This window comes from Antedon mediterranea, chromosome 6 (assembly GCF_964355755.1).
Source record: "Antedon mediterranea chromosome 6, ecAntMedi1.1, whole genome shotgun sequence".
Classification (NCBI taxonomy): Eukaryota; Metazoa; Echinodermata; class Crinoidea; order Comatulida; family Antedonidae; genus Antedon; species Antedon mediterranea.
The window spans coordinates 28,640,353-29,046,456 of NC_092675.1; the positions used below are offsets into that span (position 1 = coordinate 28,640,353).

The 406,104-nt window shown below is 32.2% G+C and overlaps 15 protein-coding genes, 1 long non-coding RNA gene and 1 other non-coding gene across 31 annotated transcripts; 9 read left to right on the forward strand and 8 right to left on the reverse strand.

The window, feature by feature from the left end:
* Positions 1–31,117: 31,117 nt before the first annotated feature.
* On the reverse strand, positions 31,118–32,224 carry LOC140051178 (uncharacterized). Its single transcript, XR_011845485.1, has 2 exons — positions 31,739–32,224; positions 31,118–31,363 (listed from the first exon to the last, which is right to left on the reverse strand). It is a non-coding gene; the product is annotated as an uncharacterized lncRNA (long non-coding RNA).
* A 6,877-nt stretch (positions 32,225–39,101) lies between these two features.
* LOC140052561 (G-protein coupled receptor GRL101-like) lies at positions 39,102–39,856 on the forward strand. Its single transcript, XM_072098171.1, has one exon. It carries the CDS (start codon positions 39,102–39,104, stop codon positions 39,846–39,848), a length of 747 nt encoding a protein of 248 aa, XP_071954272.1. The 3' UTR covers positions 39,849–39,856.
* A 4,779-nt stretch (positions 39,857–44,635) lies between these two features.
* On the reverse strand, positions 44,636–57,888 carry LOC140051689 (FAS-associated factor 1-like). The gene is made up of 15 exons (XM_072096982.1): positions 57,827–57,888; positions 56,524–56,681; positions 56,232–56,386; positions 54,275–54,372; positions 53,109–53,209; positions 51,317–51,506; positions 49,468–49,551; positions 48,649–48,784; positions 48,010–48,155; positions 47,356–47,510; positions 46,620–46,756; positions 46,070–46,158; positions 45,631–45,801; positions 45,179–45,394; positions 44,636–44,771 (listed from the first exon to the last, which is right to left on the reverse strand). Exons 1-15 carry the CDS (start codon positions 57,863–57,865, stop codon positions 44,679–44,681), a joined length of 1,968 nt encoding a protein of 655 aa, XP_071953083.1. The 5' UTR covers positions 57,866–57,888; the 3' UTR covers positions 44,636–44,678.
* Trnad-auc (transfer RNA aspartic acid (anticodon AUC)) lies at positions 51,052–51,124 on the forward strand. The gene has a single exon. It is a non-coding gene; the product is annotated as a tRNA-Asp (tRNA).
* Positions 57,889–58,040: 152 nt separating the features above from the next.
* LOC140051690 (cyclin-dependent kinase 4 inhibitor D-like) lies at positions 58,041–61,386 on the forward strand. Its single transcript, XM_072096983.1, has 4 exons — positions 58,041–58,335; positions 59,340–59,538; positions 59,860–60,087; positions 60,777–61,386. Exons 2-4 carry the CDS (start codon positions 59,389–59,391, stop codon positions 60,945–60,947), a joined length of 549 nt encoding a protein of 182 aa, XP_071953084.1. The 5' UTR covers positions 58,041–58,335; positions 59,340–59,388; the 3' UTR covers positions 60,948–61,386.
* Positions 61,387–62,488: 1,102 nt separating this feature from the next.
* Positions 62,489–81,943, reverse strand: LOC140051375 (guanine nucleotide exchange factor subunit RIC1-like). Its single transcript, XM_072096566.1, has 31 exons — positions 81,766–81,943; positions 81,141–81,248; positions 80,972–81,045; positions 80,444–80,548; positions 80,037–80,179; positions 79,762–79,895; positions 79,335–79,426; positions 79,063–79,151; positions 78,425–78,569; positions 78,144–78,192; positions 77,475–77,627; positions 76,774–76,912; positions 76,413–76,510; positions 74,863–75,063; positions 74,251–74,416; positions 73,396–73,503; positions 72,819–72,946; positions 72,542–72,670; positions 71,965–72,061; positions 71,492–71,616; positions 70,950–70,996; positions 70,686–70,810; positions 70,441–70,583; positions 70,068–70,154; positions 69,596–69,885; positions 68,853–69,026; positions 68,269–68,390; positions 67,577–67,798; positions 67,045–67,216; positions 66,523–66,711; positions 62,489–65,664 (listed from the first exon to the last, which is right to left on the reverse strand). The coding sequence occupies exons 1-31, from the start codon at positions 81,904–81,906 to the stop codon at positions 65,409–65,411; spliced, it is 4,251 nt and encodes a 1,416-aa protein (XP_071952667.1). The 5' UTR covers positions 81,907–81,943; the 3' UTR covers positions 62,489–65,408.
* A 354-nt stretch (positions 81,944–82,297) lies between these two features.
* LOC140051255 (dynein light chain Tctex-type 5-B-like) lies at positions 82,298–90,151 on the forward strand. 2 transcript variants are annotated; one of them, XM_072096402.1, is made up of 4 exons: positions 82,298–82,380; positions 84,803–84,928; positions 85,362–85,575; positions 87,710–90,151. In XM_072096402.1, exons 2-4 carry the CDS (start codon positions 84,807–84,809, stop codon positions 87,911–87,913), a joined length of 540 nt encoding a protein of 179 aa, XP_071952503.1. In that variant the 5' UTR covers positions 82,298–82,380; positions 84,803–84,806; the 3' UTR covers positions 87,914–90,151. The 2 variants fall into 2 exon arrangements, with proteins under 2 accessions (XP_071952503.1, XP_071952504.1); XM_072096403.1 differs by lacking the exon at positions 82,298–82,380 and adding an exon at positions 83,255–83,426.
* Positions 90,152–90,289: 138 nt separating this feature from the next.
* On the reverse strand, positions 90,290–94,121 carry LOC140051477 (syntrophin-1-like). Its single transcript, XM_072096699.1, has 3 exons — positions 93,660–94,121; positions 92,081–92,340; positions 90,290–91,730 (listed from the first exon to the last, which is right to left on the reverse strand). The coding sequence occupies exons 1-3, from the start codon at positions 93,817–93,819 to the stop codon at positions 91,581–91,583; spliced, it is 570 nt and encodes a 189-aa protein (XP_071952800.1). The 5' UTR covers positions 93,820–94,121; the 3' UTR covers positions 90,290–91,580.
* Positions 94,122–95,130: 1,009 nt separating this feature from the next.
* LOC140052048 (protein zyg-11 homolog) lies at positions 95,131–105,419 on the reverse strand. Its single transcript, XM_072097427.1, has 13 exons — positions 105,380–105,419; positions 103,604–104,618; positions 102,983–103,123; positions 102,655–102,713; positions 102,058–102,175; positions 101,419–101,472; positions 100,772–100,930; positions 99,930–100,091; positions 99,311–99,358; positions 99,033–99,100; positions 98,432–98,561; positions 97,690–97,840; positions 95,131–97,139 (listed from the first exon to the last, which is right to left on the reverse strand). Exons 1-13 carry the CDS (start codon positions 105,391–105,393, stop codon positions 96,970–96,972), a joined length of 2,289 nt encoding a protein of 762 aa, XP_071953528.1. The 5' UTR covers positions 105,394–105,419; the 3' UTR covers positions 95,131–96,969.
* Positions 105,420–107,213: 1,794 nt separating this feature from the next.
* On the forward strand, positions 107,214–123,799 carry LOC140052354 (lysine-specific demethylase 4A-like). The gene is made up of 18 exons (XM_072097890.1): positions 107,214–107,303; positions 108,442–108,594; positions 108,764–108,936; positions 109,261–109,439; positions 110,201–110,330; positions 110,784–110,833; positions 111,373–111,476; positions 112,102–112,245; positions 113,283–113,449; positions 113,965–115,172; positions 115,830–115,978; positions 117,103–117,316; positions 117,621–117,700; positions 117,916–118,083; positions 118,923–119,114; positions 119,907–120,077; positions 120,653–120,865; positions 121,203–123,799. The coding sequence occupies exons 2-18, from the start codon at positions 108,475–108,477 to the stop codon at positions 121,401–121,403; spliced, it is 3,663 nt and encodes a 1,220-aa protein (XP_071953991.1). The 5' UTR covers positions 107,214–107,303; positions 108,442–108,474; the 3' UTR covers positions 121,404–123,799.
* A 173-nt stretch (positions 123,800–123,972) lies between these two features.
* LOC140052352 (receptor-type tyrosine-protein phosphatase delta-like) lies at positions 123,973–225,679 on the reverse strand. 9 transcript variants are annotated; one of them, XM_072097879.1, is made up of 33 exons: positions 225,302–225,679; positions 201,650–201,804; positions 190,791–191,066; positions 170,209–170,388; positions 166,763–166,825; positions 163,815–163,925; positions 161,489–161,755; positions 160,433–160,720; positions 159,188–159,484; positions 158,373–158,663; positions 155,012–155,317; positions 153,257–153,450; positions 150,459–150,509; positions 146,907–146,924; positions 145,010–145,127; positions 140,278–140,304; positions 139,967–140,152; positions 139,571–139,663; positions 138,079–138,369; positions 136,627–136,929; positions 136,214–136,314; positions 135,872–136,049; positions 132,171–132,261; positions 131,726–132,002; positions 131,307–131,479; positions 130,512–130,716; positions 129,675–130,100; positions 128,977–129,417; positions 128,324–128,494; positions 127,600–127,860; positions 127,113–127,267; positions 126,803–126,938; positions 123,973–126,442 (listed from the first exon to the last, which is right to left on the reverse strand). In XM_072097879.1, exons 2-33 carry the CDS (start codon positions 201,720–201,722, stop codon positions 126,374–126,376), a joined length of 6,117 nt encoding a protein of 2,038 aa, XP_071953980.1. In that variant the 5' UTR covers positions 201,723–201,804; positions 225,302–225,679; the 3' UTR covers positions 123,973–126,373. The 9 variants fall into 9 exon arrangements, with proteins under 9 accessions (XP_071953980.1, XP_071953982.1, XP_071953984.1 ...); XM_072097881.1 differs by lacking the exon at positions 166,763–166,825 and adding an exon at positions 168,662–168,676; XM_072097883.1 differs by lacking the exon at positions 166,763–166,825.
* On the forward strand, positions 140,389–144,662 carry LOC140052355 (uncharacterized). The gene has a single exon (XM_072097891.1). It carries the CDS (start codon positions 141,195–141,197, stop codon positions 143,769–143,771), a length of 2,577 nt encoding a protein of 858 aa, XP_071953992.1. The 5' UTR covers positions 140,389–141,194; the 3' UTR covers positions 143,772–144,662.
* A 4,496-nt stretch (positions 225,680–230,175) lies between the features above and the next one.
* On the forward strand, positions 230,176–242,171 carry LOC140052334 (SCO-spondin-like). 2 transcript variants are annotated; one of them, XM_072097855.1, is made up of 19 exons: positions 230,176–230,419; positions 230,897–231,061; positions 231,273–231,437; positions 232,449–232,619; positions 233,114–233,284; positions 233,574–233,747; positions 235,011–235,184; positions 235,467–235,637; positions 235,989–236,165; positions 236,797–236,964; positions 237,260–237,478; positions 237,693–237,866; positions 238,397–238,567; positions 239,280–239,450; positions 239,897–240,067; positions 240,282–240,455; positions 240,797–240,915; positions 241,311–241,515; positions 241,909–242,171. In XM_072097855.1, the coding sequence occupies exons 1-19, from the start codon at positions 230,371–230,373 to the stop codon at positions 242,007–242,009; spliced, it is 3,090 nt and encodes a 1,029-aa protein (XP_071953956.1). In that variant the 5' UTR covers positions 230,176–230,370; the 3' UTR covers positions 242,010–242,171. The 2 variants fall into 2 exon arrangements, with proteins under 2 accessions (XP_071953956.1, XP_071953955.1); XM_072097854.1 differs by having other exon boundaries at positions 230,177–230,419; positions 236,797–236,967; positions 237,263–237,478.
* A 3,866-nt stretch (positions 242,172–246,037) lies between these two features.
* Positions 246,038–336,627, reverse strand: LOC140052335 (FGGY carbohydrate kinase domain-containing protein-like). 2 transcript variants are annotated; one of them, XM_072097857.1, is made up of 13 exons: positions 336,367–336,627; positions 335,821–335,932; positions 335,308–335,459; positions 334,783–334,868; positions 333,898–334,025; positions 333,129–333,257; positions 332,612–332,694; positions 250,026–250,195; positions 249,472–249,628; positions 248,930–249,004; positions 248,317–248,437; positions 247,433–247,482; positions 246,038–246,244 (listed from the first exon to the last, which is right to left on the reverse strand). In XM_072097857.1, the coding sequence occupies exons 1-13, from the start codon at positions 336,553–336,555 to the stop codon at positions 246,095–246,097; spliced, it is 1,602 nt and encodes a 533-aa protein (XP_071953958.1). In that variant the 5' UTR covers positions 336,556–336,627; the 3' UTR covers positions 246,038–246,094. The 2 variants fall into 2 exon arrangements, with proteins under 2 accessions (XP_071953958.1, XP_071953957.1); XM_072097856.1 differs by having other exon boundaries at positions 247,433–247,527.
* Positions 336,628–336,768: 141 nt separating this feature from the next.
* LOC140051052 (uroporphyrinogen decarboxylase-like) lies at positions 336,769–343,193 on the forward strand. The gene is made up of 9 exons (XM_072096128.1): positions 336,769–336,810; positions 337,351–337,453; positions 337,561–337,640; positions 338,386–338,484; positions 338,884–339,045; positions 339,233–339,394; positions 341,156–341,293; positions 341,656–341,756; positions 342,868–343,193. The coding sequence occupies exons 1-9, from the start codon at positions 336,781–336,783 to the stop codon at positions 343,088–343,090; spliced, it is 1,098 nt and encodes a 365-aa protein (XP_071952229.1). The 5' UTR covers positions 336,769–336,780; the 3' UTR covers positions 343,091–343,193.
* Positions 343,194–345,120: 1,927 nt separating this feature from the next.
* On the reverse strand, positions 345,121–351,096 carry LOC140052262 (exosome complex component RRP40-like). Its single transcript, XM_072097736.1, has 4 exons — positions 350,860–351,096; positions 349,761–349,910; positions 348,215–348,372; positions 345,121–346,603 (listed from the first exon to the last, which is right to left on the reverse strand). The coding sequence occupies exons 1-4, from the start codon at positions 351,079–351,081 to the stop codon at positions 346,390–346,392; spliced, it is 744 nt and encodes a 247-aa protein (XP_071953837.1). The 5' UTR covers positions 351,082–351,096; the 3' UTR covers positions 345,121–346,389.
* A 60-nt stretch (positions 351,097–351,156) lies between these two features.
* On the forward strand, positions 351,157–402,711 carry LOC140052261 (F-BAR domain only protein 2-like). 4 transcript variants are annotated; one of them, XM_072097731.1, is made up of 25 exons: positions 351,157–351,239; positions 355,013–355,104; positions 369,871–369,945; positions 371,582–371,723; positions 378,023–378,094; positions 378,550–378,655; positions 380,425–380,504; positions 381,182–381,280; positions 381,960–382,056; positions 384,149–384,281; positions 384,709–384,724; positions 385,936–386,010; positions 388,572–388,626; positions 389,193–389,386; positions 389,826–389,844; positions 390,185–390,224; positions 390,376–390,503; positions 391,788–391,889; positions 394,597–394,751; positions 395,577–395,791; positions 396,213–396,368; positions 397,034–397,166; positions 397,309–397,514; positions 397,620–397,849; positions 398,536–402,711. In XM_072097731.1, the coding sequence occupies exons 1-25, from the start codon at positions 351,213–351,215 to the stop codon at positions 398,556–398,558; spliced, it is 2,670 nt and encodes an 889-aa protein (XP_071953832.1). In that variant the 5' UTR covers positions 351,157–351,212; the 3' UTR covers positions 398,559–402,711. The 4 variants fall into 4 exon arrangements, with proteins under 4 accessions (XP_071953832.1, XP_071953834.1, XP_071953836.1 ...); XM_072097732.1 differs by lacking the exon at positions 351,157–351,239 and adding an exon at positions 353,595–354,701; XM_072097733.1 differs by lacking the exon at positions 385,936–386,010 and having other exon boundaries at positions 351,158–351,239.
* Positions 402,712–406,104: the final 3,393 nt, after the last annotated feature.

Here is a 406,104-nt window from a genome sequence, read left to right on the forward strand (position 1 = left end):
AAGCTATTTCCAAATTTATTTCTAAACCATTATCTTATATTTTCAACTTGTGCTTTTCTGAAGGAATTTTTCCTGACTTACTTAAAATTGCCAAGGTGGTTCCTATCTTTAAAAAAGATGATTTTCATTCATTTAGTAACTACAGACCCATCTCTTTACTACCTTGTTTTTCAAAAATCCTTGAACAGCTAACCTATGATAGATTATTTAATTTTCTCACTAAACACAGCATTCTTCACGATCGTCAATATGGGTTTAGAAAGGGATACTCAACTGATCTTGTGCCTATGAATATATCGATAGTCTTAACAACAAATATTCAACACAAGATTATTCATTTAGTATCTTTCACTTAAACGCACGCAGCCTTGTTAAACATTTTAACGATATCAATGTATGCGTAGGTGCTATTAACCATGAATTCTCAGCACTATGCTTCACCGAAACTTTTTTTAATCATAATACGCCCTTTTCCTTTTATAGTATTCCCAATTATAACCTTTTGCATGTTCCACGAGCTGATAGACCAGGAGGAGGCGTTGCCATTTACCTACACCAGAGATTTAAATATATTCTTCGCCTTGATTTATCATTTATCATTACTAATGGTTCGGAATCTCTTTTCATTGAAATCGATGCACAACCCAAAAACATAATCCTTGGAGTAGTATATCGTTTGCCTGAATTATCCATCAACACATTTAATAAAGATATCTCTAATTTAATTGACACCATTAATAATGAGAAAAAAACAGCATATATTTCAGGAGACTTTAATATTAACTTGTTAAATTCTAAAACACACAAAGGAACTTCTGATTTTGTTAATACTTTATTTCAATCAAATTATTATCCTCTTATTACTAGGCCAACTAGAATTACGCGTAATTCTGCAACTTTAATTGACAATATTTTTTGTAATAATCTATACGATAACATTTCTTCCGGAATTCTATATTCGGACATCTCGGATCACTTTCCTGTTTTCTTGTTAATACATAAATCAGAACCTCTCCAACACCTGAAACCAAATTCAAAATATATATACATAAAAAAGTCAATGATATTTCAATTTCTGCCTTAAGTAATGATTTGTCAAATGTGGACTGGACTAGTATTTATAACTCCAATGAACCCAATGAGGCATACGCATTATTCAACGACATATTTAGTACATTATATAATAACAACATTAAAACCACTCGTTCCAGACGCAATATTCGGAAAGAAAAAAAACCTTGGATAACTAAAGGCTTAATTAAATCTATCGACAAAAACACAAATTATATAAAACATTTCTTATATCTAAAAAGCAAAAGGACAAAGATAAATATGTTAAATATCGAAATGTATTTACCAAAATCCTTCGTACTGCCCAAAAGAATTACTTCAGTGACAAATTTGAATTCCATAAAAATAACATCCAAAAAACTGGCAAACAATAAATGGAGTCCTTGGCAAGAAATCTCGTAAACCGTTTCCTTCTCACTTTATTAACAATGACATTGAATTAAATAATCCTCAACAAATTGCAACTGAATTCAATAATTATTTTACTAATATAGGGCCAAATTTAGTTAACAAAATACATGTGTCGGATAATGATAATTATACTTCTACCCTACCTCGTCCATGTGTGCACTCTCTCTTTCTTAGTCCAGTAACCGAACATGAAGTTGTCAGTATAATACTTTCCCTCAAAGATAATAAATCTACTGGGTTTGATGGGTTTTCCAATAAAATTATTAAACGTGTTTCTAATTTTATATGCAAACCCTTAACTCATATTTTTAATACTTCTTTTCAAACCGGTATTTTTCCAGATTCTTTTAAAATAGCTAAAGTCATCCCTATCTACAAGAAAGAAGATCCTCATCATTTCAATAACTACAGACCAATCTCCCTACTTCCTTGTTTCTCAAAATTAATTGAAAAAATAATGCATAATCGCATTTCTTCCTTTTTAACTAAACATAACATTTTATTTAAAGGCCAATATGGTTTCAGGAAAAAGTATTCAACAGATCTTGCTTTATTAAATATTTTTGACAAAATTACAATTGCCCTGAGTAAAAATGAGTTTTCTGTTGGCATTTTCCTTGATTTATCTAAGGCCTTCGATACTATTAACCACGATATTTTAATTCATAAACCTTCAAATTACGGTATCAGAGACCTTCCTTTAAAACTAATTAAAAGCTACCTTTTCAATCGTGTTCAGTTTACTTCCTTAAATAATTTTAACTCTTCCTATTCCCGTTTAACCTGTGGTGTTCCCCAATGATCGATTCTTGGACCACTCTTATTCTTGATTTTTGTTAACGATATACCAAACAGCTCTAAATTACTAAATTTTATCTTATTTGCTGACGACACAAATATTTTTTTCTCTCATCCTAAATTAAATACCTTGTTTAAAATTGTCAATGATGAGTTACTTAAAGTTTCAAATTGGCTCAAACACAATAAATTAACTCTTAATACATTCAAAACGAACTATATAATATTTTCTAAACGTAACATTTCAAATTCTTTAAATGAACAAATATACATTGATAATAAAATGATCAAACGAGTTAATGAAACACAATTTTTAGGAGTAACCATAGATGCCTCTCTGACTTGGAAACTACATATAAATAAAATCAGTAATCTAGTTTCTAGAAATGTTGGAATATTGAACAAATTAAAACATATCTTCCCTTACCTTTCTTATGCCAATTTATGTTGGGCAATTATTCTAGATAAATTTAATACGTTATGCCCCTGGACAAGTCAAGAGAAAACCCAAATAGACCGCCTTTTTAAACTACAAAAACGTGCACTTCGGATTTGCGCGGGAGAATCATTTAGAGCCCATACAAAATTACTTTTTAAAAGATTTAACGTTTTAAACATTTATGATTTAAATAAATTACAAGTTGCCTCATTTATGTACCGTTTATCTAACAATTTACTGCCTTCACATTTTAGTGCTTTATTTAGAAGAATTGACGAACGCCATTCCTATAAAACCCGATCCTCTGTTAACAATTATATCCTTGATAATTTAAATGTTAAGGCTTGACGATTTTCTATTTATTATTTTGGTCCCAAACTTTGGACTTCACACTCAAATGAACTTAAACAGAAATCTTCTTTTTCTAGTTTTAAATCTAATTTCAAACACAAAATGGTGTCAGAATATGCTACATAATTTTTCGCCGATCTTTTATCCTTATTTATTTGGTGGTGATACATGGCATTAAATCCTTCACCCTGGTATTCAATAATCTCCGCTACATTGTATCGTTATACTTGTTATTATACCATATTTAATTATATTTCATATTGTACTATTGTTATCATTATCCCTTTTATCATTATATTATATAATTGCCTGGTTTATCTTAACTTCTATAATTTAAATTTTTTTATTTTTGATTTTATGTACTTTCACTATTATATATTTATATTTTAGTCTACTCTGTAGCAATGTTAGTATACTTACAGGCATACGGGGTCACGACTTAAAGTTCAGTGAACTTACTGTGACCTCCATCCACCGAGCGGGGTTGGTGAAATCTGTCCATAATAGGTTACTTTTCTGTCCATAATAGGTTACTTTCTGTCCATAATAGGGACTAGAGGGCGCTGTTGTTTGTCCATAATAGGTGACTTTCATAATTGGCTGTCCAAAATAGGTGACTTTTTGTCCACAATAGGCAAGTTTATTGGAGTAGTGCGCCATCCATTGTGTTGTCCATAATAGGTGATTTTTTTTTTGCGTACTCGTACGTAGTAACGTACGTAGTTTATTTCGCGAGTAGAAGTAATAAATACTAATAGGAGGCCTAATTAGTATAAACATTTAAGTCTTTCTAGCCTAGGCCTAGGCTAGTCCTGTTAGTTAGGCTACCTCTATAGATAGGCATACTAGTACTACTAGCCCAGGCCTAGTCCATTTGTTATTGTCCACTAATAATAATGAAAATTTATTCAGCAACAAATAATTTAATTTGAACCTCATTTTAGGTTTGATAGTACAGACAGACATTACGCAACTTACCATACTATTGCAAGTTTAAATAAATCACCAAACCCACACATTCTTTTACAAAAATAAAAAATACCCCATAATACTCTAATACCGTAATAATATTGATAAAGTTTTATTTTTATAAATGCATTGGTGTTTCAATGTAATTGTTGTATTTTTTTTTTCTTTGGACTTATTTTGTTTTGTTAACAGTAATAATAAAAATCAACTTTATCAATTTAATATTGAAAAAGACATCACAGTTCAGCACTTCATTTGTCATTTTAGGTCCTCCCCTATTTCAAAATTCTGGATCCACATAGCTCAATGACAAAGTCTAAAGTGGATTAACAGCAGCACATCTCATCCATTTATTATATTGTTTAATTTAATGAATCAATTTTAATGTTTAATAATAAGAAATACGACAATAAATCAAGTTTACATACACGCAGTGTACAATCAACACCTTTGTTCTGTATTCAGAACAGTTTATTCAAAATCTAAATCACATTTAAAAAATACTGAATTATATTATTTTTATAAGTGTAAAAACATGGTTAAACTACAATTTAAAAAATAGCAAGGATAAATAAAATACACCATAATTATTACGTTTATTACTATAATTATTGATCGATGATTATGATCAAAAATAATATGTTGAAGTGATGTACTTTTTCATTTCAGCAGCATACTGTATATGAGCAGAATATCAAACATCTGTATGCCTATAATAAAAAAAAGAAGCATTTAAATACTATAATAATGTTTAAGTATTGTAACTAACTTCAATCTTAGTAATGATGAGACAAATTTTCATGTTGTATGGTGGGACACAGTTATGTTTAAATATTTTATTGCATTTAAAAAAAGATATGTATGATTGTTTTACTAAATTTAAGTTTATACCAGTTGTCAGAGTCAATTATTACCATACTCACTATATGAAAACTGATATTAAATGTTTTAAAGACAAAGGCTTTATTGAATGAATGCTTTAATAATATAACATTCAATTAAATTTTGAAATAGTTTCTGCATGAATTTTTTAGTGGATTATTTATTCTTTGTACTGTGATTGTAATGTTTATAATGAATGGAAATAAAAAGAAAATATCTACTTTTAATTTCTTAGCAATTCAAATGAATAGTATTCAAATGAATAGAACATTTCAAATCAGAATGTTAAAAATTAATTTTCATGTATTGTCAGTTTTTCTACTACGGTACTGATAAAATTTAGTCTGTCTCTCTGAAAATGTTTGACTAAATTGTATCCTTCTTTTCCGAAGATTACTTTTGCAAACAAATACTTTTTCTAAATAGGCTTCTTCTTGGGATTTTACAGTATCTCATATTGAAAAATGTCCTAAAAGATGTAGGTCTAGTGGGTTATATGTAAAGTATTTTTCTTCAATTGTAGGTTGGGCCTATCTGTTACTTACCCTAGTTAATAGAAATGTCCATGCTACTGTACTATAACATTGATCAGAAGATACACTGTACTCAATCTTTAATACATGCAAAAAATATGGGAAAAATTGAAATTTAAATAGATGACATAATTAATAACAGTAACAATAGCTCTGGCTCTACTATACTGCCAACCTATTAACTGTCCGAACTGTCTGGATAAGACTCATTCATTCACAAAATAATAAAAAAAAAAAAAACATTTTAATAATAGGTCAATCTAGCAATCTAGATGTCTGTGATTTGAAGACAAACTACCAATAGGTCTAGTAGACTAGGCTAGTAGTACTAGTAGTAGCCGATTTCGGTCTTCAAAGTATAGTAGTAGTGGGCGGTGGTGGCAGTGGTATTAGTAAAAGACTGTATAGTGACTAGTCCGCCAGAGCTGACCTGCAGTTAGGCAGTATAGTTACGAGTAGTCTGTAAAATATTCATATTAAAATAATAAAAAAACAGATAATGAGGATAGGCCTAGTTGTTTGTAGACCTAATATGAGCCCATGGGCCATGTCATTTGTATTCCTAGTGTAGCAGGGAGGTATCCCCTGCTGTAAGCTAGGCCTAGAAAAAAAAGCTCATATTTCATCACAAATAATTATACTAATTAGGCCTCCTACTAGCTAGGCCTAGGCCTAGGTAGCCTCGAAGTCTGAAGAGAAAGCAAATTAGTATTAACTAATATAATAATAATACTATTACTTCTACTCGCGAAAACGTACGTACGAGTACGCCAACAAAATCACCTATATTATGGACAACACAATGGATGGCGCACTACTCCAATAAACTCGCCTATTGTGGACAAAAAGTCGCCTATTTTGGACAGCCAATTATGAAAGTTACCTATTATGGACAAACAACAGCGCCCTCTAGTCCCTATTATGGACAGAAAGTCCCCTATTATGGACAGAAAAGTTACCTATTATGGACAGATTTCACCAACCCTATTGCATCCACCCACATTTAATATATGTTATGTAAATGTAAATTATATATTTGATCTCTGGTGCGCGTGCGTACAACTGAGGACTAGTTGTGTTCCAGCCGTACCACGCCGAGAATGTTAAAGGGTCGTTATCCGATCGAGTTAAAGAACAATACCATGAAAGCCCCAGTGGTCTAATGGTTAGGGCAACTGCATATCAAGCAGACGGTCCGAGTTCGAGTCTCGGTTGGGGCGACTTTTTCTCGTTCTCCCAGATATCCTCATCTTTATCGTTTCAAAAATTAATTAAATAATTTTCAGTGTATCACCGGGCGGTTTGGAATTTATTTCTATGCCTGTTGTGTGTTTATATATATATATATATATATATATATATATATATATATATATATATATATATATATATATATATATATATATATATATATATATATATATATATACATATATATACATATAAGTGAGTGGAAAAAATAAATAAACGAAACGAAACGAAACTACCTTGGCAACCGTAAACAATTTGTCTCAGTTAAATCCTACTCTTCTTCTCATTCTAAAATTACATTACATACACAAGGATCTATACTTGGACCTTTACTATTTTTAATTTATGTTAATGACTTACCTAATTCCTCTTCCCTCTTAAATTTTGTTCTTTTTGCTGATGACACTAACATTTTTTTTTCACACAAAAATATTACTGAACTTGTGCAAACTACAAATAATGAATTAGTTAAGATTTCCAATTGGCTCAATTTAAATAAATTATCTTTGAATATTAATAAAACTAATTATATTTTTTTAAATTATAAAATAAAAAATATAGACTCTGTTGTTATTATAATTAATGATAGTGTAATCAAACAAGTTAATGAAACAAAATTTCTCGGTGTTATCCTAGACTCAAAGTTATCCTGGCAGTCCCATCGTAATATTATTTCAAATATCATTTCTAGAAACATTGGAATAATGAATAAACTAAAGCACTATCTCCCACAGCACATTCTTTTATCTTTATATAACACCTTAGTTTTACCCTATATTAATTATTGTAACATATCTTGGGCTACCACAATTGATAAATTTCTTTACTTGTGTCCCTGGACGAGTCCTGAAGCAACCAATATTGACAACATCTTTAAACTACAAAAACGTGCTATCAGGATTTGTGCAGGGTCAACCAGAATAGCTCACACCAAAAACTTATTTAATAAATTTAATATACTTAATGTATTTGATTTACACAAATTACAAACTTATATTTTTATGTATCGTCTAAAAAATCACTCTTTACCAAATCATATTATTTCTTTATTTCCTAAACAACAACCTGATATTCACAATTACAATACAAGATTTGCTAAAACAAATATTTTATCTGAAAAGCATACATTTCATTTAAGAAGAAAATCGATTTTTTATAATGGTCCAAAACTATGGAATTTATTAAGTATTTCATTAAAATCTCTTCCTAATCTACCTTTGTTCAAATCTAACCTAAAAAAGTCTTTGGTCGCAGCATATGGCAGCTAAATCCCCTGTTCTTGTTCTTCTTGTTTCCTTTCTTCTTCGCTTAATTGAATTGAATACCTTATCATATTGTTCATCTTGTAATTGTACTATTGTCTTAGCAATTTAAGCTTCTGTATTTTTAATGTAAGCCGGACTGCTATTGTATACCTTCATTATTTTTTTTAATTTATTTTTTTTTAAATTTTTAACCCTTTTTAACTGGTGGTCACGACTTAAAGTTGTCCGCAACTTATTTTGACCTCCATCCGCACATTTTTGATGTTTTTTTTGTTTATTGTAATTTTCTTATTTGCAATTTGTAATTTTTATCTTTTAATTTAAAATGTGTGGAGAAACTAATAAAACAAACAAAATAAACAACTCTTAGGCGACAGGCCACTCGAATCTTCAATTATGAAAAAACTATTCTTAAGTCGCCTCCCAACTAATGTACAGCTTATCCTAGCTTCAACCAAGGATGAGTTGGACCTGGGAAGCTTGACATCATTGGCTGACAAAATTATTGAAGTATCTGTAACTGCAACTGCGCCAACATGTGTATCGGCAGTACACACGGACAATACACCCTCCTTGTCTGCGACCCTTGAAAACCTGCAAAAACAGATTCAACTAAAGGGTACTCCGAGAGTACAAACCTCCGCCTACTGTAAAATTCCCCTACATAAAATGGCCCCTGAATATTTTATTTTTTTATTTTTTTTTTATTAGTTCTACCTAAGTGTATGTTAACTGCACACTACATAGTTGTGGATGACAGTGTGGTGTAATGGTTATGTATCCAGCCTGTCACAGTGGAGATCACTGGTTCAAGTCCCATTTTTTTTTTTTTTTTTTATTATTTTTTTATTTTTTTTTTTTTTTGTGGACCTTGATCTTTGACCCTGACCCTTCAAAATTTAACCACAATTATATGATGTGTCATTGATCATTGTGGCTAAGTTTGGTGAGAATCGGATAAAAACTATGGTCTCTAGGCAGTAAAATAGTTTTTTGTTAGTTGTGACCTTGACCTATGACCTTTTCCCCTCAAATTCGAACTCGTCCGAGCTTTTGGGGCATAGATCATTGTTGCCAAATTTGGTGAGAATCGGATAAAAACTGTGGCCTCCAGGCTGTTCACAGACACACACACAAACACACACACACACACACGCACCCCAACATACAGGGGTGAAAACATAACCTCCTTGGCGGAGGTAACAACTGTCAACACAAGTTAATTCCTTGCAATCTGACCGACGGCACAACAGATATCAAAGTCGCAGCACAAGTCGACATCGAAATCGATCGAGTGGTAGGCATTCATCTCCTGCTCAACCTGACAGGGTGTCACGAAAGCTCAGACCACGAAAGCTCAGACCCCCCTAAGACCTAAGATCACGAAAGCTAAGACCCAACACCTAAGATTACAAATATTTATCTTTCGCACCTGCCTTGTATTTTAACTTCCAACATTTATTCTGAATACCACACCTTAGAATTGGCACTTTCATGAAAAAGAATCACATAAAAAGTAACAAATACATTTTTAAATTGATGATTTTACAGACGTTTTTCTCACACACAAAATGACTAGCCTACAGTACAGTAGGCCTACCCCATGGGCCATGTTCAATGTTTTTGTTTCTATGGAACGTCAAAAGAGCAAAAATTATATAGAGGGCTGAAAACTCTGTGGAGTCCATCTACAGTGTGAATGGAACAATGTAAAATTAAAATTGTAATGATAATAGTATAATCATGCAAGTACGAAGAAATAAATACTGGCAAATAAATTTTAATTTAAAAATCATGATACGTTTTTTTGTTTCGTTTTCTTTCTGTTTTTATACTTGTACTATTATTGTTGCTCTTTTGGCGCTCCATAGAAACAAGAACATTGAGTATGGGGAGCTCGAGGAGTTACATTGTCATTACAGTATACAAAGAAACACATCTGTAAAATCATCAATTTAAAGGATTTATTTATTTGTTATTATGTGTTTCTTCTTCTGAAAGTACTTATAAGTCCTAATTTTAAAGTGTGGTGTTCAGGATAAAGTTAGTCAACAAATTTGGAGTCAAAATACAAGAAAGGCAGGTGCGTAAGAAAAACATCCTCTGAACCAACACAATGGAGTAAATATATACCAACAAACAACCCGTCAAGTTTGTTTGTTGTAAAGAAAAAATATACATTTACTCAACGGGCGAAAATAATGTGAGTTTATCTATGTTTTGCGGTAGTATTAAATTATATTTATGGTAATAAATGAAACCTACTGTGTTTAAAATTATGTATGGATAAACAAGTATTGTTTTTAAGCTGTAGTATATCTTAGTATTTGTAATCTTAGGTGTTGGGTCTTAGCTTTCGTGATCTTAGGTCTTAGGGGGTCTGAGCTTTCGTGGTCTGAGCTTTCGTGACACCCCAACCTGACAGTACCAATCGCTCACCTCAACATTCAAACAACACTCGTCAACTCTGTTGGTACCATGACAAATTTGGAGTAGGCCTAAATGCTCGAAAATGCAATCCGCCGTGTTCGGAAAGTATATTTTATCTATTTATTGAGAATCCTCACTTGATTCACTTGGAATAAATTGCATAGTTTACTGTATACATTTAGTAGTTGTTTTATTTTGACGTTGCGCCGACAATTACTAAAATATCATTAATTACTTTATATCCAGAATGTAACCATGTTTCAAAATATATTGATTTTCCATTAGTTGTAATATACCTATTTTCCCACAATTGTTGTGTTTTAATTTCTTCTACATTTATTGGATGTCGACCTAAATATTGTTGATGTGTACCACATCTTTTAACGTTTCTACATAGAAGTCTGGGGCGGATCCAGACATTTTTGAGAGGGGGGGCCCGTCGATAAAAAGGGCACATCAGATATTGAGTATTTGAGCCACAGCCCCCCCATGGTGGGGGTTGTGGCGAAGCGAATTTTGTTACAGGACACACTTCGATGGCCGGAAATGGCAGCCTCGCACGCAAAATCCATGATAAATGGCACCTTTCTAGTTCGCCGGAAATGACACTTTATTAGCAGGGATAACGAGGCAAAATTAAAAGTTGTTATTTTTCAACCAATTTAAACATTATCTGTTGGTATTTTGTTTCAATATTCCAATAAAGAAAGAATTACGAAAATCTGACTTGTAGTTTTCGAAATATAGGGTCTAAAACATTGCCGAAAATGATCGTTTTTAGCCACGAACGTTGTAAACAAATTGCGCCATTTTTCGCTAAAATAATTACATATAATTACGTTTTATAGTAATTTCTTTTATATATCAACATTGGAAATATCAATAAAATATGTTATTAAATGTTTATAAAATATATAGAGTTGTTTATTTAACGGAATTCGTACAAATCCATTTCTCTAAATTTGTGTAGTACCGTTCAGTACAGAGAGATCACGTGACTTCTTGGTACACGCGAGAGAAAACATTCCGCTGTGGGTAATTCGCGTCCACCAATCAAATAGCCAGAATCCAAAATCATTCAATCGTGAGCTCTGCCGATCGCGGGAAAGCTCAGCTTTGATTGGCTTACGATGACATCAAATCACAAAATGGTGGTTTTGTAGTTGAGCCTCACGTAATTTTCACAAATATTGTTTCAAAAATGAAATAAATGAACCTTCTTTATGGTATGTGTGATTTTTCTTTAAAAGATTTGAATAATAAAGGCTTCATATCGAGAAAAAAACATTTTTTTGCACTTATAATAAATATTTCTCAGAGAAAAAAGCACATGGCTTGTAGAACTATATTATCTTGGCGTAGGAAGACAAACAAATCCCAGGTCATGAGAGGCTCAACTACAAGACCAAGGTTGAATAGTTTATTTATTTATTTGGAATTACACCTTTAGGTCGGTGGAACACTTAGCACAAAGGTGCATCCTTCACAATATAAAATATAACAATTAACAGAAAAGTAAAAAAAAGGCAAAAGCAACTATCAACCCCTATCCTACCCCCCTCCCCCCCCCCCCAATTTACATCGATACATACAGTAGATCATTACTTTACACAATGAATACAAAACAAGATATAGTAAAAGTGTATAAAATAAAATAAAATCAGCTGATAAACACAGCTTATTACAAAAAACCCCCAACTCCTCTCACCCCCCCCCCCCCCACTTTTTTTCAATTTACTTAATGTAGCAATGTAGATAACATAGTTATTGAGTCATGGAATTCAGTGAATCATTTCGAAATTGCCATGCTTGTTTTAGGTATCTTTTACAAAAACTATCCAAAATATTTTCACACTCTTCATCAATTAAATTATCTGAGTATCCCAAAATATATTTAAGTTTGTCATTTTCAGGAGAAGTATAAAAAGTATCAAACATATCTTTGCTGCCATTTCTATACATATCCACATATAAATTAAATAATTCCCGATTACGTATATTATTTACAAAGCTGGACAATTAAGGATGAAATGATGGATGTCTTCGTCCGAATTTGTACCGCACAATTTACATTTTTTATTATTATCAATATTCCAATTTGCAGTTCTATCATTCAAAGGTAGAGTATTTGAACGAGCTTTAAATTTTAATGCAGCACCTTCAAAATTAGTTTTATCAATTAAGTAATTTTCAAGTCCAGGTTTTGATTTTAATGTTTCATAGATGTGGAGACTTGATTTATTTTGTAATTCAATTCTCCATTCATCTATCATTATATAGTTAAGTTTTCTTAAGATTTCAGAAATTGGAAAGTAGACTTCTTTATAATTTGAGAGAGTGGTGAAAATATTTTTGGATTCACAATTACACTTCAAGAGAATATCGTTTATACAAGATAAGATAGTGTATCGATGATTTTTGAGTAAACAATCTACCGCGTATGGTCGTACGCGCTAGATAGTACGATATTTTAACTACATTTTTTACATGTTTGGTTGGATGTAATGGAAATAAAAAATAGTTGATCTGATGGAATGATATGTAAATAAACAAATACTCAAAGGAATTATGTTTACAGTTCAATTAGTTTCAGAATAATAATACATAAAAATGTGTTTACCAATGGACAAATAATCGCGTCAATGACATAGCGCGCATGGTAACGTACGCGGAGTTGAATCGTAAAAAGTTTACATGCGCCCTCTGTAGTATGTGAAACGATCTATTTTTAGAAGTTTAAGTAGAGATCATCTCGCGTCACCACCTCTCACGATGCTCTTTGATCGGCCGCCGTAACTTAACATCGCGCTCATTGTGATAAATTTCTGTTTTTATTTTTGGGGTTAGTGTAGCCTACTCTGTGCATACTAATATACACACAAATATGTCACACGAATAAAATATTGAACCTCTAAAAAAAGGGCACCCTTAAAATTTAGGGGGAGGGGTCCGGACCCCGTGGACCCCCCCTCTGGATCCGCCCCAGGAAGTCTGATAAACCTCTTAATATGTGTTCTTCTAAATTGAGTAGGCTTGCATTTACAGTATATTCAATGGGATACATATAATAGAGTGGTATGCACTTCCATTTACCGGAGTCTGGACTTAGAAGCCTTTTGACCCAATTTAAGATTTTACCATTGACTTAACATTAATCATATTAAGACCACCTTCACACACTTGCTTTATGAGTGTTGTTCTTTTAATTTTTTCTTTTTTCTTTCCCCAAAGAAAACTATATATTATTTTTTCTACTTTGGGATAGATGTAGTGTGGAACATTTATTATACTCTTGCATTATATACAATTTTTGAAATGGCAAGTGTCTTAATGATTGTAATTTTACCAAAGAATGTGAGGTTTCTTTTCTCCAACAACTTTAATACATTTTCTAAGTTAACAATCTTATTGTCCCAGTTCATTACATTTATCTTTATTGTAGCCTACATAAATTCCCAAAAATGTTACTGGTTCAATTGTCCATGTTATGTTACATGGTTTTAAACAACTATTTTTATTTGATCCAATCTGTAGTGTTTACGTAGTTATTTATGTAAATAGCCTACTTGGTCTGCGAGTTGTTTTATTTGCATATTGGTCTACAGCTGGCCAGTTCTTTATAATAACGGGGTATACAATGACACGGGGACAATAGCGTTGGTTATAAGATGCGAGACATGCTAGTTAGCCGCCTACTGCACACGTTTGTTATATTATATGAATGTGGATACAAATAAAAGCACTTGACTTGAATACTGTTTTTATTCGGGGTACCCGAGTCTAGGACTTACTCATTTTCTCCTCTTCCTCCATCTGGACACTATTGAGTAAAAAGTTCGATTTTTAAAGTACTACTCCTCCCTTATTTGTTGTAGTATTGAGCTGGGATTTCGCATGAATATACTAAAGGCACATGTCCTCAAAGCTATAGCGCCGGATTTTTTATTTTCACACCGGATGCAGCCATATGACGTCTCAAAGATGGTACCATATAGCCGTATTTGGTAGGTTATTGATGTGTATGTGACGTCACATCCTGTCTTATGACGTCATTACAGCTTCATTTGCTGTACACCGAGTATTGCACATTCGTGCTTATTTGTTAATAATTAATTTGTTTAATTAAGAAGCCACAATGTGTGATACACACCACACGCAGAAGGTCCCGGTTCGAGACCGGGCGAAACCTTTTTGTTTAAACTTTATGGTAAAAAGTACTGTATACGCAATATGATATACAGTATCTTTTTTAAATACTTATTTTGTGTAATCGGTAATTATCACTTTTACACATGTTTATTTTGCTTTGTGCTTATTACTCTATTTATTTGTAATTTAAATGGATTAAAAAACTGTGTGTAACCCACATTTTTGGTGTAAGCCCTGGCGAAACCTATTTTTCTTAAACTTTATGGTGAAATATACTGTATACGTAATATGATATCAGCTCCCAAGAATATTTTATATATCTTACTCCGAAAATTGAATTTCAAAATTTGCTGAACGTCGCCTGCTGTTATCACATACTTACACACATTCTGCCAGCTGCTTCCTGCTGTTATCACATACTTACACACATTCTGCCAGCTGCTTCCTGCTGTTATCACATACTTACACACATTCTGCCAGCTACTTTAGTTGAAAACTTTATCAAGACTAAAACAGACATAGAATATAACAAAGCGTAATATCACACTATGCCTCGTTCAAAAGCGCAAAGCTCATTTGAAAGAGGCGAGATCATCAAAGTATGGACAACGGGAAACTCACGAAACCTCTCAATGCTCTACCGACTGCAGTAAGAAGAATACTGACTTAGTTGATGCAAATGTCACGGATATAGAAAGTCGATACATTTTCTCACCTCCTACTTTTAATTGGCAGGAAAGACAATGTCGTAGTCTGAATTTAGAGGTTGCTGTGCATCTAGTCCATTATGACGGTATAGAACGGACCTTGACAAGTTCATTCAAGAAAAGAAACATATATCCAGATGGAAATTGGTTTTTTTAGCTTTGTCTTATGTAATTTTCGGAAATGAGTATATGCACGGGTTCCTCCGAGCTGCAGTGATTACTCACTTACACCAAACACAGAAACGACGCATCTGAAAAATTCGAGTTCAATGGTAATATAGATTCGCGTGAAAAGGCATTTCGTGAACATCTGGACAATTCCTCGCAATAACTGGTGCCGATAGTGTCCACTAGGCTACGATGCTAGAGGTAATTGCAGCTGCATCATTATTGGAAACGGATATTTACGTCTATCAAAATCTCAATGCAAACACTACCGAACTAACCTGGGGCTGGCAGAGATATGCTGCTACTGCACTCTATGATTTTGGGTTGGAACAAGAACGAGAGAATTGTTCCATATATTTAGTAAATTCAAGCAATGTGCATTTTGATGTAGTCGTTGAATTTGAAACTGAGGAACCCGAACAGTCAACTTGCGAACAACCGGCTACTGATCAACCATCTCCAGATACATCAGTTCCCGAACAACCAGCTCCTGATCAACCATCTACAGACACAAAGGTTCCATCAGAGTCCATATGTAAGGGTTGTGGCAAGTCTTTCAAGCGTCTTAAAGGTCACTTGGCAAAGAAAATGACGTGTAGAAAAATGTATCCAGATGATTACACTTCTAATAATAGACGCGGATATAAACAGAAGCATGAAACAGAGCGACTTATGAATGAAAGCGATGAAAATCGTTCTAAGAGGCTAGGAGATTCAAAAGTTATTACGAATCTCATCGAGATGATATCAGCGTTAAGAAGAAAAGTTATCACGAATCTCATCGAGATGATATCAGCGCTAAGAAGAAAAGTTATCACAAAACTCATTGAGATGATATCAACGCTAAGAAGAAAGGTCATTACGAATCTCATCGTGATGGAAAAAAAAAGAGAAGTGTGTGAAACGATACACAAATAAAAAACATAGTAACACCGAGAACGATCGATTGAGCAAATTTCTAGAACATGTACGTTATGGTCCAATATACCCATGCATAGTTTGTCATCGGATGTTGTATAAATATGGTGTAACGGAAATTACCGAAAAGTTACGAACGAAAATGAACACGAACAACGCATATGAACTATACGTCATCAAAGCAGAATTGCTAACTACCGATAAAACAAAATACGTTTGTCATACATGTAAAGGTTACTTGGTGAAAGGTAAAATGTCACCTATGTGTGTGAGAAACGGCTTGAATCTTGATCCTATTCCACCAGATCTAGAGCTGTCTGAACTTGGTAGAGTACTCTTAGCTAGATCTATTTTATTCCTAAAATTACGTGTTCTACCGTCTAGTGGATGGTCAGCAATGAAAGACCGGGTCATTTATGTACCTATAACTGATGATGATATATTGAATACTATGTCACAATTAACGAGTTTACCACGACTGCCAGATGATGCTGGTTTGATTCCAGTGTAACTCAAGCGACAGATAGAGAAACAGCCTTATGTGTTAAATGCATATATTGATCCGAAGAAGCTAATACCGTACAAGCTATAATGATACTTAAAGAGCTGGGACATCCTGGGTACACTGATGTCAGATCAACGAATTCTATCACGCACAAATCAAACAGGAGGTGGCTAATGATCCAGACGAAGAAGAAGATTCTCCCATAGATGAAATAGTCAACGATGATGATGTAAATATCAAAACTAATGAGAATAATGATAGTAATGATAGAAGTGATACTAAAGAAACCAATGAAAATGAAGAAGACGGAAGAACTCGTTATCAAAGCTGTAATAATCTTTCCACGGTGATGTCAGACGATCATGCAGAAATACATCTAGTTTGTCCGGAGAGAGAAAAGAATCGGTCTGATACAGATAGCCTTTCTGTCGCACCTGGACAAGGTAAAACACCAACTAATTTCATGAGAGATGACAGTTGCGATATAAATTCATTTTCAACATTGTATCCCACTGGTCGGTATGGTTTACTTACTTGCGTGCTATCAAATTGGCTCCTTGGAAGTTTTTCTGTCAAAGACTTTATAATGTAGACAGACGATTCATTTCTAGTGATGCATTCACTTTCGCTTCCTTATATTATCTCGAACGACACTCTATTGAAAATCAAATCAGTGTCAGTTACTTGAAGGGAAATGTCAATTCATCGCGGGAATTGCAAAATGTGGAGGACGCGTATACTGTTCTTGACCAACGTTTCTTTTCTTTTTCACACTGTCCTGTGCTGATACACGATGGCCAGAAAACATCACGTCTATCCTTTTACGGAACCATGACATCAGTTACCAAATGGAAGATGGGATCGAAACTATATATGTTGATGGTGAACCACTAGAGTATACGGAAGAAGGAAGAATAAAAATAGACAACTTGCGCAAGTTACTTCAAGAAAACACGGATATAGTGGCACGTAATTTCAACCAAAGAGTGAAGGCATTTATCAAAAACATAATGATGGGTACAAACAGTCCTATGCATATTGAATCCTATAACTACAGGGTAGAGTTTCAAAAACGGGGTGCTGGACACATTCATGGAGTCTGTTGGCCAACTTTTGAGAAACTAGAAGAAGATTTTCCAGGAATTACATCATCATTGATTCCCTGCGGCAGAACAAGCATCTCTCTGATACTCAAAAAGATGTGACAGTAAAGTTGGTAGATAATTTCATCACCTGTGATACAAAACCGGAAAACGATCTATATTATATTGCCAAACAACTGCAAACTCACAGTCACACTAAATCCTGTCGCAAGTATGGAACAGATTGCAGATTCGGATTCCCACGTTTTCCTAGTGAAAGAACGATCATCGCACAGCCCTTGAACAAATCACAACTGACTGAAGATGAATACAAACAGATACTGGGCAATCATCATACTACACTGGAAGCAGTGAGGAAAACCTTGCTAGATCTGCAGAAAAAGAATAAATTAGACGAAACATCAGTAGATCAACTACTGCGATTAGCGGATGTTTCACACGAAGACTATTACAGAGCGCTCGAAGTTAGCGAGAAAGGCACAGTAATTGTACTGAAACGAGTGGTGAATGAAATAATGGTCAACAATTACAACAAAGAATGGATACGAGCGTTGAATGGTAATATGGATCTACAGGTCTGTTTGGACTATTATGCAGTGATCACTTATATTACCGACTATTACATGAAGGATGATACCGGAACGATGAAATATCTCATAGATGCTGCCAAAGAAATTCGTGGGAGCGATAAAAGTAACCAAGAGAAAATGAGATACCTAGCAAGAGTATTCTTGACATACAGAGAGAAATGTAAATTCGAGGCCATTTACCTTATGGATCCTAGCCTTCATCTGACAAATTCCAACATAAAGCCTGTTTGGGTTGACACTAATCTTCCGGAAAAACGGAGGAAATTCCTCATGCAAATAGATGATGGTGATTACAGTGATGATACAGATCCCGCAATGTCTGAGCCTGACGATGACGATGACGAGAATAATCGTACAATGAAAAAATCTAACAGAGCAAATAGTAATTTCATTACTATACCTGCCAAAAAAGGTAAATACGTTCAGCGAAACCTCTCGATACATGAGAAATTCGAGAAACGACCTGGTCCCATACGTATTATGACCCTTGCTCAGTTCAGCACCATGTATGATACTTGTCCATTCAGTCAAACGAAAGGAAAAGTCTTTACAGACCGAGTATATGGTGTGAGTGATAAACCTATTGTTACTGCGGATGTGAGACCCACCAAATTCCTACCAGCATTGATCAAACTCACTGATACATTGTATATGGAACTACGTCAACGACCAGCTATATTACGTCAACATAAATGCAATCAGATAAAAGAACCACATCAGTTTGCCTACTCGGAGCTCTTACTTTACTGGCCGTGGCTGAAAGAAAGTGATTGCATAAGCGATGACTTCCAAAAGTGCTTAGACTTGTATGAGAGCAAACTAAACAAGATAAACATAGTGGAAAATATGCTATTCCCTCATCGTAACAATGTAGAAGCGGATCGAAACTTCATCGAATCGCAGGATAATGGTCATCGTGCTAACCATATTGGTGATATGCTGGATCCATCACTGGAACAGGAGAATGATGAACAGCGTGAGATTGGTACAAATGTCAACGTTCAGAACCTAGCAACTGAACCAGAGGGTATCGTCGATACAAATGACGAAGTAACCAGTGATCTTGGATCGATATTCAGGCAAATTGACATATCTGATAAAGAACAAATGTGTCAGTCAGTGACAAAACTTGATGAGGATCAACGACAAGCTTTCAATTGGGTACTGAAATACTTGAGAGATATACGAAAATCTACTCAACTCGGGACCAGGGTAAAAGATCCACCACTTTTGGTAGTTCATGGAGGTGCAGGTTCGGGAGAATCAGAGTTGATACGTGTAATAGCACAGTGGGCAGAAGCCACACTGAGAACAGACGATGACAGAAATCCCGATCAACCACTTGTGATCCTTGCTGCTCCAAACAGGAACTGCAGCCAGTAACATCAAAGGTCTGACTATGCATACAGCGTTCAATCTGCCCTTTGGAAACAAATTTATCAGTTTGAATGATAAAAAGCGAGATGCAATGAGATCGTTGTTACAAGGATTGAAGTTAGTCGTGATAGATGAAATGTCAATGATAAAAGCAGACCAGTTGTATCAGTTGAATCTACGACTTCAAGAGATATTGGGAAATCAGCGAGACTTTGCTGGAATTTCTATTGTCCTGTTCGGTGATCTACTTCAGCTCCGACCCGTATCAGCAAGATATACATTCGATGAGCCATCAAACGAGAATTTCGCTCTTTCTTTCACACTCCGTTCCTTATGGGATCTCTTTACTATGATAGAGGTACGTTATAACCATCGTCAAGGCGATCATCGCGAATACGCAGCAGTTCTAGGACGTATCCGATATGGCCTGAAAGAACAGCCTGATATCGATCTCCTGAAAAAGAGAGTTACTAAAGATATCCCCATAGATGGGATACATTTGTTTGGAACTGACGCAGAAGTGAACCATTTCAATGGTGAGAGACTGAGCGATCTAGAAGGTACTGAATATACGATACATGCGGTAAATATACACCCTACACAGAAAACCTACAAGCCTAAGATCGGTAGAGATGGTTGCGTGAATAATACACCATTTCAAAGTACACTCAAACTGAAGGAAGGCGCATGCATAATGCTCACATATAACATCCAAATACAGGATCGTTTAGTGAATGGTAATATGGGTACAGTCAGTATTGTGAACACTAAACCAGACAGTAATAACCAGGCAGTTGTTACTGAAGTAATGATCAAGTTTGATGATGAGGAAGTTGGTGAGATGTTGAGAAAATCTACTAAAAGAACTGATGGATTGACCGTAATCAAACCAATATCGTATGAGTACTCAATCGGAAGCAAAGAGAAAGAAAACACTACTAGCGTGAAACTCATTCAGATCCCACTACGACTTGCTACGACTTGCTTGGGGCTGTACCGTGCATAAATTTCAAGGACAGACTATAATAGCGCCAACTATAATAGTCGGTCACATGGAGAAGATTTTTCACCCATCACAAGCTTATGTGCTCTTCGGTCGTATTCAGACACAAGATCAGTTGTTCCTAACATGTTTTGATGCGGAGAAAATGATAAACGTGAATACAGGCGCACTGCTAACAGCCCAGTTGATAAAAAATTCAGCTATCAACCCTCGATACCGAGAGTGGACTGACGTCAAATCAACCAAAACTAAACTAGTGCAGCTGAATATTCGATCATTGCGTAAACATCTAGCTGATATTAGTTCTGATTTCGAACTTATGAATGCAGAGTGCATCTGCCTTACAGAAACATGGTTATTGAAGAATGTCCAAATTGACATTATACCGCTACCAAGATACAAACTGTTCACATGTAGTGAAGGTCGTGGTAAAGGAGTAGCAATATACGTGTATCACCTCTTCATTCAGAGGCTAAGAAGAACTATCAAATACTAAAAATCGGCTTGTCAAATTTTGAACTCATCTGTGTTTATAGGTCTCCAAATAGTTCGATCACAGAATTTACAGAGGCACTTTTACGTTGTATATCAAACAACAAGAAAACCGTAATCTGCGGCGATATAAACACCGATCCTACAGGAAACAAATTATTTGAAAGTTTGACAAATCTTGGCTTCACGCAAATAATCAACGAATCAACGCACATAGAAGGTAAAATACTGGATCACGTGTACCACAACATGGAAAATAACGTTGATCATTTCCTCTATCCAGTATACTATTCTGATCATGATGCAACTTGTTTTAGCTTCCTTGAATGAATATTATTGATTATGTTTATGAATTGATTAAATGATGTTTTTATGAAATCTTATATTATAGTTTATTTCTGCATTGCTTTCATGAATATAATTTATTACCTATCTATGCTATCTATGTCATAATTTATCTAAATCAATGAAAACAAATGTAGGGTAACCCCAGATATATGAATAGGTTTACAAAATAAAAATAATGAACCCACCCTACAAAATCCTCATCAAATCCGTATCGTCTATAAACCCATCCTGATGAAATCCAATTTATGGAATGAACTCACCCTGACAAAATCGTTATCGTCTAAATCTACCCTAAAAATCCGTAGCATGCAATGAACTCAACCCTGGAAAATAAGCCGTGTTTCGTATCACTTAAAAAGGATATTTCTTCTTTTCTTCTTTTTTTAAAGGAAATTACTTGGAGATTCATAATTTTTACAATAATGTCATTTCCGGTTATGTGACGTCACTTCCAGTTTACGAAAATCTTCGGATTATAGACGTGTTTAGTATCTTTGAAAAGAAAATCACTTTGAGATTTCATAATTTACTGTAATTATGCCATTTCCGGTTATGTGACGTAACTTTTCGGAATATAGCCGTATTTGGTAGCGAGGTTATTTTTTTTATTATAGCGAGTGTATGTGACGTTACATCCCGTCTTATTTATAACGTCATTACAGCTTCTTTTGCTGTACCCCGAGTATCGCACATTCGTGCTTGTTTATTTGGTATATCACACAATCCACACACCTTTTGTTTTATATTTGTTTAAAGTCAAACCAGACGACTTACAGAAAATATCAACTTCGTTAAAAAAGTATTTCAGACTATTTCCATCTTGTGTAAAAATTACCGTGTCATCAGCTAGTTGGGCAATCTTAATTATATTATTGTCATTCTTCTCTATGCTCTTTAGTGCAATACTTGTGCATTGAGGGTTATCTCTTACATTTACTGCCATTAATTCTACTTATATACTAGTATGAATAATAAAGCAGAAAAAAGACATCCTTGGCGTACGCCACATTTCATGTTAAAACTTTCAGATACATATCCGTTATTTGTTATTACGCATTCGGTATCTGTGTATATTGTTTTTATCCAATTAATTAAAGAATTTCCAAAACCAAAGTGAACCAGCACTTTAAGTATTACATTTCTATGTAAAGAATCAAAAGCTTTAGCAAAATCTAAAAATAAAATTTCTCCAGGTTTGTTTTTGTTACTTGAGTAATTTAGTATGTCTTCAACTAATCTTACGTTTTCACCTCCAAACCTGCCAAATATATATCCTTTTTGGTCATGATTAATTATAGATCCTATTATTTTTTGTAATCTATTACATAGAACATGTGTCATTATCTTATAGCCAACGTTTAATAGAGTTTATGGGTCTCTAATTATCAAGACTCTCTCTTTGCCTTTTTTTAAATATTAAGTTTATTATTCCTCTCCTTTGAGTGTTAGATAATCTTTAGAGGGATCGAGTATGAATAATTCAGTGCATTACATACAATCACTTTAATATAAACCCAAAACTTAAGGTAAAACTCAACACTTAAGCCGTCTGTTCCAGGGCTTTTATTAATTTTTATTTTAAAGACTGCTTTTGTACATTCTTCCTTCTTCGGTTAACAGTCTTTCACATTTAGAATTTTCTTCTTTTGATAACTTTTTAACCTTAGAATTTTGATAAGTATGTATTTATTCTTTCGACTGGAATATGTTTATTTTTATATAATTTTTTGTAGTATTTAAGTTTAACCTGTTCTTCTAAAATTTCATCTATTTCTGTTGTTATTTTACCATTATTCTTCAACAAAGACGTAATATGTTTTCTTTTAGCATTATTCTTTCTAATCCTAAGAAAAAATTATTGTTTTCTCTTCTCGAACCATTCGATTCTTGATCTTATCTTAGCTCCGTCTGCTTCTATGGAGTATACATCACTTAACTCTTTTCTTTTTTTATCAATTTTTTTTCTCAATTTTCTCGTCATACAGTATATTTAACGTAGTGGTAAGCTCCTTAACCTCTTTAATTAATTTGTACTTATTCGAATTTCTTTCTTTTTTCTTTCTTTCACAATATTTACAAAAAAATTCTTTTATTTTAACTTTTAGATGCTCCCATTGCAAATCTGGGGTTAAATTGTGTTTATTTTGTTGTGTATCTTTAATCATAGAGATTATACGTTCAACATACACATCATCTTTTAAAATATTGTTATTTAGTTTCCAGATACCTGGTCCTTTTTTTAAGTGGTTGGTGACAATTTTAAGAGAAATTGCCTGGTGATGGGATAGAATTGATGGTCTGATATCTGTAGTACAAATTTTTAAAACCGTTTTTATAAAGGGAGTTGGATACACACCTTATATCTAGTCTTCCAAAAGTATCTTTTTTTCCTCCAATTGAACTGGGTTTCATTCTTGTGGCATTCCCTCCATATGTCTATTATTTTTTTTTTATAATACATTTTTTTTAAACAGTTGGAGACTTGTCATATTTAGGCGTAGGTAGACTATTTCTCTGATCTAGATTATGTTGCAAAATGCAATTAACATCTCCTCCCATTACAACGTATTCATCTTTTATGTTACATAAGTTATCAATTTTTCTTTTCGAAAAAAGGAGGTTCTTTCTTTATAGTTGTTTGGAGCATATATATTTATAAAGTTATACATTTTTTTATTGTGTTCTAAATTTAAGATCAGAATTCTGCCTTCTTCATCTATATATTTACAAACTATTGTATTTAATAAACATATTTAAAGTGTTTTGTAAAATTTGAATCTGTTTAATCATGCAATTTTACAAGACAATAAATCATACATACATTTTTATAAATGTAGGACTTAAAAATTATGTTAAAACTTTTAAATGTGATTCATTCGTGTTTCTTTTTTCAGATATTTGACAACCTACTTTTGTGTTATTATATTCTTTTTTCATTAATAATTGTTGATGATAATAATTGTAATTTATTGTAAAATAATTATAAAATAACTAATGTGAGTCATTCCTTTTTTTTTTGCAGAGTATTGTTTAGCAACCAATTTAGTAATTTACCAGCTGATATATTTCAGGGTTTGAACAATTTGCAACTGTTGTAAGTATGTTTGTACTTTTTGTGTTATTATATTTTTGTTTCATTAATAATTGACGATAAAAAAAAATTTTATATTATATTATTATTTTATAAATTAAATAACTCAGGAGTAAGTGGATCATATTTTGAAAATTCTTTTAATATAGATAAAAAATACTTTTAATTTAATGGACATATTTAAAATGTTGTTATTTGTAAAATATGAATCTGTTTAAACTTGCAATTTTACAAGATACTAAATCATACATAAATTGTCATAAATGTTTGGCTTTAAAATTAACTAAAGAAAACACATTGAATATGTTCATTAAATACATGAAATAACTAATGTGATTCTTTCTTTCTTTTTGCAGATATTTGATAAACAACCAACTTAGTAATTTACCATCTGATCTATTTAATGGATTGGGTAATTTGCAATACTTGTAAGTATGTTTGTACACATTGTGTTATTATTATTCTGTAATTTATTGTAAACTAATTATGAAATACCGAATTTAAGTGAGTCATATTTAGAACATTCTTTTAGTATAAATCAAAAATATTTAAGATGTTTGTTCTAACAAATTATTGTATTTAATGTTTTTTGTAATATGAATCTGTTTAAACTTGCAGTTTTACAAGATACTAGATCATACGTAAATGTTTGGCTTAAAAATTAAGTTAAAACACTAAAGAAAACAGGAAACAAAGTATAGTGAAATCATGGTAACGTCAAATGTAGATAAATTTCACTTTTAAATGTGATTCATTCGTGTTTCTTTTTTCAGATATTTGACTTACAACCAATTTAGTAATTTACCCGCTAAAATATTTCAGGGTTTGAACAAATTGCAACGGTTGTAAGTATGTTTGTATATTCTTGTTTCATTCATAATTGGCGATAATAATAATTGTAATTATTATTATAATTATAATTAAATTTATTATAAAATAATTATGAAATAACTAATGTGATTCTTTTTTTTCTTTTTGCAGATGTATGCATAACAACCAAATTAGTAATTTACCAGCTGATATATTTCAGGGTCTGAACAATTTGCAATGGTTGTAAGTATGTTTTGATGTACATTGTGTTATTATAATCTTATTTTATTACTAATTTTTGCCTAATAATAATAATCGTTATCAGACTACTTACGTCTGTATTAATGGTCACGCATGCCTTGATACTTCAAATCGTTCTTTATTTTATTTTTTTCATTTTTTATATGTTTTTATTCTGTATTTCGAATTGTTTATTATCATTTTATAAAAATGTTCACAATCTTTAAAATATTGTTTGTCTACCAGATGTCTATTTTTCCCCATTAAAAAAATGATATCTTACTGGAATTCATTACATATTTACAAGCACAACAAACATGTAAATTATATTTTGTGGAGTTTTAACGATATATTAGCCTACATATGATATTATATGAAGGAGAGCTTGTTCACGTCCGTCTCTCATGACATCCAATGACTTATTGGGTTTTTTTTGTCTTGTGTGGGTTCGTCCCACTTTTATTATAGTTCTCTGTTATAAATATGATAATTTATATATATGCACATTTATGTATTTCTCTTATTTATAAGGTACATTGCTAAAAAAATACACATTTTTTGAACAGTATATACATAGGCTAAGATTATTTTGATGTTAAAAAGAAACCACATTTACATACATATACATTTTTTTAAATACAATTAGTTAAAATATGTCGATGGCAATAAAATGACGATAAAAATTGATTTAAAAAAAACGTACTTATGAAAAAGTGATTATTGTTGTTTTATTCTGTTCGTGTTCGTGTCTGGGTAGAGAGGCTATAAACTCAGGGGAAGAATATAAAGTATCTTCCCTTTTCACCAAGAAAAAATGGATGAGATGAAAACGAAGAATGCAAAACCTTGAAAAAAGGGTGTTTAGAATGGATAGGATGGAATGATATATATAATGAAAACCGTAAGGGAGAGTCCATACAAAGTGCAAGTCCAAGGTAATATTTTGGCTCTGTGTGTATGCGAGACGCTTCATACCCGGATGACATAAAAGTAATATAGTTACTAGGCCTATAGACAATATATTTAAGAGATACAAATACAAAGCATTTTTTTATTTCATTAATTTAAGGAGATTTTGCTTTATATCTCCCCATTTACATTGAGCTTTAAAGTAGTAGCACTTATACTCATTTTCAATTAAATGCTTTACTTCTGTAATAAAAAGATTCCAGATCTTTTTTTCATAGTTGTTTCCTTTTTTTTCAGGTTTTGTTAATATATGCAACTTATATATAGAGAATACAAATAATGAAATCAATGCATTATATTTGGTCTTCGTTTGAAAAGCTCTTAGCTATGACATTTTTAAATTTGAGCCATATCCATTGAATTACACTGCATTTATATAACATGTGTTTGTCAGTTTCAACCTTGTTTATACATTTATCACATAAATCATTACCTGCTAAGTTCCAGATTTTCAATCGTTTTTTACATGGTAGTATTCTATGCAGAAGTTTAAAATTAAATTGAGCAACTTTGGGTATATGTTTTAGTCTATAAACTTTATAGTACCAAACATTACTCCAATCAATGTCTACCTTACCCAGTTCTATTTCCCATTTTATTTATGAATTTGGTATTTTATCTATTAATAAAATGATTATAGAAGACGGTTCCTTTATTTTTAGTCGCGTGGAAGCGACTCTATAGTTCACTATGTCGGTCGGTCGGTCGGTCTGTCGGTCTGTCGGTCCGGTATCGCTATGCGTTTTATCGCTTTCTGACCTTATCTTGATATCAGTTTAATCTAGCTAGGTCAATTTTTCACAGTATATTCCTTATGGCCAGGAATCGATGTGGTTATGTTTTCACGGTGCGCAATAAAAAATTACGCGGTCTACGCATGATTTAACGAAATCACGTTTGTAATCATATCTTCACAACCATGAATCACAATTAAATAAAATTTGGTATTTGGTAAATTTCAGGGCATAAATCATCATATGGCAATACAATTACGTGCGTAGCGCATGTAACGCATGCGTACGCGCGCTTAAAATTTTCAAAATTTATTTTCGATGAAATAAGAGTACGTTTCAGGCAATTTTAAGCGTTTACAAAATTGCCATGAGTGCGCATATTTTTGCGTGCGCACTGCGCGTTAAATGTTATTGCGCACTCTTTTTGCCCGATTTCTGTTTTCTTGACTTACTTTTCATCTCGAAATTACGTTATACGAGCACGTCAAAAGTGACGGGCTACGCACGTGTAAATTTAAAAAAATATAAATGTTTTTAAACATTTCAACATTTTTAAACATGTTCAGTAATTTCGGTCAGTATAGTTCACTATGTCGGTCGGTCGGTCGGTCTGTCTGTCGGTCTGTCGGTCTGTCTGTCGGTCCGGTATCACTATGCATTGTAGCACGCGACTTAATGGCTGTTGGCCTTGTTCATATAAAGTCGTAGACTAGGAATACTATTGTCTTCCTTTTTTGTATTATCTTTTTCAATAATTTCTTTCCACTCTTTTGGTATGGCTTTTAACAATTGCATATATTCAATTAAGGCGTTATGCCTTTTATACAGTTTAGGAAATATTTCACAAGGTGAAAGTACTCTATCATTCATGTAAATATCTCCGATTGTTTTAAACCCAGAAGATAACCATACTTTAAAATACATAGATTTGTTGTTCAATATGATATGTCTGTTTTCCCATAATTGTTGGCTTTTTATTTTCATAGTAGTTTTGGTTTTACATGTATGATATTGTTTAATTTTACAACAGACTTCGTCATATTTCTATAAAATAAAGGCATACTGCCTAAGTTAGCATGCTCTTCTAAATTCAACTGCGTTATATTAACTGTATATTCAATAGGTTGGTAAAACTTTGGAATGCATTTCCATTTACCTGGATCTGGGCTTAAGAGTCTCTTAACCCAGGTTAGTTTGAAAGATTCTATCACCGAAGTAAGATCTGGCATATTCAAACCACCTTCTTCCACATTTCTAATTAATGTTGTTTGTTTAATTTTTTCTTTTTTATTTCCCCAAAGGAAGTCATATAACAGTGTTTCTATTTTTGCAATTATTTCCTTAGGCACCTCAATCCTTGATATTGCTAGTGTTTTTATAATAGTAATTTTACCAAAAAAACTTAGGTTAAGTCTTTTCCATAATTTTAATACATTTTCTAAGTTAGTAATTTTTTTCTCCCTATTTCTGTATTCACATAATTGTTTATCATAACCTACATGTATTCCTAGAAATTGTACTGGTTCACTGGACCATACAATATTGAATGGTTTTGACATATCATTTTTGTTTGAACCAATCCACATACCATTTGTCTTATTTTTATTTAGTTTTAATCCTGACACTCTACAGAATAGATCAATTTCATCAAAAAAATATTGACTTATTGTTTGTTTAAACTTTAGTACTAATTTTTTCAATTCAATTCAATAGACATTTATTTACAAAATCTGAATACATACAGAAGGAAAACAAGAAACAGGATTGTACAGAATTATAAAAGTATATCAGAAAATGAAGGCAAGAGCCCTAAAAGATGTTTGTAACATATCATAATTCTTTATTCACCAAAAGGCAAAACGGTATAAACAAATAGCTTTCGCTAGTCAATGTTTTACACCTGATTAACAAATATTATACTGTTCAGTGCAAACGATTTTGATAATATAATTATACAATAATGTGAAAAAAAACCACAATAATGACAAAAAGAAAGAGGTGGGCCAGCATTAATCAGTATCTCGATAATAGTAGTTCAGTTATATTTTTTACGAAATTAATTTTTCATGTATTATTTTTTATGTCGAGTGATAAATTATCCCAAAATTTTGTGCCAGTAAACGAAATTCTAAATTGACCTGCCATAGTACGGGCTTTTGGGATAGATAGGTTTTTACCTTGTTTAAATCAGGGAGTTGTTGTTGTTATTAGATGGAGTAACAACAAATTTATCAACTGATCTACAGCCAATAAGCGACGAGCGGTATACAGGAACCTCAAAGGATTATGCAGTCAACTGGCACTAATTTCCTGCCTTTTGTTTGGAGTCTACTTTGCCGACGATGCCAGGCCCTCTATCGCCGGGATTCGTCCATTTTGAGTAAAGACTTTCGATGCATTCCTGACAAACAAACATTGTAGGCATGCGCAGATGATTCCTTCTTCGTCTGTAGCTTTACAATTTGTTTACGTCATTAGAGAATTCTGCAATATATATTTTACAAAAAACCGCTTTAAATTCCGACCTTTCGTTAAAAAGTTACGATAATTCAAAATGTACGTTCATCTGTTTGTTTGTAGACCTTCTTTCGTGATTTTCAGAGACTTTTGGTAAGTTTTAAAGTTAATATTTGATATTTTCCGCACGTTTCTCCATTTTAACACCAGCGCTAATATTTAAAAGAGTATGTCTTCTATCATTCTCTTGATATCTTATTTTCTTACAGTTTCTTACATAATCGTAATTTTGGTTAAAATACAACATGTTTTTATAGGTGTGGGCATGTTGTCAGTAGTGATAAACGCCAGCGTGTAATCTGGGTAATTAACACCCTCCGATCGTATGTTTGTTGGCGGCTGGAATCGCCGATTCTGGTGATGCACTAGGTACACCACCAGGGCCTAGGCCTAGCCAGGGAGATGGTCTAATAACAAATCCCTGGCCTAGCCCTCTCCCATAAATAGGCCTAGGCCCCTGCACGTATGCTAGGCGGGGAATTACCTATATAACTAAGCATAGCCTATAGAATAGGCCTATATAATTATAGGATGTCCACTATAAATAATAATTAATATTAATACAACTCTATGACTATGTATGAATGTACTGACTGTAATTTATTTTGTTGTCTTCCTGTTATTCATTATAGGAATTTGTACTGTAATAATGGAAATACAGGCTATTTGTCGTTTATGTGGGCGAGAGACTGCTGCATCTGACTCAAGACGTCTAATTTTGAAATCTGATTATTCAGATTTAATCCAGCGTGCACTACAAGTAGATGTGAACACGGATATTCTCCCACCATACAGTTGTAACAACTGTAGAGTAAAACTTGACACATGGAAGAAGAATATGCGCTCTAAAAAGAAGGATGTAAAAATTGGAATAAACCTTGCTGATTTTGATTCCAGTGAAAAACAGACAGAAGAATCTTTTTTCTGTGAGGCAGCAGTAGTTGCATTGCATCTCAAATGGGATGCATTCTTTGGAAAGGAGAAGACAAACACATGTTTACAAACATTGTTATTTGTACATGATTGTACATGTATTTATTTTTAAATATGTATTTAATACAAAGAATTAAAAAATGACTCAGTATATCGATTATTTTTATTTACAGTATATCATTCATTAAAAGCCTTGGTTACATTTAGATATACAGTACTGTACAGTACTTGATTTTTTCTTCTGCACTGTAGCCTCTTTCTTCTTTGTCTGTGCAGGGAGTTCCCTGGTCTGTGCAGGAACATCTTTGTCTAGAATTGAAAAAAAAAACAATTAACATAACTCCCTGGTCATACATTTAATCAGGCGTTGTCAATTTAACTCCCGGCATTTGTTAACAAATGAAAAATACATAAATCTTCCCAATTGTCAGTAGTGACAGCCCAGGTCATAATTAATAAATGGAAATAATACTGCATCATCAGAAAGTTGTTTTTATTGGGGTAGGCCTAGCCCCTAGTTGACCGTCCCTCCCTTCCTTCCTGATGAAATATTAAAGTTCAATGAATAAATACCTGTAAAAAAAAGGCAACGTAAAAGGCCTCCTTTCTTTCCTAGAGATTCTAGCTAGGAACGGTAGGCTGCAGTAGTATCAAATATTGAATAGGCTACACCAGTATACTAACCTGTTTTTTGAGTAGTAGTACTACTACTAGGTCGCTTAACACTAGGCCTACTTGAGCCAGGCCTATGCCCAATATTATTAACGTCGTGTTGTGTTGACAGCATTGCTCACAAACCCATTTGCCAGCTGGAACTTCAGAAGATGTGAGCAGTGAGCTTCACACATTCAAAATGGAACCATTCATTAGGACATGCTTTTCCTTCACAAGCGATCATTTGATCGTCAGAACTTTCCCCACATGGGCAATACATTGGCACATTTTCATTTAGATCAACATCTTCTAAATCGCTATCATCTAAATCGGAAAAGTCTACGTACATCGGTATAGAAGTCGTCAGTTGTCATTGTGTGTCGCGATTGTATCATCTGGCTTTCTGAAACACCATGACGATGTGTGACGTAGGCCAGAGTTATTCAAGCGAAGCGAAGCAACTATGACTTTTCTGCGCATGCGCGTGTCATTGATTACGTCAGGGAAAATTGTTTATTTGATGAGCAACTGTTTATCGGGGATTAAGTCTTATCTATTTTACTTCCTGTCGGAAAAGTAGACTGATCAAAAGAACATACTATGATGTTACTCCATCTAATAACAACTCCCTGTTTAAATCTAGTAGTTCGTAAATGATCAACTGTACTAAAATAATAACTGATTTGATGTGCAGAGTTTCTATTATATAAATCAAAAACAAATTAAGTACACATAATTCGTATAGTTTATGAACATCTAGAATATTAAGTTGCTTAAATATCGGAGATGACGAAAAATCAGAAAAAGTTATACACCGCATACACATTTTTTGAATGACACAAATAGGTTGTAAATATGTTTTATACGTGCTACCCCAAACTTCTATGCCATAAGTGATACTTGGTTGTATAATCATTTTATATAATAAGATTAATATATCTGTGGGTACAACATATCTTAGCTTAAATAAAATGCCTGCCTTCTTTCTAATATTGTTTTTAACATCGTTAATATGACTATTCCAAATTAAATGTTTATCAATCTTAACACCAACAAACTTTACTTCTTCTGCTTCATTAAGTTGTTTATGTTTTACGTATATATTACCGTTAGTAGAAACATTTTTATTCCTGTTACAGAATACAATATAATTTGTTTTACCAACGTTAATAGTTAATTTGTTTGCATTGCACCATTCAATGACATGTTGAAAATTATAATTAATTATAGAGAGATCAATATTATTGCCAGAGAAATCATGAAATAAATTAGTATCATCTGCAAACAGCCTAAATTCAAAACAATTAGTAGAATGAGAAATATCATTTATGTAGATCAGAAACAGGGTTGGACCCAATACTGATCCTTGTGGGACTCCACATGAGATTGGGAGTTTATCAGAACTAATTTGGTCAGCAGCCACATATTGAAATCTTCCTTTTAAATAGTCGGTTAACCAATATAATGGTTGATGACCTCTTATTCCATAGTGTTGTAGTTTAGATATTAATATTTCATGATTAATCGTGTCGAATGCTTTCATAAAGTCTATAAATATGCCAATAGAATTATTTCCATCATCGAATTGTTGTAGAAGATGGTTAACTAAATTTATAAGTGACAATTTTGTGCTGTATTTTTCTCTAAACCCGTATTGATGCTGATGAAATATATTAAACTTTTCAAAGAAATATATAAGTCTATTATTTACAATTTTTTCGAGAATTTTGCTAAGAATTGGTAAAATTGATATGGGTCGATAATGTCCAGGATTATCCTTGGAACCTTTCTTAAATAAGGGAATGACTCTGGCTGTTTTAAATGAATCTGGGAATTTACCTTGAGAAAACGATAAATTAACAAGGCCAACAGCCATTAAGTCGCGTGCTACAATGCATAGTGATACCGGACCGACAGACAGACCCACAGACAGACCGACAGACAGACAGACAGAGAGACCGACCGACCGACATAGTGAACTATACTGACCGAAATTACTGAACATGTTTAAAAATGTTGAAATGTTTAAAAACATTTATTTTTTTTAATTTACACGTGCGTAGCCTGTCACTTTCGACGTGCTCGTATAACGTAATTTCGAGTTGAAAAGTAAGTCAAGAAAACAGAAATCGGGCAAAAAGAGTGCGCAATAACATTTAACGCGCAGTGCGCGCGCAAAAATATGCGCACTCATGGCAATTTTGTAAACGCTTAAAATTGCCTGAAATGTACTCTTATTTCATCGAAAATAAATTTTGAAAATGTTAAGCGCGCGTACGCATGCGTTACATGCGCTACGCACGTAATTGTATTGCCATATGATGATATTTTATGCCCTGAAATTTATGAGTACCAAATTTTATTTAATTGTGATTCATGGTTGTGAAGATATGATTACAAACGTGATTTCGTTAAATCGTGCGTAGACCGCGTAATTTTTTATTGCGCACCGTGAAAACATAACCACATTGATTCCTGGCCATAAGGAATATACTGTGAAAAATTGACCTAGCTAGATTAAACTGATATCAAGATAAGGTCAGAAAGCGATAAAACGCATAGTGATACCGGACCGACAGACAGACAGACAGACAGACAGACAGACAGACCGACAGACAGACCGACAGACAGACCGACAGACAGACCGACAGACCGACCGACTGACATAGTGAACTATAGAGTCGCTTCCACGCGACTAAAAATGTAAGCTAATGGTATGGCAATGTACAAACGCGTTACGTCGTGCACTGTGTATCGAAGTACGCTATACAGCAAAAGGGTACGAATAATGTTGGCGATCTATTGTTTGTATGGGGTGTCTAGAAAACTGAGATCTAGAAAACTCAGATCTCAGATATATCTGAGTTTTCTAGATCTAGAAAACTCAGATATCTGAGTTTTCTAGATCTAGAAAACTCGGATATCAATATCTGACTTTTCTAGTTCCAGAATGGAACTAGAAAACTCAGATCATCATTTGATTGGTTGGTAGGTCATTTGGATCGTTCCATTATTAATCAGCAGGTAGGTCATTTGAAATACTAGAGTATTGTTAAAACTGATTATTGTATACTAATATTGTAACATGTAGAAGCGGCCTACGGCTTAAATCATAAAGAAAATACAGTGCACGTTACCGTTAAAATGTAGGCTTAAAAATTAGGTATGTACGAGTTGGTGTGGGTACGAGTTGGTTGAGGTACGAGTTAGCCAAGTTGGGAATAGGGTACGAGTTATTTTGGGTACGAGTTGACCACTTCTAGCCTAGTAGGGCCAGGCCTACTCTTTGCAATACATCGCATTTTAAAATGTGTATACTGTTACAATAATTATTATTATTAATAAGAAAACGTATAATACTGTAGTATTTCAAACAAGCTTCCCTCTATTAATAATGGATCGACCCATTTGATGATCTGAGTTTTGGTTCCATTTTGGAACTAGAAAACTCAGATCTTGATATCTGAGTTTCCTAGATCTAGAAAAGTCAGATCTGAGTTTTCTAGAGCTAGAAAACTCAGATATATCTGAGATCTGAGTTTTCTAGATCTGAATTTTCTAGACAGCCGTTTGTATGTTCGATTTTTTAATTTACGATTAACCCTCTGTACCGTCGGGTGCCTAAAATGTACGTTTCACTGTAGGCTCGCCTACTGTAGCCCACATTATTAAACAAAAATGTGCCATTTTCGTTTAGCCAACATCTTATTATAGCTAAATTATTACATTTCCAATGTCCTGTATATCATGAACTGCTCATTGTAAATCGAAAGTCCAGATGGTACGCACGAATATTATACATCTGGGAAATATTCCCCGACGGAAAATGGTCTACGCTTGCGGACACATTCCCCTCCAAATAAAATAACCACTTTTTTTAGGCCTCTAGGCTTAATATTTTTATAAGTATAAGTGTAATTTTTGAAGACCTGCAGCTCCAGTTTTCAAAATTTTCTTAGCTCAGCCCCAAATATAGAGCTGGTCATTCATATTTCAAAGTACAATACAGTCAGTGCACTGTCTGGGGACCTAGAGCTCTTTTTTTTTCAATTTTGTTTTTATATCTCAGTCCCAACCATGGTACGGCTGGTTCTGGAGACTTACCGGTATATTTTGTATAATAAGTCCAATTTCCGGAACCTACCAACTCTAGCTCCACCCCAACCATGGTGGACTGGTCCTGTAGACCTATAATTTAGTTTCATATTTCAATGTTTGGCAGGGACCTAGCAGCTCTATTTTTCACAATTTCCTTAGCTCCACAATCCATGGCGGGCTAGTCCTGTATAGACTTATAATTTCGTTTCATTTATCAATAGGGCCTCTTTCCAGGGACCTGGCAGTTCTATTTTTCACAATTTTCTTAGCAGCTCAACCCTAATGGTAGGGCTGGTCCTTACTTATATATTTTGTTTCCTTTTTCGAAATACTATCCAATTTCTAGATTCCTAACAATTCTATTTTTCTAAATGTTCTTAGCTCCATCCCAACCTCGGTTGGCTGGTTCTCTGTAGACTTGTAATTTCGTTTCATATATCAATGTATAATTGCAATTTCCGGGGACTTAGCAACTCTATTTTTCAAAATGTTCTTACCGATCAGCCCATGGGTGGTAGTCTCGCGCATTTGCAATTTTCGCACCTCTAGACAGTAAACAGTCCCTGCGATTAACAATATACTTCTTGGCCCATGGGTAGATTTTACGTTCGTGTATATTTTCTATTATAGGCATATTGAACTTTAAAAACTTCATTTTTAAAATTGAAAGAATGTATTTACACAGTCATCGCAACGGACTTTTTCACACAGTATTTTATTTATGTACCATAAAAAATGGAAAAGGTTGGATACCCTAAATCTTATTAAAACGGCCTCAAATTAGCTATAACGCGTTGCCTGGACTCTCACCCCTTGGCGTCCCCCAGGCCCCCAGCCTAGTGATGCTTGCTTCACTTACATAGCCCCCCCCCCCCCCCTCCCCCCACCATGGGGTAACATAAACATGTAAATTATATTTTGTGGAGATACATGGTTTTAACAACATTAGCCTACATATGATATTATATGAGTGTCACGAACTCCTCTTACGTATGTTTCCGAGCGGTTGAAAATATTAGGAACTCCCTTGTGACATAAAAGTATACACACAAAATCCACAAAGATGTAAAATAACTCAAAAGCTTTAATTTCAATCAACTTCAGCTTTCAACAATCCAGTAAGCACTTTAAACAACAGCTTCACAATAACTTTTACAATCGAATATCCAACAACCTTACAATAGTTTTACATCCCTTTATATACAAGATGTTCCTATCCTTCTAGATCATTCTTTATACTTCTTATTCTATTGGATTACAGTTTCTATTAATAGCATACTGGAATGTTCCTGATTGTTCTTATAATAATTATACATGGTTTCTTAAATCAAAACATCTTATTCTAGAATGTTCTTGTAGATACTAAGTAACTGTATCTGTTATGAATGGTAATTTATTACAATGAGAGAGAACTTGTTCACGTCCGTCTCTCATGACATCCAATGACTTATTGTTTGTTTAAACTTTAGTGCTAATTTTTTAAACAGTGAACAAGTATTATGTCCCCTTAAATACATGGCTTCACTAACGACAAAGTCACTACAATTTGATCATCTCCAGTTTTAGACAATGACTAAATTTGGCATAATCCAGTGAAGAGAAAATTCCAGTTGAAAAATTATAGTTTAAAAAATCCAGTTGGAATTAACCGGTTCGAATTTAAATTGGTTACTTGTTTACCGGTACAAAACTGATTTTAATTGATATTTTAAAATTACCATTTGATTTTCATTGGCGTCAACAATCAGTTAAAACCAGTTTACCTTTAATTTTGTATTTAGGCCTACAGGTGTCCGAAGGGAATTGATTTGATTTTTACTTTTACTTTGTTAACAGATATTTGGATAGCAACAAAATTAGTAATTTATCAGCTGATATATTTCATGGATTGGAAAATTTGCAAAAGTTGTAAGTTTGTTGATGATCATCATAGTTGATAGTACTAAATTATTGTAATAATTGTGAAATTTCTAATGTAAGTTCAAATTAAAACAAATATTTTTCTCCTGGGAATGATTTTTGTTCTTAATTGTTAACAGATATTTAGAAAACAACTCTATAACTACCATAGAGTATGGTGCATTTACTCCATTTGCTTCATCACTTTTATTTCTGTAAGTACATCATTTTTATGTTATTATATAGATATATTATTATAGATAAAAATACATACGTTTTTTTTCAATTACCACGTTGTCATGATTAATCAACTAATATTTAGTTTCACTCAAAGGAAATATTGCAGTCATTCACCAGTATTTATAAGCAGTGAGTGCAACTATTGTGAATATTATTGATAACGTAGCTGGCATGAACAATACTATTTTCACATTTGCATACATAACTGTGAACTCATCATAGTACTTAAAAAGTAGGAAAATAAACTACAGTAATAAAAACATCAGTAAATCATTTACTTTACTTTAGACCCAGGATAATTTAAAATTGTCAAATGAACACATTTATTATTAATATCATCAAACAGGAACCTGACATACAACAACTTGAAAGATTATGAAGACAAGACTTTTAAAGAGTTGGTAAATTTAACACATTTGTGAGTATTTCTAATTTAGGCCTATTTGACGTTCAAGTGTTCATACAACATAAAAAGAAAAAAATATATACGCAATATGCATTATCCTTTGAAAGATAAAGATTGTCTTCGATGAAGTTCGGTATAAGTTCTTTATGTGATAAAAGAAATGCTAAATTTTGAGGAAAGTATAGACGATTTTCGTGCTACGGAAGCCATCTTGCAACCAAGCGTAAAAAAAAATAACATAGCATTGGATTTCAGGATACAATTTAATTTAAAAATCGTAAGAAAAGAACTGTAAAACTGTAAAAGATTTGCCTATGTCACTGTATGATGGAAAACAATTAGACAATTATGTTTTCATCGCTTAAAATCCATCGAAAAAACACCACAGTGTAAGCATAGGCGTTGCAATCGTCTATATTGGAATTCATTTATACATATAAATATTTAAATAGAATGCGATACACAATGAAACAAATATATACTATAATATACTATATCCTTTTTTACAGCTATTCAGATTTTTTCCATCTTTGCTGTGTTGTTGGCAACATTGATGTCTGTGAGCCAACTGATGCTTTTGCGTCATGTCAAGATCTACTGAAAAGAAAATCGCTTCGGGCGTTGATGCTGGTCATTGGCATATCCTCCATTATTGGCAATGCACTTGTTCTCATATCAAGGTGTTGCTGCAATAAAGAGAAAACCGTTGATTCCATGCTGATCACCAGTCTTGCCATCTCTGATCTATTTATGGCAGTGTATCTGCTAATTATTGCAGGGGCTGATATTCACTATAGAGATAGATACTCAGAAGTTCTAGAATATTGGAAAAGTAGTTTCACTTGCAGTTTTGCAGGTGCTATTTCTACTCTTTCCAGCGAATGTTCCGTGTTTACATTGATGGTTATGAGCGTTGACCGCGCTGTAAACATTGTCACTCCTTTCAGCACTAGACGTCTCAGTCGTAAGACCTGTAAAATAGTCATCGTCATTGCTTGGGTTGTTATTGCTGCTATCAGTTTCCTTCCGGTAGCTGCAAATAAACTCAGCTTTATAAACCTGCCTTACTTCGGAGAGAACTATTACGGTAAACAGAGTGTCTGCCTTCCGTTACCGCTAACTCGAAGCCACTTACCAGGCTGGGAGTACGCCACTGCTATCTTCATTGCATTTAACGGTTTCGGTTTCTTGGTCATGGTCATCAGTTATCTCACAATATTTTTTTCTGTTAAACGGTCAGCAGTGACTGTTAACAGAAGGAGAAGACTTGCAGAACAGTTGCGAATTGCACGGAAACTAGTGTTTATAATTGGTACAGATTTTTGTTGCTGGTTTCCCATCATTTTGATGGGAATTTGCTCGGAAACTAAACATTGGGATATCCCGGCAGAAATGTATGTTTGGACAGCCACCTTCATTTTACCGATTAACTCGGCAGTTAATCCGTATCTGTACACAATCGTCTATACATGTTCAAGCGACAAAACTAAACGCTAAAGCTTGGTCAGTGGAGGTTATATTATTATTATTATATTTTTAATTCACATTTTTATTATATACTTATATCTGCTTGAATATTTTATTCTAGTTCTTACTTTTTTAAATGTTATTTCAAAATTAATACAGTATTTCATCAAATAGATTATAAAAATGTACAGTAAATTTTTCAATGTTATTTCAAAATAATACAGTATTTCATCAAATAGGTTATATAAAATGTACAGTAAATTTTTATACCCTTAAATAATATTGATTAGAATCTGCTTTAAGCCTAATTAAATATCATCAGTGGCGTATCACAGAGGTATGAGGCACTTCTAAGTGGCCTCGGGCGTTTTTAGCCCTTTCGGCATATTTTAATACCTGTTTTTTTGTTTGTCTGGGTACTGTCCATGGGCCCCATAAGCTCCGGGGGCTCACATCCGTTACGCCACTGAATATCATCAAGGCTAGAATGAACAAATTTAAAGAGGAAGGTCGAAATGGTTCCAATCGTTATGTAACGAATAAACAAAGATTAGTGAAATTATTTTCACTTTTCACTATTTTTTTTCTTTTAAATTGATCAACCCCACCCACGATATTACAGTTGTACAGTATTCGATTTTGTTTTAATTCTATTGAATACGTGTGATCATTGTATGTAACATAAGACATGCATATTTACACTGATATTTTTCAAGATTCACACTTCAACAGAAATACAAACTATAATTGATAACACATCTGACGTGTGTGTGAATTCAGACCAAGGCATCTTGAATGAATAAAAGTCTATGCGGAAAAAAATTGATATAAATTAATTTGCATAATATAAAATTAATTTGTATGCATTGTATCTTTAAAATTATGCTGATTAGTGATCGTAAACGATAAGCACTAAATAGTCACGCTCTTCGTATGAAATACTATAGAATTATAAAGATTGAAAATTATCGATGGCCAAAAATTATGTTTATCGGAATGCTAAAACTTAATTGTGAATTTAAAGAATTAAAGTGTAAGTTTCTATCTTGATAGGCCTAAACGATATTCTCTTGAAGTGTAATTGTGAATTCAAAAATATTTTCACCACTCTTTCAAATTACAAAGAAGTCTAATTTCCAATTTCTGAAATGTTAAGAAAACTTAACTCTATAATGATAGATGAATGGAAAATTGAATTACAACAAAAATCAAGTCTCCACATCTATAAAACATTAATATCAAAACCTGAACTTGAAAACTAATTAATTTATAAAACTAATTTTGAAGGTGCTGCATTAAAATTTAAAGTTCGTTCAAATACTCTACCTTTAAATGATAGAACTGCAAATTGGAATATTGATAATTATAAAAAATGTAAATTATGCGGTACAAATTCGGACGAATACATCCATCATTTCATCCTTAATTGTCCAGCTTTAAATAATATACATAATCAGGAATTATTTAATTTATATGTGGATATGTATAGAAATGGCAGCAAAGATATGTTTGATACATTTTATACTTCTCATGAAAATTACAAATTTAAATATATTTTGGGATACTCAGATAATTTAGTTGATGAAAAGTGTGAAAATATTTTGGATAGTTTTTGTAAAAGATACCTAAGTAGAGCATAGTTATTTTTGCCGTTATACTTTTCTCTATGTAATTTATTAAATGTTATATTGTTATTGTGAAGGATGCACCTTTGTACTAAGTGTGCCACCGATCTAAAGGTGTGATTCCGAATAAATAAATAAATCACGTTTTTAAATATTATTATTTAGTGCTTAAAAGTACGTACATTTGTGTATTGTATTGTAGGCCTATTCAGTAGGCCTATTCTTTATTTTTCCCACAAAATTCATAACAATTTAGTTGGTGATAAGCTTTGATTACCTTAATCTATACCTCATCACCATTTGTCAATCATATGTTTGTTTTTCTTTGACATTAAACGGATTATTATGTAAATAAAAAAGAATTTTTGAATACTTGAATTATAATATTGCACTTTAAAAAACCAATATTTGTTATAGTTGTTTAAAATATTGTATTTAGGTAGGCCTATTTATTTTAGAAATTGTCTTTTTAAACTATTTTATAGCCACTGTTTAAGTAACTATCCGTGCTTATGTCAATTACAAATTTGTTTATTTATTAGGCCTAAATTTGTTGTATTTTCACTCCTTTTATCGTACAATGTACATATATCTTTTTGTCTTTGTATTGTTATTTTACTGTTTTAGTAAGCTTAAAAAAGTTTTTATACATGTTTTTTACCTTGTATTTTCTATAAAAAAAACAGGACCATATATAAAACAGGTGCTACATCTAAACCTGATGTTTTTATCCTGTATAAATACATTTTAAACACAAAAAAAAAATGTGACTTATGATTCATAATATTACAATTGTTATATTAATTATGAATGGATAATGGATTGTTTACAAAGGTTTTGGCATTTCTGGTGTGAACATCTATATCTGTTAAATGCAATGTTTGTGATATCTTATTGCTAAATGTATGTGTTATGTTGTTATTTATTGTATTTTACATCACTTACACTTAGGCCTAAAGATGTATTCAATTGTCCTCAAAAAACATAGAACATCAAGCTTTATTCATTTTCGTTGAAAAAAAATGAATTGAAAAAAATAAAACGGTTAGTGTTAACAAAAAAACATTTTCTGGAAGAGTTTTACTTTAAATTTGTAGTTTTTCATGTCTATTATTTGGCGTTTAAAATGGCGTATTCAACAAAATATTTTTTTTTAGGGGAACAATATATCTTTAAGCAGGTGTACACTTTTATCTTGTCATTTTTATGCGACTTCATAGATAAATAGGCCTATATATATTGTTACATTATACCTATTTGTGGATATTGGTATTGTACACTAAAACATACTCAGATTCCAGTGTTTTAATGATGTATACATTTACACATATAGGCCTACTATATTTTATCTAGATTTATCTTACCGTAAATTATTAAATATCCATGTGGCACGTGCAAATTATTTGGTTGAGCTTTTTTTTAATTAGCATTCTCTAATTGAATATTTGAGGAAATTCAGCATTTAAAAAAAAATTCAGGATCAACAGGAGGCGTGTCTAGATATGCGCGTAGTCTGGATTCCAGACGGAGTTTTGAATAACAAAAGGAACGTACAACATCAATCAATAGATTTAATATTAATTTCAAATTTAAATAACATTTCAACTTTAAATATAGTTTTCAAACAAAAATATCATAAAAAGTGACAGTCGTGTGAATAAAACTCGCTTTTAATTTGCAAAATGTTGTTGGCACGATTAAACTTAGTTGTCACTAGAACGCAATGAAGTAGACGTAAAGCCTGTGATTGGTCAAATCACTTGCGTCTTAGTGGGACGTATTTAATATTTGCGATGTTATGGCCCAGCAATTAGAACACTAAATCAAAGGGAGATTGAGTTTATTGTATATGTTTGGATCAGACAATTAGTGACAATTTAAAATATAACTTCTTAATACAGTAGAACCCCTTTTGGACACGCCTATTCAGGAGACACCACCCTTGATTGGGACACGCCTATTCAGGGACACCACCCTTGATTGGGACACCACCCTTGATTGGGACACGCCAATCAGGGGACACCACCCTTACTTGGGACACGCCTATTCAGGGGACACCACTCTCTAGTTGGACACGCCTATTCAGGGGACACCACTCTCTAGTTGGACACGCCTATTCAGGCTTCACCCTCCCATGAAACAAATGAGGAAAAATATGTTTTAACACTATAGTCAACCCACCTTCAGTAGACAACTCTATTAAAGTGACACTTTGTTGTGTCTCAAACGAGTCCCCTACTTTTACCACTGTAGTAAGATTTTCAGATTTGTAACTACACCAAATGATGTTACAATTGTTTTGTTACACACTATGCATTCGAGTAGTGTTATAAAAGTTTGTTATTTAGCAGCAATCTGTTCACTTTAGTTGTTATATTCATACTAAAAAAAAAATTAATGGTATAATTATGCCTACATTCCCTTCTCAACAATGACAATAAGGAGAAAAAAGTCATGGTTCTGATGTAAAATATTATATAGAAAGTAAATACAACAAAACCGGAATAATATAATAAATATAAACAAATAAATATATTGAAATTGTAGGTCATCATCCCTGATACTAGATAGCGTATGTATTCAATTGTAAACATAAAATCTAAGCCTTTTGATACAGATGCATTTAGTCTTTAATAAAGATGTCCTATAATGCCTTTTATATATTCACAATCTATGTATTAAACAAACATCATTATTGAGCACCTTTAAGTCACTACTCAAAAATCAAATTATCTGATATTTTTGGCAGGGCCATGTTGGAATGGCGCTATATTAAACGATTGATTGATTGATGCTCAGGTTATTGTTATTATTGGTATAATATTGTAAACAGTCTTGAGAGCATACAATATCGCCACATTATTGGTATTGATAGCAATAGCAATTATTATTAGTCGGGCACTTTCATTTTATATAAATTAATGTGACATTGGATTATTTTCAAACACACAACATGTACCGTGGTTATCGCTGCGACATCACACCAAATATGGGAAGAAACTTGCCATCTTCTTACAAATATTTTACTGTTAAAAATTTGGTATCAATGGCGGACTAGTAACAGGCTTACAGATTTTGTGCACACATATTGCTAACTCCAGCGTCCCCCGAAACCCACCTAACCACACCCTGCAAACCCACCCCACCAGCACAACCCACCCCACCCCCGCAAGACAACCCCACCCCCGCAACCCACCCACTTCCCATCCTAACAATTCTTAGGTATATACAAGGGTCATTCTGCATCGTGTCGTTCCTCAACAAACAATGTCTCTTGTGGATATAACCCACATTCTTCAAAAGTCTTAGCACCATCTAATGAAGTAACCTGGAAGAAAAAAAAAACAAACATCTTAGTTTTGCTTAATTATGATACAGTACATACATAAATACTGTTTTTTTCTTTACATATACAAAATATCACCAGAATAATATTATCTCATTGGTAAAAATGATCGTTAATGTGTTTTGCTGTTAATGATTTGTTTTGGGTATCGTGTATAGTAAACAATGAATATGCTATGTGCTTTCTAGACGTGGCAAAATGAGGAAAACCACATTTTTTATCTTTAGGCTCTGTCTACACTATCAAACTTTATGTGACAAAAGAAAATGTGATTTGCCCATATATGGACATTATGACATCATATCACTACCATATTTAAGCATATCACTACCATATTTGGGCACATCACAAACTAGTTTGATAGGTTTAGGTGTAAGAGGGGAACTTACATCTCTTTTTGGCCATGTAGTTAGTAGTTTATATTCTTCTGTACGATAACCTTTTGAACCAATGAAGTAAAACAAAGTCTCTAGCGCATGATTGCCATAAAATCTACGGATTAGGGTCTCTCCATTAGGTAGCCTCATTCTGAGCGTGCTCACACCATCTTTAATATCGGCGGGTGGTTCTTCCGATACTTGTTGTTCTAGGGATAATCTCATTGCCTAAGAAAAAATTGGATTATTTTTTAATTGACAACCAGATAATGCAGACAATATCGAACTCAAAAGACAATTTATCCTAATGAAATAACGATAAATATATTATAAGGACTGGATGATTAACTCACCATGGAAAGAGATCACATGATATGACTGAAGCAGTCAGCCAATTAGCAAAACACCAATTACACACATTTTTCAATATTTAAAATATATTTTTATGAATGTCAACTACTTACCTCTTCATTTTGTTCACGTTCTTTTCGTTCTCTATCCTCTCGTTGTTGTTTCTCTCGTTCTTCTCTTTCTGTCCTTTCTTTTTCTTCTGCCTTTGCTCGATCGGCTATAAGCGATTCTTGATAGGCTGCATCTTGTTCTTGTCTAAGTCGTTCAGCTTCGAAACGCTCAGACTGTAAAGTGAAAATTAAAAGAAACTTTGCTTTGCAGACCCTGCTAGTTTTAAAAGATTGGAGACAATTTCAAAAGCCGGCGAGCAGTCTTAAAGTAACAAGTAAACTGAAATTGCATTTTCTCAACAAATACTTGTCCAAAAAACTTTCATTTTTATACAAGAGACAAGACTTATAAGTTGTGATTTGTAATTTTAAAACATAATTGTTATGCATGAAATTGCTGACATTTTAAAATTGTACACATGCATGATTATGTATAACTTACATCTTCTGCCATAGATACAGATCTTTGATGATTGAATACATCAACAGAATGTATCAACGCTGTCATCATTTCATCTAACGATGTGTTTCCTGAAATATTAAAAATAGTTAATATCAATTTATTTATTTATGCTAATGAGGTGCCTTTTGCCAAACATTGACGCAATATTAATTTTTTTTATTATTATTATTACAAATTCTGCGGTTTGTTTTTAAAAGTACCCTCTATAGTTTTGTGTGTTTTTTCGATTTGTATAGTGTCCTCTATAGTTGTGCAATTTTCGATTTGTATACTGCCCCCTAAATTTTTATGTTATTCAGTTTTCAGGAACAAAAACATATAAAACAGAACAGTGGTGCAGTACCCTCAGGATTGCCATGAGTGTAAAGCACTATCAAATTGGCTCTCCATATAAAAAATGTCGTGTATTTTTTCCAATTTGCATGTTTTGCTTTCCTCATTGCTCCTAATATTTCAAGTTTCCAAGTTAGGACTTCTGAATTTTTTTTTTTATATAATGAAAATATGAAATATCTGCCCTGCTCCTCACCCTGTGATATTGAAAATACTTCTGCATTTGACCTAGACTTCATAACAATGAGAATGATAGGGAACTGGTCGTCTTGTATATTGCGTACTGTTGATGCTGCCATGCTGCCAAAGTGTTCTGTACACATATTTAATAACCTGCACATAATAAAGAACATTACTAATAAATCATTGTAAAAATGTTAAAGTGTAAATCAGCACATATTACAAACACTTTTGATAACAAAGTTTTAAGCTACAGTAAAGATATCATAAGAACTAGACTTGTATGAAGGCAGCTGTATTAAAGAAATTGGTTAAAAACATTTTTTTTATATTTTATGTGGCCAAGGATTATCAGTAATAAATTAATCACTGTTCTATCAGATAGGTGGGGATATTTTATGAAGTGACCAGTTCACCGGGGTAACCCCTTACTCGTCTTGAATGATGAACTGGGCTCTTCAACTGTGTACACTGGACCTACGGTTTATAGTTCGTATCCAAGATATCTAATAACATGCACATGATAAAGAACACAAACCAATAAATAAGGAAGCAGTTAGCCTCGAACCCATGCCAATATTGTTGGCTCTTTAGGTACGGTAAACGGCGCCCCTGCCTTAACCGCGCTGCCATTTCGACTCGCTCCTCATGTATTAAAAACAATGTTGAGACGTATAATGAACAATCCTTCATGGTAATACCAAAGGATAGAATATTCAATAATAAACATGCACTTTATAATAAGCACTGACCTTGCTTTGTTTATGTCCAGCGTTAAATCCCATGCCCAGGTCACAAAATGATGGCTAAGATAAGACACGATGCTTTCTGAACATAACAATTGACTACAAAATACATTAACCTGTACACTACGATCATGATGCAGGTATATTGCTAAAGGTTTCCTCTGTAAAATAGATAAAAAATAAAAGAAATGTCAGCGACCTGTCAACCGAGCAAGTATACTTCAAGAAAAAAAAATGTGTGAGAAATTGATTTTGAGAATAGGTTGAGAAATCATCTTGTATCATCGAGGCATTTGCTGGCATTGACTACTTTTAAAGATGTATTGTTTCCAAAAAAACATGAAAAAAGAAGATCAATAAAAAAGAATTTGAATAGGCCATTTCGCAATTTTAATCAAGTTAATCACTTCTGTAGAATAAAAACTACAAAAGATTTCAGTTATAAAAACACAAAATAAACATTAATTAAACCAAAACCAATTTTTTTAATTACAGTTTTTTTCAGGTGCATAATTTTTTTCCGATCCAATTTTTTTTTTTTTCAAAGTTAATAACTATTATGTGACATTAAAATGGCATGTTGAACAAAAACATTTAAACAAATTATTTTTTCAGAGGTGTTTGACAAGAATATATTAACCAAACTTTAACTTTACTCACATCAACTAATTGTGGTTTAAAAGCTTCCTTTGTGGCATCATCTAATGAACCTAAAAAGAAGAATGGATGGGTTTGCCCGTAACGTTCCTCAAATTCTTGTGTAAAAAAAGTTAGTGCTTCAGTGGGATCATCAATTCCTGATGGTACTGAAAATCAAAACAAATAAATAAAATCAACAATAGTCAATAATTATATAACAATAATATATTAACATTAATTTATAAACAATAATCAATAAACATTGTTGTAAATCACAATCATCTAAAATTTAACGTAAAGCTTTAGTTTTTATCAAAATGTAATCATTTAATAATGAGAGAGTGATAAATATGAAGAACTCATGCTCATGCAACCAAACCATTTAAAAAAAATGCAAAAGCTATCATAATATTGATGTGCAGATAAATGTTAATTAGTTTGTCATTTTTGGTGCATCTCTCCATCTCTGCTACCAGCAACAAAATAATAATAATAAAAATTACCGTAATAATAACAGAAATTTATATAGCGCAAATTAAAAAATGAAATCAAAGGCGCTGTGTGCAAATAAAGCAAGGTCAATACAAACTCTGAAAAAGGTGTGTTGATTAACATTTGCCAGAAATCACTTAAATTATAGGACAAATTAGCATTACTTACATAAAGGTTTAAATTTATGAGATTGGCCATTATTGTCATCACCAAAAAACTGTGCATCATCGTCTAAATCAAGAGTATCTGTTGCATCTTCAAACTCATCACTATCTGTGACAACATCTTCATCATCTTCTGATTTCTTTAAAAAAAAAAAGATTATAATATTTACAATTAACAGCTGATTCTATTTTTTAGTCATAAAAAAGCATTAAAAGCTCTGTCTACACTATCAAAACTTATGGACAACAAAATGCCCATATATGGACATGATGATGTCATATCACTACCATATTTGTCACAGTAGTTTGATAGTGCAGACAGAGCTTAAAACATTACAATAAAACAACTTTAAAGCTAGTACACAATGCAAGAATGCGACGTATCCATGCAAAGTGTCGTAAGAACATGACACATCTTACCAGTAGGGACCGGACACCGTTTTCTGCTTTGCATATGTTGCAAGAGGGGGGTGGGAAATTGATAGTATTTTCTTAAGCTCTGTCTACACTATCAAACTTTATGTGATGCGCCCATATATGGACATGGTAATGTCATATCATATAAGCATATCGCTACCATATTTGGGCACATCACTTTTTTGTAAAACTAGTTTGATAGTGTAGACAAAGTTTTACGTTTTGTTTTGTATTATTTATTTATACTGGGAGACCGCTTCAGTCAAAGACTGGTGTTCCAGAGAGCCCAGATTATGATCAGTGGCTGTGATGTACTAGTACACCAGGGTAACCCACTACTTGTCACGAAAGATGTATTTTACACTGGACCTACGGTTTATAGATATTATATAATTATAATACTTACATGTGGTTTTGTATGGTTTTCCTGTTTTCGACAAAATGTTAACCTATGATTTGGAAAGTTAAAATTGCAGTCAGCTAATGTCAACTGAAAAAAAAAGAAAATAAAAATAAATTTTATATAGTTTGAATTGAATAAAAATGTACTTGGTAAAAGTAACCCTGGACACGCATTCCTTTCTGAGTATGCCACAAATTATATTTTCTGAATAAATCATTTTTATTGGTTATCCGCACTTGGCGGATAACCCCTTGTTATTGTCAGGATCTTTTTTTTTTTTTTTTTTTTCTATGTTCTTCTTTCTTTCCCAGAATTTTGTTGCTAGTGTATCTCTAAATCTTCTCAACATAACATTGTATAACTTTATCAGAAGATTGACCTCTATCTGAAGATGTCGTAATAAGGTTTTCGGTCTCGTCCGAGTTGCGCAGCATAAGTTACGCGCGATTTTATGAATTTCAATGATTGATCATAGATTAAAAACCAAAAGTCATTTTGTATTGACACTTGGTGAAAATTTAAGTCATATGAAGGGAAACTTTCTATGGATTAAAAATGGCATGTTTCACAGAAAGTTACGCGCGCACGCTCGTTTAAAATTTCAAAATGCGAAAAATCAACTTCTAATCAACTTTCTACACGTTTCATGTCATTTTGAGCGTTTCAAAAATTCCCACGGCCGCGCATTTTTTTTACGCGTGCGTGCGCATGTAGCGCAAAAAACATCTATTTTTGCCTGATTTTTGTTTTTTCAGCCTTTTTTAGTAATTTTACCAACTTTCAAACAATTTTCACTTAAAATCACGTCATACGAGCACATAGAATTGGACAATTTGCGTGCGTTTTTTATGAAAAAGTTAAAAAATTTGTGAAAATTATGCCTTTCTTAAAACAGTCATAGATTGTAAACTACGTGGTGAACTTTTTTAAAATTACATATTCTGGAAGTTGATGAGTTGTAGATATCGAATCATGCATCGATATGGCTAACCGGACATTGTGACATCATCGTATGGCCACTCGAATATGAAATATAGGATTTTTGTCTCTTTCGTCATAGCTCGTCACATTGAATAGAGCGCATCTCCTTTATTCGTATTCCAATTCCCTCAATTTTTTTATTATTGTCTAGGTCAATCGATTATCTTTTGCATGATTCACCATTTTTAAAATTGTGATGACGTCATCATGTTCAAAAGCGTTAATAACTTTGGTCACTTATTTTCACCTATTCTGCACTGTATGTAGTACGTATACAGGATATAGTGTATACTGTATATACTTAGACGGGACACAAAATAGAGAGCACACTGAAATTGTTTCAATGGCATAATCGTTTTTCTTTGCGCAATATTCTAACGTATGATGTGCCGTGGCCTTTGCGCTGCGGATAACCTAACTCGTCCGAAGTGACGAGTTCAAATCTAGTTTGGATTTCATTTTGTTTTTTTTTGTTTTTTCGTTCTACTGAAACTTGAAAGTTTATCAATTTGATCTCTAGTGTGTACAGTTAAGGACTGGTGCCGTTCCACTGTACCACGCTGAGAAAGAGTTATTAATCAATCGCATTTGAACAATGCCATGGAAGCCCCAGTGGTCTAATGGTTAGGACATCTGCATATCAAGCAGAAGGTTCCGGGTTCGAATCTCGGTTGGGGCAGCTTTTCTCATTCTCACACATTTCCTTATATTTATCATTGCTAAATGATCAACTAATATTCAGTATATCAACAGACGGTTTAAAATCTGTTCTATAATAATATATATTTACAAATCGATGAATAAAGTTTGTCAGTCAGTGAGTGTTTCAATTTTCTGACAATGTAATGTGTATAAAAAGTCACTAAAATACCGTGTCATCTCCATTGGCTTGTGGCCAATCTAACCAATTTTGATGTCGAACTGCTACAGATGTTAATGTGTGAACATCTATTTTAACTTCTCTTATAGTCTTGTTAGCTGGATAAGAAACTTGCCGTTCTTCTCCTGTGTCTTTGTCTACAATCACTAATTCAAATCTCTGTAGAACTTCAATTTGTTCCCTGAAAGCAAAATTGTATCTCTCAGTAAGCATGAAAAAGTGTATAAATAATAAAGTTATACATTGTTTACCCGGAGAATAAACATTAATAGAGTAGGTCTGCGGTACACCACACATTTCTATAACTTACACAGTACACGGTAGATTTCGTAGTATAAAATCATGGGCCTATAAAAATGTATAGGTCTATGATAAAATTATAAATCTCTTATCTAATTTGTAAACTTGTTACCTGTCTCTACAGCAAAACATTACATAAAAATAAACAACATTATGGACAGTGTATCACAGAGAATAGTAATAAATATACTTTCTTCAAAACAATTTTAAAATATTTTTAAATTCTGAAAAGAAATACAAATTTTAATTTTATTATTGAAGAATTATAAAGTAAATTCATATTTACTGTACGTGATTTGATTCCTCTTTAGCCAATAAAAAGTACATGGCAACAACTTATTTTAAATTTATGACATATGGAAAAGCTATCAGATTACTATCCAATAAGCATAAAGAAAGGTGACATAATATTCTATTTATCCAATAAAGAGATTCAAAATTCTATGACATAATCATAAGTTATAAAACAACCAATCAAACTGCTTACAATTGTATGACATAATGGGACAATTATAAATCAACAAATCACTGAGCAATCGATATATGCAAATTTCTATACAGTATTCGTTTGTTGCAAATTTATTTATCATAAAAACTACAGGTCCATAAAACAACAAAACAATATCAAAATATCTCAATTTATCTCTATAATCAAAAGCCTCAAATAGAGATAACAAACACACCACAAACCCAGTTAAAGTTATAGCCAATCAGCAATCAAATGAACCCAACAACTAAAGGTGTATAGCCAATCAAATGCATGCATGATTACATCATTATTATTTAAATAGAATCAAACAATCCAACTTGGCAGTTACAGTTAAATTAATAACAATACATTCTTAATTGATCCAAGCACTCAAAATGTAATCTTTTTTTGTAAATACCAAACCTGGTTTAGATTTAAATCTTTTGTTAATGTGTTTTTGATAATCTCATAAAGGAATATAATAGTTACTGCAGAAAAATGCAACCAGCATTATTTGTGTCAGATATATATCTGTACCTATGATGTCATACACTATTTATAGACAACACTCAACTAACACACCCACATAAACCTGCCATTGATTAAGCTTTCAGTAAAATAATATAAAGCATTACAGAAAATAATTGTTGTAGTTACAAAGTTAATGAAAAAGCCTACACTAGATTTGTGATGTACAGTAACACAATAGAGTGGGTATAATGCACCTATCAGTATCACATAGAATGCCTAGGTTTTATTTAATAAAGTGCATTATGAACTAGAGAATAAAAGCTATCTAGCCATTATTTGGTGACCTTGGAATATTAAGTTAGTTTTACTATTTTTAGTTGGGTAACAAAACATTATTATGTTCACCCTCACAAAACATTGGATTTTTAGAATCTTAGGATTCCTATTTTAAAGCAATACTTTGCTATGGAATAAAATACTTAAATATTTGGTATAGATAATTAAAAAGTTAAATTTCTGAATACATTACAGTAATAAACTTACTCGTCATTTTGGTTTTCTTCTATAGAGTCAGTTTCTGGTATATCTGGTGTTAGCAAGTATAATTTGTTATACAGTGGTAAGTGAAGACTTGATAAAAGATCCTATTAAAAATAAAAATATGTATTATAAATGACATTGACAGGTCATAGGTCAATTGATTATACCTTGTTTAGTGCTATAGGATAATGATGTTTTGTTATCATTCCTTTTGTCATTTATATTTGTCTATTATTATTAACCAGAAGATGAATAGATAAAGTTATATGAGTGTGTCACCAAATACTAGGTCAAGGAATACAAAAGGACAATAGAACCTTTGTTTTACGTTCCCTGAATTTACGTACGCTTAATAAAATGACCGCTCATTTTTATTAATTTATTACATAAATAGTGTATTATTATACAGCCATGACTATTTATACATTCCCTTTACAGAGCAGCGACTGTTTTTATTGATTAAAAATACAAGAACATTTATTTTTTATTTATAACATTTTATTTAAACATCACACAGCCGGCATACAATTTCCTAGTTAGGCTTCACAACTAGGCTTCACATCTAGCTAGGCCTAGCCTGGCCTATATTAGTCTAGTCCTAGCTAGTAAACACTGCATGCTTAAAAAGAGTTGGCGACCATGGCAGCCTTTTTAGCTACAATTTAAGTATTTGGGGTCAAATTATGGTCAACCTGGATTTTATAAATCCCATATTTTACGTACGTATTTCGGTACGTATAATGAAGGTTTTACTGTAGATTTGAGCGGCATTTACAAAACTGAGTAAAATTTTGATTAGAATTGTTTGTGTTGAAGAGAATAATATAAGTGTTTTATTCTTCAAGTACATACAGTCAACATTTCCATTTCCTGAACATAAATCATAAAAAATTCAAAATCTAACTTCATCAGTTCCTTTTCCCATAAACCACATGATATTGATAATTGTTTACTGAGAAGTTTCCCTCAAATTACTGCAACAAACTCCCATAGGAAAAACCATTTTTAAGAAGTACAGTTAAAAAAAAGATGTTTTTGGTTTGGTAGAATTTCCATAATTAAATTACAAAATGAGGAAGTCAGTATATTTCCAACTTTGTAGCAGAATTAAGTGAAGAAATGTTACAGTGTAATATAAACATTAAAACAGTATTAGACAATATACTCACGTTATCTTTTGCTATAATTCTACCCGCTCCCCAGCCTCGTACATCCATCAGTAATATTGGTATATTTAGTTCTTCATTCAACAGTTTTTTAATTGTTGCTGTAATGACAAAAACAAACATTTAGTTATTTTCAACAAGATTGTGGTTGTTGACAAATCAAATACTGTTATGAATGTTATTGTTATTAATATCAACTTCTTAATATTATTTTTTTTTGCTAGTATCATATTTATTTATTTGTTCTCATATTTTTTATTTTCTTTTTCAATTGTATGTGGAAGGGGAAAAAGCAGTTAGCTTTCCCAATTTATATTGTAACAATTATATATTATTATGTATCTTCTTTAGCAAAATTAAATGTGAATAAATGAATGAATGAAAATAGTAAAACACTGAATTCTCTTTATGTATGTGTTTTTTTCTCTTTATGTGAAGTTACACTTGTTTTATTTTATCTGAATGAAAGTGATATAATATTAAGTTCATTATTAGTATTCAACAGTTATTTAACTGCTGCTGAAATAACAGAAAGTTATTTTGAACAACTTCAGGAGTGGTTGACAGAATCTTGACAGATCAAATAGATTAAATGTATTTAATATGTGTACTGTCTCTTTGGAGTTACCCTTGTTTTATTTTAGCTGATTGTGGTATTTGTTTAGTTATTTAACTGTTGCTATAATAATAAAAATGTTTTTAACAACTGTGGTTATCTTTTAAACAAATATAGTTTATATTATAAAATATTTCAATCACTTTTATTTTATTAGAGTTCTTAATTTTAAAAATGTTAATTTTTAAAAGCAAACTACAGGTTGTCAAAAGCATTATACCTTGAACACAAAGTACAATGGAATACAGTTATTAATAAGCAGAATTGAGTTGACCTTCACTACTAACAAACTGTAGATAACATACAAGAAGCATAATGCATTGTAATGCAATATCCTTCCTGTCTGTGTGTGATATATAAAAGCCTTGTTTTGTTTTTACTAACAACAGCAGTAACAAATTCTGAATTTTCTGAATGAATAACTATAAATCAACGTTCTGCAAACCATAGTGGGGCTGAGGTGAGGACTATTTTGGTGGTTTGGCCACGGCTAGGTACTGGATTAAACCCGGATTTTAGGCCGCATAATATAAAAGTTATGCATTTATATAACTAACTCTGGGATAAAATCCACCTTCAAATCTGAAGTAATGTAAATTATGCCATAATTTATTATCTAAGGTTTTAAATAAGTACTGGTATTTGGTATTTTAATATTATTATTTAATTTATTGGGTTTTTATTTATTGTTTCGCTGTAAGAAAACAATAACAAATATAAAAATGAAAAAGAAATATACGTTTTGAACTCAAGCAATCACAATCCTAAAAGTTCACAACAAAAACAGTGCCATCCGAGTATAATAAAATAATATCATATATTTACATACAGTACTGTACAGACACAAGAAATTAACCCCGTTTTCATTAGAATTCCATTTTAAAATTTGAAGCAATCAAAGAAAAATTATTATTTGATTTATTTATGCTAAGAAATATTTTGAAAACTAATAAAAAGCCTTGTACACTTACAATACTACAGTACTGGTCAGAGTACTTTCAACATTCCCACTCGTTTTTTCCTGCTGTTTTTCTGGAGTGTTTGTGGACCCATCGCTGAATTGTTGATTGACATTTACTATTTCTAAAATAAATTACTAGTTTTTCACGCTAATAACGTGATACACGAACGACAAGACTTCAGGATAAACTGCTAGCCGAAAAGCCGTTTATGCATGGATTGTGACCTTAATGTATTACTCGAGGATATCGACGCTCGGTCAATACGAGAGTAATGTTGAAAGTCCTCTGACCAGTACTGTATATAATATTTGATAAGATTTACTTTCAAAGAGTTGTGTAGTAGCAATAGTTTTAAACACCATAAGATGTGTGAATAACTTACAAACTGCCATGGAGTCTTCAACTCTTAAATGAATTCTTCTGTCTCTGTACTCCACATCAAATTGAAGTCGTCTGATCCTAGTAGAGGGCGGTGAATCAAAAGCTGCTGATGTACATGCGCCGTTGTTGGGTGGCGAGAAACTTGTTGTAGGAACCCTAAAATAATATTTACATTTAGTCTTTTTAAAACCTATTTATTCATTTAAACTTTTCAAAACACTGAACTGAATTTCCATAAAATTAACTTTCCAAAAGCTGTACAAACCCTGACAAATTTATTTTACAAAACTTACTTGACTACTGATGGAGTCAGGTCTATCATTTCAGTGTCCGGGACATCTTGACCATGACCGTCGGGCACCAGTACACTATTAACGGCTTGTTGTAGGTTCCAGTCCGACTGTTCTAAGTGTGCTAAAGATTCTTCAAAATCGCTTATTCCAGTACAAGCCTAGATATTATATAACAACACAAATACTGAAATGTGCAAGCAATCATGTAATTAATACCAGGGTTGGCATTTATCAATATTTGCTTATATTTTTGCTTAAGCTGAAATATTTAAGAAGTGCTTAAGCAATAACTTAAGCAATATTTATCAAACCATCTTAGCAGAAAAATTGTCTTAGGTAAATTTTACTATGCTCAGCAACCCTTGGCAGCCGATACAGTTTTCTAAAATTAACTGCTGGTTAGTAAAATTGGTCGTACATGTCCCGAAATATAGTTTGGTTTTGAGTTTCCAAAGATTTTGGTACTGTATTGGGACAGTATTACTATTTTTATATTGTATTATTATTAAAAATTATAAATAGTAATACAGTCAACTCTCCCAATACCGGACACCTTTGGGCCGGCCAAATAAGTCTGGTTTTCCGGAAAGTCTGGTATTCGGAATGTGTTTTTAATGGTAAATATAAATTTGGGACCTTTTGGTCCTCAAAAAAAGTCTGGTATTGGGAGAGTTTCTGGTTTTCAGAGAGTCCGGTATTGGGAGAGTTGACTGTATAATAATAATTTGTTATTCTGCAAAATGAGTATGGTACGCTGATGAAATGAATGACATTTTCTAGGTTGATATTATCACTATTCTTTCAAAACCTTGTATCTCTATTTTTCTGACATTGTTGGTTGGGTTATTATTGTACCCTACCCCTAGGCCTATAGGGCCTAGCTAGGTGTTATTTTTTTATTTTTAGTAGGGTATTTACTATTATTAGTACCGTTAGTAGTTTAGCCTAGGCCTAACTAGTTAGGCCAAGCTAGTTACCTTAGTACTGAACACAATTGTATTTGACACATCCTAAATATAGTGAATTTATATACAGTTTATACCACCACAAGACCACCAACTAGGCCTAGGCCTAGTCTAGTCTAGCCCCCACGGATAAATCGGTAAGGGCAGTTCAGGACGTTATGTCTGTTTTTGTTTGTCATCATGATACCAGTCAATTTACCTGGCAATATATTTACATATACACCAACAAAACTTTATAATAAAACGTTAAACGATTATTCATATGTTACTTTATTGATCTATCTGCTTTATATTTATGTATAAATGGATAATTCCCAATTTACACTGCTTCTTTTTACCTGAAAATCAGCTAGAATTTCATCCCTGTTCGTCGCCATTTTGTGATATGCGCATGCGTATACAGAATTATGACAGCAGTTATTAAATCCATTGTGTTTTTTGTGTGGGTACAAAATGTGATGACGTAACCTTCTAAAAAATTATATTCGTCATAATCTGGCCCTCTGTTGTTTATTTCATTTTGGCCTGTTCAGACTTGAAGATAATGAACTGCTATTTTCGGAAGTACAGTTTAGAACTTAACAATAGCAAGAAATCAAACATATATAAATGGAACTAACGTCGTTCTGGTATCTGATTCAGTGTAGTTTTGAGCTGTCAACACAAAACATTATTTTTGTCTGCTGTCAATAGTACATTTGAATTTAGTGGATTGAATTTATTCAGAGCAGCCTGATTTCTAGTCTGTACCCTATTACTATTATAAGCCTAGCCTATACTATTTTATATCTCAATTTACGCAGATTATGGAATTAGAATGAGATCGCTTCAAATCGGCTACCGTGAGGTAAGTCTTATAATATTGTTAAATCTAGACAATTGTTGTTAATATACAATCATAAATAAATCAATAAATAACATGGGCTATGGGCCAAAGCCCGCTGTCATAATACTTGTAGGCCTACTGGTGGTATGATACTTCCGCGTGATTTTAATTACGGGAAAATACCACCACATGAAACAAGTCTGCGCTTGCGTGATCCTTCCTTCATTCGCGAACGCACGTACGTACCTCCTCCTTTACGTTGCTCGTGTCTTCTGAATAACGTGAATTCGTTCAGCAATTGATAAAATCTTACGGCGTCTGACGATAATTATGGCAGTTGATGACAGATCCAGGCTGTGTAGGGAGGGGGTGGTGGGTACGAGGGTCAAGAATACGAGAGGAGGACACGCCAAGTCTTTTTTTCCCCAATGTTTACTTCAAAACAATTGCGGCACATTTAGAAAGACCGCGCACACAGGAAAAACATAGGCCTAATCTAATAATAATGGAAATTTGTAAGGCGCAAGCATCCGTCTAAAAAAAAGACGCCCACTGCGCTAACTTTTTAATCATATTTGTTTAGTCTAATGCTTACGTAAAACGGTAAACGGAAAAATTGACCAGATATGATGCCTCCACTGAGCATAGCTCACAGCGCCCGACCGGAACTGATGTTTTACTCCAATTGCCTCGTCCTTCGGATGGAATGTGAAGCCATCGGTCACGTGTACACATAGTGCACGTTAAAGAACTTGGTTGGCCTACACTATTCGAAATAAAAACAAGGCCATATACATGGCTGAAGTCGCGTGCTCAAGTTAGTGTTTACCGACCAACCGACCGACCGAAATCGGGCTGTAGAGTCGCGTTGCACGCGACTAAAAAATGCAAGGGATCGTCTCCAGTGTGGTAGGCGCTGCACTGCTGGCTGTCATGGGTCCGTGGAGGGCCAGTTAAGTTTCCAGTTAAGCTTGAGGAGTCAGACCAAAAATAAATACATTTTATTTCTTTATTTTTTATTGGAGGCTTTTGATGCTCCTTGTTGTTAAGGAAACGCTACTTTACTGAGTTCGGATGATTGGCAGCACCATGGAAAATCCACAGGAAAACCCCAATCCATTAACAATTGCTGTGGTTTCTGGAGATTTAAATGAAGTAAGATCTCTATTGCAAGCGGGATTTCCAGTGAATTCAAAGAATAAGTACCGACACACGGCTTTACAGGTAGTTTGTATTGTAGAATTACGCCGTCATAACAATTTCAAGAAACTTGCGTTTAATGTATTTTATGGTTATTGGAGAAATTCTTCAAGTCAAACCAATGCTTAGCCCCTCTCTCTCAGCGCTTCAGATTATTAATTTTATCTGTAAATTTTGGATCAAATAGGCTACATACCATAAACGTTGTACGAGTCCCAGTTATTTCTGCGACCAGAAGAAGTCCGGCGGCCAACATGCGCGCGCCCTTTCTGTGTGTTTTTAAATGAGGATAAAGGTCTGTACTAATTCAATCAATCTAACATTTATTTTTTAACATTCACCTAGGCCGTGTCGATTTCTAATTTTAAAATGGTGCAACTTCTACTTGAACACGGAGCAAATCCGAACCTTCGTGAACCAGTTACGGGATGCATTCCGCTTCACGATGCCGCGAGATCAGGTGCTACGACTACATTGGAATTGCTGCTGGAATACGGAGCAGATGCGAACAAACAAGACGAAGCCGGAAGAGATACTCCTGCACACATAGCAGCAAGGAAAGGACATTTAGAGGTGAGCTAAATTAGCCGATTATTATCATCACTTGATCTATATATGAAAATCAAGATTGACAAAAACGATAGGGTAAATAAATCGAACCGGTAACAGTACAAATCATGTTGTTTATGCACCACCTGCAAACAATATTATTTGAGCAGACTGGTGGTGAACCATCAGTGTGCACACTTTGAATGTTGGTGTGGGTGGGTGGGTTAATCGCGATTGGGCCCCACAGATCTTTCCCATCAGGGAATTTGTTCTCATTTGGAGAGAGACATTTTTGCGGCTACAAAGTAGCTGTCGGTCGATATGCATAGTCGTTCTTCCGGCCTATCAAGATCTGCTCTCTCCCGATTTTTTGGTAAAGACGTAGCAAATCTAAGCAATCCGCGTGAAAGCTTGAAAGTTGACCATAGCAACTGTGGCGAATTCACTGATTAAAGTCGCAACGCAAGGGTGTTGACCAATGACAAGCGAGAGTTCAAATAATCCATCGCTAGTGATTGGTCTCTCACTTACGTTGCGTTACGTCTTGCGTTGCGTCTCTAGTGGGAACCAAGCATTATAAGCTGACGCTTTAGATTGCGCGAACAAGTGGAAAATCGGCTTTAGGTTTGCAGCTGTCTTTACCATGGTTGTCAAGTGCGCTTCAACAGTGTCTGACTGCCAATTTGGCTATAAAATTATTCATCTATTTTCAGGCATTCAAGATGTTATGTCACCGAACTGATATGACCATCAGAAACCATAATGGTCAAACACCATTGTCAATTGCTGACCAACACAACGAGTTAAGAAACTGGATAAAAGAAAACACTGATCTCGGACATGTGTCATTGAAATTAAACAAAATAGACCTAAATATGACGTAAGGACTAGAACTGTAGAATTAGTATAGGCATCAATATGATTCAGGCAATAACTGTATATATTTACGAAGTTTACCCGAATACTTCTTGTCCTCTCCCGGAATTTATTTAGAGAACGTGATTTTAATATTTTTGTTGATTCTATTTTATATTTTAATCTAATAATGAATTATTCAATAAAATAACATATATTTAAGATATTTTTTTTCTACTTTATAAAATAGAATAGTAATATTATTCGCAAATTTAACTTCTTTCTTTACTCGTCCATTGCTTTAAATAAGTAACTGTGTTTGTCTGGGAATCTTTTATATTCTTTTGAAGATGTTTTATTATATAGTATGTTTTAAATTTATATAAAAATGAAATGCATTTATTCGACTGTTTTCACTCATAATAATAGATATAAGTATTAATAATAGAGCACTAATTGTATTTATAATAGAACATCATAAATCATGTATCACAATTATTATATTACTGCAGTAGGCCTATTAAGTACTGCAACATGTTTAATAAAAGCCTATATGTACAGCTTAAGATTTTGCTTTAATAATTTCATTATTTTCCGCCAGGCCTATATCTATAACCCGGAAAGGTTGTAAAATGTATTATTTTCTGGTAAGTTTTCTAAAATCACAAAATGAACAGTTAGTGTATACAAAGTTGGGATTCCCAACATTTTTCACTGCTTTGATTGTTGTTCGATTACCGGTTCTACATTCAGTATAAATCCTTTTAGAATTTTACCAAAGCGGTTAAGTCATGCAGAAACCTTTATAATCATAATAATAACTTCTGATTCTGATTATAACATATCTAGAAGCAAGTAGTATTCAAACATTGTAAAACGCATAAAGCCAAAAACCATAAAAAATGTTTAGATAATCCTGACGAAGTGTCCCAGCAAGGGTTTTTAAAGATCGTTTAAGATCGCATTCAAATTACCGGTTTATGCCGAGAAGGATTTACAGTTACTAAAGCGTGGTTCCCACTAGCGACGCAACACAAGGACGTAACGCAAAGCAAGTGAATCACAGTGATGGCTTATTCGCTTGTGATTGCTAACTGTCTATAACTTCGCTTGTCATTGGTCAAAACGCTTGCGTTGCGTTTACGTCCTTGCGTTACGTTCTAGTGGGAACCAAGCTTGATCACAAGGACGTACGCGCACCGCAAGGAATTTGACCAATCACAACGCATGAATCGCAAAGTGTCGCTAATGATTGGTCAACTCACTTTCATTGCGCCTCCTCTACGTCATTTCATTTCGTGTGGAAGTGGGAACCAAGCTTTAAGCTCTGTCTACACTATCAAACTTTATGTGTCAAAAAATGTGACATGCCCATGTATGGACATGATGTCACATGTCATATCACTACCATATTTAAGCATAGCACTACTATATATGGGCACATCACATTTTTTTGACACATAAAGTTTGATAATGTAGACAAGGCTTTACTCTGATCGGGTTTGACGTAGGTCTAACCACCAACAGTAAGAATACGTAAATATAGACACAAATTCAACGTAGAATGATCTAAAATATCAAAGATTTATTCACTATCAATAATAATAGGATAAATATTCATACATTAAAATTTACATTGTGGACATTTTGGTCTATTTGCGAATAATATACGGTATATATACGTACTAAATAAAACGTATAGGCCTATAGGAAGACATTATATTTTATATAAAAAAAATCGGTCACCACAGATTTTGGTTCTATGCTGACACCTTTTTGTACAGTAATCACAAAAACAATTGAAGATTGACTTATAAATAATATTAGCTGATTGTTATCAAAGTAAACTGATATTACTACTTGTCCTATCAAACACAATTTTACTGTTTGTGCGTATAAGTATGGCTATGTTTGGAATAGCACACTGGCGTTAATCTTATTCTTCTGACTAGAGACGCAACACAAAGACACATAAACGCAACGTAAGTGAGTTGACCAATCACAAGCGATGGATTAGTGGAGCTGTCGCTTGTCATTGGTCAACTCGCGTAAACGCAACGCAAGCGTGCTGACCACTCACAAGCGACAGTTCGAATAATCTATCGCTTGCAATTGGTCAACTCACTTACGTTGCGTAACATCCTTGTGTTGCCTCTCTTGTGGGAACCAAGCATTACGTTGCGTTTACGTCCTTGTGTTACGTCCTAGTTGGAAACAAGCTTTAGAATACCTTCATGCCACAAGGCGAATTTATTCGCGCAAATCGAAATAATTGACTTATTCATACATAATGTATGACGTAATGACAATACACATTCGTTTTTCCGATGCGGAAAACAAATTCGCAACCAATCGAGAAGTCGAAGATTCACGAAAATAGACTCGTCTGGTGGAAAATTGCACTTCTTAAAACATAGTCAAAAGAATTACATTACTTTTAAATTTCTGTTTTAATTTTATCAGGGAAGTTAATTAACGATCAACAATTTAGATTTGTTTTCAATCGTCACCTAAAATAGGGAATTGGCAGAAAACTAAATCCCAGTGAGACATTTAATTAGAAAACATTGCATAAATGTAAATTAAAATTAATAGGAAACCTCTATAATATTAATAGGATACATTTACGATTTGTAGAAAAAATTAATCATGTTTCAAAATAGATTTCAAAGAATATTAGCTAAGTAAATTTATCAAGAGCAAAGTTTTATCATTTTATGGACATGGGAAAAAGTGTGATAAAAACATTAAGCCTACTTATGTGAGTGCCATGTTAGGATATCAAAACAAAATGGGTACTCCTTTCCTTTACAAAGATTTTAACAACATCGCACACAAAATATCATTGTCGAGTTGCACTTAAGTTAAACTTAATCGAATCATAACGTAATTTGGTGATTATAATTTTTAATTTACCCTATCCGCATACCCAATGGTATCCTATACAAACTCCTTCATAGTGTTCAATTAGAAGATAAAAGATACATTTACAATAACTTGTAAAAATAGCACCAATATAAAATATGTACAATGTATTCATACAAAAATGTGCACTGAACAACATTACCCTCTCTCTCCCACACACACTATCTTAATATACATGATTTATATACATTATTCAGTGGTTCCTTTCAGCATAATTTGCATAATTTGATCCACCAGGTGGTTATATTGAGGGGGTTTACTTGCATAATCAAATAGGCATCGAATAAGCCTAACACATTAAGTATAATACTAAAACTTATTATTTGGTAAATAATATAAGGAATGAGATACCTAACTTCATGCAGATTAGTCATAATTAATTGCTATATGTTAAGAACTAATTTTCAACAAGTTAGGGAGTGAGTTAGTGACATGCTAACACAGGGGTAGCACCATGTCATCCAAGTGTAAACCAGTTCACTACATGTAAATATGTAAAATTATTTAAAAAAAATAACCATCTAAATTTTCCAATTATGTAGTAATCTGCAATTTATTTTGAATATTGCTATTAATTCATTTGGAAGTAAACATTTTATTACATAATTATTTAATTGTATAGAAATATTGATTCGTATTTCATACATGGTGCCTCAGACATTTACAGTAGGGACTTTTACCATGTGGAATAGCACCACATCAACTAAGGTCACAACGTTATACATTGACAACATGAATGTCCACTTAATGGAAAGTTTGAAATATCCATGGACATGTACCAGTTGAATACGACCCGTAGTACACGTTCACACAAATTCTAAATGTCCAACAGCACAGACATAATCTTCAAAGTTTCAGCACCATAATTTTTACAAAACCAATTCCAACGTTGTGAGTACAATACTCCTCCTATATTGGTGTTTTACACCTGGCAAGATATTAAACCAGCAAAACTGGTTTTTAATTATCTTAATAAATTAAAATCCATAGAATATATTAATTTTTGTAATTATCCAAAACTGGACATCTTTGGACCGGTCCCTAATACCAGACAACTTTGGGCTGGTCCAACAACATTAGACACATTTATGCCGGTCCAACAATGACAGACAAAGTTGGTGTGGTCCAACAATGACAGACAAAGTTGGGCTGGTCCAACAACATCAGACAAATTTAGGCTGGTCCAACAATACCAGACAATGTTGGACTGGTCCAACAATACCAGACAAATTTGGGCTGGTCCAACAATACCAGTTAACATTGGGCCACAACAATAGACAACTTAAGACAAGTCCAACAATCCAGTGGTCCCTCATAGCAGAAATCTTTAGGCTGGTCCAACAATACCAGTTAACGTTGTTCTGGTTCTATAACAACAGACAACTTAAGACCGGTCCCACAATCCAGACATCTTTGGGCTGGTCCTACAATTTACCAAAAGTTAATTGACAGGATTAGATTCTGCAGTAGAAAAAAAAAACATCCGATATAGCATGATTTTGTTTTCTTGGCATCTGAATATTTTACTGTATAATTCTTTTCAATAAGAATGAAAATACAGATGGCTATGAAATGGCACAAGAACCGGCTTCTGTCTCTGTTGGCAGATCTTCTCTTGTTGGTGTCTTCACTGCCTCATCTTCAGACTCACTGAGGTTAACACTCTGACGCTTGATTTCCATAGGAGATAGTGAGGTTTCTGACGACGTAGATGCTCTTGTGGATGCTGGAGTGTTAGGAGGGCTTGGTTGCTGTTCAATTATCATTGACAGAGCTTGAGCCTGGGGCTGAATGGCTTCAAGGACTGGCTTATAGGAAGGGCTGTCAACAACAAAAAAAGAATATTGTTCTATTATAAAAAACCATACTAATTACTTTATCATCATATTATTTATTTCACCTTAAAAAACTGAATGCAAAGTAAACATTTCTATTTCTGACAGAACACAGCTCCGGTAATAAGGTACTCCTAATAGTATGGTTTCCTATCTGAAAGGGTTGTGCGGTAATAATAATATTACAAGAAATATTCACTGCAACGCAAGACCGGCATTCCATGATCATAATTATATTTCTTCGTCTTTCTGTGTGAGAGCATGACATTTTGCGATTAATTGCAATGTTGTGCAGTCAAGTGTATCAATTAAACAGTATATCATACAGGATTTTATATTGTTTCATCAGACCCTTTTATACATGCAGGTTATATTCTGGTGAAGACAGTTTAATGTGACACGATTCCTGTATGTATACAGCTGGTACACTAGTGAGAAAGGGCTTAAGTTTTAAACATTCAACAATTATCATCAGCCTAACCTGATTAAAATAATAATAATATCCTGGATTTATATAGCGCCTAATATTGTTAAACCTCTAAGCGCTGATTGAACATTATTACCCCAGTCATTTTTTAGATCAACCACGTATGGAAACATATTCCCATAATGCAGCTAGTAATCAGCGCAAAGTTATGTCTTGATCTAACCGGGTACCCATTTATACACCTGGGTGGAGAGAGGCAAACGAAAGTAAAGTATCTTGCCTAAGGATACAATTAATTTGGCAGAGTTGGATTCGAACAGTGATCTCACGATCAGTAGTCCAACGTCCAACACACTGCGCCACACACCCTTAAATTAAAATGAAGCACTTTCTGCAAATAATTGTTCACATATTTACCATTCAGTAGTAGCCCAGAGTTCTAGAAAAGAGAAGCCCTCCCTCATCCTGCCAAGAACATCCAGGGGAGAGTCAAGAAGACTTGCAGAGTTGATAACTTGTGAGACAGCTGATAGGTCACGTAGGATGATACCAATAACAAATGCCCATTCCAAACAGTTGGCATCCAAGAAAATACTAAATAGATGTCTGCAATATAGTGGAGAAGAATAAACAAAAATACAGTATAATAAAAATGTTAGCCCTACAAGAGAAAAAAAGTGTCATCGTAAATTGTCATCGTTAATTATGTGACAAAATGAAACCTAAGAAAGGATTGTAAAACACCAAAGCATTAACCCAACTTTCCACTAGGAGAATTTGTTAGCGCAAATCGAAAGCATCAGCTTTTACGCATGCTTAGAGAGGTACTTGGAAGATGGAAACATGAATACGCACGCTTATTAACTGATGCTTTTGATTAGCGAGAACAAATTGTCTAGTGGAAAATCGGCTTTAAGAATGTCCGGTTTAATAGCTTACCTGAGTTCCTTAAGTGATTGTGGTGGTCCAAGAGTGACCATTTCAAGTGATAACTTCTCAATCTCCTGAAGATTATGGTTGCTACTCCACATGGTGTCATCAAGGTTGTCGCAATCACCAAAGGTCGACGCACTCTCTTCACCAGTTCCAAGTGTACTTGTGTCATCTGACCCTACAAACAAACATTGTATTATTTCCATATTTATATCAGTCATATTTCTATTGAGCCTCTAAAGGCCAATTTACAGAGACAAGCAGTAATGGTAATAAAAATATAGAATGTCTACAGTATGTTATGATCATTTACACACAATGCTGAGCGGACGGGCGGTTTCCGCTCAGGATAGATACAGAAACCAGATGTGGGACATGTGATATATATGTGTATATACAATCAACTCTCCTAATACCAAACTCTCTGAAAACCAGAAACTTCTCAAAATAACAGACTTTTCTTGCGCAGTGCAAAAAGTTGTCAAAAATTTGTTTTGCCAAAGAGTATATTAAAAAACTTAAAATATAATGGTGTTACCTCGATAAGACATATGCTGCAGAATAGCTTCCTCTGTCTTTGCATCACTAATAACGCTGTCCGACAGACTTTGAGGGCGTGTCAGTTTACTTTTGGTTATTCCACTTGATGATGGGGAGGGAATGCTAGATTTGGCCAGGGGTGAAGTATCATTTGATAATCCGTTTGTGATTAACGACGAACTTTGGGAAGATGACCTAGAAAAAGACCTTGATATAGAACCTGCAATAAAGATTTTTTTAAATACAATACAGTACTGCAGTTATAAATATACCTTTTTTTTTTTTTTAAGTCATGTGCATCATTAGACAGAATTGAACCTCTTGAGGTCAATCTGTTTAATGACATATGTGTCATTTTTTCTGAAGAAGTTGTCCGAGCAGGACAGCAAAACTGTCAAGCAGGTTAGTTTCATTAATTTTTTTTTTTTCGAAAAGAATTACTATTTCGTGAATATCTAAAACAAGAGGTTTAATCACATACAATATGAATTCTACAATTTAAACCAATAAAGGTATTATGTAGCATTAAAAAAAATAAAACTAAGCATTCCCCGAGTACCAAGGGAAGTGTTCTACTGTATAAGAAAACAAAAAAACATTTTCCCCCAAGATTTGTGTTTAAATTGGGGTTAGGACGGGTGCAATTCAACATGGTTGATCCGATAGGTAAGATATTTAAATTTAACTTACCAGATTTAAATGAGTTTGAAACAGGAGATACTGTGAAAGATGAAGTTGGCATAGGCCATTTGAAATCACGATGAAGACATTGCAAGGCATGGACCATATCATCAATCTTAGCGGCTCGCATCCTTTCAAGAAACAAGACCATGTTAATTTAAATAAATGCAGGTGCAAGATATACCAGTCATAAAATAAATTCTTATTTGGTGGTTGGTTCACATAGTAAGTCATGGTATTGATTCAGAACCAAAAAGGTCTAATATTGTTAACACGACAAATAAAATATTTTAACATTCTGTAATTTTAACAAACTTATGAATCACATTTGCATGCCTGAAAATATATTCTAAAAAACAATCATCATGACATTTAAAAAAAAAACCAATTTTTTTGGAAATGAAAAAAAAAAAACATTTTTCAAACATGAACCAGGTTTATGGACAGGCTGATTTAAATATCTTCTACAAAACAGTCATAACATTTTTCAAATATAAACCAGGTGTATGGACAGGCTACATTTTCATTCACTTTTAATTCAGGCAAATTAAAAGCATCGGTAAAAAAACATCAAAATATACTTAGTTTGTTACCTTTCTTTGGCGAGCCATTTCCCTAACTTAAAATCCAGGTAAGCACAAAACATTCCCAGGTCTCTTATTCGACATCCTGTAAGTAGTTTGCGAGCATGTCTGCATAGAATTAGATCTATGTAGTAATCCTCTGCTGAACTTTCATTACTGTTTAGTCTTTTTGAGACACTGGATCTAAACAAATAATTATAAATGGTCAATAACATAATAATACATTACAATTGTTTGTAACTACTGTGGAGTAGCTTTGTATCAGGGTGTTGAGTAATTGGTCAGATGTTTTGCCTTACTCTGACGTAATTTGTACTTTAGTATGTTGAGCAAGTAATTCTCAGGTTGGAATACATAATTATACATAACTTGTATTAAGGTCTGTCTACACTATCAAACTAGTTTGACAAAAAAAAGTGCGATGTGCCCAAATATGGTAGTGAGATGACATCATCATGTCCATATATATATTATATATATATTATGTTGCCATGAGAAAAACCAATTTTAAATCTTTCGTTGACGAACTATTTGACAATAAAGTTATCTTGTATCTTGTATGGGCACATCGCATCACAATATACATTTTTTGTCATATAAAGTTTGATCCTGTAGACAAGCTTTAAACTTGATGCATTGGCTATTGAAATCAATAAATCCTGATTTGAAAGAAGAGACCTTCCCTTCAAATGAATTCTAATGATCGAGTATAGTCAAACTATTTAAATTTATTATACAAGTATGATACTAACTTTTTATCAGCTGCAGCATCTGGTGTTTTATCCAATGTTTTCGGTCCACCACCACTAACGCTCCGCGTCCTAGGTAACGTCTTGTGGAATTTAAAACCAGGCATAGCTGGATCTTTTGGCGTTAATGGAGGATTGGTAAGTGGGTATACATTTGGGTTAGATAATGGAAGTGGAGATCGTAGCTCATCTTCTTCATCCCCAGGTCCAATTGTTCGTAAGAAACGTTGTAAGTCACGACAAAGTCCCCATTCTCTTTGTTCTAATGAAACATCAAATAACTGTGTTGCATACTACATAAGGAAAAAATACATAAAGGAGTCATGTTAAAATTGTATGTGAAAAATGTTTTATTTACCATAAAATATAATAACCTTTGTTATCAATTTTTTTTCTTTTGATAAAAAAGAATGTATGTAATAATTTTAAGCGTTCAATCTTAATTGCATATATATATATCATTAAAACAACTTACTTGTCGACTTATTTTGATTGTTTCTAAATTCTGTAAAATGATGAGGTAGGAAGCAGCTGTCTGCAACAACCCTGAAGTAAGGCACTCCTGTTCAATATAAAAAAGTTAATAACAGGAAAATTGTGTGTAAATAAAATAGATTCAAGAATGTTCTTCTACTTTGCAAATAGACAATCCAGCTATAAAGTCTAAAAATCATTCTATGAATATGTTTTGAGCATTACTAAAGCTCTGTTTACACTATCAAACTTTATGTGACCAAAAAATGTGGTGTGCCCATATATTTTTGTCAAAGTAGTTTGTTAGTGTAGACAGAACTTAACATCGGAAAAGGATAATGATGATCTAAATTATAGTGATAATAATACTGTACCTGGAACAAATCCCTGGGATTTCCCACAGTGTTAAATAAATACGGCCATAAAGCAATCTCTGTCTTTCTTGAACAATGTACAACAGTCTGTAGATATTCAGGAAATTCCTGTATAAAGGCCACGACCCTTGGTAACATAGCATCTGAGGAAATGAATATACATTTTATATATACTGTACACTGCATTTCTCGTTAACATTTTGCACCATGTAATGGTCAATTATTATAAATACAGCTTAACGTACCTGGTATAGGTTCCGATGCTGTAGCCTCTTCTTCCAGCACCTCATGAAGCATAAGTTCCAATACATGTGGGAAGTATGGTAACGATGTACAACTCCTGGCGATATCAAGTGCATGGATTCCAAGGCTAATTTAACACAAACCAAAATGAAAATCATTAAAGCGAAATTTTATATCTATTCCTATAATAATAATAAATATACGTTATTAATGTTTTATAAATACAATACAAGACCACATTTTGAAACAAACAAAAATGTACTTACTTTCTTCTAAGTAATTGCCGTAGTATGAAGTGAAGATAAATCTGAGTCTAAATATAAAAAAATATAATCATTATTAACAATAACAAAAATAAATATTTATACCTAAACCACAATAAGTAAATCTGAAAAAAGTTTGTACATATTTCAGAATTACAACATAATGAAACTGGTATACAAAACTACTGCTATATATAACCCTGTAAATTTCCATGCTCGAATGTAATCCCACCCCTAATTTAGGCTAAATCCATTAGACAGCATACTTAACATACTGCCAATCCATTATTAATGAATTTAGAGTATACAGTAATCCCAACCACTCATTTGCATCACATTTTGTATCATCATAAATATAACTTATCAACAACAAACTCTAAAGCTCTGTCTACACTATCAAACTTTAAGTGACAAAAAATGTGATGTGCCCATATAACATGATAATGTCATATAACTATTATATTTGGGAATATCAATACCATATTAGGGCCATCCCACTTTGTTTATCAAACTAGTTTGTTAGTGTAGACAGAGCTACCACATACTGTGCGTTCTAATGTAGAGAATGGTATACTTGATGGCTGGAAGGACTTCAAGTGATTGCTAAGCGTGTCAAAGTTCAAGGTGTCATTAGCTGCTCCCAGCACAACAGCATCTTCAAAAAGAATGGCTAGCAACAAAATAATATTAAATGTTATTGAATTATTAAACTGAAAACTTTTAAAGTTGGAAATAGTTTCAGCACAAGTATTGTACAAGTAAAATTGAATAGATGTTGAATAAAGGAAACATTTAAATATTATGATAATAATAATTATCTTTCATCCCATTAGGACATAGGGCCTACTCTTACTGAAAGATACTCTAGATTTATTTAAGTGCATACAAGCCAGATCTATACAATGGACTCCCAATTTTAAGTCCTTTTTTTATGACTGTCTTAACTGCTCGGCCATTCTCTACCATATTACAGAATAATGCACTGTATTATAAAATAAATGTATTGCATTAAGCTTACCAAGAGGATATATTTTCAAATGGAATGAGAGCATGATGCGTTTAGAAAGAAAGCCATGGCGTTTCTCATCACCCTCAGGATACAATGGAAGCCACACCTGATGATGACAAAAGAAATATCATAATTAAATCAATAACATAGTGGAGCTGTAGCTTGGTGCTTGCCTTCTAATCCCAAGATCCAGGGTTCAATCCTGACTAAGTGCCAGGGTTGTAAACTGAGACGACTCTTTCAAATCCACTCCCTAAGTCTCAGACTTAGATTATAAACACGATTAATTATAAAATAGTTTATCCATCCTGTAATTTGAGAGTTGAGAGTTTGTGCGTGTTAGATGCGTATGAAATACAAAAAAACATATTTCAAGGAGAGTGTTACACACTCACTTATTTTGATGATTACACTCTTTGTATGTTTTTTATACTATATTAAAAAAATACCTATTACATATTTTTATGTGACAAAAAAATGTGATATGCCCATATATGGACATGATAATGCCATATCACTACCATATTTTGGAATATCACTACCATATTAGGGCACATAATTAGCTCAATTAATCAACGATATGTACCTTCATTCCTGTCGCACCACATCCAAGCCAAAGAGATTCTGTCAAATGAGGCTTTTTATGGCAAACGCCTGAAACAGCCCACAAGTTCTCCACATTAGAGGCAAGTACAATTGGAGCACAAAATGGCATCTGAAAAAAGTACATAAAAATGATTAAAGTCAAAGCATAGTGAACAATATGTCAATATACAGTCGAACCCTCTTAAGGGGACACCTTCAGTTTTAGTGGAGTTCTTTGGATACATTTTTGGGTGATGTATGTTTTTCAACATATTTACCTCGTTCCGTTTCTTAACTGTTGAGTCGCTGGTAATCACTTTACCACGATCTCTATGCAGCATTAGCACACGGCCAGCAACATTGATAATTAAACTTTCTGCTTCTCTCGCATGATTATTACTTTTTTCTACAAAAAAAGATTTTAAATTCATTTACGACTTTTTAAAATATTTCATTATAGAAAAACAAACAGCTGAAATTTCAGGCAATGAAGGACGTTTTAGGTGGTTAAGCTCTGTCTACACTATCAAACTTTATGTGTCAAAAAATGTGATGATGTTATATCACTACCATATTTGGGCATATGTAGTTTGATAGTGTAGACATACCTTTAGTTTCTTGCTTGGTTACGGTAAGACTAATTAAATTATTCACCAATGAAGTTTGCTTTTGTTTATTAAATCCTCTCATGTGTTTTTTTATGATTATTTTTATTCATTGCATTATTTTTAAAGGACGAAATAAATGAAACAATCACTTCAGAAGATATTAATGATAAGAAAAAACCATGTACTGTGTAATCTATTCAATTACATGTCTTCATAACTTTTTCCTATTTCTTAAAGGTTTACTTACGTATTTCTGACCTGAGAGAAGTTAATGTTATACAAGTAAGAGACGTTGGATGAGGAACAAAGTTGGCCAATGACAGGTCTTGTATACGAGTGATAGACGCAGTAGGATCTAAAAATGACATTCAAATTAACTTGTCAGTAATGGACATTTATGCTTAAGTCAAGACAGTGCTTAAATGAAAAACTCAAGCTTGTTTATCAGACCAGTTCTTTTTATCTTAAGGAATGGACCTTGTCCTTTTCATCCAAGAGATAAGTTTTAAAAATAGGTTATTTTGAAAATTGACTAAAAGCTCTTTCTACACCATCAAACTTTGTGTGACACAATGATGTCATATTACTAACATAATTGGGCACATCACACTTTTTTGATAGTGTAGACAAAGATTTACGGCCTCTACAATTAGAAGGGAAATAGGTATTATATATCACAACATTCAAATAAATAGTGCCCTAATGGGTTCCAAAACATTTCTTATAATTCTAATGAAAATATTTTTTTAAATGTGTATCTGTTTCATACTTGGAGTATTGAAAAATAAATACCGTCCCGGGTATAATTCCACTTTGGGTTTAATCCCACCCCCTACCTTATGTCTTATTTCACAAACAGGCATATCTCCGGGTATAATCCCAGTATTGACATGACCTAGATGTAGGCCTCTCTCTAACCAGTTCAGATGAGCTTTTACAAGAAATGCTTACCAATAATTTTTTTCCTTAACCAGGGTTTCCCCGGGTATAGTTCCACCCCCCCACCCCCAAAGTCGGCTCAATTTTGTGTTGTAGGTAGGTGTGATTATACTAACGGTATTTTTAAGAGATAGTTGAGAGCGAAATGCGTAAAACCTCTTACTTGGTTGTGTGCCTTGCCGGTCAATTTGGTACAATGATATATGGTAATCAGCACAGAAGATTACTAGTAAGTCTTTAAATACATTTAACAGCAATACTTGAGATGGTACTTTAATGGATGTTGCAAATGCATTGTCTAGATTACAAACTCTTGGGTACATACGAATCTGTCAAAATAAACTTGCTTTATTAAACTTTAAATTTAGTACAGTATTTATATAACACGTAAATAGATTCTCGCCATTTGATTGGGCTGATAAAAAGTGCCTGATCAATCGCTTGGTGTATTATTTTTACCAGCTAAAGCCTGATTAACAACAGCGAGAGCGCGGTGAATAGCTATCTGAATGAAATGACAAATCTACTTAGATGCTATATAAAACAAATAATGAATGTTTTTATATTTGTGCTATGGTGCAAATAATTTCATTGGTTATCTTTCAACTCTTGAAATTGTATAAATATTATCACTATAATATTAATAACAACTTGCTGTGTATATTGAAGACATCTTTTGCTTAGCTTGGCCATATTGAATTTTTTTAATTCAACATTTTTGACATTTGGTCCAAATCCTGAGCTTTTTTTAGCAATTATTTTATTAATAATTTACCTCGTCTCTTTCATCATAATGATTGAAACACGCCAAGACGATGAAATCACGCCACCAGGTTAGACCACCCGTTACAGTCATGTCGTTCTCTTGTGAGACATTGCCAAACAGCTTCCATCGTTTTGTAAAAAGAGCACAGTGAGCTAACCCATTCTTGCCAGCAACGGTCACACAGTGACCCGACCTGTCCACCGCAGCAAACTACAATAAAATGTTGTGGAGTAAATGTAAACAAAATTAAATGTCAACAAGATTGAAACAATTGAAGTAAATGTCAAAATATTAAAATGATTGAATTAAATGTCAACAAGATTGAAGTAAATGTCAACAAGATTGAAGTAAATGTCAACAAGATTGAATTAAATGTCAACAAGATTGAAGTAAATGTTAACAAGATTGAAGTAAATGTCAAGATTGAAGTAAATGTCAACAAGATTAAAGTAAATGTCAACAAGATTAAAGTAAATGTCAACAAGATTGAAGTAAATGTCAAAAGATTAAAGTAAATGTCAACAAGATTAAAGTAAATGGCAACAAGATTGAAGTAAATGCCAACAAGATTGAAGTAAATGTCAACAAGATTAAAGTAAATGTCAAAAGATTGAAGTAAATGTCAAAAGATTAAACCGATTAAAGTAAATGTCAACAAGATTGAAGTAAATGTCAACAAGATTGAAGTAAATGTCAACAAGATTGAAGTAAATGTCAACAAGATTGAAGTAAATGTCAACAAGATTGAAGTAAATGTCAACAAGATTGAAGTAAATGTCAACAAGATTGAAGTAAATGTCAACAAGATTGAAGTAAATGTCAACAAGATTGAAGTAAATGTCAACAAGATTGAAGTAAATGTATTATTATTTATTGAAGGTCCCAAATGATCAGCAATTGCTGGATGGATCACCCTCATTAAATATGGTTAAAATAAATAAAAATTTTTTAAAATGTCAACAAGATTGAAGTATATGTCAAAAGATTGAAGGAAATGTCAACACGATTGAAGTAAATGTCAAAAGATTGAAGTAAATGTCAACACGATTGAAGTAAATGTCAACACGATTGAAGTAAATGTCAACAAGATTGAAGTAAATGTCAACACGATTGAAGTAAATGTCAACACGATTGAAGTAAATGTCAACACGATTGAAGTAAATGTCAACACGATTGAACTAAATGTCAACAAGATTGAAGTAAATGTCAAGATTGAAGTAAATGTCAACAAGATTAAAGTAAATGTCAACAAGATTAAAGTAAATGTCAACAAGATTGAAGTAAATGTCAACAAGATTGAAGTGAATATCAAAAGTTTTAAGTAAATATCAAAAGTTTTAAGTAAATGTCAACAAGATTAAAGTAAATGTCAACAAGACTAAAGTAAATGTCAACAAGATTGAAGTGAATGCCAAAAGATTGAAGTAAATGTCAACAAGATTGAAGTAAATGTCAACAAGATTGAAATGATTGAAGTAAATGTCAACAAGATTAAAATGATTGAAAAAAAAATTTAACAATTGTAAATGTTAACAGAATTGAAGTAAATGTCAACATACCTTTAATGGTGAATTACTTGTTAAGTAACTGTAAGGTACCGGTACCACTTGCCACTGTTTATTGCCTATTAATTTGTTTGGTCCTTCAGTTTGGGAAGCTAAAATTGAAAGTATAGTACATTTATTATCTTTTCTTATTTTATAGTAACTTATTATTTTATTATTGTACATACACTTTATTTTAATTCATTAATTTCCAATATATCACTGTAAAGTTTGAAGATTCTTTCATGCCAGTCAATTATATTATATTGATTTAGTTTATACGATTAAAAGACAACAATCTTAGAAACGTAGACACATTTGTCAGAACTTTGCTTTGTTGTGCCTGAACACGCGGTATTTTCTCCTACAGCCTTACCTAAGGATCTAATCTGAGCATCATGCCTGACAGGACTCCTGCCAGCGGCTGTGTCGGTATTGCTTGTCTTCAGTATTGTATCACCCGTATTTAAATAAAGTTTATCTTCTCCTTGCAGAAACAGATGTTCGTGGTTTGACTGAAAACAAAATATCAAGTGGAATATTGTATTGAAAAATATGTACACAACTTTAACGCATAGGTTAGGCCACACTCTTTGTCATTTTAGAAGTCATATGCACTATAAAAAATAACAAACTTCCATAGTTGATGTAAAACCTATTTAACATATTATAGTGAACTCCCCAAAAATGGAGCCTAAGAAAATTGAAAACTATGCCGAAACAACAATTTTTATAAGGCCTAAAAATATCCCAAATTTATTTATAATATTGAAAATGCATTTAGCCAGCTTACAGACCAATTTACACAGATCTGCGGTAACGGTAATAAAATTATAGAATCTATGTTGTTCCTTGTGACCATTTACACGGCACGGAGCAGACGGGCGTTTTCCTCTCAGGATAGATACAAATTCTATGGGGGACAAGCTATGCGGTTTTCCGCTTACCGTTACCACTCGTCTGTATAAATTTGGGCAACTTAAGGAGTATCAACTGTAAAAGCAAACATATACCGTAAAAGCAAACATATACATTGAGAGTATCTTTTACATAGAGATTTTAGTATGACTTACATACCATACATGGATTTGTAGTGAGGGCGCTTTTAACAAATAATAGTTGAATAAGATGAGTGGTTGGTTTGGGACAATCCTGGTTATTATCCATAGACATTGTGTGTCTTGGAACACCGTTTACCATCCATAACCTATAGCCCTCCATACTCCAATCCTGATATACAAAAGAAAGAATAGTATAGTTGTATAAAGTGTACATTAATCTTTCTTTGTGAATAAATGAATGTGTGAATGGATGGAATGACACAAGAGTTGAACTAGCGTATTTATTTGAAACGACCAACTTTGAATGAACGCCTCCCTCGAATAAACAGTGCACCCCGCCACATGCATATAATATACATATTGATAATATTGTATTACAACACATTTCTATTTGTAGTAGAATTTATTGACATGATCTACAATTTACCAAGCATTTTGATACAATTTTTTTACTGTATTTTATCAGTTCTCAATGTTAATTGTGTTGTATTTGTTCATATCCAGGGGGTATTTATTTGATTATACAAGTTACCATATAAGTTACCATATTACACCCAAATAAATGCCCCTTAAAAACCCTCCTAAACAATAAACACCCCCCACCCACAAAAACCCTCCTGAACAATAATGCACTGGGCGTTTATTCAAATAAATACGGTAATTAATTGATTGTAATCTAACTTACCATAGCTTTTACTTGAAAAGGATTTTTTTTACAACACTGTGGTGACATTCTAGAAAAAGCAATTAGTTGGTTTTTATGACTAGGAATATCCACCATTAAGCGTTCTGTGGCAATGATATCATAGAGCCAGCCAGTAAACAGTGTCTAGTATTTTTTCAACTCAGATATGAAACTCAACAGAATATTTTATTTCCTATTTTAGTAAATACAGTATGTTAATGTTAAATTTTCTTGACATTTGATTGACCTAACCAAAGCAATAAGAAATGTTCAATAAATACCCATATTCTCCTCCAACTGTGCACAGTAGTTTAGCTCCAAAGGTACTCCACATGGATAGGCCACCTTGTTTCCATGACAATGCAAGGGCACATCCATCAGGAGTCCACCTCATCATGGACACAGGACCGAGAGCTTGACATCCTTCTGTAAAAACAATGTAAATCAGATTGTAATATTAAAAGTAATTCATAAACAATAACCAAAAGACCAAAAGAGAGAAAACAGCATGGATGGCAAACATCAAAAAAGAAACAGAAACTTTTCAAACGGACAGAACTATACACATGCTTGCTCAAAAATGTGACGAACACAAGTGAGACGCACAATTTCTAACGAGATGATGATGATAACAAATTAGGCGAGTAAGAGACCAAGCGGTTAAGACAGTGAAACATCAGTAGTATATCTTTTGAGATAAGGAGTGGGTGCTAGTTCACATACATTCACTCATCACAACTGGGTCCTTTGGGAGAACAGTCTTCGACTGAAGAGGTCAATCGGTATAATAAGAATTTCTTTGAAAAGAATAGCTGATTTCATGTAAAAGGATAGTTGATTTCAACAATAATATTAGTTATTATTTAAAGCACAGGTTGTTACTGGTTTTAAACAAGTTTAATAAAATAATCATAATTACCTGGATAATCATTTGTTGACAATATAATATGATGTGATAATAGCATTCCTCCTGTTATTTCATCTACTGTATAAACTATACCTTGTCCACTAAAAGATGATTAAATGATTAAGCATAGCCATATACAGTAAGCAACAAATTTAAATACTGCTGAACGTGTTTACTGCTTTCTGTTTGATTTTAAATAGGAAATCATTATTCTATTATATTATATATTCTAACAACATTTTTTAATGAAAATAAATTTATAATATAGAACTATTAGAACTCACTTTTTACGTCCAAATGCTAGTAACTTGTACCTATGATTAATTGCAACAGATGTGATATCCTTCATTTCAGGTGCCCACACTGCGTGCACATGCTGATAATAAAGAAACAAGGTATATTAAAACATTGTAATACATTAGAGCCTCTTCTTTGGGACACCTCTCTGTTTAGAAGACACCTCATATCTCCCAAAGACTTGTAATAAGACTTTGTAGAGCATCTTGTGTATATGTTTGTCTTGTGAACCTCTGAGGGTCCCTAATGATCAGAAATTGCTGGATGGATCACCCTCATTAAATATGGTCAACAACAAAAAATGTAAACATTAAAATAGTTATTTAATACCAGTCATTGTTACCTTAAGTTGCACTATAATAATTTAATTTTAAAACATAGAAAACTTTCAAACTGGTAAACACTTATACTTACATTTGGTTCATAACGTTGAGAGTCTGATGAAATAAAAGCTGCTCTTCCATCTGACAAAACAACAGCTAGGCCGCCCAGCAGATTACTGAATTCCATGTGGGTGAAATGAAGGCCTGGTATCTCAAGCACGATTTCTAAAGGAAGTGATCATTCACAAATTTAATGTTTACTATAAAAGTAGGTCTAAACATTTTACTTTATTAATATAATGGGTTTTGGTGTGGAATAACTTGCAAGTACTGTACTGCTAATAAACAACATAAAATAATTCATACCTCTTGATTGTTGTAGGTCTACTGAGAAAGGTATACCATGTATTGATATATCACTGCGTTCATTTGCATGCCCCTCCCACCTGAAACGTTTCAATAGACCACCCCCAGTTGCCACCAATAACTCATCTCTTAAGCAACATAATCTAAGAATGAAAAAGAATATCTTGTAACTTAATCACTTATACAAAAACAACATTTTTGAAGGAATTTAAAAGTATGTAAAACTATTATGGAACATCATATGAAGTTTTATAGTAAGGAAAGATAAAAGTACAAAAATAAAAGTACATTTATGTATTTATTTATGTACAAACATTCAATAAAAAATCAATGAAATTGACAGTACTATGAATATAAACAATCGTTTTTAAAAGGAAATATTTTGTAACAACCTTTGACTCCCCTACCTGGTTATATCTCCTGGTATATGTACTGTGTAGTTGTATGACAGACTGAGAGATGGTACAGGCACAGTATCTGCAGCTGTTGTCTCTACTCTGTAATGACTTGTACTAGAGTGAATAAAAAAAATATTATTTTTCAATAACAAATCCACCCTGTGTTAATGGTTTACTCCATAAATTTGATTATTTAGATTCCAAAACACACACACACACACAATAAACGGACCGATAACACCATTCACAATAACAATGATAACATTGGAAATTTATGAATTTTAAACATTTATAATTAGTAGATATTCCATGTTTGTATTTTATATAATCTATATTTTGTGGGTGATATCTTAAAGTGTCACAGATAAGATTTATATCATTACCTTAAGCTTGGGGAAACACAAAAGAATTGTCGCATGAATTATTTTATTTTATTTATCATGATACAGAATGTAAATTGTGACCTGGGCTAACTCTCTTAATGATTGTATGCAAACCTTTTGTATCAACATATTGTAATTTAAAGCATAAACTTACTTCTTATGTTTACTGCTATATAAATATGTATCATCAACGTTTACTTTAAAAAACATAAGATGGCCACCAGTGGTCTAAAAAAAAAGATATCAAAATATTGATTGTTGTTATTGTTGTTTACAAAAAGAATGTTTATTTTCTGCCCTGTTTATAGTGGTTTTATACTTACGGAAATTGTTAAGTAACTTGAATCTGGTCGCCATAATGCAGATTTATTTGTACCTAGCACAACCACGGCGTCATCTGCCCTTCTGTAGCTTGTAATTAAAACACAAGGCTGCAAATTAAATCAATCACATTTTATAATGTACAATATCTGGAATATAAAATCTTTAATCTTTTTTTTTAACTTGATTGAAAAGAGAACAACGTTATGAAAAATAACTAAAACGCAAAATAATAGCGGACTCAAAAAAAAGAATCCAGTTTTCTGAGGCTTGATCTTAAAAGGATCTGCTGGTATGAAAATGGAAAGTAATAATATAATACTAAATAGGATTACCTCATCCATTCATTTAAAAAAAAGATCAATTCAGTCATAAAAAATAATATATTCATTCAAAATGAGGACAAAATAAAGTAATCATTATTATATCATGTATGTATGTCTAGCTAGCTAGTTTATTATTAGTTCTACATGGATCCAGGTCAACTACCCTAGCTAGGCCTAGGACCCATGTACAACATAGCCTACAGTAATTAAACAAGGGCGGGCGAGAAGAAGTTTTATCCCTCGCGAGAGTTGATTGATTGGTGGGTACCTTCCACGTAGGCTGTGTGTGTATCACACTTACATTACAATGCCAAATGTAGACGGTTTGTGTGGTGACAACGGCAAATAATTGCCTTTCTCTGTTGCTACAAACTTCAACTAGTTTTTCATCCCCTCCCGTTGGAACATCTAGATACTTCGGCCAACCAACAGGAAAATACATCTTGAAAGAATTTACCAACTTCGGAAACTACTGTCAAATCGCCATCGTAGACGAAAAGGTCAACTTTTATTTTGGGAAAAGGTCAAAAGAAATCACTCCGTTAAAAACACATAAATATTTGCCAAAAAAAATATAAAATTCAATTTTGAATTTATTATAAATTGAAATTATCATTCATTAAATATTGTATACATTATATTTAATTTTACAAATATTGATTACAAATTTATATATGTTTAGCATACTTCTTTTCGTATTTTATTATAACCATAATGACTACGGCAAGTTTTGTGTGATTGGTGAAAAGGGTAGAATTGATCTATAAGGGGCTATACCTACCCAATCAGATTGTGTTTTACAAAAATGGATCATCCCATTTTATAGATAGTGATTTTTACTGTTGCCATTGAGATGATGCCAACTGATTAACAAACCATCTAAAAAAGTGTATAACAATCACTTAAAACGAGAAAAGTGAGTTTATTTAATAGTAATCATATTAATTATCGTTATATAAAAGAAAAAGCAAATAATTCAGCTATAAGATCCAAAAATATAGCCTAATTTTAATAATTAATAGGCTAGGCCTAGCCTACTATCTATATAGGCCCTCTCTAGGCCTAACTAGGCCTACTCTAGCCTGACTAGCTAGTAGGCCTACCCAGCATGCACCAGCAGATTGAGTCTGGTGGGGAGAGAGAAAGGCCTCCTAACGGCGCTAGTTCCGTTTCGCACCTGTTTTTATTTCGACTTCCTTTTGACTCCAAATTGTTAAGCAACTTATTGTGAATACCACACCTTAAAATTGGGCCACATAAGTACTTTTATTAAGAATAATCACATAAAAAGTAACAAATAAATCCTTAAATTGACGATTTTACAGACATGTTTCTCGCATACCGTTCGCGAATTTAGCATACTCGAAGTTCAATATTTTCGTTTCTATGGCGCGCCAAAAGAGCAACAACAATAGATGGTTAAAAACTCAGTGGAATGCGTCTTCTTTTATTGCATTTATTATTGAAATACACGTTTAATTTTAATATATTTTGTCAATAAAAATGCTGTAACATTTTACTGCTAATAATTTGCTGTTTTCAAATAGCAACCAACCCTAGGCCTACGCCTTCCTAAGAGAAAGACTAAGAGGAATATTATTAATACACTACAGTACATGTATGATGATGAATTTGTCGATTTTCATTCCTAAAAGTTCCTGCAAAAACCATGTACAGTATCAACAGTAATATTTTTGTTGCATTGACATTGACAAAATATAAAATTGAACGTAATTTTCATCAATAAATGCATTAAATATACGTAATTTACTGAGTATTTAGCCCTCTATTATGATTGCTCTTTTGGCGCTCCATAGAAACAACAACATTGAACATGGAGTATGCGAAATTCACGAACCGATGTGCGAGAAACACGTCTGTAAATTCATCAATTTAAAGGATTTATTTTTTACTTTTTGTGTGATCTCCTTCGTAATAGTATTTTTGAGGCCTAATTCTAAGGTGTGGTACTCACGATAAAGTTACTTAACCAATTTTGAGTCGAAATAAACGACAGGTGCGAAACGGAACTAGCGCCCTACTAACTAGTTAGGAGGAATGTCACACCAAAATCAGTCCGGGCCAAAATCGGTCCGGCGGACCAGTTTTGGCTGCCAAAATCAGTCCAGGGGACCATTTATGGCTGCCAAAACCTGTCCGGCCGGACCTGGATAAAATCGGTCCGGGCAGTAGGACTGTTTTTGGCCGCCAAATATGGTCCGGTCTTACAAATATATGGTGTGCAAAATGAGTCATAATCATTAAAAAAAGGCCATGATTAGTCATTATATTGAAAACTATGGGGTTTTATTTGTTATTTTAATATTATAAATTAAGCCTGTTTTTTTTATTATCATTATTAGTAGTAACTCATCAATAATTAGTACTAATTGTTAGGCTTTTTGTATACAATATGTATCTCTGCCTGTTTTTAATCCATTAATCCATCCGTTTCCCCATGATGTTAAAAACAATTTAATTTATTAATTATTTATGGTTAATCAATCAATATATCAATTCAATACAATTATTATAAAACAATTATCCAATATTGATTAGGCTGAGGAAGGAAAAAGGCCTCAATCATAAATAAAATCTAGCTGGTAATATCAGCGCCTCATACCCGTTCATGCGAGTGTGTGGCAGGCCGAAATATGAGTGAACACCTAAGTCATGTTTTTAGATAATAAAATACATTTATTTATAGTATTTATCCGACAAGATAACTTACTAATATATATCATGGAATATTTTTCTAGCCATAAACAACTTAAAACAGCATCATAGGCCTAGTAATTCAATTAAAATCGACAGAAGAAAAGATCGGACCGATTTTGGCAGTGGCGGACTGCTTTTGGCCACAATTTTAGAGCCAAAACTGGTCCGGCCGGACTGATTTTGGCCCCGGGCCATATTTATCGTGACAGGACCATCATAAGCTAGGCTAACATTGCAGGTAGGATAGGCCTATGATAACCTAGCTTAGGCCTAGATTATGCAGGTTTCATAGTAGGACTTGGTTGAGTCGGGGGATGTATGAAAATGTGTTTTTATTATAGCGATTGGATTTCGTGGTCGTGTTTTATAATTATTTATTTACAGTTCCATCAGTAAAGTGTATCAGATCCAACACACTAGTGCGTTCCCTATACGCTGAGCAGATCTACCTCTCTGGCCCTCAAAACCTAAAAAATCCTTCCCTCTAGATAAAATGAATATGGTAAGGTAAGACGATATTGTGATTATTATTATTAAAGAAAAAATCATCTGGAAATCGGGCCTACAAAATTTTTGTAAAGTTTATAAGACAAATAATGAATGTACTTTTCCTTTTATAGAAAGATGTCTGAGAAACATTCTTCCGATTTGGCTCGAGACAAAGCAGCTCGTCTTTTGAAGAAAAGAGGAAGCGCATCATCACTCATGAGCAGTAGTGAGTACGGTGGAAGATATCGGCCAGCAGGGTGAGATAAGCACATACTTTATTTTAATAAATAATACACTAATATATAATATTTTATCATCAAATGTCATAACTTTATCCTACTATTAGTCTATGATCTACAGAAAAGTACTTTTATCTGTTGTTTCATTTTAACCATAAAATGTTGACAGCAATTCAGAATGTCAATACTGCCCTCTATAATGTCTAATCTAAGGCTCTATCTACACTATTAAACAAGTTTGACAAAAATAGTTCTGTCTACACTATCAAACTTTAACGTGATGTCCCCATGTCAATGAAATTAATAATTTTGTGTTAAATTTAAAATGTTTTCATAATGAGGGTCATTGGTGGATCACTTTTTGAACCTTGTTTTTTAGTTGACTACTGTATTTGTATTATCATGGATTTCATGAATAAACATGTATTTTATTAATTCTTCTTAATAATAGGTCTATGAGCACTGTATCCTTTATGGACGACCCTAACGAAATCACTCGTGTGGGACATAACATGAAACTTGAGCCGACCTATCAGTTAAATCCCACCATAAAATTCCCAGTGAAACAGATAAAAGACATTCTACAAGATGCTCTTGAAGGCTACCTGGGTGAGGAGAAGTATGAGCCTGAGTTGTGTAAACAGATGACCAAGACCATATCAGAGGTACTGTATGCTGTTGTTTTTAAAACCTTCCTAACAGCTAACCTTTGACCTGGTTCAAGCAAGCTATCAATAAAAAAATAACTTAATATTCAATTGATAATGATAGATATTATAAATAGATATATATTTATTTGTCCAATAAATGTTGGAAATTTGCTTTCCAATGAAATACAGAGCTCATAAAAACAGATACATAAATAAAACAGTAATAATAAATTAAATACAAATGAGTTAAGTGACAAAATTACCGCCATACAACCTGATTAAAAATGAATTTGGATAAAAAGAATTCCTATATCTTGTCATACGAATACACGGTACACATAATCTTATGCCAGATCTTGATATCATGGATTAAGAGAATGTGTTTTGTCGTAAATAATCTTAATAACTTTCTTTTGAATTCAGCTGGTATAAATTGTTATATAATTATTATATAATATTAAATTATATTAATAAATATAATTACAATTAAAATAGTACTATAGGTTCACTATAGTAAATAATATAAGGTCATTATCAATTATGATATAATTTGTGAAACCTTCGAACTTGTTGCTTCACGCCATATTAGTCATCAATTATTCAAAATCACATCGCATTACAATAAAAACAACCAATAGAGTGAATGAGTGTTTAATTTAGCGTGATGACACAAATGGCCCTTTTGCGATTTATAACTCATAATCAATGGCGGTGACACTTTAATCCCGATAGAAGATTTAGGGGTTTTCTTTCTTTTTTATTAATGTTATACCTGAGGATGGACTTATACCTGAGGATGGGCTTAAAAGATTCTATAAAATTCTATAATACTTGTTCCTTGTTAATGATGAGTTACAAATTGATTTCACTATTTTAAATGAAAAAGAGAAATACAATAGAACATGTTGAACAAGATTGCAAGCTTTTCCCAGCTTCCAAATCTCTGGTATAACTATGTAATGTTATGCATTTTATGTTATGTCTCTGGTATAACTACACTATGTAATGTTATGCATTTTATGTTATGTCTCTGGTATAACTATGTAATGTTATGCATTTTATGTTATGTCTCTGGTATAACTACACTATGTAATGTTATGCATTTTATGTTATGTCTCTGGTATAACTACAGTATGTAATGTTATGCATTTTATGTTATGTCTCTGGTATAACTACACTATGTAATGTTATGCATTTTATGTTATGTCTCTGGTATAACTACACTATGTAATGTTATGCATTTTATGTTATGTCTCTGGTATAACTACACTATGTAATGTTATGCATTTTATGTTATGTCTCTGGTATAACTACAATATGTAATGTTATGCATTTTATGTTATGTCTCTGGTATAACTACACTATGTAATGTTATGCATTTTATGTTATGTCTCTGGTATAACTACACTATGTAATGTTATGCATTTTATGTTATGTCTCTGGTATAACTACAATATGTAATGTTATGCATTTTATGTTATGTCTCTGGTATAACTATGTAATGTTATGCATTTTATGTTATGTCTCTGGTATAACTACACTATGTAATGTTATGCATTTTATGTTATGTCTCTGGTATAACTATGTAATGTTATGCATTTTATGTTATGTCTCTGGTATAACTACACTATGTAATGTTATGCATTTTATGTTATGTCTCTGGTATAACTATGTAATGTTATGCATTTTATGTTATGTCTCTGGTATAACTATGTAATGTTATGCATTTTATGTTATGTCTCTGGTATAACTACACTATGTAATGTTATGCATTTTATGTTATGTCTCTGGTATAACTATGTAATGTTATGCATTTTATGTTATGTCTCTGGTATAACTACACTATGTAATGTTATGCATTTTATGTTATGTCTCTGGTATAACTACACTATGTAATGTTATGCATTTTATGTTATGTCTCTGGTATAACTACACTATGTAATGTATGCATTTTATGTTATGTCTCTGGTATAACTACCGTAATGTTATGCATTTTATGTTATGTTATGCATTTTAAACCAATCGCTAGATGGTACATAATTATTATTTGTGAAATAAATATTACAGTATAATAAAAACAAATACTGTATAAATATAAGTAAACATAATATTTATGGTTGTATAATTGTTCTTATGTTGGTACTTGCAGGTAGTAAAAGCAAGAGTGAAGGACCTACGATTGAAGCGTTATAAGATTATTGTTGTGATTCACATAGGACAGCTCAATGACCAAGGTATGCGAGTGTCAAGCCGCTGTTTGTGGGACGACTCCAATGATAACTTCTCTTCGCATCAATTCGCAAACAACTCACTTTTTGCTGTAGCGATGGTCTATGGTGTCTACTATGAATAGTAAGATGGTGTCAGTTTCAAAAGCAGTTAAAAGACATTTGAATTTATCTTATTTATTGGAAGAGAAATTACTATTACCCACTTACACTAGTTGACAAACAATCAAGTATGTTTTGTGAGGAGGACCAGGAACCTAACCAAAAAAAATTTAGCGTCATGGGTTGATCCAAGGTAGTGCTTGGGGCGCGTGCTCCCCCTTTTGACAGCTGAAATAAATATTCATGTTTGCCCTTCCCTGTTTAAAAATTCCTGGAGCCGCCCCAAAATGTGAAATAATTTTGTATGAAAATACTCAAAGGATTGTTTGTATTCTCCCAAAACCAGATTTTTCTTAAGGAACAAAAAGCCCCAAATTCCTTTTTACCATTAAAAACACATTCCAAATACTTTTCTTAATACTAGACATATTAGGCCAGCCTAAATTGTCCGGAGAGAGAGAGTTGACTGTATGAATTAATTTTAATTTGCTTCAGCTTCTGCTTTTAGCCATCACTAAACCTTCATTTTACATGTCCACCAACTTCTGACTTTTTTTTATGATCTTTTAACAAAACATATTATATTTTAACTTAAAAAAATGTTGTTACAAACATCTCCGTTTTACTTTTTATTTTGTTTTATTTGTCTTACCATAATTATTTGTCCTGAGGTATCATATAAGTGTGTGTTGTAAATAAGTAAACAAATATTTACAGTATAAAAAAAACAAAATCAAAAATTGTTTTTGCATGTTAGTTAGAAAATCTGTATTTATCGGGTTTTATTTCAACTCAACTCCTCTTTACATTCTTTTTATAAACCAACTGTAATTTTTTCATTGCTACAGGTTTGTTTTTATAGTTTTAGTAAAGTACAGTAGAACACCCCCCCCCCCCCCCATTAAGAGGGTCGGGACGCAACAAAGTATTGTAAAGGGTTTGCTGAGTGTAGCGGTGTCCCCAGAATAGAAGTGTCAATTGAATAGGGATGTCTCAAATGTGGTGTTTTACTGTTTAATTGTTTTGGAATAATTATATAAAAACCATTTTTAGCAAAAGAAATAAGACATTTTTAAAGTATCTAATCTTCATGCAAATTTAATGCATGATAATGATATCAATATTTAGTATATTTTGAGGCCAAATATTGTGGTCATTATATTTTCACTGAAATTACCACATTTTTTTATCTGCTTAATTAATACCTGTCGTTACCATCTGTTTAATTGACATGTTTTTACATTGTAAACGAAGCCAGCTTATAAATTATTGATTTTTATCTTTGTCCGATCTAATCCGTAACTTTATCATGCACGCTTATAAAAATTATTTAAATTGTAAATTTTTCAGCAATCCGAAATGGGTAAACAGGTTGTATGTATTCTGAATCATGATAAGTATACATAAGTCTGCATATATGTTGAATTAATTTATTGTTATAAATATATTTTTAATACCAGTATATTTTACTTTCCAATCATGTATTTTAGTAATTTTTTAACAATTGAATATCAACCAAATGAACAATTCATATATAAAATAAAAATACAATTCAAGAATTTAATAAAAATAATAATAAATTATGTTTGTGTATATTAAGTTATGTTTGTGTATATACAGGAAGATTTGATTGTTTTAAAAAATGTAAAAATAATGTGTCACCTTTGACCTGGTTTTCCCACAATTGATCATAAATTAGGTGTTATGAATTTTTCAGGTTTGTGTCTCTGACATGTGCACGAACGATTCCGATTTTTTACCACTCTGCCATATTCATTACTTGGATCAGTTATTTTGTTAACAATTATTAAATTGTTCGTTTAAAAAAAAATAATGTTATGTATGGTTGTATTGTTACCAGAAGGCTACTTGAATAGTATAAGGCAGATAAGCATGACTTCAATTTTCTTTTGTCATTGTTCATTTTTAAATAAAAAGGACTGTTCTTGATTATTATATTGAATTATTATAAATTATTTATTGAACATTAAAGTATTATTTTTAGTATTATGGAATAAAAACAATATCATATACCCAGTTCGCAATCTATTTTTTTGGTCCTTTAATTATGTATACATTCGTAATCCGTCCAGAAATGTTTTTTATTTGTAAATTATGGTATGATCATAATATTTTTATAAGCATAATTGTTCAATGTAAATCATTTAGTAATCAATTTATAATAATGTATGAACCTAGTAAATTATTCATAAAATAATATATTATGATATATTTATAATGTTTCTGTATTAAACATAAATTGTATATTTGGTTGAATTCAGAAATTTAGCTAATATGAAAATAAACAAATCTGTTTCAACTTTTGTGTACATTTCATTCATTTTATTTAACGTACAAAAACAATTATAATATTTTAAAATAATCTATTATTTACTCCTCTTCTATATTTTATATTGCAAACCAAAATAAAATTATTTACTATCCTCACAGAACAAACATACATAAGGGATTCCAAATAAATCTGAAGTCTGGGTTTTTGGTCAAGAGAAAACAAAATCCTGATATTTGATGGGATTTTTTAACCAATGACCCTGAGAGAATGGTAGCCGAGCATATTAACCACCAAGCTAGAATTCCACTTCTAAAGCTCTGTCTATACTATCAAACTTTATGTGACAAAAAATGTGATGTGCCCATATATGGACATGATGATGTCATATCACTACCATATATTTGGGAATATCGCTACCATATTTGGGCACATCACACTTTTTTTGTCAAACTAGTTTGATAGTATTAATAGTGCTTAAAAATACACATTACCTACCCAAATAAAATCAGTATTTATATAGCCTTTAACAAATCGAACAGAATTGAGCACATTTTACAACAGGTTCGTCAGCAACTGGAAGAGAAACAACGTGTGTTCCTCAATGACAAGATGCCAAGTGAGTCGTAAACATAATTTTAATGGTAAAAAATATTGAAATAAATTAAGCTAAAATTAACCAAAACCTGACATCAACTTTCCATAGTCACCGTAACAAACCAATTTATATATTGAAACAACATTTGAGTTAATGTGTTCAAGGTGTGTTTAAATCGATAATTGTGTATGAATCGATACACTAACTATAGATTATTATAATGTTCTTTGATACGGTTGATTGATTAATACAACAATATTGCCATTTGTGTACGTTTGCATTCGATTTATTATTTTTAGTCAATTCCTTCTGGTCCACGTCTTTTTGTTTGTTAACAATAAATCTCCAGTTTGATTGTCAATATTTGTAATATCGTTAGGCTTAAATAATAATTCATGTGTGTTCTTTATTTCAAAACGCTGGCCAACAAATCATACTCTAGGAAAATTATTTAATTTTGACGTCTGCGTCTCATCCAACTTTTTTTATTTCGTGAAAGATGTAAATTAACTGTATACCCTGCGATAGAGGCATCCCATATACGGAATAGAACCATACACATTTGATGAATTCCAATAATCATAAAGCTCTGTCTACACTATCAAACTTTATGTGACAACAAAACGTGACGTGCCCATATATGGACATGATGATGTCATATTCCTACCATATTTGGGCATATTATCACCATATTTGGGTACATCACACTTTTTTGTCAAACTAGTTAGATTAGTGTAGCGAGAGCTTTATATGAACCTTAGAATGTATTATATAGGCATTCCGTCAACAAAAATAAATATGTTTATTCAAATTCTAAATATTGCATTATATTTTCAGGACCTTGCGTAAGTTCTAACGTTACGTTCACAGATTTCTTGATTGTCTTCACCACATCACTGTGTGATTTACCCTCCATTGATTCTCCATTTACGCTTATTATTCTATCGCCCACCTACAAAATATAAATATTGTGTTGATTAGTCGGCATCATAAAAGCTTGAAATTGTCCTGCTCGTCGTGGAGGCTATTAGATGTTAATGAACGATCGCTCTTCGATAATCAGATGTTTATTTTCCATCGCGTGTGACGTTTATATTCTGTTTTTCATCATAGTTTACCTCCATGGTTGAACACAAGATAAATTTCAATATTTAAAACTTATCTTAGTTTCAATATAATTTTAATGTACTTTAGCATATAATAAATACAATAATTTGTTTTAATCTACGGTAATCCGTGTCTCCTTTGTTCAATTTAAACAATGAACAGTGTCACTTATGTGCCGCAATATTTGCAACTTACCATAACTTGTGATGTCTTATATGCCTGACCCCCTTCCATTACACTTGATATAAACACGGGTACAAGCCCCAATGGGCTATTTACCCCACCAGCTATAGTAATGCCAAGTCCAGGGCCACCGGTTTTTAGATGGACTGTCCGGAGTTCGTCTTGTTGTTCCGACGTCCCTGACCATCCAGAACACGACGGCGTTCCATATTCGCTTCCACCGTACAAGGAATCGTCTTCTTCTTCGTCATCATAACTTGTGCTATCGTTTTCTGGAGAGAATAAAGATGAATAGGCCTATACCGCGGGTATCTTTTCGTTTATAGGCTATTGTAGAACAAAATGATGAGAAAACTATGTATTTGATTTTTATGTAAATTTGATATAGTGTTCATTCTAATAATCATTGTCGTTGCCGTTATAAATGACATGAAGTGACCATAGACTAAACCAGGAGGAAGGAGTGAAATGACATTATTAAATTCACTCCCTCCTGGACTAAACTACTATTTAGTCCATGATGCGTCCAAGTCAATCATTGATGTAACATGTAGACCATATAAAATCTTCTGTCGTTATTTGTTAAGCAATTAAAATTAGGTGTTATGTTTAAATACAGTAGAACCATTGGGACCAACAACGTTTGCGTCGGGGACCTTGGGGGTGTTCACTTAACTTTTTGGGTTGACCGTGTGAATACGATCTCTCGTTTCACGGGAAGGTGTAAGGGGGAGGCGAGTTCTACTGTAGGGCCTAATTGTTCTGATTTTTTTTCTTCAAAATATTCCTAATAATGCCAGCCATGACGTTGTTACTGTTATAATAATATAAGGCCATGATAGGCCCTACCTGGTTTTCCTTAATTAGGCTGTCAACCGGCCCATCAAGCAATTCAACATTATGGTAGTACGTTACTCGCAAAATTAGATAATTGTTATGATCAATAATCATGTATTAAAAACGTGCTTTTCCTCTATCACAGTGGGGCGGATTCGGTGTCTTTTGTGATGGGATGAAAACAGAACGATAAAATATTGATTATGTATATGCGCTTTAGAGTTAATATATAGGCTTATAGTGTGAGTGTATACTATCTTTTTCTTCATATAATTGTAATATTTAAAAACGTTATTATAGGCCTACCGGTATGTATTGTGTGAATTGTGGGATAAAGAAATAATTATCTCTAAAAAAATTACACAAAATCTTTAATCTTAATTTAATATGGTTTATTGATAATAAATTAGCTCTGTTATTGATACAATTTTAATTTGTTACATTTAATGAAGTCTTTTTAGGTGATCGTACTTTAAAAAATAAATTAGTTTTTCCTCCTTGATTATTCGAAGTCGGCCTTATACTAAACTTTTTGTAAGTACGGATATTGCATTCCCTTTCTCATCTCTTTTAAAATATATTGAACCTATATTTTAAGTAGCCTACAGCTTTCATTATTATGTGATAAGGACAAGATATTAGATTTAGAAACGATGTTTACATTAACAATTGTTAAACGATATTGAATTATGACACGATGGTGAAGTTCATCGGCCTATCATTCTATCAAATTCTAATACAAACAGCTACTTACCTACAATACTACTGCTGGAGCTAACCCAGTCCTCCATTTCAATAAACTGTGACATTTTATTTGTCTTAAGATCCACAAGTAAGTCCACAGAAAACGGTTGCTTTGTGACAGTATTTACATACGATAATAAACTCTCAGCATATTGTCTGCTAACTGTCATAAAAGTTCACAATATGAATTGATAGAGATTTGTTATGGTTCAATAGAATTGCTGTTCAAATCACGGTTGTTTACACGCAAACACAACCTACATTACTATGTGCATTGTGTCACTGTCCATTGGTGTCTAAGATGATATTCAATCTATTATTGCGTGATGAATTAGGTTTACAAAACGAGGTTATAAGTTTTCTCATCAGAATACGCGCTTTATTGGTAGGTCTATTGGCTGGTCTATTTCAATATAAAGTAGATCGCTACTATACGAACGAGTGTTAATAACTCGTATAGATCCACCCTGACTGCATGATGACAATGGAATCGTAATAAAATTCCCTTTTGTTAAAGTAGTTGTTTGCTGCTAAATGTATTGATTATTGACGCAATGTGAAACCTAGTTATAAAAAGTAATTGAATGCCCTGAGGCTGCCTATGCTGCGTCTTTTACAATTCTTATTATGTTGTTAAAATACTCATGGGATTTTAATGATATCGTGTTCTCATGGTTATGTAGGCTCGTTGTTATTTAGTTGGTCTATGTAGGCGGTGTAAGGGGTTGGGGGGCGTTGGTTTAACAAATTGAAAGAAACGTAGCAAACGATGTGTACCCTTACTTATGCTTGGTTCACACTAGCGCAACACAAGGACGTAACGCAGCGCAAGTAATTGACCAATCGCAAGCGATGGATTATCCGAACTGTCGCTTGTCATTGGTCAACACGCTTGCGTTGCCTTTACGTCCTTACGTTACGTCGTAGTGGGAACCAAGATTTACTAAAGCGTGGTTCCCACTAGCGACGCACCACAAGGACGTAACGCAACGCAAGTGAATTGACCAATCACAAGCGATGGCTTATTCGCTTGTGATTGCTAACTGTCTATAACTTCGCTTGTCATTGGTTAAAACGCTTGCGTTGCGTTTACGTCCTTGCGCTACGTTCTAGTAGGAACCAAGCTTAATGTAAGGCCAATGTAAAGTAAGAGCCATGTGTGTTTAGTGGTACTCAGTGCTGGTGGTGGTACTGGACAGCTTCCACTTCCTTATACACATAGTCAAGCATTGTGCTGTATTTTTTAATGCTTTTTATGCATACATAGGCTGGGTTGTACGTGTTAAATGTATTCTCCTTGTCAAGATATAGTAATCACCAATTTTTCGCGCAAACAATGTAGAAAACCGTACATCTCTTAACGAAGAAAATAAATATTTATCTATCTCTTCACTTTCGGGTGCGTGATAAATAATATAAAGATAAAACAGGGAAATGGACAAAAAATGGAAAAAAAAGCCAGACACAAACGCATTGCCACTATACAACAAACTGGTTTATTTAGTTATTATTATTATTTATATTTATTATTTAATAACCCGTAAATATGTAAATTTCGGTAAATTAGTTTGTTGCTACTTGTTAGCAAATTAACAAACGATTAATTTAAACACCTGCTTAAGATATAACATAAGACACTTTATTTGGCTCCAATTAGTAGTAGCCTATTATACTTTTTAAAATTGCAAAAAAAAAAGCAAAATTAATATAATTTTTGGTTATTTTTAACGCTTTGTATATATATCATAGATAATAATACTTTATAAAAAAAAATCGCTAAATCTATTGTATAATATCTTATATAATATTATATCTATTATAGTAAAATAGTTTAATTTCAATAATTGCACTAAATTTTATTTCTATACACTTTGTTTATTCTTTCCTTCCTTGCTAACTTCACTATTATAGCTCTCATTTTAAAATAAGAGTAACAGTTCATCCTAAAATAAGAACATTCATATTTGTACAGAATGAATGGTTCCCATTTGGACGCACTGCAAGTGAATTGATCAATCACAAGTGACGTATGGTTCACGTGTAATGTCAAATTATGATGCGCTTACGAGTGGGAACCAAGGCTCTGTCTACACTATCAAACTAGTTTGACAACAAAAAAAGTGTGATGCGCCCAAATACTGTATGGTAGTGATATGACATCATCATGTCCACATATAAGCACATCACATTTGTTGTAACATAGTTTGATAGTGTAGACTTTAAGGCTTCAATGTTTTCAAATGTCATGTCAATTCACTACATCTTAAAACAACCCAAAAATTCACATAAAACTAATAACTGTAAAGCCCAAAATGTTCGCACCGCGAAAATTGGAACATGCATGGCACATTCATTCATCCCTTTATAAGCTCTGTCTACACCATCAAACTTTATGTGACAAAAAAAGGTGATGTGCCCATATATGGACATGATGATGTCATATCACTACGATGTCATCGTGTCCATATATGGGCACATAACATTTTTGTTGTCAGTTTGATAGTGCAGACAGAGCTAAAATTTCCTATGCCCCTTTAGCTTCCCATCCTCCTAATTTTACCCATGACTTGTCATAATTTAAGGGTTAAAAAACTAAAACAAAAACACTACTTCAGTTCTCCAGCTGCAAACCTCCGAAATAAATATCTAATATTAAATGGAAAAATGAAATTAACAATATTATCATTAACATATTGAATTTCATTATTCAGTTTCTTGAGTAAATGGTATCTGAGCAATCCAACTATATTAGGATAATATATGGTTATCATAAACCATGTTTTAAAATATTAACATTCATACATTTCAGTTAATCCTATTTCTACACATCAATACTTTTACTTTCTATTTGTGCAGAATATAGTACATTGAGTGAGTGTGCTAAGTTAATTACATCTAAAAATTCATTGTTATTTTAATCAAAATTGGTACAACAATCAGTATTTAAATTTATTGATTGAAATAAGTGCAGTTTTATTAATTGAGGAATCCATAGTCAATACAAAATGTTCTATGGTATATAAGTTATGCAAATCTAAAATGTTTAAATCCCATTTAAAATTATGTTGTTTGTTTGATGTGGGTGTTTGTACTGAAAAGCTATATTCCTGAATTCACTGACGAACAGGCTAATAAATAAATGGGACAAAAGCATGAGATGGACACACTTAGGAACTGACTGGACTCGCATATTAGTTCAACTCACTGTTGGGTTGTACTTGTTGATGAGCTGGACTCACTGATGAGCTGGACTTACTGCTAAGTTGTACTCGCAGATGAGCTGGACTCACTGATAAATTGTACTTGCAGATGAGCTGGACTCACTGATGAGCAGGAGTCTTAAAACCTGGTAAAGGTTTAGTCCTTAGCAGTATTTGTAGAACTTCATGGGCCATAGCTCGGACATCAGAATGAACCCTAGCAGAACTAACTAAACGTTGAAGTATATCAACTCCACCCTCCTCCAGTAGCATAGAGCAGTACCGTGATGCTAAACAAAAACCAAGAAAATAAATCATTTTACACACCATCAATACTATGATTTCGCATGATTATAATCAATGAAAAAAAGACTTCTAAAATTCAAAGTTGATGATCAGTTAGTATTAAGCTCTGTCATCTAAACTTGATGTGATGTTCCCATATATGGACACAATAATGACAATATATCATACCATATTTGGGCACATTTTTGTCAAACTTGTTTGATAGTGCAGACAGGAGTTTTACTGTATACACAATCAACTCTCCCAATACTGGACACCTTTTGGCTGGTTTTCTGGAAAGTCTGATACTTGGAATGTGTTAAGAGTGTTTTTAATGGTAAAACTGAATTTGGGACTGTTTGGACTTCAAGAAAAGTCTGGTACTTGGAATGTGTTGGAGTGTTTTTAATGGTAAAACTGAATTTGGGACTGTTTGAACTTCAAGTAAAGTCTGGTATTGGGAGAGTTTCTGGTTTTTAGAAAGTCCAGTATTGGGAGAGTTGACTGTATAATATTATATAATTTGTATATCCACTCACTATTGTTGTTACTTACCATTTTTAGTGCATACATGATGCATAGCCCACACTGACCATAGCTGTACCTCTGGTGTATCATATCGTTCAAGCAATGGGAAAAATGGGCTAAATGATCTGTAGGCTACCATCTCACTCTCTGGATTCTCCCAAGAAAGTATCTTAGAATGCTATAGAAAGTAATTAATAGATTAAATTAATAAGTAATTAATCAATAAGAAATTAATCAATAATTTTAATGTAATTATTTATTTTTCATTTTTTGTCATGCCTTTGAAACTTTTTTTTACAATTCAGTTTTTTTAATTTTGTTGGTTATTGATGTGCATGATTGTATTTTAGGAAATTCAATATCTTAATATATTGATAATTAGTAATTAATCAATGATATTTCCGATAATTGAAAGATGACGCTTAAAAAAAAACAATTTTATTATATTGATCGATTGAAGTTTGGTTTCAATTATCTGCAAAGTTTATAGTAGATAATTATCGTCAGTTTGTATACCACAAACATGATGAAACAACTATGTATGTATGTATGACATTATAATACATAGTATCATCACACTATACTAATGAACAAAATAGAAGTGTCTACAGTCAGTATGATTTAGAAATCTTTCCGGAATACGGGATAATTCACAGTTTCGTTTCGTTTATTTATTTTTTTCCACTCACTTATATATATATATATATATATATCATTTACATTTACATAACATATATTAAATGTAAACTAAATAGAAGGGAGCTCTTACCAAGGCACTTAGGATGTCTAGACGTTGTCTGAAGCAAGAACCCCAATCTTCAATGCTTTCATGAGCTAAATGAGCTATAATCCCTGCTGCAAAGTAACTCACTTCAAGATGTCCACTCCCTAGTAACCTCCTACAAAAATAGTTATTTAATAATTATAATTGAGTGATTTAAATGATTGTATTGATATTGCTGAGCGGTTAAGGCAGGAGCGCCGCAAATAGACATAAAATCACTACAGGTTCAATGCAGTCCTTGCACGTTGTTCTGGTGGTAGAACAAGTCTTGTCGGAGAAGTATTTCAAATTCCAGCGTACACATTTGGCAATTTGAAGCTAGACTTAAAGGCTCCCTTAGGGGATATAAAAGTTGTTGCTACAACACCTTGTCAACCTTGTACTAAATAAAGCGCATTACAAATACTTATATCAGTTGGTATCATACATACATTCACATTCATGATGCCTCAACTTTTAGAATGCTTCCATTTAGAATACACAGGTGTATTATATAATTCTTTCTTCAAAGAATTTTTATTAGAATTAGAGGTTTTAGAAATAAAAATCATTGAAGCATGAACTGCGAAAACAGCGAGAAACAAACCTGCAATGTTCAATAAAGTCTTGACGTAGCAGGAAGTGTCGTAGATGCTTCACTTCAGCAATGTTGTTCTAAGAAAAAAAAAAGTTTTTTTTATATCTCAAATAAAACACATCATATTAAAATAAAGCACATGTTAATAATTATATTTGTATAAACTGGGATCTCAAATTATTATGGAAAAAATGAAACCACAATTCTTCATTTTATAAAAAAAGATGGAGAGAAGCAATGCTATTGTTGAATGGTCCTAATATTTCATATATAATGTTAATACTTACAACAAGACCTAGGACTTTGGTTTGAAGTGAAGCTTCATTGGGAAATGACTGAAATAAAATTTTAATTGATATGATGATAAAACTGTATAATTATTCAAACTCAAATAAGCAAAATACATTCATTCCTGAACTTCAAATTAGCTATGTTACAAAACACAAGGGGGAGAGTTAAGGCCAACTCAGACGGGAGAAATTTGATTAAGCTTAAAGTTCCTGCGACGACCTAAAAACTATGCCTGACGTTATCTCAAGACGACTCTTGACGAGTCAAGATGTTTTGTCGGGCTTCGGCGTACATTGACCTATACTTATGCTATACAACTCTCATGAGAGGTACATCATCGGTGCTTCAATGACAAATTATTGATGACACAGGCATGCGTAAAAAATCTAAATGGTACGTCACTTTAAATGGTACGTCACTTTAAATGGTACGTCACTTTAAATGGTCACAAATTTTAAAATGTGTGCCTCTTTGTCACGTAAAGGTAAGTCACTTTGTTTACGCAGGGGTGCATCATGGTATACATAAGGTATGACGCACATCGGACCAATGACGCACTTCTCCTCTACTAAACCACACCTGGTTGTATTTTCTTGATATTTTTTTTGTACAAACCTGCAATATTTTAATAAACAGTTCCAGTCCACCTTCATTGACAAATATTGCGCATGTTGATGGTGACTCATCAGTCAAGTTCCAGAGGGCGCTAAGTGTAAACTTCAGAATGATGTCCGCAGTCTCATTATCTGCTTTCTGCTTTACAATCTGAAGTAATTTCTTTGGAGAAAAAAATGTTTGTATATTTAAGATTTAGCATATTATTAAGAATAAGACTAAAATTGAGAGGACCCAAGGAAGCTTAAATGATAAAATATCTAATATCAAGTGAAGTACAGTTAAACCACTCTTTTGGACACCTCTATTACAGAGACTCTTTCAAAAACTAGGAAAATATATGTGCTAACACTACGACGAACCCTTTTCCTGGGTCCAGAAGGTTAAATAGGTCTTTGAATTCAGGAATTGGAGAAGAATAGAGAAACTAACAAGTAGAAGTTCAACATTGTTTTTGTTTGTCTTGTGGGGATTCGTTCCACCTTTTATTATCATACTATTTTTTAAGCAAATTTTTTCCTCTCATTTATGTGTTACAACGTTAAAAGTAGTTGTAATAAAAACATCTGCTGTATATACATAAAATGATTGATTTTGATGTTTTTAAAACAACCTTTGCATTTGTTATTTTACATTTAAAAAAAAAAAAAAAATATATAACATAAGTAACAAAATGGAAATAAAAGGACGATAAAAATTAGTTAAAAACATTGTTTATCCAATTATGGAGGCTCAGATAAACACATGGTGCAGAGTGTAAACACATGTGTGCAGAGTGTAAACACATGTGTACATGTGTGCAGAGTGTAAAACAAGACAAGAGTCCTTGTAAGTATTAATACCTGCATATTTCTTTTTGTACCAAGCTCAGCTGTTTGTTTAGTTGAGATCTTAGCAGCTAGGATGGAGCAGATTGCAACTGCCATTCTAATCATTGACTGATCATCAAATGCAAACAGGCAGTCCATCACCATGCGCGACGCATGGAAGCGATCAAAGTCCTACAGTACAAAACAAACGGGGTGGAAGTTACTGTTCATATCGTTTTATCAACAAAATCAACACTATCGGAAAATACATTCTGGCCTGAGAGTTTAAAAAATTTAACTAAAAAAAGATTTTGGAATAACAATTTTTTTTTAATCGTGGTGAGAGACAATCTTTACTTCATTGTGTAAAGGGTCGTTCACACCTGTTCTGGTACAGCGCTGGCAAATCATATTGAATGTTTTCATGACACTCCACATGGATGTGTGCCAATCGATATGCACATAGCCAAAACATTGATGTTTGATGTGATTTGCCGGTGTCGGAACCATGCCAGAACAGGTGTGAAAGACCCTTAATACAGGTATATGATCTCCCAGAGTTACTGTATTGTAAAAGGCAGTATGATTGATAAAAGTAGTGATATCATAACAATTTTTACTAATTTCATAAGAGGAGCATGAATAGGAAGGATAGCACGTATAGGCTATAATAGTCTTACCACATCCTGTAAAATTCTGTCACTACACATTGTTAGAAGTGCATTCTTCTGAAGCTAAAAAAACAATCAAGGTTTAACATTAGTAGAAAGCATGTATTTACATAGAAACGCTGTCCAGTATAATAGTATTAAAAGTAAACTTGTAAGCCATAATAGTAAATACTGTATGTCATATAGTTACCTCATGATATACAGTGTACGCTTAAACACAAACATGGGGGAAGGGGGGGGGGGTGTGAAATAAACACCAAAGTGTATTGAGACATCCTACATGCTCTGTCTACACTATCAAACTAGTTTGACAAAAAAAAGTGTGATGTGCCCAAATATGGTAGTGATATGACATCCTTAAAGCCCATATATGAGCACATCAAATTTTTTTTGTCACATAAAGTTTGATAGAGTTGATACAGCTTTATACACACATAAATCTCTTTGCATGAAATACTACTATATACTATAAATGTGTTGATGGCTGATGATAACCCAGGTTAATTCTAATCATTACTCCATCAATGGCCCAATTAAAATTAACATTCAAATCTTAATAATAATATTCAGTTCATGGTAAAAATAAATGTATATTGTGTCATGTAGATTTTTTAGATCAAATTTTGTGGTACAAAATGGCTTATTTACCTGTTGCTGTGCTGGGAAGTTTCTCATGGCTCTCAATGTAAGTTCAATCATCGATTTCAAAATGGATGGATGAACTTCTTCTCCTAGTTGCAGTTTAGTTAGATTGTAAAGACAAGCACTGAAAACAATGATGTACAAAAAAGATTGTTAACAAAAAATATTCCCGAGAAATGAAATTTATATCTGTATTAAATACAGCTGTAGTACATAACAAGTACAATGAAGTCTACACTATCAAACTTTATGTGACAACAAAATATGATGTGCCCATTATATGGACCATATTTTGGTACATCACATTTTCTTTTGTCAAACTCGTTTGATAGTGTAGACAGAGCTTTAGTTGTGAGATGTTTCTTAAAAACATGCGAACTACGAACCTGGCAATTTTCCAAGGGGATGCTATTCCATAGTTTAGGACCATAGATAGAAAACGCACTGTCTCCAAAAACATTTTTAGTGACCGGGACAGAAAGACCTAGATTGTTCAATATAAGATTTTTTTTTCTGTCCTTTCTTGTTTTTCAGGACACACCGTTTAATATTAAAGGGACACATTTTCCCCAAAAATGTCCCTTTAAATAGATAAAAACCCACCTTGCTGCCATCTGGACTCCAAGGTGCATGCTATGAGCTCTCATACCAGGCAACACAAGCTGAAAGATAAACAGTCATATTTCCTATTCAAGAAATTACTAATAATTTAGTCTTCAAAATTCAAAGTAATTACTGAAAAAAAAAAATTTTTTGGTAACAGTGGCAAAGATACAAATTATTTAAAATCAATAAATAATCAAAAAAAGTAAAACGAGAGACAAATTAGGCTAACTGTGAATACTTTAAACAGTATATATTACCATAATATTTAGCCAATTTATATCAGAGAATTATGTTGTTGTGTTTACAGTAATACAATAGTACTCACTTCTACAATATCTGGTCTTGGCTCACTTAAATATTGCGTCAGGTTGAACAAACCGCACAGTAATTTATGCACATAATGTGCCCTTGCTGTGTAGCGTCTTAAACCTTCTAGTACCTGCTTTTCTGTCACATGACCAGAAACCTATTTAATAAACACAATTTTATGATTACATAATGGAACAATAGTCTTGGAAATGCTGTACCTTTCATTTTAAAAACATCGGTTTCGATTCATACAGATTTAAAAACTGAATAAATTAGTGTCCATATGTGGGGGCTCCAGTATTTTTAAGAATAAAATTAATAAATTACTTGGGTTTATTAATTATATTACTATTCACAGTTGTGCTTAATTTAATATTATTTTAGTATAAAATATGTATAATATTACAGTACAATTAATTTAGTTTTAATACCTAATAACCATACGATTGTTTACATTGCAAACTAACATGTTTTTCTGTGAAAATAAATTGTTAATGACTGCCAACACATTAAAATTAACATTAAAACAAAACTACTTTTGGTGCTAATATACTTTAGTACTATTGGAAATTAGGGTAGTGTTAGGAATACTGCATTAGGTCCTAAATTTTGATTAAGATTAATTGATTTGCATCACCTTTAAATCTTTCTTATGAAAGGGATGCAATTCATCAGTGAGAAAATCCACTCCACAAAGTTCATAGGTCGTTGAATTATCCCGCATAAGTGATTGAGTTACAGTCAAGCCAAGAAACTTCAAATTTGGATGATGATCAATAAACTCGACAAGGGCGCTTTCTCGTACATTGTCCCGGCCTGAGATGTCAAGTGCAGTGATATTTGGAAGACTACTACTTGAATATAGCAGCATGGAGATGCTGGGTCGCTTACTCATGTCAATCATAGGGTGGGCTTCTTCAGAGATGTCCAGATACCGTAATTCATTCATCTCCATCAACACCGGTATAAGATCCTTTTCCGGAACCCGCGTTTTGAACATTATCAACGATCGTAATGTATGCTTTAGATTTATCAACGGCTGAATGTTGTAAACAAACGTACCAGATATATCTAAGCTTACGAGATTAGTCAACTTTTCTGCAACCATTTCTAAACCGAGATTATTATTGAATTCGGTATAACTAACGTTGAGGTGTATAAGAGATTTCAACTGTGATAGAGGTATAACAATACAGAAATTGGTATTATTTGTGTTAAAGGTACAACCGCTGACGTTTAGCGATCTCATATTCTTTCTTGTCCATTGCCCTTGCGCAACAATAATATCCGTAAAATTAACATTCATCAAACGCGAGGCATCTAAATCAGTGATACGATGAGGAGAAAGAGCTTTAAGACCAGCGAGCGTGGCAGAACTTTCAGATATATTAACTCGGTTTAGTTGAGTTGTAGAAGGGTTCGCAAACAGACTTAGAACACGGTCGTTTAATTTATGTTTTCTGGCCAAGATTGATAAAAGACATTCAGCTAAGGAGGTATGTAAAAAGACATCGTGATGTTTGAACATTAGTTGTGTATTTAATCCATCATAGTCAGTGTGTGTTATCTCTTTACAGTGTTTGTCTAGATTCTCACTTATATGCTCCAAGCATAATAATAAGAGAGATGGTGGTGAAAGTACACTTCTTTTCCTATAAAACAAAAAGAAAATGTCAAATTAAACATAGTCACTGCTATGTAGCATAGGAATTGTATTTAGTAATAACCTAATATACTGTAAATAGTTAGTGGTACAGTAATACTATTTTTTATTTATAACAGATGGTTTAGCCATCCAGTATTTTATATTCAATATTATTAGTCGCCCTAAGCCTACTTAATTAAGGTTTACCTAATTTAATAATAAAAATTGTTAATATATACATACATTTTTGTATATTAATATTTAATTAAGTTATTTTATAAGTAATATTAATTTATAATACTACTAAATTGTATTCATATAGGCCTAGGGCCTAGTAGTAGAAGGAGGAAATGCTAGGCTTTAATTTTAAATAAAAAATGGGGAATGAATTCATTCATGTATGGATGTATGGATGGTACTTGTTTTAGTCTACATTTTTATTATTCATTGTGTCAATTACGCCCTTGGTTTAGACCCTAGGCCTAGTATTTTATTAGAAAAAGGCCACTGCACTGCTACAGTATGCTGTCTGCTAACACTGAAAAGAACCCTACGTTTACTACATAAATAGAGGGGGCTACTGCTAAGCCCAGCTAGCGTAGGCCGAGTTATCGCTCATAAACATCCTCACTTTAACATGATAATTTGGAGCTACATCAGCATTGTCAAATTATATTTTTATTGAAAATTAAGAAAACAAATATCTAAACAATATAAAGTCTCGATACATTTTGAAAAAACGTTATAACATATGGGGAAATACTGTACCGTTTTTCATCCATTTTGTGGCACACAGTTGACGAGTATGTTTTGCTTTTACATACGTTTTGTGTCAGAATCAACTTGACCTGAAAAGATCAGGTCAAAAATCATGGGTCACATGTTTCCTGTTGTTGTCATGATCTCTGTTTGTCCAATCACAAGCAACAGCTACTATACGTTTTTATTATCCATAAATTAAAAGTTTATAAAAATGAATTATATATTTATTAAAGATGTATTTTGAATAGGCCATTTTGTAGTTGTTAATAACGTTAATCACTTACTCCGAAAATAACGTAAAAGAATAATTGTTTCACTTATAAAAAGACAAAACAAACGGTTAAATTCAACCAAAACCCCATTCACTGGCAGCCAATTTTACAGTTTTTTCATGTCAATAAATTTTGTTTCGATCTCATTTTTTTCGTCAAAGTGAATAACTATGATTTGATTCAACAAAAACATTTTACAAAATTATTGTTTTCCGACAATATTAAACTTTCCAGCTTAATTTACTTGAAATCATTATGATTTGTGAAACCCGAATGTTACACGCTATTTTTACTATATTGCAAACAGCATGATAAGTCTACAATACGCATTATAAAATAATAAGGCCCATAATAAAGTTGTAATTGTACATTTCTAGGCACGTGTCGCACATGTTAATGCAATGATTCCAAATAAAATACTTCATGAGTCCAGATTAGAAAAAAATCACTTTATTCTTCATCAAATAGAATAAACACGTAAATAGAGTATTGTTCTCTTTTTTTTTCTCTATTTCGTGTTTTGTTTATATACTTGATTAATTTAATTTTTTATTTTGATTTTAATATTTTCATTTACCCGTACATATGGTATGGCTGTATTATTGTTTATTGCTGCTTTCACTATTAGGCCTATTTTCCTTTGTTTTATGAGATCATCTACCAGCGGCGGCCGGTACTTAACTTTGTCTTGGCTTGAACATTTGACTCCTGCTAGCTCGAGATAAACTTAGACTAGAGGGAAAAATAAATAACAAATCACATAAAGAAAAACTAAATCCAACGATCTGAATTACTCCTCACATCAAGATAGGGAACATTTTTTTTGACACGAAAATAAATCATACGAAAAGTTTGGGTTTGACCAAATTTACGAAAATAAAACCTAAATGTGTGTACGCATTATATTATCCATGTCTTTTAACTTTTAAAAATAAAATCATGACTTTTTAAATTTTTCTGCAACCTGACGGATCGTTTTTATCATTTAATGAGTTAGTACCCCCCCCCCCCACCCCTCCCCTAATCTATAATGCTGGATCCGCCCCTGAAGCCCGATATACTTGGGCATAAAATAAACGGCAAAAAATGGACAATTAGGCCTAAATATAGTAAAAAAATTAATAACAGTAAAAATTAAACTTACTGGTTCAGCATGCCTTACTTTTCCCTTGTATTTCAGAGACAAATAAAAAATCATGGGGTCATCTTTGCGTTTAAAAAGAGAGATAGTTTATTTTATTTTATGTCTTTATTTTTTTTTTAGGCAATGTGGCCAAGGATTACCAATAGTGAATTAATCACTGTCCTATCAGATAGGTGGTAATCCCCCTAATAATTATAATCGATATTTTTTTTTCTACAACTTTTCGCTTTAAAATGCTAGATTTTTTTCTATCGCCTTACCAAAAATTAAAAATTCGGCATTATTCTATTTATAAGTCTATTTAAATAGGCGCGCGGCCTACGTGACTTTAGAGACCTATTTTGTATGATTGTAATGTGCGGATGGATACATTCCGAGCGTGTGCGTGTGTTGTTCGTTTCACTGCTAGCTAGCTGTGTGATGATCAACCGTTTTCTGGTCGACGTGATCAGGATCAATCATCAAAATCTTGTATTTAATTTAAAATAAGAGATCTAAAAGATCATTTATAGAGGTATGTAAATAAACTAAAGCATATTGTATGTTTTTGCAATTGTGATTGTAAGCCTAACTAATTGGGAATTGGTTTATTATTAGCTGAAATTTCCCTACAGTAATAAAGTAGGCCTAGGCTAGCCGCCCGTAGCCCGACGATTTTGATGATCGCCTTGGTTTAGACGTTCATAGTTTTGCTTTGCAATGTACGTAACAATTAAACAATACATAGAATATTTAATTACAACAAACATTCAACTCTTCTTTGTAAATTTTTGATTGAGATAATTTTTCTAGTAAATAGTCTTTAATTAGCAAGAATGTTGATGTAAATTATTGTAAGATACGATTCTCTCAAGCCATTCCAAAATTTCCTCTGCTGAGACACGGTTAAAATCGATTTCGTCCAGGTACCGTTAGTTTACAAAGCCAATATTTTGCTCGATGTTATACAGCCTAGCCGGATGGCATTTAACACGTGTAATAATTTATCTCGACCGGTTTTAAGTTTCATAATGGATTCTGTTATTCAGTAATATATTTTACCGTATAGTTATTTTAAAATTAATTGTTGTTTCTTAAATTTAAAGCCATGTTATTGTTATATATTATGTGAATTTAACCTTTTGTAAACATTTTGATTCAACAACAAAATTGAAAAGTACAACAATGGAATATTAGATTCTAAAAATATAATTGAACATACAACAAGTATCGTAATGTTAACACGTAACTACTAATATAGATATTTGAGGTTTTAAACAATGGCATCTTTTTTATTTTTGAAATTGCTTAAAAAGGTGAAATTTTATTGCCAATTTGAAATTACAGTCTTGGCCTAGATTTGGCGGAGTGATATACAATACTGTTTTCATAACAGGTCAAAGGCCATGTAATGTTTGTATTTATATTACAGAACAGGGTTTCCTTTTTTATTTTCATTACATTTTGTCAGTCAAGTACTTATTATTTGTAATTAATTGCAACTTTCATATAATATTGATTTAAGGTTCTGCATTTTTAACTTTTTTATGGTACGTAATTGTATAAAGTTAATAATAATAATTTCTATTATTAGAAATTCTAAAGGCCTACTACCGTCAGTAGCTTAGTAAAATAGTACATGTTTACATTCTGAATAATTTTTTTTTTTTCAGTTAAAAAAGCGTAGTAAGAATACGACAGCCAATATGGCTGCCGGTGCACCAGAAATCATGGTGTTCCATCCAACATTGGAAGAGATGAAGGATTTTCCAAAATTTATATCCTATATGGAATCAAAAGGAGCACACAAGGCAGGGGTAGCGAAGGTTTGTTAATATATGTTTATTTTTGACATTTATTTTTTCTTACTGTAAATATTTTGTTAACCTTGATGTTTATTTTTATTAATGTAGTTCTAATTTTTTTTTTTCTTTTTATTATTTTTGAAATCACTTATAATTACTCTTTGAAACTGAAATTTGTTTTCCTCTAAAGATAATTCCACCACCTGAGTTTGTTGCTAGGAGTAACTACGATGACCTTGATTTAGTTATACCTGCTCCAATTCAACAAGAGGTCACCGGTCAACAAGGGTTATATACACAGTACAACATTCAGAAGAAACCGATTCATCTTCGTGATTATAAAAGAATGGCAGAAAGTAGAAAGTAGGAATTAAATACTTTGTTTAAAAAAAATAGAAAGTATATTTTGAAATCTGTGGTAGTAGGAGATGATTTAATATATAGCTGCTTAATCGGTTTGCTGCAAACTCTTTTGGTAGTAGAACAATTCTTGGATGATAAGGGTATCTATTAAACTGCCTGTGTACACTTTTGAAAACGTAGTTAACCCCTTAGTCATCCACTAATGTTACCCCTTGGGAAGAGCATGTTATAAGCTTAACATTGAATCTTCCAAATGCTCTGATCTTTCCGAAATATTGCTATTTTGAAATATTTGTATGACTACAAATTGGTTTTTTATTGCAGGTATACTACACCAATTCACGAAGACTATGAGGATCTAGAACGAAAGTATTGGAAGAACGTCAGCTTCAATCCACCAATATACGGTGCGGACATCTCTGGAAGTATATATGATCCAGAAAGGAAAATCTGGAACATTAACAGTTTGAACACGGTGTTGGATATAATAGAAGATTCACAAGGTACAGTAATTATAAGTAGCACATTTCTATAGCACCCTTTACATGAATAATCATGCTCAAAGGCGCTTTACATAGCACATTATTAACCCGGTCATTTTTTGGATCAACCACGTATGGAAACATACTCCCATAATGCAGCCAGTAATCAGCGTAAAGGTGTGTCTTAATCTAACCGGGTACCCGTTTTGTACACGGGGATGGAGAGAGGCAAACGTAAGTATAAAGAAGTGTCTTGCCTAAGGATACAAGCAATGCAGTGCGAGTTGGATTTGAACCACGATCTCGCCATCAGTAATCCAACATCCAACACACTGCACCACATGCCCTCATAGTTATGTATTTTTAATGTTAATATGATTGGGAAATTACCAATGATTTTATTTATTTATTTCTGTCTTTAATGTAATAGTACTTTCAGTGTGACAGTAGTGTTGATAACACATACATACTGTGGATAACACAGCAGGTACAAGTACATTTAAAATACAAAACTATTGAATAGTCGTATTAAGTTTAATTACTATCCTTCTTAAAGGTGGCAACCTTGTTTACAAGACAAACAAAGTCTCGAATCCTATTATATTTTAAATTAGAAATAGAGGCAAAAACAGGATACAAATTCATCTATAAAAAAAAAAAAAAAAAAAATATGGTAGTGATATGACATCATTATGTCCATATATAGGCACATCACATTTTGATAGTGTAGACAGAGCTTTACAATTCACCACTTTATGTATCTTTTTATTTTCATTTTAAAGGTGTAAAGATAGAAGGTGTAAACACGGCTTACCTCTACTTTGGTATGTGGAAGACCACATTTGCCTGGCACACTGAAGATATGGATCTATACAGTATAAATTATCTTCACTTTGGAGCACCTAAATCATGGTAAACACAAATTGATTAGACTTACTTTGTTACTCCAAGAATGGTTACAGTATTATGTTATTATTTATACTGGGTAACCTCTTCAGTCAAAGATTGGTCTCCCAGAGGGCCCAGTTATGATCAGTGGCTGTTATGTACTAGTACACCTGGGTAACCCCCTGCTCATCTCGAAAGATGTACTAGGTTCTTTAAAGTGCACATGAGTTAGATGTGTACACTGAACCAACGGTTTATAGTCTTTATAAATTCGAGAAGACTTGTTCTACCACCAGAACCATGGAGCGAATGAGCCTCAAACCCTTGCCGATGTTATGGCTACATAATTACCTCACTTGTAGGTAATTAACAAAAGCAGAAAGATGTTAAACTGAAGCTAATTACATTTTTAACGGTGATAATTTTGGTGAATTTTTTAGTTGTTGAAATGAAGTTCTTCTTATCTTATTACAACAGGTATGCGATCCCACCAGAACATGGCAAACGCCTGGAAAGATTAGCTGCTGGTAAGTTGTTGACCCCAAAAGGTCATAAATCAATATTACAAAAATAAAATATTGTTTTGTCTTTGAAACAATACGGACGTCATATAACATGTTTTTACATAATGAAAATGTTTAGTAAAATATGTGAAAGCACTTCTTAGATTTTAAACATGTAAAAATAATAGCTTTAATAGACCCTTTGCAACGGCCAGTGAAAGTTAAATGATTTGAACATGTTTAATGCAGAAATGGTGAATTGTATTAAGCTCTGTCTAAAAAAAACGTGATGATGTCATATCACTACCATATGTAGGCATATCACTACCATTTAGGTACATCACACTTTTTGTCAAAGTGTAGACAGAGCTTTAAGTGTATAAAAAGTAAATAGGTTGATGAACTACACTGTTAACGCAGAATATAGTTAAGCCTGGACGTTTTGATATTTATAAATTGCTTCATTTAATCTGTACATTACATGGGTTTATTTTTAGGTTGGCATATAAAGAGTCATACAATCTGAAATAAGAATTTACTATGAATTTTATTGACAATTTCAGGTTTTTATCCAAGTAGTTTCAAGATTTGTCCAAACTTTCTGAGACATAAAATGACCCTGATATCGCCTAGCCTTCTAAGACAGTACTCAATACCAGTGAATAAGGTAATTTTACCACTACAAAGGGGTGTTATTTCACCGTTTGTATATTAGTTTCAAACAAATACCTCATATTTCTTTCTTGCTATTCATAATTGTGTATATAAATCTTGTCTGATGCGTGCTTTGATTTTTGTATGAATATTCATAAGGTCATTTGAAAAAAAACTGAAGCTCAGTCTAAACTTTATATGGAAAAAAAAGTGATGTGCCCAAATATGGACATGATTGTGTCATAGCACTATCATAAATGGGCACATCATAGTTTGATATTGTAGACAGAGCTTTAGATTGACTGATCTTGTTTATTTTTTTATTTTTATTTTATACTCATCCAACAGCGAGTAACCCGCCAATTACAGGATGGATAAACTATTTAATAATTTCACAAGACTTATTATTAAGTCTTTGGGAGTGGAGTTGTAAATTGTCATGAGAAAAAAACCCTGACATATGACAGGACTTGAACCCAGGACCCTTAGATTGGTAGCCAAGCATCATAACCACCAAGCCACAGCTCCACTCTACTTTAATTAGTAGAACAATTGTGACCAAATAAATATGCTCATAGATTTAAATAATGTTTTCTATGAAACTAAATTAATACATTATTATTAAATTGTCAATATAGATAACACAAGAACGTGGTCAGTTTATGATCACTTTCCCATATGGTTACCATGCTGGTTTTAACCATGGCTTCAACTGTGCCGAATCAACAAACTTTGCCTCAAAGCGTTGGATTGACTATGGCAAGCGGGCCAGCCATACTTGTGTGAGTATTAGGTCACCTTACATTTGTCATTGATTGACTATGGCAAGCGGGCCAGCCATACTTGTGTGAGTATTAGGTCACCTTACATTTGTCATTGATTGACTATGGCAAGCGGGCCAGCCATACTTATGCGAGTATTAGGTCACCTTACATTTGTCATTGATTGACTATGGCAAGCGGGCCAGCCATACTTGTGTGAGTATTAGGTCACCTTACATTTGTCATTGATTGACTATGGCAAGCGGGCCAGCCATACTTGTGTGAGTATTAGGTCACCTTACATTTGTCATTGATTGACTATGGCAAGCGGGCCAGCCATACTTATGCGAGTATTAGGTCACCTTACATTTGTCATTGATTGACTATGGCAAGCGGGCCAGCCATACTTGTGTGAGTATTAGGTCACCTTACATTTGTCATTGATTGACTATGGCAAGCGGGCCAGCCATACTTGTGTGAGTATTAGGTCACCTTACATTTGTCATTGATTGACTATGGCAAGCGGGCCAGCCATACTTGTGTGAGTATTAGGTCACCTTACATTTGTCATTGATTGACTATGGCAAGCGGGCCAGCCATACTTGTGTGAGTATTAGGTCACCTTACATTTGTCATTGATTGACTATGGCAAGCGGGCCAGCCATACTTATGCGAGTATTATGTCTAGTTTGATAGTGTAAACAGAGCTGTAAGCATTACACAAGATCCATGTTCTATATATATTACTTCCATATACTGCTGTCAATCCTATGGGCAGCTGACAAACGTATCAATAATATAAATGCTTTCAAAACAGACAACACATAATAATGGAGCATCCTCAATACAAAACATGATTGTTTATACTTTATCATTTTGAATGTAATTTTTCTATAAAATATGGCATGTTTACAGTAGCATTTTATGAATATCTTTCTCTTTTCCATATTACTATTCTCATGTTTATAAATATATATTTTGGTTATCCATTTATTTTCTTCAGTTTTTGTATTTTGTAATTTAACCTAATTTGGAAAATATAACCTTTTTACCCATAGTGCAATTGTCAACGAGATTCAGTGAAAATTAGTATGGATCCGTTTGTAAAGAAATTCCAACCAGAACGTTATGAGTTGTGGCTTGCAGGCAAAGACAACATCCATATTCAGGAGGTGGACGGGGTCAAGTCACAGGCACAGCTCCAGAGCCAAGATGGAAGCAAAAGGTTGGTGATTGTTATTCTGGTCTGAGTGGCCTGTGTATTTATGGTGACTGGTGCAGAAAGACTTGGACTCGTATTGTCACTTATGATCTGATATTTACTGTGTCTCATTTTCAAACTAATAGTACCTTTATTAGATTAAAATGTACAACAAACATAAATTCATATGTGCACCACTCTTTGAATGTACTTAGTTTTTGTGTGTTTACATCTACAATGTCTAAAGCTCTGTCTACATTATCAAACTAATTTGACAAAAAAGGTGTGATGTGCCCAAATATGGTAGTGATACAGTATGCTTAAATATGGTAGTGATATGCTTAAATATGGTAGTGATATGCTTAAATATGGTAGTGCTATTACATCATCATGGCACATCACATTTTGTTGTCACTTAAAGTTTGATAGTGTAGACAGAGCTTACGATATAAAATAAATTCTACAACCAAAGTTGAAATTTAGAATGTGCTTGCATAAAACACATAAGTTAAGAATTATTCTTGTTTTTTTTTTTACAGTAAACTGTCCAAAGATAAAAAGCATTCTGGTCAAAAGAGTAAAGGAAGTAGGAGGCAGCCGCTGGTAAACAAGAAAGACTCACCAGGGCCTAAAACAGCAGCATCACCGCGTAGGGCTAAGAAAAAGAAAGACAAGAAATCAAATCTTGCAGATGAACAAGAAACATCAACTAATTACGAGGAATCGGATCGTGAAAAAGTTGTAGTAAAAGCTGGAAGAGGAAGGCCTAAGAAAATAAAGGAAGAAGCGGTGAGAGGAATAGAGGGCGATAGTGCGATAAATGCGACACGAATGCTTCACAACGTACGTAGGGAAATAAATATGGAGTCGAAATTGTTAGAATCAAGTGTACAGTTAGTGGATGTTGGCGGAAGTTTACCTATTCACAATGTAAATAACTCTGAAATAACAATGGATAATAGGGAGTCAGTTGGTAAAACAGAGCATGTTAAGGAGTCAGTCTGTAACACTGAGCATGTTAGGGAGTCAATCTGTAAAACAGAGCATGCTATGAAGTCAGTCTGTAAAACAGAGCATGTTAGGGAGTCAGTCTGTAAAACAGAGCATGTTAGTCAAACGGAGCCACTCTTGGAAACAGAACCTGTTGGTGAAACACAACCAGTCTCTATTAACACTGAGTCAGTTTGTCAAAAGGAGCCATCCTGTGAAAAAGAGGCAGTATTTATTAAATCGGAACCAGTTTGTCAAACGAAGCCTTGGACTAGTGAAACCTCAACAAAGGATGATAAAAACTTAACCGTCATACCTACAGCATACACAGCTGCTCACCCCACACATCCAGAACAATTGCCCAAATGGCAACAAAACTTTCACAGTTACGCTACAAATATAAAATCAGAACAAGTTTTGAAAAAACATAAATCTAGCTGTATGAATACAAATAGCAAAAGTAACTCATCAAATTGTAGTGCAAGCACTGCAGCAAATTGTAGCTACGTTCAACCGGCTGTCAGCCAACCCGTTTTCTCAGGAATTGATGCTTTAGGAGAGATTGCGCATCAATTAATAACAGGCTCATTAACAATGCCCGATGGTCCTCCTTCAGAACTAGCTCCTTTAAAGCCTACTAGTTCACGTCAGCGGACACCTAGCGGTTTGGAGTCGGATTCGTTCTCTGATGCGTTATCGGACGCTTCAAGTACCGAAAAGGGAGAACACGGAGCTAAAAGAAAACGAGATTCAGAAGGTTAGTTTGTATAGGGAATAAAGTAACGTTTTTGGTACGCCATAGAGATGTTGTAGTTCACTATACTATCTCTATGAGTACACTACTGTATGTATTTTCAAAAAGGAGATAAAGTGACGTCTCAGCATACCAGTCTTTATGCTACAGTTCAAGCTATGTAGCCCACAAGACTGCAAGTTTTTTTCTCCACAGTATCTTGTGCCTGACTACAGGCTTGTCTTCTTTCTAGATCTCCATCCCAAAATCATTTCCTCCCTTACAATTGTCCACCTCCATGTTGTTTATGATGTCCAATTTTCTGTAGTAATAACAGAAACGTTCATATTCTCAACCATACTATCTTTCCGTTTTGTTTGAAAATTTACCACAAACCTCTGGTAAATTTAGTTTATTCTTGATTGATAATTGATATACAACTAATATATTAATCAATATGTTAGTTATTATAACGTAATATTTAGGGTTGTTATTCTGTAACTATGTAAAATAGAATTTCAAAATATTACATTTTTTTATCATTTTGATTTGAACTGTATTTGCTTTAAATTTATAATGTTTTATAATGTATAATTTTAGTAGTACAGGATTAATTGATGTACATGAATGGATAATTGTAATAAGTCAAACATTTTTGATATTATATTGTCTCTCTGTCAGATCCAGGAGTGATGGAAGAATGGTCTAAAATGTTGAATGGTCTTTGGGTAACACAGCCATTTCACTTTGAGATGGAGCAGTCTGCCAACAGTACCACTGCGGATAATCCACCAGGTTGTAGCGTCTGTCAGCTCTTCTATAATGAAAAGGTATGTTGTATTTCTACCAAGAACCATTCAATTACATATTGTATTTTTAAACTTATATTTAAATTATATCAAATGATATCACTAGCGGCACTGTCTTCTTATTTCAAACACAATATTCATCCAGTGTTGTTGAGTTAACAGCATAATGGTATTTTATCCTTCAGGGCTTAGCCTACACTTCCAACAGTCTTCTGGTAGGCCTAAACAAACGAGAAAATCCCAAGGCATGTATAGCATCAGTTTGTGCCTTGAGCATGTCACCAATTTGCATGGTGTCGTCCACACGTGCCTGTCAGTCTGTCTGTCTGTGCTTAATTCATACTCCCTTGCTTATTTTTTGTTTATAATTCCAAAGCATGTTTGATGTGTCATAAAAGATAAATTTTTTATTTGATTAGTGGATTTTTTATTTAAAAAACTGCCAACATGGCTTTATTAAAAAGTGTTGATGCCTCATTTTGGTTGTAAAGTTTTTATATAACTATATCAATTATCATTTGCCTCTTTCATAGTACTGTATCATGGAATAGAGAGTTTGCACTGTATCCTAGTGAATTATAAAGTGCTTTTAATCTTATCTACAATCCACCATTCACAAATAGTTTTAGTGGCTCAAGTAATTTTTCTATCAATGCTGAATGATAAACGTAATTTTTCGAAATCATTCATAGTATAGTAATTTCAATTGATAAATGATTTTTAATAAATCATGGTCATGCTTAGACTAGTTTTTTAAAAAGCTTAAATTTTAAACCTGCAGTGAAATACAAGACTGTATTTATGCATTTAGAATAAAATTCATATTGAATTTCGTATTTTTTTTGTAATATTATAATTTTGTATTTAGTTGCTATCGTGTAGAAATATTTGAGAAAAAGATAAAATCATTTCCAGGTGTATCAACATTTTTTATTTAGAATGACATTTTCTTGTTTTTTTTTTAAATTTCTTTAATTTATTTAGGTCATTAGAAATGTATATCTTTTGAATGTTGTTGCTTGGTTTGCTTCAATTTATAATAAGCATGTCCTTATTTGGTATTCGAAAAAATTTATCTAATAAAAATCTATTAACCTTGTTTTAATTGTATAATTAACGAACAATATTTTTTGATCTGTTTTTAGCTTCAGAGCCTGTCAAATTTTCACAAGATATTTCAAATTGAGGACGAACAAGAGGACAGCAGTGTGTTAAGGCGGACTACAGTACTAACACCTGAAAGCTGTTTTGCTTTCAGTGCTCACAATAAAGAAGAAACTGACGAAAGCCCGTACATCGGAGAGGATGGAAAGAGCGCCCTCTTGCAGTGTAGCCTGTGTAAGGTACAAGTCCATGCCAGTAAGTGTAATTAGCGTGTTCAACTATTAAATTCCAAACAAAAATATTAATTTATTAATAAATCTCATTGTTTTCTTATTGTTTATGTTGTTTAATCTTATGCTAGAAATGTTGTCACTAACAAAAACACATTTTGCATTAGTTACAAATAATCTAGAATTTTATAGCCATATACTTGACATATAATTGACACTCATCCAAAAGCCTGTTTGATATTCCTATTTCTATTCAGTGAATTTTGTACCATTCATTTCTGATAATGTTTTTTAAAATGTTGCTATTGAAACTGCTTTATTTTGCATAGGTTGTTATGGTGAATTGGGTCCCGCAACAAGTAACGATTCGTGGCAGTGTCAACGCTGTTCGTCCGAATTCTGGAATGCAGTAAGTGGCTCAGACTATATAATTAATATAATAAAAAGAGACACAAAAATACTATGAAACTACTCATTTTATATGTGTAGCTGTATTAAAAAATGTTGATGTGCACCTTAATTATGTTGTCACAGAGAACTGAAATTTTACATTAAATACACCGTTAGACTGTGCCAATAGAATAAAATATTAAATTTTAAACAATATCTATGTTTACATTATAGGAATGCTGCCTGTGCAATCTCCGTGGTGGAGCCCTTAAGTTGACTACTAAAGAAGGAACGTGGGCTCACATTGTGTGTGCTATGGCTATCCCTGACGTCACATTTGTTGATATTCACAAACGACAACCTATCAATATTAATAGTATATCACCTGCAAGGTTTAAATTAGTAAGTTTTTCATCAATTTACAAATAATTAATGTTTTTTAATGAATAAAAATATTCTCTCATTCAACGAATACAAAACAGTATTTGTGTCATAACATACAAACTGTTCTGAAGTAAATGTTTATTCAATGAATGTGTTTCTTGAAACATTGTTAGGCTGAGTTGGGCAGCAACCCCTGAATGTGTTTCTTGAAACATTGTTAGGCTGAGTTGGGCAGCAACCCCTAAATGTGGTTCTTGAAACATTGTTAGGCTGAGTTGGGCAGCAACCCCTGAATGTGGTTCTTGAAACATTGTTAGGCTGAGTTGGGCAGCAACCCCTGAATGTTGTTCTTGAAACATTGTTAGGCTGAGTTGGGCAGCAACCCCTGAATGTTGTTCTTGAAACATTGTTAGGCTGAGTTGGGCAGCAACCCCATTTTTAAAAAGCAGTGCTCAGATTTTTACCGCAGAGTATTCTATTCTATTCAGGTTTTTATATGGCGCTCTGCAAAGAACAGAGCGCCTAACAATACTAAGTAATTAATTAAAAAGAAAAGTTTTAAATTGACGTTTAAGAGTAGAGTAGACCAGTTATAGAGGGCGCACTACATATGTTTTTAAACGTGTCACTAGCCTCATGTTGCACAAAATTCTTAATTTAAAAAAAAAAATGAACTTTTAATAGCACCATTTTATAGAACTTTACTGTACAGGATGTGTAATACTGAAATGTATATGATCGAAATTAACCAATCAGATCGTCTGAATACATTAAAAAAAAACTAATAATATAATAATAATTTATTTTCTATTTATTTAATTACATAAATATTTCATTTATATGTTTTTTTTTTATAGAAATGTCAATATTGTCGCTCATTTATCAAGTACAGTCCACGCTTTGGTGCGTGTATCCAGTGCTCAGTGGGCAAGTGCGTTGTGTCTTTTCATGTGACATGTGCTTACGCTGCAGGAGTCATCATGGAGCCTAGTGATTGGCCGTATCCAGTATATTCAACATGTCTTCGGCATATGGGTCATAAAGATGTTGTAAGTTATTATTATTCTTTTTAGTGGCCTTACTGCGATTCTAACTAAAGTAACATTCATTTAGTTTCCAGGGAAAACATCATTTGCATTTATTTATATCATTTACATTAAAATATACAAATAAAATTTATAAATATAAACACAAGAAACAAATACAAATTACAATATTTCTATAAAATAGAAAAATCACATATTTTCATTCAAAAACATTCAAAAACCTAATTAGTAGTAGCAGGATAGAAACTCTAGATGATGGACTGGTAACATCTACAGCGACAGAACCTTAAAAACATAATGTACAGTAGCATATGGGTTGAGTCTTGTAAAATATTATTATATTGGTCATACAGAATAAATTATTTTTAATTTATGTGTAGTTGCTATTCTATGCTTAGTCTGAAACAAAGGGGTCCCACTGTCAGGGGAATTTAGCTGTTGATATTTCCACATTTGAATTTGACATATCTTTATTATTACAATAGGGTTCAAAGTGTTTAACTGGACATTTCTCTTTCATTTTTATTTGATATATCAAATTCAACAAATATTTATTTCATTTAATAAAATGCCATACAAATAATACACAGAGCATAATGAGTACCAGCCTAGAAGTTGTCTCAGTTGTCCCTTTAACATGGTTACAAAAAATGATAAGAACAAGTAAGAATATGAAGCATCAGTAATATTATATGATAAAAATGAAATATTTGTTTAATATTCATTATTATAATAGGGTTTCCACTATTAAGAGAGATTAACTGTTGATATTTCCACATTTTTATTATTATAAAGGTACGACAGCTTCCTCTTTCACCTTTACAAATTGGACAGCGAGTGATTGCCAAGTATCGTAATGCACGTTATTACTACGCTGATGTTGTACACACTAAAGATCAAATGTTTTATCATGTTAATTTTGAAGATGGCTCCTACAGCGATAATCTCTTCCCTGAAGACATACAGGTATATTGATGCATTTTTAGAAAATTACTTGTAGTAATATAACTATTTATTTTTAAATCATACTGTCAAATAAAATAAACAGTGCTCATATTCAGAACATGATATTATAATTGCGTCGAGCATAGCTTATTGGTGAAAGTTCCATATTTTTTAATTGTATGAAAAAATATATCTGGCAGAGATTCGAACCTGCGACCTATTGCTTACAGAGCAAGTATCATACCACTAGACCACATAGCCATATATGGTGTTATGTTTATTTTGAATCTATCTATGTATATTTTAATTGTATAATTTCTTTATTCAATGCAAAGGTGATAAAATACATCAAAGTTATAATATGACTGTACTGTACAGTAGCACTATGTAATACTACAAAGTGGGGCAGTACTGGTATTCGTTCAATATGAAAGGAGGGTCAGCTTAAAATTTTTATAAAGCATACGGAATATCTGTTTTTGTTATTGTATTCGTCAGATTAACAGTCTTAAGTATTTCTCGGAATTGTGCGTAATTGCAAGGTAAATTGTTTCTTTTTTACTAAATTTAAATATTCATTTCAATATATTTTTTAGAGTCATGACTGCTTAAGAAATGGTCCGCCAGCAGAGGGTGAACCAGTGCAAGTTATGTGGACAGACAATCAAGTGTACAGTGGATGGTACGTGGCATCCACCAAGGTACAGATGGTAGACATTGAATTTGAAGATGGCGTGGTAATGGCAATAAAGAGAGAAGATGTGTACTCTTGTGACGAACCTCTTCCAAAGAAAGTCAAATCAAGATTGGTATGTTTTTCATACTTTTCACATATAATTGAATCTTCATTATCTGAATCAAAAAGACATTGAGAAATACTCGCATACATTTAAAATTTTTAATTATTACCCCATTTGGTTGAACATTAAATTTGGCGAGCAACAAGCCAAAAATGAATAAACGCATCTAAACTGTTTTCCCTAAAACGTGTCACCACAATGTTTGTCGTAATAAAATAGCAAACGTTTACGAACATGATCTTGTCGTTTGAAATAATTTTCCAATGGCGCCTTATAGTAAAGAAATACTTGCATACATTACAATTTTAACGTTTTTAATTACGCCATTTTGTTTCTTTTTAACCAGTCTACTGCTTCTGATCGTCAGTATGAAGATTTCTACGGTTGCATAACCATAAAAGGAAAACACCGGCATGTACACAGTCGATACGCATCACCAGGAGAGGGCATGTCAGATGGTGTAGACATGATGATGTCGACGTCATCAGAAACAGCACACTCAACAAAAGGACAACCATCTGAGGGCCATCATCTGGACATGTGTTAACTTTACTTTTTGAATGTGACTTTGCAAAAATATTAAATTAGGAGTTATGGAGATTCGTTCCTAGATGGAAGACTAAGCAACTGTGTTGCTTTGAAAGAGGTATACAAGAACATTTCCAAAGGTCATGTCAGGTCAGGTCATGTCATCTATTGATTGTAAATGATATTGAGTATTTAAAAGAATTTTGGATTACAAACCATTTTGTGTAATGGCACTGTAGATTGGTGACTGCCTTTCAATACCAGAGTCATGTGTTCGATTCTGTCTTTTGTTTGAGAGCATCATCCTTGACTTTGCTTCAATAAAAAAAAAGGATAAAAACAAGATCTTGAACGGGTTCAAGATGTTCTACAAATTTGTTTATCATTCAGTTCAAACAAGGTTTTTATATTGTTACCATTTGATGGTACAACTCCAGTAGTAATACCATATAATGTGTATGTTCTATCGAAAGTTGGAATGAACTCTGTGATATTAGGGAACTTTCATTTTCACAAGTCACTTGTCTATGCACCTGTCAAGTCAAAAAGTCTGGAAACGCTCGGAAACATTTAAACTTGTGCGTAATTACTTTTGAACTTGTCGGCCAAGTCGAATGACATTTCGTGAAAATGAAAGCTCTATTTTCTCTATGCTTTTGAGTTAAATTTACTAAAATATACCTGAACATATTGAGTTGGTTATTAAATCTTGGTTCCCACTAGAGACACAATGCAAGGACGTAGACGCAACACAAGTGATTTGACCAATCACGAGCAATGGCTCAATCGCTTGGTTTGTGTTTATGTCCTTGCATTGAATCTTTACTGGGAACCAAGCTTAAAGCGTCTTCCACACCTGCTACGATACAGTTCTGGTCCTGCTTCGGCAAATCAAATTGAGCGTAAAAGTTTCGTTTTCACACGGATATAGCATGGAACAGGTGTGAAAGACCCTTAAGTCAGTAAATGTGTAAATAAAGTGTTTATTAGAGCGTTTACAATAAAATGGTTATAATGGGATCTTTTTGATACATTAAAGTGTGTTTATAGTTTTGTATGCTGGATTTTGATTTTATAGAATATGCATGATTTATTATTTATTACTACTACAAATCTAGTAGTTTAAAGATGTTAATTTTAGAGATTTGTTTAAGCAAGTATTTATTATTGTAAATAAAATGCATAATCTACATTTTCTTGTTAATTATAATTATGTTTGTATAAAATGAAAATGAGATGTAAATTAATTGTTTGATTTGTCAGTTTTCCATATTGTAGGTATTTTAATGGTTTATTACATGGACACTATGCAGTGCAAGATTTTGTTATTATTAAAAAATTAGATTTTTATTTGGGTTTTTCAATGACATTGCCTTTGAAGGGATACCAGTGTGTGTATAGTATAGAAGATGTTTGTGTAGGATTACCTTGTAGTATGTACTTGCTTGGTACTGTGTTAAAACTGTACCTAGTTAGGTATTGGCCATCAACCACGACTATTCCACACACATTTACCTGCTTCGTGCCACAGAAACTGCAGTCACATGTTTTGAAAGAACATACTAATATAGTACAGCTCTGAGTATACTCACTGGTACTCCACACCTTTAGTGGGCTAATGCTTTACTGGTGAATATTGGTACTTCTACATGTTAAACTGGTATTTAATACTTGCCTGTAACCATGCTATTCTAAACTTATACATTGAGGTACATGAGCTTGTGAATGTTAAAACTAAACACTATTTAACCAGTGTGTCTGTGTGCAGTAGGCCAGTACTGTTGTACTAGTATACCACGTTGAGTGGTCTAATAGTAGGGCACCTGCATATCATACCAGATTACCTAAGTTCAAGCATTGGTTGAGTCCACCTTCTTGTCTACTATTTCACATTATTTAGTAATACACAGATTTCACAATTTTTATTCAATAATTTGTAATAAATATTGATAGATCTTCAATGTTGTTTCATAATCAGCTTCTGTATAATTAGTATATTTTAGGTCTTTTGTACAACAAAGAATTCTCATTAATATATTGTAATTGTAGTCTATCAGGAGCAGTACTCTATCTGCTATTGACTTATTACTACAGTATTAATAGACTATTAAAAAAAGGTTACAAATTGATGTACAGTATAAATAAAGTCTATTTGAACTTCAATTTTATGTATATTTTTTTATGTGATTTAATAATTAGGGGAAAGAAAGTTATTGTATGTGTTGTCATCCACACATGTGTGCAATTCAGCCCAGTTAGGCTGCAAGTCATAGGTAATAACCCATATATATATATAGCACATATAACTCATTTCCCATTTTTCAACAAAATCTATGTACAGGGATTTTCGAAAAATGGGCAAATTTTGACCCTTTTATTTTTGGACAAAACTTGATTCGACACCATAATATGATCATTAACTCAATAACGTGCACATATAGTATTATTAGCTCATTTTGCAATGTTCATATTTTTTCAATTTTTCGACAAATGGGTTTTTTGATATATTTGATATCTTTTTGCATTATGATTATTTTTCTATAAAATCTATAGAAGTTAAATGTAATTGATTGATATAAAATTGAAATAATCAGAAGCAGTAAATAAATAGAAAACAAAAGGTTTTGTGGCGCAACAATTTTTATTTATGAAATACTTGGTAGCCGCAGTCAAAATCACTAAAGGGATTGAAATCAGTTGGAAACAATTACAACAGAAAATTACCCTTAACTAGTAAAAATAACTTCTTAGCTATATCAATAATCACATTTTTTATTTGCATTTTAGTTAGTATCAACAACAAAACAATTTGAAATTAACACAGAAAAATAATGTACAATATTAAAATCCCTTTTATCTATAACAGCTTAATTGTGTACTTCATAAAAAGTAAAAGAAACGCAAATATTAAAACCAAGAACTTACAAAACTAATGAATACATTTGCAGTAATATAGCTATCAACTCGAAAATAAAGTAAATATTTTATTCCAAATTACCTTAAGAAATTTAACAAATTCATAATTTCTTTAAAATACTGTGAATGCATAATTTAGGATAGATTGATGATCAATTGACACTATCAGGGTAACTAACTTCATATTAGTGACAAGCAGTAAGGACCGCAATCAATCATTTTAAGCCACTGTTTACACTGGTACAAAAGCAGAACATGCTTTACATATCTATGAACGTCAAAGCAGTGTGAACCATCCCTTATATCCCCCCATCCCATGTCCAAGCAAAGCAAATGAACAAATTGTCCAAACAAGATTGGTATTACTTAAAACATTAACCAAAATATAAATCAATGTCAATTAAATATTTCATAATATACACAATTGGGTTAAAATTGGAGGGATAAATAAAAGTGTTGATAAAATGAGTGAGATTTCTGCGGAACATTTTGTCAATTGTTGATGCTAGCGATTTAATAATGTTTAGATGATTACATAATGTAGGCTTAACTATAGGTGGGAGAAGGATAGTAAACTTAACCTCAAGGTGAAGAAATCTTACAAAATTAAAAAGCAGCAGATTGACCCCAAACTTAAACTAGGTCAATCTTTAAAATACCTGTTTTTCTTGCAATGAAAAGCTACGAAACCACTGGAACACGTTAATTGTTTTTGGTATCATACCAGGCAATGAATACTTATACTAATATTATATTTCAAATGGGTATGTATATGAAACTATTGTAATTCCCAACTAGAACCAGTAATTACACAATAAATGGATTACTCTCTACAAAATTAGGATGATTTTCATTCCTTTTAAAGCAGTTACTCCTTGTCACCTCCTCATATTTATATACATATACATATATCTTTCATATATTTATATGTATATACATACACACATCTCTAATGCTTAAAATTCCAGTACTGAAACCATTTAAAATATTATTTGTTTTATGTAATTATTATTATTTATTCATTTATTATTATATATTTGGTAAAAAAGTTGGCAATCCGATTAGTTGCCTATTATGGTCATAAATGGTTTCACTCTATGATTACTAATTTCAAATTATAATATTGATTCTATACTTCTTAGGATGATGTTGTTGAACACTCCAGCATAAATACACAAACATTCAGAACATATCATATTAAAAACAATATTAACTTTTCTTTTCTTTTTGTCTAGATATTTAATATTCTCTATTTTAAGGCAGTAAACACAAATTAACCTTTACATCTTCCACAATTATATTTACAAAAGTGTGTAGCAAAAAAAAATACAAAGATGATTTAAAAAAAAGCATTTCTTACACAAGTTCTCTATTGGTTCTAAATTTCCATTTATAAAAAACAAAATAAAACTTGTTATACATAATGCTACAATTTTACTTCTTATTAACAGAATATGAAAGAACACTTTGACATTACCAACTGGTGAGTGGCCAGTAAAAGGAATGGTCATATCTTATCATAATTAATATACTTCTTACAGGTACCTTATATATTTACTTCAAAACATCTCCTGGGACAAACTAACTTATATATAAAAGAAACGTTGTTATCATTATGTTTTTCTTAATATTTTATCCTGCTTTCAAATTTCCTCATAATCAGCATTTGTAAGCTTTGTTCTATTTATCATCTTTCATCATAATCCATTTCAAATTGCTTCTGTTTACTTCTTTCATTTAAGTTTCTCCGTCAAATTAATAAACCAGTCAAATACCGAACATTTTCTTCTCTGTCATCATCATCATCTTTACATTGTTGTATGCAGCAAATTTAACGTATCTTCTTTATTTTGTTATTATTAAAGTACTCAGCCATATCTGTCCTACTGAGTTGAATCAACTAATTTCTCATTCTTTACTTCTTTACAAATTATATATTCCATGCAACGCTTGTGGGTCCTTATATATCAAGTAAAATCTCTTTCTTATGCAAAAATAGTCTTTTCCAATTTTTGGGTAAAGCTTTTCCCTACTGGGTTTGGCTTTGTAGTCGAGTTGTGAGATAAGCAAATGCTAATTTGCATAATGGTCAAAGGAACCCAAATACTCTAAAGCTGCTCGGTAGCAAAATTGATACTGGTCCTGCAAAAACAAAATAAAAAACGATTTAATAATAGCATTAGTTTAAATTTAAAACATGTTTTAAGTTTGAGAAAAAAAAGTAATCCTCCAGCCACACGACATTTATAGTAGAGAAGATTATTTGTCATTTGATTGGACGATTGTGGATCACATGATATAAAATAAATATGATGTGGCACACTCAAATATGCTTCCTTGTTATATTCATTGTCTATTCATTTTTTATACACAGTGAGTGAGCAACCACACGCGCAAAAAGAGGATAGGCTGTTATTGACTGATCGTGTTCGATCCTCATGAAATTATTTGTACTATTTCACTCAATAATTCATTATTTTTATAATAATATGACTAACTAACCTCTGTTTGTACCATAGCTGGCCTTTGTGTTCTCAACATCTTGACCGTTTGGAACATGTCTACGACTCCTTCATATCGCATTCTTTCTAAGATTATACTCAATGTTACAAAGACACCTGTCCGACCAACACCGGCACTGTGAAAACAAAAAGTAGAATTTTAACTTGTTTTTTTTTGTTTATTTATTTTCTATACAAACAAATAGAATAAAGATTCATGTTATGTAATTAAAAAATGTAAAAACAATGCAATTTAAAAAGTATAATGTGAAAATATTCAACAGTAATGTTATGGTCAGCATTAAAAGTACCTGCAATGAATACTGATAGGGCCATCTTGACCAAACTGTTCTTTGGTCTTGTGAACCTGACCAATAAAGTCAATAAATCCTTCCCCATTCTTGGGCACGCCTTGCTCGGGCCAGTCCACAAACTGAAACTGACGAATCGTTCTTGATTGGCCATCCTACAAAAAAAAGTTGGATACATTCATTTGACATTTATTTTAAAATACAGTAAAGCTCTGTTAACACTATCAAATTTTAGTGACAAACAAATGTGATGTGTCCATATATGGACATGATGATGTCATATCACTACCATATTTGGGCATATCGATACAATATTTGGGCACATCACACTTTTTTTGTCAAACTAGTTTGATAAATAGTGTAGAAACAGCTTTATATTTTTAGGATTCATATAGACAGCCTCATAGGATATCATTATTATTATTAATATTCAGCAATTAAAAAAGCCTAAAATCTGACTATATAAAATGCATATAAACAAACATACTCTGGCATCAGTGACTTTGAATTCTCGCAGGATATATTGCGGCATATTATATTCTGACATTGGGTCAACCACAAAGTATTGATAACGTGCAGACCGCTCGGCCGGCCAATACTGATGGCATTTCTCGCGTCCCATTTCCTTCAACTTTGTTAACATCACGATAATCGTGGAGTTGTGCTCCCACAGCATCCTCCAGAAGTCTTCGGTTGTCTCAGCTAATGGGCCTTGAGTCGCAATGTACGCATTCTTAGCTCGGTAACCCTGAAAATAAAAATAATCTTAGTTTGATCTTGAACTTATTAATTGATCTTGTTCATAACAGGTACTTATAGAATTAGTAAATGAAAGGTAAAACTATAAATGGAATAATGGACTACATTAAAAAATGTCAATGGATAAGCAGGTCAAAATATATACAGGGTAGGTTGTTGATAAAACAGCAATGAATGAAACAGAAAACCCATACATACTGAGAATACAATGCCAATTGAAAATGTAAGAGCACAATTTTCATCACTGGTAAAACTGTACAAGTAACATGAAAAAAGCACTTTAAAAAAAAATAAATTTTTCTTAATCTCTGTCTACACTATCACACTTTATATGATGTACCCATATGGACATGATGTCATATCGCTACCATATTTGGGCACAAACATTTTTTGTCAAACTAGTTTGATAGTGTAGACAAGAGCTTTAGTGTATAAAACACAAATAAACTTACATCAATATAACTTGCGTTTATGTAATCAGATCCTTCAACACCTCTGATTGGTTGTAAGCAGACTCTGGTGTTCTCGTATGGAAGTATATTCACCAATCGGTTCTTGAACTTATTTGCTGGTAAGTTGGCACTTATGAACTTTGATGGTAATGCTTTCTGATTGGCTAATCTCTGCAGTAAGAATATTTCAATTGTTATTAAACTTATTTTAGGTTTAACATACACATGGTCCCATATGAAAATTATTTAAAAAAAAAACAATAACGAAATGTGTATGAGTGGCTTGATTAAACATAACAGTAAAACCTTTAAAAATAACATTTTAAATTGAAGGCTTGTAACACAACAAGGCCGTAAAATGAATGCAAATAGCTAAATCAAAACGAATGGATACACATATAAATAAAAATAAAAATTCAATCTTATTTGACAAATACTTCCAACAGTTTTATTTTACTCTTTTCACCTCAAAGCTCTGTCTACACTTTCAAACTTTATGTGACAAAAAATTGTGATGTGCCCAAATATGGTGACGATATGCCCAAATATGGTAGTGATATTACATCATCATGTCTATATATGGGCACATCACATGATTTGTCACATAAAGTTTGATAGTGTAGACAGAGCTTAACACAAACAAGAAAACAAACCTTGAATTCAAGTTCCATTCCAGTTACAGTTTCACCAGCCTCGGGTTGTGTCATCTTCTGAAGATGCATGTACAAGTTACGCGCTGGTATCTCCGTGTTGCCACTGGTTACCGCCTCTAAGAGTGCATCGTGGATAAATATATACTGTTCTTCCGTCTGGACCATGTAGTTTCTTTGAGCTCTAAGGCACGTCACATGACCGTAAATATCCACAGATTTTTCGTGTTTTATCCTTTCAAGCATGGAGTCGATTACAATGAATGCTCCGGTCCTTCCAACGCCTGCGCTGCAATGAACCGCGATCGGACCTGCATCAGCTGGATTACTGTTCTTTACTCGGTTTACAAATTGGAGAACTCCTGTCGCATGTTCTGGAACGCCATGATCGGGCCAGGCGGTAAATTGAAACTGTCGTATTTCTCGTTTTTCTGAAGAACGGTTCTAAAAAAAAGAAACAGAATTGAAAACAATGTGTGTAAAAACTTACTACCAACACAGTTATTTCGGAAAATATTTTTCATTTTTACATACTTTTACATGTTAATTATTACTGTATTCAGTGTGTATATGCAGAGAGAATAACGCCCTTCCCTGGGAATGTATAATAAAATATGTTTACTAATTTGTAGATGCTACCTATACACGTTATTAACGTACAATACATCTTTCTTTCAATCAAAGCATCACTGGTCACATACCTTTACATTAATGATGCTGAATGTGCGAATAATGTAATGAGCCAGTTCTGAGGAATCTAACATTGTTACTTGAACACCTCCATACGTTTCTGAGCCTCTCATTGGCCAGTACTGGTCGCACTTGACACGGCTTCGCTCCTCCAAGCGGGTCATCATAACGATAGTACTTGTACGCTGTTCCCAGATCATACGCCAGAAGTCTGGGATTGTCTCTGGCAGCGGTCCCTGAGTTGAGACGTAAGCGTTGCTTTTACAATAACCGTCACAGAAATTAGCGTTGATGTAGTCACTGCCTGGGTAACCATCTACCGAATTGAGCGAGACACGTGAATGGTCGTAAGCTATAACGTTTGCGTATCGGTTCTTTTGTTTGTTGTATTCCATGTTTGAATGATCCCAAGTGAAAGACTGACCAGGTTCAATTGACTGTACCAAAAAAGAAGTGAAAAATCATTTACATTATTTATTTGACTTTATTTACACCTGGATAGGCATAAAGCCTAAAGCTCTGTCTGCACTTTCGACTAGTTTGACAAAAAAAAGTGATGTGCCCAAATATGGTAGTGATATGACCAAATATAGTAATGATATGACATCATATGTCCATATATGGGCACATCAAATTTGTTTGCCACATAAAGTTTGATAGTGTAGACAGAGCTTTACAGATCTTTTAGAGTTTTAGATTAATTAACTTATAAATAAACATTTAAACATTCAATGCTTTTCCTGTTTATTTCCATTGCTGTTTGATATTAAGGAGAAAGGGTTACAGTTACAATCCAGCAAACCAATTTCTTTACAATTACTGCCTAAAGGCCACACTTTATATCCTACCTCATATTCCTGGGAGAATTTCAAGTTATCATTAAGTTTCAGCACATCAATGTGTCCTGCTAGATCTCCGATAGGAATTGGTGGATGGGACATCATGCCTGGTGTCTGGAAATTAAGACGTCGCATCTCCACAGGATCGCGTGGATAGAGGGCGGTCTCTTCTTTGCGTTTACAAGGCTTTGGATCATTAAGTTCAGGAGGACTCCTGTTAGTAGGTAAAGTATCATGTTAACATTCCATCCAATAAAAAAGTTTTTAAGGCATGGTTTAGCAGATAAATGTTTAATCTAGTTCAAGTTCAAGTTCAAAAAAACATTTATTTATTCAACAATAGCATTATACAGTATAATATAATTATAGGTGTGTACATAAATGAAAATATAGTAATAAGCCATCATTTGGGGTCTTCTCTAGAAGAAAACAAGTTTCTTGTCTCGAGAAAGACCCCAGAAACAATACACATACATTTAAACTAATACAATTTACTACATAAAATAATAAATAAAAACAAAAACGATGAAATAAAAATAGATACTTTCAGTAGTAGTAGTAGTAGTAGTAGTAGTAATCTAGTAGGTTGTGAGAGATTTTTTGTGTGTACATTAGGGGAGTGAATTTATTTTTATATCTACTATAACAGCATTTACAATATTTCTTGATTATCAAAAGACCATTAAAAAATACCTAATGATTGAATTATATTTCTACAACAATGTATAACAATTTCTTTCTAATAATAATATTTTAAAACTTTACAAACAACAGAACATAATACTTTAAACAAAAAGCACAAACCTTTTCCTGCAGACAAACACCAGAATGGTGATGATGACAATGAGGCACAAGAGACCAGCAGCTCCGCCAATGATGACCATCATTGGTGGGCTAGTTTCCTCTGGCACTGAACTGGGTTGGCCTGTAAACCCTACTTTTACTGGTGCAGAGTAAGTACTGTATGTGGATACACCCTAAACACAACAACAAAGTTATTATTCAATAATAACACTATGTATTGCAGTATTAGAGCATATATAAGATGTTCCTGTTATAATACCACCCCCCTCTGTGGTCTAATGGTCCTGTTATACTACCCCCCCCTCTGTGGTACTAAAATTACAATATAAACAAATTATAATTTCATGACATTTGCAATTGCGATAATTGTTTGTTTTATAAAGAAAAAATTGTATTTTTGATATACTTCATGTACTTACTTGATAATTAACATATTGTACAAAGAATGTATAGTAACGATCCATTTCTAGCGGTTTGTTGATGTATGAATAAAATTGACTGTTATCACCAATAACAAATTTCTTGCCCAATTGACTTGGATTTAATTTAGCTGTGATGTAATGGCTTTCTGCCTGTCTTCTCAAACGCTGATAAACAGAGCGACCGACGCGGCTAGTGTAACTCAAAGCGAGGCTCGAGGGCTCAGAACTTGGTTCATTCGCAGAATTCAATGGAACAACAATAATGAATATATACCTATTCAAATAAAAATAACATTTCTTGACTATATATAAGATCTTATAATAAACTTAAGACTTAAGAGACATTCCAAACACATTTGACCAAAGACATCTCCTTCTTATATAATTTATATTATATATAATCCAATATTTTATCTTAAATTTATTAAATGAAACAACTTACTGAATATCAACAGTTCTATCAAGAGGAAATGGAATGGTGAATGTTACAACCGGTTTATTTGGTGTCACTTCAACAACTGGCTTCTGTGGAGCTATTAAAATAAGATAAACATCGTAAAAATGAAATCCTCCTCTCAATATAACTGTTATACTTGCAGATTTTAAACCTTTAAGCATAGTACTAAACATACATCCATTTCACACTGCACCCCCTTATTAGTGTATCTCACTTAGCTTAGTATTAACTTAGTCACATTGTACCTCTAAAGCTCTGTCTACACTACCAAACTGGTTTGACAAAAAAGTGTGACCAAATATGGTAGTGATATGCCCCTATATGGTAGTGATATGACATCATCATGTTCATATAATTATGTGCACAACACATTTTGTTGTCACATAAAGTTTGATAGTGTGGACAGAGCTTTATTGTTGTAGCTCTTTTAACACGGCACCTCTTAGTATCATATATTTTTCATATTAAACCTCTTACTGGTGTATCTTCTTACATCTTTTCAATCTGCACTTATGTCCTACTAAAATTAGTACCTTTCCATCCAAGTAAAGCAAATTTGAATGGTGTGATGGTTATGGTGTGATGGTATGGTGTGATGGGTTTATGATGATTTTATACATTGTTAAATAAGCTAAGCTTCAATCATATCCAAGCTTCAATAACTATATTACACAACTTCCTATTTAATCCAAGACACTGTCAATACATTCTTTATTCTACATTTCAAATTGTCTTTGTAGTTTTGGGGCGCTTTTATACATTGTATACATTTCTAAGCTCAACAATAGCGAGTGAGTGAGTGGCCGAGCGGTTAAGACAGTGGAACTGTAATTACGTAGTCATAACATCGGCAAGGGTTCGAGGCTCACTCGCTCCATGGTTCTGGTGGTAGAACGAGTCTTCTCGGATAAGGACTATAAACCGTAGGTCCAGTGTACACATAGCTCATGCGCACTTTAAAGAACCTAGTACATCTTTCGAGACGAGTAGGGGGTTACCCTGGTGTACTAGTCCACACAAACACAGCCACTGTCACACACAGCCACTGTGCAAATTGGGACTGGACCGTTTTAGAGGTGTTTACCACCTGTTGGTCCAGATCCTTCACTAACTTCACTGAGTTAGTGAGAAGTCGAATAAAAAAAAAAAAAAAAAAAAAAGAAAAATAACCATATCACACAACTCCCTATTCAACACAAGACCACTGCAAATAAATTCTTAACTCAAATTGTCTTTCTTGTTTCCAGATGCCCAGAAAAATTGAATCAATCGAAAAGCATACAATATATACTATAGAATTGATTTCACCTAGAAGAGTATCTACAAAGAGAGCGAACCAAGTATCGCATTTCATGCACGAGCAATGACCATTCATCCATTAAATAATTGAAAGCGTTTTGCTTTAAAGAGCAAGGCTCATGTGCAGTAGTTCCGTTTAAAATGCAAGATGCTATATTCAGGAAGGAGAAAAAAGCGCAAAAAAAACGAACAAACTCAACAATAGATGATCTTTAAATCTGAAATTTTGAACTTAATTTTGCACTTTTGTTTCTCAATATCTAAAATATTAACGCAGAAAAATTAAATTAATTTTCATTTTATGATGTATATAAACTGTATTCAATACAACCTTCTGAATTCTTAATTGTAAATTTATCAAGATAGGACTACCTTCAATTGTTTTAACAATTGTAACAATGTCAGTAGTAGCTGCTGCTGTTGCAGTCGTATTCTGCTCGGTCTCGTTCGCAGCTGTTGAAGATAGAGTCAAGATTCAAATTTGTTTTTTGTTTTAAAAAACACCAAAGAGATGACCACAATTGAAAGCAGGACATTCAAAAACTACAGCGGCCATACTCATTTCAAAAGCGCGGGTCACACACATCCAAATAATGTAGTTGGTTTTTACCATAAAGCGGTTTCACTGTACAGCATACTATCAACAGCATTACAAATTATCTATATTAATATGTCCTAATTAACCACAGAGCCAAGCACGAACCAACAACAAAAGGAAACATGGGATTATTTCATTCTAGCATAAAAATATAAAATGATTGAGATAAAACTTTGAATACAACATTTTGACTCTCACAATTTGACAACAAAGGAAGTTCATTACAGCAGTAAAATAATCACAAACAATATGTTAGGTTAACAGTAAGTAAACACAATTCTACCATCATAAATAACATAAACTATACTAAATTTTAATTGAATATGGCTGAATATAAAATCATTACTGACAAAATATACACAAATATAGTAAAAATCTAAAAATAGCGAAGTGTTATTAATTTGAAAATATCAATAATGACAACTAACTGTGGTCCTGATATATAAATAAAATAGACATGTTTGTGCTGAGCGCAGCATGTTTCTAAACACAGTTCAATTTAAACAAAGCTAATTACACCTTTATATTCCCTTTGAATGTAGAGAGTCAAGTTTTGGGTCAAGTTTTGGGCAAGTCTGTGTCAAGTTTTGGGAAAGTCTGTGTCAAGTTTTGGGTCAAGTTTTGAGCAAGTCTGTGTCAAGTTTTGGGCAAGTCTGTGTCAAGTTTTGAGCAAGTCTGTGTCAAGTTTTGGGTCAAGTTTTGAGCAAGTCTGTGTCAAGTTTTGGGTCAAGTTTTGGTCAAGTTTTGAGCAAGTCTGTGTCAAGTTTTGGGCAAGTCTGTGTCACGTTTTAGGCAAGTCTGTGTCATGTTTTGGGCAAGTCTGTGTCAAGTCTGGGTCAAGATTTGAGCAAGACTTTTGAGCAAGTCTGGGTCAAGATTTGGGCAAGTCTGGGTCAAGTTTTAGGCAAGTCTGGGTCAAGATTTGGGTAAGTCTGGGTCAAGTTTGGGTAGTGAGCCTGTAGCGTTCCATAGTAGGGGTAAGCACATACTCGTATTAAAATGGTAGTTTTGTAAAAGGTACGCAAATATTTAAATTCACTTCTTACAACTAAACACAAACTAATACCACATTGAAGACAACCAGAAGATAAGTTAGCATAATATCACCATAGAATATAACAATGTTACAAAACAGGTTATAATTGTTAGTTGATGATGTGACAATATCATAAATTGATTGTGATATTAAAAACAATTACAACTAATTACACCCTTATATTCCCTTTGAATGTGGAGTCAAGTTTTGGGTCAAGTTTGGGTCAAGTCTGGGTCAAGTCTGTTTCAAGTTTTGGGCAAGTCTGTGTCAAGTTTGGGGCAAGTCTGTGTCAAGTTTTGGTCAAGTCTGTGTCAAGTTTTGGGCAAGTCTGTGTCAAGTTTTGGGCAAGTCTGGGTCAAGTTTTGGGCAAGTCTGTGTCAAGTTTGGGGAAAGTCTGTGTAAAGTTTTGGTCAAGTCTGTGTCAAGCCTGGGTCAAAGTTTACTTGTCTTATTGGCTGTTTCATTGATTATGTTTACAACATGAACACACACAAATATCGTGATTTAATTATCATTAATTCTTATTTTATATCCCTCATCATCATAAAATAATAAATTCTATTGTTATTTTATGATGATGAGATGGACAAATAAAACATTTCAGTATTTAGTAGATCAGATCATGTTAGGGTGATTAGGCTGATCATGTTATTTGATAAAACAAGCTTGATCATGATCAGTAAGCATGATCAACTGTAAATGTGAACCTACATATTCAAATACAAATTATCTATGTATGTGTGTTTTATTTACCTTTATGTGTTCTTGTGTAGGTACTAACAGTGGAGCCAATATCATTCAAATAATATACAGCAGTAAGATTAAAGGTGTAGTCCACATCTGGATAAAGAGCCGTAACTAGAAAAACCGTCGCCTGTCCAGATAATTCGATAATCTTACCAGGATCATGTTTGAGGTTGTAGAACGAAAGCTAAATAAGGAACAAACATGACCTTTTATATTAACCCTGTTGACATATTCTTATCATTACCTTAAATTTTACAAGGACCGACTTATAAAGAACATGTATAAATAATATTTCGTTTTATTCTTTTTTTCCAATGCAAAATTGTGTAATTTATAAGTATATCTTACCTTATAATTCTTTGGTTGCCCTTGTACTGGACTACCCCATTCAAGTTGGGCTAAATTTGGTCCTACTCGTGTCACTCTGAAGCTTTGAGGCGCTTTAGGATCTACAAAACAAATTCATTTAGATATCATTAATATTAGATAGAAAAATGTATTTCAGTACCAAAAATAGTATTAATAGTAATATATTATTACAAAATTGTATCTATAATTCAGGGCATGCCATATCTTTTTTGTTAGCTATTGGTGAATATCAGCTAAGATTTGTGCATTCCTTCAAAATAAAAATCTGTATGTATTTAAGACTCGTAAATCAATGGCATATAGTCATTAAGAAGCATCATATATTATTCAATTTAAAAAAACACTTCTTGATTAAAAGTAAAAAAAACAAAAAATTTATTTTAAAAACATACCAATTGACTTAGTCCGAATGCTAACTCTATCCGATGGCGGAGAATTACCAAATCGACTCTTTGCCACAACTACGACACAATAACTGTCTCTTTCAGCCAATTTTGTTAAAAGTTTTCGAGTTGGCTGCGGACCAATGTCCACCCTTTGCCACTTATTCAATGGTTTGTCCACTTGTGCACCACGTACGTAGTAAACAGTATATCCTTCAATAGCAGTAACATCACCAGCTGCTGACCATTCCACTTGTATGCTGTTGCCATTTATGACTTGTAAGCTTACCGAACTAGGTGCTACTGAAAGCCCTAAAGATTAAGAAAAACATAATTAACTCTATGAATCATGTCATTTAATATCATTAAGTAATTTATTATTATTATTAAGTTATTTAATATTATTATTATTAAGTTATTTAATATTATTATTATTAAGTAATTTCATATTCTCATTTGGTCATTAAATATAATACTAAAATACCCTTTAACTAGATTTGTTTTAAATTAATGAATTCTGTCAAACTCCAATTTAAATTATTTCTTTATGGATTATCAAATAATTAATGGATGGGTACATTTTACTAAACCCATGGATGGAATGGACTTCGGTGTCTTTCACGATTCTTGTGGTTTTTTTCCATGACTTTATATATTTGTGCTCGTGTGTAGACTATTTTTTAATGCACTTTTTTGGCATTCATATGCACTTCAGCCCTGTATGTTTTTTGTGTGTAATTTTTTAATGAAAATATACAGAGATCATATTGTCAACAGCAATACAATATTTGAAAAGCTGCATGAACAAAGCTTATCTTATAATTATATTATTTGAAAATTTGCATGGCGAAAATTAATTTAATAACATAAAGTAAAAAACTGCCTGAGAGACTTAACAGCTCTTTTCAGAATGCCATACATGGTGTACTGCACTATATATCATCATATCTAGATTGAACCGTTTAACAATCATAGCTTCCAGCACTATAATCACCATGTTAAACTTAATTTACTGCATTTAGTAATAATTTAAACTACACAAAACTATGAATGGGTCTGTTACACAAAAAATACACATGGTCACTATAGAATGGTCAGTTTAGAATGGTCACTATAGATAATGGTCACTTTACTTAAGTGCTCAGTACATAATGAGAATGTGCTCTTAAAATCACAAATATGATTACAACATTTAATAGATACTAAACATTAATTTATTTAGATGATTTTGGATCGACATTGGGCATTAAAATATTAAAAAATATTTAATACAAACATAATTTTGTTAAAAAAAAATAATACTATGATACAACAAAGCAAAGCACCACACCCATGCAACAAATATTCATGCAATAAATATGGAAGAAAAATACTATACTACATAAAGATTAGTAGAAATTAAAAACCGGGAAAGTACTGTTGGAGGAAACGGTTGGGGGCAAATATCACCCACATACGAACCTGGAGGATCTGTTTGCCTCGTGAAGTCTTGACTATACGGCCCACTACCCGCCTTGGTGTGAGCGCGTACTTGAAAAGCGTACATTGTTGAAGGTTGGAGATTCGTAAAGAGCATGTAGTTGTTGTTGGTATCAATGGTTTCCTCCCAGATTTCACTCGCTTTACTTCGTCTAACTGTGTACAACGTGATGATTCCGTTGCGGTCTTCGATACGTGGCTGGTCCCACGTTAGTTTGATGCAAGTGCTGTTTATCACCACAGTACTGATGTTGGACGGTGAGCTATATGGGGCTAGAGAGGTACAGAAGAATAAAAAGTTTGTAGCAACATGCACCCAGTGCAACACATGCAGAAGAGAAAAATAATTTTTTTTTAAATAATAATAAATAAAAAGTAAATAACAATAAATCATAAATAAGTCATAATTGAGTATTTCATTGAAAATAAAAGTTCTAAGCATATTATTACTATTAAACATCTTTAAGAGTGGCTCCTATAAGACGAAAATCTCCAAAACAAGTAAATATATCATATGGATAAATTATAATGTATTGTTCTTAGGTCTCTAAGTCTCATTTGAGGCTTGGGGAGTAGAACGAGTTGTGATTGGAAGGCAAGTTAAATTAACCATTTTATAAATTAAACAGCATATATGTATGCCTATGTTTGTTGAATATATATTTATATAGTTCTTCAAATTTTCATATCCTGTGTTTCTTAATTAATAGTTATCAAAGTATACTTTTAAAAGATAAAAAGACAACAAAAATGTGGTTTATAATAAATAATATAATAATTTTATTAATAATTTAAAATGAAAAGACAAATTAAAAGTTTTAATTGTAATCTATATATTTATATATATTTATTTATAGTGTGATATTGTTATTAGTTGCTAATTTGTGCTAAAAATGTCATAATACGAAGAACATATACAATAGACAGTTCAACATGGAAAAGCATTCTAGCAGCTCTATGTAAAATATTTCATTATCAGGGTATCGGCCAATTGCATTTTCAAGGTAAGAAAAAAGCATCAAACTACATCTACTCGAGAAAAAGGTTAAAACTGTTAAAGCCGTGTGCAGAAAAACTATTGTTTAATTTACCATGCAATAGACTAAGACTAATAGAAATAGAAAATCGCTTTTATCATTAAATTCACAAAGAATGTAGACAAATTTGCAGAAATTTGAATTTTTTTTCCCTTTCCAAAAGCAAGACCAACAATAAATGCACAGGAAACCAATTTCCAATAAACAATGTTAAAATATTTTTATAACAAAACCCAAAACAACACAAAACACATAAAACAATTTTTAATTATTGAAAATTAATCAAATTAAATGTTCATCTTTGTTTACTGATAATTTAGTTCGGAATAAATAATTAATTTCCAGCTGTTATTATTAAATATATAAAATTATATAATTTGGATATGTCGATTCTGGCACCTGTATTTTAATTAAGTTGATACATTGCTTAAACTCACCATCTTCTGGTAGGCTATACTCAATAGTTGCAATTTCTCCTGGACCGGCAGAGTTACTAGCTTGTAAAGTTATTGTATATGTTCTACCACTTACTGTAAATCAAAAGCAAAAGTTGTTGTTAAAATCTATAAAGAGTATGCAAAAAGGAACAAATCCACCTGGTACATCGCAAAAACCAATCCATATAAGGGCAGTTAAAAATAATACAGTATCTATCCGCTGTTTTACCTTTATAAAAGATAGTTAACTAACTTAACAGCCAAAATCAACTCGGTATCAATATATCGGTATATATCTTTATTCATCCCTCATGGGGCAATTAACAAAAGGAGATGGATTACATCATTTGACATTAAAAACTCATAAAAATTAGCTGATTAACGTGAGATACTTACACAAATTACGAAACTCATGGCTATTCTGGGAGGATGGTATACTGAGGATGAATGGACGGCCACCATTTGGCGTGTACTGTAAAGTATAACCTTCTATTGCTCCATGCGTTGTCATCGGTGGATCCCACGTAACGACGTAGCGGTCGTTAGAAGGATTCATTACAAAATTCAGGGGTTGACTGGGAACTGTGATAAAACAAAAAGACAGAATTATTAACATTTTTTATATTACAGTAATAAACGCTTATGAAAAATGGTTAGAGTAGCAATATGACAAAAACTACAATGAACAAAACACAACATATTTTCACCTGGAGGCGCCGTTGTAAAGATGAAAGCTTGTGGGAACAAAGCATTTTACTTTTGTTAAGTAAGAATATTTAACAAAATCAATAAAAATTAACGAACATAATTATTACTGTTAGGAGATACATTTATACTATTATATTATTATCACTTTACCATAGTATTGTACTGTATATATTATATTGGTTGTAGACTAGACCAAAGTTCAGTAACCAGGTTGTTAGTAATTGTACCTATGAGATTGCTCATAACTCAAGTTGTCAGAGACACTTGTTTGATATTCCATATAAGGAAATTGTTACAACAACTTCATACTAAGATGATGATGTCATTTGAATTTCATCTTAAAACCAATTTCATCATCTTTAAGTTATTTGATGAGATCATTATGATCACCCCACATATCCTGCATAAGAATATAAATAGTGGTACATTAACCATATTTAATCAGTCCTAATACGAATACTGACATAGCTAAACTAAATGCTGTTAAAGTCTATTGAAGTATCTAGAAGTCTGTTTGACTGTTTTGAACAACTGAAGTAAAGCTTTATATTAGCCTTGGGCTCAGCTATATTTGTAAGTCTTGAATTTCTTTATGTATTTTGATTGTGTGTTACCACCATCTTATACTTTGATAATTATTTTATATTGTTAATTAATTTTTATCTTTATAATCATTTTAATTGATTTTGTTATCTTTTGCTTTTCTGTTTGAAGAATAAAACGTAGATTAGAGTATAAAACTTATCCATTGTATTGCCTATCTTCTGTTTGTGCCTTGCATGTAACAGAAAGTGGGGGGTCATCCGGGAAGAACTTTAAATTTAACTTTAACTTAAATCGATAGGTTTATAGTTTTATACCTAGTTAAATTTGTTTTATTTTCAAACATTTGTTTGTGAAATTAGTAACTGTTACAATGGTCTTTGAACCAGAAACATTTTTTGCCGACCCTACCCAAGAGGTATTTAATAGTTTGAAAAAAGATGATTTGCTTAAACTAGCTACGCACCTAGGTCTAAAGGACGTTGAATCCTCTATGCGAAAGAATGATATTAAGAGTCGTTTATTAACTTATTTGGTTGAGGAAGACATTTTTGATAGTAGTGTTATGTCTTCCCAAGTTGATTCAAGCATTGATGCTAAATTAAGAGAAATTGAATTACAAAATATGAAAGAAATTGAAATTCGAAGAATGGAATTGGAATTCGAAAGAGAGGAAAGAGATTTTAAATTAAAATTACGCGAATTAGAGCTAGCTAGTGGGATTAGTCAACCTATTTCCAATCCAAAATTTGATGTAACTAAACATATTAGACTAGTGCCACCTTTTCAGGAGAAGGAAGTAGATAAATTCTTTTTACATTTCGAGAAAATTGCCGAAAATCTTAAATGGCCTAAAGAACACTGGACCTTGCTTTTACAAAGTGTACTAACTGGTAAAGCGAGAGAAATTTATACTGATTTATCATTTGAGCAAAGTTCATCATATGATGTAGTTAAAGAACTCATCTTAAAGGGGTATGAATTAGTCCCAGAGGCCTATAGGCAACAATTCCGAAATAAACAACGGCAAACTAACCAAACACACCTTGAATTAGCACAAACCAAAGAACGGTTATTTGATCGTTGGTGTGCATCTAAGCAAACAAATAAAGATTATGATAGGCTTAGACAACTAATTTTGATAGAAGAGTTTAAATCATGTATTACTCCTGATGTGAGGACTTATCTAGATGAGCAAAAAGCTGAGACCTTAGGTCAAGCTGCTCGACTGGCTGATGACTATGCCTTAACACATAAACAAGCATTCATTCAAAAGCCCCAGTCACAGTCAGTCATGTCTTCTGGAAACAAAGTCCAGCCTAATACTAGTTCTCAAAGTGATACTACTTCTACTCCGCCTAAACCAACCTACACTCCTAACAAATCTGACCAACAATTTCCATCTCCAAGTACTACTTGCAATTATTGCAAAAAGCCAGGGCACATTATGTCCGAATGTTTTGCCTTAAAACGGAAGGAAGGAAAAAGTAAACCTTCTGGGTTGGTCTTGGTTAAGAAACAGAAAAATGAAAATTTAAAAAATTTGGTATCGGACTCTGTTCTTGATGGGTACTCTCCTTTCATGTCCGATGGTTTTGTGTCCTTAATTGGAGATGATCTAAACCTCAAGTCAGTTAGGATCCTTAGGGATACAGGTGCTTCTCAATCCTTGCTTTTAGAAGGTATTTTGCCTTTATCTGATAGATCCTCTACTTGGGAAGATGTCTTGTTGCAAGGGATTGAATTAGGGTATTTTAACGTACCATTGCACAATATTGTTATTAAGTCCGATTTTATAAACGGACCTGTAGTAGTTGGGGTTCTAAAGGAACTTCCATTTATGGGCGTCACCTTTGTTTTAGGGAATGATTTAGCTGGGGCTATGGTTAAAGTGGACGAAACCACCCCAGATCCTAGTATGTTCCCTGTGTGTGCTATTACGCATTCTATTAGCCAGCAAATTGATGAGGTTATTTTAGGGGATACATTCCTTGCCTCTGAGTTTAATTCTCCCTCTGACGATACTTTGTTTACTGGCATTATGCCTCGTGTATCTTTGACTAAGGAGAAATTGATTGCTGAGCAGGTTGACGACTCTAATATTTATAAAAATGTCATATCAGAAGATAACTTGACTTCTGCTATATGCACTATTTCTGAAGATAACTTGACTTCTGTTTTATGCGCAAATTCTGAAGATAACTTGACTTCTGTGCTAAGCGCTACTGAACTAATTTCTATCACCCCTGCCACTAAGGTAGAGAGTGACTTAAACTTAAATGTCCAAAATAATAATGGTGGTAACTATGATCTTAATGCTGAGAGTTGTTTGAGACTTCAACATTCTGAGGTCCTTGCTAATTTGGATGCTAAGTTTGTTCATTTAACAGATGCTGAAAGGATAGAACTAACAAAATTGGTGCTTGGACATAACAGTTCATTTCCTGATGTACCTGTACAAATCAATAATGATGATGATGCTAAGCTGCTTAAAGAACATCCTTATCATCTTAAAATAATACAGCAGAACTATCTAAAACAAGAGATGTATATGCTCCAAACTGATATTATAGAACCAAGTTTTAGTCAGTGGAGTTCACCATGTGTGCTGGTTTTAAAGCCTGATGGTTCTTACCGATTATGTACAGACTTTCGAAAGGTCAATGTAGTTCCAAAGGCGGATTCATACCCATTGACACGCATTAATGATTGTCTCTACAAATTGGGCAAATTTGATCTACTCAAAGGATATTGGCAAGTTTCTCTCATCGAACGTGTGAAGGAGATATCAGCCTTTGTCACCAATGACGGACTCTACCAATACAAGCGAATGCCGTTGGGAATGCGGAATGCACCAGCCACGTTTCAACGCCTCCTGAATAGTGTGATTGCAGACATCAATGGCTGCGAGGGCTACATAGATGATGTTATTGTCTACAGTGATACTTAGCAAGATCATGTTGAGAACATTTTTCAAGGAACTTTAAAAAATAAACAATTAACAAAATGTGAATTCAGCAGAGGAAATGTGAACTTGATATTATAATGTTGTACACAAAGTGTTTTTAAAGAATAAAATATTGTTCTGTGATTTTATATACAATTATTACATTTTACTGTAATGTATATAAAAAGTTTGTATGCAAACTTTTCTTTAAGGAGGGGTGTGTTAGGAGATACATTTATACTATTATATTATTATCACTTTACCATAGTATTGTACTGTATATATTATATTGGTTGTAGACTAGACCAAAGTTCAGTAACCAGGTTGTTAGTAATTGTACCTATGAGATTGCTCATAACTCAAGTTGTCAGAGACACTTGTTTGATATTCCATATAAGGAAATTGTTACAACAACTTCATACTAAGATGATGATGTCATTTGAATTTCATCTTAAAACCAATTTCATCATCTTTAAGTTATTTGATGAGATCATTATGATCACCCCACATATCCTGCATAAGAATATAAATAGTGGTACATTAACCATATTTAATCAGTCCTAATACGAATACTGACATAGCTAAACTAAATGCTGTTAAAGTCTATTGAAGTATCTAGAAGTCTGTTTGACTGTTTTGAACAACTGAAGTAAAGCTTTATATTAGCCTTGGGCTCAGCTATATTTGTAAGTCTTGAATTTCTTTATGTATTTTGATTGTGTGTTACCACCATCTTATACTTTGATAATTATTTTATATTGTTAATTAATTTTTATCTTTATAATCATTTTAATTGATTTTGTTATCTTTTGCTTTTCTGTTTGAAGAATAAAACGTAGATTAGAGTATAAAACTTATCCATTGTATTGCCTATCTTCTGTTTGTGCCTTGCATGTAACATTACAATATAAATAATTATAATAATATTATATTCAAAATAAGTATTTTGAGAATATGAGACATTCTGATTATGAAAATGGTGAAGATAGATGATGATGATGACTGGAATGATTATGATAGAATGATAACAATAATATAATAAAAAAACTATATAAAAAAATTATAAGATAATCATATGCACCATAATCAAATCAATGAAGAAATAATATATATAAATACTGTTTACAAAAACATCAAAACAAAAATTTATTAAAAGTTTCTGGTCAGTCTCAAGTTATTGAATAAATCTTTCAATTAATATAAAATATAAGAATTTGTATTTTATTTCCTTAATTAATTACCTGCTCCAAGTGTCCTAACAGACTTTGTTTTTGTCCTTTCGCCATCACCCTTGGAGGTGTATGCTGCTATTTCAACTTCATACAATGTGTTAGGTAGCAACCCAATGATAATGACAACCTACAACAAATAAAAACAAACTTGTTTATCAAACATTAAATCTTTACTAAATACTCATTTTCAATTTACATATAAGATGGTAAAGCATTTCATCAGCGATTCTACACGCTAGGATGTTAATATTTAACGACAGATTATTAAGTCAGAATTTCAATACACGCGTCACTGATGTTAATGATATGAATCAGATCATAGCATACAGCCTGCTATGCATTAACGACAAGTCATTCATAATAAATAGGCTACAGCGAAAAAAAAAAACCTCATGTGAGTAGAATTAGAGATGCTTCAATGACAGCTATTACACAGGCAATTTGATGTTGAGCTTTGCAGTGTGATGTACTCTCTGAGGTAATTAGCTACCTGTCGTATCACCCTTCCTTATCATCCCTATCTCTGATAACTTAATTCCATTCAGAGTAATTTATGAATGACTACAATAACTTAGAATAAACTTGTGAATGAACGAAATTAAGATGTCTTAGTTCATCTCAACACATTGTACATGGTGAAGTGTTTGAATGACATTAACAAAAACAATTGTTTTTGGTTTTTTATGGATGTTTACATATTGATATTGAATTCAAAAGGGAAAGGAAAACAAAAATTTACAATAAAAAAAATGTAAATAAAATAATAAAGATTTCATTTTGTAACAGGTGGTTACGAGATTATTGTGAGATTCAAGCCTTGCGCATTTGTAGATCAGTAAGCATCCGCTTGCCGCGATCAAAGTTATTTGTTTGACAGTTTATTTTATTGTAAATAATTGTACTTGGGCCATTTTCCTATAGATAAAGGTAATGAATAATGGTTCAACCCATACAGAGGTAGATCGAATGAGTATGAAAATATTCTTTAGAACTTAAAATAGCATTTTTTGTCATCAATAGTTTTGTAAACATACTAACATAACTCGTGTTCCTGATGGATAATATTATTGCCATGACTTACTAAAGCTCTGTCTACACTATTAAACTTTATGTGACAACAAAATGTGGTGTGCCCATTGTGGACATGATGATATCACATCACTACTATATTTGGGCATCACTACCATATTTGGGCACATCCCACTTTTTTTGTCAAACTAGTTTGATAGTGTGAACAGAGCTTTAGTAAGTACTTGTGTATTCTTTCCAATAATTTAATTTGTTTTACACCCTGCAAATATTTTGATTTATTTTAATTATTTCAAAATCATGCTAAAAAAATATTATTTGTTAGTGATAACGCAATTGAAACATTTAACATATTACATACAAAACAAAATTGCAAAACAAAATGCTTATTATGTTTCATAAATAATTCCTAAATAAATACAAATATTATACATATATTATATACAAAATAAAGAATAATCTATTTTTCTATTTTATTTTTAAGTGAATGTTTAGAATTCTGCCACCAAGCAGATAGATATGAAAGAAAAATAGTTGTATTTAAGTAAGAATTAGTTTTAAGAATGAGTTTCTATCACCATTATATAAATATTATTATATTTGCTTTCAAAACTAATATTTTTAAGTAGGATTTTATATTAAGGTAATTTATATTGATTCATGTTTATTTTTGTAAGCTTTGAAAGTGTGGATTTGGCACGCCTTATGTCAACTGCGGTCCTCCGACCATCTGCCACGCCTTGGCACACTCAATATACATGTTTTTATGTTGTTAAAATGATTAAAATAACCTTATAATCCTTTTTACTTGCTGAGCAAGGTAAGTTTTAGGGAGGGTATTTTGATGAAAATAATAGCAAGGGTTTGTTACCAGTACCTGTTGAAGTTGATCCTTCTAGTGATAGTGTCAGGTCGATGATGAAGCACACAGGAAAAAGATGAGAAAAAAAAAACAACCAAGCAAGTTAGAAAAATGCATAGGGGAAGAAAATTATAGTTAAAAAAGAAACAAAAATAAATAACTAGCTAGTCATTGCAAGCACAACAATATTATCAATAAATACCAATAAATAAATAAAAAATTAGTATGTCAATCCCAAAGTAATCAAAAGTTAAATAAGAATCAAATAGCTATTGTACCAAATATTGTTATTTGTATTAATTAATAATTATATATAATAACTACACATATCATTATATATAGTATAGTATATACATTAACTACACTACTTCCTGTGTATATAAATATAACTCTCACTTAAATTACTTTAAATGAAATAAAATCATGGTCTAAAATACTAGTACAATCAAAAATAAATAATACAACAGATAATACAAATAATAAATAACTGTAGTGAGTATTTTACAGAACATTCAACAAAAAAAGTTAAAACCACCCTAAATCTAGCATTGTCATGTGACATACATCAAATAAAAAATTGAACAATACCTTAGTGTCAGATAAAAATTAAAAAGATTTAAAAAAAATTAATTTTAAATAGTTTATATTCCTTAATGAAAAACCTGAAGTGTAAAAATGTTTGTGAGTGTATTTGTGTTTGAAGTCAACGTGTCCGTACATGCAATACAACTGTGATCATAAGCTTACTAAATTCCAAGAAAAGCCGATGCTTAATTTTTAAATTTTAAAATAGAAAAATAATTTTGAATAGAAAATTCAAAGCTGCTAAAATGCAATTAGAGAAAATAGCAGATATTGACCAGAGTACCAAAAAAGATTAAACTAATTTATTAAAAAAAATATATTTTAGACGCAAGCAACCAATCAGAAATGAGTAGAATTCCCCAGTGTGTGAATTCATGAATATTCATTAGATAATTTATAATATAGAAAAGCATGCTGGGAATGCTAAAGGCCAATGTCATAATTGAGTCTAATTAATTAAGTCACTCGTCAATTATTAATTAAAACTTTCACATCACTATACAGAATTTGCCTATCAAGTATCATGTATTAAATATTATTAAATAAAAAATATCATTACCAACAAATTAAATTCTATGACAATACAAGGCAGACACATATTTTGTGATAAGTCATGGAATATCTTTAACTGTAATTGTAAACCACAAACTATAAAAGAGAGAATATCTAGGAGATATCTCAAATAAAAATAAATAAATTAGCAAAATTTGGTTTATAATGAATAATATTATCACATCTTGTAATAGAAAACAACTGTTATTACTTACTGTACTTAAACTGTACTAAAAAATGACATTCCAATAATATAAATAATTAATGTAAATCATATTTTTCATAAACGACTTTGTCACTTTCAGAATGTATGCAATTGAGTTAAATGCCAACCATGCTTGAACTAATAAACATTCTTTTTTTATCATTTTATATTATTTTAATAACTATATTCTAATGATAATAAAGCTCTGCTAATTTTTCTGGCTGTTTACTTTATCATTTTGATTTAGCTTTTCGCTTTTTATTTTTGTATCTCCATTGAGATCCAGCCACTGATACCCACAACATTGTCATTTTTTTTCAGTAATTTGCCTTTGGATTTATATTCTAATGATAATAAATATCGAAATATTTGCATGGCAAAAACAAACAAATTCAGAGTTTGCGATATAACATTAAAAAAAAAAAAAAAAAAATAACCGAAGTGTGTCGGCATTTCAGTTGTTATGCTTCTGGACTAATTTTAGAATACCTGCTGTAATACTGTATCATAGTCTGCTGCAAACCTGATTACATAACCTAATTTTTTCTGTTAACAATGTATTACTTCCATGGCTATTGATTTTGAATGTTGTGATGAATTACTAATTTAAAAAATAAATATAGTTTGCTACATGTTGCAACTAAAGTATTCTTATTCTTATAGAAAGTAATTCTTAATAAAACTATGTCTTAAATACAAAAGAATTATTGATATAATATAATCAAAAGATAATAAATATATAATGTATATATAATTAACACACATGAATATATAATGTAAATAATAATAATATATTTACACATACACAATACAAAATAACATCCATAGACAGAAAGGTGTATATAATACAGTTACATAACCACATAGAGGAAATTAAGTTTAAGGAATAGTTAAAATTATATTATATAACTAAAGCATTAGCGTCTTTATTGAATATTAATGTTAGAAGATTAGGATAAAAATATCATAATATGGGCATTAAAGCTTTAAAAAGCTAGTCAACACACATAAACACAATCACTAATTTGTGAACACTTAAAAAAAAACAAAAAGACTAATTAAGAAGTAAATTTCAATACATAACCTAAAATAATAATAATAACATACAATTTGAGGAGAACATTGACATTAAGTTTGTCACAGTCAACATAAATAATTGGACCAACTAACGTCAAACAACACGCACATAGTGTGTATAATATTGTTATCCGACGAGTTTCAACTAAAACCGTAGACGACATACACACGTTTTAAACACTTAAAAGACTGTCCTGAAAAGGCTAGGAGATTAACATTACTATACACATAATGGAAAGGTTAAAGGTTAAATGTGATAGGAAATGATGCAATTGAGATGTTAGTACTAACGTAAGCTTGGGATGAGATGATCAATATGGTTAGTTTAATTAAGCAGGGAAATAAATATCTGAACAATTTAATATAATATTACTATTTTGATTTTCTACTATAATTTCCCATTTTAATTATGTCTCAAGATGTATTTATGATAATTAGAACTCTATAATTTATGCAATCTTCCTCCATGATTTGAAAAATTCAATATCATAATTATATATAATTAATAGGACTGTAAAAGATGGAAGGTTCCACAGCTTTATATTCATTTTATTTTCTCATTTGCATAACATTATTCGAAAATTAAAAACTACTTGGTTGAATTTGTTTCAAACTATGCATTATTAATAGAGTATTTCTATTCTCTGTTACTTATAAAGTATGCACACACTTGTTTTATTAAATTGTTGTCAAATGTCAATTGTAACATTTATATCGGCTTATAAATATGGCTTCCATAATGTGTCCCTGCTCGTGTCTGACCTTTTTGTTGGGTCTCAAACTAAAAACACCTAAAACTTAAAGTAGTGAGTGCATGAAGGAACCCTTAAGAGCATTTTGGAAGCAAAGTTGCTAGCTAAAGCTAACATCCATGTGTCACGTGTTGCATGCACGATTAAAACAACTCAATTGTTCATTGTTTATTAATTATTTATCTTTTCTTTTTTAGTAAGAACAAAACATTAAAATACCAATCTAAGATCGGAGAGCAGGCATACACAGGACAAGTGGAGGAAGTTCTACCTTAGCAGTGGTGAGTATATTGTGTACAAATATATAATAGTTAAATAAAAAATTAAAAAGAAGCCATTTTGACAAAACACCGGTTGCGGATATAAAATATACTACCTGTCAACCATATTACACACCTTGAGATAGATTGGATTGTTACTTTGGATCTCATGTAGTTTGGTATTGTTCAGTTGAGGGAAAAAGTAAACGGGTAAGTACAAAGAATTCATGCAAACTTATACAATTGATCGGGAGGTGATGGAACGAGGGGTCGGTAAAAGTTATGGGAACATGAAGGTTAGGAAAACCGGGAAGGCGGTAAAGGGAAAAAAACAAAACGTATTAAAGAGGTTTAACATAAAGTGGTGGCAGGGTGGGGTCAGTAAAATTGGGATGGCAAACAGAACAGGGTGGCAGAATGTGGACAAGATTAAAGAGCAGGGCACACGTTAGGGTTTTTTTTTCCAAATTAAAAACAAAAACTGGATGAAACAAGTTATGTCAACCAAAAGCAATCACAGGTAGTTTCCACATTTGAATTTTGATATAAATTTAATTTCAGCAACATTGCAAATTTCTTGGAAAATTAATTTTAAAATTTTACGTTAAAAAAGTGAATTTGATAATAACACATGTTTTACATGCAGTCAAGAATTTTTGATACTCAAAATTTCAAATGTGAGGACTGCCTGAGTAATAACTAATGCAACATTTTATGAAATGACATGGAAGACGAGAATGCTGATTGATAAATCAGTTAACAAATGGACATGTCTCCATAATGATAGGTTAATTATAATTGAATGGGTCATGAATATGATAATCAATCATGAATATGGTAATAATCAATCATGAATATGGTAATCATATAATGAATATGGTAATAAGGCCATGAGTTATGTCATCAGACGGACATTAACAAAGTCATGAATGTTCAGAAGTCATGCAGATAATTATTTTAGGAGCAAAAGATGAATCAGCTTATGAAGATGATTGGTTAGTGTTCTATTGAATATTCATGCATCTTAGGAGTAGATTCATGAATATTCAATAAGTAGTAATTTACTAATCATGAATATTTAAGAGGTTAAATTCAACATAGATTGACATTTAATATAACATACAGACGTGGACATGAGCATTAAGTTGCTCTAACTGTTAAAATAAAAGAAGGTACATTGTATTAAAATCTTTTTTAATTATTTTTGGAAATTTACTTGAAAAATATCTTTATATTTTTAAATAGTTATTTTCAATAACTCGTTAATTTTATTGGAGTTTGGAGACAAACAATAAACATACAACAAAATATAACAATAAAAACAAGCCAACCTAATTTACTGTTTGGATCATTTCATTTTAAATTTAATAATAGAGAATTAATTATACTGTAAAAATACATTGTTTTTTTTTAAATGTTATATTGTTATTAATATTTTAGTAAGAGTGAGAACATGCATTTAATAATAATAATTATATGGTTAAACACATCATCATATTGTAACCTTTAAAAGTTGAAATTTAAAGAGTGATGTTAATGAATGTAGTGACCTATGCTTGTAGAAGATTGAATGGTCAGAATAACAGAAATGTATGAATAAGTACAAATGAATGAATATGTATTAATCCAATGTATGAATATGTATTAATCCAATGTATGAATATGTATTAATCCAATGCATGAATATGTATTAATCCAATGCATGAATATGTATTAATCCAATGTATGAATATGTATTAATCCAATGTATGAATATGCATTAATCCAATGTATGAATATGCATTAATCCAATGTATGAATATGCATTAATCCAATGTATGAATATGTATTAATCCAATGTATGAATATGTATTAATCCAATGCATGAATATGTATTAATCCAATGCATGAATATGTATTAATCCAATGCATGAATATGTATTAATCCAATGTATGAATATGTATTAATCCAATGTATGAATATGTATTAATCCAATGTATGAATATGTATTAATCCAATGCATGAATATGTATTAATCCAATGTATGAATATGTATTAATTCAATGCATGAATATGTATTAATCCAATGTATGAATATGCATTAATCCAATGTATGAATATGTATTAATCCAATGCATGAATATGTATTAATCCAATGTATGAATATGTATTAATCCAATGTATGAATATGTATTAATCCAATGTATGAATATGTATTAATCCAATGTATGAATATGCATTAATCCAATGTATGAATATGCATTAATCCAATGTATGAATATGCATTAATCCAATGTATGAATATGTATTAATCCAATGTATGAATATGTATTAATCCAATGTATGAATATGTATTAATCCAATGTATGAATATGTATTAATCCAATGCATGAATATGTATTAATCCAATGCATGAATATGTATTAATCCAATGTATGAATATGTATTAATCCAATGTATGAATATGTATTAATCCAATGTATAAATATGTATTAATCCAATGTATGAATATGTATTAATCCAATGTATAAATATGTATTAATCCAATGTATGAATATGTATTAATCCAATGTATAAATATGTATTAATCCAATGTATAAATATCTATTAATTGAATGTATGTATGAATATGCATTAGACAAATATATGAATATGTATTAATCCAATGTGTGAATATGCATTAGACTAAATGTATATAAGTATTTGTGATTTCCATGACCTCAAATAAACTCAAAAACACGATGTAGCAATTCTGGTAAAAATATTAATATTATCAATACGAAAATTTCAATTAAACATATAAACACATTTATCAACTCAACTACCAACAAAATGGTATTTAGTTGATAAATGTGAATTTAGAATTTTATCAATTTGGTAAATTTTTTTTTAAAAATAGTTTCGAGAGCTTGAAACCAATTAATTATCCTAATTGTTAAAAATCAAAAACTCACTGTCTGTTCTGGATACATAAAGTCTTTGATGATATCCTCCAGTCTGTTGTTGGTGTCATCATCAATGGGATAACAGTGAATCTGATATCCGTGGATAATTCCATGCATCTCATCCTCCCGAGGTGGTTCCCATGAAATGCGGATTGCTGTTGAGTTCACCGCTTCAACCATAACTTTTCGTGGCGCACCAGGAACTAAACGAACAAACCCCAAGATGATGAAGATTATTAAATGTAATAAAAACATAAGCACATGCTAAAAATATGATAAGATGATGTTTAGGATTGCACATTATTAACTACTGAATAATAGTAGTATTTCCTTATTTTGTTATATTTGAATGAAGTAACATATTTTAGCATTTAAAAAATATATATATATATATAAACATGTTTTGATGTAAAAATTGTAAATTAATCATGTAAAAATAATTCCTATATCAATATTCAAACATAAGTAGAATAAAAAAAATTAACCATTATTTCATAATACGATAACATCAATTTAATAATAAAAAATCGATGCCTAACATACATAAACACAATAATCATATATAAGCGATGGAATTTCAACTAAGATGAAAAGGAGAAAATGCCCTATGGGAAGATGGAGGCAAACGCTGGATCCGAGCTTCTTTGTATTGTGAAAAAAATGCATGCGGATCAAATTCACATGCATGGTGCATAATTTTTTTAAACTCTTTAATAAATTATTAAACCTGATACAAATTCTGTGCACGCATAGTTACAAGCAGACAATTGTCAATCATGCTATAAAGCCATGCCCTTTGACCTGTACGCAAGTTCAAATGCAGTGTATGATAGTGAGGGAGGAAGTAAATTATAAGGAATAGCAGATTTTAAATTTGGTGATTGGTGAAATACTTTCATTCACAATTTTTGAACTGCAAAACACAAGTTAGGAAAAGATTATAAGGAAAATAAAATCCACAGTAAGTTATCGAGTTTAAATAAGGAAAATGTTTAATTTATATGGTCTTTATCTATATTATAAGAGTGAGATTTTTTACATTTGTCTGTGTATACAAATGTTATTGCATGCATTTATACTCAAAGTGACAGGATTGTGTTTTAAACTATACCACCCAAGGAGGGGAGTGGGTGGGGATGAAGGAAACCACACTGGCTGGGTATGTATGCTTGTATTCAATATTAGGAGTTCTAAATCTTTGATGAATATATAAATAAAATCTCATTTAAATTTGCAACAAGCAAACACTTTTTGTAGGTCTATTTAATTCCCATTTTCAAGCATTTACTATAGTTTATATAAAATGTACAATTGAATATTCAAGAGTAAACTTATTACAATATTTAACTACTTATTTGTTGAAGTTAGTATTTATATTTTTTCAGTATGTGTAATAACAGGGTTTGTAATTTGATTAATTTTACAGGGGAGAAATATTACACAGGAATGCAAATTTAGAGGGTTCGTATTTGGGAAATAAGAGCATGCCAAGGGGTGCAACATTAAATACATGGATGCAATATTACTAAATATAAACAAAATATAATAAATGATTTATTATTTACAATATATAACTGATGTAATACTGTATTTGGACTGATATGCTTGCAGTAGTGTATGTTAATATGAGATTCAAATGTTATTCACAACTTACAGATACATTCTGATATAAAATAACTCACTTGTCATTGGTGAAAAGATTGAAGCATGTCACAAATAAAGGTAAAAGGTTAAAGGTCGAGTTAGACACGAGGGGTTACATACCGGCTTCCAAGGTGCGAACGCGAAGTGCCGGATTGGTTTCCGGCCCGTTGCCTACAATGGTACGAGCCGAAACTGAGATTTCGTAGAAGGTCCATTTGTCGAGACCACTCAAGCTGTGGCTACGTGACGTGTTACTCAACGTTACCATCTGAATTGACTGGTCGTCACCCTCTGCCTTGCGGTAATTCAGCGTGTAGCCTGTGATCACGCCATTTTGCGATTCGGCCGAGGGTGGATTCCACGTGACTTGGACCTCGGTTGAACTGACTGGTAATGCTTGGACGTCTCTGGGGGGTTCGCCAGGGACTACGGGTGCAAAACAACATCAACAAGAATATAAGACGACAAATTAACATGCCAAACTTGCAGGAATATACAAAGGAAAAGTTGATAAAAGACAAAATAGAAAAAATATTGAAACATGAAGGAATGGAGTTAAATAAAATCTTACAGATTTGCATTAGATCATGCTTTATACATTAAACATGAAATATATGTCAATATAATAAATACATACATAAAAATAATTTTTGTTAGTCCATCCGTCAGTGGTGTGATAGCTAATACTTATCACTATTAAAGTTGTTGTCATGTTAGTAACATCGTCAATTATCAAAATTGATCATGCAAATGTTAAAAAGAAACTCAGTTCAGTTTCTTTTTCATACACATTCAAATAGTTATGCAATTTATTTAAAAGAACAGAAAAATGCAAATTAGAACAATTGTCATTTTTAGTGATTATGGTACCAAGACGTTGTGTGTTTACCACACCCAATTATGTATCAAATTAAATGCTAATTCTGCATTTATTTGTATCAAACATTATAAGAAAAATCTAGTACCTTGAGGTATATCTAAACAGTTTAACAAATGAAACAAGTGCCTGTTCTTTTAAACCATCGTCATGTTTCAGATAAATGTGTCGTGCATGTATAGTCAGGATTGCAAGTGATGCAATGCACATGTGTGCTATCATCATTCCTTTCGGTCAAAGTTCACCAATTTTCAATCAAAAAATGTTTAGATTTAACTTTCAAAATTTATCGCCCAAGTGAAAATGACATTAGGCAACCTTTGTAGAAAATCACTTGCGTTCATAACGCAAATGTTCTGATTGGCGCTACATACGCAATTAATTATTCCACATTTATATAGCCAATGTCGAATAAAAAATAATTTATTTCAAATATTTTAAATTATAAGGTGAAGTTTGAAAGATTTTGAATAATTTATTATTTGGTAAACTATTGTTAGACTATGGTAAATGTTGTATACATACATTTATTTTCTTCTTAAAATTATTATTGTAAAAATATATTCTGTATGTAACTTGCTCATTGTGAAATCAACATCATATTGATGTATAATAATGTTTAACATTAATTAGTTTTTGATCAATATAAAAGCTCTGTCTACACTATCAAACTAGTTTGACAAAAAAAGTGTTTCCAAATATTGTGATATGCCCAAATATGGTAGTGATATGACATCACATGTCCATATATAGGCATATCACATTTTTTTGTCACATAAGGTAATACCCAAGGATGGGCTTATACCGGAAAATGGGATAATATCTGAAGATGTGGTCTTTATTTGTCCTAGAGCAAGTCAATAACAGAATTTATTTAAAAAAATTAATTTCTGAAAACCAAAGTTAAACCGTAAATTTAGTAATAATAAGGTAACATTTTGATACTGTTTTCTTTTTATCAAATATTCTATTAATTTTTTTCATCTATTAATTATTGTTTATTATATGTATGTATACAATGTAAATACCAGAGGTCTTGGATATATCCCATAATGCAGTCATACACATACACCAGTTTCTTGTTGATAATTGTTCTATCACTTCACCACCCATAAAACGTCCAAACGTTAAGAGTCCAGTAATAAAGCTCTGTTCACACTATCAAACTAGTTTGACAAAAAAGGTGGGATGTTCCCAAATATGGTAGTGATGTTACAGGTCCATATATGGGCACATTTTTTTTTGTCACATAAAGTTTGATAGTGTGGACAGAGCTTAAGACACAATGGTAAGCTGCTAAGATATGGCTGTAAATTATCAGTCATGAAAACCGATAAGATTCCAGTATTATTCTTTTTTACTGTGACTCAATTGATGAGCACCAGGACTGTAAATACAATGTCTTAAGTTCAAATTATTTATACTCTCTTCTCTTTTAATGCCAAATCCAAATAAAATGTCTAAATAACTGGCATGTGGCTGAATGCATTTTTTATTATTATTTTTTTTACTTTAAAATTTTAAAATATTTTATCAATTTTTTCAAAATATCAAGGTTGTCATATGATAATTTACCGACCAAAAAAAAGACATTTTTATACATCACATCCAATTTGTATAATAATTATATTTTGTTATTTAAAAATATGATTTAAGCTTTAAATCAGATTGCTAAAAATGAATGTTTGGAAATGATAAATACAAAATAAAACACCTCCTTGTTGATATTTTGTTTTATATCACAAAGAAATTATTATTATAGTCGGATGTGATGCCGCAAAAATTCACAACAGCTTACCATTATGTTTTAATAACCTTATAGTGTAACTGTGAAAATAAGCAATTTAGTTAATCCTACCTGTAGAAGTAGCATTGGTTAATGTATTATAACACTATCATTGCAAAACCCTAGTATACATATCGGCAATACTATTATTACATATACTAATTATTTAGAAAAATTATTCACTAAAAATAATTGTTGAACTTAAACTGTTATTAATATCCAATGAGCATTTTACAAAAAATCAAATTCATTTTATATATTTTTTAAATTGATAGAATATAATCTGTTGATCACATATAAAAACTTTTTTTAAACATTTTATAATAATTTCAGGTATTTTCTTGCAAATTTATTATGGATACTTTATAATTTATTTGAATTGAATTTATCATCATTTATAGTAGTATCATAATTATTTTGAGTTATGGAATATTTTGCTATTGAATTTATGATTTTAAAAATTTGTTATAAATGCTATAGTTTTTGTGAAGCAATGTATTAAATGTCTAGACCACTTAATATGTGTTGATCATTTAGTTATTAACAGGTGAAATTTAATACTCAGATATTTTTAACTCTCAAAGAAAGAAATAATTCAATCAAAAAACCATGTATGATTATGTTATACACACATAATAAGAATTATAATGTATGTTTTTATAAATGTCTATGATATATTTTTTGTTTCGTTTTTCTTGGCTTTTTTTCCAAGTTTTCTTTTATAATTGTGAATACGTAAAAATTCTGCATTATCATTTTAAAAATTACAATTATATTAAAATCAAAATTTATAATGTTTATATTCTTTTGTCCCTTACCTGCCTGTTGTGTCCTTACAGACACGATGCTAGTTTTTGGTCCCAGTCCGCGATCACTGCGAGCAGCCAAACAGATGTTGTACATAGTGTATGGTGTGAGGCTGTTCAAGATGTGTGTCCCCTGGCCCGGTGAGATGGTCTTGTGTTGCTCACCCTCAGTAGAAGAGTTGTAAAAGATCTCGTAGTTTGTGACAAGTTTATCTTGGTTGTAGTTGGTCGGGTCCTCCCATGTCAGTTCAATTTTATCGTGGCTAATTGGACTAGCTTGAAAATTCACTGGCTGTCCAGGAACTAATTTGACAAAAATGCGTATTTAATATAATACATAATCACGTAGGTGGATCAAGGGAGAAGCTAGACCTCCCTCACTAAATTTTGAGAATGTTAATGCACAACATCAGATTAGGTTCATTATTTTATTAAATTTTTTTATTTTTAGGCCCTAGGCCTCCGTCCCACACCCACCTCTATTTTAAAATTCTGAATCCGCCATAGAAATTATCATAATATTAATTCAGTGATGAAGCATACAGTATAGATTAGTAGTAATATTATCCTCTGACAAGGAAAATCAAAATTTGTTTATAAAATTGTTGTCCTTCGGTCAAACTTCCTGAACCTAGGGCTCTATCTACAATATCAAACTAGTTTGACAAAAAAAAGTGTGATGTGCCCAAATATGGCAGTGATATGCCCACATATGGTAGTGATATGGCCAAATATGGTAGTGATATGACATCATCATGTCCATATATGGGCACATCACATTATTTTGTCACATAAAGTTTGATAGTGTGGACAGAGTTTAGACTTACCGCCCTGTTCAACCTTGATCTTTATGATGGGTGATGCCGGCCCATAGCCAACCTCTGTTCTAGCTGCAACCCTCACAGAATACAGTTGCAACGGTTTTAACCCTTGGATACTGGTTAACTGGCTGTTAGTAGTGATAGACGTCTTCCATAGAAATAGGTCACTTGTAGGAGTGTCGGTGTAGTACACCATGTACTCAGTTATGTGTCCGTTTGGAATCTCAGGGTTTTCCCACTGGACAAGTATTGTACTGGAACTGATCAAGCTCACTTTGACATTTATTGGTGGTGAACCAGGTGCTGCAGACGAAAAGACATTTTATAATAACATTTGAAATATTATTAGAAATGATAAATCTCAATAACTTACCTACTACATTATATTTATTTAGTAAATAAATTTATTTTATTTCAACATTATTTTAGGAGGGTGGTCCTTCCAGGCGAAGCTGATTATTAGGGACCCTCACAAAAATGCAACATGACAAGACATAAACATGTAACAATAAAAATTCAATTTAAAAATAAATATTAAAATCACATATTTATGATGAGACATTATATCTCAGCGTATCTAAGATCTAATCATAAATAATGCATGTAAATTATTAAACATTCATATTTTTATTGATTTTAATATAAGTACCAAACGATAATGTCTAGTAATCTGAGGAGTGCATTATTTTCTATTTAAAATACATAGCATACTGATTATTTATGGGTGTTAATGATTTTAGCCTATAGGTTGTCCTACAGCAATCAATCATTATTTTTATTGTGCATAGAGCTAGTATTTATTAATCTTTACTGTTTACTCATCCAATGTACGTGTACCAATTTGTTACTGAATGTATGATGACCTTTCTACACCCTGATTGTGACATAGAGATTGTCCACAAATTAGCCAACGTGTCATTCGGTAGAGGGGAAGAAAAGATAACATTTTTTCGCAATAAATACCTTTCTAACATAGCCAAATGAAAATTGTTTGTAGCATATAGGAGGATATATTCAGATAAAGCAACAAATTTGAAGTTAATTGCTATTATAATACAGATTTAAATTAATTCTCTATCAATTATTAATTAAATTAAAATATTTAAAAAATTAATTGCCATAAATTATTAAGTTTATTTTACTCCATTTTTTGTAGGGTATAACAGTTTTTAAAATTGTAAACATTTTTAGTTTACACCAAAGAAGATTAAAACTACACTTGTATTGAAGTAAAAAAACATAACGACTTACCTAGCTCTCCAGTCATCACTTTAACCGGTAGACTTGGTTCACCGATGCCAATCGTGTTAACACCTATTACCTTAAACTCATAAGATGAAAACGGCAGTAGACCTTCCACTGTGTAAGTAGTGTCCGGTATATCAGTGATTTCTGTGTACATATTCTCAGATGAGGCTAGCCTATACTGAAGAATGTATGAGTTGACAGGCTCCTGGTTTGCTGGGGTCCAACTAAGAGTCACTGATTTTGCTGGGGCTGGAAGTTCCGGCACAGGGGCTGATGGAGCTTTGGGTGGTGCTAAAAAAAGTAAACACTATTTGTTGAAAACACAGTGATATCAGAAGAGAAAATTTGGACGAAATTAAACAAGAAGGGGGACAAACATTTTTGTTTTTTAATTTTGGTTGGTACTGCCATATTTGTTTGTATTTAATTTTCTTCATAATTGGATTGAATTCCGATCTAACAAAAACATAACTAGCAAGAGATAGCATATCACAATATTTCGATTCCACATTTGAATGATTAAACTATTTATCTTTTCAGGCAAAACAATACCAACATAAAATCCTGTGTAACATCCCGATAACATGTCATTACACAGATCAGTTTAAGACGGAGAAAGCCTCTGACGAGTATCAATTGCGAAGAAGAACGCGGCTATATATAAAGCTGGTGAAATCCAATACATAACCAAGATGACAGACAACTTGCCTGCCAACTGTTTGAGATTAAATGACCTTTTCCGTTTAGTTATAAGGATTTCACCGAATTACCCACTTATGAAATATAATTACGTCGGGAAGAATAACTATTAAACTTGAGCTTGTTTGTTTTGATGGGATAATTTTGCCCTAAAATTAAATTTTGGCAAGAAATTTTACTAGTCATTATGGTAAATATACTATTATTGTGTAGATGTTACATGCGCTAATTTCCACGACTCTCTTCCGGTTGTATGTGATTAACTTTTTGATCAATGTGTTCGCATATTGTCAGGTATATTATATTTTAATTGAATTTTTTTCTTTACACATTAAATTATAAAAATAAAACATGTCATACCTCTGACGGTTACTCTAGCCATAACGTACTCAACGCCTAAAGAACTTGTCGCCAGGCAAGTGTAGTTACCAGACTCTAGGACATTGGTCAATGTCAACACATTTCTTCCTTCAATTGGTTCGTTTCCCTCTACAGGGATATTGTCCTTCATCCATTTAACTTCAGGCATGGGTGCTCCCACTGCTACGCATGTCAGGGAAACGTCTTGACCCGGAGCAATTTCCTTGTCTTCGGGTTTAATGGTGAATCTTGGTGGGTTCTTCCGTTCTATTATTTGACAAAAGTTGCAATCAACGAAAAAAAGTTAGAACTAGATTTGAACTAGTCACTTTGACGAGTTCGGGTTATCCGCGCAAAGGCAACATGCACATACTTTAAACTATATGAACTTCGACAAATATTATGCCATCCTATGTCATGAATTAAACATGTTTACAGTGCTGAATGTACCTATTTTGTAGCATACAGAATATTACAGAATACACTGTTATATGTTATATACCGTGTAGTATAGACGAAATTACGAGACCATCTTTTAAATCCAATTATTAACACGATGACGTCATCCAATTGACATATAAATATAACAATTTTAGAAAATAATTATCTAAATAATTAAATTATTACAAATTTGAAGATTTCTGGGCACGTAAAAGAGAGATGCGCTCACGTTTAACGCAATGAACTTTTACGCAAGGGATGAAAATACGACTTTTGTTATTCAACTGGCCATATGATGACATCACAACATCTGATTGGCAAAATATTTAAATGAATTCGTATCTACAATCCAATTAATTTCCAGAAAACGTTTAAATCATGATTATCACTTTTTATTCTGACGAGATATAACAGATTAAAATTTACTGTAAAGATGAAAATAAGTGACCCACGTTATTTACATTTTTAGACATGATGACGTCATAAAAATTAAAATATTTTTAACTCCTGCGAAAGATAGTTGATTGACAATATTGAAATCTTGGGGGAAATGGAATACGTATAAGCGAGATGCGCTCTGTTGAATGTGATGAGCAATAACGAAAGAGACAAAAATCCTATATTTTACATTCGTGTGGCCATACGTCATAACGTCCGAGAGGTAAAGATTCTGCATGAATTCATATCTACAATTTATCTTCTTGCATAATAAGTTAAAAAAATTGGGGGTCACCTTCGATCCTGAAGAGCTACAATAGATTAAAAATAGGCATAATTTTGACAATATTTTGTAACTTTTCAACTATGACATCATTTTAATTTGAAATGATGTCAATCTTTTTTAAAATGACTTGGAAAGGCTGTAAAATCATAATTCAAGAGAAGAAAACATGATTTTCATGCTCCGTGCGCACCTTACGCGTGGGAATTTTTGACATGCTCAAAATGTCATGATCAGCGTAGAAAGTTGATTAGAAATTAATTTTGCGCATTTTGAAACTTTAAATGCGTGTGTGCAGGTAACTTCTTGTGAAACAATTTTCACCACGTATCAATAAAAAATGACTTTTGGTTTATAATCAATGATCAATCATTTAAATTCATAAAATCGCGCGTAACTCACGCTGCGCGACTCTAACGTCATATAACGAAGTTTCTTGCACATCTACAGCTACAGGTCAATCTTTTGACAAAGTTATACAAAGTTACGTTCACAAGCAATAGGGGATATGCGACACACAAAAATCCGGGAAAGAAAGAAGAATAATAACAAAGAAGATGAAAAAAAAGATATTTACAATCACATGGGTTATCCTGCAACTAAGTTGCGGATAACCAATAAAACAATGTGAATACTTAGTAGAAGTCCAATGAGGAGGACATCAACTATTGGTCAGTCTGACCACTTAACTGTACATAAAGTCAAACGATATTCTACACTTACACAAAATCACCTAAATATTGTTACATTATCGTTTTTTTTAATTTGGGAAATTGCGGGACATAAAGTTTGTATAAAGAAACCAGAAAAAGGTGATTCTGAAATGTGTGAAAGGGGTCTAAAGCTCTGTCTATACTATCAAACGTTATGTGACAAAAAATGTGATGTGATCATATAGATATGATGATGTCATATCAATACCATATTTAAGCATATCACTACCATATTTAGGCACATCACACTATTTTTGGTTTTTTTTCAAGTTCGATATTGTGGACAGAGCTTTAGAGAAGTAATGTGAAAACAACTTTAAACAAATCTAGTTTTTATGTTTTAACTTGTACTATCACTGTACTATATCAATAATATTCTGTATGTTTATAATATCTTAGTAACTGGTCATTACCACGTACAAACATCTGGACAATCTTATCATCAACTTACCCCTAATGTACAACATTGCTTTCTCTGAAAACAACGTTCCAGCAGAATTACGTGCATAACACTCGTAACTACCCGCATCATCTAAGGTTGACACGGTAATTTGCATCTGACCTAAAAGGTTAAAGGTCAAAAGTGAAATGATTAGAAAGAAAAAGTTAGAAACATAAATATACTATGTTATAAGCCTAAGTATGCTATGTATGTAGAAATCTAGTATCGGTACAAATACATAGATAAAACCAGAGTAACCATGAATTATGAGTTTGAATGCCTAATAAATTTAATATTAAATTTTGATATTGTCTACTATACTTGAATACCTAATCAGCAACTACTCAGGCTACTCTACCTAATAAACAAATTTAATTACCGTGCAATGCAACTATAAAGCCCATATCTACCTTATTACTACCTAAAATATGTAGCCTACATCAAACTGTAAAAAGAGAATTCCCAGTCTCAATGTGCCAAAATTAGTCCCCAAAAAAATTGCTCCTCATCGAAACCGCATGCTATAGATGACAAAATGTCAGCTATCACTACCAACAAATTTACCCTACTGCTAAGAAGAGATGAAGCTTCACTTAATACAACCGGCATTCAAATACAACAACATATGTAATTCCAACATCCAAAACAAACACTTATACAATAATTATAAGACAGAATAAACAGGTTACAAATGATAAATATTGTGAATGCAAATTAATATTGAAAATTGGATAACTGGCAGGAAGACATGTTAATGCATTACCGAATAAAAAAGAAAATATTCTGGTAAGACAAAAAAAGAAATAACCAAAAGAAAATAACAACCAATGTATTAACATTTAAAATGAATATAAAAATCAACAAAAACCTGTTTAAATACTGCCCTCAACTTAGGCAAAACCCAAAAATGTTTTAGTAAACACGCACGATTGAAAACATTATGTTAAATTTTGAAAGGTACAACTATAATTAAAAAGTTATTTTCTGTATCTTTATTAAATATCATTTTTTTTTTTTTTTTTTTTTTTCTAATTTTATTTGATTTAACTAATTACTTGTATTAGAAATTCTATTTGAGAATAATTAAAATAAATTTCTTGTCTTTTCTTTTAAATATTCAGACAAACTGGTAAGGATAACCAAAGCGAATTCATTCACAATCCTTGTCCACGTGACAAATATTGGACAAGATTGTACCGAAAACAATCTACAGCATTTTAAAGTAATTAATTTTCAGAATTAACATTACTTTTCCGGTTTATAGATAAAACTAGAAGTTGTCTTTATCATCAGTAATATAATATTAATTTATGGAGTGTTTAACATTCTTGCTGAACATCCTAGACTTACATAATTTATGCGATCAAATTAGACACGATGACGTCGGGTCAATAAACCATCTGAATTCATTCCTTACTTAATCACGGTTAAAAAGCTTCAGAATTTGTTACTTTTTACGTAAGATTTATTCATGGCTATTACGTATGCGAGTTCTTAGTTTAATACTTTAGAATATTTAAACGTAAGAAGTCGATTGAGAAAAAGAGATTGCTGTATAAAATTAACAAAATTACAAAATTGCTATTAATATTTAATGTAATTATCATCATATTAACTGTACCCAATTTTATATCATATGTTGAGAAACATTTTGAAAATAAAATGAAAAATGTTATAAATAAAATAAAAAAGCAAACAAATACAATTACTGAAAAATATACATTTATCTAAAAACAGATATGGAAATAACTACAACAAAATAAAAACTATAATATAGTAATCTATAACAATAACATACAGTACAAGTAGTTGCAAAGGACAGAAATGATTCGCTGTACAACATGGTTATATTTATATAAAAACACAACATAGATTTTTAACATGCATTATTCTAGTAAAGTATAGATAGTAGTAGAATAATAGATTTAGTAAAAGAAGAAAATAAATGTTATGAAGATATTAGAATATGAAAATTGCAAAGTTATTAGTTAGTTGGCGTATAGATATTGTAATAATATGGAGTTACTAAAATCTAGATGAAAAATAACTATAAAACCATAATTTATTCAAAACCAGATAAATCTATAATCGCAAATTGAATTTAAACAAATTCCTAAATTTAGTACATCCTACTACTGTACACCCGCACAAATTCGCACGTACACGTCCGTTCCCACGCTGAGTGCACAAACATGCACATGGTCCAACGTATCTTTAATCATATAGATCGACACGTGCTAACACGACAATCCTCGCATGCACATACCCACACATAATGCTTCAATCTTAAAACCATAAATTATTAATTCCAAACAAAATTTGCTTATAGATACATGATAAACTTTCACTGTATATCTACATTCAAATATTTTCTAAGCTAATAGGTCATTTTATGAATATTCAATTACCAATTGGTGGAGAGGTAAAACATAATTTTTAAAATCATTCTCCTAAGTAAACATGCTATCATCATTTTTCAAAATGCTTTTTCTTATTTCCAAAATAACTATTTCCATAACTTAATATAAGATGATCCTCATTCCAAATAAATTGTGTAAAAACCATGAACCATGAAATTTAGAATAAAAGTAACACAAAACTAAATTTTCAAAGGTGCGGTTAAAATTTGACAAAAAAATAAGCCAAAGTGCAAAGCTAAATGAAATATACTGTACATATATAAATAGTATTACGGTATACTGTATAATATAAGAGAAACTTTTCTCACTATTGATTATATAACACAAATATTAAAAGATTGAAAAGAGTGTCTTCCTCATAAAAACAACTAAAAACGAACGAATGCATTGAGAGGGGGGTTAATAAAGCATTCAGTTATGTTTGCCAAATAATGTCAGAAAGAAAGATGGTGCAGATTTAATAATACAATGAAATGCAAGTGTGTTTCACCATTTTCTCTTGTTAAATTTAAGGCCTACTCTTGTCTTACCACTCACTTGAGTCAGTTATAGATGAATTGGCAACAACGCTGCTGCCACTGACGTTAGCAGACATACTGGCTGCTCGATTTGAATAGACAATGGGTGTAAAAAAAATACATTTAAAAAATAAACTGAATCAGAAAATTGTCCTTTTTTTTAAATCGCTTCAAATAGAGTGTGGTAAGAAAAAGATAAGACTTAGAAACAAAGAATTTCAAAATAAAAAAAAAACAAAAACGGATAGAATAGGCAAACATAGTTCTACATTACACATGGACGCCATTAACGTAGACAGTACATTTCATAACATCGTACAGTCATCATAAACTAGCATCAAATTATTTCAAATGATTTGTTTCATTTGACCATTCAACATTCGCTGTTCTTATCTGGGTTAAAAAATTCACCCACTATGCTCAGAGGGGCAGTATAATCTTAATAGAAATGCATAATAAATGCAAGATAAATTAAAGGTAATATTATGAAAACAAGTTTTTTTTTCACTATTGCATGGACAGAAGCTTCTATTTAAGCTTTTTGAAAATACAATTCTGAAAAACGAAAAAAAAAAAGGGTTTGAAAAGCCGCTTCAGCTATAAAATTGTAATGGTACTACCAAAACAAGTTATTCAATTCGTTTGTACCATTCAGGTCAAGGTACTTAGGAATCTGATTTGTTGAAGAATCATCTGGTAAAATCAAAACAATTATTTGGTTATATAAAGTTTTGTAAAAACCCCATTTTTTCGTTTCGATTCACAATCAATTTAAAAGTAAAACTCACTGTCATCCAATAATTATCATAAAAAAGCAGTTTATCTTGGTTCATCCAGATGAATTTAGAAAGAAATCAGAAGGGTTTCGGTATAGGTATTCTAAATTGGTTTGGTAAAACCATGGAGCTATAAATTCCATGGTAAAACTGTGTGGCGAGTTATACATAGCCATAATTATATTGAAGGCATTGTTTTGGTAAATATACCATATATATTCATACTTATAAGATTATACTGCCTTTTCCAAACATGCTTGATTTGTTTTCATAACATGACTAACGATAAGATAGGATAGCTTGTATAAAATGAGACAAAATCCTTAAAACTAATCAAGTTTTAGGAAACAAGCATATTCCAATTGCAATCAAGCAAGATCACATGCAATTTGTATCTTCTGCATTAAACAAAGTAAGTGTACTACAGTAATCTTTATTAAAGAATTTGTTAAATTCCGTAATCCCATCTTATTAAAATATTTTAAGTAGAAAAAATGAAGTTCCAAGAATCACCGAATTGGTGGTAGATCTTTGTTCCACAGAAGATAATCATTGTTTTATAGCCAAACGAACATGAACTGAACTTTGACATCTGATCTTTTTTTATTTTTTTTTAACAAACTATTAGTATTATAATTCTGTCCCGATAAAAATGGAGATATTCCAGAATGCAGAATTGTTAAAAATATAATTCAGTTTTATCGTACAATTCATGTTCGGCAGACTATATGTTGGGAATAGCTAAAAATTAACATATTTCTTAAACCTGAACTCAACCCAGATTTTAAAAGAGGAGACGTATCGAGGAGGCAAATATTGTCAACCAGATTACATGCAACAAGGTAAGCTATAAACCTGACAACATCATGTGGATTATTAAATGAAAACAATATTTTAAATTTATACTTTCCTTTTCTCCTTTTAAATTGTGGAGAACAAATTAACTAAAATGTTTTCGGAATATATCTACGTGTTTATATTTCTATAAAATCCACAGTGATGATCATGATGTAAAGCTTCACCTTATTTTTCAAACCACAAATTGAATTTCTCATATCAACAATCAACACTAAATGCTCCACAATCTGCATCCTTTTTTAACATAATTAGGGTTGCTAGGAAACAGAAACGGGACATTTTACCTGTAAACCCAGTGTCTGGAATAATAAACAATACACAAAACAAATGAGAGATGAAGGGAAAATATGGAAAAGGTGTTAGTTGACAATTAAATTAGATGAAGTTAATAAGCTACTTAATGTTACCACTGTACATGACGGATGCCAAGATCAATGCATGTCAAAACTATTTTTCGTTTTATAACGTTTTTGTTTTGACTGTATTGACCTGGCAACATAGGCATGAGCAGTTTCAAATATTACAATTTATTTAATATAATTAATTTTATTACACTATCTACTAACTACTTTTAGGAAACAACTACAGTACAACAATAACATTACAACAAATTAACATGAACTAATGTTGTTAAAATCTATTATAATTATGAAAAAAAGAAGTTTTAGTAAACAATTAAAAAGATGAAGTTAACAAACATTTTAACCTTGTATTTTCATTTCTTTTAAAATTTAGAATTTGATATTTTCATAATAAATTTCGGCAAGCTGTGATAAAAGCTCAGTGAACGATACTAATTTCCATTGTATACAATCCATACATCTATGAAAATGTATAATTGATTATATTTATTTTATTATTTTGAGACGAACAGAGCGTAAAATCTATCTTGTTTTGATAGCAAACTACAGAATATTATTCTATTGATATAGTTAACAAAATCTGTTCTCAAATTTCATTATATAAATTTGTTAAAGTTCTTAAACTGTTTTGTACAGGCTAAATTTGTTCAAATTGCAAAATTGTTTTTATACCAAATGCCTTTTTAGAGAATTTTCATCATATTTTATATTTATAGAAATTAAAACAAATGTTTCTACAAAATTATAAGAATTTTACTTTTAGCCAAAACAAATGTAAATAAATCGATACAGGTGTTAAAGAAACAGACTTCAAACAAATTCAACGTACAAAACAAATTAACAGTGATCGTCAGAAGTTGAAAGGAAAAACATATATTTATTATTAGGTCTAGTCAATTGTTACAGAGGTATATCCATCCATCCATCCAAAATGATAGATACTTTTAGCTGGGAGTAAAATTAATAAGATTATTAATAACCAACCCGAAGCACACATGATATTAATTTATTTGAATAAAAAAACCTTTTATGCAACTTTAAATTGTTAGAAAATGAATTACCAATTTAAAAAACGTCAGACACAATACATTTTATTTCCATTTGGTTTTGGTAAATCACAGAAATTTATTGAATTACCAAAAATGTTCAAAATCATTTTACATTTTTTTAAAAAGGAAATAATGTTTAAAAAAAATATTATGGCAAAAAGCCAGGCTATGAAATATTGCAAATTTGATGATTAAAAACACATCCCACTAACCCCTATTGGATTTACTAATAAAATAGGAAAGTTTTTCATTAGGAAAAGCGGAAATTGGCATATAAAAATCTATGACAAATTTTCACATACTATAAGCATCTATGTCGCTAAATTGTTAAAAGCATCTAAAAATTTATAATATTTTAAGCTGAAGAAAAACATGTTATTAACCCAAATGAATAAAAGTATGATAATAATTTGTACGTACTATTTGTAATGCTGATTCGGGGGTCCATTATGTTCAATGGTGCATCGTCCTTCAGCCAGAAGATTTCAGGAGATGGATTACCAATTGCGGAGCAATCCATGGTTGCTTGCCGACCAAGTTCAATGACCCTCAGTTCAGGACTAACGGTAATCTCCGGGAAACCAGAAGGAAGAGCTGTGTCTGAAATAAACAATTTAAAATATATATTATATTTACAGTATCACTTAGATTAAAATGTTGAATAAGCTAATTTATAAAAAAAAACAGAGAACTTATTCAGAACGTTTTGATCTCTACCAAAGATCTTTTTTAACTAATTGATTTGTGGTGAGCAGTCTGGTCATTGAATTAGCTTTTAAATGTTTAAATGTTATCATCAATAAAACCTATATACATATAATACAATACTATTGCATAGTCATGCGAATAGTATTAACTGAATCACAATCTTTGGATGTTTTCACCCTACACAAACTATCACTCAAACTTTGACTGTATCCGTTTACATAATCCAACCTTTTAAAAGTCTGGGAAAACCCTTTTAATTTTAAGTACCGACACTTGAAAACGCAAAAAGATTTCTCTTAGAAACTTAAAGTATTTCGTCAATAATATCTAAGAACGGTCAAAGAAGAATATAAATGTTTTCATGAAGGACATAAACATATTGGTCAAACTAAAAATATTTTGGAATAAAAAACACAATAATTTGGTCAAATAAGTTTTTTTTTAAACAAAATGTTTTATAAGAAAATATAAACGATGAAGAAAAAATGTCTGACCATCAAAAACAAATGTTACTGAAAAAATAATTTGTAAAAATGTTTTTGTTTAATATGCCATTTTAATATCACACAATAATCCAACATGGGAAAATGTTTTCCCTATATTTAGGTGTAATTTTTATTTTTGTTATCAACAATCTGAATTTTATGACTGATGTGTTTTCTTCTATTTTTGTCACGTCTTCATATTTTAAGTGTTTTATATTTGTTGTCTCGTTTTGCCCTGCTTGGTCCTCCAAGCTGTCACCAGATTTTTATTTTTATTGTATTTTAATTTTATTTGATTGACTAGAAGACTATGTTTTGGTTTAATTTTACTGTTTATTGTGTCTTTTTATAAGCATAATTTGTTTTTTTTTCTATGGAAGTGATTAGCTTTATTAAAACTATGAAATGGCCTATTCAAAGTCTTTTTTTATTAATCTTCATTTTTTAGGTTTTTGGAAGATAATAAATCTTTAAATAGTACCTTTTTTTAGTGAAAAGTAAAAGAAAATAGGCCCTAATAGAAACTAAGACCCACACACGAAGAACATGTGCAGCTTAACCAGAAACAATCCCAGCAGATTTGGATACATCCCCTGGGACAATTCAAACAAAAGACACTTTTTATAAACACAGGATATTGATCATCTACCATTATAAAGAAGAACGTTTTTCTCGTCGCCAAGGGATCAGTTTCTGGAGATTTATAAAATAATGGTTTGAAAAAGTAGAAACATTTGGTACCAATCGGACGGTAAATGCAATTGTGAATACTAGATCATCAATTAGAACCTGTCAAAGACGGACACCAGTCAACATCTGGTAAGGGTACGATGAGGGTAAATGAAGTCACAGGGGAATTGTTTGGCACTGATGCTGCACATATACGGATCACTTCCTATCAATGCCAATAAATGCATTTTAAGCCAAAACATTTCTTGTGTTGCATAGTTTAACCATCCCTAAAGCTCTGTCTACACTATCAAACCTTATGTGAAAGAAAATGTGATGTGCCCATATATGGACATGATGATGTCATCTCACTACCATATTTGGGCATATCACTACCACATTTGGGCATATTACACTTATTTTTGTCAAACTAGTTTGATAGTGTAGACAGAGCTTAAATAACCTACTTAACGATAAATGTGGATTAATGTGCGGACGATCTTTAGGTTGCCATACGGTACAATGCAACATATGCAGCAAGTTTCAATGTCTCTTCATAATGACATAAGATAACTCGGGCTAAAAAGCATTATAACCTTACACAATTAATCAATGCTATCCCACGAGATTAATAATCGGTAGTAATTAATAACACAGATAAATATTGATGACAAATGATAGTAATAACATTTCCTAACACTTTCAACTTGAGCCAGTTATTTTTCATCAAAAGTTGGCATGTTTTCACTTCGATAAGGAGGTATGGCTGGGTCTTGTATAATTTCCTACAGATTTGAAGTCATGGGAAGTTATGGCAGTTATCAAATTTTCCTGTAATTGCTTATTTGCTGACATGCTCTGTTGTATCCAATCAGAACAGAGTATGCTGTATAGTATGTAATCTTTATATCTTATCCATGTGAGCTTCGTTCTATTTTTCGTGGAGTATTAGTATACCATCTTTATGACTTGAAGGTAGAGTACAAGATAAAATGTGCATATGATGTTTTGTCTTTTGTCGGCTTGTCCAATTTGTACTGATATACGCTATTATAATATACATTTATGTGCATATTATTATCTTAATATAATTTCAATTGTATTTGTTGATAAACCATATAAATTGAGGTTTACATTTACCATTTTTTTCTTTAAAGTTGTACCATATAGGATGTAAGACATTGATTAATGATATACAATAAATGAGTCGGGCAAGTTCCGACCGCTTTAGGCTCTATTTGCATGAAGACGGTTCTGGTGACAAGCGTAATGTTGTTTCTGCAAGCATGAGACTGAGAGGTTTTCACCTCTGTCGTGACAGAGAGAGACCTGGTGACAAGTTTGTAATGGTTTTATAGGATACAATGTTTTCACCTCTACTGAGGCCTGATGAAATGTTTGATGTTAACTACAGGCATACAATATTTTCACTTCTACTGAGACCTGATGAAATGTTTGATGTTGGCTACAGGCATACAATATTTTTAACTTTGCTGCTTGGAGTTTGCCATTGTCAGCACGACAAAGCTGATCTTGAACTCTAGCAACATATGCTTTGCAAAATGATTTATAATGTATGCGAAGGAGATACGACATTTGGTCTCAACAGATGCTCTTCCTCCTGTACAAGACACTAAATAAAAGTAGCGTTTTTACGTCAAGTCCATTTCCCCCTTTTTCTTGCTTTCTCTTTAAGGATGTAGATCTCATAATACTTAGCGTCACTTTTTTTCGCCTGATTCTAAAGAAGTCATTGATAGAATTTATGAGTAGACTACAATCATATCATCACTTGTGAAACATGAAGCGGAGGCAGCATAAGAAATAAATTACAAAAAAACATTAACATGGTAATGTCGATTTTGTTATTTTCATTAAAAATTATAAACGACCACATGCCATGTGTGGGTGTTGCAATTCTATCATTTATTTCCTTTCAAACATTTGTTTGCATTTTACGAGATTTTTCCCATTTTTTTTCATTATTCCATATTAAGATTATTTTCACAAGGAACGAACGTTCCACTTACTGACCTGTATTTAACGTGAATTACAGAATTTCCTTTTTCTTATACCAATCAATTAAATACTAACTTTTAATAATAAACATCTTAAAATGATGATAGTTGTGTGTTGGGACGCTCCCACTTGAGGGCAGGGTTCATGGATTATACAACTATCTGATAGGGATGTTTAATAAAATTGTATATTATTGTTGTAGCTTTTTCTCAGAGAGAATAGACCAATGTTGGTTTATCCAGGTAAGCTAGGCACAAAATAGACATTTCTTTCTCATAAGATGATTTAAAATTGTAATATTTTAAAAAAACGTTGAAAAATTCATATAACACAAATCACATCCATCACCTAAGATTATATTCATTACTACCTACAGTCTAGACTCCAAGATGCAGGTGTAATCTGACCTTTTGGGTCACAAGATTTGATAGGATATCTACAGTAATTTGTATGGGATCTTTTATTTTTTGTACTTAGTGGAAATGGGATGCTTAGATTTATAATTCAAATATAATTGTATGTTGAGATACTGGACAGGTGCAGTAATTTTTGTTTCTAGCAATAACAATTTTAAAAGACAAACTACTATTAAGCAAGTAAATCCAATTACATCATTCTCTATACAAAATTTGCCTATGACGGTGGACATTTTATACAGTACTGTATAAAATGTCCACCGTCATAGGCAAATTTTGTAATACAGTATAAAAATATATTTATATGTGGCTAAAGGAAGTTGGCTAGAAATTATACACAAATTAAGCACCATAATAATTCAAATTCTAACAAATTATTTTCCAAGATTTATTATTTGACATAGAAAAAGCACTGATGATAATTGACCTTGAATAAGAAAAACCTATTGGTATTTTCTGAAAGGTAATAGAAACCAATATATATTCAGAATTTAATATTATTCTACTTTTCAAATAAGTTTCCACTATCACATTTCCATATCTTTTCACGCTGCTGCTCTAGCCCGCTACGTCCCATTAGGACTACTCAATCAGAAGCTAAAGCAAGCAGCAGTTATAGTTCTAAGGACAGACAGTTTTGTGAAAATGGAAACTCCACTATGATTTATTGATTCCAGCTGCTACAGTAGACCCAAAAAACGGCTGGGAAAGAGTCTATTAGGACATGTCATGCTAAAATTACAAATCCCTATATTCACTGTCAGTGTCAGATATTCATTGAATTATTATTGAAACAGTCCATTAAAGTTTGTGTTTGTAATAGGATACTTCACAATTGAAATATCTAGGGTGATGAAGTGACCCCCAGATTTGACCTTAGCAATAAAATTAACTAAAGTGACAGAAATTGAGTATTCACTTCTGTAACAAAAAAGTAATATTTATTCACATATAAAAAATGAAAAGAAACCCAAAAACCATTGTCTGACAGACAATTTAAGTATTTGTTGCTTTAAATTACATTTTTTCAGGTAAAATAACTATCTATTATGTGACAATAAAATGACACATTCAAAAACATTTGAAATAAAAAATATTTTTCAATAAGCGAGCAGCGTTTTTTGTAAGAAATATTTCTTGTTTATAGTACCTTTAGCATCCAACAACATTTAGAGAAGGATATGTCCACACATTTGATATAGACACATTTCATGTTTTATTTATGCTTAATACGACTGAATTTATTACCATAAGCTACTATAATTCTAAATGACTTGCTGAATATTCAAATATCAAATGTAACATTCTCTAATCTAATATATGAATCAACCAGTCGATAATTCTATCTTCATGTTGTCTTTATAACGAATTTGACACTCAGTTTTTTTATTTAAAGTGTAAAATGCAGATAAACATAATAATTATTGAGAATTTTAATATTACTCGTGGGAGCTTAAAAAACAATATTATTAAGTAATATTAACTTTTCAAAGGCGCCTTGTTAATGAAATTATACTAATTTACATTTTCATCCCTTACTCATCCGTCTTTCCTAATTAAGTAGGTAGATTGGGCCCGAGGGACGCACGACGTAAATCTATGCAAAAACTTGCTTTACCATATTTTCATACTCCTATAACCAAAGATATCTGCATAATTGAAGATGAGCTTCATTTCCGCATGACACGCTTTGACGATCACACGATTTGATGATCACACGCATTGATGATCACACGATTTTTCCCGCGTGAATGCAATGCGGTAAATTCATAATTGATATAAATAGATTCTGTTTACTTTGTAAACAGCTGCTTAATACAGTGTTTGTTAAAATGGACAGTGATTATTCTAATAGCGATGCACTTTTGTTTATCAGGGGAGACTGAACACTAGTTTCAAACCAACTCGGGTCAATGTACCTGTAATACCTAACCAACCAAAGACAGAATGTAAAATATCAGGCTGTTGTGTTTCTTCCCTAGTGGCTGAGCCAACACAAAGTACATTCAATCATAAGGGAAAGACTGGGGCTTAAAGCACCATCAATCAAAATCATTTACCATGACAACATCCAATCAAAGACCACCAATAACATTATCTGAATAATTACCACAAATAATTGTCAACATACAATAACACAGATTTCTTATTAAAAATATATCAACTATTTTTGTTCTCTATAATATAATAATTCTATCAGAAGCAACATTAATCAAAATATGATTTATGGCTAAAACGAAATGAGACCAATATGAACAAAACAACCTGCAGTAATCAATTCAATTTTAAGGTAATATTATAAATAAACACTTTTGATTTACAAAGGAAAGAGTAAAATAAAAAGTAAGTTGTTACAGTACTTACTGACATATTTATGATTAGTGTCAACTTTCTAAGCAGCAGCAAACAAATTAAAAACTGTACCAATTTGTGAGTCTCTTTAAATTTACCTGTTAACTTTAGGAGTCATTGAAATATTATATTTCAAAACTAGAAACATGAAAGAATTATGAACATCAAAATATTTTCAGAGAAATTATCGGGTTTGTAAATAACATTTTCTCATCTCATTTGTGGGAAAAGGGCTAAAGTTAGTTTATCCAGGTAAGCTAGGCACGAAATAGAGTGTAAATAATTGAATGGTAAAATGAATAAACAATGTAAATTAGAATAAATCCTGGAGAGTTTGAAGTGACTAAAACCAAGATTGATATCCCAACACCATTAGGCCATGTTCATTTTATGATCAGATAGAAAAAAAAATTATTATAATTTCTCATTGGCAGAAAACGATATAAAAAGATAATGATCAATAACAGAATAGTAATTACCCATTGGTTTATGAACCTCACTACACACTATGACATTAATTGAGGTAAACGATGGGTAAAAAACCTATTAAAAACGACCTCTATTTTTATATCATATTCTAAAGTTTCATTTATCACGTCTAAATAGCTTTTAGAGGACAACATGTGTAGGATAATATATTTATTAATCGGTCGTCTAAAACAGAATAAATAACGCTATTATGCTTTATCAGCAAACGTGTATAAAAATGCGTGCTTCTAAATCAACAAAACGTATACAGCGGTACGACGACACCGGCTTTGTATTTAGCATTCATTATCTGGTTGCTGATGGAGAAACCATCAGCAGGAGATAAAGTATTTAACTAATTAATCTTGATAGAATAGAGCAGAATAAATATAAAATCAATTAACTAAGTTTTTTTTTATTATGGCCTATATTTTTTTTTGCTAGTTGATAATATTATTTAATACCAAACAATATTATTTCTCATAAACTATACATTTTTCCAACACATTTGGTAATTTATTTTTAAAATCCATCTAAAAATAATTTATTACTGTAGCATTCTTTTTTGTTATATTTTATGTTTTGACCTTCTAAGTTGGAAAGCTGTTAAACCTATGATTTATTCTACTGGTGTGTTTCACAATTATTCTTAACCACAACACATACAGAACATGACGAAATAATCAATGAAGATAAAATTTGAATTGAATTTGAAATGAGGAACAGGATCACTAGTGGGAAGAGGGACTAAACAAAAGGCGGAATACACAAAAAATGCATTATTTAATGGATTTTATTTTAAATAGAATTTAAGTAAAACAAGGAATGACCTGGTTTAATGTTTTTTAAGTAATATAACTTATTTTTACAAAACTTCTTATTGTAGGGAATGGGAGACGAAAGAAAGGAAGAAAGAGAAATGTAGAAGTTTGTGCATTTCTTGTGGCAGGTCTAAATACAAAGAAAAAATGTTTAAAATTAGCCTAAATAACAATTGAATAGCAAAAAACAAATGTATAAAAGATAAATCCATATGTGACTGACACAAGACTAATAAAACAAATCTGGTCAAAAGTTGAAGTATAAATTTATAACATAATGGTCTAATAGGTTAAAAAGTCACATTACCAAAGTGAATAAGTTTGAAATTTAATAGAACAAATCACACCACCTGTGCAATACTCTTAAATGTAAAGTTCAAAAGCAGTGAAGGTAACCGCAATATGTCTGAAACATTCTACGCACCCTTCAAGTGTCCTACGTGACGTCAACTGTCCTGCGCGACTAACGCACGAAACCTGGGACAACACTACAAACACGAAACTGATTTGCACAATTAAAAGTAAACCTTTGATTTTGGAGAAAACAAAATCAGAGTATGAATATGTGAATTTTCATATTTTCTTGGTAATGGTATAGTGGTATTTCTGACTTTAATTCTTGGTAACTTAGCCCAAAGGTTGAATAAATGAATAAAAAAAAATAAAATGTGATGTGCCTAACTATGGTAGCGATATGCCTAAATCATCATGTCCATATATGGACACATCACATTTTTTTGTCACAAAAAGTTTTATAGTGTAGACACAACATATACATTTACAATTTATTTAAATCTACAAATGGAACAATTTTGTAAAAACCATTCCATTACTCATGCTGGCCACATTGTCATATATTCTGGCAATCTTGTCAACAACATTCATTTTATTTCAAGATGTTTATGACGGCAGTGAAAAATGATGTTCGTGCACATTATGTTTAAACAGCCTGTTAACACAGTACTGATTGTTTATATAGATCACCATACATCACATACTCTCACACAAAAATACTTACTTAATTGACATACCTGTACGTGAAAAGAAATATCTTCTTAATGTCTTAGTTTAAAAAGAGATAAATCTAACTTGACCCACATCTACAACTACATTTTTCATCGTAATTGGGGTAATGTATGCTTTTCTTTTTAAATTTATTATATATTATACTATTTTCTATTCTATATTATTCCTATTTTCATTCAATGCAATATTAAATATTAATATTATTTCTATCATCTTTCATTATCATGCCGATACTTTAGGCTTTAGAATGGCAATTTTCACCATTCAAAATGAATTTTAAAAGCCTCATACTGTATACGGTAATTCCAGTCCTTTACAGTATGTTTCACTGTTCTTACAGGTACAGTCAACTCTCCCAATACCGGACACCCTTGGGCGGGCATATATTTTCCGGTTTTTCGAAAGTCCGGTTTCCTGAAAACATTTTTAAAGTCATCACGTTGTCACTGAAAATGCTTTGAATCACCGGTCCGAATGCTGCCCGGTACGATCTCCTAGCGTAGGGAAGGCCTAGGCTATGATTGTATCAATCTAGTTTTAATTAAATAAATACTGATAGGCCTAGGCCTACTTTATTAATATTAAGCTAATTCAATTTACCTTTTTTAAAAGTTACATTATTTACTGTACCAATAAAACATGTTTCTCAATGTGTTTTTAACGGCAAAAAGGCCTAGGCTAGGTCTACGTACGTACAGTGAACATAATTTTGGTCTGTTTATTGTTTTTCGTGAGCTAGCTAGCAGCAGCAGCAGTGTGGTGGGGGTGATAAGGGCTTTGATTGATGCGCATGTGCAGAGGTGTCATAACCAAATAAAAACGCCCACACCTAGACCACATGTTTTTTAAGCTCCTTTATTTTGACGTAATTTGATAGCAATAAACGAGCCAAGCAATAATGACACAATAATTAATTGGTAACATTTCAAAGTTTATTAACACTAGTTAAGTCAAGTTCATTCCGTTTACGTTTTGCCATAATGATTTCCAAATTTATAATGATACACATTTTTAGTGAAACATTCCTTTTTAAAGTCCTATTGCAATTGTGAATTTAACAATAATTTAAACAAAACAAAGACACAAAGTGGAATGTAAATTGAACTTTATTAAAAAACAATTCATATGCTAAAAAACAGGGAGTTGTTAACAACTCCCTGCTAAAAACAATAGATAGCGCTTCGATGTGAAAAAGCCCACCGCAGTTCGATACGCAACAAAGCAATTGCCGCCTCGTGGGTTAACAATGAACTGACCTGTCAATCACAGTGTAGTGCTCCATGGCAACATTATTTGATCGTACCGCGAAACGTCGTGCACTTCATGCATGGTGAGGGTATGGTTAAAAGCTTTTGTACATTGTGAATGTATTGAATCCGAGTCAGCGACGACGATGTTGCGTTGTTTTCGTAAATATTTGGAGTTTTTTAACTGTCAGTCCGGTTTTCAGACGCTAATTTTCGTGTTTTGTACTTCATAATTTGTCCGGATTCCGGAATTGGGTATTCCGGTTTTCATAATAAATTACAGTACATTTAGAATAGGGACAAATTGGGCCCTCCAAAAAAGTCCGGTTTTTCGTGAATTCCGGTTTTGGGAGAGTCCGGTATTGGGAGAGTTGACTGTATACAGTAATATCATCTTATTTATTATTTTGCTTGTAATACAATTACAGATCTGCTTTTTTTAAATATATAACCTTCATTATTAATATTATTAGAAAGGATTTCTTTTTTCTTAGAAATATTAACATACATAAATTTAAGTTAGTATACAAGAACTATTTACTTTCTAGATAATGATGAACGTTAAATATATATTTCATAAGTTAATATTATTTTAATATTATGTCATTGTGTATGTTATATTGTGGAAGTAAATTTAAATTGGAATTGAACACACAACAAAGATACTTGTCCGTAGGATGGGTATTACTACTATGTTTAATAAATTACCAATAATGAAATACTGTATAAGGATATACAAATATAATCATATTCAGCAGTGAATGCTTTTGTTGCAGAAACGTGTTGTGAATGAAAAATAAAATTTTGAGTAGAAAAAAAAGTCTTGCTAATAAGAATGAGGTGCTGTCTACAAATAAGTAATTACAGCGAGCAGAATACGATGACGAGCGTCCCCTGAGGGCAGTGTTTTCTTACTTGATAAATTAATTCTGATGGGTAAACAACATCTGAACCTTGATAAGTAAATAAGACGGATCGGTGTAAAAATCATCTATACCTCACAAAAATATATTAATGGCGACGATAAATATTAATAAAGATAGTATAACTAGGGTGAATTTATAAAATTGTAGAACGTCTTGATACATAGGCTATGAATATTCTTTTAATGTTGTCTCAGTTCAAACCTTAGTAATCTCAAAACAAAGGCTATGACTAGATTTTTTTCATGTTGTCTCGGCAGCTTATAACTAAAAAACCTGCCTAGACTATACATCTACTGTATCTGTATGAATTCTTCACAAACAATGTATCATCATTGAGGTTTTATACTAGCTGTATGTGGGCTACAAATTACAATTTCTATCACTCTACAAAGGCAAAATAAATAATCACAGACTTGCTACAATTAAATATGATCGAATTCCCTGACAAATTTATGGTTAAATTCATATGCAAGTCAACTTGTTCTTCTTTTGTGATACTTTATGATTCATGTACATATTATTAATCTATACATTGGAATCTGTAATGTATTCCTAGTTTAATTATTTAGTCTTTAAGCTCTGTCTATACTATCATTTATGTGATGTGCCCATATTATGGAGTCATCACCACCATATTTGGTCATATCACTGTCCTACTTTTTGTTTGATAGTGTAGACAGAGCTTGAGTGTGTGTTCACATTCAGTAAAGGAATGCAAATTAGGTTGATAAAGCCTGTTCAGACTAGAAGACCATTGATAAGTTAAAAATATGCAATTCTTTTATGATTGGTCATTATAAACGTTTAACTTACACTATTAATTTTTTTTTCTCTGTAAAGTATTCTCTTTTAAATTCCTTTCGCACATTAACAAAAACAAATGTGTGGCTAAACGACAGTTTCTTTGAAAGACGGTTTCATTACCAACCAATTAAAAGTCTTGCCAATTAAAGACAACTTTGCTTGTAACATTACCCATTGCCATCAATTATAGAGGGCATTCCAATTTTGACACAGGATCGTTTTACTTCGTTTCTTTCTTTCTGGTCGGTTTCACATCATGATTCAGGTACAGAATGAATTATACGACCTTTCCGAAGTTGATATACTATACATATTCCGATTGAAAGTAGACTGTTAAATTAGTTATTAGTTTTGCCAAAGTCTACTAAAAACCTTATAATGGTGGTATCAAATTGGAAAAAGCTTTATTACATTTCACAAAGTATAATTGTATTAAATTCTGCGACCGGTTTCTTTCTTTATTACGTATCATATTCTTGACCTGTCTTGTTCATGAAATTACAAACATAGCAAGCACATTAGAAGCAAGGACGTTAATTATAATTGAAATAAATGCTGTTACAATTTGGCACCAGCAATGTTTGGTTTAGAACTTGTTCAATTCACAATTATTAAAGAATAACATTTGGCGTATTCAAGTTCACTCAAGAGTTAATGAATTGGCCGCAATTTCTTCACAAGCAGTAAATGGGAGTTGGCACCCTGAAGTATGGTGCCTTAAACACACAGCTTAATGATGCGTGGACACAAATGAATTCTCATTTGCCAAGAAAAGGACATTATCAAATTTCTAGCTTGTTTAAAATTAATCTTGTTATAATCCAGTTGCATAACATTTTGTTGAGAATATTGTCTTTGTAAATTTACCAGATGGAATATTTAAAAATTGGAAACAAAAACAAACTTTTTATAAAAAATTATATTTACAGTAACAAAGAAAGAATACTGATAAATTGTGTAAATTATTCTGTAAGGACGCAAACCAAGAGGTCTTGAAAATACAATGTACAATAATAAAAATGGAAAAATGTTGCCCATATATGGACATGATGATGTCATATCACTACCATATTTGGGCACATCACTGCCCTATTAGGGCACATCACCCTTTTTTCTTCAAATTAGTTTGATAGTGTAGACAGAGCTAATAATGTGTTATTGCGCAAAAGACCAAAATAAATAAATAAGAAATGTGGCAGAGAACGTGACAATCAGAGTCGTCAGCGCCAACTGGTATGTGAACGATAATAATCATTAGTAATTTCAACTGAAATGCAAGTAAGCATGAAATATGACTTTATTTACTTAAATGAATGAAGGATGACAAAAGAAAGACAATGAAAAAAATAAAGCAATAGTTTAAACACTATAGATCAAAGTTTGATTATTTTCATACTACCAAGAAACAGGGTCTTGCGGTAAACAAGATCAAATTGTTGGATCAGTTCAGCAACGGTTGGTATAATTGTCATCAGCATAACAAATATTGTTGCTAAAGTACATTTTAAGAACAATGAAACTTTAATATGAAGCTAATAGAAAACTTATTCATTCAGTAACTAGGTCATCCACCTATTGAAAAAGGTTTAACTAGGTTCAAGATAGTTAATCATGCGATTTATACTTCCACGCAAGGGTTCTTATGAACTTTACGAAATTGCACAAACTGTTATGGATGATAAAGTACACAACTTGATTAGCCACAACAGAAAAATGAACAGCAACGAAACAAAATCTTGATCAAACGCCGACAAGAGGTAGACAAATTACTGTGGGTAATCATGGATGTACAAGGGACAAAATGACGATAATTTGTACCATTAGTTGAATGCCGACTTGGCTAAATGCCATTTTAAGGGCTTTATCGCGATCTTCTGGATAAGTTAAGGTAACAATGCAAGGTATATGGTAGGACAAAGGCCAGTCTACTGGTCTCTTTGAGGTACACAATGGCTGCCACAAACTAACATTGAAATATAGCAGCCTTGAATGGGGCCGCTTTAGTCAACATGTAAGGCCGCAATGACAATAGCAAACACACAACAAACCTAACGCTTGCGGCAAACTCCCTGGTCCATCACAAATTAACATTGTTATATATTTAATGGGAGAAAATTGTTCTAATCTAGGAAAAGTTTACTGTACACTTTTAAGTATCTCTATAAAATAGTTGCTTTTCAAAACAAATTTTAAGCAAATAGACCTTTGGACTGAAGACATCTTTTTGACGCCGTCCATATTTGTTCAACTTTGTACTTCTTTTAATTGTTATAATGAATTGTTTTGAATGTGGACCATAAACAGTGAATGTCAATAATTAAAAACGTCTTCTTCCAGGGCAGTTACGAAATTTAAAAAATTATAAATGAAGGGGTATAGTTATGACACCAAACCTGACCACTTGACACATACTGTAAAATCAATTATGAGTTGAATTTTAAAATCATAGATTTAGATTTAGATCAGAAAATGGGTTAATTTCATAAGTAAACAATTACCAGAACAATTGTATGTTGTTTTCAAATTCTGTTTTCCTTGACCCAAACTCCAAAGTATTATAGACACCCGTCCTTTATTGCATTGTATAGCGAGCTTTTAAACGCAACAGAGTTGATTTAGTAAAAGATAACGAAAACCGAATCTGATGGTTTATTTAAAGGATTTTGAATGATTTTATATGGGTTTAGAGAACAGGATTAGGATTAAGTAGCAACAAGGATTTTTTGGGAAGTTTTTTTTTTTTTATAAATCACTGCAAAAAAATGGAAATTATGTTTCTCCAAAATAGGTCATTGAAATGGCTTGTTTTTGTAGCTATACTTTTAAATTATTTATAACAACAAGGAACTATTTTCATAGTATTATTTTACCAAGTTCAAATGTACTAGCAAGCTACAAAAGGCAGAACCATATATCAACAAAATGTAACATAAATCTGAAACTGTAAACTTGAATAAAATTAATGTTCAGAACATCACAATCAATGACCTTTCACGACCTTTCAAAATTGTTTTCATGACCTAAATTTCACAAACAATTTATTCACATCCTCGTAAGTAATAAATTTTATTTTTCTGTTATTTATTATTTACATAAAAACATTCTGATATTAATAATACTTTTTTAAATTTCAATATTTTTAATCCCTCGGTTGTATGCATAAATCCAATTAAGTATTTTTATTGACTTTTTTTTTTAAATATTTGAACTAATATTACTATTGTAAGCACTCGCCTATAATAAATGGTCGATAATTGGAGGAGTCTTGTCATAAAATAATCATTAGTTTAACCTTTATTAGTTTAACCCTTCAATTCCAATGAACTGATTGGTTGCAGGCTTCTCACTATGTAATTAAATCTACCAATGTGATCCCTCCCCATATTAACCTAGTTTCAGTGGCTAAACCTCATTCAGTACATAACTAAAGACAGCACCTATAGCATAACTCTGTAGGTCTGAACAGGCCCTTAGACAGCACCTAATAATAAACTTGATCTTGAATAAATAAACATGTAAATGTGCCGATAGGATGTTTAGAATATGATTTATTGTTTTATTCTGCCAATCAAAATATCACTGCAGTAACATATAGCAATTACTGGTATGTTAAGATCGTATTACATCAATTCAATTTAGACTTCACAATCAATATTATGATATAATTATCAATATCCAACTGGAAGAAGAAATCAATAATTTCATTCAATAAAATTTACATAATGTAATCATGAAGCCTGATGATTGGTTAAGCAGGTAATATTTGTACATATAGAATGTACTACAGTATCTTATTAGATATTAATTACAAATAGGGGAGTGCTTATTAAATTAGATTTTAAAGCTACATTAATAATAGAGAAAGTAATATTATGGTAACCTCTAGTGTTATATTTAACAAATTTAAAAGCCAACAATTCCAAGGTCAGACAATAAATAATAAATGCATAAAATTTCTATTTGAAAATTTCAGAAATAATTAGTGTGATGGGCTTGGTTCTATTGTTATGTTTCATTGTTGTGGCCTTGAATTTGAATTTATGAACAAATTGTATTGTTAAAAGTATGGATTTTATAAGTAAAATATAGGTCAGAAATAATAAAATTGAATTTTCTTTATTATATCGCAGAATATTGAATAAATAAAATAAATAAATCAATTAATCAAAAAACTATATTCTATCAAGAATAGGCTTGAGAGAATGAGGGCTAAATTTAAGAAAATGTTATTTTGTACTATGTATCATGACTTAGTATAAGCTCAAGTACTGTATAATCCCACCCACTAACTCCAGATACAAGATGTAAAAAGATGCAATTCGAATATAATCCCACCCACTAACTCCAGATACAAGATGTAAAAAGATGCAATTCGAATATAATCCCACTGTCTAATTTTCCCTAAATGTTGTACCCATGCCCCATGTCATACAGTATATCATGTGTTATTTTATCATCAATATTAAATTGCATGTCACATGATGTACTCTCATTCTATAGTTAATAGTATTACTTCAATAAATACCAAGAGAATCTCATCTAATTTCCAATGCTTACATTTTGTTCTTCTGAAGATTAATAATAGCCTTTCTTTTGTTCTGCTCACAATGTGTATCAATAAAGCGCATCTATATCTGACTCAATATGAGGTGTTAAATTATCGATTCTAGGTTTCGTAGCGTTGCTGTCTCTCTTTTTTTTAATAATCAATTACGTTATTAGTTTCCTCATTATTTTAATGACTTTCCTTAATGTGACACGTATCCATGGTGATCGGTCTTTCTAGTTTATTGAAGATCACTAAATTTTGACTATAGAGATGAAGTACATTTTTTTTATGATGAACTATTTATTACTTTGATAAAATAATAGATAAAAAACATGTTCAGAAAATAATAAATTGAATATTGTGTACAGTTTTTTTTAGATTCAAACAAAAACTTAATTTAGAAATACTGAAAACTTAGTAAAATAAATTGTTTACCAACATTCCATTCTTAAGCTCCATCTATACAAACTTTATGTGACAAGAAAAATGTGATGTGATGTGTCAGGACTATTTTGATATTGTAGAAAGAGCTTTAGTAAAGTCTTTTATTTAATTCAAAGTTTTCAGTAGGTATTAATAACACTGGAATTTTTATATTCACATTACAATCCATCACAAATATTACAGCCATTATGTTGCATTATTAGCTGGCTATAAAAATTCAAAATGGTTTGATGCATACAATATAATACATTCTGACCAAAAGCCAAATCTCCCATTAGAGTGAGTGATTCATTGAAATGAGAAGATGTGAAAGCGGTATAAAGGAAAAGAGGTAGACGACATGGAAAGGGGAAAAAGAAAAAAAGGAAAAGAAAAAAAAAGAGGAAAACTGAAAAAGGAGGAAAAACTGAAAAAGGAGATTTGACCCTCCATTTCCGCTATGTTGTTTAACGTAATAAATAATAATAAAATTACAAAGTTACTGTAAAAACAGAAAGAAGGACTGATGAGAAAACTGTAAACTATAAGTAATGAAACTAAGACCCCATTTACACTTCAGCTTTTAGCGAGCCCGAGGCCGGCTCCGAGCCAAAAGTGCACAAGTGTAAACACTCTGGGAACAACCGAGCCGGCCTCGAGCCGGCTCAATTTTGAGCCTAGTCTAGAGTAGGCTTCGGGCCGGCAATTGCGGGCTTCGGGCCGGCACTTCGTATAGTGTAAACACTCGCGGTCATAAAATGAACGTTCTGTGTCAACTATAGCTTTAAGTTTACGAAACTTATTGCTGATGAATCGGAAATTCTTCATTGAAATTAATTTGGTGAAGATGTATACGCCTTTTTCACGATCTATGACAAACAATGCCGTGTGCAACGAAGCGTAACCAACAGAAATAACATAGCGTTTTCAGGGGATTTCAGGACACCATGCGGCGCCTATGCTTATAAACTGTGGTGTTTTTTTCGATGGACTTAAGAAGTGAAAAAAAAAATTATAATTTTTTTTAATCACACAGTTCTATAGGCTAATCTTTAAAGAACATTTTACAGTAAAAATTTTGTCCATACGACTGTCCGTTGAGAAGTTACGAATTTTTAAGTAACTTGTCCTCCGAAAATAGGCTGAAAACGCTATGTTATTTCTGTTGGTTACGCTTCGTTGAACGGCATTGTTTGTGTTGTCATCGATCATCATGGAGTAAAGAATCATCGATCGAAGATGTCTTCCGTTTCGTGAAAAAGGCGTATGATCTACTACTATTCTTTAGAAAACGAGACGCAAACATTAGTAGTACAGCAATAATGCAATTGTTTTGATCCATATTAAATACCGTTATTTGATTCTTTTTTGATAAAGTTGATAGGCCTAGGCCTAGTGTAGATCGACAACGCTTATAATATTAACTTTTTAAGACGCACATGAGCGGATATGACGTGAATGTAGCGAAATCGTATCATCGAGCACTCTTCCGCGAGAGCAAGTGTAAACGCAATAGTAAGGGCCCGAGGCCGGCTTTTTGGGTAAGTGTAAACACATTGCGGGCTAAAAAGAAAGCCGGCGTCGGGCCGACTTCGGGCCGGCTAAGAAATCGTCGATGAAGTGTAAATGGGGTCAAAGAGAAAAATATATTACATGTAAATAATGACTAACAACATGGAAGAGAAAAGGTTTGAGAAGAAAACAGGGAAGGTTATGGCGAGTTGAAAAGTGTGTATATTCAAGGTTTTTACTTATTATCTTCTGTTTCTTCTTCTATAGTACTTCTACAACATGCTAAACTGTCATACACTGAGCATGCTCAGTATGCAGAGTATAAAGATGGCACTTAGTATGCATTATATAAGATCCAGTCAAGAACCATATAAAATTGCATATCCTACCGATGAATAAAAGGTAAATTCAAGAAGCTAACGACCTCAATTACTATTCAACGATTCACATCAATCCGTTGTTTAATTACAGAATTGATTTTGGTTTTATTTATTCCGCTACGCTAAATACCAGTTGATTATAGAATAGAAACATCCTCAATTGGAATCAAGATTTGCTTCAACGTTTCCAAACGACTGAACAGCTACAGACTTACCAGGTGCGGTTCAAATTCGATATTGTCAAGTTTCCAAATTAAATATTTCCGCTAGCTTTTTTTTTTTACTTCTACATGTTGTATAATTAGTTAAATTGCTGTTGGTATCTAATTGTTGAAGTTTAATAATTTAAAGAGGCATGTGAAATATAACAGTTAAAACACTTAGATTGCCTACAGTATATAAGACACAGAGACACAGAGTCTGTGAAAAAGACTATTAAAGTATGCACTGTAAATAATATAATGGAAATCCATGTAATAATACTTGGATATGATTAAAATTGAAATTATTCTTGGAAAAATACCTGCATAAATTCATCCAAGTAGCAAATGTCATGACTTGTGCAGTGAATTGTAAAATGGGTAGAAAGAAGTTGTTAAGGAAATAAACACTAATATAATATCTAAGAATATTGACCATAAAATATAAATTTTAAACTAAAACATCAATTTTACAGTATAGCATGCATGACAAATAAATACCGTTTAATCCGCAGTTAAAAATATACATATCAATAAAAATATTGTTAATGTTTTTAAAATTCTAAAGCAAGAATTTGAGTGTTATAGATGTAAATTGTAAAATAAACAGTAAGATAATCGCAATACAAATTGACATTTTTTTGTAAATTACTAAAATATTTGACATTAAAATACTGAAATGAATAAAGCTTGTATTATTTAAAAATAATTTTTTTCTTTATTTATTCAATGTACAGGCAAAGAGATAAAAAAAAATTCTCACTAAAACAAAAAGGCTGAAAAGTAGAGTAGAGTAACCAAGTAGAGTAGAGTAACCAAGGGGACGACGAACCAATCATTCAGTGTGTTTTACCATCACCCTCTCCTTTCTTCCATTTATTCCATCATATTATTTACCGTAATAGGTTATGTCACTTTTTTTTTGGCTTTATTTATTTGTGTGTGGGGGGGGGGGGGGGGAGTTATTTTAGTGAGATTTATTTTACTCAATTTATGGCGCAACTAAAATATCGCAATAAAAAATCAACACAATGCTGGTACCCAGTATTAATGTTTAACCAAGTACTGTACGATACAAGTACAGAAAGAAGATAATTGACTAGAAGATGGATATTAAACTTGCACTAATGTGATCATTAATATAATGTAATATGAACGAATTGATTTTGCTTGTAATATACGCACCAATACCCTTGCTTATCATTGATTTGTCAACAACCCTAAGCATGCCGTTTTTTATCTTGTTATTCGCTAATTAAATTTTCTCATTAAAATCAAATTCCCTGTGTTGTTTATTAGTCTATAGTATCTATCAAGTTGTTTTTTCTATAAAAAAAATTCTTAAAATCGATTTGCTATAAATTTCATATTATATATTACGAAAAAAGAAAAAAAAAGAAATTGGTTTTGGGAAAAATCAGTTATATTTGTTCATGTATGGATCTACATTCGTATTATTATCAAATAACAGGAGAAACAAAAATTTTTAAATAACAAATTTATTTATTTAATTATGGTCTTATTAGCCCAAATTATTTTACTTGTTTTGTAATAGTTGAATTGAAGGTCATTACCCTATTTCTGTTGTGGTAGCTTTTGTTACCACTTTGTTTATGTGTGCCTACTGTATGTGATCTGTGATATACAGTTTCTTTCTGCATGTTTCAGCCACAATAACAATGCATAACTTATTAGTCAGTGATTAGGAATGTGAATTAATATTTAAACAGCTTTACAAAAAAATTCAATGCCAACTGTTTTTTTATGGTGCGATTTCAGATTTTATGCCAAAAAACAATGCTTTTGATTTTGAATTGTTCATATCATTTCTTATTCTTTTATTATCGATATTATAATTGAAATAACTTTAAAACTTTCCAAAATACTGTACTGTAGTAAACTCATAATGAAGGCCCTTGTTGAGTTTTTCTTATCAATCCGGTATACATAAAATCTACATAAAATCATATATTTCCATTGTCTAAATATAAACTTACCTGCATAAATTGTTAACGTAGCACTGGTTGTAACTGACCCTTCTTCGTTGCTAGCAGTACATTTAAACTCGGCTTGATCTCTCGGGTTACGAATTCGGTAAATTCTCAACAGAGACCCACCAGTCAACTCTTTTATTTCGTAACGGTCGTTGGTAGCTTTCTTTGAGTTCTTGGACCAAGAATACTCGGTGGCGCCAGTGGCTTCGCATATAAAAATGATAGTGGAACCTTCCATGACAGATTCATCACGTAATGCCGTTGTGATCACCGGTAATTCTGTAACGATAAAGTTATTAAAATGAAATTGAAGGTTTTGTAATATAGCCAGTAATATGCAGACTCTATCTTCTTTGTTTTGTTTGTTTTATTTGTTTTATCTTTATACTGGGTGACCTCTTCAATCAAAGACTGATCTCCCAGAGGGCCCAGTTGGTGATCAGTGGCTGTGATGTACTAATACACCGGGGTAACCCCCTACTCGTCTCGAAAGATTCTTTAAAGTGCACACGAGCAAGTTGTGTACACTGGGCCTACGGTTTATAGTCCTTATCCGAGAAGACTCGTTCTACCACCAGAACCATGGAGTGAGTGAGCCTCGAACCCCTGCCGATGTTATGGCTACGTGATTACGGTTCCACTGTCTTAACCGCTCGGCCACTCACTCACTCTGAAGAGTACAAGACTTAAGATTTCATTTTTATACGATACGCAATAATATATTCTTAAGATTTGATAATGATAGAGTAAACGAATGGATTCAGAAGTTTACTATGGACACATATGCTACCCTTTTACAAATATAATTATGATTTGTCTTTTTATTATTTTTGTTATATTATATGTTAAAAATCCTGGATCCACCCCTTTATAATACACAATCTTTGTTTTATCCTTTATTATTGTTTTTTGGGTTTTTTTTTTTACCAAAAAGTCCTTGTGTGGTCTATTTTAAATTGTGGGTGCCATTTTTCATGGCCTTTGGGTCTGTTTTCAGTTTTGCCTCATTGCATCTGCCCATAGCAATTACTCTAGCCTAGTTTCTTCAAAATTACTCGCAGAGTGTGGCCATGTACACCAGGTGGTCTATTTTTAGATCATGGCCCATGAAAATAGCAAGCAATAAGAATATGAATGTCCAACAGAGATTTATATGGCCATCCAGTTGTCAACGCATCCGGTGATTCTTTTAATCCAAGGCGAACGAAGTGACTTTAGATAAGTGGAATTTAGAGGCACAGCAGGGAAGGATGGAATCGGGTGAAATCAGGGACGGTGATGATCAAAGGCTTAGAGGCTAGCCTGCCGCTACGATTAAATTGTCTTTGTCAGGCCTTGATGAAATCATACCAGGACAAGCACAGCACCAATTGGCTCAATATCACATACAGGCAATCATCATAGTTTCTTTTAATAACTGAACCTCCTACATATTATTGTATACCTTCCAACTCTGACTTATAAAGTTCAGAAGTTGATTTTTAATAACCAATACATCTTTAAAATCAATCTAAATATACTGAATACTAAGAAAAATAAAATGACAGACCTATTAATTACAAATTATAACATTTAAATAGCTAAATCATCAACATCATTCTGTATTACAGAAAATTGAACCTACTGTAAATAAGCAGTAGCATTGCATTTTAGTATTATAGTACTTTTTTTAAATTATTTAATTATTAATAATTATTATTTTACTCTCCTATTTTCGTTAAGAACTATACAGACAGTTGGTTCATTTTTCATCAAAGAAATAAGATGAAAAAAATGTCAATATTAACCCATTACAAAACTTGCATCAATCATATCAATGAAAACCATATATTTCTAGTCTTCAAAAATCACACTACTGTACAATTTTTTAAAAAACCAATGAACTTCATTTAACATATAAGATGGTTACTTAGTAATGATAATTAAGTCTGGTATAACGATAACATTGTATGCAAAGCACTTAAACACAAAAACTGTGTACTTCTGGACCCTTATGATGTTGGCATTATGATATGAATTATGATATTGCGTATACTGTATAAGTTTTAATCTTTCATCCTGATTGTGAAATGTATGCGACTATCAGATAAACGAATGTGGGGGGTTTCTTCTGTGTTTATTCGTTGACGCAATTTTCGGTATTTAAAAATTCACAAAAACCAAGCAAGGTACCTCAACCAAGAAACTTGAATTTCCACCCTAAGCCATTCTCACACCATACAATACAAGGTACATTATCAAGTATTTTTTTCTTCAATGAATTTATCTACTTTTCTCTTCACAACATTAAACACCAAAGTATTTAGTCAACTATACAATACAAAATAAACATCACGAAACACCCATTTTGTTTTGTTGTCTACTGAATTTCAGAATGTCAACAGTTTTCAAGAAATGTGTAGGTTGAATTTTAAAAAGCGTTACGACTTAGGCTGTTTGTTTGACCGTGGTAAGCTAATATTTAACATCATGTGTAACTAGGCTTGTAGCTATGCTTTCATAATACCCTTTTTGTCATGCAACCCATCAGATTAAAAACATTGAGACATGATAGTATTCAAATCATTCACCTTGGGTATTGCAGTTGAAAGAAAATGACAAATAATGCGGCTGAAGCATACGTATGCTAAGGTGTGTTCTGTTGATGATTTGCCTTGTGTGTTCTTTTGACATTTCCTTTGTGCGATAACATTTAACAACTATCATACCACCTACTGTGCCCGACACTAATTGCAGATATGGAAAGTTGCCATATAATCATATTGATACTATAGTAAACAAATCATAGGCACCCTTTACCCTCTCAAGCACTTCTCTCAGTCCTTCCCTACACCCCAACCCCCAAACTTATGTACTGCTATTAATTCCTCATGCAATTTTGTCACCATTTCAAACGCTTTTACGGAAAATAAATTATGCTGAAAGATAGGGATGCTCAACTGTAAATGTATCCTCATTTCAGAGAGACGGGCACAAAATGGACTATTAAAACTTATTTAATGAATGTTTCTATCATTTTTTTAAATATGAAACTAAAAAATATTAATATAACCATAAAGATTAAAATTCTTCTTTATATTGATAGATATGATTTTAAAAATAAAACATATCCAGTATCCGCTTTGAGCATAATGGATATCACTTGTAATCTGATGATGCATAGTCAAGATTTGTTTATACAATCAAACATTTATTCCATTTTTTTAAACATGATCCTCTTTATAGAATGACCTAAATTTGACCTGCCATCAAAAAGCGAATTTGAGTAACAAATTGTATTTCGCGACTAAACTAATTTGACAAAAAAAGGTGTGATGTGCTCAAATATGGTAGTGATATGCCCAAACATGGTAGTGTTATGACATAATCATGTCCATACGGGCACATCACATTTTTTTGTCGCATAAAGCTTAATAATGTAGACAGAGCTTAAGGAACATGAACATCGCCATCGTACATTCACGTCTACAAACCAATCAAGTGGAGGCTTCTCATCTATGTCCCGATAGACACCAGAAAATCCACATCAACTTTTTTTCACACAATAGATAGAAATTTTAATTTGATTCTTTCAAATTTGTTGTTTAATATTTCATCTAAATGATGTAGTTTTGCATGTTGATATTTCAGTAAAGAATCTTTAATCGCATTGCCTAACTTAGATTTAAAGATAATGTACAACAAGCTATAGATATATTTGTCAGCAGGGACTTAACTTTCATATTAATATTGTCAGACACATTATAAAAGAACTTTGATATAGATGTATACATCTGATTGCATACTTGTATATTAAGAAAATTCTGCTTTCTGACATTCTTTTCTAGATATATTTTTTGCGCTGCTTCTTTGAATGACAGATAGTTTTAATGAGAAGATTGTTAATTATATTATAAATACACTCAATTTAGTCTCATTTAGTCGTTGAATTGAGTTTGGTTTCGTGCGACCTTCACTGAACAATGCCAGGAGGAATTTGATAATGGACTTTTCGTCTTTGCACATACATAATGTTCAAGCTGGTCGTCTCAGAGAGGGGTTAAGATGCTAACACCTGATATGACATTCAAATAGAATATTACAATGTTCTTATTAGGAATGCCATTCGTTGCTAGGCAAAGAATATGGAGACCACATTATGAACATATGACATTAACTAGAAGAGAGAGTTTATAAAATACAAGGTTTATGGTAAGAAATATTTATCATGTTCGTCACTGCAGGCTTCTGCAGCTCATTTTTTTAAATCATAATGGAACAATATTTATTTTCCTAATTGATTTGCCCACAAGCAAAATCTAAGCAAATATTATTTTACAATGTTTTTTGAAATATTGTTATGTTTGGGAATTAATTTTTAATGCAAAAATGAGACAAAAAGTGAGACAAACAAAGTGAAACCCCAAAATACAGTTAACAGTAAAATGGGAATATTACGCCATAATTCCACAGTAGCTTGAACACAGCCAGAGACACTAAGAAAGGTTTTGCTGTTAGTGACATATTTTATTAATTAAAAATATTGCAAATATATCTTCTTGAATATTGTAATCATATCCAGCATATAGCTCAGTAACAAAAAACAAATTCTTCTGAGATTGAAACTGAGCTCGCTATTGTACGAGCAAGTGTAAAGCTCTGTCTATACTATCAAACTAGTTTGACAAAAAAGGGTTTGATGTGCCCAAATATGGTAGTGAAATGCCCTAATATGATAGTGATATGACATCATCATGTCCATATCTGGGCACATTACATTATTTTGTCACGTAAAGTTTGAGCCTAATAATTTTAAGGTAGATATAGGGCATCAACAGTAGTTGGAGCGATCCATTAACAATGATGATGAAAAACATGAAATTAGTTGATGTACCTGCCAAGCGATTGTAACGCTCCAATTAACAGCATCATGCAATAAATACACACCTTTATTGTTGAGTAAACGAGTGGAAGAGTTTGCCTGAGCGTCAATTGATTGCCAATTTCGACTCTTTACATCGGTTAGATCTCAGATGTTGTGGCTAATGAAGCGAATATTACCCTAGTACTATTGACATGTTGCTACATTGTTATACACCTCACCGATATTTTCCATTATTTTTAGAACATTCTGCTAGGTTTTGTTATCCCGATTGATTCTCATCGAACCATGTGACGCATTAGACAAACATTTATTCTGGTTGAATGTTCAACATACATTTGTTTATTATTATCTGTTTTACTCAACAAATTTCAATCATCTCACCCAGGTCTTGACACGCCTTTGTAACATCTTCATTTATTTGTCGTCCTAAATATTCCAACTTACTTCCAGCACGATGAGCTCATTATAAAATAAGAATATGGACATGGAATATGGATAATCATAATCATTTTCCTCATCAATTTTCAAGAATTATAATGTAAATTTCAGACTATTGAGTGCAAATATAATTTTAGTATAATATTATATGTGAACATAGTATCTCTGATTAGTTTTACTGTTTAGGATTGTATTATTATGTGTGAACATGCATCTGATTAGTTTTACTGTGTAGGATTGTATTATGTGTGAACATGCATCTGTACAAGATTGGTAATACTTTACAGATGATAATGAGATGTTCTGTATAACATTTTCTTTCTGCTCATTTCATGGGTTATTCCATTTAGTTTATGGGAAATTATATTAATTATTGATAGAAAAGTTACCAATAATTCGTGTAAATTAATAGTAAGTTAGATGTAATTAATTTTGAGATAATTTTCTAACAACATTAAAAACTTCGTAATCTATTATTTTTTATCCAAGGTTGGCAATACCTTAAATTCAATCAATAAGTGAGCCATAGTATTTTATACAATGTTTTTTTTTCAGGGTGTCGAAGAGCATTGCACACAAAATAAATTAGGCTAACAATTACTTTCATGTTCATAATTCTGTTGTAAAGCAAATAAAGAATTAAGATAGCCTGGGGGAACCAGGAAAACATACAACATTGTGAAGATAAGACATCTTTTTGCTCTTGGGGTTTGTTTATGTTCAGGCACGCATGTGGAATATGCTCCCGCGAGTAGAACATGTACTCATGAGCAACTCAAGACATGTGAACATGCACCCATGAACAACCCAAGACATGTGAACATGTACTCATGAGAAACTCAATGCATGTGAACACGTACCCATGAGCATTTCAATGCATGTGAACATGTGCTCGTGAGAACTCAATGCATGTGAACAGGTACTCATAAGCAACCCAAGACCTGTGAACATGTACAGTACCTATGAACAACCCAAGACATGTGAACAGGTACTCATGAGCAACCCAAGACCTGTGAACATGTACCCATGAGCAACCCAAGACCTGTGAACATGTACAGTACCTATGAACAACCCAAGACATGTGAACAGGTACTCATGAGCAACCCAAGACCTGTGAACATGTACCCATGAACAACCCAAGACATGTGAACATGTGCTCATGAGAAACTCAATGCATGTGAACAGGTACTCATAAGCAACCAAAGACCTGTGAACACGTACCTATGAACAACCCAAGACATGTGAACATGTACTCATGAGAAACTCAATGCATGTAAACATGTACTCATGAGCAACCCAAGGCATGTGAACATGTGCTCGTGAGAACTCAATGCATGTGAACAGGTACTCATAAGCAACCAAAGACCTGTGAACACGTACCTATGAACAACCCAAGACATGTGAACATGTACTCATGAGAAACTCAATGCATGTAAACATGTACTCATGAGCAACCCAAGGCATGTGAACATGTGCTCGTGAGAACTCAATGCATGTGAACAGGTACTCATGAGCAACCCAAGACCTGTGAACACGTACCTATGAACAACCCAAGACATGTGAACATGTACTCATGAGAAACTCAATGCGTAAACATGTACTCATGAGCAACCCAAGGCATGTGAACATGTACTCATGAGCAACCCAACCCATGTGAACATGTACTGTACAGTAGTACAATGCCGAATTAATATAAGTAAATAACAACAAATGAACACATGAACTGAATTTATTTTGTCTTTGTAATGTTTTTCTGTTGCTTACTTCTTATATCCTATTATTACCAGACTTAAAGGAATGGTGCAAAAAGTTTATCAAATTATTTGTGCACTATACTCATAGTTCGACTACTGTAGCAATTCATATAAACGTCAGCATGAGAAGTTAGGCAAACTAAACTCTAATCATAATAATAATTATTGAAGTCTAAATACCAACATAAACCAATTACGTTGTAATATATTCATGATGGTATGGATTGAACGATTATATTAATTCAAGAAATTTCCTAATAGAATTTCATTTATAGGCTTCCATCTGATAAGCATATCTCCTAAAGCGTTCAATTATTCTACTAATGTTGAAGGGCATATTTTGTTTTTATTACCAATTTGTACACTGTTTCTTTAATTATATAGTTTCAATTAAATTGCAAATGTGATGATACAAGTACTGATTTTTATCAAAGGTAATTATTTATTGGTAAATTACTGGTAGGTAGTGTGAACTATTATTAAAAGAAACACTAATAGAATATTTTCCAACTGTACTGATTGTAAATATACAGTAATCATTAAATAAGCAGCTAATTCCACAATAGTTAAGTTTGGGTGTAATAAGTGAGTGGAGTTACTTGTTGCCTACCAAGTAGGTCTGCATAAAAGTTTATCAAACTCAAATTAAATCTTATTCTCAGTTTAATCTGGTACTCTTTATAATGTATTGTTATGATATTCTGTACGCAATTTGGACATTCGAAATGAAACAAGTGAAATCTATCAATTTCTTAACAAATATTCTGAATCACTCATGTAATTACCAAAGTATGATGCTACTTTAAACTACAAGACTTCTTGCATCAATCTCGGCTTCATTAGTTCGACACGCCATTATGACCTAGCTGTCAGCTAGTCTAACATCCCCAAAGGGACCATGCGGAATTAGATGACCAAATCTGGACACCTAAATGAAATAAATTTTACATGCTGACAGCAAAAAGCTGGATGTAACTGCATGACTAGACTTCAGCTGTGTAAAGCATTTTATTACCACAAAACATATTGATATATTAACAAAAATACAGTAACCATATTCAGATTTTCTAACATTTTAAATGTAATGCATAGACATAGCCGTGACTCACTCATAGTTTCAGTGTACACTAAATGCTCATGTGCTCTTTAAAGAACCTAGTACATCTTTCAAGACGAGTAGAGGGTTACCCAGGTGTACTAGTTCAAGCACAGCCACTGTCATGGACAAGCGAGTGTTAGAACTAGCCACACACTGACATGACTTTAGGGGAGAATCATTTAGTTGAAAAGTTGAATAACAGACCACAACGGCATGAGCAATGATTGTTGGAAAGGCGCTATATGCAAATTAATATTATTAAATATTATCCAATTTTACCGTCTATACCCAACTTGTCAATTTTTAATGACATCATTACAGTTCACCATTGCACTCTATTCTCCATGGAGTTCTGTTCGAATCCTATAAGGTGTCATTAAAATAAATTGGTCAACAAAAAAGAAAGCTCAAACAATTTATTATCTCTTGAATTCCGTTTCTTAGTCAAAATATTTCATAAGAATAAGCTTTTTAAAATGTCATGAGAGTATACTGTGTCTCAATGAGAAACAATGTAATTTGCTTTCTTCATCAATGACGCCTAGTGTTTGAACAAGACTTAGTGTAGCCTTGGATACTGCACATCACGTACCAACTACAGTGATCAAACAGGCTTGTCGCATAATAATGTATTTATTTATACTAATGTAAAGATTTTTAATATCTGATTATTGGGCTTACTCAGCTTTTAGGCTTGGTAAATATTAATATATTTGAATATTGTGGAGGAAATGCTGGTAAATTTTAATATCATGAATTAATCAATATTATAATGAGGCAGTGAAAATAAAAGATTCCAAAATTAATTTGTATAGAAATATATTCTCTTACAAGTATTTATCTTATATAGTATAGTGAAACCTTATGAGCATGCTCACTGCCAAATGTTGAATTTCTAGATGCAAAGGAATTACTCGTCCTCCTATGCTGATCTTTTCCCAAGAGTTCATGACAGAGTTGATATTTTTATCGCCATTTCTTGTTTTTCTTTAAGGGACTAACGTGAAAAGACGTTTTATCTTCTAGTTTTAAGTTCTTTATCGGTGTTTCTCTCTTAAGTTATGTAAATTTCTATTGTTTTACATTTGATAAAATAAATTGAACATAATACACTTTGAAACAAAGAATATACCTTAAGAAATTTGTATGTAGATTTAATACAACTATTAGCATAGTTGAGAATTCATCCACATACAAAGGTTTAAAGCTATGTCTACATGATGACATGATGATGTCATAGCAGTACTACAGTATATTTGGGCATATCACTACCATATTTGGGCACATCACATATTTTTTTGTCAAACTAGCTTGATAGTGCTGTAGACTGAGCTTAACAAAGAAATTACTGGAGAAAATGGTAAAATGTAAAGAACAGTAGCACAGATTTGCAGAGGAAAAGCTGAGGAAGTGAATAACAAAAGATTGTGGAAATAAAGTCATCTTCAATAGAAATAAAATCTTTATGATTGCCTTCATAAATTTATTCAAAATGAATTTTAAATCACGCTAATATTCACTCCTTCGAGATTTTCACTAGCATTTATATATAATTGTATTATGCATGACAGTTCTTCTCGTCAACAAATTCTTCTTTTTTTTTGGCTCAATTTCATTCTGATAGGCGTCAAAGCAAGTCGGTGTAAAATTTACCATAATTACAGTAATAATTAATGGTAATTGAACAACATCACACAGAGAAAACTTTGTATACCACTTTTTTATACTTTAACTTCATATAGCTTTATACAGTCAACTCTTTCTCTCTTTGGTCGTGTTTATACAACACCCTAAATTTGAACACGGCTTTAATTTTTAGCGTGTTGTTCGGACCGAGGTCAACCCACCTTAACGTTTGCTGTTATACTAGAAATCACGATACCGTGTTATACCGGAAGTTTCATCAACACGCAGTGCATGCTAGGATAAAAGGTCAAATTGTTGATCGCGCTTGAATTGGCTGAGTTGTCAACAATCATCGTCGCCTCCTCGCTGTCCGATGTATTCGCGCGGTTTTTACCATTTTCATTATATTGTATTCGTTCACGTTTGCATTGTTGTTTATTTTGTTCTCGGTTCATTTAAATTAATAAAAGTTATTTTAAGGGTTTCATTGTTTCATCTATACACTATGGAAGAAGATGCCATTTTTGCGATGTTATTTTTTTTATTCTGTTTGGAGTGGGAAACGATAGAGGCCTACTACCACTACGAGTTGGCCCCACTAGGCTAGGCGTAAGACGTGGTAGGAGGATGATTGCTGGCAGCGAAGCAGCAATAAATGGGCCCAATCTTGTTAGCAATGATTGATATTACGACCTGTTTTAACGAGAGGTCAAAATATACCCTGAGGACACTTCCAACACGGTAACGGCGACCGGGAATCCACCAAATTTTAGGATTCAGCCAAGTAGCCTTTTTTGCAATTAAAATCTCATTACACGGAATCTCTTTGTTGTTATACAACACACTTTTCGTAGGCGTGTAGAATATGCGTGTAATAGCGTGTTGTATAAACGCGCCCTTTCTTTGAAAACTGGAAAATATTTTTTTAGGACCATTTTACCATTAAAAACGCATTCTGAATATTTGTGTTAGAACAAGAAGGAAAATATGAGAGAAACCGGAGATGTTGATATGTTTATGTGAAAATTATTTAAATGGTTTTGTGATTTTTCATTGGTGTTCGACAATAGGGACTACTCACCTGCATTGTTAACTGCAACAAAGCAAGACAATAGAAACAGGTAGACAATGGATAATGAATAGAAATGGTCCATTGCTGCCTTAGAACAAGTTGACTATTTAAAGATCAATCTGTTCTTGTGTGAACACGGCTCTATACAACTTCTATATTGAATCCTGTAAGAAGAAAAGAATGTGTATAACACCATTAACATACACATTTATAACATTGCCAAGAACTGGACTCAAATATTCTAAAATAGTTTTAAATCACAACAACAAATCTACAAAAATTCAACGATATTTACAACACAGTCTCGTAAAACATGCATAGATAATCCAACAGAATTAACAAAAGTATTTTTATTTCGGTCGAGTATTTTACACGCATTTATGCATATTTTCAGAGTAATTTATGAGTTCCACATATTTCAACGTCCTCCGGCTATCCAAGATAAAGGCTGAGATGTTACCTTTGACCTCAGCTCCCATTTCGCGTAAACTGGTAGGAGGCTAAGTGAAACAACATGGAAATGCGAAACTAAGTAAGAATATGATGATTATAGATTTTTAGAGTCAACATTAAAAGTCAACACTGTCAGCGGCGTTAGACTAGAGCCAAGCTGATTATCAACATCCTTAACAGTAAAATGATATCTATTTTTCTACCATACAGTATAATCATTTTTCTTTCAAAATTTATATGTATTTTTACTGTATTATGATTGAATCATTTATTAAAATGCAATCTATTGAACAACAATAATTATCCATGTTTTAATTACTTTTGTAATTTTATAAACAGTTAAATACTGTAGTAGCATATTTGTTTTGTTTACTTGTTTGTACATATTAAAATTCCTAATATTTTTTATTATCAAGCTTTTTTTAAAATCAATCGGAGATTTTTTTGGAAATAAAAAAATTATTAAAAGTAGAAATAAACCGTAACAAAAACGCAGTTTCATACTTAAATTCTTTGCTTCCATTATTTCATTTTTTATTAGAATAATAAAATGTATTATAATATGTTATTTTTTAACAATATCACAGTAACAATACATATAAATATTCATATGTCTTAATATTCCTTTTCAAGACAATTTACTACAAAAACATTAAATGTTATCTAGTAGAAAGCTGTCTCCATAGATGAAGATATAACAATGATTAATGGCTTAACATAAAGGAAAAAAAGACAATGGACATCATGCACGTTCACACTGTAATTAAAGCTGTACATTGAGTATTTTAAAAGGCAATGGACATAATCTTGTTCACATTGTAATTTAAACTCACACATTTTAGTAAAGAAAATTGGACGTCATCTACAGTATGTTCACACAATAATTTAAACTCACACATTTTAGTAAAAAGACAATGGACATCACCTTGTTCACACTGTCATTTAAACTTTTACATTTTTTATTAAAAACACACATTCACACTGTAATTAAAATACAATACATTTGGAGATATAAAAGTAAAGTAAAAAGGAAAATTAAATCTATGTTCACACTGTAATTTTAAACTTGCAAAACGAATTTAAAATGAAATGTATGTTCACACTGTATAACTGGTACATTTGTTGGACGATGGGGTGGAGTGGTTTGTCTAACCATATCAAAATACTTTGTTTGCTTTTGTATCGGGGTCTACAAAAAAGATGGAATGTAAATTGTAATGAATAAACATTTTAAAGTAGATTTAGCAGGCAATAATGCTGTACAAATATTGCATTAAAGTAAATTTAATTTGGTTTATAATTTTTTGTTGTAGCCCTACTGGTACAGATACAACTAGGTAGTTTATAAATTTGCATCATGTATAGCCAATTGCTGTTTTGCTAGGGTGAATTAGGGTCAGTCCTGCTGGCACAATATTAGTGCAGTACTGCATTGTATTATCATACATGTGGTTTTTTGTTGTTGGAATAAATAGTTCTGTTGACAGGAGATTCTTTTAGTTTCATGTTATTATGCCATGGTTACTTTAGGATTTTTTGTCTAAAGCGCGTTTAAACATTAAAACCATTCCCTTAACTGAGAACCATGGTAACTACAGTAGTTTTAAAAAAATAACACTTTTAAAAAGGGCACAGTCTTCAAACAACCCATAGAGTACATAGGATTAGTAAAGTTTATAGAGCTAAAATCAAGTCTCCAACAAGTCTGTCAAGGGTAATATATTTACACAGCGTTCTATTACATTGTACATATTTCAGCAACGAAAGATCGTCTTGTCCGGCGATATTATCGACAGTGGCATGATTCATTGGCGAGTGCCTATAGGTTGATTAAGTGGGTACCTATGGCAAGACAAAGTGCCATTATCAGTTGAAGAGCTGTATAGCGATGCGTGTATGTTTTGGCAGGCTTATATCACCCTTTTGATTACATACCCTGATAGCACAATACAGTCATTTTATCATTTCAAAGTACAGTCAATTGTTTGCACAATAAAATAAGGTATATCAAATCATATTCCAACTCAATACATCAACATACTGTATTACAATGGTGTTTTATATCTTCAATAATTTAATTCAGGCCTACAATATTATACTTTTATAACATTAAAAGACTCACAATCATAAAAATCTTATCACTTTGTTTAATGATGAGTAGTAAATATTGTGCTAAGAGAGAGTACTATACTAAACTAGCGGTATAAAATATTTCACTGCAGATTTGAAGGGTTTAAACCAAGTCAAGTATTCTTTAGTTTATGATATTTAATCATATCATTTCAATCTAAGTTCCATCGCTGTACTAAAGTTCTGTGTACACTATCAAACTAGTTTGACAAAATACACAAACCAAAAGTGGTGTTACTGTTAGTAGTCTATAAGTGTTAGTAGTCTATAAGTGCTAGCTTACCTGGATAAACCGACATTGGCCTATTCTCTCCGAGAAGAGAGCTACAATTCGAATATATATAAAAAATTTGAAAAAACCCCTGTCATATAATGATACATTCCATGAACCCTGCCCTCAAGTGGAAACATCCCAACATACCACCGTCATCATTTCTTTTCGAGACATGGTAGAAGTAACATGTCTGAATGAAGAGCTACACTACTTTGTTAAGCACTAGTTTGACAAAAAAGTGTGATACGGTGCCAAAATATGATAGTGTGCCCAAATATGGCAGTGATATGATGTCATTATGTCCATACTGCCACATCCCATTTTTTGGTCACATAAAGTTGGATAGTGTGACAGAACTTTTACACTTAACCATACAGAGAATTTATGGGGATGTGACTTTATGTTTTTTAGCATAATACAAGTTTACTTTACCTACTTAATGCTAGGTATAGCTACTACATTTTAACGCCCACTTGCACATTATTTTTTGTCTTCTACTAGTAGTAGAATAACATTTTTTTTTAACCAGTGTAAATATTATTATTAAACAGAAGTCTTTGTCTTAACACAAAAAATGTAAAGACAGCAATTTTACGCTCAGTGTAAAGGTCCGAGCCCTTCCTAACGCAGAATAACAAGTATTGTATCATTACTTGATAGACATGGCCTTTAAGGTGTAATTATCTTGATGGACATGAACCTAAAGTGAACTAAATACATTGTTAATTAATACAGACATTGCTTATTGATGTATTTGACATTGATTGGCACCAACAATGTATTCATACATTGCATCAGTAAATTTCTAAAATTTGTAATTCTACCTTTTTATATTCAATATTTTTCTTTACCTTTATGTCGTGTGTAAACACAATGTTAACAAAATTTGAACTTTGACAGGATGAGTTAGTTTATCTTCGCAAATGTTACCTTACGTTGAAATATGCACGTTGAAATATGTCCGCGCAGAGAATTGGTTGTAAAATTATGTATAGAATTTGTCATTATTATTATAAAATCAGGAATATGGATCATATTATATGTATTTAATATTACTCCACTTTTGTAATTATTATTTGATTATAAAAAATAGTTTATAGCTAAATATCCTAATCAAACTAATTGATTTCGCAAATTAAATTATTACAAGATGATATGAATATTGTTTTAATCATTTTCTTTCACTATTTCCAAAGTATCCGCCCACTCTGTCACAACCCAGACTTCCGCTCACTTATTCTGTTTATGTTCTTGGCTAAACAGTGTAGGGGTTGTTGAGAGATATATTGTATATGATGACAGATTAATCTATTTAAGAAAATATATAAACATATTTCCAACTCCTACATTTATACATTAATTACATCTTTCTAAAGCTCTGTCTACACTATCAAAGTTTATGTGACATAAAATGTTATATGCTCATACATGATGATGTCATATAACTACCGTATTTGGGCATATTACTATCATATTTTGGCACAGAGCTTAATACAAATATGGGATTAATGATATATTTTGAAGAAAGGATATTTCATTGTTGGTGACATCATCTATGATTCGAAATCAATTTGAGGAGATAAAAATGGCTGTGACCCTAAGAAACCAGAGCAGACAACAGTACAGTAGGTTTGCAATGACATGGCAACCAGAAGGAAAAAGAAAGAGAGGCAGGCGACGTGGGAACGAAGCATTGGCAATAAATGGAGAGATGTTTTGATCTTTTATGTATCTCTCACTGGGCATGAAGAGGATAGGAAAGATGGCAAAACCAGAAAACATGGATTTTAAATTACAACAGCGAATTTAAACACATGAATTACTAATTTAAACGAAAGGTTTCTGTTTTTACTACTATGTTTTCCCATCTTCCTAAACTATAGTAATTCCCTGTACAATATTTAAATTGTGTTGTACAGTAGCATCCATCCCTAAATAGCATCCTCTGATGAATGTTTTAGTTGACACCCTTAGATGTTTCATTTTCATAATTACCACAGAAATTAAAATCATTCATAACAGGATGGGAGAAGGTAATCACGATCTTATTATCACAAGAGTAGGAAATGAAGCATTCTCACAGGACGTGTTAATACTGACAGTTTAAGCCCTAACAGGTTACTTCCACTAATGGGGACCAGAGCATGAGAACGAACACTACCTGTAAAATGTGCTGAGGAATTCTAAAGGGGGGAAAGGAACAATTTTAAGAGCCAGATATCTCACATAAAAGCTATCATTCTAAGTAATCTATTCAAATCAGTTACATGATTCGGTAAAAATGTTTCTATTTTGGACCAATTCAATTATGTTTGCATCATTGAATAATATTAATGACAAGTGGATTTTTGGTTGAGTTTCTGTATCGCAAATGAAGGGCAACACGTCAAACAACATGGGACTCAAAAATGCTCAATCAAAGTTTATCCCTATTGGCACTTTCAAGACCGAGAGAGGTCAATGAAAGGTCAATTACTATAGTTGTAATCCTAACAAAATGTCAAGACAATTGTGATAATCCTGTTGGATAAATGTTCAATAACACGGCTACTGTGAATGTTAGTTGTTACAACTTACAGTATGCTTAATGTATATTTATGCAATACTGTTTTACTTAATATTTTCTACAAGGTGATCTAATATGACAAAAAACAAAAGACTAATAGACACGTTTCGCGCTGGCGACCAATCAGAAATAGTGGGTATAGATTTGTAAACAAACCGAACACCTCTCGCCTAGTGCGTGTTGAAGCATAGCGAAATGGCGACTGCCGAGTGCTTTTGTTGCAAGGTGCATCATAAATGTTGTATATGTTGGATAAATCGTGAATTTAACTACACAAAATCACTGAATAATATTCCTGTTTTTAATTTTCAAACATTGCTGAGTGGTTTGCGTCGGCTCCGAAGGATAGTGGCGCAAAATCTTGGAAATTTTTCAAGGAAAGGTATGTCCACGATGTGCTCGTGTCTCTCCGCCCGCCCGGTGGCGTTGCCTGATGCGGTACTTCGTCTACTAGGCCTAGGAGGCTTGGGTGTCTGTTTAAGTGCCGAAGAACATCACATAATACATGGAAGATGCAATAGGAGCATGAAGAAGAATGAAAGATAATAATTAATATATTTACGCAACATTTGTAAATAAAATCAACAGTTAACATGTATTAAATGCACCGTAATATATGTGTCAAACCAAAAATGACAATACATAAATAAAGTCGATGATTCCGAACAAAATGCCCAAATAATTCTACAGTGAATATAAAACATAAGTTTAGAAAATAAATAACATCCTTACCATGCCATTCCATCAAAAGGCTAGTTTTGACGATTGCTTTTTAAGATGATCATCTCTCAGTTCTCCCATGCTTTAACATACCTCTCGCTGTGTTTGTTTACCATTGTATACCCACTAAAAGGTCAAACTGACGGTGACCTCGCCAGCGCGAAACGTGTCTATTGTACATATAACTTTCTTTCTTTTTTTCTGTTTTATGCATCCAACAGCAAGTAACTCGCCAATTACATGATGGATAGACTATTTTATAATTTATCGTGCTCACGTCTATAAGTCTCATTGAGGCTTAGGGAGTGGAGTTAAAAGAGTTGTGAGTTACAACCTTGGCACTAGGTCAGGAGTGAACCCCGGCACTAGGTCAGGATTGAACCCTGGACCTAGGTCAGGATTGAACCCTGGACCTAAGGATAGGAAGGCAAGCTACAGCTCCACTACCACCAAGCTACTGCTACTGTGTGTATATTCAATGTCTATTCAATCTATAGTCAGGCAATTTAAACCGAATGTTTTTGGTGTGAACTTTTTATCAAACCTATTCCATAATTCTAAATCTAAAACTAACTAAGATCTAGTCATCAGGTGCTACTGGACATTCCGAGAAGCAAACATAGTTGGGGAGATCGGACTTTCAGTGTTGCTGGACCTAGGCTCTGGAACCACCTACCATTGAACATTAAACACACATCATTATTAAGCGCCATGAGCAATGAATGTTGGAATGGCGCTATATAAATCGAACGATTGATTGATTGATTGAAACATAGTTTGTTTTTACACAAACTTTATATAATGTGAAAATAACATGGCCAAAGGTGCACAAGGATTATGTTCAAGTCCAGCAGAATGTTATGTCAAGAACTATTTAGCTTTACTGGCTTACTCATAATACTAAGCATAAGCTACAGGATTTGACTTTAAAACACCCGATATTTTGAAAAGGATAAGCAGAGTAGATCTCTATTCATTAAGGGTTTTATGTCTTCATACAATAATACACGAACGGTGAATTATAAAAAAAACACATCAAGTTCACTGTTGTAAACTCTATTTAACCTTATTGTTCAAACTTAAATTAAAAACTATAACATTATCAAGTATATAGTAGCTATTAAAACAGTACAAAACAATTTCAACTGCACATGTAAATATTACAATTTAAGTACAGTACAATGAAGTCAATGTTCAAGCCGATAAAGTACTGGAGTAGCAATGTGTTTGATACACTTTTTGTAATGGAAACCAATAAAACTGTTTAAAGTTTGAAAGTAAACAACCAAATTATCATGGGCAATGCCACTGTCCTAGAGGGGAGTTCAGGAAGAAATGTTTACTTTTCGGTTATGTTCTTCTCTTGAAGGGGAAAAGGCCTATGTCGGTTTATCCAGGTAAGCTAATAATGTAATATACAGTACTAGTCTATTCATTTATTTCATCTATACTCTTAGGTAAAACAAAAGAAAAGTAGAGAATGCTCTACTGTCCTAACACTATACTAAATGGCAGTTTATCCAAAGGTGTTTCGGTTTCACTACCAAACAAAATGCTTTGTAGTGTATTGTTCAAGTAATTTAAAATGACTGAAGGAGCAAAAAGAAAATAGAAATGTATAGAATTACTGTACTTGAGTTTAAAGAAGCTAGGCCTAGCCAGCTGGGTCTCTCCCTACTTAAACTAAGCCCCTTTTTCCCTAAGGAACTACACCATTCTCATGGGTATAAAGCCCTAGTCCACAAGATATTTATCTCTTTGTATACTGTATTTTCACGGGTTACTTTGATGTGGTATTATATCTCTGATTTGGCCTGAAGGAGTAACTTGAAGGTACACTATATAAAGATAAAGTTATGGAGTGAACACTACATTAAACAAATTCTGAAATATTATCAAAACAGAAAATAATTTCAAAGAAGTATAGTATAATACATAAAAGTATAAAGAAAGTCTTAATTGATTAAACAGAAGGGAAGAAGACTTTTTTGGGAATACAGATTACAAAAGTTGGTTCCACTGCCAGTTACATTATCAATACTGTATAGGTTTCTCAAATGATTTCTCAAAAAACATATCTTTAAGTTTAACAATCATCAATTTTATGAATTTAAATGACTAATATAATAATATTTAAGTTATTCTGTAATTTCATGCTTCAGATGAGAAGAGGAATAAAGTACAATTTTTAAAAGCTCCATTACTGCATGCACTGAACTTGTTATTTTTTCGTAGTTTGTCGTTTATTGAATGAAATTTATAATCAAGTCTTAAATTGAAGAGAATATACAATTTAACTAATGTACAGTATTAAATTATTACTTTTAGTATCGTCATAAAATAAAATGGCTCATACAAGCTGCAAGATTAAATCTGCACATCATTAATAGTATGAATGGTTCTAACAATAACATGATACTGTAATATAAATCACAAAAAGTCCATTTATGTTGAAATATGATAGCTAGGTGATTAATCCATGTCTTATGACTTTCAATGATTAATGATAAAATCAAAAGTATAATAATAATAATAAATAATATGACCTTGATGAGTGTAAACAGGAGAAACTGAACAGCAAATCTGAATATATTTCTGATGCATTGGTGACAAATTAACCTTTATTCAGTGACTGTAGAGTTATCAAAATGGTGAACAGTGCATGAAGAACTGTAGGCTAGGCTTGTGTGATTATCAAAGGGGCTTTAAAGACCAAGGGGCACCTGACCATTAAGGCTTAAACTCAATGAAAGGATTTGTCTGTCAGAAGGGAGCTAGCCTAAGTGCAAAGACAATGATATTGAGGAGTTGGTGCCAATGGGTTACCAGTCAATACAGTATGGATTCATCAGGATTAAGCCACCTGAATATATACCAAACAAATGAACGCTAAATACCATAGAAAGGATGACCAATTAAACTTGCAAATTCCAATATTCTAGTAGTATAGTCTACCTATTATTTACATAACAAAATAAAAAGCTATCTGTTTGATTAATTTTAGGTGCATCACAAGCGCAATGATATCAACATGTAACCTTAAGTGCCGTTTAGTCTCCTACTGTTCTAATCTCATCACAAATCCTCATCCAGGTTTTTTTTTCTCACAGACACGTTCATTTAATTCAACGCTTACATGGAACTATAATCATGTTCAATACAATCACATACTGTACACAATGCTACACAATGTCTTATATTCTTATAAGCTGGGTGAAATTAAAATAAAACAACTTGGAAATGTATAACCACACCCTGTACATTACAACCAATATGTTCACTTACTGTAATTTAACGGTACACAATGTCTTAATATTCTTTTAAAACTTTAATTACATAAATTTAATTAGGCTAGGTGAAATGACCTTGGAAATGTGTGACCAAACCCTGTTCCATACAACCACAGACATTTTCGCTTAATTCAACGCTACACAATGTTTTAAAATCTTTTTAAACTTAAAATGGTGAAATGAAATAAAACTAGAACACCTTGTGACCACACCGTGTCCTATACAATCAACAATAAAGACATTAGACAACAATTCATGATATTAAATTACTAAACAAACAACATTAACACATCGATTATAAATTATAACAAAGTGAACATCAGACCCAGTATCACAACAACACCTGTTCCAATGTTAAACATACAAATATAAAAAACTCGTTAAAATGTACAATTGTTTGTGAACCCACTCCACATCAAGGCTAGGTCTCTGAACAGTGCTTCAAAACACCCAACCAGACCACTATTCCACCTCTTTGTTTAAACCCCAATACACAATAGAACATCCTTGATTGGTTATTTATCAATTAATATGAACTACAAAAATCCCACAACCAATAGTATAGTAATTACGTATATGTTTGACCTTCCTACCTGAATACTGCTAATGTCACATCTAATCAAAACTTCTGAATTTGCAATGAAGACAGAATTAAAAACCAATGTAATAGGATGGGCAAGTAATCAAGTAAGTTGTTAGATTTAATCTACAGTATGCCCTTGCATAGATCCTCAACAACTTCCTATCAATCCCAACAAGTTTTGATGATTATTTATAATGAATTAAGCCACAAATAGAAATAGCTTCTTTTACTGGCTTCTGCTTGGTGAGGTACAGTACCTGTACCGTGCAGGACTACCTGGGATAAAGTTTACTTTGAAGCCTTTCATTTTCACATTATCCACCCTAACATTGCACAAACCAGAAAATTATCATGGATGATACCACTATCTTGGAGGGATGTTTAAAGTTGTTGGGTTAAGCTTTCCCCTCAGAAGGGAAAAGGGCATATGGCGGTTTATCCAAGTAATTTAGGTACTTGGTTAGTAGACTGCTTAAAGCAAATTGCTATAGTATGGTAGTAGTATTGTTTTTGTGTCACTCTCCTATTTATTTATTATCCACCCTTACAATATAGCATCCAATCTTAATGTACCAAGACCTCCAGTAATTAAATCAACCCGATTTTCACCAGCTACAATGGATATTGTAAATAAAGATGAATGTAAATTGAAACCAGTGAACAAACACATTAAAAACCCAATTGAGTCAATATTGGAAGCGAGTTAGCAAATTAAGAGAGCATTGAGAGACATGTTTGTTTGCCAACATTTTCAACAGTGTGTATATTGCGTCGTCGTTTCTAGGGAATTGAAACTCCTCTAATAACTCTTCTGATTTCATTCTATTTTAAACAAACAACTAATTTATTAGCTTTCGATTGTTAATAATATTATTCTATTCCAGAAATACAGTAAAAGTGCATTACATGAATTCCAAGTACTGTTGCATCATAAATGAATGAGTTGAAAGAACCATTATAACCATATGGTTTGATATTTGTCATCTAAATTTAATGTTCTATAATTATTCATATTTCAATTTTCAACCATCAGCAGATCTACTGTACTCCATAAGCATATCCAGTAAAAATGTTTTTGTCAGTTTTTAAAGCCTTGTCTACTTTATGTGACATGGTGTGTCCATATATGGTAGTAATATGGTAGTGATATGGTCAAATAGGGTAGTGATGTGTCAAATATGGTAGTGATATGACATGATCTTCATGTCCATATCTAGGCACATCACATTTTTTGACACATACAGTAAAGTTTGATAGTGTAGACAAGGCTTTACATTCTCAAAAGTAAAGTTGGCCACAAAAACAAATAACTGTAATAAAGTGAAGAAATTATATAAATAAACCATTATTATTAAAAACATAATAAATCTATAATAATCAATAATAAATAGAATGTGAATAATCAGTCATTAATTATCAGTAATTAATTATAGTAACGTCTACTGCCTAGAATATTTCAATTCCAATCTCAAACTTTTTAGTATTATGCGTTTCAATGTACATGTGAAATTTCTAACTATTTTTATGATTTTTAATTGTCTTGTTTTAAGGGGCCATTAATAAAGCCATCTGGTTGGTGTATAATCTATAGCATATTATAGAGTATACTACATATGTTTGCTACTAATCCATGGTATCTTAATTAATATTATGGATAGAACTAAGCAAATTCAATATTTATAATCAAAACTGTTTATACAATAGAAAGAAAATGATCTGTATGAAAATTAAATCAACATTAGAATCAGCAATTGACTGTGTAACAAATATATTTCTGAATATAGAAATAGTTACCAACACAAAATCATGCTGTGTTTTAACAATAAATATATTTCAAGAATTATTGTTTTGAACAACGGAAGGCATACAGCTGCTGTACAGAAGTAGGCCTACAGTACAGTAGCATAATGGCAACAATATCATCAGTATTTAACATCCATTAAGACAAGTTTGAGAAAAACAAAAGAAACATTTCAATTTAAAACAATTAATTTGCCGCCAGGAAAGATTATATTGTAAGTTCCTCCTACCGTTTAAATTTGTATATCTGCAGTTTCTATAGTTTTGTACTTTAACAAAAAAGTTAAAATAAACTAATAAAATTCTATTCAATCCTGTTGTTAATGATACTAAAGTTTATACACTAACTGATGACACATAAATGATTTGCCATAAAATGCACGTACATCAGATAATAATAACTACTAACCTAATGTAAACAATAATATAATGATAAATAAAGTTAAATGATGAGAACAAAATGTACAGTAGAGGTGAAATGAAGGTCAAATTAAAGCATCAATCACAAATATTAATAACAATCAACTCCAACACTAAGCCACGCCCACACAAACAATACCTGTCAATCAATTATCTGACAGGAGCATTTTTTTTATAAATTTTTATTATTCGAGTTGTACTGTAGCTCTTTCTCGGAGAGAATAGGCCAATGTCGGTTTATCCAGGTAAGCTAGGCTAGGCAAAATAGATGTACAGCACACATTAAAATTAATTAAATTATGATGCAATTAATCATTATGATTCTGTTGAAAAATGTAATAATAATTCCTGTAATCAGTTTATTATTAAATAATTCTTTAGATCAAGATATATTATACCTATGTAAAAATTAATTATCAGTATTATACTTAAATATTAAATAATGTTAATGTTTACAATACACTCATACTGTAGTATCTGTCTGTTGTCATGTGACGTAAACATCAGGCTTAACGACACAACAAATATTCTAAATTAACAAAATGACCAGGTTAGTCTGCCTGACTTTGCCCTTTAAAATCTCTGAGTGAATCTCTCTACATCTCTAATTGAAAAAAATCAGATTGAATAATTATGAATTTACAGTACCGGACAGAATTATTGCAGATTTTGAACGCATTCAACGCATTGTTAAAGTGTTGACAACGCGTTGAAACTGCGTTGTCCGTTGGCGTTGAAAGTGTTGAGTTCGTTGAACTGTTTATTCAACCAACACAATGTGTTGCGTTGAGTTTGCGTTGAAATAACGAACAATCGGATTCGTATGGTATTTACAGATTGCCAGTGTGTATTAGTAGTAGTAGTAATAGTATAAAATACAGTATTACAAATATTTAAGAAAACAAACATAATGTGTATTTTTCCGCGGAAACCTAGCTTAATATATTACACTAGGCTGGGCCTACTACTAACGAGTAGGCCCCGTGTGTATATGAGCCGCGTCTGCCATCGCAGTTAAAAGTAGTGGTCATGTCCTCAATTAATGTGTGCCTATATTAACTGGAGTATTAAATACCAAAGTTAAGGCGGCGGTGAATCTTGGAGGCTAGGTCACATCGTAATTAATTATTTCCAAACTAAAAACTTCGCAGTACTGTACTACATTTTTCTCGATTATTTATAAAAACAACGTAGCCTACACCCGCCGCCATGGATCGAAGGCAACAATACACCACCAACATAACGATCCAGCATGGTCGTCGTCTTTTTCACGCATGCTTTTCGTGACGTGAGGGACGAACTGATCGAAAGGTGAAGAGTTCATTCATTATGAAATAACGCGTAATTAAAAGGGAAAAAATCGTTTAGTTTTATTATTATCCATAAATATATCATTATCATGTATTATATTATAAATTAATTATTGTGATGCCTAACGTAACCCATGCAGAGAAAAGCGTTAAATATAATAACCAAGAAATAGGAATGACCAATTTGATGACAATAGGCAATGTTAGGCGTTTTCTTTAAAATCAAAACCTGTGCCATACCATATTATTCACGCCAAGGTGTAACCCACAAATATTTGAATAACCAAACAATTCAGAATAAAGAACCACTTTATTCTGATGCAAGACAATATATTATTACAGGCGAGGTTTAGGCGTTTTCTCTTTAACATACTATTGTTTTGTTTCTTAATATAATTATATTGGCCTCCTCCTGAAACTGTATGAATGGGATGGGAGTTGCGAGAATATGCGAGCGAACAGCCAACATTTTAAAACGTTTTCAACGCGTTCAACGCTATGGGATTCAATTGTTTAACGTCGTCAATGAACGGTCAACGGGTTCAACACATTCAACACGCTCTATTGTTAACGTATTCAAAACGCTTTTTGTACTTAAAAATGTAATGTTGTTCGATTTATAAAGATTTAAATTGGTTCATGGGTGTCGGACACGTCAAATTTTTTAGTTCTTTCAAATTACATTACAACAAACAATGGGACAATTATAAAATAAAAACCAAAATAGAGAAACAATATTTTAACTTTATCTCTTGAATCTCGAACAGCTAAAAAATGTAGGCCTAAATAAAATTAATTACTTCGTCGTCATTAACGATCGTTAAATACGTCATAACACACGTGGTGTTTTTCTTGAGGAAACCAGGGTGGCGGCCTCGTGTGTTGATGTCAGTAATTTCCACGTTGTTTGATTTTACGACGTGAGATCGTGTTTTCCCCCGGAAGGCCTACAGTACAGTGTTAACTGTTAGACTTGGCATCGACCTTATTATTCGATGTTTTCCTTCACTAAACACTGGGAAATATCACTGTGTGTTTTATTTGGTAACTGTCCGTTCAATACTTAAAAATATATCTAAGCTTCATATATATTTTATTTATATTAAAATATCTGGTAGTGACTGCCGATAGGTATTTTGCCTGTTGTTGTTACTGATCGTTCAGGCGTGCAATCGGCCAGTCTAGTGCTGCAGCAGCTAGCGTTGAAATAACTAATTGTTTACTTGACATGCTGATAATGACTTTCGTTGAATAAACAACTAAACGTTGAAAGCCGTTCAACGCAACGCAAACACAACGCAACGACAACGTGTTGAATGCGTTGGGATTTTTGCAATAATTCTGTCCTGTACTGTATGCATCATGGCTTCTGTAACGAGAGACATATCCCTGTGTAATTATACCAAATGTAAAGCTCTGTCTACACTATCAAACTTTATGTGACAAAAAAAATGTGATGTGCCCATATATGGACACAATGATGTCATATCACTACCATATGTGGGCATATCACTGCCATATTTGGGCACATCACACTTTTTAGATTTAGAGTAAAAGGGAAAAAACAGAGTAACCACAATATTACACATTTTTCAGATGGTAAAACAATAAAATTAAAATCAAACATTTATATTTTTCCGCCAATTCCAAAAAAAAAAAGATCGATGGCACCTGTATCCTGTTAAAATGATTTTTAAAACAATTTTAAATGAATAAAAATTAGAAATATATTTTATTTAATTTATTCATAATTGTGAAAATAATTAATTTAACAATGCAAATCCTTTTTTATTCAAAAAAAATTAAAATTTATATCTGTACATTTTGTGATTATTACTTCACAAGCCAGTTGGTTTGCAATTCATCAGTTTGAGAAGCTAAGTAAATGAAGTCTTTAAAAATAACAAATTACCGCAGCTTGGATTAAATGCCGATGCACATAGTACTTCAATACAGGACGTGATCAATTAAAACATGTCTTTTGTGAGGGATTAACTTGGAAAGGTTACACATAATTGCACTAACAGATTGAATAGTGTAATGTGTGTATGTGAAAGAACATTTTAAAATGTAATTAATGAAGATAATGCCAACCAGTGTGTATTGCGGCTGGGAGAGAATTCAAAATTCATTGGATCTTGTAACGTAGTTTAAAAATGACAGAACATGACAATAGAAACAAGGCCGTGTTTGAAATGTCGTGGCCTAGGATCGAGTCTATTCAACGGAAGGAAAAAATGTACTTCAAGATGGTAGAGGCATTATCCCATGTCTATCCTGGGAATTACACGTGCCCCAGCGTCTGGACGTGTACACCAATGCATCCCTGTATATTGGTACTTCAGGAAGACATGGAAACTGTTGTAATAACTCCCATTTCCCATTTTGAAGCATAGAAAACCAGGAAGCCTAAGCGAGGAGTAACAGCTGTAAGTAATGTTAATACAGTGAGGTCAACTTGATTCTGTATAACAATTCTGGCTGTCTAAAAATACTTCACAACTATCTATATTACATTACAAGGATTAACCAACCCTGAAATTGGCATAAATTGGTCTGAAAAAAATACAGTCAATATTTTTTATAGATTTTTCTGGAAAGTAAATTGAAAAAACAGTTAAACTGAGAAAAGAAAGTCACTTTGATAGTAATAAACAAAGTTTAATATTAGAAGCTTGAAATAATTACATAGCACTATAATGTCGCGGATGCTGTAAAAAGCGGACGCTACAGTGATTTTTTAGGCTGGCTTCTATCATCTGTGACGTGCGACGAAATTAGATATGTAGTTGTTTATCACGCATGATACCTTTAAGGTGATACTTTGGCCAGACTCGTTAAAAGGACCACCATCTTGGTATCACATTTCTAGTAGAAATATTAATTAATTTGCCAAATCACTGATTTTACTTGTTGCAAAGTGTTTTTTTAATTTCTCTTGAGAATCTAATGCTAATAGAGAGTTTGATTATTTCCTGGATACTGTACTTCAAATTGTTTTATTTAACTACAACTGCCAGTAGCTTAAAATTATTTAATCAAACAAAAACATTGCACGTCTCATCCATGTTCTCCATTCTGTGAATTTTCTATCAAGTGTGTGGTTACGTCTGTGTCACAAAATAGAATTACTAGTTAGTAGTAAAATAGCTGCGTTTTGTATATTGTGATTACAAAACATACAAGGAAAACAAAACTTAAATTCACTTTTAGTTTACTACATAATTCATCACAATTTACTTCAAATATTTTTCTGATGGGATTTTCAATGAATTTATGTACAGTATTTTGAGTTTTAGCGCTCTTCTCAAAGTGAAATAGGCCAATGTTGGTTTATCCAGGTAAGTTAGGCACAAAATAAACAACATTCATTGATGTCTATCGAAAGAAAATAAAGTCTGATGAACTAAGCTACACAAATGAAAAGAATAAAATGTAGAAAATGCAAGACTATCAACAACAACTTACAAAATCAAAACAGATTTTGAAGAATTCAATTATACCTTCTTGTCCATGTTTGATGACTGGAAAAAGATGGTGACAACTTTTAAAAGGAATTGTCTTTTTATCAGTGCAATTTCATTGAACTAGGATCTGAGCCTCAATAAACACATTTACTTTGTTAATATCATTACGCTTTATTGCTTTAGTATAATAATTGCTCATCTCTCTCAACCTTTATAACCGACTATCAAAACAATACTATTGTACTATAATAATATATAATATTTTTAATGATAATACAGAAGTTTTGATGGTACCTGTAGACATTGTAACGTATAATAGAAAAAAATTAATAATAAAAATTATCAATTTAAAGCTCAGGTACAGGCATGAATTTTAAATATAATATCTGGTTAATTGTACATAAATCAAATATTTGTAACAGAAATCAAGATGAAAAACATGAATTTCCCCATATATGGTCAAATACAAAATTTGGCAAAATTCTGCCAAAAAAAACAGGAAGACTTTTTTTCAGTAGTTAGGTAGTTAACATAATGTAATAAAATTTCTGATGACTCCCTAGAAGTTGAATAAAACTACCAGAAATGTAAAATTCAAGTTATATTACATATTTAGTCATCTGATAAAATTTTTTACCACACCGTTTATTTTTCATAGCTTTTTAAAATGCCTCTCTATTTTCAAAATTTGTGTACAAAAGAATAGAGATTTTACTGTGTAATTTGAACTATCCCCCCACTGATATGAAAGTGCTAATTTTCAAAAAGCTCCTGTAACACAAATAAAATCCCAAAAATTATGAAACATAGGGGAAACTATAGATCGATAATTATTGGAATGTATGATCAATAGAAATTTTTTGCCCGCACCTGGCCTTTAAATTTAAACTTTCCTTAATTAGGATTTAACTAATGTACAGTATTTTGATGTTCAAATATCTATAAAATTATGGAGGAAAATTGGCTTTCTGCAACCATCTCACTGAAATTACGTTTCACTGAAGTGAAAAAAGGTTCAAATTTATTTAATTTTTTCTTTGATTCTTGTTGAGATCTTGTCAGTTTCAGACCGATATCAATTGATCCAAGTACTGTACAAAAACCTATGCTGGAAATACACTAAAAACAACAATAGGTAAACACTACCAAACACAAAGCCTATAACCTTTTGGAGTCTCAAAGCTTAAAAAATATCAATATGGCCTTCAGGAGTCAACCCCCTTGTGTGCCTTAGTATAGCACCAATGTGAGTCAAAAAGTCAACAATGAAACATCAAAGATAACTTGAACGAAATACGCAACAACATCCTTGAAACAACCCAACACCAATACACAGTCAGTGCCTTTAAAGTGCTTTGTCAATAGTTACAAAATAAATTCTGAATCAACACCGTCTATAAACTCCCGCCGCTTATCCTAAAAGGCTACAACAAAACAAAAATCAGACTACTGCTTTCCACACTTGGTTTTTCTCAAGACAAAATGTCATTGATTTCACAGTCAACTTGCCCTGAAAGGGTTACCTGCTAGCAGCCATACAACAAGCACAGAACAAACTAAATACAGCTACACTTACCCACTGTCCTAAACAATGCAAAGATTTGAGTCAGAAATTTGAGAGTTTCGTTCTATATTCTCATTCTGTGGGAACCACAAGTAAATTTCATGCCAAAATTAATTTGCGAACGTCAATGAAAGAATCAGAGTAAACAAGTTGACAGATTGAGGAACTGAATGGGCAATTTGTATCAGTGATTACGCTAGATATAAATATACGATGAACTGTCGAAAACGATTACACATTTGTATCATATTGAAGCACCATTTTCTGTTGTTTATACAGTGTATTCTGTTTTTAATTGTCTCTTTTGTTGCAAGAAATTGCTTCTATATGAAAGTAAAAACATTTTCTTACACTACAGTAATATCAATAATGAATTCATACAATATACAGTAGTAATCTATTGTAGTAGTTTTGAATTTTCATTAAATACCAAAATGTCATGGCTATAAATTCTAACAAGTAAACATTTGAAATAACTACAAAATTCATACCTACCAATCAAACAAAAATCAGAAATATTAACTAAACCATTGCTGGTGGTATATTATTAACATAACAATACATAACAGTAACAATGCATAACAATGACCATTGTTACATCAAAATATCATTCTACTTGTAAGTTGTAAAAAAAAAATATAATCATAAAGTAAATCAATTTTTCTTCATTATAATGTCAATTAGGATAAATTTACAAATGAAAGAAACTTTAATTATGACTTAACCTTCATTTACAAAGAGATACTATAACTATGCAAGGAATTCTAGTTTTGCTCTACTTTACTGACAGTGACACTATTCATACTGCACATCTCCTGAAAAGGGAATAATAAAAGTCCTAAGCTACTACAGAATACAATATAATCTGATAGAGTCACTGTGTCTACACCAAAGGTACACACAACACAGCATCACCCATGTGGTTCCAAACGGCTACATTTAAAGTATTCTTGTAACTTGTATAGCCTGAGCATTAAATCTTTTTATTAGTAGTTGGTTGAGTGGTAGACAACGAGTCTATATCACTGGTCATGGTGCTCTAGCGCAAATACGACCATTCAAATCATCTGTTAAAACAGTCCTTAATATACTGTAGCAAGGAAGACATTGAACAATATTTCAGCCAGAACAATGATACTGACAGAATAGTAAACAAATTTTTAAATTTAATAAAATATTTTTAGACTGTGACCTTGGCCGTAGCCAATTTAATTAGAATTCTGAATTTATTTGAAATTAATTGAATGGTAAAATAGTGACCATATTTTAATTATATTCTATTTAATATTAAGTTAACATACTTTTCAGCCAATAAACAACTGCTGTCTAAAGTAGCCTACTTTTGCACAAGTGAAATTCTTTTCAGGGTTTTCTAATTTATACTCAGTAAATAAGTAATCTAGGATTATAAAAAAGATAATGTTCTGCATCACCGGGCATCTACTGTAAGGCCTTGTTTACATTCACTATCAAACTTTATGTGACAAAAAAATGTGATGTGGCCATATATGGACATGATGTTGTCATATTATTTGGGAATATCCCTACCATTTTTGGGCACATCTAACTTTTTTTGTCAAACTAGTTTGATAGTGTAGACAGAGCTTAATTAATAGGTGACTTCAATTACTTCTCGCTGCACACTATGTACTGTATGGACTTCATAATGTAGAGCAATATCACTGTACAGATAGATAAATATCACGGGCTTAATATAAGCTAACTAATGTACTGTGACTGTAAGTGTAATGTGAAGGAAGAACATTCACCACTGGTATGTGGTTGACCCCAAGTAGTCCAAAACCTATAAAACACTGTGAAGTGGCAATAAATCATTTATATTTTAATATTTCAAACAAAAAGTAAAGTTGTTTACAGTTCAATAAACTGACTATTAACCTGTCTGTTGAAACTCAATAAACTAATAAAAGTAGTTATAACTTAATTTAGGATAAAGTTCACAATATACAATGATGTAAAATAAAATCTAATAAAGTGTAACATAATAACTGATTATACTCTGTAGACTAATAGAACAAGTAGAGTATAATACAGTACAGTAAAAATATCAAAATAAACATCATCTACATAATCCTACCACACGGCCTTTGCTTCTTCAAGGAATGTGATAGTCAGTGGCGGATCGAGGAATTTGAAATAGGGGGGGGGGGGGGGGGCTAAAAGTACTGAAATGAAGTGCTGAACTTAATTTGATGTCCTATCTTTTGCACTGCAATTTGCAAAAACTTAGAGAGGGACCGGGTCAGCTGCTCCCCAATCCCCCTTTAATCCACCCATGATAGTGACAGATAGACTTCGCCAACAACATCATGGAGACCCATGGAGGGGAGCAAAAATAGAGGAAGACAAAGAGTGAGATGGCAAGATGAAATAGACAAGTATTGGGGTACAGTGCAGTAGCAAGGAGCAGCTAGGGATCGTTCACTATGGCAGAAACAGGCTAAGGCTTTCGTCCAGCAGTGGACTGACAACGGCTGATGATGATGGCTGATGATGATGATAGTAACAGTACATGTACCTAAATGTACAACAGTACAACAAAAACTACAGTATGCACAGGTTGGTACAGTAGATGAAAATTAAATAAAATAAATGTACAAAAGTACAACCAAAATTCTGCACAGGTTGATACAGTAGATGAAAACTACTATAGAGTTGTATACAAACTACAGCACCAAACATACAGACACTGTAGACAGTAGTACTTCACTAATGAAGACAGAAGGCTAACTTAATTTACAAGCTCATTAGTTAATTTGAGCAGAGAGATGAGCCAGATTACAAGACACAAAGTATGATGCATTAAACTCATTAAACCCTTCCTATTGTCAAAAAATGTACATAATGATAAAGGGAAAAAGCATTTGAATAAATTGATAAAGCTAATTAACTAACTAGTTTAAGCAGATATTTAGAGCAGGCTGAATAAATGATCAAGCATGGTACAGTACAGTATGTAATGTTTATTTTGTGCAACAATATTTATTTGTTATTAATTTACAATTTATATCAACAAATATAAATTTAATTATATTAGTTCCGCTGCTCAAGGGTGAATAAATAATATAAAAATAATCAATGAAAACTATAAACATTAAACTGCTCCTTTTGTTACTGAATTTAATTGCAAATGTACAATAATTTTATTTCAAATAAAAATAACATTTCACAAATTACGGTTTTATTGTCACTGAATTTATTAGGATAATAAGTAGCGTTTTTGAAATCATATTATCAATATTGGCTGGTCCCACTCACTTCCAATTTCTATAGTTTATTGAAAAATCCATGAATGAAATCTAGCAATCAGTGGAGTTGAAACTAACCTGTAATACTACTTAACCATATTGGCGAGGACACAGTTAATCAATACTACGAAATAGCGCTGTATACATGTCGCATTTTTATGACTATTACTGTATTATTATTATTATTATTATTATTATTACAGTATTGCGAATGATGTTTGAATCTTATCATCTTCATTTAGATATTCTTTGAATTCAAACTAAATTCTATATATTTCTTTTTTTTTAATTTCTAATAATATCTATTCTTTAAACATTCTTATTTTACTGATGATACAAGATAGAAACTCTAGACTGTAGTTACTCCTTATTCTGGGTTTCTGGTTTTATCACAATTAGTAAACTTAGGCTAAACTTTACGACTAAAAACTAGTTGATGTCATTGAATTTTTTAATTTGAAAATGTTCATTACATACAGTATATTAGAGATCATGTCAAAATCATTACTGCAGTACTGTAACTACTTTTTGTTACTGGAAAAATGTAACTGCAGTAAAAACATTTTGTCAGTACTGGACTCGCATTTATCTTTCCTAATCAAATACTACTGTACATTACTGTTTGTACAGTATGATCATATAGAATTGATTTAACCTTTTTGAAAGACGATTGTGCAATAACTAAGTTGACATACAAACCGACATCAAATAGCGAAATGAGTTTACTGTACAATCAAAATCTAGCTGGGTTACATCACGAAGTATGACGGGTTGAATGAGACAGCTAGTGGATGAAGTTTCGACATACGACTCTTTTTCGATGATTATCAATAAGACGCTATACATTCAGGTATTTGCTCAGTGCGTACAGTAAAATGTCATTAATTTTGGTCAATACAAACTGAATTAAAGCTTTCCAAAACAGATCGCCTAGAATCTACTTCCAGAATTATTAAATTTATATCGTGAAAGTGTGTAGTTGAGGTGGTATTGGCAAATTGGGAAGTATGGTATTTATTAAGTTATTGCATTGTAATAGGGACAACTTCACTTAACAATTTGGATAGCTAGCAATTTAACACCAAGAAATTAAAAATCAATTTAGTTAGTTCATATTCAGGGTTTATCAACAAACTATTTGTGAATTATTTTACTTTACAACCAAACATTACTGTACTCTAGTTCATGTTTCATGATACAGTGTGACAATCAATTTTAGTTTTATATACCTGAAATCAAAAGTTCTTAACAATTAAAACAAAAAGGTAATGAATGTATAATATAGGTGTATTAATGTAACATTGTCCTGTGATTCTGTGCGTTACCAACACCTTTCACAAAATCGAACTAGGATGGTGTGTATCGGAAGTTTGCCAATTTATGGGTTTCACAGATTTCAATATTGGTGCTTAACTTTTTTTTTTAATTCCTTAAAATGTCCTTGTACATGGCACTTTTTTTATAAACTTTTACTCATCCTTATTTATACACAATAAAATATTTGTATCCAATACATTGAGTGATGGTATCCTGCTAGGAATAAATACATAAATAGTTCTAAAGAAAACGATTATGGTGAAATGTTACCCATATTAAATATTTCTCTTCAAATATTTTAATTTCACTGAATTCACAACATAAATTAAATTCCACTTAAAACAAAATCCCACTCCTCCTTTCTTCAAAGCATCTTTTACAGTGGTACACATTTCAACTCCTCATCTACTACATTCAAATTAACATATAGGCTAGGCCTAGGCCAACTTCAGAATTCACAAATTAAAATCTCTATAAATATATAAACAAAGCAATTACCAAGTTTTCGCCTCTTAATCGGTTCCAATTACAAGAGAGATGTAAAACACAAAAATCCACCACGCACAAGAGGCGAGCTGAATGATTAGGTCCAGCTAGCAGCAGCGAAATACTCTCCGCTTGACAATAAATCAGCCGCACACACAGACTGATGAAGATAATATGAATACAATATCGTTTATAAAATACGAAAAACAAGTCTGTACATTTCCCGTATCCAAGTAAAATGTTCCTGGATAAACTATATCAATGTCTACATCAAAGTAAGTCCAGAAAATAGTTACATTTTCACATAGAAATAGTAAATACCAACACTCTCGTGAAGCCGTACACTCTCGCACTTCGTTCTCCAAAATTTGTACTTCACCACACACCACACACAGCAAACTGGTTACCTCATTAGCTATGCATGAATAACCGCAGCACACATACAATTCCGAATAAACCTGTGTTTACACACAGCGCTGAAATGGGGCGGTGGTGATATCAATCCGCCATCTGAATGGAAATTACTTAACATCGTATCAATGACCTTGGTACTTAAGTGCTCAAAATTAATAATTCCATCTACCTTCAGCGCAAACAATGCCGCTAAATTACACCTTTGGGATTGATCAGACCCTTTGAATGGTCTTTGTTTGAAGTTGTAAGGATTCTGTCACATAAAAATGATGATTGGCAGCTTCAAAGAGACTAAATGTTCATAACTGCAATATCTCTTTGAGTTTAAGACTTTATCAATGAAAATGGTTTATAGAATGTTTAATTTCGTTTCTTTCGACGCAACTTGAAACATTCATTTCCTGCATCTTATTTCGCAATTTACTATACGTTACTCCTCCTAATGTGGGCCTATAAAGTAATTCGTTTCAGCTTCCACTTTCTTTAGTTATTGATTCCGAACAGTAGATATTGAATACAATTATTATTTACTTGTTTTGGAATTAAAGCAAATATATGCGTCAACGTAAATTAAGCCTACTGCAGTATGGGAACTTTTTCATTGTTTCGGACGCGTAAATTAATTTACATATGAGGCATAGTATAATAGGCCTAGGCCTACAGGTACTTTTTTACAGGTAGTATTGTAGCGAAATGTCACGTAACATCGTCATTCAAATTTTAATTTGAATATTACAATATCTTATCTTCTCATTATTTATTTCCATCTTAGTAATGCGTTTTGTTGTGGGTCCTTGCGAGACAAGTTGTAACTTCTAGATCCATGATAATAATGACTACCAATTACTGCTTTATCTATGTTCACTTTAATATCTTTTTTTATGTTCATTCATTATTATCTGAATAAATGTTATCTGAATCTGAGTCCATCTCCCCGAGAGTGTAATTTAATTCGCTTCCTTTAGATATCTGACTTGCTTCATTTTACTCTTCCTTCGGATGTCTGCTCAAGAACCATCTTCTTGTTTAGTTGCTTCCTTTTTCCTATCTTTTCTTCTGAAATGGCCAATTTAATTTAATTCATTTTAATTTTAATTCTAAATATTTTATGCGTTAATGTATATCTTTATAAATTATATTTATTTTAATTAGATTTTTATTATTAGGCCTACGTGTTCAAACGTTGTTTGTATTTTTGTGAGGGTCCTTAAGGATCGGCTTCGGCTGGATGGACCATCCTCGTAAAATATTAGTGAAATAAAAGTAAATAAATAAATAAACATCGATTGTCGTTCGCAACCTTTTTGACCGCGACCTCATGACCCCATGATCCTATTTTGGGAACATTGCGTCATCGGCATCATCTTTACATTGTTCTACATTTGTCCCTAATTTTTAAAATTGAGGGCGCTAAGCATAACATTTGCGAGATCGAATCCACAGACAAAAAACACTGACTGAACCGACTCGCCGCACGTCATCAGAGGGAAAACTGTAAATGTAAAATGTAATCAGTGTTGTAGATTCTACAAAACTGAGAACATTTCACATATAGGCCTAGATCAGTGTAAATTGATAACAAGTATCGGAAACAATTTCGCGACCCATACATTTTTGAGTCGCGAGTCGGTTGCGGAACGGCGCTCTATAATAGTACAGTAAAAGTAATAGTAGTCTATAGTAGAAGGAGGCACCGGATCCCTGAAAAGACTTAACCGATGCTAACTGGGGTACTTACACACTGATCACCAGTTAGTGGTGATGGTGTATCCCCATACTCCAGTTTGGGTGCTAGCTGAATGTTTTTGTCCTTTTGTTCTCTTCCTCCTCTTCTCGTCCTCTCCACTCTTTTTCTTTCTCTAAACATCGTTTATTTGCGCTATATAAATCTATCTATTATTATCATTATTATTATTATTAGTATAATAATGATTTTTAAAATTACGTTTACACATGTGACGTTTAAATACGGAACAATTATGTCCACAGTTGAAACGAAAGAAATTCTACAAGACACCATTTTACACGAGAATTTAGGAATATACAAGTAACTGTACGATCTATAAATTGATGAATTATAAATTGTGGAATAAAAACCAGAACAAGTTTATATAAATAAAAAGCGGAGTGGTGAATAATAAATGTTTACTTTATATATTGAAAATTTAGTATGAGATGTATCAATGATTGGCAGAAAACTTTTATCCAATCGGATTTCCGAATTGTAGTTCATCGTTGGGGGCGTACGACTAATATTAATCGCCACCGAAAAAGTTTGCAGCCGGCCGCGAATCTTTTTATCGGTGGTGTTATTTGCATTTGTATTGCTTTTTATTAATGAACACTTCTAATCTGATTGTTAGTATTAGATTCAATATAAAATACTCATCATGAAGCTTATGTTAACTGATTTTTGTAGGCTCAGGCCTATCTATATTTTGTATAGGCCTCTGAGTCTTATTAAGCTAGCTAGGCATAGTCCCTAGTCTTATTAGGCCTAGGGGTAGGTAGGACCTAGAGTAATATTAATAAGGTAGACTCCAATTACCAAGCGGGCTAGGGGTAGGCCTAGGCCTAGTATTTTTAATATGCGAATAAATAGTTAAAATAATTATTATATCTAGGCCCCTAAGCTAGTAATAAGGTTTAATACAGTACAGATAACATAATGGGAAGGAAATGAGGGATTTGATTGTTTTATTAGCCCCCAATTCCTCGCACCATGCATTGTGCAATAATGCTATAAATGACAGCACAAAGCTGACACTTTTCTAGCTTGGACGGTGGTAAATTCTTTACAATGTTTTTCTCTTGATTAGGTTTAGATTTAAAGAATTCAAGACACCATGTATGAGATCAAATCAACATTTTTCAAACTAAAATGTGTTAGCATTTTGATACTTTGTACAATGTTACTACATATGACATTAGGTATGTAAAAGGTGAGGAGGTCATTAGTTTAAAAATCACCATTTTTAGTCAACGAAAAGGAAATGAAAAGGTTGAAATTGTATATAGTTTGAAAAAACTACAATTACAAAAACTGTCTTATTTTTTATTCAATGGTAAAATAGAAGTATCCTGAGGCGATGATGTTACTGAATACTTACTTACATAACCTTTTTTAGAAGTTCAATAACTTTCCAAATGTCCTCTTAATCTATTTTAAAATGGTTTTAGTTTGCATGATTATATCCTATGGCTATGGATTAAATTTAAATGGATACAAATGTTAAATGAATTCTGAAATAACTAATATCATACTACCTACTGTATCTACATAGCGTATCATCCTACAGATTTTTTGCATTGACATTTTATACAGTAATCAAATATACAGAAATAAGTAATCTAAGGGCATTGGGTTACAAAACACATGAACTAGATTCACTGTTCATTTCTTCTACTTGGCTTTAAATATATAATAATAGTTCATTCTTATATAGCGCATATAAGCAAGCTCTCAATGTGCTGTACATAAATTAAAATAGACGAGAAGTGGCAATAATTTAAATTAATGAAAACTTCGAATGGGTTTTGAAACAGTTTCCAATAATCTTTGATTGATTTATAGTGATTTGTATATAAATTTATATATAAATATAAAATTTTAAATAATAAAGTCGCCTCCTTATCTTTCAAATTTATTCTCTGCTGCAAATTATATCCCTTACTTTTTTACTTGATTTGCTTAATATCTTCTAAAAGAATTTGAAATTGACCTCGATAGGCATGTAGTTGTCTTTTCTCTCCTTCCCTTTTTGTTTTTTTGTCTATTATATTGATGTTTTTATGCTTGTTACTATATTTTCTTTGTTTGTTTTGTTTTATCTTTATACTGGGTGACCTCTTCAGTCAAAGACTGATCTCCCAGAGGGCCCAGTTGGTGATCAGTGGCTGTGATGTACTAATACACCGGGGTAACCCCCTACTCGTCTCAAAAGATGTACTAGGTTCTTTAAAGTGCACACGAGCAAGTTGTGTACACTGGACCTACGGTTTATAGTCCTTATCCGAGAAGACTTTTTCTACCACCAGAACCATGGAGTTAGTGAGCCTCGAACCCCTGCCGATGTTATGGCTACGTGATTACGGTTCCACTGTCTTAACCGCTCGGCCACTCACTCACATCCATCTTATGGATGAATAAAAGGAAACTTACACTTCCATTTAAAAAAAAAGAATTTATCTCCTCAAACTAAACCCAGAACTAATTATATAATAATATAATAATTTCCCTATCGAACATTTATTGCTTAGAATAGTACTATAAAACTCTGTCTACACTATCAAACTTATGTTAATTACATTTTTTGTTAATGAATCGCTCCTACTACAACCACTGTTGATGCCCTAAATCTACCTTAAAAGTATCAAACTTTACGTGACAAACAAATGTGATGTGCCCATATATGGACATGATGATGTCATATCACTACCATATTTGGGCATATCACTACCATATTTGGGCACATCCCACTTTTTTTGTCAAACTAGTTGATAGTGTAGACAGAGCTTAAAATTCATTCATATACAGGATTAAAGATATCTTGATCTTTTCAGGTGTTGGAACTTGGGCAGAATGGAACAACTGGTCCACTTGCAGTATATCGTGCGGGGCTGGAGGCTCTGAGACACGTTTCCGTCTGTGTGATGGTGCCGACTGCATGGGTAGTGATTTTGAAGGCAGACCCTGTGTCAGTGTCCCGTGCCCAAGTAAGGATAAGTTTAGTATATAATAACATGCAATATAACCCTATTATACTTTTGGTACCCAAATAAAGTGTCCTTTAATAGTGGTGTCCTCTGAATAGGGGTTGGCAGTTTGTGTTGGAACATAATACAATATGTTGCTATGGAAAGTATAGCCTTAAGCATATACAGTAATATCCTTCATTCATTTCAAGGGAAAGCGTCCCCTTAAAGGGGGTGTCTCCTGAATAAAAGTGCCCCAAAGGAGGTGTATATTTCTACTCAAAAAAATGCAATAGAAAATATAAAAATTTGGTATAAAAAATTATTAAATGTACTGTACCTACAGAAGGCAGTAGGATATAAATATTTAACATTTATTATTAATTTTGTTTAAAACATGCTATTTCATAAAATATTAATACAAATTGCTGTTTATTGTTCAAATAACCCAATTAGTATTATATAACTTAAAAATCAGATGTTATGTTTAAATTTCAGTAAATGGTTACTGGCTGGAATGGAATCTATGGAGTGAGTGCACACTGACTTGTGGATCAGGGGAGAGAAGAAGGAATAGGCAATGTGTTGAACCACAGTACAATGGATTGCCTTGTTTAGGAACAAACAATGAAACAGAGATCTGTAATACTCAGTATTGTCGAGGTAAATACTATCCAAGAATCAATTACTGTACCATCAAATATAATTGTCGCCCTGAAAAAATTTAATTTAATTTTTTGGTTGAGACCATTTTAATGTCTTAATAATAGTCTTTTAGATTTTGTTAATCTATATTTTTCTTATTTGTACACATGCTTTACCAAATTGTTATCTAAATAATGAAATATTTTTTCAAATAATGATTATTTCACAGTTAATGGTACATGGTTACTGTGGACAGAGTGGTCATCCTGTCCAGTGTCTTGTGCAGGGGGTACAGAGGTCAGGAACCGTACCTGTGATGGACCTTACCATGGGGGTGACCCTTGCCTCGGAGAAGATGGTGAAGTTAGAGAATGCAATACACACCCATGTCCAAGTCAGTTAATTTTTGTATAATATGAAAAATAATCATAACAATTTAGTATATTTTTATAATCTCTTTTTATCTTTTTTGTTTTATATGCTCCCGTTCATATGTAATTAAGATTGTTTGCTCACTTTTTTATTGTGTTCTTCTTTGTTTTATATTTGTAGATAACATGTTTGCCCGCTGGGATTGTTGTCATTTTTTTATACCAAATAAATAAATAAAATAAATAAAATAATTGTTTGTTTAAATCATTAAATAAACTAATGTAATTTTTTAATTTACGGTAGAACACCCTATTGAGGGAACACTTTCCTTTGAATGTTTTAACGTCGTGAGGTATTTTCCCGATTGATCGTAATCAAAACGGTACTGGGTTTGGTCTACTAGCGTTCCTGCTCCCAACCAGTACATCCATTCATAGAAGCCTTAATGAAGTAAGCCTACCTGGTGGTGGCCATAGAACGGTCCCGAGATAACGACTATACTTCGGCTTTAGTCGATAGAAGATTGAATAAATTGTTAGAGATAGAGTATACGATGTTATGATTATGTGTAGATATGCGATTTGTTCTTTTTATTCAAATGATGTTATGTATTTAATAAATTTGTTATATCAATTAATTAAATTATCGTAGATTGCATATTATGCGATAAATATTATTTAATAAATTTTTGATATATTATTATTATTATATTAATAAAAAGATATTTGTTAGTATAAATAAAAAATATAGATATAAGGAAGAAAAGCAAAGAGATTATGGAGCGGCTGTACCAGAATATACAACACTAAGTATTGTAAAGTTAATATATTAAAAATTTAGGCGATCTTGTCAAAGGTCAAGTGCCTTCAGTCTGCCACGTTTCGATATTCAATATTGAACTTGACCTTGAATCATGAATAACACATGAGATCTACTTACTAAATATACTAAACATGGATTAATTACATATTTTTTCATTTTCAACATTACTTAACAACATTTATTTGACGCCAGTTTCGTTCTTTGTCTCTAGTTGATGGTGGATTTTCTGAATGGACCCAATGGACTGTTTGCAGCTCAACATGTAATTATGGATTAGAAGTTAGAAAACGTTGGTGTAACAATCCACAACCAATGCATGATGGGAAAGATTGCAGCGGAGCACATAAACAAAATAGGGAATGCTACATCATCAGTTGCCCTCGTAAGCCATGTCCTATATTTGAATAATATTATAGATGATATAGCTCAAAAGTGTGGATATGATATTAAATAAAATATTTGCGCACACATTAAAAATTATCTTAATACAAAAATCCTGATGATGATCAAATAAAGATCGAAACATTTAATCATGGCTTGCCTCTTGTCATTTGGGGTCAGTTTTTTACTGTGTTATTTAAACATTCTTATTATGCAACTTAAAATAAATTTTATTTTTATCTTTAGTGTGCCCCAATTCCTGTTTAATTTCATCTTTAGTCAGTTACTATGATTTATATATTAATATTTTGATATTTTATATCATGTATTGTTTTGTGTAAGTATAGGCTTTTACATAATTTAAATTTTATGACTTTTTTACGTTTCAGAACCAGCTTTTATAACATATAAATATAGATAAATTTTGTCTATATTTTTTGTCTCGTAATTTGGAAACAGGTCAAATGAGTAATTATTAGTGTGTTTTGATCTCAGGGCACGGAGGTTGGTCAACGTGGAGTGAATGGACAACGTGTACTGCCGCATGTGGATGGGGCGCAAGAAAGCGTTACAGAGCATGTGACAACCCCGTGCCAACGTACGGCGGTGCATTCTGTGTAGGAACAGCAATTGCAGCGGAAAGCTGTATTGAGGAATTGTGCCCAGGTAAAATATTTAAGTAACATTAAATTACTAATTAAAATATTTTTTAATTTAAAAATAAAACTTTGACTTAAAATATATAATATTATTAAGCTCTGTCTACACTATCAAACTTTATGTGACAACAAAATGTGATGTGCCCATATGTGGACATGATGATGTCATACCACTACCATATTTGGGCACATCACACTTTTTTTGTCAAACTACTTTGATAGTGTAGAGATTTAGAATTATTTTCAAGTACTTGTGATTGTTATTATCAAATTGATATAAACTTCATTGTTCACAGTGCACGCCAGCTGGGGATTATGGGGCGAATGGGGAAACTGTAGTCAGAGTTGCGGAGCAGGCGGGACGTACATGAGAGAACGTGAATGCGACAGCCCCCCTCCCATGTATGGTGGCGACTACTGCATAGGAAGCAATTCTTCTGTAGCTGATTGCTATGTACAGAGATGTGAAGGTAATCTTAATAATTGTCAATTTCTATTCAAGGTCAGAATTTTGTATTAGATTTCGATTCTACCAATTTTCAACCGATTTTAATGCATTATTTTATCGCTAGATTGTATATAAGCCATGGATTAATAAATTGCTGCTAAAATAAAAATAGCATGCATGGAATATTTATTGAAAGCTTAGTTTAAAATATTGTTTAATATTTATTATGCATTTTTTTTTCAAGGTGAAATAACTTAATCATTTTTAATTTGTGAAATATTACAAGTTTTCTACAACATTAGTCAGCGCATAACAAAAGCAATTTGTGCCGTTATTGCATTTTACTACAGGAAGGCTTTTATTATAATATTGAGAATCAATACAAAAAAATTGATATAAATTATTATTCATAGCTATAAAGCTATATTTTAATATCATCTAGGCGGCATTTTTTGTTCATCTTTGCAGAGGTTATAAGACACACTCGCCTCCCTCAGGCCCATGATTATGGTAATCATTAGGGTCATGAGGATTACAGACCCAATCTCTCTTCTTCATTTTTCTCCGTCGGCAGCTGCTGGTACTGCTTATTCTATGATATTCATGCCAGTATCTCCTGTTTTTGTTTTCTTCTTTTTCTCTCAGATATACCTCCTTTGTGTCTTCTCTAACTACTCACATGTATGGAGTCCATTCTTTCATATTGTCATGCCAGTCACACTTTCTGCAACACCCCCCACCCCAACCTCAATCGCACTCCTTTTAATGATAACTTGCAGAATTATGTTAGACTATTTTAGTGCAAAAATACTAAAATAATATTGTATATATCCTTTTTTAGTATTAGCTGTTTAGTTTTTTTAGGTCTTCAACCTTGTACAAGCTTTTAGCTTTTTGTTGTTGATCCTTTTCATATTTTTTGCATTTTATCTTTGACATGTTTTATAATGTTTATGTTTTTTTTATGAATAAAATGAATGAAATGAAATGAAAATGAAATGAAATACACAAACAGAACCACTCCATTATAAACAAATATTAGCATATTGTTATTTTATCTGCCAAATTGCAACTTTAGCACATTTTTACGATATTAATATTGATTTCTACTTAATTGAAGAAAGTTATACTTTAGTTATGGTAAATCATACTTTGTTTCTATTACAATATTTTTTTTTGGCACAACAAATGTTATAGTGCAGACAGAGCATAATACTAACATGTACTTATAATTTAACTGGTAAAGTTCAAAACTGTTTATTTTATGACCATTTGATATGTGTAGGTGATGGTGGTTATACCGAGTGGAGTGACTGGGGAGTATGTAGCAAGGAATGTGAAACAGGTGTACAACAAAGAACACGCACCTGTACCAACCCACCACCTACACCTCCAGATGGACAATGGTGCCATGGTGTAGCAGAAAAAAGCAGGCCATGTAACACTCATATTTGTCCAGGTATGTTTCTTTTTCTACAAATATTGTAGTGATATGCTCAAATATGGTAGTGATATGACATCATCATGTCTATATATGGGCACATCACATTTTTGTCACATATTTCATGGAATGTTATGTCCTATTGGATCGAATGCCTTTCACCTTCAACGTAATTATTCTAAATCAATTTTAAATAAATTCTATATAAATTATTATATAGTAATTATTAATATTATTACATAAATTATAGAATTAAAGTCTTATATTTTTTTTATTTTTTTATGAATATTAATAATTGAGTTCATGGAGGATGGGCTGAGTGGAGTCCCTGGACACTGTGCGCAGTCACCTGTGGTGGGGACACTATCACAAGGGACAGGGTGTGTACCAATCCACCACCCCTATTTGATGGTGACTTTTGTGAAGGAGAGCCCTTTGAGGAAATTGATTGCAACATAAATGGATGTCCCGGTTTGTGAATTATTTTGTTTGAAGACTTTAGTTTTGTTTATTTAGGAAACTTATGATTGTTTATTTCTAATTTGATCTATAAAAAATAAAATATTTACCTCGCTTATGCACAAATTTGGTATTAACTATTTGATTATTTTCTTTTTTAAATAAATGTTCAATTAAATTAAGTATTAGTTATTATCTTTCTTTGGAAACAATTACATTTTAAAAAGAAAAAATAAGTAAATCAATATAGAGTTTTTTATTATAATATTAAAACCAAAATAACAAATGCTGAAAATAATTCTTGTTTTCTTCACTATTCCACATATTAAGTTTCTTTATACATATATTGACGTATATTGACAGTGAATGGTGCTTGGACTCTATGGTCCGAGTGGTCAAGTTGTAGTGTGACCTGTGCAGGTGGTACTAGAGATCGAACTAGGACATGTACAAACCCGGCAACTGCCTGGGGTGGGATACCTTGCCCTGAAGACGACGAGACTCAACAGTCTGAAACATGTAACATGTTTCCTTGCCCAAGTATGTTGGGACAATTTTCTTTATAAAAAATATTTATAATTTTTTGGAGAATATTATCATTATTTTTATGAATAAAGTAATTATTTTTAAATGTTACTTTGCTTATTTGTAGACATGTGTATTAACCACCACATTACAGCAAAAAATTAATTAAATAAAATTCAATTGTTTTTAAATTGTTTTATTTCAACAACATTTTACAAATGGTACATCCAGCCGAAGCTGATCATTAGGGACCTTCACAAAAATACAATATGACAAGACATAAACATACAACAATATGACAAGACATAAACATACAACAATATGACAAGACCTAAACATACAACAATATGACAAGACATAAACATACAACAATATGACAAGACCTAAACATACAACAATATGACAAGACATAAACATACAACAATATGACAAGACCTAAACATACAACAATATGACAAGACATAAACATACAACAATATGACAAGACATAAACATACAACAATATGACAAGACATAAACATACAACAATTTAAACATAAAACATAACCAAATCAAATAATGAAATAAATTTGAATCACACAGGAAATCAATTAAAACAATGAAAAAAATATATTTTTCATATAAAAGTTATAATTTAATTACGTAGTCGATGGTGGATGGTCTGGCTGGTCAGAATGGGCAGATTGTCCAGTGACTTGTGATGGTTTTGAACTGACCAGGACACGAACATGTGACAACCCTGTTCCTCAGTACGACGGCAACAAGTGTCCAGGAGAACCCACTGATGAATTCATGTGTAATGATCAGCCATGTCCTGGTATTTACATTTCTGTTACTCAGCCAGAAATCATTAATAAATTCATAAAATTATATCATGGCATAAATTAGGACATTATAGAGGGTGCAATATATAAGTATGGATATAGATCGGATAATTTTTATCAACAGTTTTTTTTTTCATCAATCATAATTACCATGAAACATACATTTAAGACAAGGAATGACCAGGTCTAATGTTTTTTAAGTAATATACTGCATATGCATTATTTTTACAAAATGTCAAGAATTGTATGGAATGGGGCTTTAATCTACTTGTGTTATCCTTTAACTAGTGGATGGCGATTGGTCGACTTGGAGTGTTTGGTCAGATTGCAGTGAACCTTGTGAAGGTGGTACCCAGACTAGATCCCGCTCTTGTTCGGATCCTGCACCAGCATATGGTGGTTTTCCATGTCCCAGTAATTTCACAGAACAAGAACTCTCCACGCCTGATGGTGTTGAGCAGGTTGAAACTGAAGAAATGAATTGTAATGAACACCTCTGTCCAAGTAAGTTCAAGTATTTTTTACAGCTAAAATTATTGTTTAATATAATCAAACTGAATACAATTATTTAAATTAAACCAGTAAAATACGTACGTGTGTGAAGTTTCGACTTGTCAACACAAGTCTTCATCAATGACTGGATGTTAGTGGTTGCTAGGAGCAGCTTTGGTGGTTGTTGGAAAACAATAAAATATAAAATATACTTTTGTTTATATAGTCCATGGTGGATACACAGAGTGGACCAAATGGCCAGAGTGCCCAGTAACTTGTGGGGGTGCTGAGATATGGCGCAATAGGAACTGTACCAATCCTGTACCGCAGTATGATGGAGACGACTGTCAGGGACCAAATACAGGGAGTAAACTATGTAATGACATTGTACAATGTCCTAGTGAGTATTAGTAGTAATCATTTTATGTAATATTTGTTTCCACTAGGAATTCGAAAGTGTCGGCTTATACGCACGCGTATTCATGTTTCCGTCTCACAAATCCCTCTCTCTACACATGTGTATAAGCTGACGCTTTCGATTCACACGATCAAATTCGCCTAGTGGAAAATCGGCTTAAATATTTATGATTCGCACATCTTTTGTCCTTTTGAGTACTGTATATTGTTACTGTTGTTGTAGCGGTCTTCTTCTGAAGACACTTTGCCATAATTGAGGAATATATTTCCCTGCTGGTGTTTAGTCACGATCAATATACATATACCAATACGATGCCATACAACTATATTTTAATTTTAACTTTTTTTGATTTGTTTAAAATTAAGATAATCTAGCTGCCAATGATGTAAATGGCGTATCTATATATGAATTATGCTAAATCTGACATAGGCGAGCACATAAACTCTATGCTTGCTTATCTCATTTTGTCTTATTTTAATATTACTATTATAATTTTACTCTCTTTAAAACAGTTCATGGTAACTGGGGGCGTTGGCTTTACTGGTCTATGTGTTCCAAGCAATGTGAGGGCGGTGAATCCAAGCGTATACGTCTTTGCAATAACCCTTCACCTCTGTATGGTGGAAAACAGTGTAATGGTACATCACAAGAAACTAAAACTTGCAATGAACACAGATGTCCAGGTAAATGACTAGTTATTGCTAAATAACATGTAACAACCAGGTAAAATGCTACCATATATTATTTTCTAATACATTAGGTCACCTTTCGTCCTTTTTGTACCTAAAATGAATAAAAAACAGTAATAAACAAATTTGTATTTTAACACAAACTATTGCTATTGATTTATGGCAAAATTACTAATTAATGAATTTAGAAGTATTTAAGAGCAATTTTAGTATTTAAAGTAATTTTTTTTAATATGTATATATTCTGCTTTAATTTTGTAGTTAAGTCACAAATCTGGACCTTATGGGCGACCAAGTACTTATGTATTGAATGAGTTTTCCAGAATAAAGAAAGATATGAAAGAATTTTATTCTGTGTTTCTTAAAGTATTTTTAGTAGGACTACTCATGTAGGCCTACTTTGTATAAATAGTTTTAATTAATGTGTACTTTATAATCACACATTTTATATATGTTTTTTATTTAATAATAACAAATTATATAACTATTTGTGTTTTCTGTTTATCTAAAGTTCTATCTACACTATCAAACTAGTTTGACAAAAAAGTGTGCCCAAATATAGTAGTGATATGACATCATCATGTCCATAAATAGGCACATCACATTCATTTGTCACATAAAGTTTGATAGTGTGGACAGAGCTTTAGTATTTGCCTCTTAATCATAAACAAAGTTCAACAATAGTTTGTATCCCTTTTTTCTGTAGTTCATGGTGGTTATTCAAAGTGGTCACCATGGGAACCTTGTTCAAAATCATGCGGTGGTGGCCAGACCCTTCGTACGCGTACTTGTACGAATCCTGTTCCGCAATTTGACGGAAATCCATGCTATGGAACGCTGTTTGAAAGGAAGTTATGCTCTGCTTTCTACTGTTCAGGTAAATTTAAACTGGATTAAAATGTTTAGCGCCCTCTATCATTACTAAACTTTCCAGTTAAAGGTCGTCTAGTGTACATTTTGTTGTTATTACCAATAGAAATCAATTTATATTGAAATCATTTGTAAAAATTAAATTATACTGTCTTATGTCTTATGAGAGAACATTAATTTATTATCTGTGACCATATAGGTTTGGGCATGGAGAATTTATTTCTCCATGGCTTGGGCCAGAAGCCTACAGTCATTGAATAAATTACGGCAAATAGCCTGAATGAATGTATTGACATTATATTTTGATAAATAATTATAATAATCTAGGAGTACCCTCTTAAAAAAAGCATCTATTGACATAATCAGCTACTCTAGAATTATTCAAAGGTTTTTGCACATATTAACACAATAACAGATAACATAAATCACTACCGATATTTCCTATTGGAATAGTACATGGTGGGTATTCCGAGTGGAGCGAGTGGTCTCTTTGTCCAGTCAGTTGTGATGGCGGCCCGTCTCATAGGATTAGAGTCTGCAATAGCCCTTCCCCTAAACATGGCGGTGACCCTTGTGAAGGCCCATCAACAGAGTCAACAATGTGCAACACTATGGAATGTCCAGGTAGGAACTTAGTGGTAGATCTGTGTTGGTTTAAAAAATTTAATTTACACAAATGAATGTACATATGAATGTACATATAATAGTTCATTCTTGTATAGAGCATATATTAAGCTCTCAATGCACTGCACATTATAAACCCCTCCCCCCCCCCCCCCCCCCTCGTCATATCTCAGGGAATTTAACGTTTTTTGATTGAGTTTTTTCCAATCTTTAGTGGATGGCAGTTGGACAGCTTGGTCTGATTGGTCAGATTGTAGTCAGACATGTGACCTAGGCTATCGTAGCTCACGTAGATCCTGTTCTGACCCTCAACCTCAATTTGGAGGCTTGGAGTGTCAAGGGGAAGCTTACAAAATGTACTACTGTCCTGTGCATAGTAGTTGTCCAGGTTTGTGGTACAATTCAATTTAGTGACATGCCACTCAACTATGCAGCTTTCATAAAAATCACATGTTCTAACTATTTTTAAACAACTTTATGAATGATCAATTGATTCCATTTAGCAACCTTTTTTTTCCTGTGACATGCCACTCAATTATGCAGCTTTCACGTCGAAAAGTCATTCTGCATATGCTCAGAAATGTGTGTAGAATGACTGTTAGACTCAACATCTACATGTGACGCATCTGAAACCGAAAGGTTGCTAATATTATTTGAATGCACCGTCAATATTTTATTTTCAAATGGAACAATAATGTTCATTTTGATATATTTGTGTTTTTTTTACAGTAATGCCAAGTGCACCGGTAAATATCACGTTCTCAGTGGTGCGTAGTGAACAATATATTGTCATTTTTCATTGGGACACCAACGCACAAATTCTATCAACTCAGTATTACAGTATTCAGGTTGGTAAATAATGAATTCTTAATGATGTATATTGAGAGAATAAAATGACAAGGGGTAAGAAATAAAAGCTTTATGTACAAGTTATATGTTAAATTGTGTCACTACATGGGATATATTAACTCTATTGTTTCATCGTTTAGCTGATATAGCATATATGATACCACCTAAATTAAGAGAATCAATATCATAACGCATTTAATGAAAATTCAGCCCGTTTTAAAATTATGTGAAATGTTTTGAGAAATAGAGTATCAGGGGGGAAGCTTACAAAATGTACTACTGTCCTGTGTATAGTAGTTGTTTAGGTTTGTGGTCTATTCATTCTTGAAACAGGACATATAGGCAGATACATAAATTATGTGTGTGATGTGGATCTGTGATTTCTTCATATTAGGCTAAACGACTACAAACCCCAGGCATTGCGACGGGTAACACAACATTCTATGACTGGCACACATTTGGTACAGTCTATGGCGCCAAACGAAGCATTGCAGTGAGGAACTCCGACGAGGTGGGCCTGTTCCAGGGTAACTTTGAAGTCAGAGTCATCTCAGGAAACGTTTATGGTGAAACAGTGTCAAAGGTCATGCAGTTCAATGGTAAGATTTCAATGTTGACAATCTAAGAATAAGTTAGGTCATGTTAATTCATTGTGCGCATGCAAGTAAATTGGGACATGCTTTCTAAACTCTATTCCTTTATATAGTTTTAATAGTTTCTAGGTGCAGACGAAAAAATATTTGTATTTTTATAAAATATAAAGTCAAAGTTATAACAGGACAAGAAAAATGTTTTTCTTCTGGTTTTGACCTAATATTTACGCTTTTATTTGCAAAACTCACTTTATTATATTGTATTTATCTTGACCATATATTAAAAAAACTGTTTTGTCGCAAACAAATCACATCAATGTGTAGGCCTTAGCATACTGGTCGAGTTACCAAACTATACCCTACCTGATGTTTCTATTAATAATACAATTTTTCTTACAGTTGCAAAATACCTCACTGGTCAATCAGCACACACATCCCCAGCAAGACTTCTACTGATTATTTTAAGTTGTATATATCTAATTGAATACATTGTCTTTTGAAAATTAAATTAAATTTTTACCCTACGGCAAGTTTTTTATTTCTACTTTGTTTAGGAATTCATCAGCATACAAGATGGTATATCTTTAAAATAATTTTTTTTAAATTTTATTTACATTATAGTTAGTGAATACTTATTGTATATTTTATTATTACAGTACTATTTTGAAATAAAGTTTATATAACAGAACTTTTCTGATCATGTGATTTATTTATGAAATAAATATGGTTTTATATTTATGTAAAATATTGAATCCAAACATGTCATAAATTAAATGAGAATAACTAAAAATATTTTTTTTATATGAAACCATATTACAGTATAACACACCTGAAAGTATCCTTAATTGCCATTTTATTGGTTATTTACATATCACATGCCATTCAATATTAGTTCTATTAAATGGAAAAGTGATATTTAATGGTACTATTGCATTTTGAGAATTTTGTGCAAGGCGGTGCTGTGCAACGGATCCACGTTTGAACATCAACCTGTATTGTGCGGTGTCTATATTGAATGGGCTAGCTTCCAATCAAGCCTTCGGCATTCAAAATGGAAGGAGTGAACTCATTAAATAAAAAGTTTACTTAAAACAAATAATGAATATTTTGTATTTGTTGAATAAAGATTATATTTTGTTTGTTGAAAGATTGACTGTTCCATTAGCAAAGCTCCTTTGTACAATATTTTTAAATATTAAAATGGGGATTATTAAAATGGGGATTTCCAAAATGCATGATCTCAACACATCTGCATTCATCTTCCAGGTACATCACATGTTATAACTATTTTTAAACAACTTATCAGTGATCAATCGAAACTGTATCTAGTAATGTTTTTATGTTCATTTTCACTGTACGTAAGTGATTCCATTCTAACTTTAGTTCTTACGCATGCTTATGCTTATACTGCTTACTTTCTTCTCCCATGACAACTAATTAGTCTATCCTCTTAGCTTTATATATTGCTGACCTTTGACATGTTGGTAATCATCATCATCGCTCTTATTCACGGATGCATGTTGGCAGATGCCGATCCAGAAATCAGGCTTATTTTCAATGACTACTTGAAAACTCATTTAATCGTGGGAGATAAATGCTTATTCATTTGCGAACTGCATAATTTTGGTTCAACTATTACAGCAAGTAATGTTCGATTTACGAAAAATGGTGAGACTGTTTTAAATTCGCAGCACCACGAAATTACGAATGATGAAAATCCAGTTAATTTGAAACTAAATCAACTACATGAGGATGACAGTGGAGAATATAGATGTGAGTATGATGGGTTGATGTCCAGTAGTAAAATACTCAAAGTATGGCCAGAATTGGAAGACCCTGTGTGTACACATGATGGTACATCGTACTACATCGGTGATGTCATCAAACTTAACTGTAGTACATACTCCTATGATGATCTTACCATAATCTGGAACCCAGATTATGATGGCAAGACAAGATTTCACAGTGATTCAGTCACTACAGATCAAGTAACGTTCACAGCTGTAGGGCCAACTGGATGTAAACAACCCATATGCCATTACCACGCTTTAGGGAGAAGTAATCATATAGAGTCATGTTTTTTTGACATCGTCATTAAGCAACGTTTAAGTATTTCACTTGAGACGGTATCAAGTCTTGAGATTGGACAGATTGCGGAATTTAGATGTATTGTAAAAAATGACATAAACGAAGTGTTCTACAGCTGGGAATTGCAAAATATTTCCTTGTCTAATGCAACAACTGATAATAATTCTTTGATAATTGAAAACTTTGAAAATGTAATGATTGGACTAATTTTAACGTGCACAGTAAATGGAACTTACTCGGAGGGATCAGCTTCTGTGGTACTGAACCAAGAACAGACAACAACAATAAAATTATTAAAAACATTGGCATCATCAACATTAATTGAAATTAATAACCAAACTATGAATATAAGTTCATCTGAACATAAAACAGAGAAACTGACCAAAGTTATTGAGATACTTATAATAGTTGGGTGTACAGCATTCGTTTCCACAGCACTTGTTTTACTTATTCTTTACAAGTTAGCGACAAGAGCTGATAAATATGAAAATAAAAGCCAGGCTGTGCAAATAAGTACTAAACACACCCCAGATGGTTGTCAGAAAGATATACACGTGAAGACAAGTTCTCCTGAGGTTGTGATTAATGGACAACAAACTGAAAAGCCCACCAAGAGTGCTGAGAACATAAACGAATTAACCGAAAAACAACATGGATACATGGATCTAATAGGAGGCCATCATCACAGCACCGAGCATGAGTACGCAACAAGTATCAGTACCAGTTTGTATAACAATAGTCGACAATTATCATTGTACGCAAACAAAATCTACAAAGTTGACAAAGCCGCAACGAAGAACCAATCAGATGAGATAATGGCAGAGCACATTTACCAGGCAATGTAGGGACCATTTCCAAATTATTTACTGCAGTAACTATATTGTGTTTTGTCACTTCATAAACTTCTACAGTGAACTAAAATCATATATTACTGCAGTAAAATGTAGTTACTGCAGTAACCGCAGCAGAATCCCTTAAAAAAAAATTGATGATTCCAAATATTCTGTAAAGGTTTATGTTTAGAACACTACAGTGTAATCATCCCTATTAAGGAGACACCTCCAGGGACCTGTAGTGTGAAAACATGTATTTCCCCTCATTCATTTGTCGGACAAGTTCCTTTTAAAGGGGTGTGTCAAAGGAGGGATTTTACTTCAAGATATAATTATGTATATATAGAAAGTGAAAATTAAAATAAACTCTAAAAATATTTTTAAATAAGCATTTTAAAGACAAAAAACTAATTTTCATTTCCAGTTTAGATTTATGATATATTTAGATGTATATCCCTTTTCATTTTGTCTTCATTACTTTTAATTAAATTTGTTTTTAAATATTCCATTAACATTAATATATGTTTAGAACATAATGTGGCAATGTAATGTATTTGACATTTATAATATTTTTGACATTCACATGACATGAATAACTTTCAGTTTAGCAATAACGATCTACTCTACTTGTTTTTATAATAAACAATTTAATATCTCGGTTTTGATTTCATTAGTTTTCATTATATCATTGGTATCAATGTCACTAAAACAAGGCGCCAGTAAAATCAACATTACTTCTTTCATATAGACTACTGAGTGTTATTATAGTTTGAAATGCCAACAAGTTATACTAGTTTTGAACAGTCTATACGTCCAGGGTAAACATGACAACTGAAACAGCAGAGGGTGCAAATGCCAACAAGTTATACTAGTTTTGAACAGTCTATACGTCCAGGGTAAACATGACAACTGAAACAGCAGAGGGTGCAAATGCCAACAAGTTATACTAGTTTTGAACAGTCTATACGTCCAGGGTAAACATGACAACTGAAACAGCAGAGGGTGCAAATGCCAACAAGTTATACTAGTTTTGAACAGTTTATACGTCCAGGGGTAAACATGACAACTGAAACAGCAGAGGGTGCAAAGATTATATGACATCATTATAATTGGAGATACTCAAAGAGCTAAAATGGCTAGAGGGCAGACTCCTAACTGGAAGTGATTCCAACTGTATGAGAACCATAAATATGACCGTCATAAATCTATAATCTCATTTCAGATACCTGATTAATGGTATTTTTATCCTAACTCTGAAAGATCTATTTAGATTGTAATTCTGCATGATGAATAAACACTAGTAGAGTAGGTTTGCAGTACACCACATGAATGAGATCAAGTATGGTAGAGAATGTCTTGACGTTTCGGTTGTGTTAAAACCATCTTTTACCAAAGACGGTTGTAGCATAACAACCAAAATATAGAGATAGTAATAAACAATAACATTAATTTAAATACTTACATCTGCATTCATGTATTTATATTTATTTGAGTAAATTATATTTTCAATGTAAAAAATCATTGCATCATTAAAACAAAATTAAAAGTTTATATAATTTCACATACTTTATACAAAATGGATTTTTTTAAGTTAGATAATCACATAATGTTTTTATAACATTACTTAACATTTTGGCATCATATGCATCACTGAAATAATTGTATTATATTGATATACTTTCCATAATACTTTGGTACTCTTTTTGGTCCTGTACCATTTTCTTAAACACAGCATATTTCTTCTTATAGAATGACATGTTTGACCTTATTGGTTCTACAACAGATCCCACCTTACACATGTGTTTCATAGCATCCTAAAAGAAATTATTTTTATTGTGCTGAACTAAAAATATTTTATTATTATTATTATTTAAGTACTATATTCTGTAAGCTCATACTTGATAGATCCATTGTAACTTCATTTTAAAAATCATAAAATTAGGAAAGGTCCAGAAACAAAATATTTTTACAAGAAGATAATAAATGAAGAGGCAAAAATGTTAGAGTCTTTGACTGATTTGATGGAATTTTCCAGCAAGAGACAGAATACTTTTGAAAAGTTTGATATAGTGAGGTGGCTGAACTGGACTCTTTATCATTATGTTTGATTTTTGATTTGTAGAAGTTCATTTTTGTTGCTTGTTGCTGATTTATGAAAGAAAGTCTTTATTTTGTTATTATTGAGTCCAAAAGTAGTAATAAATAACAAATTAAAAACAATTGTTACTACCTCAATGGAAATAAGTTTGACCTTTGGTTACTTTTTTGTGTTACCCTGAATTCATTCTTTGTATTTTTTTTATGTTGTGTTATTTTATGAATTCGAATAAAGAAATGAAAAAAATGAAATGAAAATCTCTTACAATAAAGACAGTAATTAGTACATTAATATTGAATTCATGTTTATAATTATCTTAATAGTTTCTTTGATCTTGATACATTTGTGAAACCTGTACTGAAAAGTGATAATGTTTTGTGAAATCCAGGCACATGTTTATTTTGTAATAGCTTTTATATTTAAAATATTCATTGTGCTTGAATACTAATACTTTAGTTCTAATAGTGCTGGTGGTGATTAATGTGCTTGCCATCCAATCCCAAGTTTCAATTCTGACCTAGTGCCAGGGTTGTAACTCATGACTCTTTCAACAAGTACAATAAATTATAACATAGTTTATCCATCCTGTAATTGGCGAGTTGCTCGCTGTTGGATGCGTATGAAGTATAAAAAAAATAAAAAATGCCCAAAATATGTTCCAATTACCTTAAACTATTGTTAATACCAAAAAATTTACAATTCTTACAACAAAATTCAAAATATACCTATACTGATGAAAGTTTAGAGTGGTGATTCAAGCAGGTGTTAAAGTACAACTTTACTGAGAACCACATTTTGACAACGTATTGGGGATGTACATATGATTTCAGAACAATTGCAAGATTGTACAGCAACCTTTAGTAGTTGAATACCTTTAAAAAATGACCTGAATTGTGTTACTAACCTGAACATCTTCAAACTGTGATGAAGCACACGCCCCCAAGATAGCAGCACCTACAAGAACAGAATCGCATTCTTTAGGCAACATTACAGGTAATCCTACAAAAAGAATAAATAACGTCTTAATTAAAAATTAAAATTATAAATCACATTTAAAATAAGAAACTTATTTTCAAAGATATTTTTAGATAGTGGATATATTTGTGGCGGTAGTTTAGTGATTAGGACTATCATGCAGAAAGACCTAGGTTCAATTGACGGCAAGTGTAACTCCCAGTCAACATGGCTGTAAATCAGGTTTTTAAAACTTTTTGTTAGGTACTGAAGTGATTTAATTGAGACCAGAAACTAAATGTTATATAGATTGTGTTCTGTGAATGAATTTAATATTGTAAAGATAATTATATACAAATGTATTTTTTCTTTTTTGTTTGTTTATGAGTCTTGCGTGACAAGAAATCTCTTCTTGCAAGATCCTCTATTAATGGTATTTTTGTATTGTCTCATTATAAACTAGAAAGCCACTCCGAGCGTTCATACCTCAGCCTACTGTAAAATTTTTGAGTAATCCTGCTAAAAAACAAACAAACACACGCTACCGATTACATATACCTCCTTGGCGGAGGTAAATTACCACTCTTTTTATTGTATTGCTTTACCATTGATAGAAACTAATAAATAAATGTTGAATGTGATGTGAACACTAGTAAAGTAGGTTTGCCATACACCATGTGTTGTCAAAAAGAAATATAGCATGGTTGAGAATGTTGTTATGCTACAATCAGTTGACTCCCTGCTACAACCGTCTTTTGGAAAATGCTAGTAGAAGCCATGGTCAATTAAATGGAGTAATTATTGAAGAGTGATAATTTGAATGGCATGACTAACCTGTAACATCTGCATGTACCTGTACAAACAGTTTGTTCTTACTAAGACCTCCACAAGAAAATACAGAACTGAAGCTATGGCCAGCTTTTTCCATAGATTCTATGATATGCTTCGTACCCAACTATGTAAATAAAATCAATATTAGTAATTTTTAATTGTAGCAAAATTAAATTAATGTTTTTTTATCATAGCCAAAAAACCATTTTTTGTTTCGTTTCATTTATTTATTTATTTGACCAACATCAATCAATCAATATCAATACAATGACATACAAAACAAGAAGGAGATGAAAACTGCTGGGCAACTTTAGCAAAATTGCTAGTGTAACTCACTAGCTACCCATGGAACTTATTTCCTGTATTCTGTGCTATTTCTCATTGATGTGTCATAAATTTAAAAAAACACATTTACATAATCAGTTTGTGACATAACAAATTGTGACCAACCATGATTGAAAATCACAAGTATATATATTCTCTCTCTATTTTTCTAAGTATTTGTTCAGTTTCTAGTAATTTAATGTTGATAATGTTTGCAATTTATTAATCATATAGCTACACATATTGGACTCATCTATAATGTTTCATTTTCATATACTTTCTGTAAACTTACTGCAATTGCTTGGATAGTCGCCAAATACAACAATGCCAAACTTTCAATCGATGAAGATAATGCTAACCCGGAAATCTGAAAAAATAAATGGGTAAAACAATCACTCCTTATATGGACATTAATAAACAAAAGTTTCCATCATTACAGAAACTAGACTAGACAATTTGAACTCTGCTTTAGAAAGGCTACAAATATTTGTTATATTTGTGCTAAAAAGTTTGATCCTATATCAACAAAAATCTATCACAAGTTAATTGCCACTATATGTATCCAGAATTCTATGAACTCGGAATAAAGAGGGAAATTGAAAGAAAGCAACTTTAAATTAAACCAATGCTAAACAATCACATTTCTCTATTTACTAAAATCTGCCTCTGAGACTTGATTTCAACAAAAGACTAATAACAGTATTAATTTAATAGTGAAAACATTTTCCTCTGGTTTAGATTGGATTGACAAAACTGTCTTGAAACGCAAGTTAAATTTATACTGGTTTACAATTAATAAACTATATCTTAGTAATAATTTAATAATTTTCTTACCATGCCTTTTAAGTTAGGGTCAGCCAATGGAGACCTGTTACCATGGAAATCAGGCCAAACATGTAAGTCTGCTGTGAGAGAAGCTGGTGATTGTAATTTCTGGTTTATTGCCACAGAAAGAAGAAGCTCATTCATAAAATCATGTACATGAATATTCCTGTTGAAAACAGTTATAAGAATTACTTTAAAATCTATTGTAATTTTTCTAACAGATGCACTATCTTTTTTCTGAGGTTTTTGCAATAAAAAGTGTACAGTACTATTATACATAATGTAATTTGTGTAACACAATTTAACTCATACCATTCATTACACACAAAAACATATTTTAAAGTTAACATAAGCTGCATACATGAGACTTCAAGTTTTAAGACTTTATTTGAGATGACTGAACTATAGCTGAGAGTGCATTGAGCATATTAATTATTATATTTTATAATACCTGTGGTGCATCTGTCTTAGCTGCATGGCCACTCAATGCCATTTGTTTTACCATACCAGGTAAAGAATATCACATTGTGTGTGCGTGTTAAAAAATACAGTTGTTTGAATACCTTTTTGCAGATTTCATCTTCAATTCATCATATGCCCGGTGAGTTTCTATTACAAAATCAATCAGTTTTCCAGATGCACTTTGACCTCCTTCGTTCAACCAATAACCTGGAATCATTGCACTGTAGTAAGGTCCCCATACTCCTGGAACAAACAATGCAGCTTCACTAACCTGAACACAAGAAAACAAAACAGAACAATTTATTTTGTCTTGCAGCACACAAAGTAAACATATTTATTCTCTATAATGTAAATGTATTACGATTTTCTTCATCATTACATTTTGATAACCAATTAGGTCAACTGAATAATTTCAGAAATAGGTATAACTAAAAATAAAGAAACAGAACACATATGTGAATTATTAAAATTAAATTTAAAACGAATAAATTTAACTATGTAACTATTAATAGAAAAGTTTTACTGTCCATAAAAACAAAAACTAACAATGGACATTAAACTTTAAAATAAACAAAACTAAATTTATTTACTTGTTTATTGTCTTAAATTGTATTAAAATAATAAAATGATTATTTATTGCTTGAAATGTATTATTGAATGGCACATTTAGAATGTAACATATATTCCATAGTTGAGTTAGTTGAGTGGAAATTAGAAGAGATAGTGAAAATAAATGTTGATTTTGCACAGCTATGCCTGAAATGAAATACAACTGAAAGACTGAAAATCATCACATCTTTGTTCCGTTTTATTTTTACGGATTTATGTAACTGGACTAGAAACAAAATACTGTATTAATCTTTTGAGATAGTCTACATTGCACGTAAATACTGTAACTTCAACCAGATAAAATGCTGTCAAAATTAACAACGTTAAATGTCAGACAAATAGTTAATTTTTATATAAATATTGCAACTTTACTACCATTAATAGCAAGCCAGGAAGTAATCACAAATATAGCTGACAGAACATACTTTGCTGGTGAACAACTTACTATCACTTGTAGATTTGAATGTTTTGATGCACCTATTGACAAAAATTACATCAAACTTACAAAGAATGCCATCGACCAGCAGATATATACATCAGAGTTTGAGTTAACTCATAAAAGAGACAATTACATACTACAGTTATTCGAAATGTCAATATTGAATATTACAGAGTCCCACACAGGATCATACAAGTGTGTCTATGATAATGGTATGCCTGTAATATCTAAGCAAGAAAAAACAGTTATAGTTTGGCCAATTCCTGTGAATCCTAAATGTACATCTTTGCAGCCATTTTATTTTGAAGGACAAAAAGTTAGCATCAAATGTGAAGCTATTGCTACATATCCAGACATTACATTACAATGGAACTCTGACAAATCCACTTCTAAAAATCCTCACAACATAACATTCATTGCTGAAAAAGACATTAATGGGTTTGAATATCGATGCTCATTGAATGTACCATCATGGCCATGGAGTTCAGAAAAAACCTTTGCTTGTAAATTTACAATTTTAGTCACAAATATCAAAATAAACAATTGCGGTAATTTTACATTAGGACAATCAGCAACATTGCAATGCATTGTGGATGAAACCATTTCAGATTTCAACTATACTTGGACATCAGAATCTTTAGAGATAGAAATTCATCAAAATAGAAATTCAAATTGCAAGAATGGTAGCAACAAATATTGCCAAATATTTGGAGATGACAACATTCTAAATATTGAAAGAGTGACAGCTGATATGAACAATGCTGTTATCACTTGTGAGGTACAAGGGTACAATGTTATTGGAAGAAAATCTAGTATACTTACAGTAAATGGACTACCTACTGTAGAACCTACAACAGATACAATAACTACTATTGAACCTACTAATACAGTTGCAACTAAAAGCGATAGAAACTCTAGTAGAATTACTGTTAATGGACCATCTAGACAAGAACCTTCCATAGAAACATTGACAACTCAAAAATACATCAAAACGACTACAACATATATTGAAGAGAACAATAGTGCAAACACATTTTTTATTTATGTAACTGTTGCACTTTTTGGATTTCTGCTTTTACTGATAATTCTAATTAGTGTTATTGTTATTTGTTTTTATCGTTTAAAGAGGTCATTAGGTCAAAGTAATCGAGTTGGCACAAGTCAGGCTATTGTCAGCTATGATAACAACTCATACAGAGCAGCTCCCTACAAAGCAGAGCACTATAGAGCAAAGCCCTACAGAGCAGCTCCTTACAAAGCTGTGTCACTGTCAGCCAATGCACAACAATTGCATTCTGACAATACTTGCAATAATCGTAAAGATTCACGGGAAGACAACCCTAATCTCCATTTTTATCATGAAATCGCTACAACTTCTGATGATGTCACTGATGGTTACATGACCCCCTTGTTTATAGTTAGCCAATTAGATCACCAACAAAACTCTAAACAAGATATCCAAGAAAAACAAGCAGATACAAATATGGATAATTTAACAAGCAATTTGGAAGTTGACAATGCATCAGATGATAATGTTGATTTACACACTTATTATGACATCAGCACAACTTTTGATGATGTCACTGATGACTACATAACTCCTGTTTCTTTGCTGGAGCAGGTAGACAAAAGTGAAAACTCTAAACACACTGAACTTGAAGAACATCCATGTAAATTAATGTTAGATCCTACAAACAGTACGACAGAGTCTATTTATTTAACATTGAGTGATTTATGAACATTAATAGTTAATTAAATGTTAATAGGATAAAAGAAAATACAATGCTTTTATTAATATTGAATAATATTTTGATCTGATCTGATGAAAGCTGCTTTTTAATTCTGGATATAATATGTTATGAATTATGATTACATTATATACTTGATATATTCATTATTGCTAGAAATATCATGCGGTCAACAAGCAGTAAAATGACTTATTTAAGATGGTCTGTTGGTCATTATACAGAAAATAAATGCTTAATTAACACTGAATTGTGTATATAACTTTTGTAAAACACAGTATACAAAAAAATAGAAAACTAATGACTGTAAATGAAAATAAAAGAAAAACTGAAACCATGTATTTAAAACTTAACGTCAATAAACAAACTAATTTAAATGCTTTGTTTATCAACCGATGATGGAAATGGCATCAATATTATATATTAAGAAGACAATATAAAAACCTTTTCTAATTACTGTAATGAAAACAAAGATGACCAATTAGATCACCAAGATAACTCTAAACAAGGTATCCAAGAAAAACAAGCAGATACAAAAATGGATAATTCAACAAGCAATTTGGAAGTTGACAATGCATCAGATGATAATGTTGATTTACACACTTTATTATGACATCAGCACAACTTTTGATGATGTCACTGATGACTACATACCTAACTCCTGTTTCTTTGCTGGAGCAGGTAGACAAAAGTGAAAACTCTAAACACACTGAACTTGAAGAACATCCATGTAAATTAATGTTAGATCCTACAAATAGTACGGCAGAGTCTATTTATTTAACATTGAGTGATTTATGAACACTTAATAGATTAATAGTTAATTAAATGTTAATAGGATAAAAGAAAATACAATGCCTTTATTATTATTGAATAATATTTTGATCTGATCTGATGAAAGCTCTTTCTTGATTATCTTATAGTTATCTATATATAAATTTACGTAAGGGCAAAATTCGGTAAATCGCGCCTTACTTTTAGAATTTTCACTCGATGGTATGTAAAGTTGGTTCGTACTTTTGATACTGATTTTAACCGCCTGATGTAACCCTGTTTACTAATTAAATTGAGTTAGATAATTAGTTATTGACGATTAAAACGAATTTAGGTTCAACGATTTGCCCCAAATAGGGGTGTTTTCCGATCGTGGTATACACTGTCTAATGGATGTCCATCTTGAAAAATACCCGCCAAAAAAATGCGAGGAGGCTTCGCATTTTTCTATCTCCTCCTACGATAATTGTTTTTAATAGCTGAAAACCGGTTGAACAGCTAGAGTACACCATCATAATGTTGAAGACAGGCCGATTTTCTTTAAAAAATACTATTTTGATAGATTTAATATACGATTATACAAATGTATTGATTTGCGATGAATGGAACATCCCAATCTCTCAGTCTGCCAGAGTTTGGTTTAACACAAGTACTGTAGGTAAATTTATGAGCCCTTGGTTTAACACATACGGTAGGTAAATATATGGGCCCTTTGAGAATAAACTTGCAATAGGTTCGGAAAATGTTAAAAACCAATTTCTATTATTTGAATCGGTAAACAGTTTCCATTTATTATACATTGATAATGAAACATGAAATATTCCTATTTATGTCCCTCGAGGTTCATTACAATTTATATTTAGTAGTCCCACGGACTTCATCTTAGCCACTCCCCCGAGTGCTAAGGCCAAATTTATGATACCCTACTTTCTATGTAAGTTTAGTTACAGTTAGTTCTTGACGATAATACAACGAATTTAGGTTACACCCTTCGGCCGCGAAAACGTTTCTGTACAAATATGATACCGATTGGCTTTATTTCATTCAACAGCGACCATAATCTCGCCAATTACAGGATAGATAAACTATTTTATTATTGATGTGCTTATAAATTAAGACTCATGTAAACAGCTTGATTACATCATTTTACAGACAAACGAAACTTTTTTAAACCTACTGTTTCAATAACTGAGTATAATACTGTATACGTTTTCATAAGTAAGTGCATATACATTTTCGTGTTTTCATTGACGAGATTGTAATAGTAACTTCAGTAACTATTACAGTACTTATTTATTATACGACACAAGACAATTGTATCTGACAGGTACGTACATTATTCTAAAAAATAAGTCTAGATAGATCCCTTAGGCGTCATAAATCACAGGCCAACAAATCAGTACTCATGACAGAAATTCGACCCAGTTTGGTTCACACAAATGTTTACAGGAAGTTCAACACCACAACCGATGATTTGCCCTAAATATTTAGGTAGACTACAGTTTAATTTTTCACTGAATAGGAGCTTGAATTTCCGATTTCCATTTCGCAGAATGTCTAGGTCTATTTATTTAGTTTGGTTCTTATAATATATAAATACAATCAACTTTATTACTGCGGTTCCATCACCACCACCACGTGCCGCCCAATTCCCGTACATACATTTCCATTTCTCCCTAATTTCTTTAATCCACATAAATTAATTGTCCTTTATGGAATCGAGTATTGGTTTTGTTGTCTCTATTTCTGAATACCCCAATTAGGGGGACACTTCCGTTTTTGTTTAGTGCCGCCCAATTCCCGTACATACATTTCCATTTCTCCCTAATTTCTTTAATCCACACAAATTAATTGTCCTTTATGGAATCCAGTATTGGTTTTGTTGTCTCTATTTCTGAATACCCCAATTAGGGGGACACTTCCGTTTTTGTTTAGTGTCCCAAAAAAGTCCCCGTCCGTGGATTCTACTGTATTCGAGAACCATCTGTGAGCACTCCTAGATGGTACGCGAGCGAAGCGAGCGTGCCATCTAGTAAATTAAATTACATTATATACTTGATATAATTCATTATTGCTAGAAATATCATGTGGTGAATAAGTGGTAAAATGGTTGATAGTAACTTTTTGAAGATGGTCAGTCTACAGAAAATAAATACTGTACTAAATAAATACTGAATTGTGTATATAACTTGTGTAAAACACAGTATACAAAAATAGAAAACTAATGACTTTAAATGAAAATAAAAGAAAAACTGAAACCATGTATTTGAAACTTAAATGTCAATAAACAAACTAATTTAAATGCTTTCTTTATCAACCAATGATGGAAATGGCATTGAAGACAATATAAAACCTTTCTAATTACTGTAATGAAAACAAAGATGCAGTATTGGAGAACAAGAGTTTAGCTTCCTTTAGTTTTAGGATTTTTATTTGATTGTGACATTCTTTCTATAATATATCTTGTACATACATGTATATACACATATATTTTAACTTGGATTTTTTGCAAAAACACACATTTTTAAATTCTTTTATTAATTGCGTTCTTCCTTTTCTCTTTAAATAATAATAAGAAATAAAAGCATTTCATTATTTATATATAGATGACACTGTAGCTCCATTATTATTCTTTATCATATTATACCAGAACATATAACTGAAAACTAAATATTAATGAAAGTGTTGATTTACACACTCATTATGACACCGACTTTGAAGATGTCACTGGTGGATCTACAACTCCAGCTCTTTTGCTGGAGCAGGTTTGACACATTAAAGAACACCTCTGTGAAGTAATGGTATATAATAGTTAAATTAAATATGTACTGCTGATGCAAATTCTACAAAATATAACTTGAAGAAGTATTTCTAGAAATAAAAGTAAAAACACTGTAATATGTATCCTCTTGCTTTCATATATTACACCTTCAAATGTTTTGTTACTGATATATCAATTTTATAATTATAACTTAATAATTAAAGAATTCAAATCAGGTTACAAACAAAATATAAATAACAAAAACCAAACTATAGAGGGTGCTACAGTATAATATTTAATAATATTTCTGTATTAATAAAGAAAATAACTAGAAAATTGCTCATAAAAACTACAGCTAAAAAACATAATGTTAAATTACAAAATTACTAAATCTATAAAAAGGTGCTTTAAAATAATCATATGAAATTCATGAAAGTGATTGGTTTAAATGTTAATAGATATTGTTAAAACATGATTTAATGATGCATTTAGTAAGCATCACACATCTATTGAACATTGATCAGAAGAAATTGCCAGTCACTTTCTTTATATTTTGGGTGTAATTGAGCTAGCCATAAATAGGAACTTTTTTGTAATCATAATTACATGAAAAGTCTTGTTTGTGTCATTTTCTATGGATTCATGCATGCATTGAACTGGACAAATATTAATTGCAATTTCAGGGTTTTAAAGAACAGAGATTCTTCAATTCAACAAGATAAAATGTTGTCAATAAATATTGTTTATATTTTTTGTGTGAACATTGTAACATTACCACCAATATCAAGTCAAACAGTACAAGTAGATATTGCAGATAGGATTTATTTTGCTGGTCAACAACTTACTATTACTTGTGAATTTCAATCTTTTCCAGAAAGTATTGATAAAAATAACATAAAAATTACTAAGAATGATACATACCAAGTGATAGATACATCAGAGTTTAAGTCAATTTACGCTAAAAACAGGCTACAGTTATTTAAAATATCAATATTGAATATTACAGCGTCTCACACAGGATCATACAAGTGTGTCTATGATAATGGTATGTATGTAATATCTGAGCAAGAAAAATCAGTTATAGTTTGGCCAATTCCAGTGAATCCTAAATGTACATCTTTGCAGCCATTTTATTTTGAAGGACAAGAAGTTAGCATCAAATGTGAAGCTATTGCTACATATCCAGACATTACATTACAATGGAACTCTGACAAATCCATTTCTAAAAATCCTCACAACATAACATTCATTGCTAAAAAAGACATGAATGGGTTTGAATATCGATGCTTAACAATTGTACCATCATGGAGCTCAGAAATATTTGCTTGTAAAATTAAAATTTTAGTCACAAATATTAAAGTATACAACATTGGTAATTACATTTCATTAGGGCAACCAGCAACATTGCAATGCATTGTGGATGAAACCATTTCAGATCTCAACTATACTTGGACATCTGAATCTAACAGTTTAGTACGAGAAATTGAACGAAACAGAAATTGTAATTACACTGATAGCAACAGAAAAAACTGCCAAATGTTTGGAGATGATACGATCCTATACATTGAGAACGTGACAGCTGATATGAACAATGCTGTTATCACTTGTGAGGTACAAGGGTATAATGTTATTGGAAGAAACTCAAGTATACTTACTGTAAATGGACTACCTACTGTAGAAACTACAACAGATACAATAACAACTATTGAACCTACAGGTACAGTTGCAACTAAAAGCGATAGAAACTCTAGTAGAATTACTATAAATGGACCATCTAGACAAGAACCTTCCATAGATACATTGACAACTCAAAAATACATCAAAACAACTACAACGTATATTGAAGAGAACAATAGTGCAAACACATTTTTTATTTATGTAATTCTTGCACTTTTTGGATTTCTTCTGCTACTGATAATTCTAATTAGTGTTATTGTTATTTGTTTTTATCGTTTAAAGAGGTCATTAGGTCAAAGTAATCAGGTTGCCACAAGTCAGGCTATTGTCAGCTATGATAACAACTCCTACAGAGCAGCTCCCTACAAAGCAGAGCCCTATAGAGCAAAGCCCTACAGAGCAGCTCCTTACAAAGCTGTGTCACTGTCAGCCAATGCACAACAATTGCATTCTTGCTATAATCTTAAAGATTCACAAGATGACAATCCAAAACTTCATTTTTATCATGAAATCCTTACAACTTCTGATGATGTCACAGATGGTTACATGACCTCCTTGTCTATAGTTAACCAATTAGATCATCATGAAAGCTCTAAATGTGAAGAAGTTATTAAACAAGAGAAACAAGCAGGTCAACAAACTAATATTAATTTGGAAGTTGACAACACATCAGATGAAAATGTTGATTTACACACTTATCATGAAATCAGCACAACTATTGATGATGTCACTGATGGATATATAACTCCAGTCCTTTTGCTGGAGCAGGTAGAAAAAGTTGCAAACTCTAAACACACTAAACTTGAAGTAAAGGTAGATAATAATATGGAGGAATCTTTTTATTTAAGATTAAGTGATGTATAAAAACTAGGCTATATGATATCATGTTTGATAGATTAAACAATATTTAAATGTCTTTGAAAGTAACTTAGGTGACCTTATTGATAATTGTTTTTCTCTTTGGTCACAGATCATCACATTCAACTATTTTTTGTATCTAAAAACTTTACTAAAATGGGTACCTATACTATACATTTGAATCTGTCACAGCTTGTCAGAATAAAAAGTGACCTTCATAAAGCTGTTATATGAATGAATTCATTTAAAGAAAGTTCCTATTTATGGCTAGCTGAATTAAAAATGTATTTTCAGCTCTTTCATCATAGTTCTACACATTTAAAAGAGTTCAGATTATGTAAAATTTTTTCTTCATATTTCATTTAGACAAAGTCATCATTTAAAAAAATTAGAATATAAGGGGGTCCTGTAATGTTGTCATTTTGACAAGATATTTATTGTAATTTAATGTACTTTGAAGTACCCAATTGTACAATAGGTTTTCAAGAATTTGCTGATATTTATAGCTATCTATTCCTAGAAAGTTATTGACTAGAAAAAAATTTATTTTCTTTTGAACATTTGATAAAACTAAAATGACAAGTATCATTTGAAGCATGAGTTTCACATGCCGTTTGCATGCTAAATTGTTTATAAATGAGTTGTACATACTTAGAATTATAAGTAATTGCTCACATGCAATTTATATAAGATATTTCTCCACACAATACTCAGAAAATAAAATTAAAAACTATAGTCTACCACTTTCAGAACTACTTGTTGCTTTATTTGCTATTTGTATGTGATTTTTTATATTTATTTAAAGCAATACATAGTAATAAAATACAAGAAACACACATACAAATCCATTATCAAATCCATCCATTTAAAATCTTCAAATATAAGAATTCAGTATTTGAAAATATTTATAATATCAGAGAAAGTTTTGATGATGTCATTACTACTCTCTTTTTCATCTGACAATTTTTAACCAATTAGATCAGCAGGAAAGTTCTGTCTTTATCTAATCTATCTAATTTTATATTTTAGTCCTTACACATTTGAGAAAATTTGCATTTCAGAAATGCCTGAACCAGGAACTAATCGGAAGCTACACAACTATATAAAACTAACTAACTAAACTAAACTACTTTCTCCATTGAAATAACAGAAAGCAACTAGCATTTAAAACAGAAACAAAAAAAATTTCAAGGTACCAGGTGTAGAACTGGAAAAACAGTTGTTATGTATGTGTTTGATTGCTGTACAGATTCATAATTTTCTACTGTGGAACAGTACCTGTTTGATTATATATAAAATGTTGTCACCATTTTTCCTGCTAAACTGTAAAATAATTATTATAGTTTTATGTTTGCAACAATCAACTAGTCTAGCAGCAGAAACAGGGCGTTTACATCCACCAGGAAGTCCAACAGTAAGCATACGTATTGAGAATAGAAATTATTTTGTTGGCCAAGAACTTCAAGCTACATGTACATTTAAATCATTCAACAGGGAAGGAAGATTAAATAAAACTTACATTCAACTGTTACTAAATGATACAGCTTTAACAATTGACCAATCACAGATTGTTACTATTTATGTAAGTAGAGATTACTTTATACAGGAATATAAAATAACAATATCAAAACTCACAGAGTCTCACACAGGATCATATAAATGTGGATATATAGACGCTAAGGATTTAAATAAATCTTCTACACAAAACATTACAGTTTGGCCAATTCCAAAGGATCCAAACTGTACATCCTCACAATCATTCTATTTTGAAGGACAAAATGTGACTTTAACATGTGAAGCTACAGCTTCATATCCAGATCTTGAATTGAGATGGAACTATGATAAACCAACTTCTAAAAATATGTGCATTAAAACATTTGTTGCTCATAACAATGATGATTTGGAAAACCGTTGCCTAATGAATGTACCGTCATGGAGCTCTAAAAGTTTGACTTGTGAAATTAAAATTTTATTATTAAACCCTGAAGTGGTTATTGTTGATAACAAGTTTACATTAGGACAACAAGCAACATTGGAATGCATTGTGGGTAACACAAGTAATACTGTCCCAGAACTCAACTATACTTGGATATCAGAATCTGAAAGTTTAATGAGAGAAATTGAACGAAATGCAAATCCCAATATCAATGGCAGTAGCAACAACAGCACAAATTGCCAACAATTTGGAGAAGACAAGATCCTAAACATTGAGAATGTGAAAGCTGATATGAACAATGCTGTTATCACTTGTGAGGTACAAGGGTACAATGTTATTGGAAGAAACTCAAGTATACTTACTGTAAATAGACTAACTACTGTAGAACCTACAACAGAAACAATTATGACAGAGAAAGAAGTAAGTAGTAATACAAAAACTAAAAGTGGTAGAGTGTCCAATGACCCAGACACTGAATTCATTAAAACCATTGCTATAGTTTGTGGAAGTCTTTTACTGATATTTCTGATATACATTATGGTTATTTGCTTCCGTCGTTTGAAAATAACTTCAAATCAAGATATCCAAGTTGGTACAAGTGTAACCCATGACAATGACTCTTATAACACAGTGCCATTGCCCATCAGTGCACCATTGACATCAGACAATACACAATCTTATGGTGATACTTGTCTCACTATCAATATAGAAGAGAACCCTGAATTCCATATTTATCAAGACATCAATATAAATTCTGAAGATGTCACTGATGAATACCTAATTCCTCTGGCAATGGTTAAACAATTTGATGGCTCAAATTGTGAAGAAAATATGACATATATTAAACAAACATGTGAAGGAATGGTTAATAAGTCAACAAGCAATTTGGAAGGTGACAACACAACAGATGATTTGTACACTCATCATGACATAAGCACAACTTTTGATGATGTCACTGTATTTTTTGCAGAAGAGGTTAAAAAAGATGAAAACTCCAAACATACAGAACATGAAGAATACACCTACAAAGAAATTGTAGATCCCATTAAAAATGATATAACAGATTCTTTTTATCTTGAGATTATTGAGTAATGTATATAATATGTACACATGTAGGATAGGTTAACATTATTAGTACATTTATTTTATACTGACCTAATCAGGTTAATTATGTTTTAATATAAAATTAAGTCGATTGGATGTTAACAAATTTCATGTTCGCCTTGTTGTGTTCATGACAATAAAGATTTATCTTATCTTATCTTATGTAGTTTTTAAAATATATACTCAACTCGCCAAATTACAAGAATTACTACTATTTTATAATTACCACCACTACTACTGGTTATACCTGTAAAAGGAAATAAAATTATATATAAATTATGTGTAGTTTTGATTTTAATTGTGCCTGCCTACACTTGTATTTCCTTCTTCCCATATTTAGTAATTGTCAAGAGTTTTTCGGTAAAACCCCGATAATTTTTCTAATAACATTGAAAACTAAACTGTAACTGTATAGAAGTATGTCTCAGTTAATCGTTTGTTTTATGTTGATATTTGTGAAACAAATAAAAGTGAAATTCAAATAAACTTTACATATCTGGAAACAGGCTGATATACATAGATGATTTTTCTTACTTTTACCTGTTTTATCATCTGAAGATAAATGTATATTTACTAAGCAAAAATTGTGAAAAAAATGAAGTATACCACAAAATAATCTACAGGTAATTGATACACTCAAATTGTGAATGAAATATAAATCTTTTAATACACAAAGTTGTTGGACACAGTGAGTTGAAAAGAATTTGAAACTAAAATAAATATTTATTGCATGTATTTTTCATGTATACATGACAAATTGTCATAATCGCCAATATTTGTCATGCTTTTATTTTTGTTTTATCAATATTCTAATATAATAATTTTGCACCATCATCTGGGACAATTAAAATGGAGAATATTTCATAGGATTTCCAACTTTAAAAGAAGTTCTTGTTGACTATACTGTTACTGTCTTGTCATAATGATAAACCTACACCGTGCAATTTATAAAGATGTGACAACAGATGACAATAGATGAAGTGCACACAAAACAGTTTCAATGGGATATAAATGCATTTAAAGCATTAACCTTCACAATTTGAACAGAGTACAAAAATTTAAAAAATTACCAGAATGTAGCAACTTGATTAAAAGAACGAGATTGATTGGCTGAGAATAAACCAATTACAATCAAATGCTTCTAGCTATATACAACGCAACAAGTACAGTGACACCTAGCATCTTACTGTAAGACTCAAAGATTTATGTGATAGTGATAATGCTATTAAAGGAGTTCTTGCCATAGTTTTAATTCATACTTTACTAAAACTGGAATATACATTTAAGTCGCATCTTGATTGCTTTTAACTTTCATTCCTAATTTAAAAGAACTCTATGCAGCAAGAAAAACAGGGAATATTGGAAGGTGCAGGGCTGAAGAGAAACAGAGAAAGGTGATGAATCTAGTTCATCTTACATCAATGTTGATGCAATGTTGTCATCAAAGTCAGTTTTAGTGAACTTGTTAATACTATTTCTAACAACTTGCTGTTATTGCCAAGATTCCTATAGCTATGTACCTGAACCAAGTGTTGACATTTCCATACCAGAAGGAACATACTTTGCTGGTAATAATTTAAATATTTATTGTGAATATAAATACATTGACAACTTCCATAAGAAACACATTGCACTTTTACACGATAGTAACATTATTGAGATACACTTTCTTGACTATAGAATAAATAGAAACATTTTTAAAAGAATATATGAAATGAGAAATATGTTAAGGAATAACTCTGGATCATACAAGTGTGCATATAATACTAGCAACAAGTCTATTTTTCCATCCAAAGAAAAAGTTATTCAAGTTTGGTCAAAACCAGAGAATCCAAAATGCAAAGTTTCCCCACAATTCTATTTTGAGGGACAAGAAGTGACATTAATATGTGAAACCAGTGGTACATATCCAGAATTGACCTTAAAATGGGGATTTGATGAACCCACTTCAAAAAATCATGTTACAAAAAATGTAACCGCCATGAAAGATATTAATGGTTCTAAACATCAATGTATCTTAAATGTAAAGAGTTCAGTTAAACAGTGTCAAATCATTATTAAAATACATAATGTACACATTTTTGGTAATAATGTTACATTTGGTCAACCAGCAATATTGAAATGCATTGTGTCTGATACGAATAATACCATTCCAGAACTCTACTATACATGGACATCAGAATCTAAAAGTTTAAAGAGATTAATTGAAACAGAAAAAAGCAATACAAGTTGTAAGAATATCAACGGTAACAACACAGATAATTGCCAAACATTTGGAGAAGACAAGATCCTAAACATTGAGAAAGTGACAGCTGATATGAACAATGCTGTTATCACTTGTGAGGTACAAGGGTACAATGTTATTGGAAGAGACTCTAGTATACTTACAGTAAATGGACTACCTACTATAGAATTTACAACAGATACAATAACTACTATAGAACCTACAAGATATAGAGCTACGACAGAAAAAGATAAGCACACTAGAAGAGAACTAACTACACAAGAAAATACAAAAACTGAAAGTAGTAGAAACGACGACAAATTCATTAAAACAATTGCTATAGTTTGTGGAATCTTTTACTTATATTTCTGATATATATTATGGTTATTTGCTTCCGTCGTTGGAAAATAACTTTAAATCAAGATATCCAAGTTGGTACAAGTATAACCTGTGACAATAACTCTTATAACACAGTGCCATTGCCCATAAGTGCACCATTAACATCAGACAATGCACAATCTCACATTACTTGCCTTAAAGAAGAGAATCCTGAATTTCATATTTATCAGGATATTAACATAAATGCTGAAGACGTCACTGATGATTACCTTATTTCTTTGAAAACATGTAACCAACATGATCAGAGCTCTAATTGTGAAGAAAATATAAACAATATAAACCAGGAACAAGCCTGTGAAGGAACAACAAACAATTTTGAAGTTGACAACACAACGGGTGGCAGTGTTGATTTACACACTTATCATGACATAAGCACAACTTTTGATGATGTCACTGATGGATACCTAACTCCTGTAACTTGGCAGAGCTAAAACAGAGTTAAAAACAATGTAAACTTGAAAAACTATTTTACTAAAAAATGGTAGATTCCATTAAAAAGTACACATTCTTTTTATCTTGATATTATTGAATAAATGATTAGGATAGGTTAAACATTATTAAAACATATCTGAGTAGACTCTTTTGATTAGATTGTGGGTCACATGATATTCAATCAATACCCCATTGAATCCATACATCATCAATTTGGTATATGGCCGTTGAATTTTTTTATATTGCCATTCATTTTTGTACAATGAGCAACAACCACATGCAATACAAGGATATGCTGCTCTGTCTGTAATTGTTCTTAACAAATCTTTTCGATTTGTTTAGGCCTTATACTAGCTTCTCATAAAATGTAGGTGTTTCACCTCATCAAATTATTGTACAATTGCACTCATTATTTAGATAATATAAAATACAGCTACTACATGTAGTTACAAATACAGTACTGTTGATTATATCCTATAAAAGGATTAACAATTATATTCTTAATATGATGTACAGTTTAGATTTTATCTAAGACCTTAGCTCCATCTACAGTTTCTATTTCCTTCTCATATTTAATAATTGTAATTATATGAAAAAGTTAATGTTAAGGGTTTTTCAAGAAAAACCAAATAATTTTTCTCATCAAACATCATTGAAAAATAAACTGGAACAATAAGCAATGTCTGTTTTGTTTTGTGCTGATATTTGTAAAACAAATAAAAGTGAAAGTGAAATAAACTTTACATATCTGGAAACAGTTTCAGCCTGATACCTGGATTTTGTTCATATAATATCCAACATAAATCATAATCTCCAATATTGCTCTGCGCTTTAATGATTTTAATTAGTTTTGTAGAGAGCCCTATACAGAGGGCGCTATATAATTATTAAAAATACTGAAATGAGAAACTGATTCAGTTAAGTTACACTAAACTGCCTACAATATATCTGAAATTGTGAAGAATCAAATGTATATTTATATAAACACCAAATATATGATCAGTTCAAATGTTTATTTGTAAATGGTTTTGCTGTATAAATGTCCTTATTAACAACATTGTAAGATGATCTTAAGTTTTCTGTATTGAAATTATTATAGAGGGCAGTGTAGACTGCTACAGCTCAGCAAATCTCTACAAAGCAGTTGATCTCGACTAAGCAGTGCATAAAGTTGTTGTTTTTTATAAGAAAAATGCATATTTATCTACTTAACTGCCACGAAAAATTATTATTGGAAGAGACTCTAGTATACTTACAGTAAATGGAATAATAATATCATTCCAGAACTCAACTATACATGGACATCAGAATCTAAAAGTTTAAAGAGATTAATTGAAACAGAAAAAAGCAATACAAGTTGTAAGAATATTAACGGTAACAACACAGATTGCCAAACATTTGGAGAAGACAAGATTCTAAACATTGAGAAAGTGACAGCTGATATGAACAATGCTGTTATCACTTGTGAGGTACAAGGATACAATGTTATTGGAAGAAACTCAAGTATACTTACTGTAAATGGACTACCTACTGTAGAACCTGTAACATATAGAATAACTACTATAGAAACTACAAGATATAGAGTTACAACAGAGAATGATAAGCACACTAGAAGAGAACTAACTACACAAGAAAATACAAGAAGTAAGGAGAACAGTGACAATGAGACTTACCATGACAGCAACAGACATTTTACTTATATATTTATCATTGTTGCTATTTTTGGATGTCTAATGTTATTGATATTTCAAATCTACATTCTGGTTATTTGCTTCCATCGCTTTAAGGCTTCAAATCAAAGTGTACCTCAGGTTGGCACAACTCCACATACTATCGGCTATGTCAATGACTCTTACAACACAGTACCATTGTCCATCAGTGCACCATCTACATCAGACAATACACAATCTCATGGTGACATTATTTTCAATAATCTTACGAAAGAAGAATTCCATATTTATCAGGATATCAACACAAATTCTGATGACATCACAGATGACTACCTAATTCCTTTGACAATAGTTAAACAACATGATCACAGCTCTAATTGTGATCAAAATGTAAGAGAAATTAAACATGAGGAAGAAACTTGTCGAGGAAGGGTAAAGTCAACATAATCCGGAAGTTGACAACACAGATGAAATTGGTAATTTACATACTTATTATAACAGCAACTTTTGATAAATGTCACAGATGATAAATTACTCCTATCTATAGAACCATAGTCTGACTATAATAGAACCTAAATATATACTGTATTGAACTTGAAGAACACTCATATAAAAGTAAAGATTCAGGGATAAGCCCACCTATTCTCAAAGGATAAGGAGGACACCCATTCCCATAGATTCCTCTTCCAGGACGGTGGTCAATGCAGCCGGTGGTCAATGCAGCCAGTACAGATCATTTTGGGCACATTCCTAAAGATCCTGAGATGACAGCCCTTTTCTTGAGTAATATATAAAATGTAAATATTTTGGATAGATTAAACATATTATTAGCACATTAATAATTAATACAACATTTACTTTTTTTTCTGATGATAGTGTATAATAATTTGTTGGAGAGACACACCTTACCGGTGACAGCGTTTTGTTTAATGCTTTTGTCTTTCCTCGGCCTCGTGTCTTGTTTTTCATATATATATATATATTTCTATGTTTTTCGTTTTTGTTTTTGTTTTTTTTGTTGTAATTATTATTTTATGTTTATTGCCGAAATGAATAAAATAAATAAATAAATAAATAAGGAACTGCTTATTTGTGAAAAAGATTGTATAAACATTTCATGCAAATTAACAATAAAAACTAAACTGTAGAAGTCACTGGTATCTTTAAATTGTTTTGTTTACTTCTTTTGCATGTTGATGTTTCTAACAAATAAAACTGAAAGTGAAATAAAGTGTAGACATCTGACGACAGTTTTAGACTAACATTTGTTTAAACTATTGCTGACATCATATTACTCATACATTTTTTAAATTATTATTTGTTCAGCGGCAAAACCATCAAATTATTTTTATTTAAAATGTTTGAATTTTAGTGGAATATTCAAAGATTTTAAATAAAAATAAAGAAACAAAACTTTGGAACTTATTATAACAACTTAACTCCAGTAAATTTTGCATCTCAGTATATGTGCAGGATTTATTTTTAGGGGTGTACTTTGCGAGGGGAGCGAGTAAAAATAGATAAAAAAATTAATAAAAATATATACATTCTGAATAAATCAGTGATAAAAAATAAACTCTCTATGACTAATAGTTTTTGAGAAATGGTAATATTAAATGTAATTTCACCCTAAGTTACATATTTAAGCTAATTTGCATATCATCGGGATGAGTGCAAATAATACAAATAATTGTTTTCTATGAGTTTAATGTGGAAAATATGTTCATTTGTTGACTAAAAATGCTCTCTCTATTCAATATATTAAATACAGAAAACATTTAATTATTTCTTAACACATCTACTACATTAGATCAGTATTTCATTGTTCATTTCGGTTTCAGTCATAAACACAAAACCTGACACTGCCATCATGAGTTGATGTCAATCAAACCACAACAAAAAGGCGGTGCTATATGATTTTGGCTGAACAATTATAGATGGCGCACTATAGGTTTGCTTTTACAATGGCATACTATTTTTCCATTAGAACTGTTGCGAGATAAAGCAACTCAAAATGTTTACAAAGAAAAAGTGGGGGGGGGGGGAGGAGTTGGGGGTTTTTCGTAATAAGCTGTGTTCATCAGCTGATTTTATTTTATTTTATTTTATACACTTTTACTATATCTTGTTTTGTATTCATTGTGTAAAGTAATGATCTACTGTATGTATCGATGTAAATTGGGGGGGGGGGGGGGGGTAGGATAGGGGTTGATAGTTGCTTTTGCCTTTTTTTACTTTTCTGTTAATTGTTATATTTTATATTGTGAAGGATGCACCTTTGTGGTAAGTGTGCCACCGATCTAAAGGTGTAAATCCAAATAAATAAATAAATAAATACAAGCTGATTATCAAACGGAAGTAATTGAACATCACATACAAATTATCAATGCCATGTGATATGAAATCAACCAATAAGGTGGCAAAGATATACGTAAGTTTGTTATAAATTTAACTACTCTACCATGATCTAAGCAGTGACAATTGAAGAACAAAACAAGAATTGTGTCCAAATTTTCTTGGGAAAATTAGAATAACACTGACAGTATATAAAGTTTACATGCTATTTTAATGAATCAATTGTGTATGAAAGCCTTTACTGTAAATACTCAAGTGGACTAGCTGCTGCAATTTGTTGTTTATAGATTAAACTGAATACAATGAACAGGAATCGTGGACTAGATACAATGTTGTTTCAATGCTTTTCAACAATACAACTTGGAAAATTATTTATGGTTACTTGCTATTTACATGTTGTTTCATCTGAGCAAACACACCAACCATTTATAAAAGAGGAAATCCCAAAAATAAGCATAAGTACTGAAGATAAGACTTATTTTGCTGGCCAAGAACTTACTTTCACTTGTGAATTTGAATGGTTTCAAACACGTATCCACCAAATAGACATACAGCTTTCACAAAATGGTTCTTTTTTACCTAAAGATTCAGTTAAGATTGTTACAGGTTTCTCAACTGGGGATTACAGTATACAGGATTTTACAGTAATAATTTTAAATCTCACAAGGTCTCACACGGGATCATACAAATGTGTCTATGATAATGGTATGTATGTAATATCTGAGCAAGAGAAATCAGTTACAGTTTGGCCAATTCCAGTGAATCCTAAATGTACATCTTTGCAGCCATTTTATTTTGAAGGACAAGAAGTTAGCATCAAATGTGAAGCTATTGCTACATACCCAAACATTAAACTAATATGGATCTCAGATAATGGCACTTATAAAAATCATCACATCATAACATTCTTTGCTAAAAAAGACATGAATGGGTCTGAATATCGATGTTTAACAAATGTACCATCATGGAGCTCAAAAATATTTGATTGTAAAATTACAATTTTTGTCACAAATATTGAGATTGTTGTTGAAAATAATTTTACGTTGGGACAACCAGCAACATTAGAATGCATTGTGGGTAACACCACTCAAGTACTCAACTATACTTGGACATCAGAAAAAAGTAGTTTAAAAAGAGGAATTAAACAAAATCCAAATTGTACAAATATCAATGGTGGTAGCAGCAAAAATACCAACTGTCCAACATTAGGTGATGAGAAGATACTGAAGATTGAGAAAGTGACAGCTGATATGAACAATGCTGTTATCACTTGTGAGGTACAAAGGTACAATGTTATTGGAAGAAACTCTAGTATACTTACTGTAAATGAACTACCTACTGTAGAACCTACAACAGATACAATAACTATAGAAACTACAATTCTGAAAACTAAGCAAACTAGAAATGGACTAAATACACACAAACCTACAAATACTGATCATAACAATAACATTCAGAGTGGCAATGACAATAACAATATGATTTATGTCATCTTTGCTATTTTTGGATCTCTGATGTTATTGATATTTCAAATCTACATTCTGGTTATTTGCTTCCATCGTTTTAAGGCATCAAATCAAAGTGTTCATCAGGTTGGTACAACTCCACCTACTATCAGCTATGTCAATGACTCTTACAAATCAGTGCCATTCTCCACAAATGCACCATCTACATCAGACAATACACAATCCCATGGTGACATTATTTTCAATAATCTTAAGAAACAAGGGAATGCTGAATTTCATATTTATCAGGAAATCAACACAACGTCTGATGACATCACTGGTGACTACCTAATTCCTTTGACAATAGTTAAACAATTTGATCACAGCTCTAATTGTGAACAAAATATAAAAGATATTAAATACAAAGAAACAAGCCTGTGAAGAAATGGTTAAGGCAACAAATAATTTGGAAGTTGACAACACAACTGATGACCATGTTAATTTACACACTTATCATGACACAAGCACAACTTTTGATGATGTCACTGATGGATGTGAAGAACAAGCCTGAAAAGCAATGTTAGATCCCATTAAAAAATAATATGACCAATTCTCTTTATCTAGAGGTATATATAACATTTACATATTAGGATATGTTAAACATCAAATTTTAAACTCTTTAATATCATTGTTTTTATTTCATAAATCTCCTGAAGTAGAAGATGAAGTTGATTGTTAGTGAATATAACAATACTAAAAGAAACTAAAAACTACTATTTGAAAAGATTACAAATTAAATTCTTTAGTTTATTTAGTTCAGCTTATAATCTGAGCTCCATCTTCTATTTCCTTCTTATATATAATGATTATGAAAAAGTAAATTGTCAACAATTTTAAGGTAAAAACTAGATAATTTTTCTCATCAAACAACATTGAAAACTAAACTGTAACAATAAAAAACATGCCTGCTAATTCTTTTTTGTTGATATTAAAAGTGAATTAAACTCTATATCTGGAAAGAGTTTCAGGCTGATATATTTAGATGTTTTAGTATTTTTTAAGCAAAGATTAAAACAAATTATGTACAAAATATTCTAAAAGTAGAATTGATACACTTAAATCGTTAAATTTGGAACCAATTATATTTTGAATACTATAAGTGTATTTTTCATGCATACATGACAAATTGCCAAGAACATTAATTGTATTTCTGATATCACTTTATGTTTTTAATTATTGAATTAAAACAAGTTGTTTATTTGGCACGTAAAGCATAAGATTGATTGGCTGAAAACAAACCAATAACAGACAAGTGCTTTAGCTATATACAAGTATATTTGTACATTCACAACTAGAATTATCTTATTGAATTGTTATGATAATGCTATAAAAGACCAGTTCTTGAAATAGTTATTTCATTCTTACTAAAACTGGACTATACATTAAAGCTGCTGTTCACATGGCCTAGCTAGGCTAGACCTAAAGACCATCCAGCTACTTAGATAGTGCATTTCTCTCTTTTTATCCTAATTTACCATAAACATATATTTAAAACAAAGGAATGACCTGGTTTAATGTTTTTAAAGTAATATTTAATCATTCTGTTTACAAAACGTTAACAATTGTAGGGAATGGGGCTTTAATTGATTGAATACAATTGTATACAGAGGGCGCTATATAATAATTGACTAGGCCTACTAATATGAAACTGATATTAAATAAAATAATTTTAAACTAATAAAAATAAAACTGCCTATAGCTGAAATTACAAAGAAACAAAACTATGTTTATTTAAATGTTATGTAAATATCAGTGTTCTTGTTATTTAGTTTTATTAATTGAAGCAATCAAAGGGGACTACAGTAGTTGAAACAACTCAACTAAGTAAGCATAATAAATAGATATGAGGACAAATCATACAGAGCAGCTTCCAGGGTTAGCACCGTACATTTCTTTAAAGTGAAGCAAATGTTGACTCTATATAAATGTTAATCTTTAATTTTAACTTTATTTTTAACATTACATTTTTATTTGCTTTACCTATGGTGGTATAAATTACCTTTCCTGCAATTTTCTTCTGATATTTTGGATAAACGAAATAATATCTCGATATTTCTAATTTCTTTTAAAATTCTTTTTCTTTCTTTATAAATTACCAGAAGAAAAAAAAAGAAAATATTCTAATATTGTTTTGCAGAATGTTTATATTAAAATGAATGTATAGTTTAATGAATGAAATAATGAGTTGGCATCGTATTTTCCGCCTTTGGCACGTCTGACATACCCATGTTTACTATTATAAATACTAATATTACCTGCTATTTTAATTTTTAAATAGCACCCTCTATGGTTTGATGTATTAAAACAAATATTATAGCACCCTCTATAGTTTGGACATGATTTTGTAAAACCTCCCGATATTTTATTTTTCAAAGTTAAGAGGTCTGACTCACAGCATGGAAAGTCACATAATTTAGCCTAGCAAACAATGTGTATTAGGGTCTACCAATATTCTAATATAATAATTTTGCATCATTATCTGGGACAATTAAAATGGAGAATATTTCATAGGATTTCCAACTTTAAAAGAAGTTCTTGTTGACTATACTGTTACTGTCTTATCATAATAATAAACCTACACAGTGCAATTTATAAAGATGTAACAATAGATGAAGTGCACATAAAACAGTTTCGATGGGATATAAATGTATTTAAAGTATTAACATTCAAAATTTGAACAGAGTATAAAAAAATAAATAATATTTACAGAATGTAGAAACTTGACTAAAAGCACGAGATTGATTGGCTGAGAATAAACCAATTACAATCAAGTGCTTGTAGCTATATACAACGCAACAAAAGTGACACCTACAGTAGCATCTTACTGTAAGACTCGGGCAAAGATTTATGTGATAATGCTGTAAAAGGAGTTCTTGTCGTATTTATTTATACTTTACTAAAACTGGACTATACATTTAAGTTGCATTTTGATTGCTTATTTTGATTGCTTTTAACTTCATTTCTACATTTGAATGTCATTCCTAATTTAAATGAACTGTATGCAGCAAGAAAAACAAGGAATGTTGGAAATTGCAGGACTAAAGAGAAACAGAGACAGGTGAAAAATATAGTACAGTACATTTTATAGAAGGCATACATCCATGTTGATGCAATGTTGTCACCAAAGTCAGTTTTAGTGAACTCGTTGATACTATTTACAACTTGCTGTTATTGCCAAGATTCCTATAGCTATGTACAACCACTGCCTGAACCAAGTGTTGACATTTTCATTCCGGTAGGAACATCCTTTGTTGGTAATAATTTAACTATTTCTTGTGAATATAAATACATTGACAACTTCCATAAGAAACACATTGTACTTTTACACAATAGTAACATTATTGAGATACACTTTTTTGACTATCGAATAAACAAAGACCTTTTTAAAAGAATATATGAATTGAAAAATCTTTTAAACAATAACTCTGGATCATACAAATGTGCATATAATACTAGCAACAAGTCTATTATTCCATCTGAAGAAAAAGTTATTAAAGTTTGGTCGAAACCAGAGAATCCCAAATGCAAAGTTTCTCCACAATTCTATTTTGAAGGACAAGAAGTGACATTAACATGTGAAACCAGTGGTACATATCCAGAATTTACCTTAAAATGGGGACTTGATCAACCCACTTCAAAAAATCAAGTTACAAAAATCGTAACTGCGATGAAAAATATTAATGGTTCTGAACATCAATGTATCTTGAATGTACAGAATTCAGTTAAACATTGTCAAATCATTATTAAAATACATAATGTACACATTTTTGGTAATAATGTTTCATTTGGTCAACCAGCAATTTTGCAATGCATTGTGTCTGGTATGAATAATACCATTCTAGAACTCAACTATACATGGACATCAGAATCTGAAAGTTTAAAGAGAATAATGGAAATGGAAAAAAGAAATACAAGTTGTAAGAATATCAACGGTAACAACAAAGACTGCCAAACATTTGGAGAAGACAAGATCCTAAACTTTGAGAAAGTGACAGCTGATATGAACAATGCTGTTATCACTTGTGAGGTACAAGGGTACAATGTTATTGGAAGAAACTCTAGTATACTTACTGTAAATGGACTACCTACTGTAGAACCTACAAGATATAGAGCTACGACAGAAAAAGATACACAAGAAAATACAAAAAGTAAGGAGAACAGTGACAATGAGACTTACAATGAAAGCAACAACAATGTTACTTATATATATGTCATTGTTGCTTTTTTTTGATCTCTGATGTTATTGATATTTCAAATCTATATTCTAGTTATTTGCTTCCATTGTTTTAAGGCATCAAATCAAATTGTTCCTCAGGTTGGCACAACTCCAGCTACTATCAGCTATGTCAATGACTCTTACAGAGCCTTGCCATTGTCCACCAGTGCACCATCTACATCAGACAATGCACAATCTCATGGTGATATTATTTTAAATAATCTGAAGAAAGAAAAGAATGCTGAATTCCATATTTATCAGGATATCAACACAACGTCTGATGACATTAAAGATGATTACCTAATTCCTTTGACAATAGTTAAACAATTTGATAACGGCCCTAAATGTCAAGAAAATATAAGAGATATTGAACATGAGGAAGAAACTTGTCAAGGAATGGTAAAGTCAACAAGCAATCTTGAAGTTGACAACACAGATGAAATTGTTGATTTACATACTTATTATAACATCAGCAACTTTTGATAAATATTCACAGATGATAAATTACTCCTATCTATAGAACCATAGTCTGACTATATACTCTAGTAGCTAGATCAACTTTCGTATGCACTTTGAGGTCCAGAGAATTTGACTTCAGAAATTGGTTTAGGGTGGTCAAACAATCATTTTTGGCTTGGTTACACATTTTGAAAATGTGGCGAAAGGTCAAAAGGTCAGGGTGAAAGGTCATAAGACCAAACACCAATATGTCCTTAAATCTGAACAACCACTGGTCACAGCGAAGTAATTTTGGTCTCAAATTGATCAGAAGGTATACATTTATATTCAGTCTAATGGGACATTTTAGTTTAAAATGACCGGAAATGCCATTTCTGACCTTTGACCCACAACCCAGGGCATGTATTTATCTCCGTAACTACTGGTCGTAGACACTTTGAATTTGGTTTTAAATTGTTCGAAATATATATTTTGTTATTTGAAAAACATTTTGAAAAATGTTACAAAAGGTCAAAGGGTCAGGGTCAAGGGTTATATAAACAAATAAATAAAGGTACTTGTATCTCGGCAACCACTGGTCGCAGCAAGTCAATTTTGGTCTCAAAATGTTCAGAAGGCATGCATTTATATTCCGTCTAATGGGGCATTTTAGTAAAAAATTATCAGAAATGCCATTTCTGACCTTTGACCCACATACCAGGGCATCTTCATATCTCTGTAAGTACTGGTCATAGAAACTTAAATTTGGTATCAAATTGTTCGAAATATACATATTTACATTCATTGTAATAGAAAATGTGGTTAAAAGATGAACAGAAAATACTATTACTAATGTTTCAAACAAAAAACATATCTCTACACAACTTATCCTTAGACAGTAATGTTATGCAATATGATACTTTAAATTGTTTCAATTTCAAGTAGGCCTACTAGTTATTGCTGTCCACGAGAACATTTTGATATAAACGTCAAGCTCAACAGTTCTTTTCAGAATGCTAGAAGTAACTTGCCATGTGTATCCGATTAAACGCCCCGGGCATTTATTGTTCAAAAGGGTTTTTAGGGGGAGGGGAGGCATCTTTATTTGGGGTATAATATGGTAACATGTATAATCAAATAAATACCACCTAGATGTAAAAAAATACAGCACAATTACTATAAAAAAATGATAACATTATGTCAAAATGCTTGGTAAATTGTAGATTATGGTAATTAATGAAATGTGTTGTGATACAATTATTTTGTAAATGCATGTGGCGGAGCGTTTATTCCACATGATGTTCTATTGGAGGGAATGGAGGCTTTTATTCAAAGCGGGTGTTAATTCGAATAAATACTCGAGCTCAACAGTTAAGAATGCTAGAAGTAACTTACTATAGTTACCCGAATAAAAGGTCCGGGCATTTAGTTATTCAGGGAAGGCGTTTATTTTGTTTGGGTGTATTAATGGTAACATGTATAATCAAATAAATACACCCCAGATAAAAAAAAAAAAAATTAATATAATAAGAATAATAACGGGATTAAACCTCATTCTATCCTGTTGCAAGTACAATCATGTAATAAAAGGTATAGGAGACCACAATAATAGACCAAGTCATTGTCATTATTACGTAACACTGTTGCATAATAGTTTTGAATGTTACCGACAAAACTTATACATAATATGTATAAGTTTTGTCGGTGTATATATTATACACGTCTGTTCCCAGTGTAGATAATAAAACAATATATGTTTCTGGAGATTTATTATCAATACCACTAGAAACTTTGACATGTTTTAGGTACTGAATTCATTGACAATAAAAGCATCAGAAGTTATCATGATAAAATCACACTACAACACTGTACTACAGTACACAAGGGTGTTTTCAGGAAAGCTGGACATATTGTACAATAGTAATGAAGCTATGTATTGGCATTTAAAAATATGCAAAAGATTGTTGTCAAATTGTAGTCACAAACAAACAGATGATAGAATGAAGATCCGTTATGAGTGCAATTGTGTCAGGATAATGATATGTCATTGTTTTATATCATTATACTGGAAGAGAAGATCCATTTAATGTTATCTATGACAGTGTCACTTTTATTCTAAAAGACAGAAACATTTCGTTAAAAAGCATAAAGAAGAAGAAAACGAATCATGTAAAGTACCTTTTATCAGTTGAGAAACGAATTATAATTATTAAAATTAGAGTATTTATTCGAATTAACACCCGCTTTGAATAAAAGCCTCTCTCAAATAAAGGCCACCATTCCCTCTAATAGAACACCATTTGGAATACGCCCGCCACATGCATTTACACAATAATTGTATCACAACACATTACATTAACTACCATAATCTACAATTTACCAAGCATTTTTTTCACTTTTTGATATTAATTGTGCTGTATTTTTTTTTACATCTAGGTGGTATTTATTTGATTATACATATTACCATATTATACCACAAATAAAGATGCCTCTCCTGCCCCTAAAAACCCCTTTGAACAATGCCCGGGGAGTTTAATCGGATACACATGGCAAGTTACTTCTAGCATTCTGAAAAGAACTGTTGAGCTTGACGTTTCTATCAAAATGTTCTTGGGGACAGCAATAACTAGCACTTGAAATTGAAACTTGAAATTGAAATCAGTTATTGCATAACATTACTGTCTAAGGATAAGTTATGTAGAGATATGTTTTTTGTTTGAAACATTAGTAATAGTATTTCTGTTCATCTTTTAACCACATTTTCTATTACAATGAATGTAAATATGTATATTTCGAACAATTTGATACCAAATTTAAGTTTCTACGACCAGTACTTACAGAGATATGAAGATGCCATGATATGTGGGTCAAAGGTCAGAAATGGCATTTGTGATCATTTTTGACTAAAATGTCCCATTAGATTGAATATGAAAGCATACCTTCTGAACATTTTGAGACTAAAATTGACTTGCTGCGACGAGTGGTTGCCGAGATACAAGTATCTATTTTTATTTGTTCATATAACCTTTGACCTTGACCCTTTGACCTTTTGTAACATTTTTAAAAATGTGCTACAAATAATAAATATTTATTTTAAACAATTTAAGACCAAATTTAAGTGTCTACGATCAGTAGTTACGGAGATACATACATGCCCTGAGGTGTGGGTCAAAGGTCAGAAATGGCATTTCCGGTCATTTTTGACTAAAATGTCCCATTAGACTGAATATAAATGTATACCTTCTGATCAATTTGAGACCAAAATTACTTCGCTGTGACCAGTGGTTGTTCAGATTTTAGGACATATTGGTGTTTGGTCTTATGACCTTTCACCCTGACCTTTTGACCTTTCGCCACATTTTCAAAATATGTAACCAAGCCAAAAATGATTGTTTGACCACCCTAAACCAATTTCTGAAGTCAAATTCTCTGGACCTCAAAGTGCATACGAAAGTTGATCTAGCTACTAGAGTAATAATAGAACCTAAATATATACTGTATTGAACTTGAAGAACACTCTTGTAAAGTAAAGATTCGGGGATAAGCCCACCTATTCTCAAAGGATAAGGAGGACACCCATTCCCATAGATTCCTCTTCCAGGACGGTGGTCAATGCAGCCGGTGGTCAATGCAGCCGGCACTCAGATCATTTTAGGCACATTAATAAAGATCCTGAGATGACAGCCCTTTTCTTGAGTAATTTATAAAATGTAAATATTTTGGATAGATTAAATATACTATTAGCACATTAATAATTAATAAAATGTTTACTTTTTTCTGATGATAGTGTAATAATAAGGAACTGCTTATTTGTGAAAAAGATTGTATAAACATTTCATGCAAATTAACAATAAAAACTAAACTGTAGCAGTCACTGGTATCTTTAAATTGTTTTGTTTCCTTCTTTTGCATGTTGATGTTCCTAAAACAAATAAAACTGAAAGTGAAATAAAGTGTAGACATCTGACGACAGTTTTAGACTACCATTTGTTTAAACTATTGCTCACATCATATTACTTATACATTTTTCAATTATTTGTTCAGCAAAACCATTAAATTATTTTTATTGAAAATGTTGGAATTTTAGTGGTATATTCAAATAAAAATAAAGAAACAAAACTATGTAACACATTAGACAAAAGTATTGATTTACACAGTTATTATAACAACTTAACTCCAGTAAATTTGGTAGAGCAAGTTGAGGTGCAAATTCTAAACCCTGTTGCTCTTTCTCATTCTCATTAGCAAAACTACATTTATCTTGAGAATATTGATACATGTATAAAACATAAACATTTTGAATGTTACAAGCACATTAAAATGTGCTTGTAAAAAATCCCGAAATATTATTGTACTAATTTAATTGTACAATAATACTGAGATTTTATACATATGTCAGGCAGTGGAGTCCGGTGGTTATCAAGAGGACACGGACATGTACTACTCATTCCCCTCAAATGAGTGCATTGGGTGCATTGCGTTATCCCAGTTAGCTTCACTATGTATGAGCTGAAAGGGTGTATCAAGTCATGCCATACAGTAATTTAAATAGTAACTTAAATTCCTAATTGGTTCCCACCCCATCCACCCCCATTTTAGTGGATTTTAATTTCGTATGTCTCATGGTCTTTTTATATTTGCTATTGTGATTTAAACTTTTTAGATTTGTAAACAATTTCATGTAATTCATAGCATGTTCTTATAGCTATTGCTTTGAATTGTTAATGTTTTTCAATATACTGCAAAAACTAAATACACACATAAGTAGCTTTTTTTATTTTAGAGTTAGAAAATGATTATACTAAAAGAACTATATAGTTATACTTTAGAATTAAATGGTACAAATAATTGTTTTCTATGAGTTTAATGTAGAAAATATTGTTATTTTTTTGTGTAATAAAAATAAAAAGCATAAAAATGCTCTCTCTATTAAATATAATACAAAAAACATTTAATAATTTCCTACCACATCTCTTGCATAATAATAGATCAGTATTTCGTTGTTCATTTCGGTTTCGATCATAAACACAAAACCTGACACTGCCATCATGAGTTGATGTTATATGATTTTGGCTGAGCAATTATAGATGGCGCACTATAGGTTTGCTTTTTCAATGGCATACTATTTTTCCATTGGAACTGTTGCGAGATAAAGCAACTCAAAATGTTTACAAGCTGATTTATAAATGGAAGTATTTGAACATCACTTAAAAATTACCAATGCCATGTGATATGAAATCAACCAATAAGATGGCAAAGATATACTTAAGTTTGTTATAAATGTAACTACTCTACCATGATCTAAGCAGTGACAATTGAAGAACAAAAGAAGAATTGTGTCCAACTTTTCTTGGGAAAATTAGAAAAACACTGACAGTATATAAAGTTTGTATGCTATTTAAATGAATCAATCTTCTATGAAAGTTTTTACTGTAAATACTCAAGTGGACAAGCTGTTGTAATTTGTTGTTTATAGATTAAACTGAATACAATGAACAGGAATTTTGAACTAAATACAATGTTGTTTCAATGCTTTTCAACTATACAACTTAGAATATTATTGATGGTTACTTGTTGCTTGCATGTTGTTTCACCTGAGCTAACACACCCACCATTTGTATTTGTGGGGAAAAAACCAATAATCATAAGTACTGAAGACAAAACTGTTTTTGCTGGCCAAGAACTTTCTTTCATTTGTAGATTTGAATGGTTTCAAACACGTATCCACCAAATAGAAATAAAGCTTTCACTAAATGGTTCTTTTCTACCTAAAGATTCAGTTAAGATTGTTAAAGTTTTCTCAAATGGGGATTACAGTATACAGGATTTTACAGTAACAATTTTAAATCTCACAGAGCTTCACACAGGATCATATAATGTGTCTATGATAATGGTATGTATGTAATATCTGAGCAAGAGAAATCAATTACAGTTTGGCCAATTCCAGTGAATCCTAAATGTACATCTTTGCAGCCATTTTATTTTGAAGGACAAGAAGTTAGCACCAAATGTGAAGCTATTGCTACATATCCAGACATTACACTAAAATGGAACTCAGATAATTACACTTCTCAAAATCCTCACATCATAACATTTATTGCAAAGAAAGAATTGAATGGGTTTGAATATCGATGTTTAATTAACATACCATCATGGAGCTCAAAAAGCTTTGATTGTAAAATTATAATTGTTGTCTCAAATATTGAGATTGTTGCTAATAATTTTACATTAGGACAACCAGCAGCATTGCAATGCATTGTGGGTAACACAACTCAAGTACTCAACTATACTTGGACATCAGAAAAAAGTAGTTTAAAAAGAGGAATTCAACAAAATTCAAATTGTAAAAGTATCAATGGTGGTAGCAGCAAAAATACCAACTGTTCAACATTAGGCAATGAGAAGATTCTGAACATTGAGAATGTGACAGCTGATATGAACAATACTGTTATCACTTGTGAGGTACAAGGGTACAATGTTATTGGAAGAAACTCTAGTATACTTACTGTTAAAGAAAATACTGTAGAACATACAACAGAAACAATAACTATAACAGATAAAACTATGACTACTAGAGAAAAACATAATGGAAATGACAGTGACACTGACAGTAAGTTAATTTATTTTGTTGTTGGAATATTTGGATCTGTTACATTATTGATATTCCTAATCTATATTGTGAGAATTTGCTTCCAATTTGTCACAAAATCTTCAAACCAAAGCAGCGGGGTTGGTACAATACAAGCTATTGTAAGCTATGATAACGATTCTTACAGAACAGTGCCATTGGTGGTTCGTGCACCACCACCCAAGTTTGCCACTAAACTCCACCATACATCACAGCAATTATTAACAGACAACCAGATGAGTTCTGCTTCGAGTGTGATCTCTTTACCAGATGAAAGACAACGTCAAGGCATGAAACAAACATGGATATCGACACGTCACCTAACACCAGTACATTCAACCACTACATTTGGATCTAGTGATGACGAATATACACACAGCATTGGTGAAATGTTTGATGACCCTATGTATGATGAGATAAATTCTAAAACATTGAAAAATCAGAGGGAAGATTTGAGAACAGAAGCAGACCAAGTTGAACCTACTTGGAGTGGTGCAATACACAGAGATGGCAACGGAGCTGATGGTGATAAACACAAAACAAACACTGAAGATCCATATCAAGAAATTGGAAATGAGTTTACAGCAAGAAACAAAAGACGAACATCAGAAGAAAATGCTTTGAATCCGTATGAGAAAATATCAGAATTGGAAGCTGGTTTTAATTCCGAAGAGGTGAATGAAAGTATCTATTCACAACCAGATAAGAAGAAATCCTCTCAAGAGACATGCCCTGATAATAAACAAGAGTTTGGAAAAACACAAACAAAATCAAACGGCAGTGAAACAGAACATATCTACTCTCAAGTTAACAAAAAGTTGAAAAACAAAGTTTTAAAGGATCAGTATCTGGAGATATATGCAGAGACTGTGGACGTTGTCAGGAGTGATGGAAGTGAGTCTGAAGATGAAACAGAAACTACATGTTAATGGAAGACCGGTACCTATAAAGGTGAAAACTATACAAGGTATTTTGCAATAAATTAATATTATTTCTTATGCGATTTATTACTCATGTGTAAAATCAAAAGCTTTGAGATTGATAGAGAGTTGCTATCATTCCTAATAAAATAGCTAGCACTTTAAATGGTCATCACATTATATTTCTATGTACTTTTACTTATAGTATATAGTAAATTGAATATTGCTTAACAAACAATTTTAATGGCACATAGTAATTTACTATTTAACCAAGTAAAAATCAGAAGAAATTCTAGTTGTCTTTGTAAAAGTTTTCACAGCTTATAATTTATATTGGTGAAATTGAAAACAAATAATGTGTTTATTATCATATTTACATTACAAATAAAATTATAATTATTCCAGGTGAACTTTCAATTATGCAAATAAACAAGAAACAATAGTAGTGCGATGATAATTTTTAGATTAACATTTAGATAATGTAGGAAAACAGTTTTTTGTGGACATAACAAATATTAATTCTTAATACCATGAACAGCAAATGGCATAAATAATAGCACATAAAAAGTATTTACTTATTATTATTTTTTAGATTTTATTCCTTTCACATAAAATAAAAAATACAGCAATACAAATCTAGGGATAGGAACATGCAAAGTGGTTTTATTATTAAATGCATTGCAATAATATTTTCTTTAAGTCATTGAAAGAAAATAAAGAATTTAAATAAACCATGATTGTAAACCACACTAAACTATAATAATTCATTAATAACAGACTATACAGAAACCAACTTGCACCTAAAAACGCACATAAAACAAAACTAAATCACTGTATATACAGTTTGTATCAAGGGGAATTGCTCCGAAATAATGATTGGCTAGAAATTTGCCAATCAAAATGAGGCTTACATAGTAATTGAACTGCACACATGTACAATATATATATGTACGAGATATATTCACTACAGTAATCAACCAAAAAATAGAGCATACATCACACATCATCTTGGAGTACTCACAAATTGAAAGACTCTACCGTTTACATGTTAATTTTTATATTTGAAGACTGTATGAAAAATACTGTTTTGGATTGTGAACAGATTCAGAATTGAGGAACAACACCTGTACAATGTTGTCACAATTGTTTACTTTAAATTTTCAAATAATGATTATGGCTTCATGTTTGCATACTACAACATCAGAAACAGAACATTTACCACCAGGAACTCCAACAGTACGCATACATATTGAAAAAAAAGAATATTATTTTGTGGACCAAGAACTTCAAGCTACTTGTACATTTGAATCATTCAACAGGGAAGGAAGTTTAAATAAAATGTACATTCAACTTTTACTAAATGATACAGTTTTACCAATTGATCCATCACAGATTCTCACTAAACATGTAAGTAAAGATTACATGACACAGGATTATCGAATACCAATTTCAAAACTCACAGAGTCTCACACAGGATCATATAAATGTGGATATATAGATGATAAGGGTTTACATAAATCTTCTACACAAAACATTACAGTTTGGCCAATTCCAAAGGATCCAAACTGTACATCCTCCCAACCATTCTATTTTAAAGAACAAAACGTGACCTTAACATGTGAAGCCATTGCTTCATATCCAGATCTTGAATTGAGATGGAACCCTGATAAACCAGCTTCTAAAAACAATCACAACAAAATATTAATTGCTAATAAAGATGTGGAAAGTCGTTGCATAATGAATGTACCATCATGGAACTCAACAACATTTTTTTGTGATATTAAAATTTTAGTCACAAATCTTGAAGTGTATAATATTGATAATTTTACATTAGGACAACCAGCAACATTGCAATGCATTGTAGGTACCATCAATAATACTGTTCCAGAACTAAACTATACTTGGATATCAGAGTCTAGCAGTTTAAACAAAGAAATAAAACAAAATGCAAATCCAAATTGCAAGAAAACCAATAGTAATAATAGCAACAGCACAAACTGCATTGGAGAAGACAATATTCTGAACATTGAGAAAGTGACAGCTAATATGAACAATGCTGTTATCACTTGTGAGGTACAAGGGTACAATGTTATTGGAAGAAACTCTAGTATACTTACTGTAAATGGACTACCTACTGTAGAACCTACAACAGATACAATAACTACTACAGAATCTATAACAAATGCAATAACTACTATAGAAACTACAACAGAGAAAATTATGACTACAAAAGAAAAACATACTGGAAATGAAAATGCAAATAAAGATGAAACAAAAAGTAGTAACAATAACAATCTAATTTACTTTGTTGTTGGTATATTTGGATCTCTCACATTATTAATATTTCTAATCCTTGTTGTCGGAATTTGTATCCAGGGCATAAAAAAATCTTCAAACCAAAGCAGCGGGGTGGGTACAACTCCACCTACTATCAGCTATGTCAATGACTCTTACAACACAGTACCATTTTCCACCAGTGCACAATCTACATCAGACAATACACAATCTCATGAAGATATTATTTTCCATAATCTCAATAAAGAAGAGAATGCTGAATTCCATATTTATCAGGACATCAACACAACGTCTGATGACATCACTGGTGACTACCTAATTCCTTTGACAATAGTTAAACAATTTGATCACAGCTCTAATTGTGAACAAAATGTAAAAGATATGAAACATGAAGCTTGTGAAGGAAAGGTAAAGTCAACAAGCAATCTGGAAGTTAACAACACAGATGAAAATGTTGATTTACACACTTATTATGACATCAGAAACTTTTGATATATGTCATTGATGATACAGGACTCTTATCTATAGAACCATAGTCTGAATATAATAGAACATAAATATATACTGTATTGAACTTGAAGAACACTCTTGTAAAGTAAAGATTCAGGGTTAAGCCCACCTATTCTCAAAAGATAAGGAGGAAACCCATCCCCATAGATTCCTCTTCCAGGACGGTGGTCAATGCAGCCGGTGGTCAAGGCAGCCGGCACTCAGATCATTTTGGGCACATTCCTAAAGATTCTGAGATGACAGGCCCTTTTTTGAGTAATTTATAAAATGTAAATATTTTGGATAGATTAAATATATCATTAGCACATAATAAATAAAAAAATTTTCTGATGATGTGTAATAATCAGGAACTGCTTATTTGTGAAAAGGATTGTATAAACATTTCATGCAAATTAACAATAAAAACTAAACTGTAGCAGTCACTGGTATCTGTAAATTGTTTTGTTTCCTTCTTTTGCATGTTGATGTTTCTAACAAATAAAACTGAAAGTGAAATAAAGTGTAGACATCTGACGACAGTTTTAGACGACCATTTGTTTAAACTATTGCAACATATTCATTTCAAATTATTATTTGTTCAGCAAATATTAATTGTTTTTTAAATGGAATGTTTCTCACATGACATAAACAAGGCCATAAGCCATTAAGTCGCGTGCTACAATGCATAGTGATACCGGACCGACAGACAGACCGACAGACCGACAGACAGACCGACAGACCGACAGACCGACAGACCGACAGACCGACAGACCGACAGACCGACAGACCGACAGACAGACAGACAGACAGACAGACAGACAGACAGACAGACAGAGAGACCGACCGACCGACATAGTGAACTATACTGACCGAAATTACTGAACATGTTTAAAAATGTTGAAATGTTTAAAAACATTTATTTTTTTAAATTTACACGTGCGTAGCCTGTCACTTTCGACGTGCTCGTATAACGTAATTTCGAGTTGAAAAGTAAGTCATAAAACAGAAATCGGGCAAAAAGAGTGCGCAATAACATTTTACGCGCAGTGCGCGCGCAAAAATATGCACACTCATGGCAATTTTGTAAACGCTTAAAATTGCCTGAAATGTACTCTTATTTCATCGAAAATAAATTTTGAAAATGTTAAGCGCGCGTACGCATGCGTTACATGCGCTACGCACGTAATTGTATTGCCATATGATGATATTTTATGCCCTGAAATTTATGAGTACCAAATTTTATTTAATTGTGATTCATGGTTGTGAAGATATGATTACAAACGTGATTTCGTTAAATCGTGCGTAGACCGCGTAATTTTTTATTGCGCACCGTGAAAACATAACCACATTGATTCCTGGCCATAAGGAATATACTGTGAAAAATTGACCTAGCTAGATTAAACTGATATCAAGATCAGTGGTGGCGCCAGCGGGGGGGCTACGGGGGCTCTGGCCCCCTCGTCGGGGAGCCTAGCCCCCCCATCGGGGAACACGGGTACTTTTTGTCGGGGAATATAATATACAGTAAAAAACGTTCGCGTTCACTTCATACAGCTTCAGCGCCTAGAAAACCACGACGTTCCATTGACCGTGAGAGTAGGGCTATTATGCACTTTTATGCATTCATTATTGCCAGCGATCTAACTTACTACTAAACATTAGCTAGGTACGCACTTGTCTGGCGGTATCCCTTTGTACGAATCGTTCAACGTTGGGTTGAGACGCGTGATATCAAGTTCCATCCAGGGACCAAAATGTGTAATGTAGTTATTTTCCAGGCGAAGTTTACCGACGGTTAACGAAGGGAACACGGGTACTTTTTGTCGGGGAATATATAATATACAGTAAAAAGCGTTCGCGTTCACTTCGTAGCTAGCTTCAGCGCCTAGAAAACCGCGACGTTTCATTGACCGTGAGAGTACGTCAGAGTGATATTATGCACTTTATTTGCATTCATTATTGCCAGCGATCTAACTTACTACTAAACAATAGCTAGGTACGCACTTGTCTGGCGGTATCCCTTTGTACGAATCGTTCAACGTTGGGTCGAGACGCGTGATATCATGTTCCATCAGGGGACCAAAATGTGTACTGTAGTTATTTTCCAGGCGAAGTTTACCGACGGTTACGTTGTGTACTGTGTCGACGTACGCTACACTACAGCAAAAACGAATTAAGTTAATTGTTCGTATGTTCACCAATTTTTTAATTTACAAGTAACCTTCTGTACCGTGGGGCACCTAAAATAAATTTTTCATCCATTACTAAACAAAAAAAAAGTGCCATTTTCGCTTAGCCAACATCTTATTATAGCTAAGTTATTACATTTTCAATGTCCTGTATGTCATGAATTTCTCACCACTCGGAAGTCCAGATGGTACGCACGCATACACTTGGGAGGAATAAACTTATTTCCCCGACTGAAAAAGGTCTACTTGCGTTTTTTAAGCCTCTAGGCCTGATGTTTCCAAAGTATAAAATGCAATTTTTTGAAGACCTGCAGCTCTAGTTTTAAACATTTTCTTAGCTCAGCCCCCCAACAATAAAGCTGGTCATATTTCGAAGTACAAGAAGTGCATTTTCCGGGACCTAACATCTCTAATTTTTTTTTCTACATTTCTTAGCTCAGTCACAACCATGATAGGGACTTATATATTTTGTTTCATGTTTTGAAGTATAAGTCCAATTTTCGGGACCTCCAACTCTATTTTTCTAAATTTTCTTTGAACTTTTATTTTTTAAATTGAAAAATATGGATTGAAACAGTCATCGCGCATCGTTTTTTTGCACGCAGTATTTTATTTATGCATTATAAAAAATGGAAAAAATGGCTACCCTAAATCTGATTAAAATTACCTCAAATGACGCTAGAACGCGTTGCTTCCGGGGGCTTCGCCCCCTGGACCCCCACCGGGGGCCCTTGGCGGCCCCCTGGCCTCCAGCCTAGTGATGCTCGCTTCGCTCGCATAGCCCCCTCGTCGGGGAATGTAGCCCCCGCGTCGGGAAGATCCTGGCGCCACCCCTGATCAAGATAAGGTCAGAAAGCGATAAAACGCATAGTGATACCGGACCGACAGACAGACAGACCGACAGACAGACCGACAGACAGACAGACAGACCGACCGACCGACCGACATAGTGAACTATAGAGTCGCTTCCACGCGACTAAAAATACAATTATTAGAAATAATAATATTACTCAGAAGCATTTTTAAATAAAAAAGTTAAATATAAATTTGAAAAAGGTAACCTGTAAAAGTGTGCAAGGAATAACCTGATAAGGTTAGAACATAGCAGGCCTACATAAAAGCTTTCACTTATATATTTCAACATTTATTAGTTTCTATCAATAGTAAAACAATACAATAAAAAAAGTGGTAATATATAATAATGAAACAATACAACAATACCATTAATAGAGGATCTTGCAAGAAGCAAGACGTGACAACCTGTTAATTAGCTTTGGCAGAAAATTATTGAATTCAGATAGATTTTCAGGGGCATGTGCAGGATTTATTTTTAGGGGAGCTCAAAATGATGAGTGATTTGCGAGGGGAGCAAGTATAAATAGATAAAAAATAAATAAATACAAATATATACATTCTGAATAAATCAGTGACAAAATAAACTCTCTATGACTAGTAGTTTTTGAGATATGGTAATTCTGTAATTTCACCCTAATTTACATATTTAAGCTAATTTGCATATCATCGGGATGAGTGACCAAGGTGATGCTCAAAATTTGATGTCCTCATCATATGTGACCATTTAAAAGAGAAAAATCTCTGTTTGCAATTTGTTTCACTTTGGGCTGTTATTTAGATAGATTGCCTACTAACATTATAGTTATAGTTTAGCCTTAAATGGTACAAATAATTGTTTTCTATGAGTCTAATGTGGAAAATATTTTCATGTGATGAATAAAAATGCTCTCTCTATATAATACAGAAAACATTTTATTTTTTCTTAACACATCTACTCCACATTAATAGATCAGTATTTCATTGTTCAATTCGGTTTCAGTCATAAACACAAAACCTGACACTGCCATCATGAGTTGATGTCAATCAAACCACAGCAAAAAGGCGGTGCTATATGATTTTGGTTGAACAATTATAGATGGCGCACTATAGGTTTGCTTTTTCAATGGCATACTATTTTTCCATTAGGACTGTTGCAAGACAAAGCAACTCAACATTTTTACAAGTTGATTATCAAACGGAAGTATTTTAATATCACTTAAAAATTACCATTGGCATGTGATATGAAATCAACCAATAAGATGGCAAAGATATACTTAAGTTTGTTATAAATTAAACTACTCTACCATGATCTAAGCAGTGACAAATGAAGAACAAAACAAGAATTGTGTCCAAATTTTCTTGGGAAAATTAGAATAACACTGACAGTATATAAAGTTTGCATGCTATTTAAATGAATCAATCTTGTATGAAAGATTTTACTTTAAATACTCAAGTGGACAAGCTGCTGTAATTTGTTGTTTATAGATTAAACTGAATACAATGAACAGGAATCCTGGACTATATACAATGTTGTTTCAATGCTTTTCAACAAGACAACTTGGAATATTATTTATGGTTACTTGCTGGTTGCATGTTGTTTCACCTGAGCAAACACACCCACCATTTGTATTTGTGGGAAATAAAACAATAAGCATAAGTATGCCTACTGAAGACAAAACTTATTTTGCTGACCAAGAACTTTCTTTCACTTGTAAATTTGAATGGTTTCAAACACGTATCAACCAAATAGACATACAGCTTTCACAAAATGGTTCTTTTTTACCTAAAGATTCAGTTAAGATTGTTAAAGGTTTCTCAAATGGGGATTACAGTATACAGGATTTTACAGTAATAATTTTAAATCTCACAAAGTTCCACACAGGATCATACAAATGTGTCTATGATAATGGTATGTACAAATCTGAGCAAGAAAAAACAATTACAGTTTGGCCAATTCCAGTGGATCCTAAATGTACATCTTTGCAGCCATTTTATTTTGAAGGACAAGAAGTTAGCATCAAATGTGAAGCTATTGCTACATATCCAGACATTACATTAAAATGGAACTCTGGAAATTCCACTGCTAAAAATCCTCACAACATAAAATTCATTGCTGAAAAAGACATGAATGGGCTTAAATATAAATGCTTAATGAATGTACCATCATGGAGATCAAGACCCTTTGTTTGTAAATTTTTAATTTTAGTAAAAAACATTGAGATTGTTGTTATAAATAATAATGTTACATTAGGACAACCAGCAGCATTGCAATGCATCGTGGGTAACACCAATCAAGAACTCAACTATACTTGGACATTAGAATACAGTAAGTTAAAAAGAGGAATTCAACAAAATCCAAATTGTAAAAATATCAATGGTGGTAGCAGCAAAAATATGAACTGCAATGAGAAGATACTGAAGATTGAGAAAGTGACAGCTGATATGAACAATGCTGTTATCACTTGTGAGGTACAAGGATACAATGTTATTGGAAGAAACTCTAGTATACTTACTGTATATGGACTTACTACTGTAGAACCTACAAAAGATACAACTATGATGGAGAAAGAGAAGAACAATAGGAGTGACTTAAGTACACCAGAAAATAAAAAAAATGAAAGAGTTAAGATGTCCAATGACCCAGACACAGAATTTATTAAAACAATTGCTATAGTTTGTGGAAGTCTTTTACTTATATTTCTGATATATATAATGGTTATTTGCTTCCGTCGTTTGAAAGTAACTTCAAATCAAGATATCCAAGTTGCTACAAGTATAACCCATGACAATGACTCTTACAACACAGTGCCATTGCCCATCAGTGCACAATTGACATCAGACAATACACAATATCATGGTGCTACTTGTCTTAATATCAATAGAGAAGAGAATCCTGAATTTCATATTTATCAAGACATCAACGTAAATTCTGAAGATGTCACTGATGAATACCTAATTCCTCTGGCAATGGTTAAACAATTTGATAGCTCAAATTGTGAAGAAAATATGACATATATTAAACAAACATGTGAAGGAATGGTTAATAAGTCAACAAGCAATTTGGAAGGTGACAACACAACAGATGATTTGTACACTCATCATGACATAAGCACAACTTTTGATGATGTCACTGATGGATACCTAACTCCTGTAATTTTTGCAGAGCAGGTTAAAAAAGATGAAAACTCCAAACATACTGAACATGAAGAATACCCCTACAAAGAGAGTGTAGATCTCATTAAAAATGATAAGACAGATTCTCTTTATCTTGAGATTATTGAGTAATGTATATAATATATACACAAGTATTTAGGATAGGTAAACATTATTAGTACATTAATTTTATACTGACCTAATCAGGTTAATTGTACTATGTTTTAATATAATACTAATCAGATTGGATATATAGTTTTTTAAATATATACTCAACTCGCCAAATTACAAGATTTACTACTATTTTATAATTACCACCACTACTACTGGTTATACCTGTAAGAGAAAATAATATATATATATATATAAATATGTGTAGTTTAGATTTTAATTGTGCCTGCCTACATTTCTATTTCCTTCTTCCCATATTTAGTAATTGTCAAGAGTTTTTCGGTAAAACCCCCAAAAATTGTTATAATATAACATTGAAACTAAACTGTAACAATAGAAATATGTCTCTGTTAATCGTTTTGTTTTATGTTGATATTTGTAAAACAAATAAAAGTAAAAGTCAAATAAATTGTACATATCTGGAAACAGGCTGATATACCTAGATGTTTTTTCTTACTTTTACCTGTATTATCATATTACCTGTATATTTACTAAGCAAACATTTTGGAAAAAATGAAATATACCACAAAATATTCTAAAGGTTTTAATATTGATACACTCAAATCGTGCATGGGATATAAATCTTCAATACAAAAAGTTGTAGGACACAGCCGGGCACATCCTTGAGTTGAAAACAAATTGAAACTATAAAAATTAATTTTTATTGCATGTATTTTTCATTGCCAATATTGCTCCATGCTTTTATTTTCCTAATTATTTAATTAAATTGATATAGAGGGAGCTGTATATTAATATTTGATAATACAGTACAATACTGATTACACAATCCAGAAATGGTGTTGGTAGTCTATAAGTGCTAGCTTACCTGGATAAACCGACAAATGCCATATTTCTCCTCGAAGAGCGAGATATACTCGAAAGTAGAAAATTCATTGAACACCCCTCTCTCTCAATGGTACAGTCCACAAACCTCAAGTGGGAACATCCCTACAATTCACCATCATCATTTCTCAAGACCTCTTGTCTGAGTATCATATACTGATATGAAGCTGATATTAAATAAACTTAACTATAACTGCCTATCTGATATTATAACAAATCAAAACTATTCTTATTTAAATGATTATTTGCCTTCAGTGTGTTCAGTAAATATTAATTGTTGTACTTTGAATTTTTATCGTTTCTCAACTGTATAACAGCAAGACACTGTAAAGTTTCGTTGCTTTTATTATTATAGAGGGCAGTGTTATGTGATGCTTAAGAGTTTTGCTCAAATAAAACGTTTAAAAAAATTCCTTCTTAAATTTTTTTAACCACATGTAGTTATAATATTGAATATCAGGTCTAATTTTAGAGGGCAGTATCAAGGTTTATTCAGAAAATAAAATAGAAACCAAATTTAAAACTAAAATGGAAACTAAAATGGAAATACAACAGACCAATTCAAATACTTCATTTACTAAACTGATATGATTGGCTAGCAATTTTCTCATCACATACAGATGATCTATTGTAAAGCAGAGTAGAATAAAATTAATTGCTTGATAATAATGTTGTTCTACTGTTCTTTCTGTTTATGGACTTCAAAGGAATTTAAAACATTTCTATATTGTGAAAATATCTTGGTTGAAAGATTTAAAGTTCATTTTCAGATTATTTGGATCCCACCTCAGTAAATTGGAAAAGTTGATATATGCGATTTTTTAATTTACACTGACGATTTTAGGATTAAATGCAATGTTTTTACATTTACCAACTTTAATACTTGCAATATTATTCATTTTTGGTTCCCATATTGGCTCATCGCAAATAGACAAAACACAGTATCCATAAGTATAGAAGACAAAACATATTTTGTTTCTCAAGAACTTATTATTTCTTGTAAATTTGACTATTTTCAAACACATCTTGAGCAGCAAGATTTAATACTTACAAACAATGAATCAATTCTGACACAGGATTCATTAAATATTGAAGAAATTTCTGGAAGCAAACAGGAATTTAAAATAACAATTTCAAATCTTAAAGAGTCTCACACAGGATCATACAAATGTGGCACCACACAGGGCACAGATATAAGTGGACAGTCTAAACAACAAATGGTCAAAGTTTGGCCAATTCCTGAGTACCCTAGGTGCACAGCATCCCCAGAATTCTATTTTGAAGGTCAAAACTTGACCTTAACGTGTGAAACCATTGCTACATATCCTAATTTTACATTAAAATGGAATAATGAACAACACCAACATGAAAATATTAAAATCCAAAAAGTCATTGCCACAAAGGAAAACAATGGTTCAACACATACATGTATATTGGATGTACTAGCATGGAGTAGAGTGAAACTTTGTAAAATTGAAATTTCAATAAAACAGATAAATATTGTTGGCAATACTGTTGCATTAGGACGACCTGCAATGTTGCAATGCATTGTGGATGATGTCATCTCAGGTCTCACCTATACCTGGACATCTGAATCTAGCAGTTTAGTAGAAGAAATTGAACAAAACAAAAATTGTAACTACATCAATGGTAATAGCAGCAATAAAAATTGCCAAACACTTGGAGATAACAAGATCCTATACATTGAGAAAGTGACAGCTGATATGAACAATACGATTATCACTTGTCAGGTGCAATGGTACAATGTTATTGGAAAAAACTCAAGTATACTTACTGTAAATGAACTACCTACTGTAGAACATACAAAAGATGCAGTAACTTCTATAGAACCTAGAGAGACTAGAAGAGAACTAACTACACAAGAAAATACAAAAATGAAGGAGAACAGTGACAATGAGACTTATAATAACAGCAACAACAATGTTACTTATATATATGTCATTGTTGCTTTTTTTGGATCTCAAGGCATCAAATCAAAGTGTTCCTCAGGTTGGCACAACTGCAGCTACTATGAGCTATGTCAATGACTCTTACAGAGCCTTGCCATTGTCCACCAGTGCACCATCTACATCAGACAATGCACAATCTCATGGTGATATTATTTTAAATAATCTGAAGAAAGAAGAGAATGCTGAATTCCATATTTATCAGGATATCAACACAATGTCTGATGACATTAAAGATGATTACCTAATTCCTTTGACAATAGTTAAACAATTTGATAACGGCCCTAAATGTCAAGAAAATATAATAGATATTGAACATGAGGAAGAAACTTGTCAAGGAATGGTAAAGTCAACAAACACTCTGGAAGTTGACAACAAATTAGATGAAAATGTTGATTTACATACTTATTATAACAGCAACTTTTGATAAATGTCACAGATGATAAATTACTCCTATCTATAGAACCATAGTCTGACTATAATAGAACCTAACCTGAACCTATATACTGTATTGAACTTGAAGAACACTCTTGTAAAGATTTGGAAATAAGCCCACCTATTCTCAAAGGATAAGGAGGACACTCATTCCCATAGATTCCTCTTCCAGGACCGTGGTCAATGCAGCCGGCACTCAGATCATTTTAGGCACATTAATAAAGATCCTGAGATGACAGCCCTTTTCTTGAGTAATTTATAAAATGTAAATATTTTGGATAGATTAAATATACTATTAGCACATTAATAATTAATAAAATGTTTACTTTTTTCTGATGATAGTGTAATAATAAGGAACTGCTTATTTGTGAAAAAAGATTGTATAAACATTTCATTCAAATTAACAATAAAAACTAAACTGTAGCAGTCACTGGTATCTTTAAATTGTTTTGTTTCCTTCTTTTGCATGTTGATGTTCCTAAAACAAATAAAACTGAAAGTGAAATAAAGTGTATACATCTGACGACGAAGTTTTAGACTACCATTTGTTTAAACTATTGCTTATATCTTATACATTTTTCAAGTTATTATTTGTTCAGCAAAACCATCAAATTATTTTTATTTAAAATGTTTGCATTTTAGTGGTATATTCAAAGATTTTAAATAAAAATAAAGAAACAAAACGTTGGAACTTATTATAACAACTTAACTCCAGTAAATTTGGTAGAGCAAGTTGAGGTGCAAATTCTAAAACCCTGTTGATCTTTAAAATTGGAAGATTCTCATTAGCAAAACTACATTTATCTTGAGAATATGATACATTATAAAACATAAACATTTTGTTTGTATTTCTTAAAAATATTATTGTACTATTTTAATTGTACAATAACGATAATAATAATGAGATTTTATATATATGTCAGGCAGTGGAGCTTAGTTGTTAGCAAGGTACTACTCATTAATTGGGTGCCTTGCGTTATCTCAGTATATGTGCAGGATTTATTTTTAGGGAGGCTCAAAATGTTGAGTGCTTTGCGAGGGGAGCGTGAAAAAATAGATAAAAAAATTAACAAAAATATATACATTGTGAATAAATCAGTGAAAAAATAAACTCTCTATGACTAGTTATAGTTTTTGAGATATGGTAACCCTGTAATTTCACCCTAAGTTACATATTTAAGCTAATTTGCATTATCGGGATGAGTGAGCGAGGTGTGATGCTCAAATTTTTATGCCCACATCATATTTGTATTTATTTATTCAATCACGCTCTTGTGAAATACAAGACCAGCCAATTCTGGCTTATAAGTGAATAAAAAAAAAACTAAATAAATAAATTATAAATTATAAATAGACACAGATTAAAAATAGACACAGATAAAAAAAATAAAATAAAACAACTACTTTACAACAGACTTACTACACCAACAAATTTTCTTTTTTTTCTCTCTTTTATCGAGTAGATGGGAAAATGTGTGTTTGCAATTTTTTTCACTTTGGGCTGTATTTTTAGATAGATTGTCTAGTCTAGAATCATAGTTATAGTTTAGCCTTAAATGGTAAAAATAATTGTTTTCTATGAGTTTAATGTCGAAAATATTTGCATGTGTTGAATAAAAATGCTCTCTCTATTCAATATAATACAGAAAACATTTCATTTTTTCTTACCACATCTCTTGCATAATAATAGATCAGTATTTCATTGTTCATTTCGGTTTCGATCATAAACACAAAACCTGACACTGCCATCATGAGTTGATGTTATATTATGATTTTGGCTGAGCAATTATAGATGGCGCACTATAGGTTTGCTTTTTCAATGGCATAATATTGTTCCATTAGAACTGTTGCGAGACAAAGCAACTCAAAATCATGTGATATGAAATCAACCAATAAGATGGCAAAGATATACTTAAGTATGTTATAAATTTAACTACTATACCATGATCTAAGCAGTGACAATTGAAGAACAAAAGAAGAATTGTGTCCCAACTTTTCTTGGGAAAATTAGAATAAAACTGACAGTATATAAAGTTTGCATACTATTTAAATGAATCAATCTTGTATGAAAGATTTTACTGTAAATACTCAAGTGGACAAGCTGCTGTAATTTGTTGTTTATAGATTAAACTGAATACAATGAACAGGAATCCTGGACTAGATACAATGTTGTTTCAATGCTTTTCAACAAGACAACTTGGAATATTATTTATGGTTACTTGCTGTTTGCATGTTATTTCACCTGAGCAAACACACCCACCATTTGTATTTGTGGGAAATAAAACAATAAGCATAAGTATGCCTACTGAAGACAAAACTTATTTTGCTGACCAAGAACTTTCTTTCACTTGTAAATTTGAATGGTTTCAAACACGTATCAACCAAATAGACATACAGCTTTCACAAAATGGTTCTTTTTTACCTAAAGATTCAGTTAAGATTGTTAAAGGTTTCTCAAATGGGGATTACAGTATACAGGATTTTACAGTAATAATTTTAAATCTCACAAAGTTCCACACAGGATCATACAAATGTGTCTATGATAATGGTATGTACAAATCTGAGCAAGAAAAAACAATTACAGTTTGGCCAATTCCAGTGGATCCTAAATGTACATCTTTGCAGCCATTTTATTTTGAAGGACAAGAAGTTAGCATCAAATGTGAAGCTATTGCTACATATCCAGACATTACATTAAAATGGAACTCTGGAAATTCCACTGCTAAAAATCCTCATAACATAAAATTCATTGCTGAAAAAGACATGAATGGGCTTAAATATAAATGCTTAATGAATGTACCATCATGGAGATCAAGACCCTTTGTTTGTAAATTTTTAATTTTAGTAAAAAACATTGAGATTGTTGTTATAAATAATAATGTTACATTAGGACAACCAGCAGCATTGCAATGCATCGTGGGTAACACCAATCAAGAACTCAACTATACTTGGACATTAGAATACAGTAAGTTAAAAAGAGGAATTCAACAAAATCCAAATTGTAAAAATATCAATGGTGGTAGCAGCAAAAATATGAACTGCAATGAGAAGATACTGAAGATTGAAAAAGTGACAGCTGATATGAACAATGCTCTCATCACTTGTGAGGTACAAGGGTACAATGTTATTGGAAGAAACTCTAGTATACTTACTGTAAATGGACTTACTACTGTAGAACATACAAAAGATGCAGTAACTTCTATAGAACCTAGAGAGACTAGAAGAGAACTAACTACACAAGAAAATACAAAAAGTAAGGAGAACAGTGACAATGAGACTTACAATGTTACCTATATATATATCACTGTTGCTATTTTTGGATCTCTTTTGTTTTTCATATTCCTAATCTATATTGTGAGAATATGCTTCCAGTGTTTCACAAAGTCTTCAAATCAAAGCAGTGATGTTGGTACAATACAAGCTATTGTAAGCTATGATAATGACTCTTACAGAACAGTACCATTGGTGGTTCGTGCAGCATCAAAATCCAAACTCCATCATACATCACAGCAATTATTAACAGACAACCAGATGAGCTCTGCTTCGAGTGTGATCTCATTACCAGATGAAAGACAATGTCAACGCATGAAACAAACATGGATATCGACACGTCACCTAACACCAGTACATTCAACCACTACATTTGGATCTAGTGATGATGAATATAAACACAGCATTGATGACATGTTGAATGACCCTATGTATGATGAGATAAATTCTAAAACATTGAAAAATCAGAGAGAAGATTTGAGAACAGAAGCAGACCAAGTTGAACCTACCTGGAGTGGTGCAAAGCACAGAGATGGCAACGGAGCTGATGGTGATGAACACAAGACAAACACTGAAGATCCATATCAAGAAATTAGGAACGAGTTTACAGCAAGAGACAAAAGACTCACATCAGAAGGAAATGCTTTGAATACTTATGAGAAAATATCAGAATTGGAAGCTGGTTTTAATTCTGAAGAGGTGCATGAAAATTCGTCTCAAGAAAAATGCCTTAATAAACAAATAAAAGAAGAGTTTGGAAAAACACAAACAAAATCAAACAGCAGTGAAACAGAACATATCTACTCTCAAGTTAACAAAAAGATGAAAAACAAAGTTTTAAAAGATCAATATCTGGAGATATATGCAGAGACTGTGGACGTTGTCAGGAGCGATGCAAGTGAATCTGAAGACGAAACAGAAACAACCTGTTAATGGAAGACTACTACAACTACAGTATACAAGGTAATTTGCGATACACGTTTTATTTTTAATGTTATCTATTTTACTCAACTAAAGTAATCAGAGATGTTTTTATAACTACCATGTTTTCTGAAAATCAAATTGGTACTAAGCTGCGAATTGTCAACTAATTTGTCTGCTCCCAAACAGTCACCAAAAAGTACCGATAAAGAAGACTGTTTTAGATGATGGTGACTATGAATGGATGAATGGTTCAGTGTAGGAATGCTAGTTAACCATACTAACAGTACCATCTTGATTTTTGGATCAGCTGACAAAACTATCATTTAGTTATAATAATAATAATATTTATTCAGCATGTTATATAAAGTACAATCTTCCAGGAGCAAGCAATAGGCATATGCCTGAACATAATTAACTACTCTTGTTCCAACAAATACAAATAGAACCGCAACAAAACTTAATTTATTTGAACATTTGTATTAGAGGGCAGTATAAAGTTTTCTCATAATATACAATAATATGAAATTACTAACTTTCCATAAATTAAATGAAAACCGAAACCAAATCAAAAACTACAACATACCTAATATAAATGCTTCATTTACAAACTGAAATGATTGGCTAGAAATTTCTCATCATGAATAATATTTCTTTATACAGTCTTACACAACTTCATATTTAGCTATTGTACTGTACGATGGTCTACTGTAAGCAGTGTAGAATAAATCAATCATTTGACCGGAATTCTAGGATTAAATACAATGTTTTTACATTTACCAACTTTAATACTTGGAATATTATTCATTTTTGGTTCCCATATTGGCTCATCGCAAATAGACAAAACAGAATCTCCAACAGTAAGCATAAGTATAGAAGATAAAACATATTTTGTTTCTCAAGAACTTATTATTTTTTGTAAATTTGACTTTTTTCAAACACATCTTGAGCAGCAAGATTTAATACTTACAAACAATGGATCAATTCTGACACAGGATTCATTCAATATTGAAGACATTTCTGGAAGCAAACAGGAATTTAAAATAACAATTTCAGATCTTACGGAGTCCCACACAGGATCATACAAATGTGGCAACATTTTAAATGAACAGACTAATCAACAAATGGTCAAAGTTTGGCCAATTCCAGAGGACCCTAGGTGCACAGCATCCCCAGAGTTTTATCTTGAAGGACAAAACTTGACCTTAACATGTGAAACCAATGCTATATATCCGAATTTAATGAACAACCCCAACATGAAAATCTACAAATCCAAAAAGTCATTGCCACAAAGGAAAACAATGGTTCAAAACAGACATGTATATTGGATGTACTATCATGGAGTACAGTGAAACTTTGTAAAATTGAAATTTCAATCAAACAGATAATTATTGTTGGCAATATTGTTGCATTAGGACGACCTGCAACGTTGCAATGCATTGTGAATGATGTCATCCCAGGTCTCACCTATACTTGGACATCTGAATCTAGCAGTTTTTATCAAAACAGAAATAAAACTTATGATTACACTAATAATATCAGCAACAGCACAAACTGGCAAACATTAGGCAATGAGAATACACTGAACATTGAGAAAGTGACAGCTGATATGAACAATGCTGTTATCACTTGTGAAGTAGAAAGGTACAATGTTATTGGAAGAAACTCTAGTATACTTACTGTAAATGGACTACCTACTGTAGAACCTACTATAGATACAATAACTACTACAGACACTACAACAGAAAAATTATGACTACAAACGAAAAACATACTGGAAGAGAACTAACTACACAAGAAAATACAAAAATTAAGAAGAACAGTGACAATGAGAATTACAATGACAGCAACAACAATGTTACTTATATATATGTAATTGTTGCTTTTTTTGGATCTCTGATGTTATTGATATTTCAAATCTACATTCTGGTAATTTGCTTCCATCGCTTCAAGGCATCAAATCAAAGTGTTCCTCAAGTTGGCACAACTCCACCTACTATCAGCTATGTCAATGACTCTTACAGAGCAGTGCCATTTTCCATCAGTACACCATCTACATCAAACAATACACAATCTCATGGAGATATTATTTTCCATAATCTCAATAAAGAAGAGAATGCTGAATTCCATATTTATCAGGACATCAACACAACTTCTGATGACATCACAGATAACTACCTAATTCCTTTGACAATAGTTAAACAATTTGATCACAGCTCTAATTGTGAACAAAATGTAAAAGATATGAAACATGAAGCTTGTGAAGGAAAGGTAAAGTCAACAAGCAATCTGGAAGTTGAAAACACAGATGAAAATGTTGATTTACACACTTATTATAACATCAGTAAGTTTTGATAAATGTCACTGATGATGACTCTTATCTATAGAACCATAGTCTGAATATAATAGAACATAAATATATACTGTATTGAACTTGAAGAACACTCTTGTAAAGTAAAGATTCAGGGACAAGCCCATCTATTCTCAAAAGATAAGGAGGACACCCATCCCCATAGATTCCTCTTCCAGGACGGTGGTCAATGCACCCAGTGGTCAAGGCAGCCAGAACTCAGATCATTTTGGGCACATTCCTAAAGATCCTGAGATGACAGGCCCTTTTTTGAGTAATTTATAAAATGTAAATATTTTGGATAGATTAAATATATCATTAGCACATAATAAATAAAATGTTTACTTTTTTTCTTATGATGTGTAATAATCAGGAACTGCTTATTTGTGAAAAAAGATTGTATAAACATTTCATGTAAATTAAAAATAAAAACTAAAACTGTAGCAGTCACTGGTATCTTTAAATTGTTTTGTTTCCTTCTTTTGCATGTTGATGTTTCTAAAACAAATAAAACTGAAAGTGAAATAAAGTGTATACATCTGACGACAAAGTTTTAGACTACCATTTGTTTAAAGCCCCATTCCCTACGTTTTTTAGATCTAATTTAAGATCACAAACTATATTTAATGTAAAAATAATACTATATGGTCCTATTGCGATAACTTTTTTTGTCTTTAAACGGTTAAAAATGTGAAAAATAAATCGATTCTAATAATTATAGCGGCCCGCTATAAATCCCAAAATGCATTGCGCGCGGATTGATATTTTTGTTTTTCACCTGTAATTCGCCCACTTTTCGATCGATCGTGAAGCCAAAACAAATGGAAGACTCCTAACTTTTCAGCGAAAATACCGGGTTTTCCCCAATTTGTATCAACGGAGTCTGGCAAAAATAGAAAGATAATTAATGCAGCAACTATACAACGTCAGGCTAGGTATATAGCTAGTGTACGACGTTCGTACGTTATCGATGTTTACCAGCTAGGCCTACAAAACTAAGCCTAGCTAGGCTAGGCCTAAGACCGTCCACGAGAGGTCGATCGCCGCGAGCTACTTAGGTAGTGCATTGTTTCTCACTTTTTATCATAATTTACCATAAAACGTACATTTAAGACAAGGAATGACATGGTTTAATGTTTTTAAAGTGATATATATGTATTATTTTCCAAAAAACGTCCAAAATTGAAGGGGTCTTTAAACTATTGCTTATATCTAATACATTTCTAATTTCTATTACTAGAAGAAAAAAAAGAAAACTAATATTGGTTTGCAAAATGTTTATAAAAAAAATTAAATTAAAGTATATATTTGCATAAGTGAAATAATGAATTGGCATCATATTTTTCACCTTTGACACGTCTGACATACCCAAGTTTACTATTATAAATACCAATATCTGTACATTTTTAAATAGCACTTTAGCATAGCATTTTCAATATATTATAGCACCCTCTATAGTTTGGACATGATTTTGTAAAACCTCCTGATATTTCATTTTTCCAAGTTGGGAGGTCTGACTCACAGGAACAAGTCACATAATTTAGCCTAGCAACAAATTTGTATAAAGGGTCAATCAAATATTCTAATATACTAAATTTGCATCATCATCTGGGACAATGAAAAAGGACAATATTTCATAGGATTTCCAACTTTAAAAGAAGTTCTTGTTGACTATACTGTTACTGTCTTGTCATAATGATAAACCTACACCGTGCAATTTATAAAGATGGGACAATAGATGAAGTGCACACAAAACAGTTTCAATGGGAAATAAATGCATTTAAAGCATTAACATTCACAATTTGAACAGAGTATAACAATTATAAAATAATGAATAATTACCAGATGTAGAAACTTGACTAAAAGCGCAAGATTGATTGGCTGAGAATAAACCAATTACAATCAAGTGCTTGTAGCTATATACAGCGCAACAAGTACAGTCACACCTACAGTAGCACCTTACTGTAAGACTCGGATTCAGAAGATTTTTGTGATAATGCAGTAAAAGGAGTTGTACTACTTGTCGTAGTTATTTATACTAGAACTGGAATATACATTTAAGTTGCATTTTGATTGTTTATTTTGATTGCTTTTAACTTTATTTCTACATTTGAATGTCATTCCTAATTTAAATGAACTGTATGCAGCAAGAAAAACAAGGAATATTGGAAACTGCAGGACTAAAGAGAAACAGAGACAGGTGAAAAATATAGTACAGTACATTTTATAGAAGGCATACATCCATGTTGATGCAATGTTGTCATCAAAGTCAGTTTTAGTGAACTTGTTGATACTATTTACAACTTGCTGTTATTGCCAAGATTCCTATAGATATGCACAACCAATGCCTGAACAAAGTGTTGACATTTTCATACCAAAAGGAACATACTTTGTTGGTAACAATTTAACTATTTCTTGTGAATATAAATACATTGAAGACTTCCATAAGAAACAAATTGCACTTTTACACGATAGTAAAATTATTGAAATACACTTTTTTGACTATAAAAAAACTTAAGATATTTTCACCAGAATATATGAATTGAGAAATATTTTAAACAATAACTCTGGATCATACAAGTGTGCATATAATACTAGCGACAAGTTTATTTTATTATCTGAAGAAAAATGTCTTCAAGTTTGGTCAAAACCTGAGAACCCTAAATGCAAAGTTTCTCCAGAATTCTATTTTGAGGGACAAGAAGTGACATTAATATGTGAAACCAGTGGTACATATCCAGAATTTTCCTTAAAATGGGGACTTGATCAACCCACTTCAAAAAATCAAGTTACAAAAATCGTAATTGCGATGAAAGATATTAATGGTTCTGAATATAAATGTATCTTGAATGTACAGAATTCAGTTAAACAGTGTCAAATCATAATTAAAATACATAATGTACACATTTTTGGTAATAATGTTACATTTGGTCAACCAGCAATTTTTAAATGCATTGTGTCTGATAATACAAATAATACCATTCCAGAACTCAACTATACATGGACATCAGAATCTAAAGGTTTAAAGAGATTAATTGAAATGGAAAAAAGAAATACAAGTTGTAAGAATATCAACGGTAACAACACAGATTGCCAAACATTTGGAGAAGACAAGATTCTAAACATTAAGAAAGTGACAACTGATATGAACAATGCTGTTATCACTTGTGAGGTACAAGGGTATAATGTTATTGGAAGAACCTCTAGTATACTTACAGTACATGGACTACCTACTGTAGAACCTACAACAGAAACAATAACTACTACAGAACCTACAAGAGATAGAGCTACGACAGAAAAAGATAAGCACACTAGAAGAGAACTAACTACACAAGAAAATACAAAAAGTAGAGAGAACAGTGACAATGAGACTTACAATGACAGCAACAACAATTTTACTTATATATATATCATTGTTGCTATTTTTGGATCTCTGATGTTATTGATATTTCAAATATACATTCTGGTAATTTGCTTCCATCGATTTAAGGCATCAAATCAAAGTGTTCCTCAGGTTGGCACAACTCCACCTACTATCAGCTATGTCAATGACTCTTACAGAGCAGTACCATTGTCCACCAGTTCACCATCTACATCAGACAATACACAATCTCATGGTGACATTATTTTCCATAATCTCAAGAAAGAAGAGAATGCTGAATTCCATATTTATCAGGACATCAACACAACTTCTGATGCCATCACAGATGAATACCTTATTCCTTTGACAATTGTTAAACAACATGATCACAGTTGGAATTGTGAAGAAATTATAAATGATATTAAATACAAGGAAACAAGCCTATGAAGAAATGGTTAAGGCAACAAACAATTTGGAAGTTGACACAATTGATGACAGTGTTAATTTACACACTTATCATGACACAAGCACAACTTTTGGTGATGTCACTGATGGATACACCATAACTCCTGAAAATTTGGCAGAGCAGGTTAAAAAAGATGCAAACTCTAAACATACTGAAAGTGAAGAACACCCTGTAAAGCAATGGTAGATCCCATTAAAAAATAATATGACCAGTTCTCTTTATCTAGAGATTATTGAGTAATGTTTATATAACATTTACACTATTAGGATAGGCTAAAAATTATATCAAATTTTAAACTCATTTAATCATTGTTTTTCAAAGGTATTTCCTAAACCTTCTGAAGTTTATTGTGAGTGATAATACCAATACTAAAACAAACTAACAACTATTATTTTTAAGGATTACAGATTAAATTCTACGAATATTTTTTAGTTCAGATTTTAATCTGAGCTCCATCTTCTATTTCCTTCTTATATAATGATTATGAAAAAGTAAATTGTCAAGAATTTTAAGGTAAAAACTAGATAATTTTTCTCATCAAACAACATTGAAAACTAAACTGTAACAATAACAAACATGCCTGTTAATTGTTTTCTTTTGTGTTGATATTAATTGTGAAACAAATAAAAGTGAAAGTGAATTAAACTTTATATCTGGAAAGAGTTTCAGTAGATCAGATGTTTCCAGTATTTTGTAAGCAAACATTTAATAAAATTATGTACAAAATATTCTAAAGGTAAAATTTATACACTTAAATTGTGAATGGAATGTAAATCTGTATACACATATACAGGACACAGCAAGACACATTGCTGCTTTAACTAAATAAATAAATTTGGAACCAATATATTTTGAATACTATAAGTGTATTTGTAATGCATACATGACAAATTGTCAAGAACATAATTGTATCTATGATATTGCTGTACGCTTTTGTGTTTTTAATTATTCAATTAAAACAAATTTGTTTACTTGACAGATTTAAGCATAAGATTGATTGGCTGAAAACAAACCAATGACACCTAGCTAGGCTAGACCTAAAGACCGTCCAGTACTTAGTGCATTGTTTCTCTCTTTTTATCATAATTTTCAATAAAACGTACATTTAAAACAAAGGAATGACCAGGTTTAATGTTTTTAAAGTAATATTAATCATTCTGTTTACAAAACGTTCACATTTGTAGGGAATGGGGCTTTAATTGATTGAATACAATTGTATACAGAGGGCGCTAAATAATAATTGAATAGGCCTACTGATATGAAACTGATATTAAATAAAATCATTTTAAACTAATAATTAAACTGCCTATATCTGAAGCAAATGTTGACTAAATATAATTGTTAATCTTTAATTTTAACTTTATTTTTAACATTACATTTTTATTTGCTTTACCTCTTATTTTTATTTCTAAATAGTTTTTGCATCTGTATAAACATGGTGGTATAAATTACCTTTTCTGCAATTTCCTTCTGATATTTTGGATAAACGAAATAATATCTCGATATTTCTAATTTCTTTTTAAATTCTTTTTCTTTCTTTATAAATTACCAGAAGAAAAAAAAAGAAAATATTCTAATATTGTTTTGCAGAATGTTTATATTAAAATGAATGTATAGTTTAATAAGTGAAATAATGAGTTGGCATCGTATTTTCCCGCCCTTTGGCATGTCTGACATACCTATGTTTACTATTATAAATACCAATACCTGCTTTTTTTAAATAGCACCCTCTATGGTTTGATGTGTTTTTCAAAATATTATAGCTCCTCTATAGTTTGGACATGATTTTGTAAAACCTCCTGGTATTTCATTTTTCCAAGTTGGGAGGTCTGACTCACAGGAACAAGCCACATAATTTAGCCTAGTAAAAAAATGTTATTAGGGTCTATCAAATATTCTAATATAATAATTTTGCATCATCATCTGGATAATTAAAACGGAAAATAGGATTTCCAACTTTAAAAGAAGTTATTGACTAATCCATTACTGTCTTGCCATAAATACCTATACATACTTTATACAGTTTATAAAGATTTGACATTTAGATAAAGTGCACATAAAACAGTGTCAATAGGAAATAACTGCATTTAAAGCATAAAAAAATTAACAAAAACAGAGTATAACAAAACAAACAAAAATTAATAGCAGAATGTAGAAACTTGACTAAAAGCACAAGATTGATTGGCTGAGAATAAACCAATTACAATCAAGTGATTGTAGCTATATACAACGCAACAAGTACAGTGACACCCAGAATCTTACTGTAAGACTCGGACTCGGAAGATTTTTGTGATAATGCAGTAAAGGAGTTCTTGTCGTAGTTATTTATACTAAAACTGGAATATACATTAATTTGCATTTTGATTGTTTATTTTGATTGCTTTTAACTTTATTTCTATATTTGAATGTCGTTCCTAATTTAAATGAACTGTATGCAGCAAGAAAAACAAGGAATATTGGAAACTGCAGGACTAAAGAGAAACAGAGACAGGTGAAAAATATAGTACAGTACATTTTATAGAAGGCATACATCCATGTTGATGCAATGTTGTCATCAAAGTCAGTTTTAGTGAACTTGTTGATACTATTTACAACTTGCTGTTATTGCCAAGATTCCTATAGCTATGTACAACCACTGCCTGAACCAAGTGTTGAAATTTTCATTCCGGTAGGAACATACTTTGTTGGTAATAATTTAACTATTTCTTGTGAATATAAATACATTGAAGACTTCCATAAGAAGCACATTGCACTTTTACGCAATAGTAACATTATTGAGATACACTTTTTTGACTATAGAACAAATAAAGACATTTTTAAAAGAACATATGAATTGAGAAATCTTTTAAACAATAACTCTGGATCATACAAATGTGCATATAACACTAGCAACAAGTCTATTTTTCCATCTGAAGAAAAAGTTATTAAAGTTTGGTCAAAACCAGAGAATCCCAAATGCAAAGTTTCTCCACAATTCTATTTTGAAGGACAAGAAGTGACATTAATATGTGAAACCAGTGGTACATATCCAGAATTTACCTTAAAATGGGGATTTGATGAACCAATTTCAAAAAATCAAGTTACAAAAAACGTAACTGCGATGAAAGATATTAATGGTTCTATACATCAATGTATCTTGAATGTACAGAATTCAGTTAAACAGTGTCAAACCATTATTAAAATACATAATGTACACATTTTTGGTAATAATGTTACATTTGGTCAACCAGCAATTTTGCAATGCATTGTGTCTGATACGAATAATACCATTCCAGAACTCAACTATACATGGACATCAGAATCTAAAAGTTTAAAGAGATTAATTGAAACAGAAAAAAGTAATACAAGTTGTAAGAATATCAACGGTAACAACACAGATTGCCAAACATTTGGAGAAGACAAGATTTTAAACATTGAGAAAGTGACAGCTGATATGAACAATGCTGTTATCACTTGTGAGGTACAAGGGTACAATGTTATTGGAAGAAACTCAAGTATACTTACTGTAAATGGACTACCTACTATAGAACCTACAACAGATACAACTATGATGGAGAAAGATAAGAACAATAGGAATGGAACTACACAAGAAAATACAAAAACTGAGGGTAGTAGAAATGACCCAGACACAGAATTCATTAAAACCATTGCTATAGTTTGTGGAAGTCTTTTACTGATATTTCTGATATACATTATGGTTATTTGCTTCCGTCGTTTGAAAATAACTTCAAATCAAGATATCCAAGTTGGTACAAGTATAACCTGTGACAATGACTCTTATAACACAGTGCCATTGCCTATAAGTGCACCATTAACATCAGACAATGCACAATCTCGCATTACTTGCCTTAAAGAAGATAATTCTGAATTTCATATTTATCAGGATATTAACATAAATGCTGAAGATGTCACAGATGATTACCTTATTCCTTTGAAAACATGTAACCAACATGATCAGAGCTCTAATTATGAAGAAAATATAAAATATATAAACCAGGAACAAGCCTGTGAAGGAATAACAAACAATTTTGAAGTTGACAACACAACGGGTGGCAGTGTTGATTTACACAGTTATCATGACATAAGCACAACTTTTGATGATGTCACTGATGGATACCTGTAACTTGGCAGAGACATTTTTAAAGTATTAAAAAACAATGTAAACTTGAAAAACTATTTTACTAAAAAATGGTAGATCCCATTAAAAGTACAGATTCTCTTTATCTTGATATTATTGAATAAACGATTAGGATAGGTTAAACATTATTAAAACATATCTGAGTAGACTCTTTTGATTAGATTGTGGATACTGAATCAATACCCCATTGAATCTATACATCATCAATTTGGTATATGGCCGTTGAATTTTTTTATATTGCCATTCATTTTTGTACAATGAGCAAAAACCACATGCAATACAAGTATAGGTTGCTCTGTCTGTAATTGATCTTAACAAATCTTTTCGATTTGTTTAGGCCTTGCTAGCCTCTCATAATATGTAGGTGTTTCACCTCATCAAATTATTGTACAATTGCACTCATTATTTGTATAATATAAAATACAGCTACTACATGTAGTATCAAATACAGTACTGTTGATTATATCATGGAGTAAAGATTCTTTACTCCATGATTATATCCTTTAAAAGGATTAAGAATTATATTCTTAATATGATGTACAGTTTAGATTTTATCTAAGACCTTAGCTCTATCTACAGTTTCTATTTCCTTCTCATATTTAATAATTGTTATTATATGAAAACGTTAATGTTAAGGGTTTTTCAACAAAAACCAAATAATCATAATAATAAACATCATTGAAAAATAAATTGGAACAATAAGCAATGTCTGTTTTGTTTTGTGCTGGTATTTGTGAAACAAATAAAAGTGAAAGTGAAATGAACTTTACATATCTGGAAATAGTTTCAGCCTGATACCTGGATTTTGTCCATATAATATCACACATAAATCATCATCATCTTCAATATTGCTCTGCGCTTTAATGATTTTAATTAGTTTTGTAGAGAGCCCTATACAGAGGGCGCTATATAATTATTAAAAATACTGAAATGAGAAACTGATTCAGTACTGCCTACAAACTGCCTACAATATATCTGAAATTGTGAAGAATCAAATGTATATTTATATAAACACCAAATATATGATCAGTTCAAATGTTTATTTGTAAATGGTTTTGCTGTATAAATGTCCTTATTAACAACATTGTAAGATGATCTTAAGTTTTCTGTATTGAAATTATTATAGAGGGCAGTGTAGACTGCTACAGCTCAGCTTTACCAGAGCAAATCTCTACAAAGCAGTTTATCTCTACTGAGCAGTGCCTAAAGGTACGTTTATACTACTGATGATAAAGAATGACGATAATAATTAAATTTACATTTTCGTTGAATTGAAAGTTTTGATGCTAGAACTATAGGATAACCATTATATGATGTTGTTGTTGAAAATAGAATTTTTTTAAATCCAATCAAATGATGTCATGATCAATAATAAAATCGTATTATCTCTTACTAATCATGAAATCATCTGATTGGATTAAAAATATTATCTTTGTAGGAAAAATGCATATTTATCACTTATCATCAATCGTAATAGTATAAATAGGTCTTTATGGTGCAAACCATGCCTCATATCACCCAGATGCATCAGAAACCAACATAATGTAGCCTAGCAAAAAGTGCATCATCTATTATTACTATCTTGTAATATTGATAATTAGTTTTTAATTATCATCCTACACAATGCAATTTATAGAGATGAGAAATAAAAAGATACAGTGCACATAAACCAGGTTCAATAGAAAATTAATTATATTTAAATTATTTATTATATAATGATAATTTGAACAGAGGTCATTAAAAATACAAAGATTTTAGTATTATTATTTAGCCTAACCAATTCATCAGAATGTAGAAACTTGAGCAAAAATGGATAAAAAAATGTGTTTACTTGACAGATAAAGCATTAGATTGATTGGCTCAAAATTAACCAATGACAGACAAGTGTTTGTAGCTATACAACGCAACAAGTACAGTCACACATAGCATCATATTACTGAATGACAAAGACTCGGATAAAGATGTGATAATGAGTTCTTGCCAAAGTTATTTATACTTTAATGAAACTGGAAATACATTTACAAGTTGCATTTTATGAAAACTTTATTTCGGTATTTGAATATTCCTTCCGAATTTAAAGGAATTGTATGCAGCAAGAAAAACAGCGAATATTGGAACAAGTGCGGGAAGAGAAATGTTATCAATCAATTTATAGACAAGCATCTATGTTCATGCAATGTTGTCATCAAAGGCAGTTTTAGTGAACTTTGTAATACTATTCCTAACAACTTGCTGTCCTTGCAAAGGTACACTAGAACCAGCTAAACCAAGTGTTAACATTTTCATTCCGGTAGGAACATACTTTGTTGGTAACAATTTAACTATTTCTTGTGAATATAAATACATTGAAGACTTCCATAAGAAACACATTGCACTTTTTCACAATAGTAAAATAATTGAGATACACTTTTTTGATGATAGAACAAATAAAGACATTTTCACCAGAAAATATGAAATGAGAAATATGTTAAGGAATAACTCTGGATCATACAAGTGTGTATATAATACTAGCAACAAGTCTATTTTTCCATCTGAAGAAAAAGTTATTCAAGTTTGGTCAAAACCAGAGAATCCCAAATGCAAGGTTTCTCCACAATTCTATTTTGAAGGACAAGAAGTGACATTAATTTGTGAAACCAGTGGTACATATCCAGAATTTACCTTAAAATGGGAATTTGATCAACCCACTTCAAAAAATCAAGTTACAATAAACGTAACTGCCACGAAAAATATTAATGGTTCTAAACATCAATGTATCTTGAATGTACAGAATTCAGTTAAACAGTGTCAAATCATTATTAAAATACATAATGTACACATTTTTGGTAATAATGTTACATTTGGTCAACCAGCAATTTTGCAATGCATTGTGTCTGATATGAATAATACCATTCCAGAACTCAACTATACATGGACATCAGAATGTAAAAGTTTGAAGAGATTAATTGAAACAGAAAAAAGTAATACAAGTTGTAAGAATATCAACGGTAACAACACAGATTGCCAAACATTTGGAGAAGACAAGATCCTAAACATTGAGAAAGTGACAGCTGATATGAACAGTGCTGTTATCACTTGTGAGGTACAAGGGTACAATGTTATTGGAAGAAACTCTAGTATACTTACTGTAAATGGACTACCTACTGTAGAACCAACAAGATATAGAGCTACGACAGAAAAAGATACACAAGAAAATACAAAAAGTAAGGAGAACAGTGACAATAAGCCTTACAATGACAGCAACAACAATGTTACTACTTATATATATATCATTGCTGCTATTTTTGGATCTCTTTTGTTTTTTATATTCCTAATCTATATTGTGAGAATATGCTTCCAGTGTATAAAAAAATCTTCACACCAAAGCAGCGATGTTGGTACAATACAAGCTATTGTAAGCTATGATAATGAATCTTACAGAACAGTACCATTGGTGGTTCGTGCACCATCAAAATCCAAACTCCACCATACATCACAGCAATTATTAACAGACAACCAGATGAGCTCTGCTCCGAGTGTGATTTCATTACCAGATGAACGGCAACGTCAACGCATGAAACAAACATGGATATCAACACGTCACCTAACACCCATACATTCAACCACTACATTTGGATCCAGTGATGATGAATATACACACAGCATTGATGACATGTTTAATGACCCTATGTATGATGAGATAAATTCTAAAACATTAAAAAATCAGAGGGAAGATTTGAGAACAGAAGCTGACCAAGTTGAGCCTTCTTGGAGTGGTGCAAAGCACAGAGATGGCAACAAAGCTGATGGTGATGTACACAAGACAAAAACTGAAGATCCATATCAAGAAATTGAGAATGAATTTACAACAAGAAACAAGAGACTCAGATCAGAAGAAAATGTTCTGAATCCAGAATTGGAAGTTGGTTTTAATACTGAAGAGGTGAATGAAAGTATCTATACACAACCAGATAAAAAGAAATTGTCTCAAGAAAAAAACCTTAATAAACAAATAAAGGAAGAGTTTGGAAAAACACAAACAAAATCAAACAGCAGTGAAACAGAACATATCTACTCTCAAGTTAACAAAAAGTTGAAAAACAAAGTTTTAAAGGATCAATATTTGGAGATATATGCAGAGACTGTGGACGTTGTCAGGAGTGATGGAAGTGAGTCTGAAGATGAAACAGAAACTACATGTTAATGGAAGACAGGTACCTATAAAGGTGAAAACTATACAAGGTATTTTGCAATAAATTAATATTATTTCTTATGCGATTTATTACTCATGTGTAAAATCAAAAGCTTTGAGATTGATAGAGAGTTGCTATCTAATCATTCCTAATAAATTAGCTAGCACTTTAAATGGTCATCACATTATATTTCTATGTTCTTTTACTTATAGTATAATTATAGTCAATTGAATATTGCTTAACAAACTATTTTAATGGCACATAGTAATTTACTATTTAACCAAGTAAAAATCAGAAGAAATTCTAGTTGTCTTTGTAAAAGTTTTCACAGCTTAGAATTTATATTGGTGGAATTGAAAACAAATAATGTGTTTATTATCATATTTACATTACAAATAAAATTATAATTATTCCATGTGAACTTTCAATTATGCAATTAAATAAAAAATGTTAATTCTTAATACCATAAACAGCAAATGGCATAAATAATAGCACATAAATGTATTTATTTAAAATACAGCAATACAAATCTAGGGATAGGAACATGCAAAGTGGTTTTATTATTAAATGCATTGCAATAATATTTTCTTTAAGTCATTGAAAGAAAATAAAGAATTTAAATAAACCATGATTGTAAACCAAACAAAACCATAAAAATTCTTTTAAAAACAGACTACAGAAACCAACTTGCACCTAAAAACGCACATAAAACAAAACTAAATCACTGTATATACAGTTTGTATCAAGGGGAATTGCTCCGAAATAATGATTGGCTAGAAATTTGCCAATCAAAATGAGGCTTACATAGTAATTGAACTGCACACATGTACAATATATATATATGTACAAGATATATTCACTACAGTAATCAACCAACAAATATATCATACATCACACATCATCTTGGAGTACTCACCAATTGAAAGACTGTACCGTTTACCTGTACATGTTCATTTTTATATATGAAGACTGTATGAAAAATACTGTTTTAGATTGTGAACAGATTCAGAATTGAGGAACAACAGCTATACAATGTTGTCACAATTGTTTACTTTAAATTTTCAAATAATGATTATGGCTTCATGTTTGCATACTACAACATCAGAAACAGAACATTTACCACCAGCAGGACGTCCAGAAATAAGCATCAGTATTGAAAAGAAAGCATATTTTGTTGGCCAAGAACTTCAAGCTACTTGTACATTTGAATCATTTAACACGGAAGGAAATTTAAACACAAATTACATTCAACTTTTACTAAATGATATAGCTTTAACAATTGACAAATCACAGATTGTTACTATTTATGTAAGCAGCGATTACAATACACAGGTTTATCGTATAACAATTTCAAAACTCACAGAGTCTCTCACAGGATCATATAAATGTGGATATATAGACGCTAAGGATTTAAATAAATCTTCTACACAAGACATAACAGTTTGGCCAATTCCAAAGGATCCAAACTGTACATCCTCCCAACCATTCTATTTTAAAGAACAAAACGTGACCTTAACATGTGAAGCCATTGCTTCATATCCAGATCTTGAATTGAGATGGAACCCTGATAAACCAACTTCTAAAAACAATCACAACAAAATATTAATTGCTAATAAAGATGTGGAAAGTCGTTGCATAATGAATGTACCATCATGGAACTCACCAACATTTTTTTGTGATATTAAAATTGTAGTCACAAATCTTGAAGTGTATAATATTGATAATTTTACATTAGGACAATCTGCAAAATTAAAATGCATTGTGGGTACCATCAATAATACTGTCCCAGAACTAAACTATACTTGGATATCAGACTCTAGCAGTTTAAACAAAGAAATAAAGCAAAATGCAAATCCAAATTGTGCAAAAACCAATAGTAATAATAGCAACAGCACAAACTGCATTGGAGAAGACAATATTCTAAACATTGAGAAAGTGACAGCTGATATGAACAATGCTGTTATCACTTGTGAGGTACAAGGGTACAATGTTATTGGAAGAAACTCTAGTATACTTACTGTAAATGAACTACCTACTGTAGAACCAACAACAGATACAATAACTACTATAGAACCTACAAGAGATAGAGCTACGACAGAAAAAGATAAGCACACTAGAAGAGAACTAACTACACAAGAAAATACAAAAAGTAAGAAGAACAGTGACAATGAGACTTACAATGACAGCAACAACAATGTTACTACTTATATATATATCATTGTTGTTATTTTTGGATCTCTGATGTTATTGATATTTCAAATCTACATTATGGTTATTTGCTTCCATCGTTTTAAGGCATCAAATCAAAGTGTTCCTCAGGTTGGCACAACTCCACCTACTATCAGCTATGTCAATGACTCTTACAGAGCAGTGCCATTGTCCATCAGTGCACCATCTACATCAGACAATACACAATAACATACAGACATTATTTTAAATAATCTGAAGAAAGAAGAGCATGCTGAATTTCATATTTATCAGGACATCAACACATCTTCTGATGACATCACAGATGACTATCTTATTCCTTTGACAATAGTTAAACAATTTGATCACAGCTCTAATTGTGAACAAATTTTAAAAGATATTAAATACAAAGAAACAAGCCTGTGAAGAAATGGTTAAGGCAACAAATAATTTGGAAGTTGACAACACAACTGATGACCATGTTAATTTACACACTTATCATGACACAAGCACAACTTTGGTGATGTCACTGATGGATACATTATAACTCCTGTAACTTTGGCAGAGCAAGTTAAAAAAGATGCAAACTCTAAACATACTAAACGTGAAGAACACCCCTGTAAAGCAATGGTAGATCCCATTAAAAAATAATATGACCAATTCTCTTTATCTAGAGGTATATATAACATTTACACACTTAGGATATGTTAAACATCAAATTTTAAACTCTTTAATATCATTGTTTTTATTTCATAAACCTCCTGAAGTAGAAGCTGAAGTTGATTGTTAGTGAATATAACAATACTAAAAGAAACTAAAAACTACTATTTGAAAGGATTACAAATTAAATTCTTTAATTTATTTGTAGTTTAGCTTATAATCTGAACTACATCTTCTATTTCCTTCTTATATATAATGATTATGAAAAAGTAAATTGTCAAGAATTTTAAGGTAAAAACTAGATAGAGTTTCAGGCTGATATATCTAGATGTTTTTAGTATTTTTTAAGCGAACATTAAACAAAATTATGTACAAAATATTAGAATTCTATTAGTAGAATTGATACACTTAAATCGTTAAATTTGGAACCAATATATTTTGAATACTATAAGTGTATTTGTCATGCATACATGACAAATTGCCAAGAACATTAATTGTATCATAATAATTGATATCACTTTTATGTTTCTAATTATTGAATTAAAACAAGTTGTTTATTTGGCACGTAAAGCATAAGATTGATTGGCTGAAAACAAACCAAAAACAGACAAGTGCTTTTAGCTATATACAAGTATGTACATTCACAACAATCTTACTGAATTGTTATGATAATGCTATAAAAGACCAGTTCTTGCAATAGTTATTTAATTCTTACTAAAACTGGACTATACATTAAAGCTGCTGTTTACCAAGGCTTATAAAACCATGGAGTTGTTATTAGAGAACTCCCTGATAAAACATAGCCTAGCTAGGCTAGACCTAAAGACCGTCTAGCTACTTAGGTAGTACATTGTTTCTCTCTTTTTATCATAATTTACCATAAAACGTACATTTAAAACAAAGGAATGACCTGGTTTTTACAAAACGTTAACAATTGTAGGGAATGGGGCTATAGTTGATTGAATACAATTGTATACAGAGGGCGCTATATAATAATTGAATAGGCCTACTGATATGAAAACTGATATTATATAAAATAATTTAACTGCCTTGTCTAAAATTACAAAGAAACAAAACTATTTTTATTCAAATGCTATGTCAAAATCAGTGTTCTTGTTATTTAGTTTTGACTGAAGCAATCAAAGGGGACTACAGTAGTTGAAACAACTCAACTAAGCTTAACAAATAGATATGAGGACAAATCATACATAGCAGCTTCCAGGGTTAGCACCATACATTTCTTTAAAATGAAGCAAATGTTGACTCTATATAATTGTTAATCTGTTAATTTTTACTTCATTTTAAACATTATATTTTTATTTGTTTTATACTAAGTTCTTATTTTTATTTGTACATAGTATTTGCATCTGTATAAATGACCTTTTTCTGTTTTGAAATATTAAATTAAGTTAATAGTATACAAGGGCAGTGTACTCTCCCGATTATGGTTGGAGTCTCCTGATATTTTTAGTTTTTTCCCGATCTCACAATAAAATGCAATTTCCTCCAGATATTTTAGATAAAGAAATAATATCATGATTGTTCTAATTTCTATTAATAGAAGAAAAAAAAAGAAAATATGCTAATATTGGTTCGCAGAAAGTTTATAATAAAATTAATGTATATAGCTTAAATAATGAGTTGGCATCATATTTTCCGCCTTTGGCACGTCAGACATACCCATGTTTACTATTATAAATACTAATACCTGCTATTTTTAAATAGCACCCTCTATGGTTGAATGTATTTTCAATATATTATAGCACCATTTATAGTTTGGACATGAATAAAACCTTCCGATATTTCATTTTTCCTTTTCCAAGTTAAGAGGTCTGACTCACAGGAACAAGTCACATAATTTAGCCTAGCAACAAATGTGTATTAGGGTCTATCAAATATTCTAATATAATAATTTTGCATCATCATCTGGAAAATTAAAAATGGAAAATTGAAGGATTTCCAACTTTAAAAGAAGTTCTTGTTGACTAATCCATATACTGTCTTGCCATGATAAACCTGTACAGTGCAATTTCAATGATAATAGATGAAGTGCACATAAAACAGTTTCAATGAGAAATATATGTATTTAAAGCATTAACATTCACAATTTTAACAGAGTATAACAATAAAAAAAACAAAAATTAACAGAATGTAGAAACTTGACTAAAAGCGCGAGATTGATTGGCTGAGAATAAACCAATTGCAATCAAGTGCTTGTAGCTATATACAACGCAACAAGTACAGTGACACCTACAGTAGCATCTTACTGTAAGACTCGGACAAAGATTTATGTGATAATGCTATTAAAGAAGTTCTTGTGGTAGTTATTTATACTTTACTAAAACTGGAAATACATTTATAAGTTGCATTTTATGAAAACGTTATTTATTTGAAAATTCATTCCTAATTTAAAAGAACTGTATGCAGCAAGAAAAAGAGCGAATATTGGAAGTTGCAGGAAGAGAGATGTTATAAATCTAGTTAATTTTATAGACAGGCATACATCCATGTTCATGCAATGTTGTCATCCAAGGCAGTTTTAGTGAACTTTGTAATACTATTTCTAACAACTTGCTGTCCTTGCAAAGGTAACCTAGAACCAGCTGAACCAAGCGTTGAAATTTTCATCCCGGTAGGAACATACTTTGTTGGTAACAATTTAACAATTTCTTGTGAATATAAATACATTGACAACTTTCATAAGAAACACATTGCACTTTTACACAATAGTAAAATAATTGAGATACACTTTTTTCAATATAGAACAAATAAAGACATTTTCACCAGAAGATATGAAATGAGAAATATGTTAAAGAATAACTCTGGATCATACAAATGTGCATATAATACTAGCAACAAGTCTATTTTTCCATCTGAAGAAAAGGTTATTCAAGTTTGGTCAAAACCAGAGAATCCCAAATGCAAAGTTTCTCCAGAATTCTATTTTGAAGGACAAGAAGTGACATTAACATGTGAAACCAGTGGTACATATCCAGAATTTACCTTAAAATGGGGATTTGATCAACCCACTTCAAAAAATAAAGTTACAAAAAACGTAACTGCCACGAAAAATATTAATGGTTCTATACATAAATGTATCTTGAATGTACAGAATTCAGATAAAATTTGTAAAATCATAATTAAAATAAGTAATGTTCACATTTTTGGTAATAATGTTACATTTGGTCAACCAGCAATTTTGAAATGCATTGTCTCTGATACGAATAATACCATTCCAGAACTCAACTATATGTGGACATCAGAATCTGAAAGTTTAAAGAGAATAATGGAAATGGAAAAAAGAAATACAAGTTGTAAGAATATCAACGGTAACAACAAAGACTGCCAAACATTTGGAGAAGACAAGATCCTGAACATTGAGAATGTGACAGCTGATATGAACAATGCTGTTATCACTTGTGAGGTAGAAGGGTACAATGTTATTGGAAGAAACTCTAGTATACTTACTGTAAATGGACTACCTACTGTTGAACCTACAACAGATACAGTTATGAAAGAAAAAGATAAGAACACTAGAAGAGAACTAACTACACAAGAAAATACAAAAATTAAGGAGAACAGTGACAAGACTTATAATGATAGAAACAACAATGTTACTACTTATATATATATCATTGTTGCTATTTTTGGATCTCTTTTGTTTTTTATATTCCTAATCTATATTGTGAGAATATGCTTCCAGTGTATAAAAAAATCTTCAAACCAAAGCAGCGGGGTTGGTACAATACAAGCTATTGTAAGCTATGATAATGAATCTTACAAAACAGTGCCATTGGTGGTTCGTGCAGCATCAAAATCCAAACTCCATCATACATCACAGCAATTATTAACAGACAACCAGATAAGTTCTGCTCCGAGTATGATCTCCTTACCAGATGAACGGCAATGCCAACGCATGAAACAAACATGGGTATCAACACGTCACCTAACACCAGTACATTCAACCACTACATTTGGATCTAGTGATGATGAATATACACACAGCATTGGTGAAATGTTTAATGACCCTATGTATGATGAGATAAATTCTAAAACATTGAAAAATCAGAGGGAGGATTTGAGAACAGAAGCTGATCAAGTTGAGCCTTCTTGGAGTGGTGCAAAGCACAGAGCTGATAGTGATGGACACAAGACAAACACTGAAGATCCATATCAAAAAATTGGAAATGAGTTTACAGCAAGAGACAAAAGACTGACATCAGAAGAATATGTTCTGAATCCTTATGAGAAAATATCAGAATTGGAAGCTGGTTTTTATTCTGAAGAGGTGAATGAAAATATCTATTCACAACCAGATAAAAAGAAATCGTCTCAAAAAACAAACCTTAATAAACAAATAAAGGAAGAGTTTGGAAAAACACAAACAAAATCAAACAGCGGTGAAACAGAACATATTTACTCTCAAGTTAATAAAAAGATGAAAAACAAAGTTTTAAAGGATCAATATCTGGAGATATATGCAGAGACTGTAGACGTTGTCAGGAGTGATGCAAGTGAATCTGAAGATGAAACAGAAACAACCTGTTAATGGAGGACAGGTACCTATAAAGTTTACAACTATATACAAGGTAATTTGCAATACAATTTTATGTGATGTATCTTACTCAACTATAGTAATCAAATATGTTATTATAACTACCATGTTTTCTGAAAATCAAATTGGTACTATACTGCAAATGGTAAGCTAATTTGTCTGCTCTCAAACAGTTATCATAGAAGTACCTATAATATTAGGCTATCTAATGGTGACTATGAATGGATGAATGGTTCAGTGTAGGAATGCTAGTTAACCATACTAACAGTACCATCTTGATTTTTGGATTAGCTGACAAAACTATAATTTAGTTATAATAATAATAATAATATTTATTCAGCATGTTATATCAAGTAAAATCTTCCAGGAGCAAGCAATAGGCATATGCCTGAACATAATTAACTGCTCTTGTTCCAATAAATACAAATAGAACCTCAACAAAACTCAATTTAATTGAACATTTGTATTAGAGGGCAGTATAAAGTTTTCTCATATTATACAATAATATGAAATTACTAACTTTCCATAAATTAAATGAAAACAGAAACCACATAAAAAACAACAATATACCTAATTTAAATGCTTCATTTAGAAAACTGAAATGATTGGCTAGAAATTTCCCATCAGGAATAATATTTCTTTATACAGTCTTACACAAATTTAGCTATTGTACTGTACGGTGATCTACTGTAAGCATTGCAGAATAAATCAATCATTTGGTCCACTTTTCTTTCTGTTCTTGAACTTCAAAGGAATTTTTGAAATTTGTATATTGTGTTGGTTGAAAGATTTAAAGTTTATTTGCAGATTATTTGGATCCCACCTCAGTGACAATTTTCATAAAATATATTACACAGTTATTTCAACTGGAAAAGCTGACTTAGTGATTTTTGTAATTTACACTGACAACAATTCTAGGATTAAATGCAATGTTTTTACATTTAATACGAACTTTAATATTTGGAATATTATTTATTTTTGGTTCTCATATTGGTTCATTGCAAATATACAAAACAGTACCTCCAGCAAACACAGGAAGTCCAACACTAAGCATAAGTATAGAGGATAAAACATATTTTGTTTCTCAAAAACTTATTATTTCTTGTAAATTTGACTTCTTTCAAACACATATTGAGCTGCAAGATTTAAAACTAACAAACAATGGATCAAATTTACCAAAGGATTCATTAAATATTGAAGAAATTTATGCAAGGAAAAGAAGTTTACAGGAATTTAAAATAACAATTTCAACTCTTACAGAGTCTCACACAGGATCATATAAATGTGCCACCACACAGGGCCAAGACGGACAGTCTAATCAAGAAATGGTCAAAGTTTGGCCAATTCCAGAGGACCCTAGGTGCACAACATCCCCAAAGTTCTATTTTGAAGGACAACACTTGACCTTAACTTGTGAAACCACTGCTATATATCCTACTTTTAAATTAAAATGGAATAATGAACAACCCAAACATGAAAATCTTCAAATCCAAAAAGTCATTGCCACAAAAGATAACAATGGTTCAACACATACATGTATATTGGATGTACTAGCATGGAGTAAAGTGACACTTTGTAAAATTGAAATTTCAATCAAAGAGATAATTATTGTTAGCAATATTGTTGCATTAGGACGACCTGCAACGTTGCAATGCATTGTGGATGATGCCATCCCAGGTCTCAACTATACCTGGACATCTGAATCTAACAGTTTTTATCAAAATGGAAATAAATGTTATGAATACATTAATAATAGTAGCAACAACAGCGAAAACTGGCAAACATTAGGCAATGAGAATACCCTGAACATTGAGAATGTGACAGCTGATATGAACAATACTGTTATCACTTGTGAAGTACAAGGGTACAATATTATTGGAAGAAACTCTAGTATACTTACTGTACATGGACTACCTACAGTAGAACCTACAACAGATACAATAACTATTATTATACCTACAACAAATGCAATAACTACAGAAACTACAACAGAGAAAATTATGACTACAAAAGAAAAACATACTGGAAATGAAAATGCAAATACAGAAAAACCAAAAAGTAGTAACAATAACAATCTAATTTTTTTTGTTGTTTGTATATTTGGATCTCTCACCTTATTAATATTTCTAATCTTTGTTGTCAGAATTTGTATCCAGTGCATAAAAAAATCTTCAAACCAAAGCAGCAATGTTGGTACAATACAAGCTATTGTAAGCTATGATAACGAATCTTACAAAACTGTGCCATTGGTGGTTCGTGCACCACCCAAGTCTGTCACCAAACTCCACCATACATCCCAGCAATTATTAACAGACAACCAGATGATCTCTGCTCCGAGTATGATCTCATTACCTGATGAAAGACAACGCCAACGAATGAAACAAACATGGATATCAACACGTCACCTAACACCAGTACATTCAACCACTACATTTGGATCTAGTGATGATGAATATACACACAGCATTGATGAAATGTTTAATGACCCTATGTATGATGAGATAAATTCTAAAACATTGAAAAATCAGAGGGAAGATTTGAGAACAGAAGCTGATCAAGTTGAGCCTTCTTGGAGTGGTGCAAAGCACAGAGATGGCAACAGAGCTGATAGTGATGGACACAAGACAAAAACTGAAGATCCATATCAAAAAATAGAGAATGAATTTACATCAAGAAACAAAAGACTCGCATCAGAAGGAAATGCTTTGAATCCTTATGAAAAAATATCAGAATTGGAAGCTGGTTTTAATTCTGAGGAGGTGAATGAAAATATCTATTCACAACCAGATAAGAATAAATCATCTCAAGAGACATGCCCTGATAATAAACAAATAAAGGAAGAGTTTGGAAAAACACAAACAAAATCAAACAGCAGTGAAACAGAACATATCTACTCTCAAGTTAATAAAAAGATGAAAAACAAAGTTTTAAAGGATCAATATCTGGAGATATACGCAGAGACTGTGGATGTTGTCAGGAGTGATGCAAGTGAGTCTGAAGATGAGGCAGAAACTACATGTTAATAGAAGACAGAAACTTATAAAGGTGAAAACTATACAAGGTATTTTGCACAATAAATTAATATTATTTTTTATGTGATTTATTTAGCTTGGGGGTAAAAAAAAAAATAAGAACTTTTCCATGTTACCACTTTGAGGTTGATAGAGAGTTGCTATCTAATCATGCATCATAAAATAACTAGCACTTTAAATGGTCATCACATTATATTTCTATATACTTTTACTTTATAGTGTAAAACCAGAAATATAAGTTTTGTACGAAAGAAATAACTTAATATGAAATTACCTGAACTATAGAGGGTGCTATCTATAAAAATGTTATTTCAAATGAACAAATAATATTGAATGGCATATAGTAATTTACTTAATACTATATTTTCTATTTAGCCAAGTGAAAATCTAAAGAAATTTAATTTATTATTAATATTTCAATATCATAAATACAAACACAGATAATAACAAAAACACAATCATTTTTTATGAGGGGTCCCCATATATTTTATTTAAAGACACTAGACCTACATTTTTTCAACCTACTTTAAGGTCACACACTACATTTTATGTAAAAATACTATATGGACCTATTGCGATAATTTTGTCTTTAAACGGTTAAAAATGTGAAAAATAAGTCTATTCTAATAATTTTAGCAGCCCGCTATAAATCCCAACATGAATATCAATTGATATTTTTATATTGTTGATGTGATGCACCCACTTCGATCGATCGTGTGAAAGGGTAAATAAATAAAAGAACCGTAATTTTTCAGCTAAAATACCAGGTGTTCCCCAGTTTGTATTAACAGATTCTCCCAAAAAAGGAAAGACAATTATTTCAGCAACGCGACAAAGTCAGGCTAGACCTATAGCTAGCATATGATGTTTGTACCACTCTTTACCAGCTAGGCCTCCCCAAAAATGGTATTTGTCTTGTAAAATGCCATGAATTTTGACTAATTATTTACAGCTTATATAATAATTTTTCATATCTGTGAAACTGAAAAATACAAATGTTTATTATATTTTAAAAATTATCTTTCTAGGTGAACTTATTATATCTTTATCTAAAATATGCTACTCTGGAAACATTTAAATTGTTATTGATACTACAATGTGAATATTTTGTTATAAAATATTTATATATTTGTCAATGTTACTGGATTTTTTTTATGTGATGGATTTATTTTTTCTTTGATGGTTTATGTGTTGTTGTTATTGTTACCTTTTTTGTAAATGTACTGTATTATGAAAGTTTTGAAAGTTATAAAAAAAAAACAGAATTATATCTCAATTATGCAACTGAACAAGAAACAAAATTGCAATAATATAATAATTGTGATTGTTTAAATAACAGAATGATTGTTCTTGAAAAGTAAGAAAATGTTTATAATTGTTGTGTGAACATTTAAAATTATGAATGATAGCACATGTATTTACTTCTTTCTGAAATTAAATAAAATATATAGCAATACAAATATATCAACATGAACAGGCTAAGTGGTTATATTATAGGTACTACACTGCAATATTTACTTTACAACAAATTTAAGTCATTCTAAACCATAACAATTCATTTAAAATGCACTTAAAACACACACAACTACAACTAACTTATTGTATATATGGTTTGTAACAATGCATTCCTCTGAAATGATTGGCTAGAAATTTGCCAATCAAATGAGGCTTAAAAAGTCAATCAACTATACATGCCAATAATATGTAGATACTGTATATTAACTACAGTAATCAACCAAAAAATAGACCATACATCGTATCATATCTGGGAGTACTCACAAATTGAAACACTGTACCATTTACATGTTCATTTTTATATTTGAAGACTGTATGAAAAATACTGTTTTGGATTGTTAACAGATTCAGAACTGAGGAACAATACTAACTGCTAATATACAATGTTGTCACAATTTTTTACTTTAAACTTTCAAATAATGATTATGGCTTCATGTTTGCATACTGCAGGAACAGAAAGTTTATCAACAAATACAGAGCCTTTACAGCCACCAGGAACTCCAACAGTAAGCATCAGTATTGAAAAGAATGAATATTATTTTGTTGGCCAAGAACTTCAAGCTACATGTACATTTAAATCATTCAACATGGAAGGAAGATTAAATAAAAATAACCTTCAACTTTTACTAAATGATACAGTCTTAGTGATTGACAAATCACAGATTGTTACTATTCATGTAAGTAGCGATTACATGACACAGGTTTATCAAATAACAATTTCAAACCTCACAGAGTCTTACACAAGATCATATAAATGTGGATATATAAAAGCTAAGGATTTAAATAAATCTTCTACACGAGACATTACAGTTTGGCCAATTCCAAAGGATCCAAAATGTACATCCTCACAACCATTCTATTTTGAAGGACAAAACGTGACTTTAACATGTGAAGCTACAGCTTCATATCCAGATCTTGAATTGAGATGGAAATTTGATCAACCCACTTCTAAAAATATGTGCATTAAAACATTTGTTGCTCATAACACTGATGATTTGGAAAACCGTTGCCTAATGAATGTACCGTCATGGAACTCTAAAACTTTGAGTTGTGAAATTAAAATTTTATTATTAAATCCTGAAGTGAATATTGTCGATAACAAGTTTACATTAGGACAACCAGCAACATTGGAATGCGCTGTAGGTAACACAACTAATATTGTCCCAGAACTCAACTATACTTGGATATCAGAATCTGAAAGTTTAATAAAGGAAATTGAACGAAATTCAAATCCAGATATCAATGGCAGTAGCAACAACAGCTCAAACTGCCAAAAATTTGGAGATGACATGATCCTAAACATTGAGAATGTGACAGCTGATATGAACAATGCTGTTATCACTTGTGAGGTACAAGGGTACAATGTTATTCGAAGAAACTCTAGTATACTTAGAGTAAAACGACTAACTACTGTAGAATCTACAACAGATGCAATAGAACCTACAACAGATACAATTATGAGTGATGAAACAGAAAAAAGTAACAATAACAATTTAATTTATTTTGTTGTTAGTATATTCGGATCTTTTACATCATTTATATTTTTAATCTTTGTTGTGAGAATCTGCTTCCAGTGCATAAAAAAATCTTCAAACCAAAGCAGCAATGTTGGTACAATACAAGCTATTGTAAGCTATGATAACGAATCTTACAAAACTGTGCCATTGGTGGTTCGTGCACCACCCAAGTCTGTCACCAAACTCCACCATACATCCCAGCAATTATTAACAGACAACCAGATGATCTCTGCTCCGAGTATGATCTCATTACCTGATGAAAGACAACGCCAACGAATGAAACAAACATGGATATCAACACGTCACCTAACACCAGTACATTCAACCACTACATTTGGATCTAGTGATGATGAATATACACACAGCATTGATGAAATGTTTAATGACCCTATGTATGATGAGATAAATTCTAAAACATTGAAAAATCAGAGGGAAGATTTGAGAACAGAAGCTGATCAAGTTGAGCCTTCTTGGAGTGGTGCAAAGCACAGAGATGGCAACAGAGCTGATAGTGATGGACACAAGACAAAAACTGAAGATCCATATCAAAAAATAGAGAATGAATTTACATCAAGAAACAAAAGACTCGCATCAGAAGGAAATGCTTTGAATCCTTATGAAAAAATATCAGAATTGGAAGCTGGTTTTAATTCTGAGGAGGTGAATGAAAATATCTATTCACAACCAGATAAGAATAAATCATCTCAAGAGACATGCCCTGATAATAAACAAATAAAGGAAGAGTTTGGAAAAACACAAACAAAATCAAACAGCAGTGAAACAGAACATATCTACTCTCAAGTTAATAAAAAGATGAAAAACAAAGTTTTAAAGGATCAATATCTGGAGATATACGCAGAGACTGTGGATGTTGTCAGGAGTGATGCAAGTGAGTCTGAAGATGAGGCAGAAACTACATGTTAATAGAAGACAGAAACTTATAAAGGTGAAAACTATACAAGGTATTTTGCACAATAAATTAATATTATTTTTTATGTGATTTATTTAGCTTGGGGGTAAAAAAAAAAATAAGAACTTTTCCATGTTACCACTTTGAGGTTGATAGAGAGTTGCTATCTAATCATGCATCATAAAATAACTAGCACTTTAAATGGTCATCACATTATATTTCTATATACTTTTACTTTATAGTGTAAAACCAGAAATATAAGTTTTGTACGAAAGAAATAACTTAATATGAAATTACCTGAACTATAGAGGGTGCTATCTATAAAAATGTTATTTCAAATGAACAAATAATATTGAATGGCATATAGTAATTTACTTAATACTATATTTTCTATTTAGCCAAGTGAAAATCTAAAGAAATTTAATTTATTATTAATATTTCAATATCATAAATACAAACACAGATAATAACAAAAACACAATCATTTTTTATGAGGGGTCCCCATATATTTTATTTAAAGACACTAGACCTACATTTTTTCAACCTACTTTAAGGTCACACACTACATTTTATGTAAAAATACTATATGGACCTATTGCGATAATTTTGTCTTTAAACGGTTAAAAATGTGAAAAATAAGTCTATTCTAATAATTTTAGCAGCCCGCTATAAATCCCAACATGAATATCAATTGATATTTTTATATTGTTGATGTGATGCACCCACTTCGATCGATCGTGTGAAAGGGTAAATAAATAAAAGAACCGTAATTTTTCAGCTAAAATACCAGGTGTTCCCCAGTTTGTATTAACAGATTCTCCCAAAAAAGGAAAGACAATTATTTCAGCAACGCGACAAAGTCAGGCTAGACCTATAGCTAGCATATGATGTTTGTACCACTCTTTACCAGCTAGGCCTCCCCAAAAATGGTATTTGTCTTGTAAAATGCCATGAATTTTGACTAATTATTTACAGCTTATATAATAATTTTTCATATCTGTGAAACTGAAAAATACAAATGTTTATTATATTTTAAAAATTATCTTTCTAGGTGAACTTATTATATCTTTATCTAAAATATGCTACTCTGGAAACATTTAAATTGTTATTGATACTACAATGTGAATATTTTGTTATAAAATATTTATATATTTGTCAATGTTACTGGATTTTTTTTATGTGATGGATTTATTTTTTCTTTGATGGTTTATGTGTTGTTGTTATTGTTACCTTTTTTGTAAATGTACTGTATTATGAAAGTTTTGAAAGTTATAAAAAAAAAACAGAATTATATCTCAATTATGCAACTGAACAAGAAACAAAATTGCAATAATATAATAATTGTGATTGTTTAAATAACAGAATGATTGTTCTTGAAAAGTAAGAAAATGTTTATAATTGTTGTGTGAACATTTAAAATTATGAATGATAGCACATGTATTTACTTCTTTCTGAAATTAAATAAAATATATAGCAATACAAATATATCAACATGAACAGGCTAAGTGGTTATATTATAGGTACTACACTGCAATATTTACTTTACAACAAATTTAAGTCATTCTAAACCATAACAATTCATTTAAAATGCACTTAAAACACACACAACTACAACTAACTTATTGTATATATGGTTTGTAACAATGCATTCCTCTGAAATGATTGGCTAGAAATTTGCCAATCAAATGAGGCTTAAAAAGTCAATCAACTATACATGCCAATAATATGTAGATACTGTATATTAACTACAGTAATCAACCAAAAAATAGACCATACATCGTATCATATCTGGGAGTACTCACAAATTGAAACACTGTACCATTTACATGTTCATTTTTATATTTGAAGACTGTATGAAAAATACTGTTTTGGATTGTTAACAGATTCAGAACTGAGGAACAATACTAACTGCTAATATACAATGTTGTCACAATTTTTTACTTTAAACTTTCAAATAATGATTATGGCTTCATGTTTGCATACTGCAGGAACAGAAAGTTTATCAACAAATACAGAGCCTTTACAGCCACCAGGAACTCCAACAGTAAGCATCAGTATTGAAAAGAATGAATATTATTTTGTTGGCCAAGAACTTCAAGCTACATGTACATTTAAATCATTCAACATGGAAGGAAGATTAAATAAAAATAACCTTCAACTTTTACTAAATGATACAGTCTTAGTGATTGACAAATCACAGATTGTTACTATTCATGTAAGTAGCGATTACATGACACAGGTTTATCAAATAACAATTTCAAACCTCACAGAGTCTTACACAAGATCATATAAATGTGGATATATAAAAGCTAAGGATTTAAATAAATCTTCTACACGAGACATTACAGTTTGGCCAATTCCAAAGGATCCAAAATGTACATCCTCACAACCATTCTATTTTGAAGGACAAAACGTGACTTTAACATGTGAAGCTACAGCTTCATATCCAGATCTTGAATTGAGATGGAAATTTGATCAACCCACTTCTAAAAATATGTGCATTAAAACATTTGTTGCTCATAACACTGATGATTTGGAAAACCGTTGCCTAATGAATGTACCGTCATGGAACTCTAAAACTTTGAGTTGTGAAATTAAAATTTTATTATTAAATCCTGAAGTGAATATTGTCGATAACAAGTTTACATTAGGACAACCAGCAACATTGGAATGCGCTGTAGGTAACACAACTAATATTGTCCCAGAACTCAACTATACTTGGATATCAGAATCTGAAAGTTTAATAAAGGAAATTGAACGAAATTCAAATCCAGATATCAATGGCAGTAGCAACAACAGCTCAAACTGCCAAAAATTTGGAGATGACATGATCCTAAACATTGAGAATGTGACAGCTGATATGAACAATGCTGTTATCACTTGTGAGGTACAAGGGTACAATGTTATTCGAAGAAACTCTAGTATACTTAGAGTAAAACGACTAACTACTGTAGAATCTACAACAGATGCAATAGAACCTACAACAGATACAATTATGAGTGATGAAACAGAAAAAAGTAACAATAACAATTTAATTTATTTTGTTGTTAGTATATTCGGATCTTTTACATCATTTATATTTTTAATCTTTGTTGTGAGAATCTGCTTCCAGTGTATAAAAAAATCTTCAAACCAAAGCAGCGATGTTGGTACAATACAAGCTATTGTAAGCTATGATAACGAATCTTACAGAACAGTACCATTGGTGGTTCGTGCACCATCAAAATCCAAACTCCATCATACATCACAGCAATTATTAACAGACAACCAGATAAGTTCTGCTCCGAGTATGATCTCCTTACCAGATGAAAGACAACGTCAACGCATGAAACAAACATGGATTTCAACACGTCGCCTAACACCAGTACATTCAACCACTACATTTGGATCTAGTGATGACGAATATACACACAGCATTGGTGAAATGTTTAATGACCCTATGTATGATGAGATAAATTCTAAAACATTGAAAAATCAGAGAGAAGATTTCAGAACAGAAGCAGACCAAGTTGAGCCTTCTTGGAGTGGTTCAAAGCACAGAGATGGCAACGGAGATGATGGTAATGGACACAAGACAAACACTGAAGATCCATATAAAGAAATTGAGAATGAATTTACAACAAGAAACAAAAGACTCAGATCAGAAGAAAATGTTCTGAATCCTTATGAGAAAATATCAGAATTGGAAGCTGGTTTTAATACTGAAGAGGTGAATGAAAGTATCTATACACAACCAGATAAAAAGAAATTGTCTCAAGAAACAAACCTTAATAAACAAATAAAGGAAGAGTTTGGAAAAACACAAACAAAATCAAACAGCAGTGAAACAGAACATATCTACTCTCAAGTCAACAAAAAGATGAAAAACAAAGTTTTAAAGGATCAATATCTGGAGATATATGCAGTGACTGTGGACGTTGTCAGGAGTGATGCAAGTGAATCTGAAGATGAGACAAACTGCTAAAACAAAGGCAAAACAGAAAGGAAAATATATAACTTTGAATTGGTACCAACAAATGAAACAACAACCTACGGTGCAGTATTTAATATACACATTTTTATGTTATTATATTTATATTTTATTTGCGCATACATAAACCAAAAAAAAACAAGGATGATTGGAAATTTCAACACACCATAAAAGAACATCTTTATATTTAAGCAGAAAAGTTTACAGCTAATTTTAAATATAAGTTGTACTTTTTTTAGAAAAAAAAAATTAATATTTAATGTTGAAAAAAAATTTTTTTTTTAAGTAAGAATTCTCAATGGAAATCATATTTTTTACTCTGAGTGAAAAATATGAAAAGAAATGTTAATAAATATTATATTATTGGAAGCTATATCATAATATTTCTTAACATATAATATTCAAACCATTTTACTACATAATATATGAAACAAAGAAAACTGGAAATGATAAATCATGCCATCAATTGTGATTTTAAAGGAAAAAAATGTTTTAAAATCAATAGTTTTAACTAATATTAAAATATTTGCTTGTATCAACTAACTAGTTGACATAGTTCTACCTAGTTTCATTTCTAAACTTATCAATGATAATACCTACGGCCATATGACATGATGATGTTCCCGATATGATAGCTAGTTTGTTGGTGATGTTTTCCTGTTGTTCAGTCAAGCCTAGCATACCTTAAATCCAGAAAAATAGAACACACATCGCTTCATAGGTTAGCACCAAAACACACAAGCAAATGCACATAAATTATTAAAAATTTTACATGCACAATAATACAAAATAGTCAGATAAAATATTTATGCAAGAAAGTTTTGTTGTTAATATAGAATTGATAGCTTTAATATTTTTCTTATTTGGAATTATAATATATTGAACTATAACATATTCAACCTTAACTTTGTTTATTTATATTACATAATTTCTTTTAGGAAGGGGTTGGGGGTTGGGAAAGGGTTAGAATTGCATATATTTAAAAACATAATTTAAACATTTTTCAGGATTTTAGTAGCACAGTATTTTTTCAAAAGTACAATTGAATGAATTTTAAATAAACAAAGTTTATAAATATGTGAATTTGTAAATATAGTATAGTTGCAAAAAAGCATACCAATTCCTCCAGCATGAGCGTCAATTATGGAACATCCAACTGGGATACCAGGATGAAGACCTAAGTCATTAGCAGCACTTGTACTTAAACCATTTCCAACTGGTTCACCAGGGGATAAAACAACATTCCCTAAAAATGTAATTGTTAAAATTTAAACATGTAAAATAGACATGCTATTGGTTTTGATTTCGGATAATTGAGATTTTAAAATAGAAAAGTATATACTGTAACTGTGATGGCTAATAAACTGGATTTTTATGAAGATAATAAATTATGAAAAACTGTCATTTCTGTATTTACATGTAATTAGTTACCCAAATTTCAACTGCTTATAATACTAGTTAATATTAATATATTTCATGTAGTAATCTCATTGTTTAATCCGATGTATTTTTAAACTGTTTATTCTTTATTATATGTTTTGTATGGAGTTGTATAAATAAAAAAAAAGTAAATAATATTTTAGATGAAAATCTTGTCTATTACCTATTTAAGTTATAGGCCTATTAGAGAATGCCTCGTTTGGGAAACTCCTATTCAGGCAACACCCCTATTTAGGGGACATCTTTACTGTAAAAGGTAAATATATGTTTTGTTTAACACTACAGCCAACCCCTAAGGGATTTCTTTGGTCTTAAAGGTGTCTCTTAATAGTGGTTCTACTGTATATTGAAGTAATTTGTTGTATTATGCATTTATTTTTTAAATTTTGAAAATATAATGTAAAACTAATTATTAATTAAATAATCTAAAGATGACAAGTTATTACCAATTTTTGCAAAGTCATTAAGCAATAGTTCTTCTAAGCCAATCTGCTTCATGAACGACTCATCCCATTGGTTCTTACCATCACTGTCGGCTTGATAGGCCCACTTACAAACTAATGAGCAGAGAGATCTAAAAACAGTGTTATAATAACAATGTAACTGTTTGTTAAGAAATATTACTATTACATCTTTCCAAAAACTGGATGATCCTCGTCGGCTAACCCAACAAAGGTATAAACAATGTAATTGACTCCATTTTCGGTTTCAAATCAAATAATTGCTGTATCATACAAATAACTAACTAAGAGACATAGATGAGTTGAATTTTGATAGTAAAATAAACATTCTATTAACTAATTACAAAAGATTCCTTACTTGATTTGATATCTTACAATTGCAATAATTACAGTAGATTGTAGTAAATGTATGTTTTTTATGCTTTTTTATATTTTTGTATACATTTCTTAGCTAAGTCGCACTGTTTACTTTCCTACAAAATGACACTGTCATGTGACTTTAATAAATATGTTGTAACATAATTAAGAGAGAACATCTGGATCATAAAATATTTAATATAATTATTTTGTAAATCCAAGGATCTTTAAATAACATTTGAATACTGTAACATAACGAATATATTTGAATGTCTTAATTATTTACTGTATTTGCAATTTTTAACCATCTTTAATGTATTTTTAACCTTTTTATCTGCTGCAGTGTATAAAAAAAGATTTTTTGATTCTGTATTTCAAATTAGAGCAAATAAAGATGAAATTGAATTGAATATTGTCTAGTGAAATTACTGAATTCGACTACTTTAAAATTAATCATTTCTGGCAGGTCTTGTAACATCAAGTAAAAGTATATTCATAAAGTTGTAGAATTACCTTGTTGTTGATCCAGTTGCCTTGTATGTCATGTAATCTGGAAGATCAAAGAAATTTCCAGCTTTTGCCCAAGTCTCTGGAAGATTCTTTAAAAAAAACAGTGATGATGAAAAAAGTGATGAATGAAAGGATGTGGTCAGGTGTCAACGTGTATTCAGCAAGAAGGTAAACGTATCAACAACGTCAGTACACTACATTTAATTAATCTAACATAAATCTATAAATATCAATTAATACTAATATATAGATAAAAAATGGCTGTGGTTAAGAGAAGCACATCCTCTCTTCTTGCGGCAACATTTCTATAGCGCTGTCTATTTGCATGTCAAAACAATAACATTAAAAATGGCACTTGATATCCGAACTAAAAAAAACAGTTTGGAAGAACGATAGTATATTGGATCTCAAAAACCAAATTATACCATGTATGCACTGCCATTTCAATGTACCACAATGTTTTAAACTTTTAGGGCACGGTTTGGTTAAGAGGGCATTATAGTACGATTTGCTTAAATTGAATCATACCTCTTTCAACCACAGAAGCTTTGGTGGTTCCATTTCTAATGACATGCTGCCACCAACATATTTTAAGACGTCATGGTGCGTAGCATTGATTCTTTGTGCCTGGGCATGTGCTCTGTGGTCCATCCACATCACAACATTCTGTTCATTGCTTCCTAGAATGTATTTAAAAATAAATTGTTAAACCTACAGAATACTATAATACTGTAGAGTTTACAAATACACCATACAAACAAAATGTGCATGGTGTGTGTTATTGAACCTCCAGAGTTTTAGGCTGTGTTCGGACATAAAATCAGCTGTAACTGTGGAATACCCTTGAGAGTTAAATTAGTGATCATTCGGACGATGACAACAAAAAAACCAGTTTGAAATATACTGTAAAAAAAATCAAAACTTGATATTTTTGATAATTAAAAAGAATTCTTAATTAAAAAGTATTTTTTTACTCTTTATTTAAATTTAAAATAAATATGCAAATTAGGCATTTTAAAAACTTTATAAATCAAAACGTACCAGATGGACTAACAGATATTGGTTGGAAATTTGCATCAAGAGCAACAAGGGAACAAGTTGCATCAAAACCAATTCCTTTTATACATTTCTTGTCGATGTTATTGGTCACTTTCTGTAAAATGATATCAAGTCTTAAACACATTAGATATAAGCTTAACAGAAGATTAAATATTTATATCATTATATAATTATAGGGTGAATATAACTTTGATGATGAAAACCAAATTCTGGTATTTTGTGATCGAGCCCGGTTTGGATACTTAATTTTGAAATTCTTGTTACTCCTCATTGTCTTTGAGTACAATGGTACCATTGTCTACCATTTACTTTCATCATATTTCCTAGATAATAGAGGGACTTTCTTTTTGGGGGTGGGGAAAGGGGTAGATGGGGAAGGGGTAGATGGGGAGGGGTAATGTTCTTTTAATCTTAGCTGTAGACATTCAGTAACCTGGTGGTGCTCCATACAAAATACCAGAAACTGATTTTATCAAGGCCAAAATAAACTAATTCCGAAAGCGTATACAACTCTCAACCTATGTATACCTTGACAACTTCACAGCAACAGGCCCAAATATTTTCACTGGACTGTTCATATAACCCTGGTCTGGGTTCCCAAATTTTAATTTCAGCACTTGCTGAAGATTTTATTTCCCCTTTGTTATCAACAACAGCAGCTCTTACACTGCTAGTACCAACATCAACACCAACAAAGAAACAATTGAAATCTGACATTATTACAAGTAATTAACATTAAAATAAAAGTATTTTTTAACATTAAAAAACATTCTATTGATGCAAATTCAGCTGTTCAACCACAAAAACATCACACTCTAGTATGTTAAAAAGACGGCACACAGTGTGTAAAAAATGGGTGAATTGCGGATCAACACGATTATGCTTATTCATACCCGGAAATACATAACATTTTACTTTGTTATGTAACTTTGTTCGGACAACATGGCTGCGCCCACAAAAGTCAATCTGGAGGTTAGTTGTTTTTGTTTTTTACATTCCATATGATTATATAGAAAGTAAATTAGACCAAGATCAGTGAATATCTATAGCTACAGTCCATGATGTATGAGTAATGTCTGTTTAGATAACTTCCTACACTCGCGGTTTATGCTAGGCTGAGGCCTAGATTATAGATAGAGGAGTATAACTGTAGAATAGGAGGAGAAGCCTCTGTTTAGTGTTGGCCTACACAGCAATGCAGGCAGAGGTAGGCAGTTGGGCGCGGGCGGGCGGCCTAGCTACCTGACCTTTGGCTGGCTCGGGTAGCCAAAGCTAGGCCCTAATGTGAAGGTGCTTCCTTATTGTTGAAAAGCTGGGAATTGTTGTATTCATACATTCCTTATAAAAAGTAGTACATTTATTTTAAAAGTATTTTTATAAATTATAAATAAAATATTTTCCATAAAAATAAAATAAAAGAGATTGGCCATCTTATTTTTAAAATAATAATGGCCTTTAATTTTCATAGTTCCAGACAGAATTATATCATAATAATTTGCATAATTTGTTTAGTTTCCAAAATTGAAAAATGACCTGATTATTCGGGCTGCAAGAGGCGAAAAAACTGAGCGAGTTCCAGTGTGGGCAATGCGGCAGGCCGGCAGATATCTACCTGGTATGTTGAGCAAATCATTTTCCATTTTAGTTTTGTAAAAAAAAAATTCTGAAAATAAAACATTTATATAAAAAAGTTCTGAATGTGCTAATTTTTTTCTGTTTCAGAGTTTCGTGAGTTAAGAGCAGAACATAATTTTTTCAAAATTGTGCAGACGCCTCCATTAGCATGTGAAATAACATTACAGGTACAGTTTTATAATTTTTTAAAACTTAAATTAAATTTAATTAGTTAAAAATTTAAATTAAAAATGGTTATTTTCAATATTTGTTTTCTAGTTATAACTTATGATGACCATTTTCTAGTTCATGTTATTTATATAAGACATTTTTAATCGGGATACCCGAGTCTAGTACTCTCTCATCTTCTCTACTTCTTCTTCCATCTGGACACTATTGAGCCAACTTTCAAGTCCTACTAGTTCTTTACGCGCTCTGAAACATGACATGCATATACTAGGGTAATAGGTGAACAAAGCTATAGAGAGAAAATGTTCGCACTTCAACCGGATACAGAATTATGACATAATATTCGTCGTAATATAGCCGTGTTTGGTGTCATTTCAAAGGTCTTGTCTTGGAGAATAAGAATATATACAGTAAAACCTTATTTATGATATTGTGACGTCACTTCTGCTCCCGGAAATTTGGTAGCGAGGTTATTGATGTGTATGTGACGTTACATCATGTCTTATGATGTCATTACAGCTTCTTTTGCTGTACCCTGAGTATCGCACATTTGTGCTTGTTTATATAAGATTGATTATATAAAAGACACATTTGTTATTTTAAATTAGGTACTTTATTGATTAGCCAGATGTTTCTGGATTAATTACAACATAAATAAAGAAATAAAAAAAGAAAAAGAAAGTAAAAATAAGTACAGAAAGATATTTCATAGTCTTTAAATTGAACATTAAATTATATTTTTAGCCTATTAGGCGGTTTCAATTAGATGCTGCTATAATATTTTGTGATATTCTGGTTATCAACCAAGCATTAGGTATGGAGTGTGTAATGGTACCAGGAAAAGTAAGTATACAACCTTTATACTAATAGTGTATACTATATGTATGAGTTTAGAAAAAAAATATCACCTGATAGATGAAAAAAGAATGAAATAAGTAATTCGTACAGCTACATTTCTTTTTGAAAGATATAGATAATGTTATACTTTTTGGAAAAATTTGGCAACATTTAATCACTCACAACATTCACTTAAACACGAAAAATTCTGTAAAAGTAACAGCTGATATAAACTACTTAAAAAATATATGATGTAGTTTTAATACAAATATATAAATATCATAATGTAATTCACTTTATCCATTTGATAATTTCAAGTGAAATATGTTGCTATTCTCAAATTTATTATTATACATTGATATCTATGTTATAATGAGTTTAATTGGTCAATCATTTTTATTTCAGGGACCAACTTTCCCGCAGCCCATTGCAAAACCTGAAGATCTGAAGCGGCTTGACAAAGATGTAAATGTACGAGATAAACTGAGCTATGTGTTTTCTGCAATAACCTTAACTAGGCAAGAGTTGAAAGGTCAAGTTCCTCTTATAGGCTTTGCTGGAGCACCGGTAAGAAAGAAATGTTTTCAAGGTTGCTACTATAAAGCTCTGTCTACACTATCAAACTAGTTTAACAAAAAAGTGTGATGTGCCCAAATATGGTAGTGATTGGGCTTTATACATTAGATAGAGATTCTGTGTTATCTTCTGTCGGAATAAAACTTTGTAATCTAATATTTCACCATTTTCTTTTTAGTGGACATTAATGGCATATAGCATAGAAGGAGGGGGATCAAAGACATACTCCAAATCTAAGAAATGGCTTTATACTCATGTTGAAGCAAGCCATCAGTTCCTGCAAATTCTCACAGATGTAATTGTTCCATATTTGGTGTGCCAGGTAGAAGCTGGTGCTCAGGTAAGATGACTCAATATGATTCATTTGGAAACTTGAAATGAAAAATGAAGATTAATAAATCAGACTATAGGTCATTTTGTAGTTTTAATAAACTATTCACTTTTGTAAAATAAAACCACAAAAAATTAATTATTTCACTTATAAAAAGACAAACAAAACGGTTAATTTTAACCCAAAACCATTGTCTGACAGACAATTAAAGTGTTGTTTGCGTTAAATTACATTTTTCAGATAAATCAGGTAAATTCTTTATCCAGTTTTTGGTAAAAGTGAATAATTATTATGTGACATTAAAATGGCATTTTCAACAAAAAATTAAATTTTGTTTATGAGGACAATATTTCTTTATTTAAAATAAATTGAATTGGCTGTCAACATGGACAATTTAAATAAAAATGTGTTTTAGACCGATTTCTTTGCGATTATATTCTACATTTGGTCATTTCTCTGAATTGATTATTAAAGAGCCCTCAATAAAACATACATACAGTATTTGTCATTTTTGTATTCTTACTGTTTCATGTTTATCAACTTTTTAGTGAAGGTTGTTATGTCAGTTGATTTTTTAAAAAAATTTTAAAAATACAAAGAAACATTTATAAATTAAGTTCTCATGACAAATTCACTAAAAATAAATTAAAATGCATATAGTAATAAGGATTTTAAAGAATTAAAATGAACGTTTTTGCATTCCACATAGGCAGGCATTAAAAATGAAATAATGTGAACTAATGGCATTGTGCGTAACATGATTAAAAAGCCTGTTGATGCAATGTACTGGCAGACCAGAACAAACATAATTTGTGATGGAATTCTAAACTAATTAATGCTTGTCTCAGCTTGGTTTAGATACTGCAGATGATAACGGGATGTTCTGAGAACAAAAATTTATGGTTTTATAATTGTGTAACAAAACAATTTTATTACAAAACTTTCATATGTTCTTGGTTTCAATATTTTTTTTATAATACAGATTTATCTTTTGAACATGCCGATAATCTATTGTTTTGATCTTAAAGTGGTTTTTATTGATTAATATATATGTTATGTCTCTTTCTAATAGTGTAATAAGTGCAGCGTTTACCTTTGTACAATTGTTTGTGGCTTGTCAGTTCCTATATGTTCAGTTGAAATTAACAATTGTAAAAATAAAACTTTAAAGATGTTTAGTGAGATCCAACTTACGCAAATTGCCTCTACAGATGTATTGTGTGTATTGCCCCCAAAAACATGAAAAATTAAGATTAACTAAATCAGACTTTGAATAGGTTAGTTTGTAGTTTTAATCAAATTAATCATTGGCTGGCAGCCAATTTTACCATTTTTCACTTTAAATTACAGTTTTTTCAGGTAAATCATTTTTGGTTAGATGCAATATTTGGTCAAAGTGGATAACTGTTATGTGACATTAAAATTGCAATAAAAAGAAAATGCTCAAATGAATTTAAACTATTGGTCAAGCGTAAATAATCTGCATAAAACATGAATGTTTGATCCAAAATGACCAGGTTAATGAAGTTTAAAACCCATTAATTTGTATAAGAATGAACTATTGCTATCATTATTCTATAATTTTGGTACTGTACTACAGGAGTGAGAATGTAAGGAAGACGATGAAAGCATATTGATCAAAACGTCAAGAAACTTAACAGTTCTTTTCAGAACTAATGTACATGGTGTACCGCAAACTTTATATCATATTGATTTCGCTATGCAAACCTTCAAATAAAATGTATTTAATTTTGTTGTTTGACATTATAGCTTTTACAAGTGTTTGACTCGCATGCTGGTATCCTTGGTAAAGACTTATTCTGTACATTTTCTCTTCCTTACCTGAAACAAATTGTTACAAGAGTCAAGGATTCACTTCGATCAAAATCTATCAAACCTGTTCCAATGGTATGTTTACTTTATTTGCATTCATATCTGTCGTCCTAAAATAAACTTGTATAAAAATAAATTTGAGGCCTTTTCATTTTAATCGTACTGTATAACTGAGGTGTTTTAATATTATATAACAGTTTAGTTATGTGTATACAAATACTGCAGCAATAATTACATGATTTTTGTGGTCATTTGTACAGCTGCTGCAATACTATAGATATGAACAGCTTATATTGATTGAACTAATAATTTATATAAATTACTATAATATTTCTTAGTTAAAAGCCAAACTGTTTTACTAATTATGTTTTCTCCTGATATCAAATGTAGGTGTCTCAAATAATTTTTGCTAGTATGTCAACATTTTTATGTCTTAGATTGTGTTTGCAAAAGATGCGCACTATGGCCTTGAAGAATTAAATAACAGTGGATATGATGTTGTAGGCCTAGATTGGACAATTCAACCTCAGCAAGCACGGTAAAATGTTACATTGTTTTCCTTAAAAGCTCTGTTTACACTAATCAAAAAAGTGTGATGTTATAACTATGTAATGCTTTTTAAAAACAAGTATTATAGATTTGAAAGGTCAATACTTACTTTCGTTATGACAAACTGTGAGGCAAGCATGAGATTTCAAAATTACACACTCTTGGTAACATCATGAAACTTAATGCAAAGTTGTCGAGACACAGATCATCAAGAGTAGCATGAGTCTGCTAAAAACATTGTTTAGCTAGTATCAAGTTCAAGTTCAACTCTCCTCAAAGGGAGACTTTATTCTGTATATAGGCCAGTGGCTTTAAAACATAAACATTTCTTTAGTGTGTCAGATGTTTGTTTCTTGACACCACATACAATAAAATCTGCTAATGACTTAATCATAATTAATGAAACAAAGTAGAACATATTTAAAATTTAATTTGGAATGAGACGATTTCTTTCTTGATTATATAATGGACAGTTAAAAATAAGATAAAAAACATCCTCTACTTTTCCTCTTTTACATAGTCTACAAATACAGGGAACATTTATCCATTTACCTATTTGGGCTTCTAAATTCAGAATATCAAGTCTTGCTGTATGTGTACAGTATACTAATAGTAATTCATTTGTTTGTAAAATTGTATGAATACCCAGTATGTGTATGAGAATGCTCATACATCATTTACATTATCTCTTTTACATTATGTCAAGTCCCTGGCATTATGCTCTCAAGATCTCACACCACACACCTGAAATCTCACACTTGTTCACCAATTTCAATCTTTATTTTATTAAAACAAAAATTTTGTCAAAGGACTTTGTTTTTCTGGTATGTCTTTTTATGCCTATATTCACCGATTCTGGGCCACAAGTAAAAATGTTACACGGCCACAAAGTGGGTTAAAATGTCCTGGGCCGACTAGGCTGAAACTTTGCTAGGGTATAACACTATGAATGGTTGCCCTATTTATTATTTTTGGGAAAAAATAAGTAAAAGGGAGAGAAGTTATGCTCTAACAGAATCCACAATCCCCAACTCACATACTTAATTTTCGTCACAAAAATTGCAGCTGTATTATTGGTTTAATTTTGCTTTCAATTTCAGAGCCGTCACGTCCAAAGTTTCTCTTCAAGGTAACTTGGATCCTTGCGCAATGTACTGCAACAAAGATGACCTCACATCAAAAGTTAAGCAAATGCTATCACAATTTGGCACCCAGAAATATATAGCTAATTTAGGTCACGGAATGTATCCTGATTTTCCACCAGAAAGTCTAGAAACTTTTGTCAATGCAGTCCATGAGATATCTGAGAAAATGAACGAATAATAAACTCCTAAACAACTGTTTCCAGAAGAATAGAAACATTCCCTAATTTATGTTGTTTATTTGCCAAGCAAACAATAAAGCAGTACATACCATCCTTGTTAAATATTGTTGAAATAAAAATACATAAAATAAATTCTTATGCATTGTTAGGAAGAACATAGTTACATAGTTTTTTTTAAATAGATTTATACAAAAACGTACATAGATTAGGTAAAATGTAGTTGAAAATATATATGCAACTGAAAAAATGACAATGCTGTTGGTATCAGTGGCTGGATCTCAATGGAGATAAAAATAAAATAAGCACTGAAAAAATGACAATGCTGTTGGGATCAGTGGCTGGATCTTATTGGAGATACAAATAAAATAAGCAAAAAGCTAAATCATTGTCAATTGTTGCTCGAAAGCTCTACTTCGCAAGTGCAAGAAAATATATATAATATATATTTATGAAGCATTCATATAGAGTTGACAAGAGAAATCACACATATTTGCAAAAAGCCAGGTTGATATAATAGTTTTAGTACACATTATGTTATATTTTTTCAACATATGAAATAAAATGATGTTATGGATATAATTTTGTCATATGTATTTTCTGTTGTCGTCATATAGTTTAGTTAAACATGACTAGCTTACTACAGTAGTTTACTTGGTAGTACCGTTCAATCCGCCATGTGGCAGAAGTGGAGGGTCCAAAGCAAAGCTGGAAATTGCTATAAATGAAGATTTTATTAAGTTGAATATATTTAGTATTGCATTAAAGGGTTCTCAAGTACAATGGAAGGTCCGTAATTACTACCGAAATCGTACAGAAATTAAGATAAATACCACAGAAATATTTTAAAAATTATGCAAAATTATGATTTGACCTAAAATAATGAGAAATCCTTGGCGAAACAAAATAATTATGGACAAATGACCTGCACTAAAGAAAGCCCTTCTTCCTCAGGTTTTCACAAATGTAAGAGTGTCAAAAATGAAACATACTCTGTGGACAGTCACTTTGCACATGCCCAGAAATATGTGCTAAGAATTACTGTTTTACGCAATTCTAATACTCTGAAAAAATAAAATGTTGGTAATATCAAGACTACTGAAATGAATTAAAGCAAATTGAGAATGACATATTATGGTATACTTTGGAAATTCCCACAACTAAATGGTTTGGATTTTGCAATTATAATGTGGCACTAATTATTATATGAAACTTCATTTAATCAATTCAGAGAAAACCAAAGTCTAAATGGTATTAATATTGGGCTGTTTTGAGGGGAAACAAAACAAAATGAGAAATAATAACAATTAAATGTTTTAACAATAAACAAATTCATTCTTGGTTTCACTTATGATCTTATTGCAAAATTCAGTTATTTAAAAATATTTTGTAATAAATTTAAATAATTTTAAATTGTGTACTGTATTTGATTACCTGCTTTTAGGAAAATATCACTTTTACTAAGGAGATAAAGCACAATTTAAAACGGCCTTGTTAAAAACACTATATTATTAAGTGAACAAGTTTTCTGTTTTTAAATAAATATATTATTATTATAATAGTAGGTGCAATAAGCCAGAGGGTAGCCTCTCCCTACCAGCTTTTTTTGAAGGTGAAAAGAGGGCCTGTTATGACAGAGGAGGCATCCTGAAACCCACTTCCCACCACCCTACAACATTCAGGATCCTCTCATGTGCACTGTTCACTATATCAAAATGCCCATTTCTATTCATCCTAATTCTACTAAAGCCAATTACAGTAAAGCTAGTAAAATTGAGCAGTGCCATGTTTGCTGGATCATGTGATCAACTCATGATTTTAGCTTTAGACAACCAGGTGTCAATCAGCCCATCTCAATGATTTCAATCATACTTTCATAAAGACTTTTGATTTGTGTGAAACAGTACAAAAATATTGTTACATTTTGAACCAGAAAGTCTACTAAAAAGTCACTATTAATTTTATAACAGACAATTAAGGTCATTAACTGTTCTATGGTATAAAAATTGTCAGAATAAAATAGATAATTCACACTACTTTATTATATCAATTATAAACAAATGGAATATGTAGTTTTGTTTTTACTATTTTCAATTTGGTGCTACTTGATATTTAAGCTCTGTCTACACTATCAAACTTAATGTGACAAAAAAATAAGGTTTGCCCATATATGGACACGATGATGTCATACCACTGCCATATTTAAGCACATCAATACCATATTTGGGCACATCACATTTTTGTTGTCAAAATAGTTTGATATTGTAGAGAAAGCTTTACTAATATAATAGGTCAGAGGTTATAGGGCAGACTGGTGACAGTGAATTGAGATGTATGGCCGTGTAAGTTCACCATTTATGCCATTGATTTATAAAGATCTTTGATAATCAGTTATCAGATGAATACTAATAAATGTTGTTTTGCTGGCTTGTGTACACTTAAACACACTGTAAACAATAAAATTATTAATTATTATTCCATTTATTTTAAAATATAAACAGCAAAATAAGTACATCAGTGATTATTCCATAAGGTTTTAGATACTAATAAACTGCTTTGTCTGGAATTGTGATCACATAGCTGTTGGTACTTACTTTCAAATTATCCTGGCTGTTCTTTGGCCTATAATTTTCTTTCTTTATGCTAGTACCATGTGAGAGCCTTTCTGTAAGTTTGTTTTAAGCTGATTTTCCACTAGGCGAATTTGTTCACGCGAATCGAAAGCGTCAGCTTATACGCATGCGTAGAGAGGAATTTGGAAGATGGAAACATGAATACGCATGCGTAAACTGACGCTTTCGAATTCGCGCGAACAAATTCGCCTAGTGGAAAATCGGCTTTAAGCTCTGTCTACACTATCAAACTACTTTGACAAACAAGTGTGATGTGCCCAAATATGGTAGTGATATGCCCAAATATAGTAGTGATATGACATCATGTCCATATATGGGCACATCACATTTTTTTTTCACATAAAGTTTGATAGTGTAGACAGCGCTTAAGATAATATGACTAGTTGCCCCTCTCGCATCACATAGTGTCAACAGCACCAGCTTATTTGGTGTGCGTCCCAGTGGGTGTAAACTCCAATGTTTTACAATGTGAAAGGAAATAACTTGTAATGTGTCAACAGATTTCAACTGACGTTCTTCAACCAGGGAGATACCTGTACTCTATGTACTCCAACTACAGACTGCAACATATGGAATGCTAATTGTGTCGTGTAATGGGTAAACTATTCTTCTTTATGGTCCATTAAACAAAAATCAATCAGGAATCATCTCAACATATCTTGAGTTCTTTAAAATGTAGATAAAGCATTTATTAATTTCTGAACCATAATTTTAATCTGTTCCTCTGTCATATACTCTGACATTGATATGGCATTCATTAGTACAATTGTCTCTTCTGGTTTAGCTGCATTCACCCATATACGCCCATTCATTCCAGCCATTACTTCAAACTTGATATGCTGTCCTAAGCCCTTTATCAGATTACACTCCTTACTCAGAATTCTGTAATAAATTATTAGCAATTAAAAATATATTAAAGACTTTTATTTGTATTTATTTCTTTTTAATTAATGCTGAAAAAATAATTATTAAAAAACAATTATTGCCAGCATTCCAGATTTGTTTTTAAAATTTTATTTTTAAAACCAAAAACAGCAGAAACAAATCAACCACTTACAGCCTGGTGTAAAAGAAACATAGACAATTACAACAATTCAGAAACACTAAAAACCAGTCTTTTGGAATAAAAATACCTGGATTGTTTTAGGAAAAATACACTGTAATTAGCCTAACTAATGAATACCATACAAATAATGAAGGTGTGAACTCATTTAGAGGCTTAGTACTGCATTGTATTCAATAAAAGGACACATTGTATATACTGTAATGCATAACTAAATTTTAACTAAATTTATCTTCTCCATGATGATTGTGTCCAGTTACTTTGCCTTTTACCAATATCTTAATTGCGAATTTTATACTATAGCCAATGTATATATATAATACCATAAATCTTCTAAGAATAATTTTTATGAACCTTTATTTAATTTGTTAGATGGATATCTTTGTTGTTTTTGTTTGTTGCTTTTAATTTAAATTTTTTTTTTTATTATGTTTTTCCTTTGTAATGTATTATATGATGAAATAAAAAAAAAATAAATAAAATAAAATAAATAAATCTTCTAATAGTAACCCACATTCTAATAGTAACCCACCTTATAAGTCAATCTAAAATAATAACCCACTACTCTAATAGTAACTCCCATGGGTTACTATTAGAGTAGTGGGTGTAGTCACAAAAATGTATGATGAAACCGTATTTTGAAAATAAGCAGTTATAAAATAAAGTTAGAGTTCAACCAAATTTGTTTATTCGTACTGTTTTATTATTTTGCTATTACATTAAATTTATTTACCCAGGGTAGCTCAAACAGGTAAAAACTGGTTTCCATTGGGGCCCTGCATTTTATGTTCTTTTTTTTATATTTTTTATTACGATGAGTTGCTGACCGGAAAAGTTGGGTGTAGGTTACTATTTTCAGATGCCTAATTCAGGATTAGTAATAGTAACCCACTACTCTATTAATAATAATAATAGTAACCCACCCTAAAAACAATCAAAGAATAATAACCCAGGGTTACAATTAAAAGATTTACGTTAATAATGTCTCTACAGTGATTTTATTTCTACTTTTCTTTTGTTAAATTTCACTTTAAATATATTAGTTTTACTTGTACGTCTGATTTTGTTTATGTGATCAAACCAGTGATATCAGTACTACGATACAGAAAGTGTCCATTTCACAATATAGACAGAAATAAATTAAATAAATTAATTATTTTTATGTGCATTTCTTGTAATCAAGGTCTGTTCTTTGAAAATGTGTCAATTGTGAGTGTAATTTAAGTTTTTCTATTGGCACAGTTGATCATTCTTTTGTGAAAATCTTTGCTTCTTATTGTTGTTTTACCTGTTGTTTTACCTTGATTACTCATTGAAAGTAATTAGAATCACAGTTTGAAAGCTACAGTAACATACCAACAACCAAGTTACAGTGTCATAAAAAAAATTGAAAATTGATTAGAAAAGAACAACACAAAATCAAACCTTACTTTCTTACTAAGCCTAGAGAACATTTAAACATATAGCCACCCCGGTTTCTGTTGATCACCCCCAATCCATCACCTTTACCCCCGCCATCAATACACACCATTTCTGGTTCCATATCTTTGTTTGCTACCAGCAGTCTTCCATAAACTATATCTCCAATCTAAAAAAAAAAAAAAACAATTTTAAGCATTGTTATTTTCCTATTACAGTATTTTCTATAATTCTATATTCTATAATTATGACTTTCTAAGATTTCTAATTTGATTAAGATTTTTTTGAGCTTGTCAACAAAACAAATGAAGATTCTGTATTCTATATTCATAATTTTTAATTAATATTTTTTAAATAATTATAGACATATACTTTTTGTCGGTCTTGATGTATTTTATGTAAAGTGCCTTTGAGCATGGTTTTTCATGAAAAGGGCGCTATATAAATAAACTTTATTTGTGAAAAATGTAAAAACATTAAACAAAATTGTCTTCCTTGAAAAAACATTTAAAATACACAAACCAACAGTGGTGTTGGTAGTCTATGAGTGCCGCTTACCTGGATAAACCAACATAAGCCTCTCTCTCCGACGAGAGGTAAACATTACGAAAAGAATAACATTAATAACATTAATTTTTCCCCACCCCCGTCGGATAATGGATCAGTCCGCCCTCAAGTGAGACACACCCACTTATCATCGTCATCATTTCTCAAGACCACCTGCCTGAGGGGACGGTAGGGAGGGCGTTTATCCAGGTAAGCGGCACTCATAGACTACCAACACCACTGTTGGTTTGTGTAGTCTATATCGTGCCTAGCTTACCTGGATAAACCAACATAAGCCAGTGTAGCACCGGACTAGAGTCTAGTCGGAGGCGGGAGGCAAGGTAAACATTGTCATACGTACCTAGTGCCTGGGCTTCAAGATTGAAGCTGCCACCGTAGACTGGTTTGCGGAGGTATCCGACAGGTATTGGGATGTGAAGGTGGACTGTGATCGCCACCATGCCGCTTGCAGGATGTCTGGAAGGGGCACCCCAGCAAACAGCGCCCATGAAGCGGCTATGCCACGCACTTGGTGCATATGTGCCGGAGGAGGCGTATTTGTGGAGTCGTAACCAGCCCGGATGGCTGCCACGACCCAGTTTGCCAGCGTCGACCGAGCAGCCGGTCGGAAGGGTGCAACAGTCGATACGAACAGATGTGACGCTGAGACCCGAATGGACTCTGTGCGTTTGATGTAAAACTTTAGTGCCCGCACTGGGCACCAAAATCTGTCTTCCTCAACCCCTGAACATGCAGCAATGGTGGGAATAAATACAGTCGGCGGCAAGAAGTTCAATGTCTGAGATTTTGCAAGGAAATCTTTCCTAAAAACTAACCGCGCGCCACCCCGTTCAAACCTGATGTGCCCTGGCTCCAGAGAAAGAGCGTGCAGTTCACCTCTGCGCTTGCACGAGGCTAGTGCAATCAGAAAGGCAGTTTTGAGAGACAGGTAAGCTAGGCACGATATAGACTACAAAAACTGAGTTTCCATAGTTAGCACGTAATATCTACCTGAACATTTGGTCGATTTCTTTTAGTTGCTCCTTCAAATGCCAAATACGATAAACTGGCTGGAACACTGCCTCCAATGTCCACAACAAACGTATCACCAGCTTTTTGAAGTACAATACCAATTACAAATTCTCCTTTTGTAGGAACATACTGAAAACAACAATATACAGTAGCATGGAAAATTAACATTGTTGATTGTTTGGAGGTTCATCCTTTCATTTATTTTTTTTGGTGATCTATTTTTTAATATTTAGTTACTATTTATTTGAATGCATGGCAAAATCAAATGTTGATTGATATAAAGTTTGCAGTACACCATGTATATGTAGTCCTGTAAAGAACTGTTGAGGTTTCTCGACAGTTCAATCAATACACTTTGATCGTACTCTGGAGTACTTTTTCCAGAACTATATACATATGGTGTACTGCAAGTTGTTTTATTATTGTATCTGGTCTAAACAGATTTGAAAATCTAAAATTATTTTTACTATAAATATATTGCTTTTCTTTTACCGATTCCTTATCAGGCTCGAAAGAATTGAATCTGGGATGATTGAATTTGAAAGGTAAATAAATGTTAATGAATGAAAAATGCAAGTTTGCAGGGAAAAATTTCATTTTAAAATTTTGTTTAGCAATATATTGCTAATCAAACTGATTTTTGAGTCGAGAAACATAGTTTTGTATTGTATTTTTTGCTACACAATTTAAAAAATCTGTAGCAAAAAGGTTGTTTTGTATAGCTTTTTGCTATGCTACACTGGCGAAATTATTCCCTGGTTTGTAATAAATAATACTAATTATAAATAGGCCTAGGCCTAGCTAGGACTATTCTATACTGCAATTGCAATTCTATTTTTTTTGTTTTCACATAAATGAAAATTTTTTAATTTATTGTTTATTTCATATATCAATTGAATAGTAATATCTTAATGCTAGGCCTATGCAATTATAATTATGCTTCGCATTTTGTCTATTCACAAAAGTGCGTCGACTAAGCATATTCCGCCATGCCCTAGGCCTTGGATTGGGTCATGGGTGGAAATATGACTCGAGTGAGTAGGAGGATCTCATCATTCTCTTTCGTCCCCCGTCGTACCCGTTTTTGATGGCAATCAACCCAGTAAGTTTCCGGGTCTGTTTTGTGTCTTATGATTCCACATTTACAAACAATAACTTCTTCCGATTCCTGACGTAACCCTGGACCAAGCCGTATCTTTTTTCCATCATCTTCGTTTGTTTTTAGTACCACAACATCGCCAGGAATAACGATTCTACCTTCGACGGTGTTTTGATTGTCGCCCATGCTTGATTCCACCATTTTGGGTCATCCTAGGTCACATTGTTCAGCGTTAATTGTTTACGCATGCTCAGATCAATCAAAACATCTTTCCCACAGACGGAACTTCCGGTGGTTTTGACACGGCGATAAAGCCAATTATATTGGTTAAAATGTCGCATTTTGTGGATAATTTCTGGGTAAGTGGGTAATTTGAGGTTATGTTACATATTATTGTACATTTTGAGTTTATATAGTAAAGAATGATGTTGTTTAAAAGTGATTAACTATCGTCAGGCCGGGTAATGAACGCTGGCCTGATGATGATGATGGTGGTGTGACTGTGACTGAAGGTTGTACAGATATTAAATTTGGAGGAGTTCCCTGTCTAGACTGGGCTGCACCTCAACAAATGTCAAAGCCTAATAATGGGCCTATAATAGGCGCCAAGCCTAGGCCTAAAAGACCAATTTAGATGTGTTGTTTAGATGCAGATAAGGTGGAATTCTATTTATCATAAACTCTTTTTTTTAGTTTTAATATGTAGAATTTTATTTTAGAATGAATTTATCGCAATTTTGGCACTACCGTACGCGTACTGTACGTCTAAAGCGTAGTAATTAGCTACCCCCAGCTAGACACAAACTATTATAGTTCAGACAATTTAAAATCTTGGCTCTAATATATTATAAAAATAGTTAAACATATTGATGGTTTTAATGATAAAAAGAATTTATATTCACGGCATAGGCCTATAATAAATACATTATTTGTTTATATAAATTTGTTTTAGTTTAGATCATGGGACTGCTGACTCTTGTAGTTACAGTAATCTTATTTACTTTAGCATTACCTGACCAATTCATCTCTGTATATTTTATGTTATGGTTTGTTGGTCAAATAAATAAATGAAATGATAACTGTAGAAGAAATTAGAAATATATTATGATTGTGGTAGTTTGTTAGTTTGTTAGTTTGTTTGTTGCTCTTGACTTGAAAATAACAATTGAATAATTATACTAATTTACTGGTATTAAAAACCACTTCTAATGTCTTAATAATGTTGGTTTACAACTGTATACTAAATGACTGCCATTAATGTCATTATAATTAAACCTCTTATCAAGGTATGTTTTTCATTACTGTGTATCTTGGCTTTTATCTTAATTCTTCAGTCAACTAATGAACCTACTGTAACGATATGCATTAAGATTAATAAACAGACTGTAAAATATGATTATAAAAGAAGGTAATGTTGTCAGACTTGAATGAAGCCTCAAGCAAAGCCATTAGAAATAAAATAGGATGCATGTTTGCTGTTTAGATTAATTACTGAAGATAATATTTTAGGTGAGTGGTTCACAGTGGCTAAATATAACCACCTGCAGGAAATTTTAATGTGAACATTAATACTGATAGGAAGGGTTGTTCGTAAAATCAAATTATCTGACATATTAGTGAATTAAAAATGACGGTAAAAACGGAGATGAAGTATAGTTACGTTTTAAGGTGAGAAAGATTATTTTGTTATGTTAGATTGACATGACAGAGTTAGCAGTACAGTATATGGGTCGTTTCAGTTGATATATTTTGTATTTAAAAAAATTATTATGAGGCTTAGCGATTGCAGTTTTTTTAAACAAAAACATTTACAGGACCCAGAATATATGGAGGTAGGCACTAATATTGTTTATATTGATTCTATAGTAGAAGGAATTGGCTTACTGAGGCGCAACGCTTAATGCATACAGTTGTACCATACGCACCTAAACTTATTATTGTAACCCTTCACTATCCTACAGTACAGTAGGTGCATGGGGTACTACTGTATGTAGCAGCATTGTGTGTACAGTAGGACCATTATCCACAGCAATTGAAATTTACATTCTGTAAACTATTGTATTTATTTAAAAAAGCTTAAATAATTACTAAAGACATAAATCCTATTGGCACATACATTTCTTTATTAAATCTTTGTCAAATCAGTACACTATTTTAGAATTTTATATAAAGCTCAGATTACATAACCCTGATAATAACTGGTGTACATTATAAACACCTACAGTACAGGGTAGTATTCTGTTAGTATGTAGTATATTAATGTTTTTGTATTGTAAGCTGTCTTAAAATTACCTCATGGTTAGTTTATAAATACTTTAATAGAATCCTTTCAGCTTTTTTGATGTGAATCACTTGATTGGAAAAGGCGAGAAGGATCTGATTAACTAATTAAATTAAAGTAAAACGAGATTTAGTCGTACAATGATGTTTGTGTAAGACCACGTCATAATGCTAAACTGGCGGTTATTTATTTAGCCATTGCTCGTCGTAGTGATAATCTCAAATATTCTTTGGCTAATATTGATTATCTTGTTCAAATTCAAATTTTATGATTGTTTACATTTTGATATATTACTGTACACCAACCTTTATTTATTTTATCAGTTGGTTTTCTGGGTTTTATGATTACATAGAGTAGATTTACTTAAATAAAAGATAAGATAAAAAATAAACATCATTCTATTGTTCTCTAATAGTTTTGTTTGAACAAGAAAAATGTTGATTACACTTTACTACAGTAATGGCAGGGAGATGTACATCTCCCTGGTATTAACGGTAAAAAAAACACTTGAATAATAACGGTGAACCCCCAATACTGTACTACTAGGTAGGCCTACATTATTTATTTGAGAATGAATTTCTTTTTACTGTATAAAATAAGGTTCCTAAAACACGAAATGACAGGTACTGTAAACTGTAAAGCTCTGTCTACACTAGCAAACTACTGTGCCCAAATATGGTAGTGATATGCCCAAATATGGTAGTGATATGCCCAAATATGGTAGTGATATCATCCTGTTCATATACAGTATACATCACATTTTTCAATGTCAAATAAAGTTTGATAGTATAGACAGACCTTAAGGATTAGCCATATAGTTGTTGCCAGTTTATTTCTTATTTGTATACCAATATGTGATCTTGTAGCCATTCAAGTTTAGTAGTACTTTGGATTAATTTACAGTTTTAATGAGTTTTTTGTATGTCGGGTGATGGTATTGGAAATTACAGTACAGAGAAACGTGATATTTTATAGGCTGTATCGTATAGGCAGTTGTGGTATTTAAGTGACATTTAAGCAGTGTAAAATATTGTACCTAGTGAGATTTTTTTCCCTATGGCTATATTATATATTATTTTAGCCTGTTAAATATTTACTTTAGGATGACGACAGAAGGATTAGGTTACGTCCTGCCATTTATATTAATTACAATTTCAAAATATCCGATTTTCATAGAACATGTAATAAAAGTAACCCATTCACATGTTTATATAGGTTTCAATGAGTGTACTGTATACCATGATGTATCCTTGTCCTCAGGAAGTTGGGAATGGATCCCAAGTGCATTGATTCCGTGTCTTCCTGCGGGAAGGAAGCAATACATTTCCAAGCATAACTTCATTCATTAGCATATTCTACCATTCTAGCAATCTGTGAATTCTTTTAACTCACTCACTCAGTCACTGTACACACACTGGGCATGATGTTTAATATTGTATGAGTCGACTGTCTTCTTGAAATCTATAATAATCAATCGTTATTTATTAATTTTTATTGGAATATACTGTATATACTGTAGTGTAGTAGTATTATCATGAGGGTAAGTTGATTTAATGATGTGTCTGATCATTTATTTTAATTTCATTAAATTAATTGGTACAGTAATTCTGTATTCACAGTTAATAATATCAAACTGTTTTTTTCATATATTTTACATAATATACATTTTCTTAAAAAAAATCATCAGAATAATATTTTTATATTTCATGAAACTATTTAAACCATTTTCTTCCAGGATTTGTATTAAAAAAAAACCTTTAAGTTCCCATTAAATTCATCATCTCCATGAATATTGCTGCATTAATTTATCACATAATTGTTTTTCAACTCAATGTTGTTTTTATTTGACAGGGGGAAAAGAATCAGGGATTCGCAGTTCTCTATAATAATATGAAAAATGGCACTACCTCTACGAAAGAGTTGGAGGACTTTATCCGTGAAAGGTGAGCTAGTTTATTCTATAGTTATTTTTAAGTAAATACTCAGTAAATCAAAGAGGGGATTCTGAGAGATCAACTCATAATAACTTTTTTCATGACCAAAAACAAAACTGTTTTGCTGCTCTTTAGTTTAGTTGTAGATATCTCATACTGTCTGTACTGTATGAAGCCAATTTTTCACTAGGCGAAGCGAAACTGTCAGCTTTATACGCATGTGTAGAGAAAGATTTGGAAGATGGGAACATAATACGCATGTGCATAAGCTGGCGCATTCGAATCGCGCAAACAAATTCGCCTGGAAAATAGGCGCTTGAAGTAGGCCTGTTTTGTGCTAAGAAAGGTTCAGAGAAATACATACCAACAATGGGTTTGTATAGTCTGAGACTTCAGGCACAAAATAGACTAATCAGGCCTGTTTATTGTACAGTACAGTGTGTTTACACTTTAACAATGCATTGTACTCTACGCGTTAAAAAAATCTGCAATATTTCTGTCTGGTACTGTATCTCATCTAAAACATTCTTCAACTCCAGCCTAGAATAGAACACACTGCTTCAATGTAAGAAGCAATCATGATAACAGCCACTCAACATTTTCATGATGTCTGTTTTACCAGATGTTTTTTTTTTGTCCTATTGAAATTCCAAGAAAGGTGTTGTGTGTTACAGTGAATGTTAATATTGGCCATACAGTAGTTTGACCCATATTGATTTGTAACACTAATATTATACAGAGTACCAGTAAGAAACAGTCTATGAATATGGAGCATACAGTACTGTACAGTAATTCAAGATTTTAAAAGTCTGTCATTGTCATGAATGTAGCTAAAGTCTGTGGTGGCTGTCAGAAGTACTTCCAGGTACCCAGATTAGGCTGGTGCTAGGTCTTAAATTAACCTTTAGGCTTGGTAGTGGAAGACTGAAGATTTGTGGTGTCCCCACTGATCTCATTGCACATATTGGTACAGCTCTACTGTATCTGACTACAGTAGGTGTGTGGAAAGGAATAGATAGTGTTTATTATTTATTTACAAACCTGCTATGATCAGTTACTGTTATGTACTAGTACACCAGGTAACCTCCTACTCATTTCAAAAGATGTACTAGGTCCTTTAAAGTGCGTATGAGCTAGACCTCTTCATTCAAAGACTGGTCTCCCAGAGGGCACAGTTACATGATCAGTTACTGTTATGTACTAGTACACCAGGTAACCTTCTACTCATTTCAAAAGATGTACTAGGTCCTTTAAAGTGCGTATGAGCTAGACCTCTTCAGTCAAAGACTGGTCTCCCAGAGGGCACAGTTACATGATCAGTTACTGTTATGTACTAGTACACCAGGTAACCTCCTACTCATTTCAAAAGATGTACTAGGTCCTTTAAAGTGCGTATGAGCTAGACCTCTTCAGTCAAAGACTGGTCTCCCAGAGGCCCCAGTTACAGTATGATCAGTTACTGTGAAGTACTAGTACACCGGGTAACCCCCTACTTTACTTTAAATAAAGTACATATGAGCTAGATGTGTACACTGGACCTACGGTTTATAGTATCTGAGAAGACACGTTCTACCACCAGAACCAAGGGGTAAGTAAGCCTCGAACCCTTTCCGATGTTATGGCTATGTAATTACGGTTCCCCTGTCTTAACCACTCACTATTACTCTGACCATCAGGTCAGAGTGTTACACTATTATCACTAAACTTGTACCTGTGTCCTTAAAATGGACCTGAAATGGATTTTCGATTTTTTTCATTTTAGAATGATGTTTTGGGGGCTATTAGGTGTTGCTAGAATGTATATTGTTATAAAATATAAATTCGCCCTTTTGGGGAAAGCCCCATTTGAAAATCAAAAAAATTCGCGGGTGACGTCACTTTGCGAATATATTCCTATCCCTCCAATGGACAATTTGCAGTTTTTTGGCTATAACTCTTGAAATCTTTGGAGTATTTTCTAAAAAATGCTTGTGCTTTTGCAGAAACGTATTTAGAATTTTTTTAGATAAAATTATTACCGTATAAACGGTTAGTCATCGAGTAAATGACGATTTAAAATCTCCAAATCAACGGTTTTTTTCTGGCAATACCGACGTTAGCCTGGCAACGTTGTCCGGGATACAGCACCGTGTGCAATGATGCGTATCCATATTTTCCGTTCGTGTATTTTGTATTCGTTTGTAATTTATACTGCTAAAATGTGTTAAGTTTCTTTAGTTTATAGTTTAGCAGAATTAAATTAGTAATATGAGATGGTAATTTATTTGTTCACAAATCAGGCAGTTCGAAAACGAATTTGATTCATATTTTACTTTGGCTTGACAATGAGCAGCAAGTTGTTGATATCGCTTTGGATGCACATGAAACGTGTGGGTGGATCGACTCCGCGCGCTGGGCACCGCCTAGCCTAGGCCTAGTATTAGTAAAGGTTTGGGAGGTAGGCCTAGGCCTTCTAAATTCGGGTTTTAGAACAAACAAAGTACATTTTAGGGCACTATATTTCAACAACATTATATATTGAATTAGTATTAGTGTCAACGCTTCGCGTATCTTTCCAGGCCGTCGATCATTCACGGACTATCGGGCGGCATACACGCTCTCGATCGATATCGCCGTCGTGAATATAGATGCTCCCGACGGCCGTTGAAATAGAATATTGCAATGGCGTGAGTAACTTTCGCTAATTTACCAAGGTATCTTAAAATTTCGTTTTTTCTCAAAATACTATACATTTAGTTTTTATTTGTATGGGCTTGTGTTAATTTGATACATTTAAATAACATGTGTGAATTTCTTGAAAATCGAAATTCCATTTCAGGTCCATTTTAAGGAATATCTCTACATAGCACACAGTATTTTTCTATGGAATTATGAAAAAAGTGTCAGGAAGTTGGATAGTCAATGTATCAAACCGACAAATCTAAGCAGATGATTGGCATATCAGTACTATTATTATTTACCAAGTTCCTCGTCAGTTGAATTGTTGACGACGCTATTGATGTTATCATCGTCTCTTCATTATTATCCGGTATTCACTGAGCAGGTGATTTGAAAGTAGTTAATACAAATGTCGGTCTTCCTCTCGGAGGAAGTCTCATTGCTCTGCCGATTTGAGATAAAAACAAATAGATACCATTAATAGGTATCATTTTGAATGCCCTTTATGTGTGTACTTTCTATTAATAATAAGCAGATTATAATCGCACTTACATGAAGACTTTAAAACCAAAGTATTAAAAAATACGTGCACAATGTAATATTGCTATAAAATTTACATACAGAGTTATTATTTATTATTTTATCGACATTCATTTGAAATAGTCAAAGAAAAAAAAACAAGCATACATTTATAAAAGTTATAATGGTAACAATAAATAGGAGCAATGCCAAATTAATTTAAATCAAGCGGTAATCAAAAAGGTAATTTTACTGGCCATTAATTTAAATAATGTCTGAAAAATGTACCGGCATAAATGGGCCAGTTACTGGGTGGTTTTAATCATTGAGTCCATGGTATAATAGATAAATCATTTGGGACACCCATTTCAGGGGCAACCCTAAAGGAGACATATGAAACAAACAAGCTATAGAAACCTCTTCAGTGGACACCCATACAGTATACCTCTATTAAAGGGACACCCATACAGTATACCTCTATTAAAGGGACACCCATACAGTATACCTCTATTAAAGGGACACCCATACAGTATACCTCTATTTAAAGGGACACCCATACAGTATACCTCTATTAAAGGGACACCCATACAGTATACCTCTATTAAAGGGACACCCATACAGTATACCTCTATTAAAGGGACACCCATACAGTATACCTCTATTAAAGGGACACTTCGTAATTATAAGGTTCTACTCTACTGTTTGAAGAACTTGCCTTTCCAAAATAAACGTACAGTAACGTTATAATCTTTAGTATTGCACGGCTGAAAAAAGTCTTAAAAACCATATTTTGCCAATGACTCCTGTAAGTACCACATTTCTTTTAATCACTGAAAAAGGAATACTGTAGTTTGATTTTGTTATGACAGTAAGTGAAATCTACTGAATAAGTCACTCTACAAGTTTACTTTACTTTAACTATGAACTGTATTAATATCATTTGCTTGATTTTGTTGTGCAGTTCATTATTTTGTAATGAGCTCTATTTTTAGGATTTCATAAATGCTAACTGCCAGTCACTGTATTGCACCAACGTAATACATTTTAAGCTACAGAGAGGAGTCTACTCAGTTTTCAAAGATAATTATATTTTCAGCTGTTGTTGTTATTGTTGTTTTTTCGTTTTATATTATTTAGGATTCAATCAATTTCAAAAAAACTAATGTACAGTACAGTAATGTCATATATTTTGCTTCAAAAGTTCCTATTTGTTTTAAATTTGACAATTTTGAATGAATACAGTGGGTTTTTTTTCACCTAAAACACCCAAAGATTGAGGTATAGCTCCTTGTGAAAACAGCCTTTTGCATTAAAAGTGTTTGATCACTTTATTAATCATAATTTTATTTGTTTTTAGCAAATTTTTCTTATCAAATTGAACAACTATCAGTGGTTTTAAAAGGGGCCCCAAGGACTAAAAATGGATATTTTTTGCATTGTAAATTTCAAAATTTAGGGCCCTCTCTCTCTCCACTTATATCTGTCTGATTTAGTACCTTGATTGAAACTTGTGTTTGCCTAACTACTGTAGGGATGTTTTAACAAATTATTTTATATAAAAAAAAGACTGTACCTGTAGCAGAAACAAGAATTGAACCCAACACTCATAAAATAGAAAGAAGATGTGACTATGTTCAAAAGTTATTTTTACCACATTTTAAACAGGACGACTAATTTATTATACATATTGCAATATTATAAGAACATAAGTACGCTGTCCTTAATTGGCTAGCTATCATTTTACATTTGATATTTTAGATAATTAGGCTAAAACCATCAGTGTGTACTACTTGTACTCCAGCTACTAATCACATTTCATTTGTGACATTTATGTGACTAACATACTCTATGGCAACATGTTGACTGTTCTGAAGCTGCTCATTATGAATAATGAGTTAGACATTGAATGTTGATATCAATGTTCAATTATCATGGTAAATGCACACTTATGGTGTTATGAATGTCATGTAATCGTATGATTCATGTGCTGTAAAGGTTATATGTGACGTTTAAGAAAATTAGGCTGTAGTGTTTGTGTTCGTCGAAATTCAAATTAAAAAATAGTTTCTTATAACCTCTGTGTACATTGCCATTAGAACTGTTTTAAGGAAAACAACTGACACCAACTTAATTTGAACATTTACAATATTATTAGGCTATTTCGTCAAAGACAATAGCCTTTCTCCTCGAACAGCGAGATAAACTAGAAAAGTAAAAATTATATTTTATTTATTTTCCCCATTTTCTTCCCCGTCATTTTTTAGAATTTTGCCATCACTAAACTACTGCACAGTATGGTAATTTAATAAAAAATAAAAACTCTCCAAAAACAAGAATTTTTTCAGGTCAAAAACATCTTTTGTACTGACATGTACAAATAATGCTTTTTCACCAAAAACCTTTTTTCGAGGAGGTCATATCGTTATAATTTACACCCAAAAAATGAGTAACAAAACAATCAGTAAATAAATTACAATTTAAATTTTGTTTTTAAAGATTTATTAAGGTTATTACATTACCAACAACACTGTTGGTTTGTGTAATGCTGTAAGTGTTTTACTATACAACACAATACGATAATTTTATATTAGACAAACCAGTAGTCGACTTTGAATTTGAATTTTTTTTATTGGAAACAATTACCATCGAGTCTGTGCAATTATAAGAACCTCTAAATTGATATCACTCTGTTTTATTAGTCAATCTCAACGAAGTCTTGCCTTTTAATGATTAAAGAATCGTGTATTAAATTAAAGTGCTATGCGACCCAAAGATGAACTTTAATTTTAAAAACTTTTAATTATCATTGTTATTAATGTATTGTGAATAAGGACAATTCATTTCAAGCAAGGTTTATTTTATATGTAGTAAAATATATTTTGCACCAAGATATTTTAACCTATACTTTTATTTATTTTCACTATAAAGCCCTGTCTGCACTATCAAACTTTATGTGATGTGCCCATGGACATGATGATGTCATATTTCTACCATATTTGGATATATCACTACCATATTTGGGCACCATTTTTGTCACATAAAGTTTGATATTGTAGACAAATCAAAATTCATTCTATAAAGCCCTGTCTGTACTATCAAACTTTATGTGACAATAAAAATGTGATGGGCCCATGGACATGATGATGTCATATCACTACTGAATTTGAATAAATCACTACCATATTTGGGTATATCACTACCATACTTGGGCACACCACCATTTTTTGTCACATAAAGTTTGATATTGTAGACAAAGTATCAATTCATGCAGAATGTATTTAAAACAAAATAAAATGATTTGGGTTTCAAGGAACCAATGAATTGCATGGAAATTTTTTACTTGATGATAAACATTGAATTGCTAATCCATTACTCATTTTGTATCCTTAAGTGTTTACTATCAGTAATTAACACGATAAACTGACTGAGTCATTCTGCAATCAGTAAAGTGTCAAGCTCTTAGTTTTCACCTTTGACAACAATACATCTTTATGTTGAAGTAAATCAATCTTATTGCTTGACATTCTAAACACAGCAGTAACACTCCATGATCTCCCCCGTACATTTAATAACAAGAACAGAATTAATAAGTTAAGCATCAACTACCCTGTACATGCCAATCCACAGGTAGTGAGATTAAGCCTTATATACCATGGAGTAACGTAGTATTTCTCCATACACAGTATTGTAGTTTTCTTATCTTCATCTTTGATGTGCGCCTCTTCCGTAGTACATTATCATGCAAATATTTTTTCTCTCAGCAGTCACAAATTTATATTAATAATTTTAAAAATTCTTTACATTATTATTTTATTTTATTATAGATGTATTATTCTAGTTGATTATATTTGAAAAAATCAAACACATTTGCCAATAATGTTTAAATTAGACTTATGTAAAAATATCACTGCTATACAGTACTTAAATTACAGTTGTTGCGTTACAGTAAATCTAAAATCGACAAGAATAAATTTTCAACCCACCATAAAATAAAATGATTGAATTGATTTGTAGATTAATGTTTGTTAGAATATATCGTTAAATTGTTAATCACCAAATTCTCAGAAAATTGCTGCTTTGTTAGTTTCGAATACAAATGGTAATTAGTCTCAAAGAAATTTATTAAATAATATTTTCAAATTTTTCTCTCTATGTACAGTAATATAAAACAGGAATTATTAAACATAGTGTTTGTATTTCACTCTCCTGGTAGCCATTTTGAATTGAAATAAGAATAGCATGCTGTTTATTAATATTCCATGCTAAGTAATTCATTGCATTATATCATTCAGCATATGAATTATTACATACTGTAATCTAGCCATTTGTCACTTTTCCGCTTGAGTAAACTCTATTACGAGGATTCATTCATTGAAGGAGCTCATCATGATCAGATTGGCTTCTTCCCAGTCATACAGGAAACCATTTTGAAAACGGTTTCTCTTGCATTTTGCCTTCATCTTACTTCTAGGTGTGTTTCAGCAATTTCATTCATTCAAAATTTGTGTGATTCATCCATTAATTATATTCAGTTTTCGTAGTAGCCTATTCACAATGAATCATAGTATTTTCCATTCATAGTTTAGCTTCACTAACAATACTGTCATAAATAATTTTATCAATAGCTTTATCATGTTTTATTTGAATATTATTATTAAATAATAATGTCAAGTCTATATCGTGCCTAGCTTACCTGGATAAACCAACATAAGCCTCTCTCTCCGACGAGAGGTAAACATTACGAAAAGAAGAACATTAATAACATTAATTTTTCCCCACCCCCGTCGGATAATGGATCAGTCCGCCACCAGTACGCCCTCAAGTGAGACACACCCACTTATCATCGTCATCATTTCTTTTCGTAACGTCGTTGTGTACGTACGTCTTTTTCTGAACACATTCCTGGAATTCCTGAGGAATTTGCGATAAAGACTTTATACTGTAGACTGGAAGAGAAGAATAGAGCAAGAAAACGAAGCTAAGTGTAGTAGATCGTTATCTTGTGGTTGGATACGTTTAGAATCGTTACCCTTGGCTAGTTGCCAGGAGTTAAAATTTAGCGTTGTAAGCCGTTATCCAGTGTGTTTCACCTGGATAGAAATACTGGAAGATCTTTTGTTGTTCGTTAGGCTAGTGGGGAAAAGTAGGTCTGTTAGATCACCATGCCTAAGCAGGACTGTATTAAATGTAGGGGTCCCCGCTCTACCGTGAAGTGGGACCGCCACTTGGAGTGTATAAATTGCCGCACGTGTACCGAGTTGTCGCCGTGAGATGTTTGTGTCCGCTGGACACCGTCCAAGTTCAAATCGCTCCCTAAGCCTAAAGAGCGCACGGAAGCGGCACCACCTTCGGAGGTGGGTGCCGTTGATACGGCAGGCCCTCCTGTCGTCGCGCCGGAAGTTAGCCTTCCAGATATGCCTGCACCGGCTGCGGCCTCTGCGGTTCCGGGGGTGAATGAGTTTTCTCCGGGGTTACTGCAAGCCATTGTTGCAGCTGTGAGAGCTCTGCCGAGGGATGAGCCTGAGGTACCCTCTCAGATTAGACCTCCTCCCCATATTCCATACATTGATGTTGGCCCACAGCAGACCTCGTTTTTCGATGGTTCGTCCGTCCGGCAAAGGGATTACGATAGTGACAGGACGATGGCCTCGCTCTCTGACGATGATAGAGATAGCTTACGAGAGCAGGCCGGGCCAGGGGAGGAAGGTCTGCAGGCGCTAGTTATGCGGACGGTCCCCGCGGTGCTGTCCTTTCTCGGCGTCGATTTCACGTATCGCGAGCCTAAGCATACTCCTTCGTCTAAGCGGTTTTCCACTTTTGGCGTACGCACGCCCTTTAAGAAGGTATCTTCGTGCCCGGTTACGCCTCTCGATCCAGAACTTGTGGAACGTGTGGAGCTGATCGCTAAAGAGTCCAAGATTCGTAGGCCTATGCCTTATAGCCTGTCATCGGCTTTTCCGGTGCCGCAGAAACAATTCGAACTGTACATCGCGGCGCCGAGCGTCCCGGAGGCAGCGAAGGAACGGGTCCGTGAGGACCAGAACCTGGACCCGTCCAGGACTAATTTTTTGAAGCCTTCGGAATCCCGGACAGAGGACGTCCTTACGTCCGTCGACAGGGCCGCACGCGAGACGCTTAGAGCCGCCTCTATGGCCGGGTACTTGCTATCCTTTCTGGCTGATCCAGAACATCCGCCCCAGGGCGATTCGGACGTGATAGCTCTACTACAGCAGATCATGGGCCTGGTTGTTGATCAACAGGCAACGATCTCATTATCTGCGGCCGCGGCCCGTCGCGTTAACGTCTTGGGTGCAACTGACATCGCACCGACCGATTTCCGTAGGTTTACTACGTCTGACTCCTTCGGGGCGCAGGACTTGTTCTTTGGCTCCTTCTCACAGAAGGAGGATAAATGGGCTCGTGAGAGGGAAGCTCGTCGGGAGACAAGAGCGCGCTTCCCGCAAAAACGCCGAGCTAGCAATTCACGCTCAAGGACAGCCGCACGACCGCCGCCTGTCCCTGCTGCTCCTCAGCAGATGCAGCCTCCCCCGCCGCCACCGGCTCAGCCTATGCAAAGTCAGGCTTCTACATCAAGACAGGCTTCACACCCCCCTCGCGGAATGCGAAATAGGGGTGGCAAAGGCGCCACCAACAGGAGTGGTCGCCGGTATTATAATGTGAAGCGCCGGTGACGGCCCGGGGACGCCCGTCCCTCCAAGCGAGGGCGGGCAGGTGGGGGGTCGCTTGAAACGGTTTTCACGGGTTTGGGAGACCCTGACCACAGACAGATGGGTTCTCTCCACCGTGACTCACGGGTATCGTATCGAATTTTCGAGCCCTCCGGTGAGCGGAGGTGCCCGGCACACGAGGATTCCGTCAGAGCCGGAAAAGAGTCAAGCGCTCATGACGGGCCTCGAAGCACTGCTCCAGAAAGGAGCTGTGGTGCATGTTCAAAAGGAACAACTTACGATCCCGGGACACGAATCCACCGTTTTCCTCGCCCAGAAAAAATCGGGCGATTGGCGACCCATCCTAAACCTCAAAAGTCTGAACAAGCGGTACATCCGGCCCCGCAGGTTCAGGATGGAGACTGTCTCATCTATCCTGTTGGGGCTAAGACGAGGGGACTGGGCAGCCACAATAGACTTGAAAGACGCGTACTTTCACGTGCCTATTGCGCAAGAACACCAGAGTTGGCTGCGCTTCCGCATTCACGATCAGGTATACCAATTCGTAGCTCTGCCGTTCGGCCTCTCAACGGCCCCACGAGTGTTTACTCGTCTAGTGAGAACCCTGGCGGCGTTCTTTCATCAACACGGCATCAGAGTGTTCATGTACTTAGACGATTGGTTGATCGTGGCCCAGTCCAGGGACCAGCTGCTGAGCAGCTTATCTTTTGTCCGCCTCGTGACGGAACAAGCAGGGTTCATAATAAACGAGGAGAAGTCATGTCTTCTCCCTTCTCAGAACCCTCTGTATCTCGGAGCCCAAATAAATTTGGTTACGGGCCGTGCGTGCCCATCCATCGAGCGTGTGGCCAAGGCAAGAACTGCAGTGCTACATCTTATCAATGCTCAGGCTCCGACGGCGTACGACTGGCTACGCACCTTGGGGTCACTGGCCAGCTTCGTCGCCCTCGTTCCGTTCTGCCGGTTAAGGATGCGGCCTCTGCATCTGCACCTTCTGGCAGCGTACCGCCCAAGATCAGACTCTCTACACAAGGTGGTTCCAACGAATGCGTTCATTATCTCGCATCTCGAATGGTGGCTCGTGGAAGACAGGTTACTTGTGGGCACACCTATACAAAGGTCAATTCCGGATGTCCGTGTGGAAACGGACGCATCCGAAGTAGGCTGGGGCGGTCACATACCGTCTCCGGACATTCGCGTCTCCGGCCTCTGGTCGCCCGAGGAGACGCGCGCCCACATCAACCTGCTCGAACTTTGGGCAGTCGAGCGCTCATTGGAGGCTCTTCTTCCCCATCTGGCAAATCGCCATGTTCTCGTCAATTCCGACAACACAACCGTCGTGGCATACATAAACAGGCAAGGGGGTACACGGTCCCCCACGCTATGTTGCCACACGTGGACGTTGCTAATGTGGTGTATAAGACACAACATCCAACTGTCAGCGGCCCACATTGCGGGTCGTCTGAACATAGTGGCGGACGCACTGTCCCGTCCACTTCTACGTCCTACGGAATGGCGTCTTCTTCCAATAATCGCCACCCAGATCTTCAACCACTTTGGGCGGCCCCATGTAGATCTGTTTGCGACGTCAGGCAACACGCAGCTCCCGACGTTCTGCAGTCGATATCGGGATGCACATGCGTGGGCGGTGGATGCCCTGTCCATACCATGGGACAACCTTTGGGCATATGCCTTTCCACCGATTTCAATACTGCCACTGGTCCTGACGCACATTCAGCGCCATCAATGCCGAGTCCTACTAATAGCGCCGTATTGGCCCAGGCAGCCGTGGTTTCCACTGCTTCTGGGCCTTCTGTACGATCAGCCGTTACGTCTTCCGATTCGGAACGACTTGCTGACGCAGGGCCGAGCTCGGTTTGCTCTACCGAACCTCATATCCCTCGACCTGACTGTATGGCCATTGTCAGGGATCGTTTCAGAGACTCAGGCATTCCAGATGGTCCGGCCGCCCTCGCGGCGAAATCCCGACGGGAATCCACTCTTGCTGTCTACAATAGCCGATTAAAACACTTTTTCGAATGGTGCAAGCGCCAGAAGACCGACCCTATGAAAGTGACTTTGGGCCAGGTCTGCGCTTTCCTACATTACCTGTTTGAGTCAGGTCTGCAGGTTCGCACCGTATCCGGCTATCGGTCTGCCTTGGCTGCAGTAATTCCGAATTTCAAAGACGGCTCGACCATCTCTTCATCCCCTGCAATTTCCAGTTTGCTTCGCGGGATGTTTCGAGAACGGCCTCCTACTAAGGCCCTGATTCCACGTTGGGACGTCAATGTCGTCCTAGCCGCTCTTATGCGTCCACCCTTCGAGCCCCTGAGTAGGGCATCACTTTACAACCTGACTCTCAAAACTGCCTTTTTGATTGCACTAGCCTCGTGCAAGCGCAGAGGTGAACTGCATGCTCTTTCTCTGGAGCCAGGGCACATCAGGTTTGAACGGGGTGGCGCGCGGTTGGTTTTTAGGAAAGATTTCCTTGCAAAATCTCAGACATTGAACTTCTCGCCGCCGACTGTGTTTATTCCCACCATTGCTGCATATTCAGGGGTTGAGGAAGACAGACTTTGGTGCCCGGTGCGGGCACTAAAGTTTTACATCAAACGCACAGAGTCCATTCGGGTCTCAGCGTCACATCTGTTCATATCGACAGTTGCACCCTTCCGACCGGCTGCTCGGTCGACGCTGGCAAACTGGGTCGTGGCAGCCATCCGGGCTGGTTACGACTCCACAGATACGCCTCCTCCGGCACATATGCACCAAGTGCGTGGCATAGCCGCTTCATGGGCGCTGTTTGCTGGGGTGCCCCTTCCAGACATCCTGCAAGCGGCATGGTGGCGATCACAGTCCACCTTCACTTCCCACTATCTGTCGGATACCTCCGCAAACCAGTCTACGGTGGCGGCTTCAATCTTGAAGCCCAGACACTAGGTATGTATGACAATGTTTACCTTGCCTCCCGCCTCCGACTAGACTCTAGTCCGGTGCTACACTGGCTTATGTTGGTTTATCCAGGTAAGCTAGGCACGATATAGACTACACAAACCAACAGTGGTGTTGGTAGTCTATGAGTGCCGCTTACCTGGATAAACGCCCTCCCTACCGTCCCCTCAGGCAGGTGGTCTTGAGAAATGATGACGATGATAAGTGGGTGTGTCTCACTTGAGGGCGTACTGGTGGCGGACTGATCCATTATCCGACGGGGGTGGGGAAAAATTAATGTTATTAATGTTCTTCTTTTCGTAATGTTTACCTCTCGTCGGAGAGAGAGGCTTATGTTGGTTTATCCAGGTAAGCGGCACTCATAGACTACCAACACCACTGTTGGTTTGTGTAATCTATGAATTTGAAGCACACACAAGTATGGTATCAAGCTGCTTCGGTATCTGATATTGATACCATTCCAACAAAAATTGTAATTATAACTAGTAGGTTTGTCAAATATAATGTATTAGTTTTAATTTTTAAATAAATAAATAAAAAACAAAATTATTAGCAGCCATAATATGAAATGTTACAGAATTATTTGATTGAAAAAAGGTAATCGCAGGACAATTCTTCTGTTCTTTGAAAGTGCATACATTAAACTTTTTTGAACCGTACTCTACGTTGTCTTTTATCAGTTAGGTTTATCTCTGATTGTGTGATTTATAGTTTTGGGATATGATGTTCGTTCTACATGCAGTTGTGAGTTCAAAAGTCCTTGGTTGAAATATTCCCAGGATTAAATGAAAATGATACTTAATGAATTATGGGATGCTACTAGAGATAATTGTAACTAACATTTAACCATTAATGTTTTTGTAATCTTGAGCAATTCATGCATGCTTTCGTTTTAAAGCATAACATTAATTTTAGAATTGTATTCTTTTGATTTACTAACTACAATTAAATGCGAGATTAATTTTTATGTTTAGCATTTCTGTCATGTGAGAGTGAAACCATCATAAACAGGGTGTGCCTTCGTCTTGTTTTCATTTATCATGTGATACAATACTTATCTACCATCTACTGTAGTTGCTCTATGATCCTTTCTACATTTATACTCCTGGACCCATTTATACTCCTGGACCCATTTATACTCCTGGACCCATTTATACTCCTGGACCCATTTATACTCCTGGACCCATTTATACTCCTGGACCCATTTATACTCCTGGACCCATTTATACTCCTGGACCCATTTATACTCCTGGACCCATTTATACTCCTGGACCCATTTATACTCCTGGACCCATTTATACTCCTGGACCCATTTATACTCCTGGACCCATTTATACTCCTGGTAAATCATGCCCAATATTTTAGTCTATTTTACAGTAGTCTATTTGTACCTACAGTTATCCTGTGTACCATTTATATAGCCATTAATTAATACACAAACCAATAGTGGTTAGTATTTACAGTTAGCCCTTCCTCTGGAGAGCATGGGCTAATTTTGGTTTAGCCAGGTAAAGCTAGGCACAAAATAAACTTTGTCATCCACTTGGTTTACATATTGTTATTTATTAAATGTAACATGTACAGGTACCCATTTATACTCCTGGTAAATTTGTCTTTGCCATCCATTTGGTATATTTTTATTTACAGTAACATTTTCTGTTTTACCCATTTATACTCCTGTTGCCATTCAAGAACTTATATTTTGATTTAACTATATCTTTTATGTTTGTACCCATTTACATTACAGTATATTCCTTATAAATTATGTCTTTGACATCTAGTTACATATTTTATATATTTTTAATTAATAAATTTGTCGGTTTATCCAGGTAAGCTACAGTAGGCACGAAATAGACACCCATTTGTACTCCTGGTATTAAGTTGTGCAATTTTTTTAATTTTTTTTTCAATTTTTGTATTATTGTTTTACATATTTCGTTTTAATAAATTACAGATCAGGGATTGAAGAAACCTATTCCAAGAATATTACCAAGTTGTCAAAATTAGCGTTGAACTCTTCCACTTCAGGGTGAGTACATTATTCCACATAAGAAAATCTAGTGTGCACAGTGTGTGACTGGTAGGTAGAAGGCACAGGTCTAATTTCACAGAGTAAGGAGAGGGCGTAGTACGACATAAAATATGTATAAATAGTACCATTTATTTTGTATGTTTGTTTAATTTGTTGCTCATTCATCAAATACAATTTTACAAATATAATTTTACCTAACCTAACCCTAACCTTATAAGCTCTAGAACTTGTTTCCATAGGGGTCCTATATGACATTGATAAGCTAAATATAATTCAAGATTATAGGGGAGAAGAGAGAAATGTGCCAACACCCCCCCCCCCCCCCCCAAATTGAAATGATCCTACTTACTTTATCTTTAATTTAAATGCATTAGAGATTAAGAGTATGGAACCTGTAGTAATATTTGGGCTTGGATCCCAAAGAACGCAACACAAAAACCTATGTGTGACAAATTCAGATGACCTCTCATGTTGTGATTGGTCAAATTGCTTGTGGTATGCTTACCGTACGTCCTTGCGTTGCATCTATGTGGGAACCAAGCGTTAAAGATGATTATGTTTGTGAATTGACTGCTGAACATGTAGTCAGTTTTAACTTTTCATGACTATACACCGATGCTATTATAAATAGTATTGGGCTTGGATGCAATAGAACGCAATGCAAAAACCCTTATATCCTTGTGTTGCATCTACAGTATGTGGGAACCAAGCATTAAAGTTGATTATGTTTGTGAATTGACTGCTGAACTTTCTCGGTTTGTCCATTAACCTGTCGTCAGTTCTAACTTTTTATGACCGATGCTATTATATCACAAATACAGTAGTATGGAACTTAGGCTTGGATGCAATAGAAAGCAATGCAAAAACCCTTACATCCTTGTGTAGCATCTATGTGGGAACCAAGAATTAAAGTTGACAATGTTTCTGAATTGACTGCTGAACTTCTCAGTTTGTCCATAAACCTGTCATCAGTTCTAACTTTTCATGACTACATACACCGATGCTATTATAATCACAAAGACAAGATTTATCTTCAAACGTGAATTTAGCATGATGATTAGCACTGAAGTTTAACTGGGTTAATGTTTTCTTGTATGTCTTCTGATGACACAAGAACTCACAGGATATCTAGATATATGACATCTGAAAATAGGTTAAACATTATATGCATACCTTATATGCAGAAATGTATCATCCATCATAGACTGTGTATAGCATAGTATATATCTCGGTATCATTATTTAACAAAACATCAAAGGCAATTCACTGAGGAAAATAAAAATCTGTAGCAGCCAAAAAAGCTGGATTGAGGATTTTTTTACAAAAGGCCATTAACTAAAAACATCAAAAAAACAAACAATTTCATAAAAAAATAAAATTGAAGCCGCAAAATTGAAAACAAGCGTCGGAGGTAAATAGTAAAAATCAAAGAGAAAAGATGGGTGACGAACCAATTAAGACTAGTTAGATATTGTAACATTTTTTCTACTATTATAATTGTATATCTTTTGATGTATATTATTGTATATATTAATAATGTTCAGTTTCATATTTTAAAGTTGTTTTTTATCTGTTTCTGGGTATTTAAACAGAAATTTATTCTATTCAATCTACTATAATATTTCCTTTTTAGGACATTTGCACCATTTTGGCAGGTTATAAAAGGTGCAATGGATAAGGTAGCGACAACTCATATCAAATTGATTCAAAAGCTACATGAATTGGTCAAAGAAGTACACAAATATGGTGAAGAACAGCAGAAGAAACATAAAATCGTAGGTTTACCAATTATAAATTTTTATTTTTACAATAATACTTTATAACTAGCCTTTGGTGCATGTTAACTTCCCACATCTTCAATACGCTTTGGATAGTGAGTGTACCGTAAGTTGAAAAGAAAGCTACAGTAGGCCGATATCAGCATAATTCTATTTAGTTGTTAGTTAGTAGTTAGGTGACAATTTGGTTTGCTTGTTGTTATTTATTTATACTGGGTGAACACTTACTTTCGATCAAAGACTGTTCTCCCAGGGGACCCAGTTATGATCAGTGGCTGTGAGTGTACTAGTACACATGGGTAACCCCCTACTTGTTTCAAAAGATGTACTAGATTCTTTAAAGTGCACATGAGCTGGATTTGTACACAGGACCTACGGTTTATAGTCCTTATCTGAAAAGACCCATTCTACTAATCTTTGTTCAAGTCACTGGGTTATCAACGGCCTCTGTTGAAAATTGATCAGGTTGAAACCTTACCAACCGTATTGGTGGCTACAGCCCTGTTAAAACAACAGTGGTTTTATACCATCGGAATGGAGAATTCGAAAAGCAGTGACCTTCATACTTTTTGCTTTAGAATCTTGTTCAAAATGTATAGTATCTCAATAATGATATAATACTATGAACTACACTTTTGAAAACATGTAATCCTTCAAGTGCATTTTAGCTTCAAGCTCAATAAGACATTTCCGGTGATAAAGCTTGTAAATGTAAATGATAATTTTAGTGAAAATGACAAGGTAAATGAACCATAATTAATAGGGTTATTTAACGACAGCGTTTGGTTCGTGAATATAAAGTTGGTAAAGTCTGTGCAGTAGATGCACAAATTTCCATTGAAACTAGAAAGGTCAAAGAAGATTTAAAGAAAATCTTTTCTTTCCGTTAGATGACCTTCAAATTATCCTAGTTTTTCCATAGTGTTTTATTATGTGACGTTTACATACAGGGTAGCACACAAACAGAGTGTTAACTTTAGCAGTTTGTCAAGACTAATTTCAATCCTAACATAATAAATGTAATATACTGTGGCAGTGTAATATAATATATATCCAAATAAAGTATAGAAATAATGACGATTTTGTAAGTTTTTAAAATACATTTTAGGATATAAGATCTTTGACAGATAACTCTTCTAAAGCCTCTAATAGGAAGTGCTTGATACGAATGACCTATATTTTATATAACTCCTGATTCACACAACAAATTGGTGTTATAATGGCTCAATGAAAATGCAATGACCAACTCTTAAACTTTTCAGCCATGATAAAATCCTCCTCTTATTAACATACAATAATAGTCTAAAGTACTGTAGCTTCAAAATCTGAAGCCTTTTTGAGCTGTAAAGACGGTTAAAATATCTGTAAATTTGAGAACGTCAGAAAATGTTCAAACGGCCAAACATTGGGATAACTCTCTGAGCCTACAGTAGTAAAATCTTGTTAATATTACTGTACTGCTGCCATTTGAAGTCTGATTTATGTGAGAATGGTTAGATACATCTTTGTATGCTGCAATCTGAAAGAGAGTAAAACAATAGGTCAGAGTCTCAATACTGTATGTCTTTGTATGCTGCAATCTGAAAGAGAGTAAAACAATAGGTCAGAGTCTCAATACTGTATGTCTTTGTATGCTGCAATCTGAAAGAGAGTAAAACAATAGGTCAGAGTCTCAATACTGTATGTCTTTGTATGCTGCAATCTGAAAGAGAGTAAAACAATAGGTCAGAGTCTCAATACTGTATGTCTTTGTATGCTGCAATCTGAAAGAGAGTAAAACAATAGGTCAGAGTCTCAATACTGTATGTCTTTGTATGCTGCAATCTGAAAGAGAGTACAACAATAGGTCTGAGTCTCAATACTGTATGTCTTTGTATGCTGCAATCTGAAAGAGAGTAAAACAATATAGGTCAGAGTCTCAATACTGTATGTCTTTGTATGCTGCAATCTGAAAGAGAGTAAAACAATAGGTCAGAGTCTCAATACTGTATGTCTTTGTATGCTGCAATCTGAAAGAGAGTAAAACAATAGGTCAGAGTCTCAATACTGTCTTTATTTGGATTGAGTTGCATGTTTCTTATGTTGCCAGCATTTATTAATGTTCTTGTATTCTTCCATGTAGAAAGTTATTCAATCCAGCACAGTACTTCCTAATACAAGGTTCTACACATCTGGAATATAATAACACATCCAGTATTACCCTCTGTATTATACTTTAGTATGTGTTAATATCATACCGCAATAATAATACTTGTACCCATCTTTCCTTTCTGGATTATCAATGCCTTGTGTTTTGCATTATAAGAACAGGAACATGAACTTTTCACACAGACTTATTTAAGATAATCTTGAGAAAGGAGTAATATCCGAATCAGATGTTTTTTATTTCCCACAGAAAATAATACAAGTACTAATAATGTACAATGTAAAGCTCTGTCTACACTATAAAACTACTTTAGAAAAGTGTGATGTGCCCAAATATGGTAGTGATATGCCCAAATATACTAGTGATAGGATATCATCATGTCCATATACAGCCACACCACATTTTTTTTAAACATGAAGTTTGATATTGTAGACAGAGCTTAAAGGTACTGTAATATTTGGATATACTATTTTTGTTGAAAAAGAACATGTTTCTTTAGAAGTATACAAAAAGAAAGGAAAACAGCATTCATTGCTGCTGCAATATACATGAGTAGACAACAAAAAGGAAACTTTGCTGCAGAGATTTGAAAATGTCAAGAAAATCTGTCTCTTTGTCTGTCTTTTATTGTATTCATGCTGTGTGGGCTTATGACATTATCATGTCCAGGTTTAAAAAAATATCTTTTTATGCAGGCAAGACAAAATGCAAACAAAAGCAAACAGAAAGTATTATTATTTAATAAACATTATTAAAACTAAGTAATACTTAATCTACTGTTGAGAATGAATTGATGGTCATTACTTGCTCTATGGATGAGATATTAAGCTGTTGATCCAATCTAAGGTTATCACATGTCATATCATTTTCACATTCCCATTATAGTAGATTTGCATCTTCAATGTTATTTCTTGGTCAGTTTTTTTTCTTAAGAATATATGTTGTTGTCAGAATTTCTAAACTTCACATATTATTAGTACATATTTTCGCTTTACTTTTGGTTCAATGTTCTAAAATCGAATAGGTAAATTATTGTGACAAATGTAGACAATTTATTATTAATTAACTAAATCAAATTATTGGATATGAATTAAATTGTATATCTTATGCCTTGTCTACTCAAGAGCTAATGTACAAAGATATGAGCCTGGTATCTTCTGGTTAATCTTCTTAAGATGTGGTGACGGCATATGACATTGTACAAAAGACAAACCCATATTACATTGGATATATGTTAATACTCTGACTGGTTTAGTTTAAAACGCTTTTCTACATTTAACATGATAATTTATTAAAATATTGCTTTAGATCTTCACTTGTAATCGATCACTAACCTTTTCTTTCGATTTCTGTCCTAAAAATAAGTTTTGAATGACTACTGCTAGATTTTATGTCAAGAGGATTTCAAAATTAAACTTAAACAAGAACATCAAACAATTATAATAAACAATATTTACTATTAGAATAGGAAAAATCAGTGAAATGCATTAATCTATCGCAAAGTATTAGGGCTGGACATTACTCCTGAACAAGATATATCATCGTAAGAAAAGCGAGACAGAATTTATCAGCGTAATTCAACTAAAAGAAGATTATCACCAAGCACGTTGTTACGCTAATGATAATGGACGCAACATCCAGTCAACGACCTAACAACTAGCTTTACAGACACGACAGTCTCTCCTTAGCGATAATAATCAAGTTATGTTGAGTCCTTGTATCTGATACTCTTATCAATCTTTAAGTTGATATCACAGTCATCTTTCATCAATTTAGTTGTGTATTGCTATACTGTACAATGATTGCTAACATATGTTTCATACATTATATTGATGATCCTGTGTGTACTTGATCACTTTTTCAAAATCAATCTGGTGGCACAAATTAGTCTGACCTTTGTGCTCTGCTATCCATTGCTATAGTTAGTACATAATGCCTGTTAAAGCTTGGTTCCCATATAAGGTACAAGGCAAGTACATGCAAGCAAATTGACCAATAATAAATGACGAATCATACAAACTGTTGTTTGTGATTGGTCAATTTAATTGTATGTACTGTACCTTCTTGCGTTGTGTCCAAGTGGGAATTTTTGACTTACTTAACTGGACCATTCTTAGTACAGGTTGTCACTACAGTACATTAGTGGGGGCTAGAGTAGTCACTTGTAGTGGCTGGAGTAGTCACTAGTAGTGGCTGGAGTAGTCACTAGTAGTGGCTGGAGTAGTCACTAGTAGTGGCTGGAGTAGTCACTAGTAGTGGCTGGAGTAGTCACTAGTAGTGACTGGATAAATACTTTTCGTAAGATACAGGTACAGTATCACTATTTTATCATGTGTCATTAACAAATAATGATAAAACACCCCAATTAATATCCCCCTCCTCTTACAAATTACATATTATTAGAACAGACATTTCAATTGATGCTTTAGAATGAAGAATAATTTATTCAATTTCTTCATTTACTTTAGCTTAGTTCATTTTTCTGTCAACTTTCAAACTACAATATGAATTCTTCTTTGAGCTTTCCCAAGCTGGCGACATTTAAGTCATGTATAATCATAATCGTCATTTGTATATCTTTTATTGTTTTGTATGGCAGGTACAGACAGCGACAATGAAGCTTCATTGAACAAAATTCAATTCATCATTAGCAAAATGATGAAGAAGCTAGCTATAACCTTTAAGTCTTATCACATTACTAGAAACACCTGCTTGAAAGTAGGACGAAAAAGTTACTGAGCTTTACAGAATATTGAAATAGCTTGAAATAAAACAAAAACCGAACTGAATTAAAATGTGAAAAAATATTGAAATTTGTCGTTATTCACTTTATTAATATTTATATATAATGTTTGCTTTTTATTTGTACAATATTCATTTCATCTTTTATTTCTTAAAAAATAATACAAAATACAAAATTATACCATATTTATTTGATGTACGTTTATTGCATTGTTTTTAAGGGTGGAGGGAATGTTTATTTTGTACGGTGTAATTATTATCAAATAAATATTTCCTAGATATGAAAAAAATTAACAAAATTAATATCAAGACGTGAAATTGTATTAAAATTTGTGATAAATCGTGGATCTGTCAATCAAGGAATTCTACTACAAATAGAAATGCATGTGTCGAGACGTTTATTCGAGTAATAATATAAGTATTGATTCTGAACTTGCCATTTACAAACTTTCTCATAAACTGCTTTCGGTTTTTCATTTATAAATTTATTGTCATATTAAGACTTTTTTACATGTATAGATATTATTTCTAGGGCTGATCCAGAGGCGTCATTTGTATTTGCAATATGAAACGCTGAATCTGCCGCTACCTGTTTCTTTTTATGACTAATGTTCTATATTTATGTTTATATTATCATTAGTTGTAAGTAAGCTCAAATTACAGAAAACTATATGTAAAATAATCTTTATAGTGGTCCATAAAATAATATTGCGTATCACAGACAATTTTATATAGATGTTTGACAGGATGATTTGATATGATTATTTTAGAGATATACCAACACTATCCAAAATCTTTTTCCCTTTATAGTCTTTAAATGTGTACGGTCCCTATTTCAAACTTGTCACAAAACATGGATGTACTGTGCACTAGTTTGAAGCATGGAGGAAAAAATAAATTATATTATTTTTTCCTCCATGGTTGAAGATACTACAGAACTATATTTTGAGCCGTGTATCAGCCCAATTGCTGTAAACACTGGGGTTCCCATTAAAATTGTACATTTTAATTTGTAAACAAAGTGGCTTGTCATGTATAAAATATTAATAATCAATTACAATGTGAGAAAATTCATTTAAAATCCTCAGAGCAATATGAGAGATTGTATGTTTTAAAACGAATTATCCTTTGCATCCAGTGTTGGACATCAAGCTACAGTATGTACTGTGCACATACCCGCAATTAATGGACCCTCTGAAATTACCTTAAGCTCTGTCTACACTAGTTTGACAACAAGTGTGAGGTACCCAAATATGGTAGTGATATACCCAAATATGGTAGTGATATGACATCATCATGTCCATATATGGGTACGTCATCACATAAAGTTTGATAGTGTAGACAGAGCTTTAGTTCATCCAGTTTGTATTCTTTGTGTCTTATGTCTTTTTTATTTTTTTATTTTTAGGTTAAAACTGAAGTGTCTGGTACCTTCAATCTTGTTCAGTCCATTAACACAACAAAAGAATCACTGGAAAAAGTAAGTCGTATTGGGAAATACAACATGTTAATTATATGGAATAAATTCTGTTTAGTTAATACAACAAAAGAAACACTGGAAAAAATGAGTCACTATATGAAACATGTTAATTATGTTGACTCAAGCTAATAATAATTTTTTATTTTATTCAACTTCTCACTACTAAAAACGGTCCAGTCCCAATTGCACAGTGGCTGTGTGTGACAGTGGCTGTGTTTGTGTGGACCTAAGTACACCGTAGTAACCCCCTACTCATCTCAAAAGATGTACTATGTTCTAATATAACATAATGAAAAAAAAAACAAAAGAAAGACTGGAAAAGTCACTATATGAATGTTAATTAAATATCGTTCTGGCCATTGACACAACAAATTGTAACGAATATGTCATTAATGTAAATTGAACATGTCATGCTAATTTTATGTTTGGTGTAATTTCTTATTTTTTAACGCCAGGCCAAAGAAACTTACAATACACGATGTATAGAGCACGAGAAATTGAAACGAGATAGCGCAACGTCAAAAGAAATAGAAAAAGCAGAAACTAAATACAAGAAAGCAAGTAAGTAAATTGAAGCCATTCTTTTTAAGTTAAGCTATGTTAGATGCTAACTCCACTTTATGCATGCTTAAAGCTCAGCTACGTAGATCTGGTAGGCGCTGCACTGCTGGCTGCCGTGGGTCCGTGGAGGGCCTAATCCGAATTTCCTCAGTTTCCAGTTATGGTTGAGGACCAGAATAATACATTTAATATTGACAAGCGTGAATTTTGAATATAATATTTGGTTAATTGTACATAAATTGAGTATGTGTAACATACATAAATCATGAAAAAAAAATAGGAATTTCCCATAAGATAGTCAAATTCAAAATTTGGCAAAATTCTGCCATAAAAACCAGAGACTTTTTTTCAGTAGTTTAGGTAGTTTAACCTAATGTAATAATGTCTGATGACTCCCTAGAAAATGGGGAAAACAAAGATGGTGGATATACGGTAGATAATTTTTGCTATGCTCAAAAAAAATAATTTGATGTTGAATTCCTATATTAAATCATCTGATAACATTTTTTAACACACCGTTTATTTTCTCTCTTTTTACACATTTTTATACAAAAGAATAGCGGTTTTACTGTGTAATTTGATAAGGAAGTGTTTATTTTCAAAAAGATAACACAAATAAAATCTATAGATTGATAATTATTGGAATGTACAGTATGATACAGTAAATAGAAGTGTTTTGCCCGCACCTGACCTTTAAGCTGATCTGAATCATATCTAAGTTACATCTGATATACTGTAAGGGCTTATGTCTCTATATAACTCGGATGTATCTCTGAAAACAGTTGAACTCTGAAAGATTTATATCAGATGTTTAACTGGTGTATTTTTTGCGTTTTAAACCTAAACTGCAATGTATATGATAATTTTACAGTATGTCTGTAACTTATAATGTTTTTCTTCAAGGTTTTAATTATCTATTATAATATTTATGATGCATTTTATGAAAGGTCTCCTATAATTTTGTGACCTCCATATTGGATGTATTAAATCATATTGTAAAATAATACTTGGTTAATAAGTTATGAAAAAAAATTGTTAGGAAAGAAGATTAAGTACAGGATATGATTGTTAAACAATGGTTCAACGAAACGAGTGTGGGTGACTACACATTACCAATAGAGTGCTGTAAAATAAATAGAAAAAGGAAACATGTCAATAATTGTTATTCTTATGGTTTTCGTTGTGTATATTGTAACCACAATTATCGTAACATGTTTATTTTTTACTGTTTTCCTGAATTACCTCAGTATTATTATGTAATTGCTATCAGAGCTTACATGTTCAATAAACAATTAATATAAATTTAAGCTTGGTTCCCACTTAAGACGCAACTCAAGGGCGTAAAGAGCAATGCAAGTGGTTTAACCAATTACACGCGACAGTTGGAATAATTCATCACTTGTCATTGGTTTGATTGTTTACGTTGCGATAACGTTCTTGCGTTACGTTCTAGTGGGAACCAAGCAAAAGGAATTCCTGGTTATGTACAATGGTCACAAAATCTCAGTTACTAGATCACAGACATAAGGGAAACGCAAGTGACTTAACCAATGACATGCAACAGTTTGAATAATTCATCCCTTGTCATTGGTCAAATTACTTACGTTGCGCTTGCGTTACCTTCTAGTGGGAACCAAACATAAGGAATCGATCCCTGGTACAAAGGTCAGAAAATCTCAGTTACTACAGTAAATCACATTCATTTCATTAATGTTGTGTAATAATATAAAAAGATAGTTTATTGGTTTGTTTATGTTTCATTTGATTAGTGGATGAATACAGGTCGTTAGTGGAGAAGTATGCAAATCTAAAGAACGACTATGAACAGCAGATGACAGACACAAGTCATGTAAGTGATGCCACGTCTATTGTTTATGTCTGAATGTCTCTAATCAACAACCAGTCTGAATACAGGTTTACTCAAAGAACCTTTAAAGAATATTTTATGTAATCTTTATCATATGTTGCTTATATTTGTATATTTTAGTTGAGTACTATATGTACCAAGGGCCCGTAAGGCCCATTTATATTAGGAAGATAACGATCGACAATAAATAGATAAGCACGCATTTTTCTTACATAAAACAAAATCAATTAGACAGATTTTCCTTTTAAAAATATTTTTTTAATTCAATTAAATTTTGTCATAATCAATAAAAAGAATAAAATTGTTGTATTGTCTCAGTATTATTGCTATAATCAATCATGGCATCATATGATTGGATGTGTGAAAATATTATATTCATCAAAGGCAGCATAGATGATTATCTATATTTATAGACTGAAATTTTTTTTGTTTTATGTATGAAAAATGCGTATTTGTCTATTCCTTAATGTCCTAGTGTAAATGGGCCTTAAGTGAAACCATCTTTTGACTGATTGGACCAACACCCTGTTTTATTTATTATTGTGAATTAATGATTTAAAATAGAAACTAATAAATAAATGTAGCCACCAAATGAACACACAAAATAGCTAGTTAGTTTAATACAGAAGTAACATTATTCTTATTCATATTTTTACTAGAAATTTCAACAAATAGAAGAAAGCCATTTGAAGGAAATGAAGGATTTTATCAGGTCTTATAATTCATCGGTCCATGAATGTAACAACAGCCTAGGACAGGTACTCAGTTTAAGTTCAAATTATTTCCACAAATATACAAAATCAACAATGTGTACAATATAGTAAACTACAGGAATAGAAAAAAAAACAGCTGTAAACATAAACTTGAAGTTCAGTTAAAGTGATGGAGATAACATTAAATGAGGATGATAAAAATGAGGATGGTGGTGTTGATTTTATTGAGCGAACTTTTGTTTTGCAAAGACCGACGACCAATCTAGGTCAGGTCAATCGATGTGTTGTCGGACATTGCCTGGACCGTCTAGAAACCATCAAACACGTCCCGATATCTCACAATGAACAAGCATGACATTGTTTGGTCATCTTGAATACTCCACAAGGAAGTCTGACAAAGAGTCCTTGGGGAGGCCTTATTAATTGGACACTATCTCTTTTAAATGTATCACAATTAGTGGCTTCAAAGTAGAAAGCTTCCTAATAAGAATGGTGGTAATAGTGATAATGATGGTGTCGATGATGATGATGATTATGGTGATGAAAAATTAATCAGACTTATGTAGCGCCGGTATTCATAATAGTAATGATATTTATGATAAAGATGATGATGATTTCAATGATAATGATAAATATAGAATAATAATGAAATTAGTAATAATTGAAAAGAGGTTGAGGAGAGGATGAGAATAAACACATCTATTACACATTTTAATTTCAACAGATTCAACATGAGTTTTCACAGCAGTGTGAAGACATGACGGAACAGAAATTAATTGAAGTGTATGTTGATTCTAAGGGAACAGGCAAAGATAAACTGCGTAAGTATTTACAATTATTCTGTGCACTTTAATATTTTATTTTGGAAAAGTGTTTGAGAAATGCTGAAAATGGTGTCAAACCTTTTCAAATGCGATTTTGAGGCTGTTTTGTACTCTTTTATGTTTTAATGTGAACTCTATCACTTAAACCATGTGGACACTGTTTGCACTCAGAGCCTCTAATTCCTGCAAAGTTTTAAGCTACTATTTTATAACAGACACTGTTTGCACTCAGAGCCTCTAATTCCTGCAAAGTTTTAAGCTACTATTTTATAACAGACACTGTTTGCACTCAGAGCCTCTAATTCCCGCTTTTTTTAAGCTACTATTTTATAACAGAAATTTCCTACAAAACATTTTTTTTTAATTTGACAATTCGTTGTCAAGTAAAGTAAAAACTAGGATATTTAAATAATTGAATTATCATGATCCATAAAAACTGCTGTAAATAGTACTAATTATAAAAAAAGATAATAAATATCTAATAGACATGATTCAAAACGTTTCAGACATCAAAGGAGACAATTATTGGATTATGACTCGAAAGTGAAACATTTTCTTTAGAATTCTGTTTGTTTGCTTTATCTTTGTTTTTTTTATTAATTAATTTGTTTCGCTTTTTATACATATTATCATGATTCATTTAGCTAATTACTGTGTCTGTTAGTTCTCGTATACCTGAAATTTATCATAAGAACTAGACATCAATTCAGCAACATCTAGAGGGCAGGTTAGGACCTCCTAAAAATGGCCACTATACATATTATTTAGTATGCTTGAAGAGTATTAGAAAGAACCACATAATTATAAACATATATATTGTTAAATACAGTATAATTTTTTTTTAAAAAAATAGCTCTATCTATCTAAAATCTATAAATTCTTAGTAAAATGTTTTATTTCCTAATATGGCAATTATAATGTATTCTCACATTGACACTGTCAACACGCTACATAATAGTGCGTGACTGAGTAAGGGACGTGACTTCAAACTTTTAGCGTACAGTATCTGATTGGCCGATTGATGCAGCCATATTTGGTGATTTTTCTCCATGAGCTGTGATTGTGTTAGAAGTTGACCTTCTAGTTCTTACAATATGTTTATGGGAAAAACCCCTTTATTTTGTACCAGCATCATTTAAAAAATACTAATTTGGAAATTTCAATAAATCTAATTTAGCTCTTATGTCGTCTTATATATGTATTTCTATGTAGTTTATTAATAACCACAGCTACGCATTGGTTTTAATATTGAACTATAGTATAAATATATCATTTTTCAGGGATTTTAACCTTTTTTTTTTCTTCTTAACATATTATTATAATCTATTTCCTTCCTTTTGCTCTTAACCTTTTTGTTACAAACTAATTTTAAATCTTTTTTATAATGTACACATTGTCAATCATTGTGTATTTTAATCGCCTAACAACATTTAGTTAGGTCCAAAGTTATTATACAGATGCCTTCTATATGTGCTTATATTTTTTGTGGTATATTTACAATTTAATAGTTTCTTTTTTATTTATTATGCTCATATTATTATAGATTTTGTTTGCTACTGTTATTTTAGTAATTAGAATGCCGCATTTCTACACCAATAAAATAAACCATTAGATTTATAGAATTTCTATATACACATTTTACATTTTATTATGAACACATGATATTTCAAATAAATGTATTCAATTATTTGATTGTCGCTCTGGACTTTTTTTTCTTATTATTGAGTGGTTATTCTCTGTTTCTATCAAATTCATTATTTTGATGATAATATAAAATACTCTGAAAAAAGGTGAAAATAAACAAATATTAAAATTAAATATATAATCATAAGGGTACCGGACCGTATTTCTAAAGCTCTGTCTATACTATCACACTAGTTTAACAAAAAAAGTGATGTGCCCAAATACTGTAGTGTAGTGATATGCCCAAATATGGTAGTGATATGACATCATCATCCATATATGGACACATCTCATTTGTCACATAAAGTTTGATAGTGTAGACAAGGCTTGATTTAATGTAATTAATACAAATAATTATGTATATAATAACAAAGGTAACATTTTTCTTCTTTTTTTTTATTGACAGCATCAATCGAATTTGAAGAATGTGACATTTCCAATATACCAATTACTGAAACAATTCAGAAGGAAAAGACCAAGAAAAAGAAGAAAGCAAAAAAGAAAAAGGATAAAACTGCAGAGAATGGAACCGGTGAAGGGTAAGCTCAAAATGAAATGTAAACTGTATAAAATATGTACAGTACTCCAACATCAAAATAAATAAATTTATGGACAGCACTCATGAAATTGAACTTAAGCTCTACACTATTAAACTAGTTTGACAAAAAAATGGTAGTGACATGACATCATCTTGTCCATATATGAGCTCATCACATTTTGTTGTCACATAAATTTAATAGTGTAGATAGAGCTTTAGAGTTCACAAAACGTCAGCAAGTTTTATCCAATTTCACTTGGTTTAAAGAATAATTCTCAAAATGAAATAAAATAGTTAAAAGTTATAATAAATGATTAATAATAATTTCATCTTGAACAATTTCAAATAGTTACCTCTTATAAGGGATATTTATATTTATAATTTTTAAGCATAATTTGATTAACAAATATTGTTTATTTGTTTTACAGAGAATCCCCTGATTTGGTAAGTGAATATATTTATATCTTTTTCAATTCATAATAATAAATTCAGAAATTGTTATAAAATTGAATCAGTGATTATGTTTTACTGTTTCCAAAGTTGAAATAAGTTAGAATACGTTTTGCCCAACTAAAATGCATTAAATATTCAGGGCCTAAAAATGGTGAAATAACCAAATTTAGGGGGCGAGGGGGTGGGTCGACTGTGCCCCCTTGGATCTGTCCCTGGTGGGACTAGATCATCGGCCTGTACTTGATGGCTCGGGTCCAACTAAGCAGTGGTTTTTGTATTAGTTTAAAAAATCGTTATTTTAAAATGTGTTTTCGTTATGGTATTAATCTTTACTATAAATTTCACTACATAAACAATGTTTTATGCTACTAATTTCATAATCAATCTCAACATTTATTATTCAATGTCAAAACAACACAGGCTTCTTGTTAGATCATGTATAGCTACATTCATTTGTGATTAACAGGAGGCTGATGGTACTATGTATTGTCAGTGCCAGCAGTCTAGGGAAGCTTAAAGAATTTGACTGACTGAAAATCATACATAGTATTAGTGCCATTTGTGGCACTGTCATCTGTGGTAGTGTCATTTTGTGGCACTTCCATCTGTGGTAGTGCTATTTGTGGTAGTGCCATTTTGTGGCATTGTCATCTTTTGTAGTGCCATTTGTGGTAGTGCCATTTTGTGGTAGTGTCATCTGTGGTAGTGCCATTTTATGGCACTGTCATCTGTGGTACTGCCATTTTATGGTAGTGCTATTTTGTGGCACTTTCATCTGTGGTAGTGCCATGTTGTGGTAGTGCCATCTGTGGTAGTGCCATCTGTGGTAGTGCCATCTGTGGTAGTGCCATGTTGTGGTAGTGCCATCTGTGGTAGTGCCATCTGTGGTAGTGCCATGTTGTGGTAGTGCCATGTTGTGGTAGTGCCATCTGTGGTAGTGCCATCACAGCAGAAGAATATTGTTGTACAGTCTGAGACAACATAGGATATCAACATTGAGTTGTTTATGATTGAAAGGTTCCAGCAGATGTTCCATAAAATGTTTATGGTATTGTAACAATGTTATGAATTGGGAAATTTGTCAAAAGCCAGTACACAAGTGACTTACAATTCACACATACATTATTGAAATATGATAAACAATAAGAACAGTAATATCAACAAACAAAGCAACAACAAGTTATCACCTTTATATTATCTAGGCCAATACACAGCCGCCGAGTGTTTCATCAAGTCAAAGCAACTTGTCTCTGAGTTCATTCAAACATTTGTGTGTGGTGAGTGTCGGGCTAAGCCAGTGTATGGGTAGTCTATAATGCTTCTGTCGCAGCTGCATTCATGTTTGCCTCGATTTTGTGTCAATTGCTATAGAAGCTTAATTTCTAAATGGATATGCTTTAATACATTTATTAACAATTTAATACAAAAAACCTTAATTGAATTGGGTAATTGTAGGTCGTCAGTACAGTATACATACTTAACTTTCCCAGCATGAACTAATTGTTACAATCAAAGTATTGTTTAATCCCAGCCCTGGCTTAGCCTTCAAGTGTATTTGTCTGACACCACACATTGTTTTTTTTTACATTTCCCTTGTTTTCCACATTTTGTAGCTTTTTTTTAGTTGATTAATGTTCATTTTCTTTTACAATTTATTGGGTTTTAAAACTTTCAGGTCTGATAATTGATTGGTTCAAATTTTTATATATAGGTTTTTTAAATTATAATTTGGTTAATACATTGAAATATGATGAAATGTTTTGAATTTAATAGTTTTACATTAGGTGAATTAATCTTTTGGCTAAGCAAAATACAATGCCCACTTAGTAATTGACCAATTTAGAAATCATTTATAAACGAAGTAGACAAATTTAATTATAATCATTGAAAATAGCAAATGGGTTTTCACTCGCCGTCTTTTAAATTAAATTGATTAAAGTATGATAATTCTAGCAGAATGCAGAAACCAAATGGCTAGTTTTATATAGCCATCAGTATACACAAGATACATTGTTACAAGTAGAATTTGAAAAGGACAAAAAAGTAGGAAAAGTTTAAAAATAAGAAGAAAATACTTGTTTCCCTATAACTTATATTAATGTATACATTGAAAGACAATTGTAAGAATTTATATTAAAGCCTGCATGCCCATTGCTTGAATTTAAATTGAACAATTTTTAAGATTTTATAAATGCATGTAGTTTCATTTTGAGTGTCTTGGAATTCAATATTTTCCAAGGACTTGACTATATAGTGAGATTTAGTTCAAAATAATGCATGTGTTTAATTTTACATCGTGCCAAATTTAAATTAGATTCCACTTCAATGTAGTTAGATCTTATTAATACTGCATTTAGTTTATAGATTATATTTTTTTTATGAGATTAAGAATATTGGACAAAGCAACACCATAGTATTGATTTTTTTTATAAAATCACCGTTTATTTCTTAATTTTTAATTTTGTTTACTTACATATTGTTAACATTGAATAAGAAATTTACTACTGTTTGTTTTCAATTTACTTTTTATTTCATAATTATCAAAATAATTTAGGAGGAATTTTGGTGAATCATATTTGTATGTATTTTATACCAGAATGATATTTAGTAATGTACTTAAGTTATTTAGTGATGTACTTAAGTGAATTTATTAAGTGTTAATGTAGGGCTCAATTCATTTATCTTTTTTATTATTTTGTTAAATAAGAAAGAAAAAATATTTGTTTTAACCTAAGAAAGCACTATCCGTGACCTCCACCCCTGTGTTCTTCTTCGTCTGTATGTAGGATGTGTTAGGAAGTCAACCACGCACATTCCGTGAGCTTGTGCCGGACACTGAAACCGACCAAAGCGTCGGTGCTCAACCCACGTTATTGAATGCAAGTTGTTGTAGATTAGTCTATCATTGTGAATTGAGTGTTCATTTTTTAATCTCTGCACAAAATTTCTTCACTGATCCCTTACATTAGTTTTAGTAATTTTTTTGAATCTGTATATTAAATTGTTTGCATGATAGATCCATTTCTAAAACTTGTTTATAGTCAATTTCCAAAGAGTTGCTATTGTGCAGGTGTAGTTACCTCTACCTAATTGATATGCACTATCCTTAATTTGATGGTCAAGGTATTCAGTGGCAACTGATATCTAATTTGCACTTTAATATTAAAATCATGATTATCTCTGTAGACACCTGGATGTTTCATCTTGAATCGTTGTCCCTATCTGTAGCCTATTATTAGCCTTTATTTTTAATATCTTTGTGTTTTTGTCTTGTTTCAAGTCATGTGTTTTCTGCATGTTGTGTATACTGTACATTTTACATTTAAACAGAATGAATATGTTGTTTGTTTCAGTCATGCATTGTTTACTTATTTTATTAATCCATTTACTTTGATGCTCTATCATTTAAAATGAATAGTTATAAATTCTATCTACTGTATCTGTTTGTTGTATTCAAACTTCCATAAGTTGAATTTTGTTTTAATGCTTGTTTTCTCCTCTCTATGTGTATTTTACAGGTTGTTTGGTTTGTTTCAACCCTAAAGCTCTGTCCACACTATCAAACTTTATGTGAAAAAAAAAATATGATGTGCCCATATATATCATATATATGGACATGATGTCACATCACTACCATTATTTGGGCACATCACACTTTTTTTGTTAGTGTAGACAGAGCTTTAGTACTTTTATTTTATATATCTTTTAATTCATCACATGTTGCATGGAATTTTTCTAATGCATCCTTTTCTTTTCCAAATGATTTCATTCACTTATTTGCATGAGTAATCTTTTGCTAGTTTATAAATTAAAAGTTGAATCTTGTTTGTTTTTGTAGAATACACCACAAGTTGACGAGGATGGGTATACTATTCGGCCAGACGCTACGGATGATATCCTTTGATTACTGTTTATTTATATTATTTGTGATAGATTCATTGAAAAAAGAGAAAAATGGGAAAATAAATTTATATTTATAAATACATAAAAATGAATCATCCGGATTGCGGCATATTAATAAATCAAATTTGATTCACATTTTTTTTAGAAATCCTGGAATGTTTCAATCAATTGATATTCAATTTCTTTATTTCAACAAATGCACAAACAGAAAAAGATAAAATAAAAAAAATTCATATAAAACGGTAAATAAGGTTTATTGAAAATAGCGTACGCGACGCATGGTGGAAGGGGTTTGGGAGCAAACATGTACGTACGTGATTTGTTGTTTGCATGTACGCGTCGTGATGTTTGCTCCCAACCATTCCCATTATGCATTATGCAATGACGTTCCTCGTGAAATCTAGTTATTTGCGATAAACCTTATTATTAAAATAGTAAATTAACCGGTTTTGCTTGGTTAGTTACATTGAAAATTGATACATTTTATAAATAATAACACTCCTATTAATGATAGCAACATGTTTAAAGTGTCATTTATCTTAATTCATTTTATTACATGGATTTAAGCAACAACAAGATACTTTCTTCTCGGAATCTGATTCCGATTCTGACAGTTACGATAAACCTCCTCGTAAGATTCATGTTGAAATCAAACCAATAGTACCTGATGGAAATTCAAGCAACACAACGGCGTCAGTGGACGAAATAAAAGCCTCCCTAGCTAGCGGAAAACTTACTCTGTCGCCAGCTGTAAGTACTCTGGTTATTTTATTATATGGTTTATTAATCTTTATTTTTCATGTTTTTGGGGGACAACATCTTTAACAATAAATTTACCAAAAATGTATGAATTTGGATAAAATTAGGGAGTGATCTTGTGGTTGGGTTATACTTATACGATGTTAATAATATTAGGGATAACTGCACTAAAGTTAAATGTAGCTTATACTTTATCTTATATTAAATTCTGTTTTGAATATTTTGATAATTAGATATAGCATTTGTCATAAGAATACATATTCTGTGCAAAATAATTTTCTTTAAATGTATGAATTTCTTTTCATCACACCAATGGTGATTATGAAATTAGATGGTAACAAGATATTAATACATTCATTAAATTTCATTTAATACATTTTATATTAATATATTTATGATGAGTAACTTTTATTTCTATTTTGGTTTGCAGATGCGGAGAGATAAATCAAGTAAGTTCAATTCATTTATATTCCAGAAAGACAAAACATACATTTAATACATAAAAGATGTAAAAATGGCACCAGTTTGGCGGATTGTAGGAAAGTGATGAATCAAATTACAATACATTAAGCTCTGCCTACATTATCGAACTAGTTCAGATAAAAAAAGTGTGATGTGCCCAAATATGGTAGTGATATGACATCATCATGTCAATATATGGACACATCACATTTTTTTGTCACATAATGTGTGATAGTATAGACAGAGCTTTAAACAAGGTAGAGAAAACTTTTATGAATTTATTATTTAATTCTCATGTATTTTCAATGATTTGATTTATTTTTTTAGATGGTGATATTAAACGAAGAGCACAAATTGGAAGTAGAAGGTTAGAATACTAGATTTTACAATTTTTTAAAAAGAATGTCCAAAAGCGTCTTCCTCATTCACATAAATCTTTCATCGACATTGAGAGTGACACTTATGACTAAATGTTATCCAGCTTTTGATAACCAATATTTAAATTCATTATCTTGCAGCTCTAATAGTAGTACAAAAAGCAGCAGTGACCTTATGGCCTTTGACCCATTGGGGTCATCACCAGGTGGTACAAGTTTGATGTCTCATAGTGATACAGGAAGTGGAACATCTCCCACGTCAAGTGAAAGTAAGTACTGTAGATATTAGTTGAACCACTATTTTTTAAATCCATTAAAATGACAATGAATGGTTGTTTTTCTAATTAATTTTGAAAATACATAACTTTAGATTGATTTTATGTTCTAGTACCCCTTTCACGTTGCCTAGCAGAAAGTAAAAGTTTATATACACACCACAGAAACGCCAAAGTTTACGCCCTAGTGTGTCTAATATAAACTCTGTATTGCTAGTTGATGTGAAAACAGTAAAATCCTTTTTTTTTTTAATAGAATAATAAGTTTCTTCAAGTTAGACTTTCAGTTGTCAAATTTGTTTTTACAATAAAGTGCAGCAAGAATTAAATAAACATACCATCAAAAGCAGAAGTCATTAAAACAACTCTTTGTGTTATCAAAACAAACATCTTAATTCATTGCTGGTTTTGTATTTACTTTATAAGATCAATAAAATATAGTTTTGATTTATTTTGACACAAATGTAAACTAAATCTTTTATATTGTTATAAGATAGCAACTTTCTGTTCTGTTATTAAATTAGTTGTATTTTTTTACGAATTGAAATGCAATCATCTTGGTCTTCAATTTGTCGTATTTACCAATCATTCTAAATAAAATATTCTGCTTGAATTAAATAATTGATTAGAAGAGTATGTTTGTTATAAATAAGTAAAAGAAAAAAATGCTAAAAAAGGAATGGCATTTCATCTCAATTGTAAATCTCTTTCTACACTATCAAATTTGACAAAAAAATGCGATGTGCCCATATATGGACATGATGATGTCATATCCCTACCATATCTGGGCATATCACTACCATATTTGGGCATATCACTACCATATCTGGGCATATCACTACCATATTTGGGCACATCAGACTTTTTTTGTCAAACTAATTTGATAGTGTAGACAGAGCTTTAGGTCGTTTTCAAACGCAGTTGAAGATATATAATATACATTGTGATTAAATTTAAAAGAAAGGAAGAGACAAAACACAGAAAGCTGCAACTGGCCATATTGTGAGCATGGCTGCAGATTGTCTATTGTACTGTGTAGTGAAATAACAATGGCCTCAATTAAGCTCTGTCTACACTATCTAACAGGTTTGACAAAAAAAGTGTGATGATGTGCCCAAATATGGTAGTGATATGACATCATCATGTCCATATATGGGCACATCACATTGATAGTGTAGACATAGCTTAAGAGATGTACTTAATAATATGTCTTGATTTGCATAAAATTATATTGTATCTTAACCGTATGTAAAATGTGCATGTTAATAATCATTGTAGACATTTTAAGCGGAATTGATTTTTCACTCAACCAACTAACACTGCCCTCAAGTTCAACGACTCAGTTTTCTAGGAGAGGAGACTTGTTCACACGAAGCAAGTGTAAGCATTCTCGATCATTGCCGGATCTTGCTTTTGTTGGGTTTCTAATTTGCAGTTTTTGTAGACTTTTACAAGTTTTATAATACTAAACATACTAACAATTCTGCAATATTATCATTTCTTTAAAAATCTTTTTTATTTACCGGTATATCAAACTATGATGTAGATTTCTGGCTGCTGTTTCTTTTCGTGTAACATAGTTATCAATCAAACAACTTGTAAACATCCACATTTTGGCAGGAATGGGTATCCCAAGGGTACTCAAATGATCTCAGCACTTAAGCTGTTTTAAAATTATTTTTTTTGAGTACACAAACAAAATCATTTAAATTTTTAAAAAGATCATTGGCTTGTGCCCCCACTCATTGGCTTGTGCCGAATGTGTGACAAATTTGTGATAATTATGTTTCTGATAAATGCATACAAATATCTTTGAAATGCGGAACCATTGGTAACCATGTTATGCTATCTTCAGACTGGCTAAATTAAAGGTTGCATAATTTAAGCAAAGTCTTGTAAAAGAATCGCTTAACTTATGTTACTTTAAGTCATCTGAAGTCTTCTTCTTGTTTTTCCTATTTTACTTGGTTGCGGTGATTTATTATTGCAGTTGCTCTTGGTTGACGTGCATTTAACCAAATTCATTAAAAATATGGTTATATTATCGGTTAAAGTATAAATATATTATTGCAATTGGTTTTTGGTTTATTTTATTATATTGTACTTATTCATTTAGACTAAGAATTAATATTATTATCGTGTTTTAAAGAGTCCCAATCAAATTTGAACTATACCATGAATGACCCAGTCATTTAGTGGTAGAATGTGTTTGCATATCAAGCAGAAGAATCCAGGTTCGAATCCAATCTCAGATTTTCTCATATTCACTGTTTCAAAATTAATTTCCAGTATATCACTTGGTGGTTTGAAGTTTCTCTTTTGTCAATTTATATATATATTTCTTTTATTCTAATAAATATAAATTTGAAAATGTAAACACTATTTGCTAGTAGACGGAATGGTATTCAGTCCATCACCTCAACCTGACAAATACGCACGTTCAGCAACGCCACCTCTACTTCAACCACCGCCTCCATTACCTCAGCGACATTCAGAAAATCGCAATTCACGCAAGTACCCAAATTCCCGTCGCTACGGACGATACATTCCTACATACTCGACCATGCCGACTAAGAGGCATACGGCACACGGACAACGCCCTCCTGTGGTGCAAAAGATGGCAACGTTATCTAGAAGTCTACAGGATCTGAGTAAGCGTGCACGGCATATATACGTATGCTGCTTGTATCGCATGAAAGCACTTGTACCGTGGAATGCATCCAATTACAAAGTGTACTATAATTATACATTAGTGTATATCTTTTGACTTGACTATTGTTTATTATTACCAATATGTTATATTCTTGCGAGCAATGGTTAAACAATGTAAACTCTGAATTAATCTTTCTGTTGTTATTTTTATAGTTTTTGTTCTCTTTATATTTAATCTTCTTGATACAAAGGTAAATCATACTTTTAAAAGTATAACAAAAGAACAGACAAATTTAAAGTATTTATTTTCTGTTTATTTTTAAATTTATTTTTTTTATGTGACAATAAAAACAAATTGAACATCTCTTATATTTTATTTGATCATATAAAAAGTAAAAGTGAAACAAGTCATATGATTCACTTTTTTCACAGTTTGTTTTATATTATCATATATTATTCTATTTTGCATAAAAATGATTTTTAATGTTTAGTAGTAATTTAAGTAATATAGTTATATATTGCCTTTAGGCTTTTTTACATTTTTTTTAGTTGCTCTATTTTTGCGAAGCTGCTTGTGGGGGTCATAGTTCTTGTAGGAGGCTTTAACCGACGATGTTATATTATTTACTTATTTCAAAAACCTCCCAATGTAAAATATATAGAAAACTTATCTTTATATCCACATATTATGAAAATGTTTTCTTATGTAATATTTTAAGAATCTTTATTATTTTAAAAATGTATTTTATATTTATAATATTTAAGCTTCTAACAAGATCAAACAAAGACTAAAGATAAAATAATTTTTTTGTAAAAGTTGCTTTTGTTAGATATTTAAATTGTACAGTAGTACATTCTAAATACTACCTGCTATTATATAACAGCATTCTTTAGTTTAATAATTTGTTATAAGAAAAATATTTCTTCTTTGTTTATGATTTATTTTAATTTTATTAATAAGTTTGATGTGATTAGCATAGCAATGCATCTATTTAATTTTTAGCATGACAACACTATGGCATGTCTTGTGATTTCTAATATTGACAAAAAATAAGATTTATTGATAGATTTTCCAACCATTTTTCTACACCAGACAATGAACAAGACCAACATTTGTTGATACCTTTCCAAAAGGTAGCCATTCCCCCTCTCATCCCCGTTTTTTACAGGATCCACATCTGGGCATTGAGTTCAAATAATGGTTTGAAATTATATCGAATGTGTGTTTTGTTGTTGTGACCTATGACCTAAGATTAAGCAAAATAAAAACAAAACATTCTTGAAAATCATTTACTTACAATCAAATCTGTATTTACAGGATTTTATATTTATATACATTTTGCATTGTGCATTCATGTACTTGTTATAAAAACATATTCAAAACCAGAACATAAAGTATTTTCATTTTTCTCTCTATGCTTATTTATCATTACAGCAAGCAGTGATATATTACAAAGTCCACCCGGTGCAAATGATACTCAGCCTCCGACGTTACCAGCTAAGAACAGACATAGTGTTGGTGCATCCAGTACATTTAATTCATTACCTCCCCCACCCCCAAGATCTATTTCAAGACCTAGAAGTATTCAGGTACTATATTCAAGTTCAATAACATTTTTTTTTTGGTTTACAATAATGGTTGACAACAAGTAAAAATAAGGCGAACAATAGAACAAATATATAAAACATTAAAGAATTACTAATACTTATTAGTATAATTTGTACTTAAATCATTTATTATTATTATTATTATTTATTGCCAAAAAACAGTTACAAACAAACAAAAACACAGAAACTAAGGGAGTAGGCAGGAACCTAAAAGTGAACCTAATCACTATAACAAGAGTTCAGGTTCCGTACTCCCAAAGTAACAACAATGATATAAAATAAACTATATAAAAATATTTAAATAACAAATAGACGAATCAACAGTGTCAATATAAAATAAACGGATAAAATACATAAAAGTCGATTCAACAAAGTCAATATAAAACATGTGATTTAAGTGAATTTAAAAATGTTGGAAAACTGTCTAAAATTAAAGAATTAAATCATCTCTTATGTATGTAATCAAGTTTAGATTTTTGCTTTGTAATATATTCATTTTTCAAAAAAAGTTCCCGATTACAACCAATACAATGGCTTTCACTTTAATGAACTTCTTTTAGTGGAAACGTTACGCTCAATATAAATTTGAATCTATATTTCATGTGATATCAAAATGGAGTTTTCCTGGGAAGGTTTTAAGCTACTTTTGATACACACCCTGGAAGCAAGTATCTTTCCTATTGCAACATAACATTTTGAGTACTAGGTGTGTCTGTCTCATTACATGAGATGTTTATTTATGTTTATATTATGACAGACTCAACATAAACTTTCCCTCTATTTTGCTTTTGCTATCATTATCTACAGTCTCCTAGCCCAGCCTTCAATGAACCACCTATGCTCCTTCCACATCAAGACAGCAATTCATCCCTGACCGGCCTGGGATCATTCAATTCATCACCAGCTATCGGCATGTCACGTGGGCCTAGCCCGCTCACACTTGGCATGTCAGATACTATACCAATAGCAGCAGCCTTTATAGAAACAGTAAATGCATATTTTAAAGGAAAAGATCAAACAAAGTAAGTTATGATTATTGATTTAAAATGTTACAATTCAATTCAGTATAAAACTATATTATCCCAAACTCCGGGGAAATTTGGTTGTGGTATACAAAGATTTATAAAACGTTTAAAAAGCACATCATTGAAGCTTTATGTGGAAATGTATATTTTTTTTGTAGCAATTTACTATAATTGTATAGAATAATATATAGTTTGTATAGATTTTATAACAAACCAAATGTTATGCCTTTTGATATGTTTTTTTACTATTTTTATCTTCTTCTTTGAAGTCTGTTGTTATTGCCTTGTTTTGCCCTGCATATGCTTGGTCCTCCAAGCTGTGACCTGTGACCTGTGACCATTCTTATGTATTTTATTTGAAATAAAGCGTGATTTGAGGATACAAGTACTAAACAAATTTGCATATTATTTTTGACAGATGCATGGTGAAAATCACAGGTGATATGATGCTATCGTTTCCTGCTGGTATCATCAATGTGTTTACAAGTAACCCGTCTCCACCGCTTCTAACATTCAGCATTAGAAATTGTAACAAACTAGAACAAGTCCTGCCAAATAAACAACTTATTAGTCAGTAAGTGAAACAAAATAATATATTGATTTCTAGTATGACAATAGTATATAGTTCCAAAAGTCCAGGATTTAAAAAATATTAATTTGATGACTGCCTGTGATTGAGTAAATTTCAGACTTATCTCATGTCCAAATCATATACTGCTTCTAACTTTATAAGCTCTGTCTAAACTATCAAACTTTATGTGACAAAAAATGTGTGGTAGTGATGTGACATCATCATGTCCATATATGGGCACATCACATTTTTTTTGTCCAAAGTTTGATAGTACAGTATAGACAGAGCTTTAGGTTTTCTTTATTTTATTTTTAAATACTAAATTTATGTACAAAATTTAAATTCAGCTTAAATAGGATGTAAATGACTTACATAAATACAATTTTTTTTTGTTCTATCTTAGCTGATATTGGGTTGTAATTTTCAAAGGATATATGTTTTAAGTTGTGTCTACACTATCAAACTAATTTGACAAAAAAAGTATGATGTGCTAAAATATGGTAGTTATATGACATTATCATGTCCATATAATTATGGTCACAAATAAAGTATGATAGTGTAGACAGAGCCTTAGAATACTTTTACTTTTGGAATTGTTTGTAAATGTGTTAACATAGTACAAACTGGATAGCAGTTCATTAACTTGGCTTACCCCATTATCTCTATAGGGATGTTTCTCAAAGTAATGAGAATAGGCAAGTGTATTCATTCAATATGTCAGCACTTGTTTCGTTGCTTCGAAGTCAAGCAGAAAAAAATGCTGCAGCTTCCTTCTTTAATGTAGATATTCTGAAATATCAGGTAAGTCATAATCTATGCTCTAAAGCACTATCTACTGTAAAAAAAAAGACAACAGAATCCTTTGACTACACATTTGTGTTGTGTGTGTGATTTGAGTATAAAGTTATAGCTTAAAGAGAATTTGTTGTATTTTGCATTCCAGGTTCGAGCACAACCAGATGCTCAGTCGTCCACGCCCTTAAAACTCTGTAGCTATTGGAAGTGCGACTCAAACACTACAGACTTAAGAGTAGATTACGTGTACAACGCTAGTGCCCTCCAACCCGCTATACCATTAATCAACGTTTCGTTGTTAGTTCCCGTTGATGGTGGCGTGTCCATTATGCATTCCAAGCCCCACGCCCAATGGTAAGTAAGAATTTTCTAAAAATAAATTTATTTTAACTGTAACCTTTTTTTTGTGTAATAATAATATTATAATACAAATGAAATTTGTTATCCTCTTTTTTTTAGGTCAGCCGAAAACAATAGAGCCTTATGGAAAATACCAGAGATCTCACAGAAGATGGAGGATGGTGGATCTGGCTCAATACGGGCCAAATTTGAGCTGACGAATGGACCAAGCAAACCGTCCACGCTGGCTGTCAACTTTGGATGTGATGGTAGCACGTTGTCTGGTATTGATGTAGATTTAGTGGGAACGTCTTACCGTCTCTCCCTTGTGAAAAAGAGATTTTCTTCTGGTAAGTTTTAATTGAATTGAATTGATCACTTTATTTCAGAATAAAAATTCCATATATTACAACAACAATATTACTAAAAGGAAAGGAATATCACACTAAAATAGGATTTTTTCCCATTTAGTGAAGAGATTTAAAAATTGTAACAGATAGTTTGTAGTACACCTAACAAGATCATTTTCAAAACTGTTATAATAATGTATATCTATTGTATGTTGTATCCATCAATTTTGTGCTCTCCAATGGCCGTGGTAGAAACAAAGAGTGGTGCTGAGTTTTTCTTAGATTATTATTTTTTTGTAAATATGATAATATGCCACCGGTATAACTGTTGGGTCATGCTTAAAACACAGAAATTCTGAGTTTAGATGCTTAATAACATCATCATCGCACGTTCCACGAACTCTTTCCAGAAGTTTACCTTGCTTTGGTACAGCGATCATAAGATGAGCCTGCATTATGCCCTTTTCTTCTGATGACACAATTATCTATAACAGAATTACACCACCTCCATGTGACTACCTTTATGACATGAAATCGACAATATAATCCATGAGACTATGCAATGCAAATATTATTATGTGATGATGAAATTATGTACAATATTATATTCTCTGTTATGTAATAATGAAATTATTTATTATATTCCAAATATATATTATAAATAACCTTCTTTTCCTTTTTTGTAGGTAAATATTTATCAGAAAGTTGAAAGTGACTTTGTTCCATTCATGTTTCCATACCATTAGATATAGAGAATATACAGTTGCTGGATTCAGACCAAGCCACGAACATTTTCCGATGTGCGAATAATGTTCTAATCAGGGATAAACAGTAATATCAATAATAAAATATACTCACAAATGTCCATGATATAATAAACAGTTTTACATTTTAGGAGTATTTGGGGAAAGCATACCTTGCACAATTGTGAAAGATAACCATGAGGCTAAATATAGAATATAAATAATAATAGCACATATCATATTTTGTAACCTTTTCATTAATATCATTTAAATCAAATATCTAATTAAGGACTGTACATTTTACCTTCTGATTTATTTTAGGTATAAACAATGTCAATTTAAAAAGGGAATATGTTTAAAATGGGTGCTTTTCTTACATTCGGATGTTAAAATAATTATACATTTCGAGGGATTAGACTCATGTTGGTGGTTGATTGATACATTAATGTTACTCATTCTCTCATTTCTCTTGAGAGAGGCAAGAAGTGTTTGCAACATTTTTATGTAGCAGCTGTTTTGAATTCCCATAAAATTGACATTCACATACATCATGTTGTACAATGTGAATATGTTTCTCTTTTTCTGATAAATACCTTATTTTTTAAGAGCCATTAATCAATTTGGAAAACATAATATTTTTTCATTTTTAGTCCTACTTAATTCTCAGGTTCCAAATAATAAAAGCCAGTCTTAGATTGTTTTAAGTAAGCTGTATACTGCTGTGGTTATAAGTGATTCAGTATAATGCACTAGCGAAACTTCTCAAGGAGGGCTTACCCCGTGGCATGTGCACTTATATACTTATTCAATGTGTATTCAATACAAGTGCCTTTGTCATATTTCCACTAAAATCATATTTTCTTACGTTATCATGGCTAACATTCCTTTATCACTCATTGTAAGCTGGTCAGTATACTGGATGTCCAGCTATCAATTGTAAGCTGTTCAATATATTGGACATCCAGTTATCAATTGTAAGCTGTTCAATATTACTGGATGTCCAGCTATCAATTGTAAGCTGTTCAATATAATGGATGTCCAGCTATCAAATGTAAGCTGTTCAAAAAGACGTCCAGCTATCAATTTAATCAATTTAAATACCTTCTATTGTTATTAGGCAAAAAAGTGAATGAAAAGATGATTATATTTTTCTCCATATATTAGTTATTAAGATATGCGATAGGTAAGGGCAAGTTGTAAAAGAAAGCAGTGCTAGACTATCAGAATAATGTTTAAAACTTATTCTAGTGCTGCAGTGACTGCAGTAAACTACATATTATTTGAGTTTCTTTCAATACAGTCAATTTAACAGTGTGTATGATAACCCGAACAAAAGCTTACTAACCTCAAAAAGGCTTGCTATATAATTGCATAAACAAGTTATGTAGGTACTGCAGTAACTACAGTATTGTACAGTACAGTACAGTATTTTGACATGGTTCCTTACAATGTCATTTAAACCATTTTACAAGATGTTTAATCTCTGGCTAATGGTATACAAATAATGAATGTTGAATAGTGTGTACTATTATATGTCATGTGACCCACATTCATTCAATCAAATGACAGGAATTGATTTAGGTGTATAACATAATATGCTTATGCAGCAGCAGGTCTGTAGGTCAATAGGTTAATCCACTCTATACTGATGAATATCATTAGTATAAAACAACAATTGTACATTATAGTTAAGATTTGACTACATACGAACATCTATGTATAAAGCTTTCCAAGTTTATTGATGTATAGATATGAATGTATTTCTGTTAAAAAATATTTATGAGCTAATTTTTGTACTTGAGTTATTCCAGAATTTAAAGTTGGAAATATTTGTAATTATAAAGAATTAATCGATCGACAAATTTAAATAATTTGTAAATGGATATTGTGAAATAGTTGTACATATCATGACTTGACCAATCAATATTTTTCAACAACATAATTGTCACATAAGCAACTGACATAATGATATTATCTTCTACTGATTTTTGTTCCTTTAGGGAACAACTTAGTGAAAATGTAACAACTGTCACTAAGCAATTCACTTTTTTTTATTAAGAATGTCAGAAATTGTCATACGATTTGTCACTTTAACAATTGTTACTTTTGCAATTCAATTTTCACTTTAAAAATTGTCATTTTGACATTAAAATTGTCACTTTGACAATTGTAACTTTGGTATTGTCACTTTGACAATTGTCATTTGTTTGTTACTTTGCTAGTGACCATTTTCTACCTATTATGTTGTCACTGGTTACTTGTCACTTGGACCTTCACTTTGTCATTTAAATAATTCAGTTATTGAAATGCTTTGGATTTTAAAAGATGGAACTAAACTGTTTACATAAGATGACTTTCTCTAGAAATTGTCATTTTCAACAATTGCGAAAAAAAAGGGAAAATAATTCCTCCATCTTATGACGATTATTATCCGTTAGCATGCTTACTTTACATTTTTTTCAAATGCAATTATGTTTGTATATATAGATTATGATTCAATCAGATATGATCTTAGGTTTTTTAATGTACTTTAACGTTAGTTATTTTATGATCTAATATATAAAATATAAAAATTATGTGAAATATTGTTGATTTTTATAGCGGGGTGGATTTATAAATAATCTTTGTGATTCCATAAGCTGTAAGATTATGTTATAGTGAGCAACATTTCTGTAGTTAACTTTGAATATAGAGGAACTAAAACCAAAAACGTTACTCGTACAGTACTCAATTTTGTTGTATCCTTTGCTCTTAAGGAAGGTCTGTAGTTACAACAGCTAACATTATTTTGCTTTTCATTCTACCTACACCTTTACTTTGCAGCAAATATTGACTGTTTTAGACTAGAGGCCAATTTACACAGACGAGCGGTAACGATAATAAAATTATAGAATCTATGTTATTCTTTATGACCATTTGCACACAACGTGGAGTGGCCTGGTGGGTTCCCGCTCACGATAGTTACAGATTCTACGTGGGACAAGCTACGCAGTTTTTTTCTATTGCAGTTACCGCTCGTCTGTGTAAATTGGTCTTAAGTAACTTATATCAAATTGGACTTACTGCACCAACGTAGATTTTTATGAATATATAATTATAACTTTTCATTTAACCGTGTTCGAACTAAATCTCTAAATAAAAATTGAATTTTGTAGAGGACTGGCATTTAAATAACTTCCACTTAACACATATACATAAAACTAAACATATTATAGGAAAATAAAATTACATTATGTACATAAAATTATATTGTAATATCGCAATATATATCCTACACTATGTTAGTTTAAGTGGTTATCTAATTTTTATAAACATATTTTATTGTACAATTTATAAATGTTAAAGAGTAGTTAATATAATTTACATGTAATTGTTTCTTTTGATTTAAAGATGATGATTATATTTTGGTGAATATTTCACGAACAAGAATTGCATTAAGAATGATGTAGAGGTAAAACAAAATCTAAACTGATAAATATTGATAATTTCTCTCAAATGGTATAATAATTTTCTGTGAATTAATTTCATATCAGGTCAGTAAGTTTATGGTATCATTTAAAGCCAGAACTTTACATTACCTAAACCCTCTTTGGCAGGTTGAGTTAATTTGTGGTAGTCACATAAAGAGAACTCGAACATTTGTGGTATAGTATGCCATGCTTGATTAAGACGTACACTCTTGTGTCCAAGAGTGATTATACTTCATAGTCTGTATTGATCCTTAAAACCTAAAAATCATGTAAATGCAGGCAAGTTGTTAGTGCAGATTATGGACATATTAGTAATTAAGTGACGTTTTTCTTTTATATTGTTAAATTGATTTATTAATATCTTGAATTGGACATTCATTTTACAGAAAGCTAATATATGTTTCTATAGGTTTTGATCAAAGTTATACCTTATATGGTTAATGTCAGTTTGTTACTAAAAACACATTATTTTGCATTCATTATGCAACATTTAGGCTACTGCTTGTATGTGTGGTCATCTAAATGTGTAGGTACGTCTGTACTTTTGACCTATGACCTAGGCTACTGCTTGCGTGTGGTACTCTACTTTCTTTAATGAACTGTATTTTTTCATAGAAAATAAATAAAACTTGTTAGTTTATTGAAATCATCAATTTTGTCTCTTTTATTTAGTATTTTCTGTATGTCCGAGAAAGAGAGATTTAGGCCGTGTTTCTGCAGTAAAAAATCAACTGATAATTAACCGATAAACTGCCCATGGAAACAGGGTTTAACCGATTCCACTCAAGAAAAATTAACTGATAATTATCTCATTCAAATCAGATAATTATTCGATAAATTTGATAATTTTAACCTTTGACCTGAAGGACAAATCAGTGCTTTGTGATCTGGCTCTTGGTTGTTTGGTAATGTCTGATCATGCACGCTTTATTTTGTTAAGTATCTGATTGGTTAAATCCTAACTTAAGCTCTGTCTACACTTCATGTGACGAAAAATGTGATGTGCCCATATAAGGACATGAAGCACATCAAACTTTTGTTGTCAGTTTGATAATTATATTGATAGTGTAGACAGAGCTTTAAGCTATGTCTACACTATCAAAATAATTTGACAAAAAAAGTGTGATGTGTCGAAATATGGTGGTGATATACCCAAATATGGTAGTGATATGACATCATCATGTCCATATATAGGCACATGAAGTTTGATAGTGTAGACAGAGCTTTATTATAAGCTAGCTAAACTTTGCAACCGTATGAGGGCGCAAGATAGAAAACAAAAAGCAGCAGCAACAATTATGAGGTATATTCTGAGCGTCATTATTATTATGACGATGATGGAGCATTCTCTACTTCTCTCTACGGAGCGCCATTTATGCCTTTATTTACTTCCGAAATAGAAATAGTACTACGGTAACTGGTCCAGTGGATCAAATTTGGCACCGGTGGAGCACAGTGATATAGAATAGAAATAAGTCACTAATTTAAATATATTTTCGTATGTTAAGACTTTGCTCAAGTGGACCCAATTTGGCACAAGGGGAGCACATTGATATAAAATAAAAATAATTAGTCACTGCATTTTAACATCTTTTCGTATGTTAATAAACTGTGCTCAAGTGGACCCAATTTGGTGCTATAAAATAAAAATAAGTTACTGCATTTTAATATTTTTTCGTATGTTAACATACTGTGCTCAAGTGGACCCAATTTGGCGCCAGCGGAGCACATTGATATAAAATACAAATAAAGTCACTGGATTTTAATATCTTTCTGTATGTTAATACACTGTGCTTAATTGAACCCAATTTAACACCAGAGGAGCACAGTGGTATATAAAAATAAAGTCACTAAATTTTAATAAATGTAAGAAACAACAATATCCTTTGTGTTCCCTTAAGCAGAGTCAATATTCATTACTTTCCATAAAAAAAAAAATATCCGTAGAGGTTCGAACCCAGGCTGACAGCACCCAAACCTGAGAATTACCCATTAAGCCACAAAGTAGTAGATGGGTGAACAGCTGATAATAGTCTATTTATACATGTATTACGTAATTCATCATTACATCATATATATCATATTAACCTTGTTAAAACCAAAATGACCAGTTAGCTCAGGCGACTGAGCGTCGTGTTGACAACACGCATGTCGTGGGTTCGATTCCCACGCTGGTCGGTGGAATAGAGTTAAAGGCATGCGGCCACTGTGTTTGGGGTTCACAGATTATACGTCCCCCTTTCCACCACACATCATGAGGCGACAACATCAATGCATCTGGTGATGTGCTGGAAACGACCCCAAAAGGCTGTGGCAGGGCCTTAGTGCTGAGGCAGGGAGAGCACATTTGACATCTTTTTTTTTATTAAATTTTTTTTTCAATCTGTATTCGATCTCGTGAATTTTATGTTTGTCGCCCTCAATTGTAAAATAAATTGAATTCATTTTCATCGCAGGTGTACGAAACGGTTTGGTATGCCGTGCGTTGTTATGCAATGGTTGTGCAGGTGTAGTGGGAAATTCGCGGTCAACACGCCACACTGGTTAAATTTTGATTTTGTTAATCTATGTCCGATTCATGCAATATATTGTATGTTATGAATAAACGTTTATGGTAGCTGGTGTGTATGGCCGCACCATCACAGAATAAAAAAGTTTTAAACAGATAGTTTGTCTCCGATGGTTTTTGTATGGGGTTAATGGAAAGTGAAATAAGATAAAATATAGAACATTTGCAAAGATGCCGATTTCTAGACCAATTTCGAAGCTTAGACTAATTTCGCCAGGCCTTAAGCATATACGTACGAAGTCGAATTTTAAAGTAGAAAACCCCACCTACAATTTTAAAGTCGCATCTGGATAGTTGAAATTTCAACATTATTATAAGTGATTATATATATTAATAAGTATAAGTGCAATTCTGGGCTCTATTTTCATTATTAGCTCTGCCCCAACGATGGGCTAGTACGAGAGTTTTCATATTTTCGGGGACAAGCTCTATTGTCCTGGTGTGAGTCTTATATAGTTTGTTTCATATAACAATAACAATATCCTGGTTTTATATAGCGCCTAATGTTGTGAAACCTCTAAGCGCTGAACATTATTACCCCAGTCATTTTTTCCTGATCAAACACCTATGGAAACATACTCCCATAATGCAGCTAGTAATCAGCGCAAAGTTGTGCCAAGTAAAGTGCAATTTTTTTCGGGCGGGAACCGATGCACCTCTATTTTTCAAAATTGTCTTTGCTCAGCCCCAAGCATGGCCGGGTACTAAAGATTCTTATACATGTTGTTTAAAAAAATTAGAGATGTCATTTCCGGGGACCTTGCAGCTAGCTCTATTTTATACAGTTTGGTAGCCGTGCGTTATTATGCAAATGAGTTTGTGCAGGTGTATTATGGGGAAGATGGTATGTTAGTCATTCGCGGTCAACACGTCACACTGTTAAATTTTGATGCTGTTAATCTTTACATTAGAAGATTGTTCAAATCATGTAAATAAAACATTTTCCGGGCGGGAACCTAGCAGCTCCTCTCTTTTAGTTTGCAAAAGTAATCGAAAGGAACTCCATGTTGAAAAGAAGCCCACCCAAGAGTACTAAAAATGAAGAAGTGTACACGAGGTTTTGTGGCAGTCTATTCAATGGAAAATATTATGCCATGCAACTTTGTTTTGATTTTTAAAAAGGTCCACTTGTTTAGGCCTGACATTTACAACCCTCAAAATATCTCTCTTTCAAAATAAAAGAAAAACAATATTTATTATTTTCCATATAAAAAAATATCTGTAGAGGTTCGAACCCAATCTACAAGAACGGAGCACCCAAACCTGAGAATTACCCATTAAGCCACAAAGTAGTACATAACTGAACAGCTGATAATAGTCTATTTATACGTGTATTACGTAATTCATCATTACATCATAAATATCCTATTAACCTTGTTAAAACCAAAATGACCAGTTAGCTCAGGCGACTGAGCGTCGTGTTGACAACACGCATGTCGTGGGTTCGATTCCCACGCTGGTCGGTGGAATAGA

Coding starts and splice junctions, on each gene's coding strand:
- LOC140052561 (XM_072098171.1), top strand. CDS start 39,102: ATGGCAGTGTATCTGCTAATTATTGCAGGGGCTGATATTCACTATAGA.
- LOC140051689 (XM_072096982.1), bottom strand. CDS start 57,865: ATGGCGACGAACAGGGATGAAATTCTAGCTGATTTTCAG. Junction 45,802..46,069: donor CTGTATCTATGGCAGAAGAT/GTAAGTTATACA, acceptor TTCACTTTACAG/TCTGAGCGTTTCGAAGCTGA. Junction 45,395..45,630: donor AACGTGAACAAAATGAAGAG/GTAAGTAGTTGA, acceptor ATTTTTTCTTAG/GCAATGAGATTATCCCTAGA.
- LOC140051690 (XM_072096983.1), top strand. CDS start 59,389: ATGATTGGCAGCACCATGGAAAATCCACAGGAAAACCCCAATCCATTA. Junction 59,539..59,859: donor ACCGACACACGGCTTTACAG/GTAGTTTGTATT, acceptor ACATTCACCTAG/GCCGTGTCGATTTCTAATTT. Junction 60,088..60,776: donor CAAGGAAAGGACATTTAGAG/GTGAGCTAAATT, acceptor ATCTATTTTCAG/GCATTCAAGATGTTATGTCA.
- LOC140051375 (XM_072096566.1), bottom strand. CDS start 81,906: ATGTATTTTCCTGTTGGTTGGCCGAAGTATCTAGATGTTCCAACGGGA. Junction 76,511..76,773: donor TGCTCAGATTAGATCCTTAG/GTAAGGCTGTAG, acceptor TTTCAATTTTAG/CTTCCCAAACTGAAGGACCA. Junction 69,027..69,595: donor GATGCTGCAGCTGATAAAAA/GTTAGTATCATA, acceptor TTATTTGTTTAG/ATCCAGTGTCTCAAAAAGAC.
- LOC140051255 (XM_072096402.1), top strand. CDS start 84,807: ATGTCTGAGAAACATTCTTCCGATTTGGCTCGAGACAAAGCAGCTCGT. Junction 84,929..85,361: donor GGAAGATATCGGCCAGCAGG/GTGAGATAAGCA, acceptor TCTTAATAATAG/GTCTATGAGCACTGTATCCT. Junction 85,576..87,709: donor TGACCAAGACCATATCAGAG/GTACTGTATGCT, acceptor TGGTACTTGCAG/GTAGTAAAAGCAAGAGTGAA.
- LOC140051477 (XM_072096699.1), bottom strand. CDS start 93,819: ATGACAGTTAGCAGACAATATGCTGAGAGTTTATTATCGTATGTAAAT. Junction 92,341..93,659: donor CTCCAGCAGTAGTATTGTAG/GTAAGTAGCTGT, acceptor TATTCTCTCCAG/AAAACGATAGCACAAGTTAT. Junction 91,731..92,080: donor ATAAGACATCACAAGTTATG/GTAAGTTGCAAA, acceptor TATATTTTGTAG/GTGGGCGATAGAATAATAAG.
- LOC140052048 (XM_072097427.1), bottom strand. Junction 101,473..102,057: donor ACTTCCCAGCACAGCAACAG/GTAAATAAGCCA, acceptor TTGTTTTTTTAG/CTTCAGAAGAATGCACTTCT. Junction 97,140..97,689: donor TCATGTATGCACTAAAAATG/GTAAGTAACAAC, acceptor GTTTTTGTTTAG/CATCACGGTACTGCTCTATG.
- LOC140052354 (XM_072097890.1), top strand. CDS start 108,475: ATGGCTGCCGGTGCACCAGAAATCATGGTGTTCCATCCAACATTGGAA. Junction 112,246..113,282: donor AGCGGGCCAGCCATACTTGT/GTGAGTATTAGG, acceptor TTTTACCCATAG/TGCAATTGTCAACGAGATTC. Junction 119,115..119,906: donor ATATGGGTCATAAAGATGTT/GTAAGTTATTAT, acceptor ATTATTATAAAG/GTACGACAGCTTCCTCTTTC.
- LOC140052355 (XM_072097891.1), top strand. CDS start 141,195: ATGGTCTTTGAACCAGAAACATTTTTTGCCGACCCTACCCAAGAGGTA.
- LOC140052352 (XM_072097879.1), bottom strand. CDS start 201,722: ATGGACCATTTCTATTCATTATCCATTGTCTACCTGTTTCTATTGTCT. Junction 158,664..159,187: donor GATCAAGGTTGAACAGGGCG/GTAAGTCTAAAC, acceptor TTGTCAAATTAG/TTCCTGGACAGCCAGTGAAT. Junction 136,930..138,078: donor GAGGCAAACAGATCCTCCAG/GTTCGTATGTGG, acceptor CTTAATCTTTAG/GGCTTTCAGTAGCACCTAGT.
- LOC140052334 (XM_072097855.1), top strand. CDS start 230,371: ATGGGTAGTGATTTTGAAGGCAGACCCTGTGTCAGTGTCCCGTGCCCA. Junction 235,638..235,988: donor CAACATAAATGGATGTCCCG/GTTTGTGAATTA, acceptor GTATATTGACAG/TGAATGGTGCTTGGACTCTA. Junction 240,916..241,310: donor CTCAGTATTACAGTATTCAG/GTTGGTAAATAA, acceptor TCTTCATATTAG/GCTAAACGACTACAAACCCC.
- LOC140052335 (XM_072097856.1), bottom strand. CDS start 336,555: ATGTCAGATTTCAATTGTTTCTTTGTTGGTGTTGATGTTGGTACTAGC. Junction 335,460..335,820: donor AATATCTGTTAGTCCATCTG/GTACGTTTTGAT, acceptor AATACATTCTAG/GAAGCAATGAACAGAATGTT. Junction 248,438..248,929: donor CGACTATCCAAGCAATTGCA/GTAAGTTTACAG, acceptor TTATTTACATAG/TTGGGTACGAAGCATATCAT.
- LOC140051052 (XM_072096128.1), top strand. CDS start 336,781: ATGGCTGCGCCCACAAAAGTCAATCTGGAG. Junction 336,811..337,350: donor CCACAAAAGTCAATCTGGAG/GTTAGTTGTTTT, acceptor TAATTTGTTTAG/TTTCCAAAATTGAAAAATGA. Junction 339,046..339,232: donor TAGGCTTTGCTGGAGCACCG/GTAAGAAAGAAA, acceptor TTTTCTTTTTAG/TGGACATTAATGGCATATAG.
- LOC140052262 (XM_072097736.1), bottom strand. CDS start 351,081: ATGGTGGAATCAAGCATGGGCGACAATCAAAACACCGTCGAAGGTAGA. Junction 349,911..350,859: donor TTGATTGCCATCAAAAACGG/GTACGACGGGGG, acceptor TGTTGTTTTCAG/TATGTTCCTACAAAAGGAGA. Junction 348,373..349,760: donor GAAATCGACCAAATGTTCAG/GTAGATATTACG, acceptor TTTTTTTTTTAG/ATTGGAGATATAGTTTATGG.
- LOC140052261 (XM_072097731.1), top strand. CDS start 351,213: ATGTCGCATTTTGTGGATAATTTCTGG. Junction 371,724..378,022: donor AGCAGAAGAAACATAAAATC/GTAGGTTTACCA, acceptor TTTTATTTTTAG/GTTAAAACTGAAGTGTCTGG. Junction 396,369..397,033: donor AATAAACAACTTATTAGTCA/GTAAGTGAAACA, acceptor TTATCTCTATAG/GGATGTTTCTCAAAGTAATG.